This window comes from Lynx rufus, unplaced genomic scaffold (genome assembly GCF_022079265.1).
Source record: "Lynx rufus isolate CCGP_SWC_20201006 ecotype Redwood Valley unplaced genomic scaffold, mLynRuf1.p SCAF_1, whole genome shotgun sequence".
Lineage (NCBI taxonomy): Eukaryota > Metazoa > Chordata > Mammalia > Carnivora > Felidae > Lynx > Lynx rufus.
This window is the reverse complement of record NW_025814823.1, coordinates 78,935,733-79,512,448: the sequence shown is the minus strand read 5'-3', so window position 1 is coordinate 79,512,448 and position 576,716 is coordinate 78,935,733. Positions and strand designations below refer to the sequence as shown.

General features: G+C 43.6%; 1 protein-coding gene across 1 annotated transcript; it reads right to left on the bottom strand.

Annotated features, from left to right (window-relative positions):
* Positions 1-102,630: 102,630 nt before the first annotated feature.
* MYO16 (myosin XVI) lies at positions 102,631-569,811 on the bottom strand. Its single transcript, XM_047086088.1, has 35 exons — positions 569,715-569,811; positions 569,173-569,436; positions 524,348-524,418; positions 509,379-509,522; positions 480,499-480,607; positions 473,257-473,381; positions 463,171-463,296; positions 450,265-450,340; positions 446,903-447,056; positions 429,458-429,608; positions 420,420-420,530; positions 411,167-411,232; positions 401,948-402,075; positions 395,962-396,067; positions 380,919-381,036; positions 365,521-365,668; positions 322,845-322,956; positions 319,335-319,452; positions 318,461-318,532; positions 315,503-315,644; positions 290,301-290,373; positions 274,297-274,449; positions 270,546-270,746; positions 250,480-250,555; positions 245,222-245,397; positions 242,466-242,546; positions 242,017-242,222; positions 205,157-205,259; positions 187,017-187,113; positions 181,062-181,308; positions 178,624-178,895; positions 166,835-167,881; positions 145,618-145,776; positions 128,865-128,956; positions 102,631-102,858 (listed from the first exon to the last, which is right to left on the bottom strand). Exons 1-35 carry the CDS (start codon positions 569,809-569,811, stop codon positions 102,631-102,633), a joined length of 5,649 nt encoding a protein of 1,882 aa, XP_046942044.1.
* Positions 569,812-576,716: the final 6,905 nt, after the last annotated feature.

Below are 576,716 nucleotides of genomic sequence, written 5' to 3'. Positions count from 1 at the left end.
GTCCAGTACATACTTCTCTGGGAATGCATCCTAAGGCAGTACATCTAACTAGGAAAATAAAGCTTGATGAAGAAGTTATGTTTAATGGAGTGATTTATAAGATGGAAAGGGAAAAAAGTAGAGGAACAGTTAAAACCACAATTATTTAGCTCTTCGGCAGAATACCGTGCTGTCTGTTCAATGATTATGCGCACCTTACAATAAGATGTAACTATAGGCAGAATAATATTGAAATTATATGGTAAATGCTCGAAATGCAATACTAAGTGTAAAACTCGATACCTTCCAGAGAACATGATCAAAACACATAAAATATTTGCTTAAAGATGTGAAACTTGTATCAAAGCAGACACTTTTTCTGTTAGGCTGGAATGTTGGAATGGTTTTACGTGCAGAGCAGTTCGATATGGCCCTGCACGCAACTGGCCCAATAAACCACTATGTCTAAAATATTTTTCTTTTTTTTTTTAATTTTTTTTAACGTTTTATTTTATTTTTGAGACAGAGAGAGACACAGCATGAACGGGGGAGAGGCAGAGAGAGAGGGAAACACAGAATCGGAAGCAGGCTCCAGGCTCTGAGCCATCAGCCCAGAGCCCGACGCGGGGCTCGAACTCGCAGACCGCGAGATCGTGACCTGAGCTGAAATCGGATGCTTAACCAACTGAGCCACCCAGGCGTCCCTAAAATATTTTTCTTAATAAAATAGTATAAACGTATAAGTACCTTACCCCTAGCCACATCTGTGATTTATACAGTTCTATGCCCTGCCCTCTACTGATATCCAGCCCAGGAGTTGAGAAGTACCTGATTCAAATTCCTCCTGCCCAGTGAGGGGAATTTTCTAGAGAGTAGGTGGGCACAGGTGTCCTGGGAAGGAAAACAGAGAGGTTTTTCAGGCTGCTGACCGCCAAGGGGACAGCCCTGCCTTTATTTGCTTTGCAAAGGAATTTCCCAGATGAAGTGATTTAACCCCTGCCCTCAGAGGACTTTAGAGTCAGACAAATCAGCCTCTCCTGGATATGGAGCTTGAGGAACTTCCTTTCTATAAAATGGGGATGTGTAAAGTCCCTAGCACAGGGCAGAGGATAGCTTTCCAGGTGGCCCTTTCTGTCTCTTCTCCCCACCCCACCCCCGCCTTTCTAGCAAAGGCCCCGTTTCCCAGGCCAGTTCTTGGGCTTTTGTGAACAGATGCTAGGGACAGATGCTGGGAGGACGGTGGCGTGCCTCGTCCCAGGTGCCTTGACTCTTGAGAGCATGGAATGGGGAGCAACAGGACGCGCTCGTGTTGAGACTACGTGTCTGCCTGCCTCCCTGGAGAAAGAAAGAAAAGCCACTGCAGGCGTAGCCTTGCCTGTGGGAGACACAGCTGGATGACACGGGAACAGGACATCGGTGTCATGGGGTCCATCTCATGGAGGGCTGGAAACGGTGCACGTGGCACCTGCTAGGTGCTCCACATATGTGCGTTTCCTCCTCCATCCCTGGTGTAAGAGATGGAGAGAACATGGAGAAATGGGGTAGACTGTCGTGAGTGGGGAAATTGACTGTAGGAGGGGGTCTAGCTGGGGAGGCTAGGTTAGGAAATGGTGGGTGAGGACGCGGAGGAAAAGGTGGAGGTTTACAACACCAGCCCCAGGAACTGGGAGAGGCCGCTGTCCAGGGGCAGGGACAGGGAGGGCAGGGGGACACCGTCCTTCCCTCGAGGGTCTCCCTGTAGGACCGCTGCATTTGGCTCGTGTCTGTGCACTGCACTGGGTTTGCTTTTTTCTTCTTGGACAAGGGGCTCCTCATTAAGGAGGTGACAGAGGGGGTCCTGAGCCAGCCTCTGGCTTGCACGCTGATGTGTCATTTCAGCCAGGAGTCGAATAAGCAAGACCAAGTGCGGTTCAAGTGCCAGCTGGGGACCGAAGGAGCAAGAAAAAGCGCGAGCTTCTCCCTCCGGGTTTGGAGAGGAGCAGGGAGCCCCGGAGAGATCTTTTTCAGGCTGGCATGTCCTGTGCTTCAGCAACTCTTGTCCTGAGTTCGGGTGCCTGGAAGAGATGGGCTCCCCCGTCCTGGCTGAGGTGGCACGCTCATCCCCCTCACGGGGGATCTGCCTGTCCCCTCCTTCAGCTGACTCCAGTTCGGGGGCTGTCAGACTGGGGACCCACATGCTTCAAATGGATTTTTCTATTTTTGCCACTGCCTCTTGCTGCCACTGGCAGATGCGAGCATTTTCTGCACTTCTTACCCCCCTCGCTGCCCGGGTGCAGAGGGAAACATAATGCACCAGGGCCAAGGCTGTTCAGAATCCAGGCACCAGAGGAATTGGAACAAAGACAGGAACAGCAGGTGTCTGCGCTGGACCACCTTTCCTCCGCCTGCCCGTGGCACTTTGTGACGTCACTGGGGGCGGGTATCCACCATCAGTTAGCATTCTGGTGCCTTATTACCACGTTAGGGGTCTTTAACAAATTAGCCTGCCTCTTGTGGTGACACATCGGCCGTAGAGGTTTTGGATATGGGATGACATACGCGAAAGACGTACACAGATGCACACACACTGGAGGGAGGGCTTTCCTTTCCTGGCGGTGATGTTAATATGCACTGGGGTTGATTTAATGGTGGAATGTTAACATCTCACAGCAAAGCTTAGAACAGCCCAAGGGGGTGGAAACCCGGGACATTATCAGATGAATTCAACCAAGGTGGATAAAGAGTCGAGGTCATTCTTCAGTGGGAACTTGTGTCACGGGGCCTGTCCCAAACGTCACATCAGGACCAGGATGGCACTCCCTTCAGCAGACGCAGGTCAGTTCCTCCAGAGGGCATCTCAGCATCTCTTCCGTCCCAGGGGAACTGCTCTGTGTCTGAGGCCACTGAGGAGTAAAGTGATTGGGGACAGGAAACAGATCGGAAGCACTCAACTTAGAATGTGTCGTTTTCTCCTGCCCTCAATTCCTGGCGTGATATCTGGCCAAAAATATGTCCTCCTCCTGTGAGTGGTTAGAGCCAGTGCATACATTTCACTGCCTTTTCTCGTCTTTCCTTCTTTTTCAGTCCAGCTTGTCTTTTTGTGACAGGTGAGTCATCTGTGAGGGCTTTCTTTTTCCCTTGATCTTTATGTCACCTCGGACACAGCTGGAAAGACCCACTGTTGCTACAGATCTGTTCACTGGAGTCTCCCCCTCCTCCTTTTTTTAAAGTTTATTTATTTTGAGAGAGACAGAGAGAAAAAGCATGAGCAGACGAGAGGCAGAGAGGGAGGCAGAGAGAGAATTCCAAGCAGGTTCCACAGTCACAGCACGGAGCCCAGCCTGGGGCTTGAACCCATGAACGATGAGATCATAACCTGAGCCGCAGTCAAGAGTCAAAGGCTTAATCGACTGAGCCAGCCAGGTGCCCCTCACGTGAGACCTTCTAGTTTTATTTAATATGTTCAGTATCTAACTAAGAAGCTGAAGGTAAAAGTCTGCAGCCAGCAGGTCATGAAAAGGGCCCATTTGGAGGCCAAATCTGAGGAGATGTACTCTCCTTAATTGCTCATGCCGGGATAGACACGTGGGGTCTGGGAGGCCTCTAACATGGGGAGAGGGACCAGAGGGTTCAAGGGGTTGATCCAGAATGAGTTTGGCCCTCAATTCCAGATCCCCGGCCAGTGGCCAATAAGCAGAGATGCCGAGCTGGTGTTTTCCGGCTGCTGTGGCAAAATAACCACCGAGGGAAGAGCAGACACAAGGGAAGTTTGTTCTCTGTTGGTTCTAGAGGACAGAGGTCTGCGGCCAGCTTGTGGACAAGCCTGGCTCCTCCCAAGGCTGCGAGGGGAACCTGGCTTCTCGAATCCACCTGCCCACGTGTGGGGCGCCCAGCCGCCATGGTGATCGCCTGGGGGCGCATCTGGGTCCAACATCCCCTCTCACACTCCGTCCTGTTGGATTAGGGCACACCCTAATGACCGCATCTTAACTCGATTACCTTCAACTAAGATCACTTTCTGTGGTTTAGAGGACTTCAACATGTCTTTTTTTTTTTTTAATGTTTATTTATTTATTGAGAAAGAGAGAGTGACAGACAGGGTGTGCACAAGTGGGGGAGGGGCAGAGAGAGAGGGAGACACAGAATCCGAAGCAGGCTCCAGGCTCTGAGCTGTCAGCACCGAGCCCGATGCGGGGCTCGAACTCACGGATTGTGAGATCATGACCTGAGCCGAAGTTGGGACGCTTCACCGAATGAGCCACCCAGGCGCCCCTCAACATGTCTTTTTTGAGGGAGACACAATTCGGCCCCTAACAGGTGCCAGTGAAAACTCTACCAACTCAGGTTTTGTCCTAGTGACGTGTTCTATGTCACACATTTACGGTGCAGGAGCTTCTAAGGCCCCTCCACAGAGCTTCCTGTACGATCAGGGAAAGCTTAAAAACAGCATTAAAATTAAATATTTATCCTGATCTTTCATAACCCTACTTAGATAAGGGGCAGCTATTGCCATGCTAATTAGTTTTACCCGCGTACGGTTCTTGGCAATAAAAGGCCCTTGCACATAATTAGTTTGCATGAAGAAACAACCTTGGCAAACATTAAATATTTAGTAACGAATATCTAATAACTGAAAATACTACGTATCATAGCTGACCATAGAACATACGGTTCTGGGTTCACAGTGTGCCAGTGGATAGAGGCTTCATAAAGCACGTGGGTCTGTCCCCTTAACCTCACCTGGGGAAGCTGACCTCTGGTCCTCTGCATCTCCACACACAGAGCCCCCTGGGCAGGTGTGAGACCCACATGTACAAACCTTATCGTGATCTTTCGCTTTATTCAGGGCTCCTGAGACCCAGGCTGTATGTTTCACTAAAAGTCCAATTTCTTAGAACTTATCTTTCAGAAAGTCCTCTGTGCACTTTATGTTTTTTTAATTTTTTAATTTTTATTTATTTTTGAGAGAGAGAGAGACACAGAGTGTGAGCAGGGGAGGGGAAAAGAGAGAGGGAGACACAGAATCCAAAGCAGCTTCAGGCTCTGAGCTGTCAGCAGAGAGCCTGATGCGGGGCTCAAACTCACGAACCGTGGGATTATGACCTGAGCTGAAGTCGGACGCTTCACCAACTGACCCCCCCATCCCCCTCTGTGCACTTTAAATGGAGATGTGAGGAAGACTAGGGTGTTTCCTCATCACGGTCACACTGTGATTATTTCTGCCAGCACTACCTTCTCGGGTCCCGATACAGCCTGGCCCCTCCGCTGGAGGGTGGGCAGCTAGGTGCAGCTCCCCCACATGGGCCCCTGTGATGTCCAGGTTCAGGCCTTCTGTAGTACCCTGTAACCCCAACTGTGGTTGGACTCAGTCACCCTCCTGGTGAGCAGGGCATGTGCTGCAGAGGTGCAGCAGGCCAGCCTCGAGGTCGGGTGGCAGGGTTGTGGTGCTGCATGCTGCCCAGCTCTCTTCTCTCTCTCCTCCAGGCCTTGCTCTGATGTAGCCAGAGGGGCTCCCAGGACAGGTGCTGAGGCCCTCAACCCCACTCCCTGGGAGCATACTTATGTGTGAATGAGCTCAGAAGAGAGCTTGGTGGTGGAGTGCGGGGTGACTGTGTCCCTGGGTGACATTCTGATGGCAGCCTAAGAGAGCCTGAGCCAGAGGACTGGCCCATTAGCTCCAGGGTCCTGATGCACAGGAATCATGAGTAGTAAATGGTGTTCAAGACTGTTGGAGACCGAGCTGTGTTCCCCACCCCAGATTCAGTTTGCAGCCCTGACCCCAAAGAGACTGTACTGGGAAATAGGGCCTTTAAGGAGAGGTGATTAATGGGGTCATAAAGGAGAGGACCTGAGCTGAGAGGCCCAGTGTCCTCGTAAGAAGAGGGAAGAGCAGCGTGTGCACAGAGGAAGTGCAAGGACACAGCAAGAAGCAAAGTAGCCTATACCTTGACCTTGGACGTCTGGCCTCCAGAACAGTGAGACAGTACATGTCCTCTGTTTAAGCCACCCAATCTACGGCACTTTATTAGGGAAGCTGCTAAATTTGGGGATAATTTGTTACGCGGCAATAGATAACTAATACACCAGCCAACACTTGTGAGGTTCCCGTTACTCTGGGCTGGGAACAAGATAGGACAAGATGAAGTCTCTGGCCCTTCAGATTCTCACAGTCTATGAAGGGTACACCAGCAAGGGGAATAAAGTAACGGGACTCAGCAACAACAAACCGTCACGATCCTGGACAGATGGGCAAAGTGTCATTGGGGATTTGGGTGGGGGGCCCTTCACTGTGCCATGGAGGAGGCAGGGGGGAACGAATCCCACCTCTCTGAAGACCAGTGGCCAAGGGGGCCCATAAAGGATGAGTAGGAGTCCCACAGCTGATAGGGGTGGAAGGGGAGGGCAGTTCGTGAAGAAGGAAGCCCTGGACACAACATGGAGCACCCCACGTGCTTGCCCCCGTGTTCTGGAACACACTCAGCAGTCCTCGGGCTTTGCCTCTGTCATCCTCGTGGTAGCCCACTGAGGTTGGTTCTGAAATGACCCATTTTGTCATGGAGTCTGTGGTGACTGAAAGAGGTGAGTAAGTTGCCTGCGGCCATATGGCCCTCCCTCTGGTTGCCAGGTTTCACACCCTGCCTTCAAGGGGAGGAGAGAAGAGGTCCTTGATGTACAGCAACTTCTAGGGGGTCAGACAGAGCAATCATCTAGGAGAGCAATTGAGAAGGAGCAGGATGAGTGATAAAAGGAAAATTAATATTGTCCAGAATCAAAGACAGAGTTTTCATAGGTTGGAATAGTGTTCCCTGCCAAAGGCAGCAGAATGATCATGACAACTATAGGCTTTGGGGAAGTGACAAGTGTTGATGGCTTAACAAGAACAGAGACAAGACTCCCATCCAATGTGGGGGGAGGCGGGGCAGGGGTGAGGAGGTGGGAGCTAAGACCTCTCCCTCAAGAAGTCTGACTGCAAAGTGAAGGAGAGAAGCTAGGGCACCGTTCAATCTCATGATAAATGATGGTGGGCGGACCCTTGCTTCCTTGATTCCTTTCTCATCTGATTCTAGAAATTTCTTCAAGTCAGTTGGGTTTTGGATGTCCAGACATCTGCTTATGGCTCTCTTTGAACATTGTCTTCCTCTTTTAATCAATCTGGAGTATCCCTGTTAAGGATGCCTTCAGATGGTGACTGGTAACTGGCCTATAGTGGGGAAAGCGCTGGACTTCAACAGGACGCGTGAAGAGGTCAGATGACAGTCTACTGGCAAGTAGAAAGGAGACCTCAGAAAGAAAGCTGTCTTCGGTGAGCTTCCCCCCAGCCCCGCCAGGCCTGTGAGTATGGGGTCTTCGAACTCTTGTGCCAGAGAGAAGGTTGAATTGGAAAAATACAAACTTTAGAATTTCTTGAAATGTTGATTTTTATAAAACCCTGGGAAGCCACTCTCTGAACCAGGCTGGGCCCAGGATATTACCTAAATCCCACAGCATGGAGAAAGGTTGCAAAGGTGACACACTTTCCTAGATTCTCCAAGTTGACATCATCTTTGTTTTTAATTTGCCTTACCTTGCTAACGCAGAGGGTCACGCTTATCAGGGGCAATGATTTCTGGAAAGCTGCACACGCACACACACACAAACTCAGTTTGCTGGACAGTGAGGGACTGGATTTGTGTGTGGAGCCACCTCTGAGGCAAGATCTTGAAAGAGTTGAAGCAAGCTAACGGATAGAGCAGGAGGCATGACCAGCCTTGGAGAGGAAGCAGCAGGTCAGAAACCTCATGAAAAGGAGGACCATGGATGCGGAGCAGGTCACAGCTGGGGTCCGACTTCATCCCCGTTGCATAAAACACATGGATGTACGTGATGTTGAGTTCAGTTGTGAATTTCCCAGACTTACAGTGTGGAAGTTCAGCCAGGGTCCCGGAGCAGACCCCACAGTTCTGCAGTAGAATGTGGCTCGGCGGGGGGGACTACAACCCAAATGCCGTGCAAGCTTGGGTGGGCGTTGTTGGTGTGGACAGCGGGATCCACATGGGGCTCGGTGTAACGTAATGCTGAGGTCATAGTGGGGCTTCTGAGTTTTTAAGAGTCTCTTATGGTTTGCCTCCCTCCCTCTCTAACTTTTTTTTTTCTCCTTCCCCTCCCCCATGGTCTTCTGTTAAGTTTCTCAGGATCCACCTAAGAGTGAAAACATATGGTATCTGCCTTTCTCTGCCTGACTTATTTCACTTAGCATAACACTTTCCAGTTCCATCCACGTTGGTACAAATTTCATATTAAAAAAATAGTAATAATAAAAAAAAACATAGTGGGGCTTCTGTAACTGTCCAAACGGTCATGAGATCCTGGACTTGTAAACTGTGACATGTCAGACTAGTAAATGCCCTGAGGAAACTGCAGTTTCTGCCTGCTGGAGGGACCCACCCTGAGCCCGTCCACTCTGCCCACCTGCTGGTGGGACCCACCCTGAGCCCGTCCATTCTGCCTACCTGCTGGAGGGACCCACCCTGAGCCCATCCACTCTGTCCAGGGTAGAGGAACCACTATACATGCCCAATCTCAGAAGCTATTACTTCTCTACAGAGTACTTATTATGAACCAACACTTCTCTATTAATTCATACTTCTTATTGTCCAATGGGCTGGCCGTTTGTTCTGTTGGTCTCCATAGCCAAGAAAATGTCACCTATGTGATATCAGAGCCACTGTCCCTCTCGTTCTTTCCATCATCCCTCCCTCACCCGACCTCTGCCTGAACTGATGGCACAGGGCTGTGGTTGCTTAGTATTGCAAACTGCGTGGACATGCCCACCATCCCTCTCCCACGTTCCTATCCCCAGATACCTTTCCTGCGCAGAGGGTGTAAGAATAATAAGGTGAGAAATGAAGGCTCTGATCACAAGCCGTGGTTTGCTTCAGTGCTGTAGAGAAGCGTCCTGTGTTGAATTCTGTTTCCCCCAAAGAGATAGGTTACAAGGCATAATCCTCAGTACTCCGGAGGGTGACTTTAATTGGACACGAGGTTGTCGCAGATATGATTAGTCCAGGTGAGATGAGGTCACGCTGGAGTAGGGTAACTCCTAATCCAGTAACAACTGATAAGAAGTTATACAAGACGACGGCTGTGCGAAAACAGACACAGAAGCCACACGAAGACCAAGACAGACGCGGAACCGAGCAGGTGCTGAGCAGGGAACGCCTGGGGCTTCTAGAGCTGGAAGGGGCAAAGGAGTCGCCCCCACCCTGGGTGGCAAAGGGCTCAAGACCCTACTGACACCTTGATGTGGGACCTCTGGCCTCCAGATGCGAGGGAGAAGTAAGTTCTGTTGTTTGCAGCAACCCGTTCGTGGAGCCTTGTCACAGCAGCCCCGGGACTCTCCCATAGCCATCTCCTGGGGCATCTCCACGCCTAATGCTTCTCATCTCAACAGTGGGAATCCCAACCAAGAGACGTAAGGAGAACAATCAACAAAAATCTGAAAAGACCTTCATCGGGTTAACGCACAGACTATGCTATGTCTGGTGGGTAAAGTCCAGGCACTTTGCCTCTGAAAACAGGGGTAGACCCATCCTGGCTACGATTCTGCCGCTAAGTGACGCTCAGTTCTGTTGTCTTCAAAACTGGTGCAGGGACATGGGCACCACTCATCTTCATTCAGCCACACAAAAACGCAACGGCTCTTACATATTTCATTGACTTTTGATTGATATCCCTCCCGCTTCCAGCACGGAAGTGAGGCAGCAGACCATCAAAACACGGACCCGAGTTTTATGCATTCCAAGCATGGTAACCCTGCAAAGACCAGACAGTAAAATACATGATAATATATGGTTATGTGGTCTAGTACATGCTGAAAGGGTGATAAATTTTTGTGACTCGTGTATGAAGATGTATCTTTCTAATACCGTGGGACTCGGGTTATTCCATTTATTTATTTCATCAATTTTGTTCTTTTGTTTTCCTAGCGATTTCTAGGAATGACAAACTGATCATGGTTTAATACAAACTGTGAATCTTGCCGTCCCCTGTGTGTGACTTACAGGGTAATGAATGGTGGGGGTGGGTGCGTTTTGAAGATGCTCTCAGTTTTCTCTGTCTTCGGGCAGTATTTGGCTTGATCGATTGGTCGCAGGTCAGACATCAATTTCTGTTTGGTGACGCAGACAGCGTGCGTAGCCGTGTCTGTGGGTCGGCTCCCCAGCACCGCCTGGGAAGCAAGTCAGGGGGAGGCTGATAATTGAGAGTTCTGGCTCAAGGAGTGAGGGCATCTCCCACTTTTTCTACTAATTTCTTCAAGGTCAAGTTCAAATCAATTGTCACTTAGCATTTCACCTATTTTTTACTTCAGTGTTCAGCTAATTAACCAAATGTTACTTTATGTTGTAAAACACCATAAAGTTTATAAAATACTTTCCTTAAAATAATTATCTTTTCCTTATTTTTCCTCTTTCTCCCCTGCCTCCCTCCCTCCCTCCTTTCCTTCCTCCCTTCCTTTCTCCCTCCCTCTCCCTTCTCTTCTTTCTTTCTTTCTTTCTCCCTCACTGCCTCCCTCCCTCTCTTCCTCCCTCCTTCTCTCCCTCCCCCTCTCTCCCTTTCTTTCTTGTGTGTGTTTGTGTGGTTTCTCATTCTAATAAGAAGATCACCTGACCCACCTGACCTCTCCCAGGTCCCTCTTTCAGGAACAGGAAAGGCTGACCCAGAAGGCCCATGTCTGACTTCATCTACTCTTTCCATGACACCAGGACCTGCTGGTCAATGTCTCCGGATTGTCCTTAGGACCTGCCGTGATGTGGAACACAGCAGACACCTCACACACGTCTGCCCCGCCGATCAGGGTTGGGGCTGGTCTGGGGGGCAAACATGAGAAGCAGAGATCTCTTATGTGCTCCTTGCCTTCAGAAGACAACCCCGTCCAGTAAGCTGAACATTCACCTGAATGCACTATCTTTTCACCAATAAGATTTGTAGAAATGCATCAAAGGACCCCAGAAAACCACATGTGTGTCTGTTCCCGGGAAGATGGATTTTTACTGGGCGACAGAGAGGCGGTGTAAACCTTCCCCTGAGGACAGGAGGAGTGAGACAGTGTGGGAGGTGACCACGGCTTTTCTTTGGATGAGGATTGCAAAGTTGTGATTGGACCCTTCCCTCCCGTTTCTCCAGAGTCCACAGATTTTATGGCCTGTTTGTCACCGGTAGACACTCCTCAATGATTCCATTGAACAAAATAAGAAACACAGAACAAAATAAGAAAGATCGGGGGAGGGGAAAGTGATCTGCCTGCGTGCTGAATTATCTTTGATTTCTGCTTCTCCGTCCCGAACGCTTGGTCCTCCCAGAGTTCACCTTCCTACACTGTCTCCCATACATCTTTCTTTCATCCTGTGATGGAAGCACCAGACATGTTTTCCCATTTTGGGGGCGTGAGAGGATTGATTATTCTTGCGACCACAGGCCTTGTGTCTACTGCTTGGGGGAACGTGGATCCCAGACTGGCCTTGTAACATTGGCCTTGTCCCTACCACTTCGTGTGAAATACTGACTTCATGGGTCCGGGCACAAATAGGAGCCCAGGCAAGCTAACAATTGAAACAGGGCTCAGGGACAAGGACATGGGAAAATTACGCTCAATAAGTATCTGACACGAGAGGGGATATTTTGTAACTAACGTTAAACTTCCCTTTCTTCTGTCACTACAGGACCTCAAAACTGCTCTTTCTTCTGTGACTATGTCGATATGTCATGGGGCCTGGTGGGAGTGTGTCTATACATCAGTACCTCCTGAATGATTGGGAGAATGGAGTATCACCTCTCATAGTTACTTTTCCCATGTACATTACTAGTGCATTTCAACTGGCTATACAGATATGAACGCCATGAAGTTTGTGCCTTAAGTAGTAATATTTTGCCTATTGGGCATGGCTATAGTTATTTCTTATGGTCAAGCAGATTAGATCTACGAATAAAGGAGAAAATTCAGACAGACCTGGGTCATGTCAATTATGTAGAACGCAAGATCTAAAACCTCTACTGAAAGTGTATTAGAATTTTGTGACCAGGTAAGTAGTTTGGGTTGGAGGATATGACAAGACGGTCTGTAATGAAAAGTGAATTAAGGAACCAGTGGCCTCTCACAAAGATGAAGAATTATGTAAAGCAGAAATGTAAGAAGGATTATGGAAGTAATTGAATTTCTCTTTTTAGTTTTCTTGACACCTCTGTGTTATATGGTCATCACAGCACTCCTCATTTATCCCCCTCTGAGTAGACAGAGGGATCTGGAAATACCTAAATACAGTAGCGATACAGATGTATTAACAAGCCATCTATCTGCCAGCTAGTGAGTCAGTCATATCTCATCCGTCTCATGTAATCAGGGGCTACAAAATTTAATCAGGGGCTACAATATTTCATGCTTGTGAGGCCATTACTTTGAAATATTGTTGTTGTTGTTGTTGTTTTTAAGTGCAAGAAAAGACCAGTACTTGCATTGGGCTTTAAAGCAATACTATTGAAATATTTACAAGAACGTCGATGAAACTTGGAATACGGAGCTCACATGATTGGGAATCTTAATCTTAAAGGTGAAAAAAATCTTCCAGATGACAGACAAAGAGCAAAGTTCTCAACTGTTTATTTCCCCACCTCCTTTCTCTACATCTTTCAAATCGATGCCTAATGGGTGGTGAATACAGAGGAAGATTTTGAGGACAATTGTTGCCTGAATATTATCTCTTTTTTTTTTTTCCCAAATGGTTTTAAAGCCAAAATATCAGAGGGATGCTAGATTTATTGGAAGGTCCCGAGGCATGATAAAACTTCCCAATACCCCTCATTGTGTTTACTTTGTTACATTTTCCAGTTTAGTGCCTATAGCCCTGGTCTTTGTGAGAGAGAACACGTGATCAGGTGATCTGGGGAAACATGACATCCTATGTCTGATCTGCCTTTCAGAAAGTCACTAGATACATTTGCCAGTTGAAGACTAGTAACTCTTGGAGGAAAGAGACATTAACAGTGGAATCACGGCAATCAGGTCGCCATCAGACGAAAGGCCAAAGACGTCTATATGCATTTCTTTATTCTGAAACCTGAAGTGGTACACAGATTATCGAACTGTATTGTAAAAGGAAACAAAATGTCCTACAGATATTCAGAAAATAAGAGCTCTGTGATCATCTGAAGTGGAACTATTTATATATATTGAAGCAATTTCACCCCCGTAATCATAGAGAAGTCTTAGAGTTGCATTTATTTATTTATTTATGTTTAAAGTTTATTTAAACAGTCTCTACACCCAATACGGGGCTCAAACTCACAGCCCCGAGACCAAGAGCCGCACGCTCTACTGACAGAGCCAGCCAGGCGCCCCAACATTGCCTTTACAACAACCTCTTGGGTTGGTAATAAAATCCAGAATTTCTAGGTATGACATTTCCATGGTGTATGATTTGATACTCTTCAAAACTGGATTGCTTTTCCCCATTGCGATATTTCTTCAGATGACAAAGCAGCGTGTTCAGTGTCAGGACAGTAATGCGAGGCGGTGGGTTTCTCTTTAATCACTACCTCACCGGACACCCCATGATCTCAGGGAGCAAGGGCGTGAGTCCTGGAGCTCCCTGTTAGGCCGGAGTTTCTTCACCTTCGCGAGTCTCTAATGGGGAGAGAAGAAGGAAGGAAGTGAGGAAGAAGGTGGAAAGCACTCAGACTTTATATTCCTTGACTTCATGAATAACGATAGTGTCACAGGTTGACACAACGGCCCTGTGCAAGTCCTAATCCTTGGTGCCTGTGCATGCGGCCTTATTTAGAAATAGGTCTTTGCAGATGCAATCAGGTTAGGATCAGGTCATTAGGGAAGATCTTAATCAATGACCTTTGTCCTTATAGAGGCGGAAACCCAGGGAGAACACCATGGTGGCCGTAGAGGTGAGGCAGTTGCATACCAAGCGACACCAAAGCCTTCTGGAAAGAACCAGATGTAGCACAGGGCCCTGCAAACAGCTTGACCGCAGATTTCTGCCTCCAGAGCTGAGAAAATACATGTCATCATGATAAGCCACTCAGTCCTCAGTACTTTGTTATGGCCGCCCCAGGGAACTAGCATAGATAGCAAACAATTCCTTTCTTTGACCACTTTAGGCCTGATGTGAGGCCATTTACATACTTTATTCTTTACATCCACTGTTACCTTCCACCCTAGCGGTGACAGGACATTTGGTGGTCTTTGAGCACAGAGCTGGCCTCATTACGGAAGCTGCCAGAAATTCAGCTTCTCAGGCCCATCCCGGACTTGAATGAATCAGAAACTCTGGGGGTGGGTCCAGCTGATGCTGAAACATGATCAGGCATAAGCACCAATCATGTAATCATCCTGGGAAGGATGGAGGGGAGGTTTGGATCCAAATCTCTGGGGCTCAGAAGCTTCCATCCCACTTGACAAACAGGGTACACACATACCCACTCACACACACACAGCAAAACACACACAACTGCACATTCACCCATAAACATGTGCACACACACACACACACACAGCTTTGGAGAATTAGTCCAAACAGCAGAAAGCCCAGGCTGCCCTCCACTGGATTCTGTTACCTCCCTGGGGGTCAGGCATTCTTTCATTGCTTCAGGAGTTTGAGGGATGCCTGGGAGGCCCAGTTGGTTAAGCATCTTGATTTTGGCTCAGGTCGTGATGCCAGGGTGGTAGGATCAAGTCCCACGTTGGGCTCCACATTGAGTGTAGAGCCTGCTTGGGATTCTCTCTCTCTCTCCTTCTGTCCCTTCCCCCTGCTTGTGCTCTCTCTCTCTCTCAAATAATATTAAAAATAAATAAATAAAAAGAGTTTGCAATGATGATGGCTGTTTCTGCTGGTATTTCTCCAAAGGTCGAATGACAGAAGGCCACACGGTCTCTTCACCAGGAAGAAAAAAGAGTGAACTCATCTCAAACAATGCCTTTGCTTGCTTTTATCTCTGCAAAGATCATTTTTTGTTAACGTACTAACTTGACTTTGCCCTATACAAGATTTCTTCCAGAATATTCTCACCTACTCAGGGTGAAATCTTTAAGGACCCTGACTCCAGCTTGTGACGTTCAAAGCATTTGCAAGACAGGGGCGCCTGGGTGGCTCAGTCAGTTAAGTGTCCAACGTTGGCTCAGGTCACAGTCTCATGGTTCGTGGGTTCGAGGCCCACATTGGTCTCTGTGCTGACAGCTCAGAGCCTGGAGCCTACTTCAGATTCTGTGTCTCCCTCTCTCTCTCTGCCCCTTCCCTGCTTGTGTTCTGTCTCTCTTTCTCTCTTGGAAAAAAAATTAACAAATTTTTAAACAAGTCCCGTTTTCTAAAGACTTAAGCACCAACGCAAAGCAGCCCATCTCAGTGGCAGCCCTGGGGATAGAATTGTAGGGTAGAGAGTAGTTTGTGATTCCAGTAAGTCCTTTTTTGTTCTGTCATGCGCATTAGCTAACAGTCTTCTGCTACTACATTAGACTTTGGTACAAAGTTATATTGGAGATACAATAATTACATCAGCATTTCCAGTTCTCTCCCCTGGGAAAGACCTGAGCCCTGCTCAGAAGTGTTCCTACCTCAGTGGGAGCGTCCAGGGACCCAGGGCAGCCCCAGCTTTATCTGGTTTACAGGTTCACCTCTGCTTAGATGTATTTGTAGTTCAAAAGTACGCTTTTCAATACCCCTTGACCGGATGATTTCTAAGCTTTCTTCCAGCCCTTAGTGCTTTAGATTTCTGTTCTGCTAATCAGGGGACTTTGAGGCACCAGAGTGCTGTTTTTCTTGCTTTGGGCTTTGCCAGTATCTTCCCCAGCCAACCCCATCTAAGAGGCATGTCTTTGGTGGAAGTGTTACAAGAAGGACGTGTTTTTGTACAGATTCCCTTTGACAATACATTGACCCAAGGCATACAAATTCCTTTGACTCTGAAGTTGAATGAAAACCACACCTCCTTGCCTCCCACCTCGGGACTGTCTTCACAGGGTTCCACATGCTGTCTAGGAGTGGGTCCCTGAAGTGCAGAGCGTAACTGTCTTTAAATAGCTGCTGATCTTTGTATCATTAATTTCCTGCTCTGAACACTGAAAGGCCTTGTAATTATCCAGCTGTAGGAACACATAAGATGGTACTAAATTTTGCTTAAGTACAGCCTATTGCGAAGACGGAAGCCAAAATATATAATTGGGTTGGCATTAACATGCAATAGCTGTGCTAGCTCAGGGGCACAATGGTTGGGGTGCGTGTGAAGGGCAGGCTGTCTGGGTAACGTGGCAGAAACACTTACCTAACAGCGTGGCCTCCGGTGGCCCTGTCACAGCACAGCACTGGAGTGCGGGTACCGCTGTGCGCAGACAGTAGGATTGCACCTTGTGGCCCCTGCGGAGAGGAAGAAACAGCCTTCCCTGTCCAGGGAGCAAAGTCTACACACATAAGTGAAACGCAGAGTAATTAGATTATACCGTCTCAGGCTGATCCCAGTGCAAGAAAACAGTTGCTCTGCCCCCTTACATGAAGATCCATCCCGCTGTTCCCAGGCAATGTTGACAGGGCGAGGGTCACGATTTTCCATAATGAATTCTAAGAGAACCCTTTAGACGAGGGAAGGAAAGTGGCTGCTTTGACCTATTGCCTGCCTATAATCATGATTAAATGTCATTGGTGGTTCCGTGACAAGCACGTTGTTTCCCTGTCCAGCCGTGGTTTGTAGAAATCTGCAGTGTGGCTGTGTCAGGCCAATTTAAGACATTCAGGCAAGAACATAAACATTTTCTGCTTAGAAGTCTATTGAAGCATGTAACATATTCTTTAAGGGACAAAATGGTGCTGTCAGTTGTTCAGGAGCTGTCCAAGGTGTAAGCTTGTTTGACCTATAAAAGCAAGGGTATCAGCCATGGAAGCTTGGGAGAAAGAAATCCTAATTACTATTAATGAGATTCATTATAATATGGAGTCTCCCTGCGATGAATTTTAAATGTCCCTTGTCAGTTTTTCTATCAACATGGCGCAGAAGAAAACATCTGCTCCTGAGTGCCATGTTGCTGCATTCTTATGAGCTGATATGGATAATCTATTTATTGTTGGACTTGTCATGTTGGTGGAGGGGGGATCAATCCTGCCCTCAAATCAATTTTTCCACCAAAAGTGAAAAGCTGAGGTGCTTGTGTGGTATGTTTTTAAAATCACATATTACAAATAATTGAGAAGAATTAAACTCTGTGTTTTCCTTCCCTTTTTCTGTCCCTCCGCCCCCTCCCCCCTCCCCCCCCATTTGGATTAGTACAAATTACTCTAGCTGTTTCTCGTTATCAGATGGAGGGAATTATTGTCAACATAGAAGCAACATTAAAATTGTGAATAACCTATTTTATTTTCTTTTTTCATATTCCACACTCATAGCACACCAGTACCATATTTCAAGACCCCAACAGACTGATATGTCTTCTACGCTGGGCAATACTGTTCCTGAGAGAGTATTTTTCTCTGATTCTTACTTGAAAAACTGGAAGATGATTTAAAAATCTCTTTGCAATTTAACTTCTTTAGGTAAAATGTTGTTTGCCACTCTACTTCTCTAGCATAGATTAAATACCTTATAGCCGTTGAGCCTTACTTTTCTAAAATGTGGCGATGTTTCATTGCTAAAATACAAACTTCTGAGGGAGATTTGTTTTCATTTTTGTAACTTTTTATTTTTTAGAAAGAGACAGAGGTCACGTGCACACGTACAAGTGGGGCAGGGGCAGAGAGAAAGAGAGGGAAAGAGAGAATCTCAGGCAGGTTCCACACTTAACACCAAGCCCTACCTGGGGCTCAATCTCAGAACCCTGAAATCATGCCCTGAGCAGAAATCAAGAGTCAGACGCTTAAGGACTGAGCCACCAGGCACCCCAAACTTCTGTTTCTTAAAGGTAAGACTTAACTGAATACATTAGGGATAAGTTCCACTCAGGATGGTATTGCTTCTTTAGAAATACTTGCATCTGGCCATAAAACAATACAAAATTTCCACATATAGACACAAATGATTTCTCACTGTTTATATTGCATATAAAAATTAAAAAATTAAACCAGTCACGTGAAGTTTTTATAGTACGTTTAATTAGTCAAACATATCTAAAGATGTTTCTAAAAAAGTGTAAAAATTTTTACTAATCTTTATTTCCATCTAAATCCAGCCTAATGTTTCAGTGTTATTTCCATCGACTATCAGAAACATCGCCTACCCCATTTTACCTGACAACTTCACTATATCTGGTTCTTGTTGATGACTGCCAACCATTTATGCAACCAAAGGAAGCATTTTTAATCAGCATAAAAATTTCGGCACCTTGTCTGTGCTTTGTCTTCTTCCCAGCTACAGGGGAGTCAAGAGTATATTGGATGTAAAGGAAACTGTGACGACCTACCTGGAGACGTAAGAGGCATGAGGAATTGATTTTTACTAGAAGGCAGAGAAGAGCTGGTCTCCGAGCAGATCATACCATCAGCACTGGGGTGGGGGTGCTCCTTGGGGGAGCGGTCTTTTCCTGGGCAGGTCCTTAAGGACTTTTGGGGAGCAAATGTGATTAAATGATGAATGGGACTTAGCAACCTGGAAAGGAACAGAACATTCCAGGCAAGGGGAATATTTGAGGAAAAGCATGATGAACAGTGGTCAGCACGCAATTTTAGTAAAAACAAAAATAAGGTAAAGCAGTGGTAGCCTCATTACGGTATAAAGTCATGGGACATTTTTGTATCGTTATTTAAGCAGTAACACAGTAACGGTACTGGTTCCGAGGGATGGTCAGGTGACCCCTCACCAGGATGACCGGAGATTGAAAGAGTAATCAAAGACAGGGGGCAAAGGAGTTGCGAAAGCTGAAAAATCTTCATCCTACGTCTTTAAAACAGGGGTCCTTGGCGTGGTGAAGTGCGAACTTCAGATATTTAAGACAAACATTCAATAACCTCCAGGCATTATTTTTTTTTTTTTATCTCCAACACCTTGATGATTTTAAAGCACACACAGAAAGGAGGAGTGTAGTGATGTAGTTTTTAACAATGGAAATAAATGTCAGTTTTTACTTTGTACCGACCAGTGTGTGTGGGCCCTGAGCTGGCTAGGTGAGTTTAAAGCTCATTCCTGCCACTTACGTGGTTGGCGAACCCAGGAGAGAGGCCGGTCATCCCTGTGGCTCTTCTCATCTGTAAAACAAGGATGATCACAGGACCTAACTCAGGGCTTTTCCAAATAGACTTGATTTTTTTCAGGAAGCTTCAGGTTCACGGCAGTATTAAGCAGAGAGTACAGAGAGTTCCCCGATGCCCCTGGTGGCCCCCTGACACTGCCTCCCCGCTACAAAAGAGTGAGACATCAACTGCAATCCACGAACCTACGTGGATACGTGTTCATCCCCCAGGTGCCGATACTTTAGATAGTCTACATCAAGTCACTCCTGGTGTTGCACACTCTACAGGTTTGGAAGGTGTACATAGGCTCTTTTGTGTTTTTTTGTTTTTGTTTTTTTTATTTTTGAGATAGAGAGTGTGAGCGGGGGTGGGGCAGAAAGAGAGGGAGACCCAGAATCTGCAGCTGTCTCCAGGTTCTGAGCTGCCAGGACAGAGCCCGACGCAGGGCTTGAACTCATGAACCGTGAGATCATGACCTGAGCTGAAGTCAGACGCTTAACTGACTAAGCCACCCAGGCGCCCCAAAAAGAAGTAATTTTTAAGAGTTCTGAAACCAATGTAGGCTGTCAGGGAAAGCATGAGATCAGCTTGTAGACAGTTCTGGAAAACGTTCATTCTAGGAGGTACTTGGCTTCTTTCATTCACGTAAATTATTACTTTAACAAGAATTTATCTAAGGATCTATTGTGCACTAGGCACTGTCTTTACACCTAGTAGAGAATTAGAATCTTGTTAGTAATGATTCTAACGTATTTTTTCAAGTGAATGAAACTACAATAGCAATGAAAATGTAAAAGCATTGAGAACAGTGATTATATCTCAAATGCGTTATAAACAAAATCTTTGAGAGTTAGAATTTGAATCAGTAGATTTGCCATTCATTTCCCTTCTTATTTGGAGGTGAGGTATTTGATCTGTATAGCTATTTATCTACCAATAGCTATATCTATATGTAACTATCTATGCATTTATTTGAAGCAAAAAATCACTTGTGACCTTATGAATTATTCAGAACTTCCACTTTGACACAAGTGGTAATCTTTCCATGTATTTTAACTCAAATTTCTTTGAACAAACATCCCGTCTAATTTTTTCTTTTACATAAAGCAGATTTGATTCCAGTGAAAGTAAACACTTCAAAAACTTTGATGATAAAATTAGTAGATGCCAATATTCGAGATGTCTATTTAGCATTTTTCTTCCCTCACACATTTCATTGCCTACATGAGGTATGATCTTTGCCACTCCTAAGGGTGAGCCAACTTAGCTCTAGCAGAGATTTTCAAGTTACAGCATCCGGAAAAAAATCCCCCTTGGAGATGTTCACATAGATCAATACTCAGAGATTAAAGTAACTCCAAGAAATGTTAACGGGTAACAAATCTGTTCCCTTTCTACAGATTTATAATAATTATTGATTAGGCTCATTATCCTCCAAAGCTCTAAAGTTAGTTGAGAACAAATAGTTAAAAGTTTTAGAAGAATGGCCTTGTCAAGATTTCCCTTTTTGTGTATTTCATGCTGATGTGGGGAACAAATCTTAACGTGATACATCTGAGCACAATCTTTGCTGATTTTTTTTTACTGGTGTTTCCATTTCCTGATAACTGATTTAGAAGACGTTTCGGTATGTTAACAAATCTTTAGCAAGCTGGTATCATTATTAAATTAATGCCTAAGAATATCCACCTGGCAGCAGAGGGCAGACGTAATGTCAGGGAAACTGGCACAAAACATGTTGAACTAGTAAAAAGGAGAAATGCCAAGAAATAGTGAAAGATGGTAGCCAGAGAGACGAAGGGAAGGAGGGAGACTCAGCAACTTTATGAAGGCGAGATCAGCAGAAATTGGTCGTTCTATGGGATACACGGAGAAGAGGAAACTCATGGTCAGAGACTCGAAACGAAGCATCCATTTGAGACAGATAAATAATATTTAAAAAGTCCTCATTATATCCCTGGTGAGTTTGACAAGAAAGAAAATTGGGGACGCTGATCATAAAACCATCCTCTAAAGAGTTCAGATTGTAAAAAGCCAGGCACAAAAAGTCCAAACAGGCACACACAATCGAGAACTTCTAGAAATGCAGCAGCCAGCTATCACTATCAGGAGAGGGAAGCTGATGTCAGGGAGAGTGTGCCCATTAGAACGCCTTGGATATTGACCACGACAATGACTCAGCTCATTTTGAGGCTGGGCTGCAGGTGGCCGGCACTATTCTGAGTTACGTGAAATGTATCATCTCCGTCCTTGAAGGGGACTCTCAGGTCGCGCTGTGATTCTCCCCATTTAAAAGGAGAAATGATTTGCCAAAGGGCCAGTAACAGAGGAGCTTTGGGAGGATGCTCAGAACAAGAAGTGCCATCAAGAACTGCGTGGGCCCACAGTTTGGGTTCAGGGTTAATAGACGACCATCAAAATTGCTCCTCTGCTATTTGTGCCCCCCCCTCCCCCTCCGACCTTCCCTGTTAGCAAGATCCGTCTTTCAGGGGCGGTCAGGGGCGTTCGCCTGGGGACTGGAGTCCCGGATTGCTGAGCAGATGATCAGACAGTGCCAGCTCCTTGACAGGGTTGGGGTCTCCAGGTCCCCTGTGCAGAACATAAATGTGTGATTGCAAAACCAGTTTCAGCTATCTTTGGAGAATCGCAAAGGGAGTGAGAGGGCAAAGCCAGGAGCGCCTGAAACTTCAGAAGCACCCACTCGATGACAGGCCAGTTTGTGGTTCGATCGTGGAGTGGATTGTGGAGTGATGAGGCAATAGATTCGCGAGGCCTATTTGAAAAAGGGGTAATGATTTCGAGGAGTCAGCGGGGTTCACTGCCAACAAGTCGTACCTCACTTGTCCTCCGACACTCTTACAAGACTGGCGGCTCGCGGGATGACATCGACGGGGTGTATCTGGGTCTCATCAAAGCTTGTGACAGAACCTTCTGTCAAATGTCCATGGAAACAGCAGGATGACTGAGCTGGCTGATAGTAAAACTGAATGCAATGTAAAATAGCAAATAACTGTAAAAAAAAAAAAAAGTGGTGATTAATGTAGTGATAGCAACCCGAAAGGAAGTTATTAGCAGCAAAGCCAAAAGGTTCTGATATGATTAAGTCCAGTCAAATGCTATTACCATTCACTTACTCGAAGCCATAGAAAACATGCTTCTCAAATTAGTGAGCAATCTAATGATCGGGGAGGGAGGGGGCGTATAAATCTCCTACAGCAGGTGACTGCATTGTGATTCAAATTATCCAGACATGCCTTCGTGAAGCTAAAAAGAAACTGTCACAAAAAATCTTTCAGAATGAGGTAGATACCTATCAGTTCAGAGTTGGTAAGGATTTCTGCTTTTACTGTGGTGGCGTGAGGCTGGATTCCTCCTCTGGAGATTAAGGTAAGCAAAATGGAAGTAAATAAAGCTCATCTTTGATGAGACAAACAAAAAAAGAGGAAGGAAGGGGGGAGGGAGGGAGGGAGGGAGGAAGGAAGGAAGGAAGGAAGGGGAAAACCCTTGTAACCTCCTGTGCTGCTGAAACTGTCGCTTCCATATCTTACTGGGGGAAGTAAAAATGTGAACAACATTTAAGGCAAGCCATTCGGTCATTTACCTAAATTTGAATGTATGTAATCTTTGATTCAGCGACTTCACTTCTAGAAGTTTGTTCTACTGACGGATCTCCATGTTGGAAAGATGATGTGAAACATGTAACATATAAAGTATTACTATAACGTAGCCCCAATATAAATATCCATTAGTCCATCTATTATAAAAAAATAAATAAGTAAACAAATAAGAATAGGCCATTCCTCCAGCAGAAGAATTTCAAATAAGTTATACAGATTCCTCACCCTGGGGGAGTCATGCTGGTAATAAGGACCCCTGATAGAGTCTGATGAAAATGGCACTTTATCTCTGGGGTGGTCTTCCGAGAAACCCAAGCCCCCAGTCTAACCATGAGAAAACCATCAGACAAATTCTATGCACGAGCTTTCTGCAGGAGACCCGGCCAATCCTCATAATTGTCACATGCAGGGAGAGCCCAGGAAACTGTCACAGGCAAGCAGAGCCTCAGGTGACATGGCAGGGAAATGTAATGTGGGACCCTGGGTGGGATTCCCAAGTAGAAAAAGGCATTAAGTGAGATGAAGCAGATCTGAATATACTATGGGCAGAATTTAGTAATTAAGAATCGATCAATATTGACTCATCACTTATAACAAGTGCACCCTACTTGTTAATAACAAGGGAAGCTGAGTGTATCACTAGAGAGGAGCTCTTTCTAGCATCTTCTTAATTTTTCTGTATTTCTAAGGCTGTTAAATATATAACACTTATTAAATTAAGGGGATGGGGAAAAATGGAAATCACGACATACAAAGCCTTGAGGTGTAGCCAAAACAATGCTTACAAGGAAATTTTTAGCTTTATTTATTTCTTTTTTCAATATATGAAATTTACTGTCAAATTGGTTTCTATACTACACCCAGTGCTCATCCCAAAAGGTGCCCTCCTCAATACCCATCACCCACCCTCCCCTCCCTCCCACCCCCCATCAACCCTCAGTTTGTTCTCAGTTTTTAAGAGTCTCTTATGCTTTGGCTCTCTCCCACTCTAACCTCTTTTTTTTTTCCTTCCCCTCCCCCATGGGTTTCTGTTAAGTTTCTCAGGATCCACATAAGAGTGAAAACATATGGTATCTGTCTTTCTCTGTATGGCTTATTTCACTTAGCATCACACTCTCCAGTTCCATCCACGTTGCTACAAAGGGTCATATTTCACTCTTTCTCATTGCCCTGTAGTACTCCATTGTGTATATAAACCACAATTTCTTTATCCATTCATCAGTTGATGGACATTTAGGCTCTTTCCATAATTTGGCTATTGTTGAGAGTGCTGCTATAAACATTGGGGTACAAGTGCCCCTATGCATCAGTACTCCTGTATCCCTTGGGTAAATTCCTAGCAGTGCTATTGCTGGGTCATAGGGTAGGTCTATTTTTAGTTTTTTGAGGAACCTCCACACTGTCTTCCAGAGTGCTGAAATCAGTTGCATTCTTATACACTAATAATGAAGCAACAGAAAGACAAATAAAGAAACTGATCCCATTCACAATTGCACCAAGAAGCATCAAATACCTAGGAATAAATCTAACCAAAGATGTAAAAGATCTGTATGCTGAAAACTATAGAAAGCTTATGAAGGAAATTAAGAAGATATAAAGAAATGGAAAAACATTCCGTGCTCATGGATTGGAAGAATAAATATTGTCAAAATGTCAATACTACCCAAAGCTATCTACACATTCAATGCAATCCCAATCAAAATTGCACGAGCATTCTTCTCGAAACTAGAACAAGCAATCCTAAAATTCATATGGGACCACAAAAGGCCCCGAATAGCCAAAGTAATTTTGAAGAAGAAGACCAAAGCAGGAGGCATCACAATCCCAGACTTTAGCCTCTACTACAAAGCTGTCATCATCAAGACAGCATGGTATTGGCACAAAAACGGACACATAGACCAATGGAATAGAATAGAAACCCCAGAACTAGACCCACAAATGTATGGCCAGCTAATCTTTGACAAAGCAGGAAAGAACATCCAATGGAAGAAAGACAGTCTCTTTAACAAATGGTGCTGGGAGAACTGGACAGCAACATGCAGAAGATTGAAACTAGACCACTTTCTCACACCATTCACAAAAATAAACTCAAAATGGATAAAGGACCTGAATGTGAGACAGGAAACCATCAAAACCCTAGAGGAGAAAGCAGGAAAAGACCTCTCTGACCTCAGCTGTAGCAATTTCCTACTTGACACATCCCCAAAGGCAAGGGAATTAAAAGCAAAAATGAACTACTGGGACCTTATGAAGATAAAAAGCTTCTGCACAGCAAAGGAAACAACCAACAAAACTAAAAGGCAACCAACGGAATGGGAAAAGATATTTGCAAATGACATATCGGACAAAGGGCTAGTATCCAAAATCTATAAAGAGCTCACCAAACTCCACACCCAGAAAACAAATAACCCAGTGAAGAAATGGGCAGAAAACATGAATAGACACTTCTCTAAAGAAGACATCCCGATGGCCAACAGGCACATGAAAAGATGCTCAACGTTGCTCCTCATCAGGGAAATACAAATCAAAACCACACTCAGATATCACCTCACGCCAGTCAGAGTGGCCAAAATGAACAAATCAGGAGACTGTAGATGCTGGAGAGGATGTGGAGAAATGGGAACCCTCTTGTTGGTGGAAATTTTTAGCTTTAAAAGCCTACCTAAGAAGGAAAGAAAGTTTCCAAATCAGTGATCTAGACTTTCACCTTAAGATCACAGAAAGAAGAACAAATCAAAACCAAAAAAGAAGTAAGGAAAAAGAGAGAAGGGAAATCAATAAAATACAAAAAGAACAAGCGATAAAAAAATTATCATGAAAACTTAAGCTGGTTTTCTGAAAAGATAGACATTATCAACAGACTTCCAGCTAGATTAAAAGAGAGAGAGAGAGACAGAGACAGAGAGGTCTGTTCATATCTATTTTTACATTTATCTATTTTACCCTTTGTCTCTCAAATTTTAAGAGATGTTTATATGTGAAAGGTATCAGCTCTTTGTCTGAATTATTTGTTTTGTATATTTTCTCCCAGTTTCAATTGCCTTTTGCTTATGAGTTTTCAACATACAGTTTTTATATATTTTAAATAGTCGAATTTATCAATCTTTTCTTTTATTGCATCTGAATTTTGAGCCATGGTTAGAAAGCTTTCCTTTACACCAGGTTAGAGAGAATGTAACCATTTTTCTTTTAGTACTTGTATGATTTATTTAATTATATTTAGTTCCCTAATCAGTGGAGTATATTCTTAAGTATAGACTGAGATATGCATCTAATTTTGTCTTTTCCCAGGCGCCTGTGTGGCTCAGTCAGTTAAGCGTCCGACTTCAGCCCAGGTCATTATCTCGTGGTTCGTGGGTTTGTTGAGCCCCATGTCGGGCTCTGTGCTGAGCCTGGAGCTCAGAGCCTGGAGCCTGCTTCGGATTCTGTGTCTCTCTCTCCCTCTGCCCTTCCCCCACTCGTGCTTTGTCTCTCTCTCTCTCTCTCAAAAAAAAATTAAAAAATTTAAAAAAATAATTTAATCTTTTCCCAAATGGCTGCTTATTTGTTCTTCTGCTATTTATTAACAAAGCCATCTTTTCTCCAGTGGGTCAAGAAACTATTGTAAACTTGTAAATTTCCATAGGTGCCTATGATTCTGTACTTTATATATTTTCCCCCACTGGTCTATTGTCTATGCCCACGTCAGTACTGCGCTGTGTTCATTACAGAAGTCGTGTTATAGGTCTTAATCTCTGATAGAGTGAGCCCATCCTTAGTTTTTGTCTCTCAGACTCTTCATGAGTATATTTGCATGTTAGTTTCTCGTATGAATTTTATCCAGTTGTCTAACATTGTAACATGGTTTGTTGGCATGTTCATTGACATGACATTCATTTTGTAAATCAACTAGAGACAACACACATCTTTACAACGTTGAGTCTTTGAATCCAGAACACAGAACTGATTTTCCATTTGGTCAAGTTGACTTTTGCAATTTTCATGAACACTTTCAAATTTTCCTCCTAGGGGTTGTGCACAGTTCTTGTTACGTACATTTCTAAAGGACTAAATTTTTTATTGCGATTGCAAGTGGAACTTTCTCTCCCTGCTTGTTGTTTGTACATACAGAAGCTGTTGATGTTTGTGGGCTAATTCTATATTCTGATACATCACAGAATTCTCTGGTTGAGATTTTACAAGTACGCTATCTTACCATCTGTAAATAGAGAAAAAAAATCTTACTTTTTTACTCATTCTCATGCCTAATCAATTTATCTTGTATGATTGAATTGGCTAATACCTCTACTGAATGTTGAGCAGTAGCAGACATCGGTGATGTTCTTGCTTTGCCCCTAACCCTAAGGGAAATGTCTCTAGTATCTCTACAATTTTCCTCATTAAATAATATGGTGGAGGGATTAAGGAGTGCCCTTGTTGTTATGAGCACCGGCTCATGTATGGAATTGTTGAAACACTATATTGTACACCTAAAACTAATATAACACTGTATGTTACCTATGATGGAAATGAAATGAAATGAAATGAAATGAAATGAAATGAAATGAAATGAAATGAAATATGGTAGATTGGACACTATGTATCTATCTGTGTATATATGGTATGTGCATATGGTAGGTATATTTTTATTAAGAAAGCATTCTATTTTCTTGAGTGTTCTTTTTTTTATCATGAGCAGATGTTGAATTTTGATAAAGGCTTTTTCCCATCTATGGGGATTGAGAGAAATAGGAATGAAGCTATTTTTGTACTGAAAACATCTCAGATCTTTTCATTGGGAAAGAATCACAGAAAATCTTTAAGAAAATACACTGTATAGTATTTCCTAATTTAAGAAATGTGAATTTTTTTTTCAAAAGCAAACTTTCAGAACTTGCGTACCGATGAACACACTTTGGGGAGCTAAGACCTTGCTGATCCCCATCTGCCCTCCTCTGTTTTGTGGAAGGATAAAAGTGGTCCTGCAGAGGTTAGCACAAATACTAGATAGTGTTAGAGTCAGAACGGAAGCTGGCATCTCAGGACCCTTCTCCCTGTGGTGGGGTAATTCTCACAGCCATTTTCAAGAACTTTATTAGAGGATCTTAAGAGAACTCTCATATAATATGCCCAGCCAACTGGTGTGGCGATCTTCAAACTCAAACTAGTTGAGAAGGCAGCACATCTTTATGGAGATGCTGTGAGTAAGGGCTCACGTGAAAGAAAGACTTTTGGCAAGAGAGTCTTCTGACACCCTGGCAAATTATTTTGTATGTGTTTATTTCTTGTGAATTACCAAGGTTCATACAAGTTAGAAATCCAAGAGCAGGAATCGTTTGGTTTGTTTCTTTCTTTCCCCTGTCCAGTGTATAAAGGAAGCAGCACAGAGGATAAGAATCCCATGGTCAAGATCATGACTTTCTATGAATGTGAATTCTAAGAACAGACTCACTGCAACAAGGAGAAACAGCAAAGGCGTGCCTGTGAAACCAGTGGGTCCATCAATACGTCTGGGCGTCTAGCCCACAAGCTGGCTCACCTTCAAGGCCAACTTGACACAGCCTTAAACCCAACAGGTGTGTTGAAGCTACAAGCACCATCATTTGTCTCTTCCTGGGACGCTTTGATTATGTTGTCCTTCGCTCTCCAAATGGGCCTAGACATTTCCACTGTCAAGACTGAAAACCCAGTTTTTCTTGTCACTTGGTGGCTTCCCCCAGCTTTATTGGCTGTCTTCAGGGATTCCACTAAAAATCACCAGGCGTGTACTAACAACCACTCTCGGATGAAGCCAAAGCCGCTCAAGAGATGACCGTTTTGCCCTTTCCTCTGTGCTACTGACATTTTCATGCACCCAGAAATAAATTAAATCCAAATTTGATCTTTCTCTATTTGCCAGAGCTCCTGGACTTGAATAGTGACTATGAGCCACCATGCACAAAGGGCATATTTTACAGAGGTATAAAGATAATGTATTTATCTCGTTACGGCCCATAAATTGCCCTTTTATAGTGTGGGCTTTCTACCATTTTTACTCCCGCGAAACTAAGCATCTTTTGAAGCATCTGCCTCAAAAGTTTGGCTCATCACTCCTCTGTGTGGAGACCTGCCTGCTGTCATAGAACCTTTTGCACTGGGCTCAAGACCCCCAAGTTTCCCCCAAAACCTCAGACTTCGGGCTCCAGCGCAGTCTTGTAGGCTTGGCCTCTAGATCCTTCAGGTCTCTTTGGCTATCCACTGTCTGCCAGTGGATTTACTCTAACCGTTAGGCTTAAATGCATTTTCTCAGGAGAAGTCAGCCATAGTGTTGCATTGATAACGCTACTCGTTTGGGTTACACGGTGTCTTTCTCTTCTGTGGACGCGCAGGGTTACCTCCCATTAACGTGAGTTACGTGGACACATTGACGTAGGAGCAGATCCCCTGGGCGCTATGTATACTGCACAGTTGTTAGTGGGGAAATAGTTTAAGCAAATACCCCACACGTCAGAAAATGATTAAAATTACTTTCGAAAGAAAGAGGAAAACTCTTTGGCTGACCTGGGAAGGGCTCAGTTCGACAAGATGGCAAACTCTAATTCCCCAGTGATCCCCAGTATGAAGCATCCAGAAAGCATCCCACCATTGACTATTCCAGCCTCCCGTTCCTTCTTGACGTCATCTGCTCAGGTACAATTCACTCTTTGTGTAGCTGCCCTGCCTGCGGTGGTGGCTTCGCCGGCCGGCAGCGCACCCCTTTGCAGATAGAGATGTGCAGGACCGGTCAGCTCACAGCCGTGGTGCCTCCAATCAGAAGCCTTTCTCCTGAGGTCCTCAACGGATTCCAGCAACTGTCCCAAGGATCTTCGCGAATTTAAGACCCTTGACCTCGGTATTTCCTAAAACCTGTTAGTTCCCAGCAAGTGGCCAAGCCTCCTGAGGTCCCCCGAGCAACTTGAGTGCCTGTCCCCTGTAGTCTCATGGTGACTATGGTGAACTTGACTTGCACGCGAGGGGTTCACCTAGCACCGAACACACAATACAGAATCAGCATTCGAGCGGTGCCCATTCCAGATCATTCCATTCCTCGCATAGCACATGGCGCCGCAGTGTGGTTTGTTTATTTCCTGGGCTCCCGGGCCGGACTGAGACACGTGAGTCTTTTCCATCACAAAGTGAATGAGCGCTACAAAGGACTCAGGTCTGCTCCGGGAATGCGCTGGTCTCACCGAGCCTCCCTCAGGACCAGACAACCTGAGCTAGTTTGACATCCTGCACAGATGGTGTTGGCAGCTGTGGGGACCAGGTGCACATTTGGACCTGCTTCAGGAGGTCGATCGTATTGTTGTGCCGCTGTCCACACTCTCTAGAGAGGGACGCGGAAGAAAAGGGGAGTGGGCAGGAGTGCCAGCTGTCTCTCTGGTCTGCCTGGGTTGGCACACCCTCGTGTGACCTTCATGTCACCTACATACAAGCCTGGCTCTGTCACCCCCTCTCCCAGCCATGAGATGTCACAGGAAGACAGTGGGGATAGAGAGAAAGTTAAATGCTCATCAGAAGCACAGGAAATAGTAAACAAATGCTCTCCTCTCCCCTTCCCTCCCCTGTTTCAATTAGAGATGTAAATATATTCAAATGCCTCCTACACCCTAGGGTGGTGCTGAGAATTTGCTGCCCTCGGCAAGATGGGGGAAAAAGAGCCACAAAAGCGCCCACCCCCTCACAGCTTACAGACCCTCCCATCACAGACTCAAGGAAATATTGTGCTGCCCTAGGCAGCCTCCTGCTCTTCCTGAAAATCCCTCCCCCGTGCAACTTAATTCATCTCTGCCGGGCGGATCCATATCACACATAGACAATCTAAGGTCAGGGTGGAAAAACCATTCAAATGCATTCTAATATAAAAGGGAACATCTACTCCCAGACTAGACTGTCTTCATGTTGTCATTAAACCATGGATATTTAGCTCTGTGTATTGCTGTCATATTTTCCTCTGGGATTACAAATTTTAGATAGCTGGATAGAAAGAAGGAAAGAAGGAAACTTGAATGAGGTTGTTGCCAGGAATGAATTTTAGCGCTCTCTCTCTCTCTCCCTCCCTTCTGACCCCTTTTCCAATTCTATCACCATGTGTATAACACATCCATTCCAATGTTGCCTGGCCAATCGTTGTAGTTTTGTTTTGTTTTGTTTTGTTTTACAAAACCTTTAAACACACACACACACACACACACACACACACACACACACACACACACGAAGTGATTGCTGCATAGAACAGTCTCTTGGCATTAATGTACATGCTGTGCCTATGTGTGATGTATACCCTGTGCGTGTGAACACCGTCATGGATGGCTGCGGGACCCAACGCAACATGCAAATGGCGCCTTCACACCATTTGTATAAATATTATGAAGCCGTAGATCCAACCAGCAAACAGTTAAATAAGATACATTCTGTCTACTTGGACACAGGTATTGAGATAATGTCCGGAAAGACCAGGTTTGCACTGGGAATGCTCAGACTTCCATTTCAGAGCCAGACCTGGGAGAGGCAGGGAAGGGCCCAACCCCCTCACACCCCTGGGGTGTGTGGGTGGGCACCCAGCCTGTCCAATTCCACCCGCCCCCCTGACCCCCAACAAACAGCCCCCCGTGGGCTACCTGGAGCTGCAGAAACCTTCACGAGGATGGGCCAGAGTGTGCTCACAGGCCTGGGAAGCAAACTCAAGACTGTTTCCCTGCGTCCCCTTGGCCCATTCAGCATCTTGTCCCTTTAGCAGGGCAAGGCCAGGCGAGGACCTGTGTAAGGCCCATGACGGGACCTCCCTTGCCTGAGCCTAAGCGGTCAGTCATCTTTGTTGGGCTCTTACAATCCTGCCTCTAGGAACAGCTCTGCCCCAAGTCCCCACTCCAGTCATACACGTCATGTTCATTATCTGACTTAATTCCTCCAGGGTGGGTGTTGTCCCAAGCAGGGAAAGGGACTCTGGAGGAATTAGCTCAGGGAGCTGGTATGTGAGGAGCAAGGACTCGGCCAAGCCACGCCCAAGCCATGCCTGCTGGCCCCCTGCTCTCCACCTCACCCAGCGGCTCAGGGCCTCCTGACACATGACAGGACGACTTAAGAGGCACCATTGGAAGCTTGCAGTTGAAGATTTGGTAACAGCGTCAGAGGGAAAATCAAGTATTGGTGAGTTGGGAATGACAGATGGCCGGGTGGGGGGGGGGGGGCTGTCAGTGAAGACAGAAGAATCCAAGATTTGCTGCAGGCACTCCTATAGGACAGTGAGTCTCCCTGGCCAGGGTGCAGAGACACCCAGGCCCCATTTTTGCCTACATACAAGTCTGTCCCCCATCAAGCTTTCCTCAAAGGGGCCCTTACTCCAGCCTGGACACAGTTGGGCTTGACCTGTCCTCTGTTTTGCTTCTCAAACCCCTCCAAGGCCTGTGCTTTCAAGAGGTTTTGAAAGCTGAGGTCAGACACCTGTTCTACAAATTTCAAACTGCTCCAGAAAGTGGCTCTGTGCGCCCTCGGTGATGAGCTGATGCACGCAGGACGTCTCTAAACCGTGTCTGGAAACATAACACCCGAGCTCCACGCCCTTCTGGAAACCCTGGTTCTTGTATTCTGATATGTCTGTTTAGAGTCATGTTCCAAACCCAGCGAGTCAGGGTTGAAATGACAACGTTTCCCAGCCCACAAGCCTCCTTCCTTGGCGGTTTGGGTAGCGTTGCTATGGTAACCCCCAGCCTGTTTCAAGACACGCTGATGGTTTCCCAGCGCATGACAATGGGGAAGAGATCAGGTTGCCAGGCCAGCAGCCGCTGTGGAACATCCCCTGCGATGAACACCCAGTGCAGGGGGGAAGGTGGGGAGCTGCACGAAGTCACAATACAACCCAGGTTTGCAAATACTGGCTGCAAACATCATCAAACCATGCTGTTTGCATTGTGCTTTCGTCTTCCCGAGGCCTCCAGTCAGTTCTGTGTTCTTCTCAGCTATTATCCTAACCTGTAAATGCCGGACAGAAGAGAGAGTCTGGGAAACCATTCTTTTGTGTTTAGGGGGAGAAATAGACATTGGGGATGAAAAACAGCGCCTTCGTTTTCCGGCTGCCTTTCCGCGTGGCGGTCTCCAGCCGCAGTTACATGGCACCTGTTGGTCTGGCTGTGCACCTGCGGAGGGGGCGGGGCCAGGACGTGCAGGTCGAGGTGCCCAGGGTGCAGCGGTCCCCACACAGCATTTCACTGCCGCTGCCAACATGTGGATCCAAGAAAAGGTTATGCGGTACTTCCTACAAAATTGAATTGACCCAGAAAATGCAAGAACGTCACACCTAACGGTTGAATCATTGGGCTCTGAAATAGATCCGTTCTCTGACTTTTAAAAGACCACGATCGCGGTACGTGAAGTGCGATGTTTGTGCCATTATTACTGACGTGGACAACACAAGCCTGATTCCACACAGTGTCTGCGTCTCTTGCTTCCTTATCCCATCACCGGTGGGTCGCCTCACAAGATGAATGATTGTGTGTGTCCGAGAAAATCCAGGATGGCTGAGAAAGCAAGGTGATCGTTAATTAAGGGCTGGAGCACTAGCAAAGATGCCTGCTTATGACTCATGCAGGCCCCAAACGGATCGTGAATCTTGAAGACGATGCATCGATGATTTGATTTTACACGATAACGCAGCACGCGTTTTCCTTGATTCCACATGAGGCTCGCTGTGCTGCGGGCATGGGGCCCTGGTGGTCTCTGGGCCAGCTCTGGGCGTGGGCCCCTCAGCCTCTCCCCCTCCTCTGGCTCACCAGCAAAAGGAGGGGCTGGGCTTCCTTGATTTTCAGCCTCCACTGCACAAACACCAGCCCCTGGGAAGCATTTTTAAAAACACGATGCCAGAGTCCTGTCCCCGGCAAATTGAATTGGAGCGTGACCAGGACATGTGTATTTTTTTTTAATAAGCTCTCCAGATATTTCTAATTTCACCCAGGATTTAGAACTACTATAGGAGATAAACTCCGAAAATCTCAGTTAATCCAAAAATAATGTGTTTTAGGGCACTGGTTCTCACCTGAGCGTGTGCCAGAATCATCTATAGGGCAAACACGAGGTGCACAGGCTGCGCCCCTCCTCCCCGGGGTTGAGTTTCTGGTTCAGTAGGCTGGGGCCGTGGCCTGGCAATCTGCCTTTCTAGCAAGTGTCTGAGTAGCACTGAAACTGCTCCTAGGGACCAGACTTTGAGAACTTCTGCACTAGGGTGTATTTACACAAAAATGCACACCACTTTGTCGTTGTTGTTCTTGTTGTTTATTTATTTTGAGAGAGAGAGACAGAGACAGAGAGCAAGCAGAGAAGGGGCAGAGAGAGAGAGAGGGAGACAGAGAATCCAAGCAGACTCCGTTCAGTCAGCACAGAGCCCCATGTGGGGCTTGAACTCACGAACTGTGAGATCATGACCTGAGTCCAAATCAAGAGTCAGAGGCTTAACCGACTGAGCCACCCAGGTGCCCACCCCCCCGGAAAAAAAAAAAAAGACACAATTTTTAACAACATGTGTTACAGCTTGGTGTTGTAATTTTGCATCACAGATGCAAAATTGATCTTTAAATGATCAGTCTTCAAATGATCGCATTCCTGTAGTTGGTGAATGGTGAGATGGCCCTGCCAGTAGGAAGGTGTTGGGGTCTCTGGAAGTGTCTGATGGGCAGTCCCTAGCTTCCTTGCTCTGCCTTCAATTTCTGATCAACTCTGGAACGTGCCCAGTGAGTGACAATGCTGGGAGCGGTACGAGCCACACCAGGGTGATACCCATACTCTAAGCAAACCATCGTTAACTCTGTTTTGTCGTTGTGACGTTTGCCCAGGACTGACGTATCTGTGATGGGCCCGAGGCACTGGGGTCCTTTTGGTTCCCGCGTGCTGCTCGGCCCGCATCACCTCCCCAAAAGAGAAGTCACCCAGATCTTTCCTGTAGAGCCTGAAGATCTTTCCTCTGACGCCCAGGACGTGTCCCTACACTGGGACTTTGCATCGTGATTACTCAAGTCTCAACCAAAAACTTGGTTTTCCTGCCAAGGTCTCTGTGCTTGCCCATCTGTTTGCAGCAGTGGCCTTGAGGCCAGCGTGATCGTACTCAGGAAAGGGGCTTCAGCCTCATTTGAGCTGTTTGCTAAATCTCCCCTGTCCCCAGCTTGTGGGGACCTGGAAGGGTCCCCATGGTGGAGTTAGGGCTACCTGGCAGCTGTGGTCAGTGAGTTATGAGAGACATGTCCTTGTCCTTGCCGGGCCAGGCGTTCAGTTGTCGTTAAGAAAGACCCAGAAGGATGCATACCTTTCCTTGGGTCACGAGCACAAGCTAGCCTCCTCCGCTGCAGTCAGGACGGGCTGGCCGGAGCAGGGAGCCCCTGGTGGCCTGAAATGGACAAGGAGAAGGAGGAACAAGCCTCAGAGACCCAGGTGGCTGCTGTCACAGAACCAAGCGCGTCCTGACGACGCTGTTTCCTAGGAAACCTCCTACACTGTCAGTACCTCTGCTCTCTTCTCTTCTTTCAGTACGAATTCCCACCCTTGGGAAGGCCTAGGCCTTAGGTATTCACTGATTACTAATCGAAATTCTTTAGCTTTCAAACTATCTCATGTCCACAAGTGAGCATGCCCCTGAAGTGCTGAAGTTCTGGGTCCTTGGAGTTCACAGTTAATTCTTCTTCAAGACTAGGTCACACGACAAATGCAGAAGGGGCCTTGAGAAGATTGGTGACCTTGTCTGTAAGAGTTTCAGTGGACTCCCTGATTCCAGATCGGCCTGTGTCCTGACTCCATGCTTTCCACGTTTTGTGGTACGTGCTGAAGAGTCCTTCTCACACTGGTGGATATTCCCCTGCAGCAACTTTGTGTAAGGCCACCTCACTTTCTGTGGCTAGTTCTCTGAAGAAGACTAGCTTGGAAGGAAGAACTAGGGGGTTTTATTTTAAATTTTTTTTCAACGTTTTTATTTATTTTTGGGACAGAGAGAGACAGAGCATGAACGGGGGAGGGGCAGAGAGAGAGGGAGACACAGAATCAGAAACAGGCTCCAGGCTCCGAGCCATCAGCCCAGAGCCTGACGCGGGGCTCGAACTCACGGACTGCGAGATCGTGACCTGGCTGAAGTCGGACGCTTAACCGACTGCGCCACCCAGGCGCCCCTAGGGGTTTTTATTTTGATGCATTGAGGAGAAAACAGGTACATTACAAAATTTTTTTTAATGTTTATTTATTTTTGAGAAAGAGAGACAGAGCACAGCGGGGGGAGGGTTGGAGAGAGAGGGAGACACAGAATCCAAAGCAGGCTCCAGGCTCCAAGCTGGCAGCCCAGAGCCCAATGCGGGGCTCGAACTCATGAACCACGAGATCATGACCTGAGCTGAGACAGACACTCAACCGACTGAGCCACCCAGGCACCCCCAAAACAGGTACTTTGTATGTGAGGTTTCTCCAAATATACTGATGAGTAGAATCATTTCCTGAGTGGCTCCTATGGGCTAGGCATCGAAGTAAGAGCCTTCCACGGCCATCGAACCTTCACAACACTCTGAGACAAGAGTATTAATCCCTATTTTATGGACGAAGGGACTGAGCCTCAGAAAAGAGCATGCTGCCCAAGGTTACTCAGCAGGGCTAGGCTTGGAATCCGGGCCCATCAGAACACAATCGGTGGCTTTTCCAAGGACTTGCATGGTGACCTGACACTTCAGGGACGTGAGAAAGTTGTCCCACCTGGAGGTCTCACCGTTTGGAAAGTTTTTGTAGTTATCCAGCCCAGACTGCAAGTGTCTCTGCTCCCCAGGAACTTTCCTTCAGAGATAATGATGGGGGAGGATATGACCGGGTGGAGAGAAGAAACACTAATCTGATTGCTTCTACATTCGAATGGTTTATGATAGATGTTGGGGGAGGGACAGACACACAGCCCTGCTGCTGTGAGGCACACAGAGTCCTTTCCTTTCGGACATACACATATTGAACAAACACCTCCCCTATCTTCCTCTGTTTCTGAATCTAAAGGTGCACATATATAGCTAACATTCAAGCCACATTCTTGTGGTTTTCTTCTTTCATCAAGGGTTTGAGTTTTTCTCATAAATGTACAAATAAATGGAGAATTCTCAACAAATGATACAACCTGATTTCTGCCAGGTTCTAAGGTGCAAACTACAGCCCTGGGTGTGGGAAGTTAGTGTTCTTTCCAAAGGCCAGAATGATTCAGACTCACCCCAAGCAGTTCTCAAAACTAATAGCCCATGTGACTATTCTTGTTAGTGACCATCAGGGGCATATTATTTTCTCCGAAGTCGTTCTGTCTAACTCACTTTTGGCATCAGGAATGGGCACTTTCGAGCTGTAGCCCAAATGACAATGATGGTCCACTCAGCCGTGCGGCAGTGGAAGCCATTTAGAGCAGCCTGGTGAAAGTACAATTATCTTAATACCCTCCTGATCTCAGACTAATTTGCAGGGACACATGTCTGTTTTCATTTTCTCCTGAGATAATCCCATAAGACGAAGCTTCTACACTGGAGGAAGATTCTACAGTGGAGCAGGAAGGGCCCAGCTCCACATTGAGGATTCACATCTGGGGGACAGGCTCCGTGGGGCTCCGTGGGGCTCTGCTCTCCTAAGACCCCAAAACCCACCGAGGAGACAATGAAGCCCAGACATTCTTTACGTCATTCCACTCAAAGTGGAGACATCCAGCTAATTATCAGCTTCCATTTGACTAATTCATTAGCTAAACAAAATTAATGCTTGGGAAATTTGAGAGGCAGCTTTGTTAGGCTCTAAGAGGACTTGCTCATCAAAACTTAATTTCTACAAAATAGAAATAAATACAGATGAACTGAAGACTTTCAAACCCACGCACACACATACACACACACACACACACAATGATTGGTGTAGGGGTTTGGAGAAAGGAGAAGAGATCAATTCATTTTTACCGAACCAAAGTGGATCATAAAAATTGTTTTAATTTTCGTCTCTGAAGAGTCAAATTTTCCATAACAGGTTTGGTTTATTTGGGGAAGGAAATCGCTTTGCAAGCTTCTACTATATTCTGGAAGTGAAGGACACAGCCTTCAGTGAGAGAGCGACTTTCATCTGTGTTCATAACAACTGGCCGTCAGTTGTGTGAGAGAAAAGCGATCTCTACTGAGTCTCCAGTTGACTAACTAGACACAAGGTTGGGAACACACCACATTTTTCTCACTAAAATATGTTGCAATTTAAAATTATACTGTGATGCAGGAGTGAAACCCAAGGAAAGTATGAACCAACTAGGTTAGAGGAGAAAACATGGCAATGTCCATTTGCAGGGCCAGATGGCCATGCCTGGGCCACGTCTGCTAAATGTTCTATGCCTTTGGATTGACTTCTTTAAGGAGCAGAGTGGCGAAAAGTGAGCATCCCTTGCACCAAGCTCAGTGGGGGGATTTGTCATTTGGGCTGATAATTTAGGCCACGTCAGCTATCTGTACAGCCTGGAACCAACTTCCATGTAGCAACCACTTTTTGCTCTATCATTTGAACAGATAATGGTTTCCAAATGTATAGAAATTTGACTTCTGTACCTTTTACTAACAGAATATATGCAGCACAGACATACCCCACTTTTAACCTCTCTCTCCCTCCCTCTCTCTCTCCCCCCCCCAACACACACATTGACAAATTACAGTCCATCACAATTTCCTTTGCTTTTTAAATAGTTCCATTTAGTAATTTTTTTTCCTATTTCAACACAAGCAATGGAAGAGACATCATTAACAAGTCGTTACTGCCTTGCCTCCCCCTAGAACTCATATGCACCCAGTTCCGGTGGTAATACCAGAGTCTGGGAGGGGGCGGGGGGTAGTTGGAGATCAGTTAAGCAGGGGTGATATTCCACCCTCCTCGGCCATAGCTAACACCTCACTTTGTAAGTGTGGGTGTTCTAAGTGAATGGTCTCCTGGTATATTGAAATGGAACCTGACGAACCGACCAATGCTTCTCCCCAACTCTCCTTCTTTTTGGCAATGAATGAAGCCCTACATGGCAATCCACAAGACTGACTCCACATGACGGCAAACAAGTTTTGAAGCATCGCTTTCCAGACAAACCATGGTGTTCCGACGCGGAATACATGCATGCCTTCTATTTTCTCCCTTGCTTTCAGAACATTGGTTTCTACCAATTAGAAAAGAGTTTGGGTTTTTTATCCCCTTTTATTAGCCATTCGTGGAATAGTACCAGGATGGCTTCTTTTGGTCGTTTTGGTTGCCTCTGTGTCATCATGCGAAATGCCTTCCTCAGTGATAGGTATGAAGACCGCTTAAGGATGCTGATTGTGTCTACACAGGTAGAAACAGAGAAAAAAAAACACCAAGTGAAAATCGTCTTTATTGGGATGGCCTCTTGATTCCACATGACTCTAAATAACTGATTTGGTCTGTTATTTTCTCAAATTTACTGAATTTCGTCCTGAATTAGCCAACCATTTTCAAGTTCTCCAGAGACCGCCTATTCACCATAACTGCCAAGAAATTAATGTTCATCAGTATCCTCCTTTGCTAATCAGGAAGCAGCCCAACTGTTATGACTTGTTATGAACTTTGAGACTAACAGAATAGCCATTTGATGTACTAGAGAGAGTGGGGCAGGGATTTATTTTAAGGGGTTGGCTCACACGATTATGGCGGGTCTAGTCCAGAGTCCACAGGGTGGGCCAGCAGGCTGGAGACCCAGAGAAGAGATGCACCCGTGGTTATTTCTGATTCTAGAAGCATCAGTCTTGTCATTGCCCGATAGGAGGATCATCACAAACACAGCTTTCATGGCTCCTCAAGCAGATCCTGAACAGATGCTGAGTGTCCCCCTGGGGGGCACACACCATGCGTCCCACCACCACGTGGGGAGGGGCCGCTCAAGAAGAGGTCTCCAGCCCCAGGACCCAGCTGTGCCGGGATCCAAAGCCTGATTTCCAGCAAGAATCTCAGCTGATCGTCTCCTGGTGGGGTGAACTGAACATTCATTCCTGTAGGGTCCAGGACACTGGCAGTCCTACCTGTATGAGATGTTAAAGTCTTTCATTAACTTTCTCCACAGGACATGCAAGAGGTCAGAAACATCCCAGATACACTCTTCCTTGCCCCCACTGTGTAGAAACAACCCAATTCCCCTTAATAATCAAGACGGATCACTCTAGCCAGTATAGTAACCCTCTTCTTTGACTACTGGTTCACTGGAATGAGAAATGATGCCGGCCAGAGGACATCTTGCCTTCTGTTTATGGAACCATTGTGGTCCCCAGTGAAGGCATTCCTCTTTGGGAACAAAGACCTATAAATTGTCAGAGTCCAGGGGTGCCTGGGTGGCTCAATCTGTTAAGCGTCTGACTTCGGCTCAGGTCATGATCTCACAGTCCGTGGGTTCAAGCCCCGCGTCGGGCTCTGTGCTGACAGCTCAGAGCCTGGAGCCTGCCTTGGATTCTGTGTCTTCCTCTCTCTGTGCCCCTCCCCAGCTGCACTGTCTCTGTCTCTCTCAAAAATAAATGAACGTCAAAAAATTAAAAAAATAAATAACTTGTCAGAGTCCAAAACTGCAAAGACAGGAAAGCAAAATTTTATCAGCTACATATTAGTGAGATTGGTCTGTTGGCAGAGTGGGCACACAGCAGTGGCTAAAGTCAGATTAATCCCAGTGAGGGAAAGTCCATAGAGCTGAACCCATGCATAACCTCCATCCCTACTGTCAGGGTCACTTTGTTCATGAGTCTATTGAGTAAGAGTGAGGGTAGCTGGGGAGACAGATTGACTGATATGCCCAGATGGATCACATCATCTGTCCACCTGATTCCTTAAGATCTCTTCTTCTAACAATGATCTTTGTTGAGCATTCACATGGACACAAATATCTTCATAATCTATGATTGTCTGGAGAGTCATTTTCTGATCCCTCCTTGCACTTTGGATGATTAATAGAAGGGCTGGAGTATTATGTCCAATGATTATATAGGTGGCTGACTCTGGAGGGTAAACAGAAGTCAATTAGTTGATTAATAGGTATATTTGTCAGCACGCTTTTTGTGCCGGACACTTATTATTTCTTGGGTAAGAAAAACTAAACAAATTTTAATCAATAAATGCAACTTGAACTGACTGAAACAAACCAACAAAAAAGTATTCCATTTATATCATTGTAAAGTCTTCAGGAATGGCTGGATCCAGAAGCTCAATCAAAGTCATTGAGTCTCCCTTTTGCATGTTGGCTTTACCGTTGCATGTTTGACTCTCGGCATAGCAAGGAAAATGTCCTGGGACTGGGATTGCATCATTTCCTTCTGCTAAAAGCAAGTGACATTTTCTGAAAACGTTACTGAGAGGGGGCTGCATCGATTACTATTTTTTTAGTTTTTAATGTTTATTTATTTTTGAGAGAGAGAGGGAGACAGAGCACAAGTGGGGGAGAGGCAGAGAGAGAGGGAGACACAGAATCTGAGGCAGGTTCCAGGCTCTGGGCTGTCAGCACAGAGTCCGATGCAGGGCTTGAACCCATGGACTGTGAGATCATGACCTGAGCCGAAGTCGGACGCTTAACGGACTGAGCCACCCAGGCGCCCCTGTATTGATTACTTGTATTGATTATATTATCCACGTATTTGCCCAAACTTCATTTAACTTAGTGCAGTGTAAACAGAGTCCCAGGATACAGGGCACATAGCAAATCATCACCCGGGTCAGTGTGAAGCTCCAAGAAATGTTCATACCCATAGCAACCGCTCTGCCTTTACTACTGGCCCTACAGGCAGGGTTTCAGATCAATTACAGATGAACAACTCCAACTTTTCACCTGACTTCTCAATTATCTCAGGGTGGGCGAGGCCGACAGGCAAATTGCTGTCCCCTTCCTCTGAAATGCAGACCTACATTGTCCAACAGTGAGACGCTGAATAGAGACTTGAACAGTGACCATGGAAATCTCGCGTAGACCTGCAGCCTGTCAGCCCCAAACCTTCCAGAAGAGTGAGTCTCTCCCCCTTTCGGTGGAGGCTTGGCTATGGGGAAGACAAGAAAGTAGGGGGAGATGAGCAGGAGATCTTGGAAGATCTCAATACCTGGATGAGCAGATTTATGGACAGGAAGTAATTGCGGAACAATACAATTTACCAGAGAGTCAAGCACTTAACTGGCTATAAACACAACCAAAATTATGAGAGGAGGTGTTTAATGAGTGCTGGTGAAGAGAATAGCCTTTTTGAAAGAAGGCAAAAACTGAGCTGAATTTGAAATACTTTTATCCCACATATGTTAATTTTTTACAAAGCTGCATATATTTTTAATATTTAACACATATATATGTGTGTGTGTAGCTTTGCCAAAAATGACTTATGAACAAAATGCCACAGAATATAATACATACAACACCTTACCATGCAACGTACTTGTTACACACACACACACACACACACACACATACACACACCAGCACCACCACCACCACTATATGCTCCAACAACACCAAACTATGTGAGCACTCAAAAAAAACAAAAACAAAAACAAAAACAAAACAAAAAACACCTAGCAGGTTGATTCAAAGTTTGTACTGATCCTTAACCTTGACCACACAGATAAATCACCAAGGAGCTTGAAAAATTACCACTGTTTAAAATACTCAAATCCAGATTTGGGTGGTGGGGACCTGCATTTTTAGGGCTTCTGGCTGATTCTAAGGTGCAACGAGGGTTGGAACACATTGCTTCCAGCAAGCTATGCTCTCTGTCAAATTCCCTCTATCAAAGTTTTGTCTTTCAGGCAAACTCCTATGGACCCTTCAAAGCCCTTCACTGGGTTAATCTTTGGAGTAAAGTCTCTGCTCTTTCCATCTTCCAAACTGCTAGTGAAGAGAGTCACTCTTCCCTCTGTATCTTCAACTAGGAGAGATAGCAGGTGCACAGATTGCCACCACGAAGACAAAATAGGTGACATCCACAGAGCGCTGTTGTCTGAGAGCCGTGTTTCGTGCTCCACAGTCCCTCTTGGGACCAGACTGAATAACCCATTGCGGGACTTTCTACAGTCGAAATCCTGCTTGCTATCTTGTCCAACTCTGTCCCGCTCTCATGGGAGCACACCCTCAATAAACCACATGCGTCCAAATCCTTGACTCAGCGTTGATTCTGCAAGAACTTGACCAAAGACACACATTCATAATAAGTATTCCTTGCTCCAGGGCTGTGCTGGAGCTGGCTTTCACCAGATTACAAGAGCTGCCCTCCCTTATTATTTCAGTTTTTCATTCAAGGAAGTCATTTTGGTAGCTTGAGGCCAGCCACGGTTGGAGTAGTTCCACCGAAGAAATTAGCAGCTACTACAAATCAGGGCTTTTGACTTTTCTGGAGAACCGTTTGTTAAACATGTATTAGCACTGGTTATTACTCTCGCTTTCTTAGCCACGAATGAGTGAATAAAGCACATTTGACCTGGATTTCCTCCAATTTTCCTAACATACCCTTTGCCTCCTTTCAACAAGTCTTTTGTTCTATACCAAGTTCCTAGACAGTTTTCGTCTTCCAAGCTTATCTCATTTTCTTCACAGACTCTATCTCCATGGTTCCCTCCATTTTTCCCATACCCATGACGTCCCGTGGGCTCCAGCTTCTAATATTTGGCTATCTCCATCAGTCCTCAGGAATATCAGATAAGACTGAGTTAGCCTCCAGGACGCCTAGAACTTGATTACACTCTGCAAACGCCTAGCCGGAGGAAGGTATCCCTGGCAGCTTGAGCCATGCCTCAGACCCTTGCCATGGGACCCTGTAGACCTGGCTAAGGACAAAGAAGTCTCATTAAGGGCATTTCTAGCCTCCCTCCTGCCACACGATTTCAACCAGTGCTACCCCGACCCACGCCCTGGGGAGACCAGAGTCAGCTCCTCCTTAGGTTGGCTACGTATCCAAGTATTGGATCCCCAGAAAGGAAAGGTTCTTGTGCTCCTATTGAGTGTAGGGTCATAGTGGCCTGAGCGTGACAGAGAGGGGATGAAACTGGGTCTGAATTTGTCTGGAAAGTCAGGTATAGTCAGAAAATCAAAGGGTTAAACAACTCAGCCATCTGCAAGCTCAGATAGCAGCAATGATCTGCACATGTCTCCATAAATCATATGCCACATTCTCCCGATAGAACTTCCCAACACCTGCAGCCCACTTTTCTGCACCCTACGCTATAGAGCTTCCAGTACGTTCTTCAGGACAATGGGCTGTGGATGGTCCAAAGAGAGGGAAGGGGCTAGAGAAATCATGTGAGTAGAAGCCATGAGAGCGGGTGTTGGGTAAAGACATTTTATGAATAGTTTTAAAACAACCCTGAATGAGTGCAGTGAGCGGTTTGGTCCCATTCCTGGCAGTAGGTGTAAGCAGAAATGCAATTCGAGAATCCAGAAAATAAACCAGAGCCCCCACATCAGAGGTCAGGCTCAGTACAGAAGGTCAGGGCCAGGGCTGGAAAGATGCTTGTATCATGGGGTGGGGACTCTGGGACTGTTCAAGACGCCCAAAGCCTTCTTCAAAGGCCGGAAGTAGCTCATTAAAAGCAGATGTCGGCCTATTTCCTCAGACCTTCCCATAACTCATCACACATTTGTTTCTCCGCATCATCCTTTCTTGTTTTCCAGGGGACCAGCCTCACCACCATCCAAACGCACCTTTCCCTTGCCGCGTATCCTGGCCACAACTTCTCCAGTCTGTCCTCCTCCTGCATGTTCTGTGTTGTCATCTTTCGTGGCCCCTTTGTTCCCCCATGACCCCTCTTCCATGGGGCTCTCGCCCACCACCCCCTGAAAACGCTCCCGGAGGGGGCAGGTGGCTTCACCGCTGCTGCCCACAAGGAGCCACGGGACCCGGTTTCCAGCAGCCCCCGACACCCCCCTTTACTCCATGCTTGTGGAAAAGACATTCCGGGTTTTCTCCTACTTCTCATTGTCCTTTGCTGGGTATCCCACATCACGCCAGCTCCACCTTCCGCACACGGAGTGTTGTTCAGGACCCCGTTCGTGGTCCCCTTCTCTTCTTTACAGACATTACCTCCGTGGCTCTCCCAGAGCCCAGGTCACACTCCACTCAGGGTTTCCATTTGGAATCCTAAGAGGACACTGGCTCCAACACACCCCACACAGGGCCTCTGCCTTCCAGCGCACACACACATGCGTGCACACGCCCTTCCTCTGGCCTCTCCCATCTCAGACCTCCTTCCTTCTACTTTCTCACCTTTGACCCCTCCTTTTTTGTACATCCCACACCTAATGCATTAGGAAGTCAATCTGACTCTACCTTCAAAATATATCCAGCATCTGACCCCGTGGTCTCCCCTGGGAGCGCCCTGGCCCATCACAGGAGGATCATCCCAGCCACCGTCCCCTGTCAGGGCTCCCCACTGCCTTTCTTACCCCCATACCATTGTCCGCCTCCACCGGTTGGTCAGTGCACTGGCCGCTCCTCTTCCCAGAGTCCTTTGGTACTCTCTAGTTCTCCCTGAAACCAAAGTCCCCACAACGGTTGTCAAAGCCTTGTGTAGTCCGGCCCCTGCCTTTCTCTGACTTTAGGTGTCTCCCTGGAGCATATGACACCTCACCAGCCTCCTCACAAGTTCTCAAACCAGCTGGAGGCTCCCTCTTGAAGCTCTTGCCCTAGTTCCTGTCTGCTTGGAACTTCTCCTGAGTATCACCTTTCCAGCGAGGCTCTCTACACTAGCTCATGTTGCAATCCCTTCCCCCTCCGGGCTGTCACTGCCACTCTCCCTGGGTCACTTTTCTCCCCGGCCTTTACCCCCTTCTGACAAATTGTATAAAACTTGCCTTCACTGCTTGGTTCTATTTGATTCCCGAGTTGGGGTGTTGAGTTTTAACACTGAGAGATAATACGTTATCTGAATCTATTCTCTGCCTGAATTCCTGATAGCAAGTAACAAGAATTTAGATGACAAGAGATTTATCCAGATATTTTGGTGGTGGGGGGGGGAGGCAACAAGGAGTGTAGTCAGAGTAGATAACACCTCATGTGTCCTCCAGCCCTCGGATCCTGGGCTTCGGTGATTCTGGTCCTATTATCTCCAAGAACAAACAGCAGCTCTGGTCCCGAGATCAGGCACGAAGCACAGGTGTCATTTGCGACCACGGTCCGTTCTGCGCAGCCCCAGACATCTTGCTGGGTTCCCGTACAAGAGTCCGGTCTTCTGAAAGGACACGTGGCTCTTCTGCAGCCCCCTGGACATAGCAGTGCCTCTATGTGCCTCGTCTTCCATAAGATGCACCTGTCGGAGACCCTGCCCGCGAAGCCTGCCAAGGGAGCAAAGTCCCCCACACAGCGCTCCTCCCTCCCGGGAATGACGGAGGCCGCGTCCCTGGTCCCCAGCTACCCTGGCGCCGTACCAGTGGTTCCTGAGACGTGCATCCCTGCGGTTCTAGGAAGCCCAGCGCTGTCCTCACAACAGTTTTTCGAGCTACCCAATTTTCTGTAATCGTCTTTCTTTGGGGCTGAAAATAGCCAGAGTGGGATTCGATGTTTGCAAGTTAGGACCAGATCTGGAGAGAGAGGTTTTTGTGTCTGTGACAGCTCCTGTTTGCTCTGCTAGAAACGGAGGGGAACAAAGTTCCTGGTAGTTTGGTCTTTTAATTCCGACTTGAAACTTTTAAAGCCGCAATGCTTGACCTCCTTCATAAATTATTTGACTGCAAAACAGTCACCTGGGCTGGGATTTCCCAACCTCAGCACCACCGACACCTTGGGCCAGGCCGTTGTCTGCGGTGTGCTGCCCTGTGCCGTGAAGCGTGCCTGCGGCGTCCCTGCTTCTACCCACGGGGCCCAACAGCACGCGAGATCCAGCCGTGACGACCAGGACATCTCCAGGGCACGTCCAGTGTCCCCCCCAGAGCGGGAGAACCACTGATCCTGAGGCAGGTGGGAGTGTCCTGTGTATTTCGTTGTCATATGAGGAATCCAGGGGACAGACAGAACCCCGGATTTTATTCTTTAGATGTGAAATTCCGAAAGAATGGTTTCAGTCCGATGCATTCTTCCTTGCTGCACTAAAAAGAAGACGGAACACCTGCATAAATATTCTAAATTGTTTTATTGCCTAAATATGTATAATTTAGTCACCTCTCCGTTACGAGAAATCCTCACTTAAACATTATGTGTTATTTCTTGAAATGATAGTAGGCTGTGTCAGGCTAAAACCAGGGGTGATACACTTGGAAAACTTTGCAATTGTGAATAAGTGGTTGTATTTTATGTTTTTTCCCCTCAAATCAAACTCTGTTTTCTGTCCACCTGTTCTTACTGAGGACAAACGTTCTGTTATTTTCACATTCATGTTGTGCTTTCTAATATTGATTACTTCCTAGATTACATTGTTGTAGAAGTGTTACTAAAGCCATTTATTTAGCAATAATAAGGTAGATGTGATATTTATAGCTGTTGCATTTTTTAAAAATACTATAAACACATTTTACAAATCTCATAGACCATAACTAGAATTTTGACATGTGGAAAATCTATTCTTAACACAACAGAATTAGTAATTTTCCAGCACAACTGCTAAAATACGCTATGGCAATTTCTAACGGTAAAATATAAATAAATAAATAAATAAATAAGCAAACTGTTGTTAATATGATAAATAATTGATTATCATTTATTACAAAATAATTACCTTTGAGCAATTATCACAGTTAACAAGTGATTGCTCTGGGATTATTGCTTAATTACTATTAAACAGCAAAGTACATATGGCATATGAAATTCATTGTTTATTATTATTTTTACAAGCACAGATGGCTTTAGTGCAATCAGCAAGACTAATGGAGAGTAATCTTTTTTTAATGTAATTACCACATGAGTATGTCAAATCATTTTTTCTTTTTGCTAACACAATAATGCTATTTTAATTAAGATGCTAAGGACAGTAATTTTTTCCACCTAACTAGACCAAAAGGAAAAGGATATATATTCAAGATATTTTTAAAACTTTATTACAAAAAATCACATTTCGTAAATATGAATCACACTGGTGCCTCTAACCTTGCTTTTATCTTCGCTGAAAAAAAAAAACATTTAAAAAATCTTATGACTCAGAGACAGTTCAATATACCATCAAACTTTAGTGGTCTGTAGCAAAGTAATAAATTGTACATTTGGGTATGTGTGTAGTTTTGGAAAGAATGTTGATGGAAGGAAAGAGCGTAAGGTAAAGGAGATCATTCAGGTCTCTGTGGGTCTTTATTAGACCAAGGGGACTCTTCCTAAAGAATATACAGGGTTTCCATTATTCTGTAAATAGAGAAGTGATAATGTAGAAATACAGTTGTCAGATGTGCAGATGTCTTTCTAAATCTCCACCAATATCTCCCTCCCAGAGACTCTGACCCACCGTCCGTTCCCCATGACAAACCCAACATGAGCATTGTCCTTAGATCCCAGCCAAAGCAAATGTGCACGGAAAATCCACCTGCGCAGACATGGGCCCTGGGGCTCTCAGGAGGACCAGGGTCTCTAGGCACATCTCTTCCTGAGGCCTGGGGACACGGGGACTCAGAGCACACTTGGTTCGAAATGGCTGTGTGTGAAATGCCAATGGTCAGGTGACTTCCTGTCGGTTGTAGGACAATTCTGGGTCAAGTCTGTACGAGATCGTGTCTGGTCGGGATCACTGCTTTCGGCCCCAGATGGTCGCAAGATGATGGCACAGGTGGTTATTTCCACCTGATGGTACTGTCATCTCCAAATATGAGACTCAGATCACAAACATACCTTTCATGACTCCCCAGTCGGACCCTGGATGGCTGCTGAGGTGACCCCCGGGGGCCACACACCATCCGCCCCATCACGCAGGGAGGGGCCGCTCAAGACGAGCTCTCCAGTCCCAGGGCCCAGCTGTGCTGGGATCCACAGCCTGGTTTCCTCGGTTCACTCGCATCTTGTTTGGATTTCGAGAAGCTCTTCTCTTCCGGTGGACACATGTACTTTCCTCTACTAAGGCAACGCCCAGTGCAGGCAGGTCACTGGGATCTACCTGCTTCTTTTTCTTCCACACTCGCATGAGAATAAACTCTCAAAAATGCATCTGAGAGGCCACCTGATCCGCTCCCAGCCCTTCAGCACACCCCCACGCTGCTCACGGTGAATCTCAGACCCCGTGGCACAGCACAGTCATCTGGCGGACCTTGAGAAACTACTACGTCAGGTCATCCGCACTTTCCTGCACACCCAGGGAGAGGACAGCCTTCATTCTGCCAAACACGAAGCCCTGTGGTTTGTTCAGAAAGGCCCATGAAATAAATAAAACTTTTTCAAACCTGGGATTGTCCATCAGAGAAATGATGAAGAAGGACTGGGTGGAATAACTGAGGCTCTTTAATTGATTCAAGATATAAAAAAACAAAGCAGGGTGGGGGGCAACTGGGTGGCTCAGTCAGTTGAGCATCCAACTTTGGCTCAGGTCGTGATCTCGTGGGTCGTGAGTTCAAGCCCTGCGTAGGGCTCTGTGCTGACAGCTCAGAGCCTGGAGCCTGCTTTGGATTCTGTGTCTCCCTCTCTCTCTGCTCCTCCACCACTTGCTCTCTCTCTCTCTCTCTCAAAAATGAATAAACATTAAAAAAATAAAAAAAAAGAAATTTTAAAAAAAGAAGAAAAGTAAAGAAAGAAAGAAAGAAAGAGAAAGAGGGGCACCTGGGTGGCCCAGTCAGTTGAGCATCTAACTTTGGCTCAGGTCATGATCTCACGGCTCATGGGTTTGAGCCCTGTGTCAGGATCTGTGCTGACAGCTTAGAGCTCAGAGCCTGGAGCCCGCTTCGGATTCTGTGTCTCCCTCTCTCTCTGCCCCTCCCCTGCTCGCACTCTGTCTCTCTCTCAAAAATAAATGAATATTTAAAAAAGTTAAAAAAGAGAGAAATAAAAAATGAAGGAAGGAGAGACAGACAGAGACAGACAGAGGCAGGCAGACAGAGACAGAGCTACTAATGACCGCTGGGTCGTTTAGGCTGTTCTGCCACCAATCATCCATTCCAAATAAGCAACTTGTATTGTATTCTAAAGAGAATTATGAATTGCTAACTTTAATAATGTAAAAAGGTCTTCAAACAGACAATTTTTGGTGGAAAGCAATAACTGACAAGTTACGTTTGCCAGACCTCACCCGGCTTCGGCTGTCAAATGAGGGTGTGTGTACTTTCACACCCAAGCGTTTGTAGCGTGCAAGTAACGCACCCACTAGGTAGACGTGAGCTCACTTCAAAGCGTTTCCAGCTAATTGTGCAAGTTTTTGAGAGACTGCCATCCAGAAGCAGCCTCCCCACTACCCGCCCTGTGGCCCTCTCCGCCAGCTTCTCCTGTCACCTGTGTCTGCTTCAGTGACTAATGGCTCTCTGACTGCTTCTGTTCTGCTCCCGGCTGTGAGCCCAGGGGCCAGTGTGGTCCCACAGAAACTCAAACGGCATATCTCTCTGCCGTAGGTGACAAATGCGTGTCTTTTCTTTTTAAAATTTTTTTAATCTTTATTTTTGAGAGAGAGAGAGCAAGCAGGGAGCAACAGAGAGAGAGGGAGACACAGAATCCGAAGCAGGCTCCAGGCTCTGAGCTGTCAGCACAGAGCCCGACGTGGGGCTCGAACTCACTGACTGTGAGATCATGAGCTGAGCCGAAGTTGGACGCTCAACCGACTGAGCCACCCAGGCGCCCCCTAACATGTGTCTTTATTGCCAAGTCAATTGCACGAAGCCGTTCAGCACTCAGCTGTGGGCAACCCAAGGCTGGGAGTCTCCTCCACTGTTGCCTGGACCCCGCCGTCCTCCACGATGCCTGGCTCGCAGAGCTGCCTGTACAGGTCCCAGCTAATGCCTACAGCAGGAGCACGGTCCTGGGCCTAGCACTTACCCCCAGTCGGAGCCACAAGGTCGGGCAAAACACCCCAAAACACCCCACGGCTTCCCTCGTTTCCTACTGAGAAATTGTCACAAATTTTTAGAACCATTGAGGAAGACGCTTTGACCCTGAGTACAGAATGTTATTAAATTGCACGTTTTGCAAAGTGCCATCGGCACGCTGCATGGGGCACTTCCTGTGATCAGGGAAGTGTCCTGTGTCTGTGCTGTCCAGTGCGAGGACAGCTAGCCACGTGTGGACGTTGAGTGCTCGAAATGTGGCGAGTGTGGCCGACAAACCGTTTTAATTCAATTTAATTTTAATTTATTGAAATTTAAACATCCTCCAGTGGCTAGCGGCTGCTACACCGACAGCTCAGGCCTAGACTTTTCCGCGATCACCTTTTCACAGGCAGCTTATATGCCTTTTATAACATCAGGATCATCAGATCAAACCCATCACGCAAACATGTGCTAGAACGGTCTCTCTAAACCCTGGATCCGATTATCATCAGATCGCCTTCATAGTTTTCCTCACCTTCTGCACTGGGCCCTCCTCTGTGTCGTCCAAATGTCCTGGCCGGACTGTCAAGGCCTCCTCGGGCTGGCCCCAGCCCTTCTCACCCACCTCACTTCCCAAGATTCATCTACACAACACTGCAAATGAAATTGTTGCGTGAGTGGACCCTGAGTTACGGCGAATCATCTTCCATCCGTCTGTTTCCTGGGGGTAAGTTCGTAATAATTCCCACTTATTGAGCTATCTTCCTGTGCCAGACACTGGACTAAGCAAGTCACTATGTTCTTTCTTGAGATGCTCATAGGAACTCTACAAACTATGCACTCACAGCCCTCTCTTACTGCTAAGGAAACTGACCCTCAGAAAAACAACCTTCTTCTAATTTCCACCTTGGATTGATGGGCCCACTAGACGGTAGAGAGGAAGTCCTGCCTTGCCCACACTGTCATCTCATACCTGGAGTAGAACCTGACTGAGTGGACACCGCATTGATGTTCGTTGAATGAATCCATGAGTCAGCTTTTATATCCAGGTCCATCTACCTCCGACGCATGCACACCTTCCTGACCACAGCTATGCTGCCCGGCAATCGATTATTCCAAACCATTTGGAATTGAAGTCTCAGAGAACGTGGGTGGGCAAAACTTTTCTGTGAAGGGGCCAGACACCAAATGCTGCCTGTGGACTTGGCACCTGGTAAGGTCTCCGTCGCGAATGGGCAGCTGTACTGTGTGTGCCCGGCTGGCACGCACAGCAGGTCAGTGAGTGGGGAAGGTGGCAGTGCCACAACACGTTACTTGCAGAAACAGGCAGTGGCCAGATTTGACCCACAGACCCAAGTTTGCGGACTCCCACTAACTATCAGCAAGTAGTAAATTTTCACCATTTAATTACCACAGAGCTGCTCACGTGCTTTGGAAAGTCACATCCAATAATCTCGTGTGGCAGCTTTAGCTCGAATTTCTTCCCCAGTTGTCATCAAAATGTCAGTAAAGTACTCTGTATTATTTCTTTTTCATTTGGATTACTAGAATAAGGATCTTTTATTCTCCTTCGCAATTCCCTTGCCGTCCCGTTAGTGATAAATACCCCAGAGGCCAGGCTGAAAGTCACATCCACTAATAAGGGTAATCATGTCGAAGAGAAGCTCTGATTCATCTCCCAGATGCAGGCACATAAACGGAATTTCTGCTTCCTCCAGCTCTCAGATGCATGCACTCAACAGTGCGAAAGTATTTTGCCAGCGAGAGAAATAAATGATACCCAGGCTTTAGAAATATAGAATCCAAGGGTGACTTTAAGGTTAATTGGCAAATGAATAAAGACCCAAAGTCTACCCTGGATATAGGCGAGAGCAGGGGGCGTGTTTCCCAGTGTGGTTCGATGCTGAGATCATATCAACTAGGTCTTACTCCGGAGCGAACATTCCGTTCCTGTGTTATTTTATTTGTGCTGTTAGGGTTGACTCTGTCTTGACGGGAATTAAGTTCAGGTTTTGAAAATAAATTCAGTTGTTAGCATGCTTTTGTTGCAGCCCCGTGAACTCTGCCGGGATCTGTCCACATGTCTGAGTAACTATGCACGTGTTGTCTACACATGTGTATCGTCACCGTCCAGGAATCAGGCAGAAATCATAGAATTCCAGCTGAAGGACCCCAGGCACAGAGGCCAGGTTGCCCAGAGGCCACTCTCCCGCCAGCTCGCTCTGTGCCTAGTCTGTGCGTGCAAGCTTGGATGCCCCAGTCAGGCAGCAGATGTGAGTAACCCAGCCTTCGAAGAACAACCAAAGAAGAAAGGCCATGAAGGGCCACTGCCTCGGTCTCTGGGATAAGGGAGCAGTGGGGTCCTGGAGGTATGGCAGCCTTCGTGTCTGACAGAGACTACCTGCCAAGGTTGCCTTGAAGAAATGCAGGCCCTGGGGTTTCAGATCTAATTTCGGGGAGCCGGTGAGCACATTCCCAATGTGTAAATATCAGCGACTCCTAGTTTTTCCCTCCATGAGGAAGGGGCCAAGCTTCCCATATATGTCAGTTGCACTTGGTCAGACGGTCATCACTTATGACCTCTGCTTCGGCGCTCTGAAGACTGTTGAAGTTTTAAGGATCTCCCTCAATAACAAATTAAATAATCTGGAGGGGTACTAAGGTCATTGTCAACCGTTGTCTTCGTGGAAAAGCGAGTCGAGAGTTTCTACTAGCAAACACTGGAGGCAGAGAGGTAGGAAAGCCCCAGTGATGAACATCACTGTCCTCACAGGTCGGCCTTGCTGATCCAGGGCGAACAGACCAATGGGCCCATGTTTCCTATGTCTCCATATCGGCAAGTTCTGCACCAAAAAGGCATCGAGTGAAAAGTGTTCCATCCCTGCTGCTTCCCTCACAGATGTACCTGCGCGATGACAACATAAACAACGCACGCAGATTTTTGGTGTAAGGATGGAATGTCAGCAAGCTATGAAAAAGGAGGTGGTTCATATTGAGAATGTCTGGGTGTGCTCTTCATGGACAGCAATACTTAGGGGAGTACTAAAATATGAACGCGGAATGTGACGATCAGGCAGAGATTTTAAGTTTTTAATATCGCAGAAATATTCTTTTGCAGCTGTTGTGGGCGCCAAGCTGCCTTCAGACCCACAAATGGACGGGAAGGGAGCCGGAGGACAGAGGGCCTGCGCTCCTGGAAAGGAGAACTTGGCCACACCCAGGCTACCCCACCCCGCCTCCAAGAGAGGGCATGCTGACTTGCCCTTTCTCTTGCCACCGAAATTATTCTGCCCATCTGGCAGAGCCTGTCTCTTACACCACATTGGCTCAACCCAAAATCTTCTTTGCATTTGGACGCAGTAGGTTGCCATTTTAAAGATACTAGGGAAAGAACTGTGGAAATATTTTGCTTCGGGTCTGAGGGCCTTGGTCATGAGAACAGTGTTTCAGGTAATGGAAAATGTATGCCAGCACAGGGTGCTGGGTCTTGAGTGACCCAGGGACCCACGCACTCTTAAATAATTTCCACGCGTGAGAGAGAGAGAGAAAGAGAGAGATCGGAGGTGCTTTGAAACGCAGGGTCCAAAGCACTCCATCCGCTTGGATTCTTAGAGTATTTCCTGACTCAGACCACGTTTGTCCTACGAGGGTTAAGAAATCTGAACCCACCATCCTGCCTCTTTTCTTGGCTTATAGTATTAGGCTTATCCCACATAAAGTCTACGAAACAGAGGACACTTTTTACTACACATGGGACCTGACCGGTGTCAGGGAAGAACATCCTCTGTTCCGTGGCTGGGGCCCACGGAACAAACTGGTGGAAAGATTCACTAGAGAAAAAACAATTCAAGGAGAGTTTTACAAAGACAGAGGAAGCCAGACGGTCCAGGTCTGTATACACGTGAGGCCACACAAAGGGAGAGGGGCTTTGAGCTTCCGGGAAGGGTCACAAGTCATGGGAAGGTGAGGGACAAAAGACGGGGAAAATAAGGATTATTTTGCCACCTAGCAGAGAGCCTCTCAGGCCGTCAGACTTGTTTCCGAGAGCAACTTCCTTCCTCGTATGGAAACACCTTGACCACTGGAAATTTCCTTTACACAAGGGGAAATTTATTCTCTGTTTTGCAGCAGCTGGCGGGAGGTAAGTCGCTTTTCTTGTGTCCGCCTTTAATGTAAAGTACTCCAGAAGCCGGAGAGGCACATTTTGGGGTGGCGTCTTCTGATACCCATGAGTGACGTCAGCCCAGGTTGTTTTGGAGGGCAGAATATGGCCCTAACAGACTCCTTCAAATCATTATAACTGAAGGGTTAAGGGTGGTTTACAACAAGGTTCTAAATAGAGCAGTCAATATAGTTTAATGTTAAAGCACTGCTGTCTAACTATTATACCTGCAAAGGATAAAGTAAGTAGGAGTGGGAGATGTGGAGGGCGTGGTAGAGTTTTGGGGTGTGCCTAACTGGGCGCCATGGCCCCCCATGTGGTGTCACAGTGGTACATTTACCGCAGCGGACTCGTTCCAGTCCGGGCACTGGCTGCTGCTTGCCGGGGGCCCGAAGAGGGAGTCTGGTGACACACTCACAAAACTGACAGCCATGCTTTGTGGGCGGAGGGCGCCCTTGCTGGTGGGGAGACTGAGGGAAATGAAAAGTGCTCCCTTTGTCAGATTTTGGCACTTGGTGAGTTAATTGTCTATTTTATGGATAACTAATGGACGGACTGGAAAAGTGGCTAAAGGAGAGCAGGCCCAGCAAAGACAATGAAGCACAGCAAGAAGCCTATTTATTGTCCGGCCTGGAGGCCCGGAAGCCGCACCCAGGTCACCGCATCCCACGTGCCCCCTTGCAGTCACAGGAGACACCCTTGTCAGCAACTTCCACTAATAGATCCTCCTCCTTCTTAGACCTGCGGCCTGACCCCGCCGTGATCGCCTCCGAGCTGGTCTTCTGGCCAGTGCGCACGCCCAGCGCTTCCTGGTCCCCCGGCCGGCGGGCGTGACTTCGGGAAATCAGGTGTCCACCCCTCACCATCAGACTGCTTTCCTGGCAATTTCAACTGTGGAGTTTAATGGGCTATTGTGATTTAATACAGTGAAACAGAAGCGTAACTAGATCATCACGTCTACGAAAATCGAAAGTTACCTGGAAGAATTCGATAAAAGCAACTTTGTGTTTTCCTTTGTTTTGAAACCACTTTTCCGAACGGGCGTAGATGAGGTAGCTGTAAATTTCAAGGCAAAAACTCAAGAGTTAAGTTATCTGAATTTAACTGCTGCATAGGGGTTAATAAGTTCTTGCTCTGACATCAAGAAATACAAACCGGAGGAGACAATCCATTATTTATCCTCTGCGTGTATTAATGCAAGAAATACCACGGCAAGTCTGATTAGCAGAGGCATTAGCAAGAACATCAACATGGGTGAATGGGTATTTATATATTTTAAGACATTCAACCAAAATATTTAAGATGTGTATGGTTCATTTGTGTATTTCTGTGCATTAATCTTCTCTTTTTTTTCCTATTAACCAGCAGCCAGTCCCAATCACGGAGGGTAGTAGGATTTCTTTTTCTCTTTTTTAATGTTTATTTATTTTTGAGAAAGAGATGGGGGTGGTGGGGGGGGAGAGACAGAGGAGGGGCAGAGAAAGAGGGAGACACAGAATCCGAAGCAGGCTCCAGGCTCTGAGCTGTCAGCACAGAGCCCGATGCGGGGCTCGAACCCACAAACCGTGAGATCATGACCCAAGCCGAAGTTGGACCCTCAACCCGCTGAGCCACCCAGGAGCCACAGGTAGTAGGACTTCTACTGGGTAATCTTAAACTTGCATAGTGAGCACTTAATTGGAAAAGAAGCCTCTGCTAGACCACTCCAGATGTTGAAAGGGACAGGCTTCCCACACAGGAAAAGAACTCGTTCCCCAGATGGGGCCGGGCCAGTCACACAGGGCCACTCTGCCTTCCTACTTTTCTTCAACCATTCCTGCGTTCTCTCCTTTTTTGAAAAGACACATTCTTTCTCCAGATAATCGACTTCTTTCCATGAAGTCAGTTAAATGTAAAGTTAGCCTGTGAGGTCTTCTATTTTCTTAGAGTAACCTTGCACTGATTCTGCTCTGAACCATTCAGTTGGTTTATGATTTCACTCCCAACTGACAGTCTTAGCCTCATTCGTTGGTTGCGTTCCTGGAGACAAACCTCAAACAAGCTTTCATGCATCCCATGGGCGCCAGTCAGTGCACGGAATGACAGGCAGATGTCGGTAGCTTGTTGTAAAGATGTCCTTCATGCTGCCTTTCCTATATATTTCACCTCTCTTTTCCTAGCCTACTTTTTTGAGTTTAACAGCACAATTATCTTAACCTTAAAAAACCACCAATATCCAATATGTTATCCCTTACCTTCAGAAATCTTGCAAGACTTAGGACTCTATGTGACGCTTGGGCCTGATTTCAAAGCTGTAGAGGAAAGAAAGCGAACAGACCTGTATCAACCGAATAGCTTTCTATTGTCATCGTCAGTACAGGGTGCTTCCTGTTACAAAGCCTTCTCAGATGCTGAACCCCTTTTCTGAGCCTGTGACAGTGCAGAATTCCTTCTCAGCCCCGTGTTCCTGGTCACCAGTGACGGTTAAAAATTACCCCCTGCTTGGGATTCTCTCTCTCCCTCTTTCTCTCCCCCTCCCACGGGCCCACGCTCTTGCCCTCTGCCTGTCAAAGTAAATAAATAAACATTAAAAACAAAAACAAAAACCCTATTCCCATCTTTTTTTGTTCTGGAAAACTACTAACTGCAAATGACCACCCATTCTTACTGGTCTGGGATAAGACTCAGCTTCACACTTCCGCAATGACCAGAGAAGACCTTCTCCTTCCTTCTACAGACCCGTGGGTGACTCTGTGGTCCACTTGCCCTCGTAGACCGGCCCCTGTGAAACCCCAGGCCCCTCCCTTTTCTCCGAGGTATTAGTCATCAGTGAAGGTCCCCCCTATTGCAATCACCTGAAGGAACTTATCTCTGATGCACATTGTCTTCCACGTCTGTCCATGTTTCCATATGTTAAGTGTTAATTTGACAACAACTACTACTCGCTTCCTTACCGGGTTGTTGTAAGGCTTAAACGCAGTTAGCACTTAAGTGCTTAGCAAGATATTTACACACAATCACAGTTATTTTTACCGGTAGCAATACATCGCATAGTCATTTATGCTTATATAATCATTGCAATAACTACTGTCAAGACAGACATTATTTATTCCCATTCTACAGATTAGGAAACTGAGAAATGTCCGTCCGTTCATCCAAATCCCTCACCTAAGGGCCAAACCTGGGATTCAAACCCATAGCGTTTTCAATAGTAAGCAGCCTAGAGACAGAACTGAGTAGTCAAATCTGACGTCGCGGAAAAGATAGACTGCCATGCTGATTTGCCCTGTTCCTCCTCCCAGGGCACTGTCACACGTGCTTGGCACCCTGGGCGGCTGTTCCTGAACAGGCCACGGCATCTCTGACCCCCCACTAATCTCAATCTCGCAAAACCTCTGAGTAGTGGAATCATCTTTGCTGAACCCCGGGAGCTGGCCTGGCAAGTTGCCCCACAACCGAGCCGCCTCCAGTGTATCCACTTGGCACAGAAAGGCTGCCTGCCTCCCGCAGGAAGCTGGGTGCCCCTTGCAATGCTGCCGGTCCCTTGCCTCCACCTCCGAAATGTGCCTGGAATTTAGACTATTGAGTGACAAAAATAACTAGCCATCAGAATGGATTTGAAAACTTCCTTTTCACAAAATCAATTCATTGAAGGGATTTATTTATGAGCATGTCTACCCTGGCGTTCTTTTTTTTTTTTTTTTACTATAATATCAATTTCAATCCATTGTTAATCCAATGAGCACTAAAAAACGTACTCAATTGAGCAGACGTTTTATTGATGACTTTGCTCTCTGCCGGCGGGCTGCAGGTGCCGCACAGAATGGCAGGATCTTTCAAACAGCAGCCAGTCTAGTGTGGGAGGTGTGGGAAGTATCATTGGGTAAGGGCGCTAATTCCTCCCTCTTTCTCTCCTCCCTCCCTCCTTCCCGCCCTCCTTCCCCTTCTCCTCCCTCTCCACCCTCTCCTCCTTCCTTCAGCTATTGGCTTAGTATCTGCTGTGCAGCAAACAGAGTATATACTGCTGAATATATTAGACATCCTTTCTGTTTCCTGGAGTTTACAATAAGAAGAGACAAACGGAAAGTGAACAACATTTAAAAGGGCATTTTCAGGCTCTCACACACAGGGAGAGTATTGAATGGTGGCAGAACGAGGCTACATCTGCATGGCCCATACAGCCCGCACAGGAGCTGAACTTCACATGTGTCCCCTTCACCTTTGTGAGCTGGCCTCGGATCCCTCTTAGCCTGAAGCGTGGCCCATCACCATGTCTCCTTGGTGTGGCTCCCTCGACACTTTCTCTTACGTACTCTGTGGCTTCAAACAGAAACACTATCTTTCTTGCCCCCTTGGGAGGGAGTTCTTTTCTCATGTGACCCTCCAAGGCATTCTATTCTGTGCAGATGTTGGTGGCAGAGGGTGTTAGAGAGTCAGTCCCCTGGCAGACGAACAAGTCTGTCTTTCTAACAAAAATAAACAGACAGCCAAATGTGACGGAGCGGCAGGGTTGAAAATAGCTTGAGATATTAGGCTTTCTGGCTTTTATTAGAAACACAGCCTTGCTCTGGGAGTGGAGTCCTGGTTGTGACACGCTGGAACGCAGCAAGGAAGTGGCCTTTCTCTTTGGGCTGTCACAGCTCTGGGGGCACAACAACTTTTCCCTGGGACACAGGGACCCTTGGGGGCCCTCGGGGGCCTTTCAACAGTGTGAGGCAGAAACGGGCACAATCTGAGAACCAATCCTGCATGTTAGACTCTACAAGGCTGTTCTAGTTGGTTTTTCTCTGAGTGACAACCTCAGAAACCACGCAAATCCAGACGCCGATCCAGAAGAGATTTGGCAAGCCGTATGAAAATGCTCACCCCCTTCCACTTCGATAGGAAAGAGAAACACACGCAGCTGTGCTCATTGAAACCGCAATGACATACGAGCCCAAGATGTATTCGGAACGAGCCAGGTCTTAAGGGGCAGGGCAAGGGAGCCATCCTGCTATCACCTGTCATCACAGGGAAACCGAGAGATCTTTGGCACTTGCTTCCTAGAGTTAGCATATGGACTATTTCATCATGTGCTGCGACGTGAATTTAGACAGGTGTTGTTGGTGACATATATTCACAATTCACATTCAGTTTAAGAGACAATCCAGGCTGAACCTCCCCGACAGATAGGGTCCCTCTCTTTGCTCACCCACTCTTTCTTCTTCTCTTCCCTCCTTCTTTTTCAAGTGATGACACTGTTACCTTCTTTTAGGACAAACCAATAGTCAATAGTAGGGTGAGGGTTCTGGGACCTGGGGCTAACACCATCTCTCCAGACCACACAGAACTGGGCGATAACGTCAGGACAGGAGAGGCATGGTGAAAGGTAGACCCTGAGTTTTCCAAGGTGAAAAGAGCTTATTTCATTACATATATGATACCATGACCACTGGGGGAAAAACAGATAATACTATAAGTGACAAAGAAGAGAAAATCTCTAGTAATCCTTTAGGGAAAACCACCGCTGATATTTAGATATTTATTCCCAGAAGTTTCTCCGTGTTTGCATATTTGTGTTGCATTGTAGGTTGCATTATATGGTTTCGTCCTTTGTAACAGACACATGTTGCATGTATGTGCCATAACGTATTTAATAGTTCCCCTATTAATGGTCATTGGTTTCTGACACCTGTTCTCGAAAAGCAATGCTCTGAACATTCTCTATGTGTATCTGTTCATCTGTCACTATTTTATCAGATCAATTTCTGCCAGTAAGTTTGCTGGGTCAAAGTTGCTGGCATCTGAATGTTGATTTCTATGCTCAGAGGGCCATGGGAGAAGTTGACAACATAGAACCCCATAACAAGAGCCTGCCCTGTGTTGACCCCAGGCAGAAGGGAGAAGACGGCACGGATTGAAGCTGAAAGATGAAAAAAGGAAGATGAAAAAAGGAAAGATGAAAAAAGGAAGTGCCCTTTTGACTCAGTGGCCCTTCTTCCGTACTCTCGAAAACATCTTGAACAAGTTTCCCTTCAAGACCAGCTTCACCCAGAGTTGTCACCATTGAAAGAAGTCCACTCTACAGCCCCCAAATGTCCCAGATTTCATAATTAATGAGAAGAGACAGCCGAGAGAGACAAAGGTGGCAGAGAGGTAGGCAAGACACTTGCCCGTGTGTGCACATGAGCAGGGAGAGGGTCATGGGAGGGATGAGGTTAAAATGGGAAGCCAAGAGGGGAGAAGTCAGGACAGGGACTTGGGGGTGTGAGACCGAGCAACCACTGGTCAGACAGGATTTAGTCCTTTTTGTGTGTGAAATCGTTCATTTCATTTCAAGCAACAGTCACAATCATCTCTCAAACAACCACTCTTTTATTCGGCTCATACTATTTGCACCGAAAAAGAAATCTGGAAAGATCCACCCTGAGCATAATAATTTCCTTCTGGAGGGTGGAACTAGAGGGGCAAGGGTAAAATATCTTACGTTGTATAGTTTTGAAAGTATTTTCTGCAGCATCCGAACATTTATTTTGAATTTTATGGTTTCTACATATCAAAATAAATGTGTGCTGGTTGAATAGGTGGAATTTTAGATGGTGGGTTTTTTCTAAGTCTACCACAGGGAAACTTTGTGTTGGAAAGAAGAGGAATACAGACGTAAAGAATCGCTTTTGTTGAAAAGATCAGGAATAAAAATAAGTCAGCGAGGTAGGGATGAGCACGCTGTGCCTATTTTCTCCCTCACCTATTCCACACGAACAAAGACATGATAAGCGCCAGGCCAGGCCAGGTATTATGCTGAGCACTAGGGACAAAGGGAACAACAGATGCGGTTCTTGCGGGATGGCTAGGAATACTGATCAATGCCTGTGTGCCAGACATCCCTGTTTCCAGTGCTCTGTGTGATCATCTTTCCTGATTTATCACAAGTGCCAAAGCTTTGGGTATTGCCACACTGCACAGATGAAAGCCTGGGCAGTGCAAGGTTAAGTAATTTGCCCAAGGTCGCATGATGCTGTTCATCAAATCTGAGATATTATCAAGTGCGAGATAATACCGTGATTTTATGTGCTATAAAAAAAAAGTTGGGGCTGGGGCGCCTGGATGGCTCAGTCCCTTAAGCTTCTGACTTCAGATCTCTTGGTTTGTGGGTTGAGCCCCACGTCGGGCTCGGTGCTGACAGCTCTGAGAGTGGAACCTGCTTCGGATTCTGTCTGTCTGTCTGTCTCTCTCTCTCTGATCCTCACCTGCTCACGCTCTGTCTCTCTTTCTCTCTCACAAATAAACATTAAAAAGAAAAGGTGTGGCTTATTAACAATATAAAATGCCATTGAATAAATGCCAATATGAACGGGATTGCAAGACTGATTTTAGGGATATTAACCTGTGAAAAATGTGCATCTTTTGTTTATGAAATATGGGAGTTAGCAGTTGGAACACCAGGACTTCCCCCTGCACTATACAGGCTCTGACACTATGCTGTTGGACAGGGGACAGCCACCCTGGGAGTGCCTAGTAGGGTTCTTGTACAGAAGCACACCCTGACGGTGGGGCAGGGAGGGGCGGGGCTCAGAGAGGGACAGACACCTGCCAGGATCGAGCTCCACCTAAAAGCCACAGATTGGGTACAGTGCACCAGGAAGAAAGATAAACATATCCATAAAGATATCTCTTTATGGATGGGACATGGTGCTTTAAAAGAAACATGTAATCCAGAAAGGGGAAAGCTGACAAATGGGGTGGGGGTGAGGGAGGTGCCTCAGGGGATTGTGGGACTGGGGTAGGGTTGGAAGAGTCGCCCCAGGGGATTGTGGGAATGGGGTGGGATGGAGGAGTCGCCCCAGGGGATTATGGGAGAAGATTTGGGAGAAGAAGGTGGGTCAGGGAAGCCATGTTAGGATATAGCCCTGCCCTGATGTACAAGAAAAGTGTTCAAGTCCCGGGATGACATAATCAGGCTTGTGTGTGAGGCCGGTCACCCGCACTAAGTGGTCACGTGACTGTAGGGCTGGAGTGATGTGGCCAGAGCAGTGAGCACCCTTGTGTGGCTAGCTCACAGCCTCACCGGTGTGAGGCCTCAAACGGTGGCTCGGTGACCCCATTTGGGGGACCGGGGAGGACCAAGTGGGAAGAATGAAGACACATAGGGAGGGTTTAGACATTGTTCACTGTGCCCGCAGCAGCAAGAGTCCTCCGGAAACCATGGAGGGGAGGCCACGAAGACAAGACGTCTTGGCCCCCCGGCACCTGTGAGCCTGCACACCTGTGTAAGTGACCTTTCCTGTCCCCGGTGAAGCTACCCCCTCCAGGGTGCTGCTGCAGGACCTCTGCCGTCAGCCCTGCAGGGCCGGATGGGAGCGCCGGATGGGAGCACGGCACTGAGTGAGCGGAGGGGTAGCACGTGGAGGGGACAGAGGAGGACTGGCCGGGAAGTCCAAGGAATCCCAGAGGAGAGTCCTGTCCTAGAAGTTACCAGAACATATCTGAAGAAGAGAAGGTCGCTGGCTTCCTGGGCTTCCCAGGTGGATGGCACTGGAGGGTGCTCCTTTGGGAAGAGTGGAGATGGTGGGAGTAGCAGAAACCAAGAGAGGCCACTTTGGCGTGGCTGGACGTCGTGTCCCCTGACCACGGTGGGGGCCATTCCATGAGGCCGGGTTGCAGGGTCTCCCTGGCCTCTGAACTTTTCTGTGGATTTTAAGGGTCACACTTGACCTTGGACCCTGGCTCCCCCCCTCCTTCCTACCTGGAAGCCAGGCCAGTGGCCGCCAGAGGAGCAACGAAGGATCTTGCAACCGCCAGAAGATGAAAGTAACGCGCTCAGTTCGCTTCGCATGGTGATGGACTGTCCGGGCCCTGGGCTTCCCGTTAAGTGGAAATCATTGCGTCTATGCGGCGATTCTCTTACTCGGGTTTCTGCTCTTGTCAGCCCAGCTCCGCCCGCAGCGAGGCCCTCACCTTAGGGAGCCCTGCTCTGTTGTGGGCAGGAGGCCTGCCTGGCCGACTGAAGGGTGGGCCCCGGGACAGTACATGTTCACGGCGCGAGGGTCACAAAGAAAGAGCTGGGCGACCGAGGAGCCAAGGCAGCCTTGGGAGGATTCTTTCGTTTTAATGAAAAAGACGGGTGTATTGACGTGGTGCAAAGGGCCCAGGAGTGAGTCAAAGGCCAGACATGGAAGAGAGAACTGAAGGCATAGTCTGTGGTTTCTAGCCAGGTGACATGAGAGGCGCCCTCACCCCCCGGGGGGAAGATGTGACTTTCAAATCAGTAGGGCAGTTCTGGAAAGGGGAGAGAAGGAGGAGTGGGTGCAGTGCCTACAGCGGCCTCCGTGAGCTCGTGGCATGTCAGGAGCACCCCAGGAGCAGGGGGGACGCAAGGTCACAGGCCACGCTCTGGGCGGGGAGGCCCTCAGGTCCGGTGGCGGTGGTCCAGAGGCAGAGGAGTTCCTGCAGGCAGCAGGTGGTAGGTAAGCGCCCGGACCAGCGTGATCCCAGAGCGGCCAGAGAGGCGGAAGAATGGAACTTTAAGAAATTGTAACTTTATGACCTACTTCTGCTGACCTCCTTCTTCACCCCCCCCTGAAACTCAGCCGAAAGCGACTGCTTGTGGCTCTCTCCCCCTTCTTGCGCTCCGTGCACGGAGTCCACCCCTCGTTCTGTCGGTTCTGAGTCTGGCCGGTTCCGGCTCCCAGGCTGCCTCCTTCTGTCTCAGCCACTTGGAGGTGAGCGTGTGCTGCTCAGAGAGCCCTCACCGGGTCAGCAAGGATCTGAGTTACGTTCCCTCTCTTGTGCCCCTGTCATTTCTTACCTTGACTCCTAATGATCTACGTCCTGGTTTCATCTCCATGAGATTATAAAACCATCACATCTGGACATTCTTGCCCTTCCCGTCACGGTGCCCGCAGGTCAAAGCTCAGTGTGGTCTGGCCAGATTAGCGCTGTTTCCCCATTGCACCTTGCCTTCCAAAGGACATGGCTGGAGCCTGGCTTTGATGGGACAGCGAGAGAGAAATGACCAAAGATGACTGCTAGGTGTCGAAACCGGGAGACCAGAACGCAGGGGGGCACCACTGGCAAGGTGGGAAGAGTTGAGAGTGGTGGGTTGTGGAGGGAAGATCATGAATTTCTTTTTGGCTTGCTTGAGTTTGGGAAGACGCCAAGCAGGGGACCGGATTCTGACACCGTGTTGGGTGATGCAGGCTGCGGACCTTGCCCCGGCGGGCAGAGCACCCAGTAGCAGCCAGACGTCACCCCTGCAAACACGGGCGAGGCCAGGCTGGCCCTCCACCTCTCCCTGGCTGCTCTCCCTCATCCCGACGCTGGAGATAGTGCGGACGGGAGGAGAAAGGACGTCTCATCTCACAGGCGGTGATGAAGGGGAAACGAGAGGAGTTCTCTGGAAACACTTTTTAAGGCTTCCTAGGACGTTTTGTGGTGTATGTCAGTTGTTATTATTCTGACATGTCCCAAACAATGCTTTCTCATGGGAAACAGAGTGAGCTCTGAAGCCAGATGCCATCTGGAGAGCCTACCTCCTAGGGTCGTTGTTAAGATTAGATTAAGTTAACGCATGGAAATTTCTCAAGCAGCCTCTGGTCCATGGTGAATGCTTGATAAGTCAGAATAAAACACTTCCTACCAGGGTCACCGTTACTCTTCTGTGTGCCTGGAAATAGGTGAGAACACAGGGGAGGGTCATCTGTATGAAGTCTTTCTGATAACGTAAGATAGGAGTGGAGAACTGACTGGTGACATTTCCTCAGCTGGGTTATTTGGGAGGAAACAGACTTTGCCCCACAGGAGCCACAGCTCTGGGTGGAGTTCAGACACTCCCATTACCATCTTGCTGGGAAAGATCAGGGAAATATGGCCCCGTTGTCTCTCTCTGGAAGCTAAGGACGAAGTTCTTCTCAATCTCCAAAGAAGGCAAAGAAAACAAAGCCTGGAGTGTGTCAGATGCTCTCCAACCGTTCAACCTCCTCGTTTCTCATCGAGGACAGAGTTTAGGGGAAAGGGCTTTGCTTTTGAGTTCTGACTGTTTTCTCCAGAATGGATTCCGAGGACACCTTGTAGGGGCTGTGAGCCTCACGGGCACGGGCAGAGGACCGGAGAGGAGGCTGCCGGAAAGCGAACACGGGGAATTCTCGGCCGGCCCTGAGCTCACCAAACCCCATCCCCAAGCGACATTTAATCCACAGAAAGCTTCTGTCTTCACATGGAGGGTTTCTGCAGATTCTAAATCATCAAAATAATAATATTTAGATGCCTTCACCATGAAGTCTCTTGGAGGGATACAGTCATCAAAGTCAACCTGGACTAAGGCTATCTGTGTGGGCTCTCACCTTCACACAGGAGGGCTGGCTGAGCTAAATTTAGCCTTTGGAGGGAAGGCCAACCAAGTGCCTCTGTGGCCAAACGAGTAAGAGTTGGCTATGGTGACTTGTTGTCTGTAGCAATCCAGAGAGACTTCAGATTTCAGTAGGCTCCAGAACGCCTGCCCTTTCAAACTCACTACTTTTCCCTCACAGCCGTTCCGTTGTGAGCAGGAGATAAAAGAAATAGTAACCTGTGCTTCCTTTCATCTGAGAATCAGTGTTGTAAAAGAAGAAGGAGGAGAAGGAAGAAGGAGGAAGGATGAAGGTGGAAGGAAGAAGGAGAAAGGGAGGAAGGAAGGAAGGAAGGAAGGAGAAGGAAAAGAAGAAGAAGGAGAAGGAGAAGAAAAAGGCAAAACAAAACGGAACATCTCTAGGTGACCAACTGTTAAAGAAAGATTTCTTCAGACAGATGCCCAGAACCCTTTTGATAGTTGCGATGTATGTGTTCGCTGTTTTGCTTTATGACTCAACACTTCTGGGATTAGATTCCCATGAATGTGTCATCAATTGCTTCAAATTCGCTAGATTTTCAAATACAGTGTTCAGTTGGTTGTCTTCGTATCATGATAATTATTTCGTGCCCAACTTAGCTGTGCTACACTGCCCAGATCTTTGGTCAAACATTATTCTAGATGTGTCTATGACGGTACTGTTTAGATGAGATTAGCATTTGAATTAGTAGACTCTGAGGAAAGCAGATTACCTTCCATGAGGTGGGTGGGCCTCGTCTAATCAGTAGAAGGCCCTAACAGGAAAAAAAGCCTAACCTCTCCAGAGGAGGAAGGAATTCTGCCAGCAGGCGGCATTTGGACTCAAGTTGGAACATCAGCAGCTGTGGGACACGCCCACCCCACAGGATCACAATCTCTCTCAAGCTCTCAGGGTTGATGGTAACACGTCAGGGTTCTCCAGGGACACAGAGCTAATCGCATGGTGTAAGTACCCCACATGCTTACACTAAAAACTCATTGGTTGTGCATCTGAAACTCACACTTATGTGGCTGTCCTCTATTTTACCTAGCGGCCTTCATAGGAGGGGCCAGCTCATTCCTTCCTGGGGTTCTCTAAGCCCTGCTCTTTCCTCCACTCGTGCGATCCTTTCTCCAGCCTTCAGCCCTGGTTTGTGAAGCCATCCCTCGCTTGTCACCCCCTCGGTGCCCATCCCATCCACCCTGGTCACTGCAACAGAACGAAGCTTTGAAAACCTTTCATCACACGTTTCATAAATTACATCCTTTTCAAGATCAGGGCCACATCCCTTCTGATGCGGTTGGGGACCAGCCGTCACCATATTACTGAACCTGGGGAACACGGCCCTCTGTGGTATCGCTCTGCTTTCTCTGTTTGACAGTCCACCCTCGCTAGTCCTGCCTCGTCTGACTGACAGGTCTGTTTCCTGTCTCTAGGAGCATCCGGGATGTTTTCCTGGTAGCAAAGTAATAACACAAGAGAAAATAGGACCAAGATCCATCAGTACAGTCAACCCTTCTCATCCTAAACACCCACTGTTTGCAGAATGAATAAACGATGGTATTACTTAATACCGTAGGTCAAGACAATGCTAAAATCTTACAGATAAAAAGTCCTGGATCACCGTTTGTAACTACTTGTCTAACGTTCTGCCCTTTCACTGTCCTGTCATCTGAGTGGTAGGGAGCCATTAAGGATAATTAGTAATGATGGCAGTTAATGTCAGTTCGTACTTACCACGTTCGAGGCACAGCAACATTAAGGAGGTACTGATGTCCTCCCCGGCACCTCGGTAGCGGCTACGTTGGTTAAGTGTCCGAGTCTCGATTTCAGCTCAGATCGTGATCTCAAGGTTCGTGAGTTCGAGCCCCACGTCAGGTTCTGCGCTGGCACACAGATCCTGCTTGGGATTCTCTCTCTCTTTCTCTCTCTCTGCCCCACCCCCACTCATGCTCTGCTCCCCTCCCCAAAATAAATAAATAAGTAAACTTTAAAAAAAAAAAAGGAGGTACTGATGTCATGGCAAGTTTACAGATGAACAAACTGGTGTGCACATGACTCAGAGCTTTTGGGGGCGCACTTAGGGAGTCTTGGGCACTGGGCCCGGGCCATTTGGGCTCCAAGTCACCTGCTCAAACACTTTTGGACCTGAGAAATCCTTATTCATGGGCAACGTTTTTCGTTTTTATAGGTCTTTATGAAAAGTGGCTCTCAGATTTTCCTTATTCACAGAGTGGAACCTGGAGAGCTGGAACAGAGTTTTCTCCAGTGCGCACATAGGGGAGGGGACAGCGCCCAACAGCACTACACAGAGGGGACAGCGTCCAGCAACGCATACATGGGAGGGGACAGAGTCTAGCAGCACGTACACGAGGGGACAGTGTCCAGTGTCTAGAGCAGGACATGGCAATGCTTTCCTCGACCCTGTTGGGGGCCTGGCTGACAAAGACAGACTCACCGGAAAAGCACACACACTTACTTCTCAAGCATTTCATATTAAGTAAAGGGGGCCTTCCTGGGGGAAGGAGGAGGTGAGGCAGCGGCGAGAGTGCTTAGCTGGGTCGGATGAGGGGCAGGCGGTCCCGGAGAAACAGGACAGGCCCAGGGCAGGAGGGGCAGGTGCAAACAGCACAGCCTGCTTGTTCCGATTCTTCTGGAGCCCTTGTGTCTTCCAAGATAAGGATGTGCCTTCCCTCTGGGAACAGGAAGACCACCTTCCGGGGAAGTTCTGCACCTGTCTCAGGGCAGGGCGGTGGAGGGGGGAGGCAGTCAGAATGACTATCCTGCTTCAAACTCCTTCAGTAGCCTCAGGGCCATATTTGAAATGGGTATCAAGTCAGGGACTTGCCGCTGCTTGGATGTGGGAGGGTTCTGTTTCCCTTTTCCCATTGTTGCTGGTCTGCAACCGGCCAGGGAGAAAAGGGAAGACGTGGAAAGGAGGCTAGAGAGCAGAAAAGAGAAGGCCAGGGGGATAGGTTCCAGAGACCCTGGGAGGGCCTGGCCGCTGTCGAAGCGCAGAGGACTCTTGTGTTCGCATCTGCACCCCACACGCTGACCCATTCGACGCAGCTTCCTCGAGAGTTTTGTTGTTGTTGTGTAAATCTTCAAATCTGTATTCTCTGGTCTGGCTGAGCTGGAATGAGGGAGGGAACACTGAAATGTGGCTTCAGATCCTCTCTTGGAAAGTCAACCCTCCCTCAGGAATCTCTGCGGGGTGGGGGGGGGGGCTTCCTGTGGGCTGGTCTGGCAAGGCCTCCTTTACCCTAAACAGGCAGGTGCACCTCCCTCCTCGCCCCCAACCCCTGACAGGCTTTGGCAGCCCAAGACTGGAAAATTCCAGGATGAGAGAGAGAAAGCCAAGCAACCCCCAGCTCTGTGTTCTTACTGCCGGTGGTAGTAGTCCTGAAAAGTGAGACTTTTCTCTCGGGAGAGCTCTCTGATGTGGACAGAGAACGTTCCCCCTGGAGAGGGTAGTGTCAGGACCGGGGCCTAGGCCTCCAGAGATCTGTCCATCCTTACCGCAGTGTGTGTCTTCCCCGTGGGGACGGTGGAATAATGCACATCTACAAGGAGCTGCCTTCTGGGACTAGAGTCGCTGGATAAATGGGTAGAAAAGGTCACACTTCTGTTCTGGACTGGGCTTCTCCCTATGTATTCTCCAGCCCGGCTTCAGGGATGGCTTGCCCTTGCCTTCCTCTGACCATGTGGTCCTTCCTTTCCTAGGAAGGGGCATGATGGACTGCAGGGCTCTCTCAGGGTGAGCCGTGCCAGGAATATGCTTCTCACACCCCTGTCTGTACTGAGCACCATTCAAACAGGCTGTTCCGTAGACACTGGTCTGGACTTTAAGTGCATCTGACCACCTTCCCACTCTGGGCTCCCCTGGGGAGGAAGGTGGGAGCCTGCCCAGGGGTGCCGTGCTCTGGACCTTTATCCCCTTGGTCACCGTGGAGAAATCCACCCTCCAAAGATACCTGCCTTCGATAAAAAGACAAACGTCTCATTTCCATCCATAACTTTCCCAACTGGTTTGTATTCCTCTGGGCTTCTCTTGCAAAGCTGTGCTTTGAAAATTCCAGGAGATCTGCTTCATTCTTCTCTGTGCCCTTTCACAGCTGTCCCTTCCCTGGCCGGCCCAGGACTCCTCTAGGATGCTCCCAGCGCCTTGTTCTTTTGGTTTCCTGTGAGACTCCTTATTTGAGTGTGTCTGAGTGTGAGTTAGTGTGTGTGAGGATGTGAGCATGTGGGTGTGCGTGTGAACGAGTAAGTGCACATGTGAGTGTGTGTGTGTGTGTGTGTGACTGAGGGCTCACCATCCACCGCGGCTTGAGTACCAGACGGAACCCTTCCACGAAAAGATTACCGAAGGAGCGCTGATTAACTTGTTCTCTTCCTTTTTTTTTTTTTTTTTTTTTATTTATTTTGGGACAGAGAGAGACAGAGCATGAATGGGGGAGGGGCAGAGAGAGAGGGAGACACAGAATCGGAAACAGGCTCCAGGCTCTGAGCCATCAGCCCAGAGCCTGACGCGGGGCTCGAACTCCCAGACCGCGAGATCGTGACCTGGCTGAAGTCGGACGCTTAACCGACTGCGCCACCCAGGCGCCCCGTGTTCTCTTCCTTTTTGATTATGTTTTTTAAAGAATTTTTGTGTCTGACATAGCAAGAATTGGAAGATTTCATTTTTCGTTGGAAAAGAGATGATGCAAGCTCCAAACTCCTTGCTTCCGGTTTCCAAAAGGTGCCAGAAAGGGCCCCCGAGAGTTAGGCTGGCGCTTCGGGAGCCCAGCCCTCCTTCGGAACAAAGGAGCCCTCGATTTACTCCTCTCTAGGCCGATTTGAGCAAGTTCAATCTTTCCATTAACCCCCGGTAGCCAAAATGACTTCCTAATACCAGTTAATTAACAAATGCTGGTGTGCCAGCAAATGGATTCCCGCGAGGGTCTTTGGTGTGGTCCCGGCCTGCTACAATGAAGTGTGAGCCCCCCTTTGTTCTCCAGTCACTCTTCCAGTGGGCTCACAGCACTCAGAATCTCAAATGAGCTGCCTAATTAATCCCGGGGACTCTCCTGGGGGAGGGAAGGGCCTGTCCATTATCGCCACTTTGCAGATAGTAACAATTTATAGGGCTTGGCGGAGGTCACGGGAGAATTAGCATCTGAGCCGGAATAAAATTCCCAGGTCCCAAACCCCTCTCCTCTCATCCCGTTCCCAAGACAACACGGCTTCCTCCTCTTGCGGTGAAACCAGTAAGTGTGCAGGCAGGCCTCCTTGCGTCCAAACGAACGACTGTTCCGTACGTGTGGCCTGGCTGGCATCCCACGGTCAGAAAAGGTATGGAAACGTCGTTAGTTTGGGCACGTATCTTACTGAAGGGCTTTTAGGCCCCACGCGCGAATCTGTGGCCACGAAAGCAAGGCCGCTCACGTGAGCCGGGGAGCCTCTCCTGCTCGGGTATTCCCGTGCGGGGTCCCCGAGAACAGGGGCTCCCGGTGCCTCCTGCCCACGACGGGTGGGTGGCGTGTTTCCGGCTCTCTCTCCGCGTGGGTCACGGTTGTGCTATGGCCACAGCCACGTCCCGCCACCGCAGAGGAGGAAACGTCTTAACGGCATCGCAGGGCTGAAGTGCAGGCCTCTGCTTTTCCAGAACCAGATGTCTGACTGGGAGGAATAGACACCCGAGGTGAATTCATTCAATTCAACAAGCATTCATTACGCACCGTCTAAGGACGAGCCAGTGCTGGGAGCCGTGAATGGGATCACAGGCAGGAAAATTTCCCAGAGTGACTTTGGGGCGACCTTTCCGATGTGCTCCTGTGGAAAGTCAGAAAGGCCCTGATGATCTCTTGATTCCCTCCAGCTCAAGTGTTCGGGAACACTGTGGTCACGTCAGACATGTTTATCTTAGTTTGGAGGTTCAATTGTCAGAGATTCCTAAGGCTAGACTCCCCACCCTCTCCGTTAACATAAACAAGTTCTTAAAGAGATTGTGGGAACTAACTAATGAGTAATTAGATGCCTTCCGTAAAGTCACTAGGATGAAATTCCAGCAGGGACCCTTTGGTAAAGCAGAGTTCTTTGATAATGCAAACACATTCTTTGCATTCCAGATTCCAGCTGGCCTTCAGGGTGGCTGGGGGGGGGGGGTGCTTGCTTTGGGGAGCTGACGGGAGGAGGGCCTGTCTGACCCTGCTAGCTGTTATTCGGAGGACTCTGGGGAGGGTGGCTGGAAGCAGGAGGTTAATTCTGGGTTTTGTTGTATCTGCTTCGAGAATGAAAAAGAAAAAAAAAAAAACAACAACCTTGAATATAGAGATCACACTATTCTACACTCACAGGTTATTACCAACCTGCTGTGCTGAAAAGCTTTACTGTTATTATTAATGTATTTGAGGTGATTATCAAAGAAATAGGCATTCTTTACATTTAGAAAATTGCAACCAATAAGAGGCATGCCACTGGTCATGCATTTAACTTCTGAGATAATGAATCATTCTCCTGATCGTTATCAAACCTGAATGTTTATGGAAGAAACACCCTCTCCATAAATCTTAAAAATTGCATGCCCTTATAAGCGCGTCACATCTCAAAATTTGGAAGTCATTACAAACATTTATGGACTATTTAAAGCTGACAAATGGTAAACAGAAATGTCATTTCCTTCATTAGCACCGAAAAAGCACCTTCTTCCCACCTCCCGCCCCTCCCCAAGTCTGCTGTTCCCTTTGATGAATTGGTCGATTATTTCAAACAATATCGTTGCACAAATAGACATTAACAGGAGTGATGGCAGCCTGCCGCCTCTTCCGAATTGCATTCCGGAGGAACATGAATGGCAGCTCACACGTGGTCTGCAGGCCCGTATTTATGCAATGAGGAAGGACTTGTTCCGTGGATCACCTCACCACAGGTGGCTCACCTACCTGAGAGACATCTTAGCCTCAGAACTGGCAGGCTTTCTCATGCATAACTCACCTTTATTTCCATGGCAACTGAAAGATGACTAATCAGATGAAAAGAGTTAATTTGTTTAGTTTGTCAAACTCAAGAAGCCTCAAGGTTTAAGTTTTACAGGAGGCTGCACCTTTTGACATTGGAAAGAAAACCAAGAAAGTGAAGAGAGAGAGAAGTCAGTGAGAGTCTCAACAAAGAGACTCAGAGATGAAGAAGTCTGAGAAATTCAAGGGTAGCCCACTCTTTGACATACTATCAAAGCCAAGCCCAGAGGTGACACAATTTGGCAAGTTTAAAGAAGGGGGGGAAAGGCATCTGGTAGACCTCAGCACTGCTTGCTGGTGCCCGGGACCCTCTGGTGGGGGGTACATGGTCACCCCCGCAGCCTTGAGGCATCAGAGGGTGTCTTGATTTTGTTAGAATATGAGAATGTTGAAGGATGTTGCTGGAAAAAGACACCACTGCCCTGTACTGGGAAATGTCATAAATATGCTGGTCGGAATACGAACTGTCCCTGCAACCTGTTCCCGGAGCTGTGGTCCCTCAGTGGCTGCTCAGCCCTGAGCCTGCTCCCGGCCGGAAGCTATAAGGGTAGGACCTGCCCAGCCCCCAAGGCCACAAGCCCCTATGGCAGGCTGGCCTAGGATTCCTGGTGGTGGCTGCCCAGAGGCAAAGAGCTCCCGCAAGTTATTCGGTGGGTTGTACTTTCTTCCACATGTGATTTCTCGGTTATGGCTGTCGAGGCATCTTACCAAAGATGTAAGTAAAATACTTTAAAACTGACCTTACCCTGGAGTAATTTTCAGCGACCTAGACTTACTGCTTTCCTCACTTTTTAAAACTCTGTACAAGCACTGAAAAAGTTTGTGTATTGGCCATAGTTTTCTTTTTCCCTTCCTTCCTTCCTTCCTTCCTTCCTTCCTTCCTTCCTTCCTCCCTCCCTTCCTTCCTTCCTTCCTCCCTCCCTTCCTTCCTTCTTTCCTCCCTCCCTCCCTTCCTTCCATCCATCCATCCTTCCTCCCTCCCTCCTTTCCTCCCTTCTTTCCTTCCTTCCTTCTTTTCTTCCTTTTCTCCCTCCCTCCCTTCCTTCCTTCCTCCCTCCCTTCTTTCCTTCCTTCCTATCTTCCTTCATTCCTTCCTTCCTCCCTCCCTTCCTTCTTTCCTCCCTCCCTCCCTCCCTTCCTTCCATCCATCCTTCCTCCCTCCCTTCTTTCCTCCCTTCCTTCCTTCCTTCCTTCCTTCTTTCCTTCCTTCTGGAATTTAGAGAATGTTAACTTTTGACTATCTTTTTACCAAGAGATCTATTATATTTCTATAGATATAAAACTTTTTTTCTTTAAACTAATATCAGTGCTAAAGCATTTTTAAAGACATTACTTTAAATTTTTTATGGTGGAAATTTCAAACCTGTAGGAATTAGAGGATAATATAAGTTTATGTACTAATCACCCAGCTTCGAAAGTTCACTTGAAGACAGCTTTGCTCCATCTATAATCCTACCTTGTGCCCCTCCCCCCTGAGAATCTTGAAGCAAATTCCACAGGTCATATTGAAACCGTTTAAAAGTATAAAGTTGAAGAAAAATCAAAACAGCTGCACGAGTGCTTCAGTGAAGCTCGATTTTAAAGAAACCTTTATAAGGGGCACCTGTGTGGTTCAGGGGGTTAAGTGTTGGACTTTGGTCCAGGTCATGATCTCATAGTTTGTGAGTTCGAACCCCAGGTCGGGATCTGTGATGACAGCTTGGAGCCTGGAGCCTGCTTCGGATTCTGAGTCTACTCCCTCCCTCTCTGTCCCTCCCGTGCTCATGCTCTGTCTCTCTCTGTCTCTCAAAAATAAATATTAAAAAACATTTTAAATAAAGTAACTTTATAACATAAAATAAAGTAAAATAAAATAATAAAAGAAAAGTAAAATAAAGTAACAGGTTTCCTCTCTTCCTCATACCTCCCCTCTTCCCTTCTTAACCTTCTGTTTCAGGAACTTGGTACCACCCTGAAAACATGTTCAGGGAGGCTGTCAGCACATACACAACCCCTGTGGAAACCGTCTGGATCCTGTATTTCCTGCAAAACCCCTCAGCCCCTTCCTTGGGGGTACGGCGGTGGGGGGGGGGCTCACAGTTTTCTGAAAACCATTGTCTGCTCAACAAAGCAACAAAACCACTGTTCCTCTTTATCCCAAACTCTGTCTTCATGGCATATTTTGTCATGGACTATGGTTTTCAGGAACAATATCATTTCTTCCATAAATATTTTAATGCCTCTCTGAAAGATAAGGCTTCCTCCCACATGTAACCTCAACACCATTATCACACTCCGAGATTAACAATCATTCCTCACTATTACTAAATATCCACTCAGTGTGACATTTTCCTGATCTTCTTTTCCTTTCTTCTGGTTTGCTTGATTCGGGAATCTCATAGAGGTCCGTTCGCTGCAAATGGCTGACCTGTCTCTCGAATCTCTTTTAATAAATACGTAGCTTCTGTTGTTTTCCTTACAGTTTCTTTGTTGAAGGAATTTGGTTGTTTGTTCACATTTTGCTGTGTGCCTGTTGTGTAATTCCTTTGCGTCCTGTATTTTCTGTAAATTGGTAGCTAGATCTAAAGATTTGATGAGATTTGAGTTATAATTTTATTTTATTTTATTTTATTTTACTTTTTATGTAAAAATTCCTTATAGGCAGTATAAGCGTTTCTATTAAGAAGTTCATGATGTCTGGCCATCCTTCTCTTTGTAAAGATAGCTTCCATTATTAATAATAGGCCCAGAATAGATTAAAAATAATTTAGGGCTTGTGAAATGGTGATATATTAATTTGATCATTCCTCTTTAATTTATTGTCTATAATGTGCCTATAAAGAATATCTTTCCCTCACATATTATTGAATTACCCTGAGGTAGAATTCTTTTTTATTTATTTATTTTAATGTTTATTTATTTTTGAGAGAGAGACAGACAGAGCACAAGTCGGGGATGGTCAGAGAGAGAGGGAGACACAGAATCTGAAGCAGGCTCCAGGCTCCGAGCTGTCAGCACAGAGCCCGATGCGGGGCTCCAAAGCACAAACTGTGAGATCATGACCTGAGCTGAAGTTGTTACTCAACCCACTGAGCCACCCAGGTGCCCCCCTGAGGTAGAATTCTAACAGAAAATTTACAGAAAATATTATATGTGCTCGATTATACCTTATTATTTACTAGTTTTCAAAACAGCGAGCTGTTTTCCTAGTATGCTCTAAATATGATTTATGAGATGTAAGTATCATGATAAACACATAAATTAGCATCTTTGATGTACTTCATTGTATTTATTAACCTTAAATTTCTCCATTGTTGGCTAGCGGGAGTCTCTCGAAAGTGGTTCCTGAATTCTAGTGGTTTTTGCTAGGTCCCTGCTTTCCAGAATGACTGGATATTGCGGACTTACCTTGACCATTTTCTTCCTCAAGCTAGAAGCAGTCGTGTCACCAAGTGTCCTGGTTCCTTTTAGTGGGAAATAGGATTTAGAGACCATAGTCTTGGTACTAGGGTTGCTAATCCCTAGAATCACTAGACGTTTTCAGAGGTCAGAGCTAAACACACACACATCCATAAAGATGAGATACAATGTGAGTTCATACTGATTGATAAAAGCACATTACATTCAGGACTACAGTCATATTCATCTCAACAGCCTTAATTCTGTACCTTTCTCCATGTTCAATGACAACATAATTGCTCATTTGAGTTATCTCACACTAGTTACTCATTACACACAGAGTGTGATAGTATTGTCTCAGAATGGCTACCTCAATATAGTAACCAGCAATTTGATTATTTAAGAATATAATATCTCCCTCCAGTTCTGTTTTAGCATCCAAACCACTAGGGAAACACAGATAATTAATATTCTTTAAAGTTACTTCGAATTTTTCCTCTCCATGTGGATATGCCCTTAACTTGATAAACAGGGTCATTGTTTTTATTTTGCTTTTGCTTTTTAAAAATCACCTATCTGACATGACTTTTGTTTAAGTATTTGTGTGGGCTTTTTGTTAAATATACAAAATGAACCACATTGAGGGAAGACTGGCTTCTATGGTTGTCTCTCCTACAGATTCCTTCTATCCCTCTATAGGTACTGTTTTTGAAGATTGTTGTATGGAAAATACTCCTGTGCTTTTTCTCTTCTCTACTGCTCATACTGAACACTTCTATGACCAGATGTGAGTAAGCTTTTCTTCATACCAGTCAGTTCTCCGACTCTGCAGCCGACACTGACTGGGTGTCCTTCCTACGTTAGCTCATTTCTGACACTATCTCCCAGGAGATGGACTCAGATCCTACAGGTAAGGAGCTCAATCCTACAAGGTTTGTTAACTCCTGCACTTATCCAGTCATCAAGTTTTGAGTTCCTGTTATGGGCCAGTGTTGTGGGCATCATGTTAATTGGCAGAGAGACAGGAGTTAACAAAGTGGATGCAGTTACTACCCACACAAAGCTTATGATCTGAGTGGGGAGAGGGCCATTAAAGAGAAAATACACAATGCTTTTGTCACAATTGTGATAAGCATTGCTGACCTTGGATCTTCTAGTGTTTTGTATTCAGAAACCTGTATAAAAGGAGATGAGTCCAGCACTATTTAAGTACTTACAAACATTAACTCTAAGGAATACTGTCTGAATTAAGTTATAGATAACCAATCAGTAAGGAAGGACGATTAATGCATCTTCTCAAATCAGGTTCTGTCTTTCTCTTCTTTGTTAGTCTCTTATATGCACTGACTCATTTCTTTCTTCCATTTATGCCCCAATACTCTGAAAACTCAGTTCTGCTTTCTCTGCTATTACTGAACATACTTTTTCTGAGAGCCCTCGTGAGATTTCTGACTCAGAACAAACTGTAGTAGCTGGTACTGGACTAGCCTTCTAGCAATAGACAGCTAGAAAAATGTTAGAAAATATATGTTTGCAGATATCAACAAAAGAAAGGTATAACAAAAGAAAGTATGGGAACATAATCCACAACAGGAAAGACACAAATGAGGTGATCCCTCGATGCCTTGGCTTTCTGCCTGGCTTATTCTTCTGGATTATGGCCCAGGAAGTGGGGGCCCAAGCAGAGCCTGGGGCCTCACTGAGATGAGGCGATAGAGATCAGAACTCAGGGAGGCTGAAATTTCTGGTTCAAAGGTAACTTCACAGGGAATGCACATTTGGAATTTGGGGGGGCAGAGTACTTGAGAGCAAGGGGCCACACAGAGAAAGAAATCCAGAGTCTACTGTGAATTTCCTTTGAGTCTTGGTCTGAACATTCTGAAATAGCAGTAAAGTCAAGAACAACTATCAAGGAAAGATAACTACCAGGGGAGAACAAGCTAAAACAAAACAAAACAAAACAAGCAACAACAACAACAACAACAAAAATGACTGAGGTTCATATAGAGCTGGGAGACACTTGCCTTCTATCTAGCTTGAACATCCAGGGCATTCAGTAGAGCTTCTAGAAAGGCCATACTGCAAAAGTAAGACTAAACTAGCCTTACCCCAAGTCTACTCTAACAGAGCATAAAAACAACCCATCAAAGAATTATAAAGGGGGAGCTGATGTTCAAATAAATTAGCAGGCTTCCAGAACAAAGCCCAGAGCTCTGAAAGGAAGGCAGGAATCCAGACACTGAACGATACGGATGATGTCAAGTGTCCAGCTGAAATTACTAGACATAAGGAGAAGCGAGACACGTGTCCCACGACCAGGAGAAAAATCAGGTAATAGAAGCAGAGCTGTGCCGTGCCTTCCTCATGATCATATTTAAAGATTTCAGTTTCACTGTGATCTTCCTACTTGCCTGTTGCATGACGCCTGGGACTGCTTCTCTGGGTCTGTGTCTTCTATAACCAGACACGCCTGTCGGCGTCATTTCCAGCATCCCTGCTGGCTCTCCTTTGCCTGCTCTTGGGCAGGCCTTCTTCCTAAGCATTAGTCTCCATCACAGCTCTTATTTCTTTGGTCTCTTCCTGACTGGCCCTACAAGTTTTCTTGGACAGTTTTATTTACTCCTATATCTTCAACTAAAACTTCATTCAGAATAAATTTCAACAGCCACTGCTTTTATTATAATAAAATATGATTGGAACTATTATCTTGTTTCTGTGCGTGAGACTTCATCAGATGTTACACTCATTATTTTCTTTTCATTGTCACTTAACTCCGGTGTGATGAAAAGCTTGGGCACTCCTTAACAAAGAAGGAAAGGACAGCTCAGTGAGATTAAGGTACTTGCTCAAGGTCACCTGTCTGGGAAGTGGTTTGGCACAATCTAGAATCTAGGATTTCTGCCCTTTGTAACATGCTCTTTCCAGATCTGTAGTTTCCTAGAGGAGGAGTTTCATATCCCACGAAGGCTGAACACATGGTGGATTATCTCATATTCAGTACTCGTGACACCTGCCGCTGAGAAATTAGCTGCGGGTTTCCTTGCATTTTGAAAGGGAAAAGTCTCCTTTTTGGGCAGTGATGTGTAGATGGAGTTCCTTGAATAATGTCTTTAAATGGACTGAGGCAAAGCCTCTCAGGTGATTCATGCATCACACTGACATTCCAAAGAGTCGGATTGCACAACGCACTTTTGACTTTCTCCCTCTGAGCAATTTCAACTATGTGTGCTCACATGTCCTGTCGTGGAGTTCTGTGCCGATGTGGATGTTTGGTTTCATTCTAGACTAGGATTCTTATCTGTGTGGAAACAGGCAGGAAAGTCCAGGCTAACTCCAATAACAGGCTTTGGGTTGCTTACATTTTTAATTCATTGGTATTCGCTTTCTTTATGGGGTGTTCAGTGCCTTACATAACAAGCATCTGTCAGTGGTGATGATAGTTTCCTTATATAGTTCATGCCCCATCACACCAGTGAGGAATGCTACACACAGTTTCTTTCCTTAACTCAGGCATCTCTAATATGCTCTTTGATGTAATCCCATAGTATTTGGTTTGATAGCTGACCTGGAAAGTCAAGTGGTTGGACACATTTTGACTTTTCGCAGTTTGCCTTAGCGCATTCAAGTATGGGTCAAACTCAGTAGCCCGTAGGAAACAACTGTCTTTCCCCCACCTACCACGCACCCCCACACAGACCCGCCCACACATATACAGTCAAGCAACAACAGAAACTAAAGCACAAACACACAGATAAACAAAAACACTCTGAGAAAACCAAATTTTCACTGAAGCTCTTTTCTGTCCAGATCCATGTTACCATTCAAAATTTAAAGTATTAAAGCAAAACTTCTTCTAAAATAAGCTAACCGTGTTTTACATTAGTGCCTTTGTTCGATGTGTGCCTCTAACATGTATCTCTTATATTCCTCAGAATTGCACATATGATTGCATATCTAAACTCTGCATACTAACAAAGCTAAACTTGTGTTGTTCTCAAAGAGGAAACAAATTTCATATTTATAGACATTAGCATTTTCAAATGCTCTAAGATTTATGTCTTAGTGCCCCGTGCGTATAGAGTCTCTTTCAGTGGGGGGATGCAGTAGTATTTTGTAGCTTTGTATTTTTCTTTCTATCTAACACATATGTGCTTGTCAGTAGAAGGTGGAAGTGAGGATTAAATGAGTAGGGTCAGAGAGAGAGTTCACGGTGTGCTTTCTGAGCCCCTTTGCCCAAGTGCCCATGTCTGTGTGACAGGGAAGTGTTGGTTTCTCTTGGTTGTTGAGTTCTGTGTTGAATTCGTCTCACACTTCATCATACCGGGGGTATGCTCGACGCTACACAATTTGAAGCGTTTCTGTTTCCCGAAAGTGCAGCCACACATCACATCCACAGAATGTGCTTGGCGACCAACTGTATTTCCTCTCGCAAATAGCCTAAACAAATAAAGTTCTAGACGCTTCTTGCCACCTTGAAGCAATCAGGTTTAAAATGGAATTGTAGAGCTAGCTAGCTGTGGCAATTAAATTGGCATGGGAGCAAGAAAGGGTTTTGTTGACTTGTGTTTCTAGGAAATATACAGTGTAGATGTCACTGGAAAATGTATTTACACCAGTGGTTTAATAAATAGAGGATTGCGGGACTGTTGGCCAGGGTGCACACAATTTAAAGTTGAAACAGGTGATAAAATAGCACTATGTGAGCCCCCAGATCTTAAATTGAGGGCTTGCAAGACTTTTAGCAGCACCAACGTGCACAGAACCTTGATTCTGCTATACAGTAAGGACTGTACTATTTGTAGAGCCTGCTTAGAGCTAAGGACCGATGGCTGCCCCAGGAACTCCGCAGGGATTCGTTATTACACCATTTTATAAGCGAGGAAACTGAGGTTCATATCATGTCAGAAATTTAGCCAAAGTCAGAAAGGTAGAAAGCAGTAGAGACGAGATTTGAACCAAATCTTCAAAATCCATTCTATATTTTAATAATCCCTCTCTCATTAGGTTATTCTACATTTTTAAAAAAAAGATGTTTTCCTTTGTTCATTAGTGACTAGAATGCATAGTCTAAGTCCCATAAGTATCGACAGATTTCTAATAAGTCAATTTCTTTAGAATATGCAAATTATATTCAGATGATGTTCCTTTCAAAGGCAGACAAGAAGGGCTCAGAACCGGGACTCGGAAAATTGGGCACAGAGCTGCAGTGGCCTGTGTTCTGTCTTCGGACTTCTTGGGTTTTTTGTGACTTAGTTCCTTCATCTGTGCAAAAAAGGACTCAGCTCTCAATCTTTATGATCTCCCATTGCTCAGTTTCTGTGATTCTGTGATTCTATGTTGTATCATTGGGCGAAAAAGCATGTTCCCCTTCAGTCTCTACGGCTCATCTACTCCGTAACTAACGAGATAGACCAGAAACAGGTTTTGGTTCAATCATGTAACATGGTCTGTGGGGACTGGCCCCTGGCAGGCATGAGAACTGACCTTTAACGGTGGCCCCAGAGAGAATGCTACCTGTCCCACACAATTCCTTTAGAGATGACAAATGGCCCTGGATCATAAGGGGGTCGCCCTGTTGCCTCTCAAATCCACCAAAGTGGATTACGTGACTTCTTTCTGATTTGGGGGAGAACTTGTAGAATGAAAAGTTGGTGTTAGCCAACTGGGTCAGCGTGCAGATTATTTGGCTGAAAAGTCCCCTCAATGCGGGAAAATAAGTACATTCAAATCAAACGTTGAGCTAAGCTGTATTCTTCTCTGCTGATTTGGTATCAGCCAAAAGAGTGGTGGCCTCTCTTTCCAGTACCCATTTTATTTCCTTTCAGTATATTGATGTCCGATAAATACGTAGGTTTTTTTTAAAGGCTTATTTATATTTGAGGGGGGGGGAGAGCAGAGGAGAGGCAGAGAGAGACAGAGACAGAATCTGAAGCAGACTCCAGGCTCCAGGTTCTGAACTGTCAGCACAGAGCCCGACGCAGGGCCCGAACTCCCGAGCAGGGAGATCACGACCTGAGCTGAAGTTGGACGCTTGACCAACTGAGCCACCCAGGCGCCCCTAAATATGTAGGTTTTAAAGTAAATATGACTGAAAATACTTAAGTATTTCATTGTTTTCTTTAAAAAATGTGCAACCTTATAGCCTCTATATATTGTTCAATCTCAAAATCTGTTTTGATTCACTTATTTAACAAATATATGAATAAATAAGTGAATATATTATGAAAGTGGGAGTCTCACCGAGTTAGGGTTTTTGTAGTGTTCTCATCTAGACTGCAATGTACAGGCACAGCTCACAGATACTCCGCTTCCGGACTGCTGCGATAAAGCAAATATCACAATAAAGCAAGCTGAATGAATGTTTTTGTTTCCCGGTGCATATAAAAGTTATGTCTACACTATGCTGTAGTCTATTAAGTGTGCAATAGCATTGTGTCCACAAAAGCAATGTACATACCTAAACCAAAAAATACGTCATTGCTAAAAAATGCTAACCATCACCTGAACTTTCAGCGAGCCATAACCACGGATCACGGATCACCATAACAAATGCAAGAATGACGAAAAATCTCTAAAATATGTGACAATTACTAAAGCATGACCCCGAGACACAAAGTGAGCAGACTATTGGTAACCACAAAACCTTCCGTTTGTGAAAAACACAACGTCAGCGAAACCCAGTAACGCCAAGTACAATAAAACGAGGTCTGCCTGCACTTAACCTCTGGGTCCCCAAATTCTGGTGAGGACAGATGAAGCTAGACTGTGCTCTGGTGATGGACCCCAAATCTCAGTGGGCGTGACACAAAGTTCTACGTCCCACTTATGGCCCAGACTTAGGTGGGTCAAGCGGCTGTCTCCCGAGTGTAGATGAGAGACCCGGGATCCTGCCATTTTAAACATGTGGCAGAGGGATCACAGAAAAACGCACACAAGTTTGAGTTTTTTTCGGTCATGAGATGAGATTTGGTGACAACACAGCATCATGTCTGTCACGATCTCTGACTCACCTTTAGCGTGATACTTTCTTCTTTTGAGAAATTGGGCAAATCCATTTCCACACGCCTCAACACCAAAGGAAAGCAACAGACTTGAAATTGTCTAATAGGATGGAAAGAATTCCCTAAAACATACTCATTCGATGACAGTGAAAATTGGTTTGAAATATTTACTCTTCGTGAACACAAACAGATCTGGCTCCTATGATTCAACAGAGGGCATGGACGCTGATTCCTCAGGTTTGCTACTTGAAGAAAAAGGTTATGCTTCAGACAAGGGGAAACTCGAGAAGGCACACGACTTAGTTCCTTCAAAATACAGCTTACAAGGAAAAACGAACAGACAGAGGGGAACCCATATGTCATAAAATGCTTAAGTGATTTATCAACCAATTGCAGTTGTGGGCCTTATTTGGATTCCGATTCAAACAAACCATAAAAAAATAATGGGACATTTATGAGACAATTAGAAGTTTGTACACTAACCAGGTATTTGATCACATAAGAAATTATTAATTTTTAGATGTGATAATAAGATTGTGATTCTTTCATTTAAATAAGCTTTCGTACATTTTAGAGATACCTACTGAAATATTTAAAAATTAAATGATGTGGTGTCTGGGATTTTTTTCTCTCTCAAAATAATGAGGGAGGGGAGTGAATGGGGTAGGAATATAACCAAACTAACTTCTTTGGTTTGGTGGTCTTTTTGTAATTTTTTTAAGTTTATTTATTTATTTTGAGAGAGAGAGAGAGAGTGAGAGGGAGAATCCCAAGCAGGCTCCACACTGTGAGTGCAGAGCCTGAAGGGAGGCTCAAACTCACAAACCATGAGCTTATGACCTGAGCTGAAGTTGGATTCTCAACCGATTGAGCCACCCAGGCGCCCTTGGGTTGCTAAATTTTGAAGCAGGGGTCTGGGTACATACGGATTTGTTTTATCATTCTGTCTACTTTGCTTATGTGTATTATAACTCACAATAAAAATTTTACAACTCCCCATAACACAGTATTTTATTTAGGGGATTAACTTTTTCACTCTTGATTAATTGCCTCTTTTTTAATATCTCGATTTCTCTTCCTGCTTCCTTCTTTATTTTACAAAAAGCGTTCACCTGCTTCACCTTGTCTGTGGTTCTATCAGAGTCATCTTTAACTGTCTGGGCAGAGAACAAAGATGTGGGTGCTTGAGCAGAACACAAAGATAGGTTTTGCCCATCCTACAGCTGTCCTGGGTATGGATTCGATGCCATCCTGGGCACCTCGGGATGCAGAAGTGGTGTGTGAGCTCCTTGCCACAATCGCATTCTGTAGAAGTGGCTGGTGAAGGAATCTTTCCTGCTTTCATAATTTCCCAAGCATCTGCCTTGAATTTGAACAATGGCTTGAAAAAGATTATGTTCCCGAAGAAATTGACAGAGCATTGGTACCAAAAAACAAATGAAAACCCCTTTTATTCCTGACCTAACAAATTGTGCTGATTCAGTAGTGCTGAAAAATATTCTTCTCAAGACATTTGGGGTCTTGCTTCCAGTCCTGAAGCTCTTGAGATTCAGCTACTGACTATTACCTAGAATGTTCTCAGTACAGAATTCAGGGATCTCGGGAGTAAGCTCTGTGGTTCCAGTTAGGACCAACTATTGACTTTCTAGAGGAATAACATTGCTTTTTATTTTTTTTTCTTTGTCTTCAGCACTGTTTATCAAAGGAATGAAGCTTTATTTTTAGTACTTGGAGTAAACAAGGAAGGAAAAAGATTTACAAAGTTACAGTTCATAGTTTAAAATAAGACCAAATGCCACCCATTTTCCCTGCCAAGCTGAGAACTGGATCCCTCTTAAACCTGATCAGGTTCCTGATAGAGAGCACCTAATCATTGTGTTGCATTTCAGGCCCTTTAATCGAACTTCAAATTACACATTTAATATGATGACACTTATTCTGATGACACTTCAGTATAGAGATTATGTCTTTCGGTGTTCTTCAATCCTTTCCAACTGGGTTTCCATTGTATCTTCAATATGATTAAAAAAAAAAAAAAAACCTGTTGTCAGAGAAGAAAATCTCCATGATCTGTTCATTTGGAATGTTCTGGCTTTTCTTGTTACACCCCTACACTCATCTAAAAGACCTTGAATGTGGTACACTTATTTGATGTCATGTAATGGGCTCATTAAATGCCTTTCTGAACTATTAAGCTTAGGGTTTCACTTGGAAAATGTCAGTATTAATTCAAGGAACTTAGAAGAAACCAATTAGCTTCCTCAAATCAACAATTCAGACTTCCAGGTGGTGTTCAGGGGATTCTTGATAATGAACACTTAGCAATATCGATCTAGAAAACACCCTCTATTACTTTAAATAAATCCCATTGGCTCCATAGATAGGGAAGTCAAACTAAATTTGGGTATTGCTCAAATGACAATAGGGAAGAAGGTTGCTCTGTAAACCCAACTAGACTTTTCAGAACCTTTGCCAATCAGTAAGACAAAAAGTGTCTCTGAGCTTTCACCTAAACAAACACCGGAAATAAAAAGATATAGTTCTAGCTCCACAGTTCTAGCCCCATAAGCATTGCTATATAGCATCTAAAAATTTGCCAGATCATTACAGTGTGCCTGGTTCTTTCCATGCTCAGGGAGCATTAAAGCTTGCTTCTGGAAGAGCTGCGAATAATCAGTGATGAGAAAATGAGTGGAGTAGAAGACACAAGCTGGGTAGTAATAAGATAGACATTTTGATGGATGAGAACATTTTTTACAACTTTTCAAGTGCCACCAAAATGAATGTGTGTTGAAGACCATCTTTATCACCTTTCTTTTTTTTTTCTGTACGACAAAGGGGTGAGTTTCTCCCAAAGGACACCTGCATCATTAAAGCTGGAGGATTGGAGGCCGTGAGAAAGGGAAAGGTTCCAGCCTGCCTTTGTGGGGTTTCCCGCTCTGGCTGAGTCAGTACGTCCTGTCTTCCCCACTCCATTGCCTTTCCTGTCTGCTCTGTTGACCTCAAGCTGCAGCCCCAGAACTCAGGGAGATAGTTTCCCACTGAGTGTTCCCCCAGCTCCTACAGCTGCCTGAGGTTAAATATCTCAAACAAACCCTTTGTTAAATATGATGGTCTATCACATCTTAGCGACTCTGCTTCCTTGACCGAACACATACTCAGTGAATCCTCTGCTCTGTTCACAACCCTGCATTTGTTGTCTACCTGGCATTGTCTCATGACCTTGGAGACCACTGGAGACGAAGCACTGATTTATTGGGCCAATCAGTCAGTTAAAAGAGTTAACCGAGCAACTGTCATGTGATAGCCACTCTACAAGCCATAGGGATACAAACTTGCATCGTTAAAGGGCTCTAGTGAGAGAGACCGACATAAAGAAGACTATTTACTGTGAAGCCCCTAAAGCTTGAGCATTTGACTCAAAGGGCCTCTTCCAAAGCCCCATGGCTAACGCTTCTCCTTTCTTGTTGAAACAGCTTTTCTTAGGTAAAACTGACATGTATTAAATTGTATATATTGGGTGTATAACCTGATAAGTGCTGACGTGTGTGGATGCCTATGAAACCATCAAAACCAACATAACAACAAGTACATCCGTCAGCCCTCCAAGTATCCTCATGTTCCGTTGCATGGCTTTGTCACTGTGGATTAGTTTGCATTTTCTAAAAACGTATATAAATAGGATCACATGCTTTGTACTATTTTGTCCATCTTCCTCCCCAGCATAGTTACGTTGAGAGTCACCCATGTGGTAGGTAGCGTGTGTCCCGTTCACCCGTCATGATTGCTGAGCAGCTTTTCCTGGTACAGATGCCCTGCATTGTGTTTATCCATTCACGTGTTGATGGACATTTGGATGGTGTCCAGTTTGGGTCTATTACAAATAACGCTGCTGTGAATACCCATCTAGAAGTCTCTGTGTGGACCTCTGCTCTCATTTCTCCTGGGCAGACAGAGAGGAGTGGAATGGTTGGATCATATGAGAAACCTACATCCCCAGTTTTCAGAAACTTGTTGATTGTTTTCCAAACCGGTTATATCATTCCACATCCTCACCAGCACTTGTCATTATCAGTCTTTGGCATTTTAGCTATGGAAATTGGGATGTAGTAGCATTCATACCGTGGTTTCACTTTTCCACATGACTGGTGATGCGGAGCATCTTTTCACGTGCTCATTTGTCATTCATATACCTTCTTTGGTGCAGCGTCTGGGTAAATACTTTTTGCCTGTTTTTTTTGTATTGAGGTGTCTGGTTTCTGATCACTGAGTAAAAGACATCCTGTCTTAGACATTCTGGATATACATCCTTTATCAGTATGTGATTTTTGCCTCTTGTGTATTTATAATCTCTAATGTTATGGTGCATAAACTTTTAGAATTATTATATACTTTTTTTTAAAAAAATCTATTTTTAAGTAACCTCTACACCTCACGTGAGGCTCGAACTTACAATCCCAAGATCAAGAGTCACACGCTCCACTGACTGAGCCAGCCAGGTACCCCAAGAATTATTATATACTCTTAATGAAATGAGTCTTTCATGAAATGACTTTAGCTTTGGTATTTTTTTGCTCTATTTTGTGTGATATTCATGCAGTAACTCTAGTATTACTTCTATTAGTTTTAGCATAATGTACTTCCATAGTTTTAACTTTCTTGTGTGGCTACTTTTATTAATTGTTTTCATGTTTATTAATTTTTGAAAGAGAGAGAGAGAGACAGAGCACAAGTGGGGGACGGACAGAGAGAGAGAGAGAGAGGCAGGCTCCAGGCCCTGAGCTGTCCGCACAGAGCCCTGCACGAGCTTAAACTCATAACCCATGAGATCATGACCTCAGCCGAAGTCAGACACTTAACCGGCTGAGCCACCCAGGTGCCCCTTGTGTGACTACTTTTAAAGTGAATTTTTTTCAAATGCCGTATAAGTTTGAGTCTCAGTTTTTTATCTAATGTGACAATCTTTCTCTTTTAATTCGGGTATTTAGAGCATTTACATGTAGTATGATTATTGACAGGGTAAGGTTAAAGTAACCATCCCTCTACTTATTTTCTGTTTGTCTCATCTGTTCTTTTTTTCATTTCTCCTTTTTTCCCTGCCTTCTTTTGAGTGGGGTATTTTTTATACTTCTACTTCATCTCTTATGTTGGCTTATTGGATGTAACCTTTATCTATTTTGTGTTTTTTTTTTTAGATTTTTGGATATAACATTTATATCTAATTTGTTATTATAGTGGTTTCCTTAGTGTGTATAGCATACATTTTAACCTTAAAGTCAAATGTCCATGGTATTATTATGCCATTTCACAAGTAGTACAAGAATCTCACAATAATATACTTCTAAATAAATGTAGTCATGTATGGGTGGGCATCTTTGTCGGGTCAAAGGGAAGGGTAGAGGAGACAGTCCATTTTAATTCAATGTGAATTAATTCAACTACATTAATTATTAATTACTTATTTTATTATTCTATATTATATACAATATGTTAATTGCACTAGTAAAACTCATATCTTATGGTAGTATATGTTATTATTCATTGTTACACATTGAATTCACTCATTGAATTCAAATCTTGAAATTGGAAAGGTTATCTTGAATTAATGTTATGCAGCAGGTGACGACCACTTAACTCCTATCTCATAGCAGTGAGAGGAAAAAAAAGAGGAGAAAAGGAGAAAGATGAAGAAGAGAAGGATGAGAAGGAGAGGAATCTAGAGCACAATCATGAAAGTCCATTTTAAGAGATTATTTTTAAATGTTTGTTTATTTTTGAGAGACAGAGAGAAAGTGAGTAAGCAGGGCAGGGGCAGAGAGAGAAGGAGACAGAGAATCCCAAGCAGGCTCCACGCTGTCAGCACAGAGCCCGACTCGGGGGTCAGTCTCAGGAGCCACGAGATCTGAAACCAAGAGTGGGACGCTTAACTGACTGAGCCATCTGGGTGTCCCAGAAACTCCTTTTTAAATATGAGAAGTATTTTTCTCGAGAACCAGCTTTCCCACAGCCCTTCTCCGAGTTGTGAACACACACCAGGCTTGCTTCCCTCGGCCTTACCTGTCTGCTGGCTCATCCCCGGATTCCACCTGGACTGCTGTCAGGAGCATTATTTATTCTCCCCGTCATGCTCTGCCTCTCAAGACTCCGCGCATGTTCCCTGAGCTCGAAATCGGACCCCCTGCAACAAGTTCCCGTCGACCGCCCACGTTCTCTTCCTCACTCCCATTGCTGTAACTGATCTATGGCTGCTACAGATTTTCACTTTCCTCTTGACGGACAAATTCTTCTTGTTCTCCTGATGCTGATTTAGGCGATGCTTGCTGTGTGCTCACTCTTTTTATAGAAGCAGAAACAGAAGGAAACGGGGGGTGGGGGGTGGGGGGTGGAGAATGGTAGGGAAGAAACTCCCAGCAGCGTGCGATCACCTGGCCCCTCTCCATGCTGTCTCCTCTTCATGCTCCTGGTCTCCTGGTATCTAAGGTCCAGAGGAAAACACAGACACAGATGTCTCAGCCTTCCTCACTTCAGAAAAAAAGTCTCAGGGAGTCACAGAGAAATACTAGGTCTTATTTTTCCATAACATGAAGAAGGCCCACGGTGAGAGATGCTGAATGTAAAATAGATTCGGGTGGTGGCTGCTTTTTGAAAAGCTGAAACTCAAAAGATAGGTTAGAGTAGGCAAATTGTACAGATGGACAAAGGATGGAAGAAAATAGGAGGGAAGGGGACAGACAGATGGCCAACTCCACGCTTCCTGTCTGCTTTTCCTCCAAGACGATTCTTCTGGGTAAGGACCCCAGGGCATTCTAGAAGGGATTTCTCTCTCTTGTTTTGGTTCCATTAGCTTGTTTGTATTTAATCAGGGTTTGCTGTAAACAGTACAGCCAAGCTTCTCTTAATCATGCCTGCCATTCAGGGGGTTAAATACCAAACTCCTACTTAAAATTACAGCTACACTTTGATGAAAAACCTTGCCAACCCACCCCGTTTTACATTCTTCCCATTGGTTTTCTAAAACAGGACTAGAAAGTGCTAGTAGAGTGTTTTGGAACTCCGCGTTCTTTGTGGTTTTCTAAGTCACTTAAAATTTGGTTCTACTTACTGCCTTATCACCACTAATCAGGGCTTATGTGCGACTGGAAAATTAGAACCTTCACACGTGGCAGGCAGGAGACAGAGGCAATGGCCTCAGAAAGCAAACATCTAAACACCGATGTGATTACTAAGGACAGAATATCCCCCTGTGCCTGCGCGGTTCTGGAAGCCACCCAAGTTATTAATAGCTATGGTGACAGGCCCGTACATTATATTGTTTCCTCATCGTCGAGAACGGAATGTCAGGCTGTGGGGAGTGTGACTATGTGCGTTGGCCCTGTTGGGGCTGATTTTCTCCTTTTGAGGGCTTTCTGTCCTTTGTGCTCTGCCCACTGCTGGCAGGCAGTCATCTCCGTGGACGATGAACAAGAAATGACCTCACAGAACCAGTCCGGTGATGACCCACCACCCGTTCCAAGTAGGGGCAGGCACCGGGGCCACCATCCAATGTATACAGAGGGGCATGAAGCCACGTGGTTTGTCCCCGTGCCGGGAAGATCCACTGCACGGGATAATTCTGCACCTGTTACCTGAGTCCCCGAGCCACAGTGCTTGCCCCCTCCTAGGCTGGCCCCAGGTTCCCATCCAGTGTTGTGGCTTTGCGGGCACACAGATCGGGGTGACCGCGGCCCCCCCCCCCCCCCCCGCCAGGTGGCTCAGACAAAAACCAGGTCCAGGCACAGATACGCAGTTGGTGCCCGGGGGTGGGGGTGTGGGAGTAAAAGGAAGAAGTGGCTGGAAACTCCCAAGGGGACATTAAAAACAAAAAAGCCCAAGATGATGCCCCCCCCCATCAGTTAATGTTAATGCATTTCCTAAGTTGCTTATTCAGAGGGGCGTATTTTACATCCACTGTACAACATCTCACGAGTTTTGCAGGCTTTCCACACGGCCCTTTACGCGGAAGGGTGACATCAGTTCTCATTCCTTCCTGCCCCCTCCCAGTTTTGATGGCACATGGTGAATTGGGGAGACACCCTCTCCTGCTCCAGCTTTTATAATGAATTTACTATCCTCTCCAATCAACCTGTTCTCGTAACGGCGAGATTGTGATGCTTTAAAAGCATTATTGCTGCTGTTCTTTTACTCAACCATCCAGATTTTTATACACTTGAGAACCTGGGGCTCTGGAATTTGTGCACAATTTTTTTTTTTTTTTTTTTTTTGTAAGCCCTGGGACCACTGTAAGCCTACTCCTTCACAGGTGCTCAGAAATATTGGTTGGTCGTATCAATGAGCTAAGGTACTCCCTTTGGAAATCTGACATGGGAACCCATTCACTTCGGTTTCTGCCCCTTCAGGATAATCGGTGGGGGATGGGAGGAGAGATTACCCAGACCAAACAAACACACAACAGATTAATCTGAAAAAACAAGGTGTACCGTCTGTCTAGTTCAGTGTCGGTTTTGGTGGTATTCTATGTATTTAACACGTGCAAGGGGACAGCGGCTTGGAGCCTTTTTAGCTGCTTTGGTTTCAGGATCCTCCTAGATTTTCTGCAGACCCACACACCAATTCTTTCCATTTCCACTTTACGGTTCTTGCCGGTTTTAGGTTCCCACGTGTCCTTTGGCACCATGAAATGCTAAAGAAGTGTGCAATTTGGAGTTTTTCGCGTTGCTCCTGAATCCTCCACTTGGTCAGGTTAGATGCTCTTTCCTATGAAATCATTCTTGCAACCTTCCTCGCTATTTTGAAAAGATACTGTTTTGACTTTGATAAGCTTTGGCACCCTGAATTCCTTGTGTTTCTTTGTCTTTTTCCTTGGGCTTGCCCAAGGCAAGGTCTAACACTGTCACATCAGTAGGGGAGGGCTTGATTTCCAATTCCAAATCATTTTTATTTTTACCACTCAAAAAGAAATGCCATGTCTGGGGGATAAGTGTCAGTGGCCACTTTGAAGACAGTGGGCTCATGTTTGTAGCACAGTTAATCCTTGAAGTCATTTTTCTGGGTTTTTTTTTTTTTTTTGTAACATGTATATATTCTTAAAATTTACTTTGTTGCCTTGAATGAGTCTCTAACTAGAGATATGCCTTCCCTTCCTTTGGGATCTATCATTGTTTTTATACTTACTGGTTGGGGCAAAGCAATCTCTTAGCTATTCTTTCTCTCTCTCTTTTTTTTTTCAAAATGTCAGTTATCTTATGATACAAATCATAGCATCTTAGAATAATCAGGAATTTGTTATACATCCTTTTCCTTCCCTGTCCCCAACAGATACACACACACACACACACACACACACACACACCTCCTATTACAAAAAAAAAAAAAAATGCAAGCTAGGGTGCCTGGGTGGCTCAGTCAGTTGAACGTCAGACTCTTGATTTCAGCTCAAGTCATGATCTCACAGTTCATGGGATCAAACCCTGCATCAGGCTCTGCGCTGACAGCACAGAGCCTGCTTAGGATTCTGTCTCTCTGCCACTCCACCCTCCCTCAAAATAAATAAGTAAACTTAAAAAAAATGGCAGGCTAACTACTAAGCTAGGACAGAACCTAGATTCCTAAGTCCTGCCCAGTGCTCTCTGTGGGTGATGAATGGATACCGGGCTCCTACGCTCGGCACATTATGGTAGCTGGCCATTAGTTCTGTCTTTCCTGAGGCAAAAATAGAATAACAAATAGGACACATATTTATTCTTTTTCTTCCTTTACCTCAGGGCTTTGTGAGATCAACTAAGAAAAGCAAAAGTCAAGTATTCCTTTGCTATTTAAACATCCACAGAGAGTTAACTAATAAAGCAGTAACTCTAGATAACCAATGTTAGCACAGTTCACAAACGACCTTCACGCGTATCATCTCATTTAATAGTTGACTGTATATGGTAGACGTAAATGTTACACCTCTTCTATTGTTGAGCATGTGGAGGCTCAGGTGAATGAATTTTTTTACGTTCTAATACTCATCCGTAGGAAGGCAATATATTCTGACACCAAATCCATTTTTTGTCCATTGTAGGCTGTGGGTTCCTTTCCAAATTCCATTGTCAGTCTGTTCTACACTTCAATAATTTTCTCACTTTGTGCAAGTCTTATATCATGGTTTAAGTATTAAAATGTTTATATTATTCTGGGGGATTTAGGAAGGAGCAGAAGGATATCAGGGGCTACAGGCTGACACCCTGAAAAACGGCCTCATTGGCATTCTTTCATTCGTGCATCATTTTGTTTATTGATCCATTAGTAGTGGGTTGCTGCATCCTCTGCGCCAAAGACAATTGTAGAGTCTGAGGAATACCAACGTCTCTTAAACTTCACAGTTTAGAGGGAAGGTTAGAAATTGTGATACCAGCTGGCAGGTGCCAGAGTGAAGGTATGTGCAGAGGACGTTGAGCACTTGGACAGGAAGAGTCACTTAGCGGGAAGCCGCCATCTTGTCTCTACTTTCCACGTGGTGTCTGACTGACGCACCCTTCTTCTCATCCTCTGGCTGCCCAGTTAGGTTCCAATATAAGTACTATTTTCAAAAATAATTCCATCACTCCTTTACATAAATTAGATTTTCCTTTAGAGTTTTGTGATGCTCCGCACTTTGCCTTCACAGAACTTGACAACATTGGTTTTAAATAGTTATATGTGGAATTACTTGTCTGCCTTTCTTCCCCAAACTGTAACCTCCTAGGAGCAGGAACTGTATCTGTTTGATTTGAAAAGGACATTCGAGGCCAAATATGCAGAGGAGAAATTTTAGAAATATGTTTTACTTTCAATAAGTGAACTTGCTTCAGGTGTACCATACATAAAATTAAAGCATCCTCATAGAGAAAATTTCAATGGGCTTCTTGATGAATTTGGTACCAAAATGTAAGTTCTGCTTCCCAGTTAAAAATGTAGGTGGAGTTCATTAACTACCCCATGTCTTTCTCACGTTCTACCCCCCTGCCCCCCTACTAACCCAAGACGAGAGTGCAATGACACTCCCTTTCCACAGCTCCTGGATCCCTCTTCCCCCCCCTCTTGCTCCAGAAGAACAAGGAACCCAGGCTTCTGCCCAGCAGGTCCCAGCCTGTCCTATCCACCCTGTGGCAGGGGGTGAGGATGTTACTGGCCACACACTATAGCCACTGCTGTCAAATGAAGGACCCACTCCACAGTTTGGACGAGTGACCTGTCCTCTCATATAGAGAGTAAAGTGGGGAGACTACAAAGAGGCCATAGGTTGAGGCAAACTAAGAAACCATAGAACATGAGAAAATATTCAAGAAGTAAAATTTCGAAGGGTCTGCTATTTGGAAAGGCAGTTAAAAATGTTTGGAACATTTCTCACATTGACTTATTTTCCGGGGGCACCCGTCTCCGGGTAAAAGAGTCTAGTATGTTTTCCTATTTAGAGATGATACGGAAAGCATAGACCACACATGAATTGGAATCATCGAGAGCAAATTTGTTTTTGCTTCATTTCACCTGGCGTTAATGGCTCGGCAGGAGCCATGGGAAGGCTTATTCTTGATTTAAGAGATGGAAATCCAAACCAATTCAATGTTAAGTATGATGTAAAAACCTATAAACAAATTGCAGATGGAAACTTTGAAACAGGAATAGTTATAAATGAAAATATCAGTGTGACTCAAAGCATAAAGCCAACTCTAGTTGACCCGTGAAGAACACAGGTTTGAACTGTGTGGCCCCCTTGTGTGCAGATGGTTTTTGATAAATAGAGTACAGTATTATTAATGCATTTTCTCTTAGGATTTTCTTTTTTTTTTTTTAAGTTTATTTTTGAGAGAGAGAGAGAGAGACAGTGCACAAGGGGGGAGGGGCAGAGAGAGAGGGAGACACAGCATCTGAAGCAGGCTCCAGGCTCCGAGCTGTCAGCACAGAGCCTGGTGCAGGGCTCGAACCCACGAACTGCTGGATTCTGACCTGAGCTGAAGTCGGATGCTTAACCAACTGAGCCACACAAGTGCCCTTCTAATGATTTTCTTAATAACATTTTCTTTTCTCTACTTAATTGTAAGAATACAGTATATAGTACATATGACATACAAGATATGTTAATTGACTGTTATCAGTAAGGCTTCTGGTCAACAGCAGGGTTCAGTTTTTGGCGAATCAAGAATTATGCATGGAGGCATGGGTCCTTAGCCTCTTTGTTGTTCAGCTGTACTATCTGAACATTGAAATTGTGCTAAAAACCCAAAACTCTTGACCTGAGTTATACCCGTAAGAATCAGCTGTGAGGGTGTCATGGCACCCCAGATCGGAGTGGAAGTGCAGGCATAAGGGATAGATGACAGGAAACACTCCTGCAACAAATAATCAATTTGGAACCTCTCCTCTTGTTACGGACCCTCTCCAAAGCCAGACTTGAACGAGCACATTTGTAGGAAGTTTTGGTGAGTACTTGCACCTCCAAAGACATGTGGAGTTAAGAACGGTGTGCTTCCTAGGATGCCCGAGGGAGTGAGTTATGGGGTTGGATTCTTAGTCTAGCACAAATTATAACTCTCAGTGCTCAGTTTTACCTGGAGGAAACCTTTGGTGACATCGCTCTTCCAATGAGTATAGAAGATGGTTTGATGTGTGTGAGTCACGATTTCCTTAGCTTCAGAATGATAAAAATGGAGATGGTCCCACAGAGGGAGCCAGGGTGAAGGAGTCCAGGGCATGTGGTCAGCCTTTCCGGACCACACAAATCACCTGCAGGTCTTGTGAAAATGCAGACTCTGATTCAGCGGGTCTGGGGGTAGTGCTCCTGGTGATGTCATCGCTTGCTGATCCTTAGACAGACACCTTGAGAGGCCAAGAGCACCATCTGATGGGAGTCTCTTGTGGAGATGAGGGGGACCTCAGCGAAGAGAGGCATTTCTCCCAATGCCCATGGGCTCAGCAGGTGTTGTTGGCAGCACTGGGAATAGAATTGCATCGATGTGCCCAGGACTCAGTGAGAGAGAACATCCGCTGGGAATCGCCTGTAAGAGAAAGGTGGCTTTGTCCACAGCCAGACCCAGAGTGGGAGCCCCCGGGCCAGCAAGAATGTTCCCATCTCTTCTCTCAACTCTGACCCATCCTCACTACGTGAGCTTCCAGTGTGGCCAAGGACAATTTACTCTGGGACACTGGGAAAGGTGGGTGGGTGGCAGCTGGGTGTAGGCGGGTCCTGCACTCATGGCTGGTGGAAGGTGAGCTGTCCTAGGCACCTATTGCACGCAAAAGGCAATAGAAAACAGATTTGAAGATATTTGTTCCAGGAGTTCCCTGCCTCATGTAGTGTGACAGATACTGGCTAATTGTTCACCGGGTGACTTCCTCTTCCTCTGGGTCATAGAGCAGGGCCATTTCCCAGCTTGCCTTCCAGTTGTGTCATCACACAACCGAGTCCTGGCCATTGCGATAGGAGAAGTGACACGAGCCAGTCTTAGGCAGGCTGTGACTCCCCCCTGCCCCGTCTTCTGCGCTCCAGTCCCCCCCTGCTGGCTGAACAGGGTAGCCCTCCACAGACCATGAGGAGGTTGGAGACATGAGAAGGGAGGACCGTTGGTCTCTGGATGACTGGGGTCAACAGACTGTGTCATAAGGGAGAGAACTAGAATAGGAGCACAGGTTTATTGTGTGGAGCTACTAGCCCCTGTGATTGTTGGCTAAAATGTCTAGCTTACTCGAGGATAAACACGGGTGGGGGTGGAGACTCACTAGGGCCAAACACCAACCACTGGGAGTAAAACTGGGTGATGTAGCAGCTTGTACCTTTAACGAGGTCTTTCTTTGAGTCACTGTGGGCAAATGTTTGGCTTGTGACTGCCCTTGGCACCGAGTCTTCTGTCTTTGTAGGGTTTGCCGTTTCATCCTGGGCTGAAAGGGGTAATGGTCCCTGGCAATCAGCAATGAGACAATGCCACTCCAAATTCCCTACTTTCCGACGCTTGACAACCTTCAGGAGCTGAGGCCATTTACTATATTGGATTTCCCAAGGCTTCTCTTCTCTTCATCCAGGGAACTTCTCTTGCTTTTTAAAATATGGGATGTTATCTTTTTATAACAGCTTCTAAGCCCAAGAGAATGACAACTGTCCACCAATTGCAAAGTTGTCCGGAGAACTATTTTCCCCGACAATGCACACGTATGTACAACCTACTTACCTACAAAGGTATCCAAAAAGTCACTTTTGTAATACTAGGATTGGTTATTTTATTCAACAGTAATGTTGATGAACCACAATAGGGACCATTGGGTGAAGTGGTTTTTCTTGTTATCACACAAGACCCAGTTAGACTGAAATCAGTTTAACAGATTCCCAAAAATAGGTTCAGCAAAGAAAACTGTTCTCCAGCATGTGACAGAATTTATACACGTTTCAACCAATCGTTTGAGATCATGGCCCTCCAGCCCCTTTGTTTGCTGAAATCTTAAAAGATCAAAACCTCAAATTGAATTTGGTTTCATTTCATTTTTCTCCAGAGCTTTGATCTCCCCCTTGGAATTTATCAATAGTTTCATTCTCTTTCATTTTCTTTAGACTTTGGACACTAAGTGGTGACATCAGGAAAATGTCACCTGGGCAGGCTCACACACCTTTCTTTGAAGCAGTGCATGTTCCCTGGGGCTGTCGGAAAGGCGAGCCCGCAGGTATGCCAGCGATCTGCTCAGGACTAATTCAAAGCAAAGCAAAGGCACATTTGAGGCATTCCTATTGTGAAACAGCAATGGAAATGAATGCATAGATTTATTCGCCTTTACTATTTTCTATGAGAAGACACCTAGATCTGCTTCTGCCATTGTAACAATCAGGGAAACCACAGAAAATCCAGATTGCATTGTGCTGAAGTCAAAGCATACAAAAAAACGTGATCGGTATAAGTAGGCTTTTTAAAAATCTGAAAATGATCTGAGAAATTAGAACAGGTAATAGGAATGTATTATAGGCATCTAATGAGACCTAGCCTTTGAAAAGCTCATCTTTAAAGTTTTACAAAGCATCTTGAATTTTAGAGAAACTTCCTGGGTCCACAATAATGGAGCAGCCCAGGGGGCTACAGTACTTAGGGAAAGTGAACGAACTACAAAGGTAATTCTTTCCAGTCTGTAACCGTGCAGGCTACAACCCGGTGCTATATGGGGATCTTTGTAACTCACATGGGTAGAACATTGTACTAGAATTTGTTTGATAAAGTCATTGCTTATGAATAAGATGTAAAGGGAGTAGAATGGGGGGAGAGAATATATTTTTAGTTTTTGAAAGCAGTGCTACTGTGTTGGGAAACCATGAGCGTTCCAGAGAATTTACCATTGCACCATAAATAGAAATATAATTGCTTTCATCTTCATTACACGGATTTTTATGTGCAGCTAAAAACAATTTGAAAACTGTAATGAAATTATACTAAACTTTCACTTGGAACAGCGTTGTTGTTTTTCCAGCTAATTTGATGATTTTTTTGTTGTTGTTATTGTTGTTGTTGAAAATTTCCTGATGAGACGAAAAATAAAAATAAATCCTATTAACTTCTAGATAAAGATATACATTTAAAAGTTGGGGGGCGGGGGAATCAGTAAGTAGTGCAGAGTAATAGCCAGGGGTGAAATATGTCCCATCGCAGAATGTTATTATAAAATAACCTTATGCTCTTTATTGTGACATGAGTTGAGTTTGTTGCTGGAAACTGACGGCAATAGAATTTTGACAGAAACTTATCCCTCTTTGTAGATTGTGGGATTTGTAACATACTTTTTGTCCAACTTATGTAATGTTCATATGTGATACTCATTTACAAATGTCAGATTTTAATTGGTTGTTGCTTTTATTGGGTAGATTTATGTAAGCACAATTCTGCTAAATTAGTTACCACAATTTGAGAATAGTAATAATATATTTTTCCACTCGAGAAAATACATTTTAAATCATTTTAACCCACTATAAACATTTTGATAGTAGTTTTTAGAGACCACTCGTAAAGCATTTTAAAAAAAAGCAATAATATTGGGCAGTGTTTGAACACAGAGTAATAATTCATACCAATTACTTTGCTAAACATAAGGTCTCAGGCCCAATAATATATCATAATTCATACCTTATGGGCTGATAGCAATTAAAATACCGTCATGAAGTATATTGCAAACATACATAACTGTTGAAATCTTGCTTATGTGGAATAACATTTGGTGTTTTATTAACCAGAATAGTACCTCTGTTTATTTTGTTGACAATGTTGTAATCATTAGAGAACCATTCTGGGAGTACCTTTAATATATACACAGACTCGGACTTTATGTCATATTATTATGACTCTTAATACTGTTTCTATTGTCACGGCTATTAACGCTTTTGAGTCTGCTGACTATCCAGTCATGTCAGAACAGGTACAATGAGATGGTTCTAAAGTGAGGTCAACACACACCCGAACTCTCCCCCCAACTGTGAAGAAAACAAACCAACTGAACAGAAAGGCCTACTTACTGACTTGGGAAAATGTGTTCTAGAAAGTCTCCGAGGGGTTTGGCCTCTGCCTCAAGAAAGTCAACAAACATTAGATGAGACAAAAGGGATTACTAGATTGAGTACATATAAACTATCCCGGGATGCCCACGGTACCTCTAGCAGGTGGCAGTTGGGTCACCTTACACCTACGCAAGCCCTAACATGAGACCAGGTTAACAGAATAGACAGTGGTGTCGTCTGGACCCACACGTGTTCGGGACGGCCTACTTCCCGTAAGCTTTCCCTTGAAGTCTTACCTCACAGTTTCATACAACACCGTATCCCCAGTCATTGAGTTGGAAGATTTTAAAGACACATTTTGATATAATAAATAGAAAATTTCTGCACCTCAAGTTAAAATGATGTAGACCTGGGAACCGTAAAGTTGAGGGTTTATGGTCTGACAGCCCACTTAACGCTCTGAGCTTCAAATCCAGGATGAGTGTGTGTACATGAGACTTGCCATGCCGTAGGTATATATCCGTGTTAGGAATAGTGTGTGCGAAGCACCCAGAGCCGTCATAGCCAGTGCTCAGTGCACATTTGAAACAGGTTCTGGAAAGGTGCAATGCTTGAACAGTTTACTTTTCACTCTAGTCCAAATAAATATACTGTGTGTGTGTGTGTGGGGGGGGATCAGTTCAAACTTTTGATCCAGTGTAGGCATTAAGTGTCTACAGTATGCAAGGAATGGGCAAGGAACCATGTACATCAAGGAATGGTGGCTTCTTTCAGTTGCTTGGTGGCTGAGATTAGGAAGTCAGGCATCAGGGAGTGAGAGGAGAGAGGCAGTGTGTGGGGCTTGGTTGCCGTTAAGCTGGAGGTCAAGCAGAATGCTTCCCTGTTAGATACATCTGTAACGTTATTCGCTTAACTGCACCTTAACTTTGCCTTTCCGGTTTTCTGTCTTCTGATGCTTTAACCCCTGTGCCTTGCCAATCCTGGAGGAGCCGCCCCTGGGGACTAGTCACATTTTACAGAAAGTAAGCAACTCCCACCACTGCAGAGCCCACACTCAACAACCTCCCTCTCCAGCCACTGATCCTTCCTCCCTTTGCCCCTGCCTGGGGCCAGGTACCAGATAACTAGGGACCACCCCGCACATGAAGCCCTCTGAAATGATTCAAACTTACCAGATTCTATGCCTGCATACCCTGCATCGCCCAGCCCTTCCCAAGGGCATCATAATAAAAGCTTCGGCTCCGAAGTTCCGTGGCCCCCTTTGCTGCCTAGCCGACCCTGAGCTTCTCCCCCTGGCAGGTAAGAAACTATCTGTTTTAATGGAAACTGTCTCCAGATCTGGCGGCCTCATTATTATTCCTAAATGACAATTATTCTTAAAAACTGACATATGCCTACATGGTGGTTACGTCTGAGTGATCCATAAAATCCTTATTTTAAACCACTAGGGCCTGTAGCCTGCAAAATGCCGTAAGAACAGAAGAAGGTGGGCAGCAGAGACGGGATGGCCTGTCACTGCCCCTGCTGGTCGCGCCAGGGAGACGGCAGCAGCAACAAATAAACACAACCAGAAGAACACAGCTGCACCTTTTATTGGTACGGTGACTTCGCAGAGGCTGGTCTGAATACAGAGTTCCTAGTAGCGACACAGCGCGGTCTGACGGCACGGCTGAGGACGTCCCCGCAGCCACAGAAGCACATGGATAAACGGGGTGGTCGTGTTACAGGGGGGTTGAGCACATACAGCAGGTGAGCCATGCAGCGCAGCTCCGAGGGGACGGCCACCCGGGGACGCAGCATCTCTGCCCCAGGTGGCAAGTCTCAGTGAGCTCCTCTGGATCGCGTAGACCTCTCACTGGAGCGACCCTGTCACCCCACCAGCTACGGACGTGAAGCCACACGTGTCTGAGCTCCTGTGACCGATGGTGGCGCCAGGAGAGGCCACGACGGACGGAAGGAGCTCGCGAGGCACGTAAGCAGAGACACGGCACAGGGAGGAGCGGCCTCCTCATCAGGGAAATGAAAAACTTGGGACTCCGTGCATGCGTGTACAGGCTTGGCGCTGGCAGGGCTGAAGCAGGGGCGCAGTCTCGAGGGCTTTAGGTCCTCTAGGAGAAACAAAGAAAAGCATGTGGAGGAAAGAAAATTCTAGAAACGAGCTCTTTCAAACGGGTGTTTTGAAGGGAGCACCACCAATTGCATAAAGTTATAAAACAGGGTAATAAACATGTACATCGTGATCAGGTTTGTAAAGTCCAAGGAAACACGACACCTACAAAGAAACGGAACGTGTGTCCCGCACAGCGTGTTCTAGAAAAGCGACGGGCCAGCGAGGAACACGTGGGCGGCGCTACTGTACGGCGGGCGCGCCCTTCCTCCCCCCACGCTTTTCCAGGCCCTTCTCTCGCCGCGTAGGGGAAACACGGCCCCAAGGCCGCGGAGCCCAGGAGCCAGAACGGACGGATTCCGCCTGAACGGCGGAAAGAACGCGCACGCGCACGCGCACGTGCGCGCATGCGCACAAGCACAGGCGGGCCCTGGTGGCCTCTGCTGGCGCGTCCTGGGTGGCTCTGCGTCCACGCCGCGGGAAACACTGGGGACGGGGCAGCCTCAGAGGCGGCCACCACCGGGCAGTGTCGCTGCGTCCACCTGCTGTGCGGCCCTCACATGGTGGAGTCCCACAGCTCGGAAGGCAGCCGGCCGCAGGAGGCCCCGTCGGGCTTCTTCACCAGCGTGGGCTTCTTGCAGGGAGGAGGGGGCGGCGCCCTGGGCTCCGAGGGCTGCAGGAGGTGCTGCCAGTCTCCTCTCCCCTCGCAGAGCTTCCGCCTCCAGTCCAGGAGCTCCTGCAGGGCCACGCTTTCGTTCTCCGAGAGCCTCAGCTGATGGATGACCTGGGGTGTGGGGGGAGGGGAGGAACAGCAAACACAGTGAGCGAGTGGAGAGGAAAAGAGCCACACCGGGGCCGGGCTGGGTGTGAGGGGGGCTCAGGCGCTGCTCTGAGGCCTCCAGGCGCTGCTGTCAAGAAACTGTACGGCCGCTGGGCAGGGGGCCGCTGAAGTAAGATGGCAGACAACATAGTATGTACGACAGGTGCACCGGCCCAGGAGATGAACCTCCAGGCGATTCCAGAAACACTCAAACATGTGTATGCCCTTCGCCCGCTGTCATTATACATGTTCTTACGACATCTCACACTTTCCCCTCATTTATTACAATTGTAAGTAACCCTGTTTGTAATGGGTGCTTTTGGGTTCTTCGAGGCTTGCCAGATGCTAGGGTTCAGCCCTCCCATCTGTGGGAACGTGACCCTACTCCTGACTACAGCAGGATAACCCAAGGATGGAGCCCTGCTCCAGAGGGCCCCTTCACGGTCCGTGTTAACAGAGGACCACACTAATACAGAAGTGGTTTCCAAGAGTTGGGTGTGGCAAGGGACAGCCACCGCAATATCCAACGGGCTAGCATGACCCGGGCACCTGCAACCCCAATGGAGAATCAGCACATACTCCTTTGCAGCAGCAACTCAAAGCAGCGATCTCAACTAGCAGCTATGTGCTCTCTGACCTTGCGCCTACAGAGACAGACTAGGAGAGCATCGTGCGGTGCAATTCCCTCTCGCTTCCTCAGGATACCATTTTTTCTGGCCATTCTAAACTGAGTATGCCAGACATCACAGTGGGAACACAGGAAAATTCAGAAGAAACAAGAAGTCTCAACCCACTTCCAAAATACCTACTGCTCTGTTCTGGTGCCCCTTCCAGCCTCCCCAACAAAACAAAAGAGAATACAGGAAAGCAGGACATGGCAGTTGGCTCCTGGGTAGAAGCAGTCACTCAAAAGCAGCAAGCACAGTCAGTGTTCCAGGATGTTTCTAGAGCGAACACCTTTAACCTGGACACGTGAGCCTACTGTCTACCCACAAAAGAAGAATTAAAGCTAGAATAAAAAAAAAAAAGATGGCAGAAGATGGAGATGTGGTGGTAAACCACAGAAGCTGGGAATTCAAACCCATACTGGGAGTGCAGAACTAGATTTCTGGAGCTGGTTACTAGCAAAAATAGATCCCTCAGACTGGATGTACATATAATCAGAAAAAAACACAACCCCCCCCAAAAAAAAACCTAAGTGTGGGAAACAGGACTATGATGGTCTGATCCCTGAAGCCACCTCCAGGAATCAATGCCGAAGTAGTATCCCCCCACCCCTTAAAAGGGTATTTTTCTCCAGTGTCCAGGATTGCACCAGAACAACCTGGGAATGAGGCATTCTCCTGCTGGGAAGGCTTTTGTGGAAGCCAGACTGACCCTACAGTCATAAAAGTGAGCCAAGAAAGAGAGGATGTAAAAATTATTATTATTGTTTATTTATTTTGAGAGAGAGAGAGTAAGCTGGGAGGGGCAGAGAGAGAGAATCCCAAGCAGGCCCCATGCTTTCAGTGCAGAGCCTGATGCGGGGCTGGAACTCACAAACTGTGAGATCATGACCTGAGCGGAAACCAAGAGCCGGATGCTTCACCGACTGAGCCACCCAGGTGCCCCCAAATTATTTTTCAGTAATTATTTAGGGTGCTAAATATATACCAGGTCCTTTTCTAAGCACCTTAGAAACATTAACTCAGCAGTCGTCCTGAGAATTGTATAAAGCAGTGCCACCTTTTTGCAGATGAGGAAATTGAGGCCCCAAAATGTAAAGTGTAATTTGCCCAAAGTTCCATGGGAAATGGTGTAACCAACCAGTCAAGCTCTAGAGTCTGTCTTTTTAAGTATTACTTTATGCTGCTTATCACTGACTGAATAGCTGTGGGGCAGAGTTTGATGTATGCTAACGACCAGCATCCCTATGCCATGGTCTTCTTTGTTCCTTTCCTCAGTGGGGTTCATGTGGAATCTGTATGCTTCCTCCACCAATGTATTTTAACCCCTCTATTCCCTCCACCAGTGTATGCTCGGCAATTACATTTAGCCTCAATCCTGTTCACTCTATGGTTTTTAAGCAATGTATACATGTTCCTTGACCCATGGTTAGCACACAGTAGCAATCTCTGGAAAATACTGTCATGGGATTTATTCTTGTGAGAGAACATTTAATTCTACCAGTCTCAGCTGATTTTTCCCGCCAAATGTCCTTGAGAGATCATCTTTCTTAAGTAACTTAGCTTGAGGATGATCTAATTAGAAACAAAACAAAACTTTCATATCTGCATGGGATTTGATAGGTCATGGCAGTTTACTTACTAGAAGGAAAAAAAAGAGAGATAAATTACCCAAATCATATATTTAAAGCATCAGATAGCTCTGGCAAACTGAGAACCAGAAAAACTGAAATTCTGGATGGGGAGACTCTTTCTGAACAGATCATTACCAGCTGCTTCCCCCCCCCCCCCCGCCCTGCCCCTCCTGGGACATTTGCCAATTCTGAGTTCTTTTGTAGGTCTAGAGAGCCTTTTCTAGAAGAGAGAGGAACCATACAATGTGTTGCAGTTGTATGAGACTAGAGGCACAAATTGGGAAATTGAGGACCCTCAAAGGATGGCCATTTTCCCCAAGGGACATCTGTTACATTCTTCAGCTGTACGCACGCGTGGTGACTTAGGCCAAAGGCTTATGAAAAGCAGCGTGAAATTCCCCTGCATGGTTGGAGGCGCTTCCGAAGCAAGCATCTGACCGGGGAGATAGGAGCCTCAAGCCCCTGACTGCTCTGCAGATTTTGCAGCTGAGTGGGGCACGTGGGCCTGGGAGCTCTGAAATGCACAGCTGGAACACATCTGCACTCCATCGGGGCTAAGGAGCACAGACACCTGGCAGGCTCTGGGCCAAAGCATGGCAGGCGGTGCTGCCTGGAGATCAGGGATGGAGTAGACGCAGGCTGGTTCTCCGCTGCAGCTCTATCTGTGACTGGATTCTGGAGGTCCTCCCTGCCTCAGCTTCCTAGCGCGATGGTGGAATCTCTGGGGTAGAAAACATCGTCTGCAGGGGCGCCTGGGCGGCTCAGTCCGTTAGGTGTCAGACCGAGGCCCAGGGCATGATCTCACAGGGTGTGAGTTCGAGCCCTGTGTCGGGCTCTGTGCTGACAGCTCAGAGCCTGCTTGGGATTCTCTGTCTCCCTCCCTCTCTCCTTCTCCACCCCTTGTGCTTTCTCTCTCTGTCTCAAAAGTAAATAAGCCAAAAAATAATAACAAACGTAAATAAATAAAACCATGGTCCACAGCATCTACAGTTTGTTAATACATATGCTTACTGGGCGATCAGAAATTACATGCAGAGACAAGGAAATTTACCCGAGAGTCAAAAGATAAAATGGATTCACAGATGATCCAGATGCAGGGCTAGCTGATAACAACTTGAAAGTACTTATGATGAAATGCCTAGGGGAGAGGAAAAGATGGACAAATCGAGGAGATAGCGGAATATACCCACATAAAAGGAGCCCCAGAAGGAAGAGGTGTACAAAGAGCGTGGCAAGGCAATATCCCAACAGATAAGTCCCCCAACTTGCAAATGGAATCAATGCACACGCTTCAGAGGCTCAGCAAACCACACAGAAGGCAGACCACACGCAGGCCACCACCACCAATAAGAAAACACGAGGCGGATCCTAGGAAAGCAAAGGCAAAGCAGAAAAGCTTTAAAACCCTAAAAAAAGACACGTTGCCTTCAGAGGAACAACAGCGAGAGGCAAAACGAACTTCTAAGCAGAAGCCAGGAAACCGCAAATCACAGGTGACAGTACTGGGAGAAAGGAATTCAGCCTAAGACTCTGTTCTCGAATAAAAATACCCCTCAGAAATAAAAATGAAGTAAAGTTGTTTTTAGACAACAAAAAGGAGGATATTTGCCGTCAGAAGTCTTTAATTTTTTTTTTTTTAAAGTGAAAGAAAATGATCCCGGACAGAAAAATGGAAATTTAAGAGAGAATTAAAGACACCAGAATTAAATCCAGGGGTAAATAGGAGTAACATGCTTGGAACGTCTTGCAGACTATAAATTTTCTGCGGAACAAGAATGCATGCCAACAGCAATGGCGGGAGCCCCGAGGGGTTACGTGGAGTTTAGAGGTTCTAAGGTTCTAGCAAAATGAGGAAAATAGCCAAAGTAACAGAATCCCTTAAGAGTCAGTAAGTCAAAAATGCAGGCTTTCTTCTCTAGTGAGACTACAGGAACGACAGGGGAAGAATGTATAATGAGCCAGTTATATGCAGAAAATGTGAAATAAGAAATACTGCATTAATTAAAAGAAATCAAGGAGGGTACAGAAAGAATATAAAAATGGAGGCCCAGTCTAACAAAACAGAGAAGAGCCTAAAAACTAGACAAACAGAATCCAAATCTCTACCCAGCTGCTGGCATCGCTCTTCCGTGGCGTGAGGGCCCCGGCTAGATCATGTCCTTGCCAGTGCATCTGATAACATCCAGCCCTGTCCACTCACCAGAAGCCGAGTACCACCACTCTGCGTGTCTTCTCAGTCCTAGACTCTCTCTAGCAGAGCCCTTCCTAATGACCAAAGATATATGCGAGATGCGACGCTCCGCAAAGACCTTCATGATAGGAACACATTTGCAGATTGAGCCACTGGATGGCAGTCTGTGGAGAGTGCCTTTTCGTGGCCGCCGATCTGAGGCTTGTGGGGAGGGGTCTTGACATAAAATGCCCCAATCCCCTGAGTTACTGCTTCCCTCTTTTGAAAAAATAAATAAATAAACGCACTTTCTCAGAGCTTCTCAGTGTTTACTAAAAATATCTGTATTCCCAAGTATATTATAAAAGGTGAAACTCCTATGCCCAAACCATTAGAAAGCATTTTCTTAATGAGGATATTGATGTCTTGAATAATGGAGTAAGTAAAAAAGGCAGCCATCTTTGAATCAACAACCAAGAGCTAGCTTTCTGTGCTTCCTTGATAAGCACAAATTTGACTGATGTTTGCAATAATCAACTAATGCTCAGAATAAACCCTTTCATTGAGAGATCCCATGGAACTTTATTGTCTGTTATGGAGATTAATAGGTATTGAGTAAAGTCTAATAGGCACATAAGGATAGTTGCCAGAATGGTATAAATGAGATGTTAAAATACTAACATTATTGATCGTCGTTTAAGAAAGAAAAACAAAGAATTTTCACAGCTTATTCCTTAGATGAAGGTTAAAATTCCAGGTAAGGATACACGATAGGTCACTACTTTCAACATAACAAAGTTCAGAGGGCATTTTAAAATTATCATCTGTGAGACAATACATAGAAGATCTGGAGATGAGCGAGGTATGCCCGGATGAATGATGTTCAATCTGCTTTATTTAGATTTATTACATTTGTTAGACTGTGAGGCAAAAAATCATATTTGTTACAGGCAGAAAAGGAGCTTTAATATTTTAGAATAGCAAACAAATGCAACTACGGATGTCATTTAAGTGGTGGTCAAGGAGGGACACGCGGGTGGCTCAGTCGGTTAAGCGTCCGACTCTTGGTTTCAGCTCAGGTCATGGTCCTGCGGTTCGTGGGTTTGAGCCCTGTGTCGGGCTCTGTGCTAACAGCATGGAGCCTGCTTGGGATGCTCTCTCTCTCTCCCTCTTTGCCCCTCCCCTGCTCTCTCTTTAAAAATAAATAAATAAACTTAAAAAAAAAAATGGTGGTCAGAGCGCCTGGGTGGCTCAGGGAGTTAAGCGTCTGACTCTTGGTTTGGGCTCAGGTCATGATCTCAAGGCTTCATGGGTTCGAGCCCCACATCGGGCTCTGTGCTGGCAGCATGGAGCCTGCCTGGGATTCTCTCTCTTCCTCTCTCTCTGCCCCTCCTCTGCTCACCTCGTCTCTGTCTCTCTCAAAATAAATAAATAAACTTTAAGAATAATGGTGGTCGGGGCGCCTGGGTGGCGCAGTCGGTTAAGCGTCCGACTTCAGCCAGGTCACGATCTCGCGGTCCGGGAGTTCGAGCCCCGCGTCAGGCTCTGGGCTGATGGCTCAGAGTCTGGAGCCTGTTTCCGATTCTGTGTCTCCCTCTCTCTCTGCCCCTCCCCCATTCGTGCTCTGTCTCTCTCTGTCCCAAAAATAAATAAACGTTGAAAAAAAAAAAAAGAATAATGGTGGTCAAGTACTATATAAGCACCCCAAAGTATTCACCATATTATTCAGCACTATAAAGACATCTGAGTCAATGTTTCTCCATTCTTTAAATTTCCTGCCCTCTTGGTAACAACAATAACCCTCTTCCTCTACCATTATTTCGAGTTTCATGATAAATTGAGTATTATCATGAAAAAAAGAAATAATGGACTTTTTAACAAAAACTTTAGTTTTGAAAACAGACTTATAACTACAGAGAACACACTGATGGCTTCCAGAAAGGGAAGGGGTGGGGGGAAGGGAGAAATAGGGGCTGGGAATGAAAGAGAACACTATCATGATGAAAATAATTGTTTGAATTTAGTTTTGGTATGGGGGGGGCACCATTTCTTTTCAGGAAGAGAAGAAATGATGCCAGGGATCAGGGATGCAACTGGAAATGAGTGCCTAGCATCTGCTGGCTTGACACCCAGGTTTCACTTACTGATTTGTTGTTTGGCTAAAGGATGCCATATGGGTATCTTTTAGCTTCAAGCTTGTTTACCGTTGCTTCAAAGATTTATCTCCACCCCATGTCACTTCAGACAGCTAGTCACTTATTTATTTTCTTTTCTGGCATGTTTTATATTATAGTGTTTGGACACAAAATCATCATCTTTCAGAACCAGGAAGCAAGTGTTATAACTGGGAACTTAGAAATTGCCCCATACCTATGATGCTGGACGTCCACACTCTATCACCTCTGTGCCACACGAATATTACAAATGCTCTGCTGTTTAAAATTTTTTTAAAAATCTTTATTTATTTTTGAGAGAGAGAGAGAGAGGGAGAGAGAGATTGCAAACTGGGGAGGGGCAGAGAGAGAGGGAAACACAGAATCTGAAGCAGGCTCCAGGCTCTGAGTCATCAGCACAGAGCCTGATGCGGGGCTTGAACTCAAGAACTGTGAGATCATGACCTGAGCCACCCAGGCGCCCCGCAAATGCCCTGCTTTTAAAGGAACCATGCTTAAAAGTGTATTAACGTGTTGCACATGGCGTAGAGATGGAGCTGCTCAAAAAGAAGGAGTTTTTTTAAAACCTTCTTTCCCCCATTTACCTGGGAAAGGGGACTTATAGGAGGACGGTCTGGAGAAACTTCACAGAGGAGGAAGTACCATTTGATATGAATGTTGAAAGTTGAGGTTGCCACCATTTGGAGAAGGGGGAAAGAATAGGCAAGAAGAGGCATCTCCACGGGACCTGAGGTAGACAAGTGTCAGTAGTGACCCTGGACTCCCATCCTTTCTCAGAGGACCACCAGTTCATGAGCAGATGGGTGCTGGCTGGAGGCAGCATGGTGGAAGATCCAGGGTCTACAGCAGTGCTTGATTCAAATCTGAAATCTGCCACCCAGTGACAGTCTGTGACCCAACTCATCATCCTCATCTGTAAAGTGGGACCACAGTAACAATCTACCTCCCCAAAACGCGTGAGGATTTACATGAGTAATGTGTGTGGGCCACATAAAAGAGTATGTGAAAATAGTGAGTGCCCTATAAATGTAGGGCATTATGATCTCATCATCATTCGCTCTTTGACTTGAGAAAATCCCTAAACATTGCTGAATGATGATTATCCTGATGAGTCAATTGGACAACATTAAATGAAAACACTTCTCACAACTTAGGGCCCTAAATAAAGATAAAGATAAAAATTAAAATTAAAATAAAAATAGGGCACCTGGGTGGCTCAGTCGGTTAAGCAACTGACTTCGGCTCAGGTCACGATCTCACGGTTCGTGGGTTTGAGCCCTGTGTCGGGCTCTGTGCTGATGGCTCAGAGCCTGGAGCCTGTTTCAGACTCTGTCTCCCTCTCTCTCTGCCCCTCCCCTGCTTATGCTCTGTCTCTCAAAAATAAATAAAAACTTCAAAAAACATTTAAAAAATAAGTAAAAATAAATACAAATACAAATAAGTCTCTTCCTTAGCAACACGAAGCTGTCAAAATACTGAGCAACATACTGCATTTATAAAATAACTATGATTTCTGCACATATGATTTAAAACTAAAGAAAGTTGTACAGAAAGAAATGAAAGGTCCGGAGTTCCTTTGAATTTCAGGAGTAAGATAAAAAAGGGTATAAATAGATTTTAGTTGAGTAATTTAAACTGTTAAGCGTAATGTTGCGGAAATTGAGATTTGTATATGTACTTTTTCAGGGGTCCTCAAGTTCTCTGGATGATCTAATATATTTCGCATTTTTATTTTCATGATATTTTTTCAAAAGTAATACAATCGTGCCTTGGATCATTTGAATGCCTACTTTTAAAGCCAGTGCTCAGCGAGACTTTATTCTCTAACTTCTTATTTTATTTACAAGCAGGATGCCACACGGAATATCACTGATATTGTTGCAGGCTAACCAGAAGAGAGTAGTTGCGTTTAATATGCAAATAAGGCATCTCCCCCAAGAAAGCACTAAGTGATATTTCAGCATGGGTGAGATTAATAGTTTCCCAGCAGTTCAAGCAGAGAAAAGTGGTAGGGCCTTGGGTTAACCAATAGCACAAGACAGTAGAAATGTAGTTCTTGGAATCTGAGTCAATACCACGTCCATGTTTTCACCAGGACTCTCATTCCAGCTAAACGCACTCATACCTACCATGAATGTGATAAATTTTAATTGTTTGCTTTGGTAGGTTTTTGCCATGTTGAATTTATAAATTTGCTTCAGTTTTATAGCTGTAATGAGAACAAAGAGGATGAAGACATTCTATGGAACAATGTGTGTGTCTACATTTAATCACCATTATAATAAGTTAACTTCAGAAATGTTAAGGGTTTAGGGGGATTTTTTTTTTTCGTTTAAAAAGGGTCATATGTAATATGTAAGTGAGAAAATGTTGATCTATGTGGGTGGAATTCCCCGGAGGTAGAATCTGTTGCTTGATCAGATCACGGGTGTCCTTTAGGGTCCCAAATGAGTAAATTAATCTCTGCTCAGCAAGCACAATGCATCCAATGTACTTCGAGAGCTTAAACAGAGTTCGTGTCTGAATGTCTGCATGCAAAGGTTTAAGGGAAGGGAGAGAGTTTTTATCATAATTGACAACCAAGAAAGAATTTACTAAAAATCCAAGCAAACGGGCATTTAGTTGGGCAATTTGAATTGCAATGTGGGAGACAGATTCACGTGGAAACCTGACTCATGCTCCCAGGAAGACAGGGCAGTTACAAAGGCGGAAGGGTGTGAGTGCAGTTCTCAGGTCCTCCAGATAAAAGAGGGGTGGAGAGGAGCGTAACTCAGGTTGGTTGGGTTAAGATGCAAATTAGGGGCTGAAACTTGTCCAACAAATCGCACTGGCTCCTCTGAAAGTGAAGGGGAACAGCTCCTGGTGTCCGGGTGAGGAAGGACTCAAGTCTGGGGGAGGGCTTGCAGCTGGCAAAGAGCTCAGAGGCCCATGAGAACGTGCAGAAATTCCCCCTCCCTGGTGGCCTCCTGATGCTGTTTTCAGAGACGCTTGCAGCCAGGCTTACTTGCTCTATATTGAAATCTTCTTTCACACAGTCTATCAGATTTGTGTTTTCATTTTTTTAAAAAATAAACTTAGGGCCAATTGGGCACCTCACCCCCATCAGGGACAGGGAAGGAAAGGAGGAGAGTGCCTTCAAGCAATGGCGGACTGACCCCTATCTTACACTTGAGATGTAGTTCACATGTCACAGATTCAGATAAGACCCTTTCAAACACCATACAGCCCTGGGAACTTATTCAAAATGCTCTGTTGCTCTGAAGTCACATAGGGTGTGGGTGGTCCCAGACCCATTAGTTACTCGGAATTCAGACATGGCTAGATGGCTCTGAATGGCTAGTGAGTGGGGCCATTGAAAGACAGTGGGACAGTCACTGCAGACTTCAGGGTGGCCAGAGAGTGCAATGCCTTAGACGATCAGACAAGCTTACCCTATGCAGTGGTCAGAGAGTTTGTGTTTCCCCCACCCCAGATTCTCATGTTGGGATCCTAACCCTCACTGTGGTGCTATCTATAGCTGGGACTTTGGGGAGGTGATGAGGTCATGAGGGTAGAGCCTCAGTGAATGGGATTAATGGTTTTATAAAAGAGACGTCACAGAGCCCCCTCACCCCTTCTGCCTCTGAGGACACAGAGAGAAGTCTGCGACCTGGAAGAGACCCCTCTCCTGACCGTGCAGGTACCCCGACCTTGGACTTCTGGCCTCAGAACTGTGAGAAATACATTTCTGTTGTTTATAAGCCACCCAGTCTGTGGCATTTTGTTATAGCGGCCCGAGCAGACTAAGACATCCCATGCCCAGAATTATTATTTTTGGATGGCGTGGGGAAAAAAATGATACTATGGTGTAAGAGGTACAACTCCCAGACTTCTAGAAAATGGAGCAGGCCATCTGTCCATTTAAATGCCTTTGAAAACAAAGTCAGTACAGGATCTAATAATATACCTGGAAATTATTCTGTGATTTTTATTTTAAAATTTGACATTCGAAAGAAGTAGGAAAGCTTCAAAGCTTAGGGGCCAGTTGTTATTTGGAGTGGGAAAGCCGAAAGTCACAGTTCATGGGGAGTTGGGACAATCTGGCCCTCAAAGGAACAGACAGATGGAGCCACCTCGCAGCCATGCAAGGCCTGGCAGCATCATCGGAGTGTCCCAACCTCCCCCCACCCCCGCACCAAGTGGGCTGCACGGGATGGGGTGGCGTTTGTGATCTACAACCTCTGGTCAGTTTCGACCTCCTCAAACCTGTAGCCTCACGTTCTCCTCTCTGTTCTCAAGGACAGATCAGGGAAGGCAAAGACAAGCCATCCACACTCAATAAACCGGTGCCTCGGAACACCTCCTTTCAAGCTCCCAGCGGGCGCGAGCAGATATACATGAACCACATGGTCCAGGCGTTTCCCTGTGGGCTGCAATACTCATCCTCAAGCAAAATCCCCTCCTTTCTGCAGGGTCTTAACAGGAAGATTACTTCATCGATAGTGTAATCCTTAGAAAATAGTGCCACTTATAACACCTGCTATTACTACGTCAACGACTCACTATAGGGATTTAAAAAAAGGGTTTCATCCTGTTTTTGAGAAAATCTTGCTGATTTGATATTTAGAAGTTCAAGACATGAATCTAGTTCTCATTTCCCTGCCCGGACTTGTAAAGTATTTTGTGTCTTCTAAAGTCCAGAGGTATCAGGCAGACATGAAGACAGAATTTGCTAAAAGGATGTAAAGACTGAGTTCATGGAAGGTCTACATCTCAAATGGGTCATTTTCACTAGGTTCTTCCCTTTCCAGGGTCAATGACTCTCTCACAAGCCAGAGAAAACCACAACGTGGTGTAAAGGCTTAATGAGGTTTATTACTTGTATATCGTTTTCATTAATTTTCAATAGATTTCTATTGTGTCATTAATAGAATTCTCGGAGATGAACTAATTAAAAAATGAGATACAAATTTCTTTACTTCCTGTGGATATGCACTTCTATGAATAATATTAATAAATGTAAATTAATAATTTGCTACTGATGTTTTACCTTAAGTCTTTCTCTTCCAGGATAAAAATAGACTTTGTTAAATAATTCATATGTAAAATCATGTTGCTGTTCATTTGTCGCAGAATTGATTTTTCTATTGACTATTCACCCAAAGGTGAAAAGAGGCATTTACTGACATTTATGGAAATTAAAACAAGGAAGCTTCTTGGCTGACTGAATAGTGAATATTAGTGTTTCAAATGCAAATCCCATTCCTACTTGATGCTAACAAGATGTTGGAGGAGAAACCATTAAAAAGTGAAATTTGAAAATCACAGTTTCCAAAGCCAAAGTCTACCTAAATAGAACTGAAAGATGTGGCATAAAATAACATGTGATTCAAAAAAAAACTTTGATGAAAGGGTTGTATATTTTCATTCTTTGAAAAAAAAAATTAAGAAAATGATCTGAACATCAAAGTAGCATTTCTGGTTTAGGCAAAAAAGAGTTGATCCTTCTAACTCAGAAATAGGTATTTATACAGGATTTCAACTGAGTTCATTCTTGCTCTCTTGTTTCTTCTGTTGCCATTTTGTTTCCTTTGTTGCCAAGGGGCCAAATAAAGGGGAAAATATCTTTTTAAAGGCACTTTGCGAATTCTATTGTAAGCAATGGGCAACCAGGCAGTGAGGGAGGAGAGAGAGAATTTGAGCTTTTTACCTTATCTTTCAGTTTGATTTCTTAAAAAAGTTACTAACTGTTCTTGACTTTTATAAGTAGTATTATACTGGAACACATTTAATATCACTGAAATGGACATTTATTTGCATTTGGTAGATGATTTTAGGTTAATAGCTATGAATGAAAATGGACTCTGATGAGTGAATGTATAGTTCTTCCTATTAATGGACAGTTATAAAATAGAAATTTATGATTGTACTATACATCATGCAATGTAATTAATTTGTGACATGCTGGGATATGGATTTTATATGAGCTCTGGTCTTTCACCTCAATTCATTAAAAAAAAAAAACCATGGCAGCATCAGTATGAGTGACTAGATTATAACAAATTGATAACCTATATTTAGGGTATGTTTGTAGTAATGATGTATGATAGTAATGGGGTTGGAATCCAGAGAATATACAGAAAAACATAAATCTATTATACTGGAAACACGGAAAGTAAGAACATTACAATTTTTTTAAAAAACGTGTTTCTTGGGATTATATGGGAGACTCACCGCCAACAACAGGAGGTATTATTGAGGATAATTAATCTACTAGGTTTGATCTCTCCGAAGAATAAATCTATTCATGTAATTGCTGTGTTCAAAATGCTGCAGTGCCGCCATTTTGCCTGGCCTAAACCATCAAGTCTCCACTCTTTAGCAGGTTATGGAAAGTCCAGTATTTTCTGGCCATGCTGATTATTACTGCTTCGTCACCATCCATTCTCACACGGACTCTCTCTGTCAGCCCATCAGATGTAGCCAGAATACACCTGAAGTTCTGTTTCTCTGCAGTGGTCCCATCTGTACGCCTAAACATGGGATCCTTTGAGGCTTCTAAGGCCCTATGTCTAACATTGTCTTCAGGCTATTATTTTATATTCTTAAAGCATTTTTCACATGTGATTATTCTAGTAGTTTCTCATAACCATGTGAAGTAAGCAGGTTCTGTATTATTAGCCTCATTTCAGAGATGCTGAAACTCATCTTTAGAGCCCAAACTCACTTGGCTAGTACCTGATGCATGCAAGTTCAAGCACACTGAGTTTAGCTGGTCTTCTCGGGTACAAACAAAAGGACGTCCTTGTGTGTGAACCAGCAGGTCAAACCATGGTAGTGAAGTCTCCAGAGCCTTTGGAGGCTGCATATAGAAGGATCCTCTCTCTTGTTTGGTTGTTCCGCTCGCCAGGATCCTCATTTGCGTTAGTATGTAGGACACAGTCTATCTGTTAATTTATTGATATCACAATTTTTTTTTTCTGGAAGCCACAATCTGTGTGTTATGGCAATAAATATAATTAAACAAGAATGAGAAAAGACACTTCAGGAAACTGGATATTAATAAAATAACCTAATCCAAGTTGATTTTTGAAAATCAGATAATTAGGAGAAGGGCATAGTTTAGCAACTCCATTAGCCATGGGATACACTGTGTTGGGGAAAGTTATTCTCTGTCATCAACCTTGATCTTTCCGTCCAAAATGGAGTTACTGGAGTTCAAGTTTCCACTTGAAAACTGGAGGTAAGAGAGGCCCTTCTTTACAATCATTACATGCACAAAAAGGTCCTATAAGTATTAAAACATTTCTCAAGGTGCCCAAGTTGTTATACAGGATTAACTTTGTGCCTGGGAAAAATTAAGTCCACAGGTTTTAAGGAATTTCTGAGAGACCAGTTGTCAAGAGTTATAAGCTTTCCTCTCTCTCTCTCTCTCTCTCTATATATATATATATATATTCATTTAAATATATTGGAATATTGCTTACATCCATATATATACATATATACATATATGTATATGTATATGTATATGTATATATGTATATATATGGATGTAAGCAATATTCCAATAATTCTATCATTAGAAGATATAATTTTTGATATCATAAATACTACAGGGGCACCTGGGTGGTTCAGTTAGTTAAGCGTCTGACTCCTGATTTCCACTCAGGTCATGATCTCACTGTTCGTGAGTTCGAGCCCATGTCAGGCTCTCTGCTGGAGGCAAGAAGACTGCTTGGGATTCTCTCTCTCCTCTCTCCTCTCATTGCCCTTCCCCCTGCTCATGTGCACATGCTCTCTCTCTCTCTCAAAATAAATACTTAAACTTTGAAAAACAGACTTCTTTCCAAAAATATATAATAAAAATCACCTGGAAGTGTATAAAATTAACTTGAATCCACTTGGGCTTTAAGATCCAGGCTTTCTATATCATTGACTTCATGAAACTTCTTCCCAATATCACAGTTCAGTTGCTTTAGAACCTATTTCTGACAGAGTCAGGTTTTTTTTCATAAAATACATTCTTTCACCATAATTAGCTGATTACAATTTCAGCACAATTGAAAACTTTCTGTTCTTTCAGTCTGAATTTTGCATTTAACAAATGTTAGGCCACATTCGTGTCCAGAGCACCACATGTAACAAGTCAGGGAATGAGCGACACAGGTTCCCAAGTGACTCTCTTCCAGTTCTCTTTACCTTGAGCGGAAATAGAGCTGTTTGTCTACATTTTCTCCTTACGGAAAAGGCAAGCTATTACCTTTCACTTAGATTCAGAGCAGACCCAAATTTTCAAACCTGGCAAATGGCTCTCAAGAAAGACAGTACAATAAGAGTCCTAATTGATATTTTACATCCATATATATATGCAATGAGAAAGTCTCCCTTTTCTAGACTTAACATTTACCACGGATGCTGATTCCAACTTGTGTTCATTTAAACATCTAGTAATACGTAGAGTTCACGCCCCTTCAGCCACACTGGCCAGCTTGCAACTCAGGCAAGGTCCTATTTCAGGGCCTTTGCTCTCCCCCCACCTAGAATGTTCCACCCTGACATCAGCATGGCACACTCCCTACTTCTTTGCTCTGTCCTTGCTCAATGAAGCTTTTGTTGACTTTCTTAGAACTCGCTACTCAACCCAACCTCCTTCCATACCTGCTCTTGTCACTCCCAAGCTTGCTTATCCTGTTTACCTTTCCTCATATGTTTTATTACCTTTTAGCATTTTATACATCTCACTTAAATATCATTCATTGTTTGCTTTCCAATGCTAGAATTTAACTCCCAGGAGGGCAAGGACGTTTGTTTTATAGACCAAGGTGCCTAGATCTGTGCTGGACACAAGTTGGTACCCAGTAAATATTTGTGGAATGAATAAATGAATCTCTGAAAATTCAGTTCTGTGCCACCCACTTCCTTAGAATCCAAAACACTGTATGTATCTCATTATATGCTTTAAGTTGTTTTATGCATTACGCATAAATATATGCATATAATTGTGCAGAGTTGTATACAAGAAAAGCACACTGTTTTATACATAAAACATATAAAGGCATATTGTTCTTTATAGCCAATATAAGGGATGTTCCAGAGTCTTTTCTGTTGCATGTGACTTTTACATAACACGCCAGCTTTAGAGCCTAATCACCATATAAAATGTGACTTTAATATCCTCCAACCAGTAATGCAACTGCCTGTGATTCTATTTACCAAGTTTATTGGTACATTTTTAACATGAGACTGAATTTAAATATTTGAATAAATTTAGGAAATATTCTATCAGTCTGCTTCTCTTAATTCATCGAAAGCTGCTACCAGATGACAATTACACTGAGTTGGCAATTTATTGAGCGTTTGTGTTGGAATGCAAAAATGATAAAGATACAGTCAATGCATTCTCTATATGCTCAAAGTCCCAGGGTCTACACACATGTGCATAATTATAATACAACAAAATAGGTCATATAAAGAAGATATGCACTGTAGAATTACAGGGACTAATTTATAAAGGCAAATGACGACTTTGCTTAGAAGGAGTGCTCAAGGAAAGCCATCAGGAGGCAAGTAATATTAAAGAAGAGTCTAGAAGGTCAGAGATGAATACAGAAAACAGTCCATTTCAGGCAATGTACTCAGCATTGAGAGGAAGTGGGAAACATGGCCTTATATTGTAAAAGGCAGGGGAGAATCGTTATTGGCACAGAAAAATGTAAAACTACATTGTCAACTTACACCATTCCCAAAAATAAAGTCCAGGTAGTTTAAATTCCTAAATGCAAAGAAAAAGAAAAAAAAATGTAAAAACAACAATAAACCACACACACACACACACACACACACACACACACACACCCTAAACTTTAAAACATATATGGAGAGAGAGATCTTTATGGCCACAGGGTAAGAGAACTTTTGGGGGAGGGCTTTCTCAATGAGAAAGATTTTTTAAACAGTACAACAAAAGCACAATCTATAAAGATAAGGGTTAATCAGTTTGACTATATTAACACTATAAATTTATGTGTGGTAAATGCATCAGCTGGGCCACAATGAAAGAAGCCCACCTCTGCCTATTTCTCTCAGTAATTATAACTAAACTTTGGACAAAACGCACATCTATCTGAGGACCAGAAAAGTAAACCAAAACAAGTGAACTGTGGAGGGAAATCCAAATTTGGAGAATGCATGCAGAATAAAGACACACTCGGATTAAGGAAAACTAGGAAGTTCTTGAGGCTGACGGAAATGGAACTAGAAGGAGTGAAGCTATAGAAATGGTAAGTACTGGGATAATAAAAAGAAGATTTTTCTCTGCTGAAGTTGTCTGAAGCATGCATGACAGTTTAAGGCAAAACTTATAACACCTCCTAGGAGAATGTGTTCAATGTATGCAGATATAATGTTTCTGACAACAATTAAGTAGATGTAAAATATGTGACAACTATAAAGAATGTAGATGTAATATATTTATAACTGTGTAAACGTATGTAGATGTAGCATATGTGGTGATGATAAAGTAAAGATCAGCGAAAGAGGTTAAAAGAATGATACGGTTGACTGCAAATAGAGTGACAGGTGTGTATATATTACAATTGCTAAATCAACTACCAAGAAAACACATACAAAGACATATAGCTGAAATGCCAACAGATAAATTAAAATAGAGGACTTAAAAATACTCAAATAATCTGAAAGAAAGCATCATTGGGAAATAGAAGAACAAAAATGGTGGTGAGAAACAGAAAAACATAAAATGGACAGACCAAAATCCAATCACATCCATAATTACATTAAATGTAAATGGTCTGAACACACCAAATAAAATACAAAGACTATCAGACTGGATAAAAATAAACAAGACACATCTATATATTATTTATAAAAATCACAAGTTAAATATAGAGACATAAATAGGTTAAAAGTAAAGGCATGGATTTTCATTGGGAGGGTGAGGGGGTTAATAGTTGTGATAATAGTTGCATAACCCTAACAGCTTACTAAAGAACCCTGGATTGTATAGTTTAAAGGTGTGAACTGTATGGTATGTGAATTATATCTTAATAAAGCTGTTTAAAAGTAATTAAATGAATGGAAAAACATACCTTGCACACAATGATCAAAAGAATGGTTATTTTAATTTCAGTCAAAGAAGACCTCAGGAAAATGAATATTAATTATCAGAAGTACAAATGATAAACAGATCTATTCATCAAAAAGATGCAATACTCTTCAAGGTCTACACACCTAATGACAAAACTTCCAAAAATATAAGGTAAAAACTGATTAACCTGAAAGGAAAAGTAGCCAAAATCTCAATTATAGTTGGAGACTCAGGGTGCTCTTCTCTCAGTATTCAGTGGACAGAAAATCAGTCACGATACAGAAGCCCCACACAACACTGTCAATCAACTTGACCCAATAGACATTTCCAGATCACTATATGACAATAGCAGGATACTCCTTTTCATGGAAATTCCACCCAGATAGGCCCTATTCTGGGCCATAAAGTAATTCCTGATAAATTGAAGAGAACTGAAATTATGGAAAGTATATATTCTGAGATCATAATGCAACTAAACTAGAAATAAAAAACCAGAAAGATATCTGGAAAGTCCTCAAATGTTTGGAAAACAACAACATTAGTCAAAGAGGAAACCCTAAGAGAAATCAGAAAGCATGAATTGAATGAAAATAAAAGCAAAACTATCAGAATTTTCAGAACACAGGTAACATAGCCAGAGATGGGAGTGTACTACATTAAATACTATTAGAAAAAACAGAAGGCATGAAATCAATGTTCTACACTTGCTATTTAAGAAACTAGAAATAGAACCAATTATACCCAAAGCAAGCAAAAGGAAGGAAATATTAAAGAGCACAGAAATCAATGAAGCAGAAAAATAATAGAGAATATCAATACAATCAAAAGCTGTTTTTAAAAGATCAATGAAGTTGACAAACTTCTGGTTAGACTAAGAAAACACTATAACCAGGGGCACCTGGGTGAATCAGTCGGTTAAGCGTCCGACTTTGCCTCAGGTCATGATCTCACAGTCTGTGGGTTCGAGCCCTGCATCAGGCTCTGTGCTGACAGCTCAGAGCCTGGAGCCTGCTTGGGATTCTGTGTCTCCCTCTCTCTCTGCCCCTCCCCTGCTCATGCTCTGTCTCTCTCTGTCACAAAAATAAATAAAAACATTAAAAAAAATTAAAAAAAAAAAAGAAAACACTATAACCAAAGTGTTTGCCATGCAAGTGACTGACGAGGAATATTATTCAGAATATGTAAAGAATTCTTTCAAGTCATCTAGAAACTCATGCAAACCAGTTCGGAAATAGGAAAAGGATATCTTTGGGCTACTAGGTCTGAGGAGATATGAAAACGCTCGACGGCAACCAGGGAAATGTAAAACAAAGCCATAATAAGATCTGTTTTACACTTACCACATCATTAAAAAAAATAAAATTAAATTGAAAAATTAAAAAAGAAAGATTAATTAAACCAAGCGACTTTCAGGAAAAAAAGTTGGGGGAGAAACATTCCCTTTTAGAGGTGTGTTCAACTATTTTGGGGAATTATTGGCAGTAACTCCTATGGTTGAAAATGTGCACCCTCAGAAACGCAGTATTTCCATTTCTAGGGGAAACCTTTGGATTTTTTCCCCCTAAATTACAAGTGAGGGACACATTCTATGATCTTCACCGTAGCACTGTTTGTAACAGTAATAATTTGGAAACTTGCTTTTGATCAAGTTTTCCACTCCACTTTGTCAAACTGCAAACATGTTGTTTTTAAGAAATGTCATGAATATATCTATGGAAACCCTCTTTCTGGGAAAAGTTTAAAGTGGAGGAGGCATATTGACACCTACAGTTATGTTTTTAATTAAAAAAAATTTTTTTGGTGTTGAAAGGGAGCTTCTAGAGGCACCAGTAAGGATCTGTGCCAAAGCCCTGGTTGTAGCCCTCTGGCAAATATTTGTGCATCTAAGTCCGTGGTGCCATATTGTCACTGGACATTCAGTACATCCCCGTGCATCTTTCATAGAGCTCACTGGATTAAGATTCTCAGGACCCCGAGAGACACGTCCAACCACCTTGTGAGGATCTGGAGGAAGACAGTCTGGCTGCCAGAGGCACTGCTGTCCCCTGAGGCTGGAGGTGGCAGCAAGGCGAGACCCACCCTTCCCGCTGGGGCCGGGTGTTCCTAAGGCCTTGCCTCTTCCAATGGACTTGCTCTCTCCCGAGCTTGCTGAGGGAACTTGAACGCAATGTTGTGCTCAGAGCCTTTGAGTGTGTCCCCTGTAATCTCCCTTCCTACTGCCTCCCTCCTACCGCTCCACGTTAAGGCTTTACATTTAACCTTGAGCTAATACTCAGAATGAAACAGCAAATGAGAGCACCATGCATCCAAATGGGGGGAAAAAACACCTCAACAACTAGAAAATAATCCGCAAATCAGTTCAGAGTGACACCTTTATGTGCACTGTAAAAGCATACGAATCATCCATTTTTACTTATGGACATGATATAATTTATGGGTACATTCATATTAGTAAAAGTGCAAACATGGATGGAGGGTTATGCCCTAATTTCCGGATGGGATTCACCCCAGCGTGGCAGGTGGGCATGGGATATAGAAAATATATGGTGCCAGAGCAGATATGGTGAAATGTAACGATTTATTGAAGTTGGGTGTTTTATTCGTCACTGTGCTCCCCCCCCAAATATATAGTATTCCATAGCAAAATGTTTTTGAAAATCACATACATGCCAGCCACATTTTATCAAAATCCCAGATAAGTGCTGTGTCATGCTGATTCTGTCTAACCCCTATATATTTTAGATAGCATCTACTATGTTAGAATCAGAATTGATGTTCAGAATACTGACCTTGAAAAAAAAAAGAACACCAAGATAACATAGCAAACATTGTTTATACGCACTTGTTATATGGCAGGCTGCAGGCTTGACGTGTTACACGTATTTTCTTTAATCAATTTGAAAACTAACTGCTACGTTCTGTACCTACCTGCTAAATAACAGTTATGGGATTTGTACCCATAAATTTTGTTTTTTCTGTTTCTCTTTAGTTTTGTTTTTCTTTTTCTTTTAGTTTTTTCTTTTCTTTTAATTTTAAAAATTAAATCTTTTTAAGGGAATAGTGCAGTTCCTAAGTTAACTAGAATTTGTACTCAACCACATTTTCTCAGATGCAATGTTACTTCCTCCCTCATACAATGGTATTGACTCACTACAGCCTTCCCATCTGTAAGGTGAGCATGGAGAGATATCACAAGACCTTCTTATTTTGCATTCTTCTCATATTTCTTAAAACTGAATTATCTCCTCATTGATAATAGTCAACGTGTTCACTAGAAAAATATGCATTTGAATGCATTTGGGAGAGACACGGGTGCAATTTTATGGAGGAAAAATCCAAAATAAGAGATTTGCTTTTGTCTTTTATTTCGCAAGTTTCTCTATAACTATACAGGATTCTTCCCTTCTCTTTTGAAAATGCTGCCACTCAACTCATACCATCAAATTAATTTACTGCCTTCATTTCTGGCACGTACTATGGAAGTCACGAGGGGTGCGTGCCGATTCCCTGAAACCTCAGCTGTGTGAACGAGCCTCCCATGCTACGTCTCGTCTCGTGTTTGCAGCTTATAAATGAAATACTTATACCTTGCCTTTTGAAACAGTTATCTAATTTCTATTTCCCACCATGTGCTTTAGAATCCTCCCTTAATGATTGAGTGTGTCTACATTTTGTTATTTTATCTAGCACTGTTTCTCTGCCATGATACCTATCAGGCATTCACGTGACAAATACGATGAAATACTGAGAAGGCACTGGCTTTATTTAGTGCCCCCACCAGTCTTCACTTTGTTGATATGTGACATTACAAAAAGGTTTCTTTGCTGGTTCAGTAAAACAAACCACATAACAATTTGTCTCTTGACTGTGGATCAATTGACATTGATTATGTTTCTGCTTTTTTTGGTGGCGGTGGTCTGAGTGGGCTAAATACTCATGAAGCTCTTGGGTGCTGGACTGCCACTCTTTTATCCGAGACCACCAATGATTTCTTACGACGGATATTTGAATATGACAGATATTAATGATAACTTTTTATGCTCTTTAAAAAATCATAACAAAAAGTTTGGTAAGTAATAAGATAACTGCCCACAATGAAACTCAAAGATCATGAACCACACAATGTCGTCGAGGAGAACACAACCTGAGAGGAATCAATGGCGAGAAGTGGACGGTAGTAAAGGTAAAATGAGAATGTACATACATAAGGTACGCTCAAGTGAAAAAAGAAAGTGGCCCATTTGTCAATAGTAGGTGTAGAGCCCTAAACAGGTGTATAAATCGACTTCAGGCTGAGGGCAAGAACTGAGAATTTTATTTTATCCCTTCCCTCCTTGTACCCTCCTGCCTTTGGGTCCCTCCTCCACGGGGTTCATGATTTTGCTCTATTTATAATCCACGGGGTTCCTGTGTCAGGTTACCCGGCCTTCTGAGTCAGCAGAGGATTGCAATCACGGCGAAAAGAGCTAAGTCACTCTGGGTTGGAAGGTGCTCTCAGTGTTTCCCTCACTGCTGAGTCTCCTGCCGCTGCGTTACTTCGGACAGATCTTTTCATGCCAAATGGCACACACTCTTTTAAAAAAGCTACTATACATCTCATAAAATAGCCAGTAGATAAATGGCATATTATTTTTATAAACACCATCTAATTTCAAAACCGACCTGGATCTCTGGGATTGCAGAGTTGAGCACTGGGAAGTGCCACAAAGCCCCCATCAGGGCCAGCGTGCGGGATTGCAAGGTATCACGCACTCACTGCTGGCTGTGTAAGGTCATGGCTATTCTATTTTGCTCCACAGCAAGGACCTACAGAGCCTTCGCTATAAGGAGCAACAACGAACACAGCCACATTCACGATATGGCTAAGGTCCCAGCTTTCATTATTTTCAAATATTTCAAGGGCAATATATTTTCACTACTTTTTAAAAATTGTTTAAGTTTATTTTTGAGAAAGAGAGAGAGACAGAATGCGAGCAAGGGAGGGGTAGAGAGAGGGGGAGAGGCAGAATCCGAAACAGGCTCCAGGCTCTGAGCTGTCAGCACAGAGCACAACGTGGGGCTCGAACCCACGAAGTGTGAGATCATGACCTGAGCTGAAGTTGGATGCTTAACCGACGGAGCCACCCAGGCGCCCCTATTTTTACTACATTTCTGTGAAGTCATTATGTTTTGCAAATTGTAAGAAATGTTATGATGGAAAAGAACATAAACTACATTGTCTCTCCCCTGCACCTTGAGGAAAGAGACTACTAGTCTTTGCTGAGGCGCTACCCTCATGAGAAAACGTTCCACATCTATATCGGTGTCAGTGAAAATTCTTATTTGCGAGCCATGAAAAGTAATTCTGGACATCTGAACAGGTCAGACCTTCACTGGAAGGTGAGAGAGAGAGACTGGAGTGAGAAGGAAATTGTGTGGCAAGTGGGCAGGAATCCAAGCAGATTCAGTGCCCGGAGGTCATCGTAACACTGCCTAACAGCTGCCCCAGAGGGAAGTCACCTCTGCCACATGTCACCTCCTTGGTGACATCTACTCTTCTCGTCCCTTCCATCATATGTCTCTCACGCCATAATCCACGGTTGACAGATTGGCTGAGCCCCCCTCACACGTATCGTCTACCTCACAAAGGAGAGAAGGAAGGATGAGCCTTTCCCTTTCTGTTTTCATCGTGAGAAATCTCAGCATGTGACTGGCAGCTAAAAAGCCAAGTCATAAATGTCCACCATGGCTACTTAGGTTTTTGTCCTGACCAAAAAGTCTTCAAACTGTGTGAAAAAGTTGGACGACTCCTGCAGTCTTTTTAATGGGTTTTGGTCACGTTCATTCTCAGGAATAGGACATATGATCTTGATATCCATTCAAACCATGCACTCCGAATTTTCCCTATGATCTTTGGCAAATGACTGAATCTGTTTCCTGTTTTCTTTATCTACAATAATACACACACATTTTATCTTTCTTAAAGGGATTTCACTAAAATCCTTGATGATGCCAATTAAACTCTAGACCTCCACAAAGAGAAATTCAATTTGTAGTCAACATTTAATTTTACTGCTACATACCCACTCAGTCGAGGGCTGATTTTATAGAATTCTTATCTAATTGCATTAGTAGAAAATTTAAAATGCGATATGCCTGTATGTGTCCATATTTCCTGTGGAATATGTCACACAAGAGTCGTTTTCGCAGAAAGACGTGTGGCCATTAAATGCGCAATTTCACATAACTCTTACAGCTTTTCAACAGCGAGAAACGTGTCCTAGCATGAGAATCCCCACACTTTACAGGGAAGAAAATGAGCCTGGTTTCCTGCTCCCTTGAAGAAAGGCACTGTGAGATGACTGCAAGCCAAGACTGTTTGCATCTGAACAAAAAGTCCCCGCTGACAGGTAGGAATGGACACTAATTCCTCATGATCTTTCCCATCTCTATTTGCTTCTTAGCCAAACCCATGCAAGACCAGGGAAAAAGTTGCCTTCTTTCAAAATTAGCCCTTTCTCTATGAACCACGTTATAGTGGGAGCCCCGGAAAGGGTGTCAGGTGGCCGGCATCTGTGCTCTGAAGTATAGGAGTCAGTCTTCTAATAAAAATCAAACCAGTGTTCCTTACAAGTAGGCTCCCCCTGTGAATTCTCTCAGATAAAGCATCTGTAAGGCTTACAAAGTAAAGTCAATACACCTCTAAGGACCAGAGGGGAGATAGGACGATCCGTTATTGTAGCCTATCAGCATTTTCTTTCTATTTCAGTACCTATACATCAGTGCAAGTGATTTGAGCCGACTGCATACTGTAAGATTTATTTTTAAGATTAAAGTTATTGATTTTTCTCACTACCTCACCAGTGTTATTTGGAAAAAGTCTCAGCTGATGCCAATAGACTTATCTATATAATGCCAAGTATGCAGAGGAAAACAGATCAGTGGCTGGGTTGTCGACTTTATGGAAGCATCTGGATACTCCACTGAGTTTTTTAAAAAGATTTTGATGTAGATATTTGACATCATCAAAGTGGTACTATAGCTCCATACAAAATAAGAACCCTGTTGCTAAAGCAATAATTTTGACCCTGTTGATAACAAGCTCTTTGATACATTGTTGGGTGTGTTTCACCTTGAAATGCAAAGTCATCTTTTTGAAGATAATGACCAAAAACAGTATTTTAAATATTTTAAAATTCAGCATTAAAAGAACACTAAATTATATGATATAAATCCTTTTTCTTTCTAAACACACTAGTGGTGTCGCTGGTTTTTTTTTGTTTGCTTTTTTCTTGAAGCGATAATCTTCTTTAGTTTGGTGAACTTTTTAAAGCCAAACACATTAAGCATATACACAAAATCACTGAAACATGTCAAAAACGGCTTTGTGAACTGTAATCTCATTTTGGCTTTATAGTGTCCTGATCATACGATACATTTTATTTACCTACTTTTTTACGTTTATGCATTTTGAGAGAGAGAGACAGAGAGACAGACAGACAGAGAGAGAGAGAGAGAGGGAGAAAACACAAGTGGGGGATGGGCAGAGAGAGAAAGAGGGAGAATCCCAAGCAGTATCCCTGCGGTCAGTGCACAGCCCGATGTGGGGCTTGATCCCAGGAACTGTGAGATCATGATCTGAGCCGGAATCAAGAGTCGAACGCTTAACCAACTGAGCCACCCAGGTGCCCCTAGAGTAGGCTCTATGCCCACGTGGGGCCTGAACTCACGACCCCAAGATCTAGAGTCGTGTGCTTGACCATGTGCCCCCATATGCTATATTTTACATCAATCTGGGCTATGTGGAATTTAGAGGCAGTCAACGAGATAGGATGGCATGCCGTAACACCACAGGTGCCTCAAGCATTTTATTTCTGTGTGCTTTGCCCTCAGAGTCCTATTTTAGCCGAGGTCAAATGCAGAAACTGTGTTAGCATCACTCGGTGGACCTAACATCGTCTTCATCTGACAGTGATTTTTTAAAGACCACAACATAAATTATGTCTACAATATTCAATTTAAAAGTATTACATTTTGTTTGTTTTGGGCATTCTTCTTCTTCCCCTTCTAACCAGCAGAGAGCTGGAGTCTGCTGACAGAGAGAGAGAGGGATGTTGAGCTGGAGATACTTAGGGCCAGAGTGAGAGCAACCATGTGGTCTAGTCCAGGAGGAACGTACATTCTTGGTCATGCCACACCAAGTCTCTGGTTGTAACTTATTTCCAGCTGTCACTCCAAATGTGAATATCTGAGGGTCCTTACCTGAGTGGTGTGGGTCTCTCTCTGTCTCTGAAATGATGAGGTCGTGAAGGTGCTCACAGAAAATCTGGGGAACCCCTCTTCTTCAGGTAAACCTGTTAAGGTCAACACCAAGTCGAGGTTAAGTTGGGTGTCCTTCCCCCAAATAAAAAAAGCTGCATACTTACTGCAAAAAAGTCGACTTTTTACATCTCATGGATGGAAATGATGGTCAGCAAATACTCATTGGATAAAAATTTCCTAAGGAAACATGGGAACACCAAATACTGTTGCAATTCCATTAAATAAAAGAGGCAGGATGTTGAAAAAAGCAATGAAGGGATGGTGAGGAAATGTTCCATAATGGCACAAAGTGAGCAGAGAAGTACTGTAGGGGAAACTGAGGAGAGTTTGGTGAAGCAGCCACAGCAGCGGGAGGAGCCTAAAGGCCTCAGAGAGTGAACGGGTACCTTGGGCCACTACAGTGGAAAAAGTTGGCATCTCATTTGGGCCGCAGGGAGGCGAAGAGGGGAGTGGAGGACAGACCAGACATTATCGAGTCTACGCATCACACGGACTCCATTGGCTAGTGTTCACACACAATGGGGAGGAAGGGGTTGGTGGACTCCTATGAGGAAAAGGCCACGGTAGCTGCCCACCCCCAGCAGACCAATTCATCACCAGCCTTGCAGGACAAATAGAGGGTTCAAGGACATGGATAGCCCCCACTGAAATACTACAGAAGTCCCCATAGGCACCAAAGGATTTTATCAGTGATCCCTCACGATAGAAACAGGGTTTCTCCACCTCAGCGCAGCTGGCGCTTTGGGCTGGAAGTTTCTCCGTTGTGGGGCTGCCCTGTGCACTGTGGGATGGTTAGCAGCATCTCTGGTCTCTGCCCTATATGGTAGTAGCACCTCACAACTGAGATAGCCAAAAAATGTCCCCCTGGTGGCAAAACCACCGCTGACTCAGCACCAACAGGAGACAGGGGTTGAGAGTCACAAGTGACTTGTTCATAAAGATAAAAGCAAAAATGAACGACTGGGACCTCATGAAGATAAAAAGCTTCTGCACTGCAAAGGAAACAGTCAACAAAACTAAAAGGCAACTGAAAGAATGGGAAAAGGTGTTTGCAAATGACATATCAGACAAAGGGCTAGTATCCAAAATTTATAAAGAACTCACCAAACTCCACACCCAAAAAACAAATAATCCAGTGAAGAAATGGGCAGAAGACATGAATAGACACTTCTCTAAAGAAGACATCCAGATGGCCAACAGGCACATGAAAAGATGCTCAACGTCACTCCTCATCAGGGAAATACAAATCAAAACCACACTGAGATAACACCTCATTCTAGTCAGAGTGGCTAAAATGAACAAATCAGGAGACTATAGATGCTGGCAAGGATGTGGAGAAACAGGAACCCTCTTGCACTGTTGGTGGGAATGCAAACTGGTGCAGACACTCTGGAAAACAGTGTGGAGGTTCCTTAAAAAATTAAAAATAGATCTACCCTATGACCCAGCAATAGCACTGCTAGGAATTTACCCAAGGGATACAGGAGTACTGATGCATAGGGGCACTTGTACCCCAATGTTCATAGCAGCACTCTCAACAATAGCCAAATTATGGAAAGAGCCTAAATGTCCATCAACTGATGAATGGATAAAGAAATTGTGGTTTATATACACAACGGAATACTATGTGGCAATGAGAATGAATGAAATCTGGCCTTTTGTAGCAACGTGGATGGAACTGGAGAGTGTTATGCTAAGTGAAATAAGTCAGGCAGAGAAAGACACCATATGTTTTCACTCTTATGTGGATCCTGAGAAACCTAACAGAAGACCATGGGGGAGGGGAAGGAAAAAAAAGTTGGAGAGGGAGGGAGGCAAACCATAAGAGACTCTTAAAAACTGAGAACAATCTGAGGGTTGATGGGGGTGGGAGGGAGGGGAGGGTGGGTGATGGGCATTGAGGAGGGCACCTGTTGGGATGAGCACTGGGTGTTGCATGGAAACCAATTTGACAATAAATTTCATATTAAAAAAAAAGATGGAAACATGAAAAGAGGAAAATTACCTGATGGAATGAGCTCAATCCAGGGGCCTTAAATTATGAAGTGATAGCTGCTCTTCTCTAAAATTGTAATTAACCAGTATGGCATAATTGATCAGACATATACAGGCTTCCCAAATTCAAGATCATTAGGAAATCACTGCACGCCTTTTCAGATCAGGAGTGAGTGAGCTCCCCAGGAAGTCCACAGAAACCCTATCAGCACATAACAAGCCCCCCTACCCCCAGTCAATCTTCCTGTTATAGATACAAAGGCCTTGGCATGGAAAGGTTAGCTTCATCGAGACCAGGCACACTGGGGCCAGCACCTGGAAAGAGACAGGCCTACACATGGAAGTCATGGGGCAAGATGGGTCCTGGCCACAAGCAACAGCAATGTCTGAAGTTGGCCAGGGGAAATTATATTAGAGACTGGCATAGCACGTGTGGGAAAGGGGCCAATCAATCAGTGTTTGAGTGATCTGTAAACTAAACCAGGAGGGAGGAATGATGGACATCTGAGATCAGTCACAAATTGGAATCCCAGGCATCCAAATAAGCAGGGAGTCAGCAAAAACTGGGTGTCCAGGCAGGAGGGCACAGCCGAGTCCGGGATTCATGTGTATCAGGAGTGTCAGAGGTGTGGGGGCTGGTGGGGGAAACAGAGAGCTGACTGACAACCAAGGACAGACGTCCACCTTCTGGAGCACTGGGTTCCAGGAATTGGACGGTGGGGGAGAAAGCTGTCATCCATTTTCCAAAACTAAATTATAAATCAGAAGTTTGCGCCCCAAATAAAACAGAAACTCAGTGTGCCGAGGATACAAACTCAGAGCCAAATCAATAGCATAATGTGCTATATATCACGTCATAAAGAAAGTTAAGAAGTATTTGTGGTCATTGTCTGAATAAGGCACTGGGAAATACAATGACTAAAGGAAAGTCCTGCCATTGCACAGGAGTGGCCTTCCACCAGAACACACGGCAGGGTGATTTGTGGGTTAGTCAGCATCCTGGAGAGAGCAGGGATGAATTATGATGGAGGGGATTAGGGGAATGTGATGGTGGGGACGCCAAAGGGTCTGGGCATTCCGGGATGAGAAGGCTCCGAATGGTCAAGAAGGTGAGATGGGCCTCCTTGGGAGAGCTCCAGGGAAGAACTTCCAGATGGTTCCATGCCTCAGGAAAGGACCACTGAGAGGGTGTGGTCAGTGGGGGCCCCTGCAGAATGTGCTGGAAGGTAGAGAGATCAAGGGCAAGCACTTCACATGCCATCTCACAGATGTCTGACAGTAGTCTGTAAGCCACAGACAACACTGTGGGTTTCCAGAGGGGATGGGATGTGATGCCATTTTACCTGAGTGGTGAGTGAAGAGGCATTTCTTACCTGTTGACTAAAGAAATCACTGATCCCAGAACCTGTGGCAGGGTCACCAGGGTAGGGACAGAAGGTGTCAGTGTGGGGCAGGTGAAAGTGTGGGGACCCCGGTGTGGAGGGGGGGGTCAGGGAGAAGAAAGCGGTGCTGGAAACCTTGGCGTGGATGGTATCTCCTCCCCTTGGGCAGGTGCAGGTTGGGGGAGAAGCTGAGACTGACCAGCCTGGGGTGCAGAAAACCCTGCCTGGATGTCTGTAGCAAACAGGTGGGAGAACCCCACTTGGGCCAATATACCCAGCAAGTGGAAGCAGCAGATAAAGTAACAGCCAGGCAGCCCTGGAGGTGCAGACGATGTTAGAAGGCAGAGTTTTGTTCCGCTTTGTTTTTGACCAAAAAGATTTCTATCTTATTGTCATATCGGAAGCAGCACGTGTTAAAGGCAAATAATCTAAAAGTGACACCAGAAGAAAAAAAATTTGTGGAGGAAAAATGTATTACTATCTCTATTTGAACATTTAAAAATAAACATATGCCAAAAATCATAAAAATTTATACATATAAAAATATTTTACATAAATTTTATATATGAATATAAAATATTAAAAAATGAAAAAGAATACAGAATATTTAAATACACTAAATAAAAGGCTCTATTGTTCTTAAAACATCCTACAAATCAAAATAAAGGACCTACTGGCAGATTTTAAAATATGGGAAAAGAATATGTATAGAGAGGAAAGAGAGTATATGGCCCCTAAATGATGAACATGTTCATTTTCATTAAGTACCCAAAGAAATGCACATAAAGGTACAATAACTTAGCCACCTTATTGGTCAAGATAACAAATATTTCAAAACTTTTTGTTACTGAAATTTCATACACATATAAGAGTCAAGAGAATACGCAAGGAAAGTCCACGTGCCCATGACCAAGCCTTGGGATGTTCGTTATTTCAATTTTGTTTCATTTACTTCTCATTAGCTTTGAAAAAAAGAAAGAAAAGAAAGATGTAGCAATTGTGTCATTTCACCTGTCAGCTAGCCAAAGACCCCAGAAAAGGCCCCAAGTCTTGGGGTAAAGAATTCTACTGTGTTCCTACCAAGTTAAAGGTTCTTGATCAGTGTTGGGGGCCATCGAAGGTCAATCTGGAACCTTTATTTGTCGACTTCCATTGAAGGCTTCTACCACGGACAATTGCTCGCACATACTCATGAACGTGCTTTCATTTTCTTGCAGCCACAGCCTTGTCCCCAGACCCCATTCTGTGGTGATAATTCCCAGTGGATGTAGTTCTGTGTCCTCAACACATTCTTACTACAGCGGCAACAGTGGGCCTCAAAATGCTAAGCATGTCCATTTGATATGAAACCATCCGTTTAAGGAGCCATGCTTGTCCAAATTAGAGCAAGGGCTAAGAACTTCTGAAACTGTCCCTGTCCTACCCCCCCAGATACCCAGCTCTTCTGTTCAAAGAAAGCATGCAGAGGCTTCGAGAAGGCATTCCCCACCTGCTGATCTGGGCCACGTAATAGATGGCAGCACTCTGTACAACATGCTGTTTGGCACTGGGGCTTGGCAGGGGGGAGTCAGGAAGTCATCAGCCTTGATCCAGGGGCCAGGTAGAGGGAGGAGGCTCCCTGCTCCTCTCCCTGAGCAGTGGGTGCTGCTCAGAGCTTTGTCAATTCATCCTTCCCCGGGATGCTCAGGGGAAGTGTATTTAGGACACTCTCCTCATCATGTGCAGTGTGGATCCAGGCCCTGGACTTCCCTGAGTTTGTAAGGTGATTTTGAAAAGGGAGAGACTCTGCGGTGGTGAAGTCTACGCATAAAACCCCGTGGGTTTATGTAGAGCCTTCTAAGAAGAGAAGAATAGGGCAGGCTGGAGAGGGTGGTGTGGCTCTGAGTCTTAAGTAATGAACCCCTTAGAATCTGCCAGCCACAATCCCTGAGGCTCTGTTGGGACCCAAGTGTGTTTAGTTGATAGCAATATATGATTCTCCTTGCGTGTGCTCCCAGCTTACCAAATACCTCCGATCTCAAAGTCATGATTCTCCTGGTTTTTGTGAAACTGCATGCTGGCGTTGCCGTCTCTGATCATTTATTCTGTATCTCCATGCCGGTCCTTCTCAAAGTACGTTTCTCAAAGCTTGGCACTCCACATGGTTTTGTGGTCAGATTTTTTCCTCATTTCTCTTAAAAACTTTTCCTCTGATGCTGCAAATGATTCCCATTTCTCCAGCTCCCGTGAAAATCCTGCCTTCCCTATCTTTCCCTCCTGGAGCTCCCCTTAGACTCCTGAATTATCATCAGCATTTATGTCACGACTGTCTACCGCCAGAAGTCCTTCTCATCGCTCGAACTCCAAACCCAACCCACAGGATAAACCTCTCAGAACTCCGTTTCTTCTGTGAAAGAGTGCGCTGTTCTCTCCCTCCTATCCCAGTCCACCCTGGAACATTCTCCTTGGTGTTAACAGGACCAACACACACCTGCTGTTCCCAACCTCAGGTTTTGTTCCACTCTTCACCCTGAGTAACACAATCAGGGAGGTTTCTCCAAAAGAGCCAATGTATGGTGTCCCACCCTCTCCAAGCAAAGACCAGTCTTCACCCTGAGTAACACAATCAGGGAGGTTTCTCCAAAAGAGCTGATGTATGGTGCCCCACCCTCTCCAAGCAAAGACCAGCCTTCCAGAGACACTCTCTGAACTGGCATTCAACACCATCTTATTCACTGACCTACGCCATCAAAGTAGCTCACTCCCATCCCGCCACGGAGATAGATTTTCTTCCCTGGAAGGTGTGCCCTTCTAGTCTGAATCTCCTTCATTTTGAAAATCCCAATCCTCACCAGGAGCATCTGTAAAATCCCAGCACTCGTGAATCTCTTCCTCCACGTGGTGGCAACACCAGAGCGCTCCTTTTTTGTGTGGTTGACCTGACACTTGTCACTGGCTTCCCTGTTCTGTGATCTCTCTTGACACATAATGCTAATGCTCTACATATGCTCTGCTTATACCCAAAGAGCACCTCGTGATTTGCTTAGACTTCCTACTGCTCTGTACGCATTGCACAATGCCTGCATGCAACTGGTGCTTAATAAATTCTTTGTGACTGATGTGCACCTGCCTCTCACTAGGCTTCTTCAGGCCATTCTGTCCTTTATATTATTTTGAATCTTTGAACCCTCCAAGGGATTAAACAGAACCTTTCCTGGAACGCTCCCATAAATCCCGACGTCCATTCATTCCACCAAAATGATATGCGAGTTTGACTCTATGCATGTGTGTATTGGGGTCGATGTCATTAGCATAGATTCTAGCTTTACAGTCTGTCTGGTCCTGGACAAATTAATTCGCGGCCTTGTGCCTTATCGACATCATGCATTTTTGTTTTTATTGGACACGTTTTTCAGTGATCTTCCGGCTCCAAGAAACCTAAGCTTTTCTGACATCTGTGTATTAGGTAATGTATGTAGAGCACTATTTGGGGTGGCATCGTTGTACCAGATCCTCATAACAATCCCATACGGCAGGTCCCTTGATTACCCCCATTTTTAAGATGAGAAAACAGAGGACCAGAAAGGTTAAGTAATTTGCTCACAGCCATGGAATCAATGAACCTCAGAGCTGGGGCCCGAGCACAGGCAAGCAGGAACAATGCAGCGTTGCCAGGAAAGAACAGTCAGCCTTTGAATCCAGCTGTTTTTAATCGGGACTTCTTAACTACGGTGGAGGAGATTTAATTAAATGGAGTCCAAATTAGCAATTATTCAATATGACTTCAAAATATTTTTAGCCAGAAGGAGTGGGGCAGTGCTTTCTACATGCCCGAGAAGCTGGCTTTCTTTGCAAAGCTACCTTCTGCTGCTGAAAATAGATAATTGCACAATATTCCAGATTGTCAAGTGAAGGCTTGCTTCCTCCTGGCAGTCAGCTTTTGAGTCAGACAACAGTATGAGTTCCAAAGAATCTATACAATTCCCATAAACAAAGTGATGTTGTAAAACGTATATGCGAATGTTTTTCACGGGCTCCAACCAGAGGAGCCCTGCCAGCATTCCACATCTACCTCGAGCAGGGCTGACGAAAGCCGTTTTTAGATGTTTCCAGAATCACTGGGGTTTGGTGCTCCAGTGGCGCTCGGTTCAATACGGAATCTACAAAAAATGCAGAGTTCCAGGTCCCAGAGCGTCCCATCCAGTCCGTCCCCACGGAAAGCCCTTTACACCCAGATAACCCTTACTGCGCACCGACGATAAACATAACGCAAATAAAAAGAGAGATAGTCTTCACAGAATGACAAATGTAAAATCAAATGTAATGACTGTATTCTTTAGTTGCCATTTGTTTCCTGATGCCCAGCAATAAAATGTATATTCACTGAGCAGCAAGCAAATCATACTGAACATAAAATGGCCTGGCTGGAACTTCTTTATGTCTTTATTTCCCCCACGAAATAAACATCTTTATACTCACAATATTTTGTGTGATACAACGAAAATGTCCTAACACTGAAAACTGTTCTTTAATCTAATGATAAATAACCACAAGTCCAGGGAATAATTAAGTATACCAAAAAAGATCTAAGTCTGTGTTCACATCAGTAAAAGGATGGCAATTAAAGTAAATGATAGCTATAATTACCCACACATAACTATATTTCAGCAAACGAACAAACAGAGAATTATTTCTGGGAAGCAGAGGTAGCATGCAGATCCTGGCATTCAAGATAAATCATTTCCTAGAAAAATAACACTATTTCTGATTCAATTAGAATTCCAAGTTATTTTAAACATTTATTTCCATCTTGTGCCTTTATTTAGAAAGCACACTGACTATCCCTGGTGAATTAGGAATCGGTACCAGTAACCGCTTTCAGAGCGAGGATGGGTCACACCTACATCAGGCGTGGCACAGGTGTCATATCGGGTCAGTTCTTATCATACTGATGGGCAGAAGTTTTCTGACTCCACACCCTGCACAGAACTTACTGGTCCCTATGTAACATGCAACATGGCCCCGGTCGGTAAGTGCTTACCCAGTGCTAAGTATCCACGGCACGGTGCCCGATGCTGTAATGATGATGAGAAGGTGGCAAGAGCCGGGACATCCATGGTGTTCATGAAAGTAGAACCATATAAACGTGGCAAGTGGCTTTGAAAGACTGAAATCCCAACTGAAATAATTTTCCTTTTGTGCGTGTGGCTCCTGATTATTTCCAAGGGATCATCAATTAATGACAACTCAGAACTAGCTTTATTTTAAACTCTGGTCCCTATGAGATTTAAGGGGTAGTGTGTTCTAGGGTCTGAACATTTGTCAGATGCTGAAGTTGAGAAGCCCGAGAGCCCTACATATTTAATGTGATACTATTAATTTCAGGCAATGTATTCCACAAAAATTTCCATCTGGGGCTAGAGGATTTTTTGTCTGTTCCATTGGTTTTTGACTTTACTTTGATTTTTAGAGTAAAACTCACAGATTTTTGTATGAGGTTTTCCAGGATTATTGTCCAAGCCATAACGTTTGGCTTTTGACTCAAGACACAGACAAATTAAATAATTTGGTGACAAGAAGTTTCCATTTTCTTTTTCTTTATGGTAGGATAAACTTCACCCAAGTTGCTAGGGAGAAGGACATTGGGTGAAATTTTAGCAAAAACGAATGAGAATAAGGTCATCTTTCTTAAATAGATGTGTATTCAGTTTTGGTCATTCTAACATATTTTAAATTCCTTTTTTTGTTGTTGTTGTTTAGTGGTGATCTTTAAATGCTCCAAAATTGCAAGGAAAACAGGTATTAATTACTTTCTTACTGGGTACGTTAGTCCTTGTGAAATATACTTCTATCGCATACTTGCTGGCTATTATTGTCACTCAAATTCCATTTTTATTATATTAGGACTATTTAAGTTCAATGTAAGGGTATACAATTGTTTTTGTTATCTTTACCTCCTCACAAAGGAATTACTTCTCACATCAGAGATTTCAGAAAGTAACCATCTTAATTTTTTTTAATTTAAAAAATTTTTACTTTATGTATGTATGTATTAATTTATTCAGAGAGAGTGAGTGCATGTGCGGTCGGGGGTGGGGCCAGAGAAAGAGGAAAAGACAGAATCTTAAACAGGATTCACACCCAGTGTGCCTGATGTAGGGCTAAATCTCAGGACCGTGAGATCATGACCTGAGAGGAAATCAAGAGGTGAATGCTTCACAGACTGAGCCACCCTAACTCCCCAGAAATTCACCATCTTAAAAGAAAGATTGTATCTCAAAAAAAAAAAAAAAAAAAAAGGAAGATCGTATCTGTATACGTCCAGCTAAACAGATGCACATAGATGTGAACGTCAAACATTGACATGGGGAGTTTTACAAAATTCCTCTTTTAATTAAGATGTTGTCTCAAGGGTGGAAAGGTGGAAGATAATCTTGCTGTCTGACAGCTTATTTACTGTAAATCCTGGCAGCCCTAAAGGATGGAGTGCATGTACTGAACACACGTATGGCTATCTGTAATCAACTCAGATTTGTAGTTGTTGACACAGAGATATACCACGGTATTCCAAATGGGGGGAGCAGAACAGTAAAACTACATCCATGTATAACTCAAACTTTATAAAAATAACGCCAAATATACGATGTAGATACACACATTTGTGTGAAAAAATAAAACTCAACACAGTGGAATAATAGACATTTTTGGAGTATTTCTAGGTAATAGGATTGATGGTAGTTTTTATTCTTTATTATTCTTCCCTAAAAGAATTGTTCTTCGCACTATTCTAAAACATGTATAATTTTCATAACATGCATGAAATTATAAATGCCACATTAATAATATGTTATTTTTAAAAGCTGTGAAATTCAGTCAGGAGATGATGTTTAGAAAGGTCAAAACTGGGGCACCTGGGTGTCTCAGCTGGTTAAGTGTTTGACTCTTGACTTCAGCTCAGGTCATGATCTCCTGGGATCGGGATCGAGCCCTGCGTTGGGCTCTGTGCTGACAGGGCAGAGCCTGCTTGGGATTCTGTCTCCCCCTCTTTCTCTGCCCCCTCTCCCCCACGTTGCTTGTGCTGTCCCTCTCTCAAAATAAATAAAGAAACTTTTTTTTTTTTTTTAAAGGCAGGACAATACTTTGGGGTCCCGAGAGCCTGCATCATTCTTTGCTGAACTTTGGTCTTTTCGCGGTGGCAATACAATTCGGTCAGTGGTTTCCTTTTTCTAGCGGTCTTTCTTGCTGGTAGAAAAATCCTTCTGTATCTTACTGATGTAAGATACTTACTGCCACCCCCCACCCCACACCTCCATTGCACCAAAAAGCCTCTGCCTTGTGATCTGCCTACTTTTGATCACTATTCATTATCCTTGCTTAATATGGTGGGTGAGATTCCTAAACACATTTGGGTTTTTCTCCTTGCATGTGATTCCAACAATCTTTTTTCCGAGTGTCAACAGAGAATCCCCACACTGCTCTGGAGACCTTAATGCTCTGTCCCCACCGACTACCTGCCTCTGGTCCCTCCAGGTAACCTGTGACTTGTCACTGCAATGCCCTGCCTGGTTTTCATCCTACACCCGCTGTCCTCCTCCTGCTCTGGACCCTGGCGGAGAGCACACGTGGGCGGGCAATGTACTAGGCCTAGAAGCTGCACCCCCAGCCTCCCTATGTTCTCCTGGACCTAGAGGGACTTCTGACACAGGATGGGGACATCCCTATGGGGGATGCATAGAGTCCCTCCCTCCTGGAGCCCCTCCCCCCAGCCCCTCCCTTGCCAAACCCCCTCTTCCTTTCCAGAGTCCCACCCCCCTGGAGCCCTTCCTCCCCAGCACCCCCCTCCCAGAGCCTCTCCTCCCAGAGCCCCTCCCATATCTCTCAACCCCTCTCCTCAGAGCCCCTCCCCTATCTCTCAACCCCGCTCCCCTCCCCCAGCTCCCCTTCCTAGGAGCCCCTCCTCCTGCAGCCCCTCCTCCCCTGCGTTCAATGCTCCCATTCTGCAGGTTGTGTTGTGTTGTGTGTCGTTCTCCTGTGCTTTTCATGTGCATTTTCTCTAATTACCAATGAAGTTGGGCTCTGAAAAATGTTTGTGCTTATTAATGTCCAAAAACAATTTCCTATTCAATAGTCTTGTTTATAAGTAAACTCTGAATATGAGTCTTCATTAGTTAAATGTGTTGAATACATGTGTATACTTATACACACACACACACACACAGTTTTTCCCCTTTGTGGTTAGCACTCTTATGTGGCCTGTGTAAGAAGTTCTTCTTTGTTTTCCTACCTCTGAAGTTAAAAAAAATCATTCTATATTTTCTACTACAAATTTTATTTTATGTTTGACACTTGGATGTCTAATCCACCAGAAATCTTTTGTGTGTAGGGCACCAAGTAGGGGTCAAGTTCACTGTTTTCCTCACATGGGTAGCCATCGATTATCCTTCCCCCAGCGCCCTGCAATGCCAAGTTCGTCATAAATTAAGTGGTTATTTATGCAAGCTGGGAAGCTTTTCTTTATTCCCCCCTTCTTCTGTATCCCTAGTCTCTGGAAGAGTTTGTGTAATATTGGCATTGTTTCGTCCTTTTTAAAATTTTGAGGCAACTCACTGGAAAAGTCATTTGGGCCTAGTGTTTTCCTCATAGAAAAGTGTTCAATTACAAATTCAATTAATTTAATATTTACGTTACCGTTTAGCCATTTTTATTTGTTTTTGGTCCATTTTGGTTAGTTGTATTTGTTTTTTAATGTGTCTCCTCATCTAAATCCACAAATTAAAAATAAATAAGTAAATTGGCAAAACTGTCTTGGCACAAACTGTACAATACTCAGTATTATTTTTCATTTCTGTAAGATCTGTGGCAGGTCTCTTTGTCCCCAGAGTTGGCCTTCTGGGTCCCCTTCTTTATTTCCCTGTCACCCTTGCAGGAAACTTGGCAATTTTATTCATGCTGCAAAGATTGTTTTTGTTTGAAAACTTTTGGGTTTGTTATTTGTTACCTATTTGTTATAAATTTCAGTGACACAGTTCTTACCTTTGTCACATCTTTCCTCCTACTTGCTTGGTGTTTAATTTGTGGTTCTGTTTCAAACTTGTTGACATTTAAAAAACCCAATTTTTGGCCTTTCTTCTTTTGTAATGTATGGGTTTACAGACGTACATTTCCACTGATTAAGACATTAGCAGTATCCTGTGCGTTCTGTTATGTTTTCATTGGCATTCGTTCCAATATTCTGTATTTTCCCCTCACATTTAAATGTTAAGCATCATGTTTTACATAGTTTTCAGAAATTTTAGGCTTTAAAATATTGTATTAATCAATTCACCTTTTTTTAAAAAAAGTATAGCATGTTTTTTAAAAATATTTAATGTTTATTTATTTTTAAGAGACAGAGCATGAGTGGGGCAGGGCAGAAAGAGAGGGAGACAGAATCCGAAGCAGGCTCCAGGCTCTGAGCTGTCAGCACAGAGCCTGACATGGGGCTCAAACCCATGAACTGGTAGATCATGACCTGAGCCGAAGTCAGATGTTTAACCGACTGAGCCACCCAGGCACCCCAATCAACTCATCTATAATGGAAATTCACATTAAACGGGTCTCTTAAAATTTCATGGATTTCGAGTTTAGTCATTTTCAAAGGTGCTTTTGTGTCTACCATCTATGACCTTTCTATCTGGCCTGTTTTCCAGAAATCTCCGGTTTACCTCTTTTTTGACAACTTTTGGGTGGGCTGGCTTTTATTAATCTGTTTTACCCTCTCTATTAGTTTGGAAATTATATACTCCACTATTATTCTTTCTGTGGTGGCCTTTGAAATTACAGCTAGTTTGAGTTATCTGTGCGTAATCAGAAACGCTGTTTTACCATCTCGACTTCACTTGGTTTTTTCATTGTTTTTCCTGTTTGTATCTCTGAGAATTTGGGTATGCCTGGCCTTCATCTTCCAGTTCTTACCTTTTTCTAAAACTATCTTTAGCTCCTTTTCATTCTTACAGAAGTTTTTTATTGCTTATAAAAATCTAGGGACACTAGGGTGGCTCAGTCCATTAAGCAGCCGACTCTGGCTCAGGTCATGATCTCAGGGTTCGTGGGTTCAAGCTCCATGTGGGGCTCTGTGCTGACAGCTCGGACCCTGGAGCTGCTTTGGATTCTGCGTCACCCCCCCACCCCTCTCCTGCTTGCACTCTGTCTCTCTCAAAAATAAACAAACAATTTTTTTTTTTAATTCTAGCTTGGCAATTATTTTATTTGAGCACATGACATACGTGACTTTGGTGTCTTTGGACTTCCATTGTTGCTCTTTGGAACTTGTCTTTTTTTTAACTTCTGGCTGCTTTTAAGATTCACTCTTAGTTACCCGTGGTTCACTATGATATGCCTAGGAGCAGTTTTGTTTTTATTTATTCTACTCAGGCTTTGTTTGTTTCAAGGAAAGTCACATTTATAGACAGAAAGATGTCTATAAATTTCGAGGAACATGTACATTCTTGTTTGTCAACGGCAATTCATGGCCCTCTGCAGTCTGCTATGGTCTGAGTGTCTGTCCCCCCTCCTCCCAAATGTTTATTTTGGAATCCCAGCCTTCAAGGTGATGGCTTTAGGAGGGAGGGCCTCTCGGAGGATGTTAGGTCATGAGGCTGGAGCCCTCACGACTGGGGTTCATGCACTTCTGAAAGAGACCCCAGAGCCCTGGCTCATTCCTTCCAATCTTGTGAGGACACAGGGAGACTGGCAATCAGCCAGGTGGAGGAGGGCCCACGTCGGCACCGACCGCACCGGCCCCGCTGATCGTGATCGTGGACATCCGGGACTGTGAGCAAATACTTTTGCTGTTGATGAGCCGCCCGGTCTGGGTATTTTGCTACAGCTGCCTGGACGGAACTAGACAGCAGACCATCCCCTGCCACTCATGCAGCCTTGGGCAATGTCGGATTCTTTCTGCACTTAGCGCAATGTGCTTGAGAGGCACCCGTTTCGTGGCGTGTAAGGTTAGTGCCCCCCCCAAACTTTTTTGGCTGTTTATCCACGTGCCAGGCAGCCTATACAATGGCCCCCAGTGAGCCCACCACCAGGCACTCACAACTCATCTAACCCCCTCCCATCAGGTAGCTGGCATGGATGACCTACAGACAGAATGTGGCAGACGTGCTGGGTGTCGCCTGCAGGGGTGGGCTAGGTAAGGACCGCAGCCCCCACCCAGATGCTCTTTCTTGCTCTCTCATGGCCAGCTGCCCTGGTTCGAGGCCACCCTTATGGTGAAGGCCGTGTGAGTGGGCTGGTGAGGCCTGTCAGCGGCCATGTAAGTGATCCTGAAATTGGGCCACCTTTCCATCAAGCGTCAAGATGACTAGGGTTTTGGCCAACAGTCAGTTGACAGCCGCCTCACAGGGGACCTTGCAACAAAGGCACTCCCCTCAGCCACAGCCAGATTCCTGACCCACAGAAAGTATGAAAACATAACCTTTTGTTGAATTAAGCCTCTGAGTTCTGGAAGGCAGTAGTTCTTACACAGGAGTAGATAACGAACATGACCCGGTCACCAGTTGAAGGTATCCATTTTAAATATGTGTATTTTTTAATGCTGATTTATTCTTGAGAGAGAGAGAGAGAACACAAGTGGTAGCGGCGCAGAGAGAGGGGGAGACACAGAATCCAAAGCAGCATCCAGGCTCTGAGCTGTCAGCACAGAGCGCAACACGGGGCTCCATCCCATGGACTGTGAGATCATGACCTGAGCCGAAGTTGGACACTTAACCAACTGAGCCCCCCCAGGCTCCTGGAAGGATATCCATTGTAGGTGATTATCAATAATCATTTGCACACAGGCATTCACATGGACACAGTCTTCTCCGCTGCCTGCATAATCTCTTTCTCTAAAATTCCGATGGCTCTCTCAACCAAGACTTCCATGTCTCCAAACACTTTCTGGAACCCTTAATCTTCTCTTCGCTTCTTTGTGTTTCATTCCAGATATCCTCTGATTTATCTCCCACTTCCCAGGTTGTTTTTTTTTTTTTCCCTTCTCCCAAATGACTGTGTCTAATTAGCTTTAAACCCATCCTCTGTTGTACTTAATTTTATGACTATTTCTCAATTTCAGAATTTCCATTTGACACGTTTTTATAGTTTCCCATTGTTTCTGCTGATTCCTTCTTTTATCTCCTTGGGCAGAGTGTAAACATACTTATTTTAAAGTATGTGCGTTTGAACTCCAGTCTTTCGGGACCCCATGGATGTAATGGCAATCGACGGATATTTCTGCTTGTTCATTTTTCATCTTGCTTTCTGTCCTCATGTGCTCGGTTTTTTTTGACTATGTGTTGAATTATTTGAAAAATGGTCTGTTAGAGCAGTTTGAAGCCTCAGATGCTGTAATTGTCCTTTGGGACACACATACACACACACACACACTCTGCCTCCCAGGCACCGGTGGGCCCTGTCAGTCCGGGAGGACCTCCGTCCAACATCAGGGATTGAAATGATCCATAACTGTGCTGTGGCTTCTAGTTGGGTCCACCTGACCTTTGGACACTTCAAGGCTCCAGCCCATGGCCTTGGCAGGCCCTGGACTTAGTCTCCCCACAATCCTTGGAGGCAGTCAGAAGTCCCTCCCGGCCTCTGAGTTGCCTTCTGGGGACGAGGAAAGTGCCCTGGACGTCCCTCAGAGAAAAGCCTAGAATGTCGGCCTCCTTGCTTGGTCTCTATACATTCCATACCGCCTTCCTCAGTGTCTTCCCAGGATCTCACTGTCTTAATAGTTTCCTAGTGCCTTTAATCAGATTAAACAACAAAGAAAGTTTTGGCCAGCTTTTCTGCATGTTCTCAGGAAAAGATTGGTCTGAATCTTCCCAAGATTCAAGTGGCTTTGTCTAAGCCGCTATTTTGGATACACACAGTCTAGCCAAGTTCTAGATGATGCATTCATTGATACACTCCAATTAAATGCTTAAGGCCAGTTTGGTGTTTACCATGACTTCAATATTATTTCCCTTCACACCATTCAGAGATGAGAAGAAAAAGGTATTTTTTTTTTTTTAAATTAAAACTATTGTTAAAGCACCTATCTCCTCCTATGGTCCTGTATAATCTCATTTTATATTGGTTCCCACATATGAGATACTCTGTAACAATCTCTGAAAAGTCAACTAACACCAAATGCAACTGTAATTCTTTAACCTAACCAATAAAATGCTACAATACATGCTACAGTAAAGTTTATGATCTATGTTCCAGTTTTTAAGCCTACTTCATTTTTATGTCTCAAATCCATTCTCCCTAGAAAGTTGATAGAGCTTAATACTTTCATCTATTTACTTCCGAGTTTAAAAAGCACTTACCATTTGAGACAGAATTCCCATTTTCAGCCGTGATAGCACTTGAGAGGGAATTAGATAATTGAATTCCATGGTTATTTGCATTTCTATCTTGAGTCTCGGATACAATTTCTGCTCTACCAGGATCATCTCGGCCAGTTAGGTTCATGTTAGTCTCAAAACCTAAAACAAATTTCGGAAAGGATTATTCTTTACTGATAAAATGGACCGAATAATTTAATAAAATAGTAGAAGAAAATAATAAAACTTACCAAATGAAACCTTAATTGTATGGTAAATTCATAATCACCATTAATTAACTTTACGGCCTACGAAATATTCACCGAATTTTGCCACAACACTCTAACACATCATAGGAAATATTAAGTGGTGATAATGAATTTCATGATTTGTTATTTTCAAGCATATCTACACACAAAGTTTGATGTCGTAGTCTAATAACCTGTCACTGTAGCCCTGTGTGTCTTGAGAGCACTATTTCCTAAAAGAAGCATGGAAATAAATTCAGAAGTTTTCTCAATTATTAAATTAAGCAGAGCTGAGCCAACCCTCTAGATTGCAAAAAATCACAAATATATTTTCGGCATCATTACAAAATTAGTTATTATCCATTTAGGAAGATTAAACTTTACACCCCCACTTCTGGATTCTGTACACTAACCACATTACCTAATTGTTCACTGTCCGTCCCCTATCGGGGGCTTGGAGATCTTTGACCATGGAAACTGTTGTCCATATTAGGCCAAAGAGCCAAATGAAGATTTTTTTTTTTAATTATGTAGGAATAATAAAGTAAAACACAGCAAGTGCCATAGACCAGAGCATGTCAAGCAAGCACAACTGTCCATCACGGGGTCAGGTGTGGCCCTTGCCACCTCCCATTCCCCCAATCGGGACCCCTCTGTTGGACTGGCTAGTGAGCCGTGATTGGCTCTTGCTTCCCCAGGGACCTCAAAAAGCTCCAACGTACTGGGGGATTTTTTGTTCACCCCAGAATAAGCATGCTGCTTCTGATCTTTGTTTGCTGGGACACAGTGGATTGTGACTGCTGTTAGGTTGGCCTTTCTCAAGTTTTAGGCTAACAAATTATTCTAAAGGGATAAAAAGCATAATTCGCTTTATTGTAGTTTACATGTGGTAGAACAGTTCATCTCCAGTGATCCCAAAGGAGGGAGGGAGGAAGGGAAGAAGGGGGAAGGTTGGATGGAAGAAGGAAGGATGGGGGGAGGGAGAAAAGGAAGGAGGGAGAAGGATGGATGGAGGGAGGAAGGATGGAGGGAGGGAGGGAAAGAAAAAAGGGAGAAGGCCAGCAGTCCAGAGCTGTGCCTCCAGGCTGCACCTGCCATGACCCTTTTTAACTCTTCCCTCTAGACATGATCTCCCCTTGCCCTTGACCTTACATTCAAGGGGCGCTGCATATCCAGGCATATCCAGAGCTCCTTACTGACCCATGTTTCTGTGCTTTGCTGTATGCACTCCCTGGACCTAGAGCACCCCGTCCTCACCAGCCCTGCCTCTTCCTGCCCACCAGTGGGACTCCTGGTCAGAGGACCCACAGTGACCTGTCATTTACAAGTGGAGTCTGGCCCCAAAGCACAGAGAGGAGCTAGGTCTGCCCAGATGGGAAGGGGTTTTTAGGTAGCAAATGCTGGATGAAGGCAAAATGGACAGAGCTTTGAAAACTGTGCAGGGGAGTTGAGATTCCAGGGACCGAGGGAGCCACTGCAGCTCCTGACAGGTCGCATTTAGGAACTAGGCAGAAAGCCTTTGGCCCAGCCAGTGTGCATAAGAACAGTGGCGAACGTGAGGTCCGGGGGTCAGAACCATGTGGAGGTCGCGACAATGAGCAGTTATCGAACAGGCTGGTACTAAATGAGTATCTATTTCATTCGGTTGACTGTAGTTTGCCATTTAAAAAAATCTGAAAGTCAGTAAAACTGGTTTGGATTTAAAGCCATCTCCAGGGTGCCTGGGTGGCTCAGTCAGTTGAGCATCTGACTTCGGCTCAGGTCACGATCTTGTGGACTGAGTTCGAGCCCTGCGTCGGGCTCTGCGCTGACTGCTCGGAGCCTGGAGCCTGCTTCGGATTCTGTGTCTCCCTCTCTCTCTCTGCCCCTCCCCTGCTTGAGCTCTGTCTCTCAAAAATAAATAAACGTTAAAAAAATTTTTAAAGCCATCTCAAGACATAGTTGTCTGCCTCTCTTCAAGCTATTTTTTTTTCATTCTTTAATTCACTTGCCTGCTGAATGCCTACTAGGTGACACTCTTCGGATGCTCCAGATGCGATTATGATGCTCACCTCCCAGTAGGACAACCAAGAAGTAAACAAACGAGCGGATCATTAAAAGTGGCAGCCTCCAGGCTGGGTACAAAGCTGAAGGGCAGCGGGGGTGAGAGTCACCGTGTCAGGCAGTTTGGTCAGGGAAGCATATTTAGGGGGTCGCACTGGGGCTCAGAGAAGGAGGGAAAAAAGTGACTGTGGAGAAAGACGATGTCCCTCGCGTGAACATGTAAGGCAGGAACCAGGTTGTAGGGTCCTAATGGGTTGGGCATGTGGAAGGAAGGGGCAGGTGGGACCGGGGACATGCATATGGCCCGGGGCCTGGGAGGCCACTGCAGGAAGGAGCTTACGAAGGGTGTGAGCCAGAAAGCCCCTCACTGGGTAACTCGGGACAGTCCCCTTCCATCTGGCGGGACAAAACTCAACCCTCCAACATACTGCTTACACTCTTGGTACCAACGCTCAATGCTAGTTTCCCTCATAACCGATTCCCAGCTCGTAAACAACCCACGTATTTGTAGTCAACACCTCCCATTTTGCTATGAGTGTTTTAAAAATATTTCCAGTCAGGTTAAACTGTAGCCAAGGACTGATTTTAAACTTGTCCTACACGTGAGGCTGGGATCCTTACATGACCTACTAAAATTTTCTTTCTACTTTTACCTTAAAAGCATATGTCTACCCAAGGATGGCTTCGGACTGGAAAGAGGATTTAAGTCCTTCTTCATGTAAAAGGCAAGCGCTCACGGCCAATCTGATGGTGATCATTCACTTTGCTCTGACAAGAATTACCATGGCCTGGGGGTTTATGCCGGGCCACGGCTCTGCTAGAGGTGACATCTGGTTTTTCTGATTCTGAGCAGCTGTCTCTTCCACGCCCGTTTTCGAGATGAGCTCACTGAGGTTTGGGGAGGTTACCCACACGCAAACCTTTCTCAATTAGTAGGTGTTGCAGCCGGGTTCAGACCGGGGCGGGCCGGCTCCGCCATCTACCCACATTCACTCCTCCGCTTGGCCCTTCTATGCAAAGTCTTCCATCATTTCATTTGCTGATCGAAAGGATAAGGCAGCTGTTTTCCTGTGGCTTTATTGGATCACCGTGCCTCGGTGGTAATGAACTGGGAACCGTAGGGTAAGCATTATATTCCAGCCACTGAAAGAGTTGCAACATCGATATAGACGTCTCCACTTTGGCGTTATCCAATATTCATTAATATTAATTGCGGGGATGGTTCTTGGCTTACTAAATTCTGTGTCAGCCTCTGCTCATAAACGCCTTTGCTCCAAGTTAAATCCAAACACGCAAAGACGTCTGTGCCCCAACTTGTTAATGCCTGATTCAGCTACAGTGAGGGTCAAACGCAGAAACGCTCAACACTTTGATTTTGCTGTAAAGGGGCAGTTCGGTACACGAGTGGTTACAACATTCCTCGTGGAGAGTGTGCCTGGACCCTGCACTTAGGCAGTGAAGGAACTCCAGCAGCGAAAAATCAAGAGGACACCGGCATGAAGCCTGGAGAAGTCTTACTTATAATTGTGCAAATACGAGTGCATCCTTTAGGGAGAATTCTAAGAGGAATTATCCAGAGCAAACCAAGCCGCGAAGCCTGTTCACGCCTCCAAGCGGTGGCCGCTGGGGTTTTGAGGGTGAAGAAAAGGCGGTCACAGTCACAGCAAAAGAAAATATCTGAGACTCTCAGGAAATCTAAGCAAACAAATACAGGAGTGTGTGCTGTAAAATCCTGTATAACGATTCGAGGTATGTCTGAATCACTTTTGTATCTGCGCGTGTTGTGTAATCAGTGGTTTATGCAATTCAGTGGCACCTCTGGTTGGCTGCTTCACCACACGACTTAATTTGAATACCTGTGCTGTTTTCTCCCAGCCTGTAAACAGGACTGCTCTGTGACCCCTGCCTGGTGCTGTTGTTACAGGTACGGGAGAAATGAATCACCCTGGGATCTGACTCAAAGATAAAGCCTTGGCCTTTCCACTGGGATACGACTGTTAAACACAAGCATGCAACGTGGACACAGTTGAGCTGAATCTTAATCTAGGGGGAGAGTTCTAGCAAATCTCAGAAAACAGAAATTCAGTTTTGCTGTGTTCATTTTTATGTAACGAAAATATCACACTGGGTGGGTGTGATCCTTTGAACACTGGGTTTCAAGAGAAGGTGATATTGCCCACCAGGAGACACGTGGCAGTGTCTGGAGATGTTTCTAGTCCTCACACTGGAGGAGGGGGTGGCTGCTGGTATCTAGTGGGTAGAGGTCAGCGATGCTGCAACGCCCCAGCAATGCACAGCCAGCCAGCCCACCCCCGCGGTGAGGAATGGTCCTGCCCAGGATGTCCGTGGGGCTGAGGCTGAGAAGCCTAGGTCAGACGGTGCCATTTGCCCAGTCGAGTCTCTCCACTCATTTCTTATTTCATTTAGATTGAGATCCAAAGGCTTCCTGTGGCTGAGACCATCCACCACCTGATTCCCGGCTCGTCCTGGACCTCATTTCCAACTACGCCCTTGCCACTTAAGCCTGGGGCCCCTCCGCTAACACATCCCCCTGTCCGGAGAGAGCATGGACGGAGCTCTGTGTGTAGCTTAGGCTCTGCTCAAATCTGCCCTGAGCAGACAGGCTTTCTGGACCACCTTCTGGAAGATAGCACCTCTCTCCGCCTCAGGTCAGTTTCTTTCCTTACTCCCGGCTTTGGTGCCCTGGGTGGTCCTTCTCACGGCAGGCACATTCCACTCCCATCATTTGTTTTCCGCCTGCCCCTTGTGGAGTGCAAGTACGGGCACAGAGTAGGTGCTCGATAAAATATTTGCTGAAAGAAAGAAAAAATAGATGGGGCGCCCAGGTGGCTCAGACGGGTAAGCGTCTGACTTTGGCTCAGGTCGTCATCTCACGGTTCGTGGGTTCGAGCCCCGCGTTGGGCTCTGTGCTGATGGCTCGGGAGCCTGGAGCCTGCTTCGGGTTCTGTGTCTCCCTCCCTCTCTCTCTGCCCCTCCCCTGCTCGCACTCTGTCTCTCAAAATAAATAAACGTTAAAAATTTTTTTTTAAAAAAAGAAAGAAAAAATAGAGTAAAGAATAAATGAATTGCTATGACAAAATTGCTATAGAGACTTTGTTTTCTAAAAGGAAACTACGTGTTGTGTAATTGGAAGAACTGACGAAGTTACTGGCTGAAGAATTCATGTGAACGATGAGGGAGAAAAGTCAGGAACAGTTTCTCCTCGTTCATAAGAGATTACTGGAATTGTGAAAAGACTTCCACTGCTTTTACACGTTTGAGTTCTAATCTCTACTTATTTAAAATTACGAGGTGAAGAAAATTTCACGTTGTGCGAGGGGGACGTTTTCTCCATATTCAAAGGGCCAGAGCTGGTTGTTTTCCACCTGCTTGTTAACTTGAGTGGAGGAAAGGGCTTTGGGATCTTTGAAATCTGTTCCTGACCCACAGTAAGCAATCAGGTTTCTACTACTGTGCTACCAATCAGCAAGGTTTATGCGTGGTCAGGTTTTTAAGACCTTAGTTTACATGGTTTTAGGAACTTTAATGTCAGAGAACTGCAAGGAGCGTGACAGATGTTGGCTCTGGAATCTTGGTGCCTGGACAGGGGCAGAGGGGGGTTGACCAGGAGTCTTGGCCGTGAGGGTCCCAGACTCACACTCACTTGCAAAGGCCAAGTCAGAAACCCAAGGGTCAGTTGGTCAATGCGTGTAGTTATCGCTTGCATGAGACAGCTTTGCTTTATTTCCTCATTTTAAATAAACCTTCAATGCACTCCTTAAATTGTCATTTTTATTCTTTTTCTTTTTAAAAAAAAAATGTTTAGTGTTTATTTATTTTTGAGAGAGAGAGAGAGAGAGAGACAGAGCATGATCGGGGGAGGGGCAGAGAGAGAGGGAGACACAGAATCCGAAGCAGGCTCCGGGCTTCGAGCTGTCAGCATAGAGCCCGACACTGGGCTCAAACTCTTCAACTGTGAGATCGTGACCTGAGCTGAAGTCAGACACTCAACCAACTGAGCCACCAGGCGCCCCATCATTTTTATTCTTTTTCTTAAAGACACTTCCACACCTGTCCCCCACCATGGTATAATCTTTAATGTCTGGAAAAAACGACTGTCTGGAAAGCCTTTCTGCCCACAGACGAGGGGAAAGGAGGGGAGGGAGGAGAGAAGAGAGAGGAGAGGGAAAGGGCAGAGAGAAGTGGGCATAAGTTTGCAACTTATGCACCGTCACCAGAGTGGGGTCTAGCACATTCTTAGGTAAGGAAGGGCATAACATAAAGACTGTATTGGGGGGGGGAGGGGCAGAGGGAGGAAGAGAGAATCTTAAGCTGTCTCCATGCTCAGCACAGAGCCCAACACCAGGCTTCTTGATCCCATGACCCTGGGATCATGACTGGAGCCGAAATTGAGAGTCGGACCGTCAATGGACTGAGCCATCCAGGTGCCCCAAGACTGTAATTTTTAAATGTTATTAATCTAGCAAAAATGTGTCCAGCTGGATGAGGCTGGAGGAAAGTTCAGAGAGAAGAGCACAGAGCATTTAGGCTTGGGCAGGGTCAGAAGGACCGGCTGGGCAGGGAGGTCCGAGTTACAGGTCCCTTGGAGCTGAGGGACCTCAGTAAGTCAGCACCAACCGAGGTGAGTGGACACAGGACAAGTCTGGGGCTGTGCACATCGACCTTCAAGGGACAGCCACATGCCCAAGGCCTAAACAGAGTGGCAATGATTTGAAGCAGAGCATTTATTAGGACTGAGAAGACCGTGTGTGGGAGAGACTCCAGCATCCCTCAGCAGGGAGGGTCTCTTGCAGGAGAGCGATGCCACCCCCCCCCAATGGGCAGCAGAAGGTGAGGCCCAGTGACGGTGGACACAAGCGGGCAGGTGTGGGCTGGGAGACAGGGCGGAGGGACAAAGGGGGGCTGAGGGCACCCATGCCACTGAAAGGTCGTACAGAACAAGTAAGGAATGAGCCACAGTGTGTTTCTTTAAGATGAATGCTAAACACGTCATTTCGTTCTTAGTTACCTGAACTCGAGATAATTTTAGAGTGTATTTTGGAAACATAGGAGACAGGATCCAGGTTTCAGTAACGCAGGAGAGAAAAACAAACTATAGCCGTTTGACTGATTTAATACCGAGAGTGCTATGCAAGGCAGAAAAAATGTGAAAATACATTTTCAACTCATTACTCATGCTGGCTGGGATTCATTCCGCAACTCTATAGGAAAATTCCTCTTCTAGAAAGGCTATGCGCAAAGGGAATGTGCTTGCTTTTTCCTCTTTGGCATTAAGGAAAGGTACAAACGGCGAGAGACGTGGCTGGCATAGTCCTGCTACTTCTCGAGTTCTCGTTCCTAAAATTTAGGAGTTACGGCTGGACTGTGCTTACAGATACACATAGATGGTGTGTAATTAAATTTGGATGGGATCACTTAGCCCAAGTCGGCATCTAGTTTGTATTACAAGGAACAATGTCTTTTACGCCTCTGATTTTTCTAAAATCTTAGAGGAAGAAATACAAATAAGGGTTTAGCACTCCCAAATTGCCCTGCGTTCTGCTATAACAAGTTTCTAGGAAGTGAATTAAACTCTAAAAAAAAAAAAAAATACATGATAGCACAACCCAAACATATGGCTTATTGCCTCAGAGAAAGACAAATGTCAAGTGTAAGGATTCCCACAGACAGTGTCTGATCCTAACCTCAAATAAGCAGACAGACCTCATGTGCAGGCTTGCGTAACGAGACACGAGATGTATGCAGACTGGGGTCTTCCCTACAGGGGGTGCGTCTGCTCACACTGAGGGGTGCACACTCAGTCTCTATAGCTTTTGTACAGCACAGGTGTAACCGACCCTAAGCCATGTGAATCTGACTTTATCGCCCCTTTGCTCATATTTGCAGAAAGGTGTCAAGGGAGGGCTGCAGGGTCTAACAGTATCAGGGCACTGGAGACGGAAAACCGGATTCCCATGCGATTACCCATGGGACGCACCTGCGTCCCACAATCCAGTTGTATTTCCATAGGAACTTGATTGCTTAGGAAAACAGAAAACAAAAAATAGAGCACTGTAGCAGTTGCAAAGGCTGTGTGGGTTGAGAAAACATAATTTCCCGACGCTACTGATCTTAAAAGGCTAACTCCGGCCCCCAGTGCACCTTCCTACTCTTTAACAACCCTTATGAAATCGCTGTTCTTGAGTAGATCAAAATCCCCCCCTTGAACTTATGTTTTAAGCATTCTTCTGTGCCAGCAAGTGCCACAGACACTGACCCTCCAGGCTAAGTAGGTTGGAACGGCAATGCTTCCTCGTCCCCCGCTCCGAACTCCTGCCACCCTCTCCCCTGCTAAGTGCAAGGAGGGGGTTGCACTAGAAAACACCAACTGAGTCAGGAAATAGAGTGATATCTTCAACAACATATGTGCTGAGCCGGGGAAGAATAGTAAAGCTAAAAAATGCCTGTGGGTATAAATAGGGCTTTTAGAACCCAGAAATGCACAGAAAATTATGTCGTGCCAATTTTCCTTTAAATTTAACTAGCTGGATCCTTTTGTGCCCATCTATCCATTCTGTCCCTGCCATAATGGGAAACAAATCACGCCAATCCCTTCCCTTTCCGTGTGCTTGGGTAGCTCGCCTCTCCTATAATTAGCTGAATATGCAACATCTAAACAACACGCTGGCCTGGCCCAGAGACCCATTCCTCATGTGTAATTTCATAGGTCATGCGGTTATTTATATTGGTGTTATTTTTACATTTCCCAAGTGCCAGGTGGTAATGTAAATCCAGGAGTCATGGAATGCAGCTCTGTGGGCCCTGGCAGGGGGGGGGGCGCTTTGGTTTAGGGAAATGGGTCCCCCTCACTTTCCAAGGCAAGGAGGATAATATTCTGCTCTTTTATCAGGAACATGTAGTATTTGTGACACCCGTGGGGCATCGCGTGATGGTACACAGAGGAGTCCCATGCCCTTCTACCAGCACACGCATCCTTTCTTACGTCAATGCCCATCCCTGGATCTGATAGAACCTCGGAGGGCATTTATTTAATTTTTGTGAGAACTGTATGGAGTCTATTTTGTCTCCCGGTATTTGGTCGCTTTTATATGTAGCTAGTAATAGAGCCCTTCTTGGATCTTTAATAGATAATCTGCTTTAAGAATAACTACTTTGGGGGCGCCTGGGTGGCTCAGTAGGTTAAGCGTCCAACTCTTGATCTGGGCTCAGGTCATGATCTCACGGTTTGTGGGATGGAGCCCTGCGTCGGGCTCTGTGCTGACAGCACGGAGTCTTCTTGGGATTCTCTGTCTCTCTCTTTCTCTGCCCGTTCCCCACTTGCTCTCTATCTCTCTCTCAAAATAAATAAATAAGCATTAAAAAGAAGTTCATATACATAAAAAAAGGATAACAGCTTTGGTCCTTAAGAATAATATAATTGGGGCGCCTGGGTGGCGCAGTCGGTTAAGCGTCCGACTTCAGCCAGGTCACGATCTCGCGGTCCGTGAGTTCGAGCCCCGCGTCGGGCTCTGGGCTGATGGCTCGGAGCCTGGAGCCTGTTTCCGATTCTGTGTCTCCCTCTCTCTCTCTGCCCCTCGCCCGTTCATGCTCTGTCTCTCTCTGTCCCAAAAATAAATAAACGTTGAAAAAAAAATTAAAAAAAAAAATGAAGAAGAATAATATAATCTATGTTCCTCCATTTCAGGGACATTGGCTCACATTCCAGTCCTACCCTGATGTTCCGAGCCCTCCAGCCAGCCCCGATCTCCATCACATAGACTTAAGCATGACTAGAGGTTTACTGATCCACATGCCTGTCATTCCGGACAGGAGAGCTCTCTACTTGCGGACACTAATTTCAACCGTGTGACTGCAGCAGGTGAGAGAGAACCAGTAAAATCAGCAAGAGTTAAAAAAAAAAAAATCGCAGTGATGTATGCTGAGTCTTTTCAAACTCCTTGTTCAGGAGTAATCACAAAATTTGCCCACCTCAACTATTTAAACCCAAAGGGCACGGGCCAACACCAACCGAATAAGCACAAACCATTTACCTCAAGCCCGTTGTGTCAACATCTAACCGAGAAGAAACTGGACAGGCCTGGGGCCAGGACACCCAAGGGGGGATGGGGCGGGTGCTGGGCTTGGGGACCCCACAGGCCCTGAATGACAGTCACTTCCAACTGGTACAGAGATATTTCAATATTTTAACAACAGCAAGGTGGCACCGTGCTCGTCTCTTGAGGAACAGCCCCACCTGCCCACATTGGCTGGCTGGCATTGCTAATTCCTTAGGCCTCTAAAATCATGTGCGCCTGTGCTTGGATTTCCCTTGAGCCGCCGCAGTGACATGTCACAGTGTAGATGTCAGTTACTCAGAGGGAGGACACTGGGACCCTGTAGGGCAAGGCTGCCCCTGTGTCTCAAATGGGTTCTCCTTTCTTCCAGGAGAGAAGGAAGAAACCACCAAATGACCGGTTGGCAGGTGCGATCCCCTTTCCGCATGCCCCACAACTAAGCATTTCTCATGAATCCTTGCTAAAGTTATATGTTTACATTTACATGAATATAGAGAAATCGGAGAGAGAGAGACATCTATCCTACCCACACGGCCTCGTGTAGGTATCCCCAAACCTAACTTGACCATGTCACCATGCCCTTGTATAAAACCCTATGACCATCGTGCGCGACAGAGCACAGACTGGCCCCTAGCATGAGGGCCGGGGTCCACCTGTCCTGGAGCTCCCTCTCTTCATGTTTGGTCTAACACCACTCCCCCCCACTCCTGTCCCTCCATATAAACCCCACCTTTTAGACCAGGGCTCCAAAAGACATATTTACAGGTTGGGAAATCAACTTAATGGGTCATGGTAAGCACCTAAAGATGAAGAAGAATGGAATGAACTGAATAAAAATGCTGCATTGCACACGCATGGAGGGGAAGTGGCGTTCTGTGACACCCAAATGGTGTTTTCACACAAGCCGTTTCCCACCGCCTGGATCCATTGGATTTTTCATGTTTCCCTGCTGTCTGCTGCTTCTGAACAGTCCCACATTTGACCTGAAAAGTCCATACAACTTAGTACAATGCCTGACACAAAACAGATCCTCAATGCATTTTTTAAATAAATGAACAAAACTTGGGGCAAATAGCAATATAAAATATCATTGCCAGTTTAATCATCTTGCCCGGTGTTAGTGTCTAATTTTTTTTTTTTTTTTGCCTGAAAAGAACTGCATGTTTTGGGGCCATGTCATAGAATTATTTTGTTACCTGAATTAAAAAAAAAAAAAAAAAAAAAGGACATTTCTCCTAAAATCATTACAAAGGGTTCCCAGGACGGATTCAATCCTCACAGCAATGAAAATGCTCTCTGACTAGCAGCTGGACCACATCGCTGGGTTTTCTAACAACCATCAGATTAAAAAGACATTTTTATGATCCCTCATCACCATACATAAGCCCAGCGCCTCTTGTGTTGTGCTGCTCTTTAGTCTCTGTAAATTAGGCACGATTTCAAGGATCGGTAAACGAACGGAGACCCCTGCACATCACAACTGCACCAGTGAAATTAATGTTAACAATTAGAGTTTTACTGTCTTGTATGACACATAAGTGATTCAATCAGCCTCTAGTTGGGCTAAGGTTTATGTGGACACGAGGGGTGGCCCGAAGGCGCTCGAACAGCATGGTAACGCCGGAAGGCGAGCCAATGTCTGGGAAATGGAGCATCGTAGACTATTTTTTTCCTTAAGGATTGCAGTCGTTATTTTGAAAGCAATTTATCCATTAAAAAATCTGAGAAGGACTCCATCACCGGACATATGTAAAGGTACCAAAACACCAAGAGACGAAACAGAGTCAATGCGATTCTCATGAAAATAAAATACATTAAAAAATACTCTTTTGCTGCAGTGTCTTGGGGCTGGGCGCTGGCTGAGTACCTAAGAAAGGACATGGGAGGGGGCTCCCCCATATCACAGCAGTTGTTTGCACATTGCTGCGTCCCCTCCATTCTGCTGCGAAAACCAGCCTGCCTCCATCCAACCAGTGATCTCACCTGAGAACAAGATCAAGTAAACATAGCTCCAGTGAACGGACCTGGAGTGACGTCAGAAGGTAATTTAAAAGCTGGGAGCTCAGCTTCACTTTCTGGTAACACGGAGATGCCTTTTTGGGGATCCTAGTTTTCCCCCGAGGCTGTGTCTCCATCTTCTCTCTCAGACTTACTTCTTCCTGGATTGTCCATCTTTCCACATCAAAGAATAGTAAGACCAAAATCCAAAACAGGCACATTTGCCTGGGAAATTCCCTCACGTACCCACTGTGTATACGTCAGTTCTCTGATTCTTTAAAAGGAAACTTTCCTTGGCAAAATTAGGTTTGATGATGAGCTAGACTTTTGGGTGTGAGGAAGCTGTTTTGTAGGTTCCTCAGCAATTCCGAGGAATGCACCAATTCTCAGGCATCATGGTACAGGGCGGGTTTTACTGTAAAGCTGTGTAATGTCAGATCCAGCTCATGCCTGCCATTGTCTGGGCCCTGCATTCTTGAAGACCTAGTCACCTGCGTGCGGACCAAAAGAAATGAGATTGTTGTTTACTGTCGTATTACAATTACCACGTGTGACTGCAATAGGCCAGTGATTGCAAATGTACAGAGGACGGGTATGAACGTTACAGATTTCAAGGAGAACCCGGAAAAGAGATGGAAGTAAAGCCAGAGCAGAAAGCACCCCGTGAAGCTTCGCACACAGCGGATGCCAGGTGACCGTTGTGGACCCATGGGACCGAGCGCTGGATAAAGTGATATTGGATAGAGCCGGCTTTCAGGTAGTGTGAGATTTTCTAGGCTAATCTGAGGATTAATCATAAAAATGACTCAAGTCGGCATAAAGGACCTGAACGCTGGTAGGCAATTAAGAAATAGGTTTTCCTCTGCCAACACTCTTAAGGAGAGAGAGACCATGGCACCGATCCAGCTCGTCTTTAGGAAAACATTCCATGCACCGTGTCGCTTTTAAGCATTTCTTCACAGAAGGAAGAAAACCCCAGGATGTTGTATTATGTGGCAATAATGAGATGCAGATTGTCAGGAAGGTCTTTATTAACTTGCTTAAGGAGAGCTGCTGAGAGCCTCCGAAGATAAAGCCCTGGGCTTCTCTTTGGAGCCCCCGGTGGGAGTTTAATTCACAATCCAGTAGAGAGACCCACAATTCACAATAGCTGCTTGCTTTAACGGGTTGATAGCATGAAAAATATTTACTGGTTATGAAAGATAATCCACTTCTGAAAAGACGACCTCTTTTTTTTTTTTCCCTTCAGAATTCCAGGTACAATAGATTCTTCTCCCGCTGACAGTGCATCACAGAACATCCCAGTGGTGATGGCTGCTCAGCTGCCTTTGGCTCATTGCAGAAGTGACGAGCTATTCATGCAAGATACATGTCTCTGGGAAGACTGGTGGCTACAGACCCACAGCCAATATGTTCAGGTAATTTCCCATGATTCCCACTACTCAAAGGTAACTTCTTGATTGGGTTGATCTACATATTTAATTGCCACACCTCTCTTCTTGGTTTTGCTACCGGGTTTCAAAGGATAACGAAACACCACGGTCTAGTGAGCATACCATGGTTGTGAGACCTGTGAGCTTAATATTTCCCCAACAAATCCTTACTGAGGGGCCCTGAATGGAGGCCTGACGGTAGATTTTTGTCCAGACCTATTTCTAACTTCCGGCCATTACCTTCACCTGTTTCTAGGTTGCCATAATTCAGAAACTACTGAATTGCTGCTGCTTGTTTTCATTTCTTTTGTCTAGAACGGCACCAAGAGGCGAGTGATGGAGGCTTTTCTGGGTGCCTTTCTCCTATCCCAATCATGGGGGCGGCTGAAAAAAAAGCACCGGAAAGGAAAAGTATTCCCGTCTCTTTTCCTGGTCATGATTTCCTGTGTAACTTTCAAAAGTAATTATCCTCTCGGACGGGGACTCCGCATCTTTTCAAAATCTCAATTGGTTTTTGAGGCTGACAATGGCCTCACAGAACAGAAATAGAAATCTCTCCCTGGTTTTGGAGAAAGGAGCCTTGTTTGATTCCTGACTCTGGGGCCGGTTAGTTCCTGTGATTATGGGAGAATCACTTAATCCCTCCAGGTCTCGGATTGCTCATTAGCAGAGGGGAATGCTGACACCTGCTTCACTGGCCTCACACAGGGCTGAGGATCTGGGGACAGAAGAGACTGTGCGTGCTCGGGGCAACAGCAAAGAACCGTCCACAAACATTGGCTATTAATATTATTAGCAGAATACCATTAACAGATGTTCCACAGCATTTCTGAGTATTTCCAGTTACACGAGGTCACATGCCCATACCTAGAACTGCTATTATCCGTCTGGTTCGTTTCCCTCCCCTGGCTCTTTGCACTCTTGTGGGGAAGATCCTAAGCGTTCCTGCTGAACTGCCACGTGACCAAGAGAGATGATGGAGACCGTTCAGGACCTTGTCACGGAACTTCCAGGTGGAAAGCTCATCCTGCCTTCATCCCACGCAAGGCGACTAGTGCTTGCTGTTCCATCTCTGTACATTCTTTGCCCTTCACGACTACGCTCTGATGGGACCATGTATCCCAGGCTCACGTGTCTCTGCACACAGCGGGTCCCCTGGCTGTCATGCCTGCTCCCCCACTTGTGCACCTGGATGGCCCCATCCTCTCCGGGTTGGGTACCACTCTCCCTGTTCGCAGGGCAGCCCTGGGGTGAGGCTCTCGCAAGCCTCTCCGGGAGCCACTCATCAAGCACACCGTGCGACGTGCTGTGAGAATCTGAGGAGGTCCAGGACCTCTCTCCACCAATAAGGTGCAAGCACAACCCTGGGGCTCACTGGCCACTGGGAGCTCAGTTATGGACCCACCGATGGTTTGTGACCTTCAGGCTAAAGCCTTTCTCTTCTCCTAGACTTTGACTCACTGAATTGGATGGGCCTGGCTGCCTCCGACAGTTGGTGAGAGGGCAGGGGCCAGATTTCTCCATTTCTTGACTCCCTGTAGCAAGCCCTGTACTTGCATTAAGTAAATGGGTTAGGGAATTAGCTCTACAAGTTAATGCAAGTCCCTTACGGGCCCCCTGTTGCACAATTTCCCTGTGTGAATTCTCGGGCATTTATAAAGAGAAGGTGCTCTAAATGGTGGGAAGAATGTCACAGCCATTCACAACACACATTAGGCTTTTTAAAAAGTGTCCAACTGATACAGAGGACAAACAGCCCTGTGCTCGTCACACAGGTGGGTTGGCTGCTGACCAATTTATTAACACTGAAAGCTCATTTTTAAGCGGAGGTGAACCAAGTATTATCTGGGAAATTAGAAACACTGCAAACATGTCCCAAACACAGAGGCCGCCTGTTCCTGCAGAAGGGCCAAGAACTTGGTGAAAAACATCCTTTTCTCCCAGAGAGGGATCTTCTTCTTATGTCAAAGCTCGGCTCCCCGGCACTGGGAGAAACCTAGATGGCTCTTCTTCGCCTAATATCCACTCGCTTCTCGGGGATGCTAAGCTCATCTTTCCAAAGGACTTACTCATTTGGAAAATCAGGGACATTTAGTGTTAACTCCAGATGGTTCCAGAACGCGGAGGAATGCCTTGTTTCACGGGAAGGAGGCTCTTACGTGATGCAGGAAGGCAGACAGCAACGCATCAGTAAACTATGTGCCTGTCTGTCCACGCCCTTCATGGCTGTCAGGATGCCTCAGGCCACTCCCCTGCCCCCAGGAAGTCACCACGGAGAGAAAGCGTGCAGGGAGGGAGGAAGGCGAATGGCCCTGCACTGGACTGTGCTAGAAGTGTCTGCGTAGAGGCAGGAAGCCTAGGGGAGGCCAAGCCCTGCATCCCGTCACGGGAGGCAGAGACATGCATAAGGCGCACCCATTTCTTGTGCTGTGATCTCACCAGAACACGTCAGAGATGAAATGAAGAAAGTGTCCCCAAATGGCAGCTCACAGACACCGTCCTCGAGCAAGTCACAGATCTCTGCCAGGAAGTGCACGACATTTCTGTGATTTCAAAGCATTCTTCTTGTTACTAAACAATGACTGAGTAGCTGTCCCTAACGTGGCCTAGAAGCATCGAAACCTCATAAAATATTGATTTCAGAAGCACCTGTAGCTTGTCTTTTGGAACGTTGGTCTTTCACCCTTAGTCTGGGTATAATATTTAGAGATCCACACCTGTGTGTGTGTGTGTGTGTGTGTGTGTGTGTGGTAGTAGAAGGGGCTCCCTGAGCCAGCTGCCCACCTCAGGGGTTTCCCTCGAAGCTCCTGGGGAAGATCTCACAGGCCAGTAGTGTATTTTCGGTGGAAATCTAACCCCAGAGAATTATTCTGTCTCTGTCATGAAAACTGATGCCATACTTTCCAGAAGCAGGTTTCTCTTACTCTTAGGAGCAGTGGATCATGTCTGTGAAGGCTGAAGTGGACGGAATGGTCCATACTAATTAAAGTGATTTAAGAATACATCTTTCATTTTTTTCTAAAGCACTTTCTAGAATAAATCTTTTAGTTTTTCTAAAGGACTTCAATAATAAAATATTTATAAATATTTATTGATAAATTGATTTGACATTGGAATGTACTTCAAAATCATCCAGTAACGGTGGAGCAACCCCGGGCGGGATTAGAGACGAAGCGAGACTGGCCGTGGAGAGAGTCCATTAATCTGTTCCCTCTGCTTTTGCATATGCTTGATGCCTTCCATACGGCCAACTTTAAAAAGAACTCCTTTTCAAACAAATGGCCCAATGGGATAATATATTAAACGGTGAAAATTCATCTAACACTCTGATCGGAAAACTCAAAATACTCTTTACTCAGAATGTTCCTGCAGGAAAATAAAGTATTTGAGATGAACAAGAATTTCCATTTGGCTTAGGTGATTCTCTTTAAGTAAAACTGCCTCGAGGGCTGCTTTTTTTCAGGGAGGCTTTTCACCAAATAGGTATTTAATAAACACCGACTGTATGCAGAGACATACAGTTTTTGTTGTTCTTTACATCATTTTCGACTACCTATTTATATCTTATAAACTATGGATGCACTATATCAAAAGTAATAAAACAATTTTTGTAAGAACATTCTGCAGATTGGACCCTTCCATATTCAGCCTGGCTCTCCTCCTTTCTTCTCCAGATATGCTACATTTTTGCCCAACTCCTATCATCCTGGTCTTTTCAATGGGTGGAGAGAACAGCATGCTGACTTTATTTCATGTTCTAAAATAAACCCAACTAGACGCTGGACACCATTTGGCGCAATGGAGCACCCTAGTGGCCTACCCCAGCCGATGACTCTCTCCCTTCATTTGAATTAGGTCTCATAATTTTTGAAACTGAGCAACTAGAAATAATTGGCATAATAATATTAGTCATATTATGACATCAGATGAAAAACATTTTGGGACCAAATGGGATAATTGCGTCTAGAAAGGCACAGATAATTAAACATCCAGTCATTCTCAACGTCAAGGGCCAAGTGGCCCACATATGGTATTCCAAAATTGTATATACACCCCAATAGCCGTAAAGTGCACGTTTGGCATTTTTAAATTTACGTAACCACTTTCTCTACCCCAACCATATGGCTCCCACCTGCTGCGCCTCAGGTAAGCAAATGTGAACTTTCAAAACCTGTCTTAAAGACAAGAGGTAGGTAAGAGAATTGCCCTGGTGGGTGATGGGGGGGGGGGTGGTGCAGAATCGCTGTGTGCTCAAGGCATGTCGATGTCTCTCTCCCAGATGGATGGGCGCAGGGCAAGGGGGTTCCTCTCTGTGCCTTAAGTTTCCCATCTGTGCAATGGGGATAATAGCAGCAGACATCTCTTCATCTCCAGAAAATTAACTGGGTTATTAAAACGGTAACTACAGGGCAAGCACTACAACCACTCACTGCTAATATCATTCCTCTCGGGCTATGGGTTCATCGCCACCCCCACCCTTCTGTCTGGATGTGCATCCTGCTCTCTTAGCATCTGAGTGACTTTGCACATCTCAGATCGCACGCCCACTAGTCAACAGAACGTGAACTGTTTTGAGGAAGATCATGTTTGTGAAATCCTACATCTAAGTCTGCGGAGCAGTGATGGAGCAGAATTATACACGGTAGGACTTCGTTACTACACAGGACTCATTGTACTTGATATTTTAACTGGAGATGCCCAGAGCGGGGTACTAATGATTACTAATGTAATCTCCTCAAGGTCACTTTCCAAAGAAGCGAGGGGAATATTTCCAACGCTTCTGCAAAATCGGCGGAACAGTTTCCCCAGACCACAACCGCAAGAGATGAGGGTAATTAATTCAGGTGCCTGGAGGGTGAATTAGCCACCCACTGGATTATTTGGTAAGAAAGCCATTTCAGGTGAAAATACGGATATCTTTAAATATAAAGAGGGTAAAGGAAAAGATTTAAAACCTTAAAGGGAAGAAGTCCCAAGACTATAGTAAATCATTAATAACAGCCATTCAATTCATTCAGAAGAAAATGGATTACTGACTTCAGGATCAAATTGTGTAAACCTTAATCATCACGTAGCAGCTCTAGTGATTAGTGCCAGCACGAAAAACTTTTCTCTTCCGCATCTTATCTTTCGTCTCTTTTATTCTGCAAGAATAACCTGTAAGATCCCATGAGGACATGCCATGCAAACATGCCAAGCTATTTCCCACATCACAGACCATCAAGAACTACCCAGTTCTCAACCGTGTAGGTGGAACTCCTGGAATCTGGTGTGGGGGGATGACCTGGTCTCATATTGCTAAGTTTTCGGTTATGAAAACTATGGTGTTTGCACAGAAGCTGCCAATTCATATGTTTATGAGAAAGTCATAAATGGCTCAAGCTATTTTTTTTTTCAAATTAAAGTGTTTTGTAAAAGCGCACAGTAGAAAAATAGATATTTTGTAATTTTAGGCTTGCACTAACAGTGTTGTACTTGAGGGTTTTTGAATATTTTTTAATGCTTTTATTTGTTTTTGAGAGAGAGACAGAGAGAGGGAGACCACAGAATCCAAAGCAGGCTCCAGGCTCCGAGCTGTCAGCACAGAGGCTGACGTGGGGCTCAAACCCACAAGCCATGAGATCATGACTTGAGCTGAAGTTGGACGCTTAACCGACTGAGCCACCCAGGTGCCCCATACTTGAGGTTTTGATATGTGTTCTCAAATACTGGTTCATGCCACCGCAGGGAAATGTAATTAGCAAATTCACACACCACGCCGGAGGCCTCACTATACCTCTCACTATGCTGAGTCCTCAGCTCAGAGATTTCCAGAAGACCAATTGTGTCTAGAAATCCATTCACTTCACTTTTGTCAATCAAGTCAAGAAGAATTCACCCAATTCCTAACTCCAGTAAAATGAGCTGTATGTGGTTTTAATTAACTTTTAGTTCTAAAAGCAAATATTAATTTGTTCCTTTAATGCTTTGCTCTTGGATTCCATTTTGTTCCTTCGAATACAATATATGACTCGTGAAATTCAAACATTCCTCTACCTACAAGGATAATTTCATTTTTTAATGGGCCTATCCTTAAATTGTTAGCAAAACAATTCGCATATTTTTTTTGAAAAATGAAGAGGGAGTAAGTTATTGAGTCATTTGCTAAGTATTCCTACCTTGATCTACTTGTCACTTACTCAGATTGCTTTCTAAATATTTTAGAGTTTTTGTAATTTTCCTGAACAGAAAAGTAATTTTCCTAATCAAATGATGAAAGCTAACATGTTTATATATTTTCTTTTGGAGAACACAGGTTCGCGTGTCCATAAAATGTCAACATTTTATTCCCACTCCTACCACTTGACCCGAAGAAGGCATTTAACCTCTTCACCTTGAAGTTTCCCATCTCAGTCTGTAAAGCTAGGATGTTAATGGTTTGCCATTTACCTGGAGAGGTGGGTATCGATGGCATTATGACAAAAGGGACCTGTTACAACTTCCTTAGACAGAAGATATGAACGTATTTCTTCCTTAAGATACAACACATTGGGAAATATTTTGGTTTTGTATAAAAGCCTTAGAATGTTTTTTGGAAGATGAATACATTAGTTGCGATTATTATGAGAATCTGTTCCTGGGGGGGGGGGCTGGGTGGCTCAGTCCTTTAAACATCCAACTTTCGACTTGGGCTCAGGTCAGGTGTTGTGCCCGCCAGAGTGGATGGTCAGTGCAAACCCCCCTCTAGGCTGAGTTACTCAATGAGAAGATACAGGTGTTAACAGAACTGCGTTAAGATGTCCCTGGGGTGGTACTCGAACGGAAGAAAAATGATTCATCCGAAGCAATACAAAGGTGAGCAGTATGCAGTCTAAGGTTGTGAATGGACAGGTGGTCACGTGGAGTCACCTCCGCCCAGGACACTCGGGCACTCGTGGTGAGCTGTGAATGCAGCGGGAATCGGCAACGTGATGCTACAAAAATACCACTTCCGGGTTATCACGAAGCATATTATTAGAGAAAAGAGCACCAGCTCAAGCTCAGTCTTGCTCTAACACCTTGAAGTCACTAGACTTTGCTGAGCCCAGTTTTGGCACTATGTATTTTCATATCACAAGGCTTTATGTGCAGAATGGAAATATTCTTACCCCCTTGACCACATCGGCTGCACAAGATGTTTTTAAGTGGGCATCTGCTCGGAATGGCCACTCAGTCCCCCGAAGCCGTGTTTAAGCAACAGACAAGGATGTGCGCGTGTGCAGGCACGCGGACCCCGAGGCGGAGATGCACACCTGTGTGCTATGCACCCCGGCGCGGGTTCCTTTTTTGCCTGCCTTCGGGGTCCCCGATTCTCCTACCTGCGGGTTCCTCTCCGCCTACCTCCGGGGTCCCCGATTCTCCTCCCCGCCTACCTCCGGGGTCCCCGCTTCTCCTCTCCGCCTACCTTCGGGATCCCTGATTCTCCTCCCGGCCGCCGACTTGCGTAGCAAGCTCCTTCCGGAGTTGAAGAGGCTGGTCAGCTCGTCCAGGGGGCTGCTGAGGGCTCTGCAGTTCGGGGGGCTGTAGGGCACCGGGGAGGACGGGCTGGCGCTGGCCTTGCGGTGCTCGGGCCTGGCGGCCCTCCCGGGGGAGTAGGGGGCCTTGGGGAGAGAGCTGCACGCGCCCCCCGCGGGCGCAGAGTGGGGCGGCTGGGGCGCCCTGGGCGCGTCGGGGACGGCTGTCGCTCGGGCCGCGGCGCCCACGGGCTCCGGGGGGAAGGCGAAGTGCGTGGGCGGCCGGGGGGTCGGGGGCGCGGGGGGAGGCGGCGGCGTGGGGGGCGAGCCGCCGGGCGCGGGCGGGCCGGGGGACGCGGGCCCATCCCCGTCGCTCTTGGGGTTCCTGGCGTGCTGCGGGGACAGCGGGCTAGAGCCTTCGGCCTGCACGGGGTACTTGAGGTTGGTCTCCAGCACCGGCAGCTTCTTCACCTCCAGCGGCGTCAAGGGCGACTCGTCGGATGCCGGGGAGCAGGTGACAGGGGTCGGGGGGAACACCAGGAGCGGGGGGCGGTGAGGGAGCAGGTTGGGGAAAGGGGCCGGGATGTCGCACGCGTCTCTGCAGGACCCGGCGGCCGGGCAGCCCCCGTCGCCCTCCTCCCCGGGGACGGGGTTCCGACTGTCACTGGGCAGAGCTGGGGACGACGCGGACGCCTCGGGGGGCGCGAAGTACTTCATCTCCTCGTACACGGCCTCGGCCTGCTCAGGGCTGCCGGCGCGGCCCAGCATCTCGATGTACACGGGCTCGGGCTCGGGGTCGGGCTCCGGCGGGGCGCGCGCGGGGGGCGCGGGGGGCGCGGGGACCCCTAGCGTGCACCTCGGGCCGCCTCTGCGCCGCGCGCCCGCGATCTCCTCGGAGGAGCCGCTGAGCTTGGTGTTGGGGCTGCGCTTGGGCTTGCGGGGAGGAATCTTCTTCATGGTGCTGTAGTCGTCGCTGTGCGGCCTGGGCCGGGTCAGAGCTGGAGGGGGCACAGGGGAGGGACGCAGGTGTCAGCCAGGCCCCCTCCTTACCCCGGGGTCCCACCGCGAGCACCCCGCCTGCCTCCCTCTGCCCTCCAGAGCCCTGGACTCCCAGCGAGGAGACCTATCCAGACCCCGCAGCTGGAGGCCAAGTGTACCGGTTGAGGAAGGCGTCAGGTGGGCAGCGAGGTGGCCCGGGATGGTCAGCCACCTGCACAGGGGAAGGGCGAAGCCCTGGGGAGGGCCTTTCAGATCTGCTTTCTGGAACATACTCTGCCTGCACTCCTCGGGCCTGATACAGCTGTGAAGTAAGTGTGGACTGAACCGACCCTCCCCAGGGCCGGCAGGGACCTTGGCTAGTTAGTGGCATATGGATGCTTCCTGTAGGAAAGGCCTCGGCTCCTTGTGAATGGTATACGGGCGACAAAACACCAACATGTCCTGGGGAGATTACTTTCTTAGAAAGGACTTTCTAAAAAAGATGCCAAGGGTGAGTTTTACAATTAACCAGTATATTTGAATCCTTAACGGAAGCACGTATTTAACGGGAATCAAGATACAACATGTCACCAGGAACTTCTAAGTGGAAGGGGGTGCCGGGCTGGCTCAAGAAGAGCCTGGGCCGCTTGATCTCAGGGGTCAGGGTTTGGGCCCCACGCTGGGCTTAGAGATCACTTAAAAAAAAAAAAAAACAGGGGGCGCCTGGGTGGCTCAGTCGGTTAAGCGTCCGACTTCGGCTCAGGTCACGATCTCGCGGTCCGTGAGTTTGAGCCCCGTGTCGGGCTCTGGGCTGATGGCTCAGAGCCTGGAGCCTGCTTCGGATTCTGTGTCTCCCTCTCTCTCTGCCCCTCCCCCGTTCATGCTCTGTCTCTCTCTGTCTCAAAAATAAATAAAAACGTTAAAAAAAAATAAAAAAAAAACAGAAGGTAAAAACACAAAACCAAAAACAACATCTAAGATGGAAACTTCTTATTTTTTTAAATTATTTCAAATTTTTTTAACATTTATTTTTGAGGGGCGAGGGGAGACAGCATGAGCAGAAGAGGGGCAGAGAGAGAGGGAGACACAGAATCCAAAGCAGGTTCCGGGCTCTGAGCTGTCAGCGCAGAGCCCTACACGGGGCTCAAACCCACGAACTGCGAGATCATGACCTGAGCCCAAGTTATAAGCCCAACCGACTGAGCCACCCAGGCGCCCCGCCCACTGAGGCGGAAACTTCTTGTTGAAACAGGAGATATTTAGAAAAACAATGAACGAAGAAGAAAAACTATTTAAATATGACCCCAACATTTATTAAAGGCTAATTTTTAAAAATTCCAGGGGTGCCTGGGTGGTTCAGTCAGTTCAGCACCCGTCTGGATCTTGGCTCAGATTTGTGAGTTCTCACAGTTTGTGAGTTCCAGGCTCACATCTGCCTCTGTACTAACGGCGTGGAGCCTGTTTGGGATTCTGTCCCTCCTCTCTGCCCCTCCCCTGCTTATGCGTGCATGTGTGTGTGCACCCGCTCTCTCTCTCTCAGAAAAAGTAAATAAACCTAAAAGAAATGAAAAACTTCCAAAAACACTTTTTAAAACATATTTTTACTATACATTGTAAACGTGTTCTTGTTCACTATAATGGCTCTGGAAACCGAGATGTTAATTTTAAAAAACTGCAGAGAGTGTTGCTGAAATAGCAAAAGTTCTCAAAAATCTTGAACTATTTGATTAATGTGGTCTTTTATTCCCCTGAAGGAATCCTTCATAGAAGCACAGCTAATTCTGCTGAGTTCCTGAGCTGTTCAAAGCAGCCAGGTTTTCTGTCACATGCACGTAGAGTGGATTTAGGTCCCGGTGTGTTCTCTCCTTCCTGCAGTCATTCATTTTGTCCTGCATTCCAGCAGCACTGACCGAGACACATTTGTGAACACGGACAAAACGTTCCCTACCTTCTTCTGCCCTGGTGGGGGGTGCAGACAATACAAACAGTAAAAACAGACAAGTAAATATGCTCACACGTTGGAATGTGCTACATGCCAGGACCAGGAACAACAGGTCACAGTAAGTGGTTGGAGAACTGTGTGTGTGTGTGTGTGTGTGTGTGTGTGTGTGTGTGCGTGCATGTGTGTGTACGTGTGTGTGTGTGGGGGGATGGCAAGGTGCCAGCTGTGAACTTGAAGGAGGTCATGGGCAAGTCTCTCTAAGCTCCAGTAGAGTCACACACAAAATGATGATGTCAGTAATTATCTCAGAGGAATAAAAAGGAGAGATATTGTATGTAAAGTGGCCAGCTCGTGCTCTGGCACACTGTAATCATGGACCAAATGGGGGGGGGGATCCAAATGAGAAAGGAAAAGAACAAAATTAATTTTCCAACCCACTGGACATCTTTGTAAGCCAGTATTATACAGGGTTCCCCAAAGCAGCCAACTTTTAAGAGCAGAAAATACCAAACATGCGTAACTCCGTAATTCGTGAGCATTATTCCAAAGGCTTTCAATGTGCTAAAACACAGCAGCTCATAAGCTTTTAGAAAGCTAATGAACCAAACACATTTTTAACATTAGTATTACAGAATTGTTCCGAAGATTTGAATAATTTAAAGGATTTGTGGCAGATTGTATTTGCCAAAACTGGCTTCAGTGGTATTTTCAACCCCACATGCTCTTCCAGAACCTGGAAGCCAGGAGGGCCTCTGTGACTGCCTGCCCCTGATGAATAAACTATGACAAAGGGGAAGCCACCTGCCTTCTGAGGCTGGATCATGGGCAGTACAGCTTCTGTCTGGCTCTTGCACCCTTGGGACACATCTTGGGGGCCCTGATCTTTATGCATGACATCTGTCTACCCTGGAGCAGCCCTGCTGTGGAGCACATGTGTGGAGAGGCCACAGAGATGAAAGAAACACCGGGGGACCCCATCCGCTGGGGCCCTCAGCTGTCTGGGTTTCCCCAGCCTAGACACCAGAAATATCTAGTGAACTGAGTCTTCTGATGATTCCACACCAGCCACCATCTCACCACAGCTGTGGCAGAACCAGGAGGTGGCTTTGCTGAGCCCAGCCAGCTGCTGAGAGAGAACAACATCATGCTTGTTATTTTAAGCCACTGGATTTTGGAGAGGTTTGTTATATGGCAATAGAAAGCTACTGTAGATATCGGTACCTGGAGGGTGCTACTATGAGATTACTTGAAAAGTGTGCCAGTGGCTTTGGAAAATTGGAGGATCCTTGAAGAGCATGTTAGCAGAAGCGTGGTGATCCTTAAGAGTGCTCTTGGTGAGGCTTCAAGGGGAGGGAGAAATTCTGGAACCTGGAGGAAGCACAGCCCTTTTTATGCCACCACGGAAGGGTCAGCAGCACTGTCACCTGTGGTGGTGTGGAAAATAGAAACCATGCTCTGGGAGGTGGGTGATCTAGCGAAGGAGGGCTGCAGGCAGAGTGCGAAAGCTGCCTTCTGGATTATTCTAGCTTCCTCTAGTAAAATGTGAGAGTAAAGACATAAGCTAAAGAAAGAACTAGTAACTATAAAGGAGCCAGGGCTTTCTGGGCTTGAAAATAACATGGCTCTTCACTGCCAGGCTGTCCAGATGGCAAATAATTCCCAAGTGAAGAAGTAACTTCCAAGCAGAGATGAAATCTGGGCCGTTTCCAGGAAAAACAAACATGGGGCCAAGATCATGGCTTTGCGACCCTTTGTTAAGACCTCAGAAAGATTTAAATTAGGGCCTCACGCACCCTTCCAAAGCAGCAAGCCCACAGGACTTGTAAGAACATTGAGAGCTTTGCCCCACAGAACTCCTGGAGAGAGCCCAGAGTAGAGAAGAGATTGTCTCAAAAAAGTTAGTGGCTGTGGCTTTTCACTAGTGGAGTGGATTAGAAACCGACTCACAAGAAACTCACAAAGCTTTTAAGGGAATTGTATCAGCGTGCACTGAAAGGAGCAGAGGCGTTACAAAATGGAAAGTTCTGGTGCCTCAAAATTTTATGAGCAGAAAGCAGGCTGAGAGCCCCAAATAAGATGCCTCTTGTGGATCAGGAATTATAAATCGAAGGTGAGCCAAGACTGCAGAACATGGACCTAAGAGTCACAAAAAATCATTTCCAGGCATAGGACTAAATTCTATAGGCACATCACATACCCAGGTGTCGTACAGAAGTGCCTCGTGCCTCCCAAACTCCCCGCTCCGGTCAAGGGCATCCACACCCATCCCTCCAGGTACTCCCCGTAAGGAATAGAGAACCTGTCTTCAGATAGAAGGGGGCATCCTGGAAGAGCTGCCTGGCTAAGCAGCTGTCCCTGAGCCCGGGACACCAGGGTCTGGCAGAGATGGATGAGGTGGGGACTTTGGGTCTGGCCCTGGTAGGGGTGAGGGGATGAGGCTTTGGGGAGTTTGGAGGAGGAGTGAGTGCATTTCAGATGCGGGAAGGGTGTGAATTGTTTTGTCCAGTGGGTGGAATGGAACTGAATTTCCCCCAAATTGGCCACAATAGTGTTTCCAGTCCTATCAAGACTCGGAGACTGTTTCTCCTTCTTCAACCCGGATGCACCCTTGGGACTGCCTGACAGGTGGAAGCTGGTGAACACGAGATGCACGACCACCAGGGCTGCCTGGTGCTCTCTTCCTGGAGCCTATGAGCCTTTGCCACACTGATTCTCTACATATGACATCCAGGTACCCTCAACCCGTCATGCTGCACACACCACGTGGAGAGACCATCTCGAGACAGAGATGCCCAAGGAGTCATAGTCCTTAACCAGAAGTGCAAGTGACCGGCTTTCGGGTGATTCCAGCCACCAGCCATGACCTGCAGCTTCACAAGGGACCTTGACTGAGAACCACCCAGAGGAGCCCAGTGAACACCCACAATCCAAGCACTAGCATTAAATGACTGCATTGCATCTAAATCCCTATGTTTTGGATGAGCTGTTAAACAACAACAGATAACTGATACATTCCCTCAAGGTTTGCTTTTGATGCAGATGGAATGTTGGTTTTTTTTTGTTGTTTCATTTTGTTTTTGTATTAAACTGTTATAAATAGAAGTAGCATGGCTTATTTGGAGGCAATAGAAAGGCTGGCCTCCAAGGCCCCACTGCCTGGGTCCAGAGCATGGATGTGTGACAAGGGACAGGTTATATTACCACCGCTCCCCGACTCAATGTTTTCAACCACAAAAGGGTCACAGTGGTGGCGCCACTCCACTGGGTAGCTGTAAAGATTGAAGATGCTTAGAATAATGCCCAGCACCTAACAGACACTGAGTAAGGGCCAGCTCCTATGGTCATCATCTTCTTACTTGCTACACAACCGGAAATTAACCATGAGTGACCGGCCGGCTTCTGTGGAGTGTGGGCCAGGCTTCGGCAGCACCAGACGACCTGGGGTGCTTTACTGAGAATGCAGACAACGCATTTGCCCGCCCCACCCCGTAACTACTGAATTCGATTCTTTGGGGGTGAGACCTGGAAAGCTTTGGTCTTCATAAACTAAAATTAGAAGTCCACAGTTGGAGTATTAAAGTCTCATTTGATTTTATGGCTGTGTGTGTGTGTGTGTGTGTGTGTGTGCACGCATGTTCACACAAATGCTTGTTAATAGTTCGTTTGCAAATATGGATGTAAGGGTTATGAAAAGTGAATTTCTGTTAACAATTTTGTTTAAAAAAAAGAATTTTGTTAACAATTGTTTAGTCTTAAGATTTATGGAGAAAATACCTGTGACTCCATCAAGATGCGGTCAGGGAGAAATATTTCACGGTCAAAGGACACCTCTAGGGCAAGTCCTGGTGTCCTAACAGTAGCTTAAGTGTTAAACCCTGCATTCTCAAACTTGACTCTTATCTGAGCTACTGTGCAGTGATCTAGGGACTTATGTCATTTTTAGGTTCCGTTAGGAGATAAGAATGATCGTAGACAGAATACTTGCCCTTTGAGGGTTTGCTAAGGCATGTCGGTGGCTTTTAAGTTGCCATTTGGCTCAGGACACAAGTTATTTGGCTCTATTCTCACTGAAAGCCAAGGACCTACATATTTAATCTATGAGAAAAAATGAACGAGAAGCTTGTTCATCAAGAAAATATTTGCCTCTGTGTGTGTGTACATATCCACTGTATTCCAATCCTTCCAGTGTGATTTTGCCTAGTGTCAGAGGAAACTTAATGCTTAGTACGGGACCTTGGACATAAAAGATGTCCAGACTAGCTGCATACATGAGTGAATGTAGCATCAATTTACAACCAGCTACAAATTGGAAAAAGGAAAAACAAAAAACAAAAACAAACGGGGCCTCCCCGAGCCGTGATATATTGTGACCTTGTTATAACATTTTTTTTCAGTGGGAGGAGTCCATAACCTTTGCCGTTAACCCATCTTACCCATTGGTCTGCACCCCACATGTGTAATGTCACTTAAGGTCCTTCCCGACCCCTCCCCATCTCCAGCAAGGGTCAGCCCCCTTGCTTCGCGCTCCACACCATCTGCTGTTTTTGCTGTTACTCTATCTCATAATCTGTTTGTCCATTTATCTCCCCCACTGGTCTCTGTGGCCCTCTGGGGGAGCCAGATCACGGAATATACTGAATTACTATGTGTTGAATGGACAAATGTGTCCATAAGTTGTGAAATCCGCAATCCCGTTCTTCTATATCCAGTGACATATTCTCAGGATGGCGTTCACGGAAGACCTGATTTCTGTCAAATTTCATGGAACAGCAAAACAGAATCAGGGGGCTTCTGTGAAAAATACACTGACAGTCCGAATTCAACAAATCCCAAGGGTAAAATTTGAACCTGGCCAAATTGTGCTTATTTTGATTTATCAATAAGAATCAAATTGTTCACTGAGTACGTATTCAGTGCCTAATGTGTGCCAAGGGCTATTCTAGAATAAAGATGTAAACCAGATAGTGAAAAAAGAAAATTGATAAAATGTTACTTCCAAGTTAAGTCAAAGATGAACTCTTATATCTATGCATATAAGTTGCCTTATTGAGAATGGAGTTAGGCAGGATTTGCTTTTAAAAATTATGGATTCCTCAAGGTATTATTTCTAAGGAATGGGCTGCTGTTTTCCTTCCTAGTTACTGTTTGCAAAGAACAACCCCAGGCTTTTAACAAATAGCACAGTTGAACAATGCAGGCAGGTAGGACTACCACACCCCCTCACCCCCCACCCCCCGTGCAGTTGAAAATCTGTATATAACTTTTGACTGTCCCTAAACTTTACTCCTAAATAGCATACTGTTGCAGCCGCCTTACCGATAACATAAACATTCGACTAACACATATTTTGCAAATGTCTTAGGCGTACTGTAGTCTTACAATAAAGCAAGCTAGCGAAAAGGAAACATTACTAAGCAGTTTGAATTTTATACCAATGTTAATCTTATCCTCTTGTTATAAAATAATCTGAGAATTCAGCCTAATGGTTTTCCTTCACCTAAAGTAAGCTAATAAAATTTTTCTCTATTATGACTACTTAAAAGACAAGTGAAAAAAAAAACGTTAGTAAGAAAATCAGAAGGAAGAGAAAATACATTTTCATTTTCAGGATTGTACTGTACGGAAAAACAATTCCACGCATAAGTGGGCCCACGCAGCTCCAAACTGCGTTGTTTCAAGGTCAACTAGACTTGCAAATAGTTGGCTCGAGCTTGCTAATAGCTTGTGCACAGGTGTCAACATTTGCTGGGCTTATCAAACTGCTTCATGCTTTCCAGGCACAAAGGTGGTGAAAAAAGTGAGCCCTCTCCAGTGCCTCCCTGTATACTGGCTGTGGTGACTGGGGGCAAACCTATAGGAGAGGCATGTGTTAATAAGAACAGGCCTGGGCACAAGCTTGAATGTAACCTGATCATTGGTTTCTCTAAAATTCTTGGCTCTCATTTTCCAGCAGTTCCCCTTTACCAAAGGACCCTCTGAGCTGACTTGTTGAGTTTTTGGTAGGCCAAAAGGAATGACTCGGGTAAGAACGTGACTAGTTGTGGTCCTTTTCTTGTGAAACCAAGGTTCACAGAGCGTTTTATATAGCAATCCAAGTTCCTTCCTGTCTTCTGCAGAAAGATGATTTTGTGACATATTACTAGGTGCAAAAGAACCCAGCGTTGTCCTCATGGTACACACACGAGGCCCGTGGAATCAATGCTGTCTGACAGAAGTTTCTATGATGATGGGAGAATCCACACCCTTGCAGTGTGACTCATGACTGAGGAACTGAGTTTGAAATTTCACTGAGTTTAAATGGAAAGAGCCACAAAGAGCTAGGGGCGTCTGGACTGGCCATTTCCAGCTCCTGTCACAAATGCATAAACGGGGCCAGAACCCCTGTGCGCGGCAGGTTTATCTCTGGAGGGTGTGGCCACCATTACAGTTACGGACTGGAGACCCTGGTGCCTGGGCCCCGCACTGGCCCCCGACTCCTGATCCTACAAAAACCAGCCGGCACACCTGGCCAATCCAATCAGCAGGTTCGATGAAAGGAGTTCATCTTCAACCGCAGGAGATGAGCGGTGGTCATAAAGTCCACATTAAGAATCTTGTAAGAGGGGACAAATAATGTGACAGCCATCAAAACACTGCCTTAGGGGGTGGCCTCCAAAATGCCAGTTCATGGGGATGTGATCAGCAGGGGAGACCCCGACAAGTGCCTTAGTCACATGCCCGCTGGAATTGGGATCCAAGGACTTAACGTTTTACATAAAAATCCTGCAATCTCTTAAGTGAGACTTAAGAGCCTGGTGACTCCCACAGGAGTAGGAATTTCAGAGGCTGACCGTGTGGCCTTTCTCTTTCCTTTTCATTAATCTTTTATTCTGTCATCTTCTTTTTTATATATTTTTCTCTCCTATGGTTCTTGAGTAACCAATTTTTAATAGACATTTTTTTACTCCATCCCCAACATTTTCTCACCCTTCATGGCGATGTGCCTGGTGGGCACCTGACGACTCCAGACCCTGAAGCGCAGAGCAGTGGTTTGTAATGTGCACGCACAGAACTTTCTAGAGGTTACAGACTACTCTGCAGCTGACTTACTCAGAGTCACAGAACCTGTGTGCAGTGTTGGAATCTGGGCAGGGAGCCGTCTCACATACACGGCAGCGTTCAACCTCGTTTCACGTTGCTTCGAACTTCTGATGCTATCCTAGTCTATTTCCCTTTCTCCTTGTCTCGTTAGTGTTAGCTTGTTGGGCGCTAATCTTCCTCTTCCAATAAAGCCAAAGGGATCCTTCTTCTCATCTCAGCACACCTGTTTCAGCTCCACCCTGTAAATCCTGCGCAGAGGTCCCCAAGTAAGGACGGAAACGGGATGTGTTCCCCTTTTCCAGGGAATGCGTTCACGATGTGCTCAGTCTACGGCCACTTCCGGCCCGTGGGCTACATCAGAGGCCAGTGGCCCTTCACCTCCTGTTCTAACACCGTGTCTGCGCTCACATCTGCATCCACCGAAGCCTGACCTCCCGAGGCCCTCTGGAGCGCTATTTTCACCTTTTGTGGCTGTTCTTGCCGCACGGACGTGAGAAACACACCTGCACTCCTCTCCCCAGACTTAGGAATTTCTCCCACATCCCTGACGCCTACGTAGGATCATGGCATGACTCATACAGTACAATAGTAATGGGATTAGGCTTTAATAAAAATTCTCTTAAAGACCTATTCTTTCTTAAAGCGACCAAAAAAAAAAAAAAAGGCATCTGGGAAGATAACTGGGGCCTTCTCACTGCTCGTGGCCGCCGACCCACGGTCTTCCCACCATGGCGTCACCCACCTGCTCCCACACATGAGCGTGTGGTTTTGCTGTGCCTTTGAATCCTGGGCTCATTTGTTAACAGAAGGAATTGTGATCCATCCTGTGTTCAGGTGATACTTCTTAGTGAAATCTAACTCGCTATTTCATGCAGAATCTCACACCACACCCCACCCCACCCCGGCACTATCACCTCTTACCCTGTTTATTTTTCTCTGCAGCGGTGATCTGCTAACAGACTTTATCTATTTACTTGTTTATTGCGCTGAGCATGTGTCTTCCCATGCTAGAACGTAAACCCCACAAGGAAAGATAATTGTTTGTTTCCTTTATTACGTATCCCCACGGGCCTACGACGGGCCTAACTTTCGGTAGGTGATACATAAACTCTGCAGAATTAGTGCCTGTTCTGTCAAGGGGTGCTCCCTCGATGCTTCACTATCGTAAAAATTAATCATCAGGCAACACTAAGCCCATGAACTAGTCGGCGAGAGATTGCACTGAGAAAAGACGGTGGCTTCCTCCTTTCTTTGCATAAATATTTCTAGGCCACCAACGTAGAAACTTCCCTCAGCTAGACACCCCAAGTTCTGCCTACTGAATTCTGCCGTGGTGGGATTCTCCTCTGCCTGAATGTTTCACTTTCCACATGATAAAACAGACTTAATTTTTGATTAGATTGTGGTCATAGGGAAGCCTGATGAATTTTTTGAGGATTGTGGTCAGTGAACATCTACGCAGACTAGGACAGACACTCCGGTCAGAGCCCCGACGTCGAGGATGCTGACGTGGGGCCGGGAAGTGAGGAAATGATATCTAAGTGGCTTTTCCCTAAGACGCTTAGAGAACTGAATACATATTATGTATATTTAATGATGAAGAAGCTGCTGGCAAGCCAACAGCTGGACGGATTTCTATTAAAAATATATTAGGGCAATGATACTGCTGTGGGCACTCAGACACCGGAAGGCAGAACATCGGGGCCCCAAACAGGCACTCCCCTCCTCTTCTCCACTGACCTTCACTGGCCGACTCCCTTGCTGCTGCCCATAGGCAGGCGCTCACGGCCTCGTAGGAGGCGCTCAGCCGCGTGGTGGGGTCCCTCTTTGGCTTGGGTGGAGGCTGTTTCCGCGGCGACGGGAGGCCACTGCTGTCATCCAGGCTGGACACCGAGTGCAGGGAAGGAGACCGGGTGGACGGGCCAGCCAGAGACTGGATCAGGCCATCCACCGCCATGGGTACCGGGATGGAGGTGTACTGGAAATGCCTGGGTCCACCCTTGTCTTCGGCTCTTGGGGGAACAACACACAAACAGCACCCCACCAGAGGGGCCCAGATGCATTATTCAGGTGGTAACAATGAACCCGCTCAAGCAGACACAATCACACCGCGGCCGGAGGATTCATGGGTAGCACTCTGATTAACCCGGCATCCAGAGAGGGCGGCCCAGCCTTCCGGCCCCAGCTCTATGATGAATGAGCACGGGGGAGATGCATCACGGTGACTTTTTCAAAATCTCACACAAACGCAACCCTTCTGAAGGAGCGCCCCGTTTTCTATCAGGCACTCCCTGAATGAATTTTTCACACTCTGATTATTAAGCAAGTCAGAAAACCAGAATTTCAATCTGAATGATAATTTCGGGGATGATAATATCCATCTTAATAGAGAGTTACTGATGCATCAAATGCAAGGAGTTCATCGTCTCCCGTTGGCAAAGGGCAGATACTTGACTTAAAACTGTCAAAAGTTTACATTCCTCTCGCGCGCCCTCTCTCCCCTTCCTTCTTCTCCCCTCACGTAAACTCCGTGAACAAATCATTTCATTATGCGCAGAATTATTATTTTTGTTCTGTTACTTCATCTGGTTGTCCAATGCCAAGCGAACCGCCACTGGGATCCAGTGACTCAATAGAAAAAAAAAATTCCTTCTTCCCTTAATTTTACATCAGGCGAATGAACACGTAATCAAATTGGGAAATTGGGGTGGCGGTTTAGTGCCTGCCGTGAAAATAATAAATATTATTCTGGGAGTCAGATGAAATGAATAGTTATCTGGTCTAAAAAAAAAAAAATTCCTTCTGGCTTCACATGTCAATGTAATCATGTACTAGTGAGATGTCAATGCATTCATTTTACAAGGAGTCTCCGAGCATTTGTTCTTGTAATTATATCTTTGTGTGGCAGAGCACCAGCCGGGCTGGGATCTACCACAAGGCACAGCCAGACACCCATGTAGAAAATGAACTAGCTGAAGATGAAAGCTAGCACTCAGTGGCACTCAGTGAATAATTTGTTTTCCCTGTAATGTTTAATTACAGTTTTCCGTACAAAGGGAATTTTTTTCAGTATTTAATCACTGAGATATTTGAAGCTAATTAGCGAGAGACACATCACCATTTCATCTTTAATAAAAAATCATTTGACATAGGCATTGAAGACGAAGGGGAGTCGTTTTCGATGGGAAACAACCAGATAGCGCCAAGTTCCTGCGGAAAAACAAACATCTGCCCGACGGCGAGTTAGGACCCAGGTCCCTGCCCTCCCAGGGAGGGCGACTGAGGGCCACGGGTGTCCTCGTCATTCACAGACAGGCAAGAGTGACAAACTGGAGGAGGACCAGGTTGCCTGCACATTTCTATTTCGAGCTCAGCATCTGAAGTGAACTTTAAAATCAAAAGCTTTCCCCCAAACCTTCCGTATTGGCGAAGAAAATGTGACAGATTACTAAGGGCAATATAATACATACAACCATTGATTTCACTACTTTTCTGCTTTCAGAAAACAGAATATACCATTATGCCCATTTGGGGGGTCAGATTTCCAGAAGTTTCTACGAGTCACCCTTATATACATAAGACTTGTATAGGGGCACCTGGGTGGCTCTGTCGGTTAAGCGTCCGACTTCAGCTCAGGTCATGATCTCACAGTCTCGAAGTCCATGAGTTCAAGCCCTGCATCAGGCTCTGTGCTGACAGCTCAGGGCCTGGAACCTGCTTCGGATTCTGTGTCTCCGTCTCTCTCTGCCCCTCCCCCACTCACGCTGTGTTTCTCTCTGCCTCTCAAAAATGAGTAAATGTTAAAAAGAAATTAAAAAAAATGGACTTATATAAAGATGTCAAGCACCAAGTTATATATTTTTGCTAAGACAGAAACGTTAGCTGCCTTAAAACTTTGGCCTTGAGATGGTAAGTGATACAAGCATCATAGGGGAGGCGGTGATTACTTCCTCTGGCAAAACTAACACATATAGCACCTACTGCAAGAAAAGAAACCACAAGAGGGGACCCTTTTAGATCGCGAGGAGGTTTCAGATAGCAAACTGTGCGTGTATCCACTCTTCTTCCCGTAACCGCTGTCATGTTTGACTGAACTTTGCATTAAGGGCTATCGGAATTTTCTTGGCTCCACGGATCAATTACAAAGGTAATTAAAGTTGCATTCTATCTGCCTTTACCTTTTGGCTCCTTCCTCTGGCTTGTTTCTGGCTTCCGCCTTCTCTTGATGGTGAGCAGCCTTCATTTCGTTCCGGAGCCGGTCATTTTCACGTGCAATGTCGGAAGCGTTCTGAATGACCAGGGCATCGTAGGTCTTCAACCCCATGTCCTCTGTGATCTGCAGGAAGCTGTTGATGGACGTGACCTCTCGCTGTCTGATGCTCCTTTTCTGAAGCAAGTGCTGGCGTGCTAGAAATCCTCTTATAACTTCCATAAAAGAACACAATCAGGGGTCAGCCAGAAGAGCAGAAGTGAAACCCCAGACGTGCAACAAACAAAAGTCACAACACATTTATGTTTGAGCAGCTAGAAAATAAGACCCGTTTGACTCAGAATAAGAGTTCACAAAACATTCTAATCTCGTATTTGGAAAGATATCGAAACCCAGCAATGATAACACTAGACGCAAATTCCTTAATTCGAGTCCTGACACGTCCACACTTCTTTCCCTAACACAGGCTGGACGTGATGGACTGGACTAAAGTCAGAGGGCAGGAAGTAGGTTCAAACCCCAGAGAATTCTGCAGTGGGGCTCCAACTGGACCATTTTAGGACCATTATATCAGAAACGTCTGAGGCTTATGGAAGTAGTCTTCTGACATATCATGTGATGTGTTAACCAGGCCATGATTAAACTCCTGGAAAAGCTAACACTGCATTTAAGACATTGGTTTTCCCTTGAAATTATAGATCTTAGAATTCAAGCAGCTCCTTCTAACCGTAGAAACTTAGAATTGGAAGGGACAGCGTCCTAAGGTCACAGGGCCCACACGGGAATCCCTGCACCTGTCCACAGCATCCAGGGGAAGGGGTCATCTAAATCCTCCCAAGCACACGGGCTCCCTCTCTCACGTAAATGCAGAGTCTGCATTTAAGACTCTGGAAAGATGGGGCGCCTGGGTGGCGCAGTCGGTTAAGCGTCCGACTTCAGCCAGGTCACGATCTCGCGGTCCGTGAGTTCGAGCCCCGCGTCGGGCTCTGGGCTGATGGCTCAGAGCCTGGAGCCTGTTTCCGATTCTGTGTCTCCCTCTCTCTCTGCCCCTCCCCCGTTCATGCTCTGTCTCTCTCTGTCCCAAAAATAAATAAACGTTGAAAAAAAAAAAAAAGACTCTGGAAAGAGGTTGTGTAGAAATTTAGGATGTCCTTTCTGCTTTCCGGGGATATGGAGCTAGAAAAATGTGTGAGAACCGGGAGGAATAAGTGGGTGAACATACTTTGAAGTCGTCAGCCTGTCACTAACTAATGGTAAGACTTGCAAATAAAGGTAGTCATGCCCACCATTTTAAAGGTACTTTCATGCGTTAGTCCTTCCATCGTCAAATGCCAAACCCCGGTGATAATTAATACGCCATTAGGTCCATTTTGCAACCAAAGAAAGAGCTTAGTGAAGTCAAGAAAACTTCTCTGGGCAAACACGACCAATGAACGGGAGAGCCAGGGTTCAGCTCTCTGTGCTTACATGACAAACTCACTCCTCTCCCTTTGACCATACAGACGCTGCCTTAGCTCTCCAGAGAGCAGAGCCCCAACGGAGGAGTCATAGCGAAGCATGTTTGTGATTCATGTGAGAAGGTGCGTTCTAGCAATGGGCACAGGGTGTAAATGGAGAAGGGCGTCTCGTGAGAGAGGGAGCCCGTGTGCTTGGGAGGATTTAGATGACCCCTTCCCCTGGATGCTGTGGACCGGTGCAGGGATTCCCGTGTGGGCCCTGTGACCTTAGGACGCTGTCCCTTCCAATTCTAAGTTTCTACGGTTAGAAGGAGCTGCTTGAATTCTAAGATCTATAATTTCAAGGGAAAACCAATGTATGTAACAAAGATGCTTTATTTTTCTCTATAGTGCATGTCGGGAGTGGGGAAGGCCGTAAAACATGAAGTGTTTTAAAGTATTCCCTGGCCATAGAAGAATAAATGTGTGGGTTTTTTATGATACTCATTTTGATGCCTTTACTTGATTAGAAGGTGGAAGGAAAGCTGGACACGACTTTCCACAATTATAGCTGCAGAGGCAAATAATGAGCAGACATCCAAAGTGCTTAAGGTAGGGCTCCTGGGTGGCTCAGTCGGTTAAGCGTCCGACTTCAGCTCAGGTCATGATCTCACAGTCTGTGAGTTTGAGCCCTGCATCGGGCTCTGCACCGACAGTTCGGAGCCTGGAGCCTGCTTCTGATTCCGTGTCTCCCACTCTCTCTGCTTTTCCCCTGCTTGCACTCTGTCTCTTTCTCTCAAAAAATAAATAAACATTAAAGAAAAGTAAAATGCTTAAGGCTTTTTTTTTCTCCCCCAAATGGCAATACTAAATGTTTACCTACTCTGGAATGCAGTTGTATTAAGTGCAAAACAGTCATGCTGAACTAATCTAAAGGGGAAAAATATTAAGCCATAAAAGGTACTATCAGACTTTCAGGATTATAAAATGCACAAGTGTTAACCACGCGACGGGCACGTTGAGAGAGAGAAGGACAAGAATTCAAACTGGTCAGTTTGCTTGCTCATTCCTGTTCCATTAAAACAATTTGAGACATTGACTTTAGAAGGGTGAAGGTGAGGGTATATTCCAGATGTTTAATCTTGTGGAATAAAGGGAAGAATTAATGCGGCTCAGCTAGACTTCTTCTGCCCCAGGGAACAGCAGCACTATTCTCTGCACGCACATTCACCGGGGGTCTATCACTCTGCCTCCGGGGGACACCATGTTCTCACACTTCATACTGGCGGCCTTGAAAAACCCTTTAAACATGATATAACAGTTGCTCAAAATTGGTGTCTTTAATAAGAGGCAACTAGGAAAAATGAATTTGCCACAAATCAATATTGGTCCTCATGCTGACAATTTAAAAGACTGCTTTTATACACTTAACAGCATGGAGATCTTCACAGACAGCTTTCCTCCAGGACAGAAGGAACACAGAGGGTCCAAAAGAAGCTTCCATGAGGAATAATTTAATATTAAAATGATTAACGTTACAGCTTTCTCCCCAACGGCACCCCCCCCCCGCAACATTTACAAAAGAAAAATGAGAACGCTTGAAAAACTGGAAATAACTCTAAATTACATACATTTTGAGTAAATTTCACACTAGCAAAAAGTATGGAAGGGGCTGTTCCAAGAGATGTAAAAGTAAAAATCAATAATTAATGCTTTGCATTTAAGAGCCTGTAATTTTAAAGCTGCTTTTATATCCATTATTTCATTTTATGTAATCTGGAATTACAGTTTTTATCTTGGTGCCATTTTTTTTAAAGACCTGTCTCAATTTTGATCCTTAAAGGTGAAGGAGTGTCTAGATTTCTGCTTGTTTCTTCAGTTTTGGGTCACGGGGGTCAGCTTAATCTTTGCCGTTAAATACAGGGGGCCTTTCTAGTGAGCATCCCTGATGGAGGAAGATGCGTGTTCTTCTAATTGTGATGTAGGAAACTTTCCAGGAGAATCTGAGACCCTGCTCTATGGACGAATACCATGCCAGCATAGGGACCTCCAATGACTCCACAGCTCAGGTATTAGGGCACTGGTCTGGTCCATGGGGCCTCCCAGCCCGGTTCTAGCTGAGGCTGCAAATGCCGATTCCGATTCTCGAGGTGGTGGGAGCCCTAGCCTCTGCATTTCTAACCGGCTCGCAGGTGAGGCTGACGCGGCAGGGGCTCAGATCGCCCGGCAGGTGGCCATGTGAGGCTCACTGGCCTGGGGCCCCGGCCTTTCCCTACCCGGATGGGGGATGACCAGACTGTCATAACCCAGAGAGGAGCCAGACTTGCCCAGAGCTGGGGGGAGGGTCTGCCTCCGTCACCTGGGGCTCCCCACGCCGCCCGGCTGACCTCCAGGCTGGTGAGAGTGGCTTCGGGAGACCACGCAGAGAACCAGCCACTCGACCCTGCAGTTTGGAGGACACGGGGGCCGTGGGCCTGAGGTGGGTGCTGGCAGGCACTGACTGCCTGATGGCTCTGCTGGGAGGGGACGTACCTGTCGGGGTCCCAGCCTGTGTTTCTCAAGCACCAGCCTGCTTGTCAAGAAAGAGATGCCTGCTTGGAGTCGTCTAGAGAGGCTTGTTTTAAAGCACTGTCTGGGGGCGCCTGGGTGGCGCAGTCGGTTAAGCGTCCGACTTCAGCCAGGTCACGATCTCGCGGTCCGTGAGTTCGAGCCCCGCGTCAGGCTCTGGGCGGATGGCTCGGAGCCTGGAGCCTGTTTCCGATTCTGTGTCTCCCTCTCTCTCTGCCCCTCCCCCGTTCATGCTCTGTCTCTCTCTGTCCCCAAAATAAATAAAAACGTTGGAAAGAAAAAAAAAAATTTTAAAAAAAAGCACTGTCTGTGGTGACTGGGGCTGAGGGAGAATTACAAGTGACTGTCCCGAGGGGAGCTCATGTCACTTCTCAGGGAGGCAGTGCACAGGAGTGCTGAGGTGCTCCCCTGGGCTCCAACAGCCTTTCAACGCCTGCAGCCCTTCCAGAGAGACCCTGTGCCGGACCGCACAGATGCCGCTCGGACAGAAGAGCAGCCCCGTCCCCTCACTTCTCCCTCTCTGTTGCCAGCCCCAAGGGTCCACACACACCTGCCCGGACAGGTTGAGAGCCATGCCCACACCCCACCTGCGGGGCCTGAGCTGGCCAAGAGGGATGGTTTCACCTGGAAGGGAATTCTGAGCTTCGAACGTTACTTGGGCTCGACCTGCCAAACTCTGATAGTTCAGGGCACCAGCGTGTGGCAGGGCTTTTTCTCATCAGAAAATGATGGGACCCCTTGGAGATTTCAAGCAGGGGCTCCATGGACAGAGGCTCGGACAGAATAAAACCAGTTTCGGACTGAGTTATGCTTGTGCTGGACATTTCCAAAGATAGCAGACAGCCAAGCTCACGTCAGCAGGTCCACCAAAAGCTAGCATGTCATTTCTCCTTCTTCAGCCTTTCTTTAAATATTTATTCATGATATATAGTATAATATAATCATTAAGCAAATTAAAAACTAGTATCTAGTAAGTACATATGCTTTATGGGAAGCATAGTGAAGATTTTTCCAATGTACCCATTTTCAATGGTCACTTGGGTTTTTATAGGAAAAAAAAATCTTTTAAGTTTTTAAAATTAAGTTTATTTATTTGTTTTGAGGGAGAGGGAGAGAGGGCGAGCACAAGAGGGGGGCAGAGAGCAGGAGAGACAGAATTCCAAGCAGACTCTGAACCGTCAGCGCAGAGCTTGAACTCACGAACTCATGAGATCACGACCTGGGCCGAGATCAAAAGTTGGACGCTCAACCCAGTAGGCCACCCAAGCGCCCCTATAGGTACAAAATTCTACATGGAATCTCCCCTAAAGCTAAAACGATGCTGTCTGCCATCAAAGGTAACACTCCAATATCCTTGTCACTTCCTAAAGGAAGCTAAGTGTCAGGAATTTCACCAAGGCATATGTAGAATTATGTAAAATGTGGTTTGGTGAATTTGTCTGTTCTGGTCCTCCAAACTCCAGAAGCATATACCAGTGGTGCTGACGGAAATGAGCTAGGACTCTGCCTCATATCTGCGCCTAAGTGCCACACGGGGGATCCCAGTGTGGATTCAAAGGTACATCTTCCTGTCCTGTGCTTTTTGAACAGATCAACAAGCATGAATATTTGCCAGGGGGCGGACATGTAAATTGCAAGAAATGAACACTCTCTCTTCCAAATTCCGATAGAGGTGAAAATTTGCTGTAAGATTTCAGATGAAATGACCACCAAATAAAATATGTGCAGTGCATACAAGTGCTGGTAGAGAGCTGCCTGAGCCTGACTGTTTGCCCGGCTCCTCGAAACTGCCCACGCACAGTGTCACGGAAGGGGCCCGCTACCGTGTGGATCCCACCGACGTTTAACTCGAGGCGCACTAAGTGATTTTGTATCTCACGACTCAAAGACATTCAGAAAGGTTAGTGTGTAATTGTTACCTTTTTGGCAGGTTATAATTTTCCTCTGCAGCTGTAGGCACAAATCATTGAGCTGGCCGGCGTGCCAGTATTTTAGAAACACTTTTCGGACTCCCATCTGAAACACAAACAGCAGGGAGACATTAAACAGCATGAAGATGCCAAAAATAATGATGGAAAACAGTCAGGCAAGAGATTTTACCAGGAGAGGATTAGAAGGAACAAAGCTAACAAAATTAATGCCAGTACATCTTCCTTAATTTTTTTTTTAATGCGATTGCATTCACTCACAATCCCAAAGGTTTTATTCTAATAAGTGTGTTTGCTGTGTGCACACAGGGTCGCTAATGTTTCCCAATGGCCGCACACTGGAGTTGGGACGGCTGCCCCACGCGGTGCCTGTGAGAAACACTGGCCTCGGTTCCAGCAGGAGAGAAGACCGTTCCTGTCAATGGTCGATGAACGCTCAGATCACAGAGTCAGAGCCTTGTCCTCCCTTTACGATTATTTTCCTTTTTCAACTCAAAGCAGGTTGAGTCCGTGAAAAAGGAAAACAATGAAACAAAAAGACCAAAACAAAACAAAACAAACCCAAAAACAAACAAAAAAACCCAAAACCCCGTAACACTGACATACAGAATTGTTGCCACTCTTTGTTTCCACCACCCCCTATGTGATTATAAAGTGGATGTGTAGATGACCACGGTTGTAGAGATGTAGCACAAAGGCAAAAGTCTCCACAAAGCCATCGATTGGCAAGGATCTTCTAGGTGATCGTGTGAACAGTAACACAACGAACACTTCTCGCCAGAGCTTTGAAAAAGCGTGTCACCAAATCGGCTTCTACAAAAGCCTTAGCGGTCTGCAAGCTGGTCTGGATGCGCTGCGATGGAGGAAGGCAGCTGTCAGAGAAAAGTCTTTAAAACCACAGAACAATCAACCACATCCATCCATTTTTAAAGACATCTTCTTGTGTGTTGTGCGTGTTTTCTACAAATTCGCAGAATTGCGGTAGGTGTGAGGAATCCCTTCACGACGTAAATTCCCACAGCCTCTTAGGGAAAGCAGGCGTGAATAATTGCAGAAGAGCCCAGTAAGGGCTAACATGAAACGCTGCAGAAGCTTGGAGGGGATCTTCTGCTAGATTAAGACAAAAACACCGCTTAGGCAAACCTTATGATATGTTCATAATCACATTCTCAGCACTGGAGACAAATACCGGCGCGATGAGAAGACTAACACGTGTGCTCCCAAGCATGAGCTGGGGACATTAAAATGCTAACACCCTCCAGCCCCAGCATACATCACAATGACACCCGAGGCTTGCACGTATGCACACACCATTAGGTACTGGAAGGGTTTATAGGTCAGACTTGTCTCCAGAACGCTTGGCCAGAGGTGGTTTGCGAAGCTTTTCATATGGAAACGGAGTTATTCCAAACAAATGTTGTCACCCGTCCCCCCATCCTTCCATCTAGCTGTCCCCTTCGCCATGATCTGGTGTCTTAATGAAACACGCAGTTGTGCAAGAGATTGGGGCCTGAATCTTGCATTGTGGCGGTCAGGGGGGTTATCAGATCAATGGGGAAAGTTCTCAACTACTGTCCGGTTTCAAAGGCTTCTGGTTGACTGGGTGCTATTCTTTGTTTAGTTTTCTTTTAGTTGGTTGAAATCTGAGACAGTCACCTGGGTGGGGAGCTACAGAGAGTTGTTACTTCCCCCCTCCCCCCCCATTGTATTGCCATTCTCTCTCCCTAGTTATTTTCCATAATTCATCATCTTTTTTTTTCCCCCTTCCCAACTGCTGACTTATTTTGGCAGTCAAGAGGAAAAGCAGTTGGTACTGTCTGTGGGCACTGCGGAACAAATCTGTGAGACAGGCACTGGGAAGGAGGGAGTATGGCAGCTTTCCGTTCAGCGCTGACTGCGGTATGCAACTCATTGTGGGAAACTTCATCCCAAAGGCAAAATTCATGCAAATCTGGGTCCCCGAATGAAACTCCAAAAGACTGATAGCCTGCAACACTACGCAATTGGGGGGTGGGGAGTCAGTAATGATCACTGGGGGAACTAATTTATGGTGGGGGGGGTTCAACATGGGCAAAAGACCTATGGAATGGAATTAAGAGAACTGGATTCCACTCTCTTAAATAAAAGGAGACCCTGGCTGGACAGGAAGGGAGTTGGGTGGGATGACAAAGATCTCTTATAGTGACATTTCTAACAGCCATTCAAAACACCAAAGGAGGTTTATTTTAAGATTTCTGCTAGATTGGAGGGGGGGGTGGGCAAAGGAGGATGGTCTCCTCAAGGGGCTCACAGCAAAGCTTTTGGGGAAGATCAGAAGAAGAAAAAATGACAGAGTTGTGTCCCAAGGACACCAAAGAGGAAGAAGTGATCAAGATGGCATTAGGTGGGATTCAATGAGAACCAAGTTATCTAAGCCATGTAGTCCTGAAGGATGGGCAGGTACTCTCCAGGGTGTCTAGGGATAGTGGGAGAAGATGAATGTGGGACAGAAAAACCAGCTGTTCCTTTCCTGTGAACAGCAAGCATCAGAAAACTATCTTGGGGTACAGCTGCATTTATGGTGATAAGGGAAGAGGCCATGCATTGTAAACAGTGGCCACCTCATGAAGAGTCTTCCAGGGACAATTGGACATTTTCCTAGGAACAGTGAGGATGCATTGAGAGATTTACAGAGGTTCCTAGCTAAATTTCATAAAAATAGATTTTTTAAATTTTTTAAAAATGTTTTTATTTATTTTTGAGACAGAGAGAGACAGAGCATGAGCAGGGGAGGGACAGAGAGAGAGAGGGAGACACAGAATCCGAAGCAGGCTCCAGGCTCTGAGCTGTTAGCACAGAGCCAGACGCGGGGCTCGAACTCATGGACTGTGAGATCATGACCTGAGTTGAAGTTGGATGCTTAGCCGACTGAGCCACCCAGGTGCCCCTCATAAAAATAATTTTTCAGATTGTATTAGAAATGTATAAAGTTCCTTCTTAAAACTGTCTGGAGAATGGGTTGTCAGACTTGGCTTTGGGAGGTCCCTGGTGAAGTGGGCAATATAAGGTCATCAACAATTTGGATTTGTTGTGGGTCTGTTGGCCAACTCTTACTTATCCTTCACGACTGAAATCAAACCCCACCTCCATTTTGATATCCATGCATCCACTTCTAGTAGGGCTTTGATAACTTCCATTTGCATTCCCATAATATCCTACAGATGATTCTTTGTTTCTGTTATTATATTGCATTGCATATTTGCCATTATGCACATATATTTAATCTCCTGAAGAATATGAAGATATATTCTTGAACTTCACAAGTGGTAAGGATGTGGGGAGGGTTAGATTCAGATTAGAAACAGAACATAAGGAATTGTGAAGTCTTGGTATAAGATGAGTCATAGCAATGGATGATAATGTCTTCAAGGATGAAAATAAGGTATGATGGACAATGAAGGCAGAAGCCGACCCAAAGTTATTGAGTAAGCTGGAGATAAGTCATGGAAGCCAGTAGGTGACAGAACACATGATGGGGGGGGGGGGGATAAAGGGAAAAAGAAAAGTGGGGTGAAAGCAGTCCACAAATGGTGTAGATGTAAGACAGAAGGTTGGGGAGCAATGAGTCAGCTGGCCCCGTTCCTCCACTGAGACAAAGGAAGTGAAAAAAAACTGAATCCTTGTAACAGAGTATTTTCAGGAATGTCCAGGTGTCAGTTCACACAAGGAGGCTGGCTAAATTAGAAGAGGAGTAAATATGGATGCGGTAGGCTTTTCTCTCAATGTATTAGAGATGTCCCAGGACCCGACAGTGGCTAGTTAAAGAGGGGTCTGAGTGCTTCACAGGGCAGATCTGCATGTCTCCAGGCAGAACAAAAGGAGTCCTTGTTGAGATCCACGGATTGGGATGATGGCAAGGGAGGAACTGGGCGGGAATGCGAGCACGGGGCATGTGAGAGGAGCAATGCTAGACAGACAGATGCTCCTCTGGGAGCCAGAAGGACAGTCCAGCCCCCAAAGCTCCTGGTGAGTGGGTATAGTTATGCCCATGAAAATTCTCCAGAGGTAGAGCCAAGGGCTTTGTAAGTGAGGGAAGCTTCTGTGCTTTCGGTTCAGTGGGAGGAGGCGAGGACGGAAGGCTGAATTCACATCACAAGTATCCCGCTAAGGCAGAGCTGAAGACTTGTGAACGTGGCTGTGTACTGTGCTACCATCACATTTAGATGGGCTAGAAATTTCTTCTTTCAGCTGTTTGGGTACACTTTACACATATCCAATGGGACCACCCGCCCACCCGCCCTTCCTTCCTTCCTTTCCTTCCTTCCTTCCTTCCTTCCTTCCTTCCTTGTCCTTCCCTCCTTCCTTCCCTTCTTTATTTCTTCCCTTCCTCCCATCCTTTATTTTTTCCTTTCTTTCTCTCTTTTTTCCTATATATATATTTTTTACCATGTAATTTATTTGTGGTTTGGCATTATTTAGAGACACTCATTGGTATTTTAGTATTTGTTTTTTTTTTTTCAACGTTTATTTATTTTTGGGACAGAGAGAGACAGAGCATGAACGGGGAAGGGGCAGAGAGAGAGGGAGACACAGAATTGGAAACAGGCTCCAGGCTCTGAGCCATCAGCCCAGAGCCTGACGCGGGGCTCGAACTCACGCACCGCGAGATCGTGACCTGGCTGAAGTCGGACGCTTAACCGACTGCGCCACCCAGGCGCCCCTTTAGTATTTGTTTGAATTTGCTGGTCTTTTAGAGATGTCACGTTTATAGTAAATGCCTCTTCTCTCCTTAAAGAATGAAATTAGCCATTTAGTAGTATTTTGGATTTCTTTGTCAGAAACTGTTTTGAATAACACATTTTAGTATTAAGTCCTCTGCTATCGCTGATGCTAAGAATTAGTAGGACATACATCTAGGATTCTTTTTTTTTTGTTTAATCAGGAGAATCTAGACAAGATCACATGAGTTCTAAACCTTCATTGTCTATTAATGATGTTGACTAGGAGAAAAGCATTGGTCTTTTTTATTTTTTCTATGGAATAAGTTCACGTAAAGTTACTCTGTGATCAGCGCATTAGTGTGCTATACCAAATCCAACAAATTAGGCTTCGTTTGAATGCAACCACATGTCCAGATCACCTATATTTTTAATTTTGGTTACATTCTCTTAAAAGAAGGTGTTTCTTAGAGAACCAGAGAAACAGAGAGGTTAAAACATTCTCCTACAGAACCCTTTCCCTGTGTGCTCCCCAGACGCAGACTGTTCTGATCTGAGATTAAAATGTTAATGTCATTCTGACTCCTGTAAAAGTAAACCATCTGTGAATTATAGTCATTGCTATTTTTATTAGAAAACCATTAGGTTTCTTCTTTTTCTTTTTGAAGTGACAGATTTTCAAAGATTAAGCACAATTGTCATTGATGACTTCAAAAGCTTCAATTACTGTTACCGTTCTCAGGGAGTTTTTAGAGGTGTTGGCTGTGGGAGCTCAGACAGCTGCTGGAATGGCATTTCCATGGAGTGTGGGTGGCCTTGAGGCTGCACGGAGAGAGGTCAAGGGAACCTCTGAGGATGGCCTTCCCCCTTTTCTCCTTGTCCTCCTTCTCCTCGTCACTGAATGCTGCCTCCTAGCACAGAGGTGCGGGAAAGCAGAGAGGAGCCAAGCTTGGTGGCAGAGGCTGCCCTCCAGTGTAGTAGAGGGACAGGCACCCACAGTTTCCATGGCAACCCTGCATCCTACTGGCCTTGCCCTTTTAGGAATGTCCCGCATTCACTGACTGGGAGACCCACCGGCAAAACTATCTTCAGAGCGATCTTTCTACACATCAAGCTCATGTTACATTCATGCTTATAATTACTTAAGAGTAGGTCATGATTTTCAGGATAACGTTCAAACTCTCGATATGTTTATTAAACTTCTCATAGTATGGCTTTACTCAACGCATTCAGATTTGTCTACTCTCAAACTACATCCTGTTGCTTGCTGTTTCAAAACGGGAACGTGTTTTTCTGCTCTGGTTTCACGTATATGATTTCTTTTTCCTTCAACGTGTTTCTCTAAAGCGTCTACTGGATAAGCCCCTATTCATCCTTTAAAACACAGATGACTTGGTGAACTCTAAGTTTAGTGTGTCCCTTACAACAATGAACTCATTCTAACAGCGATCCACATCACTAATGCACCTTGTATCTATCTCTGTAATACTACCGAGTTCTTGTTTTTGTCATTATTTGTATACCTGTCTGAATATTCCACGTGACTGTGAGATATGGGTGGGCTAGGATAATGTCAGAAAAATATAAAGGTCATGAGTTACATCTATTAAGGTGAGAGATAAAAGTAAATGGAATACGAAAATGAAGAAAGTAGAATTTCAAGAGTGATTTTAATGGACACTAACTGTAACATGAACTCAGATATTAAAAATATAGTTCATTTAAAATATGTTAAAAAAACCTAAGTCCATTTAAACTATTTAAATGCATTCATTTTGTAAAAATGCATCTAATGCACAAAGCAAGACACAAAGACTCTACCTTGCACATTTCTGGTGCCACCACATTTCTCATAGATGATTATCTCAAACCGAAATCTAGATTTTATCTCATAATTCTAGATTCAGTAGTAGTTTATAAATAAATAGTAGGTCAGGGCTCACGGGTGGCTCAGTTGGTTAAACATCCCACTTCGTCTCAGGTCATGATCTTGCAGTTCGTGAGTTTGAGCCCCCTGTCGAGCTCTGTGCTGACAGCCCAGAGCCTGGAGCCTGCTTTGGATTCTCTGTCTCCCTCGCTCTGCCCCTCCCCCGCTCACCCTCTGTCTCTCTCTCTCAAAAATAAAATGAAACATTAAAAAAATTAAATAAATAAATAAAGTAGCTGTTTATCAATAGAGAATTAATTATTTCCCTGCCTTCTGGCCACCTTCCTGACTGTCTCCAATTTATTAATCTTCCAGAAGCCTTCAATGACTCCATATTGCCTAGAAACTAAAATGCATATCTTTGGGTTTGGCATTCAAAGTCCTCCATAATATGATATTTGTTCATCTCTGAAGAGCTCACACTTTTTACTCTTCTACAACAGATGTTACTCACAGTTATTTTAACTTTTCACACACTCTGTGAGAGCAGAAATCCAACGGGAGACTTCTGTAGACACTATCAAGGGCCAATAGCATTCTTATGCTTGGAATTTGTATTGAATAATGTTACTACTGCTGTCAGCATTATGGTAGACATTGTCCCTCTACATCTATGTCTATAATTCTTGAAATAGCTTTATTAATAATTACCATAAATTATGTTTTAATAATAGTTTATGCGAATGCTTATTTTTTTGCTACAAACATGCTTTATTTTCATTATTACTGACAAAGAATTAATCCTTAAAAATTTTAATCTCCCTTACTTTAAAAGCATTAGCATTATTCTAGTAAATATTTGTCCCATTTAAAGACAAGACATATAATGTTATAGTTGCATCAACAGTGGTCATCTTTCACTGTAATATTAGCATTCCGAAAAAAAAAATGCCTGGTATCTCTCCAAGCGCCTACCAAGTAGGTCTGTTCCCAGACTTAAAACGGGTTTCTAGACAGCATGATGAACGCCACACTCTTCCTTTTATGTGTTTTGATGTCTGCATCACTCTCCCATCAGCCTAGTTTTCCTTCCTGCTGATCTGAGGATGTCGTTGTGTTCCTCTAAAACACACTTCTTCCTACTTTTACCATGCAAAGCACTTTCTGTGCCTACCACGTAATCCCTTTCAAACAGAAACAGCTTCAAACTCCAACACTTCCACATGCACACCATGACCAGTCCTGCACACATTCGTGGTTCTGTGTCATTTTCACATACTCTCAGGCACATGGTATCTTGTAGCTTTCCCAATTTTTCTTTCTCTTATTTATTCATCTGTCCTACCAAGTGTGTGTCCTCCCCATCTATTTAATCATTTATTCATCCATCCCTAACTCCATCACCCATCCACACATCCATCTGTCCCCCCATCCAATCACCCACCCACTTATCTATCCCTCTGTTCATCCATCCAGCCACCCATCTATCCATCCATCCACCCATCCACCCATCCATCCATCCATCTACCCATCCATCCATCCATCCATCCATCCACCCATCCATCCCTCCACTCACCTACCCATCTATCCTTCCTTCCATCCATCCATCCATCCATCCACCTACCCATCTATCCTTCTTCCTTCCTTCCTTCCTTCCATCCATCCATCCATCCACCCACCCACCCATCCATCTGTCCATCCGAACATTTGCCAGGGGCTTTCCCGGTACCAGTCACCTTGCCAGGCTCCAGGACCACAAGGACAAATAGAATATAATCTATCCTTTCAAGAAGTTCAGTAAAACAACCATTTAACTAAAATTCATCTTCTCCAGGCTAAATTCACACATTTCCCTGATTTGCTTCTTGGATTCATTATATTTATAAGGATGGGCATTATTTTATGTGTGTATATTTTATTATTAATATTTCAGTATTTTACATTTTTCATGGTAGCTTTGAACAACTACCAAATGGAAACATTCTAATGTTCAGCCTGGCTCTGAATGTATTTTTAAACATCCTCAGAGGATACATTTATACTAAAATACAAGTTCTCTTTGTTATAAATAGACTATTCTTGAAGTTTAACTTCAACACAGAGAAGATAATTACAGCCACACACATCTAACAGAGTACTGTATCTTCTGGTATTTGAGGAAGGTGGTTTGGCTCGAATTACACATAATTACAGGCTAAGAAAATTAATTACTCTCACCTAGAACAGTATGACCTGTACAGCAAGCAGTGATGAATAAAAACTACTATTTTGAGCTTCCTGGTGAATAACTTACTATGCGATCCTGTATATTATTTCATTACAGAAAGCATGTCGACGTGGTCAAGAGCACTTACAAAAATAAACCTCTTCGTCTCAAAGTCACACATGGTGAAAAGCAAACCAAAGCCAAACCCAAACAAAGCAGACCAGCTTCAAAAGCAGAGAGGAAAGTGCATCGGATAAGTTAATGTATTCATTTCAAGAGCGCCACCGGTCTTCCTTTGTAACAAGATGGCCTCAAGAACATCACTAGGAATTACCTGCCTCATGGAACATGCACGTTATAAACGATTAAGAGCAGCAAATACAGTCACAGCCCGTCATGCCGCCTGCGGCACAGACGCCCTGGCAGGGGCCTCCGCCACCAGTGTCCAACAAGGCACTGCCCTTTGCATCTTCTGATGCTTGCTTTACTTCCAAAAAACAGGAACCCTCCCGGTCCTTCATCGCGGGCACTGGCTCTTATCTTGCTCATCCTCAAGAGTGCTTTTAAATATAATAAAAAATACATAGCTTTCCTAATTGTCCCAAAAACGTGTTCTGTGGTTGTGTTCATGGGTTCTTTGAGATTCACCTGCATGTATTCTTTCAGCCCCTGGAGGGCCGCATGCTTCCATCGTTCAGAGCTCCGCACATATTTTGTGCAGCAAATTCACGCTTGTTAGAGATGCCGGTTTGAAAAGAGATCTCACTCTTCAAGTGATTTAATGGGCCTATCTGTGGAAGGTCACTGTGAGTCCTCTCCCGGCCCTTCTCCGCTCTTTGTCTCGCCCACCACAGCTCCATGTGCATGGGCTACGACACCCGTTTGTTAACTGGCTTCCTGGCTCTGCGCTTGCCGTCCAACAACACATTTTTTTCACGTTGAAAGCATAAATCATGTCACGTTACCACCCTCTTTGAAGCTCCTCGGTGGTTTCAAAGGGAACTTAAAACAGAATGCTGTGTTTTGATGCAACCAAGGTCCCAGGGGCTTGGCCACCGCTCACCGCTAAGCACCGACCTCAAGACGGTGAAACTGCTTCCTGATCTGCAGAAAAACCCTTTGCTATTACAAGGCTTGGGGCATGTAGCAGGTGCTTAATAAAGGCTTACTGCAGGACTAAATAAACCTGGAGCTGGGGAAAATTAGATCGACACACACGAGATGGAACTGGATTAGGCACGGTCGAAACTGCCGCGTTTTAGAAGCTGTCAAGCAGTTGTCAATTACCGTCCAGGAAGACTGAGCTTTGGAGGGCCACCAACCAGTGTAATCGCTACGGTTTTCTACCCTTCCCAGCAATAAGTTCGTCAGTCACTCACATTCATTTTCCTCCCTAGGGCGGCAATAATGAAACAAAGGAGGCTGAGAAAACACTGCCCCAATGCACGGTTCTCTCCCCTCGTCTCCTTGTTCCTGGGGCTCTGTCACCTGCCCCAGCAGCTCTCAGCCGGCACCCTCTGTCCCCGCCCCGCCCCTACCTCCTGCTCCTCAGCCTTCAGATCTCAGCCCCGAGTGTTCTTCTTACAGATGCCCTTCATGACACCTGGCCTGTCTATACCGGGTCCTCACGGGTTGCCCCCCCAGAGTGGATCCCAGCCTGTGCTTATTCGTTAGTTTAGTGTTGTTCCCCCTTAGCCAGTAAGCCCGCAGAAGAGGGATATCGCAGTCCTTCTTTACATCACACCCCCTTCTTTATAATCACCCTGGTGCAACTACAGGGACATCAGTGGTGCTCTATAAATGCTCCTTGACTCGATCAACCAGGAAGCCTGAGCTAGAGGAAATTCGGTTGGTCTCCAGGAGATGAAAGCTGGGTCAGGAACAGGCACAGCTAGCTCTCACTTGGCAATTATTACGTGCCCGATTTTGGACTTAGTCTTTTGTGTAAGGAAGTTGAGAGAACAATATGAAATTACTTCCAAGGAGAAACTATCACACATGTCAGTAAGGCTTGACGGTGGATGCCTTCATTTCCAAAGAGAGAATGTCGCAGTAAGTAGGTTCATTCATTCAGTCGACAAACACCGGTTCCGTGTCGACTCTGTGCCAGACCCTGTAGGGGATGTAACAGTGAACCACAAACACGCATGCACAGGGTGCCTGAGGATATACATGAAAAAAGAGAGACCTACTATGTTTCCTCAATGGAGTTCAGAGTGAAATAGGAGAGAGAGGCACTGACCGAGAATCCAATTCTGCAATATTATTTTTAAAAACTGAGTCGGTGAAGACACAGAAGACATTTGGGGCAGTTATCTCTAGGTAGTTCAATTGCAGGTGATCTGTACTTTCTTCTTTAATTTTCTCTATTTTTCAAGTTTCTTATCAGAAATAAATACTACTTTCATAATAAAAATGTGTCTGTATATATGTATGCGTGTGTATTTAGTACAAGAGAAAAAGGGAAATAAATATATGTGCATATATATAGTAATTCCCAGTTTATAATGCACACAGTACCAAGAGATACACTAGGATCCCTAACGCTTATTATTTTCAACATTAATAATTCTAGAGGAAGGGAAGGGATATGAGAGAAAGAATAATTTTATGGGCTATTTTCTGGCTTGTACTTACAGTTGATTTATGAAGTGCTCCTTGAGTAATAAAACAAAGGTTATAAACCATTAATTTATTGTGCTAATAAGAGCCAAGGGCTCCAATACCATTGTCTTGTCTTAGAAGATGTAAAAAAAAAAGTGGAAGGTGCTTAAAACTTTAACAGTTTCTTGCTTTTACTTTTATTATCTTTTCTCTACCGTACTATTTTAGATTAATGAAATAATAAATCCTTCATCCAACCGATTTTATTTAATGTTATGGTAAAATGTTAATCTTGCAATTCTCAGCACTGTTAAGAGTGGCTCCTTCAAAGATCATATATTTTACAAAGACACACCACGAAATCTAGGCCATTCCTTGAAAATTACATTAGAAGATGACGATAAAGAACATAATTACTGTAATTTTTTTTGGTTAGTGAGCACACACAAACAGGAAAAGTGCATTTCGTTAAGATTTGGGGTTTGCCCTTTGTGACAGCCTTTTGTGACTTCTTTCAGAATCTCAGTCCCTCTCGCTCTCTCTCATACACACACACATACACAGACATGTACACGCGCACACACACGTACACACACCACACAGGAGAACGAGCAAGTATCATCTCATCTGGGTCGTTGGGACGGAGCTGACGCTCTCATTTTGTGGCTCACTTTCTGTCTGTAGGATCTTGAATAAGTCACCGGAAGTCTTCCTGGGTCTGACTTCTCGTCCTCAATATGTCTGAGGCCATGTAAAATCTGTCTCAATTTCTCCTTCCACAGTTTCCAGTCACAGTGACCATGAGCACCTGCTTCAAGGGAACCTCACCTCACAGGACTCTTTCCTTTGCCTGTCCACAAAGCTACCCCCACCCCAAAGTTTCAAAATCCGCTTGAAAGGACAATGACACTTCTCTGGGAAAGCTCCCCTACATGGGGGCCAGCCAGTCCCCGGCGCTGACTTCCCCTGCGCTCTGAGCTTCTGTGTTCTGAAGCAGCACCCCTGGCGCCGCGTGGACCGACTCTGACAGATTTGTTTCTCCCTTCGTCATCCCACCAGATGGCTTTAAAATGAATATAGCATTCAAATAACTACACAGAAAAAAATCGTCCTATAACCAGTTGATTCATATAAAATGTGTGAAAACCAGATTATACCATTTATTTTTCCACTTAGAATTAGTAGTTTCAAAAGTTTTCACTTTACATAAATGACATAACATTGCAAAACAAGCATGTTCTGCATTGGGGCTGAGTGCCTGCCAGTCGCTGTCGCATGGCTTGGGGAAATCGGGGCAGAAAGTGGTTGATTAAACATGCAGAGTTTCGGAGGGATTATTTTCAAAGGCACCTTAAAGTAGGACGGAACTAAAACTGTATACATTTGGATAGAGAAAATATCTGAACAATTTTGAAAAACAAACAACAGAAGGTTAATAACTAGTGGCTTCGTTTAACTTGTTTCCAAACCACGACTTAATTCAAACTATCTGTATTTTTCCCCCCCACAAATGAAGTGATCTGAAGACTCTGTTTCATAAGGAAAAATACATCTGGAGAGACACAGAAAACACTACTGGAAGTGGGCCATAGTGAGTCTGCTCAGATTAGCTCAAGAACCCTCCATATTCCCCCTTAAACAACTGACTTAAATTCTGCCATGAAATGAGGATCAACCTCTGACTGGTCCACCATGTTTTTCAAACATATCATTTAATTGGAAACAGGGCCAAGAAACCGCGAGCAAGGAGGACTCCTTTGCAGCCGATGCTATATCCTGAGTTTTCTTCCTTTTTGTTCAAAATAAAAGCACCTTGCGTGAACGCGGCGATGTTGATGATGTTGAGAGAATAGGATCATGAATGAGTTTGTCAAAACTCATGGTTACTGCTTGGAGTCATGGGAAAGAAGGCTGGCGTGAGGGCCAGTGATGTAACATACACAATAGGTCACTTTTTGTTTCAAGGCCAAAATGCTTTAGAGCAAAACATGGTCAATGGGACTACATGTTTTCATAAATGCTTAAAATCATTAATTTGGCCCTATGCACTATTCTACATAAATTGTACTTATGAGGTGGCAACCCATTTGAAAAATACTTTTTAATTACAGAAGGACTTTATGAACATATTGATCAGAGATCCAAGCTAAAATTCTACTTGGCCATCGTCTCAAAACAATTCCCCAGATATGACCATTGTCAGGTTTGGGTTGTGAATTATTCCGGATTGTAAAAACTCTTGCACGTCTGTGGCATCTGTATAAGATGTATCCTGTGGTTTGGCCACTTCTTATGGACAAAGACTCATTCGCTGGCCACGCGCAAGGGCATGGATATCTACCCCGTGCCCGCTCCTTCACCGTGTGGCGGGGACGCGGGGGCAGACTCAGCACACGCGCATCCCTTCGGATGGAGACGCAGTCAGCAACCCTATAGAAGGTGTGCGGCCTGAGGGGCAAGAGGAAAGCAGAGAAGAGAAAGCAAGTGTCACAGAGGGGTGCAGAACGCTGGGAAGTTAGAATATGGCCCAGCCAACTGCAAACTGGGTAGATTTACCAAAATGGCTTTTTATGACCGTTCCCAGACTGAATTTGCTCTGCTCCAGTCGTGAACTGGAAACCAGTGTTACCCTGATGCCCAATTTCAGGACCATCACCCACAAGCATCTGCCCCCCGGGACCGCCCAGGGAATGGCCAGCGCAGCAGCCGGGTCTCAGCTCAGAGCCAGGACTGGTTAGAGTCACACCCTTCCTGAGAGCTCTCTCTTGATTCCAGTCCTTCTCCATCTTCCACTTCTTTTTTTTTCTCTCCCCTTTCTCCTTCTTCTCCTTTTCTGTCCAAGATGCAGTTTGGAACGAGAGTCCAAAAGCACCGGGTCTTGAGGGTCACTGGCTGATGGTTTGCGTCAGAAAGATTGGGATCAGAATCGGCCCGCGACGGGACGCACTCCGTGTGGTTCTCCTTCATCTACCAGGTGAATGATCAACATAAAAAAGACACGAACCGCAAGAAGCAATCTGCTCAGACTAATAAAGGAATCTGTAAGTGCCTTTGATCAAAGCTCACACTACGGTGCATAATCTATGCCTTTCAAGTTCTCTAATCTGAATAAAAGGGCTTCAGATGGTTACATTGAAAGATATAGATCGAGTTCAATGCAGTGGAAAGAACACACATAGCAAGACTTAGATGCTGGGCTCAGCAAAGCAGCCTTGCCACTGAAACTAAGCACGAACCGCACCGAATGCCTTGATGAGTATGTTGACCCTCAAGACTCTATTTCCTCGTGTCCCACACGAAGCCATTACCGTTCACCCTGCTGACTTTCCTTTTTTGCGTACAGTTGTTCTTCGGAGTTGTTATTAGGTTTAGATCAAATGGAGTCAAAGCTCTGAATAGTTGTAGCACATTCTGCGGATGGGAGGAATCATTGTGTGTGAAACGTTAAAAATTCCCATGCCTCACGCACTGACCCCAGACCCCCAACTACATAGGGAATAAACATGCGTGGATCGGTGAACAAACCCAGTGGCTCCGAAAGGAAGATGTGTCCACCGCACCGGAAACAGAAGGAGGTGCTGGGGTCCACCACCGCCACGGAGGCAGTTCCGGGGGTGGGAGCCAATGTTCAATGGGAGAAAATGGAGCTAGAAGCCCCCTACTGATGCCTCTGAGACTTTCCTGCACAGAGTCTGGTTAATGTAAAGGACTGAAGCAATCTCACAATGTCTCCAAGACAAATCAGAGCGACAATAAGGGGATCATCGTATTTTTAGTTAAGAGAATTGAATTTCTGGCGAATATTCTATGCAGTTTCACGCAGCAAAAGATGGCTCTGATCTCTGTTGTCTGCTAGCGTTGCTTTTAAAACTATGGAAAAGAACGGCGATTAATTCCTGGTAACCGTTCACAGCCAAACGATGAACACTGACTTCTTAACAGAAACATACGCTGTGACTCTTAGTGATTTGGGAACCATGCCACGGAAACAACAGCCATCCATTAGGAACTTACTGTTGTTTCAACAGCTCCTCATTCGATTTGTCCTGATTAACCACCCAAAAGAGAGACAGGCCAACCCTTCCTGCAACTACCAACACATTTCAAACCAATGCTTTGCTTCTGAAACTGAGGAGTCTGGCTTTCCAGGTCAGGAATAAACGATGGTTTAAAAACCCTTTTGCTCTCTGACTAGCATGAAAGGGAAGTATGAATGTGCTTTATTGCTAGGGAGTTAAAGATTGGTCTTCTGGTATAAAGTATATGAAAAGTTACATCTTGGAGAAGCTGAAGAAAGCGGTCTTTCCCGACGATTCAATATGGAACACACAAGCAAGCATGCAGCGAATAAATGAATTCATTTATTTTTTCGTCCTGTATTTTTAGCCTCCTTTGGGGAGTTAAAGAGTGAGGAAAATAGACCGGTGTGATGCGATGGGAACCCGTTCCCATTTTGGCTTCGGATGCGCTTCTTCCAAAGTCCCAACGCGTGCTCTGATTTAAGAGCCTCCCTGCTGCAATGTCAAGTGTCCCGGCACACGCACGAGTACAGAAGGAACAGTGGCTGCAGGTGAGCCACCAGGTGAGCCACCTGCCTCCCGGGCACCGCCACGCGTCACCCCAGGCTCTCCGCATGCGTATCAGAGGACCGGCACTCGTCACCCACCGTGGTTACCATCTGCTGGTAAAATAACTGTTTTGGATTCCCTCACCTGTTCTCTACGACTCCCAGCTTCTTTTCACCACCAATAAAACACGTTATACTTATCTGCGAGTGTTTGTGAAGGGAAAAAAATACAGAAAATCTCAGTGACATATTCCTGAACCGCTACTACCCAAGTACTTAAGCTTAAAGATGCCAGCAATGATTCAGCGGAAATGACCTCCGTTACCTGTGAGTCTGTCGGACAATTCCGTGTGGGCACCCACATCTCCTGTCGATGTGCCTGTGATCAGTGCCACAGTGCTGAGCAGACACCCCCTGTGTTAGTGATTCCTCCTTGCTCCCTTTCTAATCCGGTCTCCTGGCACGGATGTGTGTCCATGACTATACAGACTGTGTGTGCTGCCTCCTTCAGACTCTATTTAAGGTTCATCTCCATTATTAGTTTAAGACAAAGAAAAGGGAAAGAACGACGATAAAGGAAGAGACCGGGTGGTACAGTTAAGTCATCACTCACGAATGCTCAAATTCTAGGCTCCTTGTCCTTTGCCACGGGTGACGCGTGCGCCTCCGTCAGCCCAGCAGGGCTCCTCCTGTGTCCCAGAGAGTGGGCGCTTCCAAACACATCTAGCAATTCTGAACCATCTGAAGGAAGGTCCTCCTCTTTGGCCTGGTCCATGATCTGATGTTGCCTCTTGGAAATGCTCCACTACTTTTTTTTTTTTTTAAGTTAATTTATTTACTTTGAGGAGAGAGAGAGTGAGCATGAACAGCGGAGGGACAGAGAGAGGGAGAGAGAATCCCAAGCAGGCTCCGCACACTCAGCGCACAGCCCTGTGCGGGGCTCGAATTCACGATCCATGAGATCACGTCCTGAGCTGAAACCAAGAGTTGGAATCTTAAGCAACTGAGCCCCCCAGACCCACTACTATTTAAAAATGAGATTTATGTCCGGGCGCCTGGGGGGCTCAGTTAGGTGACCGACTTCGGCTCAGGTCATGATCTCGCGGTTCGTGGGTTCGAGCCCCATGTCGGGCTCTGTGCTGAACACTTGCTTGGAGTCTGGAGCCTGTTTTGGATTCTGTGTCTCCTTCTCTCTCTGCCCCTCCCCTGCTTGTACTCTATCTCGCTCTGTCTCTTAAAAATAAATAAATGTAAAAAAAAAAAAAACATTTAAAAAAACGAGACTTGTGCCTCCTTTTTGGTAATTGTTGGGTTTTGCCAAAGCCGCTAGCTGCCATGATCTTTGCCGCCCATGCAAACCTTTGGTTGTTTTATAGCTAGAAACATCCAGGAACTCCTGGTGTCTTGGGCTTTATTCTGTTTCCTACTCCTGCATCACAACGACCTTCTCAATTCTTTTAAGTTTCAAACCTCCTGTTCTCAACACTCGTCACGGATGGCATTCTGATGTTTAATACCTTATAGCATGCCCCACTGCTTCTGGGGAGCCCCTCCCGGGCTATTCTGTCTCCCTAATGTTCCCCCCTTCTGGAAGGAGGGGCTGGGTCCCCACCGTGCCCTGAGACTCCGCCAACTCAGAGGGTCACAGAAAAGAATTAAATGTTTCCAGTTATGTATGAAGCTTCTGCCAAGAAGCGAGGTTGAAGGGACAGTGATGTTGTCAGTGTGTGGCAGTTGAGAAGCAGCAAAGAGAAGCAGTAAACAGACACTGGACGACCCCAGACGGGCCAGGAAGTGGGTCTCCAGAATGCGGATGACCTACCCACCAGAAGCCGAGAAATCAAGGTCCTCAAACTGCCTTCTCTGACTTCTGCTCTCTTTCTGATCCCTCAGGAAGCCTGAATGACAAGGCTGCATCTGAGACATAGGCAAACAAGGAGGCTTCAGGAACCCCACGCCACGCACCCCCCCCCCCCCAAGAGGAGCCCGCTGGCTCCCCTCCTGTTTGTTGCCATGCTGCTGACACCAGTAAATCAGAAAGAGTGATGGCTTTCCAGGGAAGACGCTTGGTGTCCCCTCTTGCCAAACACATCAGAGTTCATGCCACTGAGACCGGTGGCTCCCACAATGACTCAGCTCACTTATTTAAAAGTCCTGAACTGCGACATTAGTAGCTTGCTGGTCACTAACCTGCCAGCCTTGCAATTTACACTGTTGGAGAACAAGGCGACATTTCTCCTCGGCAGACAGCTGTTTCTTCTCGACCAGGAGCGTGTCGGCCAATGGCTTGTACCTGTGAAAAAGCAGCGGGAACACTGAGAGCCATGACTGAGTTCGTCAAGCAAGTGCTTCTGTTCAACAGGATTGTCTTTGTCACACTGTTTCTTAAATTCTCCCCGGTTCTTACTTTACCCTACGAGTCCCCAAATCTCCGTCCGCCGTGCACGTAACACTGTACAACCGTGAAATAACCCTCATCTGTTGCGTGGAGAATGAGTTTTAAAATGAGCCAAATATGTATTTCAATCCTTTAATGTGTGCTCAACACTATGATCAAGGGTGGATGAAAACCACTTAACAAGAGAAAATTGGAGAGAGAGGAAATGAATGGTTTTCACTGAGATAGTTAGAATGCTCTTAAAAACATACCTTTTAAGAAATCTCAGAATTCTTTATCCCCATTTGAAAGCGAATCTAGATGTAGTTGGAATCCGTAAGAAAGGAATATCAAAACCTCCAGAAGTTTTATCTCAGCGAGAGGTAGAGAAGCTCTTTCCCCACTTACTACATATCGAGCACTTTCCATCTTCTAGAAGGATATTTATTTATTTATTTATTTACTTATTTCCTTATTTATTTATTTGCAGCCTCCTCTGAATCACTGGCTGTCATTCCCTAGCTGAAATCCATGGCAACATAATGCTTTTCTATGGATTTTTTTAAAACGCCTTTCAAAATTACATAAGCCACTTAAAAAAAATCTATATGAAATTTCCGTTGCATGCAGGGTATCTAACCTGATGTGTAAGTAAAACTGTATTAAGGGAAGAAGGAGGGGGAGGAAGAGGAGGAAGAAATAGGCAAGGATTTGCGTAACTGCATCCAGTTGCGTGGGTTTACGATTCCCGTGTCGAGCTGCTCTGGGAACGTAACGCCAAGAGGTAAATCACGGAAGTTCCCTGTTATTTCCTGCAAAATATCTTAGCTTTCCATCAAAGTTGGTTGCAGCAAATCTGGCGACTTCTAAAATGAGTTCTTTGTTTCCTGAGAGCAACGGAGGAAGGAAGTGCCTTGCCTCCGGGTCTGTATCCACCGGGCTCCCTCGAGCAAGCTCTGAGAGGCGTGCCCCCCCCACACCCCCCACCCCCGACACCACACCAGAGGGGCCCACATGTCTTTCCGTCTGCAGGTGCTGCAGAGCAGGGAGGTTCCCCGCATCACGGGGGCAATGCTGCAGTCACGGCGGGGCTCACTCATGTGGAGCGCACACTGAGAAACCATACCTAGTTTGGAGTTTTTGGTAGCAGACATTTATTTCCTTTCTTACATCCTTAGCACTGTCACTGAAAACGGAGTTATACTGGTTGCCCTGGGTGGTAGCCATGCGTCAGACAAAATAAATACATCAACATCAGCAACAACCCTTCCTTCTCGTAATACAGATTTTTGCTCGTGCATCAAACTCACGGTGCAGGAGGGTGCAAAAATAGCGGGTAACAGAGACGGAACGTAAAAATCGTAGTGCCAGAGGCAAGGATATGGAAAATCTCGCACATCATTTTGATCCCACTGAATGCACTGAAATGGTCTGTGGAAGAAGTCGACCGTTTTTGTTTTGTTTTGTTTTTCTTTTACTGGTCATAGTGTGGTTGTCGCAGAAGAGACAAGGTACCTCCAGGGTAGAACAGAACAGAGAAAACGGGTAAACTGAGGTATGTGTGTGGAGGGCCGGGATTGGCAGTCAAGTGTGAGGCAGGTAGTGGGGGAGACCCTCTAAAAGGGATGGCCATCTCCCCACGTGCTGGGGTATGTCGTCTGCACAGCAGTGAGCAAACACGGGTTACGTCGCACCAAGTCTGAACGGGTCAAAAGCGACAGATGATGACCCACAGGATGTGTCTGAACAGGAGACAAACTGGAGGGGGGACGAAACACAGCCTTGGGTTCTAACTCTGCAGGGAGTTGTTAGAAGACCCTTGGGCAGCCATCTCACCTGTAATCCCCCCTCTTGGGTCTGCCTGCGTGTGTTTTCAGGACGCGGCAGAAATTCTATACTGCATTTAAAGCATCAGTCTAGGGGCGCCCGGGTGGCTCAGTCAGGGAAGCGTCCGGCTTCAGCTCAGGTCATGGTCTCACGGTTCGTGGGTTCGAGCCCCGCGTCGGGCTCTGTGCTGACAGCTCAGAGCCTGGAGCCTGCTTTGGATTCTGTGTCTCCCCCTCTCTCTGCCCCTCCCCTGCTCATGCTCTGTCTCTCTCTCTATAAAATAAACAGTAAAAAACCTTAAAATAAACAAATAAATAAAAAGCTTCAGTCTAATCCCTGTGTGTTGTGTCCTCAAAGTGTGCGAGCTTCCCCAGGGGATGGGCCATCTTTGTGCATTCCCTCGTGTCTGTTAAATTGCCTTTGTATGCACCAAGCACAAATAATGATGAGGGGTCAAGAACATGGGCTGGGGGATGGGGGGTGGCAAGGGACATTTCTCCTGCATGGAAAGAGAGCAGGGGGCTTTTCGTATGTTGCCTCTCTTACTCCCCACAGAGGCAGGAGGCCTGCATGGTCATCTTTTGACACTGAGAAAGCCCACGATCACAGAAATCCAGTCACTCCCCTGGGTTCACACAGATGATCTTACGGGTTGAACTGCGTCTCCCCAAAAGGTGATGTGACTTTATTTGAAGATAGAGTCTTTGCGGGGCGCCTGGGTGGCTCAGTCGGTTAAGCGTCAGACTTTGGCTCAGGTCACCATCTCACAGTTCATGAGTTTAAGCCCCGCATCAGGCTCTGTGCTGACAGCTCAGAGCCTGGAGCCTGCTTCAGATTCTGTGTCTCCCTCTCTCTCTCTGTTCCTACCCGGTTCACACTCTGTCTCTGTCTCTGTCTCTCTCTCTCTCTCTCTCTCAAAAATAAACATTAAAAATTTTAAAAAAAATAAAAAGAAAATAGAGTCTTTGCAGATGTCACACGGTTAGGATGAGGTCGTTAAGGTGGGCCAGGATCCAATATGGCGGGTGTCCTGATAGAGAGAGGAGGATGCCACATGAAGACAGGGATAGGCAAGGAGAAGGCCGTGTGACGAGGGGGCGTAGGTTGAGGGGATGTGGCTACAAGCCACGAGCTCCAAGGGTTGCCGACCGTACCCGCAGCTGGAAAGAGGCCAGGAAGGATTCCGCTCAAAGTCTCAGAAGGGCATTGCCCTGCTGACACCTTAATGTGAGACTTCCTGGCCTCAGGAACTGCGAGAGAATGGATTTCTGCTGCTTTAAGCCACCCGGTTTGTGGAACTTTGTCACGACAGCCCCAGGACACTGACAGAGGTGGTAACCATGGCTGAGCGGGGATCTGAACCCAGGGCAGCACGACTCCAGAGCAGTCCCTCTGCTGCCACTGCCACACTTTCGGCAGGAACTTACAAGCCCCAGCCCCAGAGGGCTCTAGGGTGGAAACTTGGAGCACGGGAGACAGAAAAGATGGACCCCGGCATAGCAGCAACACACTGCACACCCAGAGACGACAACTCTCGTTCCTCTGACCTTTGGGTGACTGGGCCTCTTTGATGGTAAACTCGAGCTCATAATGAAATACAGACCCATTCAAGCACTCAGGAAAGCCGGCACGTCCCTACCATTTAGCCAGAGTCACACAATGAAATGAAATCACTCAAATTATCTTTTTATTCCCTTACAATTGTCTCATTCTGGAGCTCTGCTAATTATCGCTGAGAACTGAATTGACATAATTCAAGTATCTGAATACAGTATTAACAAGTCAGAACAAAGATCTTACACTGGGTGCTTTTTCTCCCCTCCTTTTCTATTGTTCTTTTGACACCTAAAATGGTATAATTCTGACATTTCGACTGAAAAGACAAAGACGTCATCTCAGACACGGTGAGGTACTCTATTTTAGTGTAATTAAAAACATCTTGTCTTTTGGAATGTTGAGCGTCATCTATCGGTGGTGTCACTGGTCTATCTCACAGAAACTTCAACCTGAGACCAAGTGGTAATAATGAGCCTGGGGACAGAGCATGAGTCCTGAGCACAGGTGTGATGGAGCTGGGACTTCCATTCCCTAAACCCTCCTCTGCCTCTGTGGTCCCAGGCAAGGTCACCTCGACCCACTGAAGATCTCTGTATTCAGGCTGGCACCTTTCCTGGGTCCGAGGTAATCAGTTGGCTCTAAGAGGCCAATGTCCAGTCTCCTAAACGACCCACTCTTGTCTCGTCCTTCCTGGTTCAGGTTGAGGTGAATGACAGGGATCTAATTCTAGTCCAGAGTCCAAGCCCCAGGGCTCATTCATTCGGGCTCATTCAGTCAATCAACCAATACTAACAGCAATATTGACTGAATACAAAATTTGGACATGGAACACAGCAGGGAGCAAATCAGATGAAAATTCTCAACATTTCCTGAGAAAGAGAGAACAGAAACATACATGAGGAAGGATGGCCGATATGATGAGAGAGATGGAGAAAAATGGGGCAGAAAAGGTTTCGCGGAGAGCAAGTACCTGACGGTGAGCTGGGGAGCTCTCTGGGGAAGAGGAATCCAAGTTGAGGGACAGAGCAGCAAATCCAGATGCCCCAAACGGGGTCATGCATGTGTCTGTTCAAGGAACACCAGGGCAGTGAACGTGGCTGGGGCAGAGCATATAGAGGAAAGGTACAGGAGACAGGCTCACAGAGGCGAGGATGTGACCATGTAGGGGACTCTGGCTTGGACTCTGAGAGCCCTGGGGAGCTGCAGTTTGGGCACATGGGTCCTGCCATTTGACCCCAGAAGAGTCACTGAAGCTGCTGGCCTGGGAGGGGGGGAGCCAGGGAGACTAATTAGAGACTCTTCTCACAGCCCGGGAGGGAAGCAGCATACGTGGGAGGAAGTGGGTGAGCCCTGTCTAGGGTGGGGGGACGTGGGAGGGGTTCCTGATGGATGGACGTGGGTGCAAAGGGAGGAGCGGACCACCCAGACTCGGGGAGGAAACTGACATCCACAGGGGGGGAGCAGGCGGACAAGAGTAGCTGTCTGCCTGACATAGCACAAACAGGAAGGAGCTGGTCAGCACACCCGAGGGGGACCACAAGAAGCATTCTTCTGGAACGAAGGATGGGGGGACCAAACCTCAGTCAACACCCCGAAACACGCCCACTGCCTCCCGGCTGCCAGTTGTTCAGCTGTTGTCAGTTTCATGTGTCCCGACCCTCTGCCTGACTGGTGGGGACGGTGCTGACCATCTAGTCGACGGTCGTCACAGTGCTGAGTGCTCCTGTGCCCATGCACCTGCAGCCGAAAGCTGTGTTCAATGCCCCGTTTGCCTCAGGAACATGACTGCTGACCTTCGATGTCCCTTCTTCTAGTCAGCCCATAGCTTGAATGGTCAATGTTCAAGTGTGGGGTTTCACGGCAAGTTCTATCACAGTGACCGAACAATTCTCCAACTTGCACACTATTCATTGAGTACTTTCTCTACTTCAAGGATTCGAGTACAAGAGGCTCCCAACGCACTCGCACCATCAGACACAGGGTGACACTGAACTAATACCAGGCGTCACGATGCCTGCCAAAATCGTTGGTGGAAGAACCACCTAGTAGGTTGTATTCGCTGGGGGGTCTCTGTATTCTAAGAGGGATACCCTGAAGTCAGAGAGGCAGACAAGAGCCAACTAATTAGAGGCATACAGCAAACCCTCAGGAATGAGGTATCTACTTGTCTTTTCCAAAGTGATTGTTCCTTCCCCATTTAAGGAGAACTTTCACATCCTATGTCTTGTGAACCTGGTGACAAAAGGGAGCTTATAGAGTGATCACAGAGGTCAGGTTAAACCAAGTAGTGACTCTCAATTGACTACTTTAGGAAAGGTACCATGAAATCCTAGAACTGTTTCCTCAGAAAAATACAAAGTATGTGTATCAAAGCTAATGCTTAACAAACAAACAAACAAACAAACAAACACCTCAGGTGCAATTTCTCTGAAACTGATTGTCTGCTTTATATCGACTTCATCTCGTCATTGCCAAACACAATTCTGTTGTGAAAGTTTCAGTCCCCAAATATTTAATTCTATTCAGCAAATACTTATTGAGCACCTATTATGAACAAGATGCTCTGCCAAGAAATGCATAGGTTAACAAGACGGGCAAAGCAACGTTCTCATATTACTGCCTATGCTCCAATATAAAGCATGATGTTTGGGGCCAAAATTATATATCAGAAAAGATGTGGTTTTCTTATTTCAAGACCTCATGAAATTTTCTACTAATGGACGTATTTTACTAACTTAATCAGGAACAACAAAATAACGTTTGGGGAGCACCATTAACCTCATCCCTCAAGAATGGGCTGGATAATCCACAGAGAGAGGAACGGGGTGTTTTGGGAGCCCTGGAGTGGAGGTTGGTAGAAAGAGGCAGCTGGCAAGGGCAGAGGAGGGAGGGGAGGGGCAGGAAGCAAGGCTGGGGCCAGGTAATTTCAGAGGAGCCCAGGGAAGGCAGAGTTGGAACTGCGGTCAGAGTGTAAATGTTAAAGCATGTCAACACTGAGAAAGCGTGTGGGTGGGTGACCGGGGAATCCGGGGCCCTGCCAGAGACACGGAAGAAGACTGAGACGGTACCAGACATGAGCAGATGGCGGGGGGGGGGGGGACACAAGTGCTGGTTCGCAGCGAAAATAGAAGAAAAGGTCAGTAACTTGAGGGTGAAATAGAACCAAGCGATGTTTCTTGGGCGTTTTGTTTCTCAGGGGGCAAGGAAGAACAACAGAGCTCGTAGGCAACATTTACAGAAATATACAAAGCCTGCATCCTATTCATGCTTATTTTGGGGTCCGGCTGTTTTGCTCCAGATCATTTTGGTCATTCATTTTTAGCTCTGATGGGACGAGGTTGCGGTTTCCTCTAGAACCACTCCCTTGATGTTTCCCCACAGTGCACTCCACCTAGCAGGTGCTCCAGACGCGTGGCTCTGTCTGTGGCTACGTAGGGATGCATTTTGCTTGTTCCCCGCACTTGCTGGGACCGTTCATTTTGTTCTACATATGCATGCTCTCACAGCAAACACAGTGCAGGTGCGGAGGGGTGATTTTCTAGCTATTTGGGGCTAATTTCCAGCATTCAGAATGCTGAGTGGTGGGTTGAGTGTAACAGCTGCCTAGCAACGGGCTTGGGGGAGAAATAAAATCTATCTCAGCGTGGGGGGAGCGGACCAGAGAGCAAAATGAGACAGGCCGGGACTGGGTTTGCAGAGGTGCTTTTCAACCAAAGAGGAGCACTTTTTTTTCTCTCTCTCTCTGTCTAAAACACATGAAAGCAAATAGATAAAGTTGTTAAAAATCGTCGTTCACACAAAAACGTATGGTGCTCCCTAAGCGTGCACATTCTGTCTCACCTTCCCATGACTTGGGTCTAATAGCCCTATCTCCCATCGCAGGCTTGTCCAGGCTCTGCCCACGCCCCTGCACTGTCCGTCCTGAACTGTCTGTCCTGTGCTCACATGACTGTACAGCAAGGGCCCTGCTCAGCAGCCCCAACGGATCCTTTATCACGTGCACCTGCCCGTCACTCTGTCTTCTCCCAGCTCCTCACGGGGCCTTTGCGTCAAGGCTTATCACACCGCTTCCTGTCCTCCCACGTTTCTCTGCACTTGCTGTGCCCTCTGCCTGATTTGCGCCCCAGTGCATCCGTCACCTATCTCCACCCCTCAGTACCCACGGCTCTTCCTGTATATTTACCAGAAGGACAGGAAGGGGGCAGTAGTTGTGCTTGCCAACAGCTTTTGGGTCTCTTGGATTGTGCAGGCCGGGCATTTGGACTTGAGCTTATTTTTACATCTACTGGGGTCCACTCTGGGCTTATCAGTGCGCATCATGATCTGCATATGACTTGATGAAGAGAAAAAGACACTACGACAATCCCGGGCCTCCTGTTGATGCCACTGGTCAAGACTGACTTCTCTTTTCTTTCTAAATTATGGTGAAGAGGCCACTGTCACCTTTAGAAACATGGGCACACCATTCAAAGGCACGGTGGCATTTCACATCCCCATGTGCTTCCAGGCTCAAGAGTCCCCAGGAATGAAGTCCTTGGGAAGAGTGGGGAGGCTATGGGAGGAGCTGCCCCCAGACGTCACCCCACACCCACCCCGGCTCTGGCTGGCAGGATTAGGGGCACTCCTCCCTCCCATGCCTGGTTCTCCAGGATTGGAGATGGAGCAGCGGGGAGGGAGAGACGGAGGGAGGGAGGCAGGGAGATTAACAAAGTGCCTATAAATTCCTGGTGTGATGACAGGTTACCGCACGCCAACACTGAATTCTCACAACAACCCCAGGGTGACATTTAAAGAGGCTGCGGGACACCTTCAGAGTTCGTTTATAGCAGAGCTAAGGGCTAATCTGGCTTCCACGAAGTTTCTGTGGGAGACGAGATAAAAGCAAACACATGCCCCTTTTGTTTCTGAGCTTGAAAGGTCAAAGGTGACCACTGTACAGGATAATGTATAAATGAGGAGTTTTAATAGGACACGATGTGGAAAAGCAAGACTTTAGGCTATAGTCCCTTCAATTCCAAGACGTTGTTCTCTCTCCCGACTCACTGCGCAGGTGGCTGCTGCTTCCGTTACTATTATTTTAACAACACGATTATGTTATTATTTTCATGTCATCACATCCATGACGATGAGGCACTTATCTGTCACAATCTTAAAACACAGCACCGCAAATTCACACGCAACGTCTGGCTTCTACACCACTGCTGGTAGAGACCCTGGGAAGAGGGAGGGGGCAGCATGGAGGAGGGAGGGAGTCCTGGATTCCTGAGTGTTTACTGGACCAGCCCAGAGGCTTCCATGGAGCCCCCCCTTCACCCCCAAGTCCCCAAGCTGACTGCAGCTCTCAGGCTGTGAGTTCTACCAAAGGTGTTTTGTTTTTTGTTTTTTGTTTTTGCTACACCTGCTGCTGTGTGAACTAGTGTGATGCATTGCTGGCCGGCGGGGCAAAGGTGGTGACTGTGAATGACCACGGCAAGACCCATCCACTTCTACTGTCACCTCGTCCTGGAAAGCATCCCGTGCCAAAGCAGACCGCCCTCCCAGAGACGTGGGCCTTATCCCAGGGCACTCATTTATGCCCTGTAATCAAGCCAGGGGGCTCTCCCCTCCAGACAATATGGAGGTGAGTAATAAAAAAGAATGCTAAACTCGACCTCAGCTCCTGGGATTCGCCAGTGCTGCTAGGCAGATAAAAAAAATGAATTCAGAGCATCTGCTAAGAATTTCCATGACAATACTCTCAAGTTCTCTTACTTAAAGCCAGTCTCACTGTTTCATTTTAATTGTGCGATGTAACAACGTTCTGTGTGTTCAATAAACGGATGAAAGGGAAACACTACATTAGCCGTGGCCCGGTGTGAAACACATACCACGTTCCTTTTCCCCCGCAGCCGTCGCAGCCGGTGACATTTACCTTAGCCAGGTTTGTACTCGCTTCGGATACAGCCCTTGGGATTTTCCTGCACACAAGCCCCATCCGGGCACGCACAGCACTCCAGAGCCATCTACCATAGGGGACCCTGAAGACTGCGCCCTTCTGGTGGACTGAGGTTGCAAAGGGGCTGAAATAAATGGTCACAGGCAAACCACCTGATCCTGCGGCTTCTGCTCTCGTGACACACGCCCAGGAGGCTGAGCGCCCCCAGTGCCTACACTGAAACTGATGTGCTGGCGTCTTTCCCCCTCTGGGCTTTGCAGAATTTACTGGCTCAGTCAGAGCTTGTATTTATCAGGTACAAGAACAGCTTGTGTAGTTAAACTGAAAAGAACAGATGTTCATTGGTTGTTCAAGCCTTTAAATGAGAGACCTCTTCAAGCTATGTGGTTTAGGTAAAATTATCCCATTTCTAAAGCAATTTGCTTCTTCACCGAATATTCGCCAGGGTCAGTCTGACCACCTAGCTTCCGAGTAGGGACACGAAACCAAGGCAGGTCATTTGTTGGAAATGTTTGTTATTCCAGTGTTTTCTCTCCCTACGAAACAGAAGGCAATTCTTTTCCTTGAGAATGGCTGAAACATTTTACGGAGATCAGTAGCTGATGCCAGTTTTATTATTTCAATAAGTTTATGCCTATTTCGGACATGGAACTGAGGTGCTTACTACCATATGAATCTGCTGTGGAGAATGTCATTGTCGTCACGACTGGTTAGCAGATCATGAAGAAGTAGTATGATCGTCACAGGAGCAGTCTGGTCCTGCAACTAGATCTGACTATTTCAATAGTAATGAAGCTTCCTTTCAAATATCTGCTTTGAAAGCAGGCTTGAATGATGATTTGGAGATCAGTGTCTGAACCCAATTGCGTTTGTTAATTTCAGAGAGCACCACAATTACCCAGAACAACATGGGTTTGAACTGAGTGGATCCACTTCTATGTGGGTTTTTTACAACACACCACATAAATGTTTGTTCTCTTCCTTACAGTTTTTTAAATAACATTTTCTTTTCTCTGGCTTACTTCATCCTAAGAATATAGTATATAATACATGTAACATACAAAATACGTGTTAAACAACTGTTCATGTTGTCGGCAAGGCTTCCAGTCAACAGAAGGGTCCTAGTGGTTATGTTTTTGGGGAGTTGAAAGTTATACTCTGATTTTCAACCGCAGGGGGGTTCCAGGCCTATAACCCCCACCCTGAGCATGTTCAAGGGTGAACTATAGTTATATTTTTAGAAACCACTTTGCTGAGGTATGGTTGACAAAAGCTGTACGTATTTAATATATTGAACTGGATGAGTTTGGAAATAAAGGAAAACCTGTGAACTCATCCCCACGATCAATGCCATAAACATACCCATCGCCTCTGAAAGTTCCTCCCACCCTCTTTGGTTTTATTTGTTTGTTTATTCATTTGTGGTAAGAATACATAATATAAGATCTATCCTCTTAGAAAAATTTTAAGTATACAGTGTTGTCATCTGTGGGCACAATGATGTACAGTAGATCTCTGGGACCTATTCATCTTATAGAACTGAAACTTTGTACCCTTTGACCTTCACCTCCCTATTCCTCGCACCCTCAGCCCCAGGCAGCCCCCATTCTGCTCCTGCTTCTATGCATCTGACTTATTTTGCATTCCACATATAAGTCAGCTCATACAGTATCTGTCTTTTTGTGTTTCTATGAACCTCCAGGTTCATCCATGTTGTTACAAATGGCAGAATTTCCTTCACTTTTAAGGCTGAATAATATTCCATTGTATGCTGATACCGCATGGAAAGTATTAAATTTTTAAAAAATTTTTTTTTCAACGTTTATTTATTTTTTTGGGACAGAGAGAGACAGAGCATGAACGGGGGAGGGGCAGAGAGAGAGGGAGACACAGAATCGGAAACAGGCTCCAGGCTCTGAGCCATCAGCCCAGAGCCTGACGCGGGGCTCGAACTCCTGGACCGCGAGATCGTGACCTGGCTGAAGTCGGACGCTTAACCGACTGCGCCACCCAGGGCCCCAGTATTAACTTTAAAATACAGCCAACCAATACTTATATAAAAGCCAAAACAGATATTCCTGTGGTGAGTCATCAAAAATGAGCAAGAATAAATTCTAACATTAATTGACTGAATTAAGTCATCTTGAGCCAAGAAATGCTAGAAGCATACAGTTTTTTAATTTTTATTTATTTTTTAATTTATTTTTTTATGTTTATTTATTTTTGAGAGAGAGAGACAGAATGTGAGCAGAGGAGGAGCAGAGAGAGAGGGAGACACAGAATGCCTGACTGTCAGCATGGAGCCTGATGCGGGGCTCGAACCCACGAACTGTGAGATCATGACCTGAGCCAAAGTCGATGCTCAACTGACTGAGCCACCCAGGTGCCCCAGGAAGCATACAGTTTTAAGAGCATATGATCAAAATGATAAATTTAAACTAAGGAACAGAATTTTTGTTTCTTTTCCGTGAGACACCTTAAATTGACGTGACTTTTAAACAAAATAACAGAGATGCTTTGGTAAGAGTGAGGGGTAAAACGCTAAGCATTAGGATCCAGTACACTTATATTTTGAGGGAAAATTAAATGAGCACCTAGTTGTCATATCAAATCGTAATTACTTATCGTCACTTATTGTCAGTTTGCAATTATTTACTGGATAGGTTCAAATGATAAAAGATGCATGATATTTGAGGTAGCTTAATAATGCATGTTTATTATCATTCACTGATAGGTACTAATATTCCTAATTAAAGTTTTAAATAAAAAAAGACATGATTGAAATTGGCATTAACTAGAACCCTAAGGGAATTGGTAACACACAAAATGCCCTGACTCTTCATGTCCATTAACATATCGCACACCTTTGACATAGCACACACTTAAAAGTGTTGGTGTGTATGGTTTTTACTTCTTACATTACTTCCTTTGATAATTACCCATTAAAATGAACACACTGGGTGGCTCAGTTGGTTAAGTGTCTAATTCTTGATTTTGGCTCAGGTCATAATATCATCATTCATGAATTCAAGCCCTGCATAGGGCTCCTCCCAGATGTCACGGAGCCAGCTTGGGATTCTCTCTCTCCCTCTCTCTCTGTCCCTCCCCTGCTTGCGCACACGCATGCGTGTGCATATACACAACCCCCTCTCTCTCAAAAGTAAATAAAAACTTAAAAATTAGTAAGTAAATAAAAAATAATACAAAAAAATGGACACATTGTTCAACATTCTGCTTGATACTGGAGGCAATGGTGAGTAAGACATTGCCTTGCCTTTGGGTATCGTCTCAATAAGATGCTGGACATTGTCCACTGAACCTCTGGAAATTACTTAACTTTACGGAGGTGTGATTTCATTGCTTTTGACTAAGCTATTGTACAACTCTGCAGGACTAGGACGTAAGCTGTGAGAAACTGATCCCGATGCAGATGGTTCCCCTCCAAAGCAATGCAAATGGTGTTTGCCTGGGCAGCGCAGACAAAATTTGTCAGTAGAGAAGATAGATCTCTGTAAATCAGATTTTCATTCGAACTGGTTTTTAACATCTTATTAGTTTCCTCTTTTCATACGGAGCTCAACAAAATCTGATACGCTTTACATTTGTAGGATAGTCATGATTTCGCCGTTTTGAAAAATGATGCTTAACCACAATACGTCCGGGGGTTAAGGATCGGCAGGGATGGGTGTGCGTTCTAGCAACAGTCAAATCCAAGTCAGCTCTTTATCCCCGCATACTCTCCAATGTCTGCAATTCACGTTCCATTCGCATACACATCACTTTATCGAAACGTCGTGTGTCAAGACAGCTAACATCTTCTATGTCAAATCCAGTAACTATTTCCGGGCTTTTCCTCCCTCCACACTTTTCTGTTTTCATTACAACCTGATCGCTCTGTAGCACCGACTTCTCCCTCCTTGAAACGGCCTCCCCGGTGGCCCTGCCACCAGAGTGTCCCTCCCATGGTCCGGCCACACCCCAGTGTCCCTTTACAGCCAGTTCCTCCGACCCGTTGGTCTGCTTTTCAGCACTCGCTTCTGGCTGTCCTGGAAAAGTCTTCCCCGAGCAATCTCGAACACACTCAAGGCTGTAACCAGCACTTAGGAACTAATGATCTGAAATGTGTGCGTCTGTAAAACACAATAGTCACTTTCCTGAGCTGCAAACCGGTCTGTGGAACTGCCTGCCAGGCGGCACGACATGGATCGCCCAAGTACTCCGGAAGCCTTACGCAGTCCACACCCCACTCCTCCCACAGACTCCCCATTGATCCAACTCCACGGGATCCACCATGTGTCCCCCTCCCCACTTGCCACCAGGAGTCTGCTGCGTCTGCTGAGACGTTGGTCTTGCTTGTGTTACATCCTAAACGTCTCTGATGTTTATGCCCTCTCTTTCATCTCATTTAAATTCTCTCTGTAAAGCCTCGACTGCTTCTTTCTCAATTACTGTAATCAACAGTGCTCTGAGATACCTGCCTTGCCCTGGCTACTCAAGTTTTCACACCGTTTTGGCCAACATCCTTTAGGGACCTCCCACCTTCAGCATTCACACTACGGGGTCCTTCACGATGCCTTCCTTACTCTATCTTTGTCTAAACACCTCCCAGCCATTAGGATCTTGCATTCCAGCCACACTAGAATGAACTGAACTCACCCTTCGTCCTCATTGTGGCGCTTCCACATATGCTTATGTGAACAACTGACCCTTTGATTCTTCTTCTGGTTCATTCTAAGTGGTCTTCAAATCTCAGCTCAATGCCATCTACTCCAGATGAATCCCTTCCCTGGAAACCTACACTGCCTGGTCCACACACTGTCTGCGTTCCCTTGTATCACATCGCTCCACATTGTCATTTTCTATGCCCCTGGCTTCTGAGACAGAATGTTCTATGCATTCCATATGTTGACCTCTAAAGTACCCTGCAGCGCCTGGCATTTTGAAAACATTCAACAAGCTGTTGTTGAGGGAGTAGACAAAGGAACAAGAAGAAGAAAAGAGAAATGAGGTAGAATTTTAATGATTATTTAAATATTGTTTTATATAGGAATATAATTAAACCTATAACATTCATGCATAAATAAGTATATTTATCTATAAGGCAAATATAATTAAATACTTTCTAAAATACTTACTATTATTGTAATGATCACTCAGGGATATATTTCTTTCTGGTGACCATCCCCTTCTACCAACATATAAAAACCAGTGACCACACTATCGTGCAGTGGATTTTATGAGTCACCAAGATAAAGTGCAGAATTCCAGAGCCAGCCACTTCTTACTTGTATTTCTAACATATTGAGGGGTTTGACCACTTTTGTCTATCTGGCGCCTGGTCACCCTCTGCAGCTGGAGGTGACTATCTGGTTTGTCGCCTGCTGTCCCGGAGGCGGTGAGGAGGCGTGGCTGTGTGGGTTCCAGCAGCACAAGGAGCAGGTGCACAAGGAGCGAGGAGGAATCTGCAATGCAGACCTTCTTTCCCCCCGGCCCCTGTGTCCCGCCAGCTCTTCCCTCCCAGGACTCTCTTCTCTTATTCACTGCTTAAAAAGTTTTTTAGAGGGGCGCCTGGGTGGTGCAGTCGGTTAAGCGTCCGACTTCAGCCAGGTCACGATCTCGCGGTCCGTGAGTTCGAGCCCCGCGTCGGGCTCTGGGCTGATGGCTCAGAGCCTGGAGCCTGTTTCCGATTCTGTGTCTCCCTCTCTCTCTGCCCCTCCCCCGTTCATGCTCTGTCTCTCTCTGTCCCAAAAATAAATAAACGTTGAAAAAAAAATTAAAAAAAAAAAAAGTTTTTTAGAGATTCCTTTTTCTTCAGATGCTACACATGCATATTAAATGATATTTTTTTAAAAGTCTGTGGCCAATCCATCAAAGAAACCATTTTAAACCATCTACAGCCAGGACTGCCAAGTAGGTGAACTTCAGTGAAAGTGACAGAACAGACCAACTTCAAGCCTATGTTGACAGGTAGCGGGTAACATGTATGCTGCTCAGAATGGTATATCCTGTGTGACAGCAGGGGTCTCTATTAGAGACAGGAAAAGATGAAGGCTTCAGCTTCACGGATTCAATCCCAGACTCTCCACTTCTTCCACAGATTGATGCAAATATTTGCTGTAATGACGGTGCCCTCGGAAACGCCTGCTGCCCGAATCACCACCTCCCAGGCGCGACGTCCACACAAGCACAGGGTTTACAAGAAACCCGCCCTTGTGAAACATTTAAGCTAAGTATCTTGCTCACCTATGCTATTCTTGGAAATGTTTCTGGCCAACATTAAGTGCTGACTGTCCTTACAGCATTCTTCAGAGGGCACGGAGTTCTTGACCGCAGTCTCTTCTCTTCCTCTTTTCCCTCATCTCCTTATATCTTTCAAAAGTTCTTCATTAGCAACATGCCTTGATCTACACGGATTTTTCTTCTCCCCAGCACCCTCGGTGAGTCAGTCCCTAATTTAGAGATACAGTGGACAATCTGTACTCCTTATGTCTGGCTCTCTCTTCTACAGAAACTCTTTTGGTCCCAGTTTCCATCGACTTCACATTCCTGTGGCTTTTCTGACGCTGCACTCTTTGGTTTGCATCCACAGCCCCGGTTATGAGCCGCTGACATTCAAATATACACATTCAGTAGCCATCAGCTCTCGGTACCTGAACCCACCGCATCCAAACCATCCCAATTCTCTTCCCTCTGACACCTGCTTCTCCTCTGCTATTCCTTACTTCAGTTACGGGCGCCGTTACCCAGTCTGTAACCCAAGCTAGACCTCTAGAAGCCATCCCCAATCCTCCTCTGTCTGAAGCCCCGTGCTCACAGTCACTAAGGGATGCTACCTTTGTGTTCACAATATCTGGTTTCTTACATCTGTCTTTCCCGTCCATTCAGTGTTCCACTGTTTTGATTTCAGCTATGATCACATTCACTTAAAACCAACCCCCACATAGCTGCTCGATGTAGTTCTTAACCAGGGGTGGGAGGAGGAGTATTTTTCCCTCCTGGGGAACATCTTGGCAGTGTCTGGAGACATTGTGGGGCATCATGATGGGGATGGGGGTGCTCCTAGAATCTGGCGGGTAGACCCCAGGTATGCTGCTGATATTCTACAATGCAGAGGTCAGCCCACACCAACAGAAAATCATCTGTCCCAGAGCATTAAGGGTCAAGGTTGAGAAATGCTCTGCTCACAGATCTAGCTCAGCCATTAGCAAATTTTTTTTTTCTATAAAGAGCCAGATACTACATGTTTTAGGCTTTCTTGGCCATAAATTCTGCATCATAACGACTCAACTCTGCCTTTGTAATATGGAAGTGGCCAAGGACAAGGTGCAAATGAGCAGGTGTGCTCCATGCCAGTGACACTCTATTTAATAAACAAGCAGCTAATTGGGTTTGGTCTCTGAACCATAGTCTGTTGTCCCCTGATCTTGCTTAAAGGAAAATAAAACTACATTGTTTTACTGCTTTTAAACACTTAATGCTTATTAGCCGCAGGATAAGTGCCCCATTTTGGATCCTAAAATACACAGGTCTTGGCTTTCTTTCTGCTCTCATTTTCTTGGCTTGTTCCTACGTTACTGCAGTAAGAATGTCTTTCCTCATACACCTTATGATGTTTCTCATCTCTTTCCTTTATTGATATTAACTTTACCCAATCTCACCCTGAGGTCTCATTCCAAGTCTGAGGTTTCCCCCATCACCCCCTTCAACAAGCTTACTTCTAATCATTGCTCAAGACCCTTCTAGAAGAGTCTTCTAGACTCTTCTAGAAACTTCTTAGGATCACTGCTCTCCGGTGAGACAACGGGCTTTACTTCCAGGCTCTGATGACACACCACAGCACCCTGAGGAGTCCATCCCCCCCAACTCAACAGGGAGATACTCTAGACTTAGGCAACACTTACTCATCTTTGTATCCCCAAACTCAGATCCGCTGCAGGTAGTCCGCAGGAGCTTAGTCTTAAATCGAGCGCATAACTTTTATAAGCAACTTTTTGAGCTTTCAGGCTTCCAGGGTTTTAGAAACACTTGAGCAAGATTTAGGGCAAGAAATAAAATAACTTTTTGAGGGTAACAAAGTATACTGTGCATAATATAACATCTAACTTAGTTCAATTTTATTTATGATTGCAACTTTTCTTAATATTAAATACTTGAATAAATAAGTAATGTGTGCCAATCCCCAGGAGAGAATGTAGAATAAATAAAATGGAATGGAATGGCAATAAAATGTAGTAAGGGCCAGAGGTATTTGCTTAAATCTTAATTTTTGAGCCTGATTCTTATAAATGTCTGATTAAATGGCTATAGCAATATTTGCAAGTAATGCTTGCTGTGAAGATTTCTGAGATAAAGGTACTTTTAAAACAGCATATCCCCCTATTGTCATTACTTATTAATTTTTGGAATGTCTTAAGAATTTGTTGAAGTCTCAGGGTTTAACTGTGTTAAAGCACTAGTATATTATCAATAAGAGAACAGGAGATTTCCTGCTAAGTCTTAAAATTCTACTGTGGGCAAGGCAGGTGGCACTTTTTTCTTGAGCCAAAGCATTTTTTTGGCATGGGATTGAGGGCAGAATGTTCATAAGCCTGTTCAGAATCCCATACATAAATATGCATTTCTGACCATTTTGGTCATAGAAACGTCCAACCCATGAATTCCCTAAGAATAAGAATGAAAGTCATCAGCTTCCTGGACAATTTCTAACGTGCTTAATTTTAGCTTAATTAAAATCCCATGCACGTTCAAACAAATATAGTATTCGCCTCCACTTCCTATCCAAAACTCTTGTCTAGCATCATCATTTCATAAAATACCAGCTGCTCTATGTTAATTTTTATACAGAGATACAAGTCTGTTTAGAAAAAATTAGTATACATAATCTGAATAATCAAGGGAGAAAAGTGTGCCATTATCTAAACTATCAAAATTATCTTTAAAAAATACAAGTTTTCAAATTATACCATCATTTCAGGAAGTTCTCTGTTTTAAGAATAGATTATAGGTGCTCACAAGATAGCCTAGGAACAATTTAATAGATAAAATTCCCATCTAGTAGGAACCCAACATAAAAAAACCCAAATTTACAGATATCTGCTTTCACGTCTGGATAGGGGAATAGTGCCTGGTCTTACCCTCCATCCACAAACAACTTAAAACCTGATAACACATGTGAGGCAATGGTTCTCAGAGCAGGTAGTGATCCCTGAGAGACAAGAAACAAAGGAGATAAGCCTTAAGGCCTCCCAGATTACTTCATGAGGGAAGATTGCAGACTGTGGCTTAAAGAGTGATCCCAAGTGAAGCTTGATGATGTCCTCGAATTGAGGACATGGCCTGGGAAGATCAGGTATGCCAAGGTAGCTTGAGTTCACAGAGAAGATAGTCTGAGAAGAGAGAGCTACACCAAGAGAAGATTCCACAGACCTTCAGAGTCCCACTCAAGTCTCCAACAGAATACTGTTAGCACATGCATGTGAATAAACTATCTAAGTCCCATAAAAGACTTATCCAAATGGAAGAGAGGGAACCATCCCAGGGCAAAGATTAAAAGAAGTAAGGCTGTTCCCATCAGCCAGAGTGAAAATCCCATAATTTATGAGGCACTGAATAAAGAAGTCAATTATTTTGCATAATTAGTATGAAATAATGAGCCCTAGGCTATGTACTGGCCTGGTCCCCCCTAGAAAAACATGAGAGCAAACCGTCAAAACAAAAAACTGTTTCCAAGCGATTTCATTATTTTCCAGACCAGATTCAAAAATATTTGTAGAAATACAAAAATATGTACCACCTGAAAAAGTAACATGCATAATGTCTGGTATTCAATAAAAAATTACCAGGCAGGCAAAGAAGCAGAACTATCCGATCTATAATAAAGAGAAAAATGAATCAACCAACACTGGCCCAGAAATGGCAGAGAATGGAATTAGTAGACAAATAGATACTAAAATAAAGGCAAAATATGATAAAGATTGAAGGATTTTTGAAAAATCCAAATTGGATTTCTATAGGTGAAAGCTATAGTATCTGAGGCAAAAGATGCATTGGGTTGGATTAAGTGTGGATTAGACATCGCAGAAGAAACGCTTAGTGAACCTGAAGACATAGCAATAGAAACTATCCAAATTGAAACTGAGAAACAAGGCTAAAAAAATGATAAGCATCAGTGATCTGCACTCATCAGTGATGTCCCAAGTGATGGGACAACTTTATGTATCTAATAAACATGTAATTAATTGTAGTATCTAAATTAGAGGAGATAAAAGGGTAGACAGAAAAAATACTTGAGGGAATTATGGACACAAATTTTCCAGATTTGATGAAAACTGTAAACTCATAGATCCAAGAAACTTATAGATCCAGGAAACTCATAGATCCAAGCACCCTGATGAACCCTAAGCACAAGAAAACATGAAGAAACATGCACCACAATGCATCATAGTCAAATTACTCAAAAGTAGTAAAAAAGAGAAAATCCTAAAAGCACACAAAAAGAAAAAAGGCAAATCTTGTACAGAACAGCAAAATTATGAATGACAGCCAATTTCTTCTTGGAAAGAATACAACACAGAGAAGTAATATCTTCAAAATACTAGAAGAAAAACGTGTCAACCTAAAATATTTTACTTCATATAAATACCTTTCAGAAATGAAGGTCAGAATGTACCATGTAAAGAATGAACTGTCATGTAAACTATGGAATATGAATGACGATTAAGTGTCAATGCAGGTTCATTGATTGTGACAAGAAATGTGCCAATAAATTATATTCACACTCAAGAATTCAGAGAAACTGAACAAAACTCTGCTGGGGGCTGTTGATAATGGAGGAGGCTGTCCCGGTGTGGGGGCAGGGGTGTGGGGGAGAAACTCTCTTTATTTTCTAATCAGTTTTGCTGTAAACTTAAGAGTACTGTAAAATATGGTGTATAAAAATAAATTAAACTGTAAAAAAATGAAGGTGAAATCTGTATATGATCCATATACATACAGCTTGGAGGTGAGCCGTGGGTCCATATAAAATTTTATTGTGTCTCTTTCCAGAACTCCTCCTCCTACCCAGCCTCACTAGGGCTTTTGTGTTGCCCGGACATCCTGTTTCCTGCCCTCTAGCCTGTCGTCTGGGGCTTTCTTTACCCCTCTTCTCTGGGCACTCCTGTGAGTGAGTCTGCATCTGGGGCCGAGCTGCAGGTGCCAGGGAGGGGGGATCAATAGGGGTTCACCCTGGCTTCTTGAGACCACTAGTCTTTTGACTGGGGAAGAAGGCTCCCTTCATCAGAGGCCCCTGCCATGGGACTACTCAGGATAGGGCGCAAGAGAAGGGAGGAAATTAAAAGCACTGTATTTCCACACATTTGGAGCTTTATGAGTTTTATATCCTGTCTCTTGAGCCTGAAGTAGGGCTTCTCCTGGAGCTGTTTCTGTTTGTGCCAGTGCTGACTTTTGGGTTTAGAGATGCCTGGATTTAAGTCCAGGGGATACTGGGGAAAAATGGTAAACTCAAAATCAGCTTGAAGGTGCTGTTTAGATAAAGGTAAGTTTATATTAATTGCTTATAATTAGAAAAGAAAAAAAGTTTCGTATTGCTAATTTAGAACTTCCACCTTAGAAATGGAGAAAGAAGATCTAACTAAACCTAAAGCAAGCAGAAGCAAAGACACAATAAAGATAAGAACTGAAATCGGGAAGGTGTCCGGATGTCTGAGTCAGTTAAATGTCTGATTCTTGATTTCAGCTGAGGTCATGATCTCATGATCTTGAGACCCAATCCCTGCTTGGGATTCTTTCTCTCACTTTCTTTGCCCCTCCTCCACACACTCTCTCTCTCTGTCAAAATAAATAAATGAACCTCAAAAAAAGAAGAGAAACCAATGAAATTACTTGAACATAAAGCAGTAGAGATAATCAGAATCAAAAACGGGCTTCTTGAATAAATGAATAAAATTGATAAAACTCTGGCAAAATTGATAAAACCCTAGACTCGTAAAGAAAAAAAAAAAAACAAAAAACAAACCAACCCAGAACATACAATTATCAGTATTAGGAGCAAAGAAAAGGATGTTGTCACGGACACTGTAGATATTAAAAGTATATAAGAGAATGATATAAACAACTCCATATAGATAAATTTGTCAATTTGGATGAAATAGAACTATTTCTCAAAACCCACAAATTACTAAAATCCAACCAAGATAAAATAGGTAACATGGATAGCCCTAGAATAATGTTTTAATTTTTTAATGTTTATTTTTGAGAGAGAGAGAGAGAGAGAGACTGTGTGAGCAGGAGAGGCACAGAGAGAGAAGGGAGACATAGAATCTGAAGCAGATTCTAGGCTCTAAGCTGTCAGCACAGAGCCTGACATGGGGCTTGAACTCACAAACTATGAGATCATGACCTGAGCCAAGTCGGTTGCTTAACAGACTGAGCCACCCACGTGCCCCAAATAGCCCTGGAATATTAAAGAAATTGAATTAAGACTTAAAATCTCTCAAAATAAGAAATCTCCACACTTAAATGGCGTCACTAAGCAAATTCTACCAAATACGGAAAGAAAAATTAATGCCTATTCTACACAATCTTTTCCACAACATAGAGGATAGGACACAATCTTGGGAAAAATGTTTGCCAATTAGATATTTAATTCATATGTGTCTTCAGAATCTACAAAGAACTCTAAAAAACAATTAAGCCCAATGAAATGTTAGGCAAGATATTTGAATAGGAACTTCAGCAAAGAAGACCTATGGATGGCAAATAAGCCTATGGAAAGATGCTCAATATCATTCGTCGCTAGAAAAAAGCAAAATGAGGCACCTGGGTGGCTCAGTCAGTTGAGTATTTGACTCTTGATTTCGACTCAGGTCACGATCTTAGCGTTGTGGGATCAAGTACCGCGTCTGGCTCTACACTGAGCGTAAAGCCTTAGGATTCTCCCTCTCTCTCCCTCTGCCCCTATCTCCCCTGAGTGTGTGTGTGTGTGCGCTCTCTCTCTCTCTCTATCAAAAAAGAAAGAAAGAAAGAAAGAAAGAAAGAAAGAAAGAAAGAAAGAAAAGAAAAGAAAAGAAAAGTAAAGTCACGATGAGATATCAGCACATATCCAGTAGAACGCCAAAACTGAAATGGCTGATAAAACCAAGTGCTAAAGACTGTGTGAGTAATTGAGTTCCCATACCCTACCAGCAGGAATACAAAATGCTATGCCCACTTTGGAAGGCAGTTTGGCAGTTTCTTAAAAAGTTAAATGTATACTAACCATATGTCTCAGCCATTCCACTCTTATATTTTCACCCTTGACTCCACCCCCAAAATGAAAACATGACCGTACAAAGACTTGTACACAAAATGTCATACTGGCTCCACTTGTCATCACCAAATGCTGGGGACGACCTAACTATCTGTCAACAGGTGCATAACATACAAAAGCAACACCACTCTGTGAACTATGGATACATACAACTCTATGTCTGAGCATCAACACTACTGTGCTGAGTGAAAGAAGCTAGAGCAAAAAAAGTACATACTTTATGACTGTGTTTGTATGATATCTCAGAAAATGAAACTAATTGATAGTAAACAAAAGCATACCAATGCTTGTTTGGGGCTGGAGAAGCAGGGGTAGGTGGGAAGGCCAGAGTACCAAGGACGAGAAGTAATCTTTAGTGGGACGTCAGGCTTGTGGAATGGTTTCCAGGATGTAGGTTGATATCAAAACCTGTCATTTTTTAAAAACCAAAAAAACAGGGGCGCCTGGGTGGCTCAGTCTGTTAAGCATCCAACTTCACCTCAGGTCATGATCTCGCTGTTCGTGGGTTGGAGCCCCACGTCAGGCTCTGTGCTGACAGCTCAGAGCCTGGAGCCTGCTTCAGATTCTGTGTCTCCCTCTCTCTCTGCCCCTCCCCTGCTCACACTCTGTCTCTCAAAAGTAAATAAATGTTAAAAAAATTTATAAAAACAGATGTATTTGATCGCATGTCAATTGTATTTCATTAAAACTGTTAAAAATTTTAGAAATGAATGAACATCCATACAAAGAACTCAGAGAAATGTAACAAAAAAAATATGTTCTGGATGTTTACAATAGGAACCAAAGTACTCACTCCTTTTGATGTTCAGTTTGCATGTAAGTAAACGCCAGAAGAATATCTCCTCTGGGTGGAAGAAAGCAAGGAAAATGGATTCAGAGGAAGTGAGAGGTCTGAGATGTTGATGAAAAGGTAGCTCACGTAACTGCTGGAGGAGTAGCATACATAACACACGTTCTGACAGTGTGATCAACAGCAAAACCATTAAATGTCAGTCACTGGTATTTGATGTGTTGCATTTTTGATGTTATAAGTGTATTTAATGGATAAGGATTATTCCCAATGGGATATGCTGAAAGGTAGAAAAAAAAAACAGGTTATTTTTTCATGTGCCTGTAAGTTTTACAGAGTAATTTGGTCATAATACAGTTTAGTCCGTTAGTGAGAGTTAATGGACTCTCCACGTCCTCAATGGCCACATTTACTGTATATGACTGCAGTTGTGCTGAAAGTATATGGAAATACATATCTGTATAGGAAAATATGTATCTCTATATTTTTCTGTTGGTGTAAGTGGATACTTCTTATCTCAGAAGAGGACCCAGTTTAAAACGTACACTAAAGAAAATAATTTTTTTTCTTAGTATTTTTGAATAATTGGAGTAGAGATCATAAAATTTAGACTCCATAGTATGATATAAAGATGTCCCATTCTTTCACTCAACACTCTTACTCAATATTTAGCAATCATTAATGTGAAACAAATAGAAAATGGAAACCTATCTTATACAAATAATGGATTTGAATATCATAGTCTACAAGAATTGCAAAAGCCTTCAATTAGCTAGTGTAGCTAAAAGTTTCCTCTATATAGGAGATGATCCACAGCTATCTATGAAAGGAAAGAAGGTCAGAGTATGGAGAGAAGGTAAGGGGAGGGAAAAGAGAGAGTAGTGTTTAAAACTATGATCCTGGGAACATGGCATCCCTAAGACGTCATCATTTTTGTCAATTTTCAACATTTGTTGTTTATCTGAAATTTTAATTTAACTAGGTATCCTGTGTCTTACCTGGCAATCCTCCCTACTGCCCAGGCCTCAACCCAGCCATCCAAAAAAATTTTTTGAACTAAGTGAGTCTACTGAGCTAGTATGGTTGAGAGGCACTGATTTAAAGAATTTGCTCTAGGGATGCCTGGATGGCTCAGTTGGCTAAGCATCTGACTCTTGATTTCAGCTCAGGTCATGATTTTAGGGTCTTGTGATCAAGCCCCACATCGGGCTCCTCACTGGGTCTAGAGCCTGCGTGAGACTCTCTCTTTCTCTCTTGGCCCCTCCACCCCCTTAAAAAAAAGAATTTGGTCTGAAAAATGTTTGGTGTGTGTGTGAATGCCCGAGTGCACGTGTGTGCACTTAATAACAGGTCTACACACATTAGGAGAGGCGTAAGGAGTTCAGAGCATTCCCTGGAAAATTCCCAGCGATAACCTGAATATTTTGTTAATTATTTCAAAAATAGCAACGTAATTATTAGGCCTTGTACCAGGCCCCATGTTAGGTGTTGGGGACACGGTCTAAAATAGGAGACTGGTATGTGTCATTAAAGTGGTATCTAAATAAGACCATGAGAATATATTATGGTATAATGGGAAAAGAAAACTCTTCTTTATTTCAGATCTTTCTATTCCAATAATAAAGAGTCAGAATAGGAAAAATGCCTTTAACACTGCATTTCTAAGGTACACTGTAGCATGTCTTGTAGAAACTAACTGTTCTCAGTGCACATGCATCACAAGAGTATTCACTAAGATTGGTTCACTAAGAGGGACCAATCTGTAGTGTAACGCTAGAGCACCTGTGAAGCAGGACACATGACTGGAACACAGACCTGCAATCAACCACCATGAATGAGGGCACTGGGTTGGGGCTAGGGATGATGCATGTCCTGTATCAGAAAGTTTACGCTTCATTTGGAACAATGGCCAAGGCATAATAAAGAACTAGAAGTCAACACATAAAAGTATCTAATGACACAGTGCTGAACTATTTAATTCTGGTGTGGAAAGATGATTATGGCGTCAATGTTGATCTTGACTGTGGGGAGTAGCGGGCATAGAGAACAGATTATTCTGAATCTACACTTGCTCCAAATACACCTCTCTCTCACTGGGACGAGACCGGTCAAATTTTTAATAGACCATGCAATGACTCCTTTTAAAAGGTTTTTTCTTGACAATTCTATAAAAGCCAAGCTTGAAATGATGTGTAGGACATCTCTCATGGATGTCATGATGATCAGATTGGGAAAAAAAGTCACATCGCCCCTTATCTCTAACCATCTGTCTGCTGAGATACTTCAAATTATTCCTATTAATGTATTTTCCTCTTGAATCCCTCACTAGGCGCACTGATAATTTTCAGGTCATCCTGTAGGGCTCCTTCTTCTGCAGATTTCATTGTTTTGAATATATTACGAGTTCCTTCCTAATATAACTTATCCTATCTCTCCAGTTACGGAGAGAGTAGCCAAGGCACTATACAGAAATATGTTGGGACTTTGTGTCATAAATGGAGAGATTTGTAAGAATACTGAAGTTTAAAAATATGTTATCATTACCATCTTTCAAAAACTATTAATTCCTTAAAACTATGGGTTTCCGAACAATAAGACAAATTGCTTTTATTCTAAAGTTAAATACATTCTGCTCAAGGTAGAAATATTTATTTCATATAATATAAATATTTGCTTACTGAAATGCCACAAAAGTAAGTTTTCAAGTTTAGTAATTGGGTCTTGCAATAACATAGGTATAGTATATTCAAGTGAGTATATTGTGGAAAGACCACAAAGTGGGTCAGCTCTAACTGTAAGTTACTTCGTTAAAAATAGCGTCTCCCCTAAACATAGATCATCTGTAGAGTCTACTGTGATTTGGTATTTTTATTCCTAAATACATTCCTACTGCATAAATTGATTCTCCACCCGTATGGTATCGCAGAAATTGCCTTCAGTTAAAGCATTTCAAAGAACAGGAAAAAAAAATCAAATGAAGCTATTTCTTAAATCAATATGGGAGTACAAATCCAGTCACTGTTGTATAGTTATCAAATAACTCGAAATTTTCGAGAATGGCTCATGGTATTTTGGAGGGAGTGAGAGAGAATATTATTAAACTGTGGCCAAGGCAAGCCGGAATCACTGTCTCATACTAAAGTCTGTAAGGTTGCCCTAAAATGGAAATATCTTGGCATAATTAAAACACGCATTTTCAGCTGGTTAGATACTGACAACTCTTTCGGCCCACTAATCAACCTTGTATAGGATACCATTGAATACTACAACTTGGACACAAAATTCAGAGCTCAAGTATAAAACTATACAGAAAACTAAAACAGTATTCATTCATGTCTTAGTTTATTCAATGCCTAGTGGCTGGCCACCTGTTACGTGCACACAATAAAAGGTTTTCCTTAAGAGGGCTTGCATCTCCTGGGCACGGCAGAGGTTAAAGCATCCTGGCAATGTGCCGAGACTCACGAAAAGGTGGGTGCAGAGGTGCTAGGGGGGCAGTGTCCTGGTTTGCCAGGGGGCAGTCCCAGTTTATACCTGTATTCCTGTCAAAACTATTAATTGTTCCCCATTTCACTATAAAACATGCCTAGGTTTGATCAAGAGGCTATGCGGTCACCCTTGTCATTGGCAACAGCAAATATTAGATTTTAGAATAATTCTGCTTGGGGTATCCTGCTCCATAGACTAGGGTTAGGTTTCTACATTTAGTGTGTATGATGACGTTCGAATAACCTCATGTCCACCATTTACTCATCAGACCCTCAATGTGAAGGTGAGAGGAGTCATGGTGCTGAGTCAACACAACATTTGAGGTTGAATTACTCATATCCAGAAGGATGACTACTTATGGACTGAATGTGTTGCCCCACCCTCCAAAATTCACATTTTCAAGCCCTGATACCCAGTATTTGATGACTGTATCTGTCAAGAGAGCCTTTAGGAAGGAATTAAGGTTAGACGAGGTCATAAGGGTGGAGTCCTAATTCAATAGGACTTGTGTCCTTATAAGTAAAGACACCAGAGAGCATTCTTTCTGTTTCTTTTTCTCTGTGCCTGATTCTCACTGTCTCATTCTGTTTGTGTGCACGCTTCCCGGAAAGGCATTGGGAGTTCACAGCAAGAAGGCAGCTGTCTGCCATCTTAGGGGAGAGCCCTCACCAGACACCCACCCCGTTGCCATCTTGATCTTGGATTTCCAGTCTCTGGGACTGTGAGAAAATCTGTATCTGTCGTTTAAGCCACCAGCCTGTGGTTTTCTGTGATGGGAGCTCCACAGACCACTGCAGTGACCGATTGCTTGCACGGTTATGCTGAAGGGTCCCCAGCTCAACCAAGGTATCTGGAATCTCTTTAGCTAGTCTCAGCCAAGCAAGAAAATGGAAAGGATGGTTGAGAAATAGAAATTTAACTTATGCATATGGAATTCTGGGCATTTAACTCAGCAAGGCAAGATAATCAGATTTGGGATTTCAATTCCTTTGGAATTGAGTATCTCTGGACTTCAATTTACAGGACGCATTAATCTTTGAACTTTTATTTCTCCCTGGGAACTTAATAATGGAAGAAAATGTAGAGTCAAATTTGGGGAATATCTAGGCTACTGGGGTTTTATTGTCTGAGTCACTCTTTTGTTTTATTTTGATATTTTCATCTAGTCCAGTTGTGGCATCTCTGGGAGACTCAGTTGGACACCGTGTCTAGACAGGGTTTGCAACAGAAAATAAAATGCACTTACAGCCATGAATATAGAGTGCCCTTGAAGTCAATTAAAATAATGCACTCTTGGCCCACTTCAGAATCTTTGGGTGCAAAATCTATACGGCTTATCAGGTGCCCCAGAAGTGGACCCAGAGAACCAGTGGGGGTGCTCATGATGATGGGAGAGAGGATGGGTTGAAGGACTGGATGTCCCCTCAGGGGAACAGCCACACCCCAGGTTGGTGACAGGCTCACTGGAGGAGTCCAACGTCCCAGCACACAAAATGCCACAGAGATTCACAGAGGAAGCTTACTCTTCTTTTCTGCTGTCTCCTTACGGATCGAGGTGGGATGATCCTCTGGCCACCCAATCCTGCACACTTCCTGAGGGAGGTGCAGTGACAGACCAATCGGACTGGCAATTTTGGTGAGAAAAACACATAGCATCCTCAGCTGCTAACGAGCAAACTGCTCGCAAAGACCGTTGGTGGTTTTCATCAGTTTCTCCAAGCAGCCAGCCTTCCCTGAACAGCCTCCCTCATGGGAGAGTCCAACTGGGTCCACGCTGTCTCTAACTGAGGGGTCAGGCTGCTAATCCTGGGTTCGCCCTATTAGTGGGCACGTCTGTCTCTTTCACCTAGCGCCGTCTACGAAAAGTGATATTTTGACCATTTTCTCTTCTCATCTCGGTCAAAAATTGGATAAGGAAAACGATGCTATTGATTGGGTCCCCTCAAAGACCCCAATGATGCCCTGAGGTTCTCTGTAGACTCCTGAATTGTTGAGGTCGCTCAGATATAATCAGTGAAAACTATACATACTAATGGTCACATTAAAAAACCACTGTTGTTGTATAAACAGAATTAAATAGTTTATTAAGTAATGTAACGAGCACCTTGTAAGTAAATATTTAAAACTGGTTTGGCCCTGGAAGGCAACGTCACCTTGTGATTATGCTCTGTCTGACATCACTTACAACTAAAAACATTAAGATATATCAGTGGAAGGAACTGGGGAAGCCCAGGTAAATCAAGTCATAAATAACAAGATTCAGAATTCTGGGACTGAATTTTTTACTGCACTCCCCAAATTGTATTAGAGATGCAACAGAATTGTCAAAACATTGAATGCATGCCGAATGTAGCTTCGTGTCTATTTTCCCGAAGCAGCAATAATGACTTTGATCCCATCGGTTTCTTACTGAATGCTTCCTCAAGTGGAAATGTTTGGTAGATTATTTTAGGCTGGTCGGTTGGGGGTATTGTTTCCAAGGTCTTGTTAGAAAGTTGTAAAATGTTCCTGTTTTTGCTTTTTTGCTATTTTATTTACTTACTTATTTATTTGCTATTTATTTATTTATTTATTTATTTATATTTGTGAGAGAGAGAGAGAGAGTGCGCGCACACGAGAAGGGGAGGGGGGCAGAGGAAGGGAGAGAGAGTCTCAAGCAGGCTCTATGCTCAGTGCAGACCCCCGCTCAGGGCTTGATCCCACGATCCTGGGATCATGACCTGGGAAGAAACCAAGAGTCAGATGCTAAACTGATTGTGCCACCTGGGTGCCCCACTCTTTTGTTATTTTAAGTGAGACTGTGCAGTTCTCCGCTTCCAAGGAGAAATGGAGCTTCCAAGGAGCTTTCCTACTGTCTCGGAGCTCCTTTTCCAGAGGCCCTGACTGATGCTCCCATACTGCCTCCACCAGCCGCATGCTGCCGTTGCATGGATACGCAAGGTCGCTGGGGAGGTTGGGAAACTCAGTGAAATTAATTGGATCAGTTTTCAGGAAACAGAGCAAAGAAAATCCAGAGTGCAGGGCTCTCTGCAGGGCTGAATTTTAGAAATCTCCAGGGATTTACTCTCCCTACTGAGGTAGAGGTGCTTCTGCCTGTGACTGCTGATGACAATGAAGCACGAAGAGGACGCACAGCACGCGGTAGTGGAAGACGTGGATGGGAACACGGCCAATGTCAGTACAAGACCGGTACCGGGGAGAGACTAAAAACAGTGTCAGGGACGAGAGGTGCGAGCCGGCCCCTAACTCTTGGGACCTGAATTTTCTCAGCTACAAATCAGGATGCGACCACCAGTGCGAGTCATAGGGGTGTGGTGAGGATGTGCTTGGTGATGGCCCGTGCCTACTCAGGGCTGATGAATGCCCTCCAGGCACATTTACATCAAAGCCGGAAATTAGCAATGGCATAATGACTAATATCTGTGTGATGAGAGGAGTTGTCTCAAAAGGTTGTTATGAGGAGCAGAATAATGAGTGCAAAGTGTAGATCTGGAGCTTGACCCATTGGACACCAGTCACACGCGGGGAGGATGCCCATGCTGCCACTGGTGACAGTGACTTCCCATCCTGATGACATCGATGCAGTAAAATGCTCCAATAACACAAAAATGGGAGGTTATATAAGGAAGAGATAAAAATGAATGAACGGGTGAATGAATGCTGTCCTGGGAGAACACGTGATGCACAAGAGCAGAATTACAGATCTGAGCCAGATTACAGAAGCAGCAAAGCAAACATCAGTCACCTCTCCCTACCTGCTCCCTTTCTATAGAAACTTTCCCCCAGCTCCACCGGAAGGGGATGCATGGGACTAGATAAAGGGTCAGCTGCCTTTGGGCACAAGCCACTCACCCCATTTCCTGCCAGCACGGTTGTCTGGAACAGCCCCCCTCACCCATTTGTGCCCACGCAGTCTGGGGCTGTGTGGGGCCACATGCAGGGCTGAGCTGTCACAGCAGTGACCGTGTGGCCCGCATGCCTACGACAGTTACCATTTGGTCCTTTATAGAAAAAGTCTTCAGGTGCCCAGAGTAGATTACGGGAGACGTTACGATTCATAATCCACTGAGGAGCACAACAGACTCCCCGCAAGAATATAAACTGAAATGGCTTCTAGAACCTGTGACTTCCGCTTCCCTTTCCTGATTCACATTTCACTGAAGAACAACACATCCCCTCCTCCCAAACTTCACAAAGCCAACCCTGTGGATCGGCTTTAGCAGGAAGAACACAGTAAGCCTTGGCAAAATTAAGCCTGAAGAAAAGATGTCTTCAAAGCCAGTTAAAGCTTTGGGAACATTGAATAGCTCACGTTTCTATTAAAGACCATCGACAATAACCGGCAGCACTTGGCGGAACGAGGGGAACTTTTACAAGATTCCCGACTCAGACCCACAGTTCTCGTGACTGTTCACTGGGCAGCCGCCACCCGTGAATTTAATCCAAGAAACTGAAGTGTGGCTCGCTTCATCCCTCTCCCTGCGCCCGATTCCGTGTCACGGCCGTGTTCCTTCACAGCCTGACTGTTGGGCAACGACGGGGTCATTTAAACAAGTAGATGATTCAGACTATTTCTAAGAGGGATCTCATCCAGCCCCAGTGTCAGAGCACAGATCCGAGGGTGTGCTTCTCGCCGACAAGTCCTTCTGAGTCTTTTCCAAATAAAGTCACCTCTTCAAACGGCCAACCCTGGAGTGATGCCGTCCCACTGTCCCCTGCTGACCACAAACGAGTCCACAGATGAATGAGGGGCTACAGCCCTCAAGCTTGCCACCCCGCATCCAGAGCTAGATTCCAACACATTTCCCTGCTGTATCTGGAAGATGAAAACATAGAGGCTAGTGCTCCGAGGAGAGCAGAGATTCATGCCACTAAGGTCTGGCACGTGCCTGGATTTCTGCTGGGCAGCGGGGTTAGTTGCAACGTCCCCAGCACACAGGGCATTAAAGAAAGCTCTGGAGAATGATGGCAGGGCACCTGAGAAGGTACAAGGTACCATTGCTCTAAGGACTCCTCAAAACAATTTCCTCAGCATTGCCTCATACTATTCTTCCCTCGATTCTAGAATTTGGAAAATAAAAACGATGGTATTATATTATTCAACACACTGAACTCACATATACTTACTGGGGAGAGAGGAGATAATAGAAGTTCATACGCACAGGCATAGCTATGTATGAAAGATTCTTTTTTTTAGCTTTTTAATTAATTTTTAAATGTTTATTTCTGAGGGGGGGGGCATGAGCTGGGGAGGGAGAGATGGAGAGGGAGACACAGAATCTGAAGCAGGCTCCAGGCTCTGAGCTGTCAGCACAGAGCTCGACACGGGGTTTGAACCCACAGACAGGTGGGATCATGACCTGAGCTGGAGCCGGGTCCTTGCACGTTCTCCCTTTAAGAGTATATGGGCGTCGTTCTGGCACTGGCTACTATCAATGGCTTCTCCCAGGGGGAAAGATCTGGGTTGGTTGGCAACTGTTTGACCAAAAAAATGCAAGGGCAGGGATGTGCCCCTAGTTCCAGTCCCCGCCGCTAGGACGACTTCAAGCTTCCTTTCTTGCCCCAGGAAGTGTGAGCTGTTGACTAAGAGGTCTGAATGGTTCTGCTGGAGAAGCAGCGAGGCCCTAGACATGGGAGCGAAGAAGCTGTCAGCCTGGCTAACATGATCATCTTCTACCTGGCAGTAGCTTCTAGAAAGACCCCTAGCAAGAACTGCCCAACTGAGCCCAGTTAACCCACAGAACCAGGAGAAATAATGAATTGTCGTTCTATGCCACGAAGCTTTGGGGCGGTCTGATACACCGCAGCAGATAAACCGAGCAGGAAGTGCACACATTCGGGGTGCCTGGGTGGCTCAGTCGGTTAAGCGTCTGACTTCGGCTCAGGTCATGATCGCACGGCTTGTGAGTTCGAGCCCCACGTCAGGCTCCAGAGCCTGGAGCCTGCTTCAGATTCTGTGTCTCCCTCTCTCTCTGCCCCTCCCCTGCTCACGTTGTCTCTCAAAAATAAATAAATGTTAAAAAAAATTTTTTTAATAAAAAAAAAAGTAGACACATTCCCACTCTTTGTCATGTGTTTTATAGTACCTCCTATAAGCAGAACAATTCTCCACTGTATTCCTTGCTCCACCTTGGCTTTGGCCAAGGGACTGACTGAAAGCAAGGAATATAAGGTAGTGACAAAAACCACAGCTGGACAGAAGCTGTAACAGCCACTTAGACCTTTTCTCTTCCTCCTCTGACGCAGAAAGGGCACGCCCTATGTCTCAGCTCTTCCTGGGGCCCATCATGAAAAGGAGCCCCCGGTCAGAGCTGGTCTGAGCTCAGGTGTGCTCCGTCTAAATCACAGTCAGAGCAGGGCAAGCGAGAGATAAACCTTTGCTGTTGCAAGCCACGGACGTGGGGTTTTATCTTCTACAGAATCGAGTGCTGAGAGCGAGCCCTTTGTAATGCCATCTGAACAGTCTCACAAACCAGAGAATCAGACCAACATCAGGGAAAGTCACTGAGACAGAAAAGCACACGAGATCTTTCCCGTTCAGTTTCACAGAGGGTGACTGGCATTCTGCTAGATCCCAGGCACGCAGTGACACTGGTGCCCCATCCAAGGAGCCTATGGCCCGGTGAGGACTCACTACTCAAGTATTTTCTGTAAAGGGTCAGAGAGTAAATGTTTTAGGCTGTTGTTTGCCAAGAGACAAGATTGAGGATAGTACGTGGCTATGCATGGAACCATTTAAAATGTAAAGGACACTTTTAGCTCTCAGGCCATATGAAAGTAGGGGACACGATCTGGCCTAGGAGCTGCAGTTTGCTGGCCTCTGGTCTAGTGGTTGACAGTGGCTACATGAGGGGCTATTTCCAGGGTGCATATAATAAGTGTATTACACGAGCCCTTCCTGAAGCTTAGAGAAGAGACACAAACCAATCTGAGATTTTATGAACCATTTTCTGAAGGAAAGAAAGCCTGAGTGGATCTTGAATATCCACTAAATGCTGCTGAGTAAATGTACAAAAAGGTAGAAAGGATGAGTTTTTGAAACCACAGGTTATGTGCACATAAACTGTATTTCCTCCCATTAACACAAGAGTATTTTATAAGAAGAACAAGCACCCAAAACTTCCCAATATAACTTGTCCAGGTTTGCTACATATAGACACCGTAGGGACACTCTACAAACACAGATATCCTAGCCAGCCTCGACTGCCATCACAAAATACCACAGACTGGGCAGCTAACCAAAAAAAAAACACCAAAGTTTATTTTCTCATAGTTCTAGAGTCTGGGAAGTCCAAGATCAAGGTGTCAGCCAACTTAGTTTCTACTGAGGTCTCCTCTTGGTTTGCAGAAAGCCACCTTCTTACTGTGTCCACCAAGAGTATCCTCTCTGATGACTCTTCCTATAAGGACACTAATCCTATCAGATCAGGGCCCCAATGCCAGTTTCATTCTGAAAACACTGATTAGATACTTGTAATGCACAGGAACTGTTACTGAATATGAGATGGTCCCTACCTAGAAGTCCTGGGATATGTGAAATGCTGTACTTTATTTTATTTTAATTTTTTAAATGTTTTTATTTATTTTCGAGAAAGAGAGACAGAGCATGAGCAGGGGACGAGCAGAGAGAGAGGGAGGCACAGAATCTGAAGCAGATTCCAGGCTGTGAGCTGTCAGCATAGAGCCTGACTCGGGGCTCAAACTCACAGACTGTGAGATCGTGACCTGAGCCAAAGTCAGACGCCCAACCAGCTAAGCCACCCAGGCGCCCTTGTACTTAATTTTAAAAGATATTCATCTCCTATTCTTTTATGCTCTTTTCATAGAGATAAACTCAACTCCTGGTTGAGTCTATATGTCAAACTAGACTTGGGAGAATACAAAGAACAAAGGTAAAAACCATTTTCCAATCATTCTCTTATATGCTATAGTCTACACACACGCTCACACGCACACGTATGCACACACACATTCACACACACACACACACACAGCCATGGTCACCACCCTCCTCTGGGGGGTAGGGCAATTCATATAGCTACTGATTTTAGTCAGCAGCCTCCTCACGCTGGTGGCTCAAGTGGAAATTCTGGACAACAAAGTGTTACATTGCTTTTCTTAAATGAATGTTTTGTCAAATAAATTTTCCATACTAGTTGCATGGTTGGTTTAAAACATAAATGCTAGATTTTATTCTTGTAACATTGATAATAGTTTATGCCAATGTCATTTAAAAATTTCACCTTTTTTTTTTTTTTATTTTTTTAAATTTTTTTTTTTTTTTTCAACGTTTATTTATTTTTGGGACAGAGAGAGACACAGCATGAACGGGGGAGGGGCAGAGAGAGAGGGAGACACAGAATCGGAAACAGGCTCCAGGCTCCGAGCCATCAGCCCAGAGCCTGACGCGGGGCTCGAACTCACGGACCGTGAGATCGTGACCTGGCTGATGTCGGACGCTTAACCGACTGCGCCACCCAGGCGCCCCTAAAATTTCACCTTTTTTATACAGGATTACCAATTTCCCTTCCTTCCTTCCTTCCTTCCTTCCTTCCTTCCTTCCTTCCTTCCTTCCTATCTTTATTTCTTTCTCTCTCTCTCCCTTTCTTTTCTTTCCTTTTCTTTCTTTCTTTCTTTCTTTCTTTCTTTCTTTCTTTCTTTCTTTCTTTCATTATTTTTTAACTGCCTAAAAACAAACATAGTCCTTATTTCACCAGTGGCTGTGTTCCAATAAAACTTTATTTACAAAAATAGGTGGTGGGCTAGATTTGGCCCATGAGTGTAGTCGGCCAACCCCTGATCTAAAAACTATTTTGTTCATAGACATAGAGGAGAAAATAATCACACATATATGTTCTTTTAAGTAAAAATTGTTAGGTAAACATTATACACAACAATTTTAGAAATTTTTAACGGCAAGGAAATACCCTAATTTAAAGTTTGTGGTTTGTGGAAACCATGAAAATGGTTTCCAAGGTATCAAAGTTTAGTAACTTTTACAAAAGCTTGGTCAGTGTATTTCATTGTTTCCCGGAGTGTTTTTGTTTACTCAAGCTGGAAGAATATACTTAAACCTTGAACAAGACAGGTTTGACCTGTGTGAGTCCACTTACATGCAGATTGTTTTAGATAAATACGGTACAGAAATGTAAATGTGTTTTCCCTTCCTTATGGTTTTTCTCAATAACATTTTCTCTTTGCTACCTTACCTTATTGTAAGAATATATTATATAATGCATATAACTAACAAAATACATGTTAATCCACTGTTTCTGTTATCAGTAAGGCTTCTGGTCAACAGTAGGCTGTTAGTAGGTAGGTTGTGGAGGAATCAAAAGTTACATGTGGGGTTCCAAGTGCTTGGGTAGAGGCGTTCCTAACCCAATCCCCCACTGTTCAAAGAGTCAACTTATATCGGGGCGCCTGGGTGGCTCAGTCAGTTAAGCGTCTGACTTCGGCTCAGGTCATGATCTCACGGTCCGTGAGTTCGAGCCCTGCATCGGGCTCTGTGCTGACAACTCAGAGCCTGGAGCCTGCGTCAGATTCTGTGTCTCCCTCTCCTTCTGCCCCTCCTCTGCTCATACTCTATCTCTCTCTGTCTCTCAAAAATAAATAAACAAAAAAAAAAATTAAAAAAAAAAAGAGTCAACTGTATAAACAGTAAAATCAATGCCCGAAAAAGAGAACAAAACAGAAGATTCTTGCCACAGTCTGGTCAGAATGCAGGGCTAAGCAGTACATACAATGTCTCAAGAGCAGAATTTACCTTGACAGGAAATCCGAGAAGGAAAGGCGAACAGGGTATCCATATCGGATAATCTTCACCATGTCCAGGACTCCGATATATTGTAGTTGAGCAGATACATAAAAATTATCAAAGGTATCTGGCAGCCTTGAGTTATTGGGCTTGATGCAATGAACAAAGTGGGGCGTGCGCTTCTGAAGTTTTCCGATAATATCTGCTAGAGATTTCTAAGGAGAGAAGCAAAACACAACTGATTCTCCAAAGAAGACACTGTCTGAAAATGTAAAGAGTTTATCTTCAACCCACAACTCTTTTATTTAGTCTGAATTCTCTGTGCTGTGTGTGTCCGTGTGTGAGTGCTTACTGGTTTCCAAGTGGTCAAAAACGGGGGAGGGGGGGAATGATGCAGAAACCCTCTACAGTTGACAAGATCTAAATCTAAATTTTGGAAAACCGAAAAGTCCACTAACCCTGAGTTGAGATGCAATCGTGACTGGACCTCCCCATTCTAGTCTTTGAAGAAACGAAGAAGTTCCTTTCTTTTTTAATAACTGTAATGAAAATAAAAAGAAAGAAAGGGTGAGCGGATTTATTTATGTAAGTATGTATCGACTGATTTTTAATTGTAGTTGACATTAGTTTCAGGTGTACAACATAGGGAGCGATCTTAGTAGTATTTTACTAAATTGCATTTACAAGAAAATATTTACCCTCCCATCCACATAAATTCACTCAGACTGTAAAAATCAGTACCAAATGATTTTTCTGCGACGGTACTATGAATCGGGGAAATTGAAACTGCGCATAGAAGAACACCATTCCTGCCAGCCTTTCAAGTACACAGAAGTCGCCGTCCTGTATCTATTTTAATTTTGAGAGTAAACATCGACCCTGCCTTGCTGGGTAGCACAGTCCGGGCACCTGGGAGCCCTGGGTGTATCATCACTATGCGTGTTTATCACGAAGCAGCAGGCTTACCACCAGGCCAAAGGATACTATTTTATGCTATAAAGGTTTGATGTTCTTTTTTTTTTTTTTTTAATTTTTTTTTTTCAACGTTTATTTATTTTTGGGACAGAGAGAGACAGAGCATGAACGGGAGAGGGGCAGAGAGAGAGGGAGACACAGAATCGGAAACAGGCTCCAGGCTCCGGGCCATCAGCCCAGAGCCTGACGCGGGGCTCGAACTCACGGACCGCGAGATCGTGACCTGGCTGAAGTCGGATGCTTAACCGACTGCGCCACCCAGGCGCCCCAAGGTTTGATGTTCTAACAAGCGCTGGTTTATTCCCTTAAGTTTAACCACAATCAATTTCTTCCCATTCCTCCTCTTTTTTTTTTTTTAACTACTAAAAGGAGTTAGTAAATTATCTGTTTGAAAAATGGCAACAATTTGTGTTTTCCTGGATGAGTAATTATATACGGCTCTTAAAAGAAAAAAAATCATATGTAGCAAAGATTAAATGATAATGGAGATAAAAGAAGTCAGTGGAAATGGAACCAGTGGGTAAAGAAATAAAGGGCAGAAGGTAATTAATTAAACTCCACCAGGGGTTAAAAGGAACCGCAGCCACTAATGTACCATTTGCATTTCACAAAATCACGCAGACTCAGACCAACGTATCTATAGATCCCAAATCATTTATGTTACAATAAAGAGGTCTTGGTAGGAGAAGAGAGCCTGATAAAAGACTCTTGTCAATGTGGTGCTATTGCTACCACGACAGCAGCTGATTTCTTCCCGTTGACGTGAACTGTCAGGCTGGAATGACCCATTGTAACTGACAAGGGAATGTAAAAGGAAGCAATTGGTCCAAAATCAACCGGTTTTCTCCAAACACAAAGCCAAGTGTGATGCTCAGTTAAACAGTGGTAGAGCCCTACGCTGCCAGTCACAGGGCTGGCCGTGCAGAGATGCAGCCAGTATGAAGGGAAGTGAGGAATGGAACACTTAAGGAAGAATCGTAATAAATAAATCTCCATCCCTTGAAACTGAACGCTCAATTTCCCTTTCTGGGTGGAGGAACCACTGTGAATTATCTTCGTTTTGCAGTCCTTTAGGGAAAAGACTAATGGCATCTATGCCTGGTAATGTTTAATAATTAAGGTTAAAAATTACAGTGTAGAGGTGGGTGGTGATTCCTCGCTCTCGATTTCCAGCATGATTGAGGAAGGAAGGGCCAGAAGGTTCAGTGAAAACCTCAGGAGTAGAGATCTTCCTTACAAAGAGTAACCCTTTGTCTTTTTTTATGTAAAAATTGCCATTTTGTATGCAGTGAGATTGAATTCCTGTGATCACACAGGGCAGAAATGACTATATCGGAGGATCTCTAATTGTAGGGTCCACTGGCTAAACACACACACACACACACACACACACACTTATTTCTAATATGTTATATACATCTTGCCAATCTTCTAAAATAGAGCTGATTCTAATTATGCTTTCATTTTAATTGGTAAGTTAAGTGCATTATAACAACCTACAACAACCGAATTTCTAAAACCGATTGTCCTGGACAGCTTCCCAAACAGATTTCCCCTCTCTGCAGTTTTGATGGAGACAAGCAAAACAAACCAGGCTACCATCAGGCACTGAGTCTTTAAAGTTGCCACATTTCCTACCTGTTTCCTATCCGTTTGAAACACCCCTGCTGAATTTTTACTTCCGTGGTACAAACAGTCAGAACCTTTATGTTGTGAGTGTAACTGCATGTGTGGAGGGCAAGTCCACACTGGAAGTGAGGATGATAAGAAAGTACGTTTGAAATCTACAAAGTCTACAAACATTCCAGCACCTGAGAAATACACAAGGTCTGTAAGAGAAACCACAATGTACTGTTTGGAGACCTGAAGCCTCAGCAGTGATTAATGTCAACAGAATAAGGTAGCTAAGTTTCTTCCCTGGAAGGCTAACGTTGCTGCAGTCACTCCCCATTCATCAGAGGGACAGTCACAGAGACGAGGCATAAACAGGATGTTGCAGAGACAACCAATAAAATTACTAACGCTCTACTGCTATCGAACTTTCCCTCTGCTGGACTCTCCCATCATGTTTCCTCTGTCTGCTGGTTCTATGTCAGGCAGGCAACCTGTCTTTCATTTTAAAAATCAAATGATTTATTTCCATCAGTTTTCAAGACTGCATTAAAAAAAAAAAAAAAGAAGAAGTAAACGTACTGAGCAAACTTCAAAACAACCAAACAAGAATCATAGAAACTCCTACCTTACTAAGTTCTAGATAATTCCTGTTCTCTCCAATAACTGAAGAAGCCGTCATCTTCTTACTGAGCAGGGCACATTTATGTCCTCTGAACTTAAAAGAAGGATAGGAAGATACGAGGGATCCTGTCTGTGACAGTTTCGACTGGAACAAGTGATTGATCACGACATTTTCACTGGCTAGGAAATAAATAAAAGCATATCATGAGTGGCATTAAAATCAGTATTTTTTTTAAAAAAATTTGTTAACGTTTGTTTTTGAGACAGAGAGAGACAGTGCGTGAGTGGGGGAGGGGCGCAGAGAGAGGGAGACACAGAATCCAAAGCAGGCTCCAGGCTCTGAGCTGTCAGCACAGAGCCCCACGTGAGGCTCAAACTCACGGACCGTGAGATCATGACCTGAGCCAAAGCCGGACGCCCAACCGACTGAGCCCCCCAGGAGCCCCCAAATCAGCATTTACATGAGCAGTAAACACCCCAGTGCTGCTGCCACTACAACTTTCCGAGTGCAAGATGTCACTGAGGGCGTCTGTCTTCCCCTTTGCCCCTATTTTGTTTTCCCCACCGTTCATCGTAACACTTGATGAATTCTGATCTTCCTCTTGCCCTTGGCCAGGAGTCTTGAACCCGGGTCTCCTGTCCTGTACTTGAGCACCTGGCCCTTGGTTCTCTGAGTGACACTCGCTGCTCTCGTAGCCGTGGGAGCCACACCTCACCTTCTAGGGTCTCCAGGCCTTCGGTGCCCTTGGCCAAGTCCTGAAGACCTGTGGCTTCGGCCAGCCGCTCCCCATCCCCAGAAATACACTTCCTTGGATGTAACCTGTCTCCGGGTGGTATTTAAAGACCTGTGGGAGACCCTGTCTCATTTGGTTGTACCAGGTGTCAGGGGAAAGAAATGCCCTCTTTTTTCTGATCCAGTTAAGCTATACATGTAAAACGCTGATATATTTCAGATGTTACGTTATACAAATTCTAATACATTTTGGCTACAAATTGGAATAGCACAGTGAAAACTGTATGCGGCAATTGGAAATCTAGAAGGCACGTTTCTCATGTCCCCTATGTCTGTATGTAGACAATCCTCACGCTTCAGTTTCCTTTTCTACAAAGTGACCATCACATACCCACCTTGAGGATTATACAGGATTAAAGTGTGAAATAATGTGCATATCATTTGGGATCCTGCTTACCTATCAGCTAGTGAGCAGTGGTCAGTGGCAAAGCAGTGTTCCTAACTTTTCCACATCCAGATTATTCTGCTTGCTCAGGCTAACATACTTAGTGGCAATTTGTACAAAGGAAAGTCACTACATTAATAAACAAACAGGGAACCAGGGAGAAGTGTCAGAGAGGAGGGAGAAACAATTATGGAATGCAGGAAGCAAAAAGGGGCTCTGTGGTACTGGATGAAAATTAGAGCTCTCAGGATAAATTCATGATTGTTAAAAAATTTTTTAAAAATGTTTATTTTTGAGAGAGACAGAGACAGAATGTGAGTGCGTTAGGCGGAGAGAGAGAGGGAGACACAGAATCCGAAGCAGGCTCCAGGCTCTGAGCTGTCAGCACAGGGCCCGATGCAGGGCTCGAACTCACCAGCCGTGAGATCATGACCTGAGCCAAAGTCGGACGCTCAACCAACTGAGTCACCCAGGCACCCCAAAATTCATGATTTTTAATATAGGGCTGCATCTCTGTCTGTTACCTGTATATCTTTAATTGTCTAGTTCAGAAGGGGCCTAAAAGCAAGGACAATCCAGTAGCAATGAGCTCACAAGCCCCCAGCCCTCAGTGTTCCTTAATACCATCCTTGTCTATGATAAACCTAAGCGTGTCAGGCACACAGCTGATTCTGAGGCGTAGAAGATGATCCCAGAACATTTTGGAAGGCAGGACTATAAGACAGTGCTAATAAAGATCATGAGAACCTGAAAAAGAACGTAGGGGCTGGCTTGAGGGGATTCTCACTGGCCATGTCTTGAGCAATTTTAGCATCAAAATAAAGATAGTCATAGACTGTGATTCATTGAATGAAAAAGAATCCATGAGTCCATACTGATAGCAGTCTAATTTATCAATGAATGAATGACAAAGGGGAGATTGTACAGTTGAATGTTACTATTGATGGGAAAATTGGTGGGGGGAGCAGAAAATCACAATAGCGTGACCATAAGAGGCATCATTGATTTAGGCAAGAATCGTTCCTGCACCCCAGCCAGCGGATGACGGTCACCTCCCTCACAAGCTACTTATCAACTCCAGAGTGAAACAGCAGCTTTCAATTACGGAAGCCGGAAGGATGCCCCCTTAACAAGGCCGTGCCACCAGCAGGCTCTCAGACTGTCACTGTGTTCTCCAAACAGGAGGGGCTGAGGACCCGCCAGCACCTCTGTGGGGTTCCCACTGAGCAGGGACGGGCTGACACCCACGTGAGGAAACTGCAAATAAATCCAGATTGAGGGACAGCCTTCAAAATAACTGGCCTTTAGGTTTTAAATGTTAGTCACGAAAGAAGAAGAAAAGCAGAGAAAATGTCCCCGATGAAAGAAGACAGGAGGGAAAAGGCACTCAGTGCAGTGACTGGTCTTGAACTGGGGGGAAATCATTACGAAAGACATGGCGGGGGTAAGCGACACAGAGATAGGAACTGGGGGTTAGACATTAGGATCGTGTCAAGGTTCAGAACTCTGATAGTATTGATGTTTTGTAAGATACTGTCCTTGATCTCAGGATGCATACCAAGGTGTGTTGGCAGAAAGATGCCCGTGGCTTACTCTCAAATGGTTCAGAAAATACATGTACGTGCACACGCACACACACACACACACACATGCACAGGCACACAGAGGGAAAGGACGGGGGAGTAGAAGACAGGGTGGGAAGATGGGAGAAGATACAGGAAGAGAAATGAAGAGAGGAAAGTAAATCTGGGGAAGGGCATTTGGGTGTTCTTGGTACTAATTTTGTAATTTTAAACTTGAAATCGTTTCAACATCACCAGTTTACGTTGGACTGGGAAGCATCCCCTGCAGGGGTCTACAGACATTATCACATCGAGTGTCTTCCTGCCAGCAAATCGGGATAAGCTAACTTTGGTGTGCCGTTTATGAGCAGGTTTGTGGAGACGCTCAGAGGTAAAAGACACAATAGCTGTTGACCAGGTATCACACAAACAAAGGTATGTTTGTTCAGATCCTGCAACAGACCCTACCAACCTTCCCAATGTGTGAGCTTTTTGATAATATGAAGACTGAATTAGATACTACAAACAAAGTACCTTGCAAGGTACTCGAAAATAAAAAAAAAAACAAAAAACAACAGTATCTATAAATTACACTTGCTTTTAACAATTACTTACGACATCAAAACATTTTACAGATTAATAAAATACTATCCTAACCATGCCTCTTTTGTTTACATGATAGAATAGGTGAGCAATCATGGCCTGTGGATCAAATCTGGCTTGTGGCCTGTTTCTGTAAACAAAGTTTTACTGGAACGCAGACCTGTCCAATTGTGCTGTCTACACCTGCTCCCTCATTATAACAGCAGAGTTGAGTAGCTGCAACAGAGACCTACAGCTTGCAAAGCCTAAAGTGTTTATTCTCTTGTCCTTTATAGAAAACATCTCCCATTTGCCTATAACAAGACACTGTAAAATTCATCCTCTTGTTCAGATGTACCTGCAGCTGAAGGCATTTGGAATAAAACAAGACTCACTTCCTTTTTCTTGGAGCTTATTAGCAAGTGTACACAAAAGAATGACTTCAAAATACAGGGACGGTGTGAAGATAAGCAGATAATCACAATATCACTAACCGCCAGGGGCGCCTGGGTGGCTCAGTCAGTTGAGCCTCCAACTTCAGCTCAGGTCATGATCTCACAGTTGGTGAGTTTGAGCCCCCTGTGGGGCTCTGTGCTGATCGCTCAGAGCCTGAAGCCTGCTTCGCATTCTTGTGTCTCCCCCTCTCTCTGCCCCTTCCCTGCTCATGCTCAGTGTCTGTCTCTCAATAATAAATAAATGTTAAAAAAAATAAAAATAATTTGATATCACTAACCGCCACATTCTCTTTCAAAATATATATTCTATTGCCTGAAATACAAAAATAAAGAAGGCACGGCACCGACTTCAAAAAACACGCTATAGATTAGATCTTCAAAAAATACATGACTTGAAAGGTCATTTATTTATATGACTCCAAATGGAAGTTGACATCATTAAAAACTAGAAGGAATATATTTGCAATGATAATTAGTAGGGTCACCTATTTCAATTCTTTCTTTCTACATGATACTCTTCCAATCTCACGCCTTCCCCACCAGTCTCCGTTTCAGGAGAGCTCGGTAAGCAAAGGTCTGAGAGACAAGCAGAGTAATTCCCTGTGAAAAACTACATTGTGCATCTGCTCTGCTTGATTGGAGGTAAGTATGTGCCTCAAACCAGCGGTGACACGGATGTCTTGTTTCCAGCTCGGAGGCACTTAACTATCTCATGAAGGTATCAGGGACTATCGCTATCAGGGACTCCGTTCATTTGCAGCAACTTGCAGCACAAAAGATGATATATTTTGATCCACTGAACAGGTTGTTTGGAAAATGAGAAGCCCTGCAGAACTGCTAATAAGAAAAGAATTGCTAGAGGAGGCAGAAGATACATACTGGTACACACAAACGCACCACATGTAAATGCCATATAGTAACTTACATGTTGTGTAGAAACAGATACATGCGCCTAAAGGGCTAAGATTCACTGAGTTGATGGGGCCTATAAATTTGCACTGATACATGCATCCACGCACGTATGTGTGTGTATATAAATCCGTACACTCCCTCTGCTCCGTGGGCTTTAATTCTTTATAACTGAAAGTACGTAAGAATAAAATACCACGCTTAGGTGTGCTCCAGAGTCATCTTAAGTAATGGAATTCACCCTGCTGTGGCCAAAATAATTTTGGAAGCTGTATTCGTCTTCATTAGTCGTCACAAAAGAGCTTTTTTATATTCATATCGCTAGAGTGGTAAAGGTGTTTTATATTTCTATCTGCTAAAAGCTTCGTTAAATTAGGGTTTCTACTAGACTCCAAATTAAATTGTAGCCAATGCCCAGTGTGGCAAGATCCATTCTTTAATATTCTGGGCTTTAGGATGTAAGAGATATTTCAATTATTCTGTATCTGGTGGCATATTACCAAGGACAATGTTCAGAGACGGAGACACGGAGAAATAAAGAATGTGTGGCATTTTAACCATAGGGGGAAAACTTACTTTTCATTACAAATAGAAGATTCTGTGAAAGGGAGTCTTTATTTTTTTCAATTGCTCCGACAATTTCATACGTTACCTATAATAAAAGAAAATGGCATAGTTACTAATGTTTAAACATGGCCACCAAAATAATTTCCTTTAAAGAATAATTTGACTCAGAGGATGTTTTCAATTATTCATTAGAGAGGCGTGTCAGGTCTTCAAGTTCACGTTACACACAAGTTCAAAGCTCCCATCCAGGTGCCGTCTTTCTGCACATGAAAAAAGGGACACCCCTCCTGCTCTAATTTTCCAACTCTCCCTTCTGACTGCGAGTTCAAGAGAACATGGTGGTGGCTCCCATTCATGCAGGCCCCCTTTATTCTCGAGGACCCTACCCTACTCAGAAAACTCACTAAACCAGGAAGGAGGACTCCGCCATGCCTGGGGAAGGAGGAGTGGTTTCAGTTTGATAAATTCAATGGTCTCTTTATTCAAAAGGTCATTTTGGATCATTTAAACACTTAATCTGAAGTCTTTAAAATCAAGAAAACATGGGGCACCTGGCTGGCCAGGTCAGTAGAGCACGAGACTCTAGATCTCTGGATTGTGAGTTCGAGCCCCATGTTGGATGTAGACATTATTCAAAAATAAAGTCTCTTAAAAAAAATGAAGAAAACGTAATGATTCTGAATTAAACATATAAACACAGACCCTCCCCCCCGCCCCCCCCCCACACACACTAGACTACCTGATTTTCTTTAACAACATTCCTTGCTGTTTTTGCTCCTGTTCTGGCCTTGTTTTGAAATGGCCATTTCTACATCCTGCAGTAAAATTCCTGCCGTACCTTGAGGGTAGTTACTACAGACTGTTCAGCTCTGTCTGCCCCCCATACTTAGCAAAATGCCCTGTCGATTGGGCACATTTATTCATTTGTTTTTGTTTCAAGTTTTTATTTAAATTCACATTAGTTAACATACAGTGTAGTATCGGTTTCCGGAGTAGAAGTGATTCATCAATTCATCAGTGATTCATCACTTCCATACGACACCCAGTGCTCACCCAACAGGTGCCCTCCTTGGTGCCCATCCCCCATCTAGCCCATCCCCCACCCACCTTCCCTCCGGCAACCTTCGGTTTGTTCTCTACAGTTAATAGTTTCTTATGGTTTGCCTCCCTCTCTTTTTTTCTCTTCCTCCCCCTACGTTCGTCTGTTTTGTTTCTTAAATTCCACAGATGAGTGAAATCATAGGATATTTGTCTTTCTCTGACTGATCTATTTCACTTAGCATAATACACTCTAGCTCCATCCATGTCATTGCAAATGGCAAGATTTGAGAAGATATTTTCAAATGATATATCTGATAAGGGGTTAGTATCCAAAATGTATAAATAATTTTTCAAACTCAACATCCAAATAATAAACAATTCAGTTAACAAATGGGCAGAAGACATGAATAGACATTTTTCCAAAGAAGACATCCAGATGGCCAACAGACACGTGAAAAGATGCTCAACATCACGGACCATCAGGGAAATACAAATCAAAACTATGATAAGATACGACCTCACACCTGTGAGAATGGCTAAAATTAACAACTCAGGCAACAACAGATGTTGGCGAGGATACAGAGAAAGAGGATCTCTTTTGCATCGTTGGTGGGAATGCAAACGGATGCAGTCACTCTGGAAAACAGTATGGAAGCTCCTCAAAAAGTTAAAGATAAGGGTGCCTGGGTGGCTCAGTTGATTAAGTTCAGGTCATGATCTCACGGTTCATGAGTTCAAGCCCCACGTCAGGCTCTGTGCTGACAGCTCAGAGCCTGGAGCCTGCTTCAGATTCTGTGTCTCTCTCTGCCCCTGCCCCGCTCACGCTCTGTCTCTCTATGTCTCTCTCAAAAATAAATATTAAAAAAAAAATTTTAAGTTAAAAATAGAACTACCCTACGATCCAGCATGGGGCACATTTAGTAAATATTTGGTGAAATGAACAAAAAGGTTGTGTTATATTATGACCAACTGTGCTGTTCATTTCATTCAAGATTGTGCTGTTGAGTCTTTCATTTTCACAAGATCACGTGCTCTGGAAAGTTTTCACAAATGGCCCCGGGACGTGGATACATGGAGAAAAAGCTAAAGGCCTCCTGTTAAAACTAAAGTTCAAAACTTCTCATTTGGGAGACTCCAGTTGGTCAAGTTCCCTGGAAAACAACATCTAGTACACACATCCAAGTACAAATAAATGCTCATCGAGGGCAGGCTGATGCTCGTAGGAAGCGTGGGGTTTAGCACAACTTCATACTTTGTGTAACATTAGCAAATCTTGAATTACTTTGTGCTAATTATTTTGTGACGATGTCACTCTCAGGGTCTTTCTTCGTGTATGAAATAATACTCTGAAGGGCACTCCAAGTCTGAGAGCGTCTGACTAGGGTTGGTTGACCACCATATGGACAGGGTTTCCGTGTACAGCTCAACACAAGTATTAGACACTTCCCACAACAGCATATTCCTTTATCATCACAATATAATAATGCAAATGACTGAGAACACATAACATAAAATTGGCATTACTGGAGTGTTAACACATCGTTCTAAACAATATTTTTTTCTGGGTCCCAAATCTGGAACCAAATACTTCCTCAAGAAGCCCTTGCATACTTGAGGAGAAAATCAAATGAGACTCCCTCTTGAACCCTGGAGGTGATTAGCAGCACATTATTGGGGGGGACTCAATGTTTCTAGTTTTCAGTGGAGGGATCCAAGAAGTATACACACCCAACAAACACATAGGTGAGGGTTTAATTTTTTTTTTTTAATCTCAACAATAAAATACAACCAGATTCCAAATTTGGTCTCTTAACCATGACAATTTCTTTACATCAGTGACATTTAGTATTGGCTTTGTCAAAGGCAATCTGAAAATCTAAATAAATGATACCCACTCGTGCCCATTTATTACGTCCATGTATAACCTGCTACCAACAGCTTAAAATATTTCTGACTTAAGCTTTTAATTTTGAGATACTTGCAGATCCCCATGCGGTTGTAAGAAATAAAACAGACAGATCCTGTACACCTCTCACCCAGTTTCCTCCAATGGTGACATCTTGCAGAACTATCACAACCAGGGTAGTGGCATTAATGCAATGACATTAATGCAGGACATTTACCTCAGCGCACAGATCCCGCGTGCTGCCCATTTATGGCACACTTACCTCCCCCAAATCTGTTGAACATGTTGGTATGAGTCTGCTTCTGGGCCCTTTACTCTGTTCCATTGATCTGTGTGTCAATCCCCCCACCACTGTCTTGATTACTGAAGTTTTATAATAAGACACTAAATTAAATGGATGAATTCTTCCCCAATTATTCCTTATAAAAATTGTGTAACCTATTCTAATTTAGTCACCATTCCATATAAACTTCAGAAAAACACTGCCTATCTCTATCTCTATGCCTTGACAAATTTTTGCTATGATTTTGATCGGCATTGCATTAAACCTGAGTTGCGATTTGGAGAGAAGGGTTACTATGTTGACTACTATATAACTTACATACTATGTATGTTACTATGTAAGACTACTGCCCATGCTGTCTTCTAAGCCGTGAACATGATGCGCCTCCTTCTATGCAGCTCTCTGGGTTCTTTCATCAGTGTTTTGTGGGTTTCAGCAAACATATCGTCTGCATGCTTTGTTACATTTATACCTCTTCACATTTTTTAATGAGCGATTGTAACTGTTATTGTATTTTTAATTTCAGTGCTCTTTATTAGAATATAAAAGTACAATTGATTATTTTGTGTTTATGTTGTATCCTGTGACCTTGCTGAACTCACTTATCGGTTCTATGAGGCTTTTTTCCTTTTTTAGTAGATTCCTTGGGATTTCATACACAGACAATCACATCATCTATAAAGAGGGACAGAGTTATTTCTTCCTTTCCAATATATCTGCCTTTTCTTTCATTTCTTGCCTTACTGCACTTGCTAGGACTTCCAGCATTGTGTTTAATAACAGTGGTGAGAACGGGCATCCCTCCCTTCTTTCTGATCTTGTGAGCAAAACACTCAGCTTTTCACCATCAAATACTATGTTAACTGTAGGACATTCGTAGATGCTCTTTATCAGATTGAGGTTGTGTGTCCTCTATCCCTATTTTCTGAGTGTTTTTATCATGAATGAATGCTGAATTGCCAAATGCTTTTTCTGCATCAAATTGATATGATCATGTGACTCTTCTCTTGTTTAGCCTATTAACATGGTGGGTTATCTTGACGGATTTCAAATATCAGACCAGCTTTGCATCTCCAGAAAAAGAAACAAATTATTCACAGTGGATCATTCTTTTCATACGTTGTTACATTGCAGTTGTTAATAATAATAGTCTTTTTGCATATGTGTTCATGAGGGATACTGGTCTTCAGTTTCCTGTGTCTGTGTGGGTGTTAGTGTTGTTGTGTGTACTGTCTTTGTCTGGGTTTAGTACTGGGCACTACTAGCTTCATAAGATGAACTTAGAAGTGCTCTCTCTTCTATTTTCTAGATAAGACTATGTAGTTACTGTTAATTTTCCTTTAAACGTTTGGTAGAATTCTCCTGTGAAACCACCAAGGATTCGAACTTTCCTTTGGGGAAGATTTAAATTACAAATTCATTTCCTTGATGCTTATGGGGACATTCAGTGATCTCTTGCATTGGGTCAACTGAGGTGGTTTGTGTTTTTTTGAGAAATTGGTCCATTTCATCTAAGTCGTTTGTGACCGTTGGGTGTCTATCCCTTCTGATCTTTCTGATGTCTGCAGGGTGTGTGGTGACATTTCTGATACATTGCACCTTGTGTCTTTTCTCCTTTTTCTTTGTCATTCTTTCTACAGGCTTGCCATTATTTTGGTTATCTTCAGACAACCAGCTCTTTGTTTCATTGATTTCCTTTAACTTGTTTCAATTTCATCGATCCCTGGTCTTGTTACTGCCTTCTCTTTGCTTGCTTTGGGTTTACTTTGCTCTCACTTCTCCAGGTTCTTGAGGTAGGAGCTTAGATCACTAAGACTTTCCTCTTCTCTCACATGCGCCTTTAGTGATATAAATTTTCCTCTCGGCAATGTTCCTGCCGTGTCTCACACAGTCGGTACGTAGTCCATATTCTCATTTTCATTCAGTTCAGCACATCTTTTTCCATTACCTGGAGACTTCCTTTTTGATCCATGGATTATACAGAAGGGCACTGTTTGGCTTCCAAGTATTTGGAAATTCTCGTGGCATCTTTCTGGTATTGGTTTTTTAGTTTGGTTCCGTCGTGGGAGGTAAGCCCACTCTATATAAGTCCATTCTTTCTGAACTTCTTTATTTTTTTATTTACGACCCTGCGTGTGGTCTTTCTTGATACGTGTTCTGTTGGAACTTAAAAAGCAGGCAGGTGCTGCTCTCATCGTCGTAAATGTTCTGTAAACGAGTAGAGCCTGTTGGCTGACTGTGCTGCTGAGTTCTTCTCTGTCCTTGCGGAGATCCTACGTAGATGTCCGGGCACGTGTCCAGAGCAGGGCGTCAAAGTCTCCAGCTTAAACTTCTGTTTCAGCTGGCTTCCTCTCATGCCACTCAACAGCCTTGTTGCTGCCACGTGGGAGAAGTCAGGCTCTCCATTCAACCACCTCTGACAAAGAAGAGGAGGGCACTCTCGTCACTGCTGGGCAGAGAGGTGCTCTGCTCTCCTGTGCTCCTCGTCCTCTCTCCTTGTCTTCAGGGTGAGCAGGTGGGAGGGGCTGGCATGCCCCTTCACTGCTTCCTACGTGGGCTCCACCAAGCAGGTTTGGGAGAGGGGAGCTGTGGCCAGGTTAGCTCTGGGTGGTGGCGAAAGTCCCGGCCCCCGACAAGGCCTCCTCTGACATGCCCCTCCAGTAGGGAGGTGGGGGGATAACACAAATTCAGAAACTTAGCACAATACTAACATCTGACCTATGCTTAGCCACCTCAGAATTGCATGCCCTACAAGGAAACTGTATTTTAACAAATGTAACTAAATGGCTGTGTGTGTTTTTGCTTTAAAAAAATCGAAGAAAACAAGGTGGTCACAATGAAAACTATATAATCGAGACTAAAACAACACACATTTACTTTACTTTTGTCCTAAATGGACGTGAGAATGTGAAGTTAATTTTGAGAACAAATGGAATATAAGAACAGTGATCACTCACATCGGATCCTAATCAATCCTCACCATGTGCAGGAAGACATCCATGTCATCCAACAGTATCTCTGACCAATCCTCACCGTCTACAGGAAGATGTCCACCTCGCCCAACAAGATCACCAGTCGGTATTCACCATCTGCAGGAAGACATCCATCTCACCCGATGAGATCTCCAATCAATCCTCACCGTCTACAGGAAGACGTTCACCTCATCCAACGAGATCCCTGATCAATCCTCACCGTCTACAGGAAGACATCCACGTCATCCAACAATATCTCTGATCAATCCTCACCGTCTACAGGAAGACGTCCACCTCACCTGATGAGATCCCGATCAATCCTCACCATCTACAGGAAGACGTTCACCTCATCCAACGAGATCCCCGATCAATCCTCACTGTCTACAGGAAGATGTTTACTTCATCTAACGAGATCCCTGATCAATCCTCACCGTCTACAGGAAGACGTCCACCTCACCTGATGAGATCCCCTATCAACCCTCACCATCTTGCAGGAAGACGTGCACTTTGCCCAAGGAGATCCCTGATCAATCTTCACCTTCTACAGGAAGATGTCCACCTTGCCCAACAAGATCACCAATCGGTATTCACCATCTGCAGGAAGACATCCATCTCACCCGATGAGATCTCCAATCAATCCTCACCGTCTACAGGAAGACGTTCACCTCATCCAACGAGATCCCTGATCAATCCTCACCGTCTACAGGAAGACGTCCACCTCACCTGATGAGATCCCCTATCAATCCTCACCATGTTGCAGAAAGACGTGCACTTTGCCCAAGGAGATCCCCGATCAATCTTCACCGTCTACAGGAAGATGTCCCCCTCATCCAGCAAGATCCTCCCACATGTGACACATTTTCTTTGCACCGTCCTCCTTTCGGCCACACTGCTGGCAAATCCCTCCCTTGGCACCCATCCCGCCTTTCCCTTTAGCAAACTCTCCAGCTCCTCCAGCTGCCAACGGCCAGTCTGGTGCTCAGGCCCGATGCCTGGCACGCTGCAGGGGAGAAAGCCGCATTCTTCCAGGACAGCATGCCTCCTGAGTTCCAGCTTCCACAAGTCATGACGCCTGGAGGGTAAGCAGGTCAAGACGCTGGGCCTTCACGACTTCTCGTCTATAGAACACGGACGGTAATGTCAACCTCTCTCCGCGTCCTTCTCCATCTCTGTCTGGCTCTCTCAAGGTGATTTTGAAGACAGGTGAAAGAGGTTGTTTGCACTTAGCTTTGCACCATATCTATGGTTTTCTAGTCAACACCCCCCATACCTGCTTCTAACGATCACCTGTACCTTCTTCTCAGACCCGTTCCAGAACTTTTTACCATATTGACCTGAGAAAAACTCATGAGTCTTGGATGTTATCTGCTCAGTGGGCTGTCCATCCCGTAGCTGTAATTTCGTCAGCCAGAATCCACGTATCACTTCACAAAGGAATTGCTTCCAAACAAAGCAAGAGTGTGCGGAGCACGTCAGCCACGTACAGCTGGGCATCTGGGCCTCTAGGAGGCAGAGGGGCAACAAGTGCATAGAAGAGAAACCACAGAAACCGGAAGATCTTAGTGGGACAAACACCCCTGGCTCCCAGAATCCAAAGGGAGGTGAGTCTCCAAGCCTGGTTAAATAGACAGAGAAATGTCTATGAGAGGGAAACGACCAAGGAAAGACTCAATATGTCCTGGAAATCACACATGGCTTTGTGAGATTGTGATGTCACAAGGACAGATCAAGGTCTGCCCTCTCAGCTGTGTCCCCGAGGCGGAGGGACTGATGGACAGGTGCTGCGGGGGCCGCAGAAAGCAGGTGGGAGGCAGAGGCCTTTCTAGGTCACTCAGGATGGGTGGCTGTCTCTCAGCCGTGCCTTTCCTTTCCTTGCTGGTTTATTATTCGGGGATGAAAAGAGAAAAAACATCAAAGTAGCAAAAGATAGAGGCCAGTCTACCCTTTCAAATACATTTTTTTTTTCCTTTTTCCCCTCTGTCTTTACATAACTGGACCTCCGACTTTATTTTTTTTTTCCTCTTAAGGATTGGGAGATAGGATTCATGCTTTAAGTGGCGGCGTCCCTCATGCATGTAATAGAGACATTTATATGCATACGGCCCAATACAAATCTTTAAGGAAGCTGTCACGTCTTTAAAGATCTCCTTCGGAAGGAGTCCACTCAATGAAACGACTCCGGAAGACCTAGCATTTTGCTTCTGTTTCAGCAGTCAGCAAGGCTCCTGCAAATGCTTCGGTGTGGGGGGCTGAAGGAGGGGGTGCGGTGGGAACCAGGGAGCAGGGGCCGTGCGCCGCTCTCTGGAAAGTACTTGCTGTAACACTCCGGCACTACACTACACACAATTAAGAGACAAATTACGTTAGCTATATATGTAAAAGAATAAAGCTTTCACCATGGCTACGAATCACGCCTCATCCAGCTACCTCGTTTCCTGGGTCCACAAAGAAGACTTAGGAAACGCCAACCACATGCACTCTCTTCCTGACTGAAGGCTGCCAGGCTCATTGCTTGGTGAAATCGCCAAGGAACCCGAAGCCAAAGGTAGGAGGGCTCCTGAGCACCTACCATGCACTAATACCCCCAGTGTCTCTGCAAACATGCTTCGCAGATTGCCCACAGGAGGACATTCTCTGGGGCTGAATACACACCACATACTTTAGACTCCCTCCCGGGCCTCTTTACTCATCACTTGTGGGAGTGGAACCAAGGAACCTGCATTTCTCACTCGCTCCCAGTTGATTTCTGGTGCACCTTCTAGTAGGAGAATCACGGCTCCGGGGATCAGTGGCCTAGGCTGCTCTGGGAATCTCCATGTGATGCCGACAACGAGCAAGGGGGCCCAGGGATGGCGTTTGCAGAGAAGTGTTTCCTGGGCATTTTAGATATAGAACAGTGACTCCGGTAGATATTGGCATATTTTAAAATTGCCGATCAGTTGAAAACGAGACTTACACTATAATTATATGCAATGCCAACCTTTCCCCTCCCCCCCGCCCCCCACTTAGGATAGTTAGCATTTTGTAAACAGCTGTGAGCTCCAGAGACAGGAGTTTCAATTATTTTTATCTGAGACGGTAGTGAGAGAACTCGGTGCTTTTCAACTGATTGTCGTGGTACCCGACGGAAGCCCCAGCCCATGCTGGCAGTTTGGGGAAATGAGAATAAAAAGAGCGTGCTACAGCAGAAGCGGGGGGACGGACCCAGGGTCCTAAAGAAGACTTCTCACTCTAGTTTCTACCCGCCGACCTAAAACACACTTATGGGACGCACGGATCCTTCGCTGCAGGCACGGCAGCTTCTCTGAAAATCAGTTCCTTCTTTATTCAATTTAATGTTCACTGGGGCCAGTTCCAATGCGGGGCTCAAACCCACAAAGTGCGGGATCATGACCTGAGCCAAAGTCGGACGCTTAACCAACTGAGCCACCCAGGCACCCCAAACAAATTATATTTCTGATGATCTACAAAGGACATGTGGTCCATAAGCCCAAGTCACGTGACATCCTGGCCAAGGGGACGCGAGCTGGGGCTGGAAATCATGGAGCCCAGGGCAGACAGCCTGTGTGAATGAACACCAGAGAGCAGGGCCAGGTGGGGGCAGGCAGCCCAAGGGCTCAGCAGCACCTAGTGCCCGGGGAGGGTGTCAGAGGTCCCCAGCGGCCGAGCGTCTCAGAGACACGTGAAAGCACGGGGGCAGGGCCAGCCCTGAACCCTGAAAGGTGTGGTGATGGTAGGAGACCACACAGCACAAGGAAGGAGACAAGACAGGACTCCCGTGGCGGCCACTGCACAAACCGTCCTCTGTGGCCGAGGCTGGAGGGGCCTAACCTTTCTGATTACGATAACTAAAAAGGACTACCAGTTCTGCGTTACTGAACCTGGTCTGTGGGTGCCAGTGAAAGCCAGTGAAGGGCGTCCTGTTACTGGACAGAGACCAGAAATCTCCCTGGAGCTGCCTGGGTTTTTATCTGCTTCCAAGGAAAAGACCGTTTCTGCTGAACATATTTTCAAATGTGGCCTGAGCCAGACATCACATGGAATCCGATTACATCCCGAGTTGCGTGTGCTCAACTACGAGGTACAGGAAGAGCAAGAGTGGTAGAATGATCGGGAAGATCTGTTTTTTTTTTTTTTTTTTTTTTTAAATTTTTTTTCAACGTTTATTTATTTTTGGGACAGAGAGAGACAGAGCATGAACGGGGGAGGGGCAGAGAGAGAGGGAGACACAGGATCGGAAACAGGCTCCAGGCTCTGAGCCATCAGCCCAGAGCCCGACGTGGGGCTCGAACTCACGGACCGCGAGATCGTGACCTGGCTGAAGTCGGACGCTTAACCGACTGCGCCACCCAGGCGCCCCTGGGAAGATCTGGTTTTTTAAAGGAAAAGCAGACTTTCTTCTTCCAGCAGAGAGACATCAGCTCGGTGGTGAAAAGGCTTACAACACCGGTTTAGGAAAAGCTGATGAGGACGAGCAGCCGTCACTGCCACGAGGCTGTCTGTTATTAACACGCGGAAGAAGAGGAACCACATTTAGCTCTGAAGAGTGCCACCAGAGGAACAGAGAGAGGAACGAAATAGCAGCCGTGAACCCACTTTTAAGGAAAACTCCTCATTCAGTGCTTTATTGGTAAACTAGAGCGTCTTCCATCAGTCGGTGGCAGGGGACGGGGGCAGTGGGTACGTACGTGGCCGTGAACCAGGGTACTGGAGCAAGAAGGGATTTGGATCCACATTTGGATTCTAGAGTGAGCAGCGGAGACAGGGGCGGGGGGGCTCTGTATTTGGCAATTAAATGGGCTTCTGATTTTACCATGAGTTGACAAGTGAGGCAAATATGGAAAATCAGTTTTACTGTGTTATGTTTTTGAAGTGGGTTGAGAGGGAGGGGGGTGTGGGAGGTGGCTAGGGAATCTAGTGCAGTCGTTTCTGGATCGGCTCAACTGAAGACGCCAGCCAAGGAGAGGTCCTAACTCGCACATACGCAGGCGTGAAGCCCGCAGACAAACAGACGGGAGTTTCGGGAGTCACCTCATGCACGACACTGAATCATGAGGGTGTATAAAGTCCTAGAAGGAGACAGAAAATACTCTCCTGGGAAACACTGGTATTTGCGGAATGCAAGCAAATCCACTTCTCAAATTTACAATCCCTTTCTCTACCATGTTATTTACATGATGCAAAATATAATTTGCAGAGAAGACATGGTTGGGATTACCAAGTGACAAAAATGTGCAACTTTGGAATATACTCTTGAATCCAGTACGTCACATCAGAATGGACGTAAAGATTGGGTTTTAGGAAAAGAAAGTAAAGATCATCTTCAGGCAGATACAAATGGGTCTGATAATTTCTCATGTGTGGTTTCAGCTTTCTATCTGAGGTTTGCTGAAAAGAGTCTCGATTTCACGTGTAGCGGTAAATTGATCTCTCTATGGCCATCAATATTTATAGGCAGAGGCTTCTGTTTTTTACTTTTCCATTAAGTGATTCTCTCTAACAGTAATGCTTGCTTACATTCTGATTGACTTTAAGTCATAAATACTAATAAAGAAAGTTAGGAGCACATAGTATAATTGTTAAGGGTCCTTATCTGGAATCTGAATATAGACATTGCCTTGAAATTTCTGTACCTGAAACTTACAAATAAGCCTCAATGGTTTCTTTCAAGGAAAAAAAAAAAAACAATCAACTAATGATTAGACATCAATAGTCTAGGAAACCTAAAGTTACTTATTTATAACTTTCTGTCAGTCCAGGAAGATAGCAAAACCTATTAAATCTTTGAAGAAACAGTAAGATTCCCTAAATGAGATCCTGCATTTTCTCTTCCAGACAAAACCCTGGATCAGGAAACGTTTATCATGTCTCCTACAAAAATTTATGCCGAAGGCAAAACTGATACGAGCAACAGAGCACCAGGAGTCTTGTGGAGTTAATTTTTATTTTTCCACAAGGCTGCCCCAGAGGTGAACAAACACAGATGTAAATTACGTTCATCCTGTGTCGGTCAAGATATCTTTGTCAAATATCCTTCAATAGCACCAGTTTGGCTTGGACCAGACAGATTTCATTGTTATGTCTGGGGATTCTGCCTGGAGAAAAGAAAGGGAGATGAATGGATGGCTCCCTATTGATTAGTTCACCTCCTTTTTCTTTTGATTTAAAGGTTCACTTTCCGAGCCTTCTGGGGCACATTGTGTCTCCCACAAATCTCTGGGGTGAAGGCCAGCTGACAAGCTACAGAAGGTGTTCCTGGTACAGGTGGAATGGGAAAATCGAACAGGCTAAGATTTCCTCTGCATACATGTTACGTAAATATGTCTAAGGGCGAGGAGGCTGGCTGTCACCACTCCAGCACCTGGAGTCTCCTGCAGTGTCCCTGAGACAAAGATCTTGACTTCCCAGAGATCTGAGTAACAGCATCCATTTACCTGATACATTTCAACTTTAGTTTATTCAATGACAGGGGTAGCTCTTCTTCAAGGAGAAGGAAAAAAAAGAAAACACTCAGATGCTTTATAGACTGGCCACAAATCAGTAACATCATTCCCTCACATCACTTCTATCAGCAATGTTTTAGTAATATGGTTCTCATAAAGCTTCTCATAAAGGACTGTAGAAATCAGTGACACGAACACTAATGATCAAGGTCTACGTGTCTGGGATTACAATTTTACCTGCAGGGATGCAGTTTAGGGGATGGAAAAAGAATCCGGATGAAAATAATCAAAATCTACCCACAGAAAGACACATCTGCCAGCACATTATATAAGGGGGCAATACATTTTCAATCTGTCATAAAATTACATCATATAATATGTAGCATACAAGTTGCAGAGAATGCTTTAATTTTCTTAAGGCAGATAATATGGAAAGGATCTTCTAACATCTGCAGTAAAACTTCACATGCCTCTTTGCTCCATTAAAATATTAGTCATAAAGCTAAATGATAAAGAACATAATTTTTTACAAAAATTCTGAGATCAAGGTAGAGCTACTTATGAAAATAACCTGTATATTTGGTGAAAAACAGGATGTCGCATTAATGTAAGTGAAAACATTATCTAGGGGCTCAGCTGGTTAAGCATCCGACTTCAGCTCAGGTCACGATCTCATGGTTCTTGGGTTCAAGGCCCACGTCGGGCTCTGTGCTGACAGCTCAGAGCCTGGAGCCTGCTTCGGGTTCTGTGTCTCCCTCTCTCTCTGCCCCTCCCCCGCCCATGCTCTGTCTCTCTGTCAAAAGTAAATAAACATTAAAAAAAAAACTAAAAAATAAAATAAACATTAAACAAATTAAAAAACATTATCTAAAAGTTTTCTCTTCTACTACAATTTTCACAGATAGAGTAATAGCTCTATTTCTGCACTTACTTGCCACTAAAGTTTTTCAAGCACGGTAGGAAGAGCAAGAAAATACCATAATAGAATTTTGGTTACATTTTTCCCTATCATCTGCTGAAGTGATACTAATTACACTATAATAAATAAAAATAAATAATCTAACATGACTTGCAAAACATTGCTTTATGCACCGAGTACATTACTAAGATATAAAAATTAACAAATGTACTTTTTAACCACTGAAAGACATTTTATTCACTTTATTTGAGCCAGTCAGTTGGGCTCCTAATAGTCTCATCTGAAAATATACCCAGTTGATGAGAAGATCCAGGAAATATTTTCTCTTCATTATCTGTTATTGAGGAGTTCAAAATTCTGCTAAATACAGTGGCACTCTTTCACGGGGAGACCTTCAGCTATTGGTGGGGAAATATGACTCATGTTTGATGCAACATCTCAAAGTAATCACACATGCATTGATTTCTTGCCCAACACGTGACCTTCAGAACAGGTTTATGAGATTAACAGTGATATTCTCTTTAATTACAAACTTTGTGAATGTGGCAGCTGAGGGTCAGTGTCTGTCCTCCTCAAAGTCCTGGCCACAGAGTCCCCATGTATCTTGGGTATCTTCTCTACCACACCACATGGATTCTATGACTACAGACAACGAACACTTTAAGAAATTCATACACACCATGGTGGAGATGGGGAAACACGTGGTCCTGGAAATGGGAAGTGAAATACGGTGTTGTGACCCCCACCCCATGGTGGGTTGAGTCGTGCACCCTCAAGACCTGTGTCCATCCAGAACCCCACAATGTGACCTTGATTGGAAATAAGGTCTTTCAAAGGTATGATTACATCATAAGATGGGGTGGGCCCTAAATCCAACACCTGGCATCTTTAAAGAAGAGGAGAGGAAGCCACGTGAAGACAGAGGCAGAGATTGGGAGTTGTGTCTACAAGCCAAGCCCTGTTGACTGCTGGCAACCACCAGAAGCCAGGAGAGAAGCCTGGAACATATTTCTCTTGGACCCTGCCAAAGGAGCCAACCCTGCTGACCCTTGATTTTGGATTCTGGCCTCTGGAACAGTGGGGATCAATTTCTGCTGTGTCAGGCCACCCGGCGTGTAGGACTTTGCTAAAGAAACCCCAGGAGACTCATGCAAAGCTGTTCAACCCTTGATGAACCTCTGAACTTCACCAAGGCTTACTTACCTCGAAAACTGACACAGCAATGTTTATACACGAGGTTGTGGTGATAATGTCTCAGGAGCACGTTATCATCAGAAAATGCTACGCAAGCATCAGACATCACTATCGATTAGGGAAGGGAGAGATCAATGACATCTGGATTAGGCTAAGAACTTGCTCCTAAGACGGATAAGGTTTGGAAAGATAGGAAAGGGGCATCTCAGGTGAAGAAAACCGCATGAGCAAAAAGAGAGGTGGAGAAAGGTAGGGCTCACTTTCAAATGAATCAAATGTGGTAAAGAAATTCCACCTTTTCTAGCTTCTGATGGCCCTGAAGTTCCCGGCCCTGTGCTGGCAACTCTCCATTCCCTGCCTCCACATCTACATGGCCTCCTTTCCTCTCTCAAGTCTCTCTGCCTCATAAGCATACTTGTCCTTGGACTTAGAGTTCCCCCAGATAATCCAGGTTAATTTCCTCACCTCAAGATCCTGTATTTCATTACATAAGCAAAGATCTTTTTTTCCAAATAAGATTCCATTCACAGATCCTAGGGATGAGCACATGGCCATATCTTTTGGGGGCTGCTGTTCAGCCCACTACAATATTTAAGGAAGAGAAGGAGGCTGAAACGCAGACACATCATCTCAGGCAAGAACAGTATCACCAACTTGATTTGTATAAACCAGGCCACTCACATAATAGGACACTTATCTGGGACCCAAAGACAATCACTTTGTCATACAATAAATTATCACAATAAACAACTTTCAGACAGAGGCCTTATGAGCAGACAACAAAGGTCAGATAGGCAGGTATCATACATTTTATAACTATTACTTTGACCTGTATTTTCATTAATTTAATTTTTATTACTTCAGATTGCTTTAGTATCTCCTAATCTATTCACTTTTCTTACATTAAAATTTAGGACCTTCAAAATACTATTTCCCATTAGAGTTAGTTCAGAATCACCTTAATGGAAATTCAAATTTCCTGAGAGCCAATGTCTTCTTCCAAATCATAATTCTTCTTTCTTTCAAGATTCTTAATTTTAAAAGCTAATAAAATTAGACACACTTCTGGATTTAATGCTTATCCATCATTTAAATCACCAGTGGAAATTCAAGAGCAATTCCTAAAACAGCTAATCCATATATGATTTAAAATTTGCTAAAACAAATAACAACAAAAAACCCCTCTGCCTTCTTTAATTCAGATTCATGCTCCTTAATGAGACCCTGTTAATATTTCATGCGCAACCTCTTCCCATTTACTTTAAAATATTTCTGTAATGGAGATTGGAAAATACACCAGGCTCCTATGAGTAATGAAAAATTCAAATGTGTTTAGGAAAGATCTTCAGCTATAATTCAAATAGTGTTTCTTCAACATTTCTAAAAGGACCTATGAGCCTCTGCTCCAGACAAGATTCAGAAACATGGCAGCATCTTGTACTTAAAAGTAGAACAGTCAGATGGGTGAGTCCACCTTGGGGGGCTAGAGGTCAATATCATTACCAGCCTTAATGATCATCCTTCTCGTGAGGGGCAAGTTTCCACTAACAAAACCAGGTAAACCAGTCATGGAAGGGCAGGTGGTGATGGGAGAGATGCTCTAGCCCACCCATCTGGCCAGAGAAGAGGCCACAAAGAAATTCAAGACCCCAGAACCATTGAGCTCTTCCTTGGGGTCAGCTTGATCACCAAAGGGCTACTTAGGAACGCTCATACTACCGTCCAAAACAGACCTTGCATACGGTCTCTAAACCAATGAGCTCTTTGCGACGTCTCTTGATTTATAAAATGTGGAATATGCTGCTTTTTTTGAAAATGCAATAGCTCAAAATTAAGTATATGTAGCTACATCTGATGATTAGAATGGCATATGGCTTGACATATTGCCACAAATTACATATAATCTATACTGCAACATGTGAACAAGTCCTTAGGGAGTCCTTGGGCTAAGACTCATTAGGAGATCTCAGTGAAATGAGAGATTTTTATAAAACCACAAAATTGACTCCAATTGTGGAAAATCCTGCTTAAAACATAAAGGCACTTTTACAGAAAAATTCATGATTCCACAGGGCTCGGCCCTGTGGCGGCTAATCGATTGATTTGCTCTGCTTTGCTTTATTGCTATCAGAGCTCAATGAAATAACTGTACTTGCTCAAACTATTCATTGTTTGTTCCCCCAATTTTTAAAACACAATTGAAACTGAAATTCTATTAAGAGCTTGTAGAATAATATTTAGAGGCAAACATAAAATAATTAACAAAATATTATTCCAAAGCCTGATCTTGTTCAGTCTAATGCAGTTGGTGTTTATCAAACAATCTAATACATCTCCAAGATTCTATACATACAGACTTAGGAGGCTGGTCAGGTATAGACTGACTTAAGATAGGTTCCATGACACTTGGAAGAAAACAGGAAAATAATTTTCCAAAATCACTAGTTATATCTTATTGTAGCATTTAATTTAAAGCTTATGAATGCAATAAATGCTAGATATGAAGAAAATATATATTAGAGAATTCAAATACGGGACTAGAAGATTGCTACTGTTCTAAAAAAAAAAAAAATTAGGGCCGCCTGGGTGGCTCAGTCGGTTGAGTATCCAACATTTGATTTCAGCCCAGGTCATGATCCCTGTGTTGTGGGATCAAGCCCTGAGTCAAGCTCCACACCGAGCAAGGATCCTGCTTGGGATTCTCTCTCTCCACCTGCCCCTTCCCTGCTTGTGCCTGTGTGCATGCATACACGCACTCTTTCTCTCTCCAAAAAAATAAAATAAATTTTAAAGGCTAACTCTCTCAAATATAAAAGATAGTGAATAAGTTAATAACACTCTTGGAATATGTGTATGTGTGTGTGTGTGTGTGTGTGTGTGTGTGTGTGTGTGTAAAATCTCGGTTCATCACACCTTGCCATGCTGCTACAACGTCCCCCCAGGGTGCTCCTGGCCCACCTGGCCTGTTCAGGTCTATTTCTTGCTGACCCCATTCCCCCTCCTTTTCTCTCGGTCTTCAGGATTCTCTTTCCTACTACGTTTCTTCTTTTCCATACTCTTCTTGAGTGAAATTTTCAAGATACACATTTCCAAAACTATGCCTAGGTTTCTAAAAACAGCCAACCCCTTTTATTTTATTTGTTGCATCCTATTGACATTGCTATTAAAAACCTCAAATTCGAAACATCTGCCCTGAATAGCTTTCCTTCCAGGCTGCCCCTTGATTCCCCAGGGTTTCCTCTAGTGGTCGGCACTAGAACTGTCCGTGCATCAGTGGGGGGAGAGACCTCTGTCACTTCAAGCGATGGCTCCTCTCCTGCTTTGGACATCTTGTCAGTCGGCATCCCGCTGTCCCCTAGAGAACACCACCTGTGTGTGCCTCTGCTATCATCCGAATGCGGTCCTTGCTTGAGTGTTTCCATAGCCCCCTTCCTTTCCCCCCAAAATCTGTCGCGTACTGTGTCCTCTGTTGTCCTTTCTTCATCCCCCACGCTGTCTGAAAGTATCTGGGGAGTTAACACTGCCAAGAGGACAGAGTCCTGAGAAGTACATGCATGTTTTTTCATGATTTGGCTAAAAGCGGCCAATCTCTACAGACTTAACTGCACTTCTTATACCATTTCCCAAATGCAGCGTGTGTGGACATGGCAGAATGGCCCCCGGCACTCTCGGGAATAGCTTCCTTCTTGTACTGCACACATTAGAAGGCGGGAAAATTCCCAGACTTCTTTGCAGCTAGTGTCTGATTGCTCGTTAGCCTCCCCCGGCCTGGCACAGCACGGTTCCAACAGACTCAGAAAGTAGACGTGCTGGGGCTCATGCTTCCTCTCTGTTGTGCCCGATGAGCATATCGGAGCGTGGAGATCTCCAGGCCCGGTCCCTGGGTCACCGGATTCTTCACGTTCAAGTGCCATAGGACGGGCACTTGACTGGTGTCGGCGGTAGCAGGAACTGAGAGTCAGTTCCCATAGCAGCAGGTTCTCAGTTTAGCTGGAAGCTTCCTGATTGAAGACGAGGTCACGGCCATGCTGGAAGGCCCGTCCTGTGCTGGGGTTTTGAGTCATTCCTCAAGGTCCCACTGAGAGTCTCATGACAACTGTTTTCCTACACCACATTATTTTCCACTTGAGCGCTACAGTGGGTTCTGCCCCTCTGCCACCGAATCCTGGGGGGACACACCTGTCATCCTCCTTCGAAAGTCTGTGTCTCCACTGCACTCCTCCTTCCTGTTATCCTTACTGAACTGTAACTCATCCCCGAAGGCCTGGGTCACATATTCCCTCCTCCGGGAAATATTTCTGCACTTTCTTTGGGAGCCAAATGATTACTTCCTCCTCCAGGGTAATGCAGAACGTTGTTACTGTTACCAGGGTTGTTATAAGCAAATTCTATCATAATTATTGGTTACTTTACCTTCTCCTTATTTATGGAGACTAAGATGTTTGGGGGCAAGGAATATGGTTTGTTCGTCTTTGGTTCTCTAATACTCTGGGTTTGGCACATAGTAGCATCTCAGTGAAAACACTGGCTGAAATGATCAGAAATACACTGTGGTTACTGAAATAGTAACCACAGATGGGGGCTGGATGAGAGGTAAGGGGAAGTTGATTTAAGTTTCAAAAGGTGGCTACAATGTGACCTTGTGAAGAAGACAAGGAGGATAGTTCAAGCTTGAGCAGAAGGAGTGTAAGCCGGGAAGCACGCGGAGGAAACAGTGAGTGGATTGGAGAAAGTCAACTGAACAGAGGTTTTGCACAGGGGGGTTGTGACGGATAAGCCATGGCTCAAATGACTGGCATCAGCTCAGAGAAGCCTGGGATATTAGCCCAGCCTAAGGGGGGGGGGTTTCTAGACAGGTAGGAGGAGGTCCTTGAAGGTGTTTAAGAGAGAAGAGCGTGAGGGCATCTTTCTTTACTCAGGGTGATGCGTGCTTTAAGAAAAATAATACAATGCTAAAAACTATATTGAAGATAAATCAACTCAGAAAACCAATGTTTGTTTGGATAATGAAAGGATCCCACAGTTCAGAGCAGACCTCTCTGTATTGAATCCAAGGCCCTTGTGCTCACATTATGTTACAATCTGGGGAACATTACGGAAGGATCTGACTGCCTGCTTTATCACCCACATTCTGAAGACGCAACGTCCTCATCAGGTTAAAATAAAATAGCTTAGAAGAGTAAAACTGTGTGGGTTGTTCACCCAACTTTCATTCCTTGAAATAATAAACTCTAAAATATCTAAAATTTTAAAGCTTGTCCTCAAGACGTTTGGTCCATTACCGCATGTGATAACATCGTTCCTCCACTCGACTTACCCTTCCTGCATAGTGCGTGACTCTGAACGCTGCACCCCGATCTTTGAGCGCAACGTTACCATTCCCATCCTTCATGGGAGAATAGACTGCATTTGTGTTTGAAGATTCTAGGAGACTTTGTAGCTTCTTGGGAAGATTTGGTTCCATCGACCACATCATTTGACTTTCTTCATCCAATAAAGAGAGAAATCCAGATGGCTTCTGGAAATCAAGAAGAGATAGTTATGTTTTGTCTTTTACTCAATTTTATGATTTTGTTATTGTTCACGTACGCTTGTTTGGATTTTCATTACGTTCATATAAACTTTTAATACACACTTGTGTTTGCTCACTATTGTAACCCTGACGCCTAACAGAACTCTTGATGTAATGTAGGCCCTAAACAGTATTGATTGATTAATAATTGATTGATACTGAATAAATAAATTAAAAAGTGTGTTATAATGTCCTTAAAACACTGAAGTTATTAAAAAGTATTTCTCATCTCAATAAGAAACATAAAATTACTAACTAAAGGAGAGGTATTTTTTCTTGACCTATACCCCATATCCACCACTTTATATTTATGGTGGGGTCAGGTAACTTATCCAGAAACAGAACCTACAATCATGTTGAGTCATAAAAATTGTAGAAAACTCCTATTCAGCAGGAACTAGAAGTGACTATAATATCAAGACCTAGAAAAAGTAAATATGGAAGCTGTACCTCGTAAAATTCAAATTAGAAGTCTGATAGCTCGTAGCTGTCAAACAAGGAAGCTAAAGTCATGCCCAAGCAACCACTTAAAATTAATCTCACGTGAAGGAAAAGGCTGCTTGAAAGAACTTCTTAAGCCCTAACAGTTTGTTCCCTGCACAACAGAACACCGTTGTGCCCACATGGTTTACACATCAGGTGAAGAACTTTTACCCTGGGCTGTGCTGTTTATCTTTTCTTTCCTAGGAGAGTTTTCTGTTCACGTGTCAAATCGACCTTTAAAAACAAGGCAATTTATGTTGTTTATTTACCTTATTCTGTCATATATTTTAATTCTTCACATCAACTCAGTGTGCTCTTGGAAACGTGAATACCACAAAAATAATTCTTCCCAGGAAGTGAAGGGATCAATACTGACCCCTCTAGCGATTCAGTTTGAGTTTTTACCTGAGGTCACCAAACCATAGCATCACAGGCCTTTCGTGATGCTATTGATTTGGCCAACAGAAAGCCATTTTTTTGTAGCTGGAATAGTTTAGTTGTCCTAAGCTTCTTGGAGTTGTCTGTTCATGGTAAAGGAAATGTAAAAACTATATATAGATATCTGAGGGCTGCAAAAGTTGAGATCCTTCCAAGGCCACCTAGAGAAGAAAGTTTGGAAGTGGCAGCCATAAGGAGGCTCGGTGGGGGCTCACACACCAGGGGGAACCCTTCGGGAACCCTTTGGCAACTAAAGCACCATCTCTGGAACAAGGAGATAGATAGCTTCCCTGGGAAAGGAGGAGAGAAAGAACTGATTGAGAAAGAGGCCTGGGAAGGAACTAGGAAGGCGAACCCCCTGGGTCACTAACACCTTGAGAGACTTGTTACCAACAGAAAAATGTATTTGATGAGGAGATTTGGAGAAGGAAGTCCACTGTGTGGTACATGACAAGATTCTCAGAGAGCCAGCGACCCCAGCAAGAGCCCCAAGATGACAAAAATACACAGGTACGCAAAGTGGATGGATAGACACCCTAAAAGAAAAGTCAACGTGGAGTTGGCAGAGGATTGGTCCTGCCCGGGATGTACTAAGAAGATCAGAGATTCTCCATTTCAATTTATTTGCTGAAGAGTAAGATGTTGATATGTAAGATCAGAAGCTGCTGTTTTACCTATGCTTCTGAGCATCACGCCATGATTCCCCTCCACGTGCTGTTACGCTCCCCTCCTTGTTCCCCACTCCCAACCCCCGCCACGAGTCCATACGGACACACAGTGGGAGTGTAAATGGACTAGTTAAGGATGTTGCAAGTGCATGCATATTTCAGGGCCAGTGACAGACCTTCTCTTTGGAGGCTAGAATTTAAAGCTTTAATGGGTGTTTCAGCAACTCAGAGTCAAGGCCCCAAGGGAAGTGATCAATTCCCAAAGAGCCAGACCACTCTATTTCAAAAGCAAGATGATATTTTCCAAGGATAAGATGATTGGATACCAAGACAATTTGTATTGTCGCCAGAAATTTCAAAATGTGTATGTGTTATGTTTTCTGAACGTTTAATATAAAACCATGAAAGAATGTTGGTAAACAAACTTGCAGACTTGGAAACTTGCTCGAGTGTCTAAAGAAGAAAATAGAACATGGAGAAAAAGTCCTAAAAACGACCCTCAATTCCTTCAGCAGTGAGGGTTCAGGAGAGACTGAACTGTTCTCCTGAAGGATACGCCATTTTGCCTCAACAACAGAAGGTGTCAAGCATGGACAGTGTGGTAAAATGCACCTGACTCGTGGAGCGTTGGGTAAGAATCTGGATCTACCCCCACGATTCCTGGATACAAGACAAATACATGTTTGTTGAAATATGAATATGGTCTGTGCAAATATTTCAGATATTTGTGAGCAGTAGAGGATTATGGGTACTAAGAAGGAAACAATAAGCTTCCTTGGTATTATTGTAGGGTTTGCTTGTCTGCCACACAGACCTGCGTATTTGGGTGCCACACAGACACCCAAGTTTCACCCTATACTTGCTATGTCTTTTCATTTTTATGGGCATCAAAGAGAAGTAGCAGTCAGAAATGTCCCTTCTCATTTCCCCCTCATACTGATGAGGGTTCTCCTATTATAATCACTCCAAGGTGAAATCTCAAGGATGGTCGTCAAAGAGACAGAATTAACGTCATTCTGCTGACCACTGGTTAGCAGTCAAGGATACAGAAGCGAGAAGGAGGGTGGCAGGTACCTGCAGCTTCCCATACCTGGTTCACTACATGTTACTGTCACTTTGAGGACATTCTTTAACCTTACATACAGAAGTTATATACTTTATGTGTCATGATGAGGGAGGGCTTTCTGGAAGAAGAGGGCTTCTTCTATAATTAAAAAAAAATGTTGACAGGTTGGTAATAGAAACGAGAATATTTTACATATTAGGCAGATGTATAAATTTGTAAGTCTCCGTTTATACAAATAAAGAGTAGAAAATCACATTCTGTGCTCTCCAATAGCTGAATGGTGTCAGTTTTCAACAACGTTTGAGTGTCTTAGAGATATTATTTATAGATGTATATAATATCTTCTTATATTAGTAGGTAAGATATGGTAGATTTTTGTTAGGCAAAGATCCACACCTGCGTAGATCCTGAGGTTATGTGGATATATATTTTTTCTTCCAATGTTTTTCCATATTTTAATTTAGAATCTTTGAAGATAAGCTGAAAATATTCTATTGAATTTGTTTCATGATCTCGTTAGCCTTAGTATTGTTTTATAAAATACTAATTTTGCACATTGGGCATTTGTAACTGTGCCACAGGAGAGTTTTGGTGACATAACCAAGGCTGAATATCTTCATAACAATACAATCTGGTATTTACAGTCCTTTCAATGAATTGAGAATCCTTCAAATGCCTCTTCAGAAAAAGCTAACTTGTGCTCCTCATTTGACTGAAAAATCATAAATACAATGAAGCCTCATATACAAAGAGATCTCAAAAATAAGGCCCACTGAAAGAAAATTCTTTGTCTCTAGCATATTTGAATCCTGTAAAGTATCTAATTATATTATGTGAATACCTGGAAAAAAAAATCCAAAACTCCAGTCTGGTTACCAGGAGAATAAGCTGTTTCCATGGCAACTCCCTCTTGTACACATTCTGTTTGCTCGTGTAGAAAAAGCACTTCATTGATATAGTGGTGCATCTTCTCATTGGTCATGTTGACACAAAGCTATTGTGGGGAAGAAGAAAACAATTCACAAGATAAGTATGGCCATGCAGATCCACTCCTTCTGTGACCATTTCAGATCGGTGGCATATTGACTCACGAACGTTCCACACCAATCAGTCTATTGCAATAAAGCATTAGGGTACGGCTTGAGAAGCCAAAGCAGAAAGTTTCACTTCATATTGTTGACTTCATATGGTCTGATCATTCCATTTTGAATACATTAAAAACCACAAGAAGTGTAATGTACAACACTAACAAGTTGGGGGGCTATATTTGAGTATTTAAAAAAAAATCCAATTGCCTCTAGTCAACAACTGAGGATAAAAGTTGGATTTACCATGAAAGCCCAGAGAGGGGAACAACATCTCCTGCCTCCTCACTTCTGTTCCGTACCCACGATGGGCAAGAGAACGTGAGTCTCCTTCAGAAAGAAGAACTTCTCTACGCATTGTTGCCAAAACTATTTTCTTTATCAGAAAGTTTTTTATACTCCTCCAATTGTCAATTCTTCTGTCCATCGAGAAACAAATATGTTACTTCTTAATCTGAAAAATTATCTTAAGTACTAAAAAGACACAAAATACCCCAAATCTTACAAAAATGAAGGCTTACTTCCTCTCTAGGCTATCCTGTCACTTCTCTGCTTTCTTTTATAACAAGAAAACCTCCAAAGAGTTGTCTTTCCTTATTATCACAAATTCTTCTCCAGCACCCCCCCACCCCACTGTTGAAGCTACTCCGATAAACTTTTGCCCCCAGCGTTCCACCAGAACACTACCAGAACCACGTGAGCATTCCAAAATCCAATGTTCAATTCTTGGTGTTCATTTTCCTTGACCTTCCAGTGATATCTCACAGGGATTCCTCTGCCTCTGCTCTCTTCCAGGACACTACAGGCTCGTGGCCTCCTGCCCCCTGGGCTACTGCTTCTCTATCTCCTTTTCTACCTCTACCTGGAGTGGCCCAGGGCTCAGTCTTCTCTGTCTACACTCACATCCTTCATGAGCTCATTTAGTCTCGCAGACCATGTGCATGCGAGCAATTATATTACATCAGATAAAATCCAGAAATCACTAGAACTATTTAGAATTGAGTAAGTCATTGAAAATAACGACAGATGAACAATTTACATAAATCAAAGTAACTGGGAAAAAAAACTTTTAAAAGAAAATCAGGGGTGCCTGGGTGGCTCAGTCGGCTGAGCATCCAACTTTGGTTCAGGTCATGGTCTTGTGATTCAAGAGTTTGAGTCCCATATCAGGCTCTGTGCTGACCGCTCAGAGCCTGGAGCCTGCTTCAGATTCTGTGTCTCCCTCTCTCTCTCTCTCTGCCCTCCCCTGCTTGTTCTCTCTCTCTCTCTCTCTCTCTCAAAAATAAGTAAACATTAAAAAATTTTAAAAGTTAAAAAGTAAAAGAAAATCAGATCTCATCTTCAAAGGAAATAATATCTAGGATTATATTTACTATGAATGTGCTATAGTTATATAGTGAAAATGTCAAAGATTTTGTAGGCCATAGAGACTGAAACAGTCACTGGAGAAAAGAAAGACCACCCTATGTCCCTCTTTCCACATATCCACATTCTTCTGCAAGTATGGTATCATCATAACACCTGCTAAGTGGGAACTCCTCCTAAACATTCCTGTCCCTCAACTGGGAGCTCATGGCTTCTCTCCTAGACATATAAGAACAACCCTTATGTTTCAGCTTCCTTCCTATCAGCAGGCCAAGCCTCCTCTGCAAATGACCAACACCAAGATTTCTTTAATTCTCCATATGGGTGTCTACACATGCAGATAAAGGTGTGGGTATTCATGAATTAAGAATAACCTGAGAATAGGGGTGCCTGGGTGGCTCAGTTGGTTGAGCATCCAACTCTTGATTTCAGCTCAGGTCATGATCACATGGCCATGAGATCGAGTCCCGAGTTGAGCGCCATACTGAGAATGGAGCCTGCTTAAGATTCTCTCTCTCCCTCTCTCTCTACCTCTCCTTGACTCATGCTCTATTGCTTCCTCTCTCTCTCTCTCTCTCTCTCTCTCTCTCTCTCCCAAACAAAAAGAAGAAGAAGAACAACAACAACAACAACATGAACATAGAAAAGAAAAAGCCGTTTTCTCACAAATCCAGCTATTGGGGAGGCTGGGAGTTTAAGGGATTCTATGGACATGGAATCTCAGAGGAAGAGGTTTCAGGGAGGAAACACACCAATCAGTACAGGGCATTGGTCAGAACACACAGTTTGTCCTGAGACCAATGGTTTGCTGCCGGGTTCCATTCCTTACTTCTTACCAAGACCAGAATTTCACGAGTAGACACAGCTCAAATGTCTTTAGGGACAGTGACATGGTGACAGGACTGAAGGCATGGGGCTAGGCTGACCCAAGTGTGTTTGGAGAGCTGAAAATGGGGAGGCTCAGACCTAATCCAGTCCAATTACTTCAATGATGAATGTACATCGACGTTTTGTTAGAAATGTACCAGGGGGAGAATAATCGACACAGAATTATACCAAATAAAATGTTTAACTAATAATAATTACATTAACAATAAGATCTAAATGCCATGCATTGACACTCGGAGAATAACAAAAGCAATTCCTATTAACTCTGGGCCAGAAAACGATGGTCCCGGACTATTGCCCTCATTTCCAGTCGCTGTTCTTGCAGCTCTGACTTCACAGTAAAAACAAAAAACCGTTTTTGTAAACTTGCCCATCAAATGAGTGTCTTTAGACTGAAAAAGCTTTCCCATTGCATTCTACTACAAAACAAGATGTAGGTTAAAAGGAAAATAACCATGCCGCATCGCTGCTGTGTTGAAATTACTTCGAAACCTAAAGAACTGAGACCATTTGTTTAAACTTAGACTTGACCTTTGCATCGTCTTCTTCCTCCCGCTACCCCTGCCGTGGTCTCCGGGATTTCTCGAGTTTTCTCCCTTCTGTCTGATTTGGCCAGTAGTTGCTAGGACTTCTTCTCTCTGTGCCTTGACAGCTGGAGTCCCTGAGATACACGCGAGGTTGGAAGTTCTTTGTAAAGTACAAGTATCTTAGATAAAGCCTCAATGTCACCCATCAATTCTCTGAATGTATATAAAAAAAATTACAACCACAGTCACTTGGGGTGACAACATACCGCATAAGACATCTCACGTTACATGTTTGGACACAGACTTATCAGGTTAGCACATTATCGTTGGCAAAGGGAGAGATGGAACTCATTATTTAAAGGCCGAATGAAAAATATTTCCTTCCTTGGTGCTGACACAGCCTAGCACACCCTTCCGCTTGCTGTCCTCCATCAAAACTGCCACCAGCCGACCAAGATCTGTGCCTTTCTTACCCTCCAGTATATGAATCTCCAGAAGTGATTCTGGAAACACAAACCCTTCTCTAACATTGCATAGCATCTGTCCACAGTAGGGGCCCCACTAGGAAAGTCATACATTTATTTGTCTCTCTCATTTTACCATAAAAAAGAAACAGAAATCTCTGAAAATTGTTGTTAGAGAAGAAAAATGAAGAAAGAAAAAATCGTTCTAAAAACGATTTCACTTTGTTTAAAAAAATAAGATTTTGAGATGTTCCCCAATCTAATAATGTGTTATACTCCTGTAATACTGAAGTAATTTTGTTACTAAAGACGAATAAATGCTATAAAAGGTTATTAAAATTTGAAATAGTTGCAGTAAGTGAACAGAAAATAAATGACTCCATTATGGAATGAGAGCGTTGGAAAATATTCTCTTTAATTATATGATATACACAATTGTAATGTTTCAAACATTTTGATATTAAAACAGACATTAAATCATTTAAGAAAACACAAATAGGTTCTGTATCTCCGCAGTCTGATCTTATGCCAAAGAAGTGGTTTAAAAGTGGGGAGTGTGCCTCGATGCAATATATTTTAGGAAACAGATTGCTCAGGAAACAAATATTGAGGCCATAAAAAATAAGATGATGTCTGTTACCGTGTGAAATGGTAAAAAGAAGTCTGATAGAGGATATCAAAGTATGACACCAGTGGCTGATTCTCTCTTGTGCAAGAAATACCCAAATTATACGACGTTTACCTTTCCCCTCATTTCGAGACCCTCTAATTGAAAATACTTGGATGTGGGTGTCTCAAACACATGGAAGAGAATTCTCTTATCATTTTGTGATCATGATGGACGGCAGGTCTGTGGTTGCAAAAATTACTTTGGATGACAATCTGACTAAATCCTCATTGCCCCTGTCTCATGGCTGATCATCTCTCTATACACCTGGCTGTTGTCACTGATGTAAGCTTTTTTATAATACAAACAGGTATTTCATTTGCTACTATTTAACTAATATTTTATTGAACTGAGTATTGGCTTCACCGAATCGGTCCGCTGTTCCGGTCAAAATGGTGATACCAAGTGGGAATGTGGTTGAAGGCACGGTAAAATTGGAAAGAGCTGGAGGGGGTCCAAGTACAAGTTTTTATTCCTTTTTTTTTTTTTTTTTTTTTTTGCCCCAAGGAAGGCCTGAAGCAACCTGCCAAACTTCAGCTAACAGAAAAAGGATTTGGCCAGTGCTTCTGGATACAACTCAATTTCTCAGTCTCCTGGTCAAGACGACTCATAAAACATACAGCTTCTGTACCCAGCTTCAGCATTCAGAAGCTGCAGTACCAGATGGGGTTTTGTGACATGGGGTGATCCGAACAATAAATCTGAACCTTTTATTGTACATCATGTTCTTTGTATTTGCGGGGGGGGGGGGGTGGAGAAGTAATTTATGAAAATCCCATAGGGAAAATTCCAGCTCGGTGTGGAAAACTGAGTAGGCTGGGGAGTGATTTTTGACTTGTAGTCTTTATTACAGTGGCGCTTTCTGAACTGGAATATATTTGTATTTCGAACAGAGGAGAGCAGTCCTTAGCGGTAAAGCGTATCACTGGGAGCGCGCACGGTCCAAAGCAGAACGGTTTTCAAACTCACTTTCAAGTAATGTGGACATGATAGTTTTTTACCAAGACAGTTTGCCTGTCCCTATTCTATATTGTTTAAAGCACTCACTGGTTGAGCCAAAGCTAAAATATAAAAGAATTGCTGTAGCATGAACTTCCAAACTGCCAGCAAACATAGCTAAGGGCGCTGATATGAATATACCAGCCTGTGTCAGATACCCAGCTGAAACCTGAAAAAAATGCATCCTCCCCACCAACGGTGGCCCCAATCCTGGCCAGAACCTGCTTATTCCGGATTTATCGTCGCTAAACTGTCTTTGTTGTCTGTACGTATGTGGGTACGTATTAAACACAGTGAGAGAAATAGACAGTGAAAGATTTTTATAGGCAAAGTAGTTTACGTATTGGTCTGCATCAATAATTGACAATACGATCATCTTCAATGCAAAGCAATCATTTTTACTTTTTGACTTCATCCATCAGAATCGTAATTGGGTCCCTTTAAATTTCCGGGTATTCCTTAGAGTAGCCTGCATGCGAGTGCAGGTGAGTATTCATAGATGAAAATGAGCAATTATTAAGTACTGCTTAATTAGCACGCACCCTTCTCTGATTAAAATACAGCCTTTGTACATTAAGTGCCGTTGCTAACTGGTTTAATAATAAAAATTATGCACCCCTTGAAAACACTCTTTGGTAACAGAACATTATTGCTTATCCAGATGGCCTATCATTTGTATTAATGACAAACTTAATTTCTTGAGTAAATTTTCACCAACTGTTCTCCCTTTATTTTCATTACTCAGTGAAATATCTCTGAAGCAAAAATATAATAGAGCATGACATTTACATCACAGAATTAAAGTAGGAGGTTAATTAAAGCCGACTCCAGTTGAAGGCACAGCCCCAGGCGTTAGATGCAAGTCACATCCCTAACTGCACGCTGGAAATGACCGGGAGCTTTCATAAAATGCTGATGTCTGGGCCTGACCCCGAACCAATGAAGTCAGAGTGAGGCTTGATACATTTTAAAAGACTTCCAGGTGATTTTTTTAATGCCTATTTATTTTTGAAGGAGAGACAGACAGAGTGTGAGTGGAGGAGGGGCAGAGAGAGAGGGAGACACAGAATCCAAAGCAGGCTCCAGGCTCCAAGCTGTCAGCACAGAGCCCGATGTGGGGCTCGAACCCACGAACCGCGAGATCATGACCTGAGCCGAAGTTGGACACCTAACTGACTGAGCCACCCAGGCGCTCCAGGTGATTTTAATATGCAGACCTGCCTGGTGAACACACTGAAATAGAAGAGGGCACGGAGCATACACTATCTATTAACTGGTTTGTTCATCAATTAGCATAGATACGGATATACAATACACTTACGGAATGCAGTTAGATTGTGCAGAAACGATGTTAGATTTCAGATATTCTGCATTTTCTGTATGTGCTTAGTGGAACACTAATTGAAGGAAATGTCAATTTATATTATCTAAAAAACGCTAAATCAGAACCCTGTTGGAGAAACCTTGAGTTAAGCTAAGTTAATGGGCTTCTCTGCAGGACTTCTCAGGGCCTTTCCTGTCCCGGGTATACCATGAATCTCTACCTTCCTTTTTGGAAGAATGCCTCGGGGCTTTCCAGATTGCTATATGTTCTTTCCCCAATAAGTCAATCGTTTCTGATGTTGACACATTATCTGTAAAACAGCAGGTGCAGGGGTTGGTGAGGGAATAGCATGTCTCTGTTTCAGCTTTTAAATTCTATAATTTATTTTGCCTTTTTGAATGTCGTGCAGGGGCCTTTCTTCTCTCTGTCCTTGTCTGGGAAGGCCTGTTTCCTTTCTCTCAGCCCCATCTGTCTCAACCTGATAGACAACAGTGGCTTGGCCAACACTGATGTCACGTAAATCTAGGAGCATGAAACACCGTGTAGACTCGGTGTGCTGGGCCCCTTCCCCCAGGAGCCTCAGGTGGCAAGCAGGAGCTGGGCACCCACCCACACCAGGCGCCTGCTGCTGCCGTGCAATCTTCCCTGGAATTGCCTGGCTTTCGCCTTTCCCGTCCCCCCGGCCGTCCGCCCCTCTCTGGTGGATTACTCTTTCCTAAACCAAACCTCCTTGCCTCCTCCACTGCCCTCTGAGATTTCAAAGTCAAACTCTGCAGACTAGGTTTTAAGCAAATGGAGATGGAAGTTACTTCTAGGCACAAAAATATAGTTTTTATACAGGCGAAAAACATGTTCTCTCCCAACATTTATTTTAGTGACTCTCTCACTTAGAGCAACACAGCTCTAATATATATATATATGTTATATATATGTAAAATATATATATAATTAAATATTTTAATGGGCTTAATTCATACCTATGTTCTCCTTTAATAGGAATAATTACCACTTAGGGATTTGAGCGATGGACTGAAAGGGTCAGCCAATAATAAACCTATTGGCTACACTGACTGCCATATTCTACATAATAATCTTCTAACATCACAACTGGAAAATACAAGTGAAAGGAAAAAAATATTTTTAGATATTTTGTATGATACCTTGTCCATAAAATATACCCTTCTGTTTGCACACAAGCCATGCCCAGGTGTTGGAAACATAACTTCTGGTAAAAATTCTCATATTTTAAACCTTCGGGCACTGCACTTTTCATCAGTTTTCAACAAAACGTGTGTGTGTGTGTGTGTGTGTGTGTGTGAGAGTGTGTGTGTGTTTGGCAACAAATCTCAGCTTAATCAATATGCCTTCCCTTTTCAGAGCACCTGGGTGACTCAGTCAGTTAAGTTTCCAACTCTTGGCTTCGGTTCAGGTCATGATCTCCTGGTTCGTGAGCTCGAAGCCCCACATTGGGCTCTGTCCTGACAGTGCGGAGCCTGCTTGGGATTCTCTCTCTCTCTCTCTCTCTCTCTCTCTCTTTCTCTTTTTCTCTCTGTGGACTCTTTCCCATAAGGCTGTCTCAGGAGTTAGAGATCACAGAGCAGAAGCGGCTGACACAGTGGGGGCTCGAGAACTTGTAGTCATTATTGATTATTAGCAGGAATGTAAATGAATCTACATTCCTGGCTAGCACATCTGGACATTATATCTAAACAGCCACTATTGTAAATTGAAGCATTTTCTTGGTTAGTCATCACTAAAAAAAACCCTCAATTCACTCTTGTCTGGAGGGACCTGATGTATATTTCCAAACCCATTCATTCTTCTCACTACGTCCTGTAACATTTCCTCTTGATCACGCTGGGATTCTCCAATAAAGAAGACGTGCCTGCATTCTCTAAATTACGTACGCGTAGTAAAAGGATGGGGAGAAACACTCCACGATGGGAAAAAATGATGGCAAATAAGATTTATTGAAAGTTTCTTGTTCGGTTTCATTCCCCAGCACCTCCACCCTAAAAGCCAACCAAACAAAAACAAAAACAAAAACAAAAACAGAAAAACAAGTTCTTTTTCTACATTTAATAGAGTAAATAATGTTTTGTCCTAAGAGAAATACAAACAAATATACTCCTCAGCAGGCAGGAGCTTCGAAAAGGTACACTAATACCACACAGTTAAGTCTAGTTTCAAAGAATCTTTGGACCTGGAAACAGCACAGATCATGACTCCTGAATCCACAGTCTCATGCTATGACCTTCTTTTTTTTTTCAATTTTTTTAATGTTTTATTTATTCTTGAGAGAAAGAGAGACAGAACATGAGTGAGGGAGGGGCACAGCGAGAGAGGGACATGGAATCCGAAGCAGGTTCCAGGCTCTGAGCTGTCAGCACAGAGCCTAAGGTGGGGCTCGAACTCACGAGCCGTGAGATCATGACCTGAGCCACAAGTCGGACGCTCAACCGACTGAGCCACCAGGCGCCCCTCATGCTGTGACCTTCTATGAGTTACTTAAATTATCTGAGCTTGCTTCCCTTAATGCTAACATGGTGACAGTATCTAAGGGATAGGTTTGGAGGGGAAAAGGTCGTTAAATGTACTACACTTCACACAATTAAAATTGCTTTTCCCTGCCTCATTTTGTTTCCTCAGAATAACTTTTCTAAAAGTGTTACCTGAAGAAGACTTACTTTTTAAGCTTTATTTTCTGTTTATTTATTTATTTTAAGCAGGCTCTACGTCCACAGTGGGGCTTGAACTCTGAGATCAATAGTCACATGCTCCACTCACTGAGCCAGCTGGGCGCCCCCACCCCCGCCAACGACTTCTAACCGTACTGTTTTTTTAAAAGTAGGACCCGGGGCGCCTGGGTGGCGCAGTCGGTTAAGTGTCCGACTTCAGCCAGGTCACGATCTCGCGGTCCGTGAGTTCGAGCCCCGCGTCGGGCTCTGGGCTGATGGCTCAGAGCCTGGAGCCTGTTTCCCATTCTGTGTCTCCCTCTCTCTCTGCCCCTCCCCCGTTCATGCTCTGTCTCTCTCTGTCCCAAAAATAAATAAACGTTGAAAAAAAAAATTAAAAAAAAAATAAAAAAAAAATAAAAGTAGGACCCAATATTATTGCAGGAAGTACATTAAAATAACATCTCGTTATTTAATTGCTCTTTGCTTCTCTATAGAAACTGAGTGGCCCGCCCTACACTAGCATTCTGCTATGTAAGGAAACTAAACTTTCTTAAATTGTGTTGTATCAGTAGCTTGGTGAGTTGTTGAAATGATTTCGGAAAACTCAACATCCTAGAGCAGAAAATGGTTTAAGATAGAGTTGGATATTTAACATATGTATGATTTGGGAATCTAAATGTGACGCAATGTAAGGATACAATATTTTTTGTTTTTATAGATCCATTGGGTGGTAAGCCGATCAATACTGAAGCCTAATAGCTATCAGGACATTCGACAGGATGAGGATTACACAGGTACTGTCAGACTTGGAGCTAAAATAGCAACGTGTTGCTCACGAAGGCTTCCCAGTCTTTCTCCCCTGGTGTCTGATTAGAATTGGCCCTTCTTGGGGCGCCTGGGTGGCTTGGTGGGTTAAGCATCCGACTTCGGCTCAGGTCATGATCTCGCGGCTCGTGGGTTCGAGCCCCGCGTCGGGCTCTGTGCTGACGGCTCGGAGCCTGGAGCCTGTTCCGATTCTGTGTCTCCCTCTCTCTCTGCCCCGCCCTGCGCTCTCTCTCTCTCTCTCTCTCTCTCTCTCTCTCTCTCTCTCAAAAATAAATAAAACATAAAACAAAATAAAAAAAATAAAGGATTGGCCCTTCTTCTATTTGCATCCTGTTGACCACACCATGGCACCTGCGTCTGGAACAGGACCTAGAACTTCATTCACATGCCAGCACTGCTGAATGAATGAACTGTAAACTTCATGCACATGAACCAGAAAAAATTCCCTGCAGGTAATGCTAATACTCTGTCGCAGAGCAGAAACTGTAACACCCACAGGTATCCCTTTTGTAAAATGGGATACTCCATGTGAAGGGTGATGATTTTATTTTAGTATCATTTCCAGGACAGCGATTCCACAACTAAAGATTTTATGGAATTCTTTTTTTTTTTTTTTTGAGGTCGACGTTGCCAAACTATGTAATCTCATTTCATAAAATTTTAGAAGTCAAGGTATCTGGCGTTTTCCAAAGTCTTTAAACACTTAGCCCAAGCCGGATTGAATTATTGTTCATCCAGTAAATCTCACCTTTTAGAAAAGTTTGTAAGCCGGGAAACGTTTCAAATCTTTGACAACCCTTCTGAAATCAGCTTAGATGGAGCCTGACGTAAAGATAGGTCATATATCATAATTTTATCTTCTGCCACAGAAGCTTTAAGTTTCACAAATGTATTCTCTCTTCAAATTCTCTATGTTTGTACAGTAGGTTGTTGCTATGCAATTTTACTAGACTCCATAGCTGTAAGTGTTTCATTATATATAGTTGCATGTTATGAGTGTAGTGGGAAATTTAGGAAAATTATTGAACGTTAAATCATTAGTTTCCACAACTTTGTTCTTTGTGCCTCTGGTAAAGATTTATAGCATGTAGAGCTTTGCAATACCATTTGTTAGGTGTGGAAATATTCTAGCATTTATGAAAATAATATTTATATAATCTCAAAATATTCTCATTTCTTAGAATAGTATGTTATGGACAGTTTTAAACATAGTCAACAGCAACCAACATAATGAACCCCCATCTGCCATCAATAAGCCTGAAGAATTATCAACAATGACCAACTCATGACCAATTCTGCTTTACATTTTTCTATTACCCTCAAAACTAGACCCATTTAAAGTAATTCTTAGGGTGTCTGGGTGGCTCAGTAGGTTAGGCATCTGACTTTGGCTCAGGTCATGATCTCGTAGTTCATGAGTTCGAGCCCTGTGGTGAGCTCTGTGCTGACAGCTCAGAGCCTGGAGCCTGTTTCGGATTCCATGTCTGCCTCTCTCTCTGCTCCTTCCCAAATCATGCTCGCTCGCTCTCTCTCTCTCTCTCTCTCTCTCTCTCTCAAAAATAAACATTAAAAAAAAGAAAAAATACTAAAGTAACTCTCAGACACCATGTCATTTAATTGGCAAGTATTTTAGTATAATTCTCTAAGATATAAGAACTTAAAAACACGTCCACAGTACCTTTATCACACATAATTTTTATCAATAATAACTCCTTCATTTCATCAGCTATCCAGATTTTAAATTATATTAGTTAAGTGGCAATTTTTAGACTTTGTTAAACAAATAAGGATCCACGCCATGTCCACATATTTAACTGATTTCTATGTCTCTTACATCTCTTTGAATCTGCAGGCTACCCTTGCATTTTTATACGTTGAAGAAATCAGGCCATTTGCTCCACGCGGTTTCCCGCACGCTGGATCTTGCAGAGCGTATCCCCATGGTTTGCTTCATCATGTTCCTCGGTCCCCCGTCCCTGTTAATTAGCGGTTGGCTCGGGAAACTTCATTACATTAAGGTTTTCTCTCTCCCTTCCCCTCCCCCCTCCTTCCCCATCTTTCCTTCTTGGCAAGAACACTCGACGGGCATCTTGCCTGTGTCTCTTTCTGCAGCGTTAGCAGATACTCCCTGCCTTGATTCATTACTTCCCAGGAGCTGCAGGAAGGGGCTGCTCTAATTCTGCCATCTGTCTTTCCAGTTATTTGTAGCGGGACCGCTCTCGCCTCCGCGAGTCGGGCGGCCTAGGCAGGACCGGCATCTCGAGACACCAAGCCCTTCTGGCTGAGTGTCCAGCAAGTCTCCCTACCTGCTTACGTGTAATCGTGTGACTTTAGGAGCCCTCTACCCACTCCCTCGCCTAGGCGACCTGCTTCATTTCGACACACTTTGTCTTCCTTTCCATCATGCTCTGGCAAGCTACTTTTAAAGCACCTAAGCGTTATTGGTTTTGTGTGTTCGTGTTGCCCCCTGGCTTCTCCGTCAAGTTCTCTCATTGTTGGTGGCGAGGTTCTCATTCGCTCTTCTCCCTTTTCCAAACACACAATTGCATCTGGAAGGAGCAATGTCTTTGCCTCTCTCTTCCACTTTCCACAGTCAGGAAGGGGACTGCTTTCTCCTCTCCGACATCACTGGCGCTGTGATGTGCAAGGGACAGCCTTGTCTGGCTCACTACCTTTCTGTTTATTGAGCACTCCACACTTGGGATTGACTGGCTGCGTGATGTCGAAGAGTCGCCTGGAGGGGCTTCTTCCCCGGTGTGTGAGGAGATATTTTTACAGAGCGAGAGAGGAATTTCACATGATAAAGGAGAGGAGGGTTTATAAAATTCAGGATTACATAACAGAGAGTGAGCTGGCAATACTGTAATTATTTAAATAATGAGGGTGGTAGACTCAGATCCTCCTGAATTATACTTCGGGACTCCAATTATTTATACGACCCCCTTCTCCTGATGCGTCAAACTACTGCCGAGTTTCTATACATATTATGCCGTATGTATATAATTTTGTATATATAGTACATATATAATACATAAATATATAAATGGATAACCATGCAGAGTATAGAGTTTTATATATATATATATATATATAAATATAAATACATATGTTCTATTTTTTACTCTATATATGGTCTTTATTATAATATATAAAATAGTTCTAGTAGAAACGATTCATTAAAAGTCAAAGAAAACAGGATTAGCATTTCCTATTAACTGAAATAAATTCGTATCTAAGGAACCACAAAGGCCCATCTTTTAGAGCTGCCTGGGGACACTGAGGTTGGAGATGCTGAGGTTTTGAAATGCTTTTTAGTATCTCCTCCGATTGTCCCTGTTCTAAACATTTGTCAGGCTGCTTATGGAGGAACAATTGACATACATACATTTATTCCTGAGTAAGAAAACCGCTAGGAGATCCACTCTGAAGATGTCTTCTTTTGAATTTATTCTTAAGATTTCAATTGAAAACATATTTACTAAGTCTCTGTTATATACAAAACGCTGTACCAGACACAATTTCAATGCCGCAGGAGTTGACATTCTAGCAAATAGCTGATAGATGGGTCAAAAAGCTCAAAAGAGAATAAAATACATAGTTATAAAGGCACTAATATTCTTCCGGGTTTGATTCTGAACACAATATTGATTTGTTAAACATTTTGTTGAAAGTTTGCAATGGAATATAAAATGAAGAAGTTCACGTTGTCTTAGCAACTCAAGAATCTAGAATGTAGCATTCAAACCAAAGCTTTTAATATAAGTTCACATTCAGATTTAGAAATCTGCTAAATCCACTATGAGAAGAGATTTGAAATCATCACAAAGAAAATAATTTTATTCTTCTGAATGGCTCCTAGTTGCAATTGTATACCACAGCCCAACAAACCTAGGAAAAAGGTACATTTTTCTAAAGAAAAAAATATTTTTTTTCCCTAACTTAAATCTAAGAATTGGTTTTGAGATTTTACCCAGCCGTGCCTCAAACTACCTCTTGGTATTTAATAGAGACTCATTCTTTAGATCTGAAAACATGCCATGTCTTGCGATATGAAAATATCAGGCTACAAATACGTTCTAAAATATGTAATTAAAATAGCTACCAGAAAGAAAACATAAGAAAGGGGTACATATAACTGTAGTAAAACAAATAAGTTTTAATAAGGAAACAACTTAAATACTTTGTACATCTCGGTCATCAGCACAGACTGGATGGATAACTATGTGGGGTGTAGAGAAGGGGGTTGGGAGTGTGGCCCCACAGAGACTGTGAGAGGACACCGCCCCACCTGTGGTTTCTGCATGTTGCTTACCAGGAGGTGGAGAAACCAGGGAGTGTCATTAAGGGACATGGCAGCTTGCATGTTTTCTAAGGCAAAAATGTCGAGAATCAATACCACCTCCAGACTGCGGTCAACTACTCGTGTTGAGAGATGCATCCCAGTCATGGCCTGTGGACCCACGATCTTACCAGTCAGTCCTTCAACTGCCCTGTTCCCCTGTGCATCGCTAGTCTCCTTACAGTAAGTGACGAATAAATAAAACCACAGTCCCCCTCTCCCTGCTTAGCCGTGGATACAGAAGTCCGAAAGGACAAGAAGTCTATGGTCTTATTTCATAGCAGACTTTTGTAAAGTTTTGTAAAGAATATGATTCATGGTGACTCACCCTGGATTAGGTGAGTCAACATGATTTAGTCTCTATTCACAAGATGCCGCACCAGTGTTTCGTGGGGGAAAAAATAAGGCTGAATTTGAAAAGGTTTTCAAGTGTTCCCATTTACAACAGTAACAGTGGCCCTCCGTGATTTCTTACACACGGACATGAGTTAGAAGAATGATGCCAGAACCTCTATGCCAGTAACCGGCTTAAACCCCACAGCTCTGTAAGTCTCTTGTAAAGGAGACCAAGGTTCTTTATAGATTTCTTCCTCTTGACCAAGACAGCTCACAGAATGGGGTTTCAAATTCACATCTGGTGTCATTAACCACCACATCATCTGCCTTGAGAAAATAAACCCAGGGGCACCTGGGTGGCTCAGTCAGTTGAGCGTCTGACTCTCGGTTTCGGCTCAGGTCGTGATCTCAGGGTTCGTGAGTTTGAGCCCTGAATGGGGTTCTATGCTGACAGTGCGGAGCCTGCTTGGGATTCTCTCTCTCCCTCTCTCTGTCCCTCCCTGACTCATGCACTCTCTCTCTAAATAAATAAATAAATAAATAAATAAACTTAAAGAAAAATAAACCTGAACAAATGACATAATTATTCAAAGCTCTCCCTAAACACGGCCCACTTGTGATTCTTCCCATGATGTAGCACAGCCTGGTTTTCTCTCTTTCCACCAATACCTCTTTATTGGTTTATCTCTCCTTCCCTGCTGCCCTGGACAAGTTCTCTTTCTACTCTCTTCTTTAACAACTAAGGTTTAGATATGCTTACTTTGATTTCATGAATCATACATTACTAAGGAGATACTTAAAAAACAAGAAAAGACACTAGTACTTTTCAAAGTGCCCTAAATTGTAAGTGGATTAAAAACAATCAGTGCCTCTTTAATCTGTTTTTTTTTTTTTTTTTTACGAGTTTCTGACAGGCATATGTATGAATGTCACACAGAGCCGAACCTACAAGTAACAGTATTTAGCATGATGGAGTATTTCCATTCTGATTTTTGGCCAAGGTTTTTGAAGACCTTTGCCTTGATTCCACAAAGCGACACCCTCTGTCTCTCAAACCTTGTTGAAACAACATCTCTGTAAGCACAACTCAGCTCAACACTGTCTTTTAAAACAAGTACTTCAGTTTAAAAAAAAAAAAAATATGCCCGTTGTTTACAGGCCACGTAAAGAGGATGGACACGCCCATGAACTAGGGATACAAATTTTAAAACAGGACAGCAAAGGCCTTATTTTAATTCTGTATTTGCAAGCAATCATGCAGATAGTCTCTACTGAATAAAGGAGTCAATTTATTAGCTGAAAAAAAAAACACATGAAAGTGATAAAGTTTCAAAAGAGATGCACTTACTTGTTCAAATTCATTCTTTTGAAATTCTTCAAAACCAAAGACGTCCAATATTCCAATATCCAACGTCTGTGTGCTGAAAGGAAACAGCGAATCAGTGACCAAGCACACATACAGCCTTTACGTGACCCCTGGCCCCATCCCCCCTCCAGGTCAGAGACATCGGGACACTTTGCATATCACCTTCCAGTAGAACTAAAAACAGCCAACAATTATCTCAGAGTCTCATACAAAAGCTCCGAAAAAGAAAAGTGTTCTTTTAAGGCTTTAATTTAAACACAGATACAGGAGTACAACACGCTGATTTCTAAGCTTAGGATGCGACAGTATATGGGTGGCCCCGTATTTGCTCCTCTGAAACAGTCTTTGTGTCTCTACTTCAACTGCACGTGCTTTCCCTGGAAAGGAAGTCAACCTGCCAACGTGCCCTCAGCAGCTCCTCCTTCTCCTCCTTGTCTCTTGTTAGACCACACGAGCAGTAAGTCCCGCAGTTTCTTCATCACGTGTCAATGCGGTACAAGCCACGATGAAGCGGTGGGCACCTTCTCTGATAGACCGAACTGTGCCACGTCAAAAAGTACAGAGCGACCTTCCTAAAGAAATCCTCATAAACAAAGAAGAACAAAGGAGATGATCCGTGGGCATACAACTGGAAGAAAGCGGCGTGAGCACCTTACGATACTGCTGTTTTTGGTGAAAACTCTCTCTCCTGGAGTTTGCTGGCATCTTGGAAGGTCCAGCCACAGATGAGGAACCTCATGTGAGTGAAGAAAGCAGGGAGGAGAACCTAGGGGTGGTGGGAGCCCCAACATCCTGGACTCTGCGGGGAGCGGGGGCACCACGGGGACAGGGCATGAGGTGGCTTCTTACACAGAAAGCCCCGGATGATTCTGGAATGCTGGTCAGCAGGCGGGCACATACCCAGCCTTCCCACTGCCCTGCTCTGGAGTATCATCAGGAGGACCGCTGTCCTGAGTCTCTGCCAATGGCTGTGATATTCGATCATCGTGGATTGTTTCAATCCCTTGGTTGATGCACCTTCAACCACCTTAGTTGATACACACGCTGGTGTTGTTTTCTGTCCACTTGACTGGTCCAAACCGCACAACTGGAAACTAACTTTCTTTTTGTGTCTGTATTTTGTTTGCACAATCAGTGCAGAACCGTCATGCTTTAGGGTCTGTAAGATGTCACTTAAATGACCAATTTCTCATTAAAAGGCAAGGTAGGGGCGCCTGGGTGGCGCAGTCGGTTAAGCGTCCGACTTCAGCCAGGTCACAATCTCGCGGTCCGGGAGTTCGAGCCCCGCGTCAGGCTCTGGGCTGATGGCTCAGAGCCTGGAGCCTGTTTCCGATTCTGTGTCTCCCTCTCTCTCTGCCCCTCCCCCGTTCATGCTCTGTCTCTCTCTCTCCCAAAAATAAATAAACGTTGAAAAAAAAATTAAAAAAAAAAAAGGCAAGGTAATGATTCTCTGATATCTTGTCACAGAGTAATGATTCTATGATATCTTGTCTCTAGGATTAGTTCTTGTAGATGGTACCAATATGAGCTTCGTAAGCAGGAAAGACAGTATTTTAAAAGCCCTTAACACAAATTTCACACGGCAGAGAATATAAAGCAGCGAGGGAAAGAGACAGTCATTAAATGGATGTAACCAGGTCACTGATTTAACTTTTCAGAGGGAAAAATAGTTGGCTTTGTACCTCACCCTGTGTGTCCAGATAAACTCTACCTGGATTAGAGAGATAAACGTTAGAGCAAGAAGCTCTGAAAATGTACAAGTAAACAAAGGTGATCGTTTTTTCTGCTTTCGGTTCTGAGAGAAATCAAAAGAAAACGGTTAAAAGGACGATGACACAAATACCAGATTCTTTTGTATTTGTAGAAATAAAATTAAAAATGATTAGAGGAAAGTGTTATTTTAAAACGTGTTTTCTCATTTATCTTCATAGATTTTTTTTTTCCTGATTGGTTGACCCACGTGTCCAGTCACACGTCATCTTGCCTCCTTCCACCCTGATGACTTTACAGTGTGACAGGGGGACACCGGGGTGATGCTCACTCAGTGGTGGTGGTGCTGAGGTGTAAGATGAGCTGCTGTGTTAGGGTGTGTGTGTGTGTGTGTGTGTGTGTGCACGCACGCACGTTTCACATAATGAGCTGCACTGTTTCCATTGTAGGCACTGGGTGACAAGGGTGACAAAGCTTGCCAGTTTTGGAGATGTTCAGCCTTGGGTAGGAATCCTGGTTCAGACACTTTTTAGTTGGACAACTGTAGGCAAGTTACTAGAATTTTCTGTGCCACAGGCTCATCATCTATGAAACTGAGGCAGCGAGTATTATCTCTCCACCCAGATGGTTGTTACAATTGTCAATAAAATCCTAGGACAAGAGCCTGTAGACAGTGCGTCTCTAATCACTGCAAGTTGCTTTTAAAAAAACACTTCGGGGGGCCTGGGTGGCTCAGTCGGTTGAGCGTCCGACTCTTGATCTCGGCTCAGGTCGTGATCTCACAGTTTGTGAGTTTGAGCCCTGTGTCAGGCTCTGCATTGATGCCACTGAGCCTGCCTGGGATTCTCTCTCTCCCTCTCTCTTTGCCCCTTCCCTGCTTGTGCTTGTGTATGCTCTCACTCTCTCTCAAATTAAATAAAGTTAAAAAGAAAAAAAAATTCCACCTGCTATAAAAATGAACAGGAGGGCTCACAGAAGAAACATAAAGGGCTAACAGGTAGATCACAAATGTCAATCTCATTACAATTACGAAAGAAATAAAATTTTCAAAATTAGGATGAGAACGATATTCCCACACACTTTTGCTGGGAGCTTAAATTGGTAGAGTCTTAAATAACAACTGGTTACGTGGCAAAAAGCTTTGGCACCCTCGTATCATTCGAACCAGGATTTCCATAGACAGGAGCCTATACTCAGATGATTATCAGAAATGCAACTAAAGACCTACAAACAAGGGTGCCCACCATTATCTTCACTATAGTAACAACAACAAAAAGAAGTAACAAAGACCCCACATAGAGACATGATTAATTAAACAGCATGCATCCTCTCATGGGTTAATTTAGTGAATCTATCAAGTTAATAGAAAGCACTATGTAAGTTCTACATAAAGAATAAGGCCAATTATATATTCAGAAGAACTATGACCTCTTCAGCCCAAGAAGAGAAATGGAGATGCTTTTGTTTACTTCTTTTTATTGTTCTGCATTTTCTAAGGTTTTTATACTGAAATACTATATTTTTATGACCAGTTAATATTTGATGTTTACAAAGACACTGCAAAAACACGGGAAATGTTCTTGAACAGCAATAAGCTATAAAACTAAAACTAAAACTAAAAAAAAAAAAAAAACCTAAGCTGGAAACAATTTATACCATTTGTATACTGAGCGCATCGTAGTATAATTTCACCCATGTTAAAAAGTAAATCTGTGGCACAACACAAGTAAAGCACCTGTTAGCAATAGATGTCTTCACTGGTAGGCCTACAGGTGATGTCTTCATTTTAAAATGTTGACTGGGGCCGCCTGGGGGGCTCCGTTGGTTAAGATCCCACGTTTTGATTTCAGCTCAGGTCATGATCTCACGGTTCATGAGTTCAAGCCTTGCGTTGGGCTCTGTGCTGACAGCACGGAGCCTGCTTGGGATTCTCTCATTTTCCCTCTCTCTCTCTGCCCCTCCTCCACTCTCTCTCTCTCTCTCTCAAAATAAATAAACTAAAATAAATAAATAGAATGTTCTATACTGGATATTAGATTACTCATCATCATCAACTTTTATTAAAAATATATATCTGATGGAACACATTTTGGGCATTTTATGAGTTGGTGGAGGAAAGAACAACAATTACCTCAGGGCAGAGAGAGGGGTGGAGCCCAACAGTGAGGGCAGAGAAGGGCATCTGGCTTCCCAGGACGGGGAGAAGCAGCAGGGACCCCAGGGTCAGGGAGAGAGAGCAGGGCTGTTCTCTGAAGGCCACGTGTTGGTCTCCAGTGTGGATATTTCATGCAAACTTATACCAGAATCTCCCACTCAGGCCTTGACTCCTTGCCCGATTCCCCGCTGGCTTTGGCAACAGGGGTACCATGTTTATAGTGCATGGTGTTGAGGGAGACTGGGAAAAAGGGACAGAGCTATCAGTGACCCGATGTCACCACCTATGCCCTTCCCCTTCTCATAGGGAAGGTGACTTTCTGTTGGCATGCAGAGGAAGGATGTGGGGGCCAGCCAGGTGTGTTTGGGCGAGCAAAATGTGTTAGAGATTCCAATTCAGCTTCGGGTCGGTAGATGATTAATTCGCAACTTAGAGTAGCATAGATGTGGTTGAAAGAGCACTCCTTCTATAGGGTTTTTCCCCATACTTCATAGATACTGGATTCCAAACTAAATTTGGCCGCAAAAGAAAAACATTATGAAAGAAAAAGATGGGAAGGAAGAAAAAAACCCAACTCGGGGCGGGGGGAATTAATGCATCTTAAGGATCCATTTTGCAACTACTGACAGACCTAATGTGTTCATTTTTTTTTCAAAAATCTATTTCAACCTTTATGATTGAATGAAATATGGGTCTGTTACTGCAATAGCAACGCAGGCAGAAAGGTCACAAGAACTTGTAGCCAGCAAAGTGCCCACGCCGCGTGGCAGTCAGCGTTACTGTCATTTTTCTTATTGATATCTTGACTCGTATTACACAGCCATTTAACCCAACATCCTATTTCTAGCCGGGAGGAGCAGACAGAGGTCATCTGATCCACCAGGATTGGATCCCACAGGCAGAATTAACATATTAATGAGATGGTCTCTTCACATTCAGCCTTAGGATTCTACTGAAGGCTTTCCCTACGGTTAACAAAACTGCCTCGCTTGCAGTAACTTATTAGTAAAATACAATCCCTTTTATATCAGAGGTGACATCAAACGCCAAGGCAATTGTCTGGTTTTGTTCTTGCCTTTCACGTGTGCAAGAATAGGAAGGGAGGAAGGTCTGGATTCAAGAAAATGTCTGCCCTGAAACATGGATGAACTAAGTTTATTTGGGCAGAGAGGTCCAGTGGTTTGCACAAGTCAGGTGCTGTCCTCGATCATCCCTTGAAAGGTTAACTACAGAGTGATCTTAGGTATTTAGCCATTTTAGGAAACAGCTCAATCCTGCCTGATGCAAAACCCTTAGATGCAGCCGGAACTGAATCAGTCTCTTTGGCTGATCATTGACCTATAAGACCCCAGATGGAGGGGGGGAAGACTGGAATCTAAAATCACTGCAGACTAGAGCAATCCGCCTGTCCAGACACCCCACCCTGGGGATCAGATGCACTTACACAGAGGGGATGGGTGCGAAGTTCCTGAAGATGCTGGGCCACGATCTGGCCTTCCCCAAGTCTACCACCCACATGCTGGAGAATTTAGTTAACCTAACCCACAAGGTGCCTCGTTGTAGAGGCCAGTCACTAGTCCTGCAGCCTATCTGAATCTCGCAAGGTGTTTGCTCATCTGTGCCAGGAGGCAAGGGTGGGACTCCGGGGTGCTTGCTTTGGGGAGTCCCTCCTTTTTATTCTTTGACTGAAGCAAAGTACATGAGGTTTATTGTTTTCTGAAAACATGTCAGAAATTAGGGAAAGAGTGTGCAGTTGCTGACAAGCTGAACTGGAACCGGGTGATGGGTGGGGACACTGTCACCAAAGCAGCTGTCTGCCTCCTACTAGCCCACGGATATCACGCACGCCTACATGGTTCCAGTCCTTCTTTGCACTCCTTCCACTAGAAAGAGAAGTTAGGGAGTCAAAAGCTGAGACCTCTTGAGATGAAAACGGCAGTTAATTAGCCTGGATATACAAGAAAATCTTGGGCTGGGAGTAAAAATCTGAGCTACCGTTTTATGGAGTCGTGTTTGTCAAGCACCGTTAAAGCATTTCAAATGCTTTATTTCATTTGGCCTTAATGACTAGCCTGTGAGGTAAGTACAGTGATCACCCCATTCTACAGAAAAGAATACTGAGACAGAGGACAGTGAAGGTCTAAGTTGCCCAACGGCACCCATCAGGATTAGACAGACCCAGGACTTGAACCCAGGCTGTCCAAGACTAGCCCCGCCTCCCAGACTAGCCCTGTGAATTACCGCAGAAATCGACTGCCAGCTGCTGGTCCTAGAACCCAGCCTGATTCTGGCCTACAGGAGCTGGGAAAGGAACCCTCCCCACATATAAGAAGAGCAGAAATAATAAAACATCACTTAAACCCTCCCTCTCAGCGAAAGCTACAACTCACAGCTGGAAAGCATTAACTAGGAGAGGTGAGAAGGGACTCCCGAACACTGCTTTGCAGATGGAAGGAAAAGCCTGGATAGTTCTTCACGATTTCAATCTGTTATTGACAAGTACAGGGAAGCCTCGCCGCGTCCTTCAGCCCGTCAACAGCTCAGAGTAGAGGACTTGGTGGTGCCCATCCCCAAGCAGCTTGCAGCGAATCTGCGGAACAATGAGCCGGGAGAGGTCAGCCTCAATTTCAGACCACAGTGACTTCTTTGCGTACTAACACCTGCCGAAGATCGGTGTCTGTGAAGGCATGTAGCTTCGGGCTCTAGGGCTCCCTCTGTTTCTTAAATGAGCCGTTGAGACATTCTCCAGTGTGTCCTCTGTCCTGTGGCCATCTGAACCTGCACGCTCTTAGCTCGAGTTCAGAGCTCTCCAGCTCGCTGTGCTCTCTGCCTCCCCAAGAGAATGGGTAACTCTTTCTTGACCATAAAAACAAAAACAAAAACAAAAACAACCCTTTCTTGAAAAATTGTATTTGTTTTATGAGCTTCTCGGACACTGTCCTAGTGCCAATTTCCTGGTTCTTTCTGTGGTTCTGATCTAAGTAAGGCTCAGGTGGAGACAGAAGATGCAGGGAGATGGAGGAGGAAGGAGAGAGGCAGAATGGAGAAAACAAGCCAACGGTGTATCTGATGCCTGTTTCCATCCTTCAAACCAGTTTAGATCATCACAAATTAGGTAATTAGAATTGTTGTGATGTAGTCTTTGGTCTTGAGACACACACAGTTTTAATAAAAGTGCAACTATTACATAGGCCATCTATACAGGGCTATCCATGGAAAAGTGTTTTATTTTTTAAACTGTCAAAACAAAAATCAAATAACATGTGACATAAAATCATTTTGACTTTAGCCACCCCAATCAGGAAACGATGTGTCCTGAGGTCCTGCAACTCACGGATGGCTGCAATCTATCCAAAACATATTTTAAGAGCTACCAAATATTTGGGTGTAACTGTTGTTTGCCAACTCACCCTGACTGGGAATCACAGACTCAGAGGTCTTGAAACCAAAAACAAGCCAGAGGCTTGCAAAGGCCAAGCCTCCATCTACAGGCAAATGGAATATGAACCTTACAATTTTGGGGACTGACACAATTAAGTTTCATGAGGCATAACTGTCTTACTAGAGCTTTCTTTAAAGTTAAGTGTCAGGCTCAGAATAGAAATCCTGGTCTCTTGCTTCCTTTAACACTTTAAAAAAAAATTAAAACCCAGATAAAAGATAAAATTACTGTACTCAACGTAACACTTCAATCCACTGGCTACAGACCACAGGAAAAAGCGATGTTCCATTTTCTCCTTTCCACGCTTTCCTGTTTTCCGCTGGTTCACCGAGATGTAACTGACACATGGCACTGCACCTTTAATGGGTCCCACGTGCTGATCTGATACACGCATATACCGCAAAATGATCGTGCTCTTTTAACAGAGCTCCTTTTCTCCCTTAAGAGTGGTTCTCTTTGCACCCATGCCCTCCTGTTTATGAGAGCTGGCTTCTTAAGGTTTTAAAGAGCACATCTGGATGTTTCTGGGAAATTTAATAGGAAGTTTTGAGGAACCTAAGTCTTCCTCACCCCAAGGTTTGGGATTTGGGTACCCAGATGAGGGAACCAAGCGTTTGGGAACACTGGGAAGTGGGGAGGTATCTCAGCATCTGTCACATCATCCCTAAGATAGCTGTCTTTCCAACAATCGCCTTCGAATGAATCAAATACAATCTGTGGCTCAAAGTAGGCGCTGTGAAAATTAAATTGATTAGACAGTGATTTGTAGCAAGCAGCTGTTCCTGGATAACCGCCTGTCCCCAAACTCAGTAAACGAAAACATTAAGTATTTATTATGACCCCTCAGCCCTGCCATCAGGTTGAGGCTGATCTCACCCAAGGGCCTGAGGTTGGCTGGGGACTGGCTGGCTAACAGACTATTTCTTATTTTCCACAAGCAAGCCCCCAGACGTAGGCACATAGCAGTGACAGGGATCTGAGAAAACAGATCTGCATAAGGGCTCAGAATTGGCATATAGTTATCTTTGCTGTATTCTTTTTTTTTAATTTTTTCAAAAATTTTTTGACATTTATTTATTTTTGAGAGAGACGGAGCATGAATGGGGGAGGAGCAGAGAGAGAGGGAGACACAGAATCGAAAGTAGGCTCCAGGCTCTGAGCTGTCAGCACAGAACCTGATGTGGGGCTCCAACCCACGAGCCGTGAGATCATGACCTGAGCCGAAGTCGGACACCCAACCGAGTGAGCCACCCAGGCACCCCAGTTTTAAAAATTTTTTTAATGTTTGTATTTATTCTTGAGACAGAAAGAGACAGAGCATGAGCAGGGGAGGGGCAAAGAGAGAGGGAGACACAGAATCCAAAGCAGGCTCCAGGCTCTGAGCTGTCAGCACAGAGTCCGTCGCGGGGCTCGAACTCATCAACCACAGATCATGACCTGAGCCGAAGTCGGACACTCAACCGACTGAGCCACCAGGCTCCCCTTTGCTGTATTGTCTTGGCTGGAGCAAGTCACAAGTGCAGCTCAAGTTCAAAGAGAGGGGAAATAGACTTAACTCTCGATAAGAGAAGTGTTGAAAGTCCTACTATATTCCCCACACGGACGCAGAGAAATGAAGGACTGGGACCACTCGATCTACCAAAGCCTCTTCTCTTGAGAAGGGCTTCTAACTAATTCATTTTTTAGTTCATTCACCTTTTCAGTGAATATATACAGAACACTTAGTTTTGCAAAGCCCTGTTCAAGATGTCAGAAGTCCACCTACAAAAAAAGCAGAGAACAACCTTGCTCTCGGGGTCATGTCCATATAACAATATCTGAAACTTTACATAACGATTTTATGGGACATGAAGACACCATCTATATTTGAAAAGGTTAATTTAAAATTTTAGTTTTAAAACTATGCTTTCTTATCATTCTTCTGGCAGTCTTCAATGTGGGAGGTGTTTGGGGGAAAACTTGGGTTTCGATCCCAACGTACTTGGGGTTCGTACGTGAAATCCATCATTGCCAGACTGTGTGACTAAGGCCCCTTACTAAACCTGAATTCCAGTTTCTTTATTTAAAACAGGCCCCTTACTAAACCTGAATTCCAGTTTCTTTATTTAAAACAGGGAGTCCACAATACTCACCTCATGGCTAATGTCAATATTAACTTCAGTAATCCTTGGCACAAAGCCCAGCTCATTTATAGGTAATGTCTAATAAATGATAACCACGATAATTGCATCTTTTTCTTGTAAGTACACCTTTATCACGTATTAACATCTGCACAGTAGCCAGGCTTAGAAATGTATTTTTAATTTTTTTTAACGTTTATTTGTTACTGAGAGACAGAGAGACACAGAGCGTGAGCAGGGGAGGGGTAGAAAGAGGGTGAGACATAGAATCTGAAGTAGGCTCCAAGCTGTCAGCACAGAGCCCGATGCGGGGCTCAAACTCACAAACTGTGAGATCATGACCTGAGCCAAAGTCGGTCACCCAACCAACCGAGCCACCCAGGCGCCCCGGAAATGTATTTTTAATGAGATGGTATATGAAGCAACATATCTGGAGCTGACAGAACCCAAAAATGTTGAAAAGCACATCCTCCTCAATTAGAAAATTGTAATAGAAACAGGCAAACAATCTTTAAGCTTGCGGTACTGACATTTCCTCCCTGGTGTTTTCTTCAGGGAGAGACAGGGTCACCAAGAGCCAGATTGGGACATTGTGCTCTCATTTCTGAACGGCACTGCAGCATTATTTATTCTGGCAGAACAGCCACTGTGCTCAAATGACAGGCACAGAGGAGCATAATAAATACAGATTTGGTTAACTCTATTGAGCAGGACAGGTTATCAAGGGGTGGAAAAGAGGCCAAATGCATTTCCCGAGTTAGAAGTAAAACAAGAGAGTGGGCATGGCCAGCAGTGCGATGAATTTTATCCTTTGGATAAAATGTACAAGCTCTAACCTCTGCAAGCTGGGCTCAAAAAAGAACTGGAGAAAGAGAAGGCTGGGAGGTTTTTCATTAGCCTTCTAAATCACCGAGTTTCGTACACATTTTGTTGAATCTGTTTGAGTCTCCAAAAAATATTTGCAACTTATATGATGGTTGTTACCGAAAACGAAAAGCAACCCCTGTCTGATACGAAAAATGTCATATTCTCATAGTTATGACAAATCTCTTTTTCCATCTCCTGAAAACATGTACTTAAGGGAAAAGTACATGGTTATTTATTGGTTCAATAATCCGCACTGTTCTTCAAACAATTTATCATACAATCATGATTAATATTTAAATGTGTCCGTTATTGTGTCCACAGTATTTGGTAATGTTTATAACAAGGGTGGTAAAAATTTAACCATTATTTTGTATGTATTATGTGGCAATTTAAAATTTTGTCTGAGCATTACAATAAATGCTGCTTTGGTAAAACTCTTAATATTTTTCATTCCTCTCGATCCTTCTATTGGAAAAAAAAAATGGATCTCCCAAACTAATGAAAAACAAATGTACAATTACAGAGAAAAGGTTCTTAGCTCTTCAGGAAATCATTATACATATGGGTGTTTTGGTAAGGAAACGGAGCAGAAGGAGAATTATTTAGAAAGCAGGTTTGTCTCAGATAGTTTGCTAAATTGTGTAGTTCTGGTTGTCATGGCGATAGCACCATGATTTAAATAAGTCTACACAGAAATAGAAGTCACTCATACTATATTCATAAGAATCAAAGAAATCTCATTATTTAATGGGGAAAAAACTTCCCAGTTTGGGTGAAGGGAGAGAAAAACATGGTGTGTCAAATTTATTTTTCTGACAAACTGTTTGTTATTTTATCTCTGAAACAGCATAAAGACAAAATATTTAGAACTAAACAACAAAGGGAGCGCTACATGGTAAGCGTCTGGAAGGCACTAGGTCCTTGGGAGATACTTTACAGACTCAGGGTCAACAAAATCATCGAAAAATAGGAGACAAACATTCCACTTAGGAAGTAGGGGGAAAAAAAACAAAAACAAAAAAGCAAAATTCAACGGAAGTGAAAACAGGGATATAATGAAACTGCAGGACCTAATAAAAGGAATAACATTAACGTGAGAAATGAAAACAAAAAATATTTTTTAAGACAAATAATTTTCAGAGGCAGGTTTCAAGCAAGATTCCTCAGTGATACTGGGGCAAAGGCATAAATAAACAACCAGGAATGTCAATGTTGTCAAACTACAGCTACAGGAGAGATTGAAGGACTGTAAAGCAAAGCTATGATTTAGTTGGTGAATGCATTTAAAACTAAAGTGGACAGTTTTCCACAAAATATGAATGACTTAAAAAAGAAACAAAACAATCTGATTAGACCTATAAACTTTAAAATAATGAGTAGTTGGGGCACCTGGGTGGCTCAGTTGGTTAAGCGTCCAACTTTGGCTCAGGTGGTGATCTCACAGTTCGAGCCCCACGTCGGGCTCTGTGCTGACAGCTCAGAGCCTGGAGCCTGCTTCAGAATCTGTATTTTCCCGTATCTCCACCCCTCCCCTGTTCATGCTCTGTCTCTCTCTGTCTCCCAAAACTAAATATATGTTAAAAAATAAATTCAATAAAATCATAAAATAATTAGTATTCAAAAGGCAATCCACCCTCCACCACCTGAAAAGATTTTAGAAAGACTTTCACCAGGCATTCAGGGCACATACCATCTTCCTTTAGCACACACCGTTTTAGAGAGGCGAGAAACAGAGAAAGCTACGCGATTTTCTCTTTCACATAAACCTGAGAGCAAAGGATTGGATAAGAAGGAAAAAAAAAATAGAATCTCTTCTCACTAGTGAAAATAAATGTAAACATCTTTAATAGACACTGGAAAATTGAATCTAGGACATTATGACCAAACAGAATTCACACTCTAAATGAAGAATTTTTCAACATAAAATATATATATATACGTCAACATAGCTTGCTACGTGAGCAAAGAAAAGGAGAGAGTCGCAGTACTCTCAATGTGTACAGGAAAAAAGCTTTACATTAAGCTTTACATTGAAAACGCTTAGGAAAGATTATCTCTGAAATCCTAAGTAAGCAGATTACTTAACGGCAGATATTTAGAGGTATTACATTAATTTGGAAACAAGAGAAGAATATCCACTATCACCACAAATTATCAACATTATACTGGCCGTGCTAGCCAATGCAATAAAGGAAGAAGAAATAAAAGACATAAGACACAAAGAAGAGAAAAAAAAAGTAATTATGATCATTTACATTAGAAAATACTAAGCTATTCCACAGGAAAATTATTAGAACTAATAAGAAAAGTCAGCAGGGTTTCTAGATAGAAGATCAACATATGAAATGCAAGACTGAGAGTTCCCAATAAACAAATTAAAATGTAATAGAAAAATGGCAACAAAAAGTACAAGTGCATAGAAAAAAATCAAGATGTGCAAGAAATTGACAAAAATACAAAGATATTTAAGAAAAAATACATGAACAAATAGAAATAAAGATCATATGTATGGCAGAAAAGAATCTAAACAAACCAATTCTCCCCATATTAATCTATAAATGTATTTCTAGTTGAAATCCCCAAAGAATTTTTTTTTATGGACTGAGTCAAAGTGATTGTAAAATTCATATGCAAACGTAAAGATCCAGGGATAACCAAAACGGAGAGGAAAATAAAAAGTTATTATATGAGGACTTACTTATTAAAACAATATGTTCTTGATACAGTTTTAGTGAAACAGATTAAAAATCAGGAGGGGAAAAAAGCATTTCTAATAATTGGGGATAAGTGGGGGAGGGATCGTGGAAAATTTACTAAAAATATAAAATGTTATCAATCCTTCATATAAACAGAAGTAAATTCCTGATGTTTTGAAAATCTAAGGGTTTCAGGAACAAATGGAAGGGGACTTTGAGGAAGGAAAAGGCTGTCTATTAGGGGCCTGAAGTCAGACCACCGCGTCCCGGCACAAGATAGCATTTCTTCTTCTTCTTCTTCTTTTTTTTAACATTTATTCATTTTTGAGAGACAGAGAGAGGCAGAACATGAGCGGGGCAAAGGCAGATAGAGAGGGAGACACAGAATCCAAAGCAGGCTCCAGGCTCCAAGCTGTCAGCATGGAGCCCGACACGGGGCTCGAACTCACAAACCGCAAGATCATGACCTGAGCCGAAGTCGGACGCTTAACCAACTGAACCACCCAGGCGCCCCAGCATGTCTTCAATTCTTAATGTCTCACAATGTTATACAGATTTGCAACAACAACATCTAAACAAATTAAAAAAAAACAAAACAAAACAAAAACTGTGGGAAATTTACCCAGGATTGATGATATTGCTGTATCTGGGGCAGAAGAGGAAGAAGAAAGGATCTTTGTCGGCAAACAAAAGGAACTTGAGCTTTTACTTGTAATCTCCCTTCTTCTATGTGAAAAGTCTGAAGCGGAAGTGGTGAGTGTTGGCAGTGTTCCTTCTAGATAGGAGGTGAGTGACTGACCTGGCCACACCCTCCATACCCTTCCTGATGCGTACATCTCCCCCCACCTCCACAAAAAGACCCTTCATGAAGACAGATATCATATGTTAAACAGATAAAGAAGAAACTGGGTAAGTCTATTTTCTTTTTCCCACAAATGCACAGCAGGTGTTTGAGTATTTCTATGAGGCATTTGGGAATGAATAATATAAATTCATTTATTAAAGAATTAAGTCCATTATAATTGATAAAGTCATGTACAAAATAACATTTTGCCAACTCTTAATGACTTACGAACCGATGGTCTGGATTTTTAGATTATCTCTCTTGCAGATGTCTTTTTGATTTGTACTATCCATCAAAGAGTTTAAATCTTGATAATCATTTTAATAAACTGTTAAGGGAGAAAATTAAAACTAATAAGTAAATATTTGGTTTTTAATTAGATTCATTTACACCTTCGATCCTTACTTCAGAAGCAAGTTTCACTTCGTTCCCAGTTTTGTGTCTCTAATTGAGGACAGGTAATGTCTCTGACCGTTTTTGAACTTTTAACCAGAATTTATAAAATGCATATCAAATGAGACAGAGAGAGAGAGAAGGATGAGGGAATGAGATTTTACTTAGGATTTTCAAGTGAGGTTCAATACATCATACGGTCAGATGTTTTCTTGGGGAAATTAATTACCAATTTACCAGAATAACGGTGAAAAAGCATTTAATATCTAAACATTTTTTTCTTACTCCACTTGCCTATCACTTAGCTTACCATTTAGACTGCTACTTCACTTATTTCATCCCCAAAAGATGGGGGGGGTATTTCAAATTCTCTATTCCTTAAGTGTTATGGGGAAGACGTGTGTGATTTGGCAAAAAGATACTTTTAAGTTTATTTACTTATTTTGAGAGAGCAAGCACACAAGCAGGGGAGGGGCAGAGAGAGAAAGAGAGAATCCCAAGTAGGCTCCAAGCTGTCAGCCCAGAGCCCCACACGGGGCTCCAACTCATGAACCATGACATCGTGACCTGAGCCGAAACCAACTGTCAGATGCTCAGCCGACTGAGCCACCCAGGCGCCCCACCGGTAAAAAGATTTAAGTTATTTTTAATATCCCTTTGCTTTGTGATGGTCACCAAGCCCTGCCCTACCCCACACTGTTGACAATCACTACAGATTGTCCAATCAGCGACATGGGTAGTTCCCAAGGAGAAGACACTTAAATCTGGAGTCAGGAGATAATCGTATAAGTTCTCTCCCTACTTGGGAGGATGATGGAGCACAGATATTCTGAAAACTCCCGTTCCTCCTTTTCAAGAAAATCTTTCCTCCTCATCTGGCTCAGGAAGGAGTAAAACACAGCCCACTTAAAGCCTCCAGCTGGAGGGAATGATGGCAAGCCATCAGCTAACACAGAGGCGACGCATCTGTGGGTAGCATTTGGCAGGGTAATGATGCTGTTGCACCCTTTTGAGATATTCAAGTCACAGTGATGGACCATTCTCATCCCCAGGGACACTCCCAATGGCTGCCACCTTGGAGAAGACGAAACAGCAAACTTGTAGCTCAAAGACTTAACCTGCCCAAACTGGCCTCGTTTCTTGGCAAAAGATAAAACAAAAGGTACTTTCTTAAGAACGTGTATAAATGTTATGGCCACATTGCATAGCCTTTTAAAAGTCTTTTTAAAAAGTCAGAGGTTGCACCTGACATTTCAAAGAAAAAAGAAGAGCCTTCTGGTTAAATAATTTAAGAACAATATAATCACACACACACACACACACACACACGCACGCACGCACACACACACACACACACACCCGATTTGGATTAAGGTCTATGCATCCTGTGGAACCCAAGAAGCAGGTATATAAGTAATGACAAATCCCCCTCAAGAAGGCAAACAAACAGCCTGGAGACGGGATTTGACACAGTCATAAGGCGGTAGGTAAAGTAGAGATGATCTGTGCAAACAGTCCAGGTATGAACCGTAATCCAAAAGATATTTTTAATGGCTGCTGGAAGTACAGCACAAAGATGCTGTCTCCTTAGCACCATCAGGCCCCCCAGCGCATTATAAACCACCTTTCTGACTTCCTGGCCCTGACAGACGAGATCCTTGCCCCATACTCGGTTATAGCTAAAAATCTAACCTACCAAATATAATCTCACAGACTAGGTCAACATGCTTACTGCCCTATTAGTGTTTGAAAAATCGTTATTCATCTACTAGAAGGTATGTCAGGGTATGTTGTTAAAAATCACAGAGGATGGGGCGCCTGGGTGGCGCAGTCGGTTAAGCGTCCGACTTCAGCCAGGTCACGATCTCGCGGTCCGTGAGTTCGAGCCCCGAGTCAGGCTCTGGGCTGATGGCTCAGAGCCTGGAGCCTGTTTCCGATTCTGTGTCTCCCTCTCTCCCTGCCCCTCCCCCGTTCATGCTCTTTCTCTCTCTGTCCCAAAAATAAATAAACGTTGAAAAAAAATTTTAAAAAAAGTCACAGAGGTTTTCTGAAACTGTTGATGATAATTTTTTAAGTAAAAAACATCTCAGCCACAAAATCATTACCAAAAATACTTTGACTTAGAAATCCTCAAGAACTATCAGGACACCATCAACCACACTGACAGCATAAGTTCAGAAGTATTAAATTTATTAATAAACAAATTTAAAGAGTGTTACAGCCCAGGTACATGGATTTTGTTCGGGTGGGTTTGGTCTATTCATCCCCAGAAATTACGTGAGGGACTCTATGTGCAAGTCTGTGTTTATGCCCTTCATCGGATTCTCAAACTAAACTCTGACCTAACAAAAGACACTATAACATTTCGTAAGTACATTAGCCCTACATGATTGCCTCAAAGAGAGATAAATGGGTGATCACAACAAACTTGCCTACATAATCCAATATAAATGGGAAAAATATTACTTTCTACTTAAAATCCTTGGAACTCCCACAAATGTGTGCCTATGTGCAAGTAAATATTCAAAATGATTAGATATGAACTGAATTCACAGCAGAATAAAACTGAGGAGACTTCCCAGATCAACGTAAGCCACATATCCGGCTGACCTGGTTAATCCTCTGTATTTTCATTTCGGAGCACCAAGGTCGAGATAGGCCCCCTCCCCTGTTCAGCGAGACAGTCTTCAGACCAAATACACATTACCCAAAATGCTGACACAGGTTCCTTTTGTAACCCAGCCTGCAGAGCTCTCCAAAGCTATGCTTCCATTTTCCCTCCAGGAAATATTTGTTCTCTCCAATGAAGAGAAAAGAGCAAGTCTCATCTAAGGAAGGAGGGCAATTTTTCTGAGGTCTGAACATTAACTTGCTTCTTCCAATCCTACCACGAAATCTCCACGTTCATTTGGACACTCACAACCCTTCCAGGGGTGTCAGATGCTGGGCAGGAGTGGGTTCACCTGCCTCGGTGACAGCACCTGAAATTTATGTCCCCCGGGACGTGTTTCTGTTTTCTCGTTTCAGCGAGTGAGTCATCGGCTGTGGCACGCGGGCTGACACCGCCGTCCCCTGCCAAGACCCCAGCCAGACTGCTGGTTGCCATTTGGTGACTATGCCGATAGGAATCTTTCTGGATATCTAGAATGTTCCATGCTAACTTGCAAAATGATTTTTCTTTATTATCAGAATATATGCATTCAGAAGCAGGGCCAAATACAGAAAACATCCTGCTGATGATTTCAGGAACCAAATCACTGAATTGATATGTGAATTAAAAGAAAAAGAAAAAAAAAAAACAAGAAAAGAACTGAAGAAAACTTCAACTCCTCTCTAAAACAGTCTGGCTCTCTTTCTCACTGGTGTATCTGTTTAACACTTCTGTCTGTTATTTATTTTAAACAATTTTTAACGTTTATTCATTTTTGAGAGAGACAGACAGACTGTGAGTGGGGGCGGGGCAGAGAGAGAGAGAGAGAGAGAGAGAATCCAAAGCAGGTTCCAGGCTCTAAGCTGTCAGCACAGAGCCCAATGTGGGGCTTGAATTCACGAACCATGAGATCATGACCTGAGCCAAAGTCAGATGCTCAACCGACTGAGCCACCCAGGTGGCCCTTCTGTCTGTTATTTTAACCACACACTACAGTTTTCCTGGGTAGGAGAGGCAGCATTGAAGAGTGAGAAATTTCACAAGTGATATCTTTTCAACAGCCCTCTTTTCTCTTTCCATAATCAATCTTAGTCTGCTGATCGAAGGACAGAGACTCTAGACATTTGCTGGGGTGGTGACCCCCTACCTCCCGTGAAAGACAGCATCACTTTCATATTGAAAACCTGGAGCCTTCATTCCAATTTGACCTCATTCTTCCACCTGTCTCCAGGTGCTCAGAGGGCCCCCCACCCCTGAGAGCACCAGCTCTCTGCTCAAGTCACAGCCAGAACATAGTCCAGGCACTGCCTACTCACCTGTCCACAGCTAGGAGCTGGCATCCCGCCACGTGAGTTTTTCCTCAAGGACCCCCTAACTGAGTGGGAAATATCATGGTTTCTAGCCCAAGTAGACCTCATCTGTGCAATAATCAAGGACCACACACTGCGCTCTGGACTAGTCGGGCAAGCGAGTCATGGGCGTGTCCAAACAGAAAGGACAGAATATGGAAACTGATCAGGGCACATCCATTGTCATTGTTTACTGCAAAGACAACGGAGCAAACAGAAAACGTCCCTCCCATCCGGGAGTGTACGTGAACAGCGACATCCCTATTTCTAGGGAGCAACACAGTTCCCCTACTTGCCACTCCCCAAAACAAACAAGGTCACCAAGTCCAAATTCGGTGGAAGAGACTGGACCGCATCTCAGGTTTTCAACATGCCGCCCATCTGCATTTCTTCAGAACCTTCCCTCTCCACAGACAGACTGCCATAAACCTGGAACATTCTTTCCAGCCATACCCTCCACGATTTTACAGTCACAGCCACTCCCGCCACATTAGGTGCCACGCGGACAACTTTGTGTGCGTCCTCTCATTATCCTCAGATAACCCCGGGCACCAACCGAGGTTCTTGGAGGAACCAGGGGGAACGGGTGTGGATACATGAGGACTCAGGATGAAAATGAGGAAGATGAACTGTCAGTTTTGGTGTCTGAAGACACTTTTGGGGAACTCGTCCAAAGTTTCTATAAGTCACTGAAGCCGAATGTAATTAATCATAAAGTTTTTAAATGTTTATGTTTAGCTCAACTAAAATATTGTAAGAACGTAATACAGTGTAAGCATATTTAAGAAACCGAAGGCTCAGTACAAACCCCCAAATCTCCATATGTATGCTTGAAACTCAAGTTTATTTACCGCATATATTTGCATGCCAAATCGTGCTGCCCAAAAAATGTGGATTTCAGAACAGGCAGACAGAAATGAATGAGTGCACAAAGGAATGAAGGGATGAACAAATAAGTAAGTTCGTAAATAAATCAAGCACATGGTCGATCTCACTCTACCTCGTTGGTCTCTTAACCTCCATATGCTAACCTTCTATAACTTTCAGTCTATTTATTCTTAGGGTGTGTTTAATGGTGAAACAGAAAATGCTGCACAGGTTCGACTTCTCAGGTGTCCTCAGGAATGTAAACCATTGTACTCAGAACACATGAAGAACGTGAGTGAAATTTGGGGAACATTTGGGGGACTCTCTCAAGGTTCCCACAACCCCTCTGAGGTTCAAGAACCTCCTGGCCCGTGGGGGGTCTCTGCAGGGGCCAAGTTTGCACCAGAATTCTGGGGAAGGTGTCACTTTAGGGAAAAGTGATCATTTACAAAAAAAAAAAAATTTTTAATGTTTATTTATTTTTGACAGAGAAAGAGAGAGAGAGAGAGAGAGTGAGCAGGGGAGGGGCAGGGAGAGAAGGAGACACAGAATCCGAAGACACAGGCTCTGAGCTGTCAGCACAAAACCCAACACGGGGCTTGAACTCACAGACTGTGACATCGTGACCTGAGCTCAACTGACTGAGCCACCCAGGCGCCCCAAAAAGTGATCATTTTAAATGTAACATTGCCAATTCAACCGCCGGGATGGAAGTGTTGCACTGTGAGACGGGTCCAAGTTTAGGAGTGGCAAAAATTATTTTATCATTTTTTTTAAATTATGCTATTCATGATACTTTCGTTAGGCTCTCCAACATTTATCTCATTTTAGAATCACACGCATGATATCCTTTAGAAAAAGTTCATTGCAGTTCAGAGCATGTATTTTGTTTACAAGTTATAAAAAGTGAATAATGAAAATGCTTGTGACTTCTCAAGGCGCTGTCCCATTCCCAAGCCCTCCTCTACCTTCGACCCAGAGAAACCCAAGATGCACACCTGGGGAAGTGTGGGGGCTAGATCGTCTGTGCTGTGAGCCTGCCCTGAGGGGGCTGCCCCAGCACGGGTGGCATGTGGGCAATGAAGGAGGGAAGAAATGCCCTTCTCACACCCTGAGGATTACAGGGGGAAACCTGTGAGGAGCCAGGAAAAGGTCAACCGTAACCATTGTCCAGCTACAGGAAAGTACATCTCCCATGGGAGCCCTTCCCTTCCTAGAAGGCCGTCAGCTACCACACAGAGAGGACTCCCACCTTGGGACACTTTTAATTCCTGTCTCAACACTGGATATTTGGGGACACAAAGAGTTCACAGAACAGTGATTTGGGAGCAGAGCAGCCTTGGGACCTACCTCTGTGCTCCCCAGGGTCATAAACATCGTCTTCAGACCACACTCTTTAAGGGAAGGTGAGGCATAAGAACACGTTTTCATTATGCCACAAATAACACTTATTTACTAGAGTGGTTACACCAAGACATGTAGTAATACCACAGATTTGAAGAGCTGTGGACAAGTCTACTTATGTTGACACAATAGAAGAAACATTTTCTTGTGGCCAACACAGTGTGGTCCATCATGCTGCCTTTTCCGATCAGAGATAAATTTAATGTATCCCTACTATCTTTTTCAAAAGGTTTGTAATTTTATTAAGTAAAAGAACAACAAATACTTAAGAGCAAGACTTTCTCTTGTGACTGTTACACTAAAAATAGCCAACCAATATCGCGAAATGGAGAAGGATTTCTACAATGATGAGGGAAAATAAATCATGGAAGTAGGGAGGTATTAAGGAAATGTATCCAGAATCCTCTCTATGTCACAAACTTTGTTCATAAGATGATGTTCTGGAACACAGCGGGTGGGGCCCGGAAAGAAACCTACTTAGAGCTACAGGAAGACTCGTGGACAGGAATATAGGAGACGACAGTCCCCAAGTGTTTGCACATCACATCTGCTATCACAAGGCAGACAGGGGATTGAGTCCACTTGGGAAGCGGGGAATCTTCAAGCTGCCGGATACTGCTGTTTCCCAGTCAGGTAAGCTACCTCCATGGGGAAAAGAGACCCTGGAAATCATCTTAAAGACTCCTGAGAAGAGTAAGCAGACCTCAACGTTGGTCTGACTGCAGTGAACAAAGTGTCCGAGGGAAGACTTCTCTTTGGGGAGAAGGGCTATTTCCCCAGGAAGGACCTGGACAATATAGCTTCGGATTTGCTGAGAAAAAACTGGCCAGTGGAGAACGGACTAGAAGGCCAGTGTTTCCAGTATTCTTGGTGGTGGCCAATTGTCTACATACGAAGTTATCGGAATTCACATATGGATGCCCACGTGGTTTCAACATGGAATTTGTCTATGGCTCCATCAGTCACTAGATGTCAACTGACAACATGCAGTAGAGTCGAGGCCAAGTAATACTAGAAAAGTCACATACAAGGTAACTACTTTATCAGTGTTTCTATAGAAACTATTCTATATTACTTTAAAATCACACTTTCATTGTTGAAGATTGTCAACTCAATGTGAACAAGCAGCAAGTTATGAGTAAACTGTAAGGGCCTCCTGCATATCTAGTGACCACACCTTGAGGCCTGCAGGAGCGCAGGCCCGTCACACCGTAAGACAGATGGGTTCAGCTGTATCCTTTGGGAAATCCAAGGAAAAGCGACCCAGCTCACTCAGCACAGGAATCCCAAAGCCTACGTGCCTTCTGGCATCAGATCGGCCTTCGGTCTTTCAAGCCGATCAGCTCCTAAATGAGCACTCACATCTTGTTAAGTAGAGATGCTTCCTCCTGGTCCTGGGGTTTCCTCTCACGGGGGGACGTTCCACCGGGTGTAAGTCTCCTGGGCTCTGCGGGAGCACCATCCCCCACCGCGATGTGAAGGAGGAGGCCCTGGCAGGAGGCTGGGGGCTCTCCTCCCGGGGTCCCTGCTGGTCTGCTCCCAGCACTACCTCCGAAAGGCCAACCGGGACCACCGGGCAAGCCGGGCCTCGGGAGGGCAGAGGTCAGAAGCAGCTTGCTCACCGTCGGCAGGCATCTCTTGGCTCCGTTGTCTCCTTCACAGACTCCGTGTCTTGGCTCTTAATGCCCTACTCGACTGTCTTACATCTTGGTTGAGGATCAGACATGAAGGTGAGTGCTATTATGTCCTAATGCCCTCCAAAGACCATGAAAGCACTTAGTGAAGAGCTGACATTCTGACAGATTGACAGGCTATAGGACTCCCTTCACTCTAGAGGTCAAAGTTATAGTTTAGAAAAAGAAATGTCTTGGAAAGTGGATTAAACACCGACACTCTGATCTGTGTAGGCATTCTCAAAGGCAGGTGCATCGGAAGGGGGGATAAAGAAGCTGGCCGTCCACGCATCACAACTTTCCAGAGCTGACATTGCTTCCACAATAACATGTTGTTCTTGCCTATTTCACAGGATTTCTTCGTTTTCCTTTTTTTAAGTGTGTATTTATTTTTGAGAGAGAGACTGCGCGAGCAGGGGAGGGGTTGGGGGAGGGCGTTGACAGAGGATCCAAAGCAGGTTCTGTGCTGACAGCAGAGAGCCCAATGTGGGGCTCAAACTCGTGAACCGTGAGATCATGATCTGAGCCAAGGTCAAGCGCTTAACTGACTGAGCCACCCAAGCACCCCGACAGGATTTCTGCTGAAGCTGATTGATACATATGCACCTTGTGAACACAAAAGTTTTAAACTGACAGAGGTATTATATTATTACACCATATGTCATACTATACATCATGTATAATATATACGTCATATAATAACATATATAATACATTATGTATATTGTCTGTTGCTATTTTTATCATTATTCCTTTTTGCCTACTTGAACCAAATCATTTTCAACTAATCCCAATAAATAAAGCTTCAGCGTGTTTCAGTTTCTGGAGTGCCCTGACCACAGAGTGTGACCCCTGGACGAAAGCTGCCCCAGCCGGGTGGGTCCCTGGTGCGGGTAGCCTACGAAGACATGAATACCATAGCGCCCCGCAGGTGGGGAGGGGTCTTCGATGTAATCTTATTGGCGAGATACTAGCCAAGCAGGTACTGCAAAGGCTGTTCATCCTAATTAACTAATCATCAGCATCTCCCACATCATACCCCAGGATTTCAACTTAGAAGCGGCGCTATTTTGAATCTGGGTAGAGAAAGTAATTTTTTTGCTGTTCTGCTGTAATCCAGGAAATGGGTCCAGCATTCCAAGAACAAAAATGTCATCTGCTTCAGTTCTGCTCGACTTCTCTTAATAACTTGTTACAGTACATCTTATTTACAGGGATTCTTTCTTGCAGAATTCACCAAAAAAAAAAAAAAAATGTGGTGTGAAAGGTACTCCCCTTCAGCATGAAGGGCACTCACCAACTTTAACCATGGGATACACATTTCTTATATAATGTTTCTGACATGATTACACATATCCAAAAAGTGGGGGATTCATAAATAATTGAAACCTAAGTTTATCCCAGTGTTGAGACCTCTCTGAGACTTAGGAAATGGGTCTGTAAATCTACAAATCCTTAAGCTTTGCATGAATTTCAATGAGTTAGAAACACTGCAAACATAACCTTTCTTTGCAGTGTTTTGAGTTTTAAATTTAGGTTTGGGTGACCCAGGGGAGAAATGAGAGGGAAAAAAATGTGAAATTTGACTCATCTGAGAATAGTATGTCTTCTAAGTTAAACTTGTAATACATTAAATCACTTCTAATTTCCCACTAATCCCTGTCTTCATTTGCTTAGTAAAGAATTTTAAAAGATAGCACTAACACCACAAATTTACATATTGACACAGCAGCAATATTCCCACTGAAAGGGAAATATTATGCTTTCCAAGGTTCGTGTGTATATATTTTTCTGTGTGTGTGTATGTAGTCAAACATCAAGACTATGTATAAGTTTTTCCAATTATATACATTTAAGGCTCTGTTAGATTTAAATGTCAAATGGAAATTTTCTAGAAGTTTCTTTGTGCGGCCGGATAATATTAATTTTTTCAATGTCAATTTCAGCAGCGTTGCCAATAATTTTATACAAGATTAATTTGCAAGACTTAGCATATTAGTATCATGCTGTGAATAATCTCCATATTTAAAGGAAAATTACAAATTAACTGATAATAAATAATTAAAAACCAAGAATCCTCACCATACCAAACTCTAAGGTAGAGCCGCTAAAATACAGATAACAACCCCCACCCTGCACTCCCACACTGTGCTGTGCACGTGCGGATCAGTGTGCAGTGGGATTTCTAAGTGTACATTTTAACGAGGACTTCGGTACCCCTTTGTCCGTGACTCTTCTGAGAGGTCCATGTTTCTTTAAGAAGCATCCATTAATACATGTTGGTTCTAGTGTTTTCCAAGAAATCGCTAAAGGCAGCAATTTTTAGGAAACTGGTGGAGAACTCTATATGGGCAACAAAGACATTCTCAAGGGGTTTCATTCAAAGACGAGCACACGTGTGAATTCTGCTTTCAATGCTGCTCAAAGTCATTGTTAGTGACAAGAATATTAACCAAGTATGCCATGGATGACTATAATTTTTAGAACATAAATAGTTCTGAAAAGCTACCGCTTATGGGCAAGTAAGGCTATGAGTCAAAATGATAACCAGAGAGACCTTTCGTCAAATAATCCACAAAGTGAAGAAAATAGGAAGCATCACTAATCTGAAACACATCATCTAACTGGTCCTAAGACAGACAGGAACTCCTCAACAAATGTAAGTGCTTTGTATATTCCTTAACAGTATTCTTGCCAGATTTATCTTTTTTTTTTTTTTACATTTCTCATGCTCATAAGGCCATAATATACCTTCAGTCCAGAGAGAATGCATTTGTATCTCCATGCATGAGATATGATTTGATTAATTTATCAATGGGTGCCAGTCCGGGGAGAGGGTTTAAATCTCTAAGAAAGAGTCAATAAAACCCTTTAGGTAAAGTCACTTGTTCAAATGAAATGTTTTAATTATAGTGTAACTTGGGTGCCATGCTGGGTTACAAAGCATCTGTAAGAGGGGAGCCTTTTAAGTCGGCTCAGGACTAAGAGTGCAGACCTGTGTCTGTCCATCCTACCTGCTGTGCTCCTCTTGGCTCTGGAGGCAACAGTTCATGGTATTCACCAAAAAGCTAAACAAACGACCGAACAGGGATTTGGCCAAGAGATCTCGGTAAAATTCAGCCATCTGTACTGTGTGTCGTCGAATGATGGTGTCTCCTAGGACAGCAGAAGGGAGAGGAGAGAGAAGAATGAGGTTCCCCTCATTTAGAAGCAAACAGCACCGTGCACGTCATATAGCCTCACACACCAAAAGATGTTCAAAACACGTGATAACACTTATAAATGAGGTCTCTTAAAATGTTTCCCCAAACGAGTGCCATGTACGTTGCAATCTTACTTGCTACAAACACTGAGCACAGCTTCCGACCCCCATGCAGGCTGTGTAATTTCCTTTCTGTTAGGGAACCAAGGGTTGGCAGGGCCCCTCTTAACAAGCATTCTGATAACAGCTCACTGGTTTGACTATGAATCCTCCCCAAGGCATCTGGAAACCTGGCCATCGGGGAAATCAGTACTATTTTAAATATTTTCAGACATGGTCCAGCTAACCAAAATGCGAGTGTGGGTTTTGGGAACAAGTTTGGGCCTTCGGGCAGAAATGTTTATGTCATTCTCTAAGACATGGGAATCCAAATCTTGAGTGATAAGGCTTTTAGAAGAGAGTAGACTAGAGAAGAAACCAAGAAAAAAAGGAATCAGTGAGGAAGATGTGGGGCTGAGCCTATGATAGCTTCTGTGCTGGAGCGCAGAGAGGAGCAGGGGGTCCAGCATTCAGACCGTGTGGCCGTGGCCAGCCTGGCTAACTTGTGCCACTAGGCTGATCAGGGAGTTAAGTAATAGGACGAGGGCTGTGTGAAATGACAGCCGAGCATTTGATCGGTGGAGGTGCAGACTCAGGAGGAGAGCTGCTTCTGAGATAGGCTGAGATAAAAGAAAATAAAAGGGGGGGGGGGCACCTGGGTGGCTCAGTTGGTTAAGCATCCGACTTCGGCTCAGGTCATGATCTCACAGTTGGTGAGTTCAAGCCCCGCATCAGGCTCAGCATTCAGCGCAGAGCCTGCTTGTGCTTCTCTCTCTCCCCTTCTCTCTGCCCCTGCCCTACTCACGCTCTCTCTTTCCCTCAAAAATAAATATACTTTCGGGGCGCCTGGGTGGCGCAGTCGGCTAAGCGTCCGACTTCAGCCAGGTCACGATCTCGCGGTCCGTGAGTTCGAGCCCCGCGTCGGGCTCTGGGCTGATGGCTCAGAGCCTGGAGCCTGTTTCCGATTCTGTGTCTCCCTCTCTCTCTGCCCCTCCCCCGTTCATGCTCTGTCTCTCTCTGTCCCAAAAATAAATAAACGTTGAAAAAAAAATTAAAAAAAAAATAAAAAAAAAATAAATATACTTTCAAAAAATTTACAAAAGAAAAAAAAAGAAACAAAACAGCAGGTAAGGAAGACTCAAGGACCTACAGGTTCAAGGCCACCAAGATCAACAAACTAAGTGGCTACGAGAGCAGGTGTGCCCTTGCTGATATCATAGAATTAAGGTCCCTGGAGTCAACATGATGGAGGGTGCTGGAAGGTGAGTAAGGACAGTAGGACAGTGTAAGCAGAAAAACCTGCCTGTAGTAAATTCTAGATATTAATGGTGAGTTCAAGTTTTCTTTAAAAAGTCACGAGAAATGATGAATTTAGAGAAGTTCAAGAAACTTAATATAATTGGATGCAAGGGCTGGTACAAAATGGCTCAGAATACAGCCTAAGTTTGGTGGGCCCGAATCATAAAGGGCCTCCTGGGCTAACCCAAAGAGATGAGGTTCGCTCTGGAAGGCCTGGGAGCATCTTTGAAGGGCTGATGTCCATGGATGAAAATCCTACTTGCAGAATACGATTCAGAAAGACTACTCCTGAAGCAGTGTGGAAGGAAGCCAAATGAGATGAGACCAGACAAAAGATGAGAGACAATGCCATTTGGTGATCAAGGGAAGGAAAGATATATTGAGGCAGCGGTGACAGAAATAAAGAGAAGGCAATGAGAACGGGAGGCATTTGTGGAGTAGAGCCGGCTTGTGTCTGGTCTAGTCGGTGGAGGAGGAGAAGGAAGAGGTAACTGAGTGGACAATGGGCAGATCCATACAGTTCCGGAACACAGGGGGAACTCTCTGAAGACAAGGCACAACTGATAAGCCACATACCTAAATACCTCCAAGGTAGGTCCAAGAGGAGAAGCAGGTAAAAACAGTGGTGATTAGAGGAAAAAAAAGACCAGCTGGAGGGTGAGTCCTTAAACTTTCAATATGAGGAAGGGGGGGAAGGTGCTGATGTACGGGGAATAACCAAAGGGCATATAGGAAGACCACTGTGTTTGCCCACTGCATAGACACGCGTATGGCACGGAGATTCCCCGTGTCCACACGTGACACGTAGGCATGACAGCACTGGGTGCTAATCCCCAACAGGCCGTTTACTAGTGATTTGAGGTGCAAAGCTATTCATCCTCTTTGGATCTCAGTTTTCTCATCTGTTAAAGAAGGAAATGGTGAGGCCCCCTTGGCAGCCATTTGTGAGGATTTTAAAAGTCTGGCATTTACAGCCCGTGGCACATTTCCCATCAGTTTGTAAGTGTCCCATAAATGGGAGCGATGATTAGGATTTAAAATGTAGAGGGTATCATGGCATGACATACACAAATGGTTCCGACGACTCAACTGAATAGATCCTCTTGGGCTGATGACTGGATTTGTCTAAAATGACTGACCGGGGAGAAAAGGTGACTGTTTCATCAGAATGGTCTCTCAAGAGCTTCACGAGCTTACAAGGCAGAGTAATAATTGCGTGAACAGATGAGTTCATAAGGCTTTCCGTGGTTGGCATTCAGTCCGTGGGGGCAGTCACCGGAGGTGGGGAAAGGCAAGGCGGCATTGGCTTTCCGTGCCTCCAAGATGGCCACAAACTGGACAGAATGAACGATCAGAGGAGGGTAAAACTTACCTTTAAAATACTGGATATCCGTTGTTAAAGCAGATACCAATTCATCAGGTGACACTTGCAACAAACCAGCCACTGAAATGAAAGCAGCGTTGAAAAAAATCAAGTTAGAACGTATATATTTTTGATGGCGAGAACACTGTACTTTAGGGCCATCGTTGATAAGTTTTACATATGAGGAACTGTGGGTATTAAAGAAAACTGAACGGCCACTTTAATTATCAAAGTAAATGAGAGCAATCGCTTGGAGTTATCAAAACATTACTGAGTTGGTTGGGCTCCTGTATTAAATCACAACAGGTTTTTTTTTTTTTCCCTCCTCGCCCTCACAGATGGCCCTGAATCGTTCTCCCAGTCCCTGGTTAAATTACTTTGATATGAGATGAAGATATGATGTTCACTGACAATCTGTGGTTTTAAGGTATTTTGAAAAAATCTGGGAGTGACTAACAAGGCTACTTCAAAGGGGAGAGAGAGGTTTTTGGCAAGACCTCTGAAGGGAAGTAATTATATTGTTTAAAATGTGTGGTTAATAACATGCCCCCCAAAATACACTGGGCGGCAGGGTGGGGGTGGAAAATATTCAGAACGACATAAATAAACCCCAGGATGCACCTAAAAATCAGCTCTGTAAACATGGTGGGAAGCCTGAGAACATAATGTGCCCACTGCTCTTCATTCCCAAAACCATTGAAAAGAAAGAACAAAGTGGATACAGCTCTTTTATGATTTTTTTTATTATTATTTTTTTTTCCTGCTCTATTCTACTCCCGAAGAAAGCCTTCTTCCCCCTGCTTTTCTGTACTGTGTCTCCATCTACTGGCCGGTCTGCAAAACTGCACACCCACGAGGTTAGAGAGAGATGTGCTCCACTGACCTTGTTCCAGAAGCTGGAGGTCAGAGACAAATGCGGAGTTGGCCTCGGTCAGAGCAGTGAATCGAATGTCTCCAATGTGCAATATTGCTGCTAGGATCACAAACAGATTCTCTACCTCCTACGCGTTTTAGAAAAAACAGAAAGTGGAGAGAATTGCTTACAAGAAAAGATAAGACAAATCCTTGAAAAACCTAATAGGTTTAAAAAAAAAAAAAATCAATGCTGTGAACTCCGTTAGTGCAGCTGGGATTTTTCAGATCCCGGGGGTCTGGCGAGAGAACTACCAACCTTCCACTCAAAACCAAAACCTCACAATTCAGTGCACATTTTGTCTACATCAATGTCTCTGTTCCTTAAACAAAAAAAAAGGCGGGGGGGAGGAAGTGACGTTCTGATATAAATCAACAGCTTCTTGACAAATCTCATAATGAAAACTGGATCACCGTGTCCTGAGTCTGGCTGGCTAGACCTCACCGGGGCGGTCAGATCGCCCGCATCCTCCCAGAGCTGGACGCGGAGGCGGCTTCCTTCCAGGATGCCTGCTATATGGTGCGTATCTCCCAGTTACCTCCCCTCTGAGATGAACCGAGTCTATGATGACAGAACTTTTCACTCCTGCTGGAAAATTCAGGAAGGCACAATACAAATATCTATGCCTAGATAAAAAAAAATGCTAATTGTGTTTTTAAGGTATTTTGAGGAAAACAGAAAGAAATGGATGTTTGGCCAGAGCCACCTTTGAGCAGAAGGTAGAAGGAAGTAAGAGAACATTTGTTGAAAGACGGTATCTGAGAATGTGGAACTCTGCATAAAGAAAGAAATCAGACCTCAAATCTGGCTCGTGGACCGCCATTTCGTGGCAAGAATGAAAAATCAAGGGAAAGCTGTAGGCTAACAAATACACTTCTCTAGAAGAACAAATATTTAGTATAACGACATCAATAGTGAAGCTGGTTAGGTTCCACATTGGGCAAGTGACATAGTCTTCAAATCCCCATTTTTCTAGTCTGTAATTTCGAAATAAAGAGCTGCTCCCTGTGAAAAGTTACTAAGAATAGGTCTTATTCACTTTATAAATACATAGGTGAACATACAGCCCTGGGGACTTCCATGAATTTCCTCCAGAACTTCTGGTTTTCACCACAAAGTATAATTCTATCATCTTGAAAGTGAGAACACGGACAAGGACGGTCTCTAAGTAATTTTTCGGGTATGATACCGTAGGATTGTGGCAATACTTAAAAATGGGCTTGGTAACCCACAAATTACAGATGATGGTTTCGAGTTTTATTCAGTTATGCTCGTTACAACAACATTTTACTTCTTATGCGACCTGACAACTGCTTCCTCCCTTTTCTAATAAATCCAGTAACTTCTCAGTAGCTTTTCCAGCGCCCTGTGAGGTAGGGGCTCTGCAAACGGGGACAGGAAGGCTTTGTCCTGACCTCAAGGGTCTCACAGCTCAGCAGTGGAGACATAGTGCGACAGTCGGCCACACTACAGATTACCGTGTGCGGAATCTTCTGCCCTGTGAGCAGAGGCCAGGGACGCTGCCCTGTGTCTGCCTGGACCCAACACCAATCCCCCTCTGTCCCACTGGCCGGCGATGACGGTGATGACAGAGGTCGCAGGTGGAGGCACCTTAAAGGACAAGTCTGGATTCAAGGACCAGAAATACCTTTCTTCTAGCCTTACTGAACATGATCTATCCTCATAAGTGCACTAAAATGTCCCCATACCAGACATCCTAAAGGATCACAGTGAAACAATTACTTTCATGTCTTTGTTAAAAGGCACACATTTCTTTTACCAAAGAGGCTGTTAAATTCTCTCTTAGCTACCTCAGGTGGAAAGCACATTTTGGTTGCCCTGCCTTTGAGAATCAATCATGGATTTTTAAAGCCCTGTTTCCAGGCAACGGGCACTTTGGTAGAATGGTTCCTTACCCACCTGTCTATGCCAGTTTCCTATAAGGAAGCAGACATTTTAGGCACAGAAGAAGGGGAAAAATAACCTAAAAGTACAACCATAGCAAGTCCAAGGACAGAAACCTGCAAATAGGTTAGGACTTGCTAAAAGAAATATACAGATCGTAAAATTAGGAAAAAACAAAAAACAAAACAAAAAAAGCAACAAAAAGATACCATATGATTTATGTTGCTAGAATTCCCATCTCGGAAAGGGGCAAGGGTGAAGTGGCCAGAGCTGTTTCATTTAGGGAGAGTCCCCATTTCCTTATCCCTCCCTCCCCACCCCTTCCTAGACCTCCGTGCCCTGTGGGCTGTGTCTATGTGGACTAGGGTGAAAAAGAAAAGAAGCAAAGACCCAAAGCCATCAACTTACTGCCCTAAGAAAAAGGACATATTTAAATCTATGACTAAATCTGGGTTTGGCCACTCCAAAGTTACCCATGCAATCTTACATTCCTTGCTAGTGAGGAAGTCCCCATAATTCAAAATTACACCAAACTGAATGAGGAGGGAACAGCTACTGTGTAAGGGAAAGACAAATTTGAGGGAATTTTGAGGGCACTCCAGGCTTAGCTCGTTTCACATCTCTTGTCCAGGAGACCTGTGCTGTCCAATTCGGCAACCACTGACCACACAGGCTACTTAAATTTAAATGAATTAAAACCAAGAAAAATTAAAAATCCGTTTCCTCATTCACACTAGCCACATTTCAAATGCCCACTAGCCACACATGCACCTGCCATATATCGTGAAGCACAGATCGAAAACATTTCCATGACTACAGAAATTTCTACTGTAGAGTGGCGGTTTGAACCTTTTAAATTGTATTTTTCAGCCTCATAATACCTGCAGGTGTAACTCTTTAAGAATAAGAACAAGCTTTATGTTGCACAGAAAACTTTAATGAGAGATTAGGTTACTTTTCAAAGTGATTCTTAGTAGCAAACAGTTCCTTGCCTTTGTTTTCTCTAGAACTGGTCAATGTAAAGTTCTTTGATCTGTTTTGCTCTCAGGGTTCTTCTGGTCAAAGGTCTCCTTGACCACCTTCTTTTTTTTTTTTTTAATTTTTTTTAACATTTATTTATTTTTGAGACAGAGAGAGACAGAGCATGAATGGGGGAGGGTCAGAGAGAGGGAGATACAGAATCTGAAACAGGCTCCAGGCTCTGAGCTGTCAGCACAGAGCCTGACGCGGGGCTCGAACTCAAGGACCGCGAGATCATGGCCTGAGCCGGAGTCGGCCGCTTAACCGACTGAGCCACCCAGGCGCCCCGACCACCTTCTTGAAAACAGACGCTCCTCCTCTATTTGTCTAAACAGTACCTATGACCCTGGACCCCACGTTCATGTCTACCTACCCCCCCCCCGAGAATGTACATTCTAGGAGGCACAGACTGAGTTCTGTCCTCTGCTGAATCATGAGTATTTGCAACAATATCCGGAATATAATAGGGACTCAGTAAAAGTTTTTGAATGAAAGACTTGTGTAAATTAGGACAAGGTTGGTTTTCTCAGTGAAATATTTTATGATACGACTCACCATGTTACTGAAGCCAACTACATTCAGGGCTTGTTTCAAAAGAGCAAATTTCTCCCTGTTCACAGAATGCTCTGCTGTTGATACATCTTCTGGTAGAGACTGGTTCAAATACCTGTTAGGATAAAAAAAAAAACACACAGCCTTATAGCTTGGCTTGTGGTCAAACTCCAGTGGTTAAAAGTCACTTCCGCCATATTTGGTCTCCAGAATAATAGAAGTCACCTGGACGTTGCCTGCCCTGTGTTTACAAGGCTTTGATACATAATAGCACATGATGTTTCAGGAAGGAAAAAAAAAAGTTCTTGCTGTACCAGAACCTATTTACACTGTTTCACTTGGTTCTCACCTTACCTGCACCCTTCCTACGGAAAGCAGAAGGTCACAGGTGTTTTAGGCATTTCATATAGAAATCTGGTGGGTCCTATCACATGCTTTGTAATTAATACTTTTATTAAAGATTTTTAATTTCGAGTAATTTATTATTTCTTCTGGCCAATATCCTTTAATCATGCAGTGGCTGAGTAATTTGTTGATTTATTGCTCTCATGCAACAAACACATAGGGATCATTTCCCAAATACACAGCTGCTGGGGATATAGGTATAAAGGACACGTATAAAGTTAAAGGGCTCATCCCTGGACACTCAGCAACAACAAAAGCAAATGTATCCCTGTGCTCAGGAAAGAGAGAATATAATATACAATATACAGTATGCAAGTAGAATAATGGAGATGAACAAGAGGTGTTTGTAAGTGTTCAGAAAAAGGACGGAACCCAGAGTGGATAAAAGTCTACAAGATAGGAAGAGGCTTCCTTTCCAAGAGCCAATACCTGAATAAGAATTTTCCAAGCAAATTCAGGACTTAAGGGTGCCCCCGGAATAGTTAGCAACATGTACAAAGGTACCCAGCATTGACTGTGCCTGTGGTGTATACAGGAGCTCAGGTATGTTGGCAAAATGGTAGTCACGGGTGAGAGAAGCAGAAATTGGTGAGGTTGGAGAAGTAGTCAGAGTTCTGCCTCTCTTGCAAAAGAGCTTCCCTTAGGTCTTAGAAATGATGGGCAGTCCTAAACGTCTTAAAGCGAGGAAATGGCATGATCAGATCAGTGTTTGAAAAAGTGTTCTGATAGCCCAGGAAAGATTACCTGGAAAGGGCAAGGGTGCTGGGTGATCCAGGGAGACCAGCAGTGGTGAAGAGGAGGGGAGACAGGTGCCCTGGAGGCAGGACTGGCAGGATGAAGGGACAGACTGGAGACAGAGGAAAGAGAAGAGAGAGGCATTAATGAGGTTTTGCAAGATTATGTCTCAGGAAACAGGGTAGAGCGTGAGCTCATTGAACCAGAGTGTTCTCAGCAAGAAGGATATGTTTTTGAGAAAGTCTTATATTTTATATTGGTCAGGTTGACTTTGAACACCTTGTTGGGATTCCAGTAGAATTCCAAAAAATAATTGGCTGTAAGGACCTGACATTCAGAAGAGACTAGAAAATAAGATCTGGAAGTCATCAACATGCAGATGACCAAACCCTTGTGACTGGATGAGCTCACCCCAAAGAAGATGCTAACATTTTCGGGATGAAGAAAGAACTGAATGTTCAGGAAGGGAGTAGGAAAATTAAAACAAGCCAGAGCCGTCCAAACAAAAGGGTAACATTTTCAAGAATGATTGATAGTGACAGAAAAGAGACCGTAGACACAAGGAAATGGGTGGTGGTGTGGGGAAAGACACAGACTGCTGTTGATGGTGGGGCTGTGAAGACTTCTCTTCCCTCAGTGCTAGCTCTGAAGCATGCAAGTGAGGGAGTCCAGCCTCCTGGGGTGGGGACTGGGAGAGCCTTCAGAAGATTTCCATGCTGAGTTGGAAGCCCACAGAAGATCCTGGGTGGAAGGCTGACAGAAAGGGAGGTATAGGGGGTATGAAGAGCAGAAAGTTGCTAGAAGAGGGGCGCCTGGGTGGCTCAGTCAGTTGAGCATCCGACTCTGGGTTTTGGCTCTGGTCATGATCTCACGGTCATGAGATCGAGCCCCAGATTGGGCTCTACTCTGATGGAGTTGGCTTGGGGTTCTCTCTCTCCCTCTATTTCTGCCTCTCTCTCTCTCTCTCTCAACATAAATACATAAAAACATTAAAAATAAAGTTGCTAGAAGGGAAGAGGATTTGGGACTGGAGCACGGTGGGAGGGCATGCCTTCCACCACAGAAGGGACACGGCCCCTCGATATGCCAGCTGAGGTGACAAACACGGGTCCAAAGGCTGCTGGCGTCTCAGAGCAGCAAAGACACTAGCGCTTTGAGGCTTCAGTGTTTCGAGGAAAGGAAGAGGTTGGGTCTAGATGACTAGGCGCCGCTGGCTGGCAGAAGCTGTAAGAATCTGAGGTATTTGCTGTGGAGACAGACAAGACTGCCAAGCTGGGAGGCCCCGGAAGCCGAGTGGACGCTGTGCCGGGCCCGGAGGGAGCTGGAGCCCAGCTCACGTGGTGCACACCCCTTCTCCAGGGATCTCCTCTGCTGTCTGACCTGGGATGGCTGGGTTGGGGCTGGGGCAGTAGAACAAAAGATCAAGGTCAAGGTCATCAATACTAGTGAGGAATTGGGTGGGATGGTCAGTCATTTTGCCCAAAATGTGCAAAACTTTAGTGACTATAAAGGCTTGATTAAAGATAGGAAATTGCGACCGCTATCGACTCTTCTGGTTCCCACCACAGTTTTCCATCCATCTTCCTGCTGCCCTCTTTTCTCTCCCACTTACTTGTTGATCATCACAGAGGCTACTACTCCACTGTTCCATAAAAGAGACCAATGAACCTCCGTCAGAGAACTATGGGCTCCTGTTGACATTATAGAGTCAAATGTGTGAAATACCACCATTTTAAAATTCTTAAAAAATAGTCAGTTAACAAGCCCTATCTATGGGCATTTCAATATTTCTTTAAGCCACCCCATCCCCCATTTTTCGTGTCCTTATGGTAGAGAATTTACAGCGGCTACGACCTGCTCCGTGAAGCAGTGAGAAGAACCAGCATTTTCACTTCTGCTGAATTCTGGATGGAGGAAGCCAAGTGAAATTAATCTTAGTAGTTGCAGACTGGGCTGTTAAGAATGCAATGGTCCAGGAGAAACTCAATCAAAATCGGGTTGTAGAGGACAGTTTGCCTGATGGAGGAATGATGCTTTAAGTTCGGTTGTATGTTCCTCTGTGGCTTGAAAACTTGATGGCATGAAAATGACCAAAAGAAAACTAGAACTCAATGTCTTCTATATGACTTCAAAATTTCTCCCACTATTCAATCATGTCCAGGATGATTTCACCAGAAATACAGTTCTTAGCTGTTTACAAAACTGTATCTTAAAATGGAAAAGTACGGGGTGGCTCAGTCGGTTGAGTGTCAAACTCTTGATTTCGGCTAAGGTCATGATCTCAGGGTTCATGGGATGGAGCCCCACATAGGGCTCTGCACTCACAGCACAGAGCTTGCTTGGCATTCTCTCTATCCTTCCCACTATGCCCCTCCCCCACTCTCTCTCTCTCTCTCTCTCTCACACACACACACACACTCTCTTTCTCAAATAAACTTTATTTTTTTAAGTTTATTTATTTTGAAAGAGAGCTCAAGCGTGAATAGGGAAGGGGCAGAGAGAGAGGGAGAGACAATCTTCTGTCAGCACAGAGCCTGATACGGGGCTCAAACCCACAAACCATGGGATCATGACCCGAGCCTAAATCAAGAGTTGGACGCTCAACCGACTGAGCCGCTGAGGCGCCCCTCAAAATAAATTTAAAAGATTAAATAAAATAAAATGGAAATGTTACTATCAGAAAAAAAAATTAAGGTTTATTTTTTGAAGATTAAAAGTACTCACCTTCCCTTTGACATGATTTGTTAATGAAGCCACACACAAGCAAAGAGAAATACTTGAAAAATACGTCCAGGAATATATTACAACCAAGAATCTGGAGGTTTAGAATCAACTCTTATTTGACCCTTTATGATAACATTTTTTTTTAAGTTTTTGTTTATTTTGAGAGACAAAGAGAGAGGAGGTGGGGAGGGGCAGCTCCTTCACACTGTCAACACAGAGCCTGATGTGGCACACCATGAAAGTGTCTGATTCAACTTTTTATGCTCGGACTCCAGGCACGATGTGTGTGTGCACATGCACACATCTGTTTGACACACATGTGCACACGCCTAAGCCTATTTGACTTTAATTTATGAAACGTCATGAATACATACGAAAACTCTGTAATCATGAGAACACATTTAGCTCTCAATAGGACTGCAGATAATTCTACTAACAGTCCCGCAGAAAGGCAAATGATTAAATGAGGCCAAGTTAGAGGTTACACATCTTGAGTAACACTCTATGCTAGTTCCACTGTTCAATGGTGGGGGAAAGAAGTGAAAAGACATGTTAAACAAGGGAGATGAAGGAAAACAGGAAAAGATTACCCTTATTTTTTACCATGTGTTTAAATGTGGATTATTTAGTAGATAACTCCATTGTCTCTGAAGCAGGTAGGGACAAGCCGATTTAGCAGGTCAGTTATGTCCAAAAGTATAGAATTAAGTTATATGGCAGGCAAGTTGTATCCAGCCTGATTTCTGGAAATAGCAGAAATATCCCGCCAAGGAACAGATCAAGGCACCAAGTTTTTCTGAAGATGCACTTCCCCAGAAAAGTCTGTCTTTACTAAATGCACTTAGGTTTCATTAACAACAAAAGGACAAAAGCACTGAGGAAATTAGGTAGTCCCATTTTGTGGAAATTTTGATAACACTGTTATCAACTATATGAAGTGATATTTTTCAATAACCTTAGATCCTTGATCATAGGTGTTGTCTGAATTGGTAACTACAAGGAGACTTGTGAACTACTGCTTCTCAGCAGACCTTGACTCTGCCACTGTCCCTATTCATTTCTTCCCCCCAAATTTCTTTCAAATGTTTGAGAGAGTGAGAGAGAGCGAGAGCACTCAAGTGAGAGGAGCGACAGAGAAAGAGGGGGAAAGAGAATCCCAAGCAGGCTCTGAGCTAATCAGCCCAGAGCCCAAAGCGGGGCTCGATTCCACACACCAGGAGATCATGACCCCAGACACAATCAAGAGCTGGGCGCTTAACCAACAGAACCACCCAGGTGCCCCCCCTTCTCTCCAAATTTTAATAGCTAGTTAAGCGTGGCCAATCCTTCTCAAGGCAAATTCTAGGAAAACTAACTTTCTAGGTTCCTCATTGACGAATCATACAAAAGTCCTAATTGGTGTGAAATGTGTTACTTGATAATGTTCTATTAAACAGGACTTTAAAAGTAGGTCAGGTACCATATGGTTTCACTCTTATGTGGATCCTGAGAAACTTAACAGGAACTCATGGGGGCGGGGAAGGAAAAAAAAAAGAGGTTAGAGAGGGAGAGAGCCAAAGCATAAGAGACTCTTAAAAACTGAGAACAAACTGAGGGTTTATTGGGGGTGGGAGGGAGGGGAGGGTGGGTGATGGGTATTGAAGAGGGCATCTTTTGGGATGAGCACTGGGTGTTGTATGGAAACAATAAATTTCATATATTTAAAAAAATAAATAAAAAATAATAAAAGTAGGTCAGGACAGAGAAGCAAACAACCCCCAGTTCTTGTCTTCACAAAGCTCAGCATCCAGACCCCAACGCCATTGCGTGCTCCATAACTTCCATGACCGATACGCAATTTTACTTTCCCTTGGATAACTTTAAATCACAAAGATGTGGTATTTTTTCTCTCTCCATTAGTTTAATAGCCTCAGGAAAACAAAGTGGAAAGACAGAGGGATAGATGGCAGATTGGAGGTATATTTTCTCTCTCTTTTTGTTTGTTTGTTTCATATTCTCCAGTTTTCCAAGAATCAATGGCTGTTATGCGTAACCAGGAAAAAATATCTCTACAAAACCATGAATTAAAAAAAAAAAAGGAGCATAATTCTGTAGGGATTCATCCGGTTTGTTGTGTATATCAATAATTTGCTTCATTTTATTGCTGAGTAGTATTCCACAGTATGAATGTACCACAGTCTGCCAGACCAGTTGGTCATTTGAGGAAAATCCAGGTTGTTTCTAGTTTGGAACTATTATGAATAAAACTGCTATGAACATTCCCATGCAGGTTTTGGGGTAAATGTAAGTCTTTGTTTTTCTAGGCTAAATGCCAACAAGTCCAAGAGCTCAGTCATAGGGTAGTTTCGTCTTTAGACTTACAGAAGAGTGTCAGCGGCATCGCTCTGACACGGAGACCGCGAATTCAAGGTGGTGGTGACGTGATCTGAATATCAAATACAAACAGTGACTGTTTGCAAACAACCCACCATGGAATTTCAAGGGCCTGTGTCCCCGCTCTGGGACCCGGTACCTCCTGTCTCCCGCTGGTGCCAGGCACATTAAAATAGCAAATGTGCGACTCGTAAATGAAAGCATTCTGGAGATGCCATGCAGGGCATAGTGATCACGGAACTTCAAAACTTCCCAGTTGCTAAGAGACTAGATGTTAATTGTTTTCACCACAGAAAAGAAATATGTAGATGACAGAACACAGGTATTACTATATAATATATATAACGTATATGTTACATACATATATATGGACATGTACACATATGTACATGTATACATACATATATTTGTATGTACGTAATATATACATTACATACATTATACAGTAATATGTAGTACCATATATATTTAATATATATGTATACACATACAGTACATATATATATACATATACATATACACACACACACACACACACACACACATATCAAACCAACACTTGGTACACCTTAAACTTACACAACGTTATATGTCAACCATATCTCAACATAAATTTAACAAACTAACTAACAAACAAAACACAGCTGTCCTGCCAGTGCTCCCCAGGCTCCACCATTCCTTAACACAAAATAACTCTGTGGCTGCATGTGTCCCCAGGATACACTGGGAGGGAAGACTCGAATACAAATAAAAGATATTACTACTTAAAGCCACATGCAAAGATATCGCTACTTAAAGCCACGTGCACAGCCCATTCACCAAGTCAGAAGCTCACAGACTACAAACATGATGTTTTGCTCAGGGTTTTATCTGCCCCTTAAATACAAAAGAACAATATCTTCTCTATTGTGGGCAGAGCTGCTTTTTACTTGGGGATGTTTAATAAGTAAACAGAAACCAGGTAAGGCAAAAGCAAATACTTGGCATCAGCACAGACAACACTGCTTACGAGGTTTTTTTTCTCTTTTTTAATTTTTTTAATGTTTATTTATTGACAGAGAGAGAGAGAGGGAGGGAGGGAGCAGAGACTGAACAGGGGAGGGGCAGAGAGAGAGAGGGAGACACAGAATCCGAAGCAGGCTCCAGGCTCCGAGCTGTCAGCACAGAGCCTGACACGGGGCTCGAACTCACGGACCGCGAGATCATGACCTGAGCCAAAGTCAACGCTCAACTGACTGAACCCCCAGGCACCCCCTGTTTACTAGTTTTCTAGTGAAGGTGGTAAACAACACCTTCTTGCCCACACACCCCCACCTTGCTCCTAAAAAGGAAATTCTTTTCTTTATTGTTTCTAAGCTATCTGGAAAGTATTAATGAATTTTAAATCCCGCCCCCCCTTCAACGGGATATGAATAAAGTTTTTATTAACCACAGGTTCGGACACATAAATCTCCAGCAATGAAAATATTAATATATTAGCCTCAAACTATTTTGTTTGGAAAGAGGAAACCCTGGCTAGTGGTCTTCAGGAAAAAAACAGAATCCATTTAATAAATTATGTATTCAGAAAGACTCTGGGTCTTGTGACATTCCCAGAATAGTTTGTCCATATTTTTCTAATCAGTCAGAGTATTTCTTCAAAACATCTGGTGAAACAAATTCTCAACTCTTACCATCTTTCAAATAGTGAATGCTTATGGGTCATCTCACTTGTTTCTTGAAACCATCTAATTCGAAGAGCTGGGGGTGGAGACCCTAGAACAGAGCGGCCCCACCTCTTGCACAAAGACTCAGGGCCAGTGTCTGGGGGGCCCGAGCCCCAGTGTGCAGCCAGTCCCCCAGCCTTGTGACCAGCACGGGCCCTTCTGCCAGAGGAGGGGGCGTCTTTCCTTTGCCCTGAAGCCCTCACAGAGAACCATCAATATTAAAATGGTGAGATGAGGGGGGCGCCTGGGTGGCTCAGTCGGTTGAGCATCTGACATTGGCTCCAGTTGTGATATCACGGTTCGTGAGATTGAGTCCTGCATCGGGTTCTGTCCTGACAGCTCAGAGCCTGGAGCCTGCTTCGGATTCTGTGTCTCCCTCTCTCTCTGCCCCTCCCCTGCTCATATTCTGTCTCTCTCTCTCTGTGTCAAAAATAAATATTTTTAAAAAATTAAAAAATGTGAGATGGGGAGAGACAGAAGTTGCTGCTCAGAACATGGGCTTGGTCTGGCCTTCACGAATGGCCAAGGGGCTGCATCTGTGGGGGGTGGAGGAGGGGCTCTCTGCGGTTCATGTCGTCTCCCCCCACCCCGGCCTGCCCAGGATGGCCCCAGCTGCACAGGAGGGCAGTGCAGAGATCTATATAAATACACGAATATGCTTTGGGCAAGGCTGAATGGGCACTGAGATCCTCCTCAGGGAAAATGGTCATGAAAAAGCACTGTGCAAGGTCATGGCCATGACGCTGTTGTGCAGGACCCAGTGCACCATAACCCTGGGTTTGAAACACTGACCAGGTAGCACCTGCAGTCACCCTCCTCTCACACGTCAGTGTGACAGAACGTGCGACGCAGACACGTTATTGTTGAGCAACACGCTTCTTCGGGGTCTCCACGGGGACCTACCCACGAACTTGTCTCAAGTGTTCCCTCGGTGCAAATTCCGTGAAAGCATCCTGCTGACCATGGCTCACAAACACATCAAGCAACCGCTTCCGACTTCGTAGATCCAACAGGGAGTTCTGCTTTCCTCTCAAATTAATTACAGGAAATCCCAGGATCGCCAGCAACTTGTTCTGTGAGGCTTCCACAAGATGAGCAAACGTCTCTAATACATTATGACTTGATACATGAGCGATGTCTTGCAATACGAGTCGTACGTGATGCTGAAAGTCACATGATCACAACTGAGCCTATGGTTCTCCTCTCTCTCTCTCTCTCTCTCTCTCTCTCTCTCTCTCTCTCTGCAGGATTGTGGGTGATTGCCTCGCATGCTTGGATGCTCAGTCTCAGGCCACAGTGTTTGGCAGAAATCCGTGATTTTTCAGGACGTTGGAAGGTGCCCCCAACTGGCACTGGTGTATTTTTTGTCACTTCAGAGCACCCAGGGACAGTCCTTTGCTTTTCCAGACAAGAGTGAGCTAAGAATGCTTTGCTCCATTCTAGGTCATTGGATAGGTGCCTTGTTAAACTTGCACAAAAAGAAAGATTCCATGGAGTCAATACATAGCAGTGATTCCATTAGTGATCCTGAAAGCCTCCCTACACAATAACCCTCCTCTCTCTTGTCTCCCTCGCACCAGCCGTAAGGGTTTTCAAAGGGAAGTGCAGCTTAATTTGTTTATTTTTCTTTATATTTTGTACTTTCTTTATTATTTCGTATTAGATAACAGTATTGTAATCATTTTCATATGAATATTTTTGGGTTGAACAAATCATCTGAGTTTCTATTATTCCTTACAGGGAAATTTGCTTTGATATGCAAGTGCTTTGGATTACAAGTGTGTTTCTGAAATGAATTACGCTCACAAACCAAGGTTTTATTGTACTTCTTATATATATACATATATATATATGTATATATATATATATATATTTAATTTTAATATTTATTTTTGAGAAAGAGAGAGACAGAGCACGATTGGGGGAGGGTCAAAGAGAGAAGGAGACACAGAATCCAAAGCAAGCTCCAGGCCCTGAGCTGTCAGCACTGAGCCTGACACGGGACTCAAACCCGTGGACTGTCAGATCATGACCTGAGCCAAAGTTGGACACTTAAGCAACTGAGCCACCCAGGCACCCCTACTGTATTTCTATTACCCACCCTAATTCAGTCTCCCAGGCTGACAGATAAGAATATTTGCAACATTCAAACTTCTTTCTCCTCCTATACTGTGTAGAACTTCCCTCAGCCAGGTTGATTCTGCATGCACCGTGAATCCAACAGGAGGACCTCCATGTTCCCTGTTCCCCACAGCTGTCAGTCTCTCAATGGACACCCAGGGACTGTAGTATTCTCTGTCTCCCTCTGTTCAAATCTCCCCAAACACTACAGAAGCTGGTCTCCTGGACCCCATGCCTGCTCACCCCCAACCTAGTTTCTGCTCTAAAGGCAAAGTTCTCTTTTCAGAATGTAAATTTAGTGAATGCACTTCCCAAGTCCAAACCTTAAATCCTTCCCATTGGTCTTATTTTTTTAATGTTCATTTATTTTTGAAAGAGAGAGAGAGAGAGAGAGAGAGAGGAGAATGAGCAGAGGAGGGGCAGAGAGAGGGAGACACAGAATTCGAAGCAGGCTCCAGGCCCTAAGCTGTCAGCACAGAGCCCAACATGGCGCTTGAACCCATGAACTGTGAGGTCATGACCTGAGCCAAAGTCGGACGCTTTACCGACTGAGCCCTGTGGTGCCCCTTTCCATTGCTCTTAAAACACGAATTCCCTAGCGTGGTTCCCAAAGGCCCACCCCATCGGATGCCATCCGTTTTCCAAACCTCTTCATGCCCTCTGAGCTCTCGCTACATGGAACTTCCTTTGGTCCCTCAGACAGACCTAAGTCTAGTCCACCTCTGGGCCCTCACTCATCCTGCTTTCTTCACTGGGAACATAACCCACACATACTCCCCATGGAACATTCTGGATGAATTCCATTGCTCTTGGCAGCCCACTTTCTCTGGGAAGTCTTGTAGGTTTGGATGTCCTCTGTACGAACTCCCCAAAACTGTGTGCTTCCTCCACAAGAGTGCTTTATCAGACTCCTATCAAAATTGCCTGGACGTGTATCCCCATAACAAAGCAAGACGGGCCTTGACAAGTAGTTTTCATTCTGGATCAAAGAGAATGAGTGTGTGTCCAAGCCTCTATCTGATTCATCTTCCCAATGTGTACAGCCATCTAATCACTGTCCTACTCATAAACATTTCACCCAAACAATAAATTCTCTTACATGTTTCGCAAGACTCCCCACAACACGGCTCTTCCCAATCAAACTATTATTATTTGGTTGTAGTCTGCACATGTAATTGCCCTCCCTGCTGTGGCTGCCACCATGTGACTTCATATTGACCCCTGCTCTTTCTCACTCTCACCAGGATTCTCTTCCTGACCAGCCAGACCTGGCACCAGACCAGAAGCAGCTCTCCTGGGTCTCCAGTTTGTGGATGTAGATCTCGGGATTTCTCAGCCTCCATCATGTGAGTCAATTCTGTCAATGCACATGTACATGCATATGTATATGTATACTATGAATATGTATATGTATATGTATATGTATGTGTATATGTATATATGTGTGTATATGTATATGCATGTGTATGCATATGCATATGTATGTATATGTGTATACGTACATGTATATGTGTATATGCATATGCATGTGTGTATATGTGTGTATGCACATGCATATGTGTATGTATATGTACTCATGCATGCATGCATATGTATGTGCATATATGTATGTGTACGTCTATGCATATATGTATGTGTGTGCATATGCATATGTATGTGTATGTATATGTATATATGTATATACACATACCTGCATTTATATTTCTCCTCTTGGTTTTCTCTAGAGAATCCTAATACACTCTCCTTTCTCCACTTTATTTATTCATATATTTAAATATTTACTAGTTCTTATTTAATATATAGAAATTAAATGTCACCAATGTTTTCCTTTTTAGAGGTCATGCCTTAAAGTTTCCCATGGATTTTCATAAAACCTAAGTCATTACTGATTAAATAGTAGGTTTTATAAACACCTGAAAGCTTCCAAATGTATCTCAAAGTTTCCATATATACCTGGTCAGTTCCATTTATACCTGGTAGGTTCTCAATATACCTGGAAGGTGCCATATGCAGCTGGCGATATATAAACAGTGAACATAAGTTCTACCCTTCTCCTTGGGCCAAAGATTGGCAAAAGTAAATGAAAATCCAATGTCATAAAAATCAATCATTCTTTTGTCAAAGCAAACAAAAACCTGTAAATGCTACAGTGAAGAATTAATTTAGAAAAGGTTTTAGTGAAAAAAGGTTAGTGTAAGAAACAAACATTCAGTAAATCATCAGAGGCAGAAACTTGCCTAAGTCCTATTAGAAGTACTAGGAGAGAAGTATGACAATATGGGAGGCGGGTGAGGAAACCAGAAACGAGCTTTAAAAAGAAATAAACATAGTTCACCAGATAGTTTAATGGCCTTTCCTGATAAGATACTTACACAACCAGCAACCTTAACCTTCAGCAAGAAAACTGCATGTGCACACACTTGTGCAAAGACGTGCATCCCACGTACAAAACCTTAAGGCCTGGCTTCGTGATAGCACCCAAATTATGTTAAAAATGTTTGTCATGTGACTAAGAAACATCAGCCCCTCCATTTTAACAAATGGGGAATTTTATGGAGAAGTTAAGACGATTAAAATAAAAATGTACTACATTATTTTTAAAAGATTTTAAAAATACATTAAGGGAAACCTTTTCAAGCACAAGAGCTTATTAAAATGTAGGCTGTCCCTGGGGTGCCTGGGTGACTCAGTCAGTTGAGCGTCTGACTCCTGTTGCAGCTCAGGTCATGATCTCTCGGCTTGTGAGTTCAAGCCCCGCATCTGGCTCTGAGCTGACAGCACAGAGCCTGCTTGGGATTCTCTCTCTCCTTCTCTTTCTGCTCTTCTCTTGCGGGTTCTCTCCCTCTTCTCTCTCGCAAAAATAAATAAATAAACTTAAAAAAAAATGTAGACTGTCCCTAGTAAAGCAATGTAGCCCAAAACCAAGTATCTAACAAGATGATGTCAGACATGGAATATAAGAACTGGTTGTTTCAGGATAGATTCATGAAGTCAACTAAATACTTTATTTCTCGTTTTTGCTAAATCTGTTATTTTCTTAAAAAATAATATATTTTTAATGTTTCTTTTATTTTTGAGAGAGAAAGAGTGGGGGGGGAGCAGAGAGAGAGAGGGGGGCAGAGGATCTGAAGTGGGCTCCATATGACATCAGAGAGCCTGATGTGGCGCTCAAACTCATGAACCATGAGATCATGCCCTGAGCTGAAGTCAGACACTTAACTGACTGAGCCACCCAGGCACCACAGCTAAATATCAGTTCTCATTTAAAACCTGAATAAAAATGATTATGTTAGCACAGACAAAAACACTCGTTGCCCATAACTGTTCCTAATAAAATCAAGAAGACAAGGATGGAACATGTGAGCTCTACTTTGACACTTTCTATCTACTGTACCCCTTGTTGCTCCTATTTTCTTAAGTTTATTTATTTATTTTGGTGGGGGGAGGGGCAGAGAGAAAGGGGGAGAGAGAATCCCAAGGAGGCTCTGCACTGTCAGCACAGAGCTTGATGTGGGGCTCGGTCTCACGAGCTGTGAGACCATGACTTGAGCCGAAATCAAGAGTCAGGTGTTCAACTGCCTGAGCCACCCAGGTGCCCCTTGCACCTATTTTTAATAATTTCTAGTAAGGAATGGCTGTGGACTTATTGTTATCTTTATAAACATGCTACATATGTTCAATAAAATTATACAGAAATATCATCCACAGATGATATTACTATATAGAATATTTCAAAATAGAGCCGGGATAATCTAAAAGACAAATGATAGAAGGAGGTTGTTAGCACTCAAAGTAAGCTCTGCTGCTTCTTGGTTTTGTTCCAAACTTTGAAATAATACAGTGTTCACACCCCAGTGCCAAAGGCAAGCTACTTACTAATAACAAGAAAACACTTTTCATGAAGTAAAAATCCTGTTGTATTGTGCATTTACGTCAAAATCCTTCTACATAGGGGAGCCCGGGTGGCTCAGTCAGTTAAGCATCTGACTCTTGATCTCCACTCAGGTCTTGATCCCCAGGGTCATGGGATCGAGCCCCAGGCTGGGCTCTGCACTGAGCTCTCTCTCTCTCCCCCTCTGGCCCTCTCCCATACTTGCGTGCGCACACACACACACACACACTCTCTCTCTCTCTCTCTCTCTCTGTCTCTCTCTCTAAAATAAAAAAAGAAAAATCATAATATGTGAGAGAATATTTGGAGAAAAGACTCAAGCATGTTGCCTAAAAGTCATTATCTAGACATTTAAAAACTAACTGAAAGGCTAAAAAGTCTAAAAACTTACTCATATCCAAATGATGTGTTTTCACTCCAGATGTGATCTCTAACTTTCAGATGTTCATAAGAGAAAAGCAGGTAAGTTACACAAGAATATTAAAAAGTAATCACTTAGCTAGAAAGTTACTAAATCAATAAAAGACTAGTTTTTCCAAGGATGGGTTCTGGAGCCTTCAAGACCAATAGACATAGCTATTCTGGGCTTAAAATGTTTGTCAGTCCCGAGGAATAATTAGCATTCTGCCTTAAATTGCCTTCAGACCCTGAGGTAGTGAAATGATATTCCAACCTAGCAGAATCAGGTCACCCATTTACTAATACCTACTACTGTTATCACAACGTGATTCTGTATGGAAATAACTTCATAGTGTCTCTAAACCAGTTCTACCCATTAGAAATGTTTATAAAATAAAATTATAAAGATAAATACAATGAAACTCAGAAGCATCTGCACGGTCAAAAAAAAAAAAAAAAAACCAAAGAAATTTAAATGGATTTTGGGGGGGGGAGTGTGCTGTAGATTCTTTAAACTTGATAGAAGTCCCTCTTTGCTTCTTTCACCCAATCTGCTGCTCTAATAACTGCAGTATTTATATTTAAGGTATCACACGCTTCAAAGAGTTAACCTTGAATCTCAACTTTGATGAAAATAAAAGCTCCTAAAATTAGAAAGGCTAAAATCAGGAGATATTTATGTCTGATTTGTTAGGGAATCTGAGGCTTAGAACTGAATTACACATGTAAACTGATAAAGTTAAAAACCATAGACCATAATGATAAAGAAATGACCACTCATGCCTTATTTCCATTTCCTCCCTGGCTCAAACAGATGATGGTCTCAGGAAAGTTTTATTTAAGAATATGAGGTGGGGGGCTGACCCCCTTGCACCCTCGATCTCTGTCTCCTCCCCGGGAATGGTGCTTTTGCCAGGAGCACTGATGCATGCAGGAGCCTTCCGTGTGGTGGCAGGGGAGGGAGGAGAAATCCAGAGCAGGTGGGGGACGAAGAGGAGTGGTTACATCGCATCCTTGGTCCTGCTTTGTTTTCATTACCCAGGCTCGGAGCCTTCTGCAGCTGATTCGCTAACACCAGCTACTCCAAATGTCCTGTTCAGTCTCCTCTAATTTACATTTTCACATAGGAAATCTCTTCCTGTCGAAACTGAAAATACCTCCTAAATGGAGTCAATCACACATTTTAGCCAAAGAGAAAAGAAGATCCATTTAAAAATGTCTGATAATGGAGGACGTTGAAAATGTTGATGAAAGGACATTTATTTAAACAACTGTACAACATCTATATAAGCATCTAGATCGGGAAACTGCTGTAGGGTTTAATATGTTAGTAAGTTATTTTGCATTTCAGCACCCACTATGTATTATGATGTGATGCTGGTAAACAGTATTCTTGTAGGTAAAGCAGATACTGGAAAGAAGCACATTAATAGCCATCGCTTGGTTTTCCCAGCGTATGGTGCTTATGTTTGAACAACAAATGTTTTCAAATTTTTCTTCTTCGGGGACAATATTCATTTATCTCATTGGATTAACATTCTTTAAAAAAATTTTTTTTAATGTTTATTTATTTTAAGAGATGGGGTGGGGGCGGGTAGAGAGAGAGAGAGAATCCCAAGCAGGCTCCGCACTGTTAACACAGAGCCCAACATGGGGCTCGATCCCATGAACCATGAGATCATGACCTGAGTCAAAACCAAGAGTTGGACGCTCCAATGACTGAGCCACCAGGCACCCCATTGGATGATCATTCTTATCCTCACAGTGATAAGCCAAGTTCCATTCATGGATCAATTCATCCACTGTATCTTAAAATGTCTAATTTTAAATTTTTTTTTAACGTTTATTTATTTTTGAGACAGAGAGAGACAGAGCATGAACAGGAGAGGGGCAGAGAGAGAGGGAGACACAGAATCTGAAACGGGCTCCAGGCTCTGAGCTGTCAGCACAGAGCCCGACGCGGGGCTCGAACTCACGGACCGTGAGATCATGACCTGAGCCGAAGTCGGACGCTTAACCGACTGAGCCACTCAGGCGCCCCTTAAAATGTCTAATTTTAAATGAACCATACTTCTCCACACAGGCCTCAGTCCTGAATGAAGCAGGGCTCCCACTCTCTCATTACCCACTAATAGGGAAGATTGTAAGCAAAACTATAAAACATGAAATTTGTCCTAAGAGAAGTGACCACATCACATGAGGTCTGTACTGCTTGAGAGAATCCGAGAGGCTTCTAAAGACAGATCTGGACAAAGTATATGTTGGTGATAGCCTGCCATGCTTTTGTTGTCATCAACTGCCAACACAGTAAGGCTTAGGTCAAATAAATGAAATACTGAGTTTCCACATGTGCCTAGAATTGTGATTACTGAGGGTTCCAAGATGAACAAGACACAGTATTTGTCCAGAGACATCGCACAAGTCAGCACGGGAGACAGATGTGCTAAGACAAAATTATACTATTATGATAACACGCTATTGTATTGCAAACAATACTAATATAGATTGTAGCAATGAATAATTGTTAATTATGAGAAAGAAAACTGATATTTTGTAAGATCAATTTGGGTTTTTTTTTAAACCTATTTTTTATTATTTCATTTTATTTTATTTTATTTTATTTTATTTTATTTTATTTTAATATAATTTATTGTCAAGTTAGCTAACACAGCTAACATAGAGGGTATATAGTGTGCTCTTTGCTTCGGGAGTGAATTCCCATGAGTCATCATTTACATACATTTCAGAGAGAGAGAGAGAGACAGAGCGTGCAGGGGGAGGGGCAGATGGAGACAGAGAGAGAGAGAGATAGAGATAGAGAGAGAGAGAGAGACAGAGAAACTCAAGCAGGCTCCACACTTGCTGCACAGCCCAACATGATGGGGCTCAATCCCACAACTGTGGGATCACGAACTGAGTCGAAATCAAAAGCTGGATGCTCAACCGACTGAGCCTGTTTTTTATTTATTTACTTACTTACTTACTTACTTTTAAATACTAAAATTCTGGTGCCTGTTTCCATCAACAACTGGCTTGATCAGAAACTCTAGATGTGCATTTCAATGAGTTAACAGAATAAAATGTTACCAGTTCCATAAACGCACTCCCTCTCATCAGCATATTGTCTAAGAGGCTTTATGATCTTGGGGACTCTTCAAACATCACACAAACTCCCTTGTCTAAGGGAAGTGAACGTAGAAGTCATGCAGATATGTAGAGAAAATATGTCTGTAACCGTAACTATAGTGTTTAAGACAGAGAAGCGATAATCAAATAACAGAGTTATTATTTAAAACAATGAACTGGAATTTAAAATCCAAGGTCTAGGGGCGCCTGGGTGGCGCAGTCAGTTAAGCGTCCGGCTTCAGCCAGGTCACGATCTCGCGGTCCGTGAGTTCGAGCCCCGCGTCAGGCTCTGGGCTGATGGCTCGGAGCCTGGAGCCTGTTTCCGATTCTGTGTCTCCCTCTCTCTCTGCCCCTACCCTGTTCATGCTCTGTCTCTCTCTCTGTCCCAAAAATAAATAAAAACGTTGAAAAAAAATTAAAAAAAAATAAAATCCAAGGTCTAATCAAACAAGAGGTGAAATCAAGTGCCTTCCCTGACATGCAGATCTTTTGGTCTCTCTGGTACTTTCTGGAAGTGAAAAATTGGGTATGTTAACAAACTCAAAATGTGGTACGTTTATGCCAATTAAGTCATATAATAGATTGTTAAATGTCTGCATAATGAAACTGGCTTCTAGATATTAAAAAAAATTCAAAGTTAATTAAGCAAAATGACTTCTCTTTGCAACCAGGAGGGGAACGTGCCTGTAGTACCCAAAACAGTAAAACATGACAGTGAACTTCCCTTGCTGCAGTGAGCTTTTCGTTCGGATACCAAAAGGAAGGGACGTTTCTCTCAATTAATCAGTGTCCGGGGAACACTGTCTAAGAAAACAAAGGAACAAAGGGTCATGGAGGTCTATTTTCTGGTCCCTTCGTGCATTTTCATAGCTCATCTTTTCAAGGTGATGCTGTCACATCTGGTAAGATCCTTCTCCCCAGGACTCTATGAAACAGGGAGGGACAGGGAGCCCAGACTCAAGCAGAGGGCAGGGCAGGGCGGGGCAGGGCTCCACAGGCAGAGCCCCGCACTGACGCGCAGTGACCTCTCCTTGCTGTCTTCTTCCTTGAAGTGGCTCCATCCTGCAGATCCCACCAGGCGTGTTCACCAGGCACCGTCCGCAGGCTCATCCAGAGCCCACTCTCCCGGGAAGCCGAGCGCTTCCAGCCCACCATCCCCATGGGGGCAGAAACATGACAGGCAGGTGGCCCAAGTTCAGCAAAACGCACTACGAGTACGCCTTCTGATGAAATCGAAGTAGAAGCAGTCTACTGTGCCACACAGGACAAAACACCTTATTCTTAAGGGCTTCTCTGTGAAGAACTACTGAGTGTGGTATCAGAACCTTGTCACCTTGCAGGTGTCCCCTGCTGTTTATGGTGTTTAGGGTCTCTTTTTATTACTAATTTGTTTTGCAGAGGTCATCAGTTGGCAGGGATTTCACAGTGAGGGTTTATAGGTACAACAGGGGGACTATTGTACCAAGCTCATGCATCTGATGTAAGAGACAATTGAGAAATAAAGTCAGTCATCACCGCGTGATGTGCTGTTTACCATGAAATATTTAAACAGGTGAGATACTTCGATGGAACTGGAGGGTGTGATGCTGAGTGAAGTAAGTCAGGCAGAGAAGGACAGATACCGTATGTTTTCACTCATATGTGGAACTTGAGAAACTCAACAGAAGACCAGGGGGGAGGGGAAGGGGAAAAAGTAGTTACAAACAGAGAGGGAGGCAAACCATAAGAGACTCTTAAATACAAAGAACAAACAGGGTGGATGGGGGGTGGGGGAGAGGAGAAAGTGGGTGATGGGCACTGAGGAGAGCACCTGTTGGGATGAGCACTGGGTGTTGTATGGAAGCGATGAACCACGGGAATCTACCCCCAAAACGAAGAACACACTGTCTACGCTGTATGTTATCCAACTTGACAATAAATTACATAAAAAAATAACATAGAAATAAAATAAACAGGTGAGATACTGTAGTGTGCCTAGGACAAACCATTTTGTACCTGGATATTGTGTTCTCTCTCTCTCTCTCTCTCTCTCTCTCTCACTCACACTCACACACACACACACACACACACACACACACACACACACGCATACACACACACACAATGCATGACCCAACAGGACATCAACAACAGCATGGCCTCACTGTGCATAACATCACCCAGTCCCTTCCATTGATAGTGATATTTTGAGCGCATTATTTCAGATAAAGGGTGGGATTCATCTAAGTATCTAACAGCTAAGGCTCTGGATTAGCTCTCTCGAATACTATTCCCAAAATAAGTACAGAACTGTTTAGAATTTATTTTTTTAGAAATGTTTAGAATTTCTCAAAATATCGAGCTGTAATCACATTTAGTAACATCCATTTCCTGGGTGGATGTAGAGATGCTTAATTACACACACGTGCGCACACACACACACACCCATCATGATCTACCCTACATATATAGATAGCTGATGTATCTGAAAATAGCTTAAGACTACTATTTACTCTGGATTTACAATGAAGAGAAACAATCTCTTCATTTCTTTAAACGGGAAACGTTATCATTAGTGAAGAATACCTTGCTTATTAGTAAACTTCTGTGGACCAAGTAGACCATGCCTTTCAAAGGGAGAGCTGGATCCCGCTGAGTAGGGAACAGTCCCTGTGCCATCCAGAGGGACATCGGGCTAAATCTCTCAGTTAGTGAGAACTTAGACTTATTCTATTAACCAAGGCGCTAAGGGCCACAGGGAAGGAGAACACCCTGTTGGCCCTAGAAATTACATAAAGCCAGACAATCACAAGGCTACCACCTCTGTGGAGGGAACACCCTAAAGTCTGCCTACAGATGGACAGGCCACAGGGAAACTTATCTGGGCAGATTCTGGGTGGGCAAGTGTCTCCCCTCAGAGAAATCATAATCCTAGCCAGTCTTCTCTTGGTTTCAGTGGTTTAAAGTTAGACTCTGTATATGCCCTTAGGATATTTTAACTAAAGAATTAACCTAAAAATGGCCCCACGCCGGTAATACTCCTGGAGCATTTCACCAAAGCAAAAAGACAACAAATGTCTCTACAAGACTAAGCCTCCATTCGGGCCACTCAAGAGTCTCCCAGCCTGGCCACCACAGGACACCAAATCAACACCCCAATGGACAAAGACACAGAGAAATCATTATCTCTGGGCAGACATAATAAATACCACTAGCAGAGCCTTGAGACCTTCAGATGATGCAACGATCGGTTATGTATGGCATAAGGAGCATGTTTAAAACAGCGAAAAGAAAGGGAAATATAATAGGAGAAAAGAACAGGAAACAATATTTAAGAGGAAGCAGATGTGAAACAGAACAAAGAACTCTTAGACATGGAAAAACAGGTCATTGAAATTCAAATGCAACGCACGCGTTAAATATCACATTAATCACTGCTCAAAAACGGGTTAGTAAATTATAAGAAAGCAGTGGAGAAATTGCCCAGAATGAACCACAGAGAGACAGAGATGGAAAACATAGAAGGGAAGTTAGGAGAGGAAACAGAAGGAACAGCAGGCACCCGAACGAGTTCTGGAAGAAAAGAAAAGGGGTAAGAAGGAGGAAGTAGGAACATTCACAGGGATAACGGCCGAACAATTTTCAAATTTCAATGAACTTTTCAGGTTTGGTGACATAAAAGCAGCTGATGATTTGCAGATGAAAGTCTCAAGCAGAATAAATAAAACAGAATTCATATGTAGAATCATTGTAGCAAAACTACAAATCTATACGGATGCACATGTGCTCACACATAGAACAATGTTTGTTTATTGATCCATTTTATCCCATAACTCCTATGTGCTAATGATGGTGCCAGGGTCTAGGGCATTAAGTTCAATGAGTCATTGAGTCATGGTCTCAAATCTTAAGATACTCGCTCTCTGAATGAAGATAGTACCATAAATAAACACTACATAGGCCATGATGAGTTCCACAGTAGAGAGATACACAGAGCACATGGGAGTTAGGAACATGGACAGACTCCCCGTGATGATAAAGGACAGAGGAAGGAGTCAGGAAAGCGTCAAAGGACAAAGGAACCCTAAGACGAACTTTTAGAATGAAAATGTTTTCTAGGTGGAGGAGAATCCATGCAAAAGGAAAAGTGTGAAGGCATTCATCCATTCATTCATTGAACATGTTTGACCACATTCATGATGTGTGTTCTTACTGGAGGACAGAGGGCTGGGGGGATTTGGTAGGAGGTTAGCTTGGACAAGAGAAGCCATACCTATGGATAAATAGCTTTTAGGCAGGCTGGAATGCCTGAGAGCAATGGTTTCAGAACTTTTTCCATCATGAAAACTTTGAATCTGAACCTTCAGTAATTCCAGTACATAAAACAGGTTAAAAAAAAAAACAAAAACAAAAACAGATGCTCACATGGAAGGGGAGATGTGTTTGCAAAAGTGTCTGTGTGTGTAAGTGTGTGTGTGCTCATGGCTGGAGCCCTGTGAGTCACAAGTCCTCTCCTGACTGCATATAATTTCTGAGTGTCTTTGTTAGGTCCATCCCATGCACAGATATTTCATATGTTAGCAGCACTGACCAAAGAACCAGTGTCTCCATTTATCTAGTCTAAGCGGCTTTGGCTGGTGCACACGTCATCTTTCTATTTTTGCACACATTTGTTTTCTAATTCAAAACGTTATTGACATATAATATTAGAGAAAATATTTTGCTACTGATGTGTCAGATTTTCTAGGTGGATAATCACTATCAATAATAGTGATTTTGTGTAATCCTTCTCGATACTGTTTATTCCTTTTTTATTTTCTTCCCTTCTCACAATCCTTCCAGCTTTAGGATCAATGTTAAAAAAAAGGCTGAATCTATTTCACAAGTAAATATCATGTCCACTTAGGACTTAAGATAATTTGTGTGTGTAAGACTCCTTTAAGTTTGGGGCTCCCACAGACTTGGGAGTTGGGATTTGGGAGTTGACCATTACTGTCTTCTGGCACCTTCTAAAATAGTCAATTGATTTTTCTCTTTTTTCTTATTGATGTGGTGTATACTAATAATTAAAAGCTCTTAATCTTGATCATTGAGTATCTTTTAATGGAGTGCTAGCTTCTACTTGCTAATGTGTTACTCATGCCTCTGTATATCTACAAGTCAGATAATGGTCTATATTTTTTTGGTATTGGTAGATCTTTGGATGTGTTACTAGTAAAGATATGCTAGATTTTTAATTTTTCCGTAAATTTTTGACAATGAGAAAAGTCTTAAAAGAAGAACATAGAGACAGCCAATACATCATTCTCCCAACAATGTGAAAAAAGCAATTGTGTGATATATTTATTTCAGATCACTGTTTTTAACAAATAAATTTCACAGATAATTTGTACATTATTTTACTTCTTTATCAGATGGAATAAGTATGATCAACTTTGTGTTTACCTTTTCCTTCTACTTTAATTTTTTTTTTAATTTTAACATTTATTTATTTTTGAGAGACAGAGAGATACAGAGTGCAAGCCAGGGAGGGGCAGAGAGGGAGGGAGACACAGAATCTGAAGCAGGCTCCAGGCTCTGAGCTGTCAGCACAGAGCCTGATGCGGGGCTCGAACTCGTGAACTGTGAGATCATGACCTGAGCTGAAGTGGTACACTTTGACTGAGCCACCCAGGCGCCCCTGTACAAAGGATTCTTATTCACATACTGTTACTACCTCTGTGTTTACACATACTTCTTTTTTTGTCACGAAGGATCAATACTTTGTTTTCTAGTAAAGTTTCTATTTGCCTTTACTTCTGGATTTAGTTTCTAAATTTATTACATTGTTTACAGAGAATATAGTCTGTACTTTTTCTTAATTTGAGAATTTATTCAAGTTTAATTCTATGGCCTAAGATAGGATCAAAAATTTTTTTTATCATTTTGCTTATTGTATCCATCGTTAAGTGTACTTTTCAATCTTTATTCCTTATTCCCCCCATTCCCCCACCCACCTCCCCCCTGCGAACATCAGCTTGTTCTCTACAGTTAAGCCTGTTTCTTGGTTTGTCTCTCTCTTTTTTTCCCCTTTACTCACTTATTGTGTTTCTTAAATTCCACAGATGAGTGAGATCATATAGTATTTGTCTTTTTCTGACTTATTGCACTCAGAATTATACTCTTTAGCTCCTTCCATGCCATTGCAAAGAGCAAGATGTCACTCTTTTTTATGGCTGAATACTTTTCCATTGGACACTTGGGCTGCTTCCTTTATGTTGGCTATTGTAAATAATGCTGCAATAAACATAGGGGTGCATATATATTTTCGAATTAGTGTTTTCATATTCTTTGGGCCACCCAGCAGTGGAATTACTGGATCCTATGGTAATTCTATTTTTAACTTTTTGAGGAACCTCCATGCTGTTTTCCACAGTGGCTGCACCAGTTTGCATTCCCACCGACAGTACGAGAGAACCTTTTCTCCACATCCTCGTGAACACTTACTGTTTCTTGTGTTTTTTATTTTAGCCATTCTTACAGGTGTGAGGTGGTGTCTCATTGTGGTTTTGATTTGCATTTCCCTGGTGATGAGTGATGTGGAGCATATTTTCATGTGTCTCCTGGCTATCTGGATGTCTTCTTTGGAGAAATGCCTGTTCCTGTCTTCTGCCCATTTTTAATTGGATCATTTGGGGTTTGGGTGCTGAATTGTAGAAGTTCTTTATATATTTTGAACACTAACCTTTTCTTGGATATGTCGTTTACAAATATCTTCTCCCATTCAGTAGGATGACTTTTAGTTTTGTTGGTTATTCCCTTTGCTGTGCAGAAGCTTTTTATTTTGATACAGTCCCAGTAGTTTATTTCTGCTTTTATTTCCCTTGCCTCAGGGGTTCATATCTAGAAAGATGTTGCTACAGCTCATGTCAGAGAGATCATTGCCTATGTTCTTGTCAATGATTTTTATGGTTTCAGGCCTCACACTTTGCTATTTAATCCATTTTGAATTTATTTTTAGATATGGTCAATTTTTTAGTAAGTCTCTGAAATGCAGTATTAATATGGAAAGCTATCATTTGCTTAGCTGACACACCTTTGCTCATTATCTTGCTTATAGGAAATTTCAGCTCAAAAGCAAATACACCTTTAGGCCCGTTCACTTTCTATGACTTTTACTTTAGGGCACTACTATTTGTGAGGCCTCTCGCGTTACACATCTGCCTACATACACTCCTTATCCCTAACAAATTACTCCATTCTCCTTTTCAGTTATTCGTATGTTCATGTCTTTATATAGATCACAAGTTTTTCTTGTATGTTAACGTCCACTCAAGGTGACCTACCCAAATGCAAGACTTCCCCTATTTCTGGATGAGTGCCACATGGCTGCTCAGATATAAAACATGTGGGATTAGGTCTATTAATAATATAGTATGCATAATAATATGTAGTGCTTCCTGTAACATTTATACGGAAGATGGTATGCAATATAGCACATGATGGAATCATGTAGTAATATAGCTTGTTATTAATAACTACATGACTGCATTTATTTTGTTTTTAATTTTTTCCTAATGTTTATTTTTGAGACAGAGAGAGACAGAGCGTGAGCGGGGGAGGGGCAGAGAGAGAGGGAGCCACAGGCTCAGCACAGAGCCCGACCCAGGGCTCGGACCCAGGAACATGAGATCATGACCTGAGCCAAAGTCAGACCCTCAACCGACTGAGCCACCCCAGCGCATTTATTGATGCATTTATTGATGTGCATTTATTGCATTGCATTTATTGATGCATTTATTTACTGCATTTATTGATGTGACATACGAGGAAGCGTCTGGCTCCTGCCCTTCTGCCTTTGCCCTCAGACTCTTCCAGGTTGGTCCCTCATGTTGTCACTTGTTGTCCTGAAAGCCTCAGGAATTCATCCTCATTTCCTCTCCTTTGCAAGCTCTCTGTCCTCCCCGCCGTCCCTGCCCTCCAAGACCAGGGAGAGGAGAAAGCCTGGAGGGCAGGCTCACGATACCTGTCTGTAAGAGTTGGGCTGAACACAGCTGAGAAGAGATGGGCTGGAGGACTAGCAGGGGGATGTCTAAAACACATGTGGGAGGATAGAAAGTTCTAGAAATCTCACAGAGATGTTTCAGGCAGAGCCCCTCTGGAGCAAGTCTTGGCCACTGGACCGAAAATGGGTCTGGTGGAAAGCATCATGGTGTGGAAAGATAGCATAGCATTGAGAGCTCGTTGGGTTCTGAGTCTCACTGATGCCTTCGGACATTCCAGAACTTAGTTCTCTCTGCATTCTGTTTGTTTCTTATCGGTGGAGATGGCGGGAAAGGCAGCCTTGTGGGGCAGCTGTGAGGACTCAGGTTGGCTGGAATTTCCGTGATGTGCTCAACATTTGGCCATCGTGGCTCCAGGGAAATGTTCTGTCCATCTCTTAGGTCTGTTTCCACACAGCACAACATTTGCCCTGCCTGACTGTACCTTGTCCCAGAGGAAAATCTGCAAACTTTCAAAAATCTTGTAAAGTACAAATACATTTCCAGGTCAGAAGGCCTTATCTGAGAATCATTCAACGAGCTGGGATTCTCTTTAGGGGTCTCGGGGAACCTCTGAAGGTCGGCGCCTGCAGGGACCACACCACATGACCCGCCAGAGAATGTGGTTCTTATTAGAGCGTGTCAGAATCCTGCAGAGGTGAGTCCCGATGCCCAGGTCATGCCCTTGTCCCATTACACCGCTATCTCTGGGAAGTGGGAGGCACAAATGGGCTCAACAGTCCTTGAGAGATGTTGGAAATCACTAACTCAGAGAGAGTTCTCTTGCTGCTCTCTGGAGGAAGGCATAAGACAGAAAAGATGCTAAAATGCAAATCTAACTCATCATAGCTACCTCCGCAGCCAGGAATACCGTGGGTATTTGGACACAACGCTCATTTTCTCCAAGTGTCCTGTTGCTCTGTCCCCTCTCCATCTGGAACATTCTTCATACTTGGTGAACACCTTCCCCTGCAGGCAAGGGGTGGACGCTAAAGCGACTGAGCCCCCCAGGAGCTCCCCCCCCCCCGAGTATTTCTCTCAGCGGGACCCTGGAAACTCAGCCCGGGTTATCTTGCACCCTGGTGATGGTTGCTGCTGACACAGTGCCCTTCACCTAAACAGAGCTGCAATCTGAAATAACTTTTTTCCGTGGGGGCTATGTGCTTATCTTACTTATCACCTGCAGTTCACAAGGCGTACTGATGACGAGCCGGGTACTGTGCGTTAGCATTCGTCACTGTGAAGTGCTTATTCTCCAGGGAGGAGGGAGCCCGCCATCAGCGTGCATCACTTACGGCTTTGCTCCTACAGCTCTCCATCACCAGAAACTGCATTAGAAAGCACAACTCCTGTTTCTCTCTAGTGTGGCTGGTGGCCTCTGGGTACTTGCTGCACGTGCGCCCCCCCTGTCCCCGTGGACGCTGACGCTCAGCTGGTGTCTCTGCTTCTCTAGTCCTGATGCCTTCGCCTATGTGGCGTTCATCTGTCTGCTAGGGCTCCTGCCTCTCCCCTCCCCCGCAGCACAAAGTCTTCTCACCTGCTCCTGGGGCCCCTAGTCAGATGTTCAGGACACTTCTCACACTGTAACTGAGAAGGCTACCTGCTGATCGCCCAGATTTTGAACATTTTGAGCAGCTTCCGAGTAGCGACCGTCTCTTTTTCTACAGCCTTGCAAAAGTGCACTGTGTCTGGGGTAAAGGAGATAATGCCTCCTTTTGAATGAGGGAAGGACAAGGGCGGACTTGAGGACTTGAGTCTCCTGGCTGCCCACAGCCTCTGGATGGCTGGTCTTCCAGGGTCCCCCTTGTCTGCCCAGCAGGCCGTCAGACTCCTTGGCCCATTTCAGCTTGCAAGACCTCGACCATGTGTTGCCACGGTTTAGGCCGGGGTGACAAGAAGGACTGAGGGATGAGCCTTCCAAGCAGGTGGCTGAGTGTGGGCTTCAGAGCATGGGTCCTGTAGCGGCCCAGCCACAGCGGCAGGGACTGGACTAGACATCACGCGGGCGAAGCCAGGAGATCAGAACCTGCTCCGTGCGCTGGGGGGGTTTAGGCAGGGTGGACAGCGAGGATCTGACTTTTCTTTAGAAAGAGCACCTGACTGCGGAGCAGGGTGTGGGTTGTGTGGGGCCAGTCAGTGGTGGGAAACCCAGAAGGAAGGCTTGAAGGATTTCAGGTGGGTGACGATGGGCACCCAGCCCAGGACTGTAGTAGGAAGATGGGGAGAGGGGGCCGGATCTGCTGTGTAGGCAGCAGGCATGGCCGGGACGTGTCCACAGACGAGCGTGGGAAGGGGGAGAGTTAAGGACAACATTTCAGGTGATGTCATGGGAGGGGAGACTTGAAGGGGAGTTAGATGTGTTGGGGAGAGAAGCAAAATGATGACCCCAAAGCTATTATAAACTCGCAATTACAGTTTTAACACTATTTTTATGACTCCTGTGTGTAAGTCACCTTGTATACGCCCAATCCCTGTCCCCACCAACCACTGGTCAAAGTGATTAATACCACCTTTGCATGTAAGTAAAAGGCAGGGTTCAGAGAGAGGCCATAACGACCCACGGAGTGCCCATAGCCATTGAATGGCTTAACTCCGGTGCATCTGTCCACCATACTCTCCCTTCACTGCATCGTTATTTCTGAAAACAGATGCCCAGTAAGAACTTCATTGTTTTAAAGATGGGTCAAACACCTTAGAAGATACCACAGAAAGTCCAGTACTGGTGGGGGCACTGCCATTTCAGAATCGAGGGCACCCCGTTCATCATATGTTAAATGTCCTTACGCTCTGGGGAACCTCTCTCCGGCTGACGCCCAGCTAACTCTCACAAAGGACACTGTGCACTTAATTCTGAACAACACGATGTCAGGAGGATACGGGAACTCAAACCCCCTTGCTGGAATGAGCTTTCTTAGACGCCAAGAGTCAAGAGAAGAGATCTCGCATTCAGTGCAACAGAACTCGGGAATCATTCACTTGCTGCTAAGAGTGAACATGCAAAAGTTAAGCTGAACACCTCAGGGTGTGACAACTAGATTAAAATAGACTCGAGGCGCTGAGCAAGATCCCACCAGCCCTCATGCGCGGCAGAAGGTGTGAAACCAGAAGCCCACTCGCGCGCTGTGCCACACTGCTGGAGACGACCCACTGACCCACCTATGTGGCGCCCACTGACTGCTTTTGTGCGACGAGGAAACATTCGAGGTTCTGCGATGCAGAACACTGAAATGATGGGAGAAATGCAACAGCTGTAAACCAGTAAGTGAGGACAGTTTGGAATATCCCTCCACGAAATGTGGCTCCATGGGATTCTGCTGAGACACAGCCGACCGGAACAAGGAGACTCTTGCCCTAGAAAGTTCAGCACCATCGACCCGCAGACAAGGGGGTGAGCAACGCTGTGAGGCAGTGGTTAGGAATCATCACTGGGCGGTTTGTATTTGCAAAGAGGGAGACATCTGTGGAGCTGGGGTGACAGCCCAATGAATGACCTTCCCCAGGCCTCAGCCAAAGCACAGGCTGGGCTCTGCTGTGTTTCTGGAGCTCTGTTGAGATCGGTGTTGCTGGAAGGAGCCATACAATGGGAGGGGACACAGCTCACAGCATCTGAGGTCGGTCCACCCGACCAGGAGTTCCCATGACTCTCCCCAGTCTCATCTCTGGGCAGGTTAACACAGCCAACAGAAGTAGCCAGACAAAGTAGGTTTTTTTTTTTTTTTTTAACGATTTTATTTATTTCTGAGAGACAGAGAGCGACAGAGTGCGAGCAGAGGAGGGGCAGAGAGAGAGAGAGAGACACAGAATCTGAAGCAGGTTCCCGACATGGGGCTTGAACTCGTGAACCGTGAGATCATGACCTGAGCCAAAGTCAGACGCTCAATGGACTGCACCGCCCAGGCGCCCCAGAAGAAGTTTTTATGTGTATACACACAGAGGTTACTGAGTATATTTTAACATATGTTTTGACTCGATGGCCCTAATCTAACAGTGGAAGGCAACAGAAACCCTGCTTCCTCCAGGATTCCGTAAGAAGTTTCACATGGTTGTCAGAGTTCAGTAACAAAGAGACCTCAGTGTCAGAACAGATAAAACTGGCCAACTCTGAAAATAAACACCCCCAGCGCAACACTGGAAAGCCCCAGGTTATGGCAAATAATAAACAAGGAACGTCGTGACATCATCCTGAAGGTTTTTTTTTTTCTCTTCGGCACAAGCAATGCTTTGGGGAGATAAGAGTAAACATAGCCCATCGTCAATGTGCATTTACTCAGAAGCTATTTTGTGCCGAGAACGATTCCGGTCGTTTTCAAGTTACCAGTGATCCAGCCAAGTAAGTATCCATGACCTCGTGCAGCTTAACTTCCCACTGCGGGGACACACAAGGTGCAGCAGGGGCATTCAACCAGTAAATTCCAGAGCCTGTTAAGGTGCTGCGTGCTCTGGACAGAAGAAGCAGAGCCTGCTAAGAGTGACTGGGAATGCGGTGTTTGGGGTTCAGGTGGGGGTTCTACTGGGGGCTCACTGAGACGGGCACAAGCGAGCGAACTCTTGAAGAGGTAAGGAGGTTAGCCAAGGCAGAGTGGGAGGAAGAACATTCCAGGGGGAGGGAAGGGCTAGAGCAAACCTAGGATGGGAAGCTACCCGGGCACCCCTGGAGAACATGGAGGCCTTAGCGGCTGAGTGGGGAGCCACGGAGGACTAGAAGGGAGGTCAGCGCCAAGAGGGACCAGATCACACAGAGCCTTGGAGGCTGTCAAGGGTTGCGACCCTCAGGGAAATGAGGAAAAAGCGCAGGGTGGGCAGAAGAGTGCATTGAAGAATCGTTCTGACTGTTGCATTGAGGACTGGTTACTTGTGGGGACAAAGGGAGCCCAGCGGGACAGGGACAGGTGGGTGATCGCCCCAGAGTGGTGGCAGAGCATGACAGGTCACCCGTGGCTCGGGAAGGAGGGCATATGGAGGCTCAGGGGCGCTCTGGCTGGGGCAGTGGGAGGCTGGGGAGGATGGGGCAGGTGTGGGTGGGGCGGGCCGAGCAGGAGCCCAGGCTGGGGGCGGTCAGGGACAGGGTTCTGCTATTTAGGAAGTGCCTCGGGGGCTGCACAAATGTATCTTCACAGAAGCAGTCGCTTTAAGTATGAGCCCCAGCATGCACCTGTCTTGGCAAGCTAACTCCTCCCAAGGCCACTTAAGGGGCCGTAAGTTGCCAGCAGAAGGAAGAAGGCGGGATCACTTTACTTCCCCCAACAGCCCATGGGGAAGCCTCCGCGGCCGAGAGAGCTCGCTCACAGAAGATGCCGCTGTCAGAACAAAGCCAACAAAATGACCTGTGACCACACAGCAGTGCCCACACCTACGTCCCCAAGCCGTAGCACAAATGCAGGCAGGGAAAGATCTGGCCGAGGAGGAATTCATGAAAAACACCAGGTCTCTGCGTGCCCATCCACGATAAGGTGAACGGGAAGTCCTGCTGGGGCAGAATCCCCAAACAAGAGAAAAACAAAGAAGCCCAAAGTGCCTGGCCCGAATTCTGAAAATTCTGAATCTACAGGAAAGCAGGGGTGAAGAGGGCAGGGGGTGAGGGAAAGTGTGTGGGCAGAAGGCTTGCAGCAAGAAGGGGAAGTGAAAGTGGGGCAGTTTGGGGTCACGATATGGGGAGAGGGGCCAGATGGTGGGGGCAGTGGAGCAAGGTGAGGGGTGGAGAGAGGTAGGAGGGCAGGGGTGGGTGGAGTGGGAGGTTGAAGAGGGGTGGGGGTGGGGAGGGGTGAAGTGGGGGATGGATAATGGGGAGGGGGAGGGGTGGGTGGAGGGGAGTGAGAAGGGGTGGGGGCAGAGAGGGGTAAAGTGGGGGGTAGAGTAAAGTGGGGAGGAAGGGGTGGGTGGAGGGGGCTGAAGAGGGGCCGGGGAGAGGTGAAGTGGGGGGTGGAGTGAGGTGGGGGACAGGGGTGGGTGGGGTGGGAAGTGACGAGGGAGGAGAGCAGGGGTGGGTGGAGTGAGGGTGGGGGGCAGGGGGTGGGGCGGGGGCGTGGAGAGGGACCGGCTAGTGGTCAGGCTCTGTCTCCTCTCCATCCTCACCGTAAGTGACTGGAACCAGAACGTGAGATGAACAGCTGACATCGGTGCCCTTGGGCTCCAGCCTCTCCTTGTGTGCGGGGACATTTCTCCGTGAGCTGCCATCACCGTGTGGCTCTTTTTCAAACACTTCCCTGAAATCTTCCGCCTGTCATTTGGAGACCAGGGTTTGAGAGGCAGACGTGGGGTGTATCTAGGGCCTGGCCACGGCCGTGACTCCTGAGCCGCCAGCACGTGCCATTGGGTAACTCAGTCAACCCTGGCTTGTGTCAGGCCAAGCCGTGGATGAGGGGAGGTGACATATGTCAAGTTCTCAGCACAAACGAATGTTGGTTGTTAGGGTTTTAACTGCACTGACGGGCTGCAGATTTACAGGAGCAAATGGCATTCGCTTCAAAGAGCCCAGGGAACGTCACTTTGGGTCTGCGTGCACTTTGGGTCACGTGACACGTGAACACATGTGTCATCACAGGGGTCTGTGTAAACCCCTCATCATGTTATCGGTTTCAGAACCCAGCCTGTAAGATACACAGTGCGTGTCTGGTTCGAACCGGACACAATCCTCTTGAGGAGAACACACGATCGGTAACAAATCATGCATTCCAGAATCTTACTGAGGTCATCATCTCTTGTGATTAACTCAGTGCAGGTTTAGACTTAAAGGAAATCTTTACTTTTTTTTAATGTTTATTTATTATTGAGAGACAGAGAGACAAAAAGCGTCAGAGCGGAGGGGCAGAGAGAGAGAGAAAGACACAGAATCTGAAGCAGGCTCCAGGCTATGAGCCGTCCGCACAGAGCCTGACGCGGGGCTCGAACCCAAGAACTGCGAGATCATGACCTGAGCCGAAGTTGGACGCTCAACGGACTGAGCCACCAGGCGCCACCCCTCCCTTTTCTTTTTCCCACTCTGGCTGACACACAATGACAAAGCATTTGAAGCATTCAAATTGATTTTTTGCCCCAGGGAAAACATGAAACAGGAAGTTTTCCAGAAGTGTACAGGTTCTGCTTTAGGTTGTAATACGACATGCTCTGTTCGCCTGCTGTAAGGGGGGACCCGCGGAGAAGCCAGCGTGGGGTCCTGAGAGCCAGCCCCGCCTGTCACCACCAGGCCACCCTCCTCTCTGCACCTGCTCTCGTCACCCTCACTGCCTCAAAGGGCTGTGCTGATTGTTATCCAAAGATCCGACTAAATTTCCACCGCGGAGAGATGTCACAGTGACACGTTCCTGTGTGGCACTGCCCTGAGGTCACACCTACACGAGGAGAAGTCTTACCAAGGTTGTAATTATTCCACGTGAGCTAAAGCTCTAACAGGAACTCATGGTCTTTGGCATCACGGTGATTATTCACGTATGGCTCCAATGGAAAAGAGCCTTCCATTCTAGCAGTAACGACAGAACTGACTCTTCTCTAGGCTCCGGCAGCCGGCCACCCACCCCGACCACATGTACGACAGTGCTGAGGCCGGTCCCGCTTCACAGAGGACCAAGGGGAGGCACGGAGAGGTTGCGCGATTTCCCGAAACGACCTAGGCAAGGAGAGGAGGGTCCCATGGAAGCTGCGTGCTTTCTGCTGATAAGCTCACTGCCGTCAGCAGCCCACAGGCCTTTGTCATCGAATACTGACAAGGTACAAAGCGGTCAGCCCACTGCAAGGACAAAAGCCCCTTAAATGTCAGCAAGAGCAGAAGTGGACTTGACAGGCCACGTCGACGTGTGGTTTTGCTAACAGTTATTCGTGGGCCTTGATTTCGGGACCAGGAAGAGCACCGTGTCTTCCCCTGTACTGTCCGTCTGATGGCTCCCTGGAACCACGATCGGGGACCGAAGACCATCGGGGAAAGAGCATGTGGAAAACAAGGAGGAGTATGTGTACATGTCATGGTCATTGACTTGGCAAGGGGATGAAACGAGGCTGGGGCAGACGTGGGCTGGGGTGATGGGGACGGCTCACCCAGGCTCGCCTGTCGCAGGGAGATGGCCACTCTGCCTCTGCCCCGGGGGAAGGCCATATGGGGCTGCTGGGTGCCCGCAGTGGAGGACACTGGCAAGCAGGGCTGGGAGACAGAGAAGTGGCACCCACTGCATTAGCCTGACATATATGGTGGGTGGCACACACGTGAGCATGGGACGCTGTTGCTACAGCTGCATGGGTAGGTTTTGTGAAGGAGACCAACTCTCTCTTTCTCTCTCTCTCTCTCTCTCACACACACACACACACGGAACTGTGAGAGTCTTTCTAACGTAATAGGGAGTCACCAAGCCAACCCTTGAGCATGCTCTGTGGTTCTTCTCTACAAGCTTCAGGAGCCTACCTGAGCCTCACGTCCAAAACAGATGATATCACCCCCACTGGCGGAGGGGCTCCCACCTGCCATCTTGATATAGCATGATTTAGAATGCAATAAAATAATTTTTATTCATAAAGGGGAAATAATTCAAACGGAGAGAGACAGAGATGAGAGAGACAAAGAGAGACCGGGAGGGAAGGAGGCTCTTGGAAATGGAAGGGACCCTGCTGTGAGACACCGAGGCAGATGTGGAGGTCATTTTCAGTGAGTGTCTGCCTTAGGTAGGTAAGGTGGGGCTTCCCTTTGGCAAGAAACATCATTACTACCACGGTTCACACCTACACAAACTGGGGGACGCCAGCCACAACTCTTTATCCTAAACTTTTGGACCCAGACATGTTCTGTTATGCAGACGATTTTTCTTTACTTTTGTAAGTTAATGTAGTGTTTATATTCCCAGCAAGATTGGCAGGATGCTTTAATCAAACATTTTAACTCTGGGAAAAACCATACGAATATTCCTAACAAGTGAGAGATACGTGTCAATTCAGGTTTAGATTCTGCTTCAGACGAGTTCAGGTTGTGTCAGTCCTTTTACCAGCATGAGTCAGAAATAAACGGTCGGTTTTCAGAACAATTTTGTCTTTGGGGACTACGAAGAATCAATTGGAGATCTATAGTCCAGATTATTACATCTAATTTGCTGACCGGAAAAGCGAGACTCAGAACATTGAGCTCTCCTAACAAAAGAATGGATTTCTTTTTTCATAACTGAAAGGTAAACATGGTCACTGCTCATCGAATGTCACCCGAGTTTATTTCCTCACTCGCCTGATGCTCAGCTCCAGTCAGAGGCTCTCAGAGACAGAAGTAGAGAGAATCTCCAAGTACATGTTAATAATCCCTTCCGTCAAATTCCTTAAGGCCTCACCAGCTCTGTTTCCTTGTATCATCAAGAAGATTTTATCTGATGTGACAGAAAAGCAATACTTATTAGATACTTCGGAGCTAGGAGGTTTCCAATTTGCTAAATTGGAATTTACCAAATATTATTCTGACATGAGTGTAAAGAGCAAAAATTAAAGAGGCGGGAAAACAATAATCTGTGTAGACGGGATGGGGGGTAGGCCAGGCCTGGCCAAGCAAGAGTGAGGACATCAAATCAGCACTTGGTGATGCATTTAAAGAACCAAGATGTGAGGGTATGTGGGGATCCCGGTATCTCCTTTCGCATTGGTGCCTGGGAAAATAAAGACAACCAAACTGGAATTTCAAGGAACAGAAGCAGAACTCTGAAAAGAGTTATAGTAAGAGTAATAGTCTGGTGATGCTGAGAAAAGGTATATTTTCATCGGTTTTCTCCAAATCATGAAGGTGCAGACAGTGGAATTAATGTCTGTATGTAAGGACAGAGTGTCAGTTTCCAAGTTCTAAGGCTGGCCATCACACTTTCCCAGGGGACAAACAGCAATCAGGGGCAACCAGTTGAGCGCTTGGGTCCTGGGGGACAGATCACCGGGTTTGAAATCACGGTGCCCCCATTTCCTTCCTGCACGGCCCCGGGCAAGTTACATATCTGGTAGGTCTCAGTGTGCCCATTTGTAGAACAGGAGGAGTATTAAGATCTATCTCATAGAGATGCTAAAAGATTTAAATGATGGGGCACCTGGGTGGCTCAGTCAATTAAACATCTGACTTCGGCTCAGGTCATGAACTCATGGTTCGTGAGTTCGAGCCCCACGTCGGGCTCTGTGCTGACAGCTCAGAGCCTGGATCCTGCTTTGGATTCTGTGTCTCTCCTTTTTTTCTGCCCCTCCCCTGCTCACGCTCGCTCTCTCTCAAAATAAATAAATGTTAAAAATTTTTTTTAAAAAAGAGAAAAAGATAAAAAAATAATACCGTCGATCAGATGGATCACAGAATTGCTTCACCTTCAACCCCAAAAACTATTTTTAGGGGGAAACAGACATAACAGAGAAATGACATGGAAACGTGCCACACCTTGTATCTGCAGTTCTCCTGAAATACATTTGCATTATTAATGGTCCTGCATATGAGTAGCTGGGGGCCCAGCTACCTGGCAAATCAGCAGGGTGAGCTGTGCCTGCCCCCCAGGCCTCCCCACAGCTGCGTCTTCACACTGGGGCTGGCACCCTTCTGGGTGCTGGGGATCAGCCTGGCTGTTGGAGCAGAACAGAGTGGAAGGAACCTGCTTCACGTGGCTGTTTACTTGTGCCCAGCTCCCCTGTCCTCCTCTTTGGTTAAACAGCTCCCATCCTCCACCCTTTCGGAATGACTCAGGGACCAGGGAGGGCCTGAGACCTAAGCTGGGCTGCCAAGGTGGCCTCTTGGAGAGGAAAAGAGGAACTTTGGCTTCCTCTCCAGGGTTCCTAAGATGTGGAAGGTTAGGGCTGTGTGTGTTATGTTCCTCCCCATGTTGGAAAACACAAGCAAAGTAAAACAGAGGGGTGTGTGTGTGTGTGTGTGTGTGTGAGAGAGAGAGAGAGAGAGAGAGAGACAGAGAGACAGAGAGAGACAAAGAGACAGAGAGACAGAGACAGACAGCATCTAGTTCCAGGATCTAGTTATGTACGACTTCTTTCTTCTCCAATTAGTTATGTGATTCTCTGAATCCTTCCTCTTTTTCTTTTCTTCTCTTTCTTCTTTTTTTTATTTTTTTAAATTTTTTTTTTAACATTTTATTTATTTTTGAGACAGAGAGAGAGAGAGAGCGTGAACAGGGGAGGGTCAGAGAAAGAGGGAGACACAGAATCTGAAATAGGCTCCAGGCTCTGAGCTGTCAGCACAGAGCCCGACGTGGGGCTCGAACCCATGGACCGCGAGATCATGACCTGAGCCGAAGTCGGATGCTCAACCGACTGAGCCACCCAGGCGCCCCTCTTCTCTTTTTCTTCTTAAATGTGTTCATGTTGGGTATCTGACACCAGCAATCAAAGAGTGCTAATGAACATAAAACTTGAAGCCACACATACCTGGGTTTGGATTCTGGCTTTTTCATTAACTAAACTTACTAGCTAAATGTCTTTGATTAAGTTATGTATCTGTGCTTCAGTCTCATTATAAAAACAATTTAGGGGCGCCTGGGTGGCTCAGTCGGTTGAGCATCCAACTTCGGCTCAGGTCATGATCTCACGGTTCGTGGGTCTGAGCCCCGTGTCGGGCTCTGTGCTGACAGCTCAGGGCCTGGAACCTGCTTCGGATTCTATGTCTCCCTCCCTCTCTGCCCCTTCCTTGCTCACGTTCTGTCTCTGTCTCTCTGTCTCTCTCTCTCAAAAATAAAAATAAAAACATTTAAAAACAATTTTTAGATAAAAAAATAAAAACAATTTAGAATGCTCACAACTCTCCCATAGGATTCTGAAGACTAATTAAAGAGGTAGAACATGTCCCTCATACCGGTGTGGTTTGTTGCTTTCTTTTCCCCTCTCTCTCCTCATCTGGGTGCACGTGACTCGAAAATGGAAAGAAGGAAGAGACCCCTGACCCTGAATCCTCGCTACTGGCTTTTCACAAGTGAAATTTACCTGGCCATTTACAGAGGTGACCCAACCCTTTCCATTATTTTCAATATTCTAACCTTCAGCGAGGATGATGCAATCTCTTATGGCTTAAAATTTTAATTTTTCTACCTGAGAAAGAAGTAACCCAGAATTGCTTTTTTTTTTTTAATTTTTTTTTCCAACGTTTATTTATTTTCGGGACAGAGAGAGACAGAGCATGAACGGGGGAGGGGCAGAGAGAGAGGGAGACACAGAATCAGAAACAGGCTCCAGGCTCTGAGCCATCAGCCCAGAGCCTGACGCGGGGCTCGAACTCCCGGACCGCGAGATCGTGACCTGGCTGAAGTCGGACGCTTAACCGACTGCGCCACCCAGGCGCCCCCAGAATTGCTTTTTATGATAGAGGTGACAGACTCCACAATGTCCGGACTTAGTTTTGCTTAACTAATTCTAAATAAAAACATGTACGCAAACATCGACCTGGTGCTTTCACTTTCATTCTCCTTAAAGATGTCCCTGACGCAAGGTGGCAAAGCCAGTGGTTGCCAATTTACAGGCCACATTGCTGTGGGCACAATACAGAGGGTGAAGGGTGAGGGTCAGTAGGACTTAGACTCCAGTCTGGCTCCTGGATGACCTCTCCCTCTTCATGCCCTGGTCTCTCTGATGCAGGAGCGGTCCTCTGCTCAGGTCCAGGTGAGGATTCAAAGAGTCAGGGAAAAGAATAGTAGGACGGGGTCTGGAGGATGATGGGCACTGCTCTCTAAGTTGTCGGTATCACAATTGTGATTATCATGTAGATAACTCATAATAGAGTCAGGTAGAGATACATTTTGATTCCTCTTATCTTGAAACTGTGTCTTGGGAGCACCTTCAAGATTTACTTGCCTAAAATATGTAGCCAAATGAAGAGTCATCCTCAAATAATAACGTAAGTTTACCCTTACCTATTTTTCAATTATGTGAAACTTTCTCAAGCCAAGTTAAATGTGCATAAGAAACCCTGAGCAAAAGAAATGAAGTCTCAGCGAGCGTTAACTGCCACAGCGTCCTCGGTGACAGGTGCACTCCCAGGCAGCAATCACAAGTTCAAATACTGGATGAGTCAGAGTTTCCTAACACACAAGGTTAGAAACAGGTCACAAGCTCTGAGTCAAGGGCTGCTTGCTCTCAGCTTGTAATTCACAATCTGACCTTTTCTGAAAATGTTACTATGCAGTGCGGCAATAATTTACGACGCTCATCAGAATGAAGGCAGATTAGGAATAACTTCTTTGCATTTTGGAGCCCAATTGTTCTGGGATGAAAACCTGTAAACGCTGTTTAAAGCACACCGAAGGGGGCGCCTGGGTGGCGCAGTCGGTTAAGCGTCCGACTTCAGCCAGGTCACGATCTCGCGGTCCGTGAGTTCAAGCCCCGCGTCAGGCTCTGGGTTGATGGCTCAGAGCCTGGAGCCTGTTTCCGATTCTGTGTCTCCCTCTCTCTCTGCCCCTCCCCCGTTCATGCTCTGTCTCTCTCTGTCCCAAAAATAAATAAACGTTGAAAAAAAAAATAAAAAAAAAAAAATAAAGCACACCGAAGATAAGCAATTAACGACTGTGTCTAACTTTCATTAAAGCCCAATCCCACGAACGTGGACTATATTTATCCTGAGATGCAAGGTTAGGAATACGTACAAAGGAGTTTGAAATAGAACTTGAAAAACAAACAGCCAGGAAAAAGAAGTAAATCATAGGAAGAACCATAAATCAAAAAGAAACCTTTAGTGATGAGCCTTTTTTTTTTTTTTAGCTCCTGACTTTGTGGAGATGGCACCATCTAGTGGAAATTCTTGGTAAATGCAATCTTATTTTCCCTGCTTTAAATGTTAGTGACCCAGAGACTTGTTTTTCCTTGACATCATTGTTGTTGTTGTTTTAACAATCTGTACAGAAAAATCCTTATGCAAAGTGTTATAAATATTGTCTCCATGCAGTTAAGCTATAGGAACTCATGGCTGTACCATTTTTACTCCATGGTTAAGCAACAGTGCTATCTGCTTGTTTTAGGTATTGTTCCAATTTTACAAGCAGGAAAGTATTTTTAGGGGCATTTAACACTGAAATAAACCTTCATAAATTTTCATGTGAGACTCTGAAAAGTTTTAATTCCAAAAACAGAGTCAAAGTTTAAAAAAAGACACTTATGTAGCTTTAATTACAAAGCATTAGCTCCAGCAATGTTTCCTTCTCTTTGGAGTTCAATTACATAAGAACATATGACGGATACCGAGTATGTCTGCAGGCCCCAGTTACTGTTCCATGTCTATTTTATGTTCCACGCAGGCAATGAGTTGTTATTAAAGAAGGAAAGAGGTACATTTGCAGGAAGCAGGCTCGCAATTCTTGGTATTATTTGCCTTAAGACTCAACATACTTCAGCAACATTTCAGTTCAAGCTGCACTGTAGGATGAACATTGAGTAAGCAAAGGCATATCTGGATGGTCTATTTTTTAAAAATTTTTTTAATGTTTATTTTTGAGAGAGGAAGAGAGCTCAAGCAGGGGAGGGGCAGAAAGAGAGGGAGACACAGGATCCGAAGCAGGCTCCAGGCTCTGAGCTGTCAGCACAGAGCCCGAAGTGGGGCTCGAACCCATGAACCGTGAGATCATGACCTGAGCTGAAGTCTGACACTTAACCAACTGAGCCACCCAGGTGCCCCTGGATGGTCTATTTAACAGATACCTCAACATCTCTGTAAAGAAAATTAGATCAGTAGATGTGATGGTAACAACAGCACTCTTCCTAATAGTCTATTTATACATCGTGATTTTTCCCATACCTGTTGGGTGCTGATTTTGAGGGGGAAACTCAGAAGGGCCACTGGTGTGTGAAAGGTCAGAAAGCTAGCAAGTTGAGATTTACACCACCGATTGCAAATGACCCAAACAATTTCAAAAATTATGGTCCTTGAGATACATCATTACTCCATAAAGATTAGGCCCCAACCCCAATTCAAACGTCAGACAAATACGAACTCCCGAGCCTTGCCAGCACCATAAAAGGGAGAAGACCCACGCCACAGAAACCCCAGAAACAATGTGATGCACATGATGCATTGTAACTTGCAAAACACCCTGTTTTATTATTAAAGAACATTATGTCTGTGTTATTCTCATTGTACAAACGTCCCAACTGATATTTTTATGAATCTGGAGTGGTGGTGTGTATTTTTATTGAGGAATGTTGTTTTGTTCCCATTAGATATTTATCATACATTTTAATAAAATAACCTCTTTGTTCAGGGGAATTGAATGATTCATGATTTTGCTGACTTCTTTCCTGTTGGAGCTTCTCACAAAGGAACCCCTGACTGTTTGACTTTCTAAATAGCCTGAGTGATTCCAAACTCTCTTTTGCAAAGAGGGATGAATGCCGGGGCGGGCTCCCCCATAAAGGAGACCTTGTTTTCTCTCCCCCACGCCCACACGTTCGGAAAGACGGGTCCAAACCCCAGACCCAGAAGTTAAATTGTTTCTTTGAATGGTAGAAAAGATTCCGGTCCTTTACTCTTCAGTGGCTCTAAGTCCGAAATGCCAGGCACACACGTGCAAATAGATACAGACAACCCCCTAAACCAATTATCTGCTGTCTACATTGACTTTGTACTCGTAAGCATGATTCGGAACACAGAAATCCGTAAGACTTTTCTCCCTCGCTTCTACTCCTGAACACCTGACGTGGGGTTGCCCATCCGATGCGTTTCCTCCCAAGGACAACGTCTCCCATTAGAGACACTCAATGTAGCAAAACAAAGGCTCGTTCCAGGGAACAGGTCTTTCAGTGCTGCGGATACATGACATATTCCCTTTGGCACAAGCCTCCTTATGGTTCTGGGTTTGAGTTCCTCCTTCACGAAATGAGGAGATTTGGTAAAAAACATTTTCAGTGCCCTAGAAGCTTAACATATCCTTATTTTTTTTTTAAAAAAGTCACTTTTACTTAGACTACCATGCTCCAAAAGGAGTATTTTCTTTCTTTTTCTTCTGAATTTCTGTTGTTTGAGAACACAGTAAACCCCCAAAGTCCTTCAGTAAATAAAACACAATTCTGATAAGGCCTTAACTTTTTGATTACTTCTCTCCTGCTCTTCATGACCCATTGTGCCTATACTCCTGGATGTAATATTTTCAAAGAAATTGAGAGTGGTTGGTAACGTCGTGGTAAGCTAGGACAGGGCCGTTCATCCCCTTCAAGTGGCCCTGTGCCCCACTCTCAGTAACTCCTCACGGCAGTGGCCACGACAGAGGCTGCCCCATTGTCCCTCCAATCCATTCCAGGAGTCCCTTAGACACTATCACCCCAGAAAAGCTCCATCTCTCACACTTGGCATCTCGACCCTGCAGCCCCAGAGGCTTCTCTGCCTTCATGCCTCAACCAGCAAGACAGGTCCTCCTCCTCAGGCATTCTTTCACTTTTCTCTCAAGGGCTCTCAAAAATTATGAAACACACGCCACTCTTCTTGAATCCAGTAACACCCAGTAACTCCAAGTCAGATGTTAGCAGGCATCTGAAATAAATCCATATCTCTTTCGGAGTCTAGTGCCTCTTCCCTGTCCCAGATTTACTAGTGAGCTTGGTCGGTACACCCAGCTCCCTCTGCTCCCTTCTTGCACCTGTTTTTCTCCCCTGAACGGGGCTCACTCTGCCCACTGTTTTCTTCTCATCCCGATCCAAATCTGGACCAATCCGCATGGGAAGACACATTGGATCGGGCAGGTGGCAGAAATACCCTCAGCGTGAAGACATTCCTCAGCTCATATCTTTAGGAGTCCCTCATCTCCATCCTGTCCTATGACCAATGCATCTGCATTTGAACAAATGCTTTCTGCCTCCAGGGCAGAAAATGAGCTCCTCGGTTTATGTGCCGTTTGTCTTCATCCCTTATGCAATTTCATCTGTTACTAATGAACGGTGATTGCCACATAATACTGCCCATTATTTCAAAAGACTGCCAAAGATTAGGAATGCATAACTAATGTTATATCCAAAATACCCAAAGGAACAGAAAGGTATATATAGATGCTCACTTATTAATTCTGATCTGAAAATTAGGAAAACAGAAACACAACTTAATACATACACAAACCTCAACACTCTAAAAAAAAACCTGTTACAATCCTTTTACAGGTGGTTGTAACCTAACAGTACCCAATTTTTCTCTTTGACCCACCCACCACTTCTCTGAAAAATCAGGAGAAAATTTAAGACTGCTTAAATGCCACCACGACTTCAGGACGGAATTACCACGTAGAAAATATGCAGTCACTTACCGGTGTGCACATAAATTATTAAGGTGAAGCCCGTATTTTTCTTCAGCAGATAACCCATCCATCAACAAGTAGAAAATGAGAAAATTGCTCTGGCCAAGAGGTTGTGAAACAAGTCTGGATTTCTCGAGCATGTATGTATAAATTCTGGCTGGTTAAGAAAAAAAAAGGGGGGGGATTCTGTTAAATGGCATTACTAGTTTCATTCCCATAGATTTACACACGCTAATGAATTGCACGAGATAATAACGCAACTGTTTTCAAATACAGACCTTTTGAAAAATAGCTGAGGCTTTATTTTCTAGAGCGGTTTGTAGGTTTCCAGGAAGATTAAGCAGAAAATACCAAGAGCTCCATCATACCTTCTCTCTCCTACCTAGCACACCGTGTCCCCTATCATTAACCTCTCGTGTTAGTGTAGTAAATTGGTTAGAATTGATGAGCCAATATTGATGCTTAATATTAATTAAGTATATAAATGTGTGTTGATATTCACTCTTTGTACACTCCACCGGCGTTAAGACGTTCATAGTACCATGTTCTACCAGCACAGTAACAAACAGAGTGGTTTCACTGCCCTAAAAAGCCGATGCTCCAGTATTTATCCCTTCCTCTCTCCCTAACCCCTGATGCCCACTGCTCTTAGTACTGTCTCTACAGATTCACCTTGCCCAGAAAGTCATATCGTTGGAATCATAAGTATGCAAACTTCTCAGGTTGTAATCACTTCAGTTTCCTTCATTCAAAGATATACATTTAAGGTTCTCTGTCTTTTCATGGCTTGAGAGCTCACTTCCTAAATCATCGGATAAGAGCCCACCCTACGAATGCACCAGCTGATTTATCCACTCACCTATTAAAGGATATCTTGGTTGCTTACGGTTTTTGCAATTACGAATAAAGCTGCAATAAACATTTGCATCCACATTATGTGTGGACATAAGTTTTCAGCTCAGTTGGGTAAATACTGAGGAGTGTGATTCCTGGATCGTATGGTAAGACTATGTTTAGCTTTGTAAAATATCACCAAACTGTCTTCCAAAGTGGCCATGCCATTTTGCATTCCCACAAGCAATTAATCAGAGTTCCTGGTGCTCCACATCCTTGCCAGTATTTGGCATTGTCAGTGTTTTGAATTTTAGACATTCTAATGCGTTTGCAGTGGTATTTCATTTTTATTTTAATTCACGTTTCCTACATGACCTATAATGTGGAGCATCTTTTCATTTTTGTATTTTCCAGTTGTGTATCTTCTTTCATGAGGTGTCCAGATATTCTGTCCATTTTGTAAATTGGGTTGTTTTCCTATTGCCGAGTATTAAGTGTTCATTGCATATTTTAGTTAGCAGTCTGTTATCAGATGTGTTTTTCTTGTTTTGCAAATATTTACCTCTATCTGTGGCTCATCCTTTCATTCTCTTAGTGGTGTCTTTCATAGGACAGTCATTTTTAATTTTAATGAAGTCCAGCTTATCAATTATTTATTTCACGGATTGCTGTTTTTAGTGTTATATGAAAAACTCATTGCCAAACCCAAGGTCACCTACAATTTCTCTTATGTTATTGTTTAAAAAGTTTTATACTTTTTTTTAAAGTTTATTTATTTTGAGAGAGAGAGAGAGAGAGAGAGAGCAAGTTGGGGAGGGGCAGAGAGAGGGGGGAGAGAGAGAATCCCAAGCAGGCTCCACACCACCAGTGCAGAGCCTGATGTGGGGGTAGAACTCAACAAACAGCAAGATCATGACCTGAGCCAAAGTCGGATGCTTAACCAACTGAGCCACTCAGGAGTTCCTATAGTTTTGTTTTTACATTTAGATTTATGATCCCTTTCAAGTCATTTTTTTTTTGCATGAGGAAGTCCTGCTATTTTAGTATAATTTGTTGAAAGAACTGTCATTTCTCTATCAAACTTTGCTCTTTGTCAAAGATCAGTTAACTATATTTACCTGGGTCTACCTGGGCTCTCTATTCTGTTCCATTGATCTACTGGTCTGTTCTCTCACCAGTACCATGCTGTCTTGGTTCCTGCCACTTTAGAGTAAGTCTTGAATTTGGGTAGCACCAATCCTCCAACTTTGTTCTTCTTTTTAAACGTTGTGTTGGCTTTTCTGGATCTTTTAACTCTCCACGTAAACTTTATGTCAATACCCACAAAGTAACCTGCTGGAATTTCTATTAGGATTGTACTGAATCTATGGATCATATTGGGGAAAACTGACATTTTAACAATATCGAACCTTCCTATCTGCAAACATTGAATATCTTTCCATCTATTTATATCTTCTTTGATTTTTTTCATCAGGGTTTTTATAGTGTTCCTCACAAAGATCTTGTAAATATTTTGTTAGATTTATAGCTAAGTGTTTTATTTTTTGGTAGTGGTGGAAATAATATTGTTTTTAATGTCAAATTCCAATTGTTCATTGCTGATATTTGGAAAGTAATTGACTTTTGTATATTAAGCATGTGTCCTACAACATTGCTATAATGGCTTACTAGTTCCAGGAAATTTTTGTTGCTGATTCTTTCCAATTTTCTACAGAGATAATCATGTCATCTGTTAACAAAGACAGTTTCATTTCTTTCTTTCCAATCTGTGTATATTTTTTCTTGTCTTATTGCATTAGTTAGGGCTTCCAGTACAATGTTGAAAGCAAGTGATGAGAGGAGACACTCTTATTTTGTTCTTGACCCAACACAGAACTTTCATGCACAAATACGATCTGAAACAAGACATGTCCCTGGGTATAACAAAGGCACCAAAGTAAGTTTTAGAACTTTCTTCATTAATGTCTTACAATTTGAAAGTACAAGTCATATTGCTATGGTATATATAAACAGATACTGATTATAAAGAGCTCTGCTATAGACCCTAGCAAGTATTACTATCAACCAGATCAGAAGTATATACAGCTACACTATACAAAGACCAGATATATAGACAATAGTGTCTCACTGCTGAAAATCATGGAAGAAACTCACTGTAGCAAAGGCCAATATAACTTGAATTTATGCAGGTACAATTTGATATACAGAAAGTATACTGGGCAAGTTTCAACATCTATATCAAAATTATAAAAAGGAGCCAAACGATGGTTTATAGCTTAGTGGTAAGATAATGAAACAGATGCTTCAATAATAAAGTTTACTTCCCAGTTAAAGAGGAAGACAGGCGATGTGTCTATAAAAGCACAAGCCCAGTTTGAAGAGTGTCTAGCCATCTGCCTAGTTCATTGTGACCTCACAGGTCCAGTAGCAAAATACTTAATATTCATTATTTGGAGCTTCTGCTGCTAAAGATTACAAAAATACAAACAAAAACAACCCACATCACAAAAACATGTTGTTGGACAATGGTGGGAGAACGCAGCATGGAGATCACAATCTCGATTTTGCTTCCAGACAGGACTGGCAATACAGAAGCTACTGTCAATCAACATTTATGGCTGGGGCGCCTGGGTGGCTCAGTCAGTTAAGTGTCCGACTTCAGCTCAGGTCATGATCTCGTGGTTTGAGCCCCATATCAGGCTCTTGCCGACAGCTCGGAGCCTGGAACCTGCTTCGGATTCTGTGTCTCCCTCTCTCTCTGGCCCTCCCCTGCTCATGCTCGCGCTCTCTCTCTCTCTCTCAAAAATAAAATTAAAAGATAAACATTAAAAAAATTAAAAAAACATTTATGGCTATATGTTTGGCAGGCTGAAACTTGTAGTTTTTCTGAACTATTCTTTTTATTGGAATTTAGGTTTATTCTTATCATTATGAATGGTCAGTAAACAATGAAGCATTTCAATTTCAAATGCACCCGTAAATTATTGTAGTTTTCCACTTTGAAGTAAAGATTCACGGTCAATAATTGTTTTGGATCAAAAGGTGACAGTTGTTAGGGAGTCAAATGGACATAGTTATTTCCTACATTTGAACTAGAAACATCATCTTGTATAATGAGTCTGCGTATAATTATTCTAGAGTCCAGCCTCTAAAAGTAAAAAAAAAAAAAAAAAAAAAAAATGTGAGGTCTCCTGATTTTGGTTTTGTATAGCAAATCTACTTGAACCAATGAAAAAACTATTATGTGCTTTCCCTCTGGTAAAGTTCAGTTAAGTGGCCCATTCAGCCTGTCATAATGGTTATGAATGCAAAAAGAAAAAAAAAACCTCAAAATCAGTACTTCTTATTAAGAAAAGTTGTCTTATTAGAAACCTTTTAGAAAAGTTGTCGTAAGTGCATAAAGGCTCTTTCAAAATATCCCTTTAATTAGTTGCCGAAAGGTGACGCTAAAATTAGAACAGGGAAGTGTCGTTTCTTTTCCATTTCTCTTGGAGTATTAAATCAGGTGATAATTTCAAGAAGAGATCTTAATTACTACACTTTATTTGCTCTCTTTTTTCCCTCTCTTAAATTATTTGCTAAGAACATTTTCCACTTAACATTAGCAATATTAACTCTGCTCAAGAGGATATTTTTAAAAATCTGTGCATGTAAGGAATAAGCTTCTATAGTTGTTCCTTTCCATTATTTTTTAGTCATCAACTACAGGAATATCAGAGGGCATGGAGTACTGGCCATCACGCTTCTGCTTCTGTATTCAGAGAAAAGGGTGACCCTACGCCCATTTGTCCCAGCCAACATCCAAGCTCCATTTAGAGGAGCATTCAAAACTAATCAAATTCCACCTCACAGAGTGATTTCAATACCTTTAATCTAAATTCAAAAACAGCGTAATTAGCAATCATCCCAGTTAGCTCATCTCCCGCAGAGAATAAAATTGCTGTGGGTTAGCAGGATTCTGATCGGTAGGATTTTGAGAAAAAAGTATCTTAAAAGAGGCCCTTAGTTAGAAGAAAACACAAAACAACCAAAAATTCTAATTTCTCTGAGACTCTCATATTCTTCCAAATGGAGAAAATGTCAGCCTTTTGTTGTGTCTGAAGTGACACTAAAATAATGGAAGGAAAACGATAGGTGTGGAGTTAACGGGGTTTGGCTCATTCATATAAATGTCCACACACAGAAAGAGACTTCCTGCTAATGGGTTTTTTGACTTCTCAAGACCTGTATGTTTTAAAAGATATTTTATTTCAGGAACATTCCTGACTAAAATACACCTGTGATCCTCTGTCTTACCAGAAATCTATATATGAATATGTTTCTCAGAAAGTTCTGGCACAAATGTAGATGTTTGTTGATTATATATGACATAGTACTCAGTAAAATGTTTTATAGAGCTATGCCAACTTCTGTTCAATTATAAAAGAAAATGGAGGAAATAAATATCCTCTCCTTCAAAAAAGACAAATACCTGCCCTCGATGCCCTTCCCACTGACTTCCAGAAACTTCCAGCACTCACTGTCACCATGCCCCGCCCTTCTAGTTATAAATCATGACCAGTTAGGATCTCTTCCCAGAGGCATATCATGTCTTCATGACCATCATGTCTCCAATTAAAGGTCACCAAAAGCACACTCTTGCTTAATTAAAATATCCAAATATTCTCTGTTTCCTGAGAAACGCTTATGCATTTCTTTTGACTTCATTATTCAAGGTTAATACAAGGGGTGGTATAAGGAAAGGTGCCTCAACTAGGAGCCCAAGTGTGGCTCCTGGTCCTGACTCTGGCTTTGTCAATTTTCACGTTTCTCTTTACCCCATACGAATGTGGGGACGAGGAGGTATAAAGGTCCCGGGCTTCCTGTGGCCTCCAAGAGGAAGGGACTGCTATTCCATGTACCTGTGGCGTACCAGGCTCTGTGCTGGGGCTTTTCAGATGGTGCCTCATTTAAATTCTCTTGGAGGCCTTGTCACGTTGAAACCCAAGTGGCTGATCACCACTAAAAGATGCTGCTCCTCAATGGAGCTAAGATCACTTAAAGCACTCTGAAACTTCTAAAAGAATGTCCAGTTGACAGGACAAGCCTAAGGCTCAGTTATGATGCTAATAACGAAGATGGAGATGGTCTTCTGGTTCGTTTTCCAAAGGACACAAGCAAAAGCCCTAACAGACTGTCCATTTCATTGGTTTCAAGTGTAAGTTTAAAAGTTTCCCAAGCAGATACTATGGCCCTGGAATATATATTGGGAGACATTTCTGATTGTTAGAAAATTTCAGTTTCCATTTTTTTAACCTTTATTTATTATGAGAGAGAGAGAGAGAGAGCACACAAGGATGGGGTAGGGGCAGAGAGACAGAGAGAGACAGAGCCCCAAGCAAGTGCCGTGCTCTCAGCACAGAGCCCGACTCGGGGCTTGATCCCTCAAACCATGAGATCATGACCTGAGCCGAAACCAAGAGGCAGACGCTTAACCCACTGAGCCCCCCAGGAGTCCCGATTTCGGTTTCCACTTACGTGGATGTGGGTGTCTTCAGGATGCAGGCAGGACAGGAGCCAAATGCCCTTTACGCCCCACATGTGGACTCTGCGTCCCCCCACCCCCGCAGACTCTTCCCCAATCCCTACAGGATGGAGTGGGCACTAAGAAGGAGAACGTGGTTCCATTCTTACCAGACACAAACTGTCCTTATAAAGAAAAACAATCTCTAATTAAAAAAGAGCCAGAGTTAAGTGTCGGTAACTTCTGCTATCGATTTACGTTCTCAATAATACGCATTCTCTGTGGTCATGAATGAGTTCATGCAACCTTCACACCACATCCTCCCTGAAAGGAGGAACACAGCTGCTGCTTCGTTTTATTGGCTCTTTACATCCATTCCTTAGATTCATCAACCCAACAAAAGTCAGGGACTGCCCACTTGGCCCGACAGACCAGAGCAGTGCCACCAACAGGCTCATATCCCAACAGGAGACACAGACAGCAACGAACCAGACAGACCAGGAAAAGGACACTTCCAGATATCGACAGGTGCTATGAAAGAAATGAGGAAAGAGCCAGATCCACAGTGAACAGAGCTGGGATCCAGCGCACACATTAGAAAGAGAGTTTGGGGAAGAAGAAGTGACCCGAAAGGACACCAGTGCAGTAAGAATTGCCTGCACTTTCCAGGAGAGGGAAGCGTCCCCATCCCCTAGGCAGCAAAGAGGAGAAACTAAGCCGTGGCCTCACCACCAAGGAACTTAAACAGTCCAGTGAGGCTGGAGGATGTGAATGGGGTGGGAGGACCTGGGCACAGGGGGCCCCGTGGGCTGTCCTCTGAGAGCCCAGAGTCCAGTCCTGGACTTGACGTTTGATGAGACCAGCGAGGGGCTACGCAGATTCAGAGGGAAATGGCTGAGGCCTCCTCGCAGCCTGACGGTAATGGCTGATTTCAATTTCCACTGAGCCACAAAGTGGGCTATCTTCTTAATTCACATTTATGCATTTAAATGAGGCAGTGACTTAGAAAAAAAGAAAAACGAGGCTGAAAACCACAAAGTGGGCTGGCTTTGTGTCTTTAGGAGGGACGGGTGTTCTAAACAAGGTTAAATTGAGAAAACATGGGGACAAAGAACCTCGGTGGGGGCACCCAGGCAGTAGAAGCCAGAGTGGAAAGGCTCTCTGCTCACTGACAAGCAGGAAGTTACCACTGCGGAGCCACCAAAGGCCACCAGGATGGGAGACCATCTGGGCAACAGCTCCGGGCCCGGAGAGATGGCCGGGAATACCAAGGTGGGTGTCAGAAGTGGGGCGACGCAGGAACGAGCCAGCATATCTCACTTCTATGACAGTGACTCACCTGTGCGCACAGACCAGGGTGTCCTGGGAGAGCCTGAATATATCACAACTCGCAAACAGTCATATTGGTTTGTGCTGGGTTATAAATGACCAAATGACAGGATAGGTGAAGCGGGTTGAAACTATTGGCAAAACGGGAAGAGGCAGACTTTATGGGGAGTTACAGCACATCAAAGCGAAATCAGACCATGTGTTGCAAAGAAAACGTTAATTTATACGAAGCATGCAGAAGAAAGCACTAGAGATAAGTAAAAGCTTATTTCAAAAGAAATCACAACAGAAAAATAATTTGCCTGAATTTCAATGTAATAAGGCTTAAACATTTTAGAAAAGAGAAAAAACAGGCGAAATCACAACAGAAAAATAATTTGCCTGAATTTCAATGTAATAAGGCTTAAACATTTTAAAAAAGAGAAAAAGCAGACGAAACCACAACAGAAAAATAATTTGCCTGAATTTCAATGTAATAAGGCTTAAACATTTTAACGTTTATTTATTTTTGAGACAGAGAGAGACAGAGCATGAACGGGGGAGGGCCACAGAGAGAGGGAGACACAGAATCTGAAACAGGCTCCAGGCTCTGAGCTGTCAGCACAGAGCCCGATGCAGGGCTCGAACCCACGGACCGTGAGATCATGACCTGAGCTGAAGTCGGACGCTTAACCGACCGAGCCACCCAGGCGCCCCAAGGCTTAAACATTTTAAAAAAGATAAAAAACAGACGAAATCACTACAGAAAAATAATTTGCCTGAATTTCAATGTAATAAGGCTTAAAAATTTAAAAAAAGAGAAAAAGCAGACGAAATCACTACAGAAAAATAATTTGCCTGAATTTCAATGTAATAAGGCTTAAAAATTTTAAAAAAGAGAAAAAGCAGACGAAATCACTACAGAAAAATAATTTGCCTGAATTTCAATGTAATAAGGCTTAAAAATTTAAAAAAAGAGAAAAAGCAGATCTCAGGAGTCTCCAAAGTTTCCAAGTTTAAGCTCATACTCCTCTTATTAGACAGCCTGATACTTTGCAAACCACAACTTGTTTTGTTATCCTGATGAGTGTGCAATTCCACAAGGAAGCCGTTAGGAAATGCACCAGAATCCTGTGTTTCCTGGGATGTGTGAACTTCCAAAAGCCTTCCCGTCAGCATTTACCCACCAGCATCCTCCTCAATCGTGAATGTCCCAGAGGAAGAGACCACCTCATCACCCAAGGAAGCATCTGGTGGGTAGATAGGTTTGCCCGGGATAGGTGGACCATTTCGGCTTTGCATGTCTAGTTGCCGAAGGAGGTCTGAGCCTGTGAGCTGGGCTCCAATGCGTCACCTGCAGCAGGGACCGGGCGCACAGCCCACTGACTGAGCTGAGCGCAGGGGTGTGGTGGCGCTCACCCAGCTCCCCACTGCGGTCTCAGCTCTGCCTGCCCTTTCCACGGTGACCAGCAGTGACCGCAAACCGTTCGTAGCCTCCATTGGAACCTTAGAAACGTTCAACTTCACAAGGAGATTCTCTCTAATTAAGTGAAACAAAGCTGGGGACACCTAGGGGGAGCTCAGTGTGTTAAGTGTCTGATTCTTGGTTCCGACTCAGGTCATGATCTCACGGTTCGTGGGTTCGAGCCCTGAGTCGGGCTCTGGGCTGACAGCCCAGAGCCTGCTTGGGATTCTCTCTCTCTCTCTCTCTCTCTCTCTCTCTCTCTCTCTCTGCCCCCCACCCCCCGCTCGCTTGCTCTCTCTCTCAAAAAATAAATAAACATTTTTTTAAAAAGTGCAACAATGCTGAAAGGAACACAGGAGAGAATGGTCTGGTGTCTAATTTTACAGTTGGGGAAAGACGGTAAGGACACTCGCCCCATGTGCACACACAGATCCAGCCTGGAGCCCCCTGCACTGTGCCAAGTGGCCCCACTGAAGAATGCTGTGTGCTTTGTGACCTGTACTTCCAAAGACGGCAGAGGTCTGTATCACATTTTTTTTAAATGTTTGTTTACTTATTTTGAGAGACACAGAGGTAGGGGGGAGTGGGGAGAGAGAGAGAGAGAGAGAGAGAGAGAGAGAGAGAGAGAGAATCCCAAGGAGGCTCCAAGAGCAGCTCAGAGCCCAACGTGAGGCTCAATCCCACAAACCGTGAGATCATGACGTGAGCCGAAATCAAGAGTCAGATGGTCAACCAACTGACCCACCCAGGTGCCCAGGTATCCTGTAATTTTGAAGATTTATAAACCAGAAAATGATCCACTGGGGAAAAGATTGAAAGGATACCTTATCATATGTCAAAAGATGGCACACACTTTAAAATGAATGGCAACTTTAAAAGTTGCCCTAAAAAATCTTTAAAAGACCCTAAAAAAAGACCAGCTATGATCTTGATCATGAGAGAAAAGCTGGGAATATGGCATCAATATATTCTCCGCCATTATTTTCATTGGTGCCTTTGAACCTCACACAAGGAAAACCTCTTGGCACTCTTGAATGAAAAATATAAATCATTAGGGATTCAGCAACTACCTCAAGTCCCAAGTGAAAGGTACTGGATGAGTGAAAACAAACCATCACTGACAAAGTTTTCCCAATATTTGTACGTTACATCCTTACCTATGGGACGACGGTAAGAGGTTTTACACATCACTTCGTCCCGAGCATGCTGATGCATATACCAGGGAACCCAGAATAATTGTATTGTTAAATAAGTAATCAGATGGGAGAAAATATTGGGCTGAAAGCCAGACCACAATGCTATTTATTAATTAAATCTTCTTCAAAACAAGGAACATTCCCTACTTTTCTATAGCTGGTGTTTCATAAAACTAAGCATCATACTTTCTGTTATATATATATATGTATATATACATGTGTATATATACATGTGTATATATATGTATATATATGTATATGTGTATATATATATACATATATATATATATATATATATATATATATATACACACACACACACACACACACATACTCTGATTAGGGAGCTGGCATTAAACTACAAAAGCATGGGGCGACTGGGTGGCTCAGTCAGGCTCAGGTCATGTTCTCACAGTTCATGGGTTCGAGCCCCACACTGGGCTCTGTGCTGACGGCTCACAGCCTGGAGCCTGCTTTGGATTCTGTCTCTGTCTCTCTCTTCCCCTCTCCTGCTCACGCTCTCTCTCTCTCAAAAATAAACATTAAAAAATTTAAAAAAATTAAACTAGAAGCAATAGATCAATGAAGGAAACATGCAACGTCCACTCCACCTTAAAATTTGTAAGATAATGCTCCCTGTCCAATAAAACCCTCACCATTCTTTTAGAAATGTTGATAATTTAAGGGAACCCAGACTACCATAAAGTACAAAATCAACCTGTAACCTACATTTATTTGACCTAGTTTGAGGTGCAATAACCTTACTCAAATTTGATTTACTATTTTAGTGAACACTTAAAATTCAGAAGGCTTTTCCAGGGAACCCATTTGAATAATTCAGCTCTCTTTAAAATTTGTGTAAAGTAGTTTCAATTAATATGTCTTTTATTTTTCTTTCAGAAAAGGAGTCTGGATAACAGATGTAATTGTTCAAAGGTATCACACTGGCTAGTAGCTTCTTCAAGTGCTTGGTGCCTCCTGTTTGGAGGTAACAATGAGGTTCCTTTTTTTTTAAGTTTATTTATTTATCTTGAGAGAGACAGTGTGTGAGCAGGAGAGGGGCAGACAGAGAAGGAGAGAAAGACAGAATCCCAAGCAAGCTCTGCACTGTCCGCACAGACCCTGATTCGGGGCTTGATCTCACAGACCATGACCCGAGCCAAAATCAAGAGTCGGGAGCTTAACCGACTAAGCCACCCAGGCGCTCCAACCATGAGGTCTGTAACCTGAAAATCAGTTTAAGAAGTAAAGACAACATAACAGACCCCCTCTAAGGTGGTCTGGATTGTGCCCCACAGACGATACACCTATGTCCTAACCCCAGGACTCGGGGACGTGACCTTGCCTGAAAGCGGGGCACCTGTGGATAGTCTTCAAGTTCAGGTGAGGTCCTGCTGGAGGGCACGGTGCTTCCAGACTGGCACGGCCCCCACTGTCTTGCACATCCTGCTTCATTCAGGTACATGTTCTGCTGGTCTCCGTGGTCTACACTTTCTAGTTTACAAATAAGCCTTAGAGAGTCTCCGTGACTCGATCAAGGTCATAGGGGCAGTGCTAAGGTTGGACCTAAGACCCAGGACTTCTGGAGTCTGAGCTCAGTGTGGAAACATCAGCTGCATGGGCTCTTTGGAGTCCGCGGCCCCTTTACAGTTCTTACTACTTCTTACCCCCCCCACAGAGTTAGTTAGAGTTAGAGTTACTCCCCTAGAATCAGCCAGCCCTTCATCCATTTATTCTCTTGGCATTTATTGAACATTAACTCCAGCAGACACTGTGCTGGACCCTGGAGATATAGCAGGGAACGCAGATTTACACTCTGGTGGGGAAGAGAGGCAGACAGACAGGACTTAGCTCCTCGACTATCCTGCAAGCCTTCAGCGGCAGGACCCAGTCGAATTTACTTCTGAACTAACAACACAGCAGTATGGACACCTACATGTCCAATAAAACATCAAATAGATTTTTTTAGAAAACATGAAATCGTATTGGAGCAGCACAGGTCCCGCTTCATTAAGACTGGTGTTTATCAGGGGAAGAGGAGAGAGGCGGGGCCAGAGCGCCTGTGACCAGCCAGGCAGAGACCGGAGTGCGGGAGCCAGGAGCCAGCAAACACCGAGATCTGGCAGGAACCGTCAGCGGCTGGCCAAGGCGAGGAAGGACTGACTCCTAGCGACATCCGAGAGAGTACCATCCCGCGGATCCCAGACGTCCGTTCGAAGTCACCGAGCCTGTCATGTTTTGTTAGAATGGGTCCTGCATGGCCACACACTCTACAGAACCCCTTCCATGCTGACAGGCACCAGGAGACGACACACACTATGAAGTCACTTCTCGGGGTGCCAGAACCCTGCTCATCAGTTAGCAGGTGCTTCGTGGGCAGGCTCTAGAACGTGCAGAATCAGGCAGTGTCTCTAGAACAACGTCTCCCAGGTCCCCTCGAGACTGACTGTTGGGAGCTCTGGAGGGGTCTGCGCCTTCCCCTCCTGGAACACCCCCAGCATGGGGCGAGAAGGTGGGGTGCATCACGAGGAAGGCGGGTGGGAGGGCCTCGTGATCAGGAAATGTACTTCCTCTCTGTCACATCCACCAACTCTTTGGAGCTCGCATACAGACCTTTGTTCTCCAGACCCTCTCCACCTGGTAGCAAATATCTGAAGGCACTTGGCCACGCTTCCCGAGACTTCTCCTTTTCAGTCTTGCATTTCTTCACGTGTACCCCAAAGGGTTTGAACGTTCTGTCTTCCGAGGCACATCCTCTGCACACATGGCTCACTGTTCCCCTTCCACACAGGGAACAAAGAGCTGAGCTCCTGTCTGCCCGCTCCGAGCCTCCCTGCTCCTTGTCATGCAGTCTCAGCCGCATTGGCCCTGTTTGCCTAGCAGTACGTGCTGTGTTCTTAAAATCAGTCAAAAAGGAACATAGAACCAGCAGAACAATCATTCTGCCAGATTTTTAAAGGAACAGAGCAGGAAGCTACCAGACTAACAAGCTGGGGCTACAGGGAGCAAATCAAGGATGCTAATGAGAAGTAGATGAGTGGGAAAACAAAACGGGGGTGCAGAGAGGTGGGGGTGCACCTCCTTCCACGGAGGTCCGGCCTGCTGCTTTCCCAAGGGGCACCACTCCCGGGCACCATTCTGCCGAAGGCACCCCACGTTTGCACGCGCAGTCCTGCACCATGCAGAGGACTTTTGGGTCAGGGAGAGCCCTGGTTCCCCCTGTGAATCACACTCCGGCCACGTCACTGCTGCCTCCAAGAAGCCATGAGAGTGGTACCGTGGATGTGACGATGCTGGAGCGTCCTGGGGCCCCGCTAACAGGCGGCCGGTTAGTGCACTGCAGCGGTCCTGCTTCCCCTGCACATCCGCATATATATAGAATGATCTTCTAAACTAACACTCCTGAAGGGGACATATTAGAGTCCAGCCAGAAAAAAAAAAAAAAAAGTCAGCAAAATTAGTAATGGGCAACACCTACAAAAGCGCCTTAGTGCCTCTCCACTTTGGTAAGGGGAATGCCGAATCCAGAAAACACAAGGTCATGGGAGCGATGTCCAGACAAGTGGTTTCTCCTCCAAGGCCCATGTGCATAAAAGCATGGCCAGCTCGACTCAGGCTGGAAGAAATGCATCTCAAACTTGGGTGTACATACGCACCACTGGGAATCTTGTTAAATACAGAGGCCCAGTCGGTAGGCCTGTGTTTACGACGAGCTCCCAAGTACCCTGGAGTCACGGAGTGGACAGGGGCCGCCTGCAGCACCGGGGACTTCCTCCACCCCCAGCTCCAACCGCTGGGCCCCGAAAGCTCAGGGTTTATGCTCAGAATTGAAGAGGTCAGGCTGGGGGGCGGGGAGACACTCTCACTGCGGTGGGATAAAACCAAGACCTGAAAACCAGTCTTTGAGGCTCAAGAGATTTCTTGGCTGAGGTCTTCCTCAAATGGTGGACCTTCAAATAAAGCTCTTTGTCACAGATTTTTCAAGACACTACATTCCTATTGCAGAACTGAAGCTGCTAACTTCAACATCTAAAGTTATCTTTTGTTACGTCTTTTATACATTTTTTTCTTACCAAATTTCATTTACTAATAATGGATTTTGGCACTTACTGCAAAATGCAGGCTTTTTCTTTCTTTTTAAAAAATGTTTACTTTTGAGAGAGAGAGAGACAGAGCACAAGCAGGGGAGGGGCAGAGAGAGAGGGAGACACAGAATCCGAAGCAGGCTCCAGGCTCCGAGCTGTCAGCACAGAGCCCGACGCGGGGCTCAAACCCAGGAAAGGCGAGATCATGACCTGAGCCCAAGTCGGAGGCTTAACCAACTGAGCCCCCCAGGTGCCCGAGCTTTTTGTTTCTAAGTCATGGTCCAAACCAACTTTTGTTTCTTGAAGCATACTTGAAAACACCAAATAGGACTGATCTCTTTCTAAAATGATTACACTTAGCAATTAATTGGTTGCTAACGGCTGTTATTAATGTTTTTACAATACTTGATTCTTCCAAGTGCATGGGCTCCCCACCTACAATTCTCTTAATTTGCCTGGATAATCTGTTTTCATTAGAAAACTGTAACATCTAAGGTGAATTCTAAATTAGTTTAATTTTAAATAAGGGCTTTTCATCAAGTACACATTAAATATTGAAGCCAAAAAATAGTGTTCTTTGGCTTTAGTTGGGTGCTTATTTTGATGTTTTGATTTAATCCACTCATTTTAAAAATACACATTCACTTTTATTTAAAATAGACTTCAGTGTCTGTTTTATGAAGGAATTATTTACTCCAGTCATAATTTATTATAATTGGGTGTGTGAGTCATTTCTGTGTTCAGCAATTACGATTCATTTCAGCTATTTTTCGTTGGGTTCCCGATTAGATAGTTTACACAAGAATCATCTTGAAAAAGTTCCCCTCACATTTCTGATATCCCTCAATTCACAAGAAATTTTGAACTCATAACCTGACATCTCAGGTGTACAGATAGCCACACACACGCACGCACACACATGTGCACGCACACGCACACTGTTGTCACCATGCCTGGAGTTTCTCTGCCCCCTGCTGGCAGCTCCTGAGATCTGCCTTTGTTAATGTTCTACTTACCTCCTGTTAGGTGTTTTTTCCTCTCGCAGAATTGTAGTTCAAAATACTTTATGAAACAACTGGACAGATCATTCAGAGTTGTCCTGGCGTGCCCAAAGGCTTCCAAGATGCATATGACCTGCAGAAAAATGGAAACATTTACTGAGCAACTCGTTTTTAAAAATAAAACAGGAATAGTAGCAAAGATCCAGGAATAGTCCATCATCCAGGAGGTTCTCTGTTGTTGGTATGATACTGTGTTGAATTTTTAAAGTCACTCTTTCTTCAACTGCAAACTACTGCCTCCTTCTGTCTCAGAATGTAGCTAATTTTAAGAAGGTAATGATACACAGAGGGTTTCATTTGGCTTTTCTATCTCTTCACACAAACATAATCAACTCAACACATGTTATTTGAGCTTTGAGACTTAATAAAACAGTAGAAATGCTTTTGTGGTTTTTGAGGGAAGGAATTGGATTTAATATTGGTTCTTTTAAAACCAACAAATTAGGGGTGCCTGGCTGGCTCAGTTGTTTGTCTGACTTCAGCTCAGGTCATGATCTCACAGTTCACAAGTTCAAGCCCCATGTCAGCTCTGTGCTGACAGCTCAGAGCCTGGAGCCTGCTTGGGATTCTGTGTCTCCCTCTCTCTGCCCCTCCCCTTCTCTCTCTCTCTCTCTCTCTCTCTCTCCCAAAAATGAATAAACTTAAAAAAATTTTAATGCTGTTAACAAAGATCTTCAGATCAACCCTAACATCTGAAATTCTTTTTTTTTTTTTTTTATGTGAAGTTTATTGACAAATTGGTTTCCATACAACACCCAGTGCTCATCCCAAAAGGTGCCCTCCTCAATACCCATCACCCACCCGCCCCTCCCTCCCACCCCCCATTAACCCTCAGTTTGTTCTCAGTTTTTAACAGTCTCTTATGCTTTGGCTCTCTCCCACTCTAACGTCCTTTTTTTTTTTTTTCCTTCCCCTCCCCCATGGGTTCCTGTTAAGTTTCTCAGGATCCACATAAGAGTGAAACCATATGGTATCTGTCTTTCTCTGTATGGCTTATTTCACTTAGCATCACACTCTCCAGTTCCATCCACGTTGCTACAAAAGGCCATATTTCATTTTTTCTCATTGCCACGTAGTATTCCATTGTGTATATAAACCACAATTTCTTTATCCATTCATCAGTTGATGGACATTTAGGCTCTTTCCATAATTTGGCTATTGTTGAGAGTGCTGCTATGAACATTGGGGTACAAGTGCCCCTATGCATCAGTACTCCTGTATCCCTTGGGTAGATTCCTAGCAGTGCTATTGCTGGGTCATAGGGTAGGTCTATTTTTAATTTTCTGAGGAACCTCCACACTGCTTTCCAGAGCGGCTGCACCAATTTGCATTCCCACCAACAGTGCAAGAGGGTTCCCATTTCTCCACATCCTCTCCAGCATCTATAGTCTCCTGATTTGTTCATTTTGGCCACTCTGACTGGCGTGAGGTGATACCTGAGTGTGGTTTTGATTTGTATTTCCCTGATAAGGAGCGACGCTGAACATCTTTTCATGTGCCTGTTGGCCATCTGGATGTCTTCTTTAGAGAAGTGTCTATTCATGTTTTCTGCCCATTTCTTCACTGGGTTATTTGTTTTTCGGGTGTGGAGTTTGGTGAGCTCTTTATAGATTTTAGATACTAGCCCTTTGTCCGATATGTCATTTGCAAATATCTTTTCCCATTCCGTTGGTTGCCTTTTAGTTTTGTTGGTTGTTTCCTTTGCTGTGCAGAAGCTTTTTATCTTCATAAGGTCCCAGTAATTCACTTTTGCTTTTAATTCCCTTGCCTTTGGGGATGTGTCGAGTAAGAGATTGCTACGGCTGAGGTCAGAGAGGTCTTTTCCTGCTTTCTCCTCTAAGGTTCTGATGGTTTCCTGTCTCACATTTAGGTCCTTTATCCATTTTGAGTTTATTTTTGTAAATGGTGTGAGAAAGTGGTCTAGTTTCAACCTTCTGCATGTTGCTGTCCAGTTCTCCCAGCACCATTTGTTAAAGAGGCTGTCTTTTTTCCATTGGATGTTCTTTCCTGCTTTGTCAAAGATGAGTTGGCCATATGTTTGTGGGTCTAGTTCTGGGGTTTCTATTCTATTCCATTGGTCCATGTGTCTGTTTTTGTGCCAATACCATGCTGTCTTGATGATGACAGCTTTGTAGTAGAGGCTGAAGTCTGGGATTGTGATGCCTCCTGCTTTGGTCTTCTTCTTCAAAATTCCTTTGGCTATTCGGGGCCTTTTGTGGTTCCATATGAATTTTAGGATTGCTTGTTCTAGTTTCGAGAAGAATGCTGGTGCAATTTTGATTGGGATTGCATTGAATGTGTAGATAGCTTTGGGTAGTATTGACATTTTGACAATATTTATTTTTCCAATCCATGAGCAGGGAATGTCTTTCCATTTCTTTAAATCTTCTTCAATTACCTTCATAAGCTTTCTATAGTTTTCAGCATACAGATCCTTTACATCTTTGGTTAGATTTATTCCTAGGTATTTTATGCTTCTTGGTGCAATTGTGAATGGGATCAGTTTCTTTATTTGTCTTTCTGTTGCTTCATTGTTAGTGTATAAGAATGCAACTGATTTCTGTACATTGATTTTGTATCCTGCAACTTTGCTGAATTCATGTATCAGTTCTAGCAGACTTTTGGTGGAGTCTATCGGATTTTCCATGTATAATATCATGTCATCTGCAAAAAGCGAAAGCTTGACTTCATCTTTGCCAATTTTGATGCCTTTGATTTCCTTTTGTTGTCTGATTGCTGATGCTAGCACTTCCAGCACTATGTTAAACAACAACGGTGAGAGTGGGCATCCCTGTCGTGTTCCTGATCTCAGGGAAAAAGCTCTCAGTTTTTCCCCGTTGAGGATGATGTTAGCTGTGGGCTTTTCATAAATGGCTTTTATGATCTTTAAGTATGTTCCTTCTATCCCGACTTTCTCCAGGGTTTTTATTAAGAAAGGGTGCTGGATTTTGTCAAAGGCCTTTTCTGCATCGATTGACAGGATCATATGGTTCTTCTCTTTTTTTTTGTTAATGTGATGTATCACGTTGATTGATTTGCGAATGTTGAACCAGCCCTGCATCCCAGGAATGAATCCCACTTGATCATGGTGAACAATGCTTTTTATATGCTGTTGAATTCGATTTGCTAGTATCTTATTGAGAATTTTGGCATCCATATTCATCAGGGATATTGGCCTGTAGTTCTCTTTTTTTACTGGGTCTCTGTCTGGTTTAGGAATCAAAGTAATACTGGCTTCATAGAATGAGTCTGGAAGTTTTCCTTCCCTTTCTATTTCTTGGAATAGCTTGAGAAGGATAGGTATTATCTCTGCTTTAAACGTCTGGTAGAACTCCCCTGGGAAGCCATCTGGTCCTGGACTCTTATTTGTTGGGAGATTTTTGATAACCGATTCAATTTCTTCGCTGGTTATGGGTCTGTTCAAGCTTTCTATTTCCTCCTGATTGAGTTTTGGAAGAGTGTGGGTGTTCAGGAATTTGTCCATTTCTTCCAGGTTGTCCAATTTGTTGGCATATAATTTTTCATAGTATTCCCTGATAATTGTTTGTATCTCTGAGGGATTGGTTGTAATCATTCCATTTTCATTCATGAGTTTATCTATTTGGGTCATCTCCCTTTTCTTTTTGAGAAGCCTGGCTAGAGGTTTGTCAATTTTGTTTATTTTTTCAAAAAACCAACTCTTGGTTTCGTTGATCTGCTCTACAGTTTTTTTAGATTCTATATTGTTTATTTCTGCTCTGATCTTTATTATTTCTCTTCTTCTGCTGGGTTTAGGCTGCCTTTGCTGTTCTGCTTCTATTTCCTTTAGGTGTGCTGTTAGATTTTGTATTTGGGATTTTTCTTGTTTCTTGAGATAGGCCTGGATTGCAATGTATTTTCCTCTCAGGACTGCCTTCGCTGCGTCCCAAAGCGTTTGGATTGTTGTATTTTCATTTTCGTTTGTTTCCATATATTGTTTGATTTCTTCTCTAATTGCCTGGTTGACCCACTCATTCGTTAGTAGGGTGTTCTTTAACCTCCATGCTTTTGGAGGTTTTCCAGACTTTTTCCTGTGGTTGACTTCAAGCTTCATAGCATTGTGGTCTGAAAGTATGCATGGTATAATTTCAATTCTTGTAAACTTATGAAGGGCTGTTTTGTGACCCAGTATATGATCTATCTTGGAGAATGTTCCATGTGCACTCGAGAAGAAAGTATATTCTGTTGCTTTGGGATGCAGAGTTCTAAATATATCTGTCAAGTCCATCTGATCCAGTGTCTCATTCAGGGCCCTTGTTTCTTTATTGACCGTGTGTCTAGATGATCTATCCATTTCTGTAAGTGGGGTGTTAAAGTCCCCAGCAATTACCACATTCTTATCAATAAGGTTGCTTCTGTTTATGAGTAATTGTTTTATATATTTGGGGGCTCCGGTATTCGGCGCATAGACATTTATAATTGTTAGCTCTTCCTGATGGATAGACCCTGTAACTATTATATAATGTCCTTCTTCATCTCTTGTTACAGCCTTTAATTTAAAGTCTAGTTTGTCTGATATAAGTATGGCTACTCCAGCTTTCTTCTGGCTTCCAGTAGCATGATAAATAGTTCTCCATCCCCTCACTCTCAATCTAAAGGTGTCCTCAGGTCTAAAATGAGTCTCTTGTAGACAGCAAATAGATGGGTCTTGTTTTTTTATCCATTCTGATACCCTATGTCTTTTGGTTGGCGCATTTAATCCATTTACATTCAGTGTTATTATAGAAAGATACGGGTTTAGAGTCATTGTGATGTCTGTATGTTTTATGCTTGTAGTGATGTCTCTGGTACTTTGTCTCACAGGGTCCCCCTTAGGATCTCTTGTAGGGCTGGTTTAGTGGTGACAAATTCCTTCAGTTTTTGTTTGTTTGGGAAGACCTTTATCTCTCCTTCTATTCTAAATGACAGACTTGCTGGATAAAGGATTCTTGGCTGCATATTCTTGCTGTCTAGCACCCTGAAAATCTCGTGCCAATTCTTTCTGGCCTGCCAAGTTTCAAAAGAGAGATCAGTCACGAGTCTTATAGGTCTCCCTTTATATGTGAGGGCACGTTTACCCCTTGCTGCTTTCAGAATTTTCTCTTTATCCTTGTATTTTGCCAGTTTCACTATGATATGTCGTGCAGAAGATCGATTCAAGTTACGTCTGAAGGGAGTTCTCTGTGCCTCTTGGATTTCAATGCCTTTTTCCTTCCCCAGTTCAGGGAAGTTCTCAGCTATTATTTCTTCAAGTACCCCTTCAGCACCTTTCCCTCTCTCTTCCTCCTCTGGGATACCAATTATGCGTAGATTATTTCTTTTTAGTGTATCACTTAGTTCTCTAATTTTCCCCTCATACTCCTGGATTTTTTTATCTCTCTTTTTCTCAGCTTCCTCTTTTTCCATAACTTTATCTTCTAGTTCACCTATTCTCTCCTCTGCCTCTTCCATCCGAGCTGTGGTGGTTTGCATTTTGTTTTCCATTTCCTTTAAAGCGTTTTTCAGCTCCTCGTGACTGTTCATTAGTCCTCTGATGTCTGTAGCAAGAGATTCTCTGCTGTCCTGTATGCTGTTTTCCAGCCCAGCGATTAATTTTATGACTATTATTCTAAATTCACTTTCTGTTATATTATTTAAATCCTTTTTGATCAGCTCATTAGCTGTTGTTATTTCCTGGAGATTCTTCTGGGGGGAATTCTTCCGCTTGGTCATTTTGGATAGTCCCTGGTGTGGTGAGGGCCTGCAGGGCACTTCCCCTGTGCTGTGGTGTATAACTGGAGTTGGTGGGCGGGGCCGCAGTCCGACCTGATGTCTGCCCCCAGCCCACCGCTGGGGCCACAGTCAGACTGGTGTGTGCCTTCTCTTCCCCTCTCCTAGGGGCGGGATTCACTGTGGGGTGGCGTGGCCCGTCTGGGCTACTTGCACACTGCCAGGCTTGTGATGCTGGGGATCTGGCGTATTAGCTGGGGTGGGAAGGCAAGGTGCACGGCGGCAGGGGGGGCAGGCTTAGCTCGCTTCTCCTTAGGTGATCCACTTCAGGAGGGGCCCTGTGCAGCCGGAGGGAGTCAGATCGCTGCCGGAGGTTTGGCTCCGCAGAAGCACAGAGTTGGGTGTTCGCGCGGAGCGAGCAATTTCCCTGGCCGGAGCCGGTTCCCTTTGGGATTTTGGCTGGGGGATGGGCGGGGGAGATGGCGCTGGAGAGCGCCTTTGTTCCCCGCCAAACTGAGCTCTGTCGTCCGGGGGCTCCGCAGCTCACCCTCCCTTTGTCCTCCAGCCTTCCCGCTTTCTGAGCAGAGCTGTTAACTTATGACCTCCCAGACGCTAAGTCGCGCTTGCTGTCGGAACACAGTCCGTCAGGCCCCTCCGCTTTTGCAAGCCGGACTCGGGGGCTCTGCTTGGCCGGCGAGCCGCCCCTCCGCCCCGGCTCCCTCCCGCCAGTCCGTGGAGCGCGCACCGCCTCGCCGCCCTTCCTACCCTCTTCCGTGGGCCTCTCGTCTGCACTTGGGTCCGGTGACTCTGTTCTGCTAATCCTCTGGCGGTTTTCTGGGTTATTTAGGCAGGTGTAGGTGGAATCTAAGTGATCAGCAGGACGCGCGGTGAGCCCAGCGTCCTCTTACGCCGCCATCTTCCTGGACCTCCTCCACATCTGAAATTCTTAACATGTTTCCTTAAACCTTGGCTATAGGAAAATAAAACACCATTGCTTCTCGCAATTGATTGTGTCTATGATAATGATGATGACCAAGTAATCCTCTAAAAAGTATGAAAATTTGGAAGTTTCAAAGGTATTTTTCTGTATCTTTCAAGTCATGGATGTTAAAAGCAGTTTCTGCATCAGCCGTACGAAGGAGCACACTAATTAATACATTACTTTATTGATACAGGGGATTCTTTATAGTTTCTGGTGATTGTATTTTTTGAGAATTGTATTCTAAGTTTTAAAAAAACCCAACTTTGCTGCTACTTTTTAACTTTCTGAATGCTGATCTACTAACGCATTCGGTTCACCTGGAAGCATTTCATATACTGAAAAATTATAAAATAATACTTTGAGCCTAATCACAAATCCAAAGTGCTAAAAGTTGTGGTAATAGTAAAATCTTCCAAAATATCTACCAAATATTGAACATTTGGAGGAAACATGTTGATTTCGGTCTCTTAGTAATAACCTAGTTTTAAAGATCATAACAGTTAATGATAGTAGTGATGCCAGAAATGTATTCTGAAAAATAATCTGAAATGGTATTTATAAAGGCCCTGTTTTATTTTGTTTGCTGCTTTTCCAGTAATTCAATATTAAACAAGCATATCATGGAATTGATAGTGTAAGTAAATCGCATTTTCAACATGTATCTTCAGATTGAATAAATCTTTCACCCTTTACATTAAATAATTATTTAAAAATTCATAAAGAGGGTTAAAATGAATTTTTAAAAGTATTCTGGATTCTAGTTATTTTGGTGCTATAACTGAAAATAAACTGCTTTTTTTGCTATTCTTACAGAGACATAACAGATAATAACATTTGCCCAAACAGGAAATACAGGGTAATGGTTCAATACACGTTCTTTGTAGTAACAAGTAGATGTGTCCACATTTCACCTCTGCTAATGATAAATTATATGACATTAAGCAAGTTTCACGAACTCCCAAGAACTGCATTTTCCTTTATTCCACCACAGGAATAACTCCTTCAGTGCTTATCAATGTCGGGTATACAAAGTTCTCAGCATTCAACAAATAACAAAGATGAATTTTATTTTTGTTGATAGTAGTAGAAAACATTCATTTTGTGCCAAGAATTATCCTAAAGTTTTATATATATAACATGTAATATATAATATAAACAAAGTTATATATAAAATTATGTATACCATATACATGCACACATACAGGTACACATGTATGTTTATGCAGATATTTCTTTTAATGTTCATAACTATTGTCTCGGGGCGCCTGGGTGGCTCAGTTGGTTAAGTGTCCACCTTCAGCTCAGGTCAGGGTCTCACAGTTCTTGAGTTCGAGCCCTGTGTCGGGCTCTGTGCTGACAGCTCAGGGCCTGGAGCCTGCTTCAGATTCTGTGTCCCCCTCTCTTTCTGTCCCTCCCCGACTTGTGCTCTGTCTTTCTTGCTCTCAAAAATAAATAAAACATACCAAAAAAAAAATCTAGTGTCTCCATTTTATATAAAAGGACATTGAGAGATTAAGTAACTTCCCCAAGGTTCAGAGATTACAGATAGTGGAGCTGGAATTCGAACCCAGGCAATCTCTCTGCGAAATCAGCATGCTTAATCAATGCATCACCAGGCTATGAGTGCTGGAATAACAATAAGGGAATATAAGGCATAATGTTATATAAATCTAAAACTATTGAACAAAATGCAAAAGCTCTTATGGCAATCTTTCATTGTGTGCTGTTGGTCCATAATTCAAGCCTAAGATATTATTGGTTACACTGAAAAAAAATTTTTTTTTTATTCTCAAGTTAGTTAACATGGAGTCTAGTCTTGGCTTCAGGAGTAGAAGCCAGTGATTCATCAGTTAAATACGACACCCAGTGCTCATCCCAACAAGTGCCCTCCTTAATGCCTGTCACCCACTTAGCCCATCCCCCACCCCTTCCCCTCCAGGAACCATTGGTTTGTTCTCTGTATTTAAGAGCTTCCTATGGTTTGCCTTCCTCCCTGTTTTTATCTTGTTTTTCCTTCCCTTCCGCTATGTTCTTCTGTTTAGTTTCTCAGTTTCCACATGAGTGAAAACATAGGATACCTGTCCTTCTCTGACTGACTTATTTCACTTAGCATAATACCCTCCAGTTCTATCCACGTCCTTGGAAGTGGCACGATTTCCTTCTTTTTCATCCCTGAGGAGTAAATAATGCTTTTTATCTTCAATTATCCACTTGGCCAATAGGTGGCACTAAGTAAATGTGTTAAGAGAAATACCAACACACACACACACACACACACACACAAACCAGCAAAACTGATTATTGTTCCACTGCTCACCTTAACTCTCAAAGAAAATCATGAAAATATGGTACAATAACAAAACTTTAAACAAAAATATAGGCAAAAGGAAGTATGTATAGATTTCCTCAGTGGTCACTGTTTCAAATTTTACTGGTATGATTTTTTTCGACTTACGACTGTGTGGGTTTTTTGTTTTTTTTCTCTAAGATTTTAATAGCTTTGCCACTAAAAGTTATGCAATATTATTATGATAGTAGTTAACGTATTGTATTTTCTAAGAGTAAAAACCTGTGTCTTCCTCAATAAAAAAAAAAAAGGCTTACTCATGTGTACCACACCACTGTGCTCTGTAAAAAGCAGTTATTCAATAAATGTGTATTTAAACAACGTAAATGGAATTGAATGTCCCTTAAAGCTGAAAGTCATTTGGGGCAGAATTAGTGAAAAGTCCCAGGCAGTTGTTTTTTCCCCCCAAACATGATTTTTACGTTCCAAAAACCTATTGCCAGGGAAAAATCTCCTGCTTGTACAGCTTGAAATTCAAATACAGGGATTAAAAACAACAGTCTGAACTGATGGTAGCTATTTTGAAGCTGTACAGGGGAACCAGAGCAATCTCCATGGTTGTAGGGTTCAAACCCGTCGCGTAAAACACAACCCGAACCATGTTGCCAGGGCAGAAGGTAAACCCGCGTAGACCTTTCAGGCATGACAACTGAAGGAGGAGATTAAAATTCAGAAACATGACAGCTGTGTGTCCCTTACAAACACGTATATGGCCTGTATGAAAGTATCCAGTCCTCTCTGGAGCTCAGTGTCACCTCTCTAGCTCTCCGGACCCCACCTAAACCTGGTTCTTCCCTCTGTGCCCTCATGGGTCAGCAAGGAGCCAGCTCAGACCCCTTCACTTTGCTCTCTTCCTCCCCATACTCCAGGTTCTAATCTTCAATTATGTCATCGATGGAAACCACAAGTAAGATGCTCTCTTTTCTTCAGCTTTACATGACTCTGCTGACACCACCCCCCTGCACCCTTCTTTTTACGTCCCGTGTTCCCTATTTTTCAGTAACTGCTGATCCGAATGACCTCTAGTGACTGCTTTTCTTTCGCAGTATACTGAGATCCAGGGCAAAATTGTGTGGGCTAGACTCCCCAGGGGAGATGCCCTGTGTGTGTCTGTTGCACACGCAGCCCCACGTGGCCGCATCGTGGATAGTGGCTGCCGGCGTGGGAACCCACAGCAATGTCACACCACCCAGTGTGGCCGAACTGCTTTCCTATTCAACTCACCCACCTCTCTCCTTTCAGGCCTCCTAAGGAAGTTTCCTTTCATCCCACCTTGGATTGAACTTTAAGCCTTCTACTGAATCTCAGCTCCGCAATCAAGGATGCTCTTTTCTATTCATCTCCTTAATCAGACTTTTCTTTCCCACAAGAAGTACTGGCCCATCCCTGAAATGTACAAAGTTTCACTGAACCCCTGTGATGTTATATTTACAGTCGATTCATATACAGTCATTAAATACTTGTATTTAATTCCCACTTGTACACCAGGGCGCTGTGCAAGAACTGTGGGTAAGTTTTGAGGTTGCTTTGAACACCAAATGATATTGATCTGGATTGTAATTTAAAGGGAAGCCAAAAACAAAAAACAAAACAAAAAAAAAAAACCACCCAGCATAACTGATATGAAGTTTAAGCCATACTTAATCCTGGGCGATGTTACCTTATGAGGCTAGGAATCACTTATTTATGACATCCTTAATTTGCATGAGAAATGAATAAAACAACAAACAAGTGAATTAGAAATGGTTTTCCTTGAAATTTGCATGGATATCATAATATTGATTCCCAGACGCTAACTGATTTGGAAGAGTTATATCTATCTAAAGAAATGCAACTTAGAATGTATTTACTTAAGCTAAACTGCGAGGCCAATTTACATAAAGTAATCTAGAATGCACTTTAGAAATTGCACAGCCTGCTCTTTCCAGAAGGATCATTTTAATAAATGATTGCTTTAGTCTATAACTTACAGTGAGGACCACTGTTCCTTGTCATTACACTTAGGCCAACAGCTCCTGGTATTCTGTTAGTTAACCTAAGTCTATTTGATAACTGTTCTTTAGAAATTCTCTAACTCTGCTATGTCTGTAGCAGTATAGTACAATATGTGAACATAGATAATTATGGTATCCTACCCAAGTCAACCCAAAATGTTAAATTATTTTGAGCTGTGCTGTACAATTATGCAGGTTCTCAGTATATGGTTTGAGCTTAATAAATGGTTATGAGTTAGTCATTAATGAACACATATGTCACCATAGATATTCTTCACAAAGAAAGAAATCTCCAGAATCAGGTGTAGGTTTGGGAATCCGTAAGAGCGGATTTAATTTCTTAAGGACATCTTTTTCAGAAGTCGAAAATAGGAAAAAAATTACATGGACCTATCAATTAAATATACGTTCCTCTCATTTCTTTTAAAACTATTTTTTTTTATTTATTTGTTTCGAGATATAGAGAGAGAGCAAGGAGGGGAGACACAGAGAGAGAGGGACAGAGAGAGAATCCCAAGCAGGCTCTCCGCTGTCAGTGCAGAGCCTGATGTGGGGCTTGATCTCAGGAACCATGAGATCATGATCCTGACCTGAGCCAAGATCAAGACTTGGGTGCTTAACCAACTGAGCCACCCTGGCAACCCAAGTTCCTCTCACTTCTAAATGAGGAATCAGATACTAAAATTTCTAGAATATTGGGGCACCTGGGTGGCTCAGATGGTTACGTGTCTGACTCTTGATCTCAGTCAGCTCAGATCTTGATCTCAGGGTCATGAGTTCAAGCCCCACATCAGGTTCTGCACTGGATGTGGAGTGTACTTAAAAATAATAAATAAATAAATAAATAAATAAATAAATAAATAAATAATAGATAGATAGATTTTTAAAAATTTTTAATGTTTTATCTATTTTTGAGCAAGCACAAGCAGGGAGGGGCAGAGAGAAAGGGGAAAGAGGATCCAAATCGGGCTCTGCACTGACAGAAGTGAGACCGATGTGGGACTTGAAGTCTCGAACAGCAAGATCATGACCTGAGTTCAAGTCAGGTGCTCAACCGACTGAGCCACCCAGGTGGTCCAAAACAAAAATTTATTTAACAAATAAGATTTCCAGAGTATTCTCACATGCATGCCACCATGGCAGATATCCCTTGGCCCACAGCGATAAGTTGAAAGGGCAGTGACAGAAAACCAAATACAAACAGCACAATTCTCACAGGGTGATGGGTTTCTACATCTTTATATAATGTGTGAACTTTTTATTTATTTATTTTAAATGTTTATTTTTTAAGAGAAAGAGAGTGGGAGAGAGGCACAGAGGGAGGGAGATGCAGAATCCGAAGCAGGCTCCAGGCTCTGAGCTGTCAGCACAGAGCCCGACACGGGGCTCAAACTCACAAACCGTGAGATCATGACCTGAGCCGAAGTTGGATGCTTAACCGACTGAGCCACCCAGGCACCCCAAACGTTTCAACTTTCAGATGGCTTTGTTTTAGGGAATAATCTAAGATAACAGCAGCTAAGTTTTTACTCCAATATAATCAGACACTTTCAATACCAAGTCGCAGAATGAACTGGCAGGTATCTTTCTGCAAATACGTGCCTGGCAAGGCCGGTGCAGGGGTGATTGTGGAGAGGGAGGCGTGCACCTGTCAGGTGACACCAGCACACTTCCCACACCTTGCTATGAAATGTGCACCAAGAGAGAGGGGACTGGAACCACACTGCCCGTCATGTGCATGACACACAGCACACGCAGCAAAACCTATGGGGTCCCGATGACGGACAAATGGTTTATCCATGTTAAGTTCATTTGCTATGTTTAAGTAAATGAATTGAGGTGACTTGGGATAATTAACTGTGTCTTAGGTATGCTGAAAATACTTCTAGATATCTTAAGCATGTACTCTTTCACGTGCCACATAGTACTTGAGCTCCAACTGTGTGGCGGGCTCTAAGACGGTGTCTCTGAATTCAAGGGACATGCGCATGTCAGCCACTTAGGACATTGTTGAATAAATGAATGAGGGACAGAGGCCACATGGCCCAGCCTGGGGGGATACGTGTTCAAAGGTGGCTCTGGCAAGAATAGGAACAGGGAAACTCTATGAGGCTGGAGAACAGTGTTACCAGGTCAGATTGACGGGATACTGTGATCATGGGTGAAGCAGGGAGAGGCTGGCATCGAGGCCAAAGCCAGGTTTCCAGTGGGGCAATGAGAAAGTGATTGTGCCACTTATTTGATGGGTGGCCTGGGAGGAGAATGCTGAAGAAACCTGGGAGTCCCTGCATCCAGCTCTGGACGTCTTAGGGACTCACACTGTGGGATATCCAGGAGGGCTGCTGGGCAGGGGTCTATGTGGAAAGAAGGGGAGCTGGTGGGGTTAGGATGAGGCGTGACAGCACATGGAGGGGACGGAATCGTGGGATCGGACAGCATGAAGAAGCGCAGAGCATAAGGCCCCGAGGCCCCTAAAGTAACAGGGCACACGTAAGGGAGTCTTATTTTTGTCTCAAGCATAGAATAATCATCATGAACTTGGGTTATTCTAGTTATTTCCTCTACAGTAATGAAATTGGAAGGCTAGCCCTGCAGGTGGAGACCCCCAGGGTAGCACACTTTTGGGTTCTGATCATGTCCCGATTGGTTATTGATGGGCTGTCTTTCCACCCACTAGGGCGTCTGCCTAGCATACGTGTTCCCTGCAGGATCCTTCTAGCAACTCTTGAGTTTGCACTTCCCCTCTACTGTGGCCAGAGAAAACCTGCTAAAAATACCTACTAGGACTGTGTAAAAACAAGACACAGTCAGTGGTGAGCACCCTACAGGTGTATCCTTGGGTAAAATTCCCGAGCTTTATTGTGTGAAATTTCTGACCTTTATCTTCGCGGCTAATAGGCCTTTCTGGTTCCTCCTTGAACCCTGGAGATATTTTAGGTGGATGAAGTATCACCACAAGGAGTCTTCAAATAAAAGCAGGTGTTACTGAATATAACTTAAAGTCAGTTTTAATTGCGTGAAGGGAGTCAAAAGTACAAACTCCCAGTTACAAGGTAAGTCAGTCCTGCAGCTGTAATGCACAGCATGGTGGCCACAGTTGGGAAAACTGCAGATTTGAAAGATGTCAAGCAAGTAAATCTTAAAAGTTCTCATCACAAGACAAAAAAATTTAACTATGTGGAGCAATGGATGTTAATTAAAAAATTATAGTGATGATCATTTCGCAATACATGCACATATCAAGTCACTATGTTGCATACCTAAAAATACCACAACGTACATCAAACAAGTCAATATTGGAGATGAACTTTTATTACCTGCCCCTCAATAGCATTAAGCTTTCTTGTTATCAGTTCTTTTTTTTTTAAATGTTTACTTATTCTTGTAAGAGAGAGAGAGAGACAGAACACGAGCAGGGGAGGGGCAGAGAGAGAGGCAGACACAGAGTCGGAAGCAGGCTCCAGGCTCCGAGCTGTCAGGACAGAGCCCGAAGTGGGGCTCGAACTCACAAGCCGTGAGATCATGACCTGAGCTGAAGTCAGACGCTTAACTGACTGAGCCACCCAGGTGCCCCTCTTGTTATCAATTCTTTTACATACTTTGAAACTTCACTATCACCTCTCAATAGTCCCCCACAAAACGTGCTAATCGGGCCAATCCCCCAAAAGTGTCTACACACCGAGTGGCACTTTCTATGTGAACAACAATAATCTCTAAGTATATTACATGTTTTCAATCCAACTATTCTGAGCAACTATAAAAAAAGAGTATGTATGTTCAAAATATTTAAAAATAAATCTTGAATGGCATTAATTTGCACCAGGCCTCAATCTTCTTTTTCTTTCCTTTATTTCCACAAACTTGGACCAATTAATGGTCAAGCTTATGGTCTATTATGATGTTCCCTTTTATTCACAAACTACAGGTGTCCCAGCTCAACATATTCTCTGACCCAAACAAGAAACTTACGTGCTTAAATTTGGAATCAAACATAGGCCTGCTGAAGCCAGATCTGCACATCAGGTGTCTCGTTATTTGTTTGCTGGCTTCAGACTTCCCCGATCCTCTCTCTCCACTGCCAGAAAACAGAGAGAAAACTCAAGTTTAGCATCTTGGAGAATGTAGCCAACAATTCAATGAGCAGCCATAATCCTGATACAAAGGTGGTGAGGGAAAGGCAGAAGAACCTTTCCTGAGTGTATGGTATCATCTAACTCTTAGCTTTGATTTGCTCATCCGAAATATTTAGTACATGTGTACTCGGTCACGTGCCCTCTGGCGTTCCGGACGCTGAGGCAGCATATGAATTTGATGAACGTCTGCCATCCAATGTTTTGTGCTCAGCTTTGTAAATGAACGTAAGTGAGCGGGACCCCAAGGGACGGCCTCTACAGTGAGGATGCATGTGTCCTGGAGCAAATGGCCTTGTAAAAGCTTTCTGAGCCTCCGAGGAAAGACATTACACCTTCCTTGGCCAGAGTTGACCAGGAGAGTAAGGTGCCTGGCACACGGCAGATCCTAAAATGGCCACTTGCCTCTTGAGGCTTCTGTCAGTCTGACGTTTCACGTTCTCCATTTTCCTTGAATCCAGGAAATAATAGTAACCAAACTTGTTATCTGTAGTGACATTTTTGATGTTTCTCAAAACTCATCCAATTTCTATAAATAATTGTACTATATTCCTGACATGAGAGGATAGAGGATTATGTAAAAAAAATTCCAATACAGTTATTACTTACTAAATACCAAATAAAGTGGTTAGTGCTTCCAGATAGAATGCTCAGGAAAAGTCTTTACTCATCTGATAGCTTAAAAATTAATATATATATATATATATATATATATATATATATATATATATAAAGCTCTTTACTAGTGCTTTTTGGGCTTCTCCCCTGATTATTTGTACTAATGAATTGGAGGAAAGGGTGTTTGCCAGAAAAGAAGCTGAAATGTATTTTTTTATCCAAGTCTCCAGCTGCTAACAAAATACTTCCCTTCCCCACATCCGCGCCGACCATAAATATTTTAATGACTTTCAGAACCACCACTCTGGCAGCCTGAGGGGAGCAGGTGCCAGAGGCCCACGCAAGATAAGGAGCTCCTTTTCTAGGTTCAAGGACATTTGCTTGTAACCTTCTAATTTCAGAGCAGAAACAATTTAGATCACTCGTGATTGAAATTTCACTTCTACCCTTGTATTCACTGTTATAAATTGGGTGGTTTATAAACCTTGATTTTGTAGAGATTCTGCTCACATTTACGCAGGGTTGATCTTGAAAACACCATTTTCCTTTTAAAAATGGTGCTCCTTCTTTCAGATGAAATTTACTAAGGGCCTACTATGTGCGGGGAGTCTATGCCAGGCTGCAGAGCTCAAGAGGTGCATCCATGGGCAATCCGGGGCCATCATCCATCATCCGGGATGCTCTCCAATGAACACCAAGCACATCACGAATGCATACTCAAACTGCAATGGAGCACAGCAAACAATGTGCCAGCAGGTGGAAGAAACCAGGGAGGACTTTGGGGGGTAGGCTCACTCTTGGAGAAAGGGTATCGGAAGGCAGCCTTCACCCAACATGAAACACTCAACCGGTTCTTCCGCAGCATCTATTCTGAAACCGGAAACAGGTGGTGCATGGACGATGGTGAATGCAGCGGGCAGTCTGCACAGCTGGGAGGGTGTGCGGCTGCACTGGAGGTCATGTGAGTGCCTTCCCCGCTCTCGACACTGTGCATGCTCTGTCACTCCACGTGGGGGTAGAGAGAATGATCAATTCTCTTACCTGGCCAAAATCACTAGCAATTTCAACCATCTCATAAAATCTCAAAATGGGCATATTTTATTGAAACTCTGAGTAAAATACAAGGAAATTAAAAAAAAAAAAGGATACAGCACAGGGCAGGGTAGGATATCATGTTGCAACTAAAAATCCTAGCATGATGTGTTCAAGAAATATCCCTTGATCTGAAAACCCAGTATATGATTAAACTAGAAACTGACGGAGGATTTTGGGCGGTGCCCATCATAGACCCATAGAAATCTGAAAGCTTATTTGAACAGCCTTGTCTGCAAAACCTGCACGTGACAGAGGCTGACCTTATTCTGCTAACTTCACAAGTTACTTCTATGTTCAGCTTATAACATTAATTTGGATTTGCTCAACACACTGTTAGGATAATGGATTTTTGTCACATGTGCTCTGACAATTAATTAAAACCATCTATCAAGGCCTTCAGAAAATTAAAGATAAGATTGATTATGGTGAACACCAGACTCTCAGTTATAACCCACGACAAAGATCTGAAAATTATTAAAAACTGTTTCTCAAGATGAAGCTTTGTGTGCTAGAGAGGCCTATAATTATCAATCAAGTGAAAAATAAAATTGAAATTTGAAAATAAAAGTTAGAAATTCCTGCTCTAGTCCTAAGTTATAGGACATGTGTTCCAGGAATATTTGCATTTTGATCTCCAAATCTTAAATTATCCTTTGTAAATGCTGGTTATGAGACACAATAGACTCTTGGCTGTGATCTTTTCTTTCTTTTTTAATTTATTGTCAAGTTAGCTAACATACGGTGTAGTCTTGGCTTCAGGAGTAGATTCTCATGATTCATCACTTACATACAATACCCAGTGCTCATCCCAACAAGTACCCTCCTCAATACCCATCACCCATTTTCCCCACCCCACCAATCCCTCCACCCACACCAACCCTGCTTGTTCTCTGTATTTAAGGGTCTCTAATAGTTTGTCTTCCTGTTTGCATCTTATTTTTCCTTCCCTTTCCCTGTGGTCTTGTTAGGTTTCTCAAACTCCACATATGACTGAAATCATGTGATATCTGTCTTTCTCCAGCTGACTTATTTCACTTAGCCTAATACTCTCCAGTTCTATCCAAGATGTTGCAAAGGGCAACATTTCATTCTTTTTCATTGCTGAGTAGTATTCCATTGTGTGTGTCTGTGTGTGTGTGTGTGTGTGTGTGTGTGTGTGTGTATGCCACATCTTTATTCATTCATCAGTTGATGGACATTTGGGCTGTTTCCATAATTTGGCTATTATTGATAGTGCTTCCCTGATCTTTTAAACAATGTATTTAGTTGAGTTCTAAACTTACGAATTTTAATGAATTAGTATAATAAATGAAGAAAGCCTTTATCGTAGTCAAGACAATCAAGGAAGTAGAGAAGCCATATAAAAACATCAATCCTGAAAGAAGAGGATGACTAAAATAGTAAGTCCCTGTGATCACACATTTGTTCTTCACTTCTTGAAACCTGAACAGAGTGCCTGGGTGGCTCCGTTGGTTGTGTGTCCAACTTTTGATTTTGGCTCAGGTCAAGATCTCATGGTTCATGAGCTCGAGCCCTGCATTGACCATGGTGGACCCTGCTTGGGATTCTCTCTCTCCCTCCCTGTCTGCCCCTCCTCTGCTCTCTCTCTCTCTGAAAAATAAATAAATAAATAAATAACCAAACATTAAAAAAGAAAAAAACCTGAACGAGGAAAAAAAGTTTTTTCAGAAAGACTGAAAGACACATGGCATTATTAGCCTTTAAAAATGTCCCAAAGAGGGGCACCTGGGTGGCTCAGTCGGTTAAGCATCCGACTTCGGCTCAGGTCATGATCTTGTGGTCCGAGTTCGAGCCCCACGTCGGGCTCTGTGCAGACAGCTCAGAGCCTGGAGCCTGTTTCAGATTTTGTGTCTCCCTCTCTCTCTGCCCCTCCCCTGCTCATGCTGTCTCTCTGTCTCAGAAATAAATAAACGCTAAATTTTTTTTAAAAAATAAATAAAAAATAAAAATAAATAAACAAATAAAAATGTCCCAAAGAAATACTAATTCTGCAGAATATTAGCAAGTCCAACTGGAAAAGCAATCCCATGAGCAAATTCATGTAGAAAGCACTGGGTTAAAGATAAATGGGTTTTTATTGAGAAGGGCACCTTTGGGGATGAGCACTGGGTGTTGTATGGAAACCAATTTGACAATAAATTTCATATTAAAAAAACGATAAACGGGTTTCTTTACTAAAAGAACTTGCTAGATATTATGAAATCTGTAGCAGGCAGACTCCCAAAGGATATGATTCTTTGGCTCCTCAGAGCTTCGCTAAGACCTCTGTGTTTCAAAAGAATTAAGCAGATTCAATAAGAACTTAGGAAAACCCATGGATTTGTGCCCGGCATTTTAGGGAAGGCTGGGTGGGCTGCCAGAAGCCTCCTTGAGCAGGCTGCAGGGGGCAAGCCACGCACTGGTGACTGGCTGGGAGAGTGGAGAAGCTTCGTTCATGCCCAGAAGCCAGACTATGGGCTCACATCCCACATACAGCATCCACTGGACCCTAGACTAATTAATCACCATTTACTAATTCACGCTATTGGGCTCACATCCCAGATTCACTATTTACTGATCACGAGGCCCTAGACTAGTTACTCCTTATAATACACAGTCACCTGACCCATAAAATAGTGATGCTAAAGCTATGGGTAAGGCAATACACGGAAAGTACCCAATGGAGGGTCTGGCACTATGTTCTCAATACGTATCAGTTGTTACTACTGCCCACACTATTATATACTCCCCATAATCTCATGGGTTTTTAAAAGTGTTCCCCTTTTCATCAAAGTTACACTAGAAAACCCAACAGAGCAGATAAAAATAGAGTTGCTTGATTGGAGGATGGCGGAGGCCTCCCCTGCTGCCGGTGCCCCTCCCATCTGGGGACACTTCAGCACAAGTGTGAAAAAACTACTTGCATGCTACTTTGAAAATCAGAACATTGAAGTTTGCAACCACCAATCATACCCTCCACTGAACTTTTGACCGAAGTGATAATGTAAAAGCACATAAATCAGTGCTTATTTAAGTATTTAGATGTCTTTAGGGTTCTATGCAGTTGTCCATCTTTACTCACTTTCATTTCACTTTGAGGAGTTATGGAAAGCTTTATTCACACATTTGTTTCCAGTCAACACTACTGATTATAACTCAGGCAAAGCCATGAAGGTTACAGAAGTCCCCTCTGGTAGAATTTTCTCCTAATAAGAAATGTATTTCTTGGGACACCTGGGCAGCTCAGTCAGTTGAGCAACCGACTTTGGCTCAGGTCATGATCTCACGGTTCATGAGTTTGAGCCCTGCATCGGGCTCTGTGCTGACAGCTCAGAGCCTGGAGCCTGCTTCTGATTCTGTGTCTCCCTCTCTCTCTGTTCCTCCCCCACTCACACTCTGTCTCTCTCTCTCTCAAAAATAAAGGTTAAAAAATTTTTAAAAAGAAACATAATTCTCAATGTAGATCTTGTTTTAATACCTAAATAATTTTTAATCATTTATCAGTACATAATCACATTTCACCTCTACTCTCTACTTCTTGTGGTACTTGTGTGTATGGAGGAGTGGGGGGAAGAATTTTTGCTCTGATGTAAATCACTGTCATGAGCATCTGGTAATTTATGAGCTAATGCTACCATTATGTTTCAGTATAAAATACTTCCGGGTATATACTTTGGGTAAAATACAAGCAAACATAAATACCCAGCAGTGTGTGGGAAAGCCCACATTTGTAAGGTAATAATTTGTGTTTTGTATTTGAGCAGCACCACATTTTGTGAACCATGGCTCGCTAACAGCAGGTGCCTTTCCTTCCCCAGGGTTTCTAAGGCTTGAAAGCAAAAACACCCTGGTTCTAAGTAGTAAATCTTCCAAATGAATTGAGTTTCAGGTTAAGTTTGTTGGTATTGATTCAGCCACACTTGGGGCTATTTCTAATAACAACGATGTCTCTCCTTTGTAACGAGTCAAATGTACTTACTGCCAAGACATACTGGACTGCTGGGTGCTGAGGAAGTAAATAAACAGAAACCACGAGAAATGAGGACAGCTTGACCGCCAAGCCTCCAGCATGACGCCGAGCATCCATTCGGCCAGGCGCGGGGTGCACTCACCTGAGAATGAAGCACTGGGACCGCTGCTCCTGGAAAAGCTGGTGGAAGGCTCTCTCTGCACAGGAGAAGATGTGGGGCGGCAGGGAGGAGCAGGGCTGCCCCGAGCTGCTGAGATAAAGCTGGGAGACCTGCAAAATGTGTGGGACACAGATGTCTGTGAGAAGGCTCCAGCTCGTCTACCTCAGGACACAGTGGACTTCTTTCCAATACACAAATGTGACACAGTCTATTTTTGAATCTCATTTGTAACTACAAAACGTCTGGGAAATTATGCTCTTTCAGCACGTTTTAAGGGTTCACCATGATAAAACAGGGGCATATCCTTGATCCTGAATTACTTGGTCCACAGGCTTGAAATTATTCTGCTGTCCTTAAGCAGAGCAACTGACACAAATCCAGTTTAATAGACACCCACGGAGTAAGCTGAACCTGGGCTAATTTACATCAAATGCAATGTCTCTCGGCGACATTTCATTTCCGTAACATAAGATAGAAAGGGTTTTTAATCCGAATAGAAAGCAGTTGCAGTTGAAACACAGAAGAATCTACAAATTTCTCAGAAAAACAAAAATTAATTTCAGTGACATAGTGATTGATGAGGATTGCCATGGTTCCAGTGTTTTTAGTCCTTTTGAGTTTCTAGTAAATTCTGCTACATTAGAATTAATCATTAAATGACAGGGAGGTGTCTGAGCTATGAAGAAATAGCATACTTATTTTTTTTTTATTTTTTTTTTTATAAAGTAACTTCCCTGTAGCCTCAAGGATGTCAAGGTTGGGAAGTTCAGGAGAAGATAGAGGGATGAATCCAGACAAGACAAAAGGGCCTAGAGGCTCAGTGTGCCTGTCCTGTGATGGTGGCCTGGGTCTTGGCCTCTGTGGGCATTATGTGGGCATTATGTGGTGATGGGAAAGACCTGAATGAGGCACCCTGACTCGATGGTCACACTGCATCAGGAGCAATTTCCCGATTCCAATGGTGGTATGCGGGTTACACAGGTGAATGCCTTGGTTTGCACAATGTTTGGAAATGCACAAGGCATATACTCAAGGTTGATGGGACACCATGACAGCAAATCATTTGAAAATGGTTGGGGAGAAAAAGTTGTTTGTGCTATTTATCTGCAAATTTTTCATATGTTTGAAGTTATTTAAAACCATAAGGGAAATAATTTTTTTAAATGGACTAAATGATCTACAGCTATAAGAAATAATTGGATGAATCGCACAAACACGATGTTGAGTGCAATCTGTCAGACACAGAGAGAACACTCTCGATGATAAAGTATAAAAACAGGTGGAACTAATCTACACTGTTAAGAAGTCACATGACCTTGGCAAGCTACTAGTGATTGCAGAAGAGTGAGAGTGTGGCTTCTGGAGAGCCAGAAATGTTCTGGATCTAAGGTCTCATGAAAATGTATCCATCTGGACACTTATAAATCCATGAGTACTATATCTCAATAAAAACTCCAAAAAACCCAAAATCTGTAAACACTGGTTCTGGTGCAGAGACCAGAAAAAGAGATCAGTGGAACAGACTAGAGAACTCAACCCAAGCCCACACATGGGTGGGGATTTGGGGCACAAAATGGGCTGTTTCATGCATCAGTCATACAGGATGGTGTTCAAAAAACCGATATTAGTAAAGGAAAAAAACACTGATCTCTAGCTCATGTGATATGTAAACATGAATTCCAAATGCATTTAAGTCCCAAATATAAACAGCAAAACATAAAACATTTACACAAGTAAAGAGAATAATACTGTCATGATTTTGGAATAAGTAAATACAGTTCCCAAATACAAATTATAATGGGAAGGATGACTTAATATCACAACAGCACATGTGACAACTGCTTTTCTACCACAAACATCAAACATACAGTAATGATGATAAAAGTCAAAGACAGAGAGGAGATTAAGCTGTGCATAGAATCCATATATTATCCACGTCTTATAAATGACTCCTACAAATATATGCCTACAAAGAAAAACTGGAAATAAAATTGAAAATTGGACAAAGAATATGAACAGAAGAGAATAACTAATAAGCATGAGAAAAGATCAGTAACTCTGTTATCCAAGGAAATCCCATTTCAAACAGTAGGGTAATAGATACAAAATACTGGTAACTTTATCAATGGCACAGTAATAATAATAATAATAATAATAATAATAGGGGTGTCTAAGTGCCTCAGTCGGTTAAGCCTCCAACTCTTGATTTTGGCTCAGGTCACCATCTCTCGGTTGTGAATTCGAGCCCTGCATCGGGCTCTGTGCTGACACCTAGCAGAACCTGCTTGGATCTCCCTCTCCCTCTATCTCCCCCCCCCCAAATAAATAAATAAACATTCAAAACAATAATCATAATAATAACAGTAATAATGGCTTACACTTGATGTGTGCTTGCTACTGTTCTAAGCACTTCATACTTATTCATCTAATTCTTGTAGAAATTTACAAGTGGGGTATGAGAATCCTCTCTCTTTTTACAGGTGAGGAAACTGAAGCAAAGAAGTTAGCGACTGGTGCAAGGTCACATGTCTAATTAGCGGTGGGGTTGGTTTCAAAAGGAAGTTTTCGCCAGCACTAGAAAAACGCATCTGCAGTACCAAGGGCTGTTCTTGCTAACTGGAACAGTGATTTAGCAACAACTTCTAAACTGAAGAAGGTAGGCTTGACCGCGAATCTCTCTGAAGAAACTCTTGCACGTCGGCAAAAAAGCACACACAAAACAGTTCTTAGCACTCTTTTGTAAGAGCAGAAAACATGGCAATAATTAAAAATTGGTATAGGGTTTAATGGATGAATATAAGTGATTGTGTTTTTAATATGATAAAATACTATAGGACATTGAGAATAAATTATCTAGATCTAAAACTATCAATATAAAATATTTTTGAAAGCACAGTGGCTAATGAAAATTTTCTTTCTTTTTTTTTTTTTTTGGTAAATGGATATGGTTTGTATGTCTTCTGAATGAATTAAAACAGAAAATAATGAAAAAAATAAAAAATGAAACAGAAAAAAATGGTATATGCAGTTTTTTCTTGCATGTGTACAATAGGACCCCCCTTATCCACCAGTTATATGTTCCAGGACCCCCAGGGGACGCCAAAAACCACAGAGAATACCAAACCCTATATACACTTTTTTTTTCCTCTATGTACAGAACTATGATAAGGTTTAATGTACAAATTAGGCACAGTAAGATTACCAACAACAACTAAGAATGAAATGGAACACTTATAACAATATGCTATAATAAAAGTTGGCGGGCGCCTGGATAGCTCAGTCAGTTAAGCTTCTAAGTTTGACTGAGGTCACGATCTTGCAGTTCGTGGGTTCAAGCCCCGTGTCGGGCTCTGTGCTGACATCTCAGAGCCTGGAGCCTACTCTGGGTTCTGTGTCTCCCTCTCTGCCCCTCTCCCACTCCTGCTCTCTCTCTCTCTCTCAAAATAAATAAACATTTAAAAATTTTTAATAAATAAATAAATAAATAAATATATAAATAAATAAATGTTGTATGAGTATGGTCCCTCTCTCAAAATAACTTCTTGGCTTGTACTCACGCTTCTTCTTGGGATGATGAGAGATGATCAAATGCCTATGTGATGAGACAAAGTGCAGTGAGTATCGCAGGCACGTGATGTAGCATCAGGCCACTACTGACTTTCTTTTTTTTTTTTTTTTTTTAATTTTTTAATATGTTTTTATTTACTTTTGAAGGACAGAGAGAGAGACAGAGCATGAGCGGGGGAGGAGCAGAGAGAGAGGGAGACACAGAATGGGAAGCAGGCTCCAACTTCTGAGCTGTCAGCACAGAGCCCGACATGGGGCTCGAACCCACGAACTGTGAGATCGTGACTTGAGCCCAAGTCGGACGCCCAACCGACTGAGCCACCCAGGCGCCCAAGGCCACTACTGACTTTCTGATGCTACATTAGAACGAAGATCAGTCCCTGGCTGACCGTGGGTAAGTGAGACCATGGAAAGCGAAAGCTCAGATAAGAGGGGGTGATTATATGTGTGTACGTATAAAGATTAGATGAAAGGATAATAGTTTCAGGGAAGTGGTTGTCATTGCTCATGAAAAGGAATTTGCCTCTGTTGATAGCACACTACACCATCTGATCTAAGACACCATATAATTAAAACATAGCTTTATTTTCTGTACTGCACAGAAAATAAATGTTACAGTTAAACCAAGGCACGATGTGTTCTTACCACTTCTTTATAGCTGCATCCCAATCTCAGGAGAGCATTTGAACAAATACGACTTCTTTATTTGAAATAGTTTTCAAATTTTTGTATTTTTGCTTATTCCAGAATTTAAAATGGCTATCAAAATAGTTAATGATAGCGATGTATACACTAAAACTCATAAACTGACCAGGGAGTATTAGCCTAGCTGTATTTTCTTGTAGGACAAATATCTGTTCTTTTTGAACATTTGTACTAACACCATTTCACATCCCAAGTCCAATATGGGCCTGATAAAACTCTAACAGAATGCTTCCAAACTCAATCTGTAAAATCTTGCTGAGAATTTCATTAAATGTTACAAACAAGGCCAGACAGAAGAGAGCCAGGAGCATATTATGACTCCTATGCCATTTCTTCAAACTACTTAGTGTCACATCTTCTATTTAGGCAAAGTTTTACGAGGCATTAAAGGCGTAATGGATCTTGGGTATCTAAGTTTTTTCATGATTAACTAATAACCTTTCTCAGATCTCTTTTCTTATAAGCCTTCTCCTTTCCATGCAGTGTTAGAGTTTACATTGTAGAATATTCCACCGCTACCACCTGGTAAGACTTAGCTTGATGCTGATTCTATGCTTTATATGTAATGTCAGTACAAAATAATAATGTCAATAATAATAATGTCAATAATTTAATAATAATATTAAATAGATAATAATTAATTCTATTTTTTCCTAGTGAAGCTTGAAGATTTTCACTGACATGTTTCTCATTTTCTGACAAGCCATGTAACCTTTAGATTGGCTACCATTGCCTTCAGCATTATTAACATTATTGCGTATTCTCATGTGGTCCAGCAAATATCATCAGCGTCAGCCACTCTCTTTCTCGTGTGCCTTCTCTCTCCGCTTCACCTCATTCTTTCCCCGTCTGCATCATCTGGAAACCAGAGGATTCTGGTCGGCGGAAATTTTAAGTGCTCTGTTGTAGCTCATGGGGGGGATGGCATCATGTTAGCCTCACTCATGGGTACCTCCCTGTGCTGGACTCTCTAGTTCCAATGAATAAGGTCTTTATTTTTTAAAGAATCTTCCCTCCCACTCTCCACCACGCACGACCCCTCTCAGTAAACTGCTGGGAGACTGCAGAATCCTGCCCTATTCGGATGTTTGAAACCAACCACGCAGTCCCACAGTGGATGAGAGGGCCAGGCCCAGGCCCCCCAGCTGTCCAGATCCCATAACCCGTGGAACCTCCCTGACGTCAACAGTGTGACTCACAGGGGCTCTTGGCATCACAGTATGGTATGAATAGGTCACTCTACTTGTGTGAGTGGGTTACCTACTCATGATCTATATAACTATATACAGATGACATATTCTGAAAAAGTGTTTTACAAAGGAGGACATATCATAATTAAAAAATTGCCTGAGGGCTTGGCATTTGTGCTGAGAGAAGAGTCTGTCATGCATTTTGCTCTGGGGTTAGGTGACCTGGATTTAAATTCTGTCCCTACCATCGTGGAAGGCTTTAGAAAATTTGCTAAATCCACATGAGGCTTTTATCACCTCCAAATGGAAATAATAATTCTTGTACTGATTGCGTTGCCTTTTGTGATTATGTGACGACATATGTGATGACTTCTGCAGCAGGCCTGCCACGTGATGAGCCCTAGACAGCACCAGGTCTCTTTCCAGCCCCACTCGTCCAGAGGCAATGAGCTCTGCTCAGTCCCTCCAGCTCCGCGCCAAACTCGAACACGCAATGGGAATATTAGGAGACCAACGGTAATCAGAATCTGAAAGCTAATGAAGCCCTAAGCCAGGCATCCCACACTAATGCCACTTTACACAGTGGGACAGCTTATGTCTCACTGCCAGTAGCAGCTGAAAAGAAAACGGGTACGATCATTTTTGTGCCCTTGTGTACGCAAAACCATAATTTTGAGAGATAATCTCCAGGTAGTTTATCTGGAATGGTGTCGTCATTTTGTACGTGGGAGATGTCCAGGTGGTAGATCTTTTGTTTATGAAGTCCATGGTAAAGGTCATAGTGAGGAATACCTGAGAAAAGCCTGATGTTGTTGCTTGAGGGGATAATTGTGTATCTGTTGCTGACGTGTTCCCCCTCAGGACGTTCACTTGTTTGCTGGTTTCCACAATGATACCAACACCAAGATGTTCATCCTTTCTGATTACTACCTCGACAATGTGTTAGATCTGGTTCTTTAGTGGCCGCCATCTGTCTCGTCACTGTTGTCTCTCCATCCCTCCTCCCTCCTGTTCCTCCTCCCCCTTTAACTCTCCTCCTTCTTCATTGCTTTCTATTATTTTTCTCCCTCATTCCTTTTTAAAAATGTTTATCATTTTGAGAGAGAGGGAGAGAGCACAAGCAGGGGAGGGGCAGAGAGGGAGGGAAAGAGAGAATCCCAAGCAGGTTCCGCATGGTCACAGAGCTTGCCACGGGGCTCAAACTCACAAACCATGAGGTCATAACCTGAGCCAAAATCAAGAGTTGCTTAACCAACTGAGCCACCCAGGTGCCCCTCCACCTCATTCTTAAATGTGGTATGAGTCTTAGAAATCTTACAAAATGAAATACTCATGTGAATTATTCCTAATCTTGCATCCGATGTCATATCTCAACATTATTTCAATTTAACCTCCAAAAACTTCACATATTCACCTGAATCTGGTTTTTCCTCAAAAATTTTTCTTTTCCTTCATGTTCTTTTTTGTTATGCATCCTCCTAGACCCACAAATTAAAAACCTGTGTCTCCAACAGATGCCCTTCTCTTTATTTTTTCCTCAAGCTTTTTATCAGTGCATATTTTACCTAAATAGATTTATTTTCCTCTTACTTTCTATGCCAGCATCTGTTGGAAATGATAGATATAAAGGATAATACATATAAGTTATATGTTGCATTCACCATTTTAAGTTTTAATGAACTGTTCCTGCAAAAATCTCAATATATCATATCTTGTTCCTACAATAATATAGAAATATGTTTCTTGATGTGTCTCTCCTTTCTCTATTAATGTGTATTTCTGAAAGAACTGAAAATACAGCTTGATATTTGAAGGTGTTAAACTGCCACACTGTTAACACCCTAAAAACAAACCACAGAGTCACAGGTTTGTTTCATTTGAGATACACTATATATTATAACATGATAAGAAATGCCATACTAAAATAATTTATTATGTTAAATTTTCCCTAATACTTAGAATTTGACCTCTAGGTCTATAGAAGCATTTAAATTATATATATATATGTATATATATATATATGTATATATTTTATTTAATTAGTTAAAACTAGCTTTTGTCTCACCAGAAGATTCTTACTGAGTCTAAGATCAAACGTAAAAACATAAATATAAGCCAGGAAGAACACACTAAGTGTCAACTTTAAATAGCAGGGGTTCTCTCTCTCTCTGTCTCTTAAATTGAATAATAACGAACTTATGAAATACCAAAGATGAAGAATTCTGTAAAGCTTGTGTAAGGCAAAATAAAAAGCCCCAAATACTTATAAAAGGAAAAAGTTCAAAATATAATGTTATAACTTAAAACAACTATCCAAATTAAACTCCAAGAACTTAGAAAGAAGGAGACAACAGAAATAAAGAAGCAGAAATCAATTATATAGAGAATAAATATACACTAGAAAAAAATTAAAAGTCAAGAGATGCTTTTCTTTGAAAAGAGTAATACAATCAATAAATTCCTAGAAAACGGATTTTAAAAAGTCAGAGAAGGCTCAAATTACCAACATATGGAATGAAAATAAATCACTCAAATTCTACACACATTAAAAAAATAGGATCATGAATAATTATATGCCAAAAACTTTTGAAGATTAAATGTAAGAAACAGAATCCTTGAAAAACAAAATTACTAAAAACTGACATCAAAAGAAATAAAAACATGAGTAGTCCATATGTCTATCTAATAATCACAGGTTAATGTTACTCCTCTGGCAGAACTGCTGATCCCTCTTGTCCTGGGCTATCATGCGCTCACACAGTCAGACTGCCCAGGGCTAAGGCTGGGATTGGGCCGAGTGGAATAAGGACAGTAGGCAAGGGGCAGTGGTTTCAAAGCAACGGTGGAAGGGACTTTGGGAAGAAGGGTGGAGGTTGGGGTAGTTAGGGTGCACTCTCTTTCTCAGGAGGTGTTTCTGTAAGAATTCTTCAATGATTCCTTGGGAGCTCCAAGAAGGTGATGTCTCTATCCCTTCCCCTCTCCCTCTCCCTCTTCTCCACACTTCCTCTTGCCATCTCCCTCTCCAACTTCTCTGAGCATGTCCCTGTTTCAAGAACCTGTGTCTACTCCTCTCTCCTGTTTGTCATGTTCCTGCTCCCTACGAGGGATTCTGCTTTAACTGGAAACAGCCTTGTGAACAAAAGAGAGAGGTGAGAGAGAGAGAGAGAGACAGAGAGACTGCACAATGATATTTTGATCTCTTACGACTCAAAAATCATACTGTGTTTTCAGTTGCCTGGAATAATTTTCCAAAAGCAATTGCTCTTTTAATTTTGAAAGTCTCATAATTTAAAGTAGAAAGTCATTTGGAAAAATGTATAAATGCAATAATATCCTTTCTTATTCTCACGGTTCTAACATCATAGAACTTTTCTGAAAGAGGTCATGATGTTAAAATAAATACTTTACACCAACTGACCTTGAATTAGTCAGGAAGGAATGGAAAACAGAGTAACGCATTATTTAATTTTAGAAGTCTGTCTAGTGACTACAATTATAGGAAAATTACACATTATAAGTGCAAAGGAATCTTTTGATAAAAATAACATCCCGTTCCATTTTTGTCTCAGGACAAATTAAAGTCACTATTACGCAAATATTCAGTTTAGAGTTTTCTGAGAAGTTTCTGACTTTACTTATTGTTTGCAGGTTTCTTCTCAATCGATCATTTGATATGGATAGGTACGTCTAGCGGGTGTTACCCTACATTATTAAATGGTATTCAAAATTTTATACTCACCATGGTGGAATAAATTGGAAGCTCTTTGAATGGGTTAACAAGCAAGAGGATGTCTCCAATAAAAGTCTGTTAAAAGAAAAGGATACAAGGGGTCAGTGGACTATATAAATAGGACACTTAAAATTAAAAATTATAGAATTTTTAAATAATTGTGCAAAATACAGAGAACAAATAAAAGCCATATTTTAACAATTTTGTGATCCTATGGAGAGTTTGTAAATAAAGAAACACAGAAATATAATCCAAATAAAATAAAACTGATAGGCTTGTTCCACCAACAACATAACAACTCAAATAACTGGATTCTAAGAATTTATTTTCTTAAAGAGGCTTTGTGAGAATCAGAGTGAATAAAAAATATAACATTAAAACACATGGCAAAAAATGCTGAAGGTAATAAAGTAATGAGTTGTATGCTGCTACAGAACAATAATAAGATGCATAATGCAAATTTAAAGTACAAAAAAGCAAATATAAATACTTTTGCGATTAAAAAAGGACAAGTAATGAGATATAAAGGCACAAAGAACAGATGGAATAAATAGAAACCAAATAATAAAATAACAGATTTAGGGGCGCCTGGGTGGCGCAGTCGGTTAAGCGTCCGACTTCAGCCAGGTCACGATCTCGCGGTCTGGGAGTTCGAGCCCCGCGCCAGGCTCTGGGCTGATGGCTCGGAGCCTGGAGCCTGTTTCCGATTCTGTGTCTCCCTCTCTCTCTGCCCCTCCCCCGTTCATGCTCTGTCTCTCTCTGTCCCAAAAATAAATAAACGTTGAAAAAAAAAATTTTTTTTTAAAAAATAAAAAAATAAAAAATAAAAAAAAATAAAATAAAATAACAGATTTAAACCCCAAAACATCAGTAATTACATCAAATGCAAAACTACTAAATACTCTAATTAAACGACAAAGATTATGAACTGGATTAAAGTACTTTAAATATATAGATTAAGAAAATTAGAAAGTAAAAAGATAAAACAAGATATACCTGCAAACAATAATAACAAAAATGTGATTTAGCAATACTCAATTCATGAAAAAATAAATAAAAGTGATGAAAAGGGACATTGCACAACGATGACATGTTAAACCAATCAGGAATATATGGCAATTTAAAATTTCTATGAGACTAAAATTTAGCACAAAATGCATGAAGCAAAAACAGCTGTAAAGAGAAAAATTCAACACAGTAGTGGGGATTTGTAACAATTTGTTTTAGTAACTCATGGAATAAGCAGACAGAATGTTGAAATAATTACCACGTTGACTGACTTATACACAACACTGTTAGCAAATTGCAGAATATACATTCTTTGAAATTGATCACAGACCAGTTCCACTGTATTTAAAGGACTTGAATCACACAGAGTATGTACTCTGATTATGGCAGAAATAAGACAGATTATCAATCGATATCTAGAAAATTACAAAATGTCTAGGAATTATACAATACATCTGCAAATAACCTATGAGCCTAAAAAGGAGCTACAATGAAAATGAGAAAATATTTTGGTTATCTCCTAATTTGTGAGATGCAACTGAAGGTATATTTAGTATGGAAATTATTGCCCGATATGATATTTATAATGCTAGAAAAGAAGAAAAGCTGGTAATGATCTAAATGTCCTTTTCAAGGAGCACATCCGATTACATCAAATTATACAGAAATAAATAATCAGTATAACAGTAGAAATTAAAAGAATAGAAACAAAAGTCAGAAGGTGGCCTTTTGAACAATGTAATGAAATGGTGAGTACCCTAACAAGACTTCGGAAACAAGAGAAAATGCACAAGCTACTAGTATCCAAATACGACATTACTACAGACAATACAGACATGAAAACAGATGAAGAAATACTAGGAATCATACTTTAGTCACTGTGGCTGGATATTTAGATAATGTGATAATGTGACAACAATCCACCATCTTACCAAAACGAACACAATAAGATATAGAATGTCTCACGACTTTATTTTTCTGAAAAAGAACTTTGAATCTCTAAGAAACCTTTCCACCAAGAAAATTTAAACTTCACTGGTGAATTCTTCCCAACATCAATGAACAAGATAAATGTTACACAAATTATTTTAGAATATAACAGAAAAGGAGTGCCATTACATTTTAAGAGGCCTGCATAAACTTGGTATTACACACCTAACTAGTATATTCAAAGAAAGGAAATTTACAGGTTTCTCTCTTTCATCAAGTACGTGCAAAAATCATGAACAAAATATTGACAAATTAAATCCAGTAATACATTAAGCAGATAATCTGTTTCAACCAAGTAGGCTTTATTCTAGTAATGCAAGGTTGGCTTCATATTAGAAAACCAACTGTTACAATTTATAATGCTAAAGAGTAGGGATGCCTGGGTGGCTCAGTCAGTTGGGCAGCTGAATTCAGCTCGGGTCATGATCTCACAGTCTGAGTTTGAGCCTTGTGTTGGGCTCTGTGCTGACAGCTCAGAGCCTAGAGCCTGCTTCAGATTCTGTGTCTCCCTCTCTCTCTGCCCCTCCCCTGCTTATTCTCTCTTTCTTAAAAAATAACACATACTAAAAATTTTTTTCCAATACTAAAGAGTAAAGAATAAAAGCCATATGATCATCTCAATAAATGTCAGAAAACATTTAATAGTATTCGATGCCCACTCCTGACTGAAAATAATAACTTTGAAAAGTATTAATATAGGAAGTTAATCAAATAACATTCAACTAGATCTATGGCGGGGTTACTGCAAACAACGTGCTTAATGATAAAACATCGAAAGCTTTGCCCTGGGATCCAAAATGAGGTAGGGATACCTAATATTGTCACTTCCAGTCATCTTTCTATTAAGAGTACCATCCCATGAAATAAAATAAGAAAAGAAAGTAAGGACGCTATCAAGATTTAAAAGAAAGAAATAAAAGCCATTATCTACATACCATATAACGGTATGTGCTGAAAATCCCGAAGAATCTCCATATAAATCCATGTTTACATATGAATTTAGCAAGATTGGCAGATAAAATATGCATATTACAATCGAATTATATCTCCATATTTGTCATAAACAATAAGAAAATGAAATTCCCTTGTAATTTTCAATAAGAAAATAACACTTATTATAGCATTATAGCATCAAAACTTGAAAAATGCCCAGAAACGGATATAATATAAAGGGTCAAGAGTTCTACACCAAAAATTTAAAAATGTTCCAGAGAAATGAAACACAACCAAAAGAGGGATATTAACCTTCCATGATATATAGAAGACTTCCATGTGTTAAGATCTATCATACTGCCATAGCGATTAAGATCTTTCGGTCCTGGTTTAGACACAAATGGATCCATCCCTACAACAGAATATGGATTCTCCTCCCCATGGTCATCTTGTTATGACAGTGGGGAAACACTACTCTGGACACTTCTCTTGCACCACTGTGAAATCACTTCCACCCTAGTAACATACCTTAAATGTTAAAGTTAACACAATCAAACTGCCAGAAGAAATACAGGAAACTAGCCTCGGCCAAATTTTATGACCAAGGCCAAATTTTCTTAAGTGGGACACAAAAAAACACTCAATGTAAAGAATTTTGTGAAAATTGCAAACTTCTATTCTGCACACCTATTCCACAGACCTATTCGTAGACAAAAATGGAAGCCGCCAACTGGGAGAAAATGCTCACAACATGTACATCTAACAAAGAAAGAGTATTCTGAATATATACAAATCCCTACATATTGATAAGAAAAAGTAAACATGGCCCATTCATGTTTAAATGCCGGTATAACTGAACGGTCATGTCCTGAGCCAAAATGGCCAAGTGAGCAACACACACCTACAGGTCACCATCATCAGAGAGTGGGAAGACGTGAGCTCAAACCACAATGAGATAGCAGACACCTGCCAAGATGGCCAGAATCCGTAAAAACTAACAGTACAACAGATAAGACTGACTATGCTGTTGGGTGGGCAGGGTGTGGAATCCTGAGCTGTGTGGTGGGTAAGCACTCTGAAAAAGTATTTGGGTGTGTCTACGAGGCTGAATGTCCCTGTGATGCTGCCATTCCCGTGTTGGGTTAACGCCCTGCGAACAAAGCTCTACGTGGCCCCCACAGAAATACGTACTCATATTCGCACGTTGCCAAAAAAGGCATCAGGATGGTTTCTAACAGTGTGATCCACCCAAGTCACATAATTGTAATGGTATATTTCGAAACCAAAAAGTGGAGACAACTCAAGGGTTCCTCAACCGTAGAGTAAATACATAAATTAGGATATATTCATACAGCAGCTTATTTTACAGAAAAATGGGTAGCTATTGCTGCCAGCAACAAGTTAGATGATTATCGGAAATATAACAATGAATGAAAGTTGACAGAGGCAGAAGAGAACACCCTGGATGATTCCCTTTAGAGAAAGAGAGAAAAAAAAATACAAAATGAATCTGTAGCTACATATACGCCGAAATTTTTTTTTTAATTTTTTTAATGTTTATTTACTCTTGAGAGAGAGAGACAGAGCGTGAGCAGGGGAGGGGAAGAGAGACAGAGGGAGACACAGAATCTGAAGCAGGCTCCAGGCTCCGAGCTGTCAGCACAGAGCCCGACGCGGGCCTCGAACTCACAAACCGTGAGATCATGACTTGAGCCGATGTCAGACGTTTAACCAACTGAGCCACCCAGGAGCCCCGATACACACTAAAATCTTTGTAATGATTAGGGTCAACTGGGGAAGGTGCTGCTTATATTTCATTTCTTTATGAAGCTGCTGGTTACTTGAGCCTGTTCACCAGCTGAAAATTCATGATGCCATACACCCATCACAAGTTGTGCCCTATTCTCTCTACGTGCTGTGATGCAATCCAACATTGACTTAGAAGGCTTGGCCACTGTGTTACAGCCACGTACAGGAGAAAAGAAAAGGGAAATGATTGCCCCAAAGGGGAAGCTTTACAGTGAAGTATCTGAAAATTGCTCAGAAAAATGAAGAATAAGAGATCGAGGGAGAATCAGGAAATGTGCTAGGGAAAGAAAAATGAGGAACTAAAAAAAAAAAAATCAAAACACTTCTAAGTTGCATTTTTCTATTGATATATAATTTTTACTTTGGTCTGATTATTGAAAGTATTTGAGACTGCCTTTGCAAATATATTTTGTGATAAACAAAAATACTGTTCAGAAAAATGTGATCTGAATGTCAGCGATAGATTCCCAGAGTATGAGCTTGTATAAACCTATGCCATATTCTCAAGAGGCTCTGTTGATGGAAGGGAATGTTATGAAATGTTTTTTTTTAATTTAGAAACCTACAGATTTCCTTCACCTCACCTTTCTAAAATATCACTTTTTTTTTTAAGAGAAAGAGTGTGAGCAGGGGAGAGGGGCAGAGGGAGAAGAGAAGAGAGAATCTAAAGCAGGCTCCAGGCTCAGCACAGAGCTCAACAGGGGCTTGATCCCATAACCTTGGGATCATGGCCTGAGCTGAAATCAAGAGTCGGATACTCAACCTACTGAGCCACACAGGTGCCCCTTACTTTTTTTTTTTTTAATAGCTTACTTCTAGTGCACCTGAGTGGCTCAGTTGGTTAAGGGTCCAACTTCGGCTCAGGTCATGATCTCACGGTTTGTGGGTTCAAGTCCCGCGTCAGGCTCTGTGCTGACAGCTCAGAGTCTGGTTCCTGCTTCGGATTCTGTGTCTCCCTCTCTCTCTGCCCTTCCCCTGGCTCATGCTCTGTCTCTGTCTCAAAAATAAATAAAACATTAAAATAATAAAAAAATAAATAGGTCACTTCTATTAAGTGTTCACAAGGGTCTATAATAGATTGAGTGGAGGGACATGGAACGACATGGTAGGTACTGCATATGGTGGGTGAGGCTTCAGATACAGGCTAGGGGGCAGTGCCAGCTTGGGGAAAATGAGTCTGTCTACAGAATTTCCAATGTTCTCCAAGCGAGACAGACTTCAACTTCTGACACAAGCTAGCCTCTTGAGCTGCTCTTAACAAAAAAAACCTGCTACATCCCACGGGGTTGCCTAAAGGGGAATGTTCAGTCAGTGGCTCAGGTGAGCCAGGCCGCCTACCTGGCTAACCAGATGTTACAGGAGCCTGTGTTTATTTTGTGGGGTTCTTTCATTATGAGTCTTGAGTCCTACCAGTGTGTTTACAAAAAGAATAAAGAGAATATTGCTTCCATGTTTATCTGCCATCCACAAAGAAATATGATTGCATAGTCTATTCTCTCTGTTCCAGTTGACCGTAATCATTCAGAGAATGAAATGCCTTTATTCTCTGCATTTCCTAGCAAGCAAACACCTCATCTCTTGCAATTAATTTTGTTTGATGGTTTGGGCACGTCCTACTGCTACGGGCTATATGGAACCTTCCCAATCTGATATCCAAATGGAATGCTATGCACTTAGTTAAAAGAGTCAGTTACGTTTGCTCCTGGGTTTTGGCACACACACACACACACACACAAAAGACAAAGAAAGAGAGAAAAAGGAAAGAAAGAAAGAAAGAAAGAAAGAAAGAAAGAAAGAAAGAAAGAAAGAAAAGAAAGAAAGAGAAAGAAAAAAGAAAAGAGAAACCTACAGATTGTTTTGAAAGATCACCTTATATAACCAGTCAGACTACAGCAAAAAGAGGAAACTCCTGGTTAAACAATTAATTCTGCTGACATGTGTTATGTTGGCACTGATGGGCCAGTGGTAGCAGTGGGGGTCCATTCTGCATATATTTTGAAAGGAAGGTTGCTGAGATTTGCATGAAAACGTGACTTGGGACATGGAAGAAAGACTAGTACCAACACCGAAACTAGGCACTTTGGGCTGAAAGCTGGAGGAGGAATAAAAGGGGCAGGGAGGGGGGAGGCATGCAGGGAGCATGGTGGGGGGGGTGTGCCGGGGGGGGTAGGTCACATGACCAACTCTGAATACAACATCCGCTGAAACCAGGGTTTCTGTATTTGTGGCAAGGAAACTTCCATTTCCAATTCATCATGGACTGATACTTTTGTAAAACGTAATAAAAATGAATTCCTGTAAATGTGACATTGGAAAAGACAAAGACATACAAAGCACAAGCCTGGATTCTTTTCAGATTCAACAGAAGTAAATGAAACCATCAAATTGCTATAAGAGGTTCTAAATGCTTACTCTCCCTGCAGAACGGTAATAAAAAGCTCATACACCCAATGGTTCACAGGATACTTTGAAAATCACTTGTTATTATTCAATCAATAATGTTGAAATTGCTTGTCTACCCATTAAAGGAGAGTTCCAACAACATAACTTAGAGCACTCATCACAAAATTGATCCCAGACGATTTAGTTCTTCAATATTTCAGGTATGGAAAGGAAGAAAATCACGTCTCACACAGTGGCAAATTTATATTTTATGTGAGCTTGAACAAAGCAGGGAATATTAATTCTGATGGTCCAGAGAGAAAGAGAAACCCAGTGAGCAGAGAGAGTCTAAGAAGAGGGTCCCGTGTCGGGAGGAGCTGATAAACAGCAGGAAATACCTGTCACTTGCGATTGTAAAGTGCTTGACCAGGCCTCACGGTGAGTAAAATCAGCATGGGTCCTATTCTCACTGAGCCAGAGCCCCGCACAGCACCCAAAGATCAATCAAGGGACCGGTAAGGTATAAAATCACAAGCAGTCACAAGAAAGATCCATCACAACTTTATCTGGGGAGGTTTCCTTGAAGACTGAAGAACTTTTGAGGGGCAGTTTGTGAAGCTAAGTGTTTATTTCATGGGGTAGAGAGAGAAACTTAGGGGAAAGCAAAACAAGCCGAGAAAAATCCTTGGTGTAGACAGGAAGGCAGCTGCCGGAGGCCGACAGCATCAACGCTTAGTGTCCGGGGGCCGGATCGTGAATGAAGATTGTGGCTGTCCTCCCATGAAAAACGAGAAGCCACAGAGAAGTCAAAGAACGGGGGTTTCAAGATTACACTGGTTCATTACAAAAATTACTCTAGCTCCTTGTGAGGTCAGGTGGAGAGGGAACAAGTTTGTCTCTGGACGGCTGGGAGGCGGTTGGGGAAGAGAGGACAGTGGCCTCGATGAGAACGGTGACCGCCAAGAAGTAGACTAAGTGAGTATCGGGGAGACAGAGGCACTTGAGAAGCATGAAGGAAACACAGAAATCCAAAACAGTTCAAGCAATGGTCTTCTGGCAATATAATTAAGAAGTCAAAAGGAGGAAGTTGTGGTAGAAGAGAAGAAATCAGCACAATGCTAGAAAAGGTGAGGGAACGGAATAACAACAATACACAAATCACAAGAGTAACAGGGGCCAAGGTCATCAGGTTTCCCCACTTTATGCCAATGACGTAATTCCCTTCATTTTGATAGAAGCATTTAATTTTACGTGTATTTGCAGAGGCGGCCGATTCATCCAAGCGTTAAGAGGCTGCGCTGAATTTGCGTAGGTTAATCAGCACCTGGCGATTTATGACTGGTAAGGAAATCTCAGGCTTCACATTTACATGAAAATTACTTAATCAATTTCTCGGTAGACCAGGAGAAAAAGGGGGTTATCAAAAAGGGATAGCAGATATGGGCATAATCAGATTTCCCTACAGACATTCTGATTGAATTGCTATGAGTTGAACATAACAAATTCAAGGACAGAGAGTGTCGGACAGAGCCAGAGACTGAGATTACATGGGGTCTAAATTGTTCTGTGTATTGGAAGAAATAACACATATAAACCAGGGCAGAACCACAGCAAATTAATTCTCCATGCCGTTTGTCAACTGTGTCATATATTCATATCCTGTTATCAGAGATGGGCGTATAAAGTATTTACTTTACAGACAAAGCGTTTCCTGATAACTGAGAGGAACAATAGTTTCTCTTTTCACGCACACTGACCTGAGGAGTCAACTCTACCTCCTCAGCTTTCTTTTCCAGATCGGGCAGGCTATGTAGAACACAGGAAACAAACAGCATTTTGATAAGTGACTTGAAGATCCTTCTGTTTCTAGCAAGATCTTCTTCCACAGCAAACTTGACAACCGGAAAGCTGTCTACCCACAGGGTATTACCTTACACTTAACAACTCTGAAATTTGGATCTCTGCTGAACCTGCTTTGGAACTCAATCAGAATGAACCTGAACTCGGAGAAATCCACCTTAAGCTGTCAGCATGCCCAGAGACAACACTAAGCCCTTTACCTGTAATATCTGCAGCACTGAAGGGTAAACACCGGCAGCAAGACAAAGGCAGTGCAAAAGGCAATTTCAAGGGCACTTACATATATCTGATTGTTCCCAAAGCGTTTCTGAATTTCATAAAGCAGGCTGCCATCATTCAGCTCACTGAGAGTCGCTAGGTCATCACTGGGAGCAGGAGGCATCAGCTTGACCTGGGGAAAAACATAAGTGAGATCAATTCTAATTGCTTTCCAATCAATTTTCTTCACAGCTGGATGTCCCAGTTTCAATTACATGTCAAAGGTTTAAAGGCCACGTGAGCCTGAAACCGCTATTAAAAGATGAAATGGTTCACTTCCAAGGAACAAAATATTCAACAGCCACAGAGAAACGTATTCAGATGAGAATTTCGGTCCTGTGCCCGTGAGTGTGCACACACGCTCACACACACGCACTGATACGAGCACACCCCGTGTTAACCTTACATCCCGCAAAGGCATTAGTCTGTCAAACTTATTTCAGCATGTTGATTTTAAATGTAGACACCTGAGTCCTCTGTAAGACAAGCAGCTGAAAAGCTCACGTATTTGCAGCATTTTCCAAAGCTAAAGCAAAAATTTTCATATTACCGTTGTTGGCGTGGTGAAGGAAGCAGTGTGCCTGGAATTTACTTTCTGCATGCATGGAGGAGGCGGCCAGATTTTGAAAGAAGACTCCAGAATCTTGGCTTGGGATCTTTATTCTTTTCTACATTACACTTACAACGAAAGTAGCTGTGAGATTAAGATAATTCTGCCATCAAGAAAAAAATGCCTCCCTATTCAATTTCATGGAAAGTGACAGAGTTAAAAAAAAAAAAAAACACCTGGGAAACATTTCAATTAAAAAAGCGATGAATCTGAATTTGGATTCAATGTAAATCTATCATTTACGAGTTAAGAATGGACAATTTTTTTTTGTAATGTTTATTTATTTATTTTAAGAGACAGGGAGAAGGGGCGTGTGTGAACAGCGGAGAGGCAGAGAGAGAGAGAGAATCCCAAGCAAGCTCCACACTCAGTGGGAAGCCCAGCACAGGGCTTGATCTCAGGACTATGAGATCACGACCTGAGCCGAGATCATGAGTCAGACCCTCAAGTGACTGAGCCACCCAGGTGCCCCACGAATGGACAATGTTTAATTTTACATACACAAGATAATGTTGTGCAAACTAGGCACTCTATCTACTATGACAGCTTTGGTTTTCTTATGTCAAAACACAGGGGAGCCAAAGAACAAGAATATTGTGATTAACGCCTCTGTGGGTTCGTGGGTGCCCATAGCGAATTTTTAACAGCAGCAAGTTTACTTCTCTTATTTGTGTTCGTGTTTGTATTCTCTAATTGCATTTGCAGTTTGTATTTATAATTGCATTACAAATTTTATTATCGTATGCACCACTGTTACATAATTTGAACTTAAATATTACTGCTTATCAGCTAAATGTCTATGGCACTGACAATTACAAGTCACTGCCCTCCCAGACTGCTTATAATCCTAATGTATTAATAATGGAAACTCAAATTCTTTACTGGGGATCTCAAATGGTCAGAAGAGTGGTTTGTTTTTTCTTCCAGTTAGGAGGGTGTCATGGCCGTGGGCTCTGGTATTTGAGACACCACCATTTGGGAAAATAGCAAATACCCTATCCAATATGTATTAAAAATATATTAAAAATTAATTTGTGGGGCACCTGGGTGACTCAGTCGGTTAAGCGTCCGGCTTCAGCTCGGGTCATGATCTCACGGTGTGTGAGTTCGAGCCCCGCATCGGGCTCTGTGCTGACAGCTCGGAGCCTGGAGCCTGCTTCGGATTCTGTGTCTCCTTCTCTCTCTGTCCCTCCCCCACTTGTGCTCTGTCTCTTTCTGTCTCTCAAAACTAAATAAATGTAAAAAAAAATTAATTTGTAAAATATTCCAGACCTCATAAATGTCAAGAACAAGCCTCTCTCTGCCCCCCAATATGCACACGCAGAGCCAACACCTTGGGTTTATTTTCTCTGCTTTTCTAGCATTTAAAAGAAATATGCCTCAAAATACCTTTCAGAATTAACCTGAAATTAAGGTGCATATAACATAGTCTTATTCAACTTAGTTCACTAGTTAATTTTAATTAGTTAGAGGCATAGCTTTAAGACTTTGATACTTTCACAAGTACTTACTTAAACAGTTGAGTGGCATCCAAAAGCTGGTACTTGTGCTGATAAAAATAGAAGTCATAATGTTCCACAACCCCCAGTATTTTCTGGGTTGTCAAAATCAGTTTTGGGATTGTGTGATATCTGTGTGTGTTTTGTTTTTTTTTTAACACGATACACTTAGTTCTACTTTGAAGAGTCTCATAATCCGAAAATGCTGCCAGGTAAGTAACTAGAAGCGTGCCTGACGTACGCTGTGTTTGATTTGGTATTTCGTATCAGTCAGGCTCATTTGGGTAAAAATCTTACATACGGATTTGAGCTTTCCCACCTTAAATGCTGGAAACTGAAGCACATTAAGAGATCGACTGTGTGTGTGTGTGTGTGTGTGTGTGTGTGTGTGTGTGTGTGTGTTGCCTTAAGTTTTTATTTATTTTGAGAGAGAGAGAGAGCACGCACAAGCTGGGGAGGGACAGAGAGAGAAGAAAAGACAGAGGATCACAAGCAGGCACCTTGCTGTCACTACAGAGCCTGACATGGGGCTCAGACTCACGAATCATGAGCTCGTGACCTGAGTTGAAACCAAGAGTTGGATGCTTAACCAACTGAGCCACCCAGGCTCCCTTACATTGATTATTTTTGTATTCAATGGGATGAATGGGTTGAAATCCCAGTGGTGTATCTTCCTGGTTGTGGGAATGTGAACATTTTTCTTCCCTAACATTACTAAGTCACTTTCAATCCTCTTTCGTACTAGGAAAGATAATGATGGGTCCCTCATTGGAGGCTGTGAGAATTAGTTTGCATGAAGGCCCAGCAAGGTGCCTGCTCTGTGGATAAGTGGGGGTGGGGGGGTACATTGTTACACAGTTAGTAAAACATCTAGAGAGGGCCGTGAGCACCAAAGATAAACTTTCTGCCAACTTCCCTGAGGACTGCCTTTGGAGGGAGGAGGGAGGAGGCATTTGTAGAGGGCTCCGGGCCAATCTCTGTGGTTCTCAGCAAAGACGCTCATCTTTCAACTGCTTTAAAAATTGGAGTTCTTTTTCATATATCCCTTTATGGAGATGGATTTGCTGTGAAATAATAATTTTAAAAAGTTTGAAATTCAGTGATGTGGTCCTTAATCGGTAGATGTAGAACTTAAGGCCCAGAGAAGCCACACGGTTTCCCTGGGGTCACACAGCTGAGCGGTCAGAAGTGGAAGCTGGGACAATAACCATTAGGTAACAGCGGAGAAAGTCTAGCAGATAATGAATCAATCTGACAACGTATATTCAATAGTTTGCCTTTCGTTTTCTTGCTCCCTGGCCCGTAGCCAGGCACCTTGTTCGAGGTTTAGTACAAAGAGGGAGATAAGGGATGAGGTCTTTTACCTCAGTGTTTACAGTTTGCAGGGGGAAAAGTGAGGATGGTAAGTAAGAAATCACAAGGAGGAAAAGCGCTAGGAGGGAAAACAGGATGCTCTGAAAAGTGACCAAGTGTACTTTGGCTCGGATGGTCTCAGAAGTCCTCTCTGAGGAAAGCGCAGCAAAGCTGAAACAGGACATAACTGCGGGAGGCCGTCCCATGGGGTGTGGGAGAAGACGGACAGGGAGAGGGGAGAAGGTGGTAAGAGTCATAACGTCAGAAAGCCCCCTGGAAGGAGCCTGTGGGCTGCAGGGTGGGAGGAAACAGGGCAGGTGGTGGTGCAGGAGGAGAGGGGGGCATGGGACAGGGATGGGTGGCAGAGGAGGGGAGCCCCAGAACTGCGCTGGATTTATTACCTGGGACCCGTGTACAAAAGATCAAAGGTTTAGGGGTGCCTGGGTGGCACAGTCAGTTAAGCATCAGGCTTCGGCTCAGGTCATGATCTCATGGTTCACGGGTTCGAGCCCCGTGTCAGGCTCTGTGCTGACAGCTCAGAGACTGGAGCCTGCTTCAGATTCTGTGTCTTCCTCTCTCTCTGCCCCTCCCCTGCTCGCACTCTGTCTCTCTCTGTCTCAAAAATAAACACTAAAAAAAAAAAAAAAAAAACAAATTTCAAAAGATCAAAGGTTTGCTTATACTGAAAGATACCTGCACTGGGTTACAGGGTCACCGGCTCAAGTGTTTGCCCTTAGACATGAAAGGAACTCAGAAAATAACTACAAATGGACAAGTATGTGTTTCCAAGAAATAAAGACTCCTGGCAAAAGTCTTTATATAGAGAGAAGCATAAAAGGAAACTTTCATTATCAACTTAGGGATGGAGGTAAGTATCTTTTCTTTCCAGTGATTTTGCAATCATTTCCTAAAAGTATCATAATGCACACATGTACATAGACACAGATATTCACCCCCCAAAACAGGTATGTATGTGTGTGTATATAGACACACTTTATACACACACACGAACACACACATATATACGTATTCATGCATCTACATGATATGATACAAGACAATAATGGGTTGCAATAAGTTTGAACAATGCAAAAATAAGACAAAAGTCTCCATCAAGTTAGCATCCATATTTAACTCCCACACCATCATAAAAAGGAGACAAATCAAAAGCGAGATTTTTTTCTTTAGAAGAAATAGTTTATGTTTCTAAGATAAGAAACTTCCTCTTACAGCCATAGCTCTAACAAGCTCAATGCGGACTTCTGGGTATATGTTTAGAAAGCGCATGCAGAATATGAACGGAAGCCCGACATTTGTTCTGACAAGCCCGAAAGAGCTATTGCAGACATCCGTTGGTATTTTTGTGAATTTCCATCCACAGTGGCACAGCTGTTTCACGGGGTTAAGGAAAGTACTAGGCTGACAGTAAAAATGTGGAGACGCCTGAGCCTGTCTGCGGTAATGAAATGTGACAAATACAGTGTGAGAGCAGATCAAGGGAAGAATTCCTTGCATTCATCACATCAGGAGCCCAAAATGATCAGGAAGGAGGCTTTGATGATGGATTGTAAGCAAGGTTATCAGAGGGACACATTCTTTATAAAGATTTCAAAGGCACCGGGGCAGCTGCAAGTAGAAAGAACCAGAAAAACACATCTCTGAATATTTTTATGTTACAGTGGCAGGCTTGATAAGGTCTACTGTCAAAGTCTGCCAAACAATTATAACACAAGATAAAAGCGAGGTGGGAAAATACGTAAAAAAAAAAAAAAAAAAATCCTCTCTGAGATTGGCCACTATGATTTCCATGAAGATATATATCCCTATCTATCTGTGTAAAAGGGGAGATCTAGAACATAAAGTAAATAGAGCTCAGGATAGAAGGTCAGGAAGAACTTCAGAGAAACACTTTGAGAAATGTTTCGAGATCCAAAGGGAACGTAAGTTTGGGAAACAGTCTGATTTCCCTGACTCCAGGTCGTCCACACTTGCCTGGAGTGGCGTCACCTTTCCTGTTTTGTTCGTTTGTTTGTGACTTTTCATCCCTGGGAGATTAGCAGTACATGTGCAGAAACCATAAGTCCAGGGAACAGAGGAGGTGGTTTGACAAACAGGAGAAAACCATCAGGATCTTGAGGAGGGGAAAAGGACCGAGTATTCATGAATGAAGAGGAGAGAGGAAGTTAGGAAAAAAATGAGGTGGCCAAGAGGTCACAACAGGGAAAAGGGTGATAATCTGACAAAATACTAAGTTTTCCAAAGCTTAAGCCCACCACCGTGCCTAGATAGCATTTTAATTATTTCCCCTTGTTTTCGCTATTCTGTCAGATGTTTCTTTTAATTTTCTTAATGCTTTTATTCATTTTTGAGAGAGACTGAGACAGTGAATGAGCCGGGGAGGGGCAGAGAGAGAGGGAGAGACACAGAATCCGAAGCAGGCTCCAGGCTCCAAGCTGTCAGCATAGAGCCTGACGCGAGGCTCCAACCCACGAACTATGAGATCACAACTTGAGCTGAAGTCAGACGCTGAACCGACTGAGCCACTCAGGCGCCCCGTTAGATGTTTCTAAGACAACAAAATGTATCAGGTTCTTTCACTTCCTATTGCTTCGCCTGGCCAAGGGTTTACATTTTTGCGTATGCAAATATGGGTATTTCTTGGACCACAGAAAGAGAATTCTCGCCAATTGTCAAAAGCCCTGTAGCGCACAGGCAGCCGTGGCATGCCGACCCCTCGCCTATTGATGGAACCGTCGCAAGTCGACAGGGCTCTGCCAGGTGAACGGGGAGCTCCTTGGGGGTGTCCCCGATGAAGAACCAGATCCAGAGTAAAGAAGTACTTGTGACTCTTGGCAATTCGTTTCAGGTTCTGGAATTTGGTCATTTTCAAACTGAATCTGTAACATGAGTGTAAGTTAAGTAATGAAAAAGGATAATAACTTGCCCATGGTGGGATTTTGAGGAATAGGATAATGCAGGTGAATGCACGGTTAAGCACTGAAATGTTAATACAAAGTATGATTTTGTATTATTATTATCTAAAGTAATCTACATTTGCATTGAAAAAAAAATAAAGCGTGGTGGATGTGTTGACTGGAATTAGATCAATTAAGAGCAGACACATTTAGTGGTAGAGAACTCAGCCATTCTGGCAAAACCTAACATACAGTGAATCTATACAAATAATAACAATAAAAATATAAATAGATCTTACTGCATTTTTTTAAATTTAATGTTTATTTATTTTGAGAGAAAGAGAGCAGGAGAGGGGCAGAGAGGGGGTGGGGGAGAGGATCCCAAGCAGGCTCCGTGTGGTCAGTACAGAGTCCTACATGGGGATCGATCCCAGAACTGTGGGATCACAACCTGAGCTGAAATCAAGAGCTGGACACTCAGCCGACGAAGCCAGCCAGATGCCCCCATCTTACTGCATTTTTACTCTGTTCTTGGTAATTGTGTTATAACCTTATAGCCCTCTTCTTTTGTCAGCTCTGTAAAAACCCTGTGAAGACTATACTATGTACCCATTTTATAGATAGGTCTTATGAGCTCAAGGAGCCTAGAGTCTAAGCAGCAGACCTGAACCAGAGCATCAGTCTTTCTCTGCACTCCCAGGCCACCATGCCTTCACTAAATGGGATAAAAATTGGACCCAAATTTCAAGTGTGAACTAAATTTTTATAAATATATTCAGAAAGGTAGGAAGCAGAAGAAGGGAGAGAGGGTAAAGTTAGGAAGTCAGGAAGTTAGAGAAGGACAGAAGGAGGCAGGGAGAGGAGAAAGGGAGGGAAAGGCAGAATGAAAAGGAAAGAAAAGGAAGAACGTATTACACACTTTGAAAGAACTTAAGAGGAATTCTCTCTCCATTCTCAGAGATAATACATGTTCGTTTTGGTGATTATCAGAACCGAAAAAGTTTCAGTCAAGCCTTGAATATTCATTCACACAGTTACCATTTGATAAAACCTACATTTTAGAAAAACCAGGAAGGAGAGATACAGTGGTTTTTGTTTCAATTTGTAAAGAAATTTTCCACATTCCACGTTTCCCTTTAAAATGCTATTCAGAAGGCTCTTGCTTCCACAAGCCTTTTCTGAAGCTCTCCTGTGAAACGTAAAAGTATAATCCAGCCAGTGGGTGACGTCGATCTTCCTCGGGAGAGAATCAGGGCCAAGGAGGGATGACAGCGGTGCCTTAAATCTTACCTAACATTCAATCTGTCTACTGTTACAAACTGAATTGCATTCCTCCAAATTCATATGTTGAGGCTCTGGATGTGAGCATTTGGCGATGGGGCCTTAAGGAGGTAATAAAAGTTAAATGAGGTCACAGGGGTGGGGCCCTGATCCTATAGGATTGGTGTCCTTATAAGAGACACCAGACAGTTCTTTCCTTCTCTCTGTCTCTTTCCTCCCCACCACCACCACCTCCCAGATGAGGACACAGGGAGAAATCAGCCAGGATGAGGACCTTTATCAGAAGAAACCTCATCAGTTGGTACCTTGATCTTGTACTTCCTCTAGGACAGTGAAAAATAAATTTCTGTTGCTTAAGCCACCCAGTTTGTAGTATTTTGTCATGGCAGCCTAAGCTGACAAATACACCTACTAAAGTTGGTTAAGTGTCTGACTTCAGCTCAGGTCATGATCTCACCATTCATGCATGGGTTCAAGCCCCACATTGGGCTCTGTGCTGACATCTCAGAGCCTGGAGCCTGCTTCCAATTCCGTGTCTCCCTCTCTGTCTGCCCCTCCCCACTCACTCTTTCTCTCTCTCCCTCTCTCTCTCTCTCTCTCTCTCTCAAAAGCAAATAAATAATAATTTTTAAAGTATCTCAAAATTACAAAAATCACTTATTAGTTATTTTGACATAACAAAAATTAATGAAACTAAAATTAAATTTTGAAAAGATGGCCTTTGGAAAACCTAGCTAAGATGTCTTTAAATTATCCAAAATTAGAGTGAAATAAAACAGTTTCAAGGATTACTCTGACATTTATAAAATTACTCTGCCACTTATAAAACATGAAGCATGTAAAAATCATTTATTTCTGTAGGAATGGTAACAGAAAATACACTAATTTCTGTATCTCCCAGCTCATCAAAGTGATCGCCCATAACCTAGGCACTGCGGGACACACACACACACACACACACACACACACACACACACACACAAAGTACACCACCACAGTTACTTCCCATAAATGACTCTTAGTGGTTGATTTTTCTTTCTTCTTGTTATATAAAATAGTTGGATCTTTGAAGGAAACAAAAAGCATACTCCATGTAATAATCAAAATGACGACCAAACACATAACTGTTATTCAGGAATATTCAGGAATCAGCATACTGGCTGAGCTCATGTTCCTGGTATAGAAGTCAAGAGTATAAAATTAAATCCTTCTACAGCACAATAGCAGCTATGTTTAATGGTCAGTATAATGCCATGACAGTGTGTATATGGGAATTTTAAACCAAGTATTAACCTCTAGGTCATGAATTTTTCCTTGAATGGAAATTTGTGGGTGTTTGGTTTTGAAACGTTGGATTTTAAAGCATGATGCACTAAGCAGACACACAGTAAAGACGTGTTACCTGTTCAGGTTTGGTGGGGACGTTCACCGTGGCATCTTCAGGGACGCTGTCCTGAGACTGTCGCTTGCATAGACCTTTTCTTGCATCTTTGAACATAATGTCTTTTTCCAACATACTGTCTTGCTTGGCAATCGGCAACACCAGGGGACTGCTACAGAAAATAATCAACATTGTAATTAGTCTTCTCCGGACACTGTCGTATTAATCAAAAAAGACCATAACAAAACTGGGCAGTGATAGAAAGGTGTTTTACTCAGATAAGAAACTGCTTCTCGACACGGAGGGGAAGAAAACAATCAACGGGAAATCTGTAAACTTTTCTATTCTAAATTTCACTCAATTTCAACCTTAAAAGAAAAAAATATATTCAACTTGAGAAGAAAATGTTTACAAATGTATATATGACATAAAAGAAAATCAATAAGCAATTTATAAGCAAATTATAAGCTAAGGTTGATGCATGGTTGAACTAAGTAAGAGATTTAAGTGGGAAAGTGAATTGCAAACATGTAAAGGCCAAAATTACATAATTAATTAAAATATTGTTCATATGCAATTTAAAATATGTTATAGAGGGGCGCCTTGGTGGCTCAGTTGGTTGAGCGTCCAACGTTGGCTCAGGTCATGATCTCGCACGATCTGTGAGTTGGAGCCCCATGTTGGGCTCTGTGCTGACGGCTCAGAGCCTGGAGTCTGCTTCAGATTTTGTGTCTCCCTCTCTCTGTGCCCCTCCCCTGCTCATGCTCTGTCTCTCAAAAATAAACAAACATTGAAAAAAAAATTAAAATATGTTATAGAATCATGGGCAATATTTAGAGTTTGTAATGAAATATTAATAGGGGAATCAGAGAAGAATGATGTGCTCAAAGGTTGAAATATTACAAACAATAAGTTTCATTACTTCATATGGCTCAAACTAGGCAAAAAAAGAAAATAAAAGCCACTTCATTTTATTTTGTTCCAAAGACATCATTGCCAAAAGAAAGCCATTATTATATAATGTTCATTAAAAATTAACACAATCTAAATGTTTAATTTGCATTGTAACATTTTATGATAGCGAGATTTAAAACTGCATTTCCCTAAATGTTACCATACAAGCAAAAATATATACCTATTTAATCAAGCGCGATATATATAAACATATTTATTTCATGTATTCTGTTATAGCACTTGTAATTCTAATTAACGCTTAAATGCACTTTTTGGTTTGCAAAAAATTCAGGTTTATTGAGGTATTATTTACATAGAGTAAAACTGACTATGACTCACTTTTTGTAGATGTATATGCATTTGTATATGTATGTGTCGAATATATATATAGTTGTAAATGGTTAAATATATGTATTTGTGTAGCCCACATAACCAGTGCTATACAGGATTTTTATCATTCCCAACTATCTCTTTGTGCCTGTTCTTTGTTTGTTTGTGTTTTAATTTCTTTAAGTAATCTCTACACCCCGTTGGGACTTGAACTCACAGCCCTGAGATCAAGAGTCACACTCTCCTCTGACTGGGCCAGCCAGGTGCCCATATTTGTGCTTGCTCTTTGGAGCCAGTCATGTCCACTCACCTCCTGCCCCTTGCAACCACTGATAATTACTTCTTTCACTATAGTTTTGCCTTTTCTAAAATGTCAGAAAGGGATCATAGAGCACGTAGCTGCCTGCGTCTGCCTTCACTTACTTAGCATAATGTTTTTGAGGTTGGTCAGTGGCTTGTTTTTTAGTGCCGACTGGTAGTCTGCTGTGGAACATGCGACACTCGGGCTATCCATGCACCAAACGTTTGGGTTTGTCCAGATGTTGTCAAGTGTAAACGAAGCTTCTACACGCAGCTGTGTACAGGTGTTTGGGCAGACACATGCTCTCATTTATCTTGGTTAAAAACCTAGATGAAACTCCACAAACTGTTTCTGACGTGGTGCTCCCCCCAGCAGTGCCTTGGCAATTCCTTTGCCTCACGGTCTTGCCAATGCTTCTCTCTCTTTTTATTTTTTTTAATTAAAAACTTTTTTTAATGTTTTATTTTTGAGAGACAGAGAGAGACAGCATGATTTGGGGAGGAGCAGAGAGGGAGACACAGAATCCGAAGCAGCCTCCAGGCTCTGAGCCTGTCAGCACAGAGCCCGACGCAGGGCTCGAACCCACAAACTGTGAGATCGTGACCTGAGCCAAAGTTGGACGCCTAACCGACTGAGCCACCCAGGCGCCCCACTTCTCTCTCTTTTTAAAATCCACTCTAGTAGGTATGTTAGTGGTTTTTCGCTGTGATTTCAATCTGTATTTTAATGTGCTTATTCAATATAAAAAGCTCTTCTCTGGTAAAGTGGGTGTTCAAATCTTTGTTGCCTGAGTACTGGCTTTATATATTCTGGTTCCCAGTCCTTTATCAGATGCATACATGGCAAGTATTTTCTCCCGGTCTGGGTCTTATCTTTTCATTTTCTTTATAGTGTGTTTCAAAATATGTTGTTCCTTTTTTTTTTTTCCTCTTATGACTTGGGTTTCTTGTGTCTTATCTAAGAATTCTTTTCTTAACCCAAGATCAAAAAGGTTTTCTCCCAGGTTATATTCCAGAAACGTTATAGTTTTGTGCTTTACATTTGAGTCTATAATCCATCGTGAGTGGGTTTCGTATATGGCGTTGTACACGCGTCAAGTTTCGTTATTTTTTTCCTATGGCTGGCTGTCCAAGTGTTCCAGCCAATTATCTGGATATGTGTGGGTCTATCTGGGGGTACTCCAGTATGTTCCACTGATACAACAGTCTAGTCTCACACCAATATTGCATTGTCTTGCTTTAATACACCTTCACAGTAAGACTCAAAATCAAGTACTAGGATTCATCCAACTCTGCTCTTTTGTTTTGGCTATTCAAGATCATTAACATTTTCATATAGACTTTACAATCTATTTGTCAATGTTTATAAACACGCCCATTGGGACTTTGATTAGCATTGTGCTCAACCGGTAAATCAATTTGGGGGAGGGTTTACATATTAACGGTGTTGAATTCTGTCATCCATAAGCACAGTATCTTTATTTATTCTGATCATTCATTTTCCTCAGTATTCTTGTAACTTTTGGTATTAAAACCTTCCAAATATCTGTTAGATTTATTCTGTTGTATTGCATGTTTTCACGCCATTACAAGTGAATTTTTTATTTCAATCTCCTCTTGCTGTATACAGAAATGCAAATGATTTTGTAGATTAACAGTGCTAGGGGTGGAGGAAAGCATCCTGAAGGGCTTCTTTTAGTAACCACAACGTCTCATTGTTTTACAGCCTGTCTCTGTGCCCTATCTTCCAAATGTACAACGGAGTCTAGCAAAGTGTGGAAAAACAACAACAACAGTAAATGGGCTGCATTAATGCCAGGCCTGAGGGAAAGGCCCGAGGAACACTTTTACAGAAATGTGAGGTCGGTTATGCATCCCTTGAACTCTGGATGATGATGGTTTACTCCATGAAGACATATTTAAGTAGGTGAGGCGACAGGGGAGCACACTAACGAGGCAGCCTGGTGCAGAACAGTGACAAGTGTACTGTGTCTGTGTCATAAAAGTACAATGTTTGATGCTCACTCTGCCATCCTGGGCAAGCTATATACACATTCTCTAAAACCAATCTGTAAAAAAAGACCGGTGTTGGATTTTCAACATAATGCATACAAAGGGCTTAGCACAATGACTACAGGAATAAGCAGGCAGTGAAATTAGCTATTGTTAATTGCATGTGCCCAGCGCTGTGAAGTTTGCTCTGCTTACAAACTAACAGGTCAGCTTGGCACTATTTCATGGAGAAGCGTGGGAGACAAGAGATTCCCAGATCTGAGACGGAGGATGTTGTTACTCACAGACGGCACACACAGAGTTTCGTGTTTGCACCATGTCCCACGATGGGCCCACACAGGTGGACCTCCACGGACACCTGCACCCACAGTGTGTTGTGTTGTAGGACAGAGTCCCGGGCAAGAGTCAAATACTTTTTGAGCGAGCAGCGAACACTGCACCAAGTAGCTGGTAAGCCAGTGCCACTCCCTCCAAGTGAGTTCTGTGGTCTCCTTGAGCTACTTGGTGGTATGTATTTCTAACTACACAGGCCTTGCAGTCTGAAAAACTGAGCAACAATGTGCAGGGTGCTCAAAGCCCATGGCAGACTATCCTTCACAAGAGTACAGTTATTAATTTTAAAAATTCTTGGGACGCCTGGGTGGCCCAGTCGGTTAAGCATCTGACTTCGGCTCAGATCATAATCTCCTAGTTCGTGGGTTCAAGCCCCATGTTGGCTTCTGTGCTGACAGCTCAGAGTCTGGAGCCTGCTTCGGATTCTGTGTCTCCCTCTCTCTCTTCCCCTCCCCTGCTTGCACTCTGTCTCTCAAAAATGAATAAATGTTAAACATTTTTTTTTAATTCACTATATGATGGGGATGATTTTAATGCCTATAAAAATTTCATATCCAGATCTGCTTGAATACCATCGAGTGGTAAGGTATCCACAACTGCAAAGGGGCCCTATTTCTTCCGTGAACAACTGGGCAGCACTGCCCACTGCCCTAACTGGTATTCATCCCCTCTGAGCTTCCGAGGTGTGTCCCATGCTTCTCTGACATGAGAACCCTTCAGGTATTTGAAGACCATTGCAGCTTCCCTATATTTTCTTTAATCTGAGTGGACCACGCACAAAACATTTTGATAATTACATGGGATTTAAGGCATGGTCATCTCCATTCTAAGTACTCCATCCATACTAACTATGGAACAACAACATTATAAAGACACATCTACTATTCCACCTATTTTATAGATGAGTACACTGGGGGACAGAGAGACGGACTGGCTGTGGACACACAGGGAGGCAGGACTACAGCTGGGACCTGAGGTCCAGAGCTTGTGTTCTTAGCCACCAGTCACACTGGCCACATCCACAATCCACCCTCACACCTACCAAAATGTGTCCTTACTTATCTGGCCTTGTATATCAGCCATCTCTTTTTTTCTGCTTTGTCAGGAAGTTTTAAAAGAAAAAGAGAAAAGAAAAAAAAAAAAAACTAAAGAGAGGTTTTGCCTATACTGTGCCAAGTGTTCTGAGTATAAAGTGATGAATAAAGCCGTGGTTTGACTAGTCAGGTAGAAACCACAGAAAGTCACCAGTTAGAAAGGATTTCTATGTTCCTGTTGTAAAATGTATTTATTTATTTTGAGCACAGAGAGAGAGAATTATTTATTTTGGGCACAGAGAGAGAGAGAATCCCAGGCAGGCTCCAGACTGTCAGTGCAGAGCCCAGTGCGGGGCTCAAACTCAGGAACCGTGAGATCAAAACCTGAGCCAAAGTCAGCCGCTGAACCGACTGAGCCACCCAAGCGCCCCACAAAGGATTTCTGAAAGGGAGAAACAGTGAGTTTACTAAAACAGCCAAACAACTCCTTTCCTATCTCAAATCTAATCACAGTGTTACTAGCGGGTTCTATCGTATTTCCAACTGAGAGGTATACTCAGAAAGAAGATGGATCCAGGAATACAGTGACCTCTTTCTAAGTTGGTTTCTGCCTCACGTTGGCAATCACCTGACCTTCTAAGCCTTCACAATCTCTGGGCCACAGCTGCGCCTTTGCAAATGCAGGAGTTAGACGAGGCAGTATCTAAGTGTATGCTAAGCCCTACAGTTCTGTGATGCTAACACGTGCTCCCTCCTCTGACGCGTTTTCACCTACGTCTTTAAAAATCACTTCCACACTCAATAACTTAATATCATAGGTCTACTACTAACAATAATTGTAAGTAACTAGTTAAAAATACTCTTATTCATATAAGAAAAACAATGATTCTAAATAATACAGTTGGATCACATGGTAACATATTTGTCATATGCATATTTTCTATAAGAAAATGCAAAGCATGAGGCGCGTGGGTGGCTCTGTGGGTTAAGGGTCTGACTCCTGATTTCAGCTCAGGTCATGATCTCACGGTTTGTGGGTTCCAGCCCCGTGTTGGACTCTGAGCTGAAAACTCAGAGCCTGCTTAGGATTCCCTCTCTACTCTCTCTCTGCTCCTCCCTTGATTGCATGCTCGCTCTCTCTGTCTCTCTCAAAATAAATAAATAAACATTAAATAAATGCAAAGCATGTACCTTGGCTGCCGGCATATGGTAATGTTTTAAATGTCCATGGAACAACTCTTCTTTAAGTTTCCATTCCACTTGTAAAATGAAGGATATTTCATCCATAATCATTGTGATTACCTACGGCATTCATCTAAGCTCACTTCTATATATTTAAATTTTCACTGATTATCCATTTGTACACTGTGAAAATGTATGAAAATGATATTTTTCTAGAAAAAGGAATAATAGTGTTTAAGTACTCACTGCTGTTTGTTTCAATACATGTTAAATGTTTATCAATCCAAAATATTTATGATATGAGATGGATTTTTAGAAAAATAAGATGTAATTATATAGACAGAACAAGAATTCAATAAAGAAAAAGAAACACATAAAGGATAAGAAGGAATGGACCAAATTAATAGGAGTTTCATTAAAAAGGTAGACTACTGGGGGGGGGGCCTGGGTGGCTCAGTCAATTAAGTGTCTGGCATGATCTCACTATGGTGGGATCGAGCTCCATGTGGGGCTCCACACTGGGCATGGGGCCTGCTTGGGGTTCTCTCTCTCTCTCTCTCTCTCTCTCTCTCTCTCAAAGGTGGACTACTGATGCAGATGGACTTCACAGTCTCCTCTCTCAGCTCACCTTCAGAACAGCTTCTCTCCAGCTCTAGACTGCCTCCCTCCCTTTTCTTAGAGCTCTTACCTTAGAGAACGTTCCAGTGTAAATTCGTCCTTTGTCCCTCTGAGCTGTAAATATTCTACAACTGGCAACAACCTTCCCCAGGATCTGGGAGCTATTCTCTAGAAATGTAACCATGAGGCTCGTTGAGGGAAGGAGCCCCAATCTCCTGGTCTCTGTGGGAGGGTAGGAGCCTCACTTCCTTAAGCACCACCAGTGAACTGTGGATGGCCTCACAAGGACCAGCCTTCCTGCTTTTCCAGGCTTTTCCACACACTCATCCCAGCGCTTAAAAGCTCTCTGACCTTTTGTATCAAGAGTCAAGTTCAGTCTCTCTCCCTCTAGTGCAAGAGTCTTGAATAAGTTCTTCCTTTCACCTTTAACTTCTCTGGTATAAATTTTTCTTTTGACATTAATGAGTGCATTTTTTCATGCTTCTATATGTTTTCCTGGACTTTCCGATTTTTCCTCCATGAGAAAATTTTAATTTTATAAAAAAGGTGTCAGGAATAGAAGTCTATCAGTGAAAACCAGAAAAAAATAGGAAGGAAAATAGTAAAAGAAGGCTTAAGTAAGGCAGATTCCACAAACGTAAAGAAAATGAAACAGCTACTATCCAAGAGAAGTTTAGATTAAAAGGGCGAGAGATCGCTTTAACCTGACCGTGGAAAAAACCACATGACACTATTCCGGCAGACAATCAATTTCTGAACTCTATTGGATTTAGTCAAGACTTACTTATTTCTAGAAACATAAAAGGCATTTCATGCAGAGCAAATGTGCCTGTAGGAACTAGGATTTTGTTTCTGAAAATGGAAACAGGAAGGTAATAAAACAAAACTAACAAAAGCAACAATCATTGCCCATTCTGACACCAGCAATTTTAGAAAACTATAGAAAACAAACAAAATTGGCTATATTGAGATATAGTAGGCCAACAAAAAAAACCTCATCAAAACAAATGTAAAGAAATGGCATATATGGGGTGCCTGGGTGGCTCAGTCGGTTAAGCATCCTACTCCAGCTCAGGTCATGCGTTCATGAGTTCGAGCCCCACATCGGGCTCTGTGCTGACAGCTCGGAGCCTGGAGCCTGCTTCGGATTCTGTGCCTCCCTCTCTCTCTGCTCCTACCCCCACTCTCAAAGATAAATAAACATTAAAAAAAAAGGAAATGGCATATGTGACTCAGTTATTGTGGTGGTGACGTACTGAATAGATCTCAATTTTAATCCTAACAACATAGCTACGTAAATGACTTACCACAGGGAATTTGGGTTTTTCTGCATCTACAAAATAATTATCTAAAGGTTAATTTTGAAGGAGACAGTTCCTGGACAACTTTGAATTAATTGCTATCTTTGCCCAACACCATCCCCCCCAAATAACTTTAGTTTGTGTCATTAAAAAACTACAATGAAAGAAAAACCACTTTGATAAAATATTCCTTGTGTTTAGGAAACAAAAATGTCAATGTGTCTCATGGTTAAACGGGAAATGACACTGTTGTTAAGATACTTGATATTCATCTTGTAGTTCTCAACCGATACCTGCAAAGAAATTTTCAGACTCTAAAATAAAGTGAGTCGAATGCGTCCACTCTGGGAATACATGAAGGGAATTTCTGGATAGGCCATGTTATACTGTTATGCTGTGTAGCATGCGTTTATGTTTCTGAATAGGTATTTAATGAATGATATTTATACGCAACAACATGACTATCGTTCACTTGAATCAAGGAAACACTTAATAATCTGCATTTCTCCATCATTTTTAGCAAGTACATTTGATAGAATGTGGTAAAACTTAAGTCACCAGCATGGGTGTGCCGAGTGAGTGAGTGTGTATACACACGGCGTATAATATAAAAAGAGAAGAGAATGAGGTGTGTGTGTGTGGTAGCTTATGGAATAAATGCTCTGAAAGGTAGTGAGCCCCATCTCTGGGGCAGTTTCAGGTGTAGAGGAAAGAACTGACTAGAAAGGGAAATGCTGACCCCGTCCCTCTACCTTCATGAGTTAGGCAATGTGTCTTCTAGACCTCAGTAAAAACCAGAGACTCACGACAGCATGGTTTGCAACCAACTTTAGAAGACTGACTAGTTACCCAACCATGTTTGAGGGATAGTGTAAATGGTTTAAACTTGGAAATCAGATTAAATAATTCTCCGTGTCTCATCATGTCCCTGGATTGTGTGACATTTCTCTCCATCCCTCACTAGACCATGGAAGCCATTCCTACCTGTAAGTTCACGTGGAACTGACCAACAGCTTTGTCAAGACTGTGTGATGCAAAGCTTCCAAAGACTCCAAAGAATCCAGGGCTGGGAGTGTGGTCCGACTTTATCTCAGGTGAATTTATTTTACTGCAAAATGGTCACGGGAAGCTGCGCTGATTTTGAAAATGTTCAGGTCATTCAGGGAGAGTAGTAAATGTACAACAACAACCGCCTTACAGGAGAAACCAGAGATGTGGTGTTCCCCCATCAGGGGCAAGGCCATTAATGGCTGTAGCACAGGTGTGTCTAAGGGTCCAAGAGTAAAAATGCACTTTTCAGTATTGCTTATCCTGAATTACTCGGAGACATTTCTGCAAAGAAAGCCCCATGTGTGGTGTTGAGACATGGGTCGAAGGCTATGTCCTTCATTTGCAACATAATTTTTCTAATACACTGCATGACGAGACTGCAACCATGAGCCCAGGGAGATACTCAAGGCAATCTTCTTGAGCCTGTTCCCAGTCAGGCTCAATAATTATTGAAACTGATTTGATATGCAAATCGTATTTATTGTCAATTGAGCAAGAAAGGCTGTAGAAGAAATCTTGGGTGGCCACAGTTGGCCTGCTTTTGAATGAATGCATGATGGGCCTCTCTCAGAAAATGTGGCCTCTTCAAGGCTTTCCGTAACATCTACTCTAAGACTGTCGTGGGTCTCAGGTTTTATTGAGGTCAAAGACACATTGCACAACCCATACTCTGCCCTTTGAAAAATCACCACAGGGTATTTCTTCTCATCAACGGCCACTTGGCTGATGCACCCTGGGGCCCGCGCACCCCCAGCCCCTTGTGCTTTTTTCGTCCTTGGCCCTGCTCAGGTCTGCCTCTTTCCAGACTTCTTCCTGTCACATCTTTTCTCCATCCCAAGTGCTACAGGACTCAGAAACCCTGCAGACCCAGCCCCGAAGCAACCTAATCAGAGGACATACCCGCCCAAGGCTGGTCTTCTCTGAGACTGGATGTTTCTTTCCAGCTTCTTAGAAAACAAGTCTTTCTCTAAATGGTTCATATTCAGTTCAACAGCACCAAACGGCAAGCTGAATTCTATTGTCTCCGCGTATAACTACAAGGCCTTTCTTCTTTAGATGATTATGCTGACAATTCAGACGGATGGAAAAACATCTGGTTTTCCTTTCATCGTTTCTCAAGCATGTATGTCGAATCACAGTGAGCCAGACGCTGCGCTCTAAGTGTTTCAGAAAGATTTTCACTGAGTTATCAAGAGCACGTTCAAGAGACATCTGTCACCGCCATCATCATCACCGGGTGGCCTCCTGCAGTGCAGTTCTGACACTGACTGTCCACAGCACAGACCCCACAAATGAAGGGCACTGTTTCCAGCAAGGCTGCTGCCCCTACGTCAGACACGGCCACGAGTTTGGAGGTCTCCATGCCCACCCACACTTCTGACCAAGCGCCTACCAATGTACAACTCCCTGGCGTTTGATGACTCACTAGAACAACTCACAGCGCTCGGGGATGCACCATATTTACTGCGGCTTTATTGCGGAGGGCACAGGTCAGGACCCGTAGTGCGCACGCTCTCCCTGGATGCGGTCGGGAGGGCCCTCCCCTTGGAATCAGGGCATATCACCCGCCAAGCCTACAGAGTTGCTCCCCAACCAGCAAGCTCCACCGGGTCCTCCCTGAGGTTTTGTTACGTAAGCTTGATGGACTCCATCACTGGACTCAGAGTCCAGGCCTCCTCCCGTCCTGGAGCCCAGGCTGACTCAGTGCTCAGTCACTTACTCCCATCGCTGGATATTCCGGTGTGACCAGCCCCCCGCCCTGAGGCGCCCTGGCGGCATAAATTCAAGTGTGACCCCGGGATCTTAGACGTCAGAGACAGTCAGTCCCATGACTTGGGAATTTCAAGCTTCTAGCATCTCTCCTCCCAAGAAGCAGGGAGAAAGGCCTGGACAAAGTCTTAACTAAACAACACCCACATTTTACACTTGAGGAGAAAGGTGGCAAAGACTTTGACCAAACTGCCTGAGTCAAGAGCCAGCAGGTGCCAAGCCAGCACCAGAACCAGGATGTATGGCTCTGGGGTCTCTGTCCATAATGGCCACACAGCGCAGGGCCTCACAGGCCGCCTCCGGGAGTCAGTGTAGACGCTCAGACCAAGCAAGACCAAGGGTGTGATAGATAACACGGTAGACAGAGGTAATGGCCCCATTACCGGTAGCTTTATCTTGAAAGCAGATCAGCAGCACGAGGTATCGCAAGTGGCCTTCACGCTTATGGTTTCTGAGGAAGGGACAGGTCTCCCCAGTCGCAGACTATCTTTTAAGCGGTCACACGAAACACTTCTGCTAAACTGGCAGTGGCCCACAGCCAAAGCGGACTGACCACAACAGCCAAATTCACATCAGCAATTTCCTCTTTCAAGCCAAATCAGAGGTTTTAGCATTGCCAATAAAAATGACCTCCTCCCTGAACCAGTAGAAGACTGAGTGCCTGTGTATGACACGGGTCACCTCCCTTAAGTTCTGAGCGTCAGACTGGGATTTATAACGTGGGGATGCAGGAGGAAGCATTTGTATTGTGTGTGTCAAGACATTTAGCAATCAAGATAAAAAAACGTCACGGGAGTACAAGACAGCACAGGGAAGACAGCCAGTGATATTGCAATGGTGTTGTAGGGTGATGCACGGGAGCTACTCTTGTGGTGAGGACAGCACACAGTGATGCCGAATCACTACGCTGTCCGCCCGAGACTAGTGTGCCATTGTGTGTCATCGGTACTCAAATTTAAAAATTAACAACAAAAGGGGCGCCTGTGCGGCTCAGCCGATTAAGTGTCTGACTCTTGGATTCGGCTCAGGACATCATCCTACGGCCGTGAGATCGAGCCCCATGTTGGGCTCTGTGCTGACTGCAAAGCCTGCTTGGGATTCTCTCTCTTTCTCTCTGCCCCTCCTGTTCTCTCTCTCTCTCTCAAAATACATAAGCTTCTAAAAACAATAAAACCAAATAAATAAAACTTAACAACAACAAATGAGAGACAGTACTTGTGCTCTTCTGAGGATCAAATGCAGTGACCCACACAAACCACTCCACACAATTCCTGATGTCCGGCGGCTGCAAAGGAACTGTCAGCTGTTGTCACTGTTGTTACTGCTTGATGAAAACCCACAACTGGTTGGTGAACCACTCCGCCCACTAGGTACTATGCAGAATTGTTACGAATTCCAACTCAAGGACCCCGTGAAATAGCATATTAGAAGCAAACGTTGGCACGTATCAAACTTTTCAGTGATTAAAGACCCTAGGAGAGGGGCGTCTGGGTGGCTCAGTCGGTTGAGCGCCTGACTTTAGCTCAGGTCGTGATCTTGTGATTGGTGAGTCTGAGCCCAGCATCAGGCTCTGTGCTGACTGCTTGGAGCCTGGAGCTGCTTCAGATCTGTGTCTCCCTCTCTCTCTGCCCCTCCCCTGCTCACGCTCTGTCTGCCTCTCTCTTTCTCAAAAATAAATAAGCACTAAAATTGTTTTTAAATACCCCGGGAGAGCACTTCCATGTTCAAACACCAAAGGGTGCATTCTGGCCACGGCTGTTCCATTAGTGGCAATAACTGGACATGAGACCCTGGGATCCATCTCAGGACAGGAAAGACAACACAGGGAGGAGGCACCCAGTCAGAAGTCAAGAAAGAACAGAGGGGGAATAGCAGTCGAGTATGATAACAGTGGTTTCCAATTTCAGGCAGAGAGGAAGCCTGCAAGTTAAACAGATAAGGAACATCATAGCTGGGAAGGCTTCTGAGTTCAATCTAACACGCTCATTTTGAGACATGAACTTGAAAGTCAGGCAACAAATATACACTTCATCACGTTCGCTTAAATAGGAGGGGCGCCTGGGTGGCGCAGTCGGTTAAGCGTCCGACTTCAGCCAGGTCACGATCTCGCGGTCTGTGAGTTCGAGCCCCGCGTCGGGCTCTGGGCTGATGGCTCAGAGCCTGGAGCCTGTTTCTGATTCTGTGTCTCCCTCTCTCTCTGCCCCTCCCCCGTTCATGCTCTGTCTCTCTCTGTCCCAAAAATAAATAAACGTTGAAAAAAAAAATTAAATAGGAGATATCTTAGAAACGTTGAATGTGGAACAGTTCAACAGTATAGGAATTTCCTATTGATTAAATGTTTCACCACCATTAGGGGTCCAGCTAACAGTGAACCACAGCAGAAGTGTCGTTCTTATCCTATCCGTGGGTGAGCACACAAATCCTCAGGGGACAGTCAACAAGATCTGACATTTGGAAAGGGAATTTGACTTGTGTGCGGAGGTAGCAGATTAAACCGCTCAATCGTTTTCTTAAAATTTTAAGCAAAACATATCCTAGGAAAATGTAAAAGGAGCCAGTCAACTGTAGAACGCAAAGGAATAGGAAGCGGGATTTAAAACCAAAAGATGGGCCATGATAATTCAGAGGAGGTAATGCGTCATAAGTTCTCAGAATGAGGGCTGCTGATAAAAGGTGGGTGAAGAGACTTTCTGAAGAAAAACAACAGATTACACGGAGGAGAGAAGAAGGTTGTTGTAGTTTTTTTTTCTAATTGTACGCTTCAAGCACTATCTTTTCTGGGGCAAAATAAGGAAATGAAAGGAGCAGTGAGCTTCATTCATTCAAATGCTCGTTCTTGCCTGGAGCAGAGGAAAACTGACCACGAGGCCCCCCCTTTGCTCTTTCCCCATCTTCCTGGATTTTCATTTTGTTCTAATTCCTTCTTCACCTCCCTAAAGCTGAGGGACTTCTGGAAATACCTGAAGATCAGGCTTCACATTTAAAATTCAGGTTATCAAACCACTTGAGGATGCGCTTGGTTTAAATGAGGGAAACTTGGATTGTCACAGAACAATGGCGTTTGTTTATTTTAATGGAGGGAACAGCTAGAAAGCATTTGCAGAAAACTCAGCAATGCTGAGGCAGGAGAGAGAGACACAAGCCCTCCCGGACACCAGGGCTAAACCACGGACGCTCCAACAACTGGTATGTGAACAAATGCTGCTTTGTAAATGACACGTAAGAGATCTGCAAAAGAATTACACTTATATTTTCTGTGACTCACACCAATGCTCTGATCCTTTTCATATATGTTCTCTATCACAAGAGCAGTGTGTTAAAAATATCCTACACGTTTTAGTAAGTTTCTTGTCCCAATCAATCACCATTGTGCTATAAAATACACTCAAAGCAACAAATGCTTTTTTTCCCTCAACAATGCACACATTTACCACTTTAGAAAAAGTTTTGACCTTTACAATGTTTGTGAATTTATTTATGGAAGAAATTTGAGTGTCCATATTTGTCCTGCTCATACAAAAGCACAGCTCAGAAGAGCAGTTATAGAAAGTAAAATTTCAGGGTGCCTGGGTGGCTCAGTCGGTTAAGTGTCCAACTTTGGCTGAGGTCATGACCTCATGGTCTGTGAGTTCGAGCCCCACATCAGGCTCTGTGCTGACAGCTCGGAGCCTGGAGCCTTCTTCGGATTCTGTGTCTCCCTCTCTCTCTGCCTCTCCCCGCTCATGCTCTGTCTTTCTCTCTCAAAAATAAGTAACCATTTAAAAATTAAGAAAAAAAAGGAAGTAAAATTTCTGCACTAAAATATAACTGTACCTAGTTGGTATACTATCTCATCTATTTGCTGCTGGTTCGTATTTATTAATAACACTACAAAGACAATGAAAAACAGATAACATGTATCACAATCATAAATTATAAAAGACAATTTAAAAATGTACTTAATTATTACCCTTAAACTAGTCAAGTCTATTTGCGATTTTTTTCAGATTAAAAAAAAAGTAAAACTATGATTGATTTGTTCTTTGATTTAATTTTCAATTCTCTCTCTGAACAAAAAGAACAGTGGACTGCAGTGAAAACATAGGTCGAAATTCAATATGAACTTATTGCAAAGTTTCCAAGCTCCAAGTCAGTAAGAAACAATGTAATCAAAACAATTATATTGAATTGGGTAGAATAAATAGGCCGCTTAATAATCTGTTCAAAACGTGTTGCTGAATCAACAATATAAAAAAATATATAGAAGTATCTTTGGGGGCAAATTGGCTGTTATCAGTTTCTTTTATTTTTTTAAAGGGAGAAGACATAAACAAAGCTATAGATGCATGGATAAGTTGATATTTATCCCAAATAACTTACTATGAAAGAATTTGGTTTTAACACAAACTTGGGATCTGCTTACAGTCTAACAACTCTTTAACTGGAAAGCCCATACATAATTCTAATAGTAAAACAGAATCTGCTGGGTATTGATTTTACTCTCACCATATGAAAAGAAAAATTCTTCCATAGCAAATGTTTGTATTACTCCTCTCATTCCAGGGCTATCAATAGTATAATCGCGTGAACATGATGTCAAACTATTCCACCTGTTCATTTGGGGTCACTTGATATTTATCTTATTAACCGTTCCTAACTGGACTCTAACTTCTAGTTCTGTGGCTTTTTTTGTCCTTTTTTCTCCCACATCCATGTCATGGTATTTTTCTTCCACCTGTGAAAACAGGGTGCGGAAGATCTAGGGTAGGAGTGCTGGGCTGTAAATCCTGATGTGTCCTATCCCAGCTCTGTGATCTTGGGAAAATAAGAGACGCTTAATTGCGCTTTGAAGATGGAAGAAGAGAATCCATGAAATTCTTAGCAGAGCGTCTGATATAAAAACAAGCTCTTTTCTAACACAGTTAAAAAGTCCAATCCAATGATGAATACGTGCCAGCATTAAGTGGAGAATTAAGTAAACGTATGCATTTGCACACAACTGTAGCCTCTTGAATTATCAAGAGTAACTTGAAATTAAAAGTATTATTGAATGGCTGTGATGGCATCTGTGCTGAAATGCATGTTTCCCTCTGAGCTTTCTTATTCAGCACAGCCCCCCCTTGTGAGGAGGCAATTGGAAGCATCTCCTCTATTCCCCAGGAAAGGAGATCAAGTCATGCTAAGTCTGGGCATCCATCATCTCTGATGGATGAATCTGGGAAGAGCATCTCCTTAGCTCCCTTCTCTTTATTCGTAGAGTGAGCCTGCTTGTCCCGTCCTGTTATGATCTTTGTCTGGAAGCTCCTCATTTGGGAGATCTGATCTAGTTCACAGGTGCCTTGGACGTGGTCGGTAAAGCTGCCCGATAATGGGATCCATTGAGGGGTGCACAGGTGGCTCAGTCAGTTGAGCGCCTGACTCTTGATTTCGGCTCAGGTCATGATCCCCGGGTTGTGAGATTGAGCCCCACGTCATGCTCCACGCTGAGTGTGAAGCCTGCTTAAGATTTCAGTTATGCCCTCCAAAGCATCCCCTATCAGTGATCAGGTGTAATTTGGTCTCCATCATTACAGCTGGATTACTTTTCAGTCTGTCTGAACCCAAACTGTGTTATTTATTCAGGGCACCCTCAAATATTCCAGAAGGAGACAGATTCGCTATTGCCAGAAAAGAAACAATTTCATAGAAAGAACTTTCCCAAGGTCCCGCTGCTTGTAAATACCAGATTTTGTTTTTCAAAGCGAAATATTTTTTCCTTACGTAGATTCTTCTTTTGTTGAGATATGATTCACATAGCACAAAATCCACACTTTTAAAGTGTACAATTCAGCACTTTTTTTTAAGCCTATTCACAAATTTGTGTAACCATCACATCTGCTTCTAGAACATTTTCCACTATCCCCAAAAGGAAACTCCATATCCATTAAGAGTCATTCCCCTTTACCCCGTCCCCACTCCTGTAATCCACTAATACACTTTCTGTTTCTATGGATTAGCCAATTCTGGATGTCTTATCTAAATGGGATTATACAATACGCAGTTTTTGTGCCTGGCTTCACTCACTTCACATAACATTTTTGAGGTCCATCCTTGCTATAGTATGTATTAGTATTTAGGAGGTATTTTAGACAACAAGAAATCATTAAGCTTTGTACTTTAGAGAGAAAAAGTGAACATCTGTATTTCCTACTTTAGGAATTCAGTCATTTTAACAGTCACAGGAAATCTTACAAATCAGTTCAGCTAAAAATGTGGAGTGTGTTTAAAATCTTACCTTTCTCCCAAAAATAAATAAAAAACGTTGAAAAAAAAATAAAAAAAAATCTTACCTTTGGTCCCATGGTGACAAATTGAAACACTAACTAAAATAATAATGTTTAAGAGAATCAGCCAGTTTTCCAAAAATTATGCTAAACTCACGACTGTCAACAGTATTTTGTGTTAAGTATGTTGACAGATAGCTTCAATTTTCTAATTCTTTTCATTAAAAGTCCATCTTGACATGGACTGTAAAATGGTGGTTAACAGGGACGGCAAACAAAATAATCAATCTTTAGCGAGCAAGGGCTAGGACATCAGCATTCTACACTAAAGGCACTTACAGCTTGCTGGAAAGTGCTGGAAGGTCGTGGAGAATCTCCTCATATGGCTCCTCAGAGGCCAAGGCAGGAACAGATAAACGTTCTTTAACCCTTTCTTCCCAGGCGATTTCAGCTTTCAGCAGCATTTCCTCAATAAACTCAGAGGCAGCAATATCTACAAAAAACAATACAAGACACAGAAGAAGTAGGAGGCGAGATCACAGAAAACGATTCACTTGGAATAATTCCGATGTGCTTAAAATGCTAAAATTTATCAACACATAGAGCAAAATGAAAAAAATTAAAAGTTTATGGTAGGAATAAAATTGCAGTATTGCCATTTTATTTATTTATTTATTTATTTATTTATTTATTTATTTATTTATTTTTAAGACTTTAAAGTTTGTTTATTTATTTTGAGAGAGACAGAGACAGCATGAGCAGGGAAGGGGCAGAGAGAGAGAGAGATTGAGAGAGAGAGAGAGAGAAGCCCAAGCAGGCTCTGCACTGTCAGAGCAGAGCCCAACATGGGGCTTGAACTCACAAAACTGTGAGATCATGACCTGAGCTGAAACTAAGAGTTGGACATTTGACCGACTGAGCCACCCAGGTGCCCCATGCCATTTTAAAAGGCTATCTTGTTTTATATCAGTGACGTATTTAATTACAAATGAAATGAAAAATATAAAAACAATAGTCACCAAGTGGTGATGTGTAAGATGTAAAATCACGGAGAAGCTAAGCTTGAAGGAACTTAATGTCATTTTATTCTCTGCAACTCTTCCTTCAGCTTGATGAATGAAAAAGATGAAAATAGTTATACCTTCCCGAAGACTGGGTTAGTATAAAACTTGTCGTAGGCACTCTACAAACATCCTACTAAATGGGTAGATGGACAATAGTCGTGTTATGAGAACAGTAAGTCTAGCCTTTCTCTGTGATCTGTGCTTTTCAATCTGAAATATAATTATATTATAAGTTACAGGTTGACAGTAACATCTGAATATCTTTAGGTGGTCATATCGATGTGCCTTAATCAAATTCGCACTTACTAACAATCAAAACCGGAAGTCAGTCAATCCTGAAGAAAAGTTTGCATTCATAACAATTAGGAATCTAATGGGTGCAACTCTTCTTTTTCAATCCTCATGACTGAACTTCCTGGGATCATGACCTGAGCTGAAATCAAGAGTTGGATGCTCAACTGACTGAGCCACCCAGGTGCCCCAAGAAAGAAGTATTTTCATTCAATCAACAAAGATTACTGAGAGTCTTTTATTGGCCCATCACTGTGTCACTCATGACTAATAAAGTATGGAAAATGGATTCTATTGATGGTAGACTCAGCATGACCCACATGGGCAAAACTGTGTAAGACAGCCATCATATCTTGAGGTGGCCAGGGTTGAGGCCAGACCAGACATTTAGTCATGCCCTGGGCTCTAGGGCTGTGGATTGCCTTGGGTGTCTATTTGGGCACATTTAGGTCTAGCTGACGCTAGACCTAAAAGGTAGAAGTGTGACAGATGGAAGTCTAGATACTCAAGGGTCAATCATATATTCTCTTCTCTGGGAAAGAAGCCAGGGATATAAACTTGAAAAATGTGATCTGTTGGAACTACAGTAAACAGAAGATGTGACATATTTCACAATACATATTTTAAAGAATAGGAAAAAAAAACTATAAATTTCTATTTACTCTTTACCATTTTGAATTTTTTTATGTTTAGTTTTGACAGAGAGAGAGAGAGCACAAGGGAGGAGGGGCAGAGAGAGAGGGAGACATAGAATCCAAAGCAGGCTCCAAGCTCCACGCTGTCAGCACGGAGCTCGACGTGGGGCTTGAACTCATGAACTGCATCCTCATGACCTGAGTCGAAGTCAGATGCTTAACCGACTGAGCCACCCAGGTGCTCCCTTTTTAAAAAACAAAACAAAACAAAACAAACCACATGCTTTTGTAGTTAATGGTAAGATTACTACACTATCATTAATATTAGCCTGATTCTAAAGTTAGAAACTATAAAGCAATCTTAGAGTTTTGTTCGTTAAATCTTCAGTTTTTTTGAGCAGATAAGATGGACTAGGGGCGCCTGGGTGGCTCAGTTGGTTAAGCATCTGACTCTGGATTTTGGCTCAGGTCATGATCTCACAGTTCCTGGGATCGAGCCCCACCTTGGGCTCCACACTAATGATGGGGAGCCTGCTTGGGATTCTCTCTCTCCCTCTCTCTCTGTCACTCTCCAGCTTATGCTTTCTATCTCTCAAAAAAAAATAAACGTTAAAAAAAATGGATACACTTAAATAACATTTAACTCCAAAAAAATAAGAAATAGAGAAAAACTCTCATTTTGTCATAAGCTGGCGGTTAGTCATGTAATCATACACCTGTAAGTATATCCACTGACAAATCTCAGGCATAAAGTGCTTTTAGATTATTAAAGTATAGCAATAAGAAGAAACTGAATTAAGTTATTTAGATAAATTACTACCTTCAAAATTTTATATCATTTTATTACTTATGCTATACTTTTCCTAGATTTTTATTTTTAATAAACGAATAACTGATTAATATATTTGTCAAATTTTAAAAGCTAGAAAATGAATAAGCATCTATTTTTTAAATTAGTGTATTTACATACGCAATAACAGTGGTAAAAAGAACTCTAGAAATATTCAAAAAGATACTTATTAAAAATAGTAACATTAAGATTTTCAAAGTTTTAAATTAGCTTGAGAAAGTCCGTCTTGATTTCTATAGTATACCTATCTGTGCAGAAGAAAACATTATTATTGTTTTAAATTACTCTAGCAAGGGGACACCTGGGTGGCACAGTCGGTTAAGCGTCCGGGACTTGTGATCTTGGCTCAGGTCATGATATCACAGTTCGTGAGTTCGAGCCCCACGTCAGACTCTGCACTGACCACAGGGAGCCTGCTTAGGATTTTCTGTCTCCCTCTCTCACTGCCTTTCCCCTGCTGTCTCTCTCTCTCTCTCAAAATAAATAAGTAAGCATTTTTCAAATATTACTCTAGTGAACAAGTGTATATTTGAAACGATAAGAAACTAGTTAAATAACAGCAAAATATTTTAAAGTAATTGACATTGAAGGAAATCACTGCCTAGGAAATTAAAGCTCAAAAGCAGATTGCACCCAAGTCCAAGGGCACCCTGTACACGGAGCCCCTCTGGAATGTCTTCTTGTAAAGGTGCGGGCGGGGGGGGGGGGCGAGGCACAGGAGTTTGTGAACAGTGCTTGGACCCGAGCGGGTGCACAGAACTTGGCCAGGAGAGGCTGACTCTGGTGATGGTGGATGAACAACTCTGGTAGGAAAGGAAGGAGACGGTAACTGCCGGTGGTCCCAGGATGCTGATCACCTACCCGAGGCCTTCTCTTCATTGCAGTTCAGAAGGTTTGGATTCGCCTGATGCATCAGAAGAAGTTTCACCAGGTTTGTCTGAAACATTAAAGATCACGGGAATAAGAAACAGTGTGGTGGATACTGAGGATTCGTGAGTAGGTGCTACGCAGTCCTGGCTTCCAGGGCACTTAGAGTCTGGTGGTGTGAGAAGGTATAAATATATCCTACACTAAACGTTTCTTACCCCCCCCCACTGCCAGTTTTTTTCCATTTCTTATATAAAAAAAGTGACAGACACTCCAACAAAAAATTAACTATCAAATGAGGTATAAATCGCTGAGGCTTTGAAAAGGCTCACTTAACGCCCTTCAGGTTTATTTTAGGGCATCTTTTGGGAGGAATCGCATATTCTTGCACGTTTTAAGTCTTTGTTTTAATTTAGCAACTCTAAATTAAAGTCTCACCAGTATGGCCTAATCACGGCAGCCCCACGGGTAATATGAACTAAAGTCACGTGGGAAGATAGGGAAACATACTCCCAGGCTTTAAGAAGGAAACAACTTGATGAGAGATTAATCTATGTTTTAAATCTTATTATAAAATAGAAATTCAAGGAATACATATAATGTACATGTATCACTGACAGAGGGGAAATGAAATAATTTCCAGTGGGTCCAACTTTTTAAAATGGGTCATTCATGGTATCTTTCTGTGTTTCTTCCCCAAATTATCCCTATTTCCTGGAGTTGACCACTGTCGTGAATTTTGGGCTATTGCTATGTTTTCCTTATAGGTTTAACCCCTACGTACAGAAGTATGTCCAAACTACATACTGCCCAGTTGTATCTGTTTGTGACATTTATAGGAGTGAAATCCTAGTGTCTATATTCATAGATGCCCTGCTCTCGTGACTTAACACTGCGTTTTGGAGAATCACCAGAGGCAATGGATGTGAACAAGATTTTTCCATTTTCTTGGCTGCATGTAACTGCACTGTACAAATGTATCACGATTGGTCTGCCCTCCTCAGTGGACATTCAAGTCATTTGCGGTCACTTACTTTCACAAATAATGTTGCTACAGACACTCTCATTTATTTCTTTTGGGACACAGGTGCAAGGATCTCTTCTGGATACAGCACTTTAGGGGATAGAAATTGCAAGGCAAAGGTCTGGACATCATCAAAGTGGTCAGAGAGCTCCAATTTTTTTTTTTTTTTTTTTGCTGAGAGCTCAAATTTACACTCCCATCCCCAACAAGAGTTCCTGTTGCCCCATATTCTATGTAATAATTTTGTGATTGTACATCTACATATTGCTAGATTCACATGCTCTCCAACACTTGTTTTTGCCATTTTTTTTAAGCTTAGCTATCATACTGGTAATGAAGTCCTATTTTGGTCTAGTTTTACTGATTTCCATGACAGCGAAGGACACTGCGTTTAGTAGCCAATCTTAGATTTTCTTTTGTGGAGTGTCTATTCAAGACTTTTTCACCCACTTATCACTGGAGTGTTTGTCTTTTTATTAGTGATCTGTGTTCTTTGTACATTCTAGAAACACTTGTCAGATACGCATATCCCAAATATTTCCTCCCATTCTATGGCTCACCTATTCATATTCTTGAAAATGTTTTTTTTTTAAGAACTGAAGGCTATTTCCACTTTGTTTTGCTTCTGTTAAAGTGCAACATCTCTACTTTTTCTCCCTAGAGGTTAGCACTCTTTATGTTCAATAGCTCTTTGCCTAATCGAAGGTCATGACAATATCATGCTATATTTTCGTCTAAAGGCTCTATCATTTTAATGTTTATACTTATGGACCACCTCAAGTGAGTTTTCACAAATGGCACATAAAAGCTCAAATTTATTTTGGTCCAGCACAAATGTGTTGTTTTTCAGCCATATTTCTTAAAAAAACAAAACAAACAAAAAAACCTTTTTTTCCTCTCATACCGAATTACTTTGCTACCTTTGTAGGAAATTAATGGAATACATATGTCCCTGCCCACTTTTGGACTCTGGTCTATGTTTCATTGATCTATTTATCTGCCCTTATCTCATTCCCTAACTACCTTGATTAGTGTAGCTTTATAGCCAGTATTGAAATCACATAAGTGAAAGACTTACAGTGAGTCTTGAAAAAAATCTGTCATTTTCTTACTTTTTAAGATAAGTTTGTCCGTGTGGGTACTTTGTGTCGCCATATAAATTTTAGAATGAACTTTTCAATTTCTAGAAGAAAGGGTTTAGGATTTTGATGGGAATGGCTTTAAATAGATACTGTATTAATTTTCTATGGCTGTTAAAAATATCACAAATGTAGTGCTTTAAACAAAAAGAAATTATCTTACAATTCAGCAGCCTGACACACATCTCACAAGGTTGAAATAAGGGTATTGGCAACAGGATGTTCCCTCGTGGCTCTCGGGGAAGATCTGTTTCTCTACTTTTACAGCCTCTACAGGCAACTCATTCCTTGGCTTGTGGCCCCTTCCCTCACCTTTGAACCTGCATCTCTCCATCTTTGCAGAGCCACACCTCTCGCAGACCCTCAGCCAGGAAGAAATGCTTCTCTGCTTTTAAGGACCCATCTGGGCAATCCCCGAAAATCTTTCCATCTCAAAATCCTTAATCAACCACAACTGCAAAGTTCTTCTGCCTTGCCAGGTAACAAATGTATTGACAGGAACTGGGTTATTAGGGTGTGGGCATCTTTGGGGGATAACATTCAGCCTTCCACAGCTAGCGCAAAAATATTCACTGTCTCTACACATGAATGTGGCTTTGCCTCTCCATTTATTTAACTCTTTTCTCATTTCTCACTGCAGTGTTTCATCGTCGTCAGTGTAGAAATCTTCTGTTAAAATATTTTATTAAATATATTATTATATATTTTGTGTTTTCAATGCTGCTGTGAACAACTTGACGTATGCACTTAATGGTTCTGGTTTTTCCATTTTTTCCTGATTCCTTTGGCATTCTTACCTTCCTTTCTCCTTTCCCATCTGTGTCTTTTGTTTCCATTTCTTGCTTTATACTGATTCGAATGAGACTGGCTTTTCCAGTCTTGGGTTTTGCTTTTGTAACATGTGCTGTGATGTTCTCCCCACATGGGGAGCTTCACATCCAGGCACACTGAGGCATCTCCCCACCCACCAATGATAGCTCCTCTTAGCACTCTCATTAAAAAATTAATTAGATTTTAAATAGTCTGCTCATTGTTCGCTTTCCCAAAGCCAATTCAAAAATCAGTGTTTGGTTTTCCAGGACACAAATTACATCAATAACATTTAAATTACGTTACAGTAGAGAGATTATATTTAGAAGTTTATTTTTACTTCCAAGTACACAGTTTACTAAAGAAAGAATCTCTTGAAATCTGAAAGATAGAATACATACAGCAGATGCCCAGGACATTAAAATATGTACAGAAGAGAGTTTGGTTATATTAAAGATCAGAGAGATTTGCTTGCGTTTAAACCAAATGGAAGGGGAGAAGGAAAAGAAAGATGGAGAGCAGGAGAGAGGGAAGGACAAAGGAAGAAAAGGAAGGAGAAAAGACAGAAGAAAAAGGGAAAAAATCCAAAATTTAGCTAAGATTGCCTTTGGTTTCCACAAATCTGAAAAAATAGTTAATAAACCTAAAAGCTTTCATATCTCTGCAAAAACGTCAGACCATCACAGAGTCTAACAATTAACTTCACATTTCTAAATTCAATTCACGGTTTCCAGAACTCCAGAGAGAAACTTGCGCAATCTCTCAGCAAACCACTCCTCATCCCCAGCTTCAACTAGAACTGCAGAAAGCATTTAAGTAATCAAAGCAAAATGCTTCCTACATAAAAATCTGCAACAATAAAAGTAACTCCATTTTATTTCAGGCCCATAAAAATAAGCATCCATGTGTGGAAGGAGGAAGCTTTTCTCATTCGGGAAATTCCTTTATTTTTTTAGAGATGGTATTTCCCATGCACTTCCAATTAGAAATCAGGGAAGCACATCACAGAACTAAATTAAACAGGCCAGTGCTAATTTCAATTACTCTCCTCCAAAACATTTGTTTTATCCTCACAAAAGATCTTTAGGTAAATTGCTTCATGTGTGAATAGGTCGAGCGTGCAACCCAATAAGAATTCATCTACACTAGTACAAGACCGTTATAATCACCAAAGGCACCGGAGGATAAGGTGACTGTGCGTGTATTGGGGTGGGGGGGGTGAGTGTGTAAAAGGAGACCATAATGGCTAATAGAAAATACACATTTAAGCTGAAATTTAAATCCATCCAAGATTCACTGGATATGGACTTCATTCGTTGGAGAGTTGTCCTTCAGATTGGATGAATTTAGCAAAATTAATTGCTTGATGGTCATTTAAATTCCCTCTTTGAAGAGTCAAACAGTAGCAATCAGTGGCTATAGCTGGTTTCTGTCTGAGACGCTAAAAGGGATCGTTTCACAACCCAAGGAGAAGACACTGAAACCTTAAAGGTCCGGAACGCACAGTGTGTGCCTCCTACCTCACTGGTGTCTGCTCTACACTGTAATGAGCCATTGCCTCCCACTCAGAACCCCCTGGAGGATTTCAGATCCAACATACAAAACCAGCTAATAAATGGTTGCCCCCCGCCCCCCGCCATGTGTGGTCCCGCTACGATTTCACATGAAGCACAGATCCTGTGTCCGTCCTTCAGAACACAAGCTCTCCAACTGCTCCAGTTATCTGTGCATCCTTCCCGAGTGGGTCCCTTCTCCCCGCATGTGGCAGCCTCCTTGCCCCATGACCTTCCTGGTCCTGCTCCTCGATTAATGCCTATGCTACCCCACAGGTGTTGCCCATGCCATCTGCCCCTGGCTGGACTCCCTTTGCCCATGTGCTGTTTTCCTGGGGTGCCCATCACAGACGTGTGCGCCCGGTCCTTGCTGCCGCCAGGGCGTCCCTCCCGCAGCCTGCTGCGCAGGTGCACGCACAGAGGGCTGGAAGGACAAGCACCTGCCACCCGAGGACCATTGCGGGCCCCCTCATTTGTGGGCAGAACTGCGCATTCCGGGTCAGGCCCTGTGCTGATGAGAAACATCACTGTCTGCCCACCCTGCTGGCACGCATTAGGCATCGGAGGGCAGTGGGGACAGATGCAACCCGCCATGGTAAGTGACATGGTTCAGAGATACGGGTGCCACAGCCAATGCAGCCACTGAAGCATCATCTCCTCATGGTCTACCATGTCAGTAAGACAGAACCACTTAACAATCTCAGGAAAAGCAAAGAACATGAGAGGATGCACATGGTGGCATGTTCCAGAAACTGGAAGTGGTTGGGTATGGTCACCTGTTCCAACCTGGTGGGGGAGGCTGGGGAATGAAGCCGGAGAACAAAGCGGACTCCCAGGCACAGGGGCTTGCAAAGTGCACTGTGGAGTGGTGTTTCCTGTCTGGGCACAGCAAAGGATGCTATGTGCTGACACTGGATGATACCTGCATTGACAAGGCTTACATGTGCAGAAGGGGTGGGACAGTGCTGGTGGGCTGGTGGGTCAGGCCCCGCGTAAGGATACTGCTCCTGGACAGGGTGGGGGCAGTGGTTACATCTCACATAGCCTCACACCATTCCCAGGTGGGAACTCATGGACTCGGGTTTATTAGGCACCGGAGAGGGGAGGAGGGGGGAGGAAGGATGATGTCCAGTTTTGTGGTCAATAAATGATGACCCATAGAGAGAGCAACTCATTGGGGCTGGAGAAAGGAGCTGATGATTCCCTTCCCATATGAGTGGAGGTGGAGGGCAGGTTGGTAGAGATTACCCAGTGGGCACTGGTCCTTGGGGGGTCTGCACAGTGAGAGGGAAACAAGGCAGTTTGGGGAGCCATAGACAGGTAGAGCACTGGGAGCTTCAGGTGAGAAGATTCCCTAAAGATGTATAAACATGTCCTTATATAGCCTGCACGGAGCACTGAGCCTGTCAATACTGAGTGCTCAGAGGGGTGGGAGGAAAACCAGATAGTGACTTTATGTTTTCCTACAGCAAAGAAGAAATATCTGAAAAACAAACACAACAAAAACAAAACTCTCTGAGAATATCTTAATTCTTATGAACCTGGGGAAAAAAATGTTTCTGGCAATACAATTGACTCCTTTGGACATCAATATACACAGGCTGTGTGATACAAAATACTTTGGAAGGGAAGGATATTTAGGATGTAGCATTTGTGCAGTTACTTTCTGATGATTTGCTGTAGCATCACCAATCCTACTGTGGGCACTAAAAATACATCAAGGCTAGAATCAAATTTTACTTTATGTACGACTCGTAAAAGAACTATAAAACCAAAAGACATCAGTCACATAAACGATTCAGTTCCCAGTTTTAGACAAGAACAAGCCATCTCTTTTTTTCTCACTGGGAAGTTCATATAAAGGGGAGTTTTAAAATATATATGCCATCCCAGGGGTGCCTGGGTGGCTCAGTCAGTTAAGCATCCGACTTCGGCTCAGGTCGTGATCTCACACTCTGTGAGTTCAAGCCCCACATCTGGCTCTGTGCTGACAGCTTGGAGCCTGAAGCCTGTTTCAGATTCTGTGTCTCCCTCTCTCTGACCCTCCCCCGTTCACACTCTTTCTCTGTCTCAAAAGGAAATAAACATTAAAAAAAATTTTTTTTAAATATATCCCATCCCAGTATAAATTTCAATAAGAAAAACTGTTACAAATTATGAGTTACCTTCTCCATAAAGGTATTTATATTTGTAAGGTATTTATAAGAAAGTGAAAGTGCTATGAATGTCTCTAAAAATGCCATCAGTCTTTAAAAATGTTAGCATTTCTAAAGCTTTTTTCTTTTCCTGAATGGAGATATATTTACAATAAATTCCTTTAGAGTTCTAAATCTCCCATACACATAACTTGATATTCAAAATAAAACCTATTTCTAAAATATTATCTCCAAAATGAATATTAAGTGATATTTTTACAGATGAACAAATTTTAAATATAATCCTCTATATTGTACGGTATTTTCTTGACAAAATAAAAGAAACACAATTTATCCAAAGTCTATTAATATAAATCTCTTAGTTGTTGTTTTTTTTTTCTCTAGTCTGAATCAAGGCACACATTTTGGTTTTGATGTCATGCATTCTAACAGAAAAGCCCCCCTCTGCCTCTGAGTGTTAGTGCTTTGCTTCAAGTTCTTGGTTGATTGATCTTTCAATTCCTTGGGTTAGTCTGCTGGACACAGAGATAGCATGGAGGGCAAGCAAAAGTCTTCACTGCTTGGAGCTTACATTTGGGTGGAGACCCCACCTGGATAGGTATAAGGGAGCAAAATGGAAAAGCCACCTAGGAGCTTTAGATCTATCCTTGGTGCTGAAATGTGTGAGGGTTTAGAAAATACTGAATTAATGACTAGTCATTTTCTAGAGAAGCTGAGGATAAATGTCACATTACTTTTTAAACCTGCCTCATTTGATGACTATAACCGGCCAATTCTGGAAACCTTTGTGTCGGATGTTTGTCTGTACAAATTTAGCAACTGAATCAATTGACTAGGACACACCCCAAATGCTGTCTCATGCATTTGCCTCTGCCATTCCCCAGAATCTCCTGAGCTACAGAAAAATCCCCGTTTTAACTGAGGTTGATGGTTGCCACTGATTGAAGACCTTGGGGCCAGACTCTATGGAAGAAAAATTAGTGAGGCTTGTTATGTTCACACAGCCAGTGAGTGGTTGAGCTGGGTTCAGAGCCAGGGAGAAGGCCAGGGGAGTCCTCAGAACAAAACTGGCTTAATCGTTTGGATGGGAAGAATGAAATATAGGTGCTTGTGCAGGGAAGTGTCCAGGAAATACAGGCAAGAACAAAAAATATATACATCTTTTTTTAAAAGTTGGGGTCAAATATTTTTCAGCTGGTTTTGAAAGAATAAATTGAGCAATTGGAAACTGTTTCTCCATTCATTTATCACTAGTAAATGATGAGTGTTGGGAAAATCACTGGAGCACCGGAGAAGTAGGAATAAAAACATCAAGCTGAATTACTCCGCATCTTGCAAAGGAAATGTAGCTTTGAATCATATTTCCCACATTAAGTTCATAACTGTTTCTCTAGGCTGAAAACAAAGACTCAGAAAACCCAAAGTTTGACAAATTGTTCAAATATGGCAGATAATGGGGTGAGAGTACTAATACCCGTGAACTCTCCCTGCCTTATTCGCCAGCCATCCTGTTATCTTACAGCTTGCGTGTGACAGGAATCACTGGCAAGCTTTATGAAGGCAGCGGTAATTGTGCCGGGCTCGTGTTTCTTAAATCACCAAGGCACACAAGGTATCATGCTATGTATCTTATACCGAACATATGTATATAGGTTAATCATTATTTTGTATATATGTTGATATATACCAAATGGTATATCTGTTAGCCATTATTTCTTTTTGTTAAAGGTAACTGTGTAAATTAACATTTAAAAGAATCTACTTTCAATTACTAAAACCAAATGCCAATCTGCTTACCACATAGCCAACCTGTTTTATCAGTTTAATATATTCACTAGTCTTGGATCAAAGTTATAGAAAACATGTCTTTCTCCATGATACAAATTTTATCTGACTCTTATCCTGTTTTTTACCACCTTATCATCAAATAAAGCTTAATTGTAGGCCCTTTTTTTTTTTTATTTATTTTTTTTTTTTAAATTTTTTTTCAACGTTTTTTATTTATTTTTGGGACAGAGAGAGACAGAGCATGAACGGGGGAGGGGCAGAGAGGGAAGGAGACACAGAATCGGAAATAGGCTCCAGGCTCCTAGCCATCAGCCCAGAGCCTGACGCGGGGCTCGAACTCACGGACCGTGAGATCATGACCTGGCTGAAGTCGGACGCTTAACCGACTGCGCCACCCAGGCGCCCCTGTAGGCCCTTTAAAAATGTAGTTTCTTGGGGGGTGCCTAGGTGGCTCAGTTGGCTGGGCGTCCGACTTCGGCTCAGGTCATGATCTCACGGTCCGTGAGTTCGAGTCCCGCATCGGGCTCTGGGCTGACAGCTCGGAGCCTGGAGCCTGCTTCGGATTCTGTGTCTCCCTCTCTCTCTGCCCCTCCCCTGCTCATGCTCTGTCTCTCTCTCAAAAATAAATAAGGACATTAAAAAATTTTTTAAAAAAAGGAGTTTCTTGGGCAGAACTTCCCCTTCCTGCAGTGGAGGGTTTCCCATGAACCCCTGAAATGTCAGTTCCTTATTTTCATACAAACTCTTGGCCTCTGAAATTGCAGGCCCATAACTGAGAAAAGTATCAGGAGCTACATCTGATTGCCTGAGGGATATAATTTCTGAAAGCTACGCATTCTTTCTGCCTTAATCATATAGCTTCCAGGAAGTGGAACAGAAATGTCTAGATGTTCTTACCAATAGATCTTGGAGTCAGAAATTGGTCACACTGAGACATACTCAACATGTAGAACCAAAGATCCCCACAGACACCTTATAATGGAAGTTATACAAATGCACCTTCATTTCTCTTCTGCCCACAGATGGGTTTCATGTGAAAACAATCATAAATTCACTTCTTCATCACTTTAAAACATACCAACTTAGGGGCACCTGAGTGGCTCAGTCGGTTAAGCGCTTGATGCCTGGTTTCAGCTCCGGTCGTGGTCTCACGGTTCCATGAATTCAAGCCCCACATCAGGCTTCCTGCGGACACTGTGGAGCCTGCCTGGGATTCTCTCTCTGTTTCTTTCTCTCTCACTGCCCCTCCCTCTCTCTCTCTCTCTCTCTCTCTCTCTCTCTCACTCAAAATCAATAAACTTTAAGAAAAGACTTCAAAAAAGATTTAAAAAAATACCAACTTAGCCTGGTTTCTTCCACATCCTCCCTGCCAATTACAATAACCCCTGGGAGGGGCGCCTGGGTGGCCCAGTCAGTTGAGCATCCGACTCTTGATTTAGGCTCACATCATGATCTCACAATTCATGGGGGCTCTGTGCTGACAGTGTGGAGTATGCTTGGGATTGTCTCTCTCTCTCTCTCTCTCTCTCTCTCTCTCTCTCTCTCTCTCTCCTCTCTCTCTCTCTCTAAGATAAATAAACATTAAAAATTTTTAAAAAAAATAACCCCTGGAAATAACAAGCAACCCAGGAAGAGGTCTGAATAGGCAAGGAGACAGAGAAACTGGCTCAGGGCCTGAGGAAGGGAGGAATCCCAGGTAACCGAAGGCTAGCCCAGACCCAGTGTTTCCCAGCCCGACTTAGGGACAGAGAGGGGCCTGGGTAGATGCATCCCTCCCACATTCCAACTGTTCGTTCCAGCAATAGCAGGTGAGTCCAGAACCATGATCTGCTAACATGTAGTGCCAGATCAAGCACTTTTTCTTCCAACCTGCTGAGACTCCCCTCCCCAACGAGAGGCAAACACAGCTGGGAGGGGGTGCCTGCAAGAGGGAGAACGCCCCAACAGGCCCCCTGTCCTGAAAGTCTTTTGTCCCTGTGGACATCCACCTACCTCACCCAGAGACATGGGGTAGCCTGGCTTGGGAAAACCTCTTCCACCCTTTGGGAGAATTAGAAGAACACCAGGGGCATCAGATAAGCCAAGTGGACTAAAATGACAACTCAAGGGGTCTGAAAATGAAACTGGAACTGGAACCACAACCCACTCAAGTAGAACAGGCCTTGCAGGCTGAACTTAAACAGGCTGACTAAAACAGAAGATTTACGTAGGACCAAGATTCTCCTAACATAATAGCTGAAGTGTCCAAAATGCAATTAAAAACCCCTCACCACGCCAAGATCAGGACATCACAACTTGAAAGAGACAAGATGATGAATTGGCAACAAGAGCAAGGTGGATGGTGTGGGAACCATCTGATGATGATGGCAAGGCAGCTCTCATAAGAATGCTTCAACAGGCAACTACAAATCCTCTTGAAAAAAATTGAAGTCCATCAAAGACACGGAAGTTACAATGAAAAAAAAAAGCCAAATGGAAATCACAGAACTGAGAAATACGATAACAAATAAAATACCCCAACTCCTACCAAATATTTCATCTGACCCACAATGAAGTAAAACAAAAACCACACACTGGGTTCTGATAAAAACAATTTAAATGTCCAATAACAGAAGAGGTGATGTAGTTAGTCCGAGGCATGTCTTTAAGAAAAAAAACTTGCTAATTGGGCACCTGGGTGGCTCAGTCAGTGAAGCATCTGACTCTTGATTTCAACACAGGTTTTCTGAGATTGAGCCCTGTGCCGACAGCAGGGAGCCTGCTTGGGATTCATTTTCTCTCTCCGTCTCTCTGTCCCTCCCCCACTTGCTTGCTCTTTAAATAAAGAAACTATAAATAAATAAATAAATAAATAAATAAATAAATAAATAAACTTGTTAAATCTAGTCCTATTGCCCCAGAGTACATTATCCAATAAAAGCAGTTGAAGGAAAACAATTTATTATTCCTTGAAATGATACCTGTTCTAAATGTCCAATCAGAAAAGTTTAAAAACTGGGTAAAATGAAAGCCTTAATTAATTAAGTTGTGGTAGCATTCTGTTACATTTTACCAAGCTATCAATCCCTCACTTCTGGGTTTAGCTCCTTCCAGAGGGATCCCTGACTACAATAAGCACGTTTTAATAATTCACTGATTACCATTCTTTCAGCTCAGAGCAACAGGTAGTGTTCTAGGAAATAGCACTTGCTTATATGTTCGCTTCTCTACGTTTTACTAAAGACAAAACCTCTCACCCAGCGTTTTCCAGTGTGCCGCGGTGCTAGAAATGAAGCACGGGTGTATTCATGGTGTACTGAGGTTATTGATCCCCCAGTGCTCCTATGATCGACAGGGGGATCTAGGGGACCTGGGGCCCCTGGGCCCAATGGCTTCACCATCTACAGCCTCGGGTCCCTTAATCAATCCATTTATTTACACAAACATTCACTTGCTAAAAGCACAGTTTGAGGTACTTAATAAATAGCCTGTTTGAAATATTTATTGAATGAATGAACCTTTTCATACAGGAAATGTTGTCAAAGCAAATGATGTTTTCATTAATTTGAAAGACTTTCCCTAAGGAATGTGCTTTTTCTAAAATGATTGAAATGCAAATGTTTTCGATTATTTCAATAACTGCAGTACTCAAATTTTATGATCGCTATTTTTCATACCCTTTAGGATCTAAGAGACTCAACTTGGTATGAACTTAACTTAAGGGGTGTGACTGTCACCCTAGACCAATGTTTGGGAATCAACAAGTTTAACCTCAACTTCCCTATTTATGTAAAATTGAATTATCTTCCCAAAGAGTAGTACTCAGGCTTTCTCTAACACAAAATATGGCGTATTTTATAAACAGATTTTGATATTATTATGAACACTGCTGTCATATTCACCCACATAAGTCATTTAAAAGTCAGTTTGCTTCATGATATAATGGTACCTGGTGAGAAAGTCATTTGTGCACTAGTGACTCAGGTTGTATTAGCTGTAGCCAAAAATCAATTCAAAGAAAAAATATCTGATAGTCTTTCTTCATTCATTAAGATGAAATGTAATTTAGATGAAAAATAAAAACCAAAATGCAAATTTGCTGTACTTCTAACTGTAGAGAACAAATAGAATTTTTAACGATTCATGAAACTGTGAGCTATTAAAAGGACTATGAAATGTTAAGAAAATAACAAGTCCACTCTATGCAAAATGTTTACAATCGTGCATCATTTATCCAACAGTTTTGACTACAACACGCAGAATCCCGAGAATGTATGCTTTATGTATCCTTCCAAAAGACGATGTTTTCTTTGAACCGTAAAACTATTCCTTTCCTAATATGATGCCATTAAAAGTCACATATGTAGTACACAATTTGAAATGCAACAATTAGATACGAAATGATACGTTAATTATAAGTTTTTTCAAAGTAATTTAGGAAATCACTTCACCTGGCCATACTTTGCTGCCAAATGGAGCGGGGTCCAGTACTGATTGTCTACTATATTGAGGTCCCCGCCATGTTCGAGGAGAAGAGACACCACTTCCTTGTAGCCACTGGCACACGCCATATGTAACTGCAATGAAGAAATATTTTGTTATGCCACTTTAAAAAAAAAAAAGCAATGACATCAAAACAATTTATTCAGTGGCTTGAAGAGAGCTAATAAAATACTAAATCCAAAATACCTTTTAAAAAAGAACATACATGCGGTTTTATTTACTTGGTATCAGCGGACATCATCCTTCTTTGCAAAAAGGCTTACAGGTGAGTTATTTATTCTTCACCTTCTGATCCGGACAATGTGCGCTTTTTCATATAATTCCCATTTCCCCTTTTAGTGTCGCCTTCTACTATAATCTGAATACTTTTATTTTTTTTTTATTACTTATTTTTGATAGAGACAGAGCACAAGTGGGGGAGGGGCAGAGAGAGAAGGAGACACAGAATCGGAAGCAGGCTTCAGGCTCCGAGCTGTCAGCACAGAGCCCGATGCGGGGCTCAAAGTCACAAACCGTGAGATCATGACCTAGGCCGAAGTCGGACGCCCAACCGACTGAGCCACCCAGGCGCCCCTGAATACTTTTAAATATAAAATACAATCATTGAATGCTTTAATACTTCCTGCCCATAAGTCACACTCGCTCTGAAATCCAACCCCTGTACTTGGTGTGACCAGAGGAGATTCGAAGATATAAACGACAATAGGAAATGTGACGGGATCATTTTAATGGTTATGAGCAGGTAAAAGGGGTGGGGACACCAGAAAGGATGAGTTAATCCTGACAGACCTTAAAATGATGATGCAGCTCTCATTTGAACGTGCTCCCCATTTAGTTTCTGAAAGCAACCTGATTTAGAAATGAAGGCTCAGGAGCCACAACGAGGAGATCAGGGTTTGCAGAAGGATTCAAACTTTCAGATGCGGTAAGTCCTGTTTCCAATGCTGCAGGCTTTATATATAAGCCAACTATCATCACGCTGCAATTTATTCCTTTTTTTAAAATTTATAAATGTTTATTTATTTTTGAGAGAGAGAGAGAGCACGCAAGCAAGGGAGGGCAGAGAGAGAGGGAGATCTAAAGCGGGCTCCATGCTAACAGCCCAGAGCCTGATGAGGGGCTTGAACCCATGAACTGTGAGATCATGCCCTGAGCCGAAGTTGGAATAACGAACTGAACCACCCAGGCGCCCCCAATTCTTTTTTTAATGTTTATTTTTATTTTTGAGAGAGAGAGAGCATGAGCAGGGGAGGTGCAGAGAGAGAGAGGGTCAGAGGATCTGAAGCAGGCTCTAAGCTGTCATCACAGAGCCGGACACAGGGCTTGAACTCACAAACTGCGAGATCATGACCTCAGTCAAAGTCAGATGCTCAACTGACTTAAATTGGTTCTCAATTTAAATGAGGTTATTAAGTAACCACGTGACTGATTTCCTGAACGTAATATTAAGGAACTATGAGGAAAGGAAAAATAAAAGTAATATAAAAGTAGTAAAAACAATGAGTTCTTCCTGTTTTCGTAGCATGGGATTTTATAGCTGTTTTTATTACAAAGACAAAATTGCAATAAAGTCAAAAGGACTTATTAAATACATGTACATATATATTGCAAAAACATTTGCTTTTCTCCCTCTGGTCGTAGTTATGCTCTTTAATGTACAGTATGTAGTTATATGCTTATTTCTTGTACTTGACTGTACCAAAAGAGCAAATATATCCATCCAATTTAAAGCATGAATATTAAGAGCTCACATTTCACATCAATCTTCCCATACTTTATTATATATAGAACTTACCTCATTAATATTCTAGCAAACAGTCCCCCAAATAAAATATCCACAAGTATTTTAGAGAAACATAATTTTATATATTTGTTCTCCAAAAAATATCAATCTTTCACCTGCCCCTAAATTTATTCTACATTATTGAATAATCAGTTAATTCGGAGGTTACTCTGAACTATGTGCACTAAGATCGGGATCTCAGAAGGTTTTCATTTTTAATATAAAATGCACCAAGAACTGTCCATTTGTTGGTCAGCACCTGATACTAACGATGTCAAGTTCACAGGATGAACTGCTTACGAGTAGATTTGCTTTCGACTCAGCAAAACTGGGTTCTGCCATATCAAACTCAGCCCAGCTCTCAGCCTGTCACGTCAGGCACTGCTCTCAAGGAAAAGACTAGAAGGAAAGTCTTGGCTCACTCAGCAGAAACACTATCCAAAGCATGAGCTCCCAGTGACCTCTCTGGAGACAGACAAATTTAATCCTAGGCAATCTCAAAATGGAAGTAAAAAACCCTGACTTTGAATACTTTCACACCATCACAAGAGATAACAGAATTTTAAAAATTCATCATCGTAAAATATCAAGAGCTTAGAGCCTTTACCTCGATTCTCCTGGCAACCAAATTCTGAATCCATAAGCAAGCCTACAGACCCTACAGGGACACTCTCATCATTAGGTTAGAGTGTAAACAATGGCTATTTTCTGAAATGGAAGTTATACCCCTACCTTGCCGCTATTGCTGGAAGCCATCAGGTGCCAAAATGTGAAAGTGTTTACCACCATGGCATCTCAGAATACTCCTCTCCCGCTATTATATGGGGTCTTAGGAGAGAGAGAGACACAGAGGTGGTTGTTGTTTCGGTTGACAACTGGCAACAGCCTCTTGGCAGGACGACCGGAAAAGGACGACCTTGGAAAATTATGGTAAGTTGGAAATTACTCTTCTAACAGACTGCTCTTCAGGAAAGCACAGTGCGCCATCACCTGGAGCATATAATCCGCCTGACCAATCCCTAATTAGCGGGCATTTCTGTATTTGCCACACTTCTGATCTTACACAAGATTGTTCTGTTGATAATCACTATGTTTGCATCTCTGACCATTTCCTTCTGACACATTCCCAGAAATAGAATTGGGATTCTAAAACAATGAACGTTTTTTCAAGTTATTTCTGTAGGATGCCACACTGAGTTCCAGAATGTTGGTGCCAACTCACACCCCAACCAGGGCTGTAGGCAGGGACTCAGCTTTCTGTGTGCACAGACCCTGTGTGCATAGATCTGTGTGTGCATAGACCTGTGTGTGCACAGACCCTGTGTGCATAGACCTGTGTGTGCATAGATCTTATGTGCATAGACCTGTGTGTGTGCAGACTCTGAGTACATAGACCTGCATGTGCATAGACCTGCATGTGCATAGACCTGTGTGTGCACAGACCTGTGGGTGCACAGACCAATGTGTGCACAGCCCCTGTGTGCATAGACATGTGTGTGCATAGACCCTATGAGCATAGACCTGTGTGTGCAAACCCTGTGTGCACAGACCTGTGTGTGCATAGACCTGTGTGTGCACAGCCCCTGTGTGCACAAACCTGTGTGTGCATAGACCCTATGTGCATAGACCTGTGTGGGTGCAGACCCCGTGTACAGAGGCCTGTGTGTGCATAGACCTGTGTGTGAACAGACCTGTGTGTGCACAGACCTGTGTGTGTGCAGACCCCGTGTACATAGACCTACATATGCATAGACCTGTGTGTGCATAGACCCTATGTGCATAGACCTGTGTGTGTGCAGACCCCATGTACTTAGACCTGCGTGTGCATAGACCTGTGTTTGCACAGACCTGTGTGTGCATAGACCTGTGTGTGCACAGACCTGTGTGTGTGCAGACCCCGTGTACATAGGCCTGTGTGTGCATAGACCTGTGTGTGCACAGGCCTCATGTGTGCACAGTCCTTATGTGCATAGACCGTGTGCATAGACATGTGTGTGCACAGACCATGTGTGCACAGACCCTGTGTGCATAGACCTGTGTGTGCATAGACCCTGTGTGCATAGACCTGTGTGTGTGCAGACCCCATGTACATAGGCCTGTGTGTGCATAGACATGTGTGTGCACAGACCGTGTGTGCACAGACCCTGTGTGCATAGACCTGTGTGTGTGCAGACCCCATGTACATAGGCCTGTGTGTGCATAGACCTGTGTGTGCACAGACCTGTGTATGCACAGACCCTGTGTGCATAGACCTGTGTGCGCATAGATCTGTGTGTGCACAGACCCCATGTGTGCACAGTCCCTATGTGCATAGACCGTGCGCATAGACCTGTGTGTGCAGATTCTTACTTAGCTTTCTGGTCTTTGCTGTTAATTTCTAAAACAACTATAAATAATTCCAGTGTATTCAACTTCTAACAATGGGTCTCTTTTAATATATTTACAGGATAGTTGTATTTCCTTTAGTGAAATGACTCTCTTACTTGTTTCACTACTGAGAGAGGGTCATCTTTTTCATTCATTTCTATGAACACTGCATATTTGAGAAATATCAACACTTTGGAAGAGCCAGTGTAAGCATTATTCCTGGTTTATTATCTGCCTCTTAATTCTGCTCTTGTTTGATGCATAAATGTTCACTTTAATTTTTGTTGTAGTCAATAATAACAGGGTTTCCCTTTGTGTTTTCTCCCTCTATTTGTATAGCGGAAAGGATTCCACCACTCAGAATTAAGTCCTTTTTATTGTGTAACATGGAAAATGGGCATCACTGTTGTCTCTCAGTCTTGTATTTGTGCACCTAATTTTTAAAAAGAAGCTGTGTGTGAAATTTGAAATATATGCCCACTGAATGTGGTCTTATTTAAGGTCTGTGACCTCTGCCGCCCTACATTGGGAAGGTCACTCTAAGGTTAATGCCAAATTTTGATGAACATAATGTTGGGAGTAAATAAAAATCAGTCTTGAGGAATAGCTATTCAAACACCTACAGAAATGAGTCCAGGTTTTGAACCAATAATTTCACATCTTCTCCTATTCTACTTTTATGTCAGAATATTAACAGAGGATTTTTCCTACCATAGTTTTGACTGAGTGTGAATATAATATATATCCTATCTCAAAGTAAGACCATATATATATACATATATATATACACACATATGTATATGTATATATATGTGTTTATATATGTATATGTACATATGTGTGTGTGTGTGTGTGTGTGTATATATATATATGTATATATATTTGAAAATGGTTGTCCAAAAACTGCCTAGATTACTTTTGACCCTGACCTCAAGAGATAAAAGGACAGCGTACATGTGGGTGTACCTGTGCTGGGGGGGGGGGGCCTGGGTTCCTTCCTAATTCACGTCAGGAGAGCCTGGCTATGGTGACCGCCCACGGAAGCCATGTGTCCTCAGCGGCACGGCGAAGACACTGTCACTTAGGTTTTGATTCCTGCCTAGAAAAAGTGAAGGGCAGCAATGGGCTGGCTCTCCGCTCGGTGGGCTGCAAGGGGAGGTCGCAGACACCCTGGCATCCACTGGCCCTCATGAGTTCACAGGGGCAAAAACAATTGCGGGCAGATTTTTCCAGGGACAAGCTGTGTTCGTTTTCGGTTCTGTGTCAGAAGGGTGCCTGAGGGGGCGAGAGAGACAGGTTGGAGCACCTCAGATTCCCTAGAACTGAGGCAGGTGTAAAGGACCATCTGGAGATCCCCCGTGATGGTGGTGAGGAGGTGATATCTGAAGAACCTCCACATCCTCAGAAGGGAAGGGGGCTGCTTCTAGCCCAGAGAGCAGGACATTCTCTCTAGGAAGGTCAAGTCAAAGCCCTCCATCCCCTACTGCATCACCTCCTGCCCATCTGTCTCCTCCCATCCTTTCCCTCAACTTCTGCGACACTGAAGAGAAGGCAGTGGCAGAAGGGGAAACAGGTGATCACGTCTACCCTCCCTTCTATGGACTTCCTGATATACCAGGAACAGGTTCAAGATGTAGCTGAACTTGAGGTCCTTAATGCCTGAACCCACCAGCCCCTGTAGGAACTGTGCATAGTTTCAGGGGGTTTGCAAACTTGGTGGGAAAACAGTTTTACTTTTTTCTAACCCCGACTGAAATGTAGCAAATTCTTCAATGGTGTACATAGGGTACACAGCTGTGATGCTCTCTACCATCACAAGAAATATTGTCATATCACACTGCTGTCCTAGCAGAAATGTCCAAATATCACCCCGGTTCAAATCTACTCTAAAATCATGGTAATGGTTAAAGCTGTTACCCGGTGCATTAATAATGGAGCATGTGCATTAATATCACAAAGTTAATTTTAATATTATGATTATGATGTTTTGATAGAACTGTCTTTTCTTGTAATTCCGGGTACCATTTTTATTACATTAAAAGCACAATTTTGACAAGGAATCCACAGCTACACCAGGGGGGTTAGAAGGTAATAGGACATAAAAAGACCAGTGAGCCCTGACTTCATGCCAGCAGGGAGTTTTCACTGTCATAAAGGACCGCACATTCTAATCTCTAAATTGAGGCTACGCATCGTGATATAAACTGCGGCCAGAAAGCTGATAGCATTGGCTAAGTCTTCACCCAGAAGTAAGGGATAAACCAGCACTACTGACATAACAAAGGGAGTCAGAAATAAAATTGTTTGATGTTTGCATCTCATGAATAATTCTTTTCCAACAGACCAAGTAAATACGTCCCAAGGCCAGATGTTATATATCAAAGTCTGTGACAAAAGAGTGAAGAACCAGCATCTTTATAATGTATCTGAAAGTCATTACTGTAGATGTTCAAAGAGCATCTATGCACTCAAACTCAGGAATGCATTTCCATATCCTCTGTAACAAGGCTTTTTTTTTGGGGGGGGGGGTTGTATCCTTTTCTCAGGTTTTGTTTTCTTTTAAAAAGGGTATCCTTGTACAGCAAGAGATCTTTTTAAGAGAGCTACAGTAAGTTTGGTAATTTTGTCGCATGTTCTAACAAAGGAGAAAAAGGTATTGAGCCTTTCACTGATAGCTTCGTCTTCTTTTGCACAATTTGACAGTGTGGGAAATGATTCTGAACCACAACCAACAGTCCAACTCACGATATGGAAATCTGTGGACTGGCGTCTTCTTACTGTCGACCAACAACAGACAGGAACACGCAATCCGGAGGAGAGCTCTGGGAAGGCAGTCATTAACATGATAGACTGATTGATTCTGACCGAAGAATCAAACTACATTACCGCTTGCTAAACACTGTGATCTTCAAGGGACAACTTCCTAGCCTCCCGATCACTACTAATTTCCTTATGAAAAGCTCAATGATCAAAGATGATCATTTAGTTATTATACAACAATTATTTGCAATGTTTATGCTCTCTGCTCAATAGAAAAAAGTCACAAAGAATGTCAAAATTGAAGATGGTGGAACTCGATCGCAATTTATTGTTCTGTGTTGATTGATTCTTTCAATAGCTTCACTACCAAAGTACGTGGGTCCTTTGATTTGACGATATTTGAAACACTTATGCAATTTTTATTTAGCAGTGATTTTTTTAGAGGCATATAAATCTGCAATTATAAAGAGGCATATAAATCTTAACTTTGTTAAGCCAAACAAAGACACAAAGGTCTACTGGGTTTCTGCGCTGTGTTAGGCATTGGTGCGTTACACGCATTAAAAGAACTATCACCCACTACAGTTTGGATTTTGAGCCCACCACTCCACTGCTTCTTCCCTCGGTGAAAAGACCAGTGACCTCCCAGTACACAGTCCAAAGGTCAATTCACCACCTCCAGTCACTTGACCTCTCAGTGGTTATCTGATAGTCAACCGTTCCCCCACACACACACCCCCTTCTTCTCTCCCTTCTCCTCCTCCTCCTCATCATCATCATACTTCCTTTCCTTGGCTCCTGGGACATCTCATTCTCTTGGTTTTCCTCCTACCTTGAGAGTTTCTCCTTCCAGTCTTATTTCTGGATCTTCCTCTCCTTCCTAAGCATCGTGGCTCGGTCCTCAATTCTCTCTTCTTCTTCTGTGTCAGAAGTGTGATTTTATCCAGGGTCAAGGCTTTCAACGTCACGTTTATGCTAGTGTTCCCAAAAGTGATTCTGCAGTCCAGACGCCTCCTGAGTCCCAGACTCCAATATCCAACCACAAACCCAGCGTCTCCATGAAGAAGGTTCAGAGTCACATCTAGCTCTGTGTTTCCCAAGCTGTCCTTGTCTTTTCTGCTCCAAGCTCATTTGGTCCTCAGCCCTCTCGGTCTCACCGGACGCCAACTCCATCGCTGCAGGTGCTGAGGCTAAAAGTACGTGGAGTCCTTCTGCAATCATCCTTTCTCCTACACCACCTGGCCATCAGGAAAATGCAGCGGGTCTTCTTTTCACGCGGACACAAGTCAGCCACTTCCCACAGCGTCAGCTTCCTGTAGCTTTGAGCTCCACCACCAACCACACCTCTCACCTGAACTCTCAGTGTCAGCCCTGCCCTTTGACAGTCCATCCTTAACACAGCAGTCAGAGTGAGTGATGCTTTTAGAAGTGAAGCAGGGCTGTGCTCTCCTCAGGGCCCTCCCACGTGTTCCCGTCTCAGTCAGAGTAAGTGCAGAGTCCTCACACAGGCACACAAACCCTGCAGGATCTGGTCCAGCTACCGCACTCCTTTCCTTTACTCTGCTTAGCTTCACAGGCCTCTGCGCTGTTTCTAAATCTTAATACACCCACTCCGGCCTCAGGGCCTTTGCACTTACCACTGTTCAGCCTGGAATGCTCCTAGGCACCCCTGCAGTGTGTGCAGACTTCTCTCAGGTCATTACTCAAACTTCCTCGTCAGTGAGATCTTACCTGTGTACCTCCCAGCACGTCCTTATCTTATTCTTTTCTCCTTTGCGTTTGTCATTATTAGCATGTTACACATTTAGCTCATTTATATGGTATATTATGTATCTTCCCCAAAGAAATGTAAGCCCATGATAAAAGGGCTTTTGTGGCTTTGTTCATTATTATTTTGTTCACAGGTTGGGGTTAATAAATTACTTCCTCAATAGATTAATTCAAGTATTTTTCCACTTGAATGTGATTTTTAAGTAAACTGTAAACACGCTTTGTTCTCTTTGCTTATAACTTGGAGTTACGTTCTTGACAGTCTTTAGAAAACCTACAGTCCAAAGTCTGAAATCAGTATCTAGGAAGATTATTCTATCCAGAGGTCTCAGGGTGTTCGATTTGCATTTAATAAATCTAAAACCACATCGGGTCTCACACAACTTTTATCCACTTAGACAAGCCATTTCTCCCATCGCTGTGTTCAACCTCACACCTCCGGAAAAATGCAGAGTAGAACCTGAGTCACTGGCTCCAGAGGCTTCTGTGCATCCCACACTCCGAGCATCATACCCCCTTCTGCTAATCTACTTTCTCTCAATGCTTCCCCCTGAGCCTCAGTACATTTACTTCCATGACAGTTAACTTTAACACAGGCATGCTCAGTGCAAGTCAATAGTGCCAAATGTTTCTTATTTTCATGACTAGACATTATGCTTATATGAGAATTAATCCAAATTTAATTGTACTGGTTTTTCATTACTGCCACTGTGCCCGATAGCTGTGGAAAAAAAGCAATGACAGGATTTCACTTGGATTTAGAAAGTCATTCCCCAGAGTGACCCGTAATTTGTTTTACGTAAAATGAAAAACGAAAACATTCTCCCATAAATTCCATCTCAACGAATCACACGGACAAAGTAATGCTTAAAAATTATTCCAGGGGCGCCTGGGTGGCTCAGTCAGTTAAGCGTCCGATTCTTGATTTTGGCTCAGGTCGTGATCTCACGGGTTCATAAGTTCCAGCCCCAAGTGAGACTCCAAGGTGACAGTGAGGTGCCTCCTTGGGATTCCCTGCATCTCCTTCTCTCTCTGCCCCTCTCCCGCTCTCTCAAAATAAATAAATACACTTTAAAAAATTACTGTAAATTTTTTAACAAAATGGAAGGGAGGCTTGAAGAAAATACATCAGCCTACAAACACTGGTTTTTCTCTGAGTGGCAACATAAGTGATTTCTGTTTCCATCTTTGCACACTTAACGTGTTTTCAAGATTTTTACAATAAATATGTAGAACTTTTATGATCAGAAATAAAGGACATTTGTAAACGTTAATTGCATCCAATTCCAGGCTTTAGAAATCAACTTAAATCCTCTACATCAGCAATATTTCTGAGCCAGTTATATTAACTTACCAGCGTCACCCCGTCATCATTTTTCTCATTGACATTTCCGCCATCGGACAAGAAGTGTTTGACATCTGTTAGCATGCTCACGGGTCTCTGCACCTTCAGCTGGCACAGTGAGGTCAGGTCCACGCCTACGGGGAAAACAGCCTTTGAAACAGAAGGCAGAGATGCTTCTCAGCCGCTGGGGGTCAAGCCTTAATTTTATCTCACTGTTCTTTCAACGTGTTCCTCTTTGAAACCCCTCTTCTGCTTTGAATTCAAAGTCCGCATAATGGTTTCTCTCGGCCCGCCTTCTATTTACCGCTAGAAAATAGTCTGGAATAATTTTCCTCTGATTCTATCCCAAAGATGTGACATGACACCTCATCCATGGCAGGCTCTCAACATTTGACTGTCTCATGTGCACTGCCCAAAGTAGTTTAAACCATTTGAATGGAACTGAAATGAGTTCTAAAACATGGTTTTTGCTCTCTATAATTTTCAGGTCAAAATAGTTGCTCCTAAAAGCAATAGAATAGAATAGAATAGAAATTTCTGGAATAGAAAACCACCTTTGGTGGAAAACCTGGAAAAATGTGAACAAAGTCTGTAGTTTAGTGAGTAGCATCATACCTGAACTAACTCCGTACTCTGGATAAACGTACCACGTCTGTGTGGGGTGTTGGCATGGGGGAGTGGGGAGAAGGTGTACGGGAACTCTCAGGGATGTTTTCACAACTTCCTTGCAGATGTCAAATGTTTTCAAATTAAATGTAAAAAGATTCTCCAATCAAGCATTTCATGGCTGTTTGCGTTAATAAAGAGAAATGAATTGAAGCTGAGGGAAGTCTGGAAGTCAGCCTTGCCGAGGAGGGGGATGGGCCATGGAAAGGTCAGGTCTGCCTCCCTCCTGTTGGTACCTGTTGTCAGCATTTATTCTCACCCAGGCTTTCATGTGAATCTCCACGGTAGCTCGTAACTTCATATTTATGCATCCCGTTCCCAGGATTGGTTCCTGGACATAACAGGTGTTTACTAAGGGGAAATAATCCACCTTATTCTCAGTGAAAGTATGATGATGATGATGGTGATGATGATGATGATGATGATTAACACCTGCCTCTCAGCCAGTGGCTGCTAGAAATCAGCCACCTCCCTGATTCTCTCTCTCTCATGTGACTCAGTCCTTGCCACAAACAGGGAGGCTGGGTCGGCACAGGGGACCCAAGCACCAATGCCACAGTGTTCCTTCTGTCCATGCCAGCCTGTGCCTGACCTCTCCGGGCTGACTTTGGGAAAGGTATGTAACCTCTCTGGTCTTCTGCATCCACGGTCACTCAGGGAATGATATATATCCCAAAGAAGTGCAGCTACACTCACTACTTATGAGATCTGTCCACGGGGCAGAGATCATTCAACCCGTTGCACATCTGCCTTCATTTTCCCCTTAGAGCCTGGAACCTCCGCCCCCTGGTCCAGCTCTCTCTCAGATCCTGGATGAACACTGGGGTCAGGCTTCCTGGATTTTAGTGTCATGTCTTCTATTACTACTAGTAATAATAGTAGTAATAAGTATAATATATTATATATTCCACATATATTATGTATATTTTATTAACATAATATAATAAGTATAATAATATAATAGGTCTATTTTATACTAGTGCCAATGGGAACAGGTAACTCATCTTCTGCCTCAGTTCCTCCATCTGCAAAATGGGGCTGATAGTTTTTGCTTCACCAGTGGTTATGAGGACAAATGACAACACATCGAGCACCTAACACAGTATTCGTCTTGCTGAATCGAGCAAGTACTCGCTAGACGTGAGCTGTCCTTTGTAGTCAGCTTTCTATTACATGGGCTGTACGCCATGCATTCGTTGTTTTTCTTTGCAATAAGGAGGCAGGCAAGACCCAAACAGAAAAAAGTAAAATGTGCTATTTGAATAATGTGGTTTGTTTCAAATACTCTGTCCAAAGCAAACCCATTTCACTAGGGGGATGGGAGGGGGGAACCAATTACCAGCTTTGAAATTTCCACACGCCATTTCGGAAGAACTAACAGATTTCCCTAAGAGTTGCTTTGAGGTTTGTTAAGAACCAACTAAAACTATCACTCTATTCTCATTTTTAGGATTGTTGAATTTGACGTGTGAGTTAATTTTGGAAAATACTATTTCTCAAATGTCAGTGTTCAATTTTGCACACTGAAGTCGAAGAATCTGATGGCTACGTTATTCTAAGTTCTATAACACTGCAGTGTTTACTGGAGTGGTACGTATCTTTTAGAGAATCATTTGCACACATCATTAAAATTGAGCTGTAAAAGAATAGAGCTCAGTGATAAAAGACACATTAAAGCAGATTAGAGATCACTCATTTACCACATGTCATGAGAAAACAATCTATTTCAGCCACTGTTGTGAAGGTATCAGAGGGGAATATTATGATATTGTATCTTACTATTTTAAACTTCATTTTGAGTCAAATATGATACCACGTAAGATGCGATTTTAGATTTTTGTTATATGTTCAGGAAACAAGCAGAAGTCTATTTTCAGCAAGACAATGGAACAGAAATTCCCTCTCTTCTTGCTCAAAAGTCTTAAGCTACTCCAGGAAAAATATAACCAACAGACCATAATAAGCCTATTTTATAATGGATAATAGGCCAAGCCTGTCTTTTTTAAAAGAAATTAAGTTTTATTTTCATCCTGTTCTCTGAAAAAAAAAAAAAAACTAATACAGGTCCTGATTGGATTTATTATTTTGACAGGAATTCATTAATTTTTTTTGAAATGAACACATTTAGGAAATATTTAGGAAATAAGAAAAAAATCATTTGCTTGAAATTTACAAGTTATTACATGTGATACTAATTACTATTGCCTGAGTACATTTGATAACATCAGGTGATATGTAAAACTGAAATCACATTGACACATCAAGTCAGTCTAAACCCTATCTTAACTTTCCTTAACTGTCTCTCTCAAGACAATATTGTTTTTTTTATAACAATTCAACTTTTCTTTTTCTCCATTATCCATTTTGTATTGGGGGTAGTCTGTCACTCTGATGTGACCCGCCCCATGACTATAGCACATCATTTTCTTAGTTTCTAGAATTGGAACTAAGGATGCTCTGAGCAAGCAAATAAAGGGAGCTGATTCTAGAAAAAAGAAACAAACATGTTCAAGCCAAAAGGCTGTTATAACCCTCTACCCCATCCCTTCCATCAGTCCTACCAGACGCACAACGTAGGACCGTCCCGAGCAAACTGGGATACACTCGCACCTTGACAATGGGTGACTCTGAAGAGGGTGGTGCAGGATTGGCATTTCAAATTAATTTTACTAAGTGGAAGAAATATACAAGGTCACTATGGACTGATTAATCCGGGAGTCTCTTAAGGAATTATCAGGAATACTACTCAGCGGTGAAAACGAATGAAATGTTGCCATATGCAACAACATGGATGGAACTAGAGGGTATTATGCTAATTGAAATAAGTCGGAGAAAGATAAATATGTGATTTCACTCATATGTGGAATTTAAGAAACACAACAGATGAACACAGGGGAAGGGAAGGAAAAATAAGATAAAAACAGAGAGGGAGGCAAACCATAAGAGACCTTTAAATACAGAGAACAAACTGAAGGTTGCTGGAGGGGAGGTGGGTTGGGGGATGGGCTAAATGGGGGATGGGCATTAGGAGGACACTTGTTGAGATGAGCACTGGGTGTTTACATGGAAGTGATGAATCACTGGGTTCGACTCCTGAATCCAATACTACACTGTATGTTAACTTACTCTATTTTAAATTAAAAAAAAAAAAAAAAAGAACAATCAGGGAAGGCTAAGCCAGTTTCTGAGGCTGTTTCCACAACAGAAAGCCTAGGGTTTTAACGAAGGCAGCAACGGCACAGTGGGTGAGGGATGCGGACATATTAGGGGGATGTCAAGGAAGGAGAATCCATAAAATTTGGCGACAATTCGATGTGAGGGATTTAGGAAAAGAGAAGTGACATTCAGATACTTGGATTCCTGGCTGTAAGGGTAAAATGGACTCTTGGTAGGGCATGAAACTTCCATATTGGGCATGTTATCCCAAACCGCCTGATATCCAAGGCAAGATACTTAAGAACAGTGCACATGACAAGGCAGAAGGTCTTCTTTTTTTTTTATTTTTTTTATTTTTTAAATTTTTTTTTTCAACGTTTATTTATTTTTGGGACAGAAAGAGACAGAGCATGAACGGGGGAGGGGCAGAGAGAGAGGGAGACACAGAATCGGAAACAGGCTCCAGGCTCTGAGCCATCAGCCCAGAGCCTGACGCGGGGCTCGAACTCACGGACCGTGAGATCGTGACCTGGCTGAAGTCGGACGCTTAACCGACTGCGCCACCCAGGCGCCCCAAGGCAGAAGGTCTTCTAAGAGATCTGAGCCACAGCAGTAATCTTGGGAACAGGCAGGCGGTCACAACACAAGGAACAGGGTGAGATGAACCAGAGAACATTCTGGCATCTGCCTGTGCGGTCACACTTCCAAAGGAAGTAAGTGGGAGCTCAAAGAGAATGGAGGACGGTATGGAATGATCACTGCAGGTGAGCGAGGTTTCGCAGGAGAGTGTGATGGAAGTCAAGGGAACACTACAGGGCGATGAGGGAACACAGGCGGGAGAACGGAAGGGTGATCAGCCAACAGAGAGCCAAGCAGGCAATGGCCATCTTTGGAAGGACATTTCCAGCAGAGGCTGAACTTCAGTGGGCTAAGGAGAGGAGATTAGGAGCTCAGGAGAATAAGTGTGAGCTTTTTTTCCTAAAGGATGAATTTCAAAGGAAGGAGAAAGGGCATGCGCAGCAAAGTGAAAAGAATCCACGTATGTATCTTTACCCGTGCATCTGTCCTGGACCACCTTGCACCTCCCCCCGTCCCCCCTGCAGTGCTTTCTTCCCTCGCTCGATCATTGTGCAATCAGTTGCCTTCTCTGAAAGCCAACTGGCTCGCCTCGCTCTGCCGATCCAATATGCATCAAGTCCTCAACCAGCCTTCCGTGGCTGTCTCGTTTTCCAGCCCAGGAAGCCCAGGCGGTGAGCTGAGGTTAATTGCTGTGCCCGGGTGTATGCTGTATGTCGGTGGTGACAGTACAATTAGAACCTGTGACCAGCGATTTGCCATGTAATCAACTTCCTCACGACCTCGCCTGCCTCCTGCCACACGCGTCCTGATGGGACAGCGTGCTAAGTACTCAGCCTGGAAACTGTATGGTGCGCAGAGAATATCCGAGGATGACAGCCACCTGGTTCTGAGAATGTGGTTCTCAAACACTGAGCGCCAAACGGTAATACGCATCAAGTCAGGGAATCTTAGAAATGTCTAAGGATGTCAGCCCACACTGTCATGGCAGATAACCCTGAAAGCACGCCAGCGAGGAGGCCAGAGAATAAATCGAATGGGTGTGGCAGCTGACACAGACACGTAGGAGGGACCCAGGCAGAATAGGAGCACACCATGCACGAGGCGAGGGAGGGGCAGACGGTCGTGAGGCACAGGCCAGCACACCAGCAGTGACAAATGGAAAACAGAATTAAAAATTTAGGGGATATTAAGTTGAATCTGTTCCAGCAAACATGTATTTTACAAACTGATTGTGACAGCCATCGTCGTGACAGATTTTCTCCTAACCATTGAGAATCTGTGCTGCCCTCTCTTTTTTTGCCCTCAGTCACGTTCAAAATCACTTATTTTTCTTTGCATAAGATAGATAATACTGCCTTTGTAAATATCAAATGTTCTTATCGAACAAAATCCTTGAATGAGTGGGAAAGGTTTTTAAGTCAAGTTAGTTCTTTTGCAAATAAAGGTAACTTCATTTCAGTTTTCAAAGAGAACTATTTACTACCGTGGCTATTAGAAACTCAGAGTAAGGAAGGAAGAAATCTGCTAATAGAAGTGGCTCAGCTAATAACACAACTGAGTTGTTTGTGCAAATTCAGAAGCGTGCATGGTGAAGTCCAAGTTTCACAAAGGCCGAAACAATAAACTTCACAGCAGTGGGGTGTGCAAACATAACTTCAAGTCTCAATCCCTTTAGCAATAATGGAACCTGTCCCCAGCAAGTTGCCGCTGACAAGAGGTTCAGAGATCTGAATGTGACCCTCACATAAGGAGCAGATACAAGGAGTGAGGGAGGTGCCTCCGTCACCCCGGCCGGGACTCGGTGACCTTCCGTAGGACAGCTGGGCTCACGGCTCACATTGTCCCTAATGAAGATAACAGTACTTAACCCACTCTCAGAATTCATGAGATTATTTTTTTAAGAACCCCTGGCTGTGAAGTGCTAATTATTATTATTATTCTAAGCCATCCTCAGAATAAACCTTTTGATACGAGAGATCTGGAGGAGGCAAAGAGCACAGGGAAAAAAGAGGCAGATGTGAGGGCTTTTCTTAGAATCGAGAAGGACAGAGTGACAAGCACTGTATGGCTCTTAAAACTTTTAAACTTCTCTGACAAAAGATCATACCAGAAGGGTCTGGAATTTCTTTGTTGTTATTTATACCTAAACAAAAAGAGGGGGCGGGGAAGTGGCAAACTTCTTCAGTCGTGTACCATATCGGGCTCAGGATTTCAAACACCTCCCACTTTGCCAATGCTGAACTTGCTCCTGAAATTATACGTTTAGTCTGTGCAATTAAATATTCTTTAGGAGGGAATCTATCTGGGAGCTCTACTCATCTTTTCAGGCTAGCAACATGACCAGGGCGCTTCCTTCTGACATTTGTGTTTCCACGTGTCACCAACAGTGGATGCTGTGCAAGCTGCCCTTGACTTAAGTCCTCCCTCACTGGCACTCACGAGGACTACCCGCTCCTAAGAGAATACACTTCAGATGACCTCGCTCTCGTTAACTCAGAATTCAGTTATGCTGGTTCACTTCCCTTGCCCTCCCAGTGGAGAATAGATTATAATTACAAACCCAGTCCCACTAATTATGGACTTTAGATGCTTGTTAAAATGTTCCTTCATTCTTGGCCTCTAGATTTCTGCTGCCTTGCAAAACTGCCTTGACTAAACCAACGAGGCATTGCGGGGGGAACAATGAAATTCTATATAGAGAAAAAATACTTCATTTTACACAATCTAGGGAAACCACATTGATCTGAAATCGTGTGTGCGTGCCTAAAAAATAGATAAAATATACATTTGTAATTCTACCACACTGTCTTTAAATCTATCTCTCTATAGTTTTTCACAGCAACTGCCTACCATTTTCATCCAGATAGGTCAACAGGATGGAACTAGATTCTGTCCCTTCCATGGCATAATCCAAGGGGATATTTCCATTAACATCCTGGAGAAGGACATTGGCTCCAGCCTGTAAGCGAAAAAGAACAAATATAACATTATGTGTACTGGTAACAAAGAAAGCGGGTTTCACTTCTGCATTAGTTGGGAAACAGATCCAGAAAAGTCTGTCTTAGATAAAACCCTGTAGAAGCATGTGGGACACTGTAATTACTTTTTAAGACAAATATAATAAATACTTTGTGAGAAACTCCAACAGGCTAAGAATGTCCAACTGACATTGGCAAGGCCTTAGCCCCGGCTTCTTCCTCCCACCCCTCTTGCTACACCCAAGATATCCGATCCTTGCTGTGGAACCAACCACACCTCTGCGTTGGCTGCCTTGATTCTAACACAGCAGAAGGTCCCCAATGCCTTTGGAGGGTCTCCATAGACAACTCTTCTGTGAACTTTGATCTTCCCCCCAAACTATCCTATAAGCTCTTCAAGCACTTTGCTCTCTACAAAAAGTCATCGGAGAGCTGTTCTCACACTACCATGTTTTAATAAAGGCCTGGGCTAGTGGCTTCTGGTTGTTTTTCTTTTCTCTTTACAGAAACTATTTTTTTTTTAAAGCACAATCTGTAGATATTAATGAAATATATTAAATATGGCCATTACATAGCTTTTTGCTTCAAAGCACCCTTCCTCAAGCACCTCTGAGGATGCATGTTTCCCTCCCGCCCATCCCAGCTTAAACACAATGACGGTTTTACTTTCCCTTTTCTCCAAGGACATGGCACAAGCACATACCACTGACCAAGGGATGAGTTCACTGAACTCAGGCCAGACGGATGAATGTCTTCCCCTATTCTTTTTACTAAATACAAGTCTGTGACGCCATATTTATAAAGTTCATATACTGTCCAAGTTCACGTTACATAAAAAGGTATATAATATTCATAATCTTATATACTACAATGTGGGATTTTGCCCTCTGTGATTCTAGATGTATATTCAATAAACAACCTTCCTATACATTACCAAGTCCGCACAGGTTTTCCAAAGGGCTGCTCTGGAGACATTGTAAAGACGGAAGTAAAAATAGGCCAAAGTGGCAAAATAGTGTACCTCTTAATATCTGCCCTGAATAAACTATGCCACTCACCTCACCATCTTGAGTGTGCCACGTTATATTTTCTGTAACCACATGAAGATACTCCTCTATTTGAACAAATTAAGTTATATATTTCAGATTTTCACTTTGGTGAGGAAGCATGTGCTTTTAAGGTCCTGAAAACTTCAAACTAAGTCTTCGTAGTGCATTTAATATTTTTAGTTATTCAGAGTTTGAAAAGAAATTATTCGAGGCAACATTGTTCAGTAGACTTTGCTAATGATTCCTTTCCTTTAGTGGCCAACCAGGAGAATAAGATTTTGCATACCTACCCAAGGATCAATTGTTAAAGAGCCAATTAAGAGAGAACTACAGGGTCTCATTATTGATTTCAATACTAACAGGCAGAAATAAATCTAGTTATTCTCTTTTCCCAATGCATAAATGTTTCCAATATAACCTTATCTACGCCAAACATCTGGACCCAAGGCAACAGCGAATATACGTATCATTATGTATCATCAATAACAACAGAAATAAATAGGACACAACCTGGTGCTGAGGGAGACTGTGCACTTCAAGAGAATACGTTCTACTCTACAAGAAGTAATGAGGCTCTTTCAAAACAAGTCTGAAGGTGACCTCTGATGCTGAATATAGTCGCGGGGCTCATTCGCTTCAATTCCCACCCACTTGTCACTCAGCAGTCTGCACCGCTGAACTCTCAGGGGTTCCCTGTACAGAAGCCCATCTTCCCGGGGGGCAGGAACTTCCCTCATCAAAGATCGGAATTTAATCCCCATTATCTGCACCCCCTCCCCCAACCTGCCTCAGTGCCTGGCACATACAAGGCACTGAAAAAAGACTGAGTGAAACAAACTGAAAAATAAGGAGCCAAAAACCGAACTTAAGCTAATTATTACAAAGTAAGGCAGAGAACTATAATTTTTAGCTAAATTCTTTTTATCAACGTTTTTTATTTATTTTTGGGACAGAGAGAGACAGAGCATGAACGGGGGAGGGGCAGAGAGAGAGGGAGACACAGAATCGGAAACAGGCTCCAGGCTCTGAGCCATCAGCCCAGAGCCTGACGCGGGGCTCGAACTCCCGGACCGCGAGATCGTGACCTGGCTGAAGTCGGACGCTTAACCGACTGCGCCACCCAGGCGCCCCGCTAAATTCTTTTTAACTAAATTTCCTGACCTTTATTTTCAAGGGCACATGAATAAAATTACAAAATCACTATATGCATACTTAAATTTCCTGCCTTCACTCTTTTTTTTTTTCAATATATGAAATTTACTGTCAAATTGGTTTCCATACAACACCCAGTGCTCATCCCAAAAGGTGCCCTCCTCAATACCCATCACCCACCCTCTCCTCCCTTCCACCCCCCATCAACCCTCAGTTTGTTCTCAGTTTTTAAGAGTCTCTTATGCTTTGGCTCTCTCCCACTCTAACCTCTTTTTTTTTTCCTTCCCCTCCCCCATGGGTTTCTGTTAAGTTTCTCAGGATCCACATAAGAGTGAAACCATATGGTATCTGTCTTTCTCTGTATGGCTTATTTCACTTAGCATCACACTTTCCAGTTCCATCCACGTTGCTACAAAGGGCCATATTTCATTCTTTCTCATTGCCACGTAGTACTCCATTGTGTATATAAACCACAATTTCTTTATCCATTCATCAGTTGATGGACATTTAGGCTCTTTCCATAATTTGGCTATTGTTGAGAGTGCTGCTATAAACATTGGGGTACAAGTGCCCCTATGCATCGGTACTCCTGTATCCCTTGGGTAAATTCCTAGCAGTGCTATGGCTGGGTCATAGGGTAGGTCTATTATTAATTTTCTGAGGAACCTCCACACTGTTTTCCAGAGTGGCTGCACCAGTTTGCATTCCCACCAACAGTGCAAGACAGTTCCTGTTTCTCCACATCCTCTCCAGCATCTATAGTCTCCTGATTTGTTCATTTTGGCCACTCTGACTGGCGTGAGGTGATATCTGAGTGTGGTTTTGATTTGTATTTCCCTGATAAGGAGCGACGTTGAGCATCTTTTCATGGGTCTGTTGGCCATCCGGATGTCTTCTTTAGAGAAGTGTCTATTCATGTTTTCTGCCCATTTCTTCACTGGGTTATTTGTTTTTCGGGTGTGGAGTTTGGTGAGCTCTTTATAGATTTTGGATACTAGCCCTTTGTCCGATATGTCATTTGCAAATATCTTTTCCCATTCCGTTGGTTGCCTTTTAGTTTTGTTGGTTGTTTCCTTTGCTCTACAGAAGCTTTTTATCTTCATAAGGTCCCAGTAGTTCATTTTTGCTTTTAATTCCCTTGCCTTTGGGGATGTGTTGAGTAAGAGATTGCTACGGCTGAGGTCAGAGAGGTCTTTTCCTGCTTTCTCCTCTAGGGTTTGGATGGTTTCCTGTCTCACATTCAGGTCCTTTATCCATTTTGAGTTTATTTTTGTGAATGGTGTGAGAAAGTGGTATACTTTCAACCTTCCGCACGTCGCTGTCCAGTTCTCCCAGCACCATTTGTTAAAGAACATTGGATGTTCTTTCCTGCTTTGTCAAAGATTAGTTGGCCATACATTTGTGGGTCTAGTTCTGGGGTTTCTATTCTATTCCATTGGTCTATGTGTCTGTTTTTGTGCCAATATCATGCTGTCTTGATGATGACAGCTTTATAGTAGAGGCTAAAGTCTGGGATTGTGATGCCTCCTGCTTTGGTCTTCTTCTTCAAAATTACTTTGGCTATTCGGGGCCTTTTGTGGTTCCATATGAATTTTAGGATTGCTTGTTCTAGTTTCGAGAAGAATGCTCGTGCAATTTTGATTGGGATTGCATTGAATGTGTAGATAGCTTTGGGTAGTATTGACATTTTGACAATATTTATTCTTCCAATCCATGAGCATGGAATGTCTTTCCATTTCTTTATATCTTCTTCAATTACCTTCATAAGCCTTCTATAGTTTTCAGCATACAGATCTTTTACTTCTTTGGTTAGAATTATTCCTAGGTATTTGATGCTTCTTGGTGCAATTGTGAATGGGATCCCGTTCACAACTGCCTTCACTCTTTTAGATGGACGTTTGTGACTTCCTTCCTTCCTTCCTCCCTCTCCCTCTCCCTCTTCCCCTCCCTCTCTCTCCCTTTCTCCTTCTCTCTTTCTCCCCTTCCCTCTCATTCTTCCCTCCTCTTCTTCTTTCTAACACTGGACAGGGTGAGCGCCCCACTTGCATCAGGGGTCCTGATGCTGGGTATATCTTGAATTACACTTCTGAAATCTTACCTCTGTTAAAAAAAAAAAAAACAAGAACAGGGAAAAAAAAACCCACCACTGAGAAGATTCATGACTGGTTATTACTCTTAGTGTGAATGGCTCAAGTGTTAATGTGCACTTTTAGTTATTAATGGATCCCACTGGAACTGAAGGGTGAGGGCTTGAAAAATAGGACTTCTCAAAATGTCAGAGACTTGCCACAATACCATCAGGATGGTCTAATGTCCAGAAAACAGAAAGGGAAGTGAGGTTGGGAATTAGCAACATTTATAAGGTATTGTGTTAGTACTTGTTTTTCTTAAAAAATACTTTGAGCCACTCAGTAATATAGAATGAACTTTTCTCAGTTTTGCAAAGCGAGAGCCATTAAGTGATTCAATAAAAGTATCAGTCTGATATTGTCCATTTTTAATATGGAAATTTCAAAACACATGTATTCTAAAATATATATATATATATTTTTCTCTTCCGGACATGATATTCCTCAATGCTTTTTAGAAATGTTCCTTTTACATTTCAAATTTCATTCCACTGATGCTGAATCCACCAAGTGGTTTTTCAGCTAGGAGGATAAAAGCCGGGGAAAAGTGCTCATGAACTGGTGCACATATTAATTACAGTGTTTCCGTGGATACGGGGCTCACTATTTTCAGTACAGGACGTGGGTAACAACAGCAAACTTTAATTGCCCCACGTGTTGGTGTGGGTATCCCACTGTAAGCACACTCTTTTATTTCAGGGCATGAGAAGCAGGACGAGGGGAAGGTGTTAGACTAGATTTTCAAATACAGCACAAAGAATGCCCAAGGTTGGGGGTGCCTGGGTGGCTCAGTCGGTTGGGCGTCCGACTTTGGCTCAGGTCATGGACTCACGGTTTGTGGGTTCGAGCCCCGCGTCGGGCTCTGTGCTGACAGCTCGGAGCCTGGAGCCTGCTTCGGATTCTGTGTCTTCACCTCTCTCTGCCCCTCCCATACTCATGCTCTGTCTCTCAATAATAAATAAATGTTGAAAAAAAATGCCTAAGGCGGCACTCGTTCTATTATACAAGAACAACAGCCTTAGCCATCACCACACATTTTCTAAAGCTTAAACAATATTTTTAAATAACCGAATGCTGTACTTTATAAAAACATACGGCTTAGGAGACGGCTGCGTTAAAAGGCTGGTGAGAGCGAGACTAGATGGAAGAGATAAATACTTTCTCGTTTATATTCGGTGCCCATGAACACCCTAAGTCCCGGGGCGTGTGTGCGTGTGCGTGCGTGTGAAGCATCTTCTTAGTTTTACATTCCTACGCCTAATCACCAGATGTCAGATTTCTTATCCTGACGGTAATTATTATCCTTTAATGAAAGAAGGCATTCCAAATTAAGAAAAACGTGCATCAGTGGGAACAGCTCAACCAAGATGTTATATTCGTGCGATATAGACTGTGAGGCAAGTCCTTCGGTTTGGTTTTGAGACCATCAGTCATACGGTGATTGGTTTCCATCGGGCAAGTGAAAGCAGTCGATGTTATCTATGCCAAAGCCCACTCCTCACATACTTTCTGCAGTTGCGGCCTGAACAGTTCCCACAGGGAGCCCTGAGGACATTTTCTCTAAGGAAGGCCACCCCACCTCCAGTTGTCCTCACCTATGTCCCTAGAGTATTGGAAATGGAACTCAAATACATCAACCCCCCACCCCTCCTCCCAGACAGGAATCTCACCTCTTGCCTATCAGATAACCTATGAACACATAAGTGCACCTTTCCTGTAAGCAACATTTTCCTGGTTTGCTTTCTGTAACAATTTAATGTCAGTGAATATACTTGCCAATTCGTTCATTGAGTAGTGATTCTCTAACACATGAATACTGAAATTGATGGCATCTGAATATTTGCTTAATTGGCTTCAGCAAATACCACTTTTTATACGCCAACACTTTCTGGCAACTTTTTATCTTGGTATGATTTCAAATTCAGTTAAAGCTGCAAGAGTAATGCCAAGAAACCCTGTGTACCTGTTATGAGTTGAATTGCGTCCCCCTACCAAGAAATGTGGACGTCCCAGGGGCCTAGTACCTGTGAATGTGGACTCATGTGGAAACAGGACGGGTGCAGATGTCATCAGGTGAGTTAAGAGGAGGCCATGTTGGAGTAACTAGTGGGACAAGTATTCTTATAGGGAGAGGGGCTTCGGGGACACACACACACACAGAGAAGGCAGCCAGATGAAGACAGAGGCAGATATGGGGGGCGATGCAGCCACCAGCCAAGGACCAGCAGGTGCCCCCGGGAAATGGACTAGACAACTCCTGCAGGTTTCAGAGGGGGCGCGGCTTTGTGGACCTTGACTCCACCCTCCAGAACTGTGGAATGACCAATTTCTGTGGCTTTAAGCCCCCACACCAGTTTGTGGTAGTTTATTACGGCAACCCCAGGAAACTAATACTCTGCCCTCTACCCAAATTCGCCAATGTATACTTTCCTCCTACTTTTGCACTATTTTCCCCAAATCTCTTAAAAGTGAATCAACAGGCACCACACATCCCTTTACCTCTAATATTTTAGTGTATATTTCATAAGAATAAGGATAAGTCTCATGCATGCAAGTTATCAAAATCAGAAAATTTAGCATTACTAGCTACTATTACCTAAACCACCCTGCACACCCAAATTGGCATTACTTTTTCCAACTGTATTGTTGACCGCTATTTCCCCAGCCCGGGAGGTAACCCACGATCCCCTGGCACATGTACTTGTCCTTTTTCTTTAGTTCCACCCAATTTGGGACATCTCTTCAGTCTTCTCAAGACCTTCTCTCATACGTGTTACGAGGTTTTTGGCAGGGAAACCAGAGAGGGGATAGCATATTCTTCCCATCATACCCTATCAGACGGCACAGGATGTCCCTCGGTCCCATCAGTGATGAAGTGAACCTTGATCACTGGCAGGGGTGAGGTTTGCCAGGTGTTTGCAGGGCAGAACTGAAACTAGGAACCCATGCGTGCATGCCCATATCGACAGACACATTAACGCCTGAATACAGGTCTTCCTTACAAGAGAATACCACCTCACCCAGGCAGACGGCATGTCAAAGTTAGAATCCGGCATTCGTTAGAGTAATAACTGATTTCAATGGGAGTCAGTAAGGGATGGTAACACTACATTCCTGCGTGCTGGAAAGGCAGACATTTGAACGAAACCTTGATGAGGAACAGAATATTTACACAGTCTTCAAATATCCTGCCACAAAATATTCCACTTACATATAAAAATGTTGGCATCTAACCTGATAGGAAAAATAGAAAATTCTGTGAGTGAATGTTTTGTGCTTTTGAATTGCAGATGGGTTCTCTTCTTTCTATAGAAACTTCTGCATTATGTGCTAGCAGGATAAGATGAAGGCTGTCCCAGAGGAATGTATAATGCGCAAGCAATTATTTTGGGTCACAGCACATGATATTAGGAGTTTGCAAACGTTCAGTTTAAGGATACGGGGAACTGTATGGTGATATCACCCCAACTTTTTCTCAAGACTTCAAGGGCCTGTGTCATCCCGACCCCAACCCCTTAAACGTCCAAATATTCTGAATTCACTTGACCAAAAATACTGTATTTGGGAAGCGTGACAATATTCACTGCTGAACTATTCATGGAGTCTCATATTAACTGAACAATAAAAGTTGCTATCCAACAAGAAATGCACATTCAAAACAAAGAAACACAGATTTGGATAAGAACAAGAAGTCTAAATGGGGTTTCTGAAATAGAAGAAGTCTATAAATTTTTAATGACGTATTTCCGCTATCTTGCATTCATTGAGATGGTAAGTTTAGTGACACTATTCAAAAATGGAAAGTGGTGAGTCACCTGGGTGGCTCAGCCACCCAGCTTCTGGGCATCTGACTTAGGCTCAGGTCATGATCTCATAGTTCATGGGTTTGAGCCTCACATCGGGCTCTATGCTGACACTTCAGAACCTGGATCCCGCTTCAGATTCTGTATCTCCCTCTTTCTCTACCCCTCCCCTGCTCGTGCCCTGTCTCTCTCTGTCTCTCAATAAATAAATGTTAAAAAAAAATTTAATGAAAGTGGAGTATCAGCCTTCAGAGAGCTGCAAAACAGGGACACATCTGTCAAGGAGTGTTTGAGTGAGAGGTAGCAGGAAACAGGAGAAGGGGAGGGAAGTTCTCCTGGTGTCACAGAAGCCATGCTCTGAGTGCTGGGTTACTGTTCGCCGATTTCAGGACCGAGGACAAAACACCTAATTCTGTCCATCAGCTTGCAAGGTGGAGCCAACTCTTACTACTTAATGTAGATGCCAGTTAACCTCGGTATAAATGTATGCAGTACCCAGCACAGTGCTGACCTACAGCAGCCACTCAATAAACTGTACCTGCACTAATAGACGTAATCAAAAGAGAAAAAATATCTTATTAAATACAACATTTGTGGGATGCCTTGGTGGCTCAACTGGTTAAGCACCTGACTTCCGCTCAGGTCATGATCTTGAAGTTCTTGAGTTCGAGCCCCGCGTGGGGCTCTGTGCTGACAGCTCGGAGCCTGGAGCCTGCTTCGGATTCTGTGTCTCCCTCTCTCTCTGCTCTTCCCCCGCTCGTGCTCTGTCTCTCTCTCTCTCAAAAATAAATGAACATTAAATTTTTTTTTAATTTTTAAAAGTACAGTATTTGTAAAACCACCATGAGCTAGCGTCTAATACGTCACCCACCCCTCTCTGTGTGCAGTATTTGGCGGGGCCCTGAATGCAAGCTCCAAACAGCATGGGCAGAATGCAGTGGCTGAAGGAGAGAAGGAAGGGCAGTTCGGCCCCAGCTCCTTGAAATGCTGAGGATGGTATATCCGGTCTGACTCCTTCCCTTCTTCCCCTCACTCTTACCATAGGATACATTTGACAAAAGCAGCAATGAGGAAGCAAAATAATTTCAAAGGCAAGAAATGGTTCTAAAGCTCCATGCCCAGACTATGCAGCCCAACGGTGGTAACAGCTTCAAGTATAGCATCTGAGGCAAACCAGAAAAAATGCCAGAATGCGCTCTCTTATGACCGCTACTGACAAAAAGGCAATGTGCCCTGAGGTATATGTGAGAACTCTTTGCAAATCTGTTCCTTAAAGAGAACCCACATGGAACAAAATACTTTGGTGAAAGATTGAGTAGAAACTTACAGAGAGAGATCTCCAAAAAATCCAACCGCTTCGCTTATTTCCAGGTTAACTTACCACTTAGTTTCTTTGAAAGTCTGTCCTCCAGCCAGTGGCCCCGCAAAGCATAATAGACCCTTCACTATTGCTTAGGAGCCATGATTTGCAAACGAAAAGAAAACTTCCTCACAATTCTGCCCTGTCTTCAAGGACAAACTCCAAAGAACTGCTAAAGCTTCAAACAAATCAGAGCGAAGATAGCAAACCATTTTTATAAAAAGATAAGCAAAACTGTAAGAGTCCCCCCAAAATGAAACTTAACATCACTGAACAAAAAGAATAACAGATACTGATCCAAAGGGCAATCAAATGCAAACAGGAATAAGAAGCACATGTTCTCATGAAACACCTACTCTCTATGCCCTGCATCATTTTACATTTATCATTGCTGTTGGATTGGGAAATCGAGCAGAGATGCTATTTTATGAGGTACGTTCAGCAAGCAACCCCTCTCCTTCTGAAATATTCATGCCACCGAAGGAAACAGGTGAAGAAACTGTTAAACCTCAACACATTCAATTGCCATCTCTCTTCCCAAAGCTCAGCTGAGACATCATCGTTGAAAGCCCTGTGGCAGCCAGGAAGGAGGATGTCAGATGGGGTGTGCACCAGCAGAAACCTGTAACAGAGCGGATTACCCCGGATGACCGCCAATGAACGAGGCCGCGAAGGAAGAACCCATCATCTTGCCACAGGACATCCCTCCTGTACTTGAGTCGGACCAACCAAGGGACCGTGGGGCTTCTATCCGCCCACAATCACGAGAACTTAGGGAACTGAATCAGAAGATTCATGCATCTCTGGTCTCAAGCAAAGACTTTCCCATGGGTTCCCACTGTTTAAGCAGAGAGAGAAAACTAAAAGCATTTAACTTTCTCCAGATGCTAGAATGTTGGCAGATAATGCAGGAGGCGATACCATCGGGGAATCCATTCATTCATTAAGAACTATGTATTAAGCCTTTATTATAATTAAAATGTACTTTGATTTTTAAATGATGGTAAATCTTTATGGTAATAAAAATCTCAAAACCTGTATTACAACCACTTAAAATTTTATAACAGTTGAGATGATACTGGAACACATTTTTACAGCTCCCGCTGTAAGCATTCTGAGGTCAATAATTATTACGCTGGGAGCACATAAATGTTTAGTGTGGCCCTGCTGTCATGCGAAGTTACCACCCATGTCAAGAAAACAAAACATGTAAGAAAGAAAGGGTAGTTGTAAAATGCCACGTAAACTGGTGTGGATGGCATTTACAGTCACGCTGGAGAAGTCTGTACACGTTTCCACATATGACAGCAGTTTAAAGGGACACAGGGGAGGACGGGCACCTAGCAGTGGGCAGACCTGTTAGGGCCTGGGTCTGTGGCACCAAGAGCTGAATCCCCATCTGCCAGACAAAAGATGAAAAGCCAAAGTGTAGCGATATAAACATAGTTATTTAACACGAAATAGATATTGCCATGACCGTGAATAATAGTGTTGTAAAAACAGAGAAAGTAATGAAAATTTGGATAAAATGTCTAAAGTAGGAGAAGACTTGGGGCGCCTGGGTGGCTCCGTCAGTTAAGCATCCGATTTTAGCTTAGGCCATGATGGCAAGGTTCATGGGATCAAACCCCACATCAGACTCTGTGTTGGAAGTGCAGAGCCTGCCTGGAATTCTCTCTCTCTCCCTCTCTCTCTGTCTGCCCCTCCCCGGCTTGTTCTCTCTCTCTCTGTCAAAAATAAATCAACATTAAAAATAAAATAAAAGGGGCGCCTGGGTGGCGCAGTCGGTTAAGCGTCCGACTTCAGCCAGGTCACGATCTCGCGGTCCATGAGTTCGAGCCCCGCGTCAGGCTCTGGGCTGATGGCTCAGAGCCTGGAGCCTGTTTCTGATTCTGTGTCTCCCTCTCTCTCTGCCCCTCCCCTGTTCATGCTCTGTCTCTCTCTGTCCCAAAAATAAATAAACGTTGAAAAAAAATAAAATAAAATAAAATAAAATAAAATAAAATAAAATAAAATAAAATAGGGGCACCTGGGTGGCTCAGTCGGTTAAGCGTCTGACTTCGGCTCAGGTCATGATCTCACAGTTAGTGAGTTCAAGCCCTGCATCAGGATCTGTGCTGACAGCTTGGAGCCTGGAGCCTGCTTTGGATTCTGTGTCTCCCTCTCTCTCTGCCCCTCCCCTGCTCATGCTTTCTCTCTCTTTCTCTCTCTCTCTCTCTCTCTCAAAAATAAGTAAAAACATTACAAATAAAATAAAATAGGGGCACCTGGGTGGCTCAATCAGTTGAGCGTCTGACTTCGGCTCAGGTCATGATCTCACGGTCTGTGAGTTCGAGCCCCGCATCGGGCTCTGTGCTGACAGCTCAGAGCCTGGAGCCTGTTTCAGATTCTGTGTCTCCCTCTCCCTCGGCCCCTCCCCCACTTGTGCTGTGTCTCCCTCTGTCTCAAAAATAAATAAAAATTTTTAAAAATTAAAAAAAATAATAAAATAAAAAATAAAAGAGAATACTTAAATAAGGACATTTATATGACACAACTGCGTATTACTAAACCACCATGTAGAAGAAAATTTTAGGACCTGGGGATGTGCAGAAAGTGTATATAAAAAGAAAAGCTACCAATACATACATGTACACATCATATCAGGTAAATTCTGTGTAAATTCTGACATGTGGGGAGGGGAGACACAGAGGACAGAACACATCAAAACATACTCAGTGATTAGCTCTATGCAATGGAATTATTAGTGATTTTTAATTTTCTTCTTTACATGTATGGGTTTCCTTCAATTTTCTACAATAAATGTGTGACATTTATATTGATAAAAGTATTCTTCAAAATAAACAATGAACAACACTCTGAAACAAGATGAAAACACAGGACTGTTCTCTTGGGTCCCGGATGAGTTTCAAATCTACTAAAGTCAAAGGTGAGGAGTAAAACTTTAGACAAGTCAATGATTATCTGGCAAGCAAACCTGAGTAACGTTTGAATCAATGAGTGGCCACGATATAATTAAAGGTCAACGATCCAATTAAAAGATACAATTTCATAAGGAACCACGGTGAATGAGTGTTTCCGAGAAAAAGCTGAGACAAGAAATCATGGGTTCCACGTTAATAAAGAGCCCCCTATGGTGAGGGTAAATTGAACATAATTTGAAGGTATTGTGCAATTCACTTATATTACGTGTCCTACTAAGCCACTCATTTATTTCCCTTCATATCATGGTTTTGTGTGAACCACACAATATTCATTGACAAAGACCTTGCACGAAATGAGGCAGTGTCTTTCTACCTCACTGATTTTCATTTAATTATTCTCTAATACCAGTCAGTGTTCCCTGCTTTCTAAAAGGCTTATTTTCACTGAGATATCACCTCACACCAGTCAGAGTGGCTAAAATGAACAAATCAGGAGACTATAGATGCTGGAGAGGATGTGAAGAAATGGGAACCCTCTTGCCCTGCTGGTGGGAATGCAAACTGGTGCAGCTGCTCTGGAAAACAGTGTGGAGGTTCCTCAAACAGTTAAAAATAGACCTACCCTATGACCCAGCAATAGCACTGCTAGGAATTTACCCAAGGGATACAGGAGTGCTGATGCATAGGGGCACTTGTACCCCAGTGTTTACAGCAGCACTTTCAACAATGGCCGAATTATGCAAAGAGCCTAAATGTCCATCAACTGACAAATGGATAAAGAAGATGTGGTTTATATACACAATGGAATACTACTTGGCAATGAGAAAGAATGAAATCTGGCCATTTGCAGCAACGTGGATGGAACTGGAGGGTATTATGCTAAGTGAAAGAAGTCAGGCAGAGAAAGACAGATACCATATGTTTTCACTCTTATGTGGATCCTGAGAAGCTTAACAGAAGACCATGGGGGAGGGGAAGGGGAAAAAAGAGTTACAGAGAGGGAGGAAGGCAAACCATAAGAGACTCTTAAAAACCGAGAATAAACTGAGGGTTGATGGGGGGTGTGAGGGAGGGGAGGGTGGGTGATGGGCATCGAGGAGGGCACCTGTTGGGATGAGCACTGGTTGTTGTATGGAAACCAATCTGACAATAAATTTCATTAAAAAAATAAATACATAAAATAAAAGGCTTATTTTGTTCATCCGAACACTCCATACTTTGCTCGGAGAAAATACAGCCTTTTCTGGTTTTGTTTACCGGCAAACTGTGAATGTGGACAATTGATATTTTCTGTCCCTAAATACCTTGCGTTAATGGTCCTCATGTGTGATTTATCTCTGGTGCCTTATGGTATCAGCTCCTCTCTTTTTCTTTCTTTAGTCTAGCATATTCTATTACAGTTTTAATGTTCCACACTGCGATATTTATACACATACGAAAGGGAAACGACACAGAGTGTATATGTCCTTGCATTTGAGCTTGGGACACAATTTGAAACTTTCCTAGCATTTACTTCCCCACGTTTGAATGACTAGCTTCTCCCGTTAATTCCCACTCCGCCATCCACAAGGAAACTCTCCAGCCATGTTTCCCCTGGACACTAACGACAGCACCAGCTTCTGGTTTGCCTTCTAAATCTGGCTCCTCTCTTCCAGTTTTCTCTGCAGCCTCCTGTTTCTCTAACAGTCTTTTAACTGGTATACGTTGGACCATCTTTCAAATGTTCTTTCACTTTTTTTCATTTCTTTTTATTTAAAATTTTTTTAATGTTTATTTTTTTTTATTTTTTTTTCAACATTTTTATTTATTTTTGGGACAGAGAGAGACAGAGCATGAACGGGGGAGGGGCAGAGAGACAGGGAGACACAGAATCGGAAACAGGCTCCAGGCTCCGAGCCATCCGCCCAGAGCCTGATGCGGGGCTCGAACTCCCGGACCGCGAGATCGTGACCTGGCTGAAGTCGGACGCCCAACCGACTGCGCCACCCAGGCGCCCCTATGTTTATTTATTTTTGAGAGAAACAGAGACGAATGCGAGTGGGTTGGGGGAGAGAGAGAGAGGGAGACACAGAATCCAAAGCAGGCTCCAGGCTCCGAGCCATCAGCACAGAGCCCGACGCAGGGCTCATACTCACGAGCTGTGAGATCATGACCTGAGCCGAAGTCGGACGCTCAACCGACTGAGCCACCCAGGCACTCTAAGTTCTTTCATTTTGATGGGGTGACCTGATTTACTCGAGGGCTTCTGTTCCCATGTGTGTAGATGAGACTCTGTCTCTTGAGTTCCAGAAACAATGCCTCCTGGACGTCCCCCAGTGGATCTTCCATGGATTCTGACCTTGACATGTTCAAAAAGGAACGCATAGCCCTCCCACAGAAAACTTTTTTTTCTCTGATGGTCTTTGCACCACCCCTTCCAATTTCCCAAACACAGATGGCTTGGAGTCATTTTTAAATTCCCTCTCCATGGGGCGCCTGGGTGGCGCAGTCGGTTAAGCGTCCGACTTCAGCCAGGTCACGATCTCGCGGTCCGTGAGTTCGAGCCCCGCGTCGGGCTCTGGGCTGATGGCTCAGAGCCTGGAGCCTGCTTCCGATTCTGTGTCTCCCTCTCTCTCTGCCCCTCCCCCGTTCATGCTCTGTCTCTCTCTGTCCCAAAAATAAAATAAACGTTGAAAAAAAAAATAAATTCCCTCTCCTTCTTTGATGTTAAACGACCCACATTACTACTGATTTCACCTTCAAAATATACCATCAGTATTTCCTTCACTCTCATCACCACATCCTAAGCCCAGAGTGACTCACCAGCATTTCAGGTCATGTTCTTGCAAAGGCATTGCTTCCACTGAGGGGCCTCTTCTGTCTTAGTCCACGTGTGCGCAGGGCCACGGGGGTGAGGTCCACACACAGCCTACTTACCCCATCCCAACCCTCACCCGAAGCTGAGATTTGATGTGAGGCACGCATAAAAATATTGATGTAAATGTATTAATATGTATACACTAAGAAACAAATTAGTGTTTATGCTCACTCTCACCTTCTCTCCTACACAATATCCACGTTTAAGGCCAAAGACCCTTTGGTTGCTCTGTTGCTCATGTATCCTTAGGAGCAAGCCTAGCACACAGCACACAGCGGACCCTCAATAAAAAATGTATTTAATGAATGAATGAATGAATGAATGCACATAATTCGCCAGAGATATTTTTGAAAATAGTGTTTCCATTTTTATCCTGAGTTTGAGGAGAAGACTCCCTCCCAGCTTATTGAGAATGGCTTTTTTTTGTTCTAAAATATCATCAGAATTTGTACTAATCCAGAGCATAGTACGTGCAAGAAGAAGCAGGTGAATCTGACTGCCGTAGGAAAGGTTAAACCCGTCAGGATTCAAGGATCCCTGAGCAGATCCATCAATGGCGTTGTTCCAGGTGGAGAGGTGGCTTCCTCTCCAAACCCAGCCCCAGGCCCCTGGGACAGTTCAAATAAGTCTTTCGATGAGATGATGTGACAAGGTCCCTGCCAGACTCTGCAATCCTATAACCCTATTCCATGTTTTGAGGTCTCTTTCGCATCTTCGTATCTGCAGTTCTCAGATGAGGGTGCAGAAGTGGTATAAAAATTATAAGGCAAAGAAGCTACCTTCAAGGTATTTACAGTTTATTTAAAGGGTCCAGTTAAATTTACGAAATAATCCCCATCCTCATCAAAGCCCAAGAAAGGCAATAGATACAGAAGCGTGGCAGAAATGGGACGGACATGAATTTTGGAAACAAACCCCAGGTGGATCCTCACCTGGTTGTGTCGCTGGCTGTGAAAACCCCGGGCAATGACGTCATTAAGACCAACTGTCATCTCACTCGGAGAGGAGACGGAAGTGAAGTCTCTTAAACTATTCTATTGTTGAGAATTTCTCGTTATCAGCGACCTTCCAATTAACTCTCCCCAATCTCAGACTGATGCTCTGAAAGTTCTGTCCCTGCACATTTTCACTACTGACTAAACTCTGCTCAGAGGAGGTAACAGAGGTGAGGGCACTGGATCCTGGTGGAACCAGCCCCTCACACATCGATGTCCTTTCTCCTCTCCAGCTTCACTGAGGAGCTTCTGTGACTTTTACCTGCATTTCATGGCATAGTATGTTTTTAAGAGATGTCTCCCAGGTGTCACGGTCAAATGCATTTGGGGTCCCTGCAGAATCTCCATCTTAGAACTCCACACCGCCCCAGAGCACTGTGAAGCCTCCACCTGCTGGACGGGTCACAGTGAGACGGGAAGCCCTGGGCCAAGTGCTTGGGGCACTACTGAGCTAGACTGAGTCCCAGGGACAGTCTGTAAGGACCTCATCAGGAGGCACCTGGACTGGGGATGCCCAAACCCTTTTCTTTAATGGTAACCCTTTTTTAAATTTTTTTTAATTTTTTTTTTTAACATTTATTTATTTTTGAGACAGGGAGAGACAGCATGAACGGGGGAGGGTCAGAGAGAGAGGGAGACACAGAATCTGAAACAGGCTTCAGGCTCTGAGCTATCAGCACAGAGCCCGATGCGGGCTCAAACTCACGGACCGCGAGACCATGACCTGAGCCAAAGTCGGACGCTTAACTGACTGAGCCACCCAGGCGCCCCAATGGTAACCCTTTTAGTTACCAGTTTCATTATTTAAGAATGGAGGCAGGTGGTAACTGTGTCCCCACGGATGAGGGCAGCAGGACAGGTGAGTGTCAGAACCAAGGACGTAATTCTAGAACCGATGTTTGCCGATTCTGAGAACCAGTTCATGTGGAAAGCAGCACTCTGGCCTGGACCTACTCCTCACGGGCTCTAAAGGGAGGGCCCCGTGCTGCACAGGCTCACAGCTGTCAGAGCTGTGTTGTCTTGTGCTTCCTGGAAACATTATTTTATTTCTGCCCCCAGCCTTAGAGTCATGTGGAAACTGCCATCAAACACTTCTCTTGCTTCTGTTACTACTTGCAGATTTATTCCCCTTCTACTTCCTCTAGGCTGACAGAAAATACTGGATGGTGACTGGATTTTTCTATGGCATCGTTTTGGCTTGGCTCCCTTCTTTTTTTTTTTTTTTTAATTTACTTTCTCAAGCCAAAAAAGTTATCTTATCTTTTATTATATTCCTTATTCCTATATACACTCCCACCTGACTCCTAGTCTGCCAAGTTGTAAGCCAAACTTTTTAGTAAAAGTCTTCAATTATTACAGAAAAGGGTGAAAGCACTTCTGTCTGCCAAATGGTTCCCACACTAGGTATTCTTGCATACTCTGTGTACCCCGGGCAGTCAGACGGAGCGAAATTCAAACGTGTCTTAGTTTTTCTACACTTTTCCCACATCACATCTTTCCTCCTCATTTTCCTTCTCAGTTGCCAGGTAAATGCAGATTGCTGATTTCTCCTAAATCTCAACCGGCCAAAGATTTAATAAACGGCATGAAATGACATGTGCCCACCAGACAAAATACCAAAATCACATGAATGATAGCAAACCAGGGGATAAAGTGTGTGTGTTTTCTGAGACACAGTGTGTTTTCTTACTCCCGCCCCATCTCCACAAAAACAACTAGCAGCTATTCAAGTTATATTATCTGCAAATTACACAATTCTTAAAGTTAAAACCTTCTTAGGTGTTAGGATTTTTTTTTTTAAACACAGACTACAATCATTAAGGGAACACAGCCTACCAAGCCTTCAAAGAGTGATTTCATTTGGCAAGTCCTGGCTCAAGCTTTCTGAATTAAATTTTATATATATATAAATGTATATGCATATATGTATATATAAATATACATATACATATATGCATATACGTATATATAAATATATATACGTATATGCATATATGTATATATATGCATATATGTATATACGTATATATATGATATAGAAAATTATAGATAGAAATTATATATATTAGATATCATAGAAAATTATAGATAGAAATTATATATATATTAGATATCAGAAAATTATAGATAGAAATTATATATATATTACATATCAGAAAATTATAGATAGAAATTATATATATTACATATCAGAAAATTATAGATAGAAATTATATATATATTAGATATCATAGAAAATTATAGATAGAAATTATATATATATATATATCTCATAATATCTTCACTTAAAATGAAAAAAATCTAAAGACTAAATTACCTAACATCATATTTCTGTGAATATTAAAATACCCAGATCTGGTTGTTGTAACAGATATAATATTGAAAAAGAAATGAGGGTGTCAAGAATCATGAATGACAACAATGGTATTACAGGAAAGTACCAGAAATATGCACTGTTCTGGGTCTGTGTTTACAAGCCCTCCCAACACGAGCAAGCAGTGTGCAGTATCCTGGTACGATAATGTGCTTTTCCAATGCGGTTTAAGGACTGAATGTTTCTTTAAATTTGACTGTGAAGGAATTTCTTATCTTGTGGAGCTTGATTTATTAATAAACATTGCATCCAAGTCCCCGGGATGAGTTCAGAATTAAGTAAAAAACACTCTGTCACCCACAGCTAGCAGCCAGTATGGCGGTCAGGCGTGCTCTTCCAATGGAGGTAAAGAGGGAGCCGTAATGACTGGGATCAGAAAACCAATGTTTCTCTATGCTCATGGGAATGTCTTGACCCTTTTCTCTTCTCTTTAGCTGAACAGACTGTATGAAAATCTAACCACCTCAGAACTACGGGGTCGTCGAAACAGTGATCACTTACAGAAGTGGTTCAATGCAAGTCATTGCTAATAAAATATAAACTCCTAAGCAATGCTACATAGAGGGCACACAGTAGGGGAAAATCTGCATGGGATACTGATCATCGACCTACAGGGAATGAACACTGAGAAAAAACACAACTTGAACCAAAAGTCAAGGCATATGATAGCAAGTTATTTTCTTTCACTGCTCTATACACAATTCAGCGCTACCTACGTAGAAGGCACATTCCAAATCGAAAGGCAGTCATATTGTATAAGGACTCCCGGGCTATGACACCCACAAAGGGGTGATATTTCATCATCCCAAAGCCGTTCTTGAGATGTAACCTTGAACACAAGGTCGGGGGGCAGGGGGTGAGAAACAAAGCAGAGCAGAAATGCCACATGATGCTTCTAAGTAAGTACTTCCAGGCATCTCTGACCCTACAGTAGCCCACGTCCCACACAAACTTGCTGTGGGGCACGATGGCACAGCCCTTATCATGCAGGGTTCTGGACTTGGCTACTTTGTCAGTCTTCCAAGGACTGAACTATTAGATACACTCCAGAGGTACAGGCCAGCCATTTCACGTGAGGAGTGTCTTAGAGCATCACGGCGTAATTCTTATGCTGAAATCCAGTTGGCAACAGCTAGGAAAAACTCAGTTACGTGCTTCTAGTTTAGAAAGAGCCAGATGCGTAGACATCCGTATCCGTCCTCAGAGCTCTCTTTAGTTGAACTTCTTCCACTCAGTCATGGAGGAAATAAAACTGATGATTATGTTCCATTGTAAATAGCAGCTCTTTTAAATTACAAATTACTCATCATTTTTAAGCGTGAGAAACTGGAAACAGCTGAAATTCCCCAAAAGTATTACAGCATCTAAACTCTAGAACACTGTGCAGCCTCTAAATACACGTTTCACAAAATACTTAAAAACATGGAATAATTTTGCGATATTGCAAAGAAACCGTATGGACTACGTGGGTGCTATGCTCACCCCCACAAAGAACCAGGAAGCTGTGCATTAAAATGATAACGTTGACTTTCTCTGAGCTGTGGGATTGTGGGGGACTTTTATGTTCTTTTGGTTTTTCTATATTTTTCAATGCTTCTGAAATAAATGTGAATTGCTTCTGTGATTAGAAAAATATCACATCTTGGGGTGCCCGGGTGGCTCAATTGGTTAAGTGTCTGACTTCAGCTCAGATCATGATCTTGTGGTTCGTGGATTTGAACCCCACATCGGGCTCTCTGCTGACAGCTCGGAGCCTGGAGCCTGCTTCGGATTCTGTGTCTCCCTCTCTCTCTGCTCCTCCCCTGCTCACGCTCTCTCTCTCAAAAATAAATAAACATTAAAAAAATTTTTTTAAAAAGAAAAACAATATGTCTTACTAAAAGGACATTCAGAAATTAAATCTAAATGCTTTACAATATTAAATTATTAAATTTTTTAAATTGTCTTAAATGTAGATGAAAAAAGGTTATAATGGAAAGCACTTTTGAAGAAGTATAATTTACCAAAAATGGGAGCTTACATAAATGAACAGGGAAGCCTAAGGAAGTTTTCCTTATGCCTTGGACATGGACACATGTGTGTCTCAAACTTTCCAAGCCTGGGAAAAACCAAAAGGACTCATGTTTCTGTCAGATGCCTATGAAAGTGTATTTCTCTGTCCTTCAAAGAATTTTATGTCAAGTCATAGAAAAATCACGAAGCACACACTATTGCCCGTTTTCTGAAATCCTTTTCATGGTCTTAGTCCCAGTGAATATTGAGTGAGAATTTTCACCGTAAGGTCAGGATGGATTTTCACTATAGATTTTAGTGATGGGAAGGTTTAGGCCTTGGTAGGACGTACAACAAACAGAAGTCAAACTCTTAGAAACACGGAGGAGAAGGGTGGTCACCAGGGGCTGGGGTCGGGGAGATGGGGAGCTACTGGGCAGAGAACCAGCCTCCAGTTACAGATGGATGGATGTGCTTTCAGGATCTAACATACAGGATGGTGACTGTACACTTGAGTTTTGCTAAGACAGTAGATCTTCCTACCACATTCTTACCACAACAGAAGAAGAATTACTGGCCACTACGTGAGTTGGTGGATGTATATTAATTAATCTGAATGTGGTAATCGTTTCACAAAGTATGCTTAGATCAGATCATCACGTTGTACACTTAAAAAATATACAATCATGGGGCGCCTGGGTGGCTCAGTAGGTTAAGCATCCGACTTTGGCTCAGGTCATGATCTCACGGTGTGTGGGTTCGAGTCTCGCGTCAGGCTCTGTGCTGATGGCTCGGAGCCTGGAGCCTGCTTCCGATTCTGTGTCTCCTTCTATCTCTGCCCCTGCCCTGCTCACCCTCTGTCTCTCTCTCTTTCAAAAGTAAACATTAAAAAAATTTAAAATATATGTATACACAATCACGTTTATCAAGTATACCTCAATAAAGCAAAGAGGCTCTTGGGTTTAATGGCCACGAACAGGGGCTAAAAACCTGGATGTCTGCCCAAGTTCGTTTTTTGACCCACTTGCCTTCAGATCTAGTGAGATAAATTAAGTAGGGTAAACAATAAAATGTGCCTCCCGAGTCCATCACAGCGATGCCAACCGTGTTCTTGGCAAGGGCCATGCTGTGGTCCTTGCATGGACAGCAGCCAGCCTGGCCACTCCAAAGCATGGCCGAGAGGTGATAAGTGGGTCAGCAAACGCACACTGCTCTTCAGAGAAGCTTGACTATAAAAATGAGAGAGACACTGAGGTGACAATTACAGGAAATACATTTGATCAGGGTTTTCCTTATTTTCTGAATTAATGGAAGATCCTGGGACCTAACTATGAATTTAAAAGAAGAGTCCAATAGAAAGACCATGGAAATGAGAGATGAAAAAGTAAGGAAGAAATCCTTTGAAGGGTGGAAATTAGTTGAATCTAGAGAGGACGGATGAGCACATAGTGTAGAGAGAACGAACACACACCTTTTGGAATGGAACAAAGGCTGTGAATAAATGGGGGTGGGGGGAGGAATCAACAGTTTGTTGGGTGAAGCCAAACACATTCAAGCCTGAAAACTTATTTTGTCAGTGGAGTTGAAGGCAAGATAAACTGTTAAGAAAGAGGTCGAATATCATATGTAGGGTCATTTACATAAAAAGATGGGGCACCTTGGTGGCTCAATCGGTTGAATGTCCGACTGTGGCCAGGTCCTGATCTCATGGTTCATGAGTTCAAGCCCCACGTCGGGCTCTGTGCTGACAGCTCAGAGCCTGGAACCTGCTTCAGATTCTGTGTCTCCCTCTCTCTGCTCCTCCCCCATTCAAGTTCTCTCTCTCTCTCTCTCTCAAAATAAAAGGAATAAATATTAAGAAAAAAAAATTTTTAAGTTGATATAGACATCAGCTCTGCCACAGGTCTTGGAGAATCAGACTTACCCTGAACCATCTGGAGTTATAGCTCATTTTCTAGGGAGAAATATAATCTTAAACAGCAGCGTGCCCCATGTCTTAATATTTAAATCAAAGTGATGGGAAAGATAAATTGTAACGAAACAATATAAAAACTTCATACTAGTATAGAATGGTCCAAGCAACTAACGAGTAAAGTCTGGGAATGAGTTAATTTTGACCTCTCAGTTGAAGCCACTAACAAAGTAAGCAACATGCTTTTGAAATATCATTTACTGTTTCAGTTATAACAGAATTGTTAGTTCCCAGAAACTAACACCCATTAAATGCGGCACCCATTAAAATGATCTGGTTCCACACTGCCCACCAGACACGGTCCATGACACCCTCTATCCAACAGGCAAAAAAATCGCAAACATCAGACGTTCAAACACAAAAAGCCAAGGATCGAAAAAACCTTCCGTGTGCGTTGTTGTGGCCAATGGTAAAGATACTGCTGAGCTCCCGTTAGTAAATGATTGTCCACCTGCTAACATTTTCCCTGCACCTGATTTCAAGGAATGAAAAGCCATTCAAACATCTCCTGGGAGTATGTAACAGAGAAAATTCACCACTACCCTGGGGCACCTGGGGGGCTCAGCTGGGTTAACTGTCTGGCTCTTGACTTTGGCTCAGGTCATGGTCTCGCAGTTCTGTGCTGGCACTGCAGAGCCTGCTTGGAGTTCTCTCTCTTTCACTCTCTGCCCAGCCCCTGCCTATGTGCTCTGTCTCTCTCGTTCTCAAAATAAATAAATACTTTTTAAAAAAATAATAAGCGAATAAATAAAACTAATTAAAATGACACTGTATCCTTCAATTGTCTATTACTCACTTCTTGTAATTATGTATCAGAGCTACCCTTTATAGAGTAAGATTTATTAAATAATGCCAGGACATGTGGAATATCAAATTATAGCCTCCCAAGTTTTTCAACAGGAAAAGAGAAAAAGCCCGAGATGATCTGTCAGTAACACGGGTGAATCATTTTCTCCAGTATAAATAAGCACCCCGCAGTGTTTGACTCAATTAAATTATTCTCCTTTCAAAATAATGAGCTCCAAATGAAAGGGATTTGTTTCATATGGTTCCAAATGCCACGGGCTGTTACAGTGTTCAGATTTGCCCCGGCTTTGGAAGGGGCCGCACTGCGCCATCAGATGTGAAAATTCAGAAAACCGCAATAAATGCAAATCTTTTATCCAAAGTCACAGGAGGAAAGAGGGGAGAAGAGAGCAAGCAGACCCAGAGACCACCCTGAGGGCAGTCCCGTGGCACCTGATGGCAGAGGAAAGCCGGCTGGTGAGCCAAGTGCCAAGTGCCTGAGCAGGTTCTGAGCGTATCCTATAAGCGCCCACTCAATGTGTGCTTCCAGACACGACGCAGACACATACATGTATAAACATGTTGGAATAAATGTGAAATCGAGATTTTCAAGAGAATAAATCCTGACATGACTGGAGTTCATCAATTATCAGCTTTTGAGATTTATTCCTAATAGAAAAGCTTGTTAAAATCTGGGAAATGGCAAATTACCTTGAAATTATTAAAAAAAAAACCAAGGTAAAATATTGAGCTATAGAACATTAGTGTTTGAATATGGTGCAAATCAGAAAATATTTTCAAAAAATCAGATAATGTAAGATGAAAAATAAAAATGTACATATGGGAGACGCTCAACAATCACTAAAACAAGGTAAGTAAAAAAATTCGCAGTGGAAAAACTATTATGATATATATTATGTTATATATATAATTAAATTCATGTATTTATATATAACATAAATATATATGTATATATATTTATATATAAATATAAAAATTATAGTGCATTATTTTATTGGGACCCAAAACATTTAGATTTGAGATTTTATTCTATTATATAACCTCTCTGATATCTGATTTCTTTGCATAAAAATAGAGATTATATATTAAGTGTGTTGCTCACGTCATAGAAATACTCTATTTTCCCAGTGAGGTATTTGTAAAACTTTGAGGAAACTCCAAAGCCCTATTTAACTACGTGCTGGAAATTGTAAAAATCATATTTCTTTTGGTCTAAGTTTTGAAAAGTTACTGCAGAAACCCATCATTTTCTTGGACCCACCCCAATTCCGAAAATATACTGGAATGACTTCCATTTCATACTTAAAATTCCAGAAAGTATCAATTGTCTTGCTTAGTAATAAACACAGTGGGTCCTCATTATTCCTGTTTGCCGAATTATTTTGTAACACCAAGATGAGCACTTCGGGTACATGTCCGTGGCCATTCGCACACATGCACGAACATTCCGGTCACCCAGTGCACATGCTGGGAGCCGAGCTCGTGTGAGACGACGCTGCGTCTTCTTGGTTCAGGGTCGTAGTGAAAAAAAGTCTTACTGTAGTCTATTTGGTGCCATGTTTTTCACACTTTTGTCCTTTTGTCGGTGATTTTGTTGCTTAAAATGAGCCCCAAGCATGGTGCTGAAGTGCTATCTACTGCTTCTAAGCGCAAGGAAGCTATGATGAGCCTTATATGTGGGTGGATAAACTTCCTTCAGGCATGAGTTACAGTGTCACTGGCTGTGAGTTCGATGATGTTTATGAATTACCAGTATATATTTAAAAATGTGTCTTTACGGGGCGCCTAGGTGGCTCAGTTGGTTGAGTGCCCGGCCCTCGAGTTTGATTCAGGTCAAGATCCCAGGGTCGTGGGATCAAGCCCTGTGTCAGGCTCTGCGCTGGGCTTGGAGCCTGCTTATGATTCTCTCTCTCCCTCTGCCCCTCTCTCTAAAAATAAAAATTAAAGGGGCGCCTGGGTGGCGCAGTCGGTTAAGCGTCCGACTTCAGCCAGGTCACGATCTTGCGGTCTGTGAGTTCGAGCCCCGCGTCAGGCTCCAGGCTGATGGCTCGGAGCCTGGAGCCTGTTTCCGATTCTGTGTCTGCCTCTCTCTCTGCCCCTCCCCCGTTCATGCTCTGTCTCTCTCTGTCCCAAAAATAAATAAACGTTGAAAAAAAAAATTTAAAAAAAATAAAAATTAAATAAAATAAAATAATAAAATGAAATGGTGTCTTTAAAACGAAAGACATCAAAAACAAGGTTCATACGAGGGCGACTGGGTGGCTCAGAAGGTTAAGCATCTGAGTGTTGGTTTAGGCTCAGGTCATATTCTCAGTTTCATGGGTTCGAGCCCAGTGTTGGGTTCTATGCTGACAGCTCGGAGCCTGGAGCCTGCTTAGGATTCTGTGTCTCCCTCTCTCTCTGCCCCTCTCCCACTCATGCTCTGTCTCTCTCTCTCTCTCTCAAAAATAAATACATATTTTAAAAAATTATAAAAAACAACAATGGGAATGACGGCCTTAGTAGTCCACTCTGGGGACTTCTGGCTCTGTATGAATTCTAGCATTAGCCATACGACAACAGATCACAGGGACTGGGGTTCAGATTAGGACACCAAACCTGGTCTCAGACACTATGTTCTGGCCTGCAACATTTGCACTGCCTCTCTGAGCACCCGTCCCTCACCTATCGAAGGCAGGTGAAAGCTAGCACATATGTAGTAGGGTGAATTAATCCCTATGAAGCCTGTAGAAAAATACCAGGCACATATGAAGTGCTGTATAAAAGTCAAGTATTAGTATCTTCTAGAATTTTGTAGATCATTTGGCAATAATACTGACAATATTCACAGTACCTAAACCTACTCCATCAACACAAACCACTTGTGATCCAATTAAAGTAGGAATGTTCTAATGCTGTTCAGGATACGACAGCAACACACACATTCACACATCTCTACTTAACAAAAACCCACAATACGTAATTATCTCAACTCACCGAAATCTTTTTTTTATGTTTATTTATTTACTTTTGAGGGGGTGGAAAAAGGCAGAGAGAGAGGAAGAGAGAGAATCCCAAACAGGGTCCGCGCTATCAGCAGAGGGCTCGAACCCACGAACCGTGAGATCACGACCCTGAGCCGAAACCAAGAGTCAGACGCGTAACCAGCTGAGCCACCCAGGTGACCGCCCCCTTTATAAAAATATGTTTATTTATTTATTTTTGAGAGAGAGAGAGAGATGGAATTGTTTCTCTAGACAAGGATTTCCTGACAATCTTGAAAAAGATGATTCAGATGCTTTTAACACAAATTCCAACCCTCTCGTCTTCGCACCAAAAGGGGCAGACCATCTATGACTCGTGTCCTTTCTCTCAAGTGCTAAATCCAATCCCACACCAAACACGGACAGCCTGACCTTGCACACGTGCAGATGCCAGTCACGTCCCACCACCCCACCGGGGCTAGCCTGGCAGCTGACAGCAGGGTGCTAAGTGCCCCCCATCCTTCCCCTCCGCTTGTTTGTTCTCAACACGGCAGGCAGTGACCTTCTCAGACATAAGTCAGATTGCATCATTTCTCCACCCAAACTCTCCAAAGGATCCCCGAGTCACCTGGGGTGAAAGGAGATTCCAATGTCCCGCCCACTGGTGCCAGCAGATCCACCACCTGTGTCTCCGACACTGGCCCCCCCTGCCCCCACCCGCTGCACTCCAGCTGCACTGGTTTCCTTGCTGTTCCACAAATACAAGACCCTTGCTATCCCCCCACACCCTGCTCACCTCGTGACTACCCCTCCATGTGGCTCATGGTTCACGTGTCACCTTCTCCATGAGGCCACCCCTTAATACTCTCTACTCCTCTCTTCTTGTCCTTCCAACGGTTCTCTGTGGGTGACATCCTGTGTATTTGACTCATTTGCGTGTTTGTCCTTCTCCCCGGTAGAATGTAAGCCCCACGAGGCAGGGATTTCTGCAGGGATTTCGGCTACTTTTGTTCACTGCTGACCCTCTTGGTACAGAACAAAAGGCACTCAAATATTTACGCAGTCTCTTACGCATCCATAATCTTTGGAAAACGGAGAGAATATTGGAAAATGCAGTGCTAAACCAAGTACAATGGCATTTAATTCTGGAAATAAAATAAATCTCTCGTTTGGAGTTGTTGATGGGAACACGTTTCTATAGAAATTACAATTTTTAGGACAATGTGTTTCATCCATATTTATTTAAAAGTAAATTATTCCCGTGGATGGCTGGCTGGGCTGGCTCTTAGATGGTGGCAAGGAGACTATTCAGACTTGCTTAAGCCACTAATCAAATTTCTCAGTCTCCCTTTACTTGCTTTGGTTTGTTTTTGCCACACTCTATAACGTCCAATGTCTTTTTGCCCACTGTGTAGCACCTAGAACATAGTGGTTATTCAACAATGATTTGCTGAATGAATGAATAAACTGTAATTTCTTCAAAGGCAGGAACTGTGTTGAAAGTGATAATCAATAAATATTAATTAAATGCGTGCTCAGTAAAGGAAGGTCACTAAGATAACTATCAGAAATAGAACTATGCATACGATGTGAGAAAAGGGAACTGCAGAACCAGGAAAATGTTAATTTGAAAACTACAGATTTGACCTCCAGCTCATACATGCAGTGAAGTCAAATTCTGTTGCTCAGTTCTGTCTGTTAAAGACACGCAATGTCATCAGACATTGAGAGGCACATGTTTTCAAAAAAATCCTGCACAACTTCTTAAAACCTTTGTTAGAGCTAAACTCACCAGAAAAAAAAATCCCCAATCCTAATTCCAAAATAATTAAAGTGTGGTGTGAGGGTCAATGTCAGCGTCTAAGCTCTACCCGAAAACAAGAGCGACAAGTAAATCTAGTGATTGTTTTACTTAACGTTTTCATTTCCTCATAAAGAAATGTTGCAGATACTTCTTTACTAGATGTCACCAAGAGGATAAGATTTAATAGATACCGTGTGTCTAGTTGGCTAAAAATTAAGAATAGAATGGACTGTGGACTTAATGAAACAACACTTCTCAAACCATTTTAGTTAAGACTGATCTGCAAATATTAAGGCTTATAATTTCCCAGAAAAGGCAGCATAGCTTCACATGACATCTGTGCAATTTGTTTTATGAACTATGTGACCCACAACCTTAGTCTTTAATTTTCTGGTAATTCCAGGAAAACAAACGATCACACTCACACACACACACACACACACACACACACACACACACATTTTTTTATCAACCAAAGTATTACATATTGTGAAATGTTACTAGTTAAATACACAGCCTTTTATATGCCATCGAATCATCAAATGGTAATAAACCACATTGCTTTACTTACTAATATAAGCAGCAGGACGATGTCAGGGTTATCACAAGCACAGGCGATGTGCATTGGTGTCCAAAAGTCTTCATCCTGGTGGTTGACATTGACCCCTCTGTCAATCAGGATCTCTGCAATGAAGGCATTATCATACCGAGCGCACTGAAAGAAAGAAGAAAAAAGGAAACATATTTCAAACAGTGATAAGGTTTATTGCAAATGTCCATGAAAAAAACTCCACTGGCAATCTAGAGTTTGAGAGATGGGGCTAAATGGAGAAAGAATGTATTCATGTTCTCCAGCTCACGTAAGGGGCACGTGGAAGGCTCAAGGGGAAATTACATCCATACACAGTAGAAAGAAAAATAAGAAAATAAGGACAGACATTAGGAAGGAGGGGAGATTTTCACTATTTGGGTCCTCTTCTCGTGTGTGTGTGTGTGTGTGTGTGTGTGTGTGAACAAACTTTATTATTTTTTATATGAAATTTATTGTCAAATTGGCTTCCATATAACACCCAGTGCTCATCCCAACAGATGCCCTCCTCAATGCCCATCACTCACCTTCCCTTCTCTCCCACCCCCCATCAACCCTGAGTTTGTTCTCACTTTTTAAGATTCTCTTGTGTTTTGGTTCCCTCCCTCTTTAACCTTTTTTTTTCCTTCCCCTCCCCCCATGGTCTTCTGGTAAGTTTCTCAGGATCCACATAAGAGTGAAACCATATGGTATCTGTCTTTCTCTGTATGGCTTATTTCACTTAGCATCACCCTCTCCAGTTCCATCCACGTTGCTACAAAGGCCATATTTCATTCTTTCTCTTGCCATGTAGTATTCCATCGTGTATATAAACCACATCTTCTTTATCCATTCGTCAGTTGATGGACATTTAGGCTCTTTGCATAATTCGGCCATTGTTGAAAGTGCTGCTATAAACATTGGGGTACAAGTGCCCCTATGCATCAGCACTCCTGTATCCCTTGGGTAAATTCCTAGCAGTGCCATTCATCTGTAGATAAGATTATCAGAAAATCTTGGACAATTTACCATAATTATCTTTCTGAAATACACATTTCATCACATGATGTTTCTGCTTTAAAATGTACAGAGTTTGTCACTGACCAAAGAATAAAGCTTCATTACTGTACTGTATCCAAGGCAGACATGACCCTTCACGGTCCTTCCGAATTCATCCCCCATCATACTCAAATGCAACCCTCACACCAGTTGCATAGCACAACTAAAAACTCCACAGTGCCAACTTCTAACAGCGAACTATTATAATTTCAAAATCTTCTAACATAGGGGCGCCTGGGTGGCGCAGTCGGTTAAGCGTCCGACTTCAGCCAGGTCACGATCTCGCGGTCTGTGAGTTCGAGCCCCGCGTCAGGCTCTGGGCTGATGGCTCGGAGCCTGGAGCCTGTTTCCGATTCTGTGTCTCCCTCTCTCTCTGCCCCTCCCCCATTCATGCTCTGTCTCTCTCTGTCCCAAAAATAAATAAACTTTGAAAAAAAAAATTAAAAAAAAAAATCTTCTAACATAAATTTTAATCACTGTATAATACTGTGCTTTTTGGAAATTTCATAGACTACTAAATGAAACTCTCCAGGAAATTGTTTTGCTTCTTATATTTACTATTTATAGGTAAAACTCATAAAAATATGCTGGTCAGTGCTGGCTTCGCGGGTGCATGATCTCTGCAGTCATGCGTAGATGGGTCCTGGACTGGGTTTAATGCTCTGTGGCCATCATGAATTTCCCATAATTTTTGAAGAGTCCCACATATTCATTTTGCCCTAGACCTTATGAATTATCTGGTCTACAGAAGTCTGATTTTTTATATTTGTATCTAAAAGGCTACATTAATATCAAATGCATATTAGTTAATTAGTTTAAAAACGGACCTAAGCCAATAAATCAGCTAAATATCTATTAGCAAAATTTATGGGTTGAAAGATATATGCTTTTTATAAGATTTCGATGCATAAAATAAGTTTCCGTCCCAAAAGAAACAGTAGCCATACCACCACCAGAAGTATTGCCATGTCAACTTACCAACCTATTCACTGGATAGTAGAATTTTAAAAAACCACAGGAGCACTTCCCTTATGAGTAACAGGGACCGGATTTACATTCCTGCCTGAATCAGCTGAAACAAAAACAAAACCACTCAGAAAAAATATGACTTCCGAGAGCTGGGAAGAAAGGAGGTGGTCACATTGTTGCTGTCGCTCCAGCTCACAGCCTTGAAGGCATTCCCAAGCTGCAGCACAGAAAGAATCTGTGTCACCCAGGGCCACTCAAGAGGAGACTGAACCAAAAGTCCAGAGACCGAGCTGGCCAGTGCGCACAGGACGGAGTCTGTGCACACACATGTCTTGCTTCAGTGCAGGTGTAGAAGGGGAGATAGGAACCCTGGGCTGGAAGCTACTCTATTCCCACCAAGAAGTATTAAATTCAAGTTCTGAAAGGATCACACTGTTTCCAAATAACTCCAATGCCCCCCCCCCAAACAGAGCTCAAGATTATTTACAGAAATACAAAAATATTCAGTAACCAACAAGGCAAAATTCACTATGTCCAACATCCAAGAAGAAATGACCGGATATATAAGAAAGCAGGCAAATAAGACCCACAAGGAGGAGAAAGAATGATCAATGGGGAACCAGCTCAGAAGTGATACACCTAACAAAGGACCAAATCTGTGTGTTAAACTGTTACAATAAGCCGCATTATGTATGTTCAAAACACTGGGAAACCTTTGAACACAGTAAGTAGAGACATGGAAGATAGCAGTAAGACTCAAATTTTACTCCTGGAGATGAGAACTAGCATGGCTGAGATAAAAACTATACCAATGAATGGAACCAACAATGAATAAGATGTTGTGGAAGACAAGACTGGTGAACCAGTAACATAGATTCCACAAAGGGCGTGCGAGCAAAAAAATGACTTTAAATAGTGAACAGAGCATTGGTGAGCTGTGGGACATCTCCAGACAGTAACCACACAGATTGAAATGGGGACTATGTGGATTGATTTATGTTTTTTCCTTAGTATTTAATTCTCATTAAAGTTAGTAATTAGAAGATAGCCCAATTATTAACTGATATTTCAAAGAAAGAAAGAAAGAAAGAAAGAAAGAGAAAGGAAGGAAGAGAGAGAGAAAGGGAGGAAGAAAGAAAGAGGAAGGAAGGAAGGAAGGAAGGAAGGAAGGAAGGAAGGAAGGAAAAGGAAGGAAGAGGAAGGAAGGAAGGAAGGAAGGAAGGAAGGAAGGAAGGAAGGAAGGGAGAGAGAAAGGAAGGAAGGAAGGAAGGAAGGAAGGAAGGAAGGAAGGAAAGAAGGAAGGAAGGAAGGAAGGAAGGAAGGAAGGGAGGGGAAGGAAGGAAGAGAGGGGAAGGAAGGAAGGAAGGAAGGAAGGAAGGAAGGAAGGAAGGAAGGAGAGAAAGGAAAGAAAGAAAGAAAGGAAGAAAGAAAGAAAGGAAGGAAGAAAGAAAGAAAGAAAGAAAGAAAGAAAGAAAGAGGAAGGAAGGAAGAAAGAGAGAGGAAGGAAGGAAGGAAGGAAGGAAGGAAGGAAGAGAAAGAAAGGAAGGAAGGAAGAAAGGAAGGAAGCAAGGAAGGAACAAAGAAAGAAAGAAGTATGAACTGTGGTTCACAAGCATAATACAGTCATGGAAAACATTCATATTTCCCTCCTTGAGACCTGGAGGTCTCAAGAACATAGTCAATGTAATGCAAAATCATGGCACACGTCCCATAGAAAGGAAGATAGAAGCAGGCATCAGTATTGGGATGTGCGGACGCATGTGGGGCAATGGTGGATGTGAAATCTGAGGGATTAGTTTCAGGTCTGAACCAAGATCTCTGCACATGTGATGTACCGTGTCGTGTGTAACCGTAATGAAGACGGTATGAATCGTGGCCCCACCGACAGTGGCTGCAGGTTTGGATACGATGACTAATAAGATACAGATCAGAGTATAAAGGCTCAATAAATAGGTTTTAGAATTGGGGCCTGGATGCAATTTATTTTAGGAAATTCACATGCAGGTAATTCCTGTTCTGTTCTCTTTATCATTGTGATAACTCACTGCATAATCAACAGTGATGCAACTCCTCCTTCCGTGTGTCTGTCAAGATATCCTCATCCTGCACCTCGGGAATCCGCATTTACAATTCAGAGATACCTACAGTTTGCCTTTGCGGTGTCTTTCACCAAAAAAAAGACTTAATTAGATACAGTGCTGAAAATGGTATCAGCCTCTCTCAAGGAAGGTAATTTTTAGATCCACATTTCCACGGATCATGAATAATAATTTGACAGCAATAAATACCTTCTAATCACACTTGTCTGAAAAGATTATGATGGTTGAACATTCCTGTTACAATGTTCTTACAACATTATCGTTAGATAGTAAAGCTAATTCTCGCTAGAAAGAATTTTCTTCAAGCAAATCTTCCTCCCAGTTCAGGCTCCTTTCATCGCTTCAACCAGTTTCTGGCAACAGCTTACAGCACCAAGAAGGTGGCTGAACAGCCACTTTGTCACCTTCAGAGAGCTCTGACAGCACCAGTCCACCTTGACTGCCTGGAACCAAGTCTCCAGCTCCTCCCGTCCCCTTCCCCTGCCTCTCTAAGGTCCAGGCAGGACTGGCTGCATAATCTGTGGGACCCAGTGCAAAAGGGAACAGTGAGGCCCCTTATTCAAAAATGGCTAAGGGGCGCCTGGGTGGCGCAGTCGGTTAAGCGTCCGACTTCAGCCAGGTCACGATCTCGCGGTCCGTGAGTTCGAGCCCCGCGTCGGGCTCTGGGCTGATGGCTCAGAGCCTGGAGCCTGTTTCCGATTCTGTGTCTGCCTCTCTCTCTGCCCCTCGCCCATTCATGCTCTGTCTCTCTCTGTCCCAAAAATAAATAAATGTTGAAAAAAAAAAAATGGCTAAGAATTTCAAGATGGCGACAGCACAACATGAAACCAAGCACGGGCCCTGCGGAGCACAGACTCCCGTGTGACTGAGCGGACCGTGTGCCCGTGAAGCCCTCGCTGAACTGCCCAACCTCTCAACCAACCTGCCCCCAACCAGGTCCCTCAAGTCCACACACTGCACTGCCTTCCAGCCAACTTCTGGTTCATTCCCTCACCTGGAAATGTCCACAGAACCTCAGTGGAAATCGATCTCTCTGGAAACACCGTCTCTCCTGCAGCCTTCTTCGGTGTAGAGAAACTTTTCTCCTATCAGGCCCTGAAAAGGCTTGGCCATTTTCTGAGATTATTGATTTTTTTTTTTTTTAAGTAAGCTTTACGCCCAACATGGGGCTTGAACTCATGACCTGAGATCAAGAATCGCACGCTCCACTGACTAAACCAGTCAGGCGCCCCTTAGCTTATTGATTCTTTTAGAATCATTGTCTGTTCACCTTAAAGTGCTTCTTTCTAAGATTCACTCTATCCTTACATACTACCCCTCTTCTCCCATCCGGGTCACTCTCCTCTTTCATCAAAGTTAGGGACTGAGATCACAGTCGTCCCCATGGTCTGAGGACATCAGCAACACTGGGTTACCCCCCTCTCTGAAAGCGTGAAGTGCCTTGACTCCAGGACCCCACAAACCTCCACCACGTTTTACTGGAGTTACCGCCCCCTGGTTTACCGCCACCAAGACTGGCTCCACGCTAAGTCGTAAGTCCTAACATCACAGCCCGTGACGACAAAAACATCGTGTTCTACCTCCTAAAGCATACTTAGAGAGCAACAAGGCAAATAAGTCTTCCTCCAAGACTGTTTATTGAGTTGGCCAGGATTAGTGACAGACAACACTCTCCACACCAAGTCAGCAGTCCACAGCTTCTCGGTGACGCATGCTTCCACTCTTTGGAACTGTTTCTAAACAACGGTAACGTTTCGCAAGGTTCAAACCCCATACAACACGTATTCCTGATTCCACTGAAAAGACCCGAGAAATCACAGAAACCAAATTAACAAATACAGACAATTTTAAACTTAAGATGTTCTGTCTTCTCCCCACATCTTGTCATAAGGGATATCTTATGTATTTCAGTCCTTCTGGTTAGCTAAGGAGTATGTCTTGAACAACCCTGAAATCTATCACTCAGAAAATCAAAAGATTTCTCCAAACACTGAATTCACACATTCATCGTGCATACATGAAAGTTATCACTTGCAAGTTTTTGGCTGGTTTTTTTTTTTTTTAACATGAGTTGGATATACTGTGATATTAGCTTTCTCATTCTCGATGTCTATACATTTTCAGCACACACTTCCCTTTTTACTTCACAGTGTTGATTTCAAAGCCTCTGGGGCAGAGGAGACAAGCAAAAAGTTACCAGGACAACATCTAATTTGATCCAGATATCAGTTATTGAGTGGATATCATGTGCTAAGCACAAGTCTACTATTAAACAAAAAAATTATGTCTGAACTCTCTGGAAGGGGTGGGGGAGGGGAAGCAATATGATTTATACAATCAATTTGTTTTCATCATTGCCCATTTTTCCTGTCTTATCTGTATGAGTTCTCAGCGATTCAAAACATTTTTACAACCAGACACAGATGGACAGAGACAGGGACACACACGTATAGAGATTTCTATCAGTAGCAAAATGAATTTGAATCTGTTGCAATTTTTAAAGTTTTTGAAATCTCTCTAGAACTTCCATATGGCCCTTTGTACTGAATACCAATCCCACCGGCCAGCCTTTCCAGCCAGTGCCTGGATCTGCACAAAATCACTTCGACTTATCTGCCACTATCTCACATTGAGGAACTGCACTCATTACATGCTCTTGACCATACCTCTCATCATTTTTGCTTTTCACGTGCAGATGGTCTCGTACTTACCATGGTTCAACTTAATGATATTTAGACGTTATGAAGGTGTGAAAGAATTTTGAATTTGGATCACGTCCAGGGCTGGCGACACGCAGTTCACCCTCTCGTGATGCTGGGGCAGCAGACACAGCCCCCACACAGCCACACCATCGTGAGCAGAGACAACCGAGATGCTGACAACCATTCTGAACCCAGGTAACCATTCTGTGCGTGTCATTTGCAGTAGAGAATTCAATAAATTACAGGAGGTAGTCAACATTTTATTAGGAAATGAGCTTTGCGTTCAATGATTTTTGCCCAACTGTAGGCTAATGTCCATGTTCTGAGCACAATTAAGGCAGGCTAGACTCAGCTATAATGTTCAGTAGGTTAGACGTATCAAATGTATTTTGACTTAATGATATTTTCAACTTCCGTGGTTTATCCAGACATAACCCCATCATAAGTCAAAGAAGATCTGTATCTTCTCCCTGGTAAATACTTGTACTGCAGATTACCTTGCCATACAGAAATGACCCAGAACATCTAAAGTTGAATTATGGTTATTATTATTGCCACCTGCCTTCCAAACACACATATCTTCCAGCCAATTGAACCAAACTCTAATTATAAAACCGGCTATTTCTAAAGAGATTCAGATGTACCATTGACGCATTTCCAGAAAATTTTAAATCCTAATCAAACTTTTATCCTTTTAAGTGAACGTAAACTCTGCCCCTTCGGCTGCAATATTGGTTTGCTTCACTTTGGATCACCAAGATTTTGTTAGGCAACACTCTATTCCAGGTACTGTGCTTGGAAATGTACATGTAATGTTTAATGACATAGTACCAGACAACCCACTTAAATGAGATTGAGGGTGTTCAGAGCATCCTATAGAGTCACGGTGGGGGCTACCAACAGCCTGAGTAGAACTGGAATAGTACTCCAATATGGGGTACTCAGAACAGGATCTGAGTCTTGAAGGATTGTGAGGGGAGGTGGGCTGAGACATTAATCATAATCGATTAATTATTCACTGAAGATCTACCATACGCCCAGGGTGGTGCCATGCCAGAGTTGGTCTATGAACTAGATACTGTCCCCAGTCAATAGCCAAATTCAAGAAGGTAATGCAGTCAAAAGAGAAGTATGATGGGGGAAGTCCAGTGAGCTGTGGGGCCATCTCAGAGAAGCACCCCAAAGTAGGAAACAGCATGAACAATCTGGAGGAGGAATGAAAATAGCTCTTTAGGGAATTACACATCATTTGGCATGGAAGGCCTTTCTGAGCAGGAGAGTTTCAAGCTGATACCTCAGGGAAAACCTTTCTGGGTGCAACATCCAAGTTCCAGTTGGGAAGGCTCTGTCCCAGTGCTCTCCATGCTGGTTGGCTGGGATTTTTCTCAGAGGGGCTCACAGATCAAAGACATCTGTAAAGAATTCCTCACCCATCTGCCTTCACCCTGTCATGAAAGATTCTGATTCATTATAAAGTGGGTTCTATTATTGCAGAAACAAAACAAAACAACAAAAAAAAAAACCTCGCTGGTAACTTTACTACAGAATTTTTTAGAATTTTTGAATGAACCAGTCCTGTGTGGTACTTTTGCTCAAAAATGAAAACTCACTCCCTTCGGTTTCTGGTGACCTTCTGAGAAATGCCACAATGTGCACTTTTACCCCCTAAGCCATGCACGCAGGCAATCCAAATAAAAATATACCCGCAGTATAGATCAAGGTTAAGATTTTCAGTCAAGATGCAGATGGATACTCTATTAATGATAAAAAATGCTGGACTCAGACTTTCCAGTTATGGATAACATGATTCTCACAGACAAAAGAAATGTTGGATTTTACCATGCAAAGTTGGGCCACACATTTGACTTTTGGGGCACCCAGGTGGCTCAGTCGGTTAAACATCCGACTTTGGCTCAGGTCATGATTTCACTGCTCATGAGTTCAAGCCCCGTGTCGGGCTCTGTACTGACAGCTCAGAGCCTGGAGCCTGCTTCGGATTCTGTGTCTCCCTCTCTCTGCCCCTCCCCTGCTGCTCACGCTCAGTCTCTCTCTGTCTCTCAAAAATAAGTAAAACATTAAAAAGAAATTGAATTAATTACATCCTTGGAAAAATTTAAAGGAGTCATGGTTTCCAGGCAACAGAAACTCTACTTCTAGCACTTTCTAGCATCGTCCTCAGACTGCAGAATGGCTGGACTCTCCTCCTCAATGACATGATCACTTGGGTCCATCTTGCTCATTCAATCGCCTCTGCTTCCTGGTGTACCATCCTGTATCAATGTCCCCTATTCCCCATCACCCAAGAAACTCCCAGGGACAGTCCCTGGAGAGGGCACATTTTCTTCTGCTATGATTCATTTCTTGCCAGCACTTGGCCTTACAGCTTTCCCCTTATACCTTCCAGGAAAGCAAAGGAGGGTAGAGTAACCTGGTGGATGCCCAGACGCTCCGGAGTGGGGGGGGGGCAGGGAAAGTGTAGACAACTTCCACATATCTATCCACCATGTTTGCTCTTTAATACCTAAATCAGTTTTAAAATAAAATCTTCCTTGGGGCGCCTGGGTGTCTCAGCTGGTTAAGCGTCTGACTCTGGAATTTGGCTCAGGTCACAATCTCAGGGTTCATGAGATCGAGCCCTGCACCGGGCTCTGTGCTGACAGTGCGGAGCCTGCCTGAAATTCTCTCTCTCCCTCTCTCTCTCTGCACCACCCTCTCAAAATAAGTAAATAAACTTTAAAATAAAATGAAATCTTTCTTTAGACGTTTCCTCCACACTCCTAATATACACATCACAACAAATACTCTGAGCACAAGAGCCCAGATAATATGCCCATTTCACAGATGGGAAAAATGAGTCTCCATGAGCTTCAGCATCTCCTCAAATTTAATGAAAGGAATAAGTGTACACGAAGTTACATATGAGAGGAAAAGACCAACAACAGCTGGCCTGTGACTCTTTTCAAAATACACTATTTTCTCCTCAATTTAAAAGATACTAAGATGTTGAAAAGCTGCTACTGTGGTTATTTTCTAATTACTACTGCTTCTCCCAGCTCCTGAAACTTGAAAGACGTGTATAGTGAAGCCCAATGAACAGCCAATTCAGACACCAGACTTTCTCGTAAGAGCAGGAAGTGATTAAAATTTAAGCTTCTAATAAAAATGCAGCCGTAACCACTTTGATTAATTTCTTCTATTATGTGAAAGATACATGCTGATTATTGTAAATGATAGAGCAATATGTAAAAAGACAGAGTAAAAATGAAAAGGCTTTGTCTCCTTTCCCCAACCTGAGTCACTGTTAAAAATTTTTCTCTAGCCATCAAGATTTTCTCTGCTTTTGAAAAAGTTTCTCTTTCCCTCGTCTCATCTACCTGACTGTACTAAATAGACTACACTCTAACCTACTTTTGATATTTACCAATATGTTGTGAACAGATTTCCGTATCTGCTGTGGCTCAGTATTTTTGATAGCTACCTGATGTCCACCATGCAAAGACCTGTCTTTATGTCAAACTAGAATCCACCAGGTCAAAGAAAGTATTGCCCATTTCTAACATATTTCACTTAAGCTTCACTGGGGTCTGCTGCTGTCACATTAAAAGAATTTGGATTTCATACCCCATTCAAGAGGGTTTGGTTACCATCACGAGCTTCTTCTCAAGAGCTCATTTATTAGCGGTCAGAACATAAAACCCTGGACAGTATTTTAGCAAAACCTATGGGATTCTGTTTCCGAATCCATAAATATCATAATTTATTTTTTTAAGTTTATTCATTTATTTTGAGTGAGAGAGAATATGAGCAGGGGAGGGGCAGAGACAGAGGGAGAGAGAGAATCCCAAGCAGACTCTGAACCGTCAGCACAGAGACCAATGTGGGAGTCGAATTCACAAACTCTGAGACCATGACCCTGAGCCAAAATCAGGAGTCAGACGTTTAAGCGACTGAGCCACTCAGGAGTTAAATCTGAGTTTTCATCTATTTGCCCTCCCAAGACTAAATGCCTGGGGTGCAGGTACAGTTACCTGCTGTCAATATTTCCCCCCCATCTCTCACAGGAGTTGACACCTGCCATATGTTTGATACGTCAATTATTTAATGAAGGGCAGGTAAACAAGCTAATGGGAGGCATTGGTTGAAAGTGTGAAAATTAGATAAAACTAAAGATTTTATATGATAAAATACACTAAAACCTTCTTTGCAAATATTTACCTGTAATCCAATGGCATTTGTTCATCTTCAACATCAAAATTCTCCTGGCACTTCTGAGAGAAATGTACCGAAATCTACACTTGGAATGAGTTCACTCAGCGTTAACTAAGTTAAACGAACAAAACTCCGGAAATCTCAACAATCTCCGCAGCTTATTCTCGGTGGCCCACACAAACATATGCTGCCTTTTTTCCCCAAAGACGTCGATCTGAGCATCTATAATTAGAGCTTCGGTGCTGATAACACATCAGGCTTCCTAAGGCAGGATGCCCCCAAGGTGGGGTGAACAGCAGACAGGCTCAGTTGACATTTCAGATGCCTAAATTGCCTTTTCAATACCTACGGCATGTTGAAACCCTGTAATTTTCTCCCTCTGGCAACCTGCAATTTTTCATTTGCTTTTATTTACTCGGGAACCCCAGCAAAAGGGGACTCAGCACCATGCCCGTAGCCGGTTAGCTGTCACCGGGCTTTCTCATGCGCACTCCTCCTGCGCCTGCCTTTTATCTGAGGCTCGCAGCCCTGCCTCACGGTAGAGAAACGCTACATACGTGCACTGAGTGCGAAGTTGATGCAGCATTTCCCTCTATCTTATCGCTTTAATCCTCTCCTTTCTTTTTTCCTTCTGATTCCACCATTTCTGAATCTTTATACTCTGTGACCTGGGCCTCAAATAACTAATTTGACATTAGCCAAAGAGATCCTCACGTCCTTGGAGCCCAGGCATGCATGCATGCATGCATTCGTTCATTCATGGATAATGGATTGAGTATTTCCTATACATCACACGCCAAGGACATGAAAGTGTCTAAGACAGTCACAGGTTTTGAAAATTCAGGCTAGCAGAGAGAAAAGGCATATCATCCATTAATGAGAACCCATCGTGACAAGATCGCTAGAAGCCAGGAGATCTTCGATAAAAGGGTAATTAAGTCTGATCAGGAGGGTGGACAAAGATGTCAGAATGTTCTCCCCAGGCAGGCGTGGCCTCCTTATCTTTCTCTTTCACTGTTTTCTGCTTACCCGTATTCTGGGTCTTCTCCAATTAGTGTTTGTTTTTTCTCTCTCCCTCAGAAAACTAAACTCCATATGGGCACAGAATGTGTTCTGAACCTTCGCACCCCTAATACCTATCACAGCATCAGTTATTAATTAAGTAGTTAACGCATCAACTTTCCTACTCAACAAACCTGCTGAGCGTCGTCTACGTGCTGGGCACCCCCCAGACCCGGCAGATAAAATAGGCTGAGGAGAATATGCCCAGTGCCTGCTCTCAGGGAGCACACAGTCTAATAAACAGAACATAATCGTCAGGTCCGTAGTCTGTTTGGTGGCACCAGAAAGAAACCAGCAGCCAGCTGAAAGTCAAGTTGGTCGTGGAGTCATGATGGCAGGCTGCTACATCCTCCAGGGCAAGCCAGGGGAGCCTGTTGTGTTAGAGGACTTCTGAATAGAGACCCAAGCAAATGAAGGCATGGGCTGCGTGGACACCTGCGGAGCAATGTTCCAGGTGGAAAGGACTGGGGCGGGGAGCACCTGTGAACATGGTGGGCACAGCAAGGAGCCACGAGAACAAGAGGGGAGTAGCTGGGGCGGGGCCACAGCGGAGCAGGTCACGGGATGGCTCTATGTAGGACTTTGGGTTTTTCTTGGAACGGGAAGGAAAGCGTCTGGGATATTCGGATGGATGAGTGACGCTGATTGGGCTTCTGCGTGGGAACGGACTTCAGGGTAGGCAAGGAGGGTTGGGGAGAGGAGAGATGATGCTCCCTACCCAGGGAAGGGATGATGGTTTAAGAGAGGGTGGCCATGGTCCGGGGGAAGGGAGACAATGGCATCTGGCTGTGTGTCAGATGTCCAGAAAGCAACCGCTGATTTGCCGAAGGCTAGGATGCACTTTCATGGGCTCGTTACCCTCAAGTGCATAACATATATAAAGAAGTGGCTATTTCTTTCTCTCTCTCACAAAGACACACACTCAGTAATAATGCATTCTTGGCAATATTAACAATGCATTGACGTGATTTGTTCGCAGAACAGGTCTTCCAGCACTCGGATTAGAATAACGGTGTGTTCTCTGAAAACTTAAACAGCTTGCAGGTGTCATTGGAAAACACACGACAAGAATATTGTATTTGTCCTCAGAGGCCAGAGGGGAAGCTCTGTACTGTCTGCTACTATGTGACCCTGGCCAAAGTGTTTCATTCTCCTGTTTTCTCATTCCAACTAGGAAGGTAATAGAGGCATATTCCCAACCACACTGAGAATGAAAAATTAATTCATATGAAAATGCATCATAAATAATACAATATAATGTATATGTTGATCAATATCTAACATTATCAGAGGCACGTCGTGGCTTAAAAGTTATTTTCGTATCTATTTGATCATCACGATGCACGCAGCGGTAGGTACACATCACAACAAATACTCTGAGCACAAGAGCCCAGATAATATGCCCATTTCACAGATGGGAAAAATGAGTCTCCGTGAGCTTCGGCATCTCCTCAAATTTAATAAAAGGAGTAAGTGTACATGAAGTTACATAGGAGAGGAAAAGACCAGAAGCATCTGGCCTGGGATCTAACCCTCTCCCGATCATCTTTTGATGGGGGAATAGAGACAGGGGTAGACACTCCCAAGGAAAGAGCGTAGAGCCTGGCCTGGTCTCTTTTGAACACGCTGATCACTGCACCTCCTGGTAGAGAGAGAATCGTATCGGCCAAGGGGAGGATGCTTGTCTACAGAAGGCTGTTAGCAGCACGTCCCTGGCCTAGGATTATCATCACCATCAGACCCGGGACCCAGGGATTAATGAGGCAGGGCCCCACAGAAACATCACACAAGCCACGTAATGATCTGAGTGTAAAATAGAGAGATTTCAAGACCAAAACACTGCAGAGAAGGAAAAAGTAATCTAGACATCTGTCTCAACCAACGCTGGAGAGAAACAGTTTACATTTCTTCTACAGACTGTCACCTATCAACAGTCTGAGTTATTTTTCCATGCTGCTGAGTGCATAAGAGGATTGTCTGTATCCCAGATATCCTGAGTCTTCTGTGGGTACAAGTTTCTCTTCTATGCACCGGTTCTCAACCTAGGCTGTAAATTAGAATCAGCCGGGGGAGCCCAGAATGGCTACATCCCAGAAAAATTAAGTCAGAATCTCCAGACATGGGGCTACGGTTGGGAGGCGGGTGTCGGTCTTTTACAGCTCCCGGGTGATTCTAACGTGCAGTCAAGGCTGAGAACCCGTGCCGAGTCCTGAAGCTTCCGGCTGTTTGATGTATCGCCTTCTTTCACATAGTTCACAGTACCGCGAAGAAATACAGCTGATCTCTGACCTTGGTAGATGATCCTAAGTGAGGTTTTTCACATTATGTTAATTTTGATATTTTCCAAAATGAAGTCTTGAAGACCAGTAAATTGAAACCTTTCACTTAATTTTTACCTGAATCAGTAACAATTTCTTGCACAGGAACCTAATATTCTTGTGTTCATGCAATTATTTATTTGTTGATTGACTTATTCACTGCTTGGTCCCCAAAGGAATGTAGGTAAGCTTTATTCACATTTATGTGAACCTGGTCACCAGCAGAGTATCGAGAAAGTTCACGGCAGCAATAAAAGCAACTTGTAGAAGCAAGAGAATGATTGCCTAGGAGTCTCCAATGGATACAATACCATCTTCTTCTTTTTCTACAGCATCTTCTTGAGGGCTGGAGTTCTGACTCCATGTATCAAAGATTAATTACAAACGTCAGTGCAGAAGTAAACACTGCAGGTCAATATCTGAGCCTGATCATTTGGAAACATCATGTGTTGACCAGCCTCTGGCACGTGTACATTTGGCAACTGAGTTTGGAACCCAGGACTGATTCTCCCCCCTGCATCCCTCCAGGCCTGCCCAGGCCATACGGTTCTCACCAGATGGAGCAGGGACCCTCCTGAGGAAACGGGGGTGTGCGGATCCGCGCCCTCCTTCAGGAGCCGGAGCGCTGCAGGACGGAAAGAGGAGAAGGCGGTTAGAGCACGTCTTTTATCCACCCCGTGAATACAAAACCTGTAGCGGTTCATTCAGCTCTAAACTGCAAACAGCCACAAAAGCGAAAGAAGACACATTGATCGCCATCTGACCTCAACTTCATGTATGTAGGGCTGAGGGCATCTATCTGCACATTCAAACTTAATCCTCTATTTGTCCGTATAATTTCCTATCACAGCTGTGCAAATTATTCAGAAAAAGGAACACTTTTTTTAAAAAAAAAATTGTATTTACTTCAAGTTAGTCAACATACAGAGTAGTCTTGGTTTCAGGAGCAGAACCCCGTGATTCATCACTTCCATACGACACCCAGGGCTCATGCCAACAGGTGCCCTCCTCAGGGCCTGTCACCCATCTAGCCCACCCCCCCACCCCTTCCAGCAACCCTCAGTTTGTTCTCTGTGTTTAAGAGTCTCTTATGGTTTGCCTCCTTCTCTGTTTTTATCTTCTTTTTCCTTCCCTTCCCCTACATTCATCTGTTGTGTTGCTTGAATTCCACATATGAGTGAAATCACGTGATATTTATCTTTCTCTGACTGACATTTCATTCGGCACAATACATTCGAGTTCCATCCATGTTGTTGCAAATGGCAAGATTTCATTCTTTTCGATCGCCAAGTAATACTCCATGGCATATATATACCACATCTTCTTTATGTATTCACCAGGGGATGGACATCTGGGCTCTAACAAAGCCGTACTTTGGCTATTGTTGATAGTGGTGCTATGAACATTGGGGTACATGTGCCAGTTCAGTTAACTTTATTTTTTAATCTCGTTAGGACCCATTGGTTTACAACAAAGTTTATACTTTGCATGTTAAACCTCCTTTCATGTGACAGTAGTGTACCCATCATTCCAAGAAGCACTATGGGACAAGGTCATTTCTATCTAAATTACTAATGATGGGGGTGCCTGGGTGGCTCAGTCAGTTAAGCGTCTGGCTTCGGCTCAGGTCATGATCTCACGGTTTGTGGGTTCGAGCCCCACGTCGGGCTCTGTGCTGACAGCTCGGAGCCTGGAGCCTGCTTCGGATTCTGTGTCTCCCTCTCTCTCTGCCTCTCCCCTGCTCGCACTCTGTCTCTCTCTCTCTCAAAAATAAAACATTAAAAAAATTAAAAAAGAATAATGCCAAATAGGTCAAAACATATACCAATTATCACACTAAATGCACAGTCGGAAGGTGACCTGTGTTTCCATTTAACAGCAAAGGTGAAGTCATTAGTACAAGGAACGCCCCGGGCATAAGGAGACCTCTGCGTCTTCCGCTGGCTCCGGGGCCAGCCTCGCAGAAAGGCTCATCAGCTCCCCAAAGCACTCTCGTGGTTTCCACAGTTAACAGCAGTATCACGGTCTCAATAAAAAGCCGCTAGTGCATTTTCCACAAAAACTATAATTAAAGCAACAGTGACTCTTTTTTTTCTATTGTAACATAGAACTGAATGAAATGGCTCACATTCAAACTCGTGCCTCACTGAACACACTCTCTTTCCATGAAGGTTCTTGGCAGTCTGGAGTGCTACTTGCATGTACCTTCTTTGCTATGGCACCCCAATTCTTTTATGTGCTCCAATCCCCAGTGTGTCCCCATCGTCCCCAAAGCGGACTGCGCGTCAGAAGGGGCGCCACGGGTCCTGGCGGACACGGCTACTCCGGCAGTCCCCTCTCCAGAAAGGCCATCCCTTTGATGGCATGTGCACTGGAGGTGAACGGGGAAGCAGAACAGCCTGTCCAAAATGAGGGTAAGGTGGTGACAGCAGAGGCCATCCACACCCAGCCCCGTGTGCCCTCCAGACAGCCCTTCCTGAAATCAGAGTGCCTTTGTCCAAATGTCTCTTCCCAGGGAACTCAGACACTTTTCTGTGCTCGGTCCACAGCGGTCACATGTGGCTTCTTGGATCTGTACCTGCTGATGCCCGTCCGCACCCTGAGAGCACCCTTAGTAGGAGAACGTCCACACCTGTTCATCTTCCAAATGGCTTCCTCTTGGGATGCTCTTTCTCCAGTGAAGAATTTAATTCTCCTCGTAAGACAAATTCTCCAAATGTGGGTAGTTTGTTACAACACAACTTGCCCAAGATGGCTGTCTCACGGGATCGAGAGTAACCTGACAGCACGTGGGGCATCCATTTACTTCCTTGGGCATCCTGCCCCTTAGCCATCAGGACAACATCTAGGAAGGCATTGCCTTTCCTATCCTCTCTGTATTTCTAGGAGCGGTCCCGCATGGCACAACAGATGCCCTTTTGCCCCCCTGTTCCTGGCTCTCTCTGTGCACACGAATTGTAAACGGACACACTTTCTGTTCCCTCACATCTTCTTACCCTTAATTTTTAAGTATTTTTAAATGTTAATTTATTTACTTTTGAGAAAGAGAGAGAGAGAGAGAATGAATGAATGAATGAATGGATGGATGGATGAATAGGGGAGAGGCAGAGAGAGAGGATCCCAAGCAGGCTCCGTTCTGTACCATCAGCGCAGAGCCCGATGTTCCTTGAACTCAGGAATCATGAGATCATGACCTGAGCCGAAATCAAGGGTCAGACACTTAACCGACGGAGCCACCCCAGCGCCCCTTCTTACCCTTAATTTTGAAAAGTCCATTGCCGACAACAGAAAGTGAATTCAACATGTGTATCAATGCTTTCCTCAGAAGATGAATAGCACTTTTCCCCGAATGTTTATTTTTTTAACAAATGTACGTATTCATCTTGAATTAACTAATATCTATAGAGTGCTTTTACAGCTTCTACAGCCAAGCTCTTGAACTACAAATACAGTAGGAGGCAGATTATATCACTTATGACATGTGTAAAACGCCATCAGATTTCGTGAATCGAATCCACCTTGCACATGTGTAGTGAGTTACACATAATAGGAGCCGGTGACACCCTGGCCTTGGGGTTCCACAGACTTGGCTCTGGGGCCTGGCCCCAATGGGAGAGCGACTGAATCCTCTGTGCCTCCGTGTCCTGTCAGATCAAAATAACAGATAGTCACTGGACTCAGGTCATGGGGGCCCTGAGAGAATGGAAAGGGGACGACAGTACGGCATATTCATTGTGCCCCCGGCACTGGGTACCGATCTCCAAAGGATTCCTATTAGTATAATTATTCTAAGTCACAAAACCCCATAATAACACACTTTAGAATCCATAACTTAAGGTTTGTTCTCAATTTTCTCAAAACCTTCTGATTTTTAAACGTCGAATGTAAGCGTAGGACATAAAGAACCCCAACCTTGCAGCATTCACCCAGAGGATGCGTGTGTGATGTGCCAACCATGAAAGGGGTGAAAAGGATAAGGCAGGAGACCCTACAGGATTCCGACACCAGTTTGTGGGCAACAAAGTAGATGACAGGGTTTCAAGCAAAGGATTTGAAAAGATTCATGAGCTGAGCACAATATGGGCTGAATGTGTGTGTGCTTCCCGAATTCCTGTGTTGAAGCCTCAGCCCCCAAGGTGACCAGATCAGGAAGGGGGCTGCCAGGGGCTGATGAGATGGGAATGAGGGAGGTAATGAGGACTGAGACCTCCTGGTGGGATTAGTGCCCTTATTCGGGTACGAAGAGACCACAGCTCACCCTCTCTGCCCTGTGGGGACACAGTGAGAAGGAGGCCATCCATAAATGAGGAAGCAGCCCTCAGCAGCGGCCACATCTGCTGGCACCTTGATCTTGGACTTTCTGGCCTCCAGAACCGCGAGGAATAAGTGTCTGTTGTTTAAGGCCCTGGTCTACAGCATGTCTGTTACAGCGGCTGCTGGAGGGAAGCACAAAGGCCTGAAGGGGTCTCTTGCTCCCACCCTCTGTGTAAGTACTGAATGCAGGGTGCCTAAGTGGCTCAGTCGGTTAAGCATCCTACTTCGGCTCAGGTCATGATCTCATGGTTCATGAGTTCAAGCCCCACATCGGGCTCTGTGCTATCAGCGCAGGGCCAGCTTCAGATCCTGTGACCCACCCCCCTCCCGCCCCACTCAAATTCACACTTTCTCTCTCGCTCCTTCTCTCTCTCAAAAATAACCATTTAAAAAAATAGATGAATTCTGAAAGCGGATTCACGATCAGGCAGTGGGGTGGCAGTCACAGCAGTGAGCGTGCACAGCTTTGTTGTGGAAGATAGAGAACACACTAGGCAGGCGGGGACACAGCGGGAGTCTGAGCTACATGGCATGGTGGGGGGGTCTATGGAGCACTGACACCACAACCAGGGAGAGCAGTCTGTAGGGTGCAGAACATGGATGAGTAATCAAGAGGCAGGGGGAGCCGCACCGGCGTACTGGGATGCATGGGGATGGAGATCTGGGTGAATGCAGGGATGGAGGGAGGGAGGGAGGGAGGCAGGGAGGAATGGGTGGGTGGAGGGAGGGATGCAGGGATGGATGGATGAAGGGAGGGAAGAATGGATAGAGTGATGGAGGGAGGGAAGGAGGGATGGAAAGCTGGACAGACAGATATGCCTTTATGTGTTTACTACACATTTTACTGATACAAAGGCTGTGTAACCCACAACTTAGAAATAATTAAATATACAACGCTGAATGTCGTAAATGCCATATAGCCAATTGATCTCACAGAATAATTTTGATGCTTTTTGTTGAACTGTTATATCCACAGCCAGTCTGTGGCTATAATTAGTGCATATGACCTTGACATTTGGGTAGATATTCTCACTGACACTGGTGAGTAGAGCTGGGGGTGGGGGGTGGGGTGTAAAGCTATGGCTGGCAGGCCAAATCCAGCTGTAGATTTTCTAAGACTTTGAATTAAAAATGATTTTTACATTTTCAAGGCATACATAAGAAAAGAAATAAAAAATAAAAAAAACAACCAAAAAATCCAAGAAGACTGGGCAACATAGACTTTATGTGGCCTGTAAAGTCTGACATATTTTCTACCTGGCCCTTTCCAGAAAGTTCACTGACTCCCCTGAAGTATGTCAGATATCACTCACTTATCAAGGACCTGAGAAACATCTGTGGAACTAAGACCAGGGTTTTTAGACAATGTATCATATTTTGTCACATTTTTGGTGCTGACATAACACATTTATTTTTAATTGTTTAATTTTTATTTTTGAGAGACACAGAGATAGAGCATGAGCAGTAGATGGGCGGCAGAGGGAGAGGGAGACACAGAATCCAAAGCAGGCTCCAGGCTCTGAGCTGTCAGCACAGAGCCCGACACGGGACTCAAACTCAGGAATCATGAGATCATGACCTGAGCCGAAGTCGGACGCTTAACTGACTGAGCCACCTGGGTGCCCCTGACATAACGTATTTGTAAGTGTAGCCCTGAATGAACACATCCTCCAAAATTTCTTAACTCTAGACGATCAGTAAGACAGTAAATGACGCCGACTTTCGTGGTGTAATTCTCTCATCTCAGGCCCCCAACAAGATGTCACCGAACCCAGGGTTGGAAAAAGATGTGACACATGAGACAGCACATGATTGGGGGGCACTTCCAGCACTCACCGCAAGACACAAACGTGACTTCGAGGGCCTAAGTGAACTAGTTAGGAAGTGATGAGTGTTGCATGTTACCCTTGGTTTTATTGCCATCTACCTAACTGTAAGTTTGTATGCTTTCACTTTTCTATAGGCTTTGTTTGCCTGCTGTACAACCAACTGGCAAATTCCTGAAAATTTAACAGTGGGCTCTCAGGGGCTACGAAGGTAAACTCAGCCCACCACGGGGTGGGGGAAGCCCGAGGTCGAGAAGGAGGGGGGCCAAGAAGGTCCAGGATGAGGCAGGCACAACACCCACGAGCTCCAGAACTTTGTGCCACAGTGACAGACAAGGAAGTCCCACCCCTCTCGTTTGGGCCACACATCAGCCTACGGAGAAAAGAGGTGGGGACCATTTGAGCATGGTTTTTCTCCCTGCATAGAATCTGAGCTATTGTCCCAAAGGGCTGATTTACAGCCCTGAATTCAAACCACGGACTGCACGCTAAGCGGGTTGCCCGTGGAGACCAAGGTGGGGACTCAGCTATTGACAAAATAAACATGTTTTCATATAAACACACACACACAAATGGTAGAGTGAGCTAAATTCTAGGTCTTTGCGAAGGGTTAAAACCAGACATTGTAAAGAACTTAGATGCTAAGACATAATGAAGAAAATGCCACGTGCATCCTGATTATTTCATCACAAAGAATTTCAAAAGAGGAGAGGGTCCATGTTTCCAATGCCAACATAGCGGAGCACTTTTCTAAGTACTTGGGGTCTGACAGGCCAAGAGCAGCAGCAGGATAGAGAAATTCCAAAACCAAGACACGAGTCAAAATCCATTTTCTGGCCCTCCAATTACTCCTTTTGGGTAAACCTACCAAACGTAGGTTAAAATACTTTCTCCCAAAAGGTACACGTTCACGGCAGCCTCGTAATAACGAGACTCCAATCGCCAGTCGAGTGAAATGGCAGTGTCTTTCTGTGACAATAAAATCCGCAGGAAAACAGCCTGAGGAAAAACAGCCATCTGGGGACCAAACAGAATAATGAAGCTGAGGCTTCCTTTTATAGTGTCGCCGCTTGGAACTGATTCAGCATTTATTGTATATTTGTGGCTTCGTCATCAAGCTGCCACAGAGCTCCGCCGAGATGTCTGTGTGCGGGGCATGATTTGATATTTAAAAAGACACATTCGGTCTTTAAATCTTCAGCCATAGGGGTAAAAAATGGATGAAAAGACATCATAAAATTTTGCTAAGGAGCTTTACTTGAATATGCATAGGCTGTCCCCACTCCACGTCCCCACCATCACCAACAATCCCCAAACCCAAGAGTTCAGCTGGTAATTAGCACTTGTTCCGAGTCTCCAGCTGTTACTGTGACTTATCTGGGTGGATGCCACACAGCACATTTAGGATGATTACTGGACAGCAACTGGGGACAGTAACTGCTTTGGGGATCCTGTGAACTGATATGGATACCTCACTACAGCAGCAATCAATGCTCATGTGATTTTCATGATGAGAGCAGGTCTATACTCACAACGATTTTATGTGTAAAATCAATGCCTGGGTGGCTCAGTGGGTTGAGCGTCTGACTTCGGCTCAGGTCATGATCTCACAGTCCGTGCGTTCAAGGCCCACGTCAGGCTCTGTGGTGACAGCTAGGAGCCTGGAGCCTGCTTCAGATTCTGTGTCTCCCTATCTCTCTGCCCCTCCCCTGCTCGTGCTCTGTCTCTGTCTTTCAAAAATAAATATCATTTAATTTTTTTTTTTAAATCAACAGAGGGAAGGATACGTGAAACACACCATAATCTGGGGTTCTAGTTGGAAGTCCGGGGAAGGCATTTTCTAGAGAGAGGAAAAGACAACTCTTAGGTGATAAAATGTCAGCAAGTGGAAGGCTTGGTTGGGGGGGTGGGGAGGTGTACAGGAGTTTTTGATTTATTTGCTCAACTCTTCTGCGAGTTTAATTTAATTTCTAAATAAAAAGTTACAAAGAATGACCACAAAAAATCAAGGCAGGGTCCTTTTGCCCCTGAAAGGATGGTAGAAACATCAATTGAAGACTTCCAAAAAGGTTGGGGAGCCTGGATGGCTCCATTGGTTGAGCGTCGGACATCGGCTCAGGTCATCATCTCACGGTCTGTGAGTTCGAGCCCCGCATCGGGCTCTGTGCTGATGGCTCGGAGCCTGGAACCTGCTTTGGATTCTGTGTCTCCCTGTCTGTCTCTGCCCCTCCCCCGCTCATGCTCTGTCTGTCCCTGTCTCAAAAATAAATAAACATTAAAAAAAATTAAAAAATATATTTTAAAGACTTCCAAAAAGGTAGATGTGAGAATTTCCGTAACTATCGATAGTCTTCTAAGAAATGCTTTAAAAGGTTTATCTTATCAATATGTCAACAAGGAAGGGAAGCAGAAAGCAGGAACGTAGAGATTAGGTTATTAACCCCACAGGCATGTCTACTTGCACAGCAGGAAGGATTCCCCGCCCTAAGTAGAACCCAAATTTTAGGATGTCTAACAATGACTTGAGTTTTTTTTTTTTTTAATAGATTTTTCTAGTTCAGTGATTCTCAACCTACTTTTCATTATCACTTCTTCTCTGTCAACGTCTACCATGAAATTGTAGTACCACAGGCATTCTGTCCATCTGTTCAGGTGCTGTGACCTCTGGAGGGCAATAGCCCATTGGTAAAGTTAACACTTTTCTCCCCCCAGAAAGACTTAGGGCCATGTCTCCCCAACCCTTCAGAATCACGCCCTAGTCCTACGTCCAGATACTGATTCAGGCATCCAGGGATGGGATCAAAACTCTGCATTTCAAACACACACTCCAGGAAATTCTGGTGCAGATAGCCACCTAAATTCACTTTGAGACAAAGTGCTAGGATTTTATAATCTTGGAAAATTACCTCCAAACACCTTACTTGGAACAAGAGAATTCATGGCAATGTTAAGAACTCACGGCAGATCCTTTCCCATTAATCGGTCATTGAGAACGTGGCCCCTGGCACTGCTTGAACCACGGGAACCGTCACAACACACTATTTATTCTCAATAAATGAATACTTAGCCAAACCTGTCTGAGCTGAATCTTGGTTTAGGGGGTGATCTGAGAGGTCAAGGTCCGAGTCAATGGGGAGGCCTCAGGTGGTGCTGGAGTCCAAGTCTGGGGCAATGATGCTCAACCCTCATTATGCTTAGAATGTCTCCCAGAACTTAAAAATAAATTAATCCCCCGGTTCTGTCACCAGATTCTTAAAATCAGGAAGTGCCCAATTATGTATATGTTTTTAAGGTCAAAGTACCTTGATGATTATGATACTGGGAAGGGTGGGAAACAGTGGAAATCAGCTTCCAAAGGGCTGGCTGGCCTATTTGCACCCCAGCCCACAGCGATCTGAAGAGGGTCTAGCAGGTTATGAAGCTCACCTTGAGGACTTGCTTGTGTTCTATATTCAGGGGAGGTGCTCAGTCACACATTAAGTGGTTGCTTCTGATTTGGATCAGGTCTACCTATGATAGAAGATAGGATCCAGTAGGCAGAGAGGGAAAGATTAGGACCTGAGGTCCCTGGGTGGGGAAAAACACCTATTTGGGAACAATGCTGGGGGTGTGTGACCAAAGCAAACCCCCTCAGGCTTAAGGTTCCTCTTAACAATGGAACAGACCCCACCTACTCCCCCTCAGGGTTCTCTCGGGAATTTGATTAAAGACATACTTATGGCCAGAGACCACCCCTCCTACAATGGAAAGGAGCCCATCAGGAATGGACAACCCACCACCTAGAGCGATCCAGCCAGTAAGGGTAGAGCCTGAAAAGGACCAAGGGGGAAGGGATGGCGGAGGGGGAGGGCTGACCAGAACCTTATAAAGCAAGGACCCTCCCCTACAGTCCTCGGCGTTCACTTTCCAATGTCCCCTCTCAGGAAAGAGAGCTTTGCTACTACTCTTCCCTTCTGATCTTACACTTTTAATAAACTTCTGCCCGATGCTCATTCTGTGTCCCCCTCTTCCTTCTTCGAAGGGGCGAGACAACGAACCCCGGGTATTGTGGTGAAAAATCCTGCAACAACCCGCATCAACAGGACATTCAAGAATGCCACCAGCCACTCTCCTGGAAGAGGAGACCCAGGTGGTCAGGGACGAGTTCGGGTTCTAGGCTTAGCAAGAGAACTACAGACAAATCAATCACGTGCACTGAGGACCACCTTAGTCATAATGACCTACTGAGTTTCTGGTAGTTAAGGCTAATTTCGTATTACTTTGCAATGAGTTTTTGTTGTTGTTTTTTCCTTTTTGTTTTTATTTTACTTTGCAATTAGTTTAAGAGTTCTGCTTTCCTACTAAACTTGGTCAAAACTGGATCTGATTAAAATCTGGAAGTTGTGAGACTGAGATCCAAGATCACCACGGCCAGGCTGATTCAAAGCCCCACCTAACCCGCTTGTGCAGCTGTGACTAATGCAACAAATGTCCAGTGCCTGTCTTTTATGCGCTAAGCACTGTTTCAGGAGTTGGAGGTATAGCAGAGAAAAAAAATAGAACAAATCCTGCTTTCATACGTTTTATAATGTTGTGGGCAACAACACATGAAGACAGAAGGCAAACAAGCAATTATTGTATATTAGAAGGATTTGTAGTTCTCGAACACTGGCTGGATATGGTGACTCTTTTTGGAAAATGATTTGCCATTTCTCTCTTCAAATGTTGCTTGTAACCCCTTTCCTCCCTTCCCCACCTTCAAGGCCATCACTGGCAAGGAGCTGAAAAAAGTATTAAAAAAAAAGGCTTCTATCAAACTCACCTGTTCTGTAGAATTTCAACATATATTACTGTGCTTATATGCCTGGCAGGAATGAGGAGTGGCCTCTGTACCTAAACCAATCCTAAATCATTACCTCTCTGAATATTCCAGAACAGACCCAAAGTGACGGTTTTACAACCACACACAGTTAACTGCACCCTATTTGTTCAGACTGCGATGGAGGTATAGTAAATCCAGAATGTACACAATATAAATGCATGCTTTGCTTTTTATTTTTTCTCTATAATCCTCTGTCAATTTACAACACATAACTTCAAAATGGGCTTTATAGTTCAAATTTTAGAAGTAGCCTTAGCTTAGAAAAAAAAGGATTCATTTTCCAAAAATGGTAAAACAAATGACGTACATAATTGACATTGCTACTAATCTAGAATTCTCTTTACATCTTATGGTAAAAAATGGTAAAAAAAATGGTAAAAACATGAGGTACACAATTGACGTTGCTACTAATCTAGAATTCTCTTTACTTCTTAGGGCAGTAAAAAAAAAAAACAGAAAATAATATAAAAAACATCCTTCAAAGTTACTAAAATGTGATTTACTTGAAATGAAAAGTAAAACAAATATTTACCCTCTTTTAAAAGTAAGGTAAAGGGGAATGGTGGGGGGGGGGGGGCGAGCAAAATAGGGGAAGGGCAGTAAGACTACTGTCCCCTGAGGAGCCCTGGAGTAACACACAGAATTGTTGCATCATTACATTATATACCTGAAGCTAATATCGCATTGTATGTTACTTTTACTTGAATAAAAATAAATCATGACAAGCCAGTTTCAAAAAACAAAATCTTAAAAAAAAAAGAAAAAAAAATAAGGCAAAGGGGAGAGAAATATCTGAGTATTTATGCCACTGACCACGACCTAAAGATAAACTCAGACAGAAGAGAGCGGTAGAAAGCATCCTAGGCTAATCCTTGATTTGTTGGTAGTTGGGTAGATGTAGTCTTTTATTCTTTCTTATTTCCCCTCCAGTCTTCCTCACCAGGTAACTGACAGACATAACACTGAGTGCAGGGCATTTTGTGAATTCCAAAGGGTTTCACAGATATTCTTGAGTTTTAAACTCATTTTAAAAGTGAAATTTCAGGGCGCATGGGTGGCTCAGTCGGTTAAGCTTACGACTTCGGCTCAGGTCATGATCTCACGGTCCGTGAGTTCGAGCCCCGCATTGGGCTCTGTGCTGACAGCTCAGAGCGTGGAGCCTGCTTCGGATTCTGTGTCTCCCTCTCTCTCTGCCCCTCCCCCGTTCATGCTCTGTCTCTCTCTGTCTCAAAAATAAATAAACCTTAAAAAAAAATTTAAAAAAAAAAGTGAGATTTCATATGAGCAAAGTTTGCTCTGCCAACCTCCACAAATTGGAGCAACAGACTCCCTGAAGAAAACTGGAAAGGCTCAACAATTTTTTTTTCAATGCTTTAATTCTTCAATGAGCTAAAAATAGAGTGAAGTATTACACGGAAAGACACCAGGTACCTTAAAGCGATCACAAATGAAAACACTTGAGAATTGGTCCAAGAATAGGCAATGTATGAAAGAATAAAATGTCTACCACCGGAATGTTTCCAGGTTTGGTCGATTATGAATACAGCTGTTCCCAACATTCTTGCACAAGTCTTTTTGTAAAATAATGTGTTCATTTTTACAGGGCACATACCCGGAAGTGGGAGTGCTAGAATACAAAGTATGCACGGATTTGAATGTACTAGGAATTGCCAGAGCTTTCACAAGTGGGTTATACCATTTTACACTCCCACCAGCAATACACCATGTTCAAATTGTTCCACGTTCTCATCAATGCTGGATACTGGGTATTTAATGGAGCCATACTTATGGGGAGGACGACCTCTCTCCACGTGGTTTTCATTCGCAGCACCCTCATGAGTTTTAAGGTTGAGAATCCTTACACAAGTATTAGTCATTGGGAGATCCTTTTCTGTGGTTCCCCAGTCTCCTATCCAATATTTTATAGTGGATTTTAGTATGTTTTCTTACTGGTTTACAGCAGTTCTGTATCTATTGCATATCATTGCTGTTCCTTTATTTGGCTAATGTAGAAAATCACAGTACTTTTCAAATGATAAAGTAACCTTGCATTCGGGGGTACAGACAATGGTCTACTTTGTTTGCTCAGTGGTGATTCCATGAAATTCACTTTTGATAAATCACATGTGCACCTTTATTGCCAAATTTTACTGTGCTTTCTGTTTCACACTAAAAGATTAGAAAATGAAAAAAAGGTGTGACAGTACTGTTAAAATAATGAGTGCTAACGTTTCAAAATCCTGGACACTAAATAATAACTATTCTTTGGTAAGTCTACCTACAGCAGCTAACATCACTGAGGACAAAAATGCTCTCCAAAAACAAAACTTCTTGTGTGCCATGAGATGGCACGTTTCTCCTTCATTTCCCAGGACATTTTTCATATCAAGGAAGCCATGATATATCCCTATGAAAACCCCAATGCCCCTTTTTTTGAAAACATGGAAAGCTGATCTTAAAATTCACATGGAATTTAGAGGGGGCCCTGAATAGCCAAAACAATCTTGAAAAAGAATGAGAGAAAAGAAAAAGAAAGTTGGATGCCTCACATTTTCTGATTTCAACCCGTAATAAAACACTACAGTAATCAAAACAGTGTGGTACTGGCATAGGACAGATGTACAGACCAATGAAATAGAATTGAGAATCCAGAACCCATAAACCCATACACAGATGTTTAACAGATTGTCAATGACTATTCCACATCATTCAATGGGGGAAGGAATCGTCTCTCCAACAAATGTGTTTGTGGGGACAACTGGATGGCCACCTACAAAAGCATGAAGTTGAACCATTATTCACAACATATAAAAAAATTAACCCAGCAGACCCATAAATACGGAGAACAAACGTTAAAAGATTTAAGTGGACGCTCCTCCAGAGACGATATACACACATGACCACGAAGCACATAAAAATGCTGAACATCATTAATCATTAGGGAAACACAAATCAAATGAAAACCACAATGGTACCACTTCACACTCACTAGTATGACTACAGTAAATTTTAAAAATAAGAATAACAAGTGTCGGCAAGGATGTGGAGAAACTGGAACCCACCCACACTGCAAGTGGCAATGTAACTTTGATGGTTCTTCAAGATGTTAAATACGGATTACCATGCTAACCTTCCTACTCCTAGGTATAAACCCCAAAGAGCTGAAAACAGGTACTTGAACAACTACTTGTTCATGAACGTTTATAGCAGGGCTATTCACAACAGCCAAAAGGTGGAAACAACTCAAATGTCCCTCGAATGACTGATGGATAAACCAAGTGATTATATCTACAGCATGGAATAGTATTCGTCCATGAACAGGAATGAAGTGCTACACGTACAACAAAAATTAACCTTGACAATATTATGTTAAGTGAAAACAACCAGACAACAGGCCACATACTGTGTGATTTCACTTACTTGGATTATCAGCAATAGGAAACCCACGGAGATGGGGAGCGGATTAGCAGTTATTAGGGTTGGGGGAGGGGTAAATGTAGGGTGACTGCTTAATGGGTATGGTTCCCATTTGGCCGGGGCGGGGGGGGGGGCGGTGAAAATGTCCAGGAACGAGATGGTCCTGATGGATGCACAACATTGTGAAGGTGCTCACTGCCACTAAACTATACACTTTAAAGCAGTCAGTCGGTCAAGTGTCCAACTTCAGCTCAGGTCATGATCTAACAGTCCGTGAGTTGGAGCCCCGCATCAAGCTCTGTGCTGACAGCTCAGAGCCTGCAGCTTCTTTCAGATTCTGTGTCTCCCTCTCCCTCTGCCCCTCCACTGCTCATGCTCTGTCTCTCAAAAATGAATAAACATTATTTTTTTAAATAGTTAAAATGAGACGTTTTATTTAAGATGTATTTTACCACAATTAAAAAGTCCTCATCCCCCTGTTGTAATGTCTTGAACTTTATAACCTTCTTAAGCCATGTACATTTTATTACAATTAAGTTTTATATAGCTATATTTACAGAGAATCTAACCTCACGTAACTTTATTCATATAACTCCCATTTGTGTTGTTCAATAATTCTGAGGTAGAAAGGGAACAACTTTGGGACCTAATTAAGTCTTCTTATCTGCATAATATTCATTTAGAAATTTTTTCTCCAATGTGCTAAACGTCTGCACACTTTAGTCCCTGTAACAATCTCAGCAGAATAGTTTTTTTTTTAAATTTTTTTTAACATTTATTTATTTTTGAGACAGAGAGAGACAGAGTATGAACGGGGGGAGGGCCAAAGAGAGAGGGAGACACAGAACCTGAAGCAGGCTCCAGGCTCTGAGCTGTCAGCACAGAGCCTGATGCGGGGCTCGAACTCACGGACCGTGAGATCGTGACCTGAGCAAAGTCGGACGCTCAACCGACTGAGCCACTCAGGCGCCCCATCAGCAGAATAGTTTTGAATTCATAGGTATCGTTTCTGGTCACACAGAGCTAGTCTGGTCAGCACCACGGACACCAGTTTTTACAATTTTCAACTCAGCCTCAAATTAACCATAGGCTCTTAGCTGTTCCTTGACCCACCTACCCTGCTGTTTCCCAGGTTCCTATTTCAACCACTTACTTCCTTTTGGAGTCTCATTAATCATTACATTTTTCTTTTCTATACTCAGACATATGCCCCATTAAGCATTTATAACTGTTGTCCCCAGAGAAGCTCATGTAGAAAAATATGTACCGTGTGACGCATTAAGGCAGAGAGATTAATGCCGCCCCCTAGGAAATTATCAATTCCAATTTCAGTACTTGCCAGAGGCTTCAGCATTCAACAAAACTGAGGGAGCCCGCCCCTTCCCGGGATGCTGATGACCGCAGAAGCCGCCAGACCAATCTATCTAGCGGTGTTAGGTCTTCCCATGGAAGGACTGCCCGACAAACACAAAATCGACAGTATTTAATGTCCCTGCACGTGGAATAATTTACTCTGGATTCACCAATTTGCAGTGTGTGTCTTAAACATTTTTGGAAGTCCAATATTATGCACACCGATGAAGTTACACTGGTGAGTGGTAAGCACCTCGGCTCGTCCCCGAGGTACCAGGGACACTTCTGTTCCTTGAAACACCAAGGCAATATAAGGCATGCATGGTGGAAACCATTCTTGAAAGAGCAGCCTTTTCCTGGTGTCCACGTCTGACTTAGCCAGACCCCATATTGAGCGTTTACGTGTGACTCATGATGTTCTTTGTTTAAGGATTCGTTACCAAATGTGAAGAGAAGGCCAAAAACGTCAGCGGCAAGGGTAAAAATGAGTTAAGCTGCAGGGAGATTTCAAACTGTTGTCCCTGGAAGTGGTGCCTCTGACGGAGAGACACTAGAGACAAATGGGCTTTTGTCCTGAGGTGCCACGTGGTCAGCCTCCAAACCAAGGTCTGGTGCCCTGCTCTCCTGAAGCTCACGTCTGCGGCAGTGGGGTTAGTCTGGGCTGTTTTCCAGCCTGTTGACAGTCATCGAATACACAACCAACCAGTGTTGTGGATCATAAAAGTCATCTCTCTTCAACCCAAAACTCCCTAAAACAACAACAACAGAACACTGGTTTAGCCAGAAACTGGAATGATGAAGTAAATGACAGAGATCACTGAATAAGTACATCTTCCATCAGTCTGGACTCGACACGAAGTAAACACAAACAGCAAAACCCAAATGATCTCTCCTCCTCCTCTTCTTCCCCCTCCTCCTCCCCCTTCTCCTCCTCCTCCCCTCCCCCTCTTCCTCCTCCTCTCTCTCTCTCTCTCTGCCTCCCCTTAACTTTTCTGCACGACCCAACCAGACCACGCTTATTCTCTGGTTTTCCTTCCGTTATTCAAGCTACAACCTAATAGGCAACACATGGACAGACCACATACAAAAAGCGGATCCTTTCTGAAAGGAAGAAATTTGAAATCGGCGTCACACACTTCCCCGAGCCTCACACTTATTTAGGGGACACAACAACCCAGCTGTTACCTGAAAACATGTTGGACACAGAATCAGGCCAACGTTTCTCAAGTCCACATAGGTCAACATTAGAGCCTGACTCTGATTCGGACACGTAAAAAAAAAAAAAAATTGAAACGTCTATATAAATAATAATCTGTTAATACCTCGGCATGTGAAAACTAATAAAAACCTACAATAAGAATCATGATTTTACAAATGAGGGAATGGGGACTGAGGACACACAAAAATGTTCAGTTACATTAGAGGATAGCGGTGACTCAGGCTTTGATCCCTAGCAACGTGAAGAGTTAATTCCAGAACTGAAGCTCCCCTCATCTCCCTACTTCCATGCCTTTCTGAGAATGTGTCCTTGGGGGCTATATTACGTGTTATATAGTGTTTCCTTAAAAAAAAATTCCAAGATGGGGCACCTGGGTGGCTCAGTAGGTTAAGTGTCCGACTTCGGCTCAGGTCACGATCTCGCGGTCCGTGAGTTCGAGCCCCACGTCGGGCTCTGGGCTGGTGGCTCAGAGCCTGGAGCCTGCTTCTGATTCTGTGTCTCACTCTCTCTCTGCCCCTCCCCCATTCATGCTCTGTCTCTCTCTGTCTCAAAAATAAAAATAAAGGTTAAAAAAAAAATTAAAAAAAAAATTTCAAGAAAAGTTTTACATATTTTCAGAAATGTTTTATATTACAAACATTAATTTGTTATTAACACAAAAGTGCCATGAGTTGACATTTGGTCACACAGATGTTGTGTTCCCCAACAGAGTCCTGGAGGCAAACAGCTATGTAACTCTGAGATCTATGGCCACCTTTAAGACAGGAACTTAAATTAAGTAAATACATGGTACTTGATCTATTTTAGGAAGACTTTGCCCTTCTGGAAATCAGTTGAACACCTAACTATATTCAAATGTATTTTTTTTTAGTTTATTTATTTTGAGAGAGAGAGAGAGAGAGCGCGCAGAGGAGGGGCAGAGAGAGAGAGAGAGAGAGCAGAGGAGGGGCAGAGAGAGAGAGAGAGCAGAGGAGGGGGAGAAAGAGAGAGAGAGAGCAGAGGAGGGGCAGAGAGAGAGAGAGAGAGAGAGCAGAGGAGGGGGAGAGAGAGAGAGAGAGAGCAGAGGAGGGGCAGAGAGAGAGACAGAGAGAGAATCCCAAGCAGGCTCTGCACTGCCAGCACAGAGCCCAACACGGGGCTCAAACTCACGAACCATGAGATCATGACTTGAGCCAAAATCAAGAGTCAGACGCTCAACCGACTGAGCCCCCCAAGTGCCCCTGACATGTATTTTCTAAGCTTATGAATCCAGCGGCCACTTGATTGTTCCCAAGACATGAAATGAAATTCCCTGTGGCCCGCACGGTCTTCCTGCCCCAGAGCAGTGGCACCACTGGTGAGATGCCTCATGCAACACAAAACCCCACAATCCCATCCCATTTTCCTTAGATTGTAAGTTCTCTATCATGGTTCTAACAACACCATTTTATAATAATCATTTACACAATGTTCAGACTTAAGGCCTGGCCCTACCTACTGCTCATCATTGCATCAAATTTTGGTCTGGCGCATTCAGACTCTGGCTTCTGGAGTTTTAAGAAGTTTACTTTTTGTACTAGGCTACAATCTTGTATTTTCTAATCATCAAAACAAAATTCAGATCATTATCACATACCTGAGGTTCTGAAAAAAGGATTTATCATGAACATTTCTCTAGGGTTTCTACATGTGTAATTAGAAAAAAAAAAAAAAAACTGAAGCCCCAAACTAAGAAAAAGATAGATTTTTATTTTCATTGGATCAAAAGATTAGCCCCTTTGAAGCCTCTGGAATATACTGGAAGTTATAGTCCAGAGTAGAGCTGACAGCGAAGATAGGCGGCTAGCCAGAAGATTAAGGGATTAACGATAGAGTTGAAAGGCACAGATAAGTCACATGCCTCCACAGAACGAAATGGCTGAGACATCGTCAGGGAAGCAGTGATGTACAGAGATAGCGGGAATGCAAAATGGTGCAGCAGTGGAGAAAGCCCAGAACCACCAGATTATACCACGGCGACGCTAATGAAATGGACGGCCCATCAGCAAGTCCAAGCACAGGTGGCCACAGGCAGGAAGGAAAGAACACTCTGAAAATAAAGCCTCCTAGGCGCAAAAGTCCAAACGTGCATGGTTATTTTACAGCATGATTACGTGCGCGCACGCGTGTGTGTGTGTGCACACGAAATCCAGGATTTTGTGCAAATGTGATCAGCTTAATTTCACTGATGACAATCACTCTCAACTATCAGAGCAGTCAGTTCAAGCAGCTTAATTAAGAAATTGGTGTAACTATGGAGACAGAACAAAGTTTATAGAACATATCTAGGAAAAAAAAATTAGTAGACAAAAAATGATTATACAGATCTACTATTTGATTCAATATCTTTCGTGGTAAGGTGATACCTGGCACAAATGTGTAATATTCTAGTCTTGTCTAACTTGCCTACCCTTTAAAATATTCTTTTTTAATTTTGCTTTTTCCTCCCAAAGGAGTTCTTGTTTAATCTAACTTGATCATACAATCTAGTTGTTACTTTCAATAGACCTTTTTACTCTGGTTTTGTAATAAAGATCTAAAAAAGTAAGAAGGTGATTTAAAATCAACACTGAAAGAACTAGTATTTGAGAAATAAGAATATAACTCAAAGTGTGAATTTAAAGAAAGTATATTCCGAGGCACCTGGGTCGCTCAGTTGGTTCAGCATCTGACTTGGGCTCAGGTCGTGATCTCACGGTTCATGAGTTCGAGCCCCACATTGGAATCTGTGCTGACAGCTCAGAGCCTGGAGCCTGTTTTGGATTCTGTGTCTTTCTCTCTCTCTCTGACCTTCCCATGCTCCTACTCTGTCTCTCTCTGTCTCTTAAAGATAAATAAATGTTAAAAAAAAATTTTAAAGCATATTTGTAAATCCTTTGTCATGAGCTGATTTTTTTTAAGTTTATTTATTTATTTTGAGAGACAGAAAGTGTAATCAGGGTAGGAACACAGAGACAGGGTAGAGAGAGAATTCCAGGGAGGTTTCATGCCATAAGCACAGAGCCCAGTGTGGGGCTTGAACTCATGAACTGTGAGATCACGACCCAAACCGCGAGAGTCAGACACTTAACCGATTGAGCCACCCACACGTCCCGAGTTGTCTTATTTTACATGTTTCAAATTACATACACTACTAAAGCAAGGAAAAAAAATATGCAGTGAGGAGAATGATTTTGCACTCTGGGAGTGGCATATATCAGCAGGAGAACTTTCCTTCAAGGTTGACACTGTAAACATTTTATAAAAAGAGTTTTAAGTGTTCTGAATGGTATTTAATTCACTTAATTCTGCAAAGGCCTTTACAACTGTTTCAGGGTTAACCCCACGTATTACAAAAGATATTTTTAAAACTTTATGTTAAACAGAAAGTTTAGCTTAACGAAATAAATTTTGAATTAATCTCTTTAGAGATGTGGAATTCAAATGACTAACAGAGGGCAGTGTGCATAAATGTGTGTGCATGCGTGTCACAGAAATGGAGAGAGACAAAGAGAGACCTCCGAACATGAGTATTTATTACCAAGTTCTAATCATGAAAAAGACAGAGCAGATGGTCAGTGGGCATGCTCTAGGGTGATCCCCAGAATCTTCGCTTTCTGGTGTTCATGGTCTTTTATGACTCCCTGGGAAAATAAAACAGGGGTTTTAATCATTTGCAAAAAGCAGAAACAAGAGAAAAGAAGGAAAAGGTGAGGGAAAGACAGACACAGAGGACAGCTGAGAAACTGACACACCCCATGTCCCAAGCCTTCCCCGGAGCCGGAGGCATTCACAGAAGGTCCTCTGAGAGAGTATTTTCCTCTCGCGTTGTATCATCCTACAGAGGGGCCCCAAGTTTCACCTTTATAGTAAAAGGATTTGAGTGTATCTTGTAGAAGGCACTGGACTTCCTATCTGAAAAGTGAGGGTTTTAAACAAAACACAGAGAAAGCTGTGGAGGGTGAGCCGAGAGCCAGTTCATATGCAGACCGCGTAACTGACAAAGGCACGTACATAATTCATTATATTCTGTGAAAATACAGGTGCCATTCTCAGCCCCCACTGCAAGGTGTTAGATGTAGAGTCTCATTTTGAAGACTGTTTATGTATTCTACTGTTTTCTCTGTTCCTCAGTTCATTGGTTCTTTTCCGCCAGAAATGAAGTAACTGGAAATACGTTGGCTGACATGGTTTTGAAATCCAGTTTGGGATTGGATGAGCTTTTCTGCTTTGGCTTCTTTGCTGCTATTAGGTTTTTATCTTTCGCATTTCAAAGGCTCTCTCAGGGCACTTGGGTGGCTCAGTCGGTTGAGCATCTGACTTCAGCTCACGTCATGATCTCATGGCTGCCCAGGTCATGATCTCTTGGCTCCTGTGTTCGAGCCCCAGGACGGGCTCTGTGCTGACAGCCCGGAGCCTGGAGCCTGCTTCGGATCCTCTGTCTTCCTCTCTCTCTCTGCCCCTCCCCCACTACTGCTCTGTCTCTCTCTCTCTCTCTCTCAAAAATAAATATTAAAAAATTATTTTAAATATTAAAAAAATTAAAAAACTCTCTGTGCTTGTTCATGCATTCACTTTTTTAAGAAATAGCAGTTAATAAAAACAGAATAGGCAAGAAAATAGGTTATTTGTCTCGGTTTAAGTTAGATAAGCTTTGACAATAAAAGTTTGGTCAATCCTTACCAAACATAAACATTGAAAAAATAATCAAAAAATGTCTACTACTCACATAGAGATCTTTACAGGTCATTCAAGTAAAACGATTCATTTTGACTACTGTAATACAGCCTCATGATAAAATTTTGTGCCTTTAAAATTATCAATTCAATTAGCTACTAGGATCTTTTTAAATGTCTGATTGTGACATTTAAGAGCAAATATACATACACTAGGATAACTAAATTTACAGTTATCCACAATATATTTTTAAAGGTTCCTCACGATAAAAATTGTGGTATAATATAAATTTAAAAAATCACATTACCAATTCACATGCCAATGATTGATTCCAAAACTTACTATCTTTACTAAAATTTCTTTTCATGAAGCACTTTAATAAAGTCATACAATTTTATATCCCCTCCCCACGCCCCGTCCAGTGCCCCCCTGCACAGAACATTCGGGAGACGGGAGATGAAATTTGTTAGGAGGCTGTTCTTTGTCTGCATCAGTTTCTACTTCTGCACTGAAAATAATTTATACTTGAAGTTAAATCTTATGAGAAATTTGATCCTGAGATTTTCAAGAATTCTAAGGCAATTCTGTGGCAGCTTCCAGTTGTGATGGGAGCACGTAATTATTCTGGTATAAAGACCTGGAGAATCACACTATGATAATATTGTGGGAAACTCTATAAAAATCAGGCAATCCAAGTATGTACAAAATAATAATAAATTAAGAATAGCAGTAATTGTAACTTACACTTACAAAACTGCGAATTCATATTCATATATTTACAGAGTAGGCACCATTATTTTAGATGAGTAAACCAGACACTGACAGATTAGTTAACTTGCCTAACTTGCATACCACCTCCCAAGGCAGACCGTTATGAATGCATGAAATCACTTCCTTATGTAAAGCTAAAAAAATTAGGTTTCCACGCAATGGCAACCCCCTGGATTTCTCTACCCATTGGATTCCGCTTAGAACAAGTCTAAGTCACAAGAAAAAAATAAAATAACTAAATAAAAAAATAAATAAAACGAATAAATGAATAAATAAGGAGTAAGTTCTACATGGCAATTCTTCAAATGCTCAGAGCCATTCGTCCCTGTTTGAGCCTTCTCTCCCCTCAGCCAAACATGCGTTTCTCTTTGTCTCTTCCTCCCTAAAATGGTTTTTATGCCCTTCTCTGTTCTCACGGTCCTGGTGAGCTACTCAATCCTTATGTACCAAGGCCCCCGTGTTAATTTACATTACCCCCTGACTTCTGCTTCTCTTGGTTTAGAAACTGTACTTCTATCAGTACAGCTTTTGATTTTCCTAATTGGGGAAGGTTGAACAAGAGTATCACAGCAAATCACATCTCCCAAAGTGAGTCATCGTTATTTTAGAATTTACATTTGCCCCAATTAATTTTCCTGTTGGTGGATTAAGTACACGGTTCAAATCCATAAAGATTTTTTTTAGATTCTCTTTCTACATTCAATGTGTTTTCAACTCATCCCAGCTACACATTTAGGAAATGCATGCAGGCCACAAATAACAGGTTTCAAATGGACAAAAAGCAAAAATCCCAGAGGCAGCAGGAATTCTGAACCTGAGGCTGATGTGTTCTGCATTTGGAAGATCAGCTCTGATCAGTCTAGTGTGGCTCAATGTGAAGAAAACATCCACGTGGAATACATAGGAGAGTCTGTGATAATAGTTATCTAGGGCATCAAAAACTTGACACCAAAGCCAGGCCAGGGACTTGCCCATGACCTTACCTTTGCGATAACTGTTACCAAAACATTGCAGTTAGTCTACTAATTAACAGAGGAGGTGGGCTTATGTTCTAGTTATACTTGGTTGTGTATATACCTACACTTAAGGTAACTCCTTAGTTAACTGCATAGTATTCTTCCATAGCATAGAATCAGTCATTATAGAGGTGCCTGGGTGGCTCAGTCAGTTGAGCATCGGACTTCAGCTCAGGTCATGATGTTAGAGTTCGTGAGTTTGAGCCCCACATCGGGCTCTGTGCTGACGGCTCAGAGTCTGAGGCCTGCTGCAGATTCTGTGTCTCCCTCTCTCTCTGCTCCTCCCCCATTCATGCTCTGTCTCTGTCTCTCAAAAATAAATAAATATTAGAAAATTAAAAAAAAACTCAGTCATTAAAAATCAATCTTTTTTAAGGGGCCAGGTCCAAAAGTGATGTCTCCTTTTACAATTCCATTTACAATGGCACCAAAAAGAATAAAATACCTAGGAATAAACTTGATCACGGAGGTGAAGGACCCCTACTCTGTAAGCTATAAAACATTGATAAGTTGAAAATGGCACAAACAAATGGAAAGATATTCTATGCTCGTGGACTGGAAGAACAAATATCGTTAAAATGTCTGTGTTGCCCGAAGCAATCTACAGATTTAATACAATCCCTGTCAAAATACCAACAACAATTCTCACAGAAGTAGAACAAATAATCCTAAAATGTGTATGGAATCACAGAAGACCGTAAATAACCAAAGCAATCGAGAAAGAAGAACGAAGCCAGCGATAGCACGATCCCAGATTTCAACATATACTTCAAAGCTGTGGCAATCAAACCAGTCTGGTCCTGGCACAAAAACAGATGATCTTAGCAACTTTCTCCTAGACATGACTCCTGAGGCAAGTAAAACAAAAGCAAAAATAAACTATAGGCACTACACCCGAATAAAAAGAGTCTGCACAGTGAAAGAAACATCAACAAAAGGGTAAGGCAACCCTGTGAATGGGAGAAGATATTTGCAAATGATATAACTAATAAGGAGTTAATATCCAAAATATATGAAGAACTTATACAGCTCAACACCAAAAAAAAAAAAAAAAAACCCAAACAATCCAATTAAAAAATGGGCAGAGGACCTGAAAAGACATTTCTTCAAAGAAGACATCCAAATGGCCAACAGACACATGGAAATAAGCTCAGTATTACTAACCATCAGGGAAAGGCAAACCAAAACCACAATGAGATAGCACCTTACACCTGTCAGAATGGCTGAAATCAGAAAGACCAAAAACAACATTGTTGGTGAGGATTGTGGTGAGAAAGGAAACCTTATGTACTGTTAGTGGGAATGCAAACAGGTGCAGTCACTGTGTAAAACAGTATGGAGGTTCCTCAAAATACTTAAAATAGAAACAACATATAATCCAGTAATTACACTATTGGTTATTTATCCAAAGAAAAAGAAAAGATTATTTCCAAAAGATATATGTATTCCTATGTTTACTGCAGTATTATATAATATATATCACATAATAATATATTACATATATATGTATATGTATATATATATGTATATGTACATATACACATATACACACACACACACACACACACACGTATATACTGAAATACTACATGGTCATAAAAAAGGTTGAGATCTTGGAATTTGCAACAACATAGATGGACCTACAGGGTATTATGCTAAGTGAAGTAGGTTGGACTGAAAAAGATAAATACCATATGATTTTGCTCATCTGTGGAATCTAAACCACAAAACAAATGGGGCGCCTGGGTGGCTCAGTCGGTGAAGCGTCAAACTTGATTTCTGGCTCAGGTCACGATCTCTTGGTTCCAAGAAGGGCTCCACTTGGAATTCTCTCTCCCTCTCTCCCTGTACCTCCCCCCCTTGCATGCTTTCTCTCTCTCTCCCTCTCAAAATAAATTTTTAAAAATTTAAAATTAAAATCAAAATTAATTTAAAAACCAAAACAAATGAATAAACAAAAAGCAGAATCGGACCCATAAACATAGAGAATAAACTGATGGTTGCCAGAGGGCAGAGGTGGCGGGGATGAGCAAAATGGGTGAAGGGGAGTAGGAGATACAGGCTTTCAGTTATGGAACCAATAAGTGATGGGGATAAAAGGCACAGCACGGGGGACACAGTCAATGATACTATAATCGCGTCATATGGTGACAAAATGGTAGTTACACTTGTGGTGAGTGCACATGACATATGGAGATGTTGAATCACCATGATGTACACCTGAAACTAATGTAACATTGTGTGCCAACTATATTCAAATACAGTATTAGAAAAAATTAATAAAATAGGGGTGCCGGGGTGGCTCAATCGTTTAAGTGTCCAACTCTTGATTTCAGCTCTGGTCTTGATCTCGAGGTTTGTGAGTTCAAGCCCCATGTCAGGATCTGTGCTGACATCTCAGAGTCTGCTTGGGACTCTCTCTCTCTCCATCTCTCTCTGCTCCTCCCCCACTCATCCTTGCTCTCTCTCTCTCCAAATAAACATTTTACAAAAGTAACTTTCAGAAAAATACAATAAAATAAATTTTGAGAATAAGCAACTAAACCAAAATTGGATCATATAAACCTGGTAACTATTCTTGGCCCAAAATGGTTGCGTATTGGAATGTCATAGCATCAATCTGCAGCAGCGGCCAGCTGTGAGATCCAAAGGGAAGATCAAAGGGACTGAGGTGGGCACATGTGGCAGAAAGCCATTTCTACAGGACATCATGTGCCCCTAGATGCCCCTGTCTGTTTATCACCCACTACACATGGCTCCATTTCCCTCTGATCAGATCAGATCAGAAATAGTGTTTGCAATCTTCATTTTATGAGAACAAGAAGGTAACTTTGTTTAGTTATAGAATCATCTCCAATCGTGAAGGAAACGAAGGCCACTGTCAAATCTACGTTGCCCCAGGGTGTTCACCAATGGCTTCTAGGATCGCACAGCTGGAACGAGCCAGGATTACGGCTTCTTGTATCATGCGCCAATTCTGTACGAAGCAGTTCATTTGTCAGAGGCAGGCTTCTTGCTTGCAGACGCTTCCTGTGAGAGTTTGGTCGTGGACTGCAACGGACAGTGTTTCCTTTTCTATCTTTCTCCTATCTCCACACACCTCGAAGTCAATCAGTGGTGCTCTGTGTTTCTAGCATTGTGGGCCGCTACAGTGCAAGGGGTTGGAAGGGAAAAGTGGTTTCTGCTACGAGCCTCTCACAGGCCAGCCACTCTGCTGGGGACAGAAAAGACACAATCCTGTCCTGAGCTGTGCAGTGTAGGGAAGAGGAGACAGTTCTATCAAGAACTATAGTAGAAGGCAAAGACAAATAAGCACATTCCAGATCCACGGACAAAATGCCGGCGGGCACACGCAGAAGTTTTATTCTTTCAGTCGAGGAAGTCAGGGAAGATTCCTGAAGCAGGTACTGTTTAATTCAGGCCGTGAAAGATGAAGACAACAGGGACATTTTGGGATAGGAATCAGGGTAAGAAATGGAAGGAGGAAACACAGAAGGGCGGGAGATCAGCCATAGCATTCCAAGCACCACAACATTTCTGCTAGACCAGGTTCATCCTGTTGTCCAGAGGGATGGCTGGGTCACTGGAGACAGGACAGTTATTTCTGTTTGTCACTGTCCTACAGGTTGTACATTTAGCATCTCTGCCCCCTGGGCAGAGAATTTCAGTAGACCCCAAGAGTATGACACACCTGCCCAAGTGAGAAGCTCTAGAATCCAACTAAACTTCGGGATCCCCTGGAGGGCGTCTTAAAACACCGATCCCTGCCGCATTCCCAGTAACTGATTCATCAGGGGTGGGATGGGGCCCGTGAATCTGCATTTCTAACAAGCTCCCAGGTGACGGTGACCCTGGTCCTTGGGGAGGCGTATGTATGATGCACAAAATAGAGACACAGAAAGTAATACTGGCATGAAAGTCCAGAATGGCATGCAGATTATAGGGAGAAAGCATCTCTGAAGGCAAATGCCTCCCTACATTCCTACTATTCCATTCAAAACTTAGACCAGAAAGCAGCTGTGTGTTTCAGAAATTGTCTTAGGAGAAAACAAGACATATGTTGATCTCTTATCCCTTTGAAGCAGCATTCCATCTGCCAGCTGAGCAAGAATTCACATTCCTGATGAGAGAGAGAGAGAGAGAGAGAGCGCGAATGGAGGAAGAGCAGAAAACCATACCAAGGGGTGGGGTGGGGGGGCTTCTCATTCTGGGCTGTAATGCGCACCGGCTAAGGACCGCACCTGCCTGTGCCCGTGATTACCCTCCCTAGCGTATAACACCCTCCTGGGCACAAATATGCACTGAGAAGATACATGTGGGGAGTTCGAGTGAATGGGTGGAGGAGAGCTGATAAAACATCAGAAACAGAGACACAACAAGACAAAGGGTGAGCACTAGAGAAGTTTCCAACAGCCTTTCAGGCAACAGTGAGCAAAACGCAGGGTGGGGGTCGGGTCTGTGACTGAGACTCACTAGTGGGATCTGCAAGGGAGGCGTTCAAGGCCCACGATCGGTTCAGACAAAAAAAATATCAAAAGTAACTACTAGGTTTCAAACTGGAGTTTCTGGGGGAAAAAAATCACCCTATACTGACAAGAGCGTGCAGGAGGAAATTTCTGTAAAGAAAGGAGAGTGGGGGTATAGGAAACAGAGCCGCTTTAGGCACAGTTTCAGATGCCTGTGTGGTTTTTGGAGAAAAATACAAGAGGAAAGATTAGAGTCATGCCCGGACTTTGGAAAATTAAATTTAGAAATTACCCCAAGGCCATGAGAAAGACATTCGACATTTTTTACTCAAAAATCACACTGACAACTGTTCTGCATATAAGACCATGGAGATACATTTTTTTAATTTTTTAAATGTTTACTTATTTTTTTAGAGAGAGAGAGACAAACACAGAGTGAGTGGGGGAGGGGCAAAGAGAGAGGGAGACACAGAATCTGAAGCAGGCTCCAGGCTCTGAGCTGTCAGCACAGAGCCTGATGCAGGGCTTGAACTCACAGGCCATGAGATCATGACCTGAGCCAAAGTCGGACGCTTAACCAACTGAACCCCGCCAGGTGCCCCAAGACCATGGAGATTTTAATAAAATCACTGTCATTATGGAATGTCACATGAAATCCCTACACAAAGGTATAATATAGGTGACAACACCATCATCCACACATAATCTGGGACCTCGATGAAGCATAACTTCCCTCCTACAGTGAGGTTACAACATCAGGGGTGAACCCTCTCACTGCACATGGTGGGATCCAGTCCATGGCGGTGGGAGGAGGGTGTGTAATGAGAGTGTTAGGGGTCTTCCCAAAACTATGCCTTCTCCTCCCAGGTCGTCTTAGGAAAGTCCAATTCCCGATATGGACGTAACTGCTGGAAACACGAGAGACGGATCAAAAGTGCTTCAAGGTGTAGCAAAACAAGGGTAGTTTTGATTGTACTCATAGCAGGAATTAGGCTCTCTCTCTACTTCCATGAGAAAACAAACAAAGAAGGCAGCAAGTCTAGACAGAGCCTGCATTCCAGAGGGCTGGCGAGGTTAACCCAGAGACCACACACTGACCTTGGGTGTTTCGGTAAATACTAGACACAGGACGCATTCAGTACGGTGAGAAGAGCTGTTGAGTTCGTTGCGCTGTAGAAACAATGTGTAGCTGTGTGGAGGTGTTTTATGTTAACTTGCAAAATGAAGATACAAAACATAACGTGCATGGCTGAGCGCCTACACTGCCTTAGGTGCCGGGATCCAGGGGGAGAGGTGACATCCAGGTCCTGCCCCCCCGTGGAGCCCACTGCGAGGGCCAGATGCAGAGAAGCAAATGAGCCATGTCATACACCCAGTGACCCACACTGCAACAGGGACATCTCAGGGCACCCTGGGAGCCGACCTGGGGACACAGGACTGGCTTCTGCATGGAGGTGCCCCAGGCTCGAAGCTTCGAGGTAGACGGAGACCTAAGAGTGAATGGGAACCATCCGGGGGGAAAGGGCTGGGGGTGTGGACTGCTGTGTAACATTCCAGGAACAAGACAGTACGAGATGCTGGGACCCAGGATGAGGAGCCAGGCTGCGTGTGGGGTGGGGTGGAGGAAGGTCGTGCATCAAGGAATCACTCTGGAAAGATCAATACGACTGATGATTGGGAAAGGAGTCAGGAAACTAATATTATTAGTAAGAGTTCTGCATAGAGGAGACAAAATTTCTGTTTGTGTTTTGGAAAGACTGTAATGTTCAGCCTGTAAAGAATGAGCCAGGGGAAGACCAAACTGAAGGCAGGTGATTGGTTTATGGACAAAGGCACTTGTCCCTAAGTGGAGGTGACAGTGGCCACAACAGGCAGTGGGGATTTCCAAGAGTGGTACATTTGTGGTAGGGTCCCCTCCCTAAGAAAAAAAAAAAAGTCAACCTGGCTGTATGTGTACGTGACATCCCTCATGACCTTGTAACATGAGACCACCTAAGCGGACTGAGTGTTTGTGTGTTACCATATATGGGAGACAAAGAAGTAAAAATGTATAAAAAACTGTGCCATGTTTGGGGCTCAGTTCTTTGGGTACGAACCCAACTAAGCATCACCGGCAGGAATAAAGTTGCTTCCTGGAAAGAAAAGCCTCAGTGTCAGGACTCTGTGTGAGAATCCGGCTACATGTTCAAAGATGCTTAGGAAGAGACCGCATCCCTGTCTGTATTCACTAAACACATGCTATGGTTACCTACTTCCTGCAAGCATTGTTCTAGAAGCTGTGAAGGGACAGCATTGAAGGAAACAAAGCTGTTGCTCCTGTAGACCTGCATTCTCCTGGGAGATCACACACACACACACACACACACACACACACACACACACGCATGAGGGATTGGCTGTACAGAGAGAAGTGCAATGAAAACAAGAATCCAGTGTGGATGGAGAGGGAGAGGGGGCTGGGGAGAAGCCGGCTCACCCAGGAGTCTGAGAAAGCCTCTCCGATCAGGTGACATTCCAGCAGAGAGCTCAGGAGGTGAATCTATGCCCTTGTAGGCTCTACAGCCAAAGGTGCAAAGGCCCTGAGGCAGGAGCAGGTGTGGCATTGGTGAGGAAACATAAGAAGGCCAGAGGCTCAGGAAGAGTGTGCGTGAAGTTGTGATCAGGAAATTGGCTGGAGTGAGGCAGGAGAGAGGGCAGATGCCATGGTGTCTTCTTGCCCCCAGCAAGGACGCAGATGGCACGGTTGGTGAGCCCAGAAGCCACTGAAGATGTGGAGGCAGAGAGGGGGTGCTGTGGGAGGCTGTTGCCATAATCCAGGCAAGACATGGTGATGGCATACGGGACAGTGGCCACAGAAGCAGTTGGAGGTGGTCAGATTTGGAATCCCTCCAGAGACAGAGGGAACAGAATGTATGCCTGGATAAGACAGCGTGAGGGAAAGGGGGGGGGAGTCAAGAAAGCATCTAAGGCATTTGGTGCGAGCAGAGAGAATTCATGGAGTGGGAAAGACACGTATCCGGTGTTGTCAGGGGTCGGGGTGGGGAGCCCGGAGTGTGCGGAGGGCAGGTGTGCACATCGTGCTACAGGGAAGTCTGACGTCCAGGAAGAGATCTCGGCTGGGAATAGACAGTGGGATTCACAACATCCACATGGCCTGGAATGTCATTTCCTAGAGGGTGGAGGGTAGACAGAAGAGAGCCCTGAAGTTCAAAGTTTGAAGACTGAGAGTAGCTGCCCAGAAGACGGAGAAGCAGAGACCGGCAAGGCCGACAGGGAATCGAGGAGAGAAAGGTCCAGAAGCCAACTCAGCAGGAGACATGACCTGCGACGCCACCCAGAGGATGCTGCTTCCAGCTGACAGTGAAGGGGACAGGGAAATAAGTCCCAACTGGCACCAAGGAGGTCATGGGCAAGGATAAATCCCGGCAGCGGTGTTTTCGTGGAAACAACAGACGACAGAGAACAGGACACAGAGTTCTTCTGGCCATAAAGGATCAGCGAATGAAGGGGCGGGGGCTTGGGTTAGTCTAGAGCTCTTTCCCTTTCCACTCTGGACAACGTGAAGCATTTTGCTTCCATGGAATGACCCTGCACAATGGACAATGATGGGGCAGCTGGAAGAATGGCAATCTTGAGAAGCCCAAGACAGAGGGGTCCAGCGGGCAAGTTTGACCTTGATGCCAACAGGATGCTTTACAAAACAGCCCTTATAAATTTCAATTTCCGGGGTGCCTGGGTGGATCAGTTGGTTGTGCGTCCCGCTTTGACTCAGGTCATGATTTTGTGGTCTGTGAGTTCGAGCCCCGCATTGGGCTCTGTGCTGACAGCTCAGAGCCTGGAACCTGCTTCAGATTCTGTGTCTCTCTCTCTGCCCCTCCTCTGCTCCCTCTCTCTCTCTCTCTCTCTCTCAAAAATAAATAAAACGTCAAAAAAATAAAAATAAAAATAAAAATAAATAAATGTCAATTGCCTAGAAATTGTTTGTTGAAAACCCTCAGATAATCCCTGATGATCTATTCAGCTCTGTCCATTCCCGCACACACTAAACGACTTGTCTCATCTCATAAATGGCAAATCTACAATCTGCCTGCAGAACATTCTTCCTTTGGACTGTCGCAGCTGCACTGTCAAAGGCAAATGCGATCTACAAACTGTTCTGGGGCTGCACTGGTACACCGAGCAGCAGTCCGGGCCTCCGACAGATTGTGTCTTTTTCCTCCAAAAATTACAAGTCTCTTTTTCTTCTTTTTTTCAGAGGCTGTTCTGAGCACAATGAATCAGAAAACTCTTGGTTTATACCTGCAGCAGCAACACTGCCTGAAATTTGACGGGTCAGAGACCTTAGCTGCAATATTAATTTGGTGACCTAAAAAGTTTGTTTTTCAATGGAGTCAAAACTAGAGGGGTGCCTGGGTGGCTCAGTGGGTGAAGCATCCAGCTTCGGCTTAGGTCATGATCTCACAGTTTACAAGTTCGAGCCCCGCGTGGGGCTCTGTGCTGACAGCTCAGAACCTGGAGCCTGCTTCGGTGTCTGTGTCTCCCTCTCTCTCTGCCCCCCCCCAACTTGCTCTCTCTCTCTCTCTCTCTCAAAAATTAAAAAAAAAATTAAAAAAATAACTTAAGAATGTGCAGAGTTACAACGCACAGATTTCATATTCTGCCATTAATTCTCGCTCGACATTTACGTTTGAAGACAGCAGATCCAAGAAGTAATATCGTTTGAGCAAGAAAGTGAGAGCAGTAAGAATACAAAACCAGGAGACAATATGTTATTGTGCCAGTATCCACCATCTGCCCCCCTACCCCGTGAAATATGAAAACTTACTAGGTTAAAAGTTTTCAATGTGTTTTTTCCATCCAATGTTTCCCTCCCACACTTTTCCTGACATTCACATGAGAAAACGGGTAGCAAGTAAGGAATGAGACCTAAAGGACTAGTTTCTGCCTTCATATTCTTGCTGCCATGTTGCCATTCCTTTTGGAAAACCAGAAAGAGCCTTAAATCACTGTCCCAGGCAGGTTAGGGGCTGTGACATCCACGTTGAGAGTATGAAGATTCATTACTGTTTAGAGTGACCACCTACAACTGAACACACTTGGGTAAAACCAATCTTCTTTCTCTCCTCTCTCCTCTCCTTCTTTCTCTCCTCTATTCCAAATACCCAGCTCCCTGCATGGCATTGAAGGTCTCCAGAGACCATGCCCAGCCTCCCCCAGCCCCAATCATATCCAAGTGCCTGCAGTTCTGGAACATTCCATCCTTCCAGGACCTCAGGCCTTTGACCAACTTTAGCTTTGCCTCAGTGTCCTGACTCAGAAGAGCTGAGAGACGCCAGTCCCCTTCGCCTCACGATCCCCCTTGGCCCACCGCCCTCACCGTCCATGTTGCTTCTCCCATAGATGTTAAGTACTGTCGGCCTTTGTCTGCTGCAGCTGTCCCTCCTGCCAGGCCGCCGAGAGCAAGCTCTACTTCTCTCGGTGCTCCCCATCCCTAGCCCACTGTTGGGCACACTTGAAAACATAAGCCCTTAATTCTGAATGAATGAATGAATGAATGAATGAATGGACTCAACACCGATCCACTCATGTTGCCCCGCACTAGGTGCTATCAGAATCTATTCGGAAAAACTACAAGAAGCAAACATTCACCAACGATGGGGAGGCTATAGTCCATGAATACTAGTTTCAACAGGAAGAAAAATGTCCTGACTTTTCACATAGACTATCATACAGTATCATTAGGGAAAGTATTTTGCTCTTTAGCTAATTAATTCCAAACACTTGTACCAACCACCTGGAGAGTTTAGATTTCATGCACATGATTATGACGGAGAACTCTCACAATGGCCTGCTATCTACCCAGTGACTGGGCTTGCCCAAGCCCCTCTGCCCAGGCCCCTGGACTCAGGCAGCCTCCTGTGGAAGCAAGCAGTAAGGGGCCGAACACCTTCCCTTAACAGCTCATTCCAAAAATAAGCTGTCCACAGGGAGACAAATGTCCCACTAACGCACTCAGTCCTGCTGCACACCAGCCCGACCTCCCGGCCCCCCTCCCCAACGTTCCCGCTGGTCCTGCTAAACCCTCCCCAGAAAAGCAAAGCTTCTTCTGCCTTGATTTCGAGATGCTTGCAGATCTAAGGTCAGTGTCCCCCCTATTGCAACAGGCTTCATATAAGCCTCCTGACAAATCCAGACTTGTTTCTATTGGTCAGGAGGCTCTGGGGCTTCACTCCCTGTCTTTCAATCTGGGTTTCCATCCGGGTCTACCATAACTAGCGATGTGGGCTGTGACGAGTCCCTTCACGGGTCCGAGTCAGTGCATAGGCCTGTTCTGGGATCACAGGGCCACGACGGGGAGGAAAGGAGTGAAGACATTTTAAACCCTTAGAACAGTGCCTGAACTATGGTAAATACTCAATAAACCCAACTCGTATTAGTCCCCTATGAACGCCTGTGACGGTGAATTATACACGTTAACATACCTAAGCCACGGTGCCCAGCTCTCTGGCCAAACACAAGTCTAAATGTTGCTGTGAAGGTATTTTTTCAGATGTGACTTAACTCTTCAGTCAATTGACTCTGATTAAAGCAGACGGCCCTCCACACTGCGGGTGGACCCCATCCCATCGGTAGAGGATCTCAACAGCAAAGGTGGAGGTTTCCAAGAGAAAACGGAATTCTGCCTCGAGACGGCAACACAGAGCCCTGCCTGAGTCTCCAGCCTGCAGATTTCAAACGTGAGACTGCAACCCCGACTTCCACTTGAATTCTCCGCCTCCCAGCCCACAGATTTCAGACTCGCCAGCCACCACAACCCTGGGGGCCAACCCTTTAAAATAAATCTTCCCCACCCCGTGTGTGTGCGTGTGTGTGTTTGTGTGTGTGTGTGTGTGTCTCCTATCACTCCTATTTCTCTCCAGAACCTTGACCAACACAGACACCCTCTATGCTGGGAACGGGGGTAGGAATATGACAGCGTTTAATAGGGCAGGAAAAGAAAATACACTTTCTGATCGTACCTCTGCTCTGTCTTTTCGTTTTGCCCAGAACCCATTCTCCCCTTTTTGTCTATTTCTAGCCCCGAACATGGTGCACGGCAGACGGCAGGAGGTCAGTAAATATGAACTAAGTAATGGAATGGATGCTGAACAAGGAATGACCGTTTTCTTACATGGCAACCGTTCCAGTAGAAGATACAACCGTGGAACACCGTGGAAACCTCAAGGAATCATCACAGGCAACACAATGGAGAAAAAGATTAGTGCTGCCTGAGAATGTCAGAGAAAGCTCCCCCAGGGAGAAAGAGGTTCATGTGGAAGAAAAAGGTGGAAGAAGGTTCTAGGCAGAGGACAGAGCTTAAATAAAGACCCCAGGGACACAGCAGTGAGAAAGTACATTTCCCATGCTGGGAACTGCAGACCACGGACGCAGCAGAGTCCAGACAAATTTCTATCAATTCATTCTCTCCCCCCACCTATTTATTGCCTGGGATCAATGGAAAGTAGTTGGCCTGGGGCAAGAACAAGCAGCAGACGCAGAATAATGAGGAAAGAGACAACTTTCCCCCCAATCACCAGAGAAGGAAAATGGCCTCAGCATCGGTAAAGAAGAGATTGATTCTCCTTAAAATGCTTTAGAAAATTCTGGAAGAGAGGTTCCAAACTGAGGATTTGGGACTAGATGCTTTCCCAGTGTCTTGTAACAACATAATTCAACTCTCCTCTTCTCCAGAGGCCTGGATATCAGGACCACGGGGCTGCAGAGAAGGTCAAGGGAATTGCAGGGGCGAGTTGTAGGGGAGGAAGGGAGCAGGGGACTCGGGGCCTGGGGGCGGGCAACACCAGGCTAGAGGAGGAGGGTGCAGGGCTTCGCAGTTCACCCAGAGCAGCCCTGCAGATTGAGGGGAATTGAATGGCAGAAGGACCTCCTTCCCATGGAGATAGAGTCCTGGCCCTGAGCCCTACCTGCACGGCCCCACGCGGCTCTGGGCTGACGCATCTGTATCCCAGAACCCAGCCACAGAGGGGCCACACTTGTCCTCAAACATCTGCTTAATGGCAACGTGTGTCCCAGAGGAAACAGAGTGTCAGACATCCCACCGACAATCAGAGTCAGAGGATGGAGGGAAAGGATGTCTGGCAACCGTGAACTTTCCACGGCTCGCAGGTGGCTCTCTGCTAGACAGAGCGCCCATATTCTCGTGCTGCTCTGCGAATGGCCTCCTTTCCGCACCTGACCGTCGGGTTACTGGCTCAAACAGTTCAGAGTCACAGAGCCACAGAGCTGGAAGAGCTCACACACAGGGACGCGGGACCAGCCCGGAGCCACCATCAGAGCTGCTATGGCAGGCAATCTGAGGCAGCACAGGGCAGCGCTGAACGCTAGGTTCACTCGCAGGTGGGTCTGAATCCCCCCTCTGTCCCTGATTAGTGCCCTCATCCTGAGCAATTTGTTTAACCTCTTTAAATCCAAGTAGCTAATCCATAAAACTGGACAGTATTTGTATATGCTTGCATTGATTCCAAGGGCCGCTCTACGAAGTCCCACAAATGGGGCCAGGAAACAGGAACCTCTTGTCTCACGGTCCTGGAGGCTGCAGTCTGGAACCCAGGAGTCAGGAAGGCCTCCCTCCCTCTGAGGCCCTGAGGGAAACCCTTCCCTGCCTCTCTCCTCATTTCTCAGGGCCACCAGCCATCTGTGGAGTCTGACATCTGCCTTCGTATTTGCATGGCCACCTTCCCTCTGTGTGTTTCTGTGCCCAAACTCCCTCCTTTCATAAGGGCACGAGCCCTTGCTGTAAGACCTACCCTCATCGAGTGTGACATCATCTTAGCCTCAGTGCATCTGTAAGACTCTAATGAGGTCACATTTGCAGGTTCTGGGCACGCAGGAATTAAGGAGATCACTATTTCACCCAGCACAGTGCCTCACAGGGTTATTTTGAGGGTTAAATGAAACAATGCATTTAAAGTATTCGGGGCACCTGGGTGGCTCAGTCAGTTAAGCGTCTGATTTCGGCTCAGGTCACGATCTCAAGGTTCGTGAGTTCGAGCCCCTCATCAGGCTCTGTGCTGACAGCTCAGAGCCTGGAGCCTGCTTTGGATTCTGTGTCTCTCTCTCTCTCCCCTTCTCCCCGCTCTGCCTCAAAAATTAAAAAAAAAAATTAATAAAGTATTGAGACAGATGATGGTCACATATTATGCTCTATATATAAAACTATATACACATATAATACATGTGTGCATATATAAAAACATACATTATATGTAATATTTCATATAAAAACATGCATTGCCCCAGCAGAAAAGAATGATGAAGACAATGCTCAGCTTAATAATGTGGATTTTTCCCTTTCTATCCATTTCCGAAGGTTCTATCCATCTGCTGTTTCTCATTAACTCATGTTTACAACCATGCCCTGAGCTTATCTGTCTATCTTGCCTTTTTCCCTATTTCATTATAATTTATAATACGGTTGCCCAAAGCCTTCCTAATGCTACGCTTTCATTCCTGTACATTAACACCCGCTGCCATTGTCTTTGAACCCCACGCCAGTCAGGGTCATTACCAGCCTCTCGTGACTGTTGCAACACTATCTCCTAATTCTCTTCTGAGCCCGAACAGTGGCCAACACACTGACTGTGCATGTAATAAGACATGACAGATGTCACCTGAAGTCCTCTGCGTGAGTTACCTAACTAATCCTCACAGCCACTTCTGAGAGGTTAGCTCTCTGCCTCTCAACCTTATTTTCAGGGCACAGAAAATGCCCTGGCCAGGCTCACACAGCTCATCGTGTCAGGGGAGGAAATGACCCACCCTCCCGACTGCAGGGTTAGGATCACTGACGCTAATCCCCGATGATGCTTCCCTCAAGATGCTCTCCGTCAGACACCTGCCTTTCTCTGCCTCTGTCCCTGCATTCCAGCTGTTTTTTGTAGCCAAAGCGTCCTTCTATCCCCTTCTACCAAATGAAAATCTTCCCACAGAGCAGTTTCAGATTCATCTCATCCGAACCTCACCCCAGTGAATGCCCTCTGTGATTCCTTTTAAAGAGATCAATTTCAGTTTGTTTGTTAAAGGACAGTGTATCTTTCCATTAAGATTATAAAAGCCTATGCAGCACGCTTCTTTCTTTTTTCCCCCCAATTATTTTCACAGTACCTGGAGAAGTTACGGCTACAAAGCAGGTGGTTAAAATAATTAATACTTGTCAGGAATATGAATTCGGTGTTGGCGAAATACTAAGCTACTCATTAAATTCATACGGAATCCCTCAGATTTTAAATGCACCTAATTTCCAGCTCTTTATGATTCTATAACTCGTTCTGAAATGGGTCCCTTTAATTACCTAGCCACTGTTACCTATTAATTGGAAGCATCATAGTCCAGTGAAGATCACTCTGGAAAATTCTCTGTGAAACTCGCAAATGCCCTGGGCTTCTGGATTCAGCATGTCCACAAGCAATATTCATTTAGCCTTCCAGATTTCTGATGTGAACATATGCCTGGAGCCAAAAAACGCATCCTTTTACTTAAATTCTAGAAGTGGTCCCTTGGTTCCTGTGTCTGCCCCACGTAATATCTTACCTGAGCTACCTCTTCCAAAATGCTGGCCCTCCTCTGCCAAATGAGAAGAACAGGTTCATTCATAGTTTCTGTTCCCAAATCACTGAGAAATCAACAAGATGAAAATGGTTCTAATAAAGCTGTCATTTCTCTCCCTCCGCCCACATGTGGTACCATTCTAGATCATGGAAGGTAGAGACAGTAGTATACCGCTCATCTTTTCGCTGAGAATGTTCCTTTCCCCAACCTCTTCCTTAAAGATGGGATGATGCTTTATATTTCCAATCCCAAGTATCCAATACGTAAGACATTCATATTGGCTGAATCCCACCCTTTCGGGGAGGGTCTATCTACATTCAATGCCAAGTATATACTCCTAATTTTGAGTTCTAGAAGTACGTATTCTTGTAGAGTAGTTAACACACATCACACTCAATTATGTTCATAGTAAATGCATATAGAGGACCAGGATTGGATATCTGTTGGGTGGCTCTGACCCCACTCTAAAGGTGGAAGAGTCTTGGTTTCAATTTCTCTAGGGGTCAAATTAAATCCATTTATTGGCTGTCACATTTTCTCATTGCCTACTTGTGCAGTTGGATATGGGGAGGTTAGGGAGAGAGAATGAGGCTGCATTCCGTAGAAATCCAAAGCCACCACTGGGAACCAGGGCCATGGCAGAAGGGTCATCTTCACAAAGATAAGATGGTAGCAGCAAAATATTATCATTGGCTCCTTTTACATTTATACTCTAGACATTAAAATATAAATAGAAAATAAATTTTAAAAAATAAATAAATTTATGTAGTAATCACCCGCTTTATCATTTTAACCTCTGCATCAGTCCTAGCAAATACAAGGAGAGGGCTCAACTAAGTACCCACCAGTGCTAAGTCAAAGGGAAGCCTCATTTCAAATTTCATGTGTGAAACACTTAAGAAATATGTGAAGTTTATTCTCTGACCAAAGACTACACATTGGGGGTATGGGTGGGAAGGGGAGAGAAAACTTGGTCCTAATGATTTACTTATAAATGTCTAAGTAAGCTGTCCACCCATCAATAGATATTTCAATACATATTGGACTAATGTATCTGCTACATTCTAGGTATATTCTTAGAGGGCTCTGGATAATATGCAAGCAGATAATACTTCTGTGAATAATTCAGGGGCAGTACAGGCATCAGTGTTTTACAAATTTGTATGTAAATCAACACAACTTTGGGGAGCTTGAGTGGCTCAGTCGCTTGAGTGTTCAGCTCTTGGTTTCCACTCAGGTCATGATCTCATGGTTCATGAGTTTAAGCCCCATGTCAGGCTCTGTGCAGACAGTGCAGAGCCTGCTTGGGATTCTCTCTCTCTCTCTCTCTCTCTCTCTCTCTCTCTCTCTCTCCCTCTCTCTGCCACTCTCCCTCCCATGTTCCCCTGCCAGTCTCTCTCTCTCTCTCTCTCTCTCTCTCTCTCTCTCTTAAAATAAATAAATTTTTAAAAATCAACACAACTTCAAGATTTTGGGGCCAGAAGCGAATGAAGGTGACATTAACTGAAGTAGAGAATAGAAAAAGAAATTTTGGTTTGGGAGGAGATAGGGAAGGATATTCAAAGGTGAAGGTGACAAGTAAGGAATGTAAGGATCTGGAGCTCAGCAGAAAGGTCTGAATGCAGATTTGGGAATCACTGGAGTGGGGGACAGGGAATGAAATGAGAAAAGGTAACGCCTTCTAGGGAAAACAAGTGGAAAGAGGAGAGAGTTACAGTCAGAGCGTTACACCACGGCCCTTAACCTCAGCCCTCCATGGAAACTGGGGCCAGCATCTGAGGGGTAAGAGAAGGAAACAGAGTTTCACATTGTTATAATTTGATTCTTCCTAAGAGTCGACTTCTGATCTAAGTGAAGCTGGACATTACAAATCTGCAACTACATTTCCAAGTTCTCCTGTGGCTGGAATAAAAGGGACTCTCAGAAAATATTTGGCATATAAGTTAATAAGTCTTTTTAAATTATAACCAAAAAGGGGGGCATGGGGAAGGGTATGAGCAGAAACAGAGGGAAAACATCACAGCATAAAGAATGTCTGTCCCCACCCCTGTCCATTCCTTTGACAGTAAGGAGAATTCAACCAGACAAGAGGAAGAAAGGATTCCAAATGGCAGTGGAGGCAAACCCACTTGTGTGGTTGATAGTTTAGTTCACTTACCATCCAAGGCCAATCTGAGAGGTGATGTGTTAAATGTTCTCACCACCAAAGAAGAAACCACTTAATTTTTTTTAACTAAAGGGACTGGCGGAAATTTGGGAAAGTGGTAAGTTTATGACCATTCTGGTGATGCCTTCACAAGTGTATACTTATCGCCAAACTCATCAAGTTGTACACACTAAATATATACATCTGTTTGTATGCCAATTATACCTCAGCAAAGTTGTTAAACAGACAACAACAACAAAGAAAAGAAGCCGACTTGAAAGACAGGATGCTGTTGTGGACAAAAAGATGGTTTTTTAACTCAGGTAGACCTGAGAGAGCAATTATTTCTTGTAAGGCTCAATATCTGCACTCATACCACAGGAAGAAAATCCAACCTACTGCATATGTTCATCAGGACGGTGAAGTGACAAAAGTCATTTAAACTATAGACATGCACAGAGTAAGCCTGCAAAGTGCTAGATACTAAAAGCATAATAAAGTCACTCCATTGCATTTATTCTGCATTTAGTAAGAACATATTGTGGATTAGTTAGTAAAAGCTGACTGATATTTAGGAGGAGAAATTCTAACAGAGGAACTGCATTCCATTTACATTTTCTCTACGTAGACACTTCCTCTCTGTGTCCTTAGCTCTCCCACTCTGTCTTTCTCTTTGTGTCTCCCTCTCCCTCTCTCTTTTCCTTTTGCATGGTATATGTCAAAGAAAGTGAATTAAAAGCCCTAAAACAAAATGTAGAACATTTTTTTTAGATGGAAAAGAATGTCGAACACATTTTACATTCATGTAGTACATTAAATTGACAAATTAACACTGAAGTATCACCAACTCTCAGAAGAGAACAATAAAGCATTGAGGATACTAAATTTGAAATTACAAAAATGCAACATTTAGAAAATAAAACAAAAATTCTGAATTGCTTCTCAATGATATAATACAAACCTTAGCATGAACAATATGTTGTCCTTTGAAAAAGTATATTTGATTCTTTACACTCAGCCTTGGAATTATGATAGAAAATGTATTTGTTTACACAAAGATAGAACTATAAAGGTTGAAATAATAATTTAAATGGAAAAAGTTGGTTCTCATGGCAATATTTTTATGTCTCAATTTCATAAACATGTACATTTCACTATTTGAGTAGTTTCAAGATAATTGAAAATATGACTACCATAATTGAATAAATACTTTTTCCTGACTACCTTTCTAGAAGTACAACATATGCTAGAGAGATTGTACTGCCTCTAAAGAAATTGCTTACCTTTTTCAATGCAATTAAATTTTTTTTTTAATTTTTTTTAAAAAATTTTTTTTTTCAACGTTTATTTATTTTTGGGACAGAGAGAGACAGAGCATGAACGGGGGAGGGGCAGAGAGAGAGGGAGACACAGAATCGGAAACAGGCTCCAGGCTCTGAGCCGTCAGCACAGAGCCCGACGCGGGGCTCGAACTCACGGACCGCGAGATCGTGACCTGGCTGAAGTCGGCCGCTTAACCGACTGCGCCACCCAGGCGCCCCGCAATTAAATTTTTTAATTTGCAGAAATTAATACTTTTCCTGTGAAACTGTGAAGTCTATTGGTACTCATATGGGAGTTTCCAAGGTAGATGAGAGACTCAAAAAAAAGTACTATTTCATTTGTTCATACTTAGGCCAGGTCCAAGGATAGAATTAGTATGTCATCTGCGATAGACTGAGTTTTTGTCCCCCCCCCACCCCGCAAAGTCATATATGAAAGCCCTAAAACTCAGTGTGATGATATCAGGAGTTGGGGCCTTTGGGAGGAAAATTAGGGCTAGATGAAACCATAAGGTGTAGCCTCCATGATGGGATTAGTGCCTTTACAAGAAGAGGAAAAGACCAGAGCTACCTGTCTCCACCACCTGAGGATACAATGAGTAGGTGGCCATCTACCAGGAGGTGGCCAGGAATACCGCTCTCACTGATGATACCCCCGCCCGTTCTGACTTCCTAGACACACCCCTAACTCTTTTAAGAACACATCATTCTCCTAGATGTTTGGGCCAGGACAAACTTGCTGTTATCCTGGAGTCTGTTACTCCCTGTGGCAGGTAGGACTTGTGTTCCATAATTTTGCCTTCGGTGCTATGCCTGTGAATATGGTATAGTATCTGGGGAAAGGAATTAAGGCGGCTAATGAGCTGAGCTTAAAACAGGGAGATTATTCTAGATGATCCAAGTGAGCCCATGGCCCTGAAAACACATGCACCTTGGAAGTGGAAGAAGGCGGCAAAAGATTCAGTCAGAGAGACGCAAGGACAGAAAAAGAAACAGGCGAAATTCCAAGCAGGAGACGGACACTTCAGCGCCCCTTCCCGACTCTGAAGATGGAGGAGGGGCTATGACTGATGGAACACGATGGCCCCTGGAGACTGGGAAAGTCAAGGAAAGCTATCCTCCCTTGGAACCTCCACAGAAAGCACTGCGGCCTGATGACACCTGGATTTCAGCCCAGTGGGACCCGTCCTGGATTTCTGACCCTTGGAACTATAAGATGAGGCATTCACACCCTCTTCAACCACATACTAAAGCAGTGGTCATTCGTTATGGCAGCAGTGTGAACTGATACACTCCGCATCAGCATTTCCTGTTTGCTGTACCCTGAAAGTACATTCCCAATGGACCATTTCTCAGCACACCCTCGCTCCACTTTGGTCCAAGACACCCATTTGTGCCCAGCTCACTGACAAAGGCTCCAAACCGATTTCTCTGCTTCTCCCTCACGATTCCTCATTAAAGTCAGAGTGCAGCAGCCAGGTTGATTCTGTTAATTCCTATGTGCTACCAGGTCTCTCTTCTGCTCAAGACCCCCCAGTGGCTTCAGAACTCACTGAGCGCAAAAGCCAAAATGCTTTCCCTGACCCTTGCAGTCCCTACTTGCTGGCTTCTTGCTTTCCATCGTCTTCATTTATTTTTCTGTTCCCACCACACTGGTTCCCACTGCCCCCCGCCCCCGCCCCAGGCTGGGATGCTCCCCCTCATGGCTCTGCACTCACACGAAATGCTCCTCCTCAGATATCCATATGCCCAACTCCCCACCTCCTTCTGGTCTTCCTCCCTCCATATTCCTCGTCGTCCACCATATTGTATACCTAACTCTACCTCATTATTTATGGTCACACACACTAGACAGTTGGGCATCCCAGAGCCAGATTTTGTCTGCTTCCTTCGCAGTTGCCTGCTGCATAATAAAGACTCAATAAATATTTTATAAATTAACACACTTTTCCTATGAACTACAGCTTCTGAGTTAGTTCTTTGGTTCCTATCCCCACTGCTACTATCCCAACCCAGCTCACTCTAACACTGACTTGCCATCCCTGGATTCTCAGTTGGTGTCCTTACCCATACTTCTTACCCTTACCCTTCAATCCATCCTACAGGTAAACACCCCTGATTAATATTTGCTAAACGCTATTTCCAGCATGTGAGTTTTCTTCTTTGGAACATACAATGGCTCCCATTGTGTTCTGCTTCAGGGTGTGAAGTATCCACAATAATTCTATCTCCTGGAAACCAGTTTAGCAGCCGCCCTCTTCACCCCTGCCCCTTTCTGACAAATCTCCATGCCTAGAACTCATGCTGGCAGCTGTTGGCCACACTGCCCAAGTGTGGTTTCGGCTTTCCTTCCTTCAGAGCCCCCGAAAAAACACCTTCTACCACCAACCATTCCCATTCTACCAGACTTCATTTCTACTGATCGTTTTCTACTTTATTACGAGGACTTTTCCCCTCTCTACTGAGATTAGAGGTTTTCTAAAGACAGGATTCATATCTCTTCCTGTTCTTGACCACCCAAGTGACATGCCTACGTCAGTATTAATTCAGATTTTATGTCTTCAATGTCTTCCCCTAATATTATATCTTATTATAAGTGTTACATATTATACATATATTAAATAGTTCCTCTTGTTCTCTGGGTTTATTATTTTACCATTCTTAACTTTTTTAACCCAAACTGAGGCATTATTTGCCCTGTTGATACTTTACACGAGAGACTTTATAACTTTGCCAAGAAACTTTGTGGTTGCATTCCTTTTAAATCAATATAGGGCTTATGTCTACCTGCATTCTAATTTAGACCCGTTCCAACAACCACTGCTTGGTGAACTTGAACAAACTGCTTCAATTTTTCACTCAACAGCACTGGAAGGTACCAGCACCAGCAGAAGGGCCCAGTGAACCTGGCTGAGAGCGCCACTGCCCCTCGAGGTGCTTCCACCTCCACAGAGAAGATGGCTGTTACATGAAGAGCTATAAGTGAAATATGAATAACAAAAAAGGAGACTTCCTACTCCTCTGGTATTCCTACCCATGAAGGAGACAATAACGAATTTTGCAGCACAATCTCATCCTCAAAGGAAACAATTACATTGGGGAAAAAAAAAGGTTCATTAAAAATTTGAAGGAACAACTTATAAGGAAATCACATGCTTTCCAGGTAGGCAGTTCTTTAAAAATATATATATACAATAATTTCACCAAAAGTTTGCATTTTGTTCATTTTACTAAGAGACTTGGAGGTCTTAACTGTGTTCATTAGAAAGAGGATTTTCCCTGGACGATTTCAGACCTTCAGTAAAAAGCCCCAAATATTTAGAAGAAATGTTACCCTTCCTCTCCCCACCAGGAAACCCACACCAGAAAACGTGTGTGCCCTGTACCTTCTTTGTCATCGTGGTGGATAATTGCATCCTGTATCATGTCAGCGAGGTTAAAATGAACTTTTTGATTCTTCCCATGCTTCAGCTTTTTCAGGAACCCTTCCTGCTTCTGAAAAGCCTTCTCTCTTTCATAGTAGGCTTTGATCTGCTCACAGCGCATGCGTTTCACCAGCCGCTGCCGTTGGCCGAGGGGAAGGGACTCCAGCAGGCACTGGTCAATTTCCATCTCATGGGTTCGAAACACGTTACATAGCTGAAAGCAACCTACGAGACACACGGTGAGAAAGTCAGTGGACCCACTGTCACGACAATACAGCAGCACCACAGAGCACGCTCGATTTCCCATTACCCACCCCAGAGGTCAGAAACTCACTCACTCCCCTTTGTGCTTGGCACGCAAGCACGCAGGCCAGCTTACAGACCAGGGGAGAAGCGAAGGGAACTGGTGTCACACTCAACATTGCATGGTGATAAAACAAATAAGAAAATTAGAGACAGATGTGTGGCTTTGCACAACGCAATTGCTGGCAAACCATCCTTACTGTTTTTGTAAAGGCCTAAAAGTTTGACCGATGCATTAAAGCCCCTTCGTTGAATAATGCCAACTAAACTGTGTGTGAAATTCTGGCAGAGAGCCATTCCCAGTCTTTGAGCACAGCCTAATAACACTGGTTTTGTATATCCCGATGACTCTGTGTATCTAATGGAATAGAACCTATGTAGCCTAGCAACTGTTCATGTGACACCCTGGATATTTTCCACCAACATATTGCTAAACACTTTTCTTAGTGATTGGTAATATCCCTTTCTAAGAGACCTAATAATGGGTAAGCAATGAAACAGATTTTTCTCTTGGCAATTCAAAATCCTGGATAGAACTGTTGCCGTTGTGGTCTCTGTCTTATTAACATAGTGATTAACAAAGTGAGCTCTCCATCTTGAAGCTGAAAACCTTCCCTTTCTTTCGCTAGGATATTCCTTATTAATGCCACTCAAAACACCTGTAACGGAATCGTACAGGCCCGTATGTTTACCACTAGAATAAATGTTACTCTTGGCAGAAAATTAACACTGAAAATTCTAGAATGTAATGCACAGGCTCAGATAAGCGTTGTATGTTCTTCCATTCAGATATCTATGATCTTAAGTCTCAAGCAAGTAAAAGTAGCAACACATGCCCCAAAGTGTGGTTGATCACACACTATATCTGGAAAGATCACTCAGAAAGGGGTCTGTTTCTTCGTCTTTGGAGATGTGCCCAATTCCTCTGAAAGGGCACCAAGTTGTGACAGTGCAAATTCCATTTCTGTCTCGCTTGAGGCTTTGCAAAGTGTCATTCTCACAACCGCCAGGCAAGACCATCTCTCTTCTGCAAGTAAGGAAAACAAAGTTGAGCGAGGCTGTGATTTGTCCAAAACCAAAAAGAGGACTCTGTGACAGCCACAAATGTTCCATAAAGGCTCAAGAAAAGGACAGAATAAGAGCCGGGGATTCCCTACAGCCAGATACTTAACATCTATAAGGGGGATAGGGGAGAGGCAGAGTTGGGAAATTTTGTTTTGGTCGTTTTTTAGCATTTGACAACATTTTAGAATCGTATTAATCTCATAAACATCTCCATCTTTGTGAGTATTTGTAAGTGTGGTGTTGGAAAAAACACTATACATAAAGCATTCCCTTTCCAGTGAACTAAACACAGAGAGACAGCAGTTCTGAAATAATGACAAATCACTCTGAAGTCTGTGTTATAAAAGCCAGGATCACCGTCACAAACAGATCCTCTGGGACAGCTCATTAATAACAGCAGGAAAGATTCTCTGCTTTGCAACCTGTACCAAAAACTGTACGTGGGTTCCCGGGACACTGTGACTCCCGTGACCTTCCTGATTTGTCAGCAGGTGCCCAGGGAATCAGCAGAACCACGGGAAAACCCAGAGGGTCAGACCAGTGACCTCACAGAGTGTTACGTGCTGATCAGCAGGCAGTCGAAGGCGCAGGATAACCCAATCAACACAACAGTCCTCTAGTGTTCCGCTCATGAGAAAAACCTTCCTGTGAAATTTTCAATTAACTCTGAAGGAGTCTGTAGTGTCAGCTCACGATTTATTGAGCAGCCCTCTCGGTCTGTCAGAAAGGAGCGCTGAGGGATGTTCATAAATTAATTCTCTTACGATTCGGAAAATCGGAGGCCGAGGCTGTGAACTTCCACGTCCATCCATATATAAAATGTGAATTTTTCACATATTTTCTTGTCAAATAATTCCCCATGCTTTGACTTTAAATGGTCTGAACTTTGAGATTTATTTTACGTTCTACAAGCACAGCGGGCATTGTGACTTTCTTTTTGTCTAATTCTGGATGGACCAGCTGCATCATGTATATGTGCTGTAGTCAGTCTGTAAGACACCACACTAAAAATGACATAGTAATGGTAAATGGAGTTTTCAGGCAGTCCACCCAGAACCTGTGGAACTTTGTCACCAGGGCACTAAGAATAACAGTCATTAGCACCTCAGGTGACAGTCTGGGCAGGCCAGGCAGGCGGGGGGGTGCGGCTGAAGAGGAACTACTGTGTCTGAGCTGGACAAAGCTGGCTGGCCTCCCCGGGCGGGGGGTCCCGGGCAGGCACTGGGTCTCAATTGTCCTGTAGCACAGTTGACCTGGTTCTGCCTGCCCAGCGGCTGGACTGAGTGAGGGCTCTTCCCTGGAAAAGACTTTAATTCTTTCCCACTATTTTGGCGTTCTTCACCCACCAAAGGCTACGCGTGCACTAACACCATTTCCACTTCACACAAACCACCTTCTCACAATAATACGTGAGTTCCTTAGGGTACAGGGCACGTGCTGTAGTAAAACAGAGCATATTTTCATTGTTGCGGCAGAGACTGACTAGGGAAACCCGTTCTCTTTTCTCCTTAAACACGTAAGTTGACGTCAGTTTTGACCTTCCCAGGGCTGGCTCATAAAACGGAAAAAAAAAAGCCCACATGCACTTTAACATGTTTTAAACCTCCTACAGCCTATGGCTATGGCAGCGTGGACACCACATAGCAAAGATGGTCCCAGGTAAGGAGCCTCGGTCCCCCCCATGGCTCCCTGGAGCACCTGCCACGAACCAGCCCCTGTCCTAACTTTTCATCTGACAAAGAAATTCACTTCGATTGTAGTTAGGCGTTGCTATTTTGGGTTTTAACTCTTCCAGAAATTAACATCACCCTAGCTAGAGGGTGCCGTGGTTCAGAAGTTTGTTTGGTTTTCTCCGACCGTGTTAAATGGTGATCAAGGGAACATCCAAAGCTCTGCAGAATTTTGAATGACAGGACTGGACCATTGCTACCTACCAAGTGGGGTTCTAGCAAATTTGTAACAGTCAGTAGGGGTGGAGTGGGAATGAAATCGTTGACTTGTCACGTCTGCCTATTACCACGGTGCACAGTTCACAGTCAATTTCAAGCTACCACTGTCGCATTACTAAACAGAGAGATGAGAATACGTACTCTCCCCACCTCAGTGTGGGGGCCAGCTTCCACACAACCACTGCATCAAGCCCAGCATGGAGACTCATGGCTTCATTCTTGCATCAGAATCACAAATACTCAGGAAAAGATATTCCAGAAAGACCCCCAAGGTGTAAGAGAAGCAGCATCAAGAATTACCCACATCTCAAGAGAAAATAACTATAACATTAAGCATAACTGTGTGTGTATGTGTGTGCTACCCATTAAATATATATATATTTCATATATATATATATATTTGAGTCTGAGTCATCATAGGAAGCAGACAAGAGACCATATGCTTTAAATTCCCAATCATCAAAATTATTCACTTGTAGAAGGTAATGTTAAATAACAGAAAAACTAGAAAAACTAAAACTGAGTTCCAATTGTAGGTATCACATTTTCTACTTATGACCTGGGGTGAAATTTTCAACATTTCTAAGATGCTTGAAGTAAATAAAAAAGAGCTGGTGTTTGAAGTTTGCTGGGATACTTAAAAAATAAGAGATAGTTTGCAAAAAAAAAAAAATGTCCGGCACAAAGTAAATACTCAATGAACGGTAATTATTTTTATGAGGAATATATCATGAGGATCTGTGTGTATACATGGAATACGTTAAGAGAACTGAAGAAAAAGGAATGTGTTATATGGAGAGTTCTCTCTCCCTTTTTTGCTCTTTCTGGTTCTATCATGTGCCAAGAATGTTCCCGGCACAAGGTCTTTGCACCTGCTGTTCCCAGTGCCTGGAACATTCATTTGATGGAGGGAGGCTAAATGGTTAGCATCCTTCCCTTCTCCTGGTCTTAGCTCAAAATCTCCAACCTCGTGATGCTTTCACAGGCCCCTTTATTTCTATTTGCAACTCTTCCCTAACAATATTTCCAATTCCTATTTCTTGCTTTTTATCTTTAAGTTTTTATCGCCCTGAAATATATTTCTACAGCATCAATCATCACACTTAGACTGTATATTATACTCATACCAATGCTGTTTGTAAAATACACCATGTATTTTATTATTCTATAAGCCCCCCACCAAAAAGCACAAACTTGGACTGTTTTATCAGCAGTTGGAAGAGCAGATATTAAATATTTGTGTTGTTAATTAAATCACTGGCAGAAATATCATATGCATTACTACAACCTGACCCAGCACTGACATACAGTAGGTAGCAAATGCTTATGACTTGGCCTACCCTTCTTTTGGCATGGGGGTTATATACATGGCTAATCTGAAATTCTAGATAAAAATTTAGAGATGTTTGGTGTGCCTGGGTCGTTCAGTTGGTTCAGCATCTGACTCCTGGTTTCGGCTCAGGTCCTGATCTTGTGGTTCATGAGTTCAAGCCCCACATCAGGCTCCAAGCCAACAGTGCGGAGCCTGCTTGGGATATTCTCTCTCTCATTCTCTCTCTCTCTCTCTCTCTCTCCCTCTCTCAAAATAAATAAACTTCTAAAAAATATTTACAGACATTTACCATAGGCAGAAATCCCTGCTCAGCAAATATGCATCTCCATAAAATAAAACTTGAGAGCCGGCAAATTAAATACATGAAGGAAACAGCAAAGATCTATGTTCAGAAATCATTACGGAACATCTAGTAAAAACTAGCAGCTTTGGTCTTGGAGACACCGTGCCATGATCTCAGGATGCTGTGTTGTAGCAAGCCAGAAATATACAGAATAAAGTTAAGGAAAAGGCAACTAGGAAAATGAGGAAATTATTCTGGGGATACAACTGCTAGAAATGCCTTCCTCTCCATTAGACTCAGAACCGTCATGTGGTGGGGCGCCTGGGAGGCTCAGTCGGTTGAGCATCCGACTTCGGCTCAGGTCATGATCTCATGGTTTGTGAGTTTGAGCCTCGCGGCAGTCTCTCCACTCAGCACAGAGCCTGATTCAGATCCTGTCTTCCTCTCTACCTCTCCCCTGCTCACTCTCGCTCACACTCTCTCTCTCTCAAAAATAAATACACATTAGTTTTTTTTTTTTAATATTTAAACAAAATCTTCATGTACATGCCACATGTACCCGTCGGGATTTTCTGCGGGAGAGTTTTTGCAAAGTTATCCATAAGTGCTTAGATAGGAAAAAATGGTAAAAGCAAGGACATTTCCAGAAACTTGGACCCACTTTCAGGGGAGCAGACATTCGTGGATGGTTTATGAAGTTAACTCTGTCTTAGGGCACAAAGCAAAGCAAATTTCAAAAAATGCTTTAGAACTGAAATTATACGGACACCTTCTTAATACACTGGAGAACTGGATTTCAACTACAGATGTGGAACCACACCTGCCAATTTGTTCAGAAACTTACAAAGTCGATTCAAAATAAAGCATATGTAAGGAAGAAAGCATAATGGAAATAATACTTTTTTAGAACCAATCATTGATCATAATTTCACGGATGAAATTAAAACCGTTCACAGAAATAAATCTACAGCTTTAAATGTATATATTAGAAAAGACTGTATTCTTAGCATCAGTGACCAACACATGTGATTCATAGAAAAGAACAATAAAGGAAGCCCAACAAGAAAGAAGAAAATAATAAAATCACGGTATAAATGGACAGAAACGAAATAAGGACCGAGCAAAGATGAATAGATGAGAAACAGAAAATATCCAGAAAAATATCTTACCAAAAACGACTCAAGAAGCAAAAACTTGAATAGATTTATAATCATTACATGAATTAAATTAATTGTCCTAACGCGGGTAAAAGGAGGAAAAATCAGTTACATTGTAAACACCGTTATCCTTGTAAGAAACCAAACGCATTCTATGACTCAGCCATTAGAATTGATATCAACACAAGTCAATACACACACACAAGAAGAAAGATACATTTTCAAACCTAGAATTGACGTGCACCCTTACTAAGGTCTAAAAAAAAATTTAAACCTATCATTTCACACTCATTTGATTGACAGTGTTGTCCCATTACTATGAAAGAGAAAATTGGAAGTACTTTGCTAAACTGAAGATATATCTCTCCCACACCGCTGTAAGTACTCTAGAAACCTTTCGATACATGTTGCAGATAAAAATAAACACACACAGGGCCACCTGGGTGGCTCAGTTGGTTAAATGCCTGACTCTTGATCTCGACTCAGGTCATGATCTCAGCTCAGGTCATGATCTCATGGTTCGTGGGTTCGAGTCCTGCATCGGGCTTTGTGCTGACAGTGTGGAGCCTGCTTGGGATTCTCTCTCTGCCTCTCTCTCTCTCTCTCTCTCTCTCTCTCTCTCTGTCTCTCTGCCCCTTCCCTGCTCATGCGCACATGCACTCTCCCTCAAAATAAATACACTTCAAAAAAATAAAAATTAAACAAATAAAAAATAATACGTAATGAAAGAGATTAGAAGTACCAAAAGTCAACTTTGAAAACAATCCCTTCTCTGATTTTTGGAGGAAGTCTATTTTGCCACATGTACCCGCCGGGATTTTCTGCTATTGGTACTGGCAGGAGGGACACCTAGATCAATGGCACCTGAAAAGGACAACCTGCAAAGACTTCCGCACACAGGCGGCCCGCTGTCCGTGACAAGGTGCAGGTGCAAGCCAGAGAGGAGAGTCTTCCCAAAGCGAAGGTGGGGCCCCTGGACACCCTTAGGGAGAAACGAACCTCGACCCAAACCTCACACCTCACACAGAAATGAACCCGAAACGGATCACGGATCTGAATGTAAAACAAAACTGCAGTGCATCCTGAAGACCGCAGGATGGAACCGCTGAGCCCTGCCTTAGACTTGACCTGGAAACACGGCCCATAAAAGAAAAGGAAAGAATGAATTGGATTTCATCTGAAAACACAACACGGCTGTGTGAAAGCCACGTTCAGGGTGGCAAAGTGGGGAAAAGCAGTTTTTTTGTTTGTTTTTATGTTTATTTATTTACTTTGAGAGATATAAAGAGTACAAGCAGGGTAGGGGCAGAGAGAGAGGGAGAGACAATTCCGAGTAGGCTCCGCGCTGTCCTCGGGGCTCAGACTCCTTAACTGTGACATCAGGACCCGAGCCGAGATCACGAGTCGATGTTGAA

Coding starts and splice junctions, on each gene's coding strand:
- MYO16 (XM_047086088.1), bottom strand. CDS start 569,811: ATGGCTCTCTGCCAGAATTTCACACACAGTTTAGTTGGCATTATTCAA. Junction 322,957..365,520: donor AATAATTTATGTGCACACCG/GTAAGTGACTGC, acceptor TTATCCTAACAG/GTATTTGAACCAGTCTCTAC. Junction 318,533..319,334: donor CCTCCAGCTTCTGGAACAAG/GTCAGTGGAGCA, acceptor CTTTCATTTCAG/TGGCTGGTTTGTTGCAAGTG.